General features: G+C 44.7%; 6 protein-coding genes across 21 annotated transcripts; 4 read left to right on the forward strand and 2 right to left on the reverse strand.

Moving 5' to 3' along the window:
* The first annotated feature begins 23,790 nt into the window (after nt 1–23,790).
* Nucleotides 23,791–40,158, forward strand: DNAJB1 (DnaJ heat shock protein family (Hsp40) member B1). The gene is made up of 4 exons (XM_088480434.1): nt 23,791–23,901; nt 31,823–32,082; nt 37,046–37,617; nt 38,652–40,158. The coding sequence occupies exons 2-4, from the start codon at nt 31,872–31,874 to the stop codon at nt 38,880–38,882; spliced, it is 1,014 nt and encodes a 337-aa protein (XP_088336560.1). The 5' UTR covers nt 23,791–23,901; nt 31,823–31,871; the 3' UTR covers nt 38,883–40,158.
* A 34,304-nt stretch (nt 40,159–74,462) lies between these two features.
* On the forward strand, nt 74,463–83,616 carry GIPC1 (GIPC PDZ domain containing family member 1). The gene is made up of 7 exons (XM_088480435.1): nt 74,463–74,624; nt 76,046–76,383; nt 78,355–78,540; nt 78,842–79,022; nt 80,971–81,086; nt 81,436–81,517; nt 82,494–83,616. The coding sequence occupies exons 2-7, from the start codon at nt 76,099–76,101 to the stop codon at nt 82,643–82,645; spliced, it is 1,002 nt and encodes a 333-aa protein (XP_088336561.1). The 5' UTR covers nt 74,463–74,624; nt 76,046–76,098; the 3' UTR covers nt 82,646–83,616.
* A 5,860-nt stretch (nt 83,617–89,476) lies between these two features.
* On the forward strand, nt 89,477–107,410 carry PTGER1 (prostaglandin E receptor 1). Its single transcript, XM_088480436.1, has 2 exons — nt 89,477–90,286; nt 106,272–107,410. The coding sequence occupies exons 1-2, from the start codon at nt 89,477–89,479 to the stop codon at nt 106,515–106,517; spliced, it is 1,056 nt and encodes a 351-aa protein (XP_088336562.1). The 3' UTR covers nt 106,518–107,410.
* Nucleotides 107,411–128,456: 21,046 nt separating this feature from the next.
* Nucleotides 128,457–235,220, reverse strand: LOC148515086 (serine/threonine-protein kinase N1-like). 12 transcript variants are annotated; one of them, XM_088480307.1, is made up of 25 exons: nt 234,160–234,230; nt 229,787–229,951; nt 228,616–228,697; nt 223,661–223,875; nt 184,216–184,621; nt 182,536–182,675; nt 176,824–176,935; nt 176,430–176,575; nt 175,273–175,477; nt 172,655–172,837; nt 170,224–170,333; nt 168,436–168,579; nt 166,845–166,920; nt 165,292–165,406; nt 165,084–165,138; nt 154,486–154,541; nt 149,523–149,598; nt 147,993–148,084; nt 147,712–147,888; nt 147,530–147,592; nt 138,735–138,811; nt 136,488–136,630; nt 130,712–130,819; nt 129,788–129,868; nt 128,457–128,994 (listed from the first exon to the last, which is right to left on the reverse strand). In XM_088480307.1, the coding sequence occupies exons 5-25, from the start codon at nt 184,538–184,540 to the stop codon at nt 128,791–128,793; spliced, it is 2,688 nt and encodes an 895-aa protein (XP_088336433.1). In that variant the 5' UTR covers nt 184,541–184,621; nt 223,661–223,875; nt 228,616–228,697; nt 229,787–229,951; nt 234,160–234,230; the 3' UTR covers nt 128,457–128,790. The 12 variants fall into 12 exon arrangements, with proteins under 12 accessions (XP_088336433.1, XP_088336429.1, XP_088336430.1 ...); XM_088480303.1 differs by lacking the exon at nt 223,661–223,875; XM_088480304.1 differs by lacking the exons at nt 223,661–223,875; nt 234,160–234,230 and adding an exon at nt 233,504–233,585.
* Nucleotides 234,548–243,710, forward strand: LOC148515087 (ATP-dependent RNA helicase DDX39A). 5 transcript variants are annotated; one of them, XM_088480317.1, is made up of 10 exons: nt 234,548–234,728; nt 238,140–238,352; nt 238,506–238,726; nt 238,860–239,043; nt 239,926–240,044; nt 240,134–240,265; nt 240,348–240,457; nt 241,749–241,893; nt 242,027–242,174; nt 243,504–243,710. In XM_088480317.1, the coding sequence occupies exons 2-10, from the start codon at nt 238,145–238,147 to the stop codon at nt 243,518–243,520; spliced, it is 1,284 nt and encodes a 427-aa protein (XP_088336443.1). In that variant the 5' UTR covers nt 234,548–234,728; nt 238,140–238,144; the 3' UTR covers nt 243,521–243,710. The 5 variants fall into 5 exon arrangements, with proteins under 5 accessions (XP_088336443.1, XP_088336444.1, XP_088336442.1 ...); XM_088480318.1 differs by lacking the exon at nt 234,548–234,728 and adding an exon at nt 234,824–234,844; XM_088480316.1 differs by lacking the exon at nt 234,548–234,728 and adding an exon at nt 234,905–234,925.
* LOC148515088 (adhesion G protein-coupled receptor E5-like) lies at nt 243,352–460,241 on the reverse strand. The gene is made up of 19 exons (XM_088480313.1): nt 459,788–460,241; nt 408,040–408,063; nt 319,731–319,784; nt 318,144–318,266; nt 311,386–311,544; nt 304,241–304,363; nt 296,913–296,959; nt 292,363–292,440; nt 290,580–290,745; nt 286,499–286,591; nt 281,817–282,001; nt 259,592–259,756; nt 259,306–259,497; nt 257,276–257,493; nt 256,405–256,471; nt 255,938–256,029; nt 253,467–253,635; nt 245,458–245,550; nt 243,352–243,963 (listed from the first exon to the last, which is right to left on the reverse strand). Exons 1-19 carry the CDS (start codon nt 459,837–459,839, stop codon nt 243,931–243,933), a joined length of 2,133 nt encoding a protein of 710 aa, XP_088336439.1. The 5' UTR covers nt 459,840–460,241; the 3' UTR covers nt 243,352–243,930.
* Nucleotides 460,242–576,716: the final 116,475 nt, after the last annotated feature.

The following is a 576,716-nucleotide window of genomic DNA, read 5'->3' on the forward strand; positions in this document are numbered from 1 at the left end:
TACCTCGTTGTTACCCTTTAGATCTTCCTGTGGACTTATAATCAAATGAGGTTGTCTACCGAACAATATTTCAAATGGGGACATATTCAGAGGAGGTCTAGGAGTGGTCCTTATGCTATGTAGGACCAAAGGTAACGCTTCTGGCCATCCTAGTCCAGTCTCAGTCATGATTTTACTTAGCTTATTTTTAATAGTCCCGTTCATCCTCTCTACCTTTGCACTGGCTTGCGGTCGGTAGGGGGTGTGAAGTCGGCTATTAATACCCATCAGCTTACACATATTTTGAAAAACATCACCTGTGAAATGGGTACCCCTATCACTCTCGATGATTTTAGGGATACCGTACCTGCATACAAATTCCTGAACTATTTTCTTGGCAGTAAACGTAGCAGTATTAGTGGCCGCTGGGTAGGCCTCAACCCAGTTAGAAAATACGTCTGTGCACACTAATACATACTTAAGGTTCCTGCAGGGTGGTAATTGGATGAAATCAATTTGTATCACCTGGAAAGGTCCATCAGTCAGTGGAATGTGGGACGGTTCGGGATCGCTTTCCCTATGTTCTTTCTCAAGCAGGTCAGACAGGACATTGCTATCTTCTCTGCTTGTGAAGAAAAACCTGGTGTGCACCAGTATGCCCTCACCAACTTGCACATACCCTGTTTACCCAGATGAGTCAGACCGTGTGCTGCCTCAGCCAGGCTGGGGTAATATGCCTTGGGGGCTACTGGCTTACCATGTCCATCCCTCCAGAGCCCAGAGGACTCTTGCCCACATCCCTTGGACTTCCAAATGGATTTTTCCTGAATTGAACACAAATTTTGCATCTCAATTAATTTCAGCATATCAATAGTTTGAAATGACATAATTGTTTCAGTTGGCGGAAACATTTTTAACCCTGCTGCCCATTTTGCAGCTTCATCAGCTCTGTTGTTGCCCAGTGACACCGGGTCATTCTCACATGTGTGGGCTTTGCATTTAATTACTGCCACTGCCTTGGGCAGTTGGATTGCTTCTAAAAGATGTTTTATGTGTCGGGAATGTGCAACTGGTGTGCCTGCTGCTGTCATAAAATTTCTCAGATGCCATCGAGCCCCAAAATCATGCACCACACCGAACGCGTACCTCGAGTCAGTGTAAATGTTAGCAGATTTGCCTGCTGCCAGTTCACATGCTCTAGTCAGTGCTACTAACTCTGCCACCTGGGCTGAGTGAGGAGGACTGAGAGGTTTAGCTTCTATGATGTCTGTGTCATTTACAAAAGCATAACCTGTACATAATTCACCTGTGTCTGTTTGTCTATGACAACTCCCATCCGTATAAAAAGTTACATCCACATTCTCTAAAGGTGTGTCATGTATGTCAGGTCTAGCAGTAAAGGTCTGATTCAGATATGTCATACAATCGTGCATATCATTATGTCTGCCGAACTCACCTCCCACCAGCAACTCCTCTCCTTCCACCCTTTGTACATCATGTTGTACATATGGTAGGTATGTTGCTGGATTCAGCGTACTGCAACGTTTAACAGTAATATTTGCAGGAGCGATTAGAGCTAGTTCCCATTTGGTGAACCTAGCCAAGTAGACGTGTCTGGTTTGAGCTGAATTCAACAGAGCAGATACAGCATGGGGAGTGTAGACAATCATATCATGGCCCAATACTACATCCTCACTTTTACTCACCATTAGAGCGGTAGCTGCTACACTTCTCAAACAGGTGGTGAGTGATCTTGCTACCGTGTCCAATTGGGCACTGTAGTATGCTACGGGCCTACTGACATCACCATGTTTTTGTGTAAGGACACCTGCAGCACAACCATCGGCTTCCGTACAATACAAATCAAAAGGTTTTTCATAATCAGGTATTCCCAATGCAGGAGCTCTTGTCAGACTATCCTTAAGATTAAGGAAAGCCTGCTCTGATTCCTCTGTGTGTATGACATGATCGGGCTTTGAGGAAGAGACTAATTCCTGTAAAGGTAAGGCCAAAATAGAAAAACCTGGTATCCACATTCTACAGTATCCACACATTCCCAAGAAGGTACGAATTTGCTGTTGATTCTGCGGCAGTGTCATGTTTTGTATGGCCTGGATTCTATCTGTTGTAAGGTGTCATAACCCCTGGGTTAGGCAGTGTCCCAAATATATTACTCTGCATTGGCATGGCTGTAGTTTGTCCTTAGCCACCTTGTGTCCTGTTTGTGAGAGATTAAGTAACAAAAGTTTAGTATCATTCAAACATGACATAAACGAGTCAGAACATAGCAATAAATCGTCCACATATTGAATTAGAACAGATCAATTGGCAGGTTGAAAAGATTGTAAACAGTCGTGCAATGCCTGGGAGAAGATACTGGGGCTGTCTATGAAACCTTGGGGTAATCGTGTCCATGTGTATTGTAAACCTCTGTATGTAAAGGCGAATAGATACTGACAGTCAGGATGGAGAGGCACAGAGAAGAAAGCTGAACAGAGGTCAATGACAGTGAAATGGGTTGCATTTGGTGGGATTTGCATCAAAATGACAGCTGGATTCGGCACTACGGGGAATTGGCTCTCTACTACCTTATTAACACCTCTAAGGTCTTGTACCAGCCTATAACCCCTCCCACCACTCTTCTTCACTGGAAAGATGGGACTGTTGGCTACACTAGCTGTACGAACTAAAATTCCCTGTTGCAATAATCGCTCAATTATTGGAAAAACCCCTACTCCTTTTACTGTACAGTTTCTACTTAAGTGTCCTGTTTGTTTACAGTTAAAACAGGTTCGTGTTCCGGGTGAAGACATGTGGTGTTGTGAGGTTTGCGCAGAGGGTAAAGGTGGTGGATATTGGTAAGGATAGGGAGGGTAAGGGTATTGTGGGGGATAAGAAGTTGGTGGATAGCCTGGGACCTGTGGTTGCATCGGGTTAGTGGGATAGAGTTGTGTTTGTTGTTGAGTGGGGTTAGTGAGAGCACATACTTGTTCAGACGTGAGTGTGTGTGCAAGTGCAAGTGTGTCTGTTGGCTGTGATGTTACCGTCATTCCCTCCAGAGCTTGTATACTGACAGCCATTAGTTTTTCGCTCTGGGCTTCTCTCTTTTTGGAGAAGTTTTTATCATGTTCAGTGGCGGTTTCTATGAGGGTATCTATTGTGAGTCCCCGTCAGCCAGGCTGTGAGGTCTGAACCCGAGTTTTTAAACTCTTACAGACCGTCCACAAGTACTGTGACTATCATCCCCCGGTGGTGAGTGCTATCTTTAATATCCTCTATCCCAGTGTACTGGGTGATAGCCTGCAGAGCCCGATCGCAATAATCTTCTGCAGTCTCACTCTATTTCTGCTTAATGGTGAAAATTTTGTTCCAGTTAACTACTACTGTAAAATATATACCCAAATGAGTTACACTGCGGGAAATGTTACCTTGGTTTACTTGGTCTGTTAAGGGAACGTCACCATCCAATACACAATCCGTGATAAATTTTGTCACGTCGGTATTGCGTGGCAGACAGGCCCTTAACACCACACGCCAATCTTTATTAGTGGGCTCATGTGAACTACCCAAATTTCTCAAAAATCTTTGACATTTGGCTAATTCCTTTTTCGGATCGGGGAAATCATTTATGATGGAATTTAGTTCTGCTCTTGTCCAAGGACAATGCATTACTACTTCCCTCGTGGGCACTATACCGTTCGTGTCTGCATTTCCATTTGGAACAGTTATTTACCGAATGGGATGCAGACCGGCAACGTTGCTACCTCTGACCTGGTTACCTGGCTGGGGGTTTAATCTGCTGCTGCTACATATGGTATGAACAACTTCCTCTACAGGTGCAGAGGGCATTAACACTTCCATTGCTGTTACCGATGGAGATGGCGGCACCACTCATGATTGTGGTGATGCAGCATCTATCATCTGCACAGCATGGGAAATGGCAGACATTACAATAGGCTCATCATCCGCATCATGAACATTTTCTTTATAGTTGCTTAAGAGAGGGTACAAGTGCTTGTTACATTTTTATGGGTATTTTTGGTAACTGTACTTGCACCTCCATCCACATAAGGTGGGGGAGGTGAGAGTGAACTGCTGGCAATACTCTCCATGATGCTACCTTGCCGCACGTGCGCGCCATTTTGCGGCTCGCCCGTATTGCAATTCAGCGTCGCGGATGTATTTTCTGGCAATGTGCTCACGACGCTAGTTTGCGTCGTTTGCACATTTTTAAGCCACGCATCCCCTTCATGGTGCCACAGTTTTAAACATTCAAAATATTTAACCTTTTTCTCTTGGGAGCACATCAAACTGATGTGATCCCGGACATTGTCTAACACATTTTTATCAAAACTACCAATTCTGGAAAACGGTCTAACACTCTTCCTCGTCATATTAAACCATAAATCACAATACCTTATTGCATAAGTACTGTACTTGGTATGCATGATACGACGGGCCGATCCGATCGGCGCCTCCATTAGCAGCACATCATTGCCTAGCATCTCTACTGTTTGCGTGGCTCCCATTCTGAGACAACTCCTACGCTTTTCAATAAAGATTTAAACCGGTGAAAGACAATCAAGACACTTTCACTTACCTGTGGATGATTTAAGTCGGCGGCGCCCACACACCTGGATAAGGTTTAGTAAGGCAACTTCCACACCTGGATAAGATTTGAAAAAGGCAACTTCCACACCCGGATAAGATTTAATAAGGCAACTTCCACACCTATGAGAGTTTATATGTCGGCTACTCTCACACACCTCTCTACAACAAAGACAACATGTACACCTGCTACTGTGTATAGAACGGTAAAGCTGCTTACTGAGCAGCTAGACTAACCCTTGCACCTAGCCCTTAAGGATCATACGATACCCTTAACTTTGTTCAACAAATATTCACTGTTACACACTTTTTTCCTGCGCAGAAAAATACACGTTAACCCAGATATTGGTAATAGAAAAAAATGTAAACCTCAATGGCTTTGTTCAAACATGAGGCAGCACAACCGGAAGTACGTATACGCTATTGTGCGACCAGTTGCATACACAATAATGCGACAACCACACAACCGTAGATTGGCTTTTTAACTGCGTACGCAAAAGTGCGTCTTTGCTATGCACAAACCTGCGACTTAGCCGCGTACTCAGTACTGCGACACCCCTTTAAACGTAAGGTTCTACCAAAAGAGGAAAACAAACTTTTTCCTCTCTTGTCCCTGGATTCTAGTCAGCTTCCTTGATTCACACGGAGATGGATAGCGATCTTTCAGCACAAAGCGGTTGCAGGCAAACCCTGCATGTGGCCACTCCACCCTTTGCTGAAATATCGATAGACGTATGTACCGTGTGAGCAGGTAAGTGACTTCACTACGAGCCCCCAACTAACGATACTGGATCAGAACCTCTATATACCCCTGCCTGTACCTTCTAAAACCCTTCCTATAAACCTCTAAGGATGACGCTAATTTGCGTACGCAGTCATACCATAAATAAAGACAGATGTGGAATCTGTGGTTCCAAAGCACAAGTGTTATTCAGGTAAAAGTTCAGACAGTTACACGCAATTGATCAAGACACAATTTAGGCGCAAAAGGAAAATTATACAGACCCAAGTACAGTATACATACACAGGCGCTTCCGGACCCGGAGATAGGCATCAGCAAGAGACCCCTAGTCATACAGCGTTCAGCACAAAGACTGAGAACCAGCGTTCATGCACACATATTTATACCCCCCCCAGAATAAACAGGACAATAGGGAAGTTTGTTGCTGGTGTCATTGGTTCCCAGGGGAGAAGCATCTGTTACAGCACAGGCTAGTTCAAATAGACTCTCCCTGCCTCTAACAGCTGGGGATCTTCCTCTTCACGCCCCCTGCAAAATCCTAACAGTTGTTCCTAAAATATACATTTTGTTGCTTGTAGACTCTGCGATCCATAACTCGAGAATGCATGATGCGATCTCCCCACCGATAACACTGGAATACTGTAAAAAGAGTATGCATCAGTACAACTCCAAACACGACTTGTTTAGCATGTATAATACCTTAGTTATCAAATATCTTTATTTCTCAGCATTTAAACTAACTGAACCAACTTAAATCATACACTTTGAAGCGTATTGAACCTTATGTGTGAATATGTAATGTGTGGGTATTCAGGGTTTGATATAAGGTCGCTAGTTAACTTGGGGCAGATGCGTGCGCATAAAGCTAATAAAACAGCGTTTTCATACAAAGTCCTATGCATTTGCTAATATGCAACTAGTTAACAGCGCAATTGTGTGTATTAATGTGTGTATGAGAAATGGTGAAAGATGCAAATGCATGGTGCTATTAGTATTATCGCCACATATACTAAAATGTGAGTTTATCTAAAATGGCGCTTAGGCGGCTATTCACAAAATGGCGTCTTGCGATCTCATTTTCAGGATGGCGTCTTGCGGCCATTCGCAAGATGGCGTCACCGCGATTCAATTTTAAACTGAACTTGTCTCGGCCAAATATTCAACTTCGACACTACCAACCAGTCCCCCTTATGTCTCCAATTACCATCCCCCCTTCTATTTCTGCCAGCTAGCCCCCTTTATGTCACTGCCAACCAGCCCACCTTCTGTCTCTGCCAGCCAGCCACCCTTCTGTCTCTGCCAGCCAGCCCCCTCCTGTCTTTGCCAGCCAGCCCCCTTTCTGTATCCGCCAGACATCCCCCTTTCTGCCTCTGCCAGCCAGCCCCCTGTCTCTGCCAGCCAGCCCCCTTCTGTTTCTGCCAGGCAGCCACCCTTCTGCCAGCCAGCCCCCTGTCTCTGCCAGCCAGGCCCCTGTCTTTGCCAGTCAGCCCCCTCCTGTCTCTGCCCGCCGGCCCCCACATGGCACTTACCTTTTTTCTAAGTTCAGACTAACAGGCTGCAGCTCTTCTGCCTTGCAGCTTCATGATGTCACGGTAGTGGATGTCATGCATGCACTGGTCGGCAAAGAAAAAAAAACTTTATTTCACAGTCGCAGGCCATGGCAGTATTAGCGGGCCCCCGTTACTGCACTGCACAAGGGGTTGGGAGTAGCTAGCGAGCGGGTGCGGGCGAGCAGTAGGAGTGGATGGGTCAAACCCTGTGACGGTAACTGTTGCATGGTGGGTGGTAGGAACAGCCAGTGGGCCCCTCCCCCCTCTCTCTAACTGTCTGGGCCCAGGTCCCCCCTAATGGCGGCCCTGAATACAGCCACATGTCAATAGTGATTAAATTATTTGTGATAATGGTAGGCAGGACAGGATTGGCCATCTGGCACTTCTGGCATTTGCCAAAAGGGCCGATGGTCTCTGGGCCGGTTTGCGAAGTGCAGAAATACCCAACTGGCCGGAAGAGAGAGGGCGTTCCGCAAGGCATGCCCCCTTAAAAAAAACACACCTCCTTCACAATTGCGCATGCACAGGGCGGACTGCCAGGGCTGCTGTACAGCCCCAGTCCGTTCCTGCAATGGCGGATTTAGACTCTTCTTTTAGGAGGGGTGGTTTACCGTTTTACACCGACTCCTCCCCTTTCCAGTCCCAACTCCTCCCCTTTCCAGTCCCGACTCTTCCCCTTACAATTAATACCTTGCCAGCCAATAATGTGAGCTGCAAGGAGGAGAGATCGACCTGTGACTCTATGAGTTTCTGCACTCAGCATATGCACACACAGATAGCCACATATATACATACAGCCACATATGCACACACACACACACACAGATAGCCACATATATACACACAGCCACATATGCACACAGATAACCACATATATACACACAGCCACATATGCACACAGCCACATATATACACATAGCCACATATGCACACACAGATAGCCACATATATACACACAGCCACATATGCACACAGATAACCACATATATACACAGAGCCACATGTGCACACAGATAACCACATATATACACACAGCCACATATGCACACACAGCCACATATGCACACAGCCACAAATATACACACAACCACATATATACACACAGCCACATATGCACACAGATAACCACATATATGCACACAGCCAAATATGCACACAGATAACCACATATATACACACAGCCATATGTGCACACACAGATAGCCACAAATATACATACAGCCACATATGCACACACACAGATAGCCACATATATATACACAGCCACATATGCACACACAGATAGCCACATATATACACACAACCACATATGCACACATACAGATAGCCACATATATATATTGTGATAGGATCACTGGTAAAGTGGTCTGTGACAGGGACATTTATCCCAGATTCCTGTCTTATGTGTTTTAAATCCCCAGGAGAAAGTCTGCAGTGTAGCAGGCTTGAGTCTCGGCTTTTTGAAAAGCCGGTTTGGGACCTGGGGGTTGTGGGTGAGAGGAGAGGGAGGGCTCCACCCACGGCCACTCCAGGTTTTGGTTCTCACAGCCTGGTAACAGGCTTGTTAGGCTTCCCACCTCAGAGTGGCCAATATAAGCCTGGTGTGTTTAGGGCTGAGTGTCTCACCTGGGAGAGCAGGCAGGGAGTTTGCTCAGAGACACTTGAAAATCTATTTGTAAGTGCTGTGCTGTGCCTTTGTTGCTGGCGAGGGCATTTGGCCCTGCCAGGTCCTTGTAGTGAGGGAAGTCACTTGTGAAGTTAGTGCCCCGACAGGGCTAGGATTTATGTTTTGTTTCTTTATGTATTCCTGACATTGTACAATAAAGACTGGCGCCGAGCAGCTTGTACTCGAATCCAGTCTTTCGTACTGTTTCCCAGCTGCTGTGTGTGTGTAAGGAAGGAGTCCTCTACCCAGGAGAGGGACCCCCTAACCTGACTGTGTCACAATATGGTGGAGAATGCGGGCAACCACACACACTGAAGTTGCAGCGAGAGGAAAACTTTCCGTTTAAAAATTAAAGGGACAGACACCCAATTTGTGAGTGTGGAAGTAACACGGTGTCCTTGGAGTCCCATAGAGGAGGTGTCAGCCAATGCTCAGAGAGGCAAGGTTCAGCTTTCAACCTACACCCCAGGACAAAATGGAGGACATTATTAAGGCCTTGCTCCAAGCTACAGCAGCTCAGGAGGAGACAAACAAACTTCAGCAGGAATCTACCAGAGCTCAGCAGGAATCTACCAGAGCTCAGCAGGAATCCACCAGGGTGCAACTGTTGGCCTTGGAGACAGCCCAGAGGCAACAACAGGTCGCCATCGAGGAAACCTGCCAGGCCATAAAAGAGGTGGTACAGCACCTGGTCGCCCGGCCCAGAGATGTTAATACTGGTCCTCCCACCACCACTCACTCCGTACGAGCCAGTCACTTCCTCCAAAAGATGACTTCAGGCGATGATGTGGAGGCCTATCTCGCCGCATTTGAAAGAATGGCCGAAAGGGAGAGTTGGCCCAAGGAGCAGTGGGCAAGTCTGGTGGCACCTTTATTGTCTGGGGAGCCACAAAAAGCATATTTCGACTTATGCCTGGCTGATGCCAAGGACTATAAAAAGCTAAAACAGGAGATCCTAACTCGCTTGGGAGTCACCACCTTTGTTCGTGCCCAACGGGTCCACCGCTGGGAGTTCCATATGGACAAGCCTCCACGTTCACAGATGCATGACCTCGTCCATCTGTCCTCAAAATGGCTACAGCCCGAGACGCTGACGGGACCACAGATCGTGGAAAGGGTCGTGATGGACCGGTACCTGCGATCATTACCTGTGACTCTGCGCAAGTGGGTGAGCCATGCAGACCCTAAGTCCGCGGACCAGTTGGTCGAGCTGGTGGAGAGGTACGTGGCGGCTGAGGAGCTGATGAGTATGCCCCAACGAGCCCCGATGGCGCACCGGCGAACTCCCACAGACACTGGTAAGACTGTTCCAGGGGAGAAGGGTGCTGGGCGGTAGGATGTACCTAAGACTGAGGGTGTAGAACCTGGAGACAGGCCTGCCAGGTTCTTGCCCCGTAAACGACTAGACATTAATATGATTCAGTGTTTCCGGTGTGGTGACTTCGGCCATATTTCCGCTAATTGTTCACTTACAACTGAACCTATGCAATGTGATACTGCTCATGTCTACCGCAGGGCGTCTTTCTTTGCACAGACAGCCTGTACGGCTGACCGGCAGGCTGAGATGATAAGCACATGTGTGTACTCACTGTAGATGGCAACCGAGTAGAGGCACTGTTAGACTCTGGTAGCTTGGTGACACTTATGAAAGCTGAGCTGGTGAACCCCTTGAGGCATAAGGGGAAAACTGTTGGTGTGACCTGCATACATGGGGATACTCGATATTATGTTACTGCCGAGGTGAACATCGAGACACCTTGTGGTTCGGCTATAGTTTCCTTGTTTTCGGTGCATGGTCTGATGTGCGATGCCATATTGGGGAGAGACTTTGCTCACTTCTGGAAGTTGTGGGAAAGCCGTTTTGTTCCAGAAGTGAACAACCCCAGTCCATTTGAGAAGGTTGTCGATGTAGTGGAGGAGGGAGTTTCTTCTGAGTCAGAGTTATTCCCTTTTTCTACTATAGTTGGCGAACTAGAGAATGCGGAGCGTGACGGTGGCCCGCCAACTGATGTGCCTCCCATTGTGGTGGGAAGTGTTGTTGGGCCAGTTGATCGTCTGCCTATTATAGAGGTGCCGATAGTGAGAGAGCACCTGGAACAGGCTCAACAGGCACAGCAGAGGGTATACAACCGCAATGCTCGGTTACGCAGCTTTTCTCCTGGGGACAGAGTGTTAGTGTTGGTTCCCACTGTGGAAAATAAACTTTTGGCTAAATGGCAAGGGCCCTTTGAAATCTTAGAAAGAGTGGGACAGGTCAATTACAAAGTTTAAAGCCGGGGAAAAGAAAGCCGGAACAGATATACCATATAAATCTGTTAAAGCCCTGGAAAGATAGAATGGTACTGACGGCCGTCCGAGCCCCTTCAGTAAGTCCAGGGCCCTTAGTTCCCGAAGTGACAGTGGCAAAATCCCTGTCGGCAATTCAACAACGAGAGGTCAAGGAGTTTCTGATCAGAAATAGGGTGCTGTTCTCTGACATACCTGGGAAAACCTCGGTCATTAAACATGACATAATCACTGACCCAGGGGTTAAAGTTAATCTAAAACTCTATAGGTTACCAGAAGCACAAAGAGAATCGGTCTCGAAAGAAATTAAAAATATGCTACAGTTAGGGGTTATTGAAGAATCACATAGTGAATGGTCAAGTCCCATTGGGTTGATTCCAAAGCCCGACGGGAGTGTGCGTTTCTGCAATGACTTCCAAAAGTTGAACAGTGTTTCAAAATTCGATGCCTACCCGATGCCACAGTGGAGAAGGAGGCGTTGGCCATAAAGTGGGCGTTAGAGGCTCTCAGGTACTACTTGGTTGGAAGAAAGTTCAAATTGATCACTGACCATGCCCCTTTGAAGTGGATGTCCGAAAATAAGGACAGTAATGCGAGAATTACGAGATGGTTCTTGGCATTACAAACTTTAAAATTTTCAGTGGAACACAGGCCAGGGGGCCTGTTGTCTAAAGCAGACGCATTGTCACGCGTTCATTGTTTGGGGGCTTCAGTTGTTCCGCCCCATAGGTCGAAACAAAGGGGGGGGATATGTGATAGGATCACTGGTAAAGTGGTCTGTGACAGGGACATTTATCCCAGATTCCTGTCTTATGTGTTTTAAATCCCCAGGAGAAGTCTGCAGTGTAGCAGGCTTGAGTCTCGGCTTTTTGAAAAGCCGGTTTGGGACCTGGGGGTTGTGGGTGAGAGGAGAGGGAGGGCTCCACCCACGGCCACTCCAGGTTTTGGTTCTCACAGCCTGGTAACAGGCTTGTTAGGGTTCCCACCTGAGAGTGGCCAATATAAGCCTGGTGTGTTTAGGGCTGAGTGTCTCACCTGGGAGAGCAGGCAGGGAGTTTGCTCAGAGACACTTGAAAATCTATTTGTAAGTACTGTGCTGTGCCTTTGTTGCTGGCGAGGGCATTAGGCCCTGCCAGGTCCTTGTAGTGAGGGAAGTCACTTGTGAAGTTAGTGCCCCGACAGGGCTAGGATTTATGTTTTGTTTCTTTATGTATTCCTGACATTGTACAATAAAGACTGGCGCCGACCAGCTTGTCCTCGAATCCAGTCTGGCGGACTGTTTTCCAGCTGCTGTGTGCGTGTAAAGAAGGAGTCCTCTACCCAGGAGAGGGACCCGCTAACCTGACTGTGTCACAATATACACACAACAACATATGCACACACACACAGATAGGCAGATATGCACATACACACACAGATAGCCACATATATACACACAACCACATAAGCACACACACACAGATAGCCACATATGCACATACACACACAGATAGCCTCTGTTACTATTAGAATGAACCTCTATACACACCTTCCTATACCTTCTAATGTCCTGCCTACACCTTCTAAGGATGACGCTAATTTGCATACGCAGTCACACCATAAATAAAGACTTAGACGTGGAATCTGTGGTTCCAAAGCACAAGTGATATTCAGGTAAAAGTTCAGACAGTTACACGCAATTGATCAAGACACAATTTAAGTGCAAAAGTAAATTATACAGACCCCAAGTACAGTATACATACGCGTGCGCTCTGGGACCAGATACCAGCATCAAGATTGAGACCTCCGCCGACAGCATAAACAGGAACACTGCAGACTCGCATCTTGTTTTAGAGCACTCACATATATACCCGTACTGGGATAAGCAATACAATAGAATACGTTGGCAGGTTCTCATTGGTTCCTCTTCTTGCTTCTTCCGTTATGGTACAATTCATAGGTCAGTGCAAAGACACAACCCAGCCTCCAACAACCTGATTGTGTCCACTTTCCCGCTGCATAATAAATCTAGTCTAAACTATGGCATACAACATTTCAAGAAGTTATTCTCTCTAACATTCATATTTCATAGCCGCATGTTCTGATCTTCTCACCGATGCCACCGGAACGCTGTTGAAACAGAGTAGATCAGTACGGCAACAAACACGGTCCAATTGTCATTTACTAAGCCATAGTTACAGAAAACATTAATTTCTTTATATGCTAGCATTGCGACTAAACCAAGTAATAATTATCCTTTTTGCGTTATGGGACCATTGCTTTTAAATGTATGTATGCGGGGAGAAACAGCACTGAATTGCGTTGTGCGTCTGAGGGTCGGTGTGGCACTCAGTGAGCAGCACTAAGCTGGAAGGGCATCTATGTGTGTGTGTGGCCATGCCAGTATGATTTTGGGAAGGATCACTAAAAAGCTGACTGTGTTCTGTTTAACATTGTGTGTACGAGTTGCTGGGAATTTTGCTACTTTTCAAATATAAGTCTGTGTGTGATATTATACACGTAAGTCCATGCATGATGGGCCACATGCACACCCATACATATATATATATATATATATATATATATATATATATAGTTCCACAAAACCGGCACTCAATTCCTTACAGATACAGCTGGCCTTGGTGCCATCCCTCCCGGGTGGTGTCACAAGTTCACAACACGGTAGTACGGGAAGGTATCGTGGGCGGCACTCAAAGGACTTAAATATGTAAGTAGTAAAAGAGGAGACACTACTCCATGCGTGGCTTTTAACGTTTCAGTTGCTTTATCAACTTTCGTCAGAATCAACAGGGTATACAAAAAACGCTTACCTTTATAGTGAACAACCCATCACCAAATGCCATTGACTGCTCTCCTCCCGGGTCCGGGCACAGCGTGATGACGTCACCCGCCGGCGACGCGCGCTCCCTGGCGCCTCTCACTCCCGGGAGGTTACCTAGCAACCAATAAATACAAACACCCATTACGTGAGCGATTGAACAAGGTCAGGTAGGGAAAGTAACAATGTAACACGGATGAAGAAGCATGAAAGCACTGATAGAAACTACTTTAAAAACACACCTCATACCTTCATGTATATGATGTGGTGGCCACGCAAACCATTCTGACTATATATTGTATATGGATCCCATAACATCATATGGATCACGCAAGATAGCGACATAAACATTGCTAAATTGGCCAATATTTATACACAATAATAAAGATATCATACATAAGAGGTAGAGAGATATACATGATCTATATAAAGCAATTTAAATTAAGTTGTTCATTAAGACCATGAGGAGATATAGTATTCAGGCGGTAGATCCACCTAGCTTCCAATTTTAAAAGTAATTTATCTCTATCGCCCCCTCTTGCTTGTTTAGGGGCTTGATCGATTATTTTATATCTTAATGTAGCTAAACTGTGATTAAACTGTTTAAAGTGTCGTGCAACAGGTTGATCCTGGTCACGACCATCCAAAGCCAAACGTATGGAAGATCTGTGTAAGGCCATACGTTCCCGAAACTGACGGCTAGTCTTACCTATGTAAAAGAGCCCACAGGGGCATCTAATATAATAGACTACATAAGTGCTAAGGCATGTTAAAATTTGTTTAATGGCAATACGCTTGCCTGTGTGTGGGTGTGCAAAAGTGTTACCACTTTCTAGGTATCCACAGGTTGTACATCCTGTGCACCGATAACACCCAGGTTTGCGTGATAGAAAATTTTCAACTTTTTCAGCCTTAAAGCTCGTTATATCATTATGCACTAGATAATCTTTTACATTTTTGTTACGTGAGTAACTCGATAACAATTTGTGATCCCTGAACATCTTCAAGTCAGGGTCAGACGTGACTATTGGCCACAGTTCCTTGGCTTTGCTATTGATGACCTTACTCTGTTTGTTAAACGTTGAACAAACGGTATTTGTTTGTCCATTTTCTTTGTAGATTTAGATATCAAGGTCTCACTGCGTGGTATTTTCAATACTTTATTCTTAGCTGTTATAAGGTCTGTGTACTTGTATCCCCTTGCTTGAAAGTGATCAATCATGATATCAATTTCTTTTGTTGTCTCCTCCAAATTGACAGAAATCCTATGAATTCGTAAAAATTGGGAATAGGAAAGTCCATGTATCGTTCCTGGTGGATGTTGACTAGAGGAATGCAGGATGGTGTTCCTATCCGTTGGCTTTTTGAACAAGCTGGTCCTTATTGTATTACCATCAAGTTTCACGAGTACATCTAAATAATTGACGCTACTGTCACTTATGTTGGCTGTAAATTTTATAGTGTCGTTTAACGTGTTAACATGTGAAACCATGTTCTGTAATTGTATCTTGTTTCCACTCCAAATCAGGAACACGTCGTCTATGTACCGTGTGTAATACATGATTCTGGAAGCGATAGAGGAGTCTGAAAAAAATAAATCTTTTTCCACTTCGAACATGTACGAGTTCGCGAAGAATGGTGCTACGCATGAGCCCATAGCACATCCTTGAACCTGTATAAACCATTTCCCATCAAACAGGAAATAGTTTCTTGTTAGCGTTAAATTTAGTAGATTTAGAAAAAACGACAATTCTGGACCCTCATATTTCTTGCTCGATAGAAGCAACCTTTGGGCTGCCTGTAAACCTCCTTTGTGAGGGATATTCGTATAGAGGCTCACAATGTCTAGTGTGCATAAAATGCAACCTTCTGGCAATGGTGGTAAGCGCTGTAAATTGCAGATAAAGGTGGTGGTGTCCTTTAAATATGTTCTTTGGGTCTGGACAACTGGCTGAAAGAAATAATCCAGATACTGGGCTACTTTGTAATAAATCGAGTTACGTGCTGAGACGATGGGACAAAAAAAACAAAGGGAAAGAAGACAACTTAGTCTTTAATCTATCTTCAAGAGCACTTACAACAACAGAACTGCGGCTACTTAATAAAGGGTTGTCCTTCATACCATCCTGCAAAAGAGACGAGTTTCAATGGAAACTGGACATATTTGGCTTAAACAGAAAATTACGTTTAAAGGAGTTTTTTTACAATCAAAATAAACAAGGGAGTGCTGACATGAGAAAAAAGTTACCTATAGCACCTACCTCTTCATTTCACCCTATCAGCAATAATGCATCTATAAAATGCTTCTCCAGGATGCTGGAATCTTCAGTGTCGGAACAATTCCAGTGTCATAGTACTTTTTCCAACATGACCAAACAGGAGTGGCATGCCTTGAAGGATCTGGGTAATGACACAAATATTGTGATCCGCCCCGCCGATAAGGGGGGCGGCATTGTAATTCAGGATCTGAGCCAAAACAAGGCAGAAATATATCGTCAATTGAATGATGAGAAGGTGTATAGACGGCTGGAATCAGATCCTACCTGGCAGTTCAACAAAGAGTTAGAAAATATTCTAAAACAAGCCGAGGAAGATAAGATTATCTCCAATTATGAATATCGAGCTTTACTCCAGGAGCATCCAACTGCACCGATTATGTACACACTCCCTAAAATTCACAAACATCCGACACAGCCTCCAGGTCGTCCCATCGTCTCAGCACGTAACTCGATTTATTACAAAGTAGCCCAGTATCTGGATTATTTCTTTCAGCCAGTTATCCAGACCCAAAGAACATATTTAAAGGACACCACCACCTTTATCTGCAATTTACAGCGCTTACCACCGTTGCCAGAAGGTTGCATTTTCTGCACACTAGACATTGTGAGCCTCTATACAAATATCCCTCACAAAGGAGGTTTACAGGCAGCCCAAAGGTTGCTTCTATCGAGCAAGAAATATGAGGGTCCAGAATTGTCGTTTTTTCTAAATCTACTAAATTTAACGCTAACAAGAAACTATTTCCTGTTTGATGGGAAATGGTTTATACAGGTTCAAGGATGTGCTATGGGCTCATGCGTAGCACCATCCTTCGCGAACTCGTACATGTTCGAAGTGGAAAAAGATATATTTTTTTCAGACTCCTCTATCGCTTCCAGAATCATGTATTATACACGGTACATAGACGACGTGTTCCTGATTTGGAGTGGAACCAAGATACAATTACAGAACATGGTTTCACATGTTAACACGTTAAACAACACTATAAAATTTACCGCCAACATAAGTGACAGTAGCGTCAATTATTTAGATGTACTCGTGAAACTTGATGGTAATACAATAAGGACCAGCTTGTTCAAAAAGCCAACGGATAGGAACACCATCCTGCATTCCTCTAGTCAACATCCACCAGGAACGATACATGGACTTCCCTATTCCCAATTTTTACGAATTCATAGGATTTCTGTCAATTTGGAGGAGACAACAAAAGAAATTGATATCATGATTGATCACTTTCAAGCAAGGGGATACAAGTACACAGACCTTATAACAGCTAAGAATAAAGTATTGAAAATAGCACGCAGTGAGACCTTGATATCTAAATCTACAAAGAAAATGGACAAACAAATACCGTTTGTTCAACGTTTTAACAAACAGAGTAAGGTCATCAATAGCTAAGCCAAGGAACTGTGGCCAATAGTCACGTCTGACCCTGACTTGAAGATGTTCAGGGATCACAAATTGTTATCGAGTTACTCACGTAACAAAAATTGAAAAGATTATCTAGTACATAATGATATAACGAGCTTTAAGGCTGAAAAAGTTGAAAATTTTCTATCACGCAAACCTGGGTGTTATCGGTGCACAGGATGTACAACCTGTGGATACCTAGAAAGTGGTAACACTTTTGCACACCCACACACGGGCAAGCGTATTGCCATTAAACAAATTTTAACATGCCTTAGCACTTATGTAGTCTATTATATTAGATGCCCCTGTGGGCTCTTTTACATAGGTAAGACTAGCCGTCAGTTTCGGGAACGTATGGCCTTACACAGATCTTCCATACGTTTGGCTTTGGATGGTCGTGACCAGGATCAACCTGTTGCACGACACTTTAAACAGTTTAATCACAGTTTAGCTACATTAAGATATAAAATAATCGATCAAGCCCCTAAACAAGCAAGAGGGGGCGATAGAGATAAATTACTTTTAAAAATGGAAGCTAGGTGGATCTACCGCCTGAATACTATATCTCCTCATGGTCTTAATGAACAACTTAATTTAAATTGCTTTATATAGATCATGTATATCTCTCTACCTCTTATGTATGATATCTTTATTATTGTGTATAAATATTGGCCAATTTAGCAATGTTTATATTGCTATCTTGCGTGATCCTTATGATGTTATGGGATCCATATACAATATATAGTCAGAATGGTTTGCGTGGCCACCACATCATATACATGAAGGTACGAGGTGTGTTTTTAAAGTAGTTTCTATCAGTGCTTTCATGCTTCTTCATCCGTGTTACATTGTTACTTTCCCTACCTGACCTTGTTCAATCGCTCACGTAATGGGTGTTTGTATTTATTGGTTGCTAGGTAACCTCCCGGGAGTGAGAGGCGCCAGGGAGCGTGCGTCGCCGGCGGGTGACGTCATCACGCTGCGCCCGGACCCGGGAGGAGAGCAGTCAACGGCATTTGGTGATGGGTTGTTCACTATAAAGGTAAGCGTTTTTTGTATACCCTGTTGATTCTGACGAAAGTTGATAAAGCAACTGAAACGTTAAAAGCCACGCATGGAGTAGTGTCTCCTCTTTTACTACTTACATATTGAAGTCCTTTGAGTGCCACCCACGATACCTTCCTATATATATATATATATATATATATATATATATATATATATATACACATAAGAACACATGTATTTTTCTGATGTTTTTAAACTGCAATTGCAAAATGTGTTTATACAGTGAATTTAGTTCTCATACAGGGTGGAGGCTCCCAGCATTGCAGTCGGAGCCCCACTCTTAATTCTGCTTGTTTTGGTTGTGGGGATGGACTCAATTGTGTAGCTCCATAGCTAGGCTACATTACAATTGCCACAGCTCATATATTCTTATGTAAAAATGCTCATAGCACCACGGTATATTGTGTCGTGTTATGGTATAGGGAATTTCTCCAGGATGGGCTTTGTATAGGATTCCAAATGCTAATAAGTTAGTGTTTGTGTTAAACACTGTCTGCCTGTGTTTGAGGAAGGCTGACTATGTACCTTTTTTTCAAAACAGTGTTGTGAGATTTTATTTCTAAGATGGAGTCTTGTCGCCCTTTACAAGATAGCATTGTGCAGATTCCAATTGCAAACAGATTCTGTCTTCACCAATTATCCGGTTTCGACACCACATATATACACACAGCCACATATATACACACAACAACATATGCACACAAACACAAAGACAGCCAAATATATACACACAACCACATATGCACACACACAGCCACATATATACACACAGCCACATATGCACACACACACAGATAGCCACATATATGCACACAGCCACATATGCAGACACAGCCACATATATTTACACACACTTAAATATATGCACACAGATAGCCACATATATACACACAACAACATATGTACACACACACAGATAGCCACATATGCACATACACACACAGATTGCCACATATATACACACAACCACATATGCACACACACACAGATAGCCACATACACACACACACACACACACACAGATAGCCACATATATACACACAGCCACATATAATGCACACATACAGATAGCCACATATATACACACAGCCACATATGCACACACACACAGATAGCCACATATATACACACAGCCACATATGCACACACAGCCACATATATTTACACACACTGAAATATTAGGAACTTATATGCTCTCCTGTAATGTACTTTACTGGTTGTGGATAGATCAGGCTTGCCTACCCTCCCGATTTGGCCGGGAGCCTCCCGAATATCGGGTGCCGCTCCCGGCCCCCCGGAAAGGCAGGCAAGCCTCCCGGCTGCCGCAATGCCCCCCCTCCCCCGACTACCTAGTAGAAACCTCCGCAGCGGGGAGCCCGATGACGCGATTTGCGGTGAATCGCGTCATCGTGGTTCTGCCCCCTGCTTCACAATGCCTTTATTTTCGGCATTGTGAGGAGGGGACGGGGCCATGATGATGCAATTGCTCGGCTCCGCCCCTGGCCCGACCTTCAACACAGACCCATTGCCCGGCCACGCCCCCCACTGTTTGCAGGCATTCAGTTCCCTCCCGGAAGGAGGGAGCTGAATGTCGGTAAGTATGGGATAGCTCCCCTTCTGTAGATGTACCCACTTCCACAGCCTGCACTCTGCCTGTCTCCACCCCAACACTCTCCCCCATCAGTACCCTCTTCCAGTCTCACCAGTTGCACCCCACAGCTCCTGGACCTTGCCTACAGTATAGCAGGAAGGTTGATTCGGCATGCGGGACTTGGGAGCTGGGCATGCTGCCATGGTACTTCTTCCTTATGAGGGCTGCTCCGCAGGAAAATGGCCACAGCTCTTCATCATTTGCACATGATTAAGCCAGGGGACACCTGCTACTACTCTCTCGCCCTCTAGTGTCTGGCCCTGGATCTCCACCCCTTGATGCCTGCAGCAGCGTGACATGGCCGGCTGCTTGATGCTAGGGAGCGCTGTTCTACAGCAGCAGGGTCTGTGCTGCTCTGTCTGCTAGGGGGGGCGATCGCCTCAATCGCCCAAACTTACCCCCCCCCCCCGGATCCGCCAGTGCCTCCCTGACTGCAGGAGATACATTAAAAGGGATTCTTTAGCTGCTGAGGAAGAACCAAGCACATCAATTGATGAGGAAAGTGACATAGAAGTGGCAACTTGTAGGGCTGAATCAGCTTTGAAGTCATTAAATGAAAGTTTAAGCAATGTGGGAGCATCACCTATCAAGAGGAAAAGCACTGAGTCTTAGGGGCATATTCAATTAGACACGAAATGTTGGAAAGGTTTCGCCTGCCGTACTTTTCGCAGACTTTGTGTGTTTTGGAGGCAAAAAATTTTCATGCGCGGCCCTACTTTTCGCCCTGTTCAATTCCAAAGGATGTGAAAACAGGACCCGGTGAAACGCAAACAGGCGAAAAGTGCTCTCAGATTTGGGCAAATCAGCCTGACACCCCAAAAGATGCATTAACATTGGGGATCATTGTAGATGCCCCTGAGTAGCCCTACTGAAGCAATTTGAGGTACATAAATACTCTGAATAGCTGCTAATTTGCGTATTTGCACAAGTGGTGAAGAATAGCATTAAGCATTTTTTTTGGGAGAAAATAACTAGTCCCAGCTAGTTCCTAGTGAAGCGGGCAGGATGGGAGATTTAATAGGGAATTTGCGGGTCCTCGAGGAGGGACCGGGGTTAAACTGCGCAATATATTCGTCATTTAGCCCCACCCCTCCTCGTGTGTCCGCGAATTGCGGACTTTTCCTGGAAAGGGCGGGGCCTAATCGCATCATCAGTCCAGCCCCGCCCCCCAAACCGGCCTCCTGCAGCAGCTCTTGGAGCTGCTCCCGGATTTGATGTTTAGAAGGTCGGTTAGTATGGCCCGTCCCATGTTTTTTAGATTAGCCCGCGGCTTGCCAGACACCCGGCAGCGGTGGCCATCGAATGGTGCAAACCATCAATGGATCTCCATACATTGGTACCATCTATTGTGACCATCGATGGACACTTACCGGTGGCCATCTCTAGAACACAGGCCCTGATTCAGAGCCAGTCGCTCTGACAGAGAGCTCACTCTGAATCAGGGCCGGTCTTTTTTTTTTTTTTTAGAACGGCCTCCTGGCCGCTCGCATAGCTGTGGGTAACCACCCACAGCTATAGCGAGCTGCCAGGAAGATGGTCGCGATGGTCAAGACCATCGCGACCATCGGGCTTGCGACGAGACCCTTGTGGTAGGGTCTCGTTGCCGCAAGCCCCAGAGAGCTTTCGGCTCAAACAGAGCCGAAAGCTCTCCCACTGACATCACTTGTGATGTCAGTGGGGCCGCCCACAGACGGTAGGCGTTCTCATGGGAATGCCTCCGTCTGGGCAGCCACCCCCCCACTGCACCCACCAAAAGGGGCGTGCTGTCACTCAACATCGACAGCACGCCCCCTTTGGTGCGAGACCCGGAGCGACGGCTTGCCTGTCGCTATCCGGGTCTCGCGCATGCGCATGATGGAGCCGGCTGATGGAGCCGTGCTCCATCGTGCGCATGCGCTCTGGGCCACCATCGACCCGGTTGCGAGCGCTCAGCGCTTGCGACCAGGTCTGAATCAGGCCCACAGAGAGAGACACTACAAGACAAGTCTGAACTTGCCAGTTGCATTTGGTTAGTGCAAGAAGTGTTCAACTGCCGTACTTAATATTTTTTTTATTCCTGTTCCCAAAGGCTTCCCAAAATGAAATTTATACCAAAGAGAGATTATATTTAAGTGTATAACATACTCGATGTACAAAAAAATTTACATACACTTTTTCATGTGACCTTGAAATGTAAAAGTCAATATTTAAATATAAAACTACTTTTTATGAAAACTATGGTCCCTTAGCTTCAAAACAAGAACAACATGAAAGTTCTGCCATAATTAGAAGCAAAGTTGACTTTGCAAGCATAAATGTTACATTTTTTGTCATGTTTGCAACCCTGTTGCATGAACACTGAGGGCTAAAATGTTACATATGAAGGTTACTGTATACCGTCTATCATCCTACCAATTTTCATGAAAATCTGGACGGCAGGGTTGAAAAGTTACTTTTTTTGTGACGATTTGGCATGGAATGACCCCGATGGCCTCCAGGCCTGTTTCAGAGATGTACATTCATTCGAGAATGAATGCACATCTACGATGTTATGGGGTCTGCGTCTGCGCAGGACCCCTTCTGCGTATGTCCAGAACTGGTCCTGTAATGTAGCTCGCAGACCTCCCAAGCTGCAGCATGATTGACATCCTGCGGTGTTTGGGGGGCTGACTGGGGACATGCCTGGTCACCGTCCGGGAAACGGAAGCGTGTTGCCTCCATTTTCCGATAAGCACTAGGCCAGGATCTACATCGGCGGCCGCAGATTTCTGGTCTCTTGCGTAACTAGGAACCGGCCAGGTCGCGTTCCGTTGGTCGAAGTGCTGGGATCGCAAATACAGCAAGGAGGTGTCTGATACCTTCTTCTACATTTGCATCTGAGATGGACAGATTTGCACAGTTGTTTATGTGCGGTTGTGTAAATCTGTCCATCCCTGAATCAGACCATCCATCCTAAAACCTGAATAAATGCTGCTGTACCACAGAGCTCTACAGGGGGGGTTTAACCAGCAGAAAATAGTTTAAGGCCAAGAAAATCTGATTTGTCCAGTGTTCATTTAACATATTGCGATTACATAACATGCTGCAATTTTTTAAATGGTTAACACTGGGGGAAAAAAACTATTTGGCTGCTTGATACCTAGCACATGATGAAACAGATAATGTGAGCAGTGTATAATATACTGAGAATTCTGAAACTGTACTGCAATTGGCAAAAAGAAGTTGTATTTGTTTACTTTACTATCCCTGAAAGGCGAAAGCTGTTATCTTAGAGTGAATGCCTTGGATGTGACATGATGTGACTGGGGTGTGATTGAAAAAAATGCTCTCAGTAGTGTGACTTGCTTTTACCCTCCCCACCATGGTTTTCTTAGTTCAAGGTGCTTTTATATATATTAGTAAACAGCACATTAGTGTTCCCACAGAATCACTGAAATGTATTTGCCTTTAACATGTTTATCATGGGCTCTTTGCCCTCATGCAAAATGGTGGCTAGGCGTACATGGCACATCTGGTCATAGATACGTCTCTACTCTGTTTTCGGATTGGTCGAAGCACTAGCTAACAGCACCCGTCATCCAACCAGCTGGCGACGGTGGAGCACTCTGCCGAAGGGCACAGCGATTGGTTAGAGACTACAGAGCAGTGATTGGTTGTGTTTTTCTAACAACTTAGTCTTATAACTGTGATTGGGCAACATCTGCATTCCGGGGGCCGTGATTGGTCCGGAGAAGGGGGCAGTTCACGAAGTTTCTGGAGCGCGGAAGAAAGATCTGGAAGGTTCTGGAGGTGGAGCTGCGTCTGTACAAGAGGCAGGCTGTCACTGAATTGGAGCAGAGTAGTCCTTACGAGCGGTGCTCACAGGTATGTACCTATAGCTATTTAATGTGCTGGTCGGGGGACACGTCAGATCACGTTGTGTGGTCAGGTGCTGTATAGGGACGGTGCGGGTGTTCTCATGGTTACTGTATATGGGAACGGGGCACTGCTCTGTATGCTTGCTGGGTGATTAGAGGGATACGGTTAGCTGTTCTGTAAATAGGGTTATTGTATTAGCGAAGTTACTGTATAATTAGGGGAGATGTACTAGGTCTAAATGCTGTCAGATGTTGCTGTGTAAGTGGGCACGCTGTCAAATGTTGTTGTATTAGGGGGCACAGTGTATGAGGGGGCACACTGTCAGATGTTGCTGTATTAGGGGGGGTATGCTGTCAGATGTTGTTGTATTAGGGGGCATGCTGTCAGGTGTTGCCGAATAAGGGGGCACGCTGTCAGATGTTGCTGTATTAGGGGGGTACGCTGTCAGATGTTGTTGTATTAGGGGGCACAGTGTATGAGGGGACACGCTGTCAGATGCTGCCGAGTAAGGAGGCACGTTTGCAAATGTTGCTGTAAAGAGGGCACGCTGTCAGATTAAGGTATAAAGGTCCTGCTGTCAGATATTACTGTTTAAAGGGCCAAAAGTTTACATAAAGTGGGGACACTGTCCAATATTTTTTTATAAGGTGCCACAAAGTTTCCGCAGCTCTGTACAAACAATATACATAGTTGCATTGTAACTTGATACGTATAAATACAAAATAGCGTTCCCGCTAGGCTGTTTTAGCAGGGCACTGTGCCCTGCCCTCCTTCTGGAGGGCAAAAAAGCGCCCTGCCCTCACCGCACAGCGCCCTGCTAAGACAGCCTGCGGGTGCCTTCTTCACCAGCGGGTCGCAGTGACCCGCGGGTGGGGAAATGTGCGGTGTCCCGGTCACCGCCGGTGAATAGATGCTGGGCGCATGCGCCCGGCATCTATTCTACCTGTCAGCAGCGCTTAGGGGCTGCCCGGCGTGTCCGTAAGTGCCGGGCAAGCCCCCAAGAGTGACGAAAAGGGGACTCATCTTATAGACATGCCCCCTCTTTTTGGGTGCGCGCTAGCTCCGGCGCCCTGCCTGCCGCCGGAGCTAGAGTGAACACTACAAAACAGTGTACACGGGCATCAGTCCGGCCCACCGATTATTAGTGGATATGAACGATAAATGCACTGGGCGGAATTCAATTCAGCGCAATGCTGAATAGCCCCGGGAGGGAGCTCCCAGAGCTATTCAATTCAGCACACTGTTAAGTCAGAAAAGGCAGGTTGTGTGTTTAGTTGCGAGAACCGTCATTCTCCGACTAAAGTGCCAGCCGCGAGACTGTTAGAGCAACGCTAAGCTGTAGAATAGCCGCGCGCCAGCACTTTTGTCGGATTTTTCCTCTCATCCCCAGGGGGGTGTGCGATAAGAAATCCATTAGCCAGACCAACGGTGAATAGCCTAGGGAGCTCCCTCCCGGGGCTATTCATGAACTCTTTGAATTGAATTCCCCCCCTATAGTGACCGGCCACGACTAATCGGCGATGATAGGATGGTCAGGTATGAAATTTCTTCCAACATGCCCAGCTGGTCTGATCATTTTTCATCCGCATCTGGCAGTGTATGCACTGCTGCGGCTGATCGCTTGACATTTCCTTTGTTCCTTCACAGGGGAGGAACGGGGAAATGTCTCCTCCCCAGGGGAGGAAAGTAGATATTGGGCTCGATTCTATATAATGCAAATTGAATAGCACCGGGAGGGAGCTCCCAGAGCTGTTCAATTCAGCGCGCTGTTTTGACATAGAATGTCAGTTCTCGCGCCTTAAACATGGTGTTTAGTCGCGAGAATCGGCATTCTCCGACTAAACTGTCCGGCGTGATGCTATTTCCGCGACGCTAAGGGCAGAAAACTCCATTGCATCTGGAGTTTTGTCGGATTTCTGTAGGCACCCAGGAGGGATGCGAGAAGAAATCCTTAGCAGTGCGCTGAATTGAATAGCTTCGGGAGCTCCCTCCCAGCGCTATTCAATTCGCGTTGAATTGAATTGAGCCCATTGTGGCCATATACACTGAAATAACTCTGTCTGGCAGACCTTTTATCTGACAGTGTATGCCCAACATTAGGAACAACACACAACAATAAATCCACATACCTTGAAGGATGAGGACAAAGGGTGAGTGTAGGGTAACTGACTGTAACTTGTACAGCTAGAGACTGCAAGTTGTAGAGAGTACAAGACAGTTCAGCAGTCTCTGAGCCAGTACCCAACATAACGATGAGCAAACAATATAAAGGGTCAATTCAATTAGGAGCGAGTTTGTTTAATAAAACTTGTGTGAATGTGCGCACCCGAGAAATGCGAGATTCAATTAGAAAAAACAATTCACTATATTCGTGGCCAGGGTGTGTGACTTTCCTACAAAATGCAAACTGGGAGGAGAGCAGTGGGGAAATCAACTGGGCCCCCAAATAAGTGGCACCTGTGATATCTGGACCATATAGACAGCTGTTAGTGGCCATAAGGAAAGTACTTGAGTTTTTAAAATAGTGTCATATGGCTGATTTTTGTTCTTTTTGTTAATGGTTAAAAAAAAGATAACAAGCAAGTGTTTTTCATCAAAGTCTAAAAAAAATGTCTGTATAGTAATATTTCAGTTTTTTCATATAAAGCTGTAATAAACACTTTTTTTTAGTTGTCATCTGCAAGTTTAAAAACTCCTCTGCCATCATTTACACCACCACGTACCTGTCCCCCATCATTTACACCTCCACGTACTAGTGTTCACTCTAGGTCCGGCAGCAGGCAGGGTGCCGGACCTAAAGCAAGGTCACTTCTGTGAGCGCCAAAGGCGTGAGCGTGCCCGGGGCATGGCCAATGAAAGGGGGTGTCTGATGCGTCCCCTATTTGGCACTCTTGGGGGTGTGCCCGGCACTTACGGACACGCCGTGCAGCCCCCAAGCGCCGTGATCACTGTGAATGGATGCCGGACGCATGCGGTGACCGCTGCTCTGCCGTTTTCCCCACCCGCGGGACACTGCGGGTGGAGGACAGAACCCGCAGGCTGTTTCAGCCGAGCGCCGTGCTGGAGGGCAGGGTGCATTCTGCCTTCAGAGATAGGGCAGGACACGGCGCGCCGCTGAAACAACCTAGTGGGAACGCTACATACCTGCACAAACAAACGTGAATTTTATCTGAAAATCAATGCGATTTGGGAATTGAATTGGAAATGTAATGTCTCGCAAGACCAAACTCGCACCTAAGTGAATTAATCCCTAAAGGTGCATACACACACACACCGATTGTTTGAACGATTATCGATAACAATATCGTTCAATCGTTGAAAAAATCGTTCACTTACTGACTTAAAATGATGAACGATTATCGCTCATGCGCGTTCACGTTTGTAGTTCAGTCAGACTGACCAACTCAACGATTTTCAGTAAGGGAATATGCAAAAATAATTTGTAGTTCAAATGAATCTTTAATTACATTTAGTAAATGAACGATTTTATTTTCGTAAATTTTTTCCCTTGAAAAAAAAATGAACGAAAATCGTTTACTAAAATCGTTCATCTACTAAATCGTTTGTGTGTGTGTGTAGCTTAAGAGTTGTTAAAGGAGACTTGGAGACAAAAGCCAAGAAGTTCTGGTGACTTGGATGGTGTTAAGGGGAGCACAAGAAAAGACGGCCTTTCCATACTAACTAATAGGTTAGGGTGTTGTATAATGTAGGACAACATTGTATATTAATGTATAAGTGAGCACACTCATATATTATTGTATAGGGAGTCAGTATGTAATGCCGGCGGCTGAATAGCTGCCGGATGAAATACAGACGGCTGGTAAGTACCCTAACCCTCCCCTGTCCCTACCCTAACCCTCCCTTAGTGGTGCCTAAATCTAATCTCCTCCGATGATGCCTAACCCTCCTGGGTGTCTAGCTCGAACCTCTCCCTAGTGGTGCCTAACCCTAAGCTCCCCCCAGGGGCTCCTAAAGCACCCCCCCCCCCCCCCTTCCTTCCGCGGCTACAGTCTAACACACCCGGATTACCTTTGTTTGGTATGCTGGCCGTCGGGATTTCGTTGTGAAGCTAATGATAGGCATCAGGATTTCGACGCCTATATTTAATCCCATGTCGGGCATTCAGTGTCAAGATTTCGGCGGCCGACAGTGTCCTGACTACATCCCTTGTATACCGGGGACTGTATAATGGAGGACACACTGTCAAATATTATGGTCTAGCTGGGTAGGGCTGGGGCTGTATGAAGGTGGTTACACAGTCAGATATTACTGTATTTTAGGGCTGTATAAAGCAGGACCCACTGTATGATATTACTGCTTTATTGTACTGAAGCGGGATCACATGTTGTTGTGCGAGGAGTGGGGCACAGAGAAGTTCTTTATAGAGAATGATTGCTTGGATGGTGAATAAGTGCTTTTACTGTTGGCAAATTGTGAAATAAAAACGGGTTACAAGTAAGTGCACACTGACAGATCTCTGTACAATGAGGGTGATCTGTCTGTACTGATTAAAAGCTGTATACAGAACAGTAATATACATTGGTTTATTGCATGTATTAGGACACTTTATGGGGATTTATTTATAAGGCGGTAGTTCACGTTACAAAAAACTGATATTGGTCATGGATAGAATATATATATATATATATATATATATATATATATATATATATTCTCAAAGCTCTGGAGCAACATACCATCATTGCCTTGGGGTGAGCTTTGACGTGAGCTATTTAATATAGGACTATCCATATGCTATCCGGATAATTTGCTTTATTAACTGACTTTTATATATTTACTGCAATTCATTTTTACCATCAACCATATACGGATCCATTTAATATTTTGGTCTATCCCAACCAGGCCCTCTCTTTGGAGCTTTACATCTTGCCAGCTATTTGGGAGTAGATATTTAAACACATTTTTTCTTTATTGATATTTTTGTATCAATGTTTACAGCTATATGATACATGAGTTGCTACAATATATCAATTGGCAACACACATACCCTGGTGCAGAGTGTTTATATATTAATTTTAGAAATTTTTATATGTTGATATTATTATTTTCATTGATATCCAGTACTGTATTAATTACATTTATAATAAACGTTTTATGCAGTTTCATATATATCATGGTTTATATGTGATACTAGCGCCATCCCACCTTCTTCCATTTCCAGCTATGTCATTGTCTAGATTGTACACAATATTCCTAGCTGTTTACCTTTTGCATTTGGTTTTGTTTGCTTATCCACCCAGGCATCCTATCTCTTAACTGTGCCCAGCTTGCATAGTGCATACGTGTTTCAACTGTCTATCATATAGATGCGTGTGCAGAAATGGAAACCTTACTGCAGCACCACAACATTCTTACTTTTATTAGCTACAGGACCAGTGTAATGGATCTCAATCAGCTGACACAGGAATGGTATGGGCAGGAGATACATTTATTTCTTCTCCCATGTGGGCTGCAGTGGGTAATATGTTTTGATGGTGGGAGAATGTCCTTAATGTTCCTACAGTGCCTTGCAAAGGTATTCACCGCCCCTTTGTATTTTTCATGTTTTGTTGCCTCACAACCTGGAATTAAAATGGATTGTGTGAAGGTGTGCATCATTTCATTCACAGAACATGCCTACAACTGTGAAGTTGTGGTTTTTTTTATATTGTGAATCAAACAACATTTAGGTCAACATAACAGAAAACTTCAGCGTGCATAACTATTCACCCCCCTAAAGTCAGTACTTTGTCGAGCCACCTTTTGCAGCAATTACAGCTGCGAGTCGCTTTGGATAAGTCTCTATGAGCTTGCCACATCTTGCCCCTGGGATTTTTGCCCATTTCTCAAGGCAAAACTGCTCCAGCTCCTTCATGTTGGATGGTTTCCACTTGTGAACAGCAATCTTCAAGTCTGACCACAGATTCTCAATTGGATTGAGATCTGGGCTTTGACTAGGCCATTCCAACACATTTAAATGTTTCCCCTTAAATCACTGGAGTGTTGCTTTAGCAGTATGCTTCTGGTCATTGTCCTGCTGGAAGGTGAACCTCCGTCCCAGTCTCAAATCATAGGCAGACTGAAACAGGTTTTGCTCAAGAATATCCCTGTATTTAGACCATCCATCTTTCCCTCAACTCGAATCAGTTTCCCAGTCTCTGCTGCTGAAAAACATCCCCACAGCATGATGCTGCCACCACCATGTTTCACTGTGGGGACAGTGTTCTTGGGGTGATGGGATGTGTTGGGTTTGCGCCAGACATAGCGTTTTCCTTGGTGGCCGAAAAGTTAAATTTTAGTCTCATCTGACCAAAGCACCTTCCTCCATACATTTGGGGAGTCGCCCACATGCCTTTTGGCAAACTCAAATAGTGTCTTCTTCTTTTTATAACTAAGTAATGGCTTTTGTCTGGCCACTCTTCCATAAAGCCCAGCACTATGGAGTGTACGGCTTATTGTGGTCACATGCACAGATACATCAGTCTCTGCTGTGGAACTCTGCAGCTCCTCCAGGGTTACCTTTTGGTCTCTGCGCTGCCTCTCTGATTAATGCCCTCCTTGCCCGGTCTGTGAGTTTTGGTGGGCGGCCCTCTCTTGGCAGGTTTGTTGTGGTACCATGCTCTTTCCATTTGATGATGATGGATTTGATGGTGCTCCGGGGGATCATCAAAGATTTGGATATTTTTTTTATAACCCAACCCAGAATTGTACTTCTGAACAACTTTGTCCATGACTTGTTTGGAGAGATCCTTGGTCTTCATGGTGTGATGTCTCTTGCTTAGTGGTGTTGCAGCCTCTGGCGCCTTTCAGAAAAGTTGTGTTTATACCAACAGATCATGTGACACTTAGATTTCACACAGGTGGACTTCATTTCACTAATTATGTGACTTCTGAAGGTAATTGGTTGCACCAGAACTTTTGAGGAGCTTAATAGCAAAGGGGGTGATTACATATGCACATGCCAATTTACAGAATTTTATTTATAAAGATTCTTTTTTTATATAGAATTTTCTCATTTCACTTCACCAAAATAGACTATTTTGTGCAGATCCATCACATAAAATTCATATAAAAAAAAAAAATACAGGTTGTAATGTAACAAAAAAAATAAAAAGCCAAGGGGGGTGAATACTTTAGCAAGGCACTGTATATGTGGTATGGGGCAAAATTTAATTTATATCCTTGTAAGTTGATTAAAGCCGGGTCTGACATATCTCCTACATCGCTCAGTGTGTACGCATGTTTGTGTGCTCCCGCTGTTGCCAGGTTTGATATGCTGCACATCAAACCTAGCTATATTGCTAGCGGCCAGTGCATTGTTAATGAGTGACTTAACGGTGATCGTTGTGTCGTTCATTAAAGTCGTCCAGTGTGGACGCAAAATCACTTGACGGGCATTCGTTCCAATGTCAGAACGAATGCCGTCGCTCCAGTGAAAGCCCGTCTAGCTTTAGACCTAGGGGTATATTTACTAAAGTGTGGGCTTTTAGTAGTGGAGATGTTGCCCATAGCAACCAATCTGATTCTACTTAACATTTATCTAGCACCTTTATAGAAGATCATAGCTAGAATCTGATTGGTTGCTATGGGCAAAATCTCCACTTCTTCTAAAAACCGCACTTTAGTAAATATACCCCCAAGAGCTTATATTTCCCACATTGGAAAGTGTCTCTATTGTCCAATACACACGCATGTACTAGCAGCCGTAACTGGAGACTTGCAATAGGCAAATTCTCTTATCCACTACCTGTGTTATAAGCTTTGTTCATATTATGACTCATGTAGAATAGGTCCTTTGTGTCAAGTATGCGCTGTTTACTTTACGAGCTGGACGCTTCTCTTTAGCTGTACTGAAACTCTTAATGTAATTAATTACTCTCTGTAAACTTCTGTAGTTTATTAATACATAAATTCTATACTCCCACAGTTGTCGGTGTGCATTGATACACCACTGACCATAAACCACAGCCAGAAGCATGGGCAAGGATTACTACAAGATTCTTGGATTGGCACGGGGGACCTCTGAGGAGGACATTAAGAAGGCATACAGAAAACAGGCCCTAAAATACCATCCTGATAAAAACAAGGACCCTGGAGCTGAAGAGCGTTTCAAAGAGATTGCTGAGGCCTATGACGTGCTGAGCGACCCTAAAAAGAAGGAGATATTCGACAAGTATGGGGAGGAAGGTATGTGTGTGTTTTTGATTACTTTGATTGTACCTAGATAGGATGAGACACCAGCATGAAACAAGTGTGTCTACTAGATATGAGAATGTTGAAACTGGCATTTTTAAGACTATTAGGGGAATTCAATTAGGTGAGTTTGCAAAAGGCAAAAAACCTGCACACCCTTTGCCTTATAATTTGCACACTTCGCCTTCATGCGTGCACCCGGGATATGCACAATTCAATTAGAAATGCAAATTTGCACTACTCGCATTGAGCATGTAGAACAGGGAAAATAACATGGAAAAGTGGGGAGAACATCCTGGATCCCAAAAAAGTGAAAACTTTGTTAGCAGAATCATGTAGAAGACTGTTAGTGGCCATAAGGAAAGTACTGTATGCTTTTAAAAGGTGTCGGATGGCTGATTTGTGCAATGTTTTTAAAAAGTAAAAGATGTAGAATTTCATTTAATTACAAAAGGAATAAAAAGGAAAATGCAAAAAAGTAGAAAATAAATAGTTAAAATATTTAATTTCATTAATTTTGGGGTGCATTATTTAGCTAAGAGCTTATTTTGGGGTAAAATGACATGTAATTATTGGCCCAATTAAGCTAATTGAAAAATTCCAAATGCCTAATTAATCTTTTTTTGGGGGTGTCCGAGGGTTCTGAAGCAAGTCCCAACATTTTTACCATTTTAAAATACAGATTTTCCCAACTTTTTCACCTGCTCAGGGGGGTACAAACAAAAACAGGCAAATTTACTCTGAAAAAGAAATGCGAGTTTAGAATTGAATTGCAAATGTAATTCGCAATGCAAATTTGCAGTGATTTCACCTTGCGGGACCAAACTCGCGCCTAATCGAATTCCCCCTATATGTAAGATCAGACTTTGGGGTATACAGTAAGTAATTATGTCAACTGCTGTAAAGCAGAAGTTTTGATGATCACGGCTGTAGCTTTAAAGCTGAAATAATTTTAAAAGGAAATATCATGCTGGTTTTGCATCTTTTGAAGGTGCCCATCTACATGAAACCGATTGCACAATTACGACATCGTCGGGTTGTCCAGCATGTTTGCCCGATGATAGATGTCTTTACGACCAGCGGGAGCGCACATAGCTGGTCGTTTTAGACATTTGCAAAACTATTTATTAACAATATCTTTTAATCGCTCAATTTAATCGTCTAGTGGATAGGTACCTTAAGTTATTGCTGCTTTAAATCTACAGCTGAGAAGGCCAAACTCTAAACCTATTACATATACCCCTATAGCTGTACCATTGGAGTTGGGGTACTGCACTACACATGGAATCCTTTGTTCAGGTTAGGCGTGCACATGTTGGAGTAGTTGGCCAAGATTCTGGGCTGGACTAGAGACTTTCATGTTATTGATCAAATGTAATAATTTTACCACTTAAGAACATCAGGATAACCAAATTTAGGTTTGTGTGTTGTGTTGTTGTGACGAATAGGACGCGGCTACTTAAGTATTAACTTTAGGGTTTAGTGGACCTTTAATGTACAATTTAGGGTCTCTAAAAAGAAGCTAAATGTAATACTTCTGTAAAAGGGAGACTCAAATATCAAGTAAATCTACAGGAAACCTGAATATCTGAATACGTACTTTCTTACTGGGTATTAATATATGGAATTACAGCAAACTGAATATAATCTGATCACTTCTTTAGTTCGACTGTCACATACATGTTTGCAGCACGAGTCTAACACTCTCACATACCACACTATGGAATATCTATGGTGCTTCCACTACACCAGTGTAGACATGTTTTTCTTGGATATGGTGTGAAGTGATGAATAATGTATGAGCATTTCAACTTGGACTATAAAACTGCAATTAGAGATTCAGTTTTATATGACATAGATTCTAGGTCACCAGCAGGAGTGAGGCAAGTAATAGTGAGAGGGACCTTTTATAACCTTTTGAGACTAGGTTGTACTTACCATATTCCATCCAAAACGTAAGTTTTGGGTTAAATTAAATTATCTTATTAATGAGAGTATGGTAACTGATTCTAGAGATCGGTGAAAGGAGACCTGCTTGCTAAATGTGTGTGTAGGAAGCTCAGTCTACAGGCCTTAACCTGTCTTAAGCTTTCGGTATTCCTGCAGATCTGGGCATGTCTGATATGCTGTCTTTCTGCACCCGCCCTGCCATTTTGATTCTTTGACTTTATTACATGTGTGGTATGGTTTTTATTAAAAAAAAAAATTTTTTTTCAATTTGATTTTTGTATAAACATGAATATATACAGCGGGTAAAATAAGTATTGAACACATCAACATTTTTCTCATTAAATATATTTTTAATGGGGCTATTGTAATTAAATTTAAACCAAATGTTAGCAACAATCCATGCAGTCCACACATGCAAAGAAATCGAACCATAGATGTCCATAAATAAAGTTATGTGAAATGACACAGGGAAAAAGTTTTGAACACATGAAGAAAGGTAGGTGCAAAAAAGCATGGAAAGCCAAGACACCAGCTGAAATCTTATCAGTAATTAGAAAGCAATCCTGCCCCTTGTCAGTGCAAATTAATATAAGATGGTTCAGTCCCAACTGATGGCCTATAAAAAGGTGTCTCATTGCCAAGGTGTCGCACAAGAAACATCTCATGATGGGTAAAAGCAAAGAGCTCTCTCAAGACCTTCGCAACTGATGGCATTGGTTAAAGAAGGATTTTTAAACGTCTGAATGTTCCAGTGAGCACCGTTGGGGCCATAATCCGGAAGTGGAAAGAACATTTCACCATAAACCGGCCACGACCAGGTGTTCCTCACAAGATCTCTGACAGAGGAGTGAAAAGAATTATCAGAACAGTTGTCCAAGAGCCAAGGACCACTTGTGGAGAGCTTCTGAAAGACCTGGAATTCAAAGGTACAATTGTTTCAACGAAAACAATAAGTAATGCACTCAACTACCATGGTCTGTATGCACGCTCACCATGCAAGACTCCATTGCTGAAGAAAAAGCATGTTGAAGCTCGTTTAAAGTTTGTTGCACAACATTTGGACAAGCCTGTGAAATACTGGGATAATATAGTCTGGTCAGATGAAACCAAAATTGAACTCTTTGGATGCCATAACATACACCAATTCAGTGCGATGATGAATAGCCACGGGAGGGAGCTCCCGCAGCTATTCAATACACCGTACTGTTTGGGTGGGCAAAGGATTTCTTCTCGCCCCCCCCCCCCCCCCCCCCCCCCCTGGGGATGTGAGGAGAAATCTGACAAGAGTGCCGGGCATGCAGCTTTTTTACTGATTAGCGCTGTGCTAACAGGCGCGTGCCAGGCACTTTAGTCAGAGAATGCCGGTTCTTGCGCCTTAACACCCTTGTTAAGTAGTGAGAACCGGCATTCTCCGACATAACGGCGCACTGAATTGAATAGCTCCGGGAGCTTCCTCCCGGTGCTATTCAATTTGCGCTGAATTGAATTCGCCCCCATGTTTGGAGGAGAAATGGCACTGCACATCACCCCAAAAACACTATACCAACAGTGAAGTTTGGAGATGGGAACATCATGGTGTGGGGCTGTTTTTCAGCATACGGTACTGGCATACTTCATTTGATTGAAGGAAGGATGAATGGAAAAATATACCGAGTCATTCTTGATAAAAAAATCTGCTACCATCTACCAGGATGCTGAAGATGAAATGAGGGTGGACATTTCAGCAAGACAATGATCCCAAACACACAGCCAAGAATGCTCTCAATTGGTTTCAGAGAAAGCGAAAATAAAGCTGCTAGAATGGCCCAGCCAATCACCTGACTTGTATACAATTGAAAATCTACGGAAAGAACTAAAGATCAGAGTTCATAGAAGAGACCCATGGAACCTTCAAGATTTGAAGACGGTGTGGAAAAATGGGCCAAAATCACACCTGAGCAATGCATGCAACTAGTTTCTCCATACAGCTGTCATTACCAGCAAAGGCTTTTGTATGAAGTATTAAATACATTTCAGTAAATGTGTTCAATACTTTTTCCCTGTCATTTCACATTAGTACACATAACTTAATTTATGGACATCTATGGTTTGATTTCTTTGCATGTGTGTAGTGTTCCCTCTAGCTCCGGCGGGAGGCAGGGCGCGCGACCGAGAAGGGGGCGTGGTCATCGGAAAAGGGGGCGTGTCTATAAGACGCGTCCCCTTTTTGTAACTCTTGGGGGCGTGCCCGGCACTTAAGGACACGCCGGGCAGCCCCCAAGCCCTGCAGACAGGGAGAATAGATGCCGGGCGCATGCGCCCGGCGTCTATTCTCCGGCGGTGACCAGGTCACCGCATGTTTCTCCACCCGCGGGACACTGCGTCCCGAGGGTGAGAACGGCTCCCGCAGGCTGTGAGGGCAGGGTGCTTTTTGCCCTCCAAAAGGAGGGCAGGGCGCCGCGCCCCGCTAAAACAGCCTAGCGGGAACGCTATGTGTGGCTTGCATGGGTTGTTGCTGACATTTGGTTTACATTCCATTACAATAGCCCCATTACAAATATATTTACTGAGAAAAATGTTGATGTGTTCTATACATATTTTACCGTGTGTCTGTGTGCGCGCACACACACTCCTTTTTGGGATTATTAATAACAGTGGAGAGAATGTGTTGTCACACATGGCACAACTTGGCTTTTATTATTTTTACATCAGACTTGTAAAAAGTTGTGAGATAAGTGGCTACAAAATAAACATTGGCAGCATGCATGTGTCTGACCTCCTATGTATGGTCTTATGCTGTGACATTACATACAGGTGTGGTATCAGCATTTGTTCACATGGGTGCCTGATATTTTAGGACCTTTGAGCACATGTATGCCAAGTCTAGGTTTAGTCCTCTGAGCTCCCAACCTAAATACACGACTAGGTGTCTCTTCTTTCCTGTAGTGTAAAATCAAAGCTCATTCCTTAAGATGTCTGCAGTTTCATATTCATTTTTATTCATTTTTCTTTCCTATGTTATTAACAGGTCTAAAGGGAACACCAGGTGGTGGAGGATGTGGTGGCACCAATGGACCTTCTTACAGTTACACTTTCCACGGAGATCCTCATGCCATGTTTGCAGAGTTCTTTGGGGGTCGCAACCCTTTTGACAACTTTTTTGGACGTAATGAAGAGGATATGGACACAGATGATCCTTTTTCAGGGTTTGGTATGGGTGGCTTTGGACATTTAGGTGGCTTCCCCAGGTCTGCACCCGGTCGACGTGAAGCAATGACTAAGAAACAAGACCCTCCAGTGATCAGGGAGCTTCCAGTCTCTCTTGAAGAGATTTTTACTGGCTGCACTAAGAAGATGAAAATCTCACACAAACGTCTGGGCCCAGATGGAAGGAATGTTCATACGGAGGACAAGATCCTGACCATTCAGGTGAAAAAAGGATGGAAGGAAGGCACAAAGATCACCTTCCCCAAGGAAGGTGATGAGACTCCAACCAACATCCCCGCAAACATTGTGTTTGTGCTGAAAGACAAACCCCATTCAGTGTTCAAGAGAGATTCCTCTAATTTGGTGTACACAGCTAAGATCAGCCTACGAGAGGTGAGCATGCACAATGTTTGTCTGCAGCAGGCGGGCACGTGCAATGAGAATCCCAGGTGCTTGGTAGCCAATGCATGTACCTTTATTATGCCGCAGGTGACTACATTGTGAGTGGCATTTCTAGTGATGTCATTGGTTACACTTCTTCCCTGGCTCCCAAACTACTGCTGGCTTCTAGATTTGACTGACACCTGAATTTGACATTATTTATGGCATTTTGCTTATCTTTGTCGTAGGGATGTGCAGGCTCGGATAGCTTCGAATTTTCCTACCAAGTTCGGATTTTTCCCGCCAAAAATTGGGTCTCAGAAAGAGGCAAAACGTCATCTTTCATGAACAAAAGTCCATGGAAGATGATGTTTGCCCATGAAAGATGACGTTTTGCCTCCTTCCGAGACCTGATTTTTGGCGGGAAAAATCTGAACTTGGCGGGAAAATGCGAAACTATCCGAGCCTGCACATCCCTACTTTGTAGTATTCTGCGTAATATCACTCTTAAATGACCACTGAAGCTAAAATATGAGCTGACTTGTATAAAAAGGCTAAATAATAGTTTACACATGTACAAATGTCAGCTGCTGGTCTGTGCTAAAGATGTGTTTAGGAGGAAGTTATGTTTCCTATGCACAGCAGTCTTCCTGCATACACTGCAGCTGTCCCTCTCCTCAAACAGAAAATATCTGCTATTCATTTAGTAGTAATGGTAATCAACTTAAGCTCAAGACATGACGTTTTCAGTCACTTCTGTATTTTTGATTAAGACGGACTTTTATTAATTTTAGGTTGATTTATTGGTCATTTTCCACATCTAGGGGCATATTCTACAATTAAGCAGGAGTATCCTATGCTCTCTGTACGGGATTGCAGAACACTTGTGGTGCACTATAAATAAAATGTAGTAATCTTATGAAAACTGATTTTGATATTCAAAAGCAAAGTACTCACTTTGGTGTTTTATGCACAGTGTTGGCTTCAGTCATGTAGTAGTGTTGAGGTATTTCATATCTGACCACATCTGTTACTACTTTTATCAGGCTCTCTGCGGCTGCTCCATCAACATCCCCACCTTGGACGGGCGCACCATCCAGCAGGTCATCAAGGACGTAATCAACCCAGGGACCAAGCGCAGAATCAGTGGAGAAGGACTACCGTTACCCAAGTCACCTGACCAGCGGGGGGATCTAATAGTGGAGTTTGACATACGTTTTCCTGAACGCCTCTCTGCTTCTTCTCGGGAAACACTAGGAAGGGTCCTGCCTGCGTAGTGAGCAGTGACCCCAGAGATAACATAGACCAAAGCGGTATTGAAGGGTCCATTTAAAGCTCCTTCAGTACAAAAGAAACTGGAAAAGGGTGGTGATGATTTTTAGAGCACATGATTAGCTACAGTTCTTATATTTGTTAATCCGCTGTCTTATAAAAAGGAGTGATGCACAGACAATTTCTAGCTTAGAGATCCCCAAAGCCTACACTCTGGAACATCCATGGGGATCTGTATTTCATACATAATATGCTTGTGTTGCTTTTGCAATTGAAAAAAGCAACAACAACAAAAAATCTTTGCAAATGGCAGTTTATATCCCGGGAGAGTAATGCACCTATGACCAGACTGGGCCTTCACGGTTCAGAAGGGGTTTTTGTTTTTTGTTTTTTCCCAACCATTCCTATTGTAACAATATTTGGTAACACTACATTGAATGTATAGTTCACTGCAGCTTTGCTTAAGTCATTTCAGTCCGTACAGAGATAAATCTGAGCCTTTTGTCACATCTTATAAATGCTTTGCCATGTGTCTTAAAAGGGACATTGTTGATACAAGACTCTGCGCTATCTCTACCAAATTCATATTCTACTAAGATCCAGAATTCTCATCTCACTTTCAGCCACTGTTTATTCGTTTACTCTGTTTAACTGGAGTGCTTGTTATGTTACATATATGTTGCAAAGCTTATTATAAGCTAATTTTAAATTGGGGCATGCTTATAAATGTATGCATTGTTTTTGTTTATTGGGTCCCCTCCCTCCCACAAATTTCTCTTTCAATAACAGTTGCAATTAGTGATTTAGCCAGTAGCTGGCGCTATGGAGTCCAGTTTTGCCTCCACTATGAAAGCGTATCACCTTTGTGTCATTCTAGTGTGGGTGGGACTTCCTTTCTGTGGAAGTGAGGAAATAACTTGCGCATTCCAGTGTCCCCTATATAAATACATTTGTATTTGTTGTGTAAATATTATATATAACTTTATTTTAATCACTTTGTTCTGTGTTAAAGTTTCACGCTGTAAATAAGTGATTTGCAGACTAATGGGAGCTGTGTGCTAGGAATGGGCTGGTGAATGTCATGTATGGAGTTTGTATGCAGGAATTTATCTTGTCATGTTTGTATCTGAGAATGAGACTTCCTAGTGCTGCTTATGGGGCCAGATGCTCTGTGGGCTTTGTGATGAGCCACATGTCTCCATAGAGTTGTTGGTCCACAAGTAATCATCTCAAAGAGAAGGAGGAATGTCTCCTCAACACTCAATAAAATATTTTCAATAATGTCGTGGTTTTTTGTTTTTGTTTGTTTTTTTCCTTTTACAGTTTTATTACATTGTTAAGGCTCAAACCTAGGGATAGATTTTCTAAAGTTCTTGAAAATTAAAAGTGGAAGTGTTGCCCATAGCAACCAATCAGATTGCAGCTATTATATCTCTATTACATTCATTAGAATATGATTTTTTGTTATGGACAAAACCACTCTACTTGTCTGTTCTAGAAGCTTTAGAGATTCCACCACCTAGAATAGTCTTTACATCCTGGCGGTCATGGCTATCTCCACCCACATAGAAAGGATTTCAATAAATTGAAGTAGGAGTCTCAAAATTAGACATCAAAGACTGTATAATGTCCATCCCCGTTGTAGCCCTAAAGGTGCGTACACATGGTAAGATATCTATGAACGATAACGTTCAACGATAAATCTTCGTATCGTTCATTTTTATGCTGTGAACGACCAACGATGCGCGTTCCTGCATTAACGATAGCTATGGTCGTCTGTACATGCAGGCCAACTTCGTCACGATTTATATGTTCAGAGATGTGGCAGGATGACTTCACTGAAAGATAGCTAGCATAGATATCTGTCAGTGTGTGCACCTAATATCGTTTGTCCTGCACTACAGAAAAGTTCAAGGGAAATCGTTGGTTGTGCAGATCGTACTGTGTGTACCAAGTTTTAACACACAAATACTGTATCTGGTGCTTTCTCTTCACTCTGCCAAAAATTGCGGAAAATAACTTCTGTCCACACCCCAGCGGAGAACTTAGATATCATGATATACTGAATAATACAAGGTTGAAGAGTCCCTACTTGTCACTTTTGATATCGGACCTTCCCTTTTATGGCCTTGCTGCACTGTGTTCTCCTGGTATTTCTCCTACCTGTATAAACACTCATGTAACTCTATTTCTAGCGCACATTACGAACCAACTGCTTTTTTCCCCTCTTCTTTATACCTCTTCTGTATGGAAAATAATATGACCTACTCCATGCAGATGACCCATATCTACCTCTTCTTCCATGACCTCTCTCTCTTTTCATCCTATAATCTCTGTCATATACACTTGCATGCCACAAGACTTCCATTGCCATTGCCAGATTCCCTCACCTCCCCACCTGAAGGCTCCATCATCATTGACAACACTTTGCTTGGTGTCCTCGACTTTGCTCTCCATTTCAACCCACAAATCTAACCTCTAGCACTGTCATATTGTCTCATTCTTCAAAACATGGCTAGAATATATCCATTTCTAACTGCGGATATAGCTGAAACCCTTATTCAATCTATTTATAACCTGACTTGACTGCTGTAATCTCATCCTCTTATGTGCTTTACCTTGCGCCTTTTCTATTGTATCTCTGCAGCAAGGCCATGGTGAAACTGATCTTGCTCTCTCAGCACTTCACATCCCCTGTTTACTCTGCAAAACCTTTCACTGGCTCTTAAATCCCACCTCTTCACCACAGCTTCTGACACCTCTAGCTAATCCTACTCTGTCTAGGTCCTATTAGCTGTTGTTGCCTTCTCCACTCCAAGTCCCACTAGCTACTATTATCTTCTGACTTCTCTCCATCTGGAGAGTAAGCTCTAAAGGCCAGGGCCCTCCTTACTCTCTTTCACATCTCGAAGGCCCTCCCTACTCTCTGTCTCATCTGTACCTTCACTGTCAACTTTTTGTGGACTTTCTTTTCTGTTATGTATAATTTGTTATACTGACTGCCCAGCACTGCAGAGGTTGGAGAATTAAAAAGGTTGATGATCAGTGGATTCCACAGTATGTGCAACAGTACAAGACAGGAATCCTCTCCTGCTTGGGTGGGCTCACTGTTACTGTTTTTGTTTATTTTGTTTTAAGAGCAAGGACATCCACACTCCATTCCTGTGACCTTCCCATTCATAAGTATTCTATTGGTGTGATTAACTCTAGAAACCTAACCATGGATCTGATGCACCCGGTCATTTCTAAAGGTGCATACACACGTAACGAATTTTTGAACGATTTGTCGTTATCGTTCAATCATTTAAAAAATCGTTCAGTTTCTGAGTTATAACGATGAATGATCGTTCAAGCGCGCTCCAGTTTGTAGTTATCGTTCATCGTCCATTTCAGACTGTCCAACATAACGATTTTCATTAAGGGAAAGAACATTTTTCGTTCATCATTGTAAAAACTCGTTCATTACACTTCAAAAATCATTCACTTTTTCAAGGGTAAATCTGACAGAAAATCGTTGGTTACAAAATCGATACATGTGTATGCACCTTAACTTTCCAAATAAGAACACTCAAGTGGCAACTTTACGTTCAGTTAAGATGTTGATTCAGGACGTTCTGGAAAAATGCATCAGCATCATACTGTAGGTCTACAAAAACCTAACGGGTGCCTACCCTACCCCCCTGTGCCTAACTTGTCACAAGCCAATGTGCATGGAACATCAGGCAATGATTTGTTCTGATTGTATTTGAATTAAAAAAAAATCTTTATTGTGCAGACATATAGTAGCTATGTGTTGCACCATTGTTCAATAAATGTTATTTTTCTGGATACAACAGATTTTTCATCTTGAGGGTATCACAGACCCAGGTAAGCTGTTGAAAAAAATAAATAAATAAAAAAAAAAAAAGGTTTTCATAAGGTTAGCTTTCTATGGTTAAAGCTTGCCTGAACACAGTAACCAGGAGAGAGTTTTGCTCGACTGTTACAGCCACTGAAGCATCTGCCAAATATGGTGACGTACTAACCATGTGCAGTAATCTATAGAAGCCATCAGACACTTGCATTCATTGTCTAACTTCCACTTCAAAGCTGATTGGTGCAAACAGCCAATGTGTTTGTGAAATAATTTCGTTCAGAGGGTATTTCTAGGTAATACAGAGTGTTCGGAAAGACCCTCCGCAGTGACTGTGTGTTAAGTGAGTGGCGGACCAAAACTCAAATAGGGAAGTCGCACCAACTGCCAGTGAGTCCTGGCTGGTGATGTTTGGGGTGGCAGTTAGTGTGGCTCCCCTATTTAAATTTTGGACTGCGTGGCAGCCCCACCTCTAGAGCAGCCAATGTCTGTCACAGTCACTGCGGAGGGACTTTCCAAACTCACTGTGTGAAAATGTGGCTTTTTAGGACAGTGGCCCTGATTCAGAGCCGGACGCTCTGACTGAGCGCTCGCTCTGAATCAGGGCCGTCCCTTCTCCTTTTTGGAGCGGCCCCCCACAGCTATAGAGAGCGGCCATGATGATGGTCGCGATGGTCAAGACCATCGCGACCATCGGGCTTGCGACGAGACCCTGCGGTAGGGTCTCGCTGCAGCAAGCCCAGGAGTGCTTTTGGCGCTATCAGAGCCAAAAGCACTCCCACTGACATCACTAGTGATGTCAGTGGGGCCGGCCCCAGACGGAAGGCGTTCCCTTGGGAACGCCTCCGTCTGGGCAGGCACGCCCACCAAAGGGGGCGTGCTGTCAATCACCATCGACAGCACGCCCCCTCTGGTGCGAGACCCATAACGACGGCTTGGCCGTCGTTATTCGGGTCTCGTGCGTGCGCACGATGGAGCCATCTCCGTCGTGCGCATGTGCAGTTGGGCACCAGTGAGTCCTGGCTGTGCGATGTTTGGCAGCGTTTGGGGTGGCAGTTAGTGTGGCTCCCCTATTTAAATTTTGGACTGCGTGGCAGCCCCACCTCTAGAGCAGCCAATGTCTGTCACACAGTCACTGCGGAGGGACTTTCCAAACTCACTGTGTGAAAATGTGGCTTCTTAGGACAGTGGCCCTGATTCAGAGGCGGACGCTCTGAATCAGGGCCGTCCCTTCTCCTTTTTGGAGTGGCCACCCACAGCTATAGCGAGCGGCCATGCCATGATGATGGTCAAGACCATCGCGACCATCAGGCTTGCGACGAGACCCTGCGGTAGGGTCTTGCTGCCGCAAGCCCAGGAGTGCTTTTGGCTGTATCAGCCAAAAGCACTCCCACTGACATCACTAGTGATGTCATTGGGGCCGGCCCCAGTCTGGGCAGGCACGGCCACCAAAGGGTCTGAATCAGGCCCAGTGTTCCATTCAAGTCCATCGATCTTAAAATAGCAATACCAGATAATTATTCTATTTTATTTATATATATATATATATATATATATAGGAGTAGGTGCGGCACTCAAGGCATGTATAGACATAAACTCCCAACTGTCAACGTTTCAGTTTTTATAAACTGTCATCAGGATACAGACAATATACATATAACATACCTTATACATCTCACCACAAGTGACCCAACCTCCGGAGTTCGGGACTGCCCTCCTGGCCGCCGGACACAACGTCATCACTCTATTTGCGTGCCTCCGTCTCTCCCATCACCATAGAAACGTGTAAACCGCAAACGCTGTAAAAAAGAGCATTACAGTGTCTCAGCATCAAAGTTATTATGCACATAATATTATAAAAAATAAACAATTTAGAAACTGTTTAAAAATTAGAGCATTACATCACATCCCCCATAATATAGTTTACATATTATCATGATATATTCAGGTATTAGAATTGTCAAAATGAACTAATGACACCTCATATTCATATACCAGATGCTGTTAAAGAAACTTAAAGAAATACCATACTAGATGTTGTTAAGAAAAAGCACCATAGTAACTCAACCTCAACAATATATTGCACATAATGACTGAGAGAAAATAAAATATTTAGACGATGTTTAAAGATTAGGACACAACGTCTCCTCATCCTTAATGTTCAAATTATCATAAAGCAATCATTGAGATTTGTCAAAATATGGAATCTCCCATTCATGTAAAGCATGAAAATGAGCTAGTTTCATTTAACCGTTTGGGGTATAAAGTATTGAGGTGTGTTATCCTGTTGCTACCCCTCATTAGCGGAGAGATATGGTCTATCATTCTGTAATGATTACTGGACACAGGATAACTCCGTTCCGCAAAATGTCGCGCTACAGGTTGTTCACTTGTACCTGTATTAAGTGCATTGCGGATTGCTGACCTATGAGCGGCCATCCGCTCCTTAAATTTTCTTTCCGTCTTGCCAATATAGCTCCAACCACAAGGACAAATAATCTGGTAAATCACATAACTTGAATTGCAAGTTAGCAGATGTTTAATATAAATTGTTTTACCACTTTGGGATGGAGAAAGAGTTACCTGTAATTAAATATTGGCAGGTCACGCATGAACATTTAATACAGCCTACCTATTTAGGGAACATACTAGTGCCTTTACTAGATTGGTTAAATTTTGATAAATCCGTTTTAACCAAGTGATCTCTCAGATTGCGTCCCCGCTTGTAACATGGCATTAATTGGTTATCAGATAAATGTAGACTAGAGTCTGATTCCACAATAGGCCAATATTGTTTAGTTATTCGGTTAATTACAGGGTAAGTAATATTGTATTTGCTAACCCAAGGGAACTTGGACTTAGCTGTATACTTATGAACACTCTTCTTAGTAAAAATAAAAATGATACTATCAAGTGTCAAAACTTTCATTTTGGTTTCCTCCAATAACTTACGGGAATAACCCCTGCAAAGAAAACTATTAATTAAGTCACCAATTTGTAATATAGCCATATTTCTATCACTATTGATTCGTAACACCATAATCATCTGTGAATAAGGGAGGCCTCGGATGAGGCATCTTGGGTGACAACTTTGTGCTTGCAATAATAAGTTCCTGTCTGTAGGTTTTGAAAAGAGGGTGGTAATAATCTTATCTGAAATTTTTATTTTTACATCCAGGAAATTCATTTCTGTGTTATGTAAATTATAAGTACATTTAATTGGAACATCGGTACTCTTATGAGCTTCATTTCACATAATTGTTTTTCCAGATGATCAACAAATCATCGATGAATCTTAAATAAAGAAAATACCAGAATCGATCAAGGGGTTATCAAAAAATAAAGCTTATTCTACCGCGAACATAACAATATTGGCATACGCTAGGGCCGTGCTTGAGCCCATAGCGCAGCCTTTAATCTGCATATAATGACATTTATCATAGATAAAAAAAATATTTGGTCAAGATGAATTCAAAAAGTCTCATAATTGTGTCCATAAAACTTGTAGAAAATTATGTTTTCTCCCTAAGAAATTTTCCAACACATTGCATGCCAAAGTCATGTGGGATAGAAGTATAAAGGTTGACCATGTCAACACTCGCCAACCAACAATTGTCCGACATATGTAATTTAATTTGTTAAGTAGTGTACATCTCACCACAAGTGACCCAACCTCTGGAGCTCGGGTCTGCCCTCCCGGCCACCGGCCAGTGTTGATGACATCACGCTATTTGCGTGCCACTGTCACACCCATCTCCCGGAGGTTGGGTCACTTGTGGTGAGATGTATATAAGGTATGTCATATGTATATATATATATCCTGATGACAGTTTCTAAAAACTGAAACATTGACACGGAGCCTGGACGTGGAGTTTTTGTCTATAACATGCCTTGCGTGCCGCACCTTCTACTTTCTATACCTACTCATTTGTGAGGGCACTGGCAGAAGTTGATCACGTGGTAATTGTGAGTGCCAAACCATAAAATCTGTGTATATATATATATATATATATATATATATACTAGTTGAAGCACCCGGCGTAGCCCGGGTTTAAATCTTCAAGTTATTTAACTTTTATTATGTGATGTAGTCTCAATCCATCCAGTGGAAGGCCCAGAACAGACTCCCTGGGTCAAAGTTCTGTCTGGCACACTCTGCCGCAAGGTCTGACCGGGTCCCTAACCACTCTATTAGGTATCACAGACAAATTGCCACCCCTCTGTGCAGTTTTCATCCAAATCCATCCAGTGGAAGGCGCAGAACAGGCTCCCTGGGTCAAAGTTCTGCCCAGCATACACCAACAGGAGGTCCGACCGGGACCTCAACCCTCTAGTATGTCTTCTGGAATCCACTGTTACCACTCTGTGAAGGTTTCATCCAAATGCATCCAGTGGAAGGATCAGAACAGGCTCCCAGGTTCAAAGTTCTGCCCAGCATACACCAACGGTAGGTTCGACAGGGACCCTAACCCCTCTAAAACCTGGCCAAGATCCAACTGAACCACCTCGCGTTGGTTTCATCCCAATCGGTGCAGGGGTGTCAGAATGCATAACCGGAAAGAAAGAAAGACAGACAGACCAATTAATTTTATAAATAAGATTTGTAGCTATGTTATCTAATAGTTTACTCTTTTATACTAAACCATGTAAGATTTGGCAGCCTTATCTTGAAAGCTGTGGAGGAAATTCGCCAACAATCAAACTTCATATATATATATATATATATATATATATATATATATATTCCATAGACAAAAAACTTTACGGTTTCACATGTCCCATTAAGGCTTCTATAGATATGATCTGAAATTTCACAAAACCTACTGAATTTGTGCCACCTAAACAAAAAAAAAAGCAATGAAATTACTATCATTAAGGCTGATGCCTTAATGGACGTGTTCCTTGCGCAATACAGATATGGTATGCCATCAAACCCTGTGGTTAACTGCAGATTCAGTACTCTCACAGTGTGAGATTGCTGTTACTCACAAAATGGTGGAGCTGCTAATTCACAGCATTGTGTGCTCATTGGAATACACACATGCAGTCTATGCAACTAAGGCCTGAGCAGTTATGTGGCACACATCCCACTAAGTGCCCACAATCTTCCCATTCGTGCACCACAACAATCCCACTGGGCTCCAACATCCTTCTCCGTACATTAATTTTATTCAGAATACACATTCAGTTCCCTAATTGCTAAAACTATCATACTCTGTCTATGCATGTACACTACCTGTGCCTCCATGTTGCTATAATTTCCCCAATTCCTACAGCTGTGTGGTCTCCTAACTGCTAGTTCTTCATTCCCTCATCTGCACCAATCAGTCTTTCCCCATCTGCGCTGCCCTGTCTTACTGTATTTGTGCCACTTTGTTTCCTTCCATCTGCACCACCACCTTCCCCCTAGTCACACCACTTTGTCTTCCCCTCATCTGTGCCACTCTTTATTCCTGTATCTGCACCACTCTGCCCCCCCCCCCCCCCAACCGTGGGAATCTGTCTTCCCACCTATCTGCACCAATCTGTCTTCCCCAATCTCTGGTGATGTGTGTTCTACCATTGTGCTACTCTGTATTCCCTCATCCGTACCAATCTGTTTTTACCCATCTGAGCTGCTTTGTCTTCCCGCATCTGTGCCACTCTGTACCCCCATCCACGTCGCTGTGCTTTCCCAAACCGTGCCACTCTTGGGCCTGATTCAGACCCGGTCGCAAGTGCTGAGCGCTCGCACCCGGGTCGATGGTGGCCCACAGCGCATGCGCACGACGGAGCCGGCTCCGTCATGCGCATGCGCAAGACCCTGCTAGCGACAGGCAATCCGTCACTCCGGGTCTCGCACCAAAGGGGGCGAGCTGTCAATGTTGCCAATGCTTCTTAATCTTCACCCCCTCTCCACGCCTTTATGTCCACATCCACACCGGTATGTCTCTTACCCCATCCACTCCACTCTTATTTCATCTGTGCAGCTATAGCTTCTGCTCAGATCTCAGTTGCCTAGACTGCATGTGTGTATTCCAATGAGCACACAATTCTGTGAATTAGCAGCTCCACCATTTTGTGAGTAACAGCAATCTCACTCTGTGAGAGTTCTGAATCTGCAGTTAACCACAGGGTTCGTTTTCATACCACATCTGTATTGTGCAAGGTACATGTCCATTAACGCGTCAGCCTTAATGATCGTAATTTCATTGCTTTTTTTAGTTTGAGTGGCACAAATTCAGTAGATTTTGTGAAATTTCAGATCATGTCTATAGAAGCCTTAATGGAACAAAACCATAAGGTTTTTGTCTATGGAATTTCATTGCTTTTTTTATAATTTATTAACGTTCAGAGTTTTGACGAGCAAACCGGGCCACCTGCAGGGCAGAAGGACAACAAATACTGTAGGTACACTAAAACGGAGGTGTTTTAAGGGTGCAGAGGGAGAGACACTTGCGGGGGCAGGCTGCAGGTGTGTGGGGCAGTGGCAGCAACAGGAACGTGCACAGAAGCATCAGCGGGTGACAGAGGGCCTCACTGGTGCTGGGCATGCACCTGAGAAAATCAAAGCAATAAGACACAGATGTATGGACGTATCAGTGAGATCTATCCATGCATTATTTAAAAAAAATGAATGTGTAATATCCCCCCAAAAATGATGTGCTCCCACAGCACAACCAGCATCGGGCTTTGGAGCCCCAGTGCTGTTTGTGCTAAACATGGGACAAATGACATAGGGGTTCCCTGTATAAAGTACAACCAGCACCAGGCTAATCAGAGCCAGTCCTGGTTACCAAAATACAGGGGACAAATAACATAGGTGTCCCCTTGAAAAAAAAGAAGTTTTCCCATAAAGAAATCCTGAGAGGGGGCATGGTCTTTAAGGGGCTACACATAGCTGGCGTTAGCTGCGGCCGGGACTTGGGGGCGTTAGCGGCGGCAGTGGTGCAGGCTGCAGGACCCAGGGAAGGTAGCAGCAGACAGATGCAGGCTCGGATCTGGAAGATCCATAATACCTGCATCTGTGTATAAATAAACAAACACAGAAGCAGAGACAGGATCAGTGAGACCCTTCTGTGCTTCTGTGTTTAAAATAAACCCATGTAAATAAAAATTAGCATGGCCCCGCCCCCCAGTGGACAACCAGCACCGGGCTTTGGAGACCCAGTACTGGTTGTGCTAAATACAGAGGACAAATAACGTAGGGGTCCCCTGTATTAAGCACAACCAGCACCAGGCTTTTCAGAACCAGTCCTGGTTGCTAAAATACGGGGGATAGATGACGTAAGGGTCCCCTGTATTCAGCGCACCCAGCACTGGGTTCTGAGCCGGTCCTGGTTCTGGAAATACAGAGGAAAAATGCGTAGGGTCCCCCTGTATTTACCAGAACCAGCACCGGACCCTCTCTAGTACGGGGGTGATGTCACAGCCAGGGGAGCCCTATTACCGGGCCTGCCTGCCGAAGCATCACCCCTGTTTGCTAGTCAGCCCAGGCCAGGGATCCTTGGGGACCCCCCCAACAAAGCGATACCCCTCTCCAGGGCACCCCAGGCTAATAGCCCGGGGCTATCCCTAGCAACCATGGGCGGTGGGTGCCGGGTTGATTGTGTAGTGTGGTGCATGTGAAAATATAAATATTGTCTTTTGCAATAGTACTAGAGGTCCCAGCAGGCATCCCCGCACACTGTGATTCTACAAGTACCAGAAGGCAGGGCATTAAGGGCCCACTGGTATCTATAGTACCCCTGCAAAAGAAATATTAAAATAAAACAAAGAGACAGTTAGTTTTAATATTTTATTTTTCCAGCACCTTCACCTGGGGGGCGAAAGCCTTTAAGCTCTTTTACATAGCTGCCGCATCCCCCAGGACTTCCATGGCATCTTCACCTGGAGGACGGCGGCCTTTAAGCTCTTTTCCCTGGCTGCCGCCAATCCAGGGCTTCTGCGGCGTCTTCCTGCTTCAGCTGGTCTTCTCTCCAGCTACTCGGCCGACGGACTGACTGGACGGCGCCTTGCGCTGGCTTTATATAAGCCAGTCGAGGGGGCGGAGCGATGACGTCGCAAGCCGTGATTGGCTCGTGGCGGCCGTCTTTAAATTTCAAAAATGGCGCTGAGGCGCCATTTTTGAAAAGGGCACGCTTGGCTCTCACCATTGAAGTCAATGGTGAGAACCGCTCATTGGCTGAGAGGTGGAAGTCTTGCCTCTCTCAGAAAAATGAGCGCTCCGCACCTGGATTTCTGTACTGAAATCCTGCGGCGGAGTGGTCATTCGGGTAGTAATGTCCTTAGAGGACACTACTAATGTTCGTGGTTCGTGTAATTGCATTTTTTTTTTGTCAAGACCCTGGATTGCCTACTTTTGAACGAAGACAACAGATCCACGCACAGGAGGAGGTGAGTATGGAATTTTTATTACAGGTACTCCATTGGATAATCTACTGGAGAAGAGGATAGATTGGCTACAGGGATACATAGGTGAGTATGTGAGATAGTGTGTGCATGTATGTTTTAATAAAATGTAACTTTTCTACGGTGTGTGTGTTGTGTGGTGTTTAATATTGCTTTTGCTGTGGAACTACAGGTACCAGCAGGCCCGTAATGCCCCGCATGCTGATACTTGTGGTTCTCCAAGTACCAGCATGCGGAGGAGGCTTGCTGGAAACTGTAGTACCACAGCAAAAAACAATATTTTAACATTACTTGCACCACACTTTACACAATCAACCCGGCACCCACCGTCCAGGGGTGCTGGGGATAGCCCCAGGCTATCAGCTTGGGCCTGGGGTGCCCTAGAAAGAGGGACCCTTTTATTGGGGGGGGTCTTCAGCTCCCCAGGGATCCCTGGCCTGGGCTGACTAGCAGTCAGGGGTGATGCTTCGGCTGGGGGGCCCGGCGAAAGGGCTACCCTGGCTGTGGCATCACCCCTCCGCTAGAAAGGGTCCGGTACTGGTTCTGATAAATACTGGGGGACCTTACGCATTTTTGTCCCCTGTATTTCCAGAACCAGGACCAGCTCAGAGCCCAGTGCTGGTTGCGCTTAATACGGAGGAACCCCTACGTCATTTGTCCCCGTATTTTGACAACCAAGATTGGTTTTGAAAAGCCTGGTGCTGGTTGTGCTTCATATGAGGGACCCCTATGTCATTTGTCCCCTGTATTTAGCACAAACAGTACTGGGGCTCCAAAGCCCAGAGCCGGTTGGTTTTTGAGGGGCGGGGCCATGTAATTTTTTTTTTTTTTTTTTTTACACAGGTTTTATTTTTAAACACAGAAGCACAGACGGGTCTCACTGATCCCGTCGTCCTTCTGTGTGTTTGTATTTAATCGCAGATGCAGGTATCATGGATCTTCCAGATCCGAGCCTGTATCTGTGTGCTGCTTCCTTCCCCGGGTCCTAACGCCTGCACCACCGCCTCCGCTAATGCCCACTACCATCCCGGGTCCTGGCAGGAGCTAGCGCCCGCTACCCACCCCTCCCCCAGGTCCCAGCCGCAGCAAACTCCGGCTTCCTTCCCCCCAGTCCCGGCCCCCGTTATCGCCGCAGAGTTCAACCATCCTGGTGCACCCAAGTGAAGCCACAGTGAGTACACCTGTTGAAGGCTCCTACTGAGGCTGCGCAAGGAATTTAAACTTCCTATCTCTATAATGGCGGATTTGTGTGGTTATAGTTTTCAATTACCTAAACCCTAAAAAGGCCCTATTCTGGAACAATAGCTACCTTATAAAACAAGCCACAAGTCTACATTTGCCCCCTACCCTGAGTTATGCCTTCTCAAAATTCACCCACAGAGACCAGCAGAAAAGTGGTCCTAACTGAGAGTGTCAGAAAAAACTGATAGTTGGAACTGTAGATTACTTCCAAATCTTAATTTTTTATGTTTTTGCCATGAAATTTGACATGCAGCTCCAAGCGACAGTTCTACCCGCCCATGCCAAATTTCAGCCCGGTACTTTCTATAGCTTTTGAGGGGTAGCCCCTTAAACACCCTGGCCCCCCCTTCGGAATTCTCTATGGAGATTTCTGTTTTTTCAGTTCAGCCTTAATATAAGGGCACAACTGTGCCCTTATAATATATATATATATATATATATATATATATATATATCTATCTATATATATATATATATATATATATATATATATAGCCATGGCCAAAATTTTTGAGAATGACACAAGTATTGATTTTTCACAATGTTTGTGGCTTCAGTGTTTTAGATCTTTTTGTCAGATGTTACTCTGGTAGACTGAAATAAAATTACAAGCATTTCATAAGTGTCAAATGCTTTTATTTACAATTATATTATGTTTATGCAAAGAGTTAATATTTGCAATGTTGACCCTTCTTTTTCAAGACCTCTGCAATTTGCCCTGGCATGCTGTCATTCAACTTCTGGGCCACATACTGACCGATGGCCGCCCATTCTTGCCTAATTAATGCTTGGAGTTTGTCAGAATTTGTCAGTTTTTGTTTGTCCACCCGCCTCTTGGGGATTGACCACAAGTTCTCAATAGGATTAAGGTCTGGGGAGTTTCCTGGCCATGGACTCAAAATTTTGATGTTTTGTTCCCCGAGCCACTTGGTTATCACTTTTGCCTTATTGCAAGGTGCTCCATCATGCTGGAAAAGGCATTGTTTGTCACCAAACTGTTCTTGGATGGTTGGGAAAAGTTGTTCTTGGAGGATGTTTTGGTACCATTCTTTATTCATGTCTGTGTTCTTAGGCAAAATTATGAGTAACCCACTCCCTGGACTGAAAAGCAACCCCACACATGAATGGTCTCTGGATGCTTTACTTACAGTGGTACCCTACTCATCAAATCAAATCCTCTTCTAGTTCTTTTCTTGAAAAGTCAGGCAACAGAATAAAATATAACGCGTTTCGACGTACACAGTACTTGAGAAAAACTGTATGACGAAACGCGTTGGTGTGGTGAGATAGGACTATATCCAGTACTGTATGGTTCATTGCAATACCTAGTAGTTCAAATACCTGGGCTTTTTTGTTTCCTCCACTTAGAATTTTTTTTATTGGACTGTGTTTTATTATGTTGCCAAGTACGGATGTGTCTTATACTTATATTGGTTTTTAGATTTTGATTATTAAAATTGTTTTATATTTTAAAGTCTTTAAATGTTCCTTTTTACCCATATCTGGAGTGAAAAGTATCTCTAGGGGTACACATCACAAGGAATACAAAGAAACTGTGATATGTATGAAAAAGCTTCACTTTATGTAAGCATAAATGTAAGCATTGTATTATTACTGCACAAGTGTTGTCTACGGGATCCAGAGGCTAATGTGGACCATATTTAAAAGAACCCTTTATACGTTTTCTACCTTCCTTGTATATGTAAGCACTCATGTCTTGCTTATATCTCACCTCATACATAACAGAGTGATCCGTCTTAATTAGAAGAAGCACCTATCATTTAGTGGTGTTGTGTTCTCCCTGGATTTTGCCGATTTGTTTAATCCCAGTGGCGATTCCCTTTTTTTGGTTTCTTTCTTCCCCTTGTATGATTCACATGGAGAGATACTATAAGAAAAACTGAACTGACTTTTCAAGAAAAAAACTAGAAGAGGATTTGTCTGCATGTACTGTATATGGTATTATTACATTTTATTGTTTGATCCTCTATGGTACATTATAATATTCCTAACAAGAGTGCAGATATTATATTGTATGTTATATAGAGGAATGATAGTGGAACATTCCATTACCGAAGTTGTGCGGATATTCAACGTTCCTTGGTGTCATGTGTGTACCAGGAATACCTCATTGAAGGCATTACCACTCACAGGGGACAGCGCAGTGGCCAACCACTTGTGCTTAATAACAAAATAAAAAAATAGGGGAAAAGGGAAGGGGAAAATCAGTTGCGCTGACGACCAAGCAGCTGGTTCAATGGAGTGGTCAACTCCCAACAAGAGCTTAGAACAAAAAAAAGGGTGTGAACCACGCTAGATATATCTAATAAATTTGCTGATATATATGAATGAAAAGCACAATTGATATCTTAATAAGATCAATAAAAAATAAAAAGTAAAGACAGTAAATTGTAATAATAATCTATCAAACACAAGCAATGAATATTATATATGGCTTGATCAATATAAACAATGTATTTTATTCCTTAAAATATAAAAAGTACATTTACTAATGTGCACAAAGAAGCTAAACATATATAATATGTAAATATACACAAATAAAAAATAAAAATTAAAAAGAGATCCTGAAATCAAGAGTCTCTAGGTATAAATAACCAATTCAGTCCACAGGATGATAATTATATAGAAAATCTCTTTGAAAGAGCAATAGTCTCAATCCAAATGGTAGTGCCAATTAGGTGCCAACAATCACTGGCCTATGGGTGTCTCCGGAATAATGTCCAACTAATATGTTAATTACCAGACTCGATAGAAGCGTCCACAGCCCGGGATAAGTGTAGAGTTCCTGCACTGGCATGCTGACGATCTAAATGGAGGCTGGAGAGTGAAGAAGATGATGCCGGTCCGGAAAACAATCCAAAGGTCCCAAGTGATGTATGCAAAAAGACAGGGAGCTAAACGCGTTTCGCTGTGGTAGGACCCACAGCTTCCTTAGGTGTGCCTAACCCTAACTTCCCCCCAAGTGCCTAACCCTAATCCCCCCTCTAAGTGCCTAACCCTAACCACCCCCTTTCCCGCTGCCTAAACCTAAGTCCCCCGGGGGGGTGCCTAACCCTAAGTCCCCCCCGGGGGTGCCTAACCCTATCCCTCCCTCCTCCTAGCCTAACCCTAACCCTCCCAGGGGGGTGCCTAACCCTAAGTTCCCCCCAGGAGCCCAAAACCTAACCATCCCCCCCGCGGCTGTCCGCTCGCGGCGCCCGGCATCACTACGATCGGGATGCCGGGCGCCGGTCTCCCGGCGTCGGGGAAATGCGGGCGTCTACATCTAGATGCCCGGCATCTCACCCTTGCCGGGATATGACAGTCGGGAAGCCGGCTGCCGGTATTTAGGCAGTCGGCTTCCCGATTGCATACCGTGAAATCTGCTGGGCAGTTTACAGCCTGTCCTGGTTCTAGAAGGCAGATTGTTCTGCTCCATATTTGTTCCAGAGGTTTTATACTTGCTACCTGTTTCTAAGGCGATCCACTACTTACACCCGTTCTGATTCAGTTCAGGCAACCAGCTCCAGAGTTGAGTCCTCCAAATTTGCTCCAGAGAGGGTTCCATCAGATTTGTTTCAGTGAGGACATTCTAGTCCATTCACTGCCTCTAGTCTTAAATTTCCAATTGATATATTTTGTCCTGTGAGTACATACTTTGCAATATGTCCTAAGGGTCCAATAATTATTATATATTCCAGTCATAGCCTCTAGTGCTGAGGCTCCTGTTTTTGTGTCTTTTTCTGAGGTTCCAGTTTGTACTGGAGCTTCAGTCCTGAAGCTCCAGTAATTGCCTCCACTTCCAGCCTTTGCTTATATTTCAGAGTTCCTAGTCCGTCCCTCCATTACTTGAGTTCCTGGTGCTATCTCTGGTCCCAGATGTTGCCTCCTGCTTTAAAGATCAAGTAATTGCCTCCTGGTCCTATGGTCTAGTCATTGCCTTTTACCCAAGGTCACAGAAGTGACTGCCCAGCCTGACGCCCTGGAGAAGATCGCCCTTGCCTTTGAGCATGAGAATAAACCCTCTGTCCTTGAACTTGGGCATGAAGTTAAACCAGCTGCCCTGGCCCTGAGAAAAATGTATTGTCTCCAAGCTTGACTACCCATTGCTGACCTGCCACCAATGGGCCCAGTCGCTGACTGATCCCTGGTAGTTCTGAATATGACAGCTCTGCCTAAATTCTCCATGGTGACTGTTCAACGTGAACTCTCCAAAACAACAGCCTTGTCTGAGGTTCCTGAAAATATTGCCCACTCTAAGGTCTCCAAAAATTCAGATTTGGGAATTTAAATCTTCGGAGTACTCAGCAGTGCTGGTATCTCAGTGACCTCAGATTATGGAGACTGGCTGCCAGTTCACTTTGAGACTACTGTATTTCATGCACAATTTCGCCAATAAACTGACTATTACTGTGCAGAACCAGCATTTTTTTAGCACTTCAGCTCATATGATAAGCTGTATATTTATTTATTTATTTATTTACCAGCTATACTATATAGCGCACACATATACCGCAGCGCGTCACAGAGAATATTTGACCATTTACATCACTCCCTGCCCCAGTGGAGCTTAATCTCTATATTCCCTACCACATGCTCACCCATACACACTAGTGTTAATTTTTGTTGAGCCAATTAACCTACCTGTGAGGCAGTAATGTGAGTGCCGTCTGTGGTTTGACTTTTACAGGGAAAGTTCCAGCATGGGCATGCCCCCTCATAGAAGCCAAAGGCCCACACATACCTTAGTCACTGGTTTCCTAGTTCAAACCTCCAACTTACCATTTTGTAAACAACCAGCATGTTTTGTCCATTTCAATGGTGACTTCCACAAATGAAACCCAATCCTCACCCATCATTTTCTTCAGAGCCATGGCATTTTGTCCTGAAGAGCTTGCTCCACTGGTCTTCTGTAATCTGCCTATACAGGGTAGGTCCTGTCATGCTTCAGGCAAACACCAAGGGCCTGATTCAGAGCCGCTCGCCAGATGTGATCGCTCGCATCCAGCGTATGCAAATTCGCCAAAGTGACGCCATGGCAGGCGCTCGCTCCGAAAGGCATTAGCACGCCCACTTTGGCTGTGCGAGCGATCGCTCTGTGTATGCAGACACCCATTAGCATATGTTGAGACGCCCACTAGCACACGTCATCTCCAGGAAGTTTTAAAACATTGGTACATCGAGGACCATCGGAAGCTAACACAGAGCTTTTCGTTGCCTTACCCTACCGCAAGCACTGCGAGGACTTCAGTGTAAAAAAACAGGCATGTAACATGCACTATGATGCTTCCTGTTAACTATGCATGCCTTTAAAATGGCGTTGAAACACTCAGACACGCCTGCGTTCGCACCTCCACTCCCCCGTTATTAGTGTCCTGCCCCTGTTACCACCCACAAACGGCCTCTCCTGTCACTCATTTCACTGGGCTGTATTTGCTGGGCTAGTGAGCGGTTTGCGATCGTACAGAGTAGTTCACGCACGCGCAAAACAGCATGCGCATGCGCGTTCGCATACCATCGGGCCGCTTGCGAGCGCACAGCGCTTGCGAGCGACTCTGACTCAGGTCCCAAGTGTAGAAAGAAACCCTCTAGGAGGAGGAGATCACTCTTGCCTCCTGTAGTGTGATCAACAGATTTCTTTGTACTGTTCTTTTTCCTACTACAGGTGCTGTTCTGGTAATGTTATTACAGCAAGGGAATGGTTAATCTCTCTCCTCAGCCAGTGATTACCTGCACCATTATTCTCCTGTTATACTGCTGACTCTACCAATAACCCTGCTCAAGCAGAATGTAAGTTAGTATTGCAGATATATTGTGTGTGTTTTCACCAGGGTTGCCAAAATTCTGGTTGCCCCTTCTGTGAGGAAGCAGCCAGATCAGCATTGCAGAGGTGTGTGGCCGCATAGTTTTGTGGGGGACGTGGCCACGTGATCGTGTCACTTTGGCCCCGCCCCTGCTACACAATGGCGAGATTACCGGAATTGTGAAGCAGGGGGCGGGGTCAAAATGACGAGATTCAGCTGGAATCGCGTCAACAACCTCCCCCGCTGCGGGGGTTTCTCTTAAAACCGCAGGAGGGTCCGGAGGGGTAAGGCTTGCCTGCCTTTCCGGGGGGCAGGGAGTGGCACCCAAATTTCAGGAGGCTCCCAGCCAATCGGGAGGGTAGGCAAGTATGGTTTTCACCCTGCACATGCTCTGGATATGTGTTTATTCTAGGGGTATGCACCGGCACTTTTCGTGTTTTGTGTTTTGGTTTTGGATCTGGATTGGTTTTGCCAAAACCACCCTTCCGTGTTTTGGGTTCTGGGTTTTGTGTTTTGGATCTGTATTTTTTTTTTAAAAAAAGCATAAAAACAGCTAAAATCACAGAATTTGTGGGTTTTTCTGCTCCTATGCTATTATTAACCTCAATAACCTTAATTTCCACTCATTTTCAGTCTATTCTGAACACCTCACACCTCACAATAGTGTTTTTATATCCAAAAGGTTGCACCGAGGTAGCTGGATGACTATGCAGAGAAGATACGAGTGGGCGGCACAAACACGTGGTCCATCTAGGAGTGACACTGCAGTAGCAGACAGGATGGCAGTTTGAAAAACTAGGCCCCAAACAGTACATAATTCAAAGAAAAAAAAGAGGTGCAAGATGGAATTGTCCTTGGGCCCTCCCACCCACCCTTATGTTGTATAAACAGGACATGCACACTTTAACAAACCAACATTTCAGCGCCAGGGTCTGCCACACGACTGTGGCTGAAATGATTGGTTCGTTTGGGCCCCCACAAAACAAGCTGGCAATTAATCTGTCCCTGCACAAACTGGCTCTACGGAGGCAAGATGTCGTCCTCATCCACCGATTCCTCACCCTCTTCAGTGTTGTGTACATCCTCATCCTCACAGAGTATTAATTCGTCCCCGCTGGAATCCACAACCACAGGTCCCTCTTTCGGAGTACACACTGGAGGGGGGGCAACTCAGGTAAAATAGAGCCAGTTTGTACAGGGACCTCCAAATTGCTTCTTTTCCTGCCAGTACAGGTACGGACTGTCTGACATGCCTACTTGGATGCTGTCACCGATGTAATCCTTTAACAGACAGACGCACGCTTGTCGCTGCTGCTTTAAGGATGCAGGTGCGGCTACAGCCCACACATTTCACAAAGACAGGAAAAAAAAGAAGAATTTTTTTATTGTTTGTGGAGCGCACTTTGAGGGTTACACCACCCTTTAACAGACAGACGCACGCTTGTCGCTGCTGCTTTGAGGATGCAAGTGCGGCTACAGCCCACACAATTCACAAAGACAGAAAAAATGTTTTTTTTTTAATTGTTTGTGGAGCGCACTTTGAGGGTTACACCACCCTTTAACAGACAGACGCATGCTTGTCGCTGCTGCTTTAAGGATGCAGGTGCGGCTACAGCCCACACATTTCACAAAGACAGAAAAAAAAAGAAGAATATTTTTATTGTTTGTGGAGCACACTTTGAGGGTGTCACCACCCTTTAACAGACAGACGCACGCTTGTCGCTGCTGCTTTGAGGATGCAGGTGGAATCTAGACGGGACTTGGAACCGGGGACACACTACCTCCATCAATTGTCTAAATCCCACTGCACTAATGGCGGATACCGGACGCACGTCTAACACCAACATAGCAGTCAAGGCCTCAGTTATACGTTTTGCTTCAGGATGACTGCTGTCGTACTTCATCCTCATCGCTAGGGACTGTTGGAGGGTCAATTGTTTAGTAAAAGTAGTGGTGTTCCTACTTCCTCTCTGGGATGATGAACAACTCCCAGCAGCAGCAACAGCACTAGGAGGAAGTGGTTCTTGATCTTTCCCTATTTTATTTTTATCGGAGAAAGTTTGGTCCTCCATTTATGTTATATTGATATATATACGTGCGGCTAAGGTGCACACAAACACAGAAAATATTTTTTTATTTTTGCTGGAGAGTAGTGCACTTTGTGGGTTACACCACCCTTTAAGAAATGAGCCAGCCGGCTCTTTACTTATGGGACACAGGCGCACGCTTGGCGCTGCTCCTTTGTTGATGCACGTGCAGCCACAGTGCACACAATTCACAAACACAGAAAATATTTTTTTATTTGGTTTGGAGTGTACTTTGGGGGTTACAGCACCCTTTAACGGTCAAGCCAGCCGGCCCTTTACTTATGACACAGGCGCACGCTTGGCACTACTTTGTTGATGCACGTGCGGCTACTGCGCACACAATTCACAATCACAGAAAATATTTTTTTTATTTGGTTTGGAGTGTACTTTGGGGGTTACAGCACCCTTTAACGGTCAAGCCAGCCGGCCCTTTACTTATGACACAGGCGCACGCTTGGCACTACTTTGTTGATGCACGTGCGGCTACTGCGCACACAATTCACAAACACAGAAAATATTTTTTTATTTGGTTTGGAGTGTACTTTGGGGGTTACAGCACCCTTTAACGGTCAAGCCAGCCGGCCCTTTACTTATGACACAGGCGCACGCTTGGCACTACTTTGTTGATGCACGTGCGGCTACTGCGCACACAATTCACAAACACAGAAAATATTTTTTTATTTGGTTTGGAGTGTACTTTGGGGGTTACAGCACCCTTTAACGGTCAAGCCAGCCGGCCCTTTACTTATGACACAGGCGCACGCTTGGCACTACTTTGTTGATGCACGTGCGGCTACTGCGCACACAATTCACAAACACAGAAAAAATATTTTTTTTTTAGCACTTGGGGGGAGCACCCCTGATGGACAGAGCACCCCCTGGACAACACTACAGCACCCCTTTAGGACTGGGACACTGCACAGGACTTTGGAGTGGACACAGCCCCTATGGACAACTGACTGCACAACACAGTCCAGCCAGCCCCTATGGACTTTGAAGTAGTGGACACAGCCCCTATTGACAACAGCAGCACAGCACAACACAGCCAGCCCCTATGGACTTTGAAGTAGTGGACACAGCCTCTATGGACAACAGCAGCACAGCGCAGCACAGCACAGCACAACACTACTCTGCACTACACTACTCTGCCCAGCCAGCCCTAACTCCCACCCTCCCTCTTCACTGTCCACAGCCGAGTGAGAAAATGGCGCCGACGCGGGTACCTTATATAGGATCCAAAACCCGCGAGACCCGGAAGGCGGGATGATGACGTTTTGCCTCGATTTCAGATCCGAGTCAGGCGGGAAAAGTCGAGCCTGACTCGGATCGGCCTCGGATCGGGGGGGTTCGGATTTCAGAAATCCGAACCCGCTCACCCCTAGTTTATTCAAGTATGCTCCAGAAATTTACACTATGGGGATTCGGACATAAGGTTGACAAATAAAAATGTTGACATTCACAAATGTTGACATGGTTAAAATATTGACATGTTCATAATGTCGACATTTAACATGTCGACACCTGAATGTTGACAGCACATTTTTGGATTATGTTTAGGGTTAGTCTAAAAAATGCAAATGTTAAATGTTAACACTATAAATATGTAAAAATGTTAACCATGTCAACATATTGCTTTTGGTCCTAATGTCCATGTCGACATTCACTACCTGTCAAAATGTTTTTGTTGACATTCTGAATGTCAGCATTTCATATCACACCTGCACTGTGCATGCTCCAGAAATTCATATGCAATTCAGTTGCATCTCCAATTAAGAGGGGCACCTGGATGGTAATGGGGTGATCATACTACATAAGTGACATTCAGTGAGGTTGTGGCGACGGAATTGTACTATGCAGGGATGTGCATACGCGTAATTGCATTTTTTCACACACAGACTCCACCAGAGATAGCACTAATGATGACTGGTGTAATGACTAAGCATACAGACGTAGCATTACTGTGTAGAACTCAGCATAGTAGTGTATATATCCATTTACTGTTTTGTTTGTTTTTAAATCTTTCTTCGCATGAGAGGAAATGGAGGGAAGATATAGGCTAGCAGGAACATCCATGGGATTGTCCATGTAGTCTAGGGACTCAGGGCCCTATTCAGTAAGGATCGCTATTGCGTTCGCAGCTACAAATTCGCACAGGAATGCAGCTGCGAAAATATGCCTATGCTTGCAAAAGCACCGCCGACATAAAGACGCCCACTGCTGCTTTCTCACATGCATCCACTGTGGCTCTTCTGTGTAAACATCGGTACCATTAACGCACATTGGCCAGTCACGCATTTTTACACCAGGTCTGACCAGCCGCAGATAATGCAAGTCTCTGCGCACGCCGTGGGCTCTAAAGCTGCGTATGGAATCACAGTGGCTAATTTATGCACGCCCAAGCGACTGCGTTCTATTCCTACCACTCCCCCATTATAATCCCTAAACAGCCTGTCACTTACTCTGGGGTGGATTCCTCTACGTACATAATCGCTGTACGATCACAGTGCATGCGCAGTGCGGCATATACGCATGGTCAATGGCTAACAATCGCTCGATCTGCGTACATAGTTGCATTTGTGAACGCTGCTAAATCAGGCCCTCAGTCTGTCCCTAGAACTTTGTGCATGGTTTGTTGCCATCATGTCTACTTGAGGAAGCCCAAATCTTTTTAGCAGTGGCTGGAAGACTTCATAAAGCCACCCAGATTTCCCACTTCACCCGGGAAGTAGGCACAAACGTCCAGTGGGGCATGAGATACTTCACTAGGAAAAGGGCAGGAATGTGGGAGAAATGCCTGCTGTACCGGGGGTGTGGGGGGTTACCTGAAAAATCGTGAGCCTCCCGTGACTTCCGGGAGAGTAGGCATGTATGTCTTACATATAATGCCATCATATGTAGGACAACGCTATCCTATTAATCTGCATAGGTTGCTAACAAATTAACAAAAGTACTACATTTGCATTACTGCCTCACAGCACTGAGGTTGTGGGTTCAATTCCCACTATGGCCCTATCTGTGTGTTTTTTGTATATTCTCCCGATGCTTGTCTGGGTTTCCTCCGGTGCTCAAGTTTCCTCCCACACTCCAAAAATATACTGGTAGGTTATTGGCTTCCAACAAGCGTGTGTGCATGTACATGTGGTAGGGAAAATAGATTGTAAGCTCCTCTGTGGCAGGGACTGATGTGAATGGCCAAATATTCTCTGTAAAGCGCTGAGAAATATGTGTGCGCTATATAAATAACTGGTAATAAATAAATACATATAAATGTTCAATATTATACAGGTAGTACTAAAGTTCTATAGGAACAAAATATATCTAATCTATAGGGCTTTATGTACGTGGTAGCAGTGACTATATAGGAACACTAATATTAGTCATATTAACAACAATGTTATAAATTATATCATAGGTGTGCAACATGGATTATATCAAGTATTATACTACATCATATACTGTATGTGTGTACAGTACATGTGAAAAAGGTTGTGACATATCCAAATTCATTTGGTCATATAGTAACACATAGGTTTCCCATATTAATGTAAAACTCCAACTGTTCAATACTAGGGATCATAAATTTAAACTTGTGTATTTATTTGATTGAATAAACAGTCTCTTAAGGTATTAATTCCAACATAAGTGTGCATATACTTGAATGAGGAAGCCTTTATGCACTAACCATCATCAGTAAATATAATTGACGCCCTGATGATACATAGTGCCCTGGTAGGAAATATATATAAAAAGAACCCATGTGCCTGTGCACTGCACTGCCAGACAGTATGGCAAATGGAACACACAAAAGTAGACCATATTCTGTGCTAAAGCATAAGAAAATAACAAACACTATTGCATACAAACAGAATATTGAGACTAGGGGGTTTATTTGCGAAGTATTGGGTTGTAAAACCCTACATTTCTGTTTGTGTTTATGCCTGATATTTAAAAAGGCAGGGCTTTTACTAGCAATACAAACAGAAGTGTCGGGTTTTACAACCCAACACTTTATAAATAAACCCCTAGATCCCTGTGTAGAGACAAGGAAAATACCAGGTATACAATTAGAGGAACAGGTCATATAAAGGAAAGAATGCTCAGATACTATCCAATATAAGGGCAGGCGACTAGCAAAGGTTAAGATGGGCAACAAACAAGAGTCGTCAAAATGAGTAGGGTCAAACAATGTATAGACTTAAATGGATATAGAGGGCAATACCTAATTGAATTAATGCTAAAAGGCAATGGACTGGATTTACTAAATGGCGGTTTTTGCAAGCCGCCAATTCACAGTGGGTTTGACCCTGAAATTTAAAATGACAATAATATTACATGCATCTGTGGCCACCCAGAAATTTTCTTCACTTGCTACAGTCTGACAGTGCTCCATTTATTTCACTGCTCTGTACAGATTAAGCTGGTCATTTTTATCTTTTTATCTCTGACTGGTCTGAAGCCGGCAGATGAAGTGAAACTGGGACTGAGGTGAGTACTCACGGCTGTAGGGGGGCAGGTTGGTGGGCCCCTACAAGCTTCGGGCCCTTGGGCGACTGCCCAACAAGCCCTGTGGAAGAGATGGCCCTGGGTACACACCTATCCCGACGATTGTATAGATGTATGTAGCGTTAGACAATAAACGACTTAAAACACCCCTGCATCGAACTGATCGGAAGGTCGCATCTTATGCATACATGCCTACTCTCGAGATTTGGCCAGGAGCCTCCTGAAAATCATGTGCCGCTCCCGGCCCCCCGGAAAAGTAGGCAAGCCTCCCGGCCCCTCCAGTTTTCCAGCAGCAGGGGGGGGGCTGATGACATGATCCGCTGAATCCCGCCATCATGACCCCGCCCCCTGCTACACAATGCCGGAAATCTTGGCACTGTGTAGCGGGACGAGGCCAAAAATGTAGTTATTGCTCCCAAGCCCCGCCCCTAAATGTCATGAAATGTGCCCGGCCGTGCCCACTTTGCCGGCAGCGCCCCCCCCCCCCCCCTCTGCTAAGCCGACCTGGCTTCTCCCTCCCGGAGGGGGCAGCCAGGATGTCAGCAAGTATGATCTTATGTGCAGTTTAAGATTTTAGATGCCCAATATCCCGATCCCATAGAGGAACATGGACACTGAGCCATTTCTAGCTCAGTGTGTATGGGAGTCAGACTGATCGGATAAACGCTCCAGGGAGCGTTTAATCCAATCACCCGAGTGATCAGCATAGTGTGTACTCATCTTAAGAAGCATGTAATAAAATCACTGAGTAATCTCATTTCCTTCATTAATGTATATATTTGTATGTGTGTTATCCTGACCAGGTGACGTATCGAGATCCTGTGACGCTACACCAGGATGTAGTTTTAACAATATTGAATACTACACAATTCCGATGATGGCTAAACAGTGAGTGAGATCAGCTATATGTAACATTTTATGAAATAAGACTTTAATAATGACGTCATAATCATACCATTGTTTAGTTTATAATTGCAATGTGATGTATTTTACATTTACATGTTATGGAGTCTATAATATGGGTGTGTTTGAATGATGTTGCTTGCATAACTTGTTTGATTAAGTGTTTGATACAAGACATTTGGGTATATATTCTGGAAATCAGGGGAGGGAGGCCACATCCTTGATGAAGTCTTCAGTGGCCTACCTATAGTGGTTGTATGCGGTTGTGAACCTTGGATCTTTGGGCCCGATTCATAATCCAGGTTGATTATGTAAAATGTGGTGCAATTAAAATATTAAAATATTGTCTTTTGCTGTGGAACTACAGTTCTCAGCAAGCCTCCCCGCATGCTGGTACTTGGAGAACCACACCAGCATGCGGGGCATTACGGGCCCACTGGTACCTGTAGTTCCACAGCAAAAGCAATATTATAAAACCACAGAACACACACACCGTAGAAAGTAACATTTTAATCAAACATACATGCACACACACATGTACACACACATGTATATACACATTTACACATACTCACCTATGTATCGCTGTAGCCCATCGGTCCTCTTCTCCAGTAGATTATCCAATGGTGTACCTGTAATAAAAAAATCCATACTCACCTTACCTCCTATGCATGGATCAGGTCCTCTTCGTTCCAAAGTAGGCAATCCAGGGTCTTGGCAAAAAAAAACCTAAATACGCGGACCAGCGAACTTTAGTACTGTTCTCTAAGAACAGTACTACCCGAATGACAGCTCTGCCACGGGATTTCAGTACAGAAATCCCGGTGCGGAGCGCTCATTGGCTGAGAGAGGTGAGCCTTCCGTCTCTCAGCCAATAAGAGGTTCTCACCATTGACTTCAATGGTGAGAACTGCGAGTGCCCATTTAATCCAAAGATGGCCAATCACGGCTTGCGACGTCATCGTCTCGGCTGGTTTATATAAGCCAGTGCGAGGAGACGGCCAGGGAAGTCTGATGCTGCAGCTGGGGGGCCCGGTGAAAGGGCACACCTGGTTGTGGCATCAGTCCCCCCCTAGAAAGGGTCCAGAGCTGGTTTTAAATATAAAGGGAACCTTACACAAATTGTTTCTCCCTATATTTAAAACCAGGTCTGGCCCTATTGCCTGGTGCTAGTTCTTAAATTACTGTGGAACCCTACACTTTTTGTTCCCTGTAATTTTAAGAACCAGGATCGCTGGCAAGTCCAGGGCTGGTTAGTCTTTTGGGGGGGCCCTATGTAATTTTTTTTTTAAACTTTTAACTCATTTTTTCACAGCCTAGAACACAAGTAGCTTACACATATCTCACTGATATGTGCAGGCTGCTCGCTCGGGAGAGTTTTGCAGAGAGAAGACACTACAATTTCGGGTGAGTAATCTCCTGCAAAACCTGCTACTCGGATGAGAAATGTCGTTCTGCTTCACCATCGGCCATCTCACTCTCAGCTAAACTCACTTCTTGGTAAATTTAGGAGTCTCAGGAGCCTCGAATCACCCGAGTTTCAGCATAGCTAATCAAGTTGAAAAAAAAGCAAACTCTCCCAGACTCGATTCTTAGGAAATTTACCCCTTAAAGTTAACATTATATTCATATAACATTTATGTTAAAATAAGCCACCTACCTTAGCACTGTGAGATGTTATATCAGCAGACGCAGATAATAACTGACTGTTCAATACCAAGCAATAACATTTATACTAGAACAAAATGACATCACAAAGGCTCTATTTGATGTAATCAGTCACATGATCAGTTGGGCGCCTGCTGTATTTCACTACTCAGTGTAAGGATTCCATTTACTTTCTAAGCAATATCAGAAACTAGTTACAGCACACAATTTTAGGGTGTAGTAAAATTAATATTAAGGTAACTGAACTAACTTATAATATTAAAGACTAACCTTTTATTTGTATAGAAATATTATACAATTATATTTGACATAATAAGATTGACAAATAAAAGCAGTCATTTACAATTGTATTTGAAACTTAGAAATAAATATAACAATGATACCAGTTTTATAGACGATGGTACCTCCTCACCTCAGTGCATATACTGAGCTGCTTGCTATTCATTGAACAGAGTATCCCCATATGTACAAACTGAGTCTCCCAATATATGCAATCTGAGTATCCCCATGTGTACAATCTAATTATCCCCATATGTACAATCTGAGTATCCCCTTATGTACAATCTGAATATCCCCTTATGTACAATCTGAGTCTCCCCATATATGCAATCTGAGTATCCCCATATGCACAATCTGTGTATACCCATATATAGAATCTGAGTATATCCATACTGTATGTACAATATGAGTATACCCGTATGTACAATCTGAGTATACCCGTATGTACAATCTGAATATTCCCATATCTACAATCTGAGTATAACCATATGTTTAATCTGAGTATACCCATAAATGAAATTTGAGTATATCCATATGTACAATCTGAGTATCCCCATATGTACAATCTGAGTATAACCATATGTACAATCTGAGTATAACCATATGTACAATCTGAGTATCCCCATATGTACAATCTGAGTATAACCATATGTACAATCTGAGTATAACCATATGTACAATCTGAGTATAACCATATGTACAATCTGAGTATCCCCATATATACAATCTGAGTATCCCCATATGTACAATCTGAGTATACTCATATGTACAATCTGAGTATCCCCATATATGCAGTTTGAGTATACCAATATGTACAATCTGAGAATACCCATATATGCAATCTGAGTATACCCATATATGCAATCTGAGTATACCAATATGTACAATCTGAGTATACCTGTATATACAATCTGAGTATACCCATATATACAATCTGAGTATACCCATATATGCAATCTGAGTATCCCCACGTGTACAATCTGAGTATACCCATATATGCAATCTGAGTATACCCATACATAGAATATGAGTATACCCATATGTACAAACTGAGTATACCTATATGTACAATCTGAGTATACCCATATATACAATCTGAGTATACCCATCCTGTATATACAATCTGGGCATACCCATTTATACAAGCCCATTCATGTTTTATTCAACACTTTTATTTATTCTCTTTTCCCCATTGTTAATAATGTAATAACACTTGTGAGAAATATGATTCTATTATATTTTATAATTGTCTCAATCTTCATCATTTCATATTAATTACATTCTATATACTATATATTTTTCTAATTAGTAATATTATATAATCACTGCTTTTCTTTTTAACTTTACTAGTTCAAACCTTGTTCTTATATATAATATATATATATATATATATATATATATATGTATATATATAACATTTTCCACTTACCCTTCTTTGCTACAACAGTACAAGCTCATTGCTACCCTTGGATGTATAATATTCTGTATCAACTTCAATACATACATCTATTATTATTGTACGTACTTCTTAATTTTACATTTATACACAAATTTTGCAATTATGGCCCTGATTCAGAGCCGGACGCTCTGACCAGAGCGCTCGCTCTGAATCAGGGCCCACCTCCATTAAAATGGAGCGTCCTCCTGGACGCTCGTATAGCTGTGGGTCACCACCCACAGCATATACGAGCGTCCAACAAGATGGTCGCGATGGTCTTGACCATCGCGACCTTCGGACTTGTGAGTGAAACCCTGTGGTCGGGTTTCTCAACCGCAAGCCCTGGAGTGATTTTGGCTCTATCAGAGCCAAAATCACTCCCACTGACATCACTAGTGATGTCAGTGGGGCCGGCTTCAGACGGTAGGCGTTCCCATAGGAACGCCTCCGTCTGGCAGTCACGCCCCCGGCACGCCCACCAAAGGGGGCGTACTGTCAGTCACCATCGACAGCACGCCCCCTTTGGTGAGACACTCCGAGCGAAGGAAAGTCCTTCGCTCGCCGGGTCTCGCGCATGCGCACGACGGAGCTCCCTCCGTCGTGCGCATGCGCAGTGGGGAACATCGACCCACTTGCGAGCGTACTGCCGCTCGCGAGTGGGTCTGAATGACCCCCTATGTGTGTTTCTAAACTGGAAACAAACCATCATATATACATCTCTGATCTCATCTCCCTTCACGCTCCTCTCCGCCCTCTTCGCTCAACTAATGCACGCCGCCTTTCATGCCAGCTGATTACTTCCTCCCACTCCCGCCTCCAAGATTTTGCCCGCACTGCTCCCCACCTCTGGAACTCTCTCCCACTCCGCATCAGACTCTCCACCTGTTTGCAATCCTTCAAACGGGCTCTCAAGACCCACTACTTCATCAAAGCCTTCCAGCTATCATTCTAACTCCTTGCTACATGCTCATTCGTCCCCATCTACCCCATCTGTGTCAACCCAGTTTGTCTTCCCCCACCTTTTTAGAATGTAAGCTCTCACGAGCAGGGCCATCTACCCTCTTGTGCTTCTCCTTACTATAGTGTCATTTACTTCTTACTCACCACTAGGGCACCTAACACTTGGTTGCTTATGCTCTGTTGCTTATCTGGGTGATATGGTCACTAATGTAGCAATATATATTATCCATGTCCTGTATTGTATTGTTCTGTAAGTCACTTGTATACAATTTGTTTTTGTACTTTGTAAGGCGCTGCGGAACACTTGTGGCGCCATATAAATAAATGCTAATAATAATAATAATAATACATAATACATGCTCAAAATATTATCATCTACCAGAATAGCAAGCAAATAGGCCTTAAGGCACACATCCACTAGACGATTAAATTGAGCGATTGGACAATAACGATATTGTTATCGTTCGATAATCGTTTGAAAATCGTTGGTAGTTTAGACATCTATCATCGTACAAATATGTTGTACAACCTGACGATATCGTCAGGTTCAACATGTTTGTAGATGACTGATGTGGCTTCACTGAACGGCTGCTCATTCAGTGAAGGCACATCACAGACAGACAAACGACTGCACGATTACAATGTCATAATCGTGCAGTCTTTTGCCTGTGGTCTAGTGGATGTGTGCTTTAAGCCTTCAATTGGGCAACTAGAGCGTCTTGAAGGTTGGGAACTGAAGATCGAATAAAAAACTGTGGCCTAGATTTACAAAGCAGGGGATTCTTTCTCTGAAGGTTTGATCTGGAAATTTAAAGCGACAATAATATTAAGTGCAAAGTATAGCGAGTTTTGCTGTTAATATAATTGCTGCTTACATGTACAAGTTAATCCCTCCAAAAAGTGGCGGCTTGCAAAAACCGCCACTTTGTAAATCTAGCCCTGTGTCTGGAGGCACGAAGAAAGATAGACTAAGGCGTAGAAGTGACAGCAAGGATGGATTTTGTATGAAAGTGGGGTGACATTGAAGTATTGACATTGACCGCTGCCATTCCAGCAGTGATGGGAGAGGTGCCTTGCTAAAACTAGATGGAGTCCAAAGCACATACCCAAGGTTTGGCTATAAGAAGACCAGTATTTTATTGTGTTCCCTGTATGTTATACACTACTTGGCCAAAAGTATGACCATAAAGGGCCAAATTCAATGAATCTCAAATTGCGGATTAGCAACATTGCAGTACCTGAGGCCAGGGCAGGCGCAATGCAGCCCACAGCTTGCTTTCTAAAGGGTTTTACAACTGCATTCACTGTGCTGCTGTTCCTGTGACAGGCAGGCTGTTGCAGCTAGTACAGCACTATCATGGGCCAGGGCAAAACTAAGGGTTGGAGAAGGAGTAGCTTGTTCATTCCTCTCCAATACGGCAGCACTGGTCAGCATCTGGACAGCGGGCAGGGAGTCCCCAGCGCCCACTGATGACGTCCCCGGCTCTACTCTGCTGACTGCAGCTCCTCCTCATGGCCGTGGCTCCTATAGGGTTGCATGCGCTGCTCAGAGACAAATTTAAAAGGACAGGTGTGCCCAATAGTGATGTCACTATGGGTGGCAAATCTGAACTGTCACTATATAAGAGGTCTGGACACTTCTCCTTTGCCAGAGTATAGACTCCCAACCATACTCCAGTGTTCTACTGATCCCTACTGCTCGTTCCTGTCCTTGGCTTGTTGTGACCTGATGCCGTCTTCTCCCTAGTACTGCGCTTGATTTCCGGCATTGACCTTGGCTATTCTCCATGACCTGTCTACGTTTGATCCCTGGAACCTTCTTGTCTGTTTGGTTCTGCCTTCATTGTACTCCACTCCTATTCAGAGTTCACCAACACCTGTATTAGGACACCAAGTCTGAGGGCCGTAACCTGTGTGTCGGACGCAGCTAAGTCATACTTGCCGACTATCTGGCTGCCCCTTTCCCGGAGGAAGCAGCCAGATCGACATGACTGGGGAGGGATGTGTCAGCACACAGGGGCGGAGACGGCCAGATGACAAGTTTTTGTGAGCGGGGTGGAGCTACACGATCGCATAATTTTGGCCCCGCTCCACTACACACTGCCAATATTACAGGCATTGTGAAGCAGGGGGCGGGGCCAAAATGACGCGATGCTGCGTGAATCGCGTCACCGCCCCCCGCTGCGGGACTTTTACATGTAATTGCGGGGGGAATAGGAGGGGTCGGCAGCAGCTGGGAGGCTTGCCTGCCTTCCCGGGAGGTCGGGAGCGGCACCCGATTTTCGGGAGGCTCCCGACCAATGGGAGGGTAGGCAAGTATGAGCTAAGTCCAAACTTCCTTGCGGGGGTCCCTGGTGCATACCACCGGCACGTTAGACTCCGCGACTCAGTACTGGGTCTTCCCAAACCCAACATACAGGCTAGCATCCACTATCCATCCATGAGTTGTGACAATCTGTCAGATTGCCATAACTCTACATGTACTGTATTTCCATGGCTCCAGTGTCCAATGCTTTACACCACACTACAGCTGATGTATGACATTGCGTATGATGATCTGTTCTTGTGTGTGATTGCTCGGCAATGGAAACCGAATCCATGTGTGTGCTTGTGTGGCTACTGTTTCGCGGCTGAGCTGTTGTTGGTTCTAGTCCATTCCACTTCACAGTAACAGCACTTACAGTTGACTGTGGTAGCACTAGCAGGGCACAAATGTTACTGACTTGTTCATAATTCTATTACAGTGCCACACGGAACAGTCACTGAGCTCTTCAGTATCAGCCACTGTAAGACTAATGAGTGACTATGGAGATTGCATGTCTCTATGCTTGATTGTACGCACCTGTTAGCAATGGGTTTAGCTTAAATGGACAAATATACTAATTAGATGAGGTGTTCACATACATTTAGCCATGGAGTGTATAATGTCTATTAGCGCATTGAGCTACCTGATAGCACAAGGGAAACACATACATAAATGGATGGAAAATACTGAAGGAATCCAGAATGATAAAGCAATATATGTAGATTTCAGAGGTGAAGCACAAAACATTTAAGTCTTTTGGCAGTGGAAAAACAATTAACATAGGTGACTGCCATTATCTGACCACTAACATACACATTCATATTCGTATAATCAAAGGCAAGTGGTGTGTGTAGCATGGTCATTTAAACAGTGACAGGTATGTAATTGTAACAGACGTTACAGGAATAAGACTGCTTTTTTTTTTCTTTATTGAAGCCCATGCTCCAGTCATTCAGTACAGTGAAAAAAATGTGCCAAAAAGGGAATATTCTGGACCCCCATTTATCAGGGCTAGGAGGGTTCCCTTGGCATCTAAAGCACCAGAGCCAATACGCCTCTTAGAGGTCAAGGGTCTTCTCTCTCTACAAGGCTCAGAGTTGCCCATTTGTCCCCAAGGTTGACCAAAGCTAACCCTGGGGAACATTCTTCAGTTCTCTTGCCATAAGGAGAGAGCCTCCAACAGCTGACAAGCTTCAAACCAAAAAAACATAAAAAATAAAAATTCACACAATAAACATAAAAATGTGAATAGGTGAGGTGTAGTGCCAAACAATGTGCAGCAAATAAATAGTGTCATTAAGGCTCCAGCCTTTCAGCTGAGAACAGAGAAATGAAGCTTGCGCTGGCCAGGAGGCTAGGGCAAAGAAAAAAATAGTGCTGTCTGAAAAAGAAGTGCCTTATGCAAAGTGCCATACTGTTCAAAGGTGAAGGCCATCACTGCTGCATTTTCAGGCCCCTCTAGCATAGGCAGCACCAGGGCTTCAGGCAGCCGGCCTCTTGTCCAGAGGACCATGTGAAGGATCATTGACTAGTGGGGCATCTTTAAGTCCCATAGAGTAAATTGGCATCTATAGCCAAAAGGACACATACAAATGCCCAGTTATACATTTTTCTGTACTTTGCCAGAAGCAAAAACAGCATATAATTAGCAGTACAACCGCCTGACACTATATACTCAATGGTCTTACTACTCGTGTGTGAGATGAGGATATTTTTTTTATTGCTATTAATTTTTACACATTGTTTTGCGATGCAATGCCCAACTATTCATTCAGAAAGTGCTTCCAAACTCTTACAAGAGCAAAGGTAAATTTATTTGTTCCTGAATACATCAGCCACACCACCTGACTTCCTTACTCATCCCAACATTTCAAATTAGTAACACTGACTACACAACAATGATGACACTTTTTAGATGGAGCCTTTTATACTGACGACCTTTTCTGTAATGGCGACAAAGGCTTCGGCTCTATCTGTTTCCTGTAGTCACCATGGTAACACGTAAACTATCGTTCTCTGTCGCATACTTTTCTAGACAAGCTTTATTGACAGTCTTCTGACCACAGAACACGCCCTTCTGGGAAAGAAGAAGCCACGCCCTACATTCATCCAGCCAGTGGCTCTGATTGGTTGACCACTAACACAGCTTCCTTTGCAGCAACGCCCCAGCTGGCTAGTGTTAGGAATCTTGGGATAGCCACCGAAACCGGAAGCGGCCTCGGGAAGCCACTGTCTGATGGGTGGATGACAGTCTATCAGTGATAGAGGCGGAAGCGCAGAATACTCACCGGTGTTATATATCGCAGACACGACAGTCAGTATAAAATCCGCATTTTTAATACTCTTCTATAGTGCACTAATATTCTTATATAGAACACGTACACATAAATATATGCACTAATATTGTTCAATCATATTATATTACATACTAACGATATGCACTCTTATATGATATCCTGTACATCATATAATATGTAAACTATGTATAACCTGCTATACAATCTTATACATAACTAATATAATAAGAATGTTGTGTCTGTTTGTTCCAAGTTTGCACACAGACTACTGATCCGATTTTTACGAAAGCAATCAGTCATCACTAAATGTGGTCGTTTTCATGCCAACGTTTCAAATGTTTATTTACAGTTTTCATCTGGGACCTGACGAAAAATGTAAATAAACATTTGAAATGTTGGCATGAAAAAGACCACATTTGGTGATGATTGATTGCAAAACCCGAGGAGTGCCGCCCGCCTATATTTGTCAGAATGTGGCGGCACTCTGGATAACTTGGTAATAAGGAGACTGGAGCCCAAAGTAAGTAATCCATGATTACTAACTGTGGGCTCCAGTCTCCTTATTACCAGGTCGTCCAGGGTGCCGCCGCATTGTTTGATATGTATTGTCTCAACTCCTCCCGAGTGGGTAACAAGGAGGGCACTAGGATGGCATTGTAGTCTATCAGCAAAGGAGTGCTGGCATTGGGAGAAATATATACAGGTTGGGTCTCCCATATCCAAAACGCTTGGGACCAGGGGTATTTTGGATAATGGAATATTCCGTAGTTTGGAATATTTGCATATCATAATGAAATATCTTGGGAATAGGACGCAAATATACACACAGAATGCATTTATGTTATATATACACCTTATACACACAGCCTGCAAGTAATTTTATACAATATTTTCAAAAATTTTGTGGCTCAAACAAAGTTTGTGTACATGCATAAAATTCAGTTATGTTTCATATACACCTTATACGCACAGCCTGAAGGTAATTTTATACAATCTTCTTAATAATTTGTGCCTTAGACAAAGTTTGTGTACATTGAACCATCAAAAATCTAAAGTTTCATTATCTCAGTCATGCCAAAAAAATTCAGTATTTTGGAATATTCCGTATTTCGGAATATTTGGATATGGGAGACTCAACCTGTATACATTATTTATTTTTGTCCTCAACTACATAGAACTGTCTCATGTTTGGTGTATATACAACCTGCTCGCCATTAAATATTACCTGCTGACAGGATTTGGGTGTGTGCTGGTGACAAGTACTTGGGCCACGCCATAAATAGAACTGTAATGAAGAGAACTGACACGAAGTCAGCAGGGTAAAAGTTTGAACATTTGTCATTATTAGTGCTGGATGTAGAAAAACACACACAAATGCTTTAATTAATGTGTTGTATTGTGCTGTGTATTACTGATGCCCATCATTGTCTTCCCACAGTTTCTTATTCAGGTTTGTGTGCGCCTCACACAGCGGTATATAGAGGAGCCCCAATGCCGCTGGGTCTTGGACGTAGAAAGAAGGCTTCTCCTCTAATGGAGGAAGATGATGTGGGGGAGCGCAGTGCTTTAGGGATATCCCAGGCTGGCAATATGTCTGGTGGGTCTCTTCCAACACAAACACCGGGTCTTCCACCCCCTGCTCCTGCCCTGCGACCCCGTCTAGTTTTCCATGCTCAACTTGCACACGGGAGTCCAACAGGGAGAATTGAGGGTTTCAGCAACGTAAAGGAGTTGTATGCAAAGATAGCAGAGGCGTTCAATATACCTGCCGGGGAGGTAGGTACTCTGTGCTAAGCTTAATATAGATTCATCATGAAGTCTATTTCATAATTATTATTCTTTATTAATGGCACCACAAAGAGTCAGCAGCACCTTACAACGTAAATAAACAGGATCACTATAAATACAAAATAAGTGACTTACAGTTAAAAACATTGCAGGACAATATTTCTAAAGTCCCTGTTTTTTCTTATTCAACTATGTATGTTTTAACTGTTAACCTTAAGGCTGCCATGTTAATGTCATACTCAAAAATGATTTCTCCTGATTAGCGAAAACTTTTCTGCATATTTGTCCCTTTTAACGTTTTTTAAAATGTGTTGTCCTATTTTGACTCTTCCCAATAATGTAAAAGGCCCTCCGTTCAAGTGAGTACTTACCTGAACCTGACTACTGGCTTGTGTTGGATGACTTAGGGCCTGATTCAGAGTTGGGAATAGAGAGAGATATCTCTCACAACTGATCATCTTGGTGAAACCATGGTGCACTGCAAGTGGGGCAGATTTAAAATGTGCAGAGAGATTTAGATTTGGGAGGGAGGTGTACAAACTGACATCTAAAGTGCAGTGTAATAATAAAGCTGTGCAGTATTTGTGGGCTACATACAAAAGCAGCCAGTATTTACCCTACATGCAAAAAAATTTATTTATTTACACCCCTTTCATTGCAACAAGGTTTGCCCAGGTACACAGTTAAGTGCTATCTCTCTCTCTATTCCCAACTCTGAATGAGGGCCTTAGGGCCTGATTCAGACCCGTTCGCAAGTGGGTCGATGGTGGCCCAGTGCGCACGCGCGAGCGCAAAAAGCACTCGCTCTGGCGCTCGCATCCAAAAGGGGCAGCTGTTGATGTTGATTGACAGCTGCCCCGTTTGGAAGCCGGGGAAGGGGGGTGGCTGAGCAAACGGAGGCGTTCCTGCAGGAACTCCTCAGTTTGTGGGCGGCCCTACTGACATCACTAGTGATGTCAGTAGGTGGACTTCCTGCTCTAATAGTGCAGGAAGTCCACTGGGGCTTGCGGAAACGAGATCCTACCGCAAGGGTCTCGTCGCAAGCCCGATGATCGCGATGGTCTTGACCATCGCGACCATCATCGTGGCCGTTCGCATAAGCTGTGGGTGGTAACCCACCGCTATGCGAGCGGCCAAGAGAGCGCAAAAAAACAACAACACACGCCCTGATTCAGAGCGAGTGCTCGCTTTTTGCGATCGTCTCTGAATAAGGCCCTTAGGGGGTCATTCAGACCCACTCGCGAGCGGCAGTACGCTCGCAAATAGGTCGATGTTCCCCACTGCGCATGCGCACGACGGAGGGAGCTCCGTCGTGCGCATGCGCGAGACCCGGGGAGCGACGGGCTTCCCATCGCTCCGGGTCTCGCACCAAAGGGGGCGTGCTGTCGATGTTGATTGACAGCACGCCCCCTTTGGGGGGCGTGCCTGCCAGACGGAGGCGTTCCCATGGGAACGCCTACCGTCTGAAGCCGGCCCCACTGACATCACTAGTGATGTCAGTGGGAGTGATTTTGGCTCTGATAGAGCCAAGATCACTCCAGGGCTTGTGGCAGGGAGACCCTACCGCAGGGTCTCCGTCGCAAGTCCGATGGTCGCGATGGTCAAGACCATCGCGACCATCTTTTTGGCCGCTCGCATATGCTGTGGGTGGTCACCCACAGCTATGCGAGCGGCCAGGAGGCCGCTCCATTTTCATGGAGGAGGGCCCTGATTCAGAGCGAGCGCTCTGGTCAGAGCGTCCGGCTCTGAATCAGGCCTTAGTCCATCCATATCTCTCTAATAGAGCTCAGATGGAGAGATGTGAATGGCAAGGTGTGGTGTGATTCCAATTCCCGCGTTCAGTTGGCAGGTTTCCTTGGGTGGGAAAGAGAATACGGCTCACTTCTGTCATCTTAAGTGGCACTAGGTCCATTACCAATTCCAGTATGTAACTCACTATTATTGTTCTCTAACTTTTAGGTGATGTTTTGCACCCTGAACACTCACCGGCTGGACATGGACAAGCTCCTGGGTGGTCAGATAGGCCTGGAGGACTTCATCTTTGCTCATGTGCGTGGTCAAAAGAAGGAACTTGAGGTCTATAAATCTGAGGACTCTCTAGGCCTAACCATCACTGACAATGGTGCTGGTTACGCCTTTATTAAGGTACTTTCAATATTACATGGTATGTAACATGCAATTAACCTGCAAGTCCAAATCCTTCTAAGCCACAGGTTCTCAAACTCTGTCCTCAGGACCCCATACAGTGCATGTTTTCCAGGTCTCCTCACAGAATCACAAGTGACATAATTAGCTCCACCTGTGGATCTTTTAAAATGTGTCAGTAAATAATGAACAGACCTGTGCACCTGCTGGGTGACATAGAAATTGGGTACTGTGCGGGGTCTTGAGGACCGAGTTTGAGAACCGCTGTTCTAAGCAGTAACTTTTTCCTGTTCATTTTCAGCGCATTAAAGAGGGCAGCATTATACATCGCATGCAGCTCATTAGTGTCGGGGACGTGATCGAATCCATCAATGGGAAGAATCTGGTGGGCAGTCGTCACTTTGAGGTCGCCCGGACTCTGAAGGAACTGCCTCGAGGAAGAACATTCACGCTTAAACTGTGCGAACCCAGAAAGGCATTTGGTAAATTGGCAATAACTGCTTGTAACTCTGCTGCACTGTATTTTTCCCAATTTAAGCCCTCTTGGTATCTATATAATAGCATAACGGTCGCTAAGTCACAGGGGTGGCCGATGCCAATTCCCTAGAAACTAGTGACAATACAAATTCATGAGTCTATCTGATCTGTGTCTGACGTCTCAGTGATATTACCCGGAGAATTGTTAGGCTGCATCGTCATGGATATTGTTTTAGTTCACAGAATAGCTGCCTGCTGTGGGATAGGCATAGACTGTACAAAATGTATCAGTGTTTTGTGGAATAATGGTCTTGTTATTTATTTAAAAAATCAGACGGTAGTGCACACTTTGCACTTACTACCTTATATCTCTGGCTATAAGATGTATAAAAACCCCAGAGTTGTCTGTAGCATTTCAAATAATTGTTGTAGCTTGTGAGGGTACAGAGTATATGCCCAGCAATTACTGTGATCTAACTGATCAGCCAGTAAGCAGCCTTATGTGCACGCTAAGGGATCCACCCAATAACACTGGGTTTGGAATCACTAAGGCAATCGGAGAAGATTCCAACAAGGACTTTATTGCACAAAATAGATACACTGTAGGATAAACATACTACAACCGAACAGCTGCCATAACCACACAAGGAGCCTTCTATACAACCTTGTCATGCTGAGCTACATTGGCCAAGTCCTGCTCACTGAGCCCCACTGTTGACTTCTATACCAATGAGGTAGGGACTGAATCTGATATCCTTCTGGTTTTGGCTGGTACACAAAGTAACATATTCCAGGTAGACTTGAAATGGCACAGTCCTAGACCAGCACAACAGTATCCATGACTTGTCATCAATACTGTCTCAAAGTAGAGCAACTTCACAGACCACTGCTGGTCAGTTGGCTGTATATGCCGTCTAGTGTCAGTAGCTATTTTAGCGGTGATGTAGGGGAATATAGTGATGACCAAAGAACCCACTTGGCAACATTTAATAACAAGTAACCATAAGGTTTAAACACATATTACAGGTTTAGTCTCCAATATCCAAAATGCTTGGGACCAAGGGTATTTTGGATAACGGAATATTCCGTATTTTGGAATATTTGCATATCATAATGAGATCTTGGGAATGGGACACAAATATACACAGAATGCATTTGTGTTATATACACCTTATACACACAGTCTGCAGGTCATTTTATACAATATTTTAAATAATTTTGTGGCTCAAATAAAGTTTGTGTACAGAAATTAAATTCACTTATGTTTCATATACACCTTATACACAGAGCCTGAAGGTAATTTTATACAATATTTATAATAATTTGTGCCTTAGACAAAGTTTGTGTACATTGAACCATCAAAAATCAAAGGTTTCATCTCAGTCAAGCCAAAAAAATTCCGTATTTCGGAATATTTGGATATGGAAGACTCAACCTGTACACACATATAGTTTATACAGTTACATAGCAGCTAATTGGGAATGATGCCACGCAGGATTAGCCATTCTTTTCATCACACCTGCACCCTGCTCTCAGCACATGTCCGTTCTGTAAAACAATTGGCAGCTGTCTGTCAAGATCTTATAATAATTGAGAATTGGCAAATGTGTCTGGAATCAGCTGAATATGCTATAGTACATATTACAGCGTGGATTTGGAAGCCTGTTGCTGCTGCCATTACTATATCTGGGATTACCTGGTTTGGGGATCATTGTGATAGTTTCCCCACGATCTCCTCTCCTCCAGCAGCCAGGAAGTGAGCGTGGTGTCGCTCAGTGCAGTAACTGGCGTAACACAGTAGCCAGTGTGACATGATAATACAGCAATAAGCCTGAGTGTAAGGTACAGAGATATGGCTGTGTTTGCTGAAGGAGTGTCAGTCATTAGAGCGTAATATAAGTATCTCCAGGTCTCAGGCAGCACACTGACTCTGTAGATCTCTTTCCTCCGTAGATATGATTGGCCAGCGTTCCAGCTCATCCACTAATAGTTCTGGGATATCATCGGGAAGGGGGACGTTACGTCTGAGAGCTAAAGGGTCACCAACTGTGGAGGAGTTGGTGAGAGAGGTGGGTATAGTGTAAAGACATGCTTGTGTGAGATGTTTATATAATGAAGGGAGGGTTAGGGTGCAGTCATATGTACAGAAACATTTATGGGGAAACTATTTTTTTGGAAGGGTAGATGTTATGTGTATGTAGTGATGGGCAGGGGTGTAAAGTGACCATTTTGGAGGGATAGGTGTAATGCGTGGGGAAGGGGGGGTACAGAAACGCATTTGACCGGGCACTGTTGTATATGTTCTTAGGGGGAGGGCTGTTATATTCACTTTGGTGAAGGGAGAGGTGTATGGAAATATTTTGGGCATGTCACCGGATGTTTGTGAGTTCCTTTCCTCCTCCTCCTCCTCTTATACAGGTATCTGTAATTGAAGAGAGAGCCGTACAGAAAGTGGACGATCTCTTGGAGAGTTATATGGGGATCAGAGACAGTGAGCTGGGTGAGTGTATTACCTCTGTTCACAAACTGGACTGAGATGTTTCTATAATAATAATAATCATATATATATAGCAGTTTTCGTCCTGTCAAACTGAATTGTTACAGTTCAGGGACCTGTAGCTGTGACACAGCAGCATTGGAGGAAATGGCCCTTACATGCAGGGCTTGGAGTCTCCAGGAGTTAAGGGTCCCGGTGCATAGTGCCTGTCAAGCCCTAATGTATTTGAACAAATATTGCTGATTTTTGTCATGCAGTGATGTATTGAAGATGCAGCATTATAATGGGTGCTTCTTATCTTCCAGTACCTGCCTAATTTTATGCCTGATCTCCTCCTGCCACAATCTTAGACTCTGTATCCTCATCACTGTCTTATTCCACATCATGTCTAATTGTGTACTCAGAAAGTGGCTGCATGAACCACATAAGCATATGAAGAGCGGTGTACACCACAGAAGTTGCACATGCCAACTTGGTAGTATTATTTCACACTACTCTCTTCTGGGGATCCCGACCGTGGAGATTCCGACACTCAGAGTGCCGACACCGGGAAATCCCGACACCTGTCAGAATCCCGGTGCTGGCATCTCGAAGATGTCATAGGGTTAGGCACCTGGGAGGGAGGGTCAGGGGTGGGGGGAGGGTTAGGATACCGACCGACAGGTGTCTGTATCCTAAGCCTGTCGGAATTCTAACCGCTGGGATCCAGAGCGCCAGCATCCATTACCCAACCCCTCTTCCGGCCCTTCATCTGTGACTGGGAGAATACTGTTACAAGGTGCATCACAGCACAATGAGAAATTGTTTCAGCAGCAGGGGGCACCAGCCACCTCCATTATGATCTGTAGGCACTTTTATTATGCTAATTAGGTTGTTTTATTCAACAAATTGTATTTTTCCCCCGTCATGGATGAATGACAGAAACAATCCGTGCCAGTGATTCTGCCTTTATGTGATCAGTCTCTACTCTTCCCCACAGCTGGAACCATGGTGGAGCTAGGCATGGATAAACAGAACCCTGATGACTTCTCCCAGGCCTTGGACCGCTCGCTAGGTGACTTCGCTTTCCCAGATGAGTTTGTTTTTGACGTCTGGGGGGCGATAGGTGATGCCAAAGCTGGACGTTACTGAACTACTTAACTACTGCACTCCCAACCCCCCAAAGGGGATAAATCTGCTGCTGCCCGATACACACCTCCATTATCCAATACCAGGAGATACTTCTGCAACAACACTGGAGAGAGCTGATTTTATAAGGGCTAAACCACTGAAAATGTCTATATGGAGATTGCTGTCCATGATCCGGCCCTCGTGAGATCACCTGTTGCACAATTCTGCTATTCAAACAGCAAACAAAACTGTTCCTTACACTTGTGAAGTTTGGTCAGTTATATTCTTGTTCATTAACCTCTGCAATGGCTGCCTGGAGGAAGGCGGAGAAATTTGGCACAGCCTTTTCCCTTAGGTGGCTTTAAATGCCCATGATGATTTATAGCAGGGCTGGTATTTAATTAAGGCCTATGCTAAACCACTCCAATGCCACTTAGGGCTCTGCTGTAGATTGAAGATGGTTTATAATAAGGACAATGCTATTTAATGCAAACAACTGCACAGTACAACGTCTAGTAACCACTACATTCCATGGAATCTCCTGTGGTTGGATGAATGGATACCAAGTGTGGACTAGAGTTCTAGAACAAGTTTCATGGATTCAGAGATTATCTAGTGAAATGGGATTAAACTAAGATTATGGGATAGTGGGAATCCTCTAAAAGAGGTAATCTCATGGGGTTCCTGTAAATTCTTAGGCTCATTAAAAAAATGTATAGGATAATATAAGCAGATGAATAGTCCTCTTATTGGAGGACACTTTTCTAAGTCTAACTGCTAAAAAAAATTGTGTTACACACCCTCTGTTTACTGAGTAACTGGTCATTAGCACCACTCCGTGTTGGAGTATGGTGTTGCAATAATGGTTACAATTGAGAGAGCGTTCGTTGACCTAGTTAATTTTGTGTTAACCCTGATCTATGATTTTCTGTGTATCCTGTTATGACTGTAAGTGGGAAAATGAGTTTATTAAAAGATTTTATACACAAGAATGTTACAGTTTCACCTGTGGATAAATCAGAAAGAGTAAATGAGCCAAGCACGTGCCCTTCTGTGCCAGTATAACATCTCTCTGCTTCTGTGTAGACCATCTACAGTGCACTCTTTTTCAGAGTGGTGAGAGTACCCCTGTGCTCAGTCTGATCTCCTCTGTCCTTGAAGTTGATGGCTTTGACACCTCCGCACTCTCTTCTTACTGTGGGCTCCTTTTCTTCAGTAACAGAAGCGAGTTTGAGATTCTACATATGTGATATCTGGTGAAGCTTACTGCAAAATAAATGCCTTCTCCGGTGTTCCCCTGGTCACCCACCCCACTCTCCCCCTACTTGTCTTCATTCTATATGTAGATGCTGATCCCTCATTCCTTTCATAATGTACACCTGCTAGTGCATAGGACCTATATAATTCTCACTTTACAGGGGTGCCTGCTCTCTGATTAGCTTACACTCTTGTCTCTTCTGTGTGTATGGGATGTATATATGTAGCTACAGAATAATGTATAGTATGGTTTATGTTTAATTGATTTATTACATTATAGAATAATGAACTCACATTTCCAAGGTTCCCTTTAACCAACTACATTGCCAGCGCCTACTTTGGCTTGATGCTTACAGCAGGGTAGTTTGGTAACTGTAATAGTCAGTCTGACCCTGAATAGCACATTTGTACATACGCTCAGTGTCCTCTTTATTAGGTACACCTATCTAGTACTGGGTAGCACCCACCTTTACCCCATGAACAGCCTGCATTATTTGTGGCATGGGTACAACAATGTACTTTCCTGTAATGGTGACAGGACAGCCGCACACAGTCGTTGCAGATTGCTAGCTGTGAATCCTCTTCTGCCACATCCCAAAGGTGCTCAATTAGATTGTGGTCTGGTGACTGTGGAGGTTTTTGGAGTAAACTAAATGCATTGTCTTGTTTATGGAACCAGCTTGAGATGGAGCGTGCTTTGTCACGTGGGGCGTTATCCAGCGGGAAGTAGCTATTAGAAGATGGATAGACTGTAGCCATAATAGGAGTAACATGGGCAGCAACAATAGTAAGCTGTGGCATTTACACAGTGCTCATTTGGTATTAAGGAGCCTAATATGTGCCAAAAACAGTCCATGCACCATTACACCACCAGCAGCCTATATCATTGATACAAGACAGCATGGGTCCATGGATTCATGTTTATGCCAAATTTTGACCCTACCATCTGCATTTTGCAGGAGAAATTGAGATACCAGACCGGGTGATTTTCCAATATTCAAATGTGCAGTGTTGTTTTGAGCCTGTGCCCACTGTAGCCTCAGTTGTCAGTCACTTAGGTCCCATTACTTCCCCCACTGTGCTGTTTGGTCAGAACAATAACTGAACCTGTTGACCATGTCTGCATGCTTTATGTATGAAGTTGCCAAATAATTGGCTGATTAGATATTGGCATTAATGAGCAGGTGTACAGATGTGCCATATGAAGTGACCACTGAATATACGTTCCACACTCTAGGGCCCATTCAGCATTGGATGCAATTACACTCGCACTGCGTGCAGGGTACAGAAAGCGGACTCTCATTTGAATACTGAGTTGTACATCTCTATGTGACCCCTCCTGTCCATCCTCAAATAGCCATCGTCATTATCAGGGCACACTTACAGCAGCCCTATACCTGGTAATGCAGGAGATCCATCTGAAATCAATCTCTGCATAGTCCGCAGTTGCAGCGACATGCCATGACAAGACTAAGCCTATGTGCGAGCGCTCAGTTATGCCCATCCAGCTGCAAGTAGAGTTGTGACTGCAATTCTCACGAGTCTGAGGTGCCCATAGATGGCTCTATGCTCGGCTACGGAACTTGCACAGCACTAAAAAATCGCGAGATCCGTCCTCTGAACAAACTTGTGTAGCTCTGATTTGAGCTAAAACACCATTCACAGCATACAGTACACACCTGAACATTCAGCAATCATCCCTGCTAATAGGAATCCAAATCTTGTCCAGCACCCAGGAGTAATGGACCTGTATAGTACCTCTAACACTTTCTCTTGTGGTTTGTGTCTACTCTTCAATGGCAGCCAGTTCTTTCTTCTGGGTATAGGATGAGCAATCATCCCCCACCCTGTAGGTATAGGGAGCTGATTGTCTCTATATCTAACTGTGCTCAGATTTGTCATCCTCATCATTAATTCATGTCCCTTAGGATCCATTTGTAAACAATAATCAGTGCTGAGCTATTAACACCCGTCATTACAGGAAGCCGCTGAGTCTGTGATGCAATATGGGGCATATAATGCTTAGCGATGTGATCTGACTGCATATATGGGATATGTATAGGACAGTTGTAAAACATGTTATGGTAGAAAGTGACAACCCAGGATTGATGTGGCCTTATGCATGAATCTGTCGTGTATTCTGGCTTTTGTCTGCATGTTTCCCTATGTACTGTATGTGTTGTGTTCAGTGACGTGTTAGATTCCCACACACCCATCAGCTGCCTCTGTGAGAAGCTTAGCAGTTCCCTAAACACTGAGAAGCCCTTAAATCCTCAGAGACCCGCAGAATGCTGCTCCATTAACCCTTCCCCTGCCAGTGACCTGCGTAGAGTCTGTCCTATATCAGCCTTTTGGGAAGAAGACAAGACTGTAAAAGACTCTGGTCACCGCGTGTGTCATTGACATGCTGCTCCCCTCAGACACACAGCACGTCATGACGAGAGAGGCCTTGAATCATCAAAGGCTGTTGCTGTAACTCCTCATACACCCAGCGGCCTCTGCGATGTACCACATCTATCACTGAGATCTGCCATTGTGCGACTCTGCAGTCTGCTCTGTACCACATCTCTCTTATTTAATGCATGTAATAACCGCATTAATAACTTTATTTCTAGTCCTTTAGTGTACTGTTCTACTTGTTAACAAGTGATGCCTGCCATACTATTTTACTTTATATCTTTTATACTGCAGGGTCTGGGTCTTGTTATTTAACCTAAACAAGTGCATAGTGCTATAGAGCAGTATATCTGTAAAGCTGATTTTTATTATTTCTGTTAATTAAGTATTAATTGCACTAACACCCATACTCCTGTTATTTACGCTAACGTATGCTGACCCTTCCCCAATAGACCCCTATCTCTGCTTTCTGCTATTCCTGTGATACATCTTTAACACTACACTCTGCTAATCCTGTGATATATCTCTAGCATATAGTTACCCATCCCCAAAATAGGCACTCTGCTATTCCTGTAATATACATCTAACACTACACTGTTCCTCTGATTTATTTGTATCACAAAACTGTCCCTGTGATATATTGCTATCATATATTTACCCATCTTCAATAATAAGCCTCTAATACTGCACCCTATAAGAGGCATCAAAGCTCCTCTTTCTGCCATCCGGCCACCACCTGCTGTTGTATCTGCTGTACATAGGACAGAGCTTACACACACCATTGTCACTGCTGTCTTGGTTTGGGGAGTGCCGTAAAGAATTAAGTTTTCCAGGGTCCCGGATTTGGGGAATCTCCAGGGACTCAACGCCTTATTAGGAGCGCCACCCTCTCAGTCTGCCTGAGAGGTGGGGGCTATATTTGATGTCACACAAAAGGCCAGAAGTCATGGTAAACAGGAGTATCTGCCGGGGAGGAAACAGAAACGCAGGAACCAGCCAGATAGCGAGAGAGATTAGAGAAATGAAGACGGCAGATGGGAACATAGATATAGATGAAATGATTTAGCTACGAGTAATACAGTACAGTAAGTGTGGTTCTGACAGATTGCAGATGTTTCTATACTCGGTGATCACAGAAATACAACTGCACACACCAGTGAAGGTGACAAGAGTACAGAAGATTGCTCAAAGGTTAGAAGTTAGACTAGAACAGATGTAGGGGCAAGTGCATGGTAACAGGCTGTCAGTCGTGGTGATGGCAGAGGGTTGTAGAACAGGTGTACGGATATGGTCACTGTATTTTGCCACTAGAAGTGATGGTCACAGTAATTAAGAAGGGGATGGAGTTAACACTTAGGGGGAGATGTACTAAGCCTTGGTGAGAGAGATAACGAACCAACCAATCAGCTCCTAACTGTCACTACAGACTGGGGTCTATTTACTAAGCCTTGAATGAAGAGAAAGTGAGCGAATATAAAGTACCAGCCAATCAGCTTCCAACTGCCACGTCACAGGCTGTGTTTGAAAAATTACTGGAGCTGATTGCTGGGACTTTATCTCCGTCCACTTTACCTCCAGACAAGGCTTAGTAAATAGACCTCTGTGTTTGAAAAATGAGAGCTAGGAGCTGATTGGTTGGTACTTTATCTCTGCACTTTAGATATCTCCAAAGCTTAGTATATCTACCCCTTGTGTTATATCTTGCAATAGTCACAGTAAAAGACAAATACTAACCTATGTGTCTACCTCCACTATCAAGGCACCTGTGTATTACATCTTTCTTACCCTGCTGTCCCTAGCTGTGTACTTAGGGCCTCATTCAGACCTGCTCGCAAGCAGGTCGATGGTGGGGCACTGCGCACGCGTGGCGTGCGCGAGCCCCGGAGCGAGTGAGAAATTCACTCGCTACAAACAGGGCGGGTGTCGATGTTGATCGACAGCTCGCCCCGTTTTGTAGGTGGGGAGGGGGGGTGGCTGGTCAAACAGAAGCGTTCCTGAAGGAACGCCTGCCGTTTGTGGGCGGCCCTACTGACATCACTCGTGATGTCAGTAATGAGCTTCCTGCTCTATTAGAGCCGGAAGCTCATTGGGGCTTGCGGTAGACGAGACCCTACCACAAGGGTCTCGTCACAAGCCTGATGGTCGCAATAATTGCGACCATCACCTGGCCGCTCGCAAAAGCTGTGGGTGGTCACCCACAGCTTAGCGAGCTGCCAGGAGGCCCGGTAAAATAAAAAAGCGGCCGTCCTGATTCAGAGCGAGCGCTCGCTTTTTGCGAGCACCTCTGAATCAGGCCCTTAGTGTCATCTCTGTGTCCTTTTCTCTAATTTCTGCCCTTCATCGACATTATCATTATAATTTTTTTTTTTTTTTTGCTCTGTCTTCCTCTGTACATATGTCTCATCCACTTCTCTCAATTCTAATCGTTATCCTTCTCCTGGCTATCTCTCCCCATTCTCTCATTACTGGTCCTTTTGGGAGGAGTGGGAGGCACCATCCAGGGGAGGATGAGAGACGCACAAGAGAACAGTGCGAGTGAGACAGAGACATGCAGAGGACAGGCTGAGCTGCCAGATATTAGGAGCAGGAGAAACAGCAAGTTCATGAAAGAAGAAAAGTAGGAGACGGAGACACTAACCAGGGAGGGACGGGAATCACAACTGAAGCTGTGGAGGACGCTGCATGATATTCTTGTTATCAAACAGAGTGAAGTTATATAATCAGACATCATGGACTGTGGATAAATCAGAGACACACCCCAGGATTGCTACACAAGGGAGAGCAAGACGTACCCTCAGGAGACACCGGGCTCCTGCGTAGAGGTGAGTATCTCTCTAAAACATGATTTCTAAAGATACAAGTGCTTGGGTTGGAATTAGTGGTGTAGTTGTGTGTGTGACTGAGGGTAGTACCTGCGTGTGGGTAATGTTTAGTATAATGTATATGCAAAGGGTGGGATTTGAATATCAATCACAAAAAAATTAAACTATTTTCTCTTTGTTTTTCTCATCTCTTTTCTATTATACCCATGTTACCAAACCTGTCTTCTCTCTTCTACTGTTTGTCTTCACTCCTCTCATTTCTTCTCTCTCAAAATTATTGTCACTTCTGTCATCTCTCTCTGCCAGAGTGAACAGCGATATTTCTATTTCTTCACTCTTCCTAACCCCCACGTAAAAACTAAACTGTTATCCTCCAATGTCCCCACCACTGCACCCCAACTCCTCTGTTTACTCAATGTTCTCCCCCTTGCCTTCAACATCTCCCTTCTACTCCACTCCATCTTCATCTCTTTCCCCATCATCAACCCCACTTCTTCCATCCCTCTCCATGGCTATTGGGGCATTATCAAATGCTCTAGGCCTCTGGATCCTGGCTCGAGCTTACTCCCACTCCCGCCGCCTCCGACGTTCCAGAGCACAGTTTCTCCTCCTGGCTTCAGGGCTCCTTTTGACTGATTTGGCTGGACATCTCATAACCGGATCCTTTGTCCTGTGGCTCTATTCATATGGAAGGTTGCCAATGGCTGGATGCCAATTCCTTGGGGGATGCATGGTATTTTTTGGCCTATCCCCACTCCTACTTGGCCTTCTAATGGCATGTGAACGTTGCCTTGGTCTTACAAAACCACTCTGGCATTCAGCTGTAGTCACACAAACCCGGGCTCGGATTAGCCTAGCTTTGGCATGGGCTGTAGCGCTTCTGGTATCCACGCTGCCATTTCTTGGGTATGGAACATATGGACTGCAACCTTCAGGAACCTGGTGTTTTCTACTAGAGCCCCCTGGATTTTGCTTACTGTTCTCTGGTTTGGGTCTGGGATCACTGGTGACGGCCTTGGTGTGTAATGTGGTTGTTGGAAGCACTTTGCTTAAAGCTCGTCTCCTACGACCCTCAGGAGGGGACCGCAGAAGGCGTCATCGTGGTACCCGTTCCCATGACTTGGAAATGATGGTCCAGCTGTTGGCAATTACACTTGTCTCATGTGTATGCTGGAGCCCACTGCTGGTGAGGACTTTTATTTTACTTTTTCACTCTTTCTCTTTCCAGATATACAGATTCTTTTTTGTAACATTTTGGACAGTGTATGTCTATATATTTTAGAATAATCATAAATAGGTAGTGCCTGTATCTTGGTTTTGTAAAGGCCCACAAGGTGAATTAATATAACTGGTTCACACAAAAGTAAATGGGTATTAAGTTTTATGTGACTCAATTCGATGAACAAGGAATGATGTGGGATCAGTATAGTAGCAGAAATGACTATATAATCAGACCCAAATCAAACAAACTTCACTAACATGGCTTACTTTTAGGACGCAAAAAAGTAATTGCCTGGACACACTGTGATAATATAATGAGTAATATATAAATACGTAGGTGCTGCACAAAGAAATACACAGAGAAATTCATACTGCTGTGATACACAGTAATATCCAGAGAGACATTATTAGGACAGCACACAAAATAATATCCAGAGACAGGTATTTTTGTAACACACAGACAGGTGGCTATTGCTGCAATACAAAGAGTAATATGCAGATAGACTAGACAGGTACTGCTGCAATTCACAGAGGGTCTGAGTCAGAGGTGGACGGAATGGAAGAGCCACACTAGAGGATGTGCAATTCCGCCCATCTCAGGGGCAAATGGAGAAGGAGGTGTCTGACACCTTCTTGCTGAACTTGCGTGATCCCAGCGCTGTCACTGAGGTCACAGCCTGGGGTCACCAACACCATCTGACCATCGGTCGCAATTATTATCCCAGGGTCCAGGTTGCGGTAGCTGAAGCTTTCAGCAGCCTGACCGGGTCCTGGCACCTTGCGAGGCCAGGAAGTTTTGCATGGTCAGGATGTCAATCAGGCAGAGGCTTGGGGGAACTCCGTGAGGAATCGCAGGACCCGTCCTACACATGTACAGAGCAAATGTTGTGCACGCGCAGAGTAGGAAACATTGGAGATGTGCACTATCAATCGGGATAGCGTACATCTCTGAATCAGGCAAGGAGACAGTCATTGTTGCAATACACATACTGCTGCAATTTACATAGTAATACACAGTAGAGCAGGGATACTAGACAAAGCTGCAATACATAGAGTAACACCCAGATATACAGGCATTGCTGTAATTCACTGAATAATATACAGATAAATGGGTATTGCTGCAATATATAGAGTAATACACAGACTAATGCAAAGATAGACATTGTTGCTACACACTGTCAATCAGGATATTACAGTATATGAAGCTAAATTAATGGAACAATGTTATATCTAAAGGTGCCTACACACTGTCAATCAAGATATTACAGTATATGGAGCCTACATATTCTGTAATATCCTAAATGACAGGCATTACTAATCTACACAGAGTAACTACCCCTAACTCTAATACCCTAGCACTAATACCCAAACAACCTTAACCCCTTACTCTAACAAACCCTAACCCTAATTTCAACCCCTACCTCTAATACCCTAACAACCTACCTTAACCCCTGACCCTAACCAAACAACTAACCCATCCCTAACCCTAATAAGCTAACCCTAAGTGAGCAGATTAGATGGGTCAAATGGTTTTTATCTGCCATCAAATTCTTTTTCCTTGTTAATACACAAACTCCCAATTTCCGTATGGTTCATCTGATGTACTGTAGATCATAAAGAGAGTGTAGTAAATAAATAACCCCTTCTGTGTTACACATTATACTGCCCGTTACTTAAAAAGAGACGAGCACTACTACGTAATACATAGAGAAATGTGTTGGAGAGTATATATCTATACTCATAGACATATATCAGTATATTATAAAGGTCCATACTTCTAATTCTGTTGGGCCCTGGTATGAAAAGAGGCTTAGTTATGGTATGTTAGTGTTGCCACTCAATGATAAGTGTGTGGCCATGTCTCTTTGGCACACCCAAGCCCCCAGGCAGACCCATTCTCCTTACCTAGCACCACTGTTTTGGAGTTTATATCACACATTACATAACTATAGAAATCCGAGATGCAAAAGGTCAATTAATATAAAGATCTATTATTTGATTTTGGCTAGAAATAGTAGACAAAAGTAGCATATTGTGTAGTTAAATTGCATAAATGTAATTATTTAATGCAATATGTAGTACTAAAAACAACTTGCATCAAGTTGCACTCTATTAAATTGTATTACAAGTATATTATAATAAGAACAAATTCATAAACATAAAACTTATCCTACAATGATAGAAACAGACTGGAAGTCTGAGGTCTATAAGGGGATTAAAAAATTCCTCTGTAAACAGAAGCCTGTTGGCTAAATGAATGGAACAATGTTATATCTAATCTAACGCATTTTGTACAAGTTCCTGAGCGGTTTATTAGTTTGGGTGTCCATAAGTCTTCTTTCTATTTGGGAAAAGTAACAGGGGTGTTAGATGTTTATGTATAATTGCTGTATAGCTGTCTAACTTTTATCCAATATTCTTATCAAGCACACTCTATTCTGCTTATGAACTTTTTAATAGAGATGGGCGTTATGGTGTTGGCTCGGATCTTCCTGCCAAGTTCACATCTCGGCACAGACGTCCACGAAAGATGATTTGTCCTTGAAATGTAATGATTCGCCTCATTCTGAGATCCGAACTGGGCGGGAAGATCCGAGCCAAAAGCGAAACGCTCATCTCTACTTTTTAAACATAAAATAAACATATTTCCTTTGTTAATTATTTTTAGAACAATAAGATGTGTATCTGATAACTCCACTTGGCTTCCTCTTTAGAAATGTTTATCCTCCTCTCCCGCAGCTTATAACTTATTTAATCCCTACAAATAAACAGATGGATCCTGATTTATGTTTCAAACAAAAATGGTTGGAGATGCTGTGGGTTGTAATACCAAATTGTATGTTTCTTATGTGTTCGGGACCCAAGCTCTCATTTTCTATATGGTACACCTAACATATTGTAGATTATAAAGACACTGTTATAAATAAATTGCCGTCTATGTTACATGTTATACTGTCCATGTGAGATAACACATGTAAAATAATATTTTTTGTCTTTAATCAGGACCCATTTCCTGTATTAAGGGGGCTCTGGTATATATAATGTTACATAGAGCGTGCAGCAGCAGACTGTCCGCGGGACATCTGCACTGCCACTCCGTCACCCCTCTGGTGCCGCAACGCCAGTACAGATCTGGGGATCTCGGCGGGTATCCCGGGGTCAATGCTAGCCAAGGTCCTGTTGGAGAACCCAGACTGTAGCCGGACTCTAAGAGGACAGGTAAGGCGGGTCGCCGCTCGCGGTGGCCTGTGCGGGCAGTTATACCTCCAGTCTCAGGGGAAAGACCAGAGGTGCTCAGTGTGGATGCAGGTTCTAGCCACCGTGCTCCACTGGACCACCAGGGACAATTGGTGCGGAAACCAGCGTCCTGGGGTTTAATTAATGAGCCAGGGGAGACAGCTTCCCTGTTAATGCGACTCCTCCCCTGAGCTCAGGGCGCCTTTCCTCTGAGGTCTGGCTTCTCTGAGCTGTTCTCCTTCTCAGCCACACACCCTCTGAGGTCTCCGGCGGCCAGGTGTAGTCGGGGTGTTTCCTATAACTCATATCTATAGAGCTTAATATTTGTGAGGTTGGTCACATACAGTTATACCATGCACTGTGCCATATCCGGCTGTGTGCTCCTGCAGCTTGCCCAAGCATCAGACAGGCCCCTATGTTGCTTTTCTACATGTATCCTATATACCTAGCGGTTGCTTTATACCCAGTGCCATATTGTGAGTTACATTGCCCTACAGATATGTCTGGCAGAGGCAAGGATAATGAACAGACTTCTGCACTAATTCTGCTATCATGCAGATTATGTGCCACAGGTTTTGATGAGGAGGATTTGGTACAGTATGGGTTGTGTTAGGTGTTTTAATCCGCCAGGTACATCTATCCCCCCAGCACCAGTACAGGAACCCCTTGGTTCCGGCTGTTTTTCCCCCTATGGGGTTACCACAGCACACTGTTATTCCCTCAAAGGGATTACTACAACTGATACCAACTATGCAAACTCCTCCTGTGTCTCCACCACGGGTGGACGTTTTCTCTACCTCTGTACAGAGCCTTGCGGCTTCTTCTACAGCCATTCAGACCATACTGCAGGGTGAGAAAACTCTGAAACCTGCTAAACGTACGGTTTTGTCATCACTGTCCACATTGCTTTCTGAGTCTGAACTGTCATCTGATGATGGAGAGGTTGCTGATGCCTAACCCCGACTTCCCTCGGGAGGAGGTGGAGACCCGGTCTAAAATTAATATTCCTGCCTTAGTGCGAGCTGCCAGATCCGTCTTAGTCATAGAAGATGATGAGCCAGCCCCTAAATCCAAGCACCCTCTGTTTAAATGACAGAAAGTGGGCTTCAACAGAATTTCCTCTGTCAGATCAACTAGTTGAACACATGGCTGCAGCCTGGCAACCGCCTGGTAAGAGGTTCCAACCTCAAAAGCATTTGGCCTCATGTTACCCATTTCCTGATGCTCACTGTAAAAAAGTGGATTCCCATGTTACACGGTTAATCAAAAGTGCTACGTTACCTATGCCTTCCATTTCTTCCTTAAAGGACCCTACAGATAGGAAGGTGGAGACGTGCCTGAAATCTATATACTCTTTCAGGAGCTGTTGTCTGCCCATCCATGGCTATTTCATGGGTACCTAAGGCTATAGAAAGCTGGGCTGATGCACTGAAAGACTCTTTCCCTTCGGAGACTCCTGGGGATCAGGTGTCATTGGTTGGTCACATTCGAGATGTGGCTGCATATATTGGAGAAGCTACATTGGATACCAGTCTCCTAACCTCCAGAGTCTCTGCTGCGGCAGTGTCCGCTCGACGTTCCCTATGGTTGCGCTCTTGGAGGGCGAATACTGATTCTAAAAAGGGCCTGGAAGGCTTACCTTTCGATGGGGAGATCTTGTTTGGCCCGGATCTGGACAAGATTGTTGACACATTGGAAAAATCAAAGTTGGCATTTCTGCCTTCAGCATCTGTTTCCCTTAAACAGAGAACCTCTTCCTTTAGGTCTTTTTGTCCACAGGGAAAACCCAAATCCTTTCCTAGAGAGTCGGCTGCCAAGAAGGCCGCCAAACCCAGAAAACAGGCCTGGAGCACAAGACAACCTGTTTCTAAACCAGAGGATAGACCCTCAGCATGATGGGACGGCATCTCTCTGGGGGATCCCAGAGTGGGAGGCCGACTTCTTCAAATCGCCCAGCGTTGGTGTCAAACCACCACGGATGCTTGGGTAAGAAAAGTGGTCTCTCCTCACCAGTTTTTCTGCACAGGCCCGTTTTCAGACAAGAGCAAGGCTTTACAGAGCCAGAAAGCCAATACAGTCCTTGCTGCAAGCGGGGGCAATTGTTCCAGTCCCACTATCCCAGCGAGGGACTGGTTATTATTCTACTCTCTATCTGGTGCAGAAGCCGAATGGGTCTCATCGGCCTATCCTCAACCTCAAATCCCTCAACAAGTTCCTCAGGGTGCCCAGGTTCAGGATGGAAACCCTATGCTCCATTATACTGGCTATATAATCTGGGGATTTTATGGTATCACTGGATATTCAGGATGCATACCTACATTTCCCTATAACGCCCAGCATTATCTCCGGTTTTCTATACTACAGCAACACTTCTCTTTCCGGGGCGCTACCCTTTGGCCTGTCCACAGCTTCAAGGGTGTTTACCAAAATTATGGTGGCAAACCTGCGGAATCAGGGGATCCGGCTACTACCATACCTGGACAATCTCCTCCTGTTGGCAAGTTTTACAGACAATTGCCTTTCTACAAGCGCACGGGTGGTTAATCAATTGGAAAAAGTCCCCCCTGAATCCCTCGCAGAGGATGATTCATCTGGGGGCCCTACTGGATTCTCAACAGCAGAGAATTTTTCTGACTTCAGACAAGATCTCCACATTACAACTACGAGCACGCAGATGCCTCCACAGTCGCCGGGTGTCAATACACTCGGCGATGGAGGTTCTGGGATCCATGGTGTCCACCTTCGACATGGCAGAATATGCTTAATTTCATTCCAGGCCTCTGCAGGGGCTGATTCTCTCCAGATGGAACGGATTGCCTCAGACAACCGTGCTCTCTCCAGAGGTGCATCTGTCTCTGTCTTGGTGGCCACTGAAATTTCATCTAACCAAGGGTCGCCCCTTTTGGATCCCGGACTGGGTACTCCTAACAACGGATGCCAGTCTCCGGGGCTGGGGCACAGTGACTGATCCGCACTCTTCCTTTGGGCGCCAGAGTCTACCTGTGGAGCCTATGGACCCGGAAAAAGAAAATGAGAGTTATGGTAAGAACTTACCTTTTGTTAACTCTCTCTTTCTTTGAAGTCCATATGGCTTCATTTGGGCTTTCTTGCTGGTCACTGGTTTCCTGTCTCCTTCTCTGTGAGAGTGCGATTCTTGAGTGTACCAGTCTTCCTTCTCTCTTATCCTCCTCCAGCCTTTGGCTTATTACCAACTGAGGTGCCTCTGGCTCGAGGGCGGGGTATAGGGAGAGTGGACCAGTGCATCCTGGGAGCTGAAAGCTTTTAACTGCATGGTGCCCGGAATCAGTTTCATCACCTACACCCCAAGGCCACCCTGTGGACCCTATGGACTTCGAAGAAAGAGAGTTAACAATGGTAAGTTCTTACCGTAACTCTCATTTTTTAATACTTTTTTACTCTCCTCCAAGAATGTTACGCAACCATTTTGTATGGTGGTTTGGTTGCTATCTGCAGGGCTTCTGTCATTCGTAATTCTAATCTTTAGATCCAAGAATATTGTTATTTCAATGATAGTTTCTAAGTAAATTCAGTTTTTAGTCTTTTTGTGTTTATGTACAGTGCATCCGGAAAGTATTCACAACGCTTCACTTTTTCCACATTTTATGTTGCAGCCTTATTCCAAAATGGAATAAATGAATTTTTGTCCTCAAAATTCTACACACAATGCCCCATAATGACCACGTGTAAAAGTTTTTTTGAGATTTTTTGCAAATTTAATGAAAAAAAACAAAACACTAAGCAATCACATGTACATAAGTGTTCACGGCCTTTGCCATGAAGCTCAGGTGCATCCTGTTTCCACTGATCATCCTTGAGATGTTCCTACAGCTTAATTGGAGTCCACTTGTGGTAAATTCAGTTGATTGGACATGATTTTGAAAGGCATACACCTGTCTATATAAGGTCCCACACTGGACAGTGCATTTCAGAGCACAAACCAACCATGAAGTTCAAGGAATTGGCTGTAGACCTCCGAGACAGGATTGTCTCGAGGCACAAATCTGGGAAAGGGTACAGAAAAATATCTGCTGCTTTTGTGGTCCCAATGAGCACAGTGGCCTTCATCATCCGTAAATGGAAGAAGTTCGGAACCACCAGGACTCTTCCTAGAGTTGGCCGGCCGTCTAAAGTGAGCGATCATGGGAGAAGGGCCCTAGTCAGGGAGGTGACCAAGAACCCGCTGGTCACTCTGTCAGAGCTACAGCATTCCTCTGTGGAGAGAGAACCTTCCAGAAGGACAACCATCTCTGCAGCAATCCACCAATCAGGCCTGTATGGTAGAGCGGCCTGACGGAAGCCACTCCTTAGTAAAAAGCACATGGCAGCCCGCCTGGAGTTTGCCAAAATGCACCTGAAGTACTCTTAGACCATGAGAGACAAAGATTGAACTATTTGTCGTGAATGCCAGGCATTATGTTTGGAGGAAACCAGGCACTGCTCATCACCAGGCCAATGCCATCCCTACAGTGAAGCATATTGGTGGCAGCATCATGCTGTGGGGATGTTTATCAGTGGCAGGAACTGGGAGACTAGTCAGGATAGAGGGAAAGATGAATGCAGCAATGTACAGAGACATCCTGGATGAAAACCTACTCCAGAGCGCTCTTGATCTCAGACTGGGGTGACTGTTCATCTTTCAGCAGGACAATGACCCTAAGCACACAGCCAAGATATCAAAGGAGTGGCTTCAGGACAACTCTGTGAATGTCCTTGAGTAGCCCAGCCAGAGCCCAGACTTGAATCCAATTGAACATCTCTGGAGAGATCTGAAAATGACTGTGCACCGACGCTTCCCATCACTTGAGACGCTTGAGAGGTGCTGCAAAGAGGAATGGGCGAAACTACCCAAAGATAGGTGTACCAAGCTTGTGGCATCATATTCAAAAATACTTGAGGCTGTAGTTGCTGCCAAAGGTGCATCAACAAAGTATTGAGCAAAGGTTGTGAATATTTATGTACATGTGATTTCTTAGTTGTTTCGCAAAAAAACTTTTACACGTTGTCATTATGGGGTATTGTGTGTAGAATTTTGAGGACACAAATTAATTTATTTCATTTTGAAATAAAGCTGTAACATAACAAAATGTGGAAAAAGTGAAGCGTTGTGAATACTTTCCGGATGCACTGTAATTTTAGAATTCAACTGAGTGTGTTTGGGTCTTTGTCCAAATAATAAGGTTATCATCAATGTATCTTTGATACACAATGAGATCTTTTTAATAAGGTCTGTTGAACCAAATAGCCTCATCTTCCAGTTTGAACATTGAAATCAAAATGGCGTCCAAATTGTGACCCCTGTAGCTATAATTTATGACTGGCTGCAGAAGTCTCGTTTGTACTAGGAGTAGTAATAATAATAATTAATATTATCATTATTATTATTGTCACAATGAAAAAATATATACTTTACAGGGGCCTATTTCCATCAATGATAGTACCCCTAATGTTACATGCAGTTAATAAGGGAATTTTGTGATCACAATTAAACAACAAAAGTACTAACTAAAGCATAGAGGAATAGTGACAGAATTGATAAATAAATAAATAAAAAAAACCTTTACGTTCCTACAAAAATGCGGATGCATCTCCTAAACAAAGCGGGGAAGTTCTTTTCATCTCACAATTCAGCTATTCATCTGAAATGCTTAAAATAATCCTCTGAATAGATTGGCAGGGGCAGGTTCTGCAGAAAGTTCACATTAAAATATATTTATTTAAAATATTTTTCCAGACTGCTGCAGTATTATATATACCAGAGCACCCACCCAATATTAACAATGAGTATTTAGTTTTATACATTACAAGGCAGAAAGTGGGATCTCATTAAAGCCAAAAAGCACAGGTTTTGTCATACTGCGACAATTACAAGTTGTTTCAGTGCAGTTTAACATAAAGAATAAACAAAACATGTAACATAAATGTTTATTAAAACACACCCCTTCTCGCCTACAATATATCAACAAAGCTATAAAGAAATTTAAGGGCAGATATAGTCAGCAGCGAGCTTCTCTTGGAACTCTGGTACTAGTATAACGTGGGATATACTAGTGCCTCCTGTTCCTTTAATGCTTCCAATAAATTGACATAGTAGATCTGTCTAACTCTATGGGAGTCAGATTGGGCGATCTCATAGTTTACCCTCCTGATTACTTCAAATGGCACCTGCCACTTTGCTAGTAACCTGCTTCCCTGGGTAAGCAATAACAAAAGGACTCTATCCCATGGTGCAAAACCTTTAGTTAAGATATTGCGATTATAAAGATGTTTTTGGGTCTCCCTGGCGTTTCTCAAATTTTTCCGGGCATTCCATGCGGTTACGCATCTAGACAACTTATTGAATGAGGCTCTACCGGATGTTCTTCCCACGCTTCTCGAAAAAGGTTGAGAACACCTCGTGGCTTCCTCCCATAAAGATGCTCAAAGAGGGCAAAGCCGGTAGAAGTCTGGGGTACCTCCCTGACTACAAATTACACATAGGGAAGAAGCTTTTTTCTGTCTCAATAAACAAAACGGGTCGATGGTCGGGCAGTGCGCACGCGAGCCCCAGAGTGAGTGAGAACTTCACTCGCTGGGTGCTCGCAGCAAAACGTGGCGGCTGTCGATGTTGATAGACAGCTTGCCCTGTTTTGTAGGCGGGCTGGGGGGGTAGCTGCACAAACAGAGGCGTTCCCGAAGGAACGCCTGCCGTTTGTGGCCAGCCCTACTGACATCATGTGTGATGTCAGTAGTGAACTTCCTGCTGTATTAGAGCAGAAAGTTCACTGGGACTTGCAGTGGAGGAGGCCCTACCACAAGGGTCTTGTCGCAAGCCCGATGGTCGCGATAATCGCGACCATCGCCTGGCCACACCCACAGCTATGGAAGCGGCCTGGAGGTGGATTTTTTTTTTTTTTTTTTTAATCCGCCCTGATTCAGAGCGAGCGCTCGCAAATAGCGAGCGCATCTGAATCAGGACCATATTTTGGAGGTTTTCTCTCTGATTAGCAAAGCAACCTTAGTGTTAGGGACACAACAAATGCGGACTAGTTTGTGGAGCAACAACCATTACGGAGCAACCAAGTCTCTTTGTATCAGGGAAGTAGCAGAGACAGAGTCCACCAAGCCCTCAACCAGTCTGTTTCCCACCTGTACGCATACCTGTATCCAGGGTGGGATAGTGCAGACATCCACAGTCATAAAGACGCTGGAAAAGGGACAGTCCATTCGCAGACATCCAATCTTGATGCCCAGCACGGCCACATGATGAACTCGCCTTCAGTGGAGGTGGCGGGGAACTAACCAACTCAGGACCTTTGATTTCTGGAAAGTTGCGGGCATCACCTTCCCTGTAGAGTGACTTCTGGGGCAAAAAAACTCCCGGTGCATAGGGAAGGGACATCTTCTGATGAGGGAACTCGCACCTCACTAAATCCAGGCCTGGTGACAACTATGCGGAGGCGACTTGCTGCGAAGACAGACAGGGAGACTCCAGCCTGGTTAAGCAGCCTGACAGTGGACTCTAAATTCTTTGCTCAATGGACTGGACCTATACCTATCATTAAATATTGGCAGGAAGAAGCCCAGTAAACTGTACCAAAGTGGTGACCAACTCTACCCAACTGGACAGAGGTATGTTAGTCCGGTCATCAGGATCGATGGGTATAACCCTGAACCCAAGCTGGTAAGCTTCCGGATAGAGGGCAAAGCGGTTTGTGATGGCAGCCATCACTCGGTCATAAACCATGGATAGGTTGACACATGTAGCTTGGGCAGTGGGGCAATCTGTATAGCCCAGGAATCTTTGGACCAGGTTAGGTAGCACCCTTTTGAGAGGTGGAGAGGAAGGCCTCAATATCATTGGAAGCCTGCATTTTAGGTAGTATTGGATTCACTGCCTGCTGCTGTTTAAAGAAATCCAAAAACTGTTGCATCACAGCCTCCATGGTAGTTTATTTAAGATCCTTGGAACAGGGCCCACACTATCCCATTGGAGACTGAAGTGCTTCAAAACGAACAAACTTTTATTCCAGCCAAAAGGCACAGCCAGCTTCTTACCGACCACAACTTAGCAACCCAGCTTTACATCAAACAGCAATCACAGGACACAGGAGTATAGCAATGGGCAGCACTATACAGTACACAGAGGGCTGCCAAAAGTCCATACCCTCCTACCTCTCACACTGACTGACTCACGCAAACAGGTTTATGTACCCTAATTCCTCTTAATTTAGGAAAGGCTGTGATTCTTTCCTGACCCACAATCACCGCTTGTGGGAGATTTACACCCCCCCCCCCAATAGAACATCCTTGCATTATGATAGCAGCCTCCTTATAGCCAACCTGGGGTATCTGCTTTGCACTTTATCCTCTGTAGTGAGGTTCTTCCGTCTTTGCTGCTGGCATGGCAGCATTTCCGCTTCACTGTTACTCCACTTTTAGGAGCAGATTTGTTGTGTTTCCAGGATCAGTCTTTCCCAGCACTTTTACATATGTATTTGTTAGTATAACCTGTAGACACAATTTAAGCAATTACATTGTATGTGATATTAACATACAATTAATCACACAGCCCCCCACCCCTCTAAAGGTGCCCATCCACTAGATGATTAAGTTGAGCGATTGAACGATAACGATCGTTCGAAAATCGCTTGCAAAAATGTCTAAAATGACCAGTGATGCGCGTGCCCGCTAGTCGCTTAGCCATCTATCATCGTGCAACCATGCTGGACAATCTGACGATAACGTCAGGTTGAGCATGTTTGCAGATGATTGATGAGCCTGCACTGAATGACTGTTCGTTCAGTGCAGGCTCATCACAGACTGACAAACGACTACACGATTACAATGTCGTAATCGTGCAGTCGTTTTCATGAGTACAGAACTCAAGTATGGGCAGAATTAGTACCTCAGGGCCTGATTCAGACCCGCTCGCGAGCGCTGAAAGTAACTTTGGGCCTGATTCACTACTGTACGCACCTGCGATTACGCACGCAAACGGCCGGTTGTTGCGTACTGTATATGCATCGCAGTGCGTGAACTAGCCATTGCGATCAGGACTGCGATCACAGTGACTACGCAGATCCATCGCAGAGTGATTGACAGGAAGTGCCGTTTGTGAGTGATGACGGGGGGTGGTCGGGCGAACGCAGGCGTGCCAGTGCTTTTGAACGCCGTTGCAGGGGCATGCATAAATTATCCACTGTGATGCCTTAGACAGCCTGAGGCCTGATAGCGTGCGTGGAAGTTAGCAATTTCTGAGTAAGGTCAGGGCTTGTGCAAGTGTGATGCTGCGATGGTACTCGATTGTTCCGATGGTTTCCCAGTCTTGCTAACATTACAGATGTGTGGTAAGTAAAGTCGGCATTCCTTATGTTATGCTGCGAGGGAATGGCGATCGCAATGGATTAGCATACTATTGCAGTTGACCTGCATGCATTATCGCTATTGCATTCGCAGTTGCGTTCCGTAGTGACTCAGGCCCTTGTTTGTGAAGTTTTTAACAAGAACCATTCTTACAATTTTGTTTTTAATATTTATTTTGTTTCATTCAGTTGCCCTGACTCCACCTTCATTCTTCTGTTCTGTTTTTACTCATTCTCTGTCCTCAACCTTTATGTTTATTGTACAAATCTCTTCATCCTAATATGCCTGTTCTGTGTTTTCTCATTCTTGTTAGCTCACATAGACACCAAGGCTAAAAAAGAAAACCATAAATTTTGTAATTTATTCTAATAGTGACAGGATTTAGTTATTAAAAAAACTATTTCAAAAAGTATAATGTTTTATCCACGCTTATGTCTTGTCCTAAAGCAAGAGTGCTAACTGAGCCCACCAACCGCCATTAGCCCCCTCCAGACTCACCTGCAACACAATTTGTACAATTTGGCTCACAGACTGGGACAACGCTCTTAGGAAATTGCTGTCTATTGCCCCTTTTGGGTAGAGTTCTTTAGTAAGCTCTTTGTGTGGCTGTTGTTTCTTGTATTATCCTTAACTAATGTGTGCTACCTTACAAGATAAAGCAGGAGATCTATCAAGCCTTAGAGAGAGATACAGTTGAGAAGTTTCCCATAGCAACCAATAAGCTTCTGTCATTTTAGAGGTTGTGCTAGATAAATGATCGATAGAAGCTGATTGCTTACTATGGGCAATGTCGCCATTTTATCTCTCTCAAAGGTTTGATACAATTCCCCTAAAGTATACCTACATTTGTCCAGTTATTTGCTTAAATGTTTCCAAATCTATTAGAGGTACCGTGTAACCTCAGCCTCCAGGTAAGACTGCCTTCTGGCTCACAAGCTAGCACAGTGGGCAAAAGAGATACACATAAGTCGATATCCTCACAGTACTGTTCCTACCTCAACATTAGCTGTGTAACATATAAGAAAGGTTTTGTATAGGAACTGTGCTTAACCAATTAGTAGATATTTAAATCATGCCATACACAGACAATTGAAATCACAATTGACATAATTTATTAAGATATACACATATAATGTTGCATGGGTCCCAGCAAAAATAAATTAAAAAATAATACACAATTAAAAGACAGTAAATATTTTGCAATGACTGCAATAATAAAATGTAGCCTTTAAATATCCAATTCTCTGCAAAGAAACACTGCTGTTATTCCAACTTGTAATAATATAACAGTCTGCTGATGAATTGTAGCAATGTCCAGATTATAAATATGTAAAGATACAGTTTCTCACCCTGATGTGTGCACACTAATTCCGCTGTAATCCTTTAGTAGTAGCCTATTGAGGATGGGACATATAGACAGGGCAGCTTATCTGGATGGTAGTGTCCGATCAGGGTCACTGGACCCTCTGCTTCCAACAGCAGCCCCCGCGCTCATGCTGTGTCCACACAGCGAGACTGACGTCTCTGCCGTAAGTGAGGCTGCGGGTGCAGGGGAGGAAGCTGGGCAGCCTATAGCTGGTCACTCTGAAGATTCCGGCAATGTCCAATATGAGTCCTCAGACCATCGGCTATCTGCCGCGGTAACCTCGCTCACGCTGTGTCCATACAGCAAGGCCGGCGTCTATGAAGGAAAATTGTGCAGTTGAAGCTATACCAGGGGAGATAAGAGGCTGTAGCCACAGTCACCCAATTGAAGTGGCTGTGGTAGCTGGTTTACAGCGGTGTTTGCAGATGGTACCTGGATCCCTGCTGTTTGAAACAGTGGCAGGTTCTCCTCCCTAATGCATTTCTTCACCCTTAGGTAATTTCATCAAACTGCTATGTTATAATTGGTGAGTAGGGATCTCTTACTTCCTTTTCTGTTTCCTAATGTCTAGACCTGTTTTGTGAATTATGCTGTTTGTAGAGCTCTCCAGAATGTGCTGCAATTATATATATATATATATATATATATATATATAAAATGTACAAGTGGCCCGGCACTCTGCTGACCCAAATATGGGTACATATATCTTGCTCCAGGTGCCCTCTGAAGGTGGAGATCACTCCCCTCTATACAAACGGGGCAGGAAAGTCAGCAGCACTCAGGAGACTTCTTATGAAAAAAAGGTGTCTTTATTTCGACGTTTCGGGGCAACGTGACCCCCGTCTTCAGGAACACACACAATGATAATACACTACAACTCACTGCGACCGGAAGTGAGTGGTCTGAGGCCGGCTGAGGGCAGGGGGAGTCACCTGCGTTCATCACTTAAGGTATTTAAGCTTATGGTTGTAGTGTATTATCATTGTGTGTGTTCCTGAAGACGGGGTCACGTTGCCCCGAAACGTCGAAATAAAGACACCTTTTTTTCATTCATAAGAAGTCTCCTGAGTGCAGCTGACTTTCCTGCCACATATATATATATATATATATATATATATATACACCCACAGGGCTATTTTTCTAGAAAAACAGGTTTAGGAACTGTTCGCTCCGAGCAATGTTCGCACAACTGCGCATGCGTATGGGTTGTAATACGCATGCGCGAACCAGTCATTGTGGTCGGAAATTGTGTGAATGCCTGCTAATTTGAGTGACAGAATGAGTCGTTTGTGGGTGGTAACAGGGGAAGGTGCTTGAAAACGGGGAGTGGATATCCGAACGCAGGCGTGCCAAACGGTCAAAACGAGCGTTTTAAGGGTGTGCATAATTAACAAAGCAGCGTCATCGACCATGTCACTTGGTTGTCTTTTAGCCTGAACTGCTCGCATGATAGCAGTAGGAAAATCCTACCACAAGCACTGCGAGCAGTTCATACACCTTTCGATGTACTCGATTAATCTAATAAATAGCGGAGATGACGTTGGATGCGAGCGGCCAGGGGGTGTTTTTTAAAAAATAGCAAGCGCATGTTTCGTTCGCTCGTTCAGACATAGAGGCGTCAACAGACCGCAAAGAGCGAGCTCTCTATTTAAATATCCGGACCCTTTTTCTGAACGAGCGAGCGCAAAGAGCGTCCGGCTCTGAATCAGGCCCTGTGGGTGGAGCTATAGTAATTTTACATATATATTATATAAATATATTATATATATATACACCTATATAGTATATAGAACAGAAGGCACTCAAAAGGGACTTATGAAATAAAAATTTTGGCCCAGGACATTACGTCATGGTTAATGAGAAGCTCAGGAGTTCTTGCTTGTTCCTGCTAAAAAATAGCACCGTGTATGTATATTTATTTATATATGTAAAAAATAATAATATATATGTAATGTCACTCTTATATTTTCACTCTTATACATAGGTTTCTGTGGTGATGTTACAGGCTGGCACGCCTCTCCCTCGTCCTAATTGGCTACTCTTCACGGTGCGCTTAGCTTCATGTAACCAGATCCTGGATCCGTGGGTGTACATATTGCTACGTCGTGCCATTCTCCGCCGCCTCTGCAGTATCTTTGTGAGAGTGGCACGTGTGCGAGGAGGGAAACCAATCCGTTGGGACCCTGGGGATTTTCAGAGTTCTGATCGCAGTGTAATCAGCCACCTATAGTCTCTGAATGTGAAATTAGTGTACAGGGGCAACATGGAAACTCTGCTGAGAGAACAACCTCTTACCCTATGTATAGAACATACAGACATGCAAAGAACCCTTCTTGGAGAGACAGACAACTTGTCATTTGCTCTTTGGGTCTTGCCTCAACACAGAAGACAAAATGATGCTGTTGTAGCATAAGTAGTGAGCCTTTGTAGACGTGAGGGGATCCCATTTGTGGTTACACACACAGATGCTGGCAGATAACAGCTCTGCACAATGTCTTTGCACAATTGGTGTCATGGTTGATGGGACCCCAGAGATTTGTACAACAGAAAAATCACAGAGACTGTGTAACCTCACAAAATGCTTTATACCTGTATAAGAGAGTAATAAAATAGTCTAATTTCACTTGTGTTATAGTGAGTCTTAGGTCTTTTGTGTAATGTGAGCAGATGAATTATATTGTTGGTTAAGAGCGATGACCTTGACTTGAGGCATCAGGTGCTGACTGACTGGGATTGGTAGTGGGCAGTGCCATCTGTGAGGTCATGCCTCCTTCCCCAGATCTGCTCAGGATTTGCACATCAGATCAGTGGCAACAGGAGGAAAAGATTCATAAAAACCCATTGTAAGGAGAGGCTGGTACCATGTGGACGGCTGTGAGCACAGGATCCTAGAAGAAAAGCAGAGGCAGCAATACAACAAAAGAGATTGCAGTGGCAGAAGAGACCTACATCAAAGACAGCACATTTGAGGAGGCTGTACAAAGTTATTGGACATCAATCATCATGGGGGTTAAACATGCACTGGAACGCCATCATTTGTTTAACAAAATATAGCTATACATTGTATCATGTTTCCTTTATTAATATGCACTATTTAGCACTGCCATATCACAGGGCTGATACTGAAGTCATTGTATTAAAGGTGCGCTTTTAGAAATGTTAGATTCCATACTGAATTTCTTTTAATATTATACGTGGGTTTTTATTATGTGTGTGCATGTGATGGAGTGGGGTTGGTGTAATGGGAGGGAGTGGGTTGGTGTAATGGGAGAGAGTGGGATTGGTGTAATGGCAGAGAGTGGGGTTGGTGTGATGGGAGGGAGTGGGGTTGGTGTAATGGGAGTGAGTGGGGTTGGTATAATGGGAGTGAGTGGGGTTGGTGTGATGGGAGAGAGTAGGATTGGTGTGATGGGAGAGAGTGGGATTGGTGTGATGGGAGGGAGTGGGGTTGGTGTAATGGGAGTGAGTGGGGTTGGTGTAATGGGAGGGAGTAGGATTGGTGTAATGGGAGGGAGTGGGTTGGTGTGATGGGAGGGAGTGGGGTTGGTGTAATGGGAGGGAGTGGGGTTGGTGTAATGGGAGGGAGTGGGGTTGGTGTGATGGGAGAGAGTGGGATTGGTGTGATGGGAGAGAGTGGGATTGGTGTGATGGGAGGGAGTGGGATTGGTGTGATGGGAGGGAGTGGGTTGGTGTAATGGGAGGGAGTGGGTTGGTGTAATGGGAGGGAGAGGGGTTGGTGTAATTGGAGGGAGAGGGGTTGGTGTAATGGGAGGGAGAGGGGTTGGTGTAATGGGAGAGAGTGGGTTGGTGTAATGGGAGGGAGTGGGTTGGTGTAATGGGAGGGAGTGGGTTGGTGTAATGGGAGGGAGTGGGGTTGGTGTGATGGGAGAGAGTGGGATTGGTGTGATGGGAGGGAGTGGGATTGGTGTAATGGGAGAGAGTGGGATTGGTGTGATGGGAGAGAGTGGGATTGGTGTGATGGGAGGGAGTGGGGTTGGTGTGATGGGAGGGAGTGGGGTTGGTGTGATGGGAGGGAGTGGGGTGGTGTGATGGGAGAGAGTGGGAATTGTGTGATGGGAGTGAGTGGGGTTGGTGTAATGGGCAGGTACAACTACTGGTGGGTATTTAAAGTTCAAAATGTGAAACAATGTTTAGAAATGGCCTTTATTTGCCTTGCTGCTGTGAACACATACTCTAGAGAACCCATACTGTATCTCTCATTTCCTTTTCAACTCAATGGCAGCCATAGTGTATGGGTTACCAATTTACTCAGCTGAGTAGAGACAGGAAAACAACCCACCCATCAGGAAAGTGTATAGTGGGACTTTGGTGTCCTTATCCTATCTCTCAGTTGAATGAGGTGAGCGTGTGTAGCGTTAGTGTAGTGTTTGTTATTGTTCAAGCTAAATTACATACCTGTTGCTGGCAAGTGTGGATGGTCCCTGTGCTGCACCTAAGGGAGTGCTAGCAGGGACAGAGGTGGTTCCCTGGGACACTGGATGCTACTTTCAAGCACCAAATGTCTGGAGATTCCTCTTCTGTGTTAATGTGCCAGAAGATCCCTGGCATCTACTGTATATGACATCACAGCAATGTTCAGCACAGACTTAAACTGGCAAAGATGCTGCAATTTCAAGGAGAATTTGTACACCGTGGTGCCTAAGCCCACCCACAAAACACCAAAGGGCATCCTTACTAGGTACACCCCTTCTTAGGCGTGCTTTCTTGGAAATATTTAGATTTTAGTTAGTTGATAAGCCTTTCATTCTCAGTACTCTTTCTGAGCCTGCTGACAGGAAAAAAACAGCAAAACTCAGCATCATGTTTGTAGAGTGTGTGACAAATATTAAGCTGTTTATTATGACTTTTAGGTGTTGGATTGTATCTATCAAAACAAAGAAAGCTCTCTCAGGCTCCTGATCAAATATAAGAGTTAAATTCCTGGCTGGTGATGTCAGTGCAGGATGTTTGATATTTTTGTGGATTTATATAGTAGATACAGTGACAGAAGAGACCGAGATGATATATAACTGTGGTCAGATATTTAAGTGTGGACCTAGATAATGCACTGCCTAGCGCCTCTGTTGCCAGCAGGTCCCTGGGTTCTCCTATTGAGCTAGATTGGTCATCTAGCAATGAGTCAGGAGAGATTGGGGAAGAGCCAAGGTCGTTTAATCCCGTGTTGTTAATGTGCTATTTAAACATATTAACAAAACAGTGAAGATAAATTATACCAGGGCTCCAACTTCTTGCCAAGATTTTCTCTTTGTGAATCATCAAAGAAAAGGCAGAGTGCTTATTGTACGCCAGATTACTAAAAATTGCATTAATAAACAATTGGTTCAGATGGACAGACATCAGTTATAGCTTAAACTCACACACTTGAATGACCTGGCGATCTTGTGACTGTCCGATAATATGTAATGATATATCGTGTCTGTGTAGAGACTGCATGATCCACCGTACGATGATACACTACAGAATTAATGTTACCGCACTGCATCTTACGTCGCATCTTAGGCAGAAGCGACCACACAATTTATGAAAGGATGATTTGAGGGTGCAGACTATAAAATGGTCATTGCGATCCATCACGTATTGTCATATTTGGCAATATATTGTATGGTGTGTACCCAGATTTTGGAGAATTAACCATATATATATATATATATATATATATATATATATATATATAAGAGATGTGTGCATACAGTATCTCTGTGTTGTGGTTTTGGTTCTAAACAATTGATGTGTTTTGGTAAAACCACCCTCAAGTGTTTTGGTTAGGTCTTGGTTTGGTTTTTGAAAATTTACAAAAACAGCTAAAATCATGTAACTTAGACCTATTTTTGTTACTATTGTATTATTAACATCAATAACATTAATTTCCAGTAATTTCTAGTCAATTGTGACCTCTTCACAGCACCTGAAATCATGAGGGAGGAACTTAAACACCATCCAAAACACGCAAGATCTGTTTTTTACAGTAGATCTGAGTTGTGGACTTGGAGAGAAGACCTGAGTTCAAGTGTGTTTTCAGCAATATCAATCATCTTTAATATGTTACCCTTTTAGAATACAGAAGCTTATGCACATATCAACCATAATATTTAAACCACCTGCCTAATATTGTGTAGGTCCCCCTCATGCCTCCAAAACAGCTGACTTGTCAAGGCATGGACTCCACAAGATCAATGAAGGTGCCCTGTGGTGTCTGGCACTAAGACGTTAGCAGCAGATTCTTTAAGTCTTGTAAGTTGCGAGGTGGGGTCTTCATAGCTCGGACTTGTTTTTCAGACCAGGCCACCATCTTCCATTGCTATTGTAGGCATGCATGGGCACTCTGACCGGTCCGCGGCTCCACAGCCCCATACGCAGGAAACTGTGATACACTATGTTTTGACGCCTTTCTATCATAGCTAGCGTTAACTTTTTCAGCATCAATGATCCTTGGGCGCCCTTGACCCTGTTGCCAGTTCACTGGTTGTCCTCTATTGGACCACTTTTGGTAGGTACTAACCACTGCATATCGGGAACACCCCACAAGACACACCGTTTTGGAGATTGCCAGTCGTCTAGCCATCACAATTTGTCACTTGTCACAGTCACTCAGATCCTTACACTTGCCCAATTGTCCTGCTTCCACCACATCAACATCAAGAACTGAATGTTCACCTGTTGCCTAATATATCCCAATATTGTCAGGAGGCAATGAAAGGAGATAATCAATGTTATTCACTTCACCTGTCAGTGGTTTTACTGTTATGGCTGATGGGTGTAATTGGTGTGCAGTGCCTAAAATTGTAGCAGGTAGAGTCTGTCTATATACAAGGTCTACGATTCCACTGAAATATCCTATGGATAGTAAAATGGACAGCTGTTTTAAAGAAACTCAATGTATCTACGGGAACAGTACTTATGTCTCGTGTGGTTATGGCTTCAGTCCCCAGGGCACTTAAGCCGCCCATACACAGTGCGATTTGCACCTTGCGATGCGACAAGGTATCCGACGGCTGACATATCAGGCGGTAGGTACACACACAGCGAATGGGTGGCTGACTGCCCAATATGCCGGCACCCCCCTCCCCCACCCGCATAGCGCTGCATGGGATTGTACATCGCACCCTCAGATCAAATGAACCTGCAGTAAGATCTAGAGGTGCGATGTACGACCCCACGGGTGAGCGCACTGGCCGATATCATGCCCATACACGGTAAGATATAGCAAAATCGTACCAATCCATCAGATCGGCTGCTATATTGCACCGCGTATGGGCACCTTTAGAATAGTGACAGACACCCTGTATAAAGATATGCAAGCACTGAATTTATGTATATTAAGGGGATACATTTACATTGCCATCATCTCCTCATCCAGAAGTAAGGCTCTAGCAGTAATCGCCATCTGGAACCTTGTTGTTGCCCCTATGGGTGACAGATACAGTTAAAGAATAATTTAACCAAACTTCCATTAATTGGTGATTTCCTGATGATCCAGAAGGTCAGTGGAGGCAAATCCGATCGTTGCCACAGAATAGGAGTATTATGAGTTATTGTTTATCTGCCTTTCGCCAGTACTTCAGAAAAGCTCAAGCTATAGGCCAGGATAGCAATATATTTTGCATTTCAGTGATACAACATCAATGCAAAAATAAGAAGAAACTATTAACCAAAAATAATATTGGATAATAATATTTGGGGCTGGATTCAATTAGCCCCATTAACTGAATGGGTGCTAATTGATCGCCAGCCCGTATTCAATCAGCCCCACTTATCGGGGATTTCTTTTCAGGTCTCATGAGACTGAAAAGAAATCCCCGTTAACTGTGCAGTTGTTGGGTGGGGAGGGGGAAGGATAAATGCAAGTTAACACACAGGTCTCTGAACTTATCACGGATCCTGTGCATTGATGCCCAATAACCCATGGATATCTCCCTGCAGACTTCCAGAGCCGGCCAGGTTTGCGGATTCCGCCCTGTGAGGTGGCACCATTTGAACAGCCCTCAAGCTGGCCCTGATATCAGTTACTGCATATTAGGTAACTTCATCATTGCTGCAGAACATCTAATTTTGAACTATTTTCACAGACCTAGTTCTTATTAGCTTTGTAGTATTGCTTGTTTGTTTGTGTTAGGAAATTTATTGCTAGCCATATTAGTGGGAGGGTATTGGGGGTTGATTGGAATCAATGCATACACATGGCAGCAATCACTATTTAAGTTTTATTGCTAGGCTGCAGGCCCTTGGGCTGTCTAGGGCATAATTATTATAAGTGCATCATTTTAAAAATGCACTTCACATTTCTTACCAAATTTGGCATTATACCGGCATTAAACTGAAGTTAAACAGAAGGCGATCACTGTAACTTCAAACCATTCTAAAACAAGAACATAATGACAAAGTACAATCAAGAAATGTAAGTTCACAATATCTACACTACAAGCAACTGCTGTCTGCATAACCTGAACATTCATCACTCTTAGAAATAATGTCTTTCTACCATTTTTCTTTTCCTAGCCTGTCATCTAATTCATTTACTTTAACATTCCATTTCTTCCCCATTAAATCTCCTCTTTTCCTCTGCTCAATAATAAAGTTTGTTAATTGTGTAGGCACGTTTTCCTCCACTATACTTTTACTTGCTGCTCTGCAAATCTCCTATACTTTCTCTAACATTCATACTTTATTCCTACATCTAGTTTTCCTCCCCCTATTCAACTCATCCACACCATTATCATGTGTACTTTCCCCTCCGCTCAGTGTCTACCTAATCTTCTGCTCTGCCCCTTTTTCCACCTATATCATTTCTCCCTTGTCTCCTCCACCTCCTCCTTCCTTTATCTCTCCTCCTCTGTCTGCCTTCCTCCCTATCCTCTCCCATTACTCCACTGTCATTCTCTTCTACCCCTCCTATGTCCTACTACCCCACTGGTAATCCCTCCTCCAAACTTCTCCATGTCACCCCACCCCACCCCCATCATATTAAACTTCCTCCCTGCCAACATCCTACAGGTTCCCTTCCCAGCACTGGTCCCCGCACAATCTCTCCACTACATTCATCTCGGTCACCCAAATTAAACTCACCTTCTCGTTACAGCAACCCTGATAATCTAATTTATATCTCTCCCACAAACACTGTCCCTCTATCCTATGCCCTATGGAATGCCAGATCAGTATGTAATAAACTCGTTCCCACCCATGACCTTTTCATCTAAAAAAAACTTGCATCTCCTAGCCATTACTGAAACCTGGAGTTCATTCCAAATTCATCCACAACTTTGCTTCCTGGCTCCCTCACTTTCTCTCCTCTGACCTTCCCTCTATTATCCTAGGTGACTTCAATATCCCTATTGATATCCCCACAGAAGCCTCTGCCTCAAACTCCTTACCCTCACGTCTTTGTTTGTCTCTCCCAATGGACATCCTCACCCTCCCGTGTGAGTGGGACCTGGTCTTCACTCACCGTTGTGATATTTCTGATTAGTCCCAATTCCCCATTCCCCTCTCTGACCATCACCTTCTCTCTTTTAACCTATCCCTCTCTCCTTCCCTTCCTCTACCTCCTAAGGCCACCATCACTAACCATAACATTGAGGCTATTGACACTATTTCTTTCTCTTCCCAGCTTGACTCACTTCTCTCCCCTATCCTGTCTCTCTCCTGCCCTGAACAAGCCATTTCCCTATACAATACCTCTCTTACTTCTGCTCTGGACTCTGTTGCTCCGGCAATCACTATCCACTCTCGCAGATTCACAACTCAACCCTGGCATTCCAAATGCACCAGATACCTGCAAAAGTGTTCACGAACTGCCGGACAGTAGAGAAGATCACGCTATAAGGCAGATTTTCTCCATTTCAAATTTATGCTCTCATCCTACAGTGATGACGTTTCCCTGTCTAACCAGTCATATTTCAAAAACCTAATCTCCTCTTAGTCCTCAAATCCCTAGCATCTCTTCACCACCTTCAACTCCCTCCTCCGCCCACCACCTCCTCGCCTCCCCTCCTCGCTCTCTGCCCTTGACTTTGCTACCTATTTTACATCTAAAATTGGCTCCATACATCAGGACATCATATCCCACCAGTCCCCCTGCTATCCACCTCCTCCTTTCCTGAATCACCCTTCCCCATCCATTTTACTGACTAACATTCTTCTCCCTTGTATCTGGAGAGGAAGTCATGTCCCTCATCCGGTCCTCCCCCCCTTCGACCCTATCCCTTCATGTCTCCTCCGCTACCTCTCTCCATCTGCCTGCTCCCATCTTGCCCACATCCTTAATTCTCCCTATCATCAGGCACTGTCTGCATTCAAACATGTCCTTGTCGCCCCCATTCTTAAAAAAAAACCTACCCTTGATCCTAAAACTTTCTCCAACTACCGTCCCATCTCTCTCCTCCCTTTTGCCTCCAAGCTCCTTGAGCATGTTATTTACAACCGCCCTACCACCTTTCTTTCCTCCCACTCCGTCCTTGACCCTTTTCAGTCTGCCTTCTGTTCTCGCCACTCCACTGATACTGTCCTCACAAAAGTCAGCAATGATCTCCTTGCTGTTAAATCCAAGGGCCACTACTCTCTACTCATTCTCCTTGACATCTCTGCTGCTTTTGACACTGTGGACCACCCTCTCCTTCTGCAAATCCTTCACTCATGGTCTATGTGACACTGCCCTCTCCTGGCTATCCTCCTACCTCTCTGACAGATCCTTCTCTGTTTCCTCTATCCACAGCCTCTTACAGTACGTGTTCCCCAAGGTTCTGTTCTTGGATCTCTCCTTGAACTCATCAGCTCTTTTGACCTCCAATATCATCAATATCATCTCTATGCTGATGATACTCAGATCTACCTTTTCTCCCCTGACCTCTCCCCCTCTCTACTCACTCGTATCTCCAACTGCCTCTCTGCCATCTCTTCCTGGATGTCCCAGCGATTTCTTAAACTTAATATGTCTAAGAGTTGATCTTTTTCCCACCCCCAACAACCACACTTCCCACCATTTCTTTATCAATTGATGGCACAACTATCTCCTCTAGCCCTAAAGTGCACTGTCTGGACTCCTCCCTCTCCTTCAAACCACATATCCAGAATCTCCTGCAGTCCTGTCGTTTTCATCAATTTCCAAGATTAGACCCTTTCTCACCCAGGATGCCACTAAAACCCTCATATACTCATTGGTCATCTCCAGATTGGAGTACTGTAACCTCCTCCTATCTGGCTTCCCCAAGTCCCTTCTCTCCCCTCTCCAGTCTGCTGCTTGGCTCATCTTCTCAAAACGGTCTGCATCTGCCTCTCCTCTCCTCTCCTACAAGCTCTCCACTGGCTCCCCTTCCCTTTCAGAATCCAATTTAAGGTTCTCACACTCACTTACAAAGACCTCACCCAGTCCTCTCCCATTTAAATCTCAGATCTCATCTCCCTTCACTCTCCTGTCTGCCCTCTTTGTTCAACAAATTCACGCCACCTCTCATGCCAATTGATTACTTCCTCCCACTCCCGCCTCCAAGATTTTACCAGCACTGCTCCCCACCTTTGGAACTTTCTCCCACTTCCCATCAGACTCTCTACCTCTCTACAATCCTTCAAAGGGGCTCTCAAGACCCACTATTTAATCAAAGCCTTCAAGCTCTCATCTTAACTTGCTGCTACATACTCCTTTCTCCCTGCCTACCCCATCTGTGTCACAACTGTTTGTCTGTCCCTCCCCTTTAGAATGTAAGCTGTTATGAGCAGGGCCCTCTACCCTCTTGTGCTTCTCCTTACTCTACTTTCATATACTGGCATGCATGCGAAGTGTGGCTGGATGCATCGCATTGCAAATTGCCCATGATCTAGCAACTTTAGTTACACCCCCTCAGTCGTAAGTGTAGATCCAAATTCATATGGCTCTACACCAAGTGCACTTGGTGCCAGAGCATGCAGGCCCATAACAGGCTTCACAGTGCCCTGCGCGCTACCTCCCCTGAGCACATGCCATCATAAAGTTGCACTCCCGGGGGTCAGTTGGTGGGTAGCGCCATGACTGGAGCAGCGTATCACTGGCCGGAGCAACCTCAGGAAGCTCTGATCAGCTGTACAGGCTCCAGGGTGCATTCCAGAGCTTCTGAAGGACATGTCTGCAGTACCAATACTGGCTGCAGGGGCTACAAAAATGTCGCCCACAGTGATTTCCTCCATGTGTAACTGCACCGGTCGCACAGCCTTCCCTATGGCCCTGAGAACATGTGAAGTGCAAAATAGAGCTGTGCCAACTCAGTATCAGGCCCCATGTTGTCTTCTTACACAAATCTGAAAAATAGTGACATTCTGACACCCAGCACTAAAGGGTTTAAAACCCTGGAATGATGTGATTACAAATTACACTTCCTATGAGTAGGAAGTGTTTGAGATCCAAAACAATGGCTTGGCTAATTTCATCAATAGAGATTTGTCTCCTTGTGAGCAAACCATTGTGTGACCCTGATACCTTCTGACAGCATGGAGCCGATGCTGGCAGGGGGTGAGAAACAGATTTAGGCAGCACCTGACCTCAAATCCAGCTCTGAGCTTCCATTTAGGAAACCAGAAAAAAAGTGCCACATTGGAGGAAGGATTCCGGAGACTATGCAAGAGGTGTGTCTGGAATCTGGGGGGAGACTGGGTGCTCATAAGCAGACTGTCAAGATTGGGAAGGGGTCATAACTTCTGCTGGACTAACTGAAGAATCGGAGTGCTATGGGGGGGACTATGAGATTTGCCAAAACCTCTTTCTCCATCTTCATTTTCAGGTCTTGTCAATCTGCGTATCCTCTGTGAGGAGACAGTGAAGCAGGACCAATGCTTTGCTTGCAATGTCAAGAGAGACGCCTAGAACATATACCCCAGTACTGGCTCCAGAGAGACCAGTATAGTAATATAAATTACTTATGCCTATTGCTCTGTAGCATTTTCTGTAGTATGACAATGTTAAATATTGCTTAAAGTAATATATCACTGTTGGTGCTTTTTATCTAATAAACTTAAGTTTATGTTTACACATATATTTGCCTGGGTGCAGTGCTTAAAGTAGTCCTAGCAAAGTGGTGGAACTCACCGCTCCTCCTTGGTATAATGTCAATAATGGGGTCAGTCAAAAGGGGCGTGGTCTCAAAAGAAGGGGGCGTGGTCACATAATAGTATTCCCGGAACACATTACACCACACGGTAGCACATTCTTGATTCACATTATACCACATAGTAGTGTCTCTTATTCATGTATGACACACAGCAGTGCCCCTTTTACACAATGCCCATATTTGTGCCCCTAATACGCAATGCCCACAATAGTGCCCCTTATACAATGCCCACAGTAGTAATGCCCCTTATACAATGCCCACAGCAGTAGTGCCCCTTATATATAATGCCCTCAGTAGTGGTGCCCAGTATGCAGTGCCCCCAGTAGTGGTAGTGCCCCTTATGCAAAGCCCACAGTAGTGGTAGTACCCCTTATACAGTGCCCTCAGTAGTGGTGTCCCTTATGCAGTGTCCCTAGTAGTGGTAGTGCCCCTTATGCAGTGTCCACAGTAGTAGTGCCCCTTATGCAGAGCCCACAGTAATGGTAGTGCCCCTTATGCAGTGCCTTCATTAGTGGTGCCCCTTATGCAGAGCCCACAGTAATGGTAGTGCCCCTTATGCAGTGCCCTCAGTAGTGGTGCCCCTTATGCAGAGCCCACAGTAATGGTAGTGCCCCTTATGCAGTGCCCCCAGTAGCGGTAGTGCCCTTTATGCAGTGCCCACAGTAGTGGTTCCCCTTATGCACAGCTCACAGTAATAGTAGTGCCCCTTATGCAGTGCCCCCAGTAGTGGTAGTGCCCCTTATGCAGTGCCCACAGTAATGGTGCACCTTGTGCAGAGCCCACAGTAATAGTAGTGCCCCTTATGCAGTGCCCCCAGTAATGGTAGTGCCCCATATGCAGAGCTCCCCTTATGCAGTGTCCCCAGGATTGGTGCTCCTTATGTAGTTACCCCGATGCAATGCCCCCATTAGTAATCCCCCTGTAATAGTGCCCCCAACTGTAATGCCCCCAGCAGTAGTGCCCCCTGAGTAATGTCCCCAATAGTAATGTCCACAGTAGTTGTGCCCCCTGAGTAATGCCCCCACTAGTTGCGACCCCCTGAGTAATGCCCACACTAGTTGTGCCCCCTGAGTAATGTCACCAGTAGTAGTGCCCCCCTGAGTAATGCTCACAATAGTTGTGCCCCTTGAGTAATGCCCCCAATAGTAGTGCCCCCTGATTACTGCCCCCAGTAGTAGTGCCCCGTATAGTAATGTCCCCTATTGTGAAGCCGTTTACACAAAAAAAAATACTTACCTTAAGCCCCGATCCCGCATCTGCTGCCGTCTGTTCCCTCTGGTCCACCTGGCTGCTCCTCAGTCTGAACTATGGGAGAGACGTCATGACGCCTCTCCCATAGTGCCTGCTCACAGCGGTACCCGGAAGCCGGAGCTCATGAGTAAGCTCCAGCCTCCGGCTGCCGCGGTGGGGAGGGAACTGGGAACTCGCTGGTAACAAAATCTCAGCGGGCGTCCGCCAAAGGAGCCTCCCTGCAGCACCGGGCCAAGGTGGGTCAGAGGAAGCGGAACTGGTTCTGTCTCCAAATAGAAGTGACAGAACGCAGTTCCGCCACATTCCAGCCCACTTTAACCCCTGCCTGGGTGTAATGCTGGGTACACACTGACATATATTGGCCAATCAATTGATCTGCCAATATATCTGCTGCCCGTCGTCCAGTGTGTAACCGTGATATGTCGGTGAACGTCGTTGTTCACCGACATATCGCATTGGCTGTGCTGCACAGCCGACGGACAGATATGTCTGCAGACATATCTGTCCATCGGCAAGTGTGTACGGGCAGTCTACACACAGAGCAGCAGCCGCGGGGAGAGGGGCGGGACATGCCCCCGACACGCCCTCTGGCCGCCGGGACCCACAGTCAGATGCAGATGATGGCCGTTCAGTGCGTATGAATGACCATCATCTACAGATATATCTGAATATTGTGTACCCATCTTTAGACCTGAACCAGAACAGGAACAGAGTAATGGTGCATACACACAGTCAGACTTGGTAGATCAATGATGAACGATTTGAAAGATTTTACCAATGATCTCATGAAGGATGAACGATTTCTGACCGTATTTAAATGAATGAAATCATCCCAATCTGACTGCAAACATAGTCGATTTCAGATATTGTTATCTGACATGCGGGCACGCGCATCGTTCATCGATGCATGTCATAACGTGCAACCCCCCTTTACCCTCTAAAGGGACACCAGGTTACTAACTCCTATGTAATCTTTTTTTCCCACCCTTAAACTCTTGTTAAGTGGTGTACCTCCTATTACTATTAATTCAGTGCCTCCACCCAAATATTGGTAGTAGACCGGGCCTACTTGGGAAAAACCAAATGAGAATAAACTCACGCTTAAACTATATCACTGCATGCTTATAATTTTAAGATCACAACTGACACTCGCAAATAATAACATCTCGTATAGACATTATGTAATCACATAACCGAATTACAATATGAGTGGTAAAATGTAACTGAACAGAGTAACACTCAATCCAATGTATATAAATTAATAACTTAGATGTATATAGTGGTAATACAAGTTATATTTTACTGTAACACCTGTGGTCATAAAGTACTGTAGTTGATACATTGCAAGTCCTCAACTTGTTTAATACGGGGTAAGTACTTTACACCACTGTCAGTTTGTAGTCCCTTTGACACTAGTCGATAATATGCTGTTCCTAACTTTTAGCAAATAAAAGTTCTGTTGTCGGAATATTCTTTGACGGTAACTTTTCCTTTATGCTGCTGTCTATATCCACTGGAGGATAAATAAAGTTGATACATATTTTGCAAATGTTTGTAAGAGAATAGCATTTAGTTATAATCCACCTCCTGAGTTTTGAAATACTTCCTGAGTTGGTAGTTAGCCTCATACCGTACCTTCAAAAAAAAATATAAAAAAATTATATATATTATATATATACACACACACACAGTCAGGTGCATAAATATTGGGACAGTGACAGAATTTTCATATTTTGGCCTCTATTCACCACCACAATGGCTTTGAAATGAAATAAACAAGATGTGCTTTAACTTCAGACTTTCAGATTTAATTTGAGGGTAATTACATCCAAATCAGGTGAACGGTGTAGGAATTACAACGGTTTCCATATGTGCCTCCCACTTTTTAAGGGGCCAAAAGTAATGGGACTATCAACTCAAAAGCTATTTCATGGACAGGTGTGGGCTATTCCCTCGTTATTTCATTATCAATTAAGCAGGTAAAAGGTCTGGAGTTGATTCTAGGTGTGACATTTGCATTTGGAATCAGTAGTTGTCGACTCTCTGTGCCCAGGAGCCTATCTACCACTCAGCTGCCACCTGGGACACAGGGGGGTGAGCACTCAGTCCTCTGTCTGCTGGCAGCTCCTCCTATCTCTCTCTGTCCCTGCCCCTCTTTTCCTGACAGGAACCCAACCACTCCCAGCCATATCACTCCGCCCTTCTTCTAGTGTGTGTGTATCCCATGCAATGAGACGCATCCCCACCAAAGAAAGAAGTACCATATAAACTTACATGTAAACACATGAAATAGATATACTGTACCTGTACACATAAATTATAGAAGGGCAATGCACATGAATACAATAAATACATCTATATACATATACTTACCTCACAAATTGTACATTTATAAATATTACAATCATTTATGAGTACAGTACCTATTTTAACTCTTAACCAGGTCAGAGCGACCGGCTCTGAATCAGGGCCTCTGTACCTAGACAAACCATGTTGCAATGCAAGGGGTGCAAATATATAAAAATTTTTGCATGTAGGGCAAATACTGTCTGCTTCTGCCTGTAGACCCCAAATGCTGGACAGCCCATGCCTCTCAACATGACCCTCTCCAGGAGGGACACAATGCTCTGGTCCTGGACTCCCCTGGTAATGTATGATTGGTGGAGGTTCCAGAGGTGGGGCTGCAGCACAGTCCAAAATTCAGATAGGGGAGTCACACCAACTGCCAGTGAGTCCCAGGCAGTGATGTTTATCAGTGTGTGAAATGTCAGTTGGTGTAACTCCCCTATTTGGTTTTTGAACTGAGCTGCAGCCCCACCTCTTACCAGGGAAGTCCAGGACCAGAGCATTGTGTCCCTCCTGGAGAGGGTCATGTTGGGAGGTTTGGACAGCCTTATTTTTACACTACAATTTAGATTTCAGTTAGGACACACCCCTCCCAAATCTACATTTCTCTGCACACATTACATCTGCCCCAGCTGCAGTGCTCCATGGTTACTTGTTCTATCTTACTCTATTCCCAACTCTAATCAGGCCCTATGTTCCCACATCACAGTAGTGAGGGTGGGTGATAAACTGATGATCGTGAGGTACTGTAAGTACATTTAGGACAGCATAAATAACCTGTAGCTTCCCAGCATCATGACACTGGCATAAAGTTTAGGAGGTTGGGTAGTAACAAGGTTCAGAAACCAAGATAAAAAAATACAGTACAGACCTGGATTGAAGCATCGGTGAACATACACATGACAAGAAGGAATCCCCCAGAGGGAATCTGCCATACCGAGACAAATAGGAAACAATACATTATGTTATTCTTTCTTTTTAGATATTGAAATGTTTTATACTAGCTGGGATACCCAGCATTGCCCGGGTTGATGACTGGACCCTGAAGTACACCTGCAGTCTTTATTTGTTTACCTTGTCCCCACCTATAACCTCATCCATTGATCCTGAAAAGGACCTCACTGTTTGCTAACATGCTTGCAAACAGTGGCGTAACTACCGTGGGTGCAAGGGGTGCAACTGTTATGGTGCCCGAGCCACCTCTGTGGCCCGTCACTCCCCCTGCACCCAGTCACGCACACAAAATAGGCCTGTCCAGAAAGGGCCGCAGAAGGGGTCTGGTTCTCAGCAGTGTTGATTTGATGCCGGCCCGCCAGCTGATTACAAGAGAGGCAGCGCCGCCAGCTGTGAGGCATTCAGAGCTTGCAGTCCGGTAGTCAATCATCATTGGTGACTCCTGATTGGCTGCCGGTCCACGAGCTCCGATTGGCTTGTGACCAGTGCCAGATTCAAATTGCACCAGTGCTGTCTGTCCATGTCTACCGCTGCCTGCCGGTGCACCAGTTGTAATTAGCAGGCGGCCCGGCCTCAAATCCACACCTGCTGGTGGCACACAGGGGGAGGTGAGAGGCTGCTGGAGGGACACAGGGAGGCGAGTTGCTGGGGGAGCATAATGTGTCAGGGGCATTATTGTGTATCATAATGAGTAAGGGGCACTACTATTGTGTGGAATAATGTGTTATATGGGACACTACTGCTATGTGGCATAATCTGTAAATGGCATTACTATGTGGTATAATGTGTAAGGGGCATTACTGTGTGGCATAATGTATAAGGGGCACTACTATTGTGTGGAATAATGTGTATAAGGGGTACTACTGTGTGGCATAACATGAATGAGCTCTGGGCCTGATTCATTACGGCTCACAATTCTGCTTATATGCATGCACCACAGATGCTAATAGCAGCGGTGCTATTTAAATGTTTGCATGCACATTGCGAACGCAGCCTAACATAAGGATGCCCACTTCCCCTTACTCACATCCATATACTAGGGTAACATAGTGAAACAATCGGTAACATTGATTAAAATTCGACCCATAAGCACACTTGCACAAGCCCTGACCTTACTCAGAAATTGCTAACATCCACGCACACTATCAGTGCTATTGCTGCTTATGGCCATGCAGTGGTTAATTTATGCACACCACTGCAAAGGCGTTGCAACGCACTGGCACGCCTGCGTTCGCCCTCCCCCCCCACAAACGGCACTTCTTGTCAATCACTCTGGGGGGCAGAATTTAAAAATCATGCTATGAGGTCCACAAAGTTTTAGTTACAACCTTACAGGCAAACACAGAGAGCTGACTAATATATATGGTAAATAGAAGAAACAGCAAAGGGTATCCCCCAGCACACTGAATGATATCAGCAATAAGATGTGAAAAACTACATGGTGGTAGATAATTCAGAGATCTCCGTTGCATATGTTAGCAAAAATATGGCTAAGCCTCCAGGCCATGTCACGGCTTGAAATGGATGTCTTAGAATAATGGGGTAGATGTACTGTATGAAGCAGTGAAAAGAGTGGAGAAGTGTGCCAGTGGAGAAGTTACCCATGGCAACCAATCAGCTTCTACAGTACCTATCATTTAACAGAATGTACTTGATAAATGCAACATCAAAAGCGAATTGGTTGCCATGGGCAACTTCTCCACTGGTCCATTTTTCCACTCTTTTCACTGATTCTACCCCAAAGAGAGTAATGGAAGAATAGAATGGTTATTGGCATTGCAAAATGTTCATTTTTCAGTGGAACACAGGCCAGGAAGCTAACTGGCCAAAGCAGATGCTTTGTCCTGTGTCTTTAGGGTAGGGATGGTCATTGGTGGGGTGTCCACCAGTGATAACCAAGAGAAAAAAAAATTGGCTTCCAGTTATACATTCAGGACAGATAACCATTGGTTCTCTGTCATCGATGGCAAAACTAGTTAACTTCGGCCAGCGACCATTGATGTTTGGCCATCCCTACTTTAGGGGCTGCAGGTGTTCCGCCTCAAAGGTCATAACAAGAGGAGGGAGATGTAACAAAAGCACTAGGGATGTTGTTGATGGGAGGAATCTATGTCCCAGGTTCCTCACTTCTGTGTGGTAATTATCTAGGTAACAAACGGCCTTATTTGCCAACTGTGACAGGCTGATAAAATGTGTGTCTGTTTCACTGGGCAGTCTCTGACTACCTGGGGAACAGGCTGACAGACCTGTAGAGACACTGCTATGGCTTTATGTAAGTGCTGCTTTGTGTGAGTTTGACATTAGGTCCTCCCACCCATAGAGATGAGAGATCTCTGTTTATCTAGAGCCGTACAGTATAGGATTCATTTTTATGAGTTTGTTTATTTTGCTACACAAATAAAACTAGCTCCGGTTATTTGTACCAAGGCCCTGAACTGGTGTGATAGCGATTGGCTGCTGCATGCAGAGTGCGGCCATTAACCCCAGGAAACAGCACTCCTTAACCTGATCTTGTGACTAAATATATATATATATATATATATATACACATATATACACACACACACACACACACATTAGGGGTGAGCGGGTTCGGATTTCTGAAATCCGAACCCACCCGAGCCCCCCTGATCCGAGACCGATCCGAGTCAGGCTCGACTTTTCCCGCCTGACTCAGATCTGAAATCGAGGCAAAACGTCATCATCCCGCCTTCCGGGTCTCGCGGGTTTTAGATCCTACATAAGGTACCCGCGTCGACGCCATTTTCTCACTCGGCTGTGGACAGTGAAGAGGGAGGGTGGGAGTTAGGGCTGGCTGGGCTGTGTAGTGTTGTAGTGTAGTGCTGTGCTGCTGTTGTCCATAGGGGCTGTGTCCACTACTTCAAAGTCCATAGGGGCTGGCTGGACTGTGTTGTGCAGTCAGTTGTCCATAGAGGCTGTGTCCACTCCAAAGTCCTGTGCAGTGTTCCAGTCCTAAAGGGGTGCTGTAGTGTTGTCCAGGGGGTGCTCTGTCCGTCAGGGGTGCTCCCCCCAAGTGCTAAAAAAAAATAATATTTTTTCTGTGTTTGTGAATTGTGTGCACTGTGGCTGCACGTGAATCAACAAAGTAGTGCCAAGCGTGCGCCTGTGTCCCATAAGTAAAAGGCCGGCTGGCTTGTCCGTTAAAGGGTGCTGTAACCCCCAAAGGGCACTCCAAACAAAATAAAAAAATATTTTCTGTGTTTGTGAATTGTGTGCGCAGTAGCCGCACGTGCATCAACAAAGGAGCAGCGCCAAGCGTGCGCCTGTGTCCCATAAGTAAAGAGCCGGCTGGCTCATTTCTTAAAGGGTTGTTGTAACCCACAAAGTGCACTACTCTCCAGCAAAAATAAAAAAATATTTTCTGTGTTTGTGTGCGCCTTAGCCGCACGTATATATCAATATAACATAAACGGAGGACCAAACTTTCTCCGACAAAAATAAAATAGGGAAAGATCAAGAACCACTTCCTCCTAGTGCTGTTGCTGCTGCTGGGAGTTGTTCATCATCCCAGAGAGGAAGTAGGAACACCACTACTTTTACTAAACAATTGACCCTCCAACAGTCCTTAGCGAGGAGGATGAAGTACGACAGCAGTCATCCTGAAGCAAAACGTATAACTGAGGCCTTGACTGCTATGTTGGTGTTAGACGTGCGTCCGGTATCCGCCATTAGTGCAGTGGGATTTAGACAATTGATGGAGGTAGTGTGTCCCCGGTTCCAAATCCCATCTAGATTCCACCTGCATCCTCAAAGCAGCAGCGACAAGCGTGCGTCTGTCTGTTAAAGGGTGGTGTAACCCTCAAAGTGCTCCAAAAAATAAAAAACTATTTTTGTTTATGTGTTGGTGCACGTGCGGCTACATCGCACACAAGTCACAAACACAGTAGCAGCGCCAAGCGTGCGCCTGTGTCATAAGTCAAGGGCCGGTTTGGACATCTGGTCCGGATTGAAGGACATGCCAACAATTTCTGACAAGTCTACTGTCACTGCATATGATACTGTCCTCAAAGCAGCAGCGACAAGCGTGCGTCTGTCTGTTAAAGGGTGGTATAACCCTCAAAGTGCGCTCCACAAACAATAAAAAAAATTCTTTTTTTTTCTGTCTTTGTGAAATGTGTGGGCTGTAGCCGCACCTGCATCCTTAAAGCAGCAGCGACAAGCGTGCGTCTGTCTGTTAAAGGATTACATCGGTGACAGCATCCAAGTAGGCAAGTCAGACAATCCGTACATGTACTGGCAGGAAAAAGAGGCAATTTGGAGGCCCCTGTACAAACCGGCTCTATTTTACCTGAGTTGCCCACCCTCCAGTGTGCACTCCGAAAGAGTGTTTAGTGCAGCCGGGAACCTTGTCAGCAAAAGGCGTAGGAGGTTGCTTCCACAAAATGTGGAGAAGATGATGTTCATAAAAATGAATTATCAACTTTTCCAGGGAGACCAGCCTCCAGAACGTACAGAGGGACCTGTGGTGGTGGATTCCAGCGGGGACGAATTAATACTCTGTGAGGATGAGGATGTACACAACACTGAAGAGGGTGAGGAATCAGTGAATGAGGAGGATGAGGACGACATCTTGCCTCCGTAGAGCCAGTTTGTGCAGGGCCAGATTAATTGCCAGCTTGTTTTGTGGGGGCCCAAACGAACCAATCATTTCAGCCACAGGTGTGTGGCAGACCCTGGCGCTGAAATGATTGGTTTGTTAAAGTGTGCATGTCCTGTTTATATAACATAAGGGTGGGTGGGAGGGCCCAAGGACAATTCCATCTTGCACCTCTTTTTTTTCTTTGCATTATGTACTGTTTGGGGCCTAGTTTTTCAAACTGCCATCCTGTCTGCCACTGCAGTGTCACGCCTAGATGGGCCACGTGTTTGTGCCGCCCACTCGTGTCGCTTAGCATAGTCATCCATCTACCTCGGTGCAACCTTTTGGAAATAAAAACACTATTGTGAGGTGTTCAGAATAAACTGGAAATGAGTGGAAATTAAGATTTTTGAGGTTAATAATAGCATAGGAGCAGAAAAATCAACACATTCTGTGATTTTAGCTGTTTTTATGCTTTTTAAAAAAAAATACAGATCCAAAACACAAAACCCAGAACCCAAAACACGGAAGGGTGGTTTTGGCAAAACCAATCCAGATCCAAAACACGAAGAAAGATCCAGATTCAAAACACGAAAAGTGGCCGGTGCACACCCCTAATATACATACATACATACACAGTATGAAAAGCATGTGAGTGCCGAGTTTGTATGATATTTTTTATGTAGATGGTGTGGACACATACCAAGGGCACCCCAGATGGTCGAGTGCCGTGGATTGAGCCTGTCGTTTATTTAAATTTTGTGGTCACACTTGCTAGGGCACCCTGTTTTTCAAATGTAAGACAAACTTTTTTTCTTTTTCCAGGCGCTCATTAACTGATAGCCCTGGGTGCGGTCCTGTCTCTTTAAGGCAGGACCCAGTTTCATGTTTAAAATATATGCAAGCTTGAGGCCAAGATGGCAGATCAAGTTCATTTGTCTAAGAATCAGTGTAGGGACTGGCTAGATGGGAATGACCGTGAAGCGGTGGCCAGCTTAACAAATTATTGCAATATTTTGGAACCAACATTCCCTATGTTCAAAGGAGTTGCAGTTTGAAAAGCATGTGAGTGCCGAGTTTGTATGATAATATATATATATATATATATATATATATATATATATAATCTAGAGATCTATTGTTTTGTTCTTGCCAGGGGTGTATTTATAATGGGTGCACCCATACTTTTTAATACTTACCGCTCGTAAGTCCCACGAAGTAGAGCTACACAAAGCGCCTGGAAAATGCCCGCTATGGCCATCTCCCTGGTGTTTTGCACATGCGCAGTAGACACTGGGCACAGACTAGTGCCTGGAGTCTACTGCTGCTGTCAGTTCGCGGACGGCAGCCGGGGAGAGAGGAGGGGGCCCCAGACGGGGAAAGCACACGGGCCCCCTCCTCTCTCATGCTATTTTTGCTTCTGTACTTTGTAAGGCGCTGCGGACTCCTGGTGGCACCAAATAAGTAAGGATAATTACAGGGTACTACAGTTGTACTGGCCTTTATTTTAACTCCTTACATGTCCATCAATAATTTTAGACCCAATTATCCACAGATTCAATCATACTGATCTCTTATATAAAAAAGAACCTGTGATTATCATTGGATTTGGTGTAATTGTACAGCGGGTTACTCTTAAGTGGTTACACCTTCCTTTACAGATTTGTAAGGGTAGTCATCAGAGGATGTACCTTCTCTTCCTCTGACTGCTTCATTTGGGTGGAGTCTATCACATCACATGACTCCACTACTTATGAGATCTGCAAAACAAGAGTTCCAGTGGTAAAGCGAGACTTCCATTTCCATAGCAACCACATCAATAGCCAATCAATTATCTAAAAATCCCATATTGTGAGATGTTTAGGCACTGCACACCTTGAGAGAAGCAGGTTAGAGCAAAACAAATAAACAAATTCAAACTGTATAGTAGTATCATCTCAAGGTTTATTAGGTTCCTCCTAACTTTATAACCCAAAGAGCCAGGGCTCCTCTTTGTAAGGGTTATAAACCCTCTACTATCCAGGATTTCTTTAGATCTAGAGAACACCCCACAGTTGAATCACACCAACCTTTTCCATCCAACCTTGATAAAAAGTGATCATCACATTAATAAAGATCTTTATTTACAATAAGTGCCTGAGGTAGAGACAGAAAGAGTATCTCAAGATGTAAGAGGAAAAGTAGATATCTTTTTAAAAATGAAAATGTGATGAAAGATGAAATAATTGAAGAGAATCTCCTCCAGCGGATGGCATAGTTATTCAAACCCCTTCCCGCACATAGTCAAAGCCCTGAAATAAGCTCTGTTCTGGGGGGTTTAAAGTTCGGGGTTCCCGGGGAGGTGTCAGCTCTGGTCCTTCAGATGTGAATTCAGGGTCAAAGTTACTGATATCATGTGGTCCTTTTAATGATGGGGTAAAGGGAGGCGGAAGGGTGCGGGCGAGGAGGGCTTTGAAATCGAAGTCCTGGAATAGAAAAAAAAAGATGATCAGACACCACGATCTATAGTAACTGTGACTGGCTTCTCCAATGTACCCAAATTATTTACTGCCAGATAGGACATATGCTTGTAAGATTTACCAGTGTTGGATGAATTTATTGAGTTAAATAGAGATATAAACACACAGTGATCAGTCATCTGCTTTATATAACTGTAATTTACTGGCTTTAACTTTCTAGCTACTTTCTGTGTTTTTCAGCCATGCCTTTACATTGTGAGGCATGTTTACATCGGTAATATGTGTTTGGAAAGTTTATGACTTGTAGAAAGATAAAGATATTTAAATAGCAGCTTGTAAGCCAGAGGTAGGCAACCAGCTGCCGTGAAACTACAAATCCCAGCATGCCCTTCCACTGTTGTGCAGTTAAGGCATGCTAAAATGGTGTTAGGGCATGCTGGGATGTGTAGTTCCACAGGTTGCCTACCCCTGCTGTAAGCAATAACATATCATTGTTCGTAACAAGGCTCACACACTGCCTACTCACTATTGCTACTGTTGTACATTTCCACAAATCATTGTGCAGAATACTAGAAGCTCGCTATTTGGCTGTTGTGTAGCTACAAGTCCCAGCATGCTCTGTCAATCTTTGATTGTAGGCCAAAACTGCATACCGGTATTTATAGATCCAAAACAGCTAGAGCGCATCTGGTTTCCAGAGCACTGTATACATTTAGTTTCTGAGGATCTTATCTTAAACACATTTAATGTATCTTTTTGTCACACCATTTATATATGCAGCATATGAACAGACCCCTACCTTAAAGAACGGCTGTTTCTTGACATCCTCAGCGTCTCGCTCACCTGATCCCAGGCGTCTCTCTGGGTTCCTGCGCAGAAGCTGTGGACATAGAGATGGAGAGCACAGGAGCAATGATTTGTCAGGAGTATTGTCCAGTCTAATCTATGATAAAGATCAGTGACTGATCTGAGGTGACGGTAACTGACAGTAGATTACTCTGGGGGAGTGACAGATCAGCCTGGTCACTCCTGGCACATCTAACATGGGCATATTGGTCCCAGCAGTATGTGTCACACTAATAAACAAGCTGCCATTGTCCTGGCTTGTGTACATACTTATAACATTTGTAACTACGCTTTAGATACCAGAAGGACTGCTGACAGGTAAAGGGGAGCGTTAACTTTTGGAAAACCTTCATAATGTCTGATTAATTAAAAGAGGGACAACAGACTGCAATATATTTGCTACTTGGCTGTATTGGTAGAACTGTTGAATAATGGATAACCCTTTAATTACATTTAAAAAAGTAAAATTTATTTTTCCAAGTAACATTTCTCATCCTGTAGAAACACCCAGGCCCACCCCAATTCACTGTGATGCTGCTGCTGGTCTTTCTGTCATGCAAACAGCTAGGAGCAGCGTGCATGTAACCTGTCTGCATTGAAAGGCTGTTCATGTAGCTGATTGGACAACATACAGCAGCTGCCCAATCAGCTTTCATGGACATCCTTACAACAGAGGCCACTAACTTTCTAACTGACCCTTTAAGGAGCATCAGGTGCAGCGTGCTGGCGGGGAATCCTCCGAATCACTGATTTTCAAATGCCAACTCATGTACAGACAAGGCTGTTATTCCCTAAACCAGAATCTGTATGGATGATACTTTCCGTGCCAATGTCAGTTCATACTCTAATTCTAGACTGGAAGAGTTAATGCTCTCACCCTTCTCATGACTGCGATGGCTTCTGCAGAGAGGAATCTTGGGTATCGGACTTCATCATTAACAATACTGTCAAACACCTCCTCCTCTTCATCTCCTGGGAATGGAGACTGAGACACAGGGGGAGACAGTTAATAATGACAGGAAGGGAAATGCAGAACACAGACATATGGTGGCAGATGTAAGACGTCAGGTCATGTGGGCTGCCCAGCTTCTGTAGAGCAGCTCCGTGCTGCCTGTCTGTGGTATGAGAATACTGCTCTTGTTTCCTCTAACATTCGCTGCTGCATTATGCTTATTCCAACAGTTTTAAAGATCTTCTACTATCTTAGACTTCGCTGTTACTTCTGGAAGCTTGTTGCTTCAAGCATCTACTAAATGTTACAGGTCTTAAGTAGAGTTGGACACAATTTACGCCAAAATAAAGGCATAGATTGTACCTGTTACAATGGGAAAGCTGTGGAATATGCAGAGCTGCCGGCATTGTAAGATGCCAGGAACTGTGTTTACTATGTAAAATGGGTAATTTCTGTAAGAGAATATAGAATAATAGCATAAGACACACTTTAAGCATATCAAACGCATTTCCCTTGGTCTGACCTCAGGCTGAGCAAACTTTATACTATCTAAATATTACTGATCGGTGTCTCCCAGCTCATTCCCTGCCATGGCTCAGTAAGGAGGAAGTCGTGTGTCATCTAACCCATGGATTTCACACATGAACCGAAAAAGACGCACCGGCACCCTGGGATTTAGGTGGGAAATAAACTGATGAATGAGGGTTGTGTTTTTATTTCAAATAAATGTCATTTAAATTCAGAGAGTCTGGATTTTTTTTGTTTGTATCTTATATGTATTTATTATTACAAAATGGTTTATAACCTGCTAGCGCGTATTAATAAAGGAATAATACTTTATTAATGAGACATTCCAGTGGACATATAGGGCCTGATTCAGTAAGGATTGCTAATGTAACTGCGTACGCAGATCGAGCAATTGATAGCCATTGCGCATGCACACAAGCCGCACTGCGACTACGGACGGACAGAGGAAGTCATCGCAGAGAGTCACAGGCTGTGAGCATTTGGGGATGGTGACGGGGGGAGTGGTCTGTTGCATGGGCGTGCATAAATTAGCCGCTGCGATTGTATACGCAGCCTGTGTATTGCGTGCAACGAGACTTGCCATTCCTGCGGCAGGTCAGACCTGCTGTAAATGTGCGTGACTGGCCGATGTGCCTCAATAGTACCGATGTTTGTGCAGGTAAGTGACGTCATAGCCATGTGAGAAGGCAGCAAGGGGTGTCTTTATGCCGGAATTCGCATATTTTCGCTGCTGCGTTCCGTTTGAAATCGCATTAGCGATCCTTACTGAATCAGGCACATAGTGTGCAGTATATTTTTAATCACATTTCCTAACTTTTTCACATGTTTCTCTATCTCCTTGTTTTATTTTGCAGGTTTTAATATATGGTCCTACATTGGAAATATAGGTTATATTTAATGTATGTTTCATTTGACCATACTTTCTTTCTCCTTATTGCGATGTACATTATTTATCCGTGGTGGCACGTGGGGTCTGTTATTTAAATATACTAATGATAATGAGTAATATCTTGTGTGACTGATAAACTTAATTTCTCATGCTGGTATCAGTAGAGCTACATGGAAAAATGTTACTTTCACTAAACACATTAATGCACACTCACGGCTATAGGGGCCACATTTGTTCATGCTAGGGAATACAGCCTAGAGCTGGCCTAGCTGGTTGGCACTTCGGCCTGAGGACCCTGTGCTGGAAGTTCCCACAAGATCTGGCTGGAATAACTTAGTGCTGGTATTGGCATTTTGGGTAGGCCTCATGCTTTTTGATCCATTTAATTTTTATTTAAAAGTATTTATTTTTTCAGCCCATTTAAGTTCCAGCTGGTGATTATCAGCACAAATTTCGAACCGGAGGGAAGCAGCCACAAAACATGCGCCTTTATAAGAGGTATATCTGCGCCTCCTTCCACCCCATAAGGTTTGCTCAGGCTACACTAGCACGCTTTTACTCTACTTCATTCCGCATGGCTAAGCGTAGTGAGACAAGTCTAAAGCTGGGTACACACCTGAATGATGGTGTGACCTAGCGACACAACGATGTATCCCATCACCATACAGACTGCATATTCTGCTGTACAACATTACAATATATATAGTTACATGTCCAACGTAACTATACCGCATCTTCCTATCTGATGTGCAGCACATCCAATGGGAAGTGCACCCCAGCAAGTGTCCCAAGGCACCCCAGGGTACCACGGCGCACAGTTTGGGAACCACTGCACTATACGATGTTTGTTCCAATCCGTCTTGGACGATAAATCGCATAGTGTGTACCCAGCTTAAGTCTGCACACAGATTTAGGAGCAGGGCTGCCAACAGATGGACTGAGCTTTAGGTCTACAGAGTTGCCACACCCTGATCAGAAAAAGGGGATAGTCTGGAGAAGCTGCACAAAACAGCAAAGAAGAGGGGGACGTGTTTACACCTCAGTGGCAGGCCAGGCCCCAAGACAGGCTAAACTTCAATTCATAGAATACAGAAAGAACTCTTGCCTCTACAGACCCCACCTTATAGCATAAAGAAAGCACTTGTACATCTCCAAGTACAACCATCACCTCATAGGATACAGAAAGCACACTTACTATATCTCTCCAACCATCACCTCATAGGATACAGGAAGCACACTTACTATATCTCTCCAACCAGCACCTCATAGGATACAGGAGGCACAATTACTATATCTCTCCAACCATCTCCTCACAGGATACAGGAAGCACACTTACTATATCTCTCTAACCATCACCTCATAGGATACAGGAAGCACACTTACTATATCTCTCCAACCATCACCTCATAGGATACAGAAAGCACACTTACTATATCTCTCCAACCAGCACCTCATAGGATACAGAAAGCACACTTACTATATCTCTCCAACCATCACCTCATAGGATACAGAAAGCACACTTACTATATCTCTCCAACCATCACATCATAGGATACAGGAAGCACACTTACTATATCTCTCCAACCATCACCTCAGAGGATACAGGAAGCACACTTACTATATCTCTCCAACCAGCACCTCATAGGATACAGGAAGCACACTTACTGTAACTCTCCAACCAGCACCTCATAGGATACAGAAAGCACACTTACTATATCTCTCCAACCATCACCTCATAGGATACAGGAAGCACACTTACTATATCTCTCCAACCATCTCCTCATAGGATACAGGAAGCACACTTACTATATCTCTCCAACCATCTCCTCATAGGATACAGGAAGCACACTTACTATATCTCTCCAACCATCTCCTCACAGGATACAGAAAATACACTTACTGTATCTCTCCAACTATCACCTCATAGGATACAGAAAACACACTGTATCTCTCCAACCATCACATCATAGGATACAGGAAGCACACTTACTATATCTCTCCAACCATCTCCTCATAGGATACAGGAAGCACACTTACTATATCTCTCCAACCATCTCCTCACAGGATACAGAAAATACACTTACTATATCTCTCCAACCAGCACCTCATAGGATACAGGAAGCACACTTACTATATCTCTCCAACCAGCACCTCATAGGATACAGGAAGCACAATTACTATATCTCTCCAACCATCTCCTCACAGGATACAGGAAGCACACTTACTATATCTCTCCAACCATCACCTCCTAGGATACAGAAAGCACACTTACTGTAACTCTCCAACCAGCACCTCATAGGATACAGAAAGCACACTTACTATATCTCTCCAACCATCTCCTCATAGGATACAGGAAGCACACTTACTATATCTCTCCAACCATCACCTCATAGGATACAGAAAGCACACTTACTATATCTCTCCAACCATCACATCATAGGATACAGGAAGCACACTTACTATATCTCTCCAACCATCACCTCATAGGATACAGGAAGCACACTTACTATATCTCTCCAACCAGCACCTCATAGGATACAGGAAGCACACTTACTATATCTCTCCAACCATCTCCTCATAGGATACAGGAGGCACACTTACTATATCTCTCCAACCATCTCCTCATAGGATACAGGAAGCACACTTACTATATCTCTCCAACCATCACCTCCTAGGATACAGAAAGCACACTTACTATATCTCTCCAACCAGCACCCCATAGGATACAGAAAGCACACTTACTATATCTCTCCAACCATCACCTCATAGGATACAGGAAGCACACTTACTATATCTCTCCAACCATCACCTCATAGGATACAGGAAGCACACTTACTATATCTCTCCAACCATCTCCTCACAGGATACAGAAAATACACTTACTGTATCTCTCCAACTATCACCTCATAGGATACAGAAAACACACTGTATCTCTCCAACCATCACATCATAGGATACAGGAAGCACACTTACTATATCTCTCCAACCATCACCTCATAGGATACAGGAAGCACACTTACTAGATCTCTCCAACCAGCACCTCATAGGATACAGAAAGCACACTTACTATATCTCTCCAACCATCACCTCATAGGATACAGGAAGCACACTTACTATATCTCTCCAACCATCTCCTCATAGGATACAGGAAGCACACTTACTATATCTCTCCAACCATCACCTCCTAGGATACAGAAAGCACACTTACTATATCTCTCCAATCAGCACCTCATAGGATACAGAAAGCACACTTACTATATCTCTCCAACCATCACCTCATAGGATACAGGAAGCACACTTACTATATCTCTCCAACCATCTCCTCATAGGATACAGGAAGCACACTTACTATATCTCTCCAACCATCTCCTCACAGGATACAGAAAATACACTTACTGTATCTCTCCAACTATCACCTCATAGGATACAGAAAGCACACTTACTATATCTCTCCAACCAGCACCTCATAGGATACAGGAAGCACACTTACTATATCTCTCCAACCATCACATCATACTCTCCAACCATCACATCATGGGATACAGGAAGCACACTTACTATATCTCTCCAACCATCACCTCATAGGATACATAAAGCACACTTACCATATCTCTCCAACCATCACCTCATAGAATACATAAAGCACACTTACCATATCTCTCCAACCATCACCTCATAGAATACATAAAGCACACTTAAGTTGGCTACACACCTGACAGATATATCTGCAGATGATGGTTGTTCATAAAACAACCATCATCTGTAATTTGGACGTGGGGTCCCGCTGCAGTTAGGTCCCCAGGGCCTCTGCAGCAAGTGGACAGATATATCTGCCATCGGCTGTGCAGGAGAGCCAACGCGATATGTCTGTGAGCGATGTTGTCCACAGACATATCGCTGGTACACACTGGCCGACGGGCACCCCGATATATTGGCCAATCAATTGATTGGCCAATATATCTGCCAGTGTGTACCCAGCGTTCCAGTTTCTCTCCAACCATCACCACATAGGATATACGGAAAGCACTCTTACCTCTCCAACCATAACCACATACAATACAGAAAGCACTCTTACCTCTCCAACCATCACGCAAACAATACAGAAAGCACTCTTACCTTGCCAACAATCCCTTCATACAATAAAGAAAGCACTCTTACCCCTCCATGTATCCCCTTATACAATACAGAAAGCACTCTTACCTCTCCATGTATCCCCTTATACAATACAGAAAGCACTCTTACCTCTCCAACCATCCCTTCAAACAATACATAAAGCAGTCTTACCTCTCCAACCATCATCTCATAAATCAGGACACCAAAGCCCCACCAATCCACTGCACGAGTATAGGAGGCATCTGTAAGAACTTCAGGAGCCAGAAATTCTGGGGTCCCACAGAATGTGGATGTACGATCAGATGGTCCCATACCTAATATAAAGGAGGAACATGAGTGAGTTAAATAGAAATAGCAATTATATTACATTCTAATGATACTTAATAACTACTGGCTGAATTATGATTTGTGGAGGACACCAAAACACTTAGATATAGATTATAGATTGCTCTGCACAGGCTCAGAAAGTGAAAGCACAATTGCCAGACCTACATACATCTGCCACTTACTCCCACCAGTGCCTCGGCCCCTTACTCCCACCAGTGCCTCGGCCCCTTACTCCCACCTGTGCCTCGGCCCCTTACTCCCACCAGTGTCTCGGCCCCTTATTCCCACCTCTGCCTCGGCCCCTTACTCCCACCTGTGTATTTGCCACTTACTCCCACCTGTGCCTGTAGAGCTGGGACGGGGAGGGAAGGGGCGCTGTAACGTAAGCGGAGTACAGTAAATGTATGTTTATGTAAATGTAGCTCATGCAGGCCTGCAGACTCACATCTGTTAGGAGGCATAGAATTTGAACCTTCTATAGCGCATGAGCAAATACACACTGATATCATAACGGAGGCGCAGATGCTGACACTGCAGATGCGAGCACACCATGAGATGTGTACAATTTGGCATATGGGAAAAATAATGTTAATTATCTGTATTGTTTTAGAGGAATTTACATCCATTTTGCCACCAACTCTAGAGTCTGGCACTAAATCAATTCAACATTATCCAATAAACCCTTCAGCGGTAAAAAGAACTACTGTATTTCTTATGACAGATGATCACTGCACAATAAATATCCATCAACTTAATTCTTCTCCGCACAGATAGCAAGAGCCTCATGTCAGATGAGTGATGCTGAATAGAGCTATTTCCTGACAGGAAAACCAGGCGTTCAGTGGGAGAACCTGTTTGGTGACTACACAAACTACATGTGTGCTTAGGGCCTGATTCAGCAAGGAACGCAGTTGCTAATACACATGCAACCGGGCGATATTTTTCGTTCTGCGCCGTTTCAGGGGCGTGCATAAACAGCCACTGCGATGGCCTACGCGGTCCGAGGTCTCATAGCGTGAGTGGAAGTTAGCAGTTTCTGAGTAAGGTCAGAGCTTGTGCAAGTGTGTGTGATGCTGCGATGGTACTCGATGTTACCGATGGTTTTACAGTCTTGCTAAACAGTATGGATGTGTTCTAAGTAAAGTGGGCGTCCCTGTGTAGTCTGCAATGGGATAGCGATCGCAATGGATTATCATACTATCGCAGTTGAAGTGTGTGCATAATCGCAATTGCATATGCAGCTGCGATTCATAGTGAATCAGGCCCTTAGTTTCCCACCAAAGTGCAGGTTTATGGTTGCAGCAAACGAAACTTGCGTGAGCCCCATGCTAGGTGCAGAAAGTCCATCAGAGTATTCCCTCCAATGTGAGCGATTATGGTCTGAGTTCGCAAACACTTCTGCAACACACCGCGTCACTCCCATAGCACGCTCTTAAGACGACGTATCTCCATGCATCCGATTAGCCACCTCCCAGTCACCGCCCAATACAGTTTTGAGACACTTTGGATACCGCGCATCTCAATCACAGCTGCGCCTCTGTGTGTACACTCCATGGGACGGAAGCACTGGGTGACTCTTTAGCGACTTAGACACATGCACAGATGAAAAACACTGACCATTAGCGCGAATGTCGGCATTGTGTGTGACTCCGCTGGATTAAGGTTTGTGCGGGCCACAGGGCAATTAACAATAATATTGTGAAAATGATATACCAGAGATGTTATTATCAAGTATAAAGTGTAAATACTTCCAGCACCACAAATGTGTTGAATGCACTGTAGTGCCCTAGTACAAATTGTGCCACAAGGAAACCCCTGTTCACATTATTCCACAGTGCCCCCCATAATGATGATGCCGCTCTGTGGTTAATCCAGCACTGTCTAGATATATAAAGATGGTCATCGGTGATTAACATTAGCATGAAACCATGAACAGTGAACCATTGATCGCTTGCAACTATCAATGTCCATCTGGGGGGGGGGGCACGGAAGATTAATCAGGTTTGGAAGCAAGAGTCATTTACGACCAAATCTACGTCAGTTCCGATGTATGTAAATAAGAATAAGTATTGAGATACATTGTGCACATACCTTCTTTACACAATCCATAATCCGCCAACTTCACATATCCTTCTGAGTCCAGCAACAGGTTGTCAAGTTTTAAATCTCTGCAGTGGATCAAACATCAGATTAACCTGCAGCATGTAACAACCTCTAATAATACCATCATCACTTCACTGCGGACACTTTCAAAAGTAAAAGATGGGTAAGCACTTTGGTTGGCAGGCCATCATGGTGGTAACCAGGGCCTGCCACATATTAAATGCCTCTGTCTGGTGCTAGGTATTTGTGTAGGGTGCATATCCTGCAGCCACTCAGAGAAACAGAAGTGCTGGCTTTATCCCAGCTCCTATGACTCCTGCCTCTGATGGTCCTCAGCAGGGCCCCAATCTGATGCACTATGGGAGGCACAGAGTAGTGACAAGAGAGGGAACAGATGTGTCATCAGGTCGCCTCAGACTATAGGCATGTGGGGGGGGAAGTTATACAGGCTGGTCTGGGCAGCTCAGGAAAGAGTTAATGAGGATCACAGAAAAAGAGATGTCAGGAGTAGGACTGATATGTGATCAGCGCCCATCAGAGTATCACACAGATCAGTAACAGGTGAGTGTGGGATTAGCATAATTGGTGGGAAGTTAATGATGACAATGAAGAAGAAAGACATGATAATGGGATTGTTTATGTGTCTGAGGGGCTCACTGAGGGGCGGAGTACTTTTGATGAGACTAAACAAGGTTACGGTTAAGGGGTTAATTAAATATGAATGGAATTCATTATGTTAATATCAATTAATGATGGAGCTGAGGTACTATAGGTAATTATTATGGGGTTAGTCGTAATGGAGGAGGGATAATGAGGAGGGGTAATACTGGTGAGAGGCATGTGGGAGTTACTAAATATAAGAGGGATAATTTTATAATGTTGGGGGATATGGATGATGGGGAGGCTATTGTGATAAGGCGGAGAGACTTAATGATTTTGAGGCTGCTAGTGACTGAGGATGAGGGGATGATTAATGGGGGGGGTTTAGGCAGGTATCCACTAAACGATTCGCTCCATGAGCGATATCGCTTAGTGTGTCCCCGGCAGTGGTGTGCTCAATGTCGATACGATATCGTTCAGTGCCGGCACCCTCAATCATCCCCGACTATATCGTGAGGTTGGACAGCAGGTTCGGGCCATGGGCGCCGTTGTAAACAACAAGAGGGAGCAAGCATCGCTGGTCGTTGACGGCATATCCACTGGACGATATTGCGGACGGTGAACGATAACTATATTGTTATCATTCAAAACTTCGAATATATCGTCTAGTGGATACGCGGCATACGTTATGAGGGATTGCTGGTTACATATGATGCCTGATGAAAATAGGGTGACCGTGAGGAAACTGCTGTCTTCAAAGGGTGACAGTTTCCTCACTGTCACCCTTTGAAGAGCGAGTTAGAGATGTTAAAGAATGGGAATGGAACAGGGGGACAAAAAGGGTGCGGGAAGAAATATAAAGAGGATTCAGGAGGGGTATGACATGGGTGAAAGGATCAATGTAGTGGTCTACAATACACACTCATAAGTCCCCTCCTACTACACGCATGCTAGACATGTGCTGTACAGAGTGAGCCTCATGCAGCACACAAGCAGACCACAAGGAAAGACCTTAACAGTTCAATAACATTGAAAAGAGCCAAGTTAAGGTGATAATTCATAGGATGACATTCAGCTGCAGGATCAACTACATTCATTTTGGCTAACCACCTCCTTTACCTAGTTGGAACCCCAGGGGAAACAGCAGTATGATTAATATATATAACTTATAAAAAACAACAACAACAACATGATTTTATACATTATCTCACATGTACACACTATCACTACTCATCCAAAATATACACTGTCACTAATTACTGTATTATGTCACATGTACACACTATCACTACTCATCCAAAATATACACTGTCACTAATTACTGTATTATGTCACATGTACACACTATCACTACTCATCCAAAATATACACACTGTCACTAATTACTGTATTATGTCACATGTACACACTATCACTACTCATCCAAAATATACACACTGTCACTAATTACTGTATTATGTCACATGTACACACTATCACTACTCATCCAAAATATACACACTGTCACTAATTACTGTATTATGTCACATGTACACACTATCACTACTCATCCAAAATATACACACTGTCACTAATTACTGTATTATGTCACATGTACACACTATCACTACTCATCCAAAATATACACACTGTCACTAATTACTGTATTATGTCACATGTACACACTATCACTACTCATCAACTCACATTATACACACTGTCACTGCTGATCATCTCACATGTACACACTGTCACTACTCATCATCTCACACAGGGCCGGATTAAGGGGGGGAGACAGGGGCGGTCGTCCCTGGGCCCCCACACACGGAGGGGCCCCCACTAGCAGCGGTGCGCTGTCTGCACCTGCCGCTAGTGTCCCCGTCGCTAGTGTAGTGTAGACCACAGGGAGCGCGGCCACACTACACAGTGACAAACACACAGCTGCCAGTGGTAGCTGTGTGTTTGTTATAACAGTCGATGAGAGTCAGATAGACTCTCATTGGCTGCTGCACAACGGAGGGAGCCGGCTGGAGCTCACTCATGAGCTCCGCCTTCCGGCTCCCCCAGCAGCGTGTGATGGGAGAGACGTTATGACGCTGACGTCTCTCCCATAGTGAAGGAGAAGAACCGGGACCCGGTGCTGACTGCGGCGGTCACATCAGGAGTGGGGATTCAGGTAAGTTGTGATTTTTTTTTTCTGTGTGTAAGGGGCACTGCATAGGGGGGGAGGGGCACTGCATAGGGGGGCCCGTTACAGGGGGCACTGCATAGAGGGGGGGCCGCTACAGAGGGCACTGCATAGGGGGGCCCGCTTCATGGGGGCACTGAGGGAGGGCTACTAGGGTTAGTGCATAGGGGGACTACTACTGGGGGTACTATATAAGGGGCACTGCATAGGGGGGTACCACTACTGGGTCTGGGGGCACTATATAAGGGCTAGGGGACTGTATAGGGGGACCACTACTGGGGGTATTATATAAGGGGCACTGCATAGGGGAAACCACTACTGGTTCTGGGGCACTATATAAAGACCACTACTGGGGGCATTACATAAGGGGCACTGCATAGGGGGACCACTACTGGGGGCATTATATAAGGGGCACTGCATAGGGGAAACCACTACTGGTTCTGGGGCACTATATAAAGACCACTACTGGGGGCATTATATAAGGGGCACTGCATAGGGGGACCACTACTGGGGGCACTGCATAAGGGGCATTACTACAGGTGGCACTGCATAGGGGAGCCAACTACAGTGGGCACTGCATATGGGAGACCATTACCAGGGGCACTGCATAAAGGGCACTGCTACTGGGGACATTGCATAAGGGGCACTACTACAGTGGGCATTACTACTGAGGTGAATAAAAAGTTAAAATAAATGTTCCTAGGGTGATGAGAAACTATGGTATATAGGGGCCCCTACAAGTTTGTTGCCCAGGGGCCCCCACAGACCTTAATCCGGCCCTGATCTCACATGTACTCACTGTCACTACTCCTCATCTCACATGTACACACTATCACTGCTCATCATCTCATATGTACACACTATCACTACTCATCATCTCACGTGTACACACTATCACTACTCATCATATCATATGTACACTATATCACTGCTCATCATATCATATGTACACACTAGCACTACTCATCATCTCAAATGTACTCACTGTCACTCATCATCTCATATGTACACACTATCACTGCTCATCATCTCACGTGTACACACTATCACTACTCATCATATCATATGTACACACTATCACTGCTCATCATCTCATATGTACACACTAGCACTACTCATCTCATATGTACACACTAGCACTACTCATCATCTCATATGTACACACTATCACTACTCATCATATCATATGTACACACTATCACTGCTCATCATCTCATATGTACACACTATCACTACTCATCATATCATATGTACACACTATCACTGCTCATCATCTCATATGTACACACTAGCACTATTCATCTCATATGTACAAACTATCACTCATCATCTCATATGTACACACTATCACTACTCATCATCTCATATGTACTCACTGTCACTCATCATCTCATATGTACACACTATCACTACTCATCATATCATATGTACACACTATCACTGCTCATCATCTCATATGTACACACTAGCACTACTCATCTCATATGTACACACTAGCACTACTCATCATCTCATATGTACACACTATCACTACTCATCATATCATATGTACACACTATCACTGCTCATCATCTCATATGTACACACTATCACTACTCATCATATCATATGTACACACTATCACTGCTCATCATCTCATATGTACACACTAGCACTACTCATCATCTCATATGTACACACTATCACTACTCATCATATCATATGTACACACTATCACTGCTCATCATCTCATATGTACACACTAGCACTATTCATCTCATATGTACAAACTATCACTCATCATCTCATATGTACACACTATCACTACTCATCATCTCATATGTACACACTATCATTGCTCATCATCTCATATGTACACACTATCACTGCTCATCATCTCACGTGTACACACTATCACTACTCATCATATCATATGTACACTATATCACTGCTCATCATATCATATGTACACACTAGCACTACTCATCATCTCATATGTACTCACTATCACTGCTCATCATCTCATATGTACTCACTGTCACTCATCATCTCATATGTACACACTATCACTGCTCATCATCTCACGTGTACACACTAGCACTACTCATCTCATATGTACACACTAGCACTACTCATCTCATATGTACACACTAGCACTACTCATCTCATATGTACACACTAGCACTACTCATCTCATATGTACAAACTATCACTCATCATCTCATATGTACACACTATCACTACTCATCATCTCATATGTACACACTATCATTGCTCATCATCTCATATGTACACACTATCACTGCTCATCATCTCACGTGTACACACTATCACTACTCATCATCTCATATGTACACACTATCACTACTCATCATCTCATATGTACACACTATCACTACTCATCATCTCATATGTACACACTATCACTACTCATCATCTCATATGTACACACTATCACTACTCATCATATCATATGTACACACTATCACTGCTCATCATCTCATATGTACACACTAGCACTATTCATCTCATATGTACAAACTATCACTCATCATCTCATATGAGATGATGAGTAGTGATAGTGTGTACATATGAGATGATGAGTGATAGTTTGTACATATGAGATGAATAGTGCTAGTGTGTACATATGAGATGATGAGCAGTGATAGTGTGTACATATGATATGATGAGTAGTGATAGTGTGTACATATGAGATGATGAGTAGTGATAGTGTGTACATATGAGATGATGAGTAGTGATAGTGTGTACACGTGAGATGATGAGCAGTGATAGTGTGTACATATGAGATGATGAGCAATGATAGTGTGTACATATGAGATGATGAGTAGTGATAGTGTGTACATATGAGATGATGAGTGATAGTTTGTACATATGAGATGAGTAGTGATAGTGTGTACATATGAGATGATGAGCAGTGACAGTGAGTACATATGAGATGATGAGTAGTGATAGTTTGTACATATGAGATGAATAGTGACAGTGTGTACATATGAGATGAGCAGTGATAGTGTGTACATATGAGATGATGAGCAATGATAGTGTGTACATATGAGATGATGAGTAGTGATAGTGTGTACATATGAGATGATGAGTAGTGATAGTGTGTACATATGAGATGATGAGCAGTGCTAGTGTGTACATATGAGATGAGCAGTGATAGTGTGTACATATGAGATGAGTAGTGCTAGTGTGTACATATGAGATGATGAGCAATGATAGTGTGTACATATGAGATGATGAGTGATAGTTTGTACATATGAGATGAATAGTGCTAGTGTGTACATATGAGATGATGAGCAGTGCTAGTGTGTACATATGAGATGATGAGTAGTGATAGTGTGTACATATGAGATGATGAGTAGTGATAGTGTGTACATATGATATGATGAGTAGTGATAGTGTGTACACGTGAGATGATGAGCAGTGATAGTGTGTACATATGAGATGATGAGTAGTGATAGTGTGTACATATGTACACACTATCACTGCTCATCATCTCACGTGTACACACTATCACTACTCATCATATCATATGTACACTATATCACTGCTCATCATATCATATGTACACACTAGCACTACTCATCATCTCATATGTACTCACTATCACTGCTCATCATCTCATATGTACTCACTGTCACTCATCATCTCATATGTACACACTATCACTGCTCATCATCTCACGTGTACACACTATCACTACTCATCATATCATATGTACACACTATCACTACTCATCATCTCATATGTACACACTATCACTACTCATCATCTCATATGTACACACTAGCACTGCTCATCTCATATGTACACACTGTCACTATTCATCTCATATGTACAAACTATCACTACTCATCATCTCATATGTACACACTATCACTGCTCATCATCTCATATGTACACACTATCACTGCTCATCATCTCATATGTACACACTATCACTGCTCATCATCTCATATGTACACACTAGCACTATTCATCTCATATGTACACACTGTCACTATTCATCTCATATGTACAAACTATCACTACTCATCATCTCATATGTACTCACTGTCACTGCTCATCTCATATGTACTCACTGTCACTGCTCATCTCATATGTACACAATATCACTATTCATCTCATATGTACAAACTATCACTCATCATCTCATATGTACACACTGTCACTATTCATCTCATATGTACAAACTATCACTACTCATCATCTCATATGTACTCACTGTCACTGCTCATCATCTCATATGTACACACTATCACTGCTCATCATCTCATATGTACACACTAGCACTGCTCATCATCTCATATGTACACACTAGCACTATTCATCTCATATGTACAAACTATCACTCATCATCTCATATGTACACACTATCATTGCTCATCATCTCATATGTACACACTATCACTGCTCATCTCATATGTACACACTATCACTACTCATCATCTCATATGTACACACTATCACTGCTCATCATCTCATATGTACACACTAGCACTACTCATCTCATATGTACTCACTGTCACTGCTCATCTCATATGTACTCACTGTCACTGCTCATCTCATATGTACTCACTGTCACTGCTCATCTCATATGTACACACTATCACTGCTCATCATCTCATATGTACACACTATCACTGCTCATCATCTCATATGTACACACTATCACTGCTCATCATCTCATATGTACACACTAGCACTATTCATCTCATATGTACAAACTATCACTCATCATCTCATATGTACACACTATCATTGCTCATCATCTCATATGTACACACTATCACTGCTCATCTCATATGTACACACTATCACTACTCATCATCTCATATGTACTCACTGTCACTGCTCATCATCTCATATGTACACACTATCACTACTCATCATATCATATGTACACACTAGCACTATTCATCTCATATGTACAAACTATCACTCATCATCTCATATGTACACACTATCACTACTCATCTCATATGTACACACTATCACTACTCATCATCTCATATGTACTCACTGTCACTGCTCATCATCTCATATGTACACACTATCACTACTCATCATATCATATGTACACACTAGCACTATTCATCTCATATGTACAAACTATCACTCATCATCTCATATGTACACACTATCACTGCTCATCTCATATGTACACACTAGCACTACTCATCATCTCATATGTACACACTATCACTGCTCATCATCTCATATGTACACACTATCACTACTCATCATATCATATGTACACACTAGCACTATTCATCTCATATGTACAAACTATCACTCATCATCTCATATGTACACACTATCATTGCTCATCATCTCATATGTACACACTATCACTGCTCATCTCATATGTACACACTGTCACTATTCATCTCATATGTACAAACTATCACTGCTCATCATCTCATATGTACACACTGTCACTGCTCATCTCATATGTACTCACTGTCACTGCTCATCTCATATGTACACACTATCACTGCTCATCATCTCATATGTACACACTAGCACTGCTCATCATCTCATATGTACACACTAGCACTGCTCATCATCTCATATGTACACACTATCACTGCTTATCATCTCATATGTACACACTAGCACTATTCATCTCATATGTACAAACTATCACTACTCATCATCTCATATGTACTCACTGTCACTGCTCATCATCTCATATGTACACACTATCACTGCTCATCATCTCACGTGTACACACTAGCACTACTCATCTCATATGTACTCACTGTCACTGCTCATCATCTCATATGTACACACTAGCACTACTCATCATCTCATATGTACACACTAGCACTACTCATCTCATATGTACACACTAGCACTACTCATCTCATATGTACACACTAGCACTACTCATCATCTCATATGTACACACTAGCACTACTCATCTCATATGTACACACTAGCACTACTCATCATCTCATATGTACAAACTAGCACTACTCATCTCATATGTACACACTGTCACTAGTCTCACCTGTACACAATGTCCTTGCTGTGCAGGAACTGAAGCCCCAGTAGAACGCAGGCAGCATAGAACCTGAGGTGTGGAATATCACACAGAAGACTTTGTTACAACATACCCTATAATTCAATACAGTATCAAAGTCAACACTGTACTGTACATACAACAGACATCAGGTAGAGGCACAGACTCACATTGCCCGTGCCTGGCTGAACACCTCTGTGTGTATGTGAGTCATTAGGTCTCCACCGGCCATGTAGTCCATGACAAAGCAGACATGCTCTGGAGTCTGGAAGCAGCCAAGCAGGCTGAGGAGGAACGGATGGGAGGCTCCACTCACTGCCACGAACACCCGCTTTTCACACATGAGACTGCAGGAAAACGGGTACAAAGACCGTCAGGAACCAAAGATCTTCTCAGGCAAAACTGGGATAAATAATGACAATAAGAAAAGAGGCTCGGTGCACACACTGACCTTTCCACCTCGTCCCTGGCAATGATATCCCCTTTCTTTAAGGCTTTGATAGCAAAATATTCTCCGGTCTGTTTGTACTCGGATAGAAGGACCTAAGCAAAAGACAGACCAATACTGTAGGTGAGAAAGAGCCTGAGACAGTGATGGAACTAGAGATACTAGTGGGCTGAGTAAGACACAGACAAACAGGACTGGATGGTTAAATCCAGAGAACAGCAGCATGTCCTATAAGGCTGTCCACAATGCATTTGGGACAGGACACCAGGATCACAAAAGATTCAATTGGCCGTCGTCTTTCAGCAGAAAGTGATTACAGCCAATTGGCTGCATTTTAAGGAATTTCCACTCAAATTCAAACTATAAATCATATTGATTAATCATAGAAAGATCTATCCAGGAAATTGGAGAAGTGTCTGATAAAATCAGATGGTGTGTGCATCTATGGTGTACCTGTTTGGGAAACTGTACCTGATACAAAGTAAATGTCTGACTATATCATTTATATGGCATTTATTTGTATTATGTACATATAGAGGGAGATGTATCAAACCTTCAAGAGAGATAAAGTGGAGAAGTTTTCCATAGTAACCAATCAGCCGTTTTATACAATGTGCTAGATAAATGATCGTTAGAAGCTGATTGGTTGCTATGGGAAACTTCTCCTCTTTATCTTTCTCGAAGGTTTGATACATCTCCCCACAAATCTGAAACCTTATCCTTGCTGATCATCAGTACAACAGACTTTAGGTACTTCTACTCAATACACATGTCTTGATGAAGATAAATAAGTTATGCATGAATTCAATTATACCATTAAAATAGCAACTGTTAACGAGTCGGCGCCAAGAACCGCTCACTCTGTTGTGAGTTTACGTTGGAGAGCCTGACACAACAGAGGGGCCTGATGCTGAGATGGACGCAATGCTGATGTTTTCACAAATGGGCGATGTTTTTTCTACTGCGCATGTGTCACAGTTGCACTGCATATATGTGCCGCGATGGTCTAGCGACGGTGGTCACAGAGAGCATTTATGTGATTAACAGTCAGGGATCGTTCGTGGGTAGTAACTGGGGGGTGGCGACTAAAACGCAGGCGTGTCACAATTGTTTTGGGGGTGTGTCACAGCCTGTGTCTGCGATTCTGTACGCTGTTAAGGCACCGGCGTCTTAGTTCTGTCGTCCATTCTGCGTGTTCATAGGGTTATTCAGAAGTCAGGTGTGCTTCCGATGGTTGCATCCTTATATGCAAGCAACGGATCTGCGATGCAGCCAGTGGGAGTCACCATACAAATGCGACATTGGCACATATGCGCGCAGTCGCTGGGTCCAGGATTTCAGCTGCAACGACATTTGCGTCCATTCCTGAATTAGGCCCAGAGTCCCATGTTTGCTGACCTCAAGATGTCACACCTGTAGATCTTTCCTGTTTGTACTTCTTCTCTTTGTATCTAATATACTTTGTTAGGGTGTTTCTCCCAAGTTACTGGTGCTTCCAGGGTTATCCCTCTCAGCTGGATCTAAGTCACTCACCTTTCCAAAGTGCCCCCTGCCCAGCACGGCCAGTAGTCTGAAATCTTCTAGAGACAGATGAGAGACATTGTGCACTCTGTAAAACAGTCCCAGGAGAAGTGTTATATATGTGTCTTTATATACTAAGGTGTTTATGTATCAAGCAGTAAACATTGTGTGTAGAAGTGGACCAGTGGAGAAGTTGCCCATAGCAACCAATCAGCTCCTTCCTATTATTTTAGACAATACTTGATAAATGCTACTTCAAAGATGATTGGTTGCTATACGCTACTTGTCCACTGGTTCCCTTCTCCGCGTTTTTCACTGCTTGTGACACAAACATCCAGCAAATTGACTCACATGTAGTGAATAAGGGGAGACATACAGAGGAGGTGGTGGACTGTATCTCAACATGGTTCATTTTTGCTGGGCTCAAAATTACACAATAAAACAGACAGACAATTAAGTAACAAGAAGGTTTTATAATAAATAGCAATGAATACAGTTTATATAAAGCACAGCTAATAAATATAATAATAGTTGTTAAAAAGGCTTCAATGTTTTACCTCAACTAAAACATTTTTCTACAGTAATACAAAATAGTAATATTATAAATAAATTAGTAAAGGAACGTTACTAGATGGAATTGTTTTGGCAGGGAAATGGTGAAACCTGTCAGTGCGGTATTAGAGGTTGAAAGTACCTTTGCATATGTTTGTGTAAAGTGATATAAATTGTTTTGAATGTGGCTAATAAAGATTTATTGGATATTACTGTTACCAGGGAAATGTATATCTACTGTATGATTTACTCTGTGTAAGTGGTGACTGGAAGGACCCAGGTGACATCTCTGAGACGTCTGCTGCCGAAGCAAATGTGATTGGTGGGACCCCTGAGGGGACTCCTCCATCAGACTGCTCGGCACCACTTCCATCAGCGCCTATCACTAACTACAGTAGTATCAATGATGTGTGCAGACTATATATATGGAGAAAACATCAGAGACATCAAACGGTTCCACTTAAATATCTTGGCTGGGTTATCCATCACATTTTACAGTTATAATGTCCAAGAATGTTACTGTATTTAATCTTCAACCCCTGCTCGTCTGGGATGTCCTCAGTTTTGAGGGATTTAACAACATGAAAACATCAGAAAGTTAAGTGTACTGAACTTGTGGAAGGCAGTAATGTAGCATATAGCAGCCTATGTAATGTTTCATAGCTTTAGGCAAACTATCCCCATTCCCAGCTAGCGGCTCAAGTCAGGACCTCATAGGCAGTAGTATATAATACAATTTTAGTAGAGTAGTGGCCACAACATACAGTATAAGGGCCAAGATGAATCCTCTGAGCATGCCCAGTTGCAGTAGCTTTCCCTACAAAGTCTGCTGGGGTGTGGCTCTAAAAGCTCAATTAGTGCACCAGACCAAAGAAACCAGAGATCAGCTGCCAGTAATAAAAGACAGGTGTCTTACCATGAGGTGGGAGAACATGTATTAGACAGCTCAGTTGAGTTTCCTAGTGGTTTTAATAGGCAAGTTATTTTTTTTAGACTCCCCCCTACAGCCTATACTATGGACAGTCTATAGTGTTCATTATTAATAGGAGACCAATGTGTACATATATGTACAAGGCCTGTGCTAACTTCTGCCCCCAGACTTGCCCTAATGCTCTGCCGAGCAGAGGACTTGGATTTTGCAATGGTGTCAACATCCAACCTAATGTCACATCTAATGGCTCACTATAATTGCTGGCTTTGTATAGCATATGTCTGATGTATTACATACAGTACACTGCAATTTTCTAAGGCACACTATAACTTGTAGGGAGCATATAGATAAAAAGGATTTCTCAGAATACATAAGGTAGTTCGACTGTCATTTCGACACTGCCTATGTCTGAGCCCAATTGTCGGCACTGCTGACAATGGTATCATGTTAATTGAAGCATTTTAACGGTGTTGCTATACCAACTTTAAACATGCTTATAAAAGTAGTTCTACAAGCGGCACCGTGAAAATACTTTAAGTAGCATTTTAAAATGGTCTGCATGCTGGTGCTGGCAATGGGACTGTGACTTCTGCAGTGTCAACATAATGATGATGATATCCCCACTGCATACCGATATCTCCAACCCAGCAGATTGTGCTGTAGCTTACACACATTTGGATTCCGTATAAAATGCTTTTATAGCGAATACTTAGTGGAGGCAGGAGTGGCATAACGACGGCAGGGCAAGCGGGGTGTGTGCCTTGGGTGCCATGACAGGCCCAGTATGGGGGGCTCTGCTGGGCAGGGCAATGTAAATGTACAGTGTTGAGATGTGCTCCACTGTAGCAGTTAGCAATGGGATCAAGTGTGTGTTCCCAGCGCCGGAAGTCCTGCAGCCTAGCGAGATGTCCCAACGGGACACATCAGTGGCCGGCGCTAGGGAAGTGTGTCTGTTTCAAGTTCCGGTCAAGAATTAGCAGGTGACATTTGGCGCCGGCTGCGAGATTGTTGCAGCTCGCGGACCAGCGGCCAATGAAGAGCGGCAACTGCTCATGGATCAGCAGCCAATAGAAAGTGGCCGCGGCGGGCCAATCGCAGCTTGCCACGTCACATGAGATGCCACTGAGCGGAAGAGCGTGTTTGGTGATGGTCCGTGGAGGAAGACATCACATGAACAGCTCCAGCGGCTGCGGAAGAGGCCAGAAGATGCCAGGCTCAAGAGAAAGAGCTCTGGGGGCCGCGATCAAGTAAGAAGATCGGCGGCACCGGCTGGAGGCGGAGAAGAAGAGGCAGCGCCACTAACCAGGACGAGCAAACAGCAAAAGACTGTGGCTGGGGACCTGGAAGTGCTGCAGTGCTGGGAAAGGAAATTAGCTAACGAAGGTCCCCACTGCAGCCTCTTGCACCAGACAGCTGGGTCCTTTATGATGCTTTCCCATCAGTAACCCTCCCTAGACCACCAGGTTGTTAGGCACGTGGGGGTAATCCGATAGGCGGGCATTAGGCCCGTGCTCTTGTAAGTGATCCTGGACAATAGGCCCAGATCACATAAATTGGGGGGGGGGGGGTCATTTTCAATTTGTCCTGAGTGCCATAAACCCCTAGTTATGCCCATGAGAGGCAGCTATTTTGTCAGCTTAACCAATACATCAGTATTGTTACAAAGACTTTTGACATTAATTGCAGAAATAAATTTAATTTAAGAGGGCAAAAATATTATGGGCCTGAGGAGGATGCAGCATCGAGGTCGAACACAAACGGACAATGTATTAGGTCTGTGCATGCGCCTCAATTGTCTGCGCACAGGATGGACGCATGGTGTAAGAATTGTAGTGGGCCAGTGGCGTCACAAGGAGGGTGCGAGCCGCACCCGGGTGTCACCTGCCGAGGGCTGACTCCAAAGTGCAGACTCCCCCTCAGTGACAGGACTGTAGAATTACGTGCAGCACTCGACTCCTGTCACAGTAAGGGAGCCGGCACTAGTTCCCGTGAGCAGCCCGCACCTGCGGGACCCCCGGACTCCCCATGCCCCCCTTGTCACGAGGCCATGCCTATTTCCTGGGGAGCGCGGCAATCCCGCGCACACTGCTAAGCTGCCCGTACCGGGTGCTTCAAAAGGTAGTGACCTCACTGTAGTGGGCATTCCTGGGAGATAACAGGGGGTGAGGAAGGGGGGGATGCTGCTTTGCGGTTGGAAATGAAGGGACTATGGCAGATATCAGAGATATCTGCTGCTATCCCTCCTTAAATCCCAGGGAACCATAATATTTGCGGTAGCCTCCGAAAACGGGCGTCTTCATGGGATATCCCGGAAATGTTATTTCATAAATATGCCCAGGGGATTACTATTTGTCATATGCATTTACCACTCAGCAGAACTAAAGACGCGTTTGCGGCAAAAGATGCAGCTACAGTATGTCTGTGTGTACTTCTGAGTCGGGCTCAATCTGCTCTTAAAACAAACTATTTTTATGTTATACAAAATGGCTTCCTCCACTAAAACATATTTATCACTGTGCTAATTAAGAATGTAACTGCGCTTTTATGGTGTCACACACCTTCATTTGTAAAACTGCTATTATGGGAATCTGCATGGATATACCGACCATAGTGGTGGCCTCTGCACAGACGGAGAACAGGTGAGGGACACGGATGAGCTTAGATTTGCACTCGCAAAGAGGAACAATACTTTATTTTCCCAAAAATATGATTTATTCCTAAATGAGTCTTCCTGTTTATAGTCAATGGTTAGGAGAGGGACACAAAACACTGAAAACTACAACAGGGGCAACAGGATTGTGCCACTCAAATGCCACATCACTTGTATGACTGCATAGCATATCTATAATATACTGTACATCAGGGGCGTATTAAGAGAGGAGAGGGTCCGTGTTCACTCCCCGTCCGGGGCCCCCCCTCTCTCTCCGGCGGCCGCCACGCATTGACAGCCTCAGCAGACTCCGGGCACTAGATTGTACCCGGAGTCTACTGCACATGCGCAGGTCACCGGGAAAATGGCATGGCAGCTATTTTCCCGGCAATTTCCCTACTGCGCTTGCGTAGAATGCTGGAAAAATCGCTCTTTGTGTAGCGCCTCTCCAGCCGACTTGGGACTTCTGAGCGGTAAGTATTAAAAAGTATGGGTGCTGGGAATGAGGTGTGGGCCCCCCGTGTACGCCCATTATAGATACGCCCCTGCTGTGCATACAATTATGGCATTAATGAAAATTGCCTACACAAGACCTGATTTTTGCAGTACACAGGGTGCACACAGCACAATACTGTGGTTAATAACCAGCACACCTTGATGGTGGCCTATTTGGTTTATCGGTACTCGTCTATTCTGCATTCTCAGGAGACACCAAATGGACAGTGCAAAATGTGTGAAAAGCGCAGGATAGGAGCAGAGTTCCATTGTTGGTATTGGTTGGGTTTTCCATGAGAAGAGGCACAGTATAGAAAACACCAATGTTGCTATTTATTTATACCAACCTTCTCTGACTGTCCTTTCTTGCAGCTGGAGTTTGCTTTATCACTGGGTGATCCACCTGTGAATCAGATATCATTAGTGCAGTGCCTTACATACGGTACCTCGTTTTATAGAATGATCTAAGGACGATTGGAACATTGAAGCCAAATCAGGACATACTATCCCCCGCCCCAATCCACCCAGTACTACACACTTTTTGTCAAAAATCTGCCCCTTTTGTGTTTTGCAAATTGGGCCGGTCTAATGAAAATCAGGACAACTATGAGGTATGCAATGTACAGTGTAAAAAATGTGGATCTGCCCACTGAGCTATTCACTGATCACCAAACACAGCACTGCTGGTATTAACACCAGTGTGCTCGGACAGACACTGTTTATGCTGCCACTTGTAGTTCTACGAGCGCAAGCATAAAGAAAGATGCTGCAATGTCTGTTTCTAAGTTCAACCAACCTTATATCAAAACGAGTAAATAGACCCAGCAATTACGATGGCAATAAAAATACCTGGCATATAGCTAATCCAAGCTGGCAGACAACATGAGTATCCATGCAACACAAAATCAAAAGCCTTTTCCCGGACCAGAAGAGGAAGGAGGTTCAAATAAGATAAATGGTGATCAACAGCCTGTCTGCCAGCAGCTGAATGTCTTACGATTTCTACAATGACTGATTCATAGCTGCCCAGAACTGCCAGTCATTAATGGCGGTTTTACTATTGGTGGCTGATAATGTACCACCAGCTACACAGATTTTATATTACTACTTTATGTATCAGCTCCCACATTTCTTAGTCTGTAAACTCATCTGGGCAGTACCACCATTACCCTGGGATCAGTAGTGCCACATTTTAATATACTATATTTAACAATTTTTCATTATAACCCCAATACTCATCACCAAGGATGTTGGGCAAACCCCAGTGCTATAAGCATATGTGCTGTGGGATAAACTGTTTAGTAGGACCAGCCAAGCCTGCCATAGCCTAGTGCTGCCAGTGACGAAACGATGCAAGCATTAGCGGTTTTTGTTCCAATAGTATTATTAACCTCAATAACATTAATCGCTAGTCATTTTTGACCAGCTCACAGTATTGTTCACCAATATTGGCCAAAGGCTGGCTGGCTAAACTGAGCAACAGAGCAGCGGCACAGACACATGGCAGTTTAAAACAATATAGCACATCTATGAAACATTGAGACACGGGAGTGTCAGACAGAATGGCAGTTTAATATACTGTACCACCCCATAACTTAAGTAAACCAAATCTAGTTTGTACAGTATAAGGGGCTCTAAATTGTATTTTTTTCCTCCTAGAAATAAAAAAGACCGTGTGAAATGCTAATATGTACATTCTCATTAAAATAAGAGAAACTGAAGCAGGATACATTGTTATGTCATGTACCATTTGAGCTGACAACTTGCTGGCAAGGAGCTTTTTGCAACTCTTAAGATCTGTGTCAGTTGGAATGAAAGACATTACGTACGACTTAACCTAGGATCAAGCATGGTTGCCAAATTGTAGTGATCCAATTGCAAGATCTTGACAACCCTGTGGTACTGGCAAAGTGAATAAAGAACTTACTCTACAAGTCACGCATACTTATCGGAATCACTTAGCTTCAGCTCCTCCTTCAGTTTCTCTAGCTGCTTTTCCAGTAGTTTTATTAAGGGAATCCCTTGACTCATGCTAACAGTGTCTGAACTCACTTTATTAGTCACTATTTCAAATGGTTTCAGCAGTTTGCAAAAAGAAAAGTATTCTCCAGTGTGCTGGAATTGGGTACATTCCACTTCCTCTCCATATGTCATGGCTTGTTGTGTAAGTTTGAATGGCTTGCTGTTGTTCTCCCATTCACTTGTAGCATATAAAGTGTGGAATTACACCTGGCCACTACTTCTTGCTTCAGTTGGTGGCATGGAAAATTTAAGTGTTCTAGCAGCTGCTTTAATCTTCAATGTGGGTGCTGAATGCCAAATATGTCCAGAAATTTGGGCCACAGACAGCATCTCCTGCTCTCCCCTGTCATTTTTTAAACAATTCTGAACAACCAAGTTTATTGTGTGGGTAAAACATGGGACATGTTCAAATTCACCCAGCTGTAATGCTATCACAATGTTACTTGCGTTATTGGAATGACAAATCCTGAAGAGAGTCCTAGATGGGTAAGCCATTTTGCTACTGTATGACATCCCTGAGTTTTTCTAATATGGTATGCCTCTTAGAGAAGTTGTATATAGAGAGTAGCCTACATGTCAATGAGGTGGCGATGTGTGTTAGATACTGCTGATGCTGAAAGCGATACACCCACCCACTGGGCTGTCACAGTCACTTAATCTTTAGTTTGACCAGAACCGCTTGTCTACATATCTGTGGTTAAGTGGATAGTGGGTACAATGGCATTTTCTAGTCCAAGGACAATTTTTTTTTAACGTCCCAACACAGGCAAGGAAATGCTGTTCTGGTAAAATGGAATCCAGATGGATGTAGGGACACAGGACCTAAATTAATGGTCTAAAACCACATGCATTGATGGTGGATATTGGACGCAGATCTAATCCTAGCATAGCCATCATGGCTTCAGTGATCCACTATGCAACTGGACGGCAGCTTTCATACTTGCAAAGGACTGCTTCACAGTCTATTGTAGTTGGAAACTACTCTTCTTGGTCCCCTTCTGGGATGGAGGTTCAATCCCAGCAGCACTAGTAGCCCTAGCATGCAAGGATTCTTCTGGGGAATCCTGGATAGTGGAGGAGTCAGCTTTCGCAAATTGGCTGCAGGAGGAATAACCAATCATATTAATGAGATTGATGATTAAGGTGTTGGCAATGGAGATTGCAAGTGCTGGGATATATCCATGCTGCTGGCAGCAGAGGGTGAACTGCTTGTTATAATTTTTTTACAGGATTTTTGAGATTTTCCCAAATAATTTGCAGAAACTCACTGCAAATGACCTAAGAGGGAAGAGGTTCCTGGATGGTTAACTTACATACTTCTCCTTACTTTAGTTTCACAAACAGGACAGATGGCTTGACAAATTTCAGGATTTGGGTAAAAATGATTCCACACGAAAGAGGTGGCTTTTTTGGTCTTGCCCGTGAAAGGGATAAGCCATTGTCATTGTCAAGAACTGCTGCCATTGGTGGCTGATTTACTTTTACACAAACACATTCTCATAATCAACATTCTCATTAGTGTCAGATGTACAAATAACCCCCTCATCCTGTTGCACTTCCACATTAGCATCTTTAATTTCTAAGTCAACATCTTTCCTTTACTGCTGCTCATTCCCACATTTGCAGAGTATGTGGAAATGGTGGAAGGACGCCTTAGTTTTGTTTTGTTGAACTGATTTACTTGTTTCAAATCTCGAACATGTAGACTTTAAGGCCCGTATTCAATTTGAAGCGGCGTTTTCGCCTCTGCCGGCGAAATCCCGTTTTCGTCTACATCGCCAGTTTGGAGGCAAAAATTTTCGTGCGCGTGCCCGCTATATCCCCGTATTCAATTTGAAAGTAGGCAAAATCGGGAACCGGCGAAACTGGGATCGGTGAAAAAAAAAAACGGGAATTTTTGGGAAATAATTGTAGGACCCTCCTAAAGATGTCCAGACCAGGGGGATCACTATGGGTACCCCCGTTTTTGCCTGCAAAAGAAAGTCAAGTTTTTAAATAGCCGCGGCATGTGTTTTTTTTCCTGACATTGAAGAAGTGATGCAGAAGAGCACTTAGCTTCTTTTTTTTTTTTTTTTTAAAGTGGTCCCATCAAATTTGGGGTACATGAAAATGGGTGCTAGCATATTTTTAAGTCCCTAAATGCATATTTTTTTAAATTCTGCAAAAATGCACCTGCCGCCACTATTTGAAACCCCGACTTCCTTCAGGAGATAAAAATGAGGGTACCCATAGTGATCACCTATGTCTACAGATCTTTAGGGGGGGGTCCCTGTATTATTTCCCAAAAATTCCAGTTGTGTTTAACCTGTAAAAAAACGGGTTGAAAGTTAAAAAAAAAACAAAAAACATAGGGTCCCCCCCCCCCCCCCCAAAAGCCAAACCAGCCCCAGGCTTGCCAGCCAGTCCTGGTTTCTAAGAATACGGGGAACAAAATGTGTAGGGTTCACCCATATTTTAGCAACCAACACCAGGCTGCAGGGACCAGTCCTGGTTTTAAATATAGGGGGAAAAAAAGACGTGGGGATCCCCCTATATTTAAGACCAGCACCAGACCCAACCAACTGGGGTGTAATGCCACAGCCCGGAGACCCAATCACCGGGGCTCCAGGTCCAAAGCATTAGCACACCAAGTCGGACAGTGCAAGCCGGTGATCTCGGGGGAGTCGGGGACCCCCCAAAGAAGGCCCCCCCCCCTCCCGAGCATCACAGACTTACGCTAAAGCACGGGACTCTTCCCCATACCCCTGGAGCGGTGAGTATGGGGGTAATGGGGGGGCCAAATAATGTAAAACTATTGTATTTTACAGTGGAACTACAAGTGCCAGCATGCCTGCCATTTTGCACTTGCGGAACAACAAGTGCCAGCAGACATGCAGCACCTGTAACTTCACTGTAAAATAAATAGTTAAATAAAGACAAAACACACACACCGTGATTAGCATAACTTTATTACACACACCTACCCATTCACACATAGTTACCTATACCAGATGTTTCTGTCCCCTTGTCCAGTAGAATATCCTTAATGACTGGCACTGCAAACAAAAAAAAAAAAACATACTCACCTATATCCTGGCACTGGTCTCCGCAGTAATCCATGAACTTGGCAAAACAAAAAAACGAGTTCACGATCCACATACCCAGGATCTGTTGCCACACATACAGATCCCTCCCGAACGCCAGCTGATGGGACTGCACAGAGCTTGCACCTCCCATCAGCCAATCAGTGGCTGCGCTGACTTTAGAGCGGCCGCTGATTGGCTCCGACTACTGACAGTTCCCACCTGACAGCTCCCACTTGGGAACTGTCAGTAGCTGTAGCCAATCAGCGGCCGCTCTAAAGTCAGCGTGGCCGCTGATTGACTGACGGGACGTGCAAGCCCCATTCAGTCCAGTCAGCTGGCATTCGGGAGGGATCTGTATGTGTGGCAACACACATACAGATCCTGGGTACGTGGTTGCTAAAGTGAGTTGATAAAATCGTGAAAAACCCACCTGCAGCAAGCAGCTGCAATGAAAAAAACACCTGGGGCATACTTGGTGACCCCCCTAGAGTCAAGTTCGCTAGTTTTTAACTTTGAATTTGGGAGCAAATAAAAAAAAGGGACAAAGTGATTTTTTGGGGTGTCCTTAAGTTTTTTTTTTTTTTTTTTTAACACAGATTACCTGTGGGGGACTGTCTGAAGGCTGCACTGGGGTTCCCGCAACCCTAAACCCCAATTCTGCACTTTTTTCCGCCTGCTATTCATAGGCCTAGACGGAAAGTCTTCCAATTTGAATACGGGGTAAAAGCCAAACAGGCGAAAATGACGTCATCGGCGAAAAGTTGTCGCCGAAAACAGGCGAAAACTGACTTTTCCGCCTCAAATTGAATACGGCCCTAAGTGAGAAGGTGTTGCATGTGAGGTTACAGAAAATGCCTGATTAAGTTTGGTCCGGCTTCCGCAAAAGGCATTCTAGTGCATGAAACATCAGTAGCAGGACTACAACTCACAAAGGAAAGCCATGGCCTGAGCCTTTCCTATCCACTGCGTGTGGTGTATGGAAAGCTGGGAATTTTACATTTTTCTGCAGTAAATTTTCCCTTTATTTTTAGAGGTGATGTTTTCTTTATCATTGTGAAATATTGTTTAGATTTCAGGTGCCCTTTCTTAAACATTATTTCCCCTGGACCACCTTTAGTAAATTTTGAACTACTATCATGATTGCTGTTCGACTGATCCATAGCCACAGCGCTTCTAGTATAAGGGTTGTACCCTAATGATATCAAAATTTAAAATGTGTGTTAAAAAATATTACAACAGTGCCAGAATACACAACACAGTACCTCACAGGGCTCCTAGTAATCGTGGCACCCTAATGACATTATATTTTTTAAATACACGTTTAATCATAATATTTTTTTTTATTTTTTTTTAACAGCGCATGACCACACAACACAGTGCCTCAAAGTGCCCCTAGTAATCGTGGCACCCTAATGACATTTTATTTTTTAACACACAAGTTTTATTTTCATTTTTTATTACAGTATCTGAAAACACAACACACTCCCTCACAGCACTCCTATGCTGTTCACAGTGCCACAGTCATAACAGTGTTTGGGTTTTTTTTTTAGATGACAACTAGGCCCCTTTACATTAAATACAGTTCTCCTGTCCTAATGGTGTTTTTTTTTTTTTTTTAAATGACAAAGTGCCCCTGTAGACTTTAACACAATTATCCAGTCGGCTCCAGTCCTAATGGCATATTTTAGTGCCTCACAGGGCTGCAACCCACAGTTACTCGGCACATGCAGTGCCCCTTTAAAACAGTGCTCCTAATCGTTTTTGTTTTTTTCATGACAAAGTGGGGTCTTTAGGGTTTTTTAAACAAAGCTCTAGTCCACTTCTCCTATTGGGGTTTTTTAGTGTCTCACAGTGGTGCAGCCTAGTCCCATACCCTCTTCCTCTGGTCTCCTGTGTGAAAATGGCGCCGGATCACAAGATAGGGACTTTAATATGCAATCCAAAACATGCAAGTTTTAACGCCAGGAAGATGACGTTTTGCCTCGCTTTGGAATCCCAACATGGTGGGAAGACCCAAGCTCTGACTCGGTTCAACGGTACCTCTAAGTCTGGGTGTGTTCGGTTTCCACGGAAATATAACTGCACATCTCTACTTTTAACAGAGTGGAAGCAGTTTCTACTTACAAAAGTTCACTGATAATGATTTGCTCACCCTTCCCATCCCTCATGTCTCCCTTCCAAATGTATGCAACAGTCTCAAATTTTATTCCATTGTTTCAAGCTGCAAAATACTGTAAACTGTTTAAAGTCTGAGGCACTTCCGTTGCACATCTCTGAATCTGATAAGCGTCTTTTATTGCACAATAACAATTTTAACTGGAAGATAAAAAAATTTAAATACTTAGGTATTTATCTTACCACTTCTTACTCTTCTTTATGCAAAATAAATTTTCCCATTCTCACTTCTGAATTTCACAAGGATCTGCATTCATGGGGACAGTACCACTATCTCTTGGTTTGGTGGTATTTAAGCTGTAAACATGAATATTTTGCTCTTGTCTTCTATATATATTTCAGACTATCCCTGTCCTGGTTTCCCGTAGTGTTTTATGACAACTGAAACAATCTATTAACAAATTCATTTGAGCTGATATGTCTCCTCGGTATAAATTTTACACACTATCTCCCCGGATAGTTGGCGAGGTTTCTGGACCTGGTGGCTGGACCAGGTGACCTGGTTTCTTCAAATTGAAGTGGATATCACTGGTGTATTTTCACTAGCCTCTAATTTTAACTTCCTCCTCCAGTGCTAGCGTTCAATGACCCGATTATTGCTTTCTCTAGAACTACATGCTTGTATTATGTTAGTAAATACAATCTGACCCATGCACCTCTGTCTGAGATCACCCTGATTTCCTACCGGGTTCTCTCCCCATTTGTACCCACTCTTGGAGGAAATTTTCTGGAGGCCAGAGATTTGTCTGTTAGTTCCTTCCTAGATGGGAAGCAGTGGAGATCTATGGACTCCCTTTCATAGAAATATGGTCTGCCCAGAGCTAATTTCTTTGTATATTACAATTATGTTCCGTTATTATTAAAAAACACCTGGGGAATACTTGGGGACCCCCTGGAGTCTATTTTGCTACTTTTTAACTTTGTCCCCCAACATTGTTTTTTTTTTTCACCCTCAAAACTAAAGTACTTTTTTGGGGTGTTCTAAAGTGATTTTTTTTAATTTTTTTGACGCAGTTTACCTTTGGGGGACTGTACCAAGGGTGCTGGGGGGTTTCCTGAAGTGTGCACCCCAAAACTGCAACTCTGCACCTTTTTCCGACCCCAAATCATATTCCAATGTATTGACTTTCCGCCTAGGCGAAAAGTCTTTGGAATTGAATACGGGGATACGTTTTCGCCTGGCGAAATGACATCATGGGCAAAATGTTTTCACCGAAAACGGCTTATCGCGGCCAATTGAATACGGCCCTATGCTTATTTCACATATTCTTAATGCTGCAAAATCCTCCATAGCAAAATTCTGGAAGAGCCCTACCCCACCTGCCCTCCAGCTTGTCAAGAACATCATTTAGTTTATTGCCTCCATGGAGACAAGTACTTCTCTTCTTCAGGGTATGGTAAATAAATATAACTCTGGTGTAAATATGCCTGTTATCTATTTATCTATTAATAATTCACGTTTGCCCACTGGTTCCTTCTTTGGCCCTGATCTCCCCCTGACTGGCGCCCTGTTCTCTCCCTACAACCCCCCCCCCCCCCCCCCCGCCATCTCTTTCATTCCTTCCTCATTACTCCTACATTTTACCTTTCAATACTTTCTTTAAAATGACACGCTGTTGATGTATTGTCTTTCTTTGTGTTCTTTATATTTGCTACTGTGTTGATGTTATTCTGAAGAACATTTATGTTCTGTTTGTACTGTTTTCAAAATAAAATGTTAATGTTAAAAAACAAAAAAAGAAATGAGCAGAGGTATTGGTGGAGGGGTGAGAGCAGACATACACACCACATGGTAATGATTAATCTCATTATAACAAGTGCACACCCCAGGTCCGCCTATCTATGGCTAGCTCAGAGAGGGCATAAATGGAGGTATGAATAAAATTGGACTGCTCTTTCCTCCGTACTTGCCTTAATACACAGGCCTTTATGTGTGTTCCTATAATCCCCATTATACTGTACAGATGGTTAATGCTTGTTTGTACTGCTGGCAACATTGAAGCCGATGTATTGTGAACACTTGTCAGTTAGTGTGTGTACAGATCTATTTGTTTGCTTTAAAACCTATTTACCTGGCTTTGAGAACGTACATTGAACAACATATAGTAAACCCCCTATGTACAATCCCTTATAGCAGCGTTTTTCAACCACTGTGCAGTGTCAAGTGTGCTGTGGTGGTCAGCTCAGGGCACTTATACTGTAGCGTGTTTTATTCCTGAGAAGGCCAATGTAGTGTGTTTTATTCCTGAGAAGGCCAATGTAGTGTGTTTTATTCCTGAGAAGGCCAATGTAGTGTGTTTTATTCCTGTGGAGGCCAATGTAGTGTGTTTTATTCCTGAAAAGGCCAATGTAGTGTGTTTTAGTCCTGTGGAGGCCAATGTAGTGTGTTTTATTCCTGTGGAGGCCATTATGTGTGTATATTTTTCTGTGGGAGCCAATGTTTTCATTGGCCTCGCACACCGCATAGCCGGATAGTGTGCCATGGCAATTTTAAAATCTTGTGTAGTGTGCCTCGAGTTGAAAAGGTTGAAAATCACTGCCTTATAGTAATAAAGGACCCTGTTTCAAGGCTGCTATCTGATGAAGGGATGACCTCACAATGATTATAACTTCATAAAATATCAAGCTCCCGGGTCAGACACACACCTGGCTCAGACCACGTTGCAGTTATCACTGAGCATGCCTTTGCTGAATGTGTGACAAGACTCGTCCAATCAGAGGCCAGAGCCAGCCTTTAGAATTGTGGTTCAGAGGTGAGCAATTCTAGGCTCACTATGTCACTAGCTCCGCCCCCTAGACTCTGGGTTATATCACCTGGCAAAAGCGAAGCAGAGTAAGTCTGGCGTTGAAGAGAAGATAGATGCAATCTGGTCTAAGCACCAAAGCTGCAACAGTGAAATTCTGTTATACGTGGGAAATATTTAAATGAGCTACAAAGAATAGAGAGAGGGCCAATCTGGACACATTCCCTGTTTTGCAGAGTGGCAGAGGGCATTTACCTAATACACTGTCATTGTAATGCTAGCTCTGAGATGAGATCATCCGCTGTTACCAGCGAGTTACCACAACTAAAGCAAAACACATAACAATATTCAGGAATATTACAATCGTAAAAGCAGCCAAGGGGACCTGTTACTTTTTAAGTTCATAATAGCTAAATACGGGCGTCAGGCACTCAGGCAGGAGGAAACGTACAATGCAATTCTTACTGATTAACAGCACAGACCAGATAAGATGTCACTGGCAGAAGCCCGTAGAACAGAGGCAGCGGATGAGGAGATAGTGACAGAAATCAGGGCAGGAGACAGGACACAGAAGCCAGGACACAGGATTAGCCAGCTGCAGAGTAATGCAGACAGGAGCACTGGAACTGGCTTCAAGTTCAGGCCTCTATTTACTGTTATTGCCACAATTTACTTCAAATATAATCACCAGAGGAGCTGAATGAAGTTTCATTTTAATGAATATGGACTTTTTTTTTCTAACTTTGCACCAAGTAAGTGTAGCAATCTATAACATGGGTGTGCAATTGTGTCCTTGCACTTTGCTCCGTGAATCTGTGTGCTGTCCGAAATAAAGGTACAAAAGTGGAAATCAAGTTCTGCTAAATTGCGCTGTGCCATCCAGTTGTAAATAAGCCCCACCACATTTTCTGTACAATGAAATAACCTCACAGTTCTCACCTCATCTTTAATTTCCGGACTTGGTTCCAGTGTCAGGGAATCCAGGTGCAGTTCTCTAATGACCAATTAAAATAGAGAGTGAGCAGAACATTGGAGAATGGAAGCATATACATATACTGTGTATTATACTAGAAATAGAGCTATACAGAGACAGCTTGATAGGAAATAGAAGAGGCAGCAGGTTCTATAGAAACGTCACATGACTCACGCTCCACGTTCTGTGGGACTGTATGCTCCAGAACTGGCAGGGATCGCTCTACGGACAATGCGAAGCCACGTTAAGGGATCAATGTTCATCTGTCGGGCACGGAGAAAGCCTTTGCCTGTGTACGAATGTTGACATAATGTAATTAGGGATGTGCAGGCTCGGATAGGTTCGAGTTTGCACGTTGAGTTCGGATTTTTCCCTCCAAAAAAACGGAACTCAGAAAGAGGCTAAACGTCATCTTACATGGACGAACATCATCATTCCTGGACAAAAGTCCAGGAATGATGATGTTCGTCCATGTAAGATGACGTTTAGCCTCTTTCTGAGTTCCGTTTTTTTGGAGGGAAAAATCCGAACTCAACGTGCAAACTCGAACCTATCCGAGCCTGCACATCCCTAAATGTAATATATCACACTGTATAATAAAAGATGCAAAATGTACATTTAAACAATACTCACATTCATAATAACAAACTAAGAACTATCAGTAAAATGTAATATTTAATTAATACAAAACTGAACCAGGTGTCTATAAACTTGGCTAACTGGGACAAATTAAATGCATCAGCACATGCATAAAAGTGGGTCATTCCATGTTAAGTGGACCAGGGGTCCCCACCCAACCATCTGTCAGACTAACTTTGAGGACCATAGTTTTGCTACTATTGCATATTGTGAATTACAATTTTTCCAAAGCAGGTGGTGGAGATCTTCAAAATTGGATCACATGACATGGAATGACCCAAGTGTTAAAAGTGCAACATATTGTAACTTGTGATCATCAACATTTAAAGGGTACCATCAACACCCATTGTTATTGACTTGTCTGGATCTGTGCAACCATGGGGACCTCTGCTGGTGAGCTTCTGTAACCTTTTATACTGATGGAATTACTAGAAATGACATATTGCTAATTCAGTTAGGTGCCTGCTCTGTGGTACAAATATGGTTTTTTAAAGAAAGGAGAAGTTATTTTAACAAATTGGCCAGTCCCGGGCGTTTAACATCCATGTCCCGGATTGTGGGTAGTTCCTGGTCCTTCGGCACTCGCATGTGCAGAGAGAAAACACCTGCATGGACTTTGGATACATGCTCCTTCACCTATAAATGGGGAACTGACTTGGCACTAAAGGCCTGATTCAGACCCGTTCGCAAGCGGCCGCTCGCATGCGGCCGGTTATGCATTTGCGCATGCATCACAGTGCGCGAACTAGTTTGAGCGATCGGGTAGTGCTCGCTCGCCCAGCAAAGACAGCCCAGTGGAATGAGTGACAGGAGAGGCCGTTTGTGGGTGGTAACAGTGGTAAGGCAGTAGTAACGGGGGAGTGGAGTTGCGAACGCAGGCGTGTGAGTGTTTCAATGCCGTTTCAGAGGCGTGCATAATTAACAAGCAGCGTCATAGTACACATCACCTGGTTGATTTTTACACAGAACTGCTCGCAGTGCTTGCGGTAGGGTACAGTCAACCACAAGCACTGCGGTCTGATCTGATGGTTCCCGATGTACCGATGGTTGTATACATACTGGTAAATAAATTGACTAAATAGGCATACCTTGTTCTTTGGAAAAAATCTTCTTCTGTCGGCGCAGTTTGGAAAATCTCTCAATCACTGGGTTATAAAATGCGACCTGAAATACAGCACAAACATACATACTGTAAATTATACATACAATAGGTTCACAGATTTTTCAAGGCATACCATCATTGAACAAATGTAATATAAAGGACACTAAACTGTTCACAATGTCAGAAAGAAAGGTCAACTCTATGGGGGTAATTCACCAGAAGCGCATATTACCGATAAATACGATAGCCAATCATTGCTCATTTTCCTGCGCACCTCTGTAGTGTGCGAGGAAAAATTAGCGCAGATAACGCTAATGGTCATACAACCACTACAGCTGCGCTCCACGCACAATGCAGAGAAATGAACTGCTATAAAAATATGTATGAACTTCAAAGCACCGTCAGGGTCATATATGAAGTGCAAATATGCAGACTCCAGTGACCTGACCACAGGAAAGCACCTGAAATGGAAAAAACTGTTGCAGAACAACTTATTTATATGAGCATGGAGAGGGGCATGTACTGAGTTTTGTGTGGCCATTAAAAAATGACTTTTTCTTACACATCCTCAGGGAATGTGGTGATCGGCCATTACTTTGCATCCTGCAGGTACAAGTTATACAGAACAGAACATTTATAGTCATAAAAATGGCAGGGTAAAAAACATCATTACAAAGAAGGAATGTGACACATAGAATACACACAGTCTAGGTGTTCCATCACTCTTATCAAATCAGTCTAAGGGTCTCATTTATCAACAAGTAATATTTATGTTATCACTTGTAACTAATCTTAAATGGTGCTCCAACCAATCAGCTCCTAACTGTCATTTTTCAAACACATGACAGTTAGGAGCTGATTGGTTGGAGCTCATTTAAGATTAGTTACGAGTGATCACAAGATTATCACTCATTGATAAATGAGGCCCTAAGGCTCCAATGAGAAGTATACAAGTAGAAGGAAGGTAGGTTATCAAGAGAGTGGTAGGTTTTACTTTTTCTGCCATACAAAAGTACAGCATAAAAAGGTAGTTTGGGAGTTCTCACTTGTCTAAGCATTTGTGGGATACATTTACATGACTAGATGCTCTTCCTATGGTGACAACTGGACTTTAGTGCTCTTTTATGTGGTATCTGACCAGCTGGTTGTGCTTAGTCGATGTACCAGATATATCCAACTGTGGTGTATAGATACACTGTGGTTCAGCACAGCCTTATCTACCCATTCCTCTCACTCTTTATATTCACATGGGTAATGCTTCTTATGCTGTGAGTTGGTTTATTAGGCTGCATTTAGCACTAATCTATCAGTGTTTATCTGAGCAGGCCCTCGCACTGGAGCCTCAGACACTTGAGGGTGAAGGGGTATATTATGTATGTAGCCATGTGAGAAAATAAATAACCTTAGTGTCTGACGTCCTTTAAATGTAGGATGAAAATGGCTGCTCTCAGTCAGTTCACGGTTGCTACAAAAACGACATTAGAAATGCTGCGCTATTGTTGTGCAAAGAATTATGTTCATTCTACTATTTGACCTATACTAAACAAAATCCAGAATGTACCCTATAATGTCTGTACCTCACACAGAAGGTTTCCCTGCGGTTCCAGTTCCAGGTACGTTTCATTCCTCTGGTCATCTAGAAATTCTTCTAACTTTACATACTTGATGGCACAAAGAGAGCGGAAATCTCTTCTGTACACAGAGACTTGTAGCTCCCGCGCCTGTATATAGAGAACACACAGTTACTATACATAAACAATCTACACATTCATACAGGACATCGCCCTGACTACTAGCGCTTCATGCTCCGCACTTATACCAGGTTACACCTACGCCTCACTATGGAGTCTCATTCATCCCTGGGGTTATGTGCTATTCTATGGGACGTCCTATTATAGCTCTAATCACAATATAGCAGGATGCCCATCAATGCTGAAACCGAAGATGCTTTACCCATAACACTTACAGACAAAATCCAGAGATGTTCCAAGTGCCCTGTGGTGCTGCTGTGGATAACAGATAAAATGGAAGTGTGGCTGGCCGCTAATATTAATAGAAAGTATTTCCAGGGGTGGCGAGATTGGGGAAAATTAAATTAGAGAATGCTAAATAGTATCTTCTGTGATGAAAACCTCCTCTCTTTTCTTTTAATTGATCCAACTATTGACCTGATTCAGCACGGATCGCAATTGCGATCACAGCTACGTAATCGCACGCAATGAAGCTGCAAAAAAAAACTAATGTCTGCCACCACTCAGCCAGCATAGAGACGCCCACTGTTGCCTTCTCACATCCGTTAATACCTCGCAGTGCTGCATATACATCGGCAATATTGAAGCACAATTACAGCAGGTCTGATCTGTCTCAGAAATTGCAAGGCTCGTCGCAAGCAGTGAGTACACAAGCTTCGTAGGAAATCGCAGTGACTAATTTATTCACGCCCATGCAATGGCGTTAAAGCAGACAGGCATGCCTATGTTTCTTCAACCACTCCCCCATCACCACCCCCAAATGACCACGACCCGTCACTCACTCTGCAATGGATTCCCGTCTGTGTTCGCTGCACATGCGCAGTGTGGTTCACACGCATGCGCAATACGCAACAATCGGCCAATCTGCATACGCAGTTGCAATTGCGATCCGTGCTGAATCAAGCCCTGTGTATGATTCCAGCTACTTCTCTATTACCTCTTGCTCTCCTTACCCTCAACCTCTCTGTCTTCCTGCTCCTGTCTCATCTTCTCTATCTCTATGACTAGTCTCATCATTCCCCTCTAACTCTCTCACTCGTCTCATCTCCACTAGCTTTCTCTTCTGCTCAATCTCCTCTATCTAACTATACTGTCTCATCTTCTCTATCTAACCATACTGTCTCATCTTCTCTAACTATCCCATCTCATCTTCTCTAACTATCCGGTCTCATCTTCTCTAACTATCCGGTCTCATCTTCTCTAACTATCCGGTCTCATCTTCTCTAACTATCCGGTCTCATCTTCTCTAACTATGCGGTCTCATCTTCTCTAACTATGCGGTCTCATCTTCTCTAACTATGCGGTCTCATCTTCTCTAACTATCCGGTCTCATCTTCTCTAACTATCCGGTCTCATCTTCTCTAACTATCCGGTCTCATCTTCTCTAACTATCCGGTCTCATCTTCTCTAACTATCCGGTCTCATCTTCTCTAACTATCCCGTCTCATCTTCTCTAACTATCCCATCTCATCTCTTCTACATCTCCAACTAATTTCCGCAATATATTTCTATTGAGTGTGATCTCCTCCCTCTAACACATGTCCATCATCATTTCAATCTTTTCTCCGTGTTCTTCCTCATCTACCGTTATTGTTATATCTTTGTGTTTCTCACCCTTTCCAGTTGTAGCTTGAAAACCTGATCCCACGTGTCTCGTCCTTCAGTCTTCCAAGAAGTCTGTGCGGCCACAACGTTATCCAGCCGCAGGACTACACTGATCTCACCTGAGAACACAAAGAATTGAGGACAGGCTAGACTGAATTTGTTTGGTTTACATACACATCTACTTCATTACATGAAATGTATGTATCTGCAACATAACCTGTATGTAGAAGACTTTGCAGATTATGGGCCTGATGTAGAGATGCATGCAAGCTGGCCACACCACCATACAAGAGAACCATCTTAAATCAGACGGATCTCTGCATGCACTTTAACTCCTAATAATCCACAATTGCGCTTCCATTCTTATGACGCCCACTTGTAATTCTTATTCTATGTGCGAATTCCCAAGTTGCCACCCAGTTACACCAGTTCAGCCACCAGTTCAGCCACCAGTAGAGATACATACTACTCTAGACCGCATGTAGTTGCTCACAGTTGTGTATACCCGGGTCCGGCGCGTGCAAAATCACAAAATCATTTGCATGCAAATCTGAATCAGGCCCTGTGTGTTCAGATGGTCACATATAATATAATATCAGCTTAATAGAGCTCAATACCACCACCATTACAAGCGTGATATTCAACATTTATACTGGTCTGTGCATTTGGTCATCTTGAACTCTGCCACCTGATTTAAAGGACCCAGGAGCAACAAACAGAGCAGGATGTGCAACTTATTAAGGTACCATGCAGCCTAGGTATTTTCATGGCTGCTTAAACATATAGGGCCAAAAGTAATAAGGTGAGAGTTTAGAAAATGTGAGAGTTTAGCAGCTTTTGAAGATAAAACTTGACCAATGGGAGTTTACTGCTAAACTCTCACCCTATTACATTTGGCCCACAGTGTCTGATGGTGAGGTCATACAGATGTTCCACTTCAACCGTAACAGCTCAATGCATCTGTTAAGAGTCACCTCGACCCAGACACTGCACGGTTATGCGCAGTATCTGGGCGGCACAAACTGCTGGCTTTTTTTTTTTCTTTTAAATTGGCCACTTTCAAATCAGTCACTGGTAGAGACCTTGGTATCTCTCAGCCCCCCTTCTCATGATAGCGGACGCTGGTTCTAGCAGCACTCACGCCTCTGAGCAACACCTGTATCTGCTTCCCTAGCCAGGAGTCACAGAGGCATGAAGTCAGGGCTGCACCACCTTTGGCACTGAAATGGGCTACGAGGGTAATGTAGATTACACACAGGAATAAATAAAAGTGCTGAAGTTGGAGATCACTATTGGAGCAGAAACACCTTGCATGTGCATGCTGCGGTCATAGCGGTAAGTACATCCACTGAGCAGCGCTGTGTCACGTGACCACCACTACATATGTGCCGGGCCAAGGAGTGTGTCATTCAGCCGGAGGACATTATGGTGACTGCACATCCACTATAGTTGTGCCCGGGAACAGACTATTTAATGTTACTGACTGCAATTATTATTGGGAATGATTAGCTCCTCTTATTTACTGTGAGAGGCATCTCATACAAAATAACTTACAATTAAAATTTTTTCAGAATTTATTACAGCTACAACTTATGTTATTCTAATATCACTGTGTGTCAGCAGCAGAGGTGTTTTATACACAATACAGTTATATTATATTCCTGAACTTTACATGTATTTGTATGATGACCATGTGTATTTGATTAGTGTGGTTATTATTAGGGATGTGCAGGCTCGGATAGGTTCGAGTTTGCACGCAGAGTTCGGATTTTTCCCTCCAAAAAAACGGAACTCTTAAAGAGGCTAAACGTCATCATGCATGGACAAACATCATCATTCCTGGACTTTTGTCCAGGAATGATGATGTTTGTCCATGCAAGATGACGTTTAGCCTCTTTAAGAGTTCCGTTTTTTTGGAGGGAGAAATCCGAACTCGGCGTGCAAACTCGAACCTATCCGAGCCTGTACATCCCTAGTTATTATGTGTATATTGACTTTCATTCTACACTATTAAATAGGTGTTTATTTTTTATATAGCGTGTCCTGATATCATTATTGTATCTGCCATATCAAATGTGGTGTTTTGATATTTTAAAAGTGCCGTTCCTTATCAGGTGCTACTTTGCTATTTGTTGTATCCTTTTGGATTTTAGTGCAGTGGTCCTAGATTGGTACATTACTTTTTGTGTTATTAATTGCCTAATAGATCGCACCTTTAGAATTGTCACACATACATACATATCTTTTTATGTTCACTAGTGTCTGGAATTCTTTTCATGGTTTTTTTTAAAGGCAAACCCAACCTGGCCCTATATACGGACTGGAGTTTTTATTTCATACGAATGTTGTCTTTATATACATAATTTATACATACAGTATGTTTTATCTACAGTACAAGTTTATACGGCATGTAGTGCTCCATGTATAAACTGATATTTACTTGACAGTTCTTCACTGCGATTCAGACTGGATGTGCGTGAATACATGCTCCGTGCGCTGCGCACGATCAAGTTCTTCCCTTCCAAAGTGTTGTTTCCCGGTAACCTGGCAGGTGAGGTCCGTGTACGCCCAGGGACAGTATCTAACAAATCCGTGCAGCCCAAAAGCCGAACCTGTAACACACCTGTAAGAACCATTTACATATTTTATTCATTTAATCTGCTATTCTAGACCCACAGTAATTCACAATAGCAGAAAATAATAGTCAAGGCCTTAAGTAAATAAAGTACAGTATATATAAAATATATATTAACAAAAATCTTGTCCCTACAATACTGCAATGACAGCATTTTAAAAGGGAACACAAGCAGCAATTTTTGACAGGGTGCCCGGAAGAATTGTCTCCAGGCGCTGCCCCGTACAAACCCTGTCACACCCCCAGCAGCCCCCTGTCATCCCGTATCTGGCGCTTAAAGGTGAAATCCAGCAGGAGGTAGTGACACAGTTGCAGTGATAATTTACCACTGTGGGAGGTACTCAGAATGTCCGTTAGTATGGATAGATGGAGGAGAAAGACTCAGCGTGAAGCCACATATGCGCAGAAGCTGCAGGTTGCGCCTTTGGCAAGCTGCTTCGGGTCCTAGTAAACTCCGGCTATGGGAAGTATTGGTGTCAGCGCACAGCGAGCCTTCAGTCTGAATGTGGCTGTCTTCGGCACCCTCCTGACAGCTGACACCCAAAGGCCAATGCTTCCATTGCCTCTGGGAATTATGCCACTGAACACAGGCAAGGGAAATATTACTCAGAACACATGGGCCTCAGGGCTTTCTAGATAAGGGTTTTTCTGTGATGTGAAGCACCGTCTTTCTCCATTCCGCCTCTAGCATTCCAGTCCTCATTTAATTGTGTAGCTACGATACTCAGAGTGACTGAGGAACATCTTGATGATAATGGGTCATAATCAGTGGCGGATCTTACCTAGGGGCTGTGAGGCTGCAGCCCCCCCAGTAAAATCCTCCACTGTTCAGTGACTGGAGGTGGCTTCCTATTGGAAGCGCCACCTGCCAGTCACGCTGAAGACAGGCAGCCAGGGGGAGGTGTCTGCTCCCCCCTGAGACTGCCAGTCCGGGCTGCCATAAGCAGAGAGTGGAAGCCGCTGCTCTGCCTTTCGGGCAGCTCTACAGGACTTCTCGGGGCTGCAAACAATGCAGCCCCGAGAAGCTGGTATTAGGCGTGCACAAGCACGGCGCCACCACCGCTCATGCGCAAGTCCCGACGCCTGCAAGATTCATTGAGCAGGCACCAGGACCCAGGCCAGCAGCAGCCCCCTCAGGTAAGACGGCAGGAGCCGCTGCTGATCATAATGCAGAGTTTGTACTAGATTGGGCATAATTTCCATCCACAAAAGCCTCACGTACAAGCACAAGTAGGTGTGCCCAAATGCTGAGGGATACGCATACATGCATTTCGGCGCCAGTTGCATATGTGTCCGGCTAATTATTATTATTTATTATCCCTTATTTATATGGCACTACAAGGGGTCCACAGTGTCTTACAAAGTACAGAAACAGAAACAGTATGACCAAAACATAAAAGCCTTATAGTACAATACATTGCAGAAACTGTAAGGTTTATACATTGCTGCATCACAATACATGCAGTATAATACACAAATAAGCAGCACTGGCTGAGCCCAGAGGTGTGGTGCTGCTATCGGCAGTAGGAAGGAGATGATGGTATAAGTGAGGGAAGGAAAAGCACATGAGGGAAGAGGGCCCTGCTCGTGAGATCTTACATATCTAAAGATATTGTATGAGATCATAAATATAGCAGGTCTATGTCACATAAACATGTTTTTTCATTTCCTTGCAATATACTAGTTTGCTAATTGGCATCAATAAAACGTAAGAAAAAAAGCAGAAAAAAAATCTGTATGTAAAAAAAAAAAAAAAAAGACACAAATTTGCTAAAATACACACAGAGGCATGATATAAGCCCGAGCAGCATGAAAGCATGGTCTGTGTGGGCTCACAATTGCTAGAAACATGAAATGACTGTACATGGCCTACACTAGAGCAGCCCATTCTTCGCTCCCTCGCCCCGTCTCTCTGCATGCAGGCAGCATAAGCACCAGAATCACACAACTCTACATAGGCGTATATATGTGCGTCTGCGCAGAGCAACTTTACACCAGATAAGCTAATGCTAATATGGATAAACCAGTGCGGTACGCACTCTGGATATGCCCCTATGACTCTGTGTTTCACATTCTATTCCAGAGGTTCCCAAACTCTGCCATTACAGTCCAGGTTTTCAGGATATCCAGGTTTTAAAGATGTCACTTGTGCTCATGCATGGATATCCTTAATAATAATGAACTGTAATGGCAGATTTTGGGCACCTCCGCTCTATTCATTTGTACCTTGTTAACAAGTTCTCCTCACAGTGACTTCAAATCTTCCACACAATCTGGTTTGCTGCTAATAGATCTCGTATATGTACAGTGACTATAAAGAACTGTGTGTGGAGTATTTTCTTACATTGGTAGGACTTAATTACCCTACACAGACTATGCACATGAAACATTCACCATACATGTGTGGTCACGCTCCAAATTACCTGTGAGGGGGGCGGATTTGGTGAGAGTGCTGCACGGAGAGGCAAATGAGGGAGCACTGAGTCGTGTTGGAGAGACACACATAGCCATCTCCTCTCGCAAGAGACATCTTTTAGGGTGGTCATGAGGTAAGTCCTCAAGACACCTCTGAAGAGATAGCGTCAGCAGATCCAGCCTCTGGCGAGACTCTATAAGGCGAGCCTGCACCTGGACAATGACAGCAGAAAGTAGATTTAGTTATTTTGAAAGCTGCAGAGACAGAGCAGGTGAAGTCAGACACACTTGGAAACATAAAGAATAATGGGATCAGTGAGCAATATGTATGTGCATATGATTTTTGAACTTACAAATTATCTGATGTATCCTTCTAAAGATCAGGGAGATGGCATAAGTCATACCCTGAAGGGGTCCATGTAGCCTGTATACCAGTGATGTACGATGAGGTAAATGGCTGGGGAGACATTGGCTAGTATCAGAGCCAGATTTACAAATAATATATGAACCCGAGGGCTCATGTTGGCATTATATAAAGATGCAGCAGTATATAGTGCTGGAATTGTGGTAGACAGGGGAGGCAGTGCCTCACCTCCCATACACTTTACTTTTTACCATACACTTTTGACTATAAAAATTATTAGAACAATACAAAGAAGATATTTATAATATTTTCTTTAAAATTTTTCTTATAATTTTTAGTCAAAACTCTGGAGTATACCCAAGTATGACAGGAAAGGCTCTGCCTCACCTGACCGCACATCACTGCTGTATACTAACCATTGCTGCGGACACTGGCAGGAGCGATGAGGGTGATACTACAGAGGATGGAGACCTCTTGAGAACATCACATGACAAAGTATGATTGGGACTTATGTAAAAACAGCTGCAAGTCCTCACATGATCAGCTACGTATGTTCAGTAAAGCTCATCCATGTGGTTTTGGGCCTGCAGGGAGCGGTCAGAGGCATGTTACATCATAGCACTGACGGGTGAAGCACAGCATTCATCACAGCAGAAGGCACATGACTAGGAGAACCACATGATATGTTTAACTGGGCTAACAGCAATAAAGTTGATGGTTCTGGACTAAAGGGAAGCTACTTATGTGGTAAACCATATTATTGTTCACATAGATCATTGGAATAAAGACCATTATACGCACCTCGTTTACAGCACTCTTGTCCTGTGCCTTAACACCACCCAGCATTCTCAGGGCATTCTCTGCTCCCTCAGCCACTGCCCGCTCCACCCGGTAGTGGTGCCTCAGCTCCTCGATGTGGAGCTCAGTGTGAGATAACTCTGACATGCCTGGGGGACATGGGTGACCATATGAAGAGGTCAACATGTCTTTTAACATCCATTCATCTGCACAGTACAACTTGTATAGTCTTCTACATTAGATGAAATTCTCATATCCTAAGCTGGGTGCACATTAGCCCGTTGGCGGCTTGGTTGTCCGTCGCATCGTTGGGTAAACACATTGTTAAGTCTGTACCCAGCTCTAAAGTTTCATAGCCCACACTGTATCACCCCCCTCATTCATCACATGACCTTACCTGCCCCTGCTCCAGTCTCCTGGGCAGCTCTGCGGATCTGTGTGCGCAGAATGTGGATTTGTGTGTCGCTATCAGATAACATCTGTTGAGCGGCTGAGAGCAGCTTCTTATCCTGAAAGACAGTGTAATTGCTTAAACAAAGATCTAAAATGAAATACACCAAAATGTATATAATGTTATATGCACACTTTAAATACATTTTCACTTCTTGTAATATCTGTTATGTAACCAAAGGACTGATTCAGAGATGGACACAAATGCCGTACGCAGCGGACTTGCAAGAATATGCTAATGACTTAGCTGATGTATTGTGCACCGAGATGCCCATCTCCGGCGTCTGACATCCGTCGCGTTGAATCTAGACTGTCTCAAACAGCGCGGCTCTCCTAAGACGCCAGGACCTCTGCAGCTGTCAACAAATCCGCAGAGACTCACTAAGGCAAGCCCAGAAAACGTCCCAAACATGCCTACGTGTTTCTCACCAACCGCCGTTACCTCCTGCCCTCAAAATGCTGACTACATGTTACTCACTTTGCGAAGAAATCCTCTCTGCAACCGCCATCTTGAATACATCCATGGCTTTGATGCAAGTGCAGTGGCAAAAAAAAAAAAATCACTCCACTGCGTCTAACAGGGACATTGCGTCCATCTCTGCATCAGGCCCTAGGTCTGCCAAAAATGTTCCTTTGGCAAAGGTAATGCATAAGAGAACCTAAAGTTACATTTTTGTGCGGTCTCTTAGGTAACAGAAATTCTCTGTGCAGTTTAGAAAAGTCAAGTACAGATACATGACACCACTATTACCATCTCAGACGTCATTACGTACTACTCCATAATCACTATTTGTGAAGAAAATAACCAATTGCTCTTTAGATTTCAACAGAGCAGAGCAGCAGTGAACAGTCTGATAAAAATTTAGGGGACTGTACACCTCATAGCGGATGTACACCTCAATACAATCCCCACTATTTAAGGAATTGCAAGGGCACACCTAACTTTACAGGGCAGAGTATGGACTTTAGGGCCAAAACGGTGGGAGTGCCAAGGTTTACACCATGCAATAGAAGCCATTGGTTGGACTGTGGATGTTGCCTGCTAAGTGTGGATCACCTGCAGTGCTGAAACAAATAATGTCTAACAATACATATTTAAGTAAATGGGTAAGCGGGGTGGAGAGGGGGCACATACAGTGGCATTCTCTGCCATTACAGGAAGGTGAGCAAGGCTTTTCTCCCATTATAAGGTCTTCAATTCTATGCCACCTCTGAGTTTCTGGACATCTGGCCTTGTTACTGTATTTATTATAAGACACAATTTAGAATTCCCATTCTGCGGGAAAGCACTAGGTGCTCTTTGGCCTTCCTTCCATCACGATTCCGGTGAACAGTCCTGATTTCATAACTCCCAGCTTTAGGAATTGGTACATGGTATCATGGCCAAGACATTACTGGTGCATTACAACGTGATAGTGGGTCTGAGAGCTTAGAGTCTAAAGAGGAATACTTCATAACACCCTGCAAACTGGGACGGCCCGTACTGTACATTCTAACCCGCAGGAAGTTGAGAGGTATGTCCACTGTGATCTGGTACTGTGCAGCTATTGTTGTCCCTAGGCAAGAAATAGGGAGGAGGGCGCATATTTCTGCATGCCTTATTAAGCCAGGGAAAATGTATTACAGCAACATACTGACTAAACAAAATTCAAATTATAACAGAAGCTCACCAGGCTTCAGTGTGACATGTTATAGGGGGAGATGTATCAAGCCTTGGAGAGATAAAGTACCAACCAATCAGCTCCTGTAACATAGCAGTGAGGAGCTGATTGGTTGGTACTTTATCCTTCTCCAAGGCTTGATAATTCTCCCTCTTTGTGTTACAGTACACCAAGGTATAGTCTTGAGCTAGTTACTGATTTTATAGCGGTACCATTTGGCAATGGCATAACTGCCAGTAGCAGAGGAAACATTTGTCTCCATATTCTAGGTGTTATGCGGGTGCCAGGTGGGGCACAGAGACGTAGGGACAGAAGCTCAGGTGCAAAAACTTGGGTTCTGAAGTTTGACCCTCACGCTGCAGTTCCATAGGCTGCACAGATTGCTTGCCTGTGCATCCCTGACCCTTCTGCAATTCCTGACTACCTGCAACAGTGCTGCCAGTAAGAGAAAGTGGGTGAGGTGAGACGTGCTAGGAGATAGGGAAGGGGTGGGATAGGAGAACTTCTGGACTCCACCATTGGCTCACACTAGTTGGGAGAGAGCCCACGCAGGACTTTTATAAATGAAAAACATTTTTTAATGACTTTAATGAACTACGTTTGAGTGGGGTGCCACCTTTATCAGAAGCCCCATCTTTAATCAGTGTAATACTTCCTGTATGGAATGCACCCAGGCGGGTAGACTGATTGTCAGTGCACTGTAACTATATCTATCTTTGTGATGCGACTCTCGTGATTTGCTCTAAGAGGGCAGAGAGGGAAGTGCTTCAAAGACAGCGAGACAGTTACAATTGTGCAACGGATATTTCATGTTATGGACAGGTCGGTATGTAGTTGTAAATGAGGGTCTAAGAAGTTATGCTGCAATCTTTGTTTTTGTATCCTCAGTAACCCTGAAACGGAAAATGACTTTCTTGCAATCTGTATGAAACTAATGATGATTTCTTATTATTCCAACCAATTGCTTCTTTATCATATTTATGTCGTTTTGGATTTCATAACTTTATTATCCCCGGAGTTAGAAGAAAATGCCACAGCTTCCTCCATTTCTGTATTTCTGCAATGTCCTTTCCTTCCCCTGCCCCCTAGTGATGTCTATAATACACTATATCATGACTTTCTCTACCCAACCACATGTCATGTTAGATAATTCTCTTCTTGTTTATTTAACTTATATATACATGTTTCAGAATACAGGGGTGTGATGAATATAAGGAACAGAGACTATATTATACCCATGTCGCCATGATAACTGTCAACCGAACATACCAGACCCATTATATCCCAGGCACCTAGCATCCCAAGCATGTACCCACGAGTACTTTTAGTCCTACGTTTCCCAAGTATCCCCATTTGCAACAGAAGGTGGGCAAGAAGGTACTTTCAATAAAGTGTGAGCTTGTCCTGGACACCGTCTCATAAGTAGCATGACTAGAGGCTCCCTGAGACATATGCTAAATCTAAATATTTCATTGTAACACTGGAAAGGATTTCTGATCACTGTCAGTTATTTGTAATGTAAATGACCTCTCTGCTTTATATATATTCCCCAATGCATAGGTCCAGGCAGCTTCCAGTAAATCAAGGCTGGGAACTCATAAATTACCCAAGAGGTTAAACTGAGGAAGGTAATTCAGCCTTCCCTAGTTAGAGAGGTTGACAGAGTACTGCTCAATGAGTGTGCTTGTGTTGGAGGGTGCTTTTGGAGACGTGCAGAAGCCCTCTGGGGTTACTGCTCTAGTGAGCTCATACAGCCTTTTCAGAATCAAGGAACCTTTGGGACGCACAAGAGTTATCCACCCAAAGAAATTTGCACCGCCCAAAGAAGAGTGACATCTGGGTGGGACTGCAGCCACAGAAGGCAGCAGGACAGGAATCTATCCTACAGTATTAGACCAAGTGCCTCCATAATGCCTGGTTACTAGGAAAATCTTCTCTGGTTGTTGATTGTATACCCCTCTGTGTGTGTCACCATTGGAATTATCATTGTAATATTGTAGTATTTAATGTTATAGTTTAACAAAATAGTTATTAAGTTATAATTTGTCTCTCTGGCTAGGTGTGTTGGTACTCGTAGTAAAGGTCTCTCTAGGGTACTGCTGGTATGTCTGAGGGTGCACAGCAGCAGTCTGACGGTACAGTTACAGCTCCTGGCCTAGGACACATATGGTGCGCACAGCCTCTACTCCTGGTATCTTTGCTACATTTATTATACATTCTCTGCAACATTTCCTTTTTCCTGCTAAAATACCAATTGGTAGAGCCTCATCAGTGCACTATTTCCTTCATAAGAAAGAGGGGACATCCTTGACTGTCTTGATTACAGGTACCAATATTGTATAGTTGAATGTTTTTATTACATTCATGGAAATATCCCATTGACTTTGCCTGCAATGTGTAAAACACGTTCCCTTTAATGTATATGTATATAGCCTGAATTCTGCTGCCTACATGTAAATAGGGGTTAAAAGGCTCTGTGGCTCCCGGTAACTCAGAAACACCCCGATACATGTACTTTCTCCACCGTTTTAGGCTATGTAAATGTATTTATTAAGTTATTTATATAGTGCACACATATTCTGCAGAGCTTTACAGTCATTGTTCTAGTGGAGCTTACAATCTATGAGCCGTATTCAATTTGAGCCAAGCCGCGACGCGAAAACGGGACCCGGTGAAACTTAAACAGGCGGAAAGTACTGTCAGATTTGGGGAAATCAGCATGACACCCCCCAAAAGATGCTCTGACATGGGGGTTCCCTATTGTACCCCCCGATTTGGCTTGCTGGAGGTATTTGGCGTTTTTAAACTGGCTCAATAGCTGCTAAATAGCGTTTTTTGTATAAGTGGTGAAGAATAGTATTCAGGAGTATTTTTTCCAGAAAATAACTTATCCCAGCAAATTTGGGGTACTTGAAAATGGGGATCAGCATATTTAAAAGTTGCTAAAGTGAAGTTGGAAAAATCGTGAAAAATCCACCTGCCGCAAACACCTGCAATCAAAAAAACACCTGGGGCATACTAGGAGACCCCCCAGAGTCAAGTTCGTTAGTTTCTAACTTTGTACCCCAACTTTTCTTTTGCCCCCTTTTTAAAGTAATTTTTTGGGGAGTCCTTAAGTGCTTTTTTTTTTTTTTTGATAGTTTACCTTTGGGGGACTGTCCGAAGGCTGCAGGAGGGTTGCCGCAACGTTGCACCCTAAAACCCCAATTCTGCACTTTTTTCCGCCTGCTATTCATTGACTATACATTGCATTGACTGTCCGCCTAGGCGGAAAGTCTTTCAAATTGAATACGGGGTAAAAGCAAAACAGGCGAAAATGACGTCATCGGCGAAAAAGTATTGCGGATCTGGACTTTTCACCTCAAATTGAATACGGGCCTATGTTCCCTACTACATGCACACATTATTCCAGCTATTTTACCCCGCAAAATGAACTCTTTGTTTCATATCCTGTGGGTGCAGTACGAGGTTCAGTAAGGAACAATAGGGGAAATGTCATGTCGCTATAACTCTTCCTGCTTCGTCTCTTTACCGAGGCAAAGCAGGAAGCACTAGCGTTGCGGCATGGCTGTGGTAATAGGGCAACGACAGCTGCAGCTGTCAATATCGATAGCTGCAGCTGTCGGAACAGTCAGTGGTACTGATCGTACATACATAGCTAAGCACACATCTGCGCTGCTATCTAGTAGATCGCAGCACCGATAATGACAGGGCGCTGATACCACACCTCCTCCATATCGGCGGTTCATACATCTACCCCATTATCCCACATATACACTGCTGCCAGACAGAAAGCTGATGTTTAAATAATTTCCACTGTTGACCACCATTTTTGTACTGTAGCTTTGTAAATGACCTTTTAAGTCTTCTCTCCTGTATCACATTATCTGTTACTGTTCACTCCACAAGCACTTTCTTTGGGGAGTTGTGGTTTTGTTCTCATCTGTAAAACAGCCTTTGCAGCGTTATCAGAGAACTCCACATGAATTGTGTCTCACCTTAACTGACCCGTTACTGTACATCTGAATCATATTTTCAGCTCCCTGTCTCACTCTCATCTCAATGTCCAACTGGCGCTCTAATTTAGAGATACGAGAGTGCTGGGCTTGGCAGAGGACACTTGACGAGACAGTGCTACCTGGAAGAAATGAGAGGTACATACAATTATTATCACTAGCTAGAACATAGAAATATATATCATACATCTTAAGGGGATGCAGTCATTAGGCCGAACATAACAAAATCCACATTCATAATGTCAACACCACAATGTCGACAGTTTTGTTGGCATTGTTAAACATTATCACCATGTCGACATCTGTAATTTCGAGATGTGAAATGCCGACATTGACAAAATATTTATATCAGGGTTAGGCTGGGGGATGGGAGGGTAAGAGTTAAGCCGCACATCCACTAGGCGACTAGGGAACGACAGTACAATTACAACATCGCAATCATACCGTCGTTACCCATCCCCTGTAGTACCTATACTGAACGATTAGTCATTCAGTGTAGGCACCTCCCTCATCCCCGAACATGGCCAATCTGTCGTTATCGGCAGATTGACCGTCATGTTCGGGCGATAATTGATCGGAAACGACCAGCGGGAGCGCGCATTGATGGTCGTTTCCGACATTATAGTGCACGATAAATGAGCGATTGCACGATTACGATGTCGGAATCGTGTAATCGCTCATTAATATCTGCTAGTGGATGTGCGCCTTTAGACACTAGTGTGAGGTTAGAGTTAGGATATAGGGGGAGGTCAGGGTTAGGCACTAGGGCAAGAGAGGGCGATAAGCGCACTCCCCCACCCAACTGCTGTAGGCCTACAGCATGCCTGCCACAGTTTTACTATCAGGGCATGCTAAAACTGTATTAGGGCCTATTGAGATATTTAGATCAACAGAATACTGGAGGGCATCTTATTGTCCACCCCTGCACTATGGGGGGTCAGGGATAGGCACTAAGGGGAGGTTAGGGTTAGGCTATGGGGGGGGGGGATTTTAGGATAAACAATAGGGGGAGGTTAGGGTTAAGCTACGGGGGGAGATTACTGTTAGGAACTAGAGGCAGGGTTAGGTACTAGAGGGAAGATTAGGTTAGTCTGTGGTACGGGAGGGTTAGACAAAAGGGGGAGTTTAGGGTTATGCACTAGGGGAAAGTTAGGGTTAAGCACTGGGGGGGAGGTTAGGGTAAAGCTACGGGGGGTGGGGAGTGATTAGGGTTAGGCACTAGAGGCAGGATTAGGTGCCAGAGGGAAGGTTAGGGCTAGTCTTTGGGACGGGAAGGTTAGGGCTAGTCTTTGGGACGGGAAGGTTAGGGTTAGGCATTAGGGGGAGGTTAAGCATGTTGACATGATGCATGTCAACATTAGGGATGTCGACATATTATACCACACCTCAGGTTGGTGGGAGCAGGTAAGTCACCGCTGGGTCACCAGAGACGATATGTGAACATTCCATCAGTGTCTACATGATGAATTACACCATGCTGCATGTCCACATTGTGAATGTTGATATATTATACCACACTCATCTCATGATGTCCACACAGGATGTGGTTGGGATTGACAGGGTAAAACTTTGAACCAATAATACCAAGAGGTAGAAACCAAGGAACCCAGGAACTAGGTATATCATACCCACATATTCCCCAGCTCTGAGGAATTATATTACCTGGGTTGAGAACCAGAGAGTTCGGAGAAGCATCAAGTTCTTCCAGCTCTTGTCTCAAGTTATCTAGTCTTCTCTCACATGTTCTTAGCATGGTTTCCACATGTCCCAGGTTCTTTCTCTCCGTGGTAGCTCTGCGCAGTCTCTCTGCTCCATCCTTAATCTTCAGCTCCCTGCAGATATCCCTGCGCAGGCGCTCTCTCTCCTCCTCCAGCCCCTGGTGTTCTACTCTGTCACCATCCACCCCTGGCAGGTCACCCCCATCTGAAATACGCAGCTCTTCATTCTGATCCCCAACACTGGTTCTTCCTTCTCTCACCGCCTGCATCTCTCCTCCGCCCAATGGTACATTTGTCTCCCTGCTGGCCCCCTCCTCTCCCTTCTCACTGCAGGGAGCATAGACAGTAACCTGGGGAGAAGACGTACACTGGTGAGTGGGTATAGAAGTTGCAGAAATAACATTATTATGCAGCATAATGAGAAACTTATGTGATGAGTTTCTACACAAAGATGCAAAATGTTAAAGATTAATAAGTAAAAAAATATATAGTTTTGGTTTTTTAGTTGAATTATTGTTTTGTTATTACGTAATTTGTTTCTGCTGCAGTCATAATCTCTGGAAGTGTAGCTGCCATGCTCCGGGCTGCCACAACCCGTGGTGCTTATTAGGCCTCTATGGAGGTGTTATGCCATGCTTCACGGTGACGCAATACAATGGACGCTTGTATATCTGTGTGCGACTGAGTCTCTGAATCTGTATACGAAGTGCTACTATGTAGCGGCCGCAGCTTTTTTCATACCAAGTTCCATTGTGGTTCATTTAAAGATTAAGGTGCACCCAAATATACAAGTGTTGCATATCAAATTAATCTGCGCAGTCTGCTTGTGCGTCACTTTCAGCAAAAAAAAGATGCCAAAAAGTCACCCAATGCTAGCAGAGTCTCACAGGACCTGGCGGCTCACTCACGCCAGGCAAGTTGCGCTGCGTGGCGTATTGAGGCTAGGGGGTATAATGTGCGTGAAGATGTTGCCCATAAGCAACCAATCAGATTCTAGCTATTATCTTCTAGAAGGCGATAGTTAAATGTTAAGTAGAAGCTGATTGGTTGCTATAGGCAACATCTCCACTTCTAAAAACTCTCACTTTAGTAAATATACCCCTAGATGTATGAGGACACATCTGTATGAGAAATCAGGACAAAGTAATCCATGCACCAATCCCCCCAAACCCTGCTCTAATTCATCCAAGCCCTGGCCTGCAGAGCTGGATTATCCACAGTGCAGTAATTGGGTGGCTTTTCTTGCCAAAAATACATCTTAGTCGTTTATTGGCTTAGAGAGACGGGGGCTGACCTCTCAGCCAATGAACACTCAGACACGGCACTACAAAGGGTAATGCCGCGTCTGAGCCATTAATTTGGGAGATAACATCCTTGAAGGATGTTACCTAGTTTGTGGGTTGGATTTTTTCATTTTACCAAGACAGGGACAAGAGGACCAGTCCAGGTAATGTATGTATGTATGTACGTACGTACGGTGTGTGTATTGTGTTCATTTAACCCTTTCTTTACAGGTGAACTATAGGTACCAGCGAGCCCTTAATGCCCCGCATGCTGGTACTTGTGGTTCTCCAAGTACCAGCATGCAGGGGGAGGGTTGCTGGGACCTGCAGCTCTATTCGGAAAGAATGTTTTCACTTCTTTTTTTACACTACACTTATACACTATCAACCCACCACCCACGGCCCCAGGGAGTGCCGGGGATAGACCCGGGCTATTAATGCTAGGGTTACCTGGAGGGGGGGGGGACCCCTTTATTGGGCGGGTACCCAGCTCCCCAGGGATCCCCAGCCTGGAGTGACTAGCACTCAGGGTTGGGTACGCGGTGAAGGGGCTCCCCAGACTGTGGCATCAGCCCCCTGCTAGAAAAAGTCTGGTGCTGGAAAATACAGGGTTGACCCAACGCATTTTTTCCCCCTGTATTTCCAGAACCAGGACCGGATCAGAGCCAAGTTTTGGCTGCACAGAATATGTGGGACCCCTACGTAGCTTGTCCCCAGTATTTTGGCAACAAGGGCTGGTTCTGACTAGCCCGGTGCCAGTTGTGCTTACATACGGAGGACCCCTACATTGTTTGTCCTCCGTATGTTGCACAACCAGCACTGGGTCACTAAAAGCACGGGGCCAGTTGCTCTTTGGGGGGCGGGGGGGGGGGCAGTTTTCTTCCACAAATGCAGGGATGGTTCTCACTGAACCATCCCTGCATCTGTGTTTATTTTATTAAAGACAGATGCATGCATCACGGATCTCCCTCAACCGTGTGTGTATGTCTTTTTTTTTTAACAAATGATGCCACTCGGATGATCGGACGCACGATGCATTGGGGCAAATGATCGCATGTGAGATTGTATGAACATCTGCACCAAATCGTGCGGACAGGACTGCCAGGGAGTTCAAGGGAAATAGTAAGATGAATCTTATCTTATGCTGGCACTAGGGGGAGGTTTTGGCACTAGGGGGAGGGGAGGTTAGGGTTAGGCTATATATAGGAGAAGAGGGTTAGGCATTAGGGTGAGAGTTGTGCAAAATTACAGTGCTGCAATGGTTAATGCAGAAACTGTAGTGCTGCTTCCTTAAAAAAAAAAAAAAAAAAAAGAAGAGTAGCAATGGAGGTCCTGGCATCACTGTCACAGAGCTCATCCAGTCGGGGAGGAGAGGGTGCTCTCCAGCATTTCTTTCTGTTTCTGTTCGTCATGTCTCCAGCAACATGATAGGTGGAGGAGAGGTAACAGATCTTTTGGAGATAACTGAAAGCATATTAGGACCTGTGGTGACATCTAATGGGCATATAAGGGGCATGTGGCAGGGAGGACTGAGCATCTTATGGACAATAAGGGGAATAAGGAGGAAATCGTATGGTCAATTAAGGGACATCTGATGGGCATATAAGAGTCATATGGTGGTTGATAACGTGGCAAAAGTTTGGCATGTGGTGGTCTGATAGCATGTGGAGATGTGTGGTGGAATGTAAGAATTAAGTAGGGAGGTCTGAAGGGCCTGTAGGAATACCCGAGGAGCATGCAGGGGTGGGGTTGATGGCATGTGGGGTGGTTGGACGATTCATAGCGCATGGATAGATGTGAGGCGCCTGTGGCCATTTACCATTTTTTTATCCCCAGTTCAATAGTCCTGCAGGACATGTCCATTCATACAGAGACATAATCTCAAGGGACTTTTTAGTATCCCCCACTCATATATACAATTCTTGTATGCATTGTGTATTAATAAGATTTTTATTTCCATGTTCTATAATCAATGCTTCCATTTTTTTCAATAAATTTATAAACTAACTATTATGTACAGTATTGTATTACACATACTCAAAGTATCCTTGCGCTGTTCCTTTATTAGTACATGTATTCATCCCTGAAGCTGCCTCCTTCCTCAGTAAACTGGGTTGTCCAGGAGTTTGATGCCGAAATTGAACTTTTCTAGTGGTCTCCATAGACCGCGGGTGCACGCTCTTAGCACCTGCATTTACTCTTTTTCTGCACGGTACTACCTCTTATTATGTTTAACATTAGGGTGTGCAATCCAAGGCCACCTCTCAGTCACCGTAGACCCCCAAGAACATTTTTAGAGTCATTAGCTGTGCTCCACTGGACACCCAGTAATAAACAATGAAACCATTGTAACTGAAAATATAAAAGTAGAAACAGCCCAGGGAATACCGTTAACTTTCATATTGTCATATAAACAGATGTAGCCAAAGGAAATTCTTGTATATTTTACAATGAATCTGTCCTGTAATCAAGCATCCACATAACAGGGATGACCTATTGTACAAGGGGTGTGTCCACATTTACTACTCCACCATCCCCAACAGTACTGCAGTAACTTCCCACTTCCTGCTCTTTTGTTCAGACTTCTATTTGTGCCTAATCAGTGTGGCTAATTCCTGCTCAGCCTGAAGCCCCCACTTACACTGCACACCACACTCACAACACACACTACAACCTGCACTGTAACATGAGAACATCCAGGAAAGTGTGTGCGCGTGTGTATATAACATTAAATATAACTTCACTATTATACATTTGCATTTTTTAATTTGTATTTGTTATACTTGATAAGCTATGGTTTCCTGATTTCATTACTTGAAAATATTTCCAGATATCCAATGGATGATTTTAATTTGATGTCTCAAGAATTATTGTGGTTCAGATAAGCACATTAATTATTATTTTAAGTACAGGGCCACCCATATTATCACATATTTCATTTGGTTCATATTGGTGTTCATATTGGTGTTTTCTGGAATATTATATATTAATTACACTCAAAATAACTCTACTGTATAATAAGGCTCTGCCACTAAATCCTGAAAACCTGGCAATTTCGGTTCCTATATATTCAGTATATGATGTATGTATGTATATGATGTATGTATGGTCATTTATCCTACTACAAGAATCCTACATCACTTGATGCATTAATACTGGCAAATCACATATTAGTCTATTATTATTACTAGTGCAGTGTATAACTACATATTTTGGGACACACATGACCATCAGAAATGCTTATAAAAACAATTGTATTATACAAAGTAGGGATAATACACCACCTAAACACAGGATATAATCATGACACTGCATACAGACATAGGTCCATATAGGAAATACATATAGGTAATAGGGTAGTGGGTTTTTGCAAGTGTGCTGAGATTTCAGTGGCCAAGATTTAAAGCTGCAATTTTCACTATTGCAAAAAAAATCTGATTTTGCCTTAATACACATTGCTGCTTTACCTATTACATTTGGCCCAAAGGGAGCTACAGCTACACATTGACATGGCAACTGGACATGATCAAAAAACAACATGATCTGAGCATTGGACACAATCTTAATACAATACAAAGAAAATTATTCCTACACAACATGGGTAGGAATAATGTTTTCGCCGGTGGCTGGTAGTGCCAGGAGCCCAAAGGAGCAATTCAACTGTTGCTAGCATTTCTTCTCCCCCCATCCTGAGAAGGCGAACAGAAATGTGCGATAAATCCTGGTTTGGGGCACACAAACGCCCATTAATTACTGCAAGGTACAAAACAATTGAATCGCCCCCATGACCTTTGAAGCCTTGGGATTTTGCTTCTATGAGGGAACACACCGAGGGAGGTATAGCTGTGATACTTCGTAGCCACGGAATACCCTGAGGTGTTTAACACAGTAGGCATAAATGCTTAAGGTACAGCTGAGTACACAATGCGTGGGCTTTGGGTAGCATGCCAAAAAGTACATGGAAGCGCTGGCACTGTTTGTACAGCGCGTAGTGCGCAATATGGTACACGGATGTGTTGCCACTGTTTGTACAGCACACCGCGTGCAACAAGATACACGGAAGTGTTGGCACGGATTGAACAGCACGTAGCGGGCAGTAAGGTATATGGAGGTGTTGGCACTGTTTGGACAGCACATATCGTGTAACGAGATACCCATATATGCTAGCACTATGGGTACAGAGCGTAGCGTGCAATCAGAGGCACGGATGTGATGGCACTTTGGGAACTGCGCATAGCATGCAATGAGATACACAGAGTATATTGCAATAACCCTGGAGCTCAAAACAGACATCAAGTATAAACACACACACACACTGACAGGAGATAAATGCAAACAGGTAGAACTGGCGCAACCAAATACCCTGGCATGAAGTCTAAGGCCCCCACCAGACTTCACCAGGAATCCCTGCAAGAGGATATGACCTTACTCAGTGAGGGCCCAGGTCGCGGTCCAGTGTAGTTGGTATCCACTGTGAAAGCAACAGAGTACTTAGCTGATATGAGGACACCGCCTGGAAACACCACAGATCAAAATGCAGGTATGGATGTGCTGCTGTTAAGAAACCGAATACCGGAGTTTAAAAAACACTGGAAGCAAACTATACTGGAGAGTATATTTCTGGAGCGGAAGCACTTATGTAGCACACAATTGATACTCATGCACTGGAGGAATGCACTGAGCGGGTTCTTATAGCGGCTGGCTGATTCCCCGCTTGAGTAATCAGTGCTGGAGGTTAGCGGTAACATCTAAGAAAGGTGGTATGTCATCTCTAGCCTAAGGCTGAGCCCAGCTGGGTTCTGTTAATGATCCTAATTGGAAAGGCCAGCAATCAGTGGCCTGCTGAGTGTTGGAGGCAGGCCATTGGTGTCCATGACTGCTGGTACTGATATGGACTGACAACTACTGTAGATTTCAATATACTACAAATCTACAAACAATTATTAAACAGTATATGTACATAGGACTCTACATCTATTCAACATGACCTGACTACTGGACTTGAGCAGTGGCAGCTGCAGCGGAATCGGTATGAATTACACAAGTCTGGCGGTTCAAAACCCAACAGCGTCTGGCCGACGTGGCTGAATATCCCGATCGTCTTAAAGGTAAGTATTAACTAACCTCCCCCCCCTAACCCTCCTTTAGGGTGCCTAACCCTAACCTTGCTCTCATTGCCTAACCCTAATCCCCCCTCTAAGTGCCTAAACCTAACCCCCCCCTTCCCCGCTGCCTAAACCCAAGTCCCCCGAGGGGGTGCCTAGCCCTAAGTCGCCCCCGGGGGTGCCTAACCCTAACCCTCCCTTCCCCTAGTCTAACCTTAAAATCCCAGAGGGGTGCCTAGCCCTAAGTCCCCACCGGGAGCCCTAAACCTAACCCTCCCCCCCTGCGCGGCTGTCCGCATCGGCGCCCGGCATCCCTTCGAACGGGATGCCGGGCGCCAGTCTCACTGCGTCTGTAAAATGACAGGCGTCATTTTGGGATAAAGCAGTAGGGAAGCCGGCCGTCGGGATTACGTCCGTTGGCTTCCTGACTGCATACCCTCCAGAGGTAGAGCTGAAGCACAGTCCAAAATTCAAATAGCAGAGCTACACCAACTGCTCCTGCAAACATCACTGGCTGGGACTCACTGGCAGTTGGTGTAATTCCCCTATTTGAATTTTGGACAGTGCTGCAGCCCCACCCCAGGACTTGAGCATACTGTATCACATTCTATTTCACTGTATTTAGACATATAATACTACACCCATCCAATATAACCACCGAGCACTACCATAATAAATGTTCTATTATTACACTGTAAAGAAATAGCGAACAACACACCTCCTAACATGACTATGCTAATAATATGATTCTATTAACTCTATTCAGGCCTTAAACACTTCAACTACTCAGCATGCCCACTGGATATAATCATAATACAATTCTATTATAATTTACAGTATACAGATATGGAGCACTAAGCTACCCAACATGACAACTGAATACCACTAAATATTATTATGATGATGATGATGATTATTATCTTCTTTTATTATTATGGCACCACATAGAGGGGCGTATTCATCATCACTTAATTTTAACAAGAGGGTGAAAATTAACATTTAAGCTGCATACACACACACAACGATTTAGTAAATGAACGATTTTAGAAAATTGTTTACTAAAATCGTTCAAAAAAGAGCAGTTTTCCGGAAGTGATACTTTTGCTAGGGAGGCATGATGAATACCTCCAAAACGTCTTTTAAACCCGCAGCAAGTTTAAAACATAATTATCACCTGTGATAATTATATAATGATGAATAGGCCCCCAGAGTCTGCAGCACTGTACTGGGAATATACTGTACATGACAGAGGCAGATGTATCAAGAAGTGAAAAGAGTGGAGAAATGAAAGTGGAAAAGTTGCCCATAGCAACCAAACAGCTTTGAGGAAGGAAGCGTTGATAAAGTACAGTCTATAAAATGATAGGTAGAAGCTGATTGGTTGGCGGTTGCTATGGGCAATTTCTCCACTTGTCCATTTATCCACTCTCTTCACTGCTTGATATATTTGCCCTGTAACTTATCATACAGTAAGCAAACTAAGGGCTGATTCTGAGTTGGGAGAGGACTAAAGTTGGGTACACACGGGGCCTGATTCAGACCCGGACGCTATTTGCGGCCGCTCGCTCTCAAAAAGGGGCCGGATATTTAAACTGAGCGCTCACTCTTTGCGGTGTGAGGACGCCTCTATGTCTGTGCGAGCGTCCGCTAAATGCGCTCGCTATTTTTTCAAGACACCCCTTTGCCGTTCGCAAATCACGTTATCTCCTGTTTTTATTAGATTAATCAGGAACATCGAACGGCATCTGAACTGCTCGCAGTGCTTGAGGTAGGAATTACTTCCCGTAATCACTGCGAGCAGTTCAGGCTAAAAGACAACCAAGTGACGTGATCGATGACGCTCCTTTGCTAATTATGCACTCCCATTAAACGCCCTTTTGACCGTTGGGCACGCCTGCGTTCGCACAACCACTCCCCCGTTTTCAAACACCTTCCCCCGTTACCACCCACAAACGGCACATTCTGTCACTCAAAATAGCAGCCCCTGTGTTTTACGAGCGCACGATTGCCGACCGCAATGATTGGTTTGCACACGCGCATTGCGAACCATATGCATGCGCAGTTGTGCAACCATCGCTCAGAGCGAGCGTGCGTACACTTACGAGCGGGTCTGAATCAGGCCCACGGTATGATCTGCACAACCAACGATATTGCTAAACAATTTCCCTTGAACTTTTCTGTAGTGCAGGACAAGCGATATTGGGTGTACACACTGATGGATATATTTCAGTGAAGTCATCCTGCCACATCTCTGAACATGCAAATCGAGATGAAATCGTCCAAGTTGGCCTGCATGTATGGACGACCATAGATATCGTTATCGTACATGCGGGAACGCGCATCGTTGGTCGTTCACAGCATAAAAATTAATGATATGAACGATTTATCGTTGAACGATATCGTTCATAGATATTGTACCGTGTGTACGCACCATAACTTTGCACCTGGACATACCATGTTGCACTGCAAGGAGAGCACATTTATTTGTTTTATGCAGGGTAAATACGGTATGCAATCGGGAAGCTGACTGCCTAAATACCGGCAGCCGGCTTCCCGACTGTCATATCCCGGCAAGGGTGAAATGCCGGGCGTCTAGATGCAGACGCCCGGCATTTCCCCGACGCCGGGAGACCGGCGCCCGGCATCCTGACAGCCGCAGGGTTAGGTTTAGGGCTCCCGGGGGTGACTTAGGGTTAGGCACCCCCCCGGGAGGGTTAGGCTAAGGGGAGGGATCGTTAGGGATAGGCACCCCCCCTGGGGGACTTAGGTTTAGGCAGCGGGGAAGGGGGTGGTTAGGGTTAGGCACTTGGGTGGGAGGTTAGGGTTAGGCACCCATAAGGAGGGTTAGGGGGGTTAGGTTGGACAATACTTACCTATCCACGATCGGGATTTCCAGCGCTGTTGGGCTTCCGCTGCCAGGATCTCTGCTCATGTTGGGCTGCCATGCGGCCGGTGGTATTTCATACCAATTCCGTAAATACTGGTTGCTGTGTAATGTAGCCCACAAAATTCTGGACAGCTGACATTTAGTTTTGAGCTAGGACACGCAAATCTAAATCTCTGCACATTTTACCATCTGCCCCACCTGTGGCGTAGCATGGTTTTACCAAGATGTACAGTTACTTGTGCTTTTTTGCTTTGCTCCCAACTCAATATCAGCTCCTAAACCTAAACTGATAGAAATTGGCATGGGTAGTGTTAGGAGTCCACATGAGGAAGGAAGTACCTGCCAGTAAGAGCTCACATACTGAGAGAAGGGGAGAACAGTTTGAGGATGAACTGGGAAGAAAAGCAGGTCACAGTAGGAGAGGAAAGGGAGATTTGGGTGGAGGGATGTAGGCTTTAATAAAAGGGTGTGTTTTGAATGTATGTTTGATGCTGGCAAGACTGACATAAAGTCTGACTTAGCGAAGATGTGCGTTCAAGATGGGGGGAGAGGAGTTGGAGAAATCTTGGAAGCGTGTGTACTACAATTACACTGCACTCTATGCAGCCAAAGAAATCTGCACTTACTCAACACAACCTGACTATCAGGCATGCTTATAAAACAATCCTGATACAGTCTATATAGAGATAGAACACCAAACTTACCTTGCAGATCTTTATTTTTGATCATAATGCAAGTCTACTATTTAGCAACCAATATCATGCCTCTGCACTATCGAGACATACAGATGTGTCCACATACATCGCGCCTCCATGCGCTACAGGTCGTGTGAATGTGAATGCAACTGTAAGGAAAATATTCCGTTACAGTGTCAGCGTCTGTGACACCCGAACGTAGCATTTAGCATACAGATACACCCGCAGTTGCAGAATATAGGCATGCCGCATATCATTTTAATCAGCAGAAGCTACTTGTGTGTCCTATTCGCATCACCGTGCGAATAAGACACCATTGGAAGGTAAAACGTCACACAAAAAGATGCTCAGCGCTACAGAGTCAGCATGGCATGGCGCGACTAGTAGGGCTCATTAACGCGCAAGGCAGTAAGATGTATGAGGACACATCTGTACAACATTACACCTCCTGATATGTTCACTGGACATGGCATTTATACAATTCTAAATACACATAGACTACACCTATCCAACAATACTTGACCACTGAAAAAGCTGTTAATACAAATATACAGATCTATAAAATTCTACACATACATACTGTAGTATACTGCCCCTACCCAGCATTGAATAACCACTGGAAATGTTACAATATATAGGTATAGGACATTAGAACGCAAATCATCAACGTCACTGGACATTGTAAGAATCCCTTTGGATTACCAGCCTTAACTTTAGAGTTCATACATTTGTAATATATACAGTAAATTGCTGCTACATGCTCCTTCCTCCCTGTCTACCCTATGAGCTATTTCACACATGCCGGTTTTGACCGGGCGGCAAAAAGCCGCTAGGTATTTAACCGGCTGTGAAATATAGTACTGCAGGGACAGGCTCCTTTCACACGGCACGGTCGCCGTGATATAGCTGGAAAAAACTACTATGCAGGACGGTGCCGTGCCGTGGCCGTGCCGTCCCTGCACGCCAGTAGTGTGAAGGAAACAAAGGCCCTCATTCAGAGCCGTTCGCTATTTGCGTTCGTTCAAAAACAAGGGGTGGCTATGCAAATGATCCGTTCGCACATTGCAGTCTGTGCCCACCTCTAAGTCTGAACGAGCGAGCAAAACATACGCTCTTTTATTTCTGAAAAACGCCCCCTGGCTGCTCGCACCATACGTCATGTCCGCTATTTATTAGATTAATCGAGTACATCGAACAGGATATGAACTGCTCGCTATTCTTGTGGTTGCCTTTTTCAACCGCTATTTTGCGAGCAGTTCTGAGTTTAAAAAAAACAAATGACGTGGTCATTGACGCTGCTATATTAATTATGCACACCCATAAAACGCCCGTTTTGACCTTTAAGCACGCCTGCGATCGGATCTCCACTCCCCGTTTTCAAGCACCTTCCCCTGTTATCACCCACATACGCCTCATTCTGTCACTCAAAATAGCAGGCACTCGCTATATTGCGTACAAATGATTTTCGGCCGCACTGACTGGTTCGCGCATGCGTACTAAAAACCGTACGCATGCGCAGATGTGCGAACATCGCTCGGAACGAGCGTACTGCCGATAGCGAGTGCCTCTGAATGAGGGCCAATGTTTCCTTTCACACACACTGGCCTCTGCCGGCCGGGCTTGTGCTGCAGCTGCTGCTGTGTATGCCCAATAGGGGAAAATAAAAACCTCACATAAAAAGCGGCTCAAAGCCGCTGCTTATGAAAGGCACGGAGTGCCAGAAAAAAGCCGTCTGGCTACCGGACGGTTTTTGCCTGATCGGCTGAAACCAGCACGTGTGAAATAGCTCTATCTGTGTCTCAACAGTTTGTCTGCCTCTCCCCTTTAGAATGTAAGCTCTTACGAGCAGGGCCCTCTACCTTCTTGTGCTTCTCTTTACTTTACATTCATCTACTCCGTGTTCCCCTCTAGGGCACCTAACACTTGGTGGTTTATGCTTGGTTTGCTTATGTGGGTGTTATGGTGGCTAATGTAGCAATGTATATTATCCATGTCCTTGTCCTGCATTGTACTGTAAAGGGGGGTATCCACTAGACGATTAAGTTGAACGATTACGATAAAATCATTCGATAATCGTTTGAAAATTTGGTCTTTTAGACATCTATCATCGTGCAAATAGGCTGGTCAACCTGACAATATCGTCAGGTTCAGCATGTTTGCAGATGATTGATTGTGCCTGCACTGAACAACATATCGTTCAGTGTGGGCACCCTGCGGTGTAGTGAGCGACTGAACGATAACGATATCGTTACGTCTTTTCACTGTCGGGTAGTGGATACCCACCTTAAGTCACTGGCCACTTATTTATTTATGTACTTTATGAGGCGCTGCGGAATACTTGTGGCGCAATATAAACGATAATAATATATAGAAACAAAATGGTAGTGTGTAGCGGAGTTCTCGTATTTAAACAAAAGGGTAGTTGCTAATTATACTAGCGCCACTTGAATCATGGAATCTATTCACAGTTATTTCAGGTCATCTTCAGTATAGCAGTTTGGCTTATTGATCACTCTTCAGTACAGCCAAGATTCAACCCTATACCTCCCCTCTCCATCCTCTGCACTGCACAGAATGTTTCTTTTTCTTACACCCATCCTTACTGTATATCCGCCCACCTTTCATTCTAGTGAGTGTTGTGTAAGGTCCCCACTCAAGTGGTGCAGGTATAATTACCAAGTGTCAAAACAAGTGAAAATGTCAAGAGCAAAACATTAAAATATGACATTTCTCCTGAAATTATAAGTTTTTGCCAACTGTGGGGGAAATTCAATTAGTTCCATTCCGTTAATTTTTCAGGTGTGAAAAAGGGTGGTAGCCTCGGCCCGAGGCTATTCATTAGAGCCCCTTTTCACCTGAGACTTTTTTTTTTTTAACATCCATTAAATTAACTTGTTTACACATGTTAACGGGCATTAATGTTAGGAGCCGCGGTGGCCAGCGCAGCGTTTCACTACCTCAGGTCCTGCATGTTGCTAAGAGGTCTGAACGCCAGTGTCAATCGCAGCTTTGAATGCTGGTCCCGGTCATTGCTAGGAGGCAGGGCCGGATTAAGGCTTGTGGGGGCCCAGGGGCAACTAAGTTGTGGGGGCCCCATCCATAAAATTGCCTTACGCAGCAACTACTATTCCCCTTAAGCCCGGGTACACACTAGATGATATGATATCCGATCGAGCGTGTACCCGCTATGTCGCTGACATCAGCGACATCGCAGGTCCGACGGGTAAGATTGTCAGCGGGGCCATGCTGCCGAATGCAGCATGGCCCCTGCTGTCGTGCCTTTGCTCCAGGCATCAACAAGTGTTTACACACTTGCCAATGCCGGGACCCGCCGCACGAGACATCGTGCTGGGTACACATTCTTTAGTGTGTACCCAACCTTACCTTCTCTGGACTCTCTACCAACTGGCAAAGTCGCAGCATATTACATCATGCGACACTGCTGGGAACAGACTCCTGGCATCATAGCGGACATGACCTAATATACTGCCAGGGGAAAATGCAGGATTTTGAGTGGGGGGGGACACATATCTAGAGAACTATATATATATATATATATATATATACACATACAGTGTATATGCCTATATATCACTAGAGAATATTATATATATATATATATATATATATATAAATATATATATATAAATTTACAAGAGACTGGAACTCCACAATACCGTAGGATATCTTGCCTTGTTGCCTTCCCAAGGGGATACCCCAAACAATATATCAGCAAATGGGCGGCACTCATAGAACTTGAGGAATATCAGGAGAAGTACTTGACCTTTAAGTAATTTATTGCCAACGTTTGGAGAATGAAACGTTGGCATTAAATGACTTAAAGGTCAAGTACTTCTCCTGATATTTCTCAAGTCTTATGAGTGCCGCCCACTTGCTGATAGAGATATATATATATATATCTCTAATACCTTGAGCGAATTGTCTACAACCTCCTTGCCACCCTTCTTTCCTCCCACTCCCTCCTTGACCCTTTTCAGTCTCGCTTCCGTTCTCTCCACTCCACTGAATCTGCCCTCACAAAAGTCAGCAATGACCTCCTTGCTGCCAAATCTAAGAGCCACTACTCTCTGCTCAGTCTCCTTGACCTCTCTGCTGCCTTTGACAGTGGACCACCCTCTCCTGCTGCAAATCCTTCACTCCCTAGGTCTATGTGACACTGCCCTCTCCTGGCTTTCCTCCTACCTCTCTGACCGTTCCTTCTCGGTTTCCTCTCATGACTCCTCTTCCCCACCACAGCCTCTTACAGTAGGTGTTCCCCAAGGTTCTGTTCTTGGACCTCTACTATTCTCCCTCTATACGTCTATCTAGGTAAACTCATCAGCTCTTTTGACCTCCATTATCATTTCTATGCTGATGATACTCAGATCTACCTTTCCTCCCCCTCTCTCCTCACTAGTATCTCCAACTGTCTCTCTGCTCTCTCTTCCTGGATTTCCCAGTGATCAGCAATTTCTTTAATCTTAATATGTCTAAGACTGAGCTGATCATTTTCCCACCCTCCAACATAACCTCACTCCCCACTATTTCTTTAACAATTGATGGCACATCTGCTCTAGCCCCAAAGTGCGCTGTCTTGGAGTTATCCTGGACTCCTCCCTCTCCCTCAAACTACATATCCAGAGCCTCTCACAGTCCTGTAGTTTCCATCTCAAAAATATTAGACCCTTTCTCACCAAGGATGCTACTAAAACCCTCATACACTTACTGGTCATCTCCAGATTTGACTACAGTAACCTCCTCCTATCTGGGTTCCCCAACTCCCATCTCTCTCCTCTCCAGTCTGTCTTCAATGCTGCTGCTCAACTCATCTTCCTCTCCAAACGCTCTACATCTGCCTCCCTTCTCCTACAAGCCCTCCACTGGCTCCCCTTCCCTTTTAGAACCCAATTCAAGGTTCTCACACTCACTTACAAAGCCCTCACCCAATCTTCTCCCATTTACATCACTGATTTCATCTCCCTTCACTCTCCTGTCTGCCCTTTTCGCTCAACAAATGCATGCCGCCTCTCATGCCAACTGATTACTTCCTCCCACTCCCGCCTCCAAGATTTTGCCTGTGCTGCTCCTGACCTTTGGAACGCTCTTCCTCTCTCCATCAGTCTCTCCACCTCTTTAAAATCCTTCAAACGGGCTCTCAAGACCCACTACTTCATCAAAGCCTTCCAGCTCCCATTCTAACTTGCTGCAACATGCTCCTACCTCCGTTTACCCCATCTGTGTCACACCTGTTTGCCCCTCCCCTTTAGAATGTAAGCTCTTACGAGCAGGGCCCTCTCCCCTCTTGTGCTTCTCCTTACTTTACTTTCATTTACTTCTTACCCCCCACCAGGGCACCTAACACTTGGTTGCTTACGCTCTTGTTGCATATCTAGGTGTTATGATCACTAATGTAGACATGTATATTATCCATGTCCTTGTCCTATATTGTTTTGTACTGGTTGTCGCTTGTCAAATTATTTGTTTATGTACTTTGTAAGGCGCTGCGTAACACTTGTGGCGCCATATAAAGGATAATGATGATAATAATAACACAGTATAAACAGAGAGGGGGGGTAGAGGGGGGAAGGGACAGGGAGGGAAAGCGGGGGAAGGGAGAGAGACAGAGAGGGAGGGGGAAGAGAGGGGGCAGGGAATAGAGAGAGGGATGGAGGAGAGAGACAGAGGGAGTAAGGGGAGGGAGAGAGGGAGGAAAGGACAGGGGGGAGAGAGACGGGCGGGAGACAGAGGAAGAGAGAGGGAGGAGGGTACTGGGGGGAGAGCGAGAGAAGGCGAAGGAGAGAAGGAAGGAGGGGGAGATAAGGGAAAGAGAGCGTGCATACATACCTGTTGCAGCTGCAGGAGCTATCAGCTTTCTGATGGGATGGTCACTTCACGGCATTAGGCCCCGCCCCCTACACATGCAAATCACAAAGTTATGTCAACAAGGGGGAGGGGCTTCTATAGGCAGCCACTAGCGGTCCATCAGTCAGTGCCCCTGAGAGTGTGCCGTGTGCCAGCCAGGGTGAATCGTCAGCTTCTGGTCAATATCTGCGGCAGTGTGGGGGCCTCCAAGGTCTGCTCCTCCTATAATCCAGCCCTGCTAGGACGCAGTGTATGCGATCAGAGGCTGAGATACTCATTAGTTGCTCTCCTATGTGCAGCATCACACCAGTAACTTATTTCACTTTTAGGGGATTGGTTCTAATTGATGTTTGGCCCGTATTCAATTTGAGGAGAAAAGTCCAGACTTTTCGCCTGCTGGACTCTTCGCCTCCTTCGCCTGTTTTCCAGGCGGAAATGTATCACGCGCGTGCCTGCTATTCCCCGTTTTCAATTCCAAAGTAGGCGAAATCGGGAACAGGCTAAACTTTGATCGGCGAGAAAATACGGGAAATAATTGTAGGACCCCCCCTAAAGATATCCAGACCTGGGGGATCACTATGGGTACCCCCGTTTTTGCCTGCAAAAGAAAGTCAGGTTTTTAAATAGCCGCGGCAGGTGTTTTTTTCCCGACTTTGAAGAAGTGATGCAGAAGAGCACTTAGCTTTTTTTTTTTCGTTTTTAAAAGTGGTCCCATCAAATTTGGGGTACCTGAAAATGGGTACTAGCATATTTTTAAGTCCCTAAAGGTCATTTTTTAAATTCTGCAAAAAAGCACCTGCCGCTAATAGCCTATTCTATTTCGCTATTTTTAAACACTGTTCCCCTATTTTTTTTTATTTTTTTTTGCTCACCAAATTTTTTAAATAATTTTTTTGGGGTGTCCTGTTTTTCAATTTTTTTGCACATTTCGTTTTAAGGGGCCATTCCCAAGGGTGCAGGCAATTTTTTTTTAAGCCTGCACCCCTAGACCCCAATTCTGCACTTTATTTCACCTGCTAAAGGCAAGTGAAAAATGATCCCCGTTTTTTTAAATTTACTTTTTGCACCATCTACGAAAAAAACGGGAATTTTCGGGAAATGTGCCAGGGACCCCCCTAAAGATGTCCAGACATGGGGGATCACTATGGGTACCCCCATTTTTGCCTGCTGAAGGAAGACGGAGTTTGTAATAACCGCGGCAGGTGCATATTTGTGGCAATGAAGAAGTGGTGAAGAATAGCACATAGGAATATTTATTTTCCCCCCCCAAAAAATCTATCAAATTTGGGGTACACGAAAATATGTACGGAATATGTGCGCGCTATATAAATAACTGGTAATAAATAATAATAAAATAAATAAATCATAACATTTAACAATAGGATCCGTGATAAATTCACTGACCTACTGTATGCATTAACAGAGTCTCTTCACCTGTTAACAGACAATTTATTGGGGGAATTCTTTTCAGCCTTCAGGGGTAATCTTATAGCCCCGGGGGAGCTCTTAAAACCCACAACTTCATTAAAGCCTTCCAGCTGTCATCCTAACTTGCTGCTACACCTTCCTTCCTCCCCGCCTAGCCCATCTGTGTCACTCCTGTTTGTCTGCCCCTCCCTTTTAGAATGTAAGCTCTTTCGAGCAGGGCCCTCTACCCTCTTGTGCTTCTCCCTACTGTATTTTCATTTATCTCTTACTCCCCACTAGGGCAACTAACACTTGGCTGCTCATGTGGGTAGGTCGCTAATATAGCAATGTTTATTATCCTTGTACGTGTATCGAATTGTATTGTATTGTAAGTCACTGGTTACTGCTGCGGAACACTTGTGACGCCATATAAATAAATGATAATAATAATAATAATAATAATAATAATAATAATAATAAATTAGCCTGCGGTAAATAACCGCGGCTAACTGATTTCCTCCCTAAGTTAAAAGCAGCATTCCCACCTCTTTGTCATTTTCACTAACCAGAGGACTCTTCCATTTCAGTTATTGATCACCCAAAAATCTTGGCAACTTACTACTTTATGTGACCAGAAAATGAGGATTGTGACCAGAGGGACCATTGAGAAGCAGCAATCTCCATTATTATAGCAGCTTCACCCAGGCCTCTAGGTCTTAAGCTGGTGCTGTGAGACGGACGATAGCAGCATGTAACATCTCCCAGGACAACAGGTAAGCTCCGTACACATGGAGCGACTTAACGATCAGACAACAATCAGATGATCCTTGTCCAATCGTCCTGCATGTGCTGGATTGAACAGCAACCCCCCAACTTGATAGCGGGTCCCTATAGTAAACAGGCTAACAAGATCGATATTGACCATGTTGGCCTGCATGCACGGGTGATGGTCGATATCTATATCGACCATTTGTGCCCGCGCATCGTTTGGACGTTTGAGGGGGCCAGAAACAGGATATGAACGATAACGATATCGTTCCTATCGTCCTGTTTAATCGTACCGTGTGTACGCAGCATAAGAGGTATTATGGTTATGTTGTTTTTTTACTTCCAAAGAGACTGTGCTAATTAGTTTGATATGCTACTTTCCTTAAAAAAAAAAAAAAAAAAGACGCCTGATGCTAGCAGAGTCGCATGGGACCGGGAGGCTCACCCACACTAGACATATCGCACTGCATGGCGTTTGAGGCTAGGTGAGCAATGACACATCTGTATTCACTAGAGTGGTGCCAGATCTAAGGTTTTGCAAGTGTGCAGTATTTTTGCACAGCCGTCATTACTGTGCTGTACATAACATAGCACTGTCAACTGCACGAAATGCGCACAAATATTTTCATAAAAGTAGCATAATATTAGGGAGAAAGTAGCCCCTTTCACATCGCAAAAATAACCCCGGGATATTATCAGGTCGACCCGAGTCAAGGTGCAGTGTGAATGCACCACCAAAAAAATTCCTGGGTCGAGCGACCTGGCATTATCAACCTGCAATAGAGCATGGTTGAACACGGGAACAAGCCGGTTTGAAGTGCAGTGTGAACGGGTCCTACCCGATTATCCAACCAGGGACTCAGCAAACACCACTGATTGGATGTTCCTGGGTCTCACTTGATGATGTCAGCAGCCAGACACACAGGCAGCACTCTGCAGACAACAGCAGAGACAGCATTCCGGCAGTCTGAAAGGGGTTAATACTACTACTGTCATTACAGTGATGGCTATTTGGAGTGATGAAGAAGTGAACTGTACACTATGCTGCCAGAAGCTGTGTCATGTTCTCACTGGCTGAATCAAATAGCAGTAAAGCACAAACACTCCTGAACTCAGGGCTACACAGTGGTACTCCATCAGCCATGATTCCTGCAATGCTGTGAGCAGTCCCCACCCCTCCCTTTTGTTCATTTTTTGTGATTTTATCTTTGTGAGCCTGAAAAAGTAAAATTTAATTTTATCCATAGGGTTTTACAGGGCTAACCGGAGTTCAGTGTGAACGGGGCCAACCCAAGAATAACCCAGGTCAAAGGTGCATTGTGAAAGGGGTCTGACCCGGGTCGCAGCTAGGTTGAACCAGTGTTCCAAGTCCTGGGTCAGTGTGTCTGTCGGTTTGTCCTTTAGACACGACCAGAGTTTTGGACCTAGCTCCACCAAAAATCGTTTTTGCCTAGTTTTGAATTCATCCAAAAAAAAAATAAAGAGGTAAAAAAAAAAAAAAAAAACAGAGAGCCCATTTAGGTTATGCCACACAGTAGTACCTCTTATACACATTATGCCACGCAGTAATGCCCCTTACACTACACAGTAATGCCCTTTACACATTACTCCCTTTACAGATTATGCCATAGTCATAATGCCCCATATAACACATTATTCCATACAATAGTGGTGCCCCTTGCACATTATGGGCTGTATTCAGAGGCGGCCGTACGGTCTACGACCGCCTCGATGTTTGTCTAGTGCGCATGCGCACGAGGGAGCCGGCTCCCTCGTGCGCATGCGTGAGACCCGCTACGACCGACAGCGATGGTCGTAGCGGGTCTCTCTCCAAAGGGGGCAAGCTGTCGATGTTGATTGACAGCTCGCCCCGTTTGGAAGGCGGGCCGGGGGGTGGCAGCCCAAACGGAGGCATTCCCATGGGAACGCCTACCGTTTGGGGGAGGCCCCACTGACATCACTAGTTATGTCAGTGGAGAGCTTCCGGCTCTGACAGAGCCAGAAGCTCTCCGGGGTTTACGACAAGTGAGACCCTACCCGAGCGGTCGTTAGAGCTGTGGGTGTCAACCCACAGCCTAACGACCGCAACAGAGACGGGCGGTCAGGATGCAAGTGGCCGCCCAGTTCCTGAGCGCCGCTTGCATCCTCCGACCGCCTCTGAATGAGGCCCTATGTCCCCCCTCCAAGCAACTCAATTCCCCGTGTCCCTCCAGCAGCCTCTCGCTTCCCGTGTGCCAGCAGGTGTGGATTTGGGGTCGGACCACCAGCTAAATACAGCTGGTGCACCGGCAGGCAGAAATGGACAGACAGTGCCGGCACAATTTGAATCTGGCGCCGGCTGTGAGCCAATTGGAGCTCGCAAACCGGCAGCCAATCAGGAGCCGCCACTGCTGATTGGCTGCCAGTTTGCAAGCTGATTGCTTCGCAACCCGCCACTGTCTCTCCATGACTGCCTGCCACCGCGCCAGCTGTAATCAGTTGGCAGGCTGGCACCAAATCAATATCGCTGACACCAGGACCCTCTTCAATGGCCGTGACTGGGTGCAGGGGAAGCGGTGGACTACAAAGGCAGCTCGGGTACCATAGCAGCCGCATACCTTGCACCCACGGTAGTTATGCCACGGTTTGCAGGCATGTTAGCAAACAGTGGGGTCCTTTTCAGGATCATTGAAATGGGGTTATAGGCGAAGACAATGTAAACACATAAAAGCTGCATATGTACTTCAGGGTCCAGTCTTCAACCTGGGCAGCGCTGGGTATCCCAGCTAGTTTCATATAAATGAATAAGCATGTTTTTGGTTTTTTTTAACATGTGGGGCGGGTCGTGACAATACCCATCCCTGAGACCTATTATGAGACATAATATAAACATATAATGATATAACATATTTACCTACCCCTCTCCACCCTAACAACAGGGAGATAGTCCCAATACATATTATGATGGAAAAGAGGATAGGAGGAGGGGAAAGGGATTATTGTAGTCAAACAGTAAACCACTTATTGTAAACAAAACAATACACAGAAGTTGTAAATAAACAACAGACCTTTACACCAGTAAGTTCTTATGAAACGACATAACATGAAACGACTGCAAAAGAAATCCAAATCTGTATCTATGAAAGAAAAGAGTTCTGACGTTGGGAAAAAAGAAAAATGGAAGGGATTTCAGAAAAGGCAGCAAAAATCGGCTTCATCCCACTCGAGACCACTCCGATTGGATAGGGAGAGCTTGTGAAGGTGTAGGGATCGAGACCGGAATCTCCCATTCTGCTAGTAATTTAACGCCAGCTTCCGGGGAAGAGATTACAAATGTCGAGCCTTCTTTTCGTACTAGGAGCTTCACCGGGAACCCCCATCTATACTGGATGTCGTTATCCCGAAGCGCCTTCGTAAGAGGTTGGAATGTCCTCCGTGTATTTATAGTATGAATCGAGAAATCAGGAAACAACTGTAGGTTATTAAGGACTTCCACATCTGTCGAATCACGTGCCGCCCTGAGTATCTCTTCTTTGATGTGAAAGAAGTGAAGTCGCAGGAGAACGTCTCTGGGAGAACCTGCTGGAGCTGAGCGGGGCTTAGGTAGGCGATGAATGCGGTCGATCAATAAGTCCCGAACTTCTACAGATGGCAATAGCTTCTGAAAGATATTTAAAGCAAAGGACTGGAGTTCTGAATTTGATACCGATTCCGGGACGCCTCTAATTTTAACGTTGTTCCTCCGGGATCTATCTTCTAAATCTGCCAGTTTGTTTTTGACCGCCGTCAACTCCGTAAGGACCGAATTGTGAGAGGTTAGAAGGTCATTATGCGAGGAGACTAGTTCTTGCATCTTAGTCTCCAAGTTATTCGTGCGGTCTCCAATACCTGTCACTTCAGTAGTGAGTTGCTTAATAGACACTTGAAAGTCAGAGGTAAGGTCCGTGCGGAATGCCTGAAGCATTTGGTGAAGAGTGCGGACAGTAAGCGGAGCATCAGCAGAAATATCAAGGTTGACGTCAGGGACAGGAGAAGGAACAGCCTTAGTTGTCAGCGGAGATTTCCCAGTAGAGGAAGAATCGGTGGTTCTCTGTGCTACAAATTTAATAGGAGGCGCGAGAGTAGACAACTTGCCTCTTTTGTTGGGCATACTGGCGTCTTCGTATAGCAAATATGAGAAGATAGATGGTTACTGTTACTAACAGTGTAGTATTAGGTAAATATGGGCTGTGGAGGTCTCATAGGGATGAGAAAGTAAATCACTGAAAAAACATGACAGCAATGTATGCTATTATCCTGGTATGAGGAAGATATAATATGAGATATGGTAAGAACTTACCCTTGTTATCTCTATTTCTACGAAGTCCATAGGGTTCCACAGGATACCTTGGGGTATAGGTGTGACGTCAGTCGCAGGGCACCAAAGAGTTAAGCTTTCAGCCTCCCAGGATGCACTAGGTCCCCCTCCTATACCCCGCCCCCAGGCCAAGGCACCTCAGTTAGTTACCAAGCCATAGGCCGGAGGAGGAGAAGGAAGAGAGAGAACAAAGATCTGGACACATACAAGAATCACATTCTCACCAGAGGGAGACGGAAAACCGGTGACCAGAGCAAAGCCCATCTGCAGCACAGGTGCGACAGGGCGGGAGTCCTGTGGAACCCTATGGACTTCGTAGAAATAGAGATAACAAGGGTAAGTTCTTACCATATCTCATATTTTCTACTTCAGGGTCCATAGGGTATCCACAGGATACCTTGGGGATGTCCCAAAGCAGTATCCTTTAAGGGTGGGGACGCTCCTGTGCAGAAAGGAGAATCCGCCGCCCGAAGGAAGCATCCTGAGAGGCGAAGGTGTCAAACCTGTAATACCTCACGAAGGTATGGACAGAAGACCACGTAGCAGCCTTGCAGATCTGAACTGCCGAGGCACCACGTCAAGCTGCCCACGAAGGACCCACAGACCTAGTGGAATGAGCCTTCAGAGAAGGAGGGACCGGTAGGCCTTCATGAAGATAAGCTTCAGAAATAGCCATACGGATCCAGGCTGCCAAAGTTTGCTTTGAAGCAGGCCAACCCTTTTTACAGAAGCCATAGAGGACAACAAAGCGTCCGACTTCCTAAACAAAGAAGTGCGGTCCACATAAGTCCTTAAGGCCCGCACAACATCCAAAGAGGCCTCACCCACGGAAAGACCCGGTGAGTTAAAGGCCGGAACAACTATTTCCTCGTTAACCTGAAACTGGGAAACAACTTTGGGGCGAAACTCGGGCCGAGTGCGGAGCACTGCCCTGTTCCCATGAAAAAAACCAAGAAAGGGGGTCTACAAGAAAGAGCCCCTAACTCAGAAACACGTCTGGCTGAAGCAACGGCCAGAAGGAAAACAGTCTTAGCTGTTAGCCATTTAATATCCACTGAGCCCAGTGGTTCAAACGGCGGTCCTTGGAGAGTCCTCAGGACCACAGCCAAATCCCAAGGCGCCACAGGTGGAACAAAGGGCGGCTGAATACGGAGAACACCTTGCATAAAGGTGCGCACATCCGGGATTGTAGCAATCCTACGGTGAAACCAGACAGATAGGGCCGAAACCTGTACCTTCAAAGAAGCAAGGCGAAGCCCATGATCTAGTCCCGCTTGCAGGAAGGCGAGAATCCGAGACAGACGAAACTCCCGCGGTGCATAACCTCTCGGTCGACACCACTGGAAGAACGTATGCCACACGCGATGGTATATCCTCGCGGAAGACGGTTTCCGAGCTCGTAACATGGTACACAGCATAGAGCTGGCAAACCCCCAGGACCTCAGCATGGCCGTCTCAACAGCCACGCCGCCAAAGACAGCCGAGTCAGGTCCGGGTGAAGACAAGGACCCTGAGACAGAAGGTCCGGTCGTAGCGGCAACCGCAGAGGACTGTCCACGGACAGACCCTGAAGGTCTGAGAACCAGTGCCGTCTGGGCCACGCGGGAGCTATCAACAGGAGCGTCCCTCCTTCCTGTTTGAATTTCCGGATTACCCGTGGAAGAAGGGAGACCGGAGGGAACAGGTATGCGAACCTGAACGTCCACCGGACGGACAGAGCATCCACCAGAGACGCCCCTTCGTCTCTTGTGCGAGACCCGTACACCGGCAACTTGTTGTTGTGCCGGGACGCCATGAGGTCGATTTCTGGAAGACCCCACCTGTCCACCAGTAGTTGAAAAACGTCCGGGTGCAGGGACCATTCCCCTGGATGAACGTCCTGGCGACTTAGAAAGTCCGCCTCCCAATTTAGCACTCCCGGGATGAAGACCGCTGATATGGCCGGAAGATTGCGCTCCGCCCAAACCAGGATCCGAGAGACCTCTACGAGAGCCGCCCGACTGCGAGTTCCTCCTTGCCTGTTTATGTAGGCCACGGTGGTAGCATTGTCCGACTGGACCTGCACCGGGTGACCCTGGAGAAACCGCTGTGCCTGCAGGAGAGCATTGAAGACCGCACGGAGTTCCAAGATATTTATTGGAAGCTCCGCTTCTGTCGGTGTCCACCTGCCCTGGAACAAGTGTGGACCCGAAACTGCTCCCCAGCCTCGAAGACTGGCATCCGTTGTCAACAGGACCCAATTTGGAACCCAAAACGGACGTCCCTTGTTGAGGTGGGTCATCTTTAACCACCACGCAAGGGACAGGCGAACCTCCGGGGTGAGCACAATCGTCTGGAACTTCAGAGACTGAGGCAGCCCGTTCCACTTGGACAGGATCAGGTGCTGCAGAGGTCTAGAGTGAAACTGGGCGTATTCCACCATGTCGAACACCGACACCATGGAGCCCAGTAACCTCATCGCCGAGTGTAAGGACACCCGGCGGCTGTGCAGACAACTGCGCACCCTTGACTGTAAAGCAGAGATCTTGTCCTCCGTCACGAAGATCCTTTGCTGTCCCGAGTCCAATAAGGCTCCAAGATGCAGAATCCTCCGAGACGGGATTAGAGTGGACTTCTGCCAGTTAATTAGCCAGCCGTGCCGTTGCAGCAGTGCAATGGTCAGGTCCAAGTGGTGTAACAGGAGCTCTGGAGATCCTGCCACCAATAACAGGTCGTCCAAGTACGGCAACATGCGGACTCCTTGCAGCCGCAGAGAAGCCGCCATGACCGCCATAGCGTCCTGTATGTCCAATGACACCATGTAGTCCCCAGGTTCCAGCGCCAGAATGATGGACCGTAGGGTCTCCATCCGAAACTTCGGGACCCGCAAAGACTTGTTGAGTGCTTTGAGGTTGAGAATCGGACGATATGACCCATTGGGTTTCTGTACCAAAAATAGATTTGAATAGAAACCCTGGCCCCTCTGGGAGAATGGAACAGGCACTATAACTCCAGCCTGGAGCATAGTGTGCAATACCTTCCGCAGCTCCGTAGCCTTGTTCCGGTCTGATGGTAGACCCGTGGTGAAGAATCGAGCCGGGGGTCTGTGCCGGAAGGAGAGGGCGTACCCGTGAGAGACCACCTCCAGAACCCAAGTGTCTGTCGTAGTGAACGACCAACACCGGGAGAACTGCAGCAGGCGGCCTCCCACCCTGGGATCCCCCAAGGGGAGACCCGGACCGTCAGGCCGCAGGCTTGTCATCTAGCTTGGGGGCCGGACGTCTGGTACTCCATGCCTGTTTCCGGGGCTTGCCCGATTTCTTAGGGCCAGCCTGTCGAGGAAACGACTGTGGTTTGGGCCTGCCCTGGGCCCTAGATGACCGAAAGGACGATGGTCCAGAACCAGAAGGAGCAGCGGCCGACGGGAGACAAGCAGATTTGGCTGCCGCCAGCGTGGCCACAATCTTATCCAGATCCGGACCGAAGAGAACTTCTCCGGTAAACGGCAACGCTTCCAGACCTTTCTTGGATCTGCGTCCGCCTTCCAGGATCGCAGCCACAAGGTGCGACGAGCAGCTACCGCTGCTGAAGAAATTCTAGACACCAGAGTACTAATGTCTAGAGCCGCCTCGTTGATGTAGGTGGCCGAATCACGGAGATTGCCAATCAACTCCGCTTGTTCGGCCGGACAGTCGGATTCAAAAGAAGCCTCTAATGAATCCGCCCAGCGCTCCATCGCTCTGGCAACCCAGCAAATGGCCATAGCCGGCCGTGCTGCCCCCCCTGCAAGGGAATAAGCGGACTTCAGGCAGATTTCTACCTTGCGGTCCGTAGCATCCTTAAGGGAGGACATGGATGGCATCGGCAATGTGGCACTACGGACAAGACGGGTCACGTGAGAATCCACCTGTGGAGGGGATTCACACTTAGCAAAATAATTATCCGCGAACGGATAAGCCACCGCCAGGCGTCTCTGCGGCTGGTATCTTTTGCCAGGTTGTTTCCACGCCTCCTCTAAATGGTCCACCAACTGACCCGAAAGAGGAAAGACTGTGGCATCGCCCTTCACATCTTTGAAAAAGGCATACTTAGATTTAGCCGCTGGGGGAACTTCGTCCTCAATCACCAAGGCTGTGCGGACCGCCCGAATAAGTCCAGGAATATATACTTTGGACTTAGCATCAGCGTCCTTAGTATGGAAAGGTTCCTGATCGTAAGGATCCAGAATCTCCCCATCATCAGACGTCCCTTCGTCATCCTCATAAGGAGCGGACAGAGACGCCACCGGCCTTTTATGAGGCCGCATCACAGACTCCCCTTGCAATACATCCGACAAGTGCTGTAAAGAACTCGTCAGGGAGTTAACCCACGCTGGCTCCTGAGAACCCGGGAGCGGGGAAATAGGGAGACTGTGGGGTACCACCAATTGTCGTGGGAACCCCTGCATGGGTGACGACACCACAGACTGCTGGGACAAACCCATCGGAGTAAACGCGGGCTGCGGAGCTAACTGGCCCACTAAAGCTGTTAACGCCTGAGCGAAACAAGCCCAGGGCGGCTCCTGTACCGGTGCTGTAACCGTAATAGGCCGCGCCATGGACAACACTGCCGGCAAAGGCCCTCCGCGCTACCCTCCCCCTCCGCTAACGGTACTTTGCACGTGGTACACTGTAGCCGGAGGGGAAAATCACTTTCAGACATGATGGCACCACGTATGTGACCTCTCTCACCAATTAAGTATTAAATAGGCGAGAGACCACCCTGCAGCACCGCACCGCAAGGGCTTTAGCAGAAAAACAGGGACAGTAATAAAGCTGACAGTTTAGAGAAGAAAAGTTACAGGCAGCGCTAGCACAGTCACATACAATGCAGAGAAATAACAATTCCTGCACTAACAGCGCTGATCACTCAACTACACAGACACAGGGCCTGGTAGGACACAGCGCTGCATACACAGACCTGACCACAGCGGAGGAGAGGTATGCGGGGGGACCCAGACCACGATGCTTCCTTCCAGACTTCCAGCAGCGTTCACCATGCGTTGCAGAGAAGATGGCCGCCGAGGAGCAGAGAGAAGCTGGCCTGGGGGAGGAGCGCTGCCACAGGACCAGTCAGCACAGTGCAGAGAGGGCTGTGTGCAGCGGGGGAGGCGCCGGCTGTGAGACAGGGAAGGCGCGCTCCCCTGGCATGCATTTAACCCCTGGGACGCCGCAGCGCTACCGCTCTGCTGCGGTCCGCTGTCCCAGGGGGTAGTGGAAGCGCAGGTTGGTCACCTGGCTCCACGCTGCAGCCAGTCCCCAGGGAGCCCCCTGCCTGGGGACTTAGGACCATGTGATCAGCGGGGACCCACCGCGGGACCCCGCTGCTTACCTCTGTCCCCCTTGAATCCGGCCATGGTCCGGAACATCTGGGGTCACCGCTAGCTGTGACCCCAGATGCCCACCAGCATCCCCGGATCAGTACCGGCGTTCTGGTACCGGCGGGGTGTAGGGAAGACAGCATGGACGTCAGGACTGACTGTCCATGCTGTTCATCCAGATGTGCAGCCACAGCTGCATGAAGAATAAGCTTCAGGGGCTCTTCTAGCCCCCACTCCAACAGGTGCACCCGACTCCGGCCGGGCACCAAACTAAACTGAGGTGCCTTGGCCTGGGGGCGGGGTATAGGAGGGGGACCTAGTGCATCCTGGGAGGCTGAAAGCTTAACTCTTTGGTGCCCTGCGACTGACGTCACACCTATACCCCAAGGTATCCTGTGGATACCCTATGGACCCTGAAGTAGAAAGAGGAATGCAATGTTCATCCAATAGGGGGATTGTAGTATTGGAATGGATAGGGCATACAGAAAGTTGATAAGTGCAGAACCAGCAAGAAGCAAGTATGTTATGGGCATGTAGCCCTGATCCAAAATGGCGCCCTCGGCCTCCTCAGAGGCGTCTAATGGAGTCTGGTTATCAGCAGCCCTGGGAGAGGAGAGAACCGGCACAGCTGAGGAAAGCAAGGGCCAGGGGACGCACTCACCGCGACCAGGAGCGCCGGGCAGCGCCCGTTACAGCAGCGCCACGCGGGACCCCGCCGGAGCTCCAGGCAACGATCCGCGGCACCCGGATGGTAAGTAGATCCACTCAGAGGAATAAGGTCGGCCGGCGGGGGACAGCTGCTAGTAGAAGGCGACCCGGCATCCACGGCAGCCGCAGGGCAGCTCCGTGTGGAGTTTCGTCAAGCCGCGCGGCACTCCACGATCCGCCGCGGGCAGATGACCCAAAATTTAGGCCGCGGCTTCTGGCGCGAGAAGGCCTCTGGTCTCCCGCCTCCGCACCAACGATTCCGGGAAGGCTAATTTCACTTCCCCTGCACCTAGCTCCACCACAGCCAGTATGTGGGGGAAAAAAAAAAGTCCCTTTATATGCTGAGGAAGGGGTTTACAGGCTTCCTCGGACGGAGCTCCCGTACAGTGCTGCCACTCAGGTCTGCAGTCAGGCCACACCCCCCATGAATAAGCATGTTTTGAGAGAACTCGCATATTACGAACAGCCTATAACATGGCCACCACTGTATTCAATACTATGGTGCCAGACAGAGAGATCTTTTGCAAGATTTTAGCAAAGATTAGTATGTACACATCTGTATGGGCAAAAATACACTTTTTGTGTGTGCTTTTTTTTTTTTAAGATGTAACTTGTACTTGCCAACTCTCCCTGAATGTCAGGGAGACTCCCTGAAATAGTAGCAATCTCCCCAACTCCCTGAAGAGTCTAGCAACCTCCCAGATTGCACCTTACCCTCATTATGAAGCTGATATATGGGGATAATTAGCATCATTTCCCTGCATTGGTTATAAGGCCCAATAATCGCTATGGCTACATGTATTTTCTGAAAAGTAGAAGTGTATTTTCATCAATACTTAGACATTACTAACTGCTTTGGGGCTCACTTGGATTTAAATCAAGTTTATGACACGCCTCTCAGATGTAGCAGTACACGTCCACTTTACCGCCACGCTCATAGGTGCTGCTCCCTGAAATGCATTTTCAAAAGTAGACAAGTATGGTGCAACTAAAGGGGCCTATCCATTAGCAGATGTTTTTCTGAACGATGAAAGACAAAAGATATCTATTGAAAATTCTGGTGGCTGTGCAGAAAGATATCGGTCATGTACATGACAGATTTTTGCAAAAGACGAACGATATTGCATGACATCATTCAGGGAGTGGATTTTTTTTCTCTCCAGTGCTTTGTAGCTGCTGTTTATATGCGGTAAACGACGAACGATATTAACTACCAGATATTTCTAATATCTGGCAGCGATATGCGATAATTGACCAAAATGTTGGAGAGACGTAAGATAAAATTTATCGTCCGCAGGAGTGCGCATCTGTCATCGTTCAGGGCCTATCCATTAGCAGATAAATTGAACGACTGAACGATATATCGTTCAGTCATTCAATTTATCTGCTAATGGATAGGCCCCTTTACACCCAATAATGATCATCATCAAGGATTTGTGTCCTTTTATTAATATCAGTGATTTGTACTACACCACTACACCGTGACATCTAATATATGTAATGTGTTATGTGCAAAAAATCGTTTACACAGCTTAGGGATACGAGGGAGCCTGGAGAATCCTGAATAAGAGACAAGTACATACTGCAAGGCATGATCATTTGATATATGGTTGGTACATGTGGGTAAATAAGACTGCAGCCTAGAGGGAGAGGGAATAACCAAAATAACTCCTGAGGGAATACGCAAATAACAAATTATTCCCAACACGGTCTAAAACCCTAATAAGTGGCAAATCCCGTACCAACTCTGGAAACTACTGCTGTCCGAAAAAAGCCTTGCTTTGGACATTACAAAGTGATATTGCTTATTTTCATTTTCATTGTTTTAAGTCTATATACTATTTTACCATTCAATTGCTATTTTTAATATTATGATACTGTGAAGTTTTTAGAGTATGCTATTTTTATCTTCTCATACTGATTATTTGCACTATTAACATGTTAGCAGAACTTTACTCCAGGACCAACCCGCGTATATATTTATGATTTGTTCATTTTAAAAATAGTAGTCATAGGCATTAGCTATCGTGGGTGCTACGGGGCCCGAGCCGTCCTCCCAGGGTACGCCACTCACCCTGCACCCTATCATGCTGCACCATGCCTGGCATGCTGGGAGTGAGTGACAACAACGGGCTGCGCCGGGCACTCCCCACCTCACAGCGCCAGATGGTCCACACTGGACACACTCCCTCATCCCAGTGTAACAGAGACGGACCACGATGGGACGAGAGGAGTCCATGCGCCCTGACTGCAGCAGCTACACAGTGGAATACCTCTGATAAGCTGCTGCCCACCCACAGGAGAGGTGAGCGCTCAGCACCTGCATTAAGTTGTGACAGTCTGCAGCGGTGCAGACAGCAGAAGGTGAGCCCGGCTGGGAGCTATGCCCACTATAGCACATGTAGGCAGAGGCTAGGCAACGCAGGCGCACGCTTAAGGCCATACTTACCTACTCGCCCCGATTGTCAGGGAGACTCCCTAAAATAGCAGCAATCTCCCTGTCTCCCTGAAGAGTCTAGTAATCTCCCTCATTGCTCCTTACCCCAATTATGAAGCTGTTTTATATATAAAATATAGAGATATATACATTCAATTGAGATCATTAGTATAATTCCCTGCATTGGTTATAAGGCACAATGGTGCAGATGTATGAAGCTCTGGAAAGTGATAACCGTCCAGCCACTCAGCTCCCTACTGTCATGTTAAAGGCTGTGTTTGAAAAATGTCAGTTGGGAGCTGATTGGTTGGTCGTTTATCACTCTCCACTTTATCACTTCACAGACCTTCATACATCTGCCCCAATGATCCCTATGGCTACAGGTATTTTCAGTATCAGTAAGATCTATTTGTTGATGAAAAAATACTAACTGCTTTGGGGCTCATTTACATGTGGCTTTAAGTCAATCTTATAACACGCCTCTCACATGTAGCAGGACACGCCCACTTTACCACCGCGCTCATAGGTGCTGCTTTCACAATCTCACTGAAAGGCTTTTTCAAAAGCAGGCAAGCATGCTTAAGGCCCAGCGGGTCCCAGGGGGCCCGGCCTCGGCCGCTGTCAGGGATGTACAATGGAGCAGGGCAGAGGGCATATTGCTTGCTGCCAGGCTCCAGCAGGCTGCCAATGCATGTTGATTGGAAAGCTGCCACCGGGAGTCTGCACCAGCGCACCACTCTGTTTAGTGTCTCCTCTACTCTCCCGCACATAGAGTGGGAGAGAGGAGCCGAGAACACAGGAAGAAGACAGTGAGGTGCGCGCTGCTGAACAAAAGGTGAATTGCCTGCCAGTGCTGCCTTTACTATCTGGAGCAATAGAGCTCACCAACATCCACCTTCACAATCAGTTGTAGGGGGAGGGGAGGTGAGGTGCGCCTGTCAGTGCCATTACTATATGGAGCAATAGAGCTCACCAACATCCACCTTCACAATCAGTTGTAGGGGGAGGGGAGGTGAGGTGCGCCTGCCAGTGCCATTACTGTTTGAAGCAATAGAGCTCAGACACCACCATCCACCAGTCAGTGGAGAAGCTGGTGAGGGGAGGTAGGGGGGAGAATGCGTCTTGGATCCTGATTTTTAGTTGTTTTGCGGTAATAATAAATTTCATATATCTTCATGAAATCCACCATTCTAAAACTCCCCTTCATAAGGGGTGAGCAGAAAGGTTTTTCTCTTTTTACCATGGTTAGTATTTTCTATGGTAAAATTATTTTCACAAATGTGAGGTGAATGCTGTCAATATCTCTGCACATGGGACTGGGGGTGCTTTGAATACCGGCGCCAGAATCCTGATACCCGTCAGAATCCCAGCGCCGGCATCCCGAAGGTAAGTAGGGGGAGGATTAGGGGTTAGGGTTGGGCACTAGGGGAAGAATGAGGGTTAGGTTTAGGGTGCATGGAGGGGGATGGTTAGGGTACCTACTGATAGGTGTCGGTATAATAACCCTGTTGGGATGCTGGCGTCGGGATTTTGACTGCTGCGACCCCAAGCACCAGCATCCCGTACCCAAAGCACGTGAGGCCAGCGGCTGGAGACGCATCTTATACAGACAAAGTAATTTTAGTGTTCTTTGCTGTGGTGACCTCATTGCTTAATCCTATTATTTACAGCCTAAGAAATGAAAGCATTACAGTAGCAATGCAAAGCACAACCAAAAAATTGCTGTATGATTATTTAATGATCAAGAAAATATAAAGTCACATTTTTATTTAAAGAACCTGCATGTTTGAGGAAGGGGGCCCCAAAATTGGTGACTTGCTTAAGGCCCCATGAGGTCTAAATTCGCCTCTGGTTGCAGGGCAACTAAACCACCCACTAGTGGGAAGGGGCTACACAAGATACCACAGACAATTGGCAATGTAAGGACAACTGGCATGAATACCTACCAGGTACCAGCAAGCCTCCTGTGAAACATGACAGTGCTAGCATCATATTTGAGGGTGCCTTTCATTTGCATGGACTGCCAATCTTGTCCAGATTAATTCATTTTACAGACAAATCCTGAACAAAAACTCACAACCCTCTGCCAAAAGCTAAGACACTAGAGGAAGTTTGTGTTTCAACAGAACAATGATCAGAGCTCACTGCAAGAGCCACACTGGAGTGGAGAAAACGCATGTGCTCGAGTAACAGAGTCAGAGCCAGACCTTGATTATATCAAAATCCATTGGCAAGACCTCAGCCTTGCTCTACAGTGCTACTCAGCAAGTAACGTGGCCCAGCTACAGCAGTTTTGCATAAAGAAAAAGACATATATTGCTTAATCTCGGTGTTCACATTTACTAGTGACTTCAAACAAAAAGAAGCCTGGCTATAACAGCTGTCAGAGGTGGTTCTACTAATTCCTGACCTAGGGAGAGGAATGTGCCACTTAGATATAAAGGTAAAATATATACTCCAAAAATAAATGATTAAGATTTTTAAAGGATGAAAATGGTATTATATAATTTACACAATAGGGATATACACATGTTATGATATGCACACAGCAAGCTAAGAACACGTGCTAATAGCATGTATGGAGACATACCATCTCACTATGTACATGATTATACAGAGTCACAGCAATACAGACATATACTACAGATGCATATAGTCTATCATCTTCTGACTTTCGCAATGTCTGAGTTCCTAAAACTTAGCCTAGTGTTGCATTATTAACCCGTCCTCTGGTGTAGGGTAATGCCTCTCTGTCCATGTCTTATAGATTGTCACTTTTTACCCCTTTCCTGCTCCTGCCTGCAGATCATTGCTCCAAAATCTGCCCCTTGTGGTGCATTGCAACAGTCTAATAAACGTAATCTAAGCATATACAGAGAATCTCACAATGAACCAATAGGCCACACACCTCCATGGTGCCACTTTGTTATCTCTTGGTCGGCCTGCAGGGGCTGTTCCCTCCATACTACCACCGGTCTAGTTTTGGCTGTAGAGATCATAGGAGGCGCTATACAGAGGAAGTCCTAATGCACAAATACCCAGCAGAACAGTAGCACATACATGACACGTATGCTGTAATATAAGCACGAGCTGATCCACATCTTCCATAAGGATATAACAAACTTTAAACAGTGATCCCACAAAAAAAGTTACTGATGTAGATAATGCCTCATTATTTCTAACACGTTAAATGCAAAACCATGTGAGCCTGCTCACTAATGTAGTCAGGCATCTGAGACATATTTCATAAAGTAGTATACAATAATAACAAAAGAATACAATAAAATACAACAGTAACAAGATCAATATGTGACTATAGATGGTAACCGCGCAATTAGACACTCAACGAAACAAGTACAAAATTAAATCCTACAATATTAATACAGGAAAAAGTGAAGTGAAGCCAGCAGCACACAGACATCTGTACCTCTGTATCCTGCTCCTCAGCTGGGGTATGTGGCATTCTGTGACACACAATAAGTGACACTCGCTCTCAGGGTGTCACAGTGTCACCACTGCTGCCCTTTAGCCACACACAGGATGACATGATGTGTCACACAGAGTGACGGTCCCTCCCTGCATTTCCTGTGTTCATTGCTGCAGAACTAGATGTGAGCATGTAACTGTACATCAGCCATCAATGTGTTTTCAAGTCACAGATCTAGAAACTACTGGGACTTATTTAAAGTTGAATGAATCTGGAAACCGAACATACATAAAAAAAAGATGAAAATAAAAAGATGTACTTATGTCTGTAAATTTTGTTTGAAGCACCATAAGATATATCCAACTTAAAAACAAGCATTTGCGCAAGAGATATACTTACGAGGCACCATCACAAAGAGATGGTGTAGAGATGGGGATTGACAGTGTTAGTAAATGCTTAAGTTGCATCAGGGACGTGCAGTCAGGGTAGGCAGAGCCTCCTCTGTCATACTGCTTTGATTTTGTATAAAAATGAAAAGAATAACATATAACGTATAAACATCTTCTTTGTTTATTGTAATCATTTTTATAGTTACCACTCACCAGCTTTCTGTAGCTCCCTGGGACTGCAGGGAGATGAGAGATGAGGCAGCAACAGCTCAGCCTCGTTTCTGGATAGACAGACACTGCTTGCAGAGCTGAAGGCGGGGCCATACCAAGGGCAGTAACCTGGACAGAATGAGAGCTAATAGAGGCATGCCTCTGAGTATTGGGGGGCGTGCCTTGAGCATTGATAGACACCTTGGATGTGTCATGTGACCAGGAAGTGCACTGCAGTGTTTAGAGATCAGAGCTCAGTCAGCAGCAGCAAGAGAAGACACAGTGATGCAGGTAGGAGAATCAATGGACACTGAAGCTTGGTGTAGTGAGCAGAGAGTTACAGTGAGTAGGGAGTGAGACAGGATCCCAGCACTCAGACCCATCTCCATGTGTGCCTCCACAGCCATTGACCTTATCACACGTCACTGAGTTGCATTACCATATTTGTACACAATATAATGATGTAATGAAGTGTCATGTACACGAGAGCCTATTCATTTGACAGTTATTAAAAATGTGAAGGCCATAACTTGATATAATATAGCTACAAAGCAAGTATTTAAGTACTGTAAGCTGGAGGTGTCAAGCCGCCAATCAGAAGTGACTAGCTGGTGTACTGTAGCTGATATTCATCATCATCCTCCTACTCCTCACATACTGCTACACCAACCCACCAGTACCTGCAAGAGATTTCCATCCTAACAGATGTATCTGCGAATTAATCAATGTCTAATTATGTTGAAATGACATGGGCACGTTATTACTGTACTCATCCTACCTCCCCCTGTACATCTCTGCAGGTATAAGCAGATGAAAGACAATAGACAAAAATCTTCATGTGGATGTACACAGTATGGTAAATAGATTACACAAACAAAAAATACCCAGGCACACTCTGTTTATTGGGCCTGATTCAGCAAGGAATGAAACTCCTCATACGCACACAATCGGCCCAATTGTTGCGTACTGTGCATGCATCGTAGTGTGTGTGCGAACCGGCCACGGCAATTGCAGTGGTTACACAGACCCATCGCAGAGTGATTGACAGGAAGTGCCATTTGTGGGCGGTGACCAGGGGGGGGGGGGGGGAACGCAGGTGTGCCGGTGCGTTTGAACGCCGTTGCATGGGCGTGCATACATTATCCACTGCGATGCCGTACGCAGCCTGATAGCGTGCGCTGAAGTTAGAAATTTCTGAGTAAAGTCAGAGCTTGTGCAAGTGAGCGTGAGTACTCAATTGTACCAATGTCTTTGTAGTCTTGCTAAACATTAGAGATGTGTAAATTAAAGTGGGCATCCTTATGTAGTGCTGGGGGCGGCATTGTGATCGCAATGAATTAGCATACTATAGCAGTTGAACTGTGAGCGTAATTGCTATTGCATTTGCAATCCGTAACGAATAAGGCCCATTGTGCACTGGCACATCGGCGGAGAGTACATATAGGGTCAACCAGTAAGCCTCTCCCACCATGCAGTGCTGCTCAGCATACCTTCATTATTATTTTTTAAATGGAAACGTCTGCGTAGCATGTAAGGGACACGTTGTTCATTGCGTTATAGCATGCATTCATTCCGTGTGCCACAGTTGTGCTGAAGAGGGTGTGGGGGTTTCATTTGTACTGGGACCCAACATTTCTGATGACAGACCTGGGTCTGAGTGGCATGTTGGGGGTAACAGTGAGGGGAGTACATGAGGGCTCTGTGAGCTTGTGGGGGTATCCGGTCGACAGTAAAAAGTTTTGACAATCAGAAGGTTGACACATTCTGAATGCCAGACCTTTTGAATGTGTTAACCATTTAAACATGTCGTCCTAAATACATGTCTACATATTGGTGGTTAAAATAATGACAATTTTCACCTTCTGACTGTCAAAATTCAGAACCTGTCGACCTTCTGAATGTTGAGCTTTTTACTGTCGACCAGTCATACCACACCCATTGTGGCAGTCTAAGAGCATGTAAGGAATTTTATGGCAGGTGGGAGGTCTGAATGGCATTGAGGGATGTCTCAGTGGCATGTGGGGTAAGTGGGGAGTACATGTAGGATCTTAGGGCATGTGGAGGCAATTTATGGGAATTGGGAGTTTCCGAGTGGCAGGTGTGGGCTTTTTGGCATTAGGTCATTTTGAAGATTGGAAGGCTGCACGTGAAACCCCAAGAAGTGTACCAGGTTGCCCGTCATTGTTCTGAATGAGGGCCTGAAGATCATTCAAGAACCACAAATATATAAAACTGCATGTCTTTTATTCTGATGACCACCCAGTTTTACATGGAAATACATGGCTCTGTGGGCCAAGATGGTGGAGGAGAAAAAGTAGTCACTGTTCGGTGGAAGGAATTGGGCAAATCAAGGGTGCTCTTGCTACAGCAAGTGCAGATTAGGTCACACGTGCTCTAATTTTTGTAGTGAGGTGGCAGGGGTGCATTTGCATGGTTGTTCTCTTTTGTTATAGGGCAGACAAGCTTTTTCTTCCTGAAAAAGTCATTGAAATTTGTGCCACCTCTGAGGTCCAGTAGCTACAGTATAAACACATGTGAGCGCTTGGTTTAATCACAAAAAAATACACTTGTGAATGTGTATGCAAATTCTATTGGCCTTTCTTGCATATTTTGTATGCATTTCCATACTATGCACATACACCTAAAATTAATGCTCATATGTCAAAATGTAGACTTTGCATATCGTTGACCCATATCCCATTAAGACTGGAGAGGCTAAACAGGTCTGAGAATGAAAGGGTGAATTATGCGGTGGTGGGCTCCTGCAGCCAAAATGGGAGAGAAGAGGGGGTGGAGCTACTGCAGTCCTAAGACTTGAGGGGAGATGTATCAAACCTTCAAGAGAGATTAAGGGGGGATTTCAATTAACCCCGTTAATTTAATGGGTGGTGTAAAAAAGGGTGATAGCCTCTGGCTTTAATGTCTGGGGCTATTCAATTAGAGCCCCTTTTTCTTGCACGTTAAATTACCCTGGTAACGGCCGTTAACACACAGAATTCTGGAAAAATTCCCGGGGACCTATGTGTTAACAGTCACGGCACCAGTTAACAGGCTATTTATCTGGGGATGTCTTTTTTGGGTCTAATCAGAACCAAAATAAAATTCCTGCTAAATACAGCCTGCAGCCTGCCTTTGGGGCTAATTGAATAGTCCTGGGGGATCAATTAGCCCACAGTAAATGTAAATGACCGTGTGACTCAGTATCGCAGAGCATGTTTTCGGATGTCTTTTTCCCTTCAAATTCGTCTTATTCTCGATGCAAACAGGACGCACAAGCCTATATTCGGTGTGCAACTGTAGGTGTATCTGCATGTGAAATGCTACGTTACAGTGTCAGCGGCTGTGACACCCGCAAGTAGGCAAGATGTATTTAGACACATATGTATGAAGGAAACACCAAAATAGATATCAGTCAGTACAATTGTGCAACAGTTGTCTCTATAATTGCCAGACATCAGAGAGACTATACGCAGAAAAAAAAATTCATCAAAGTACTACATTAGCGATGTAAATGAAGTCTCAATAATGCATTCAGGGCCTGATTCAGAGGTGCGTGCAATTCTAATGCAATGCTGGTGTTCATGTAGTTGAGCAATTATTTGCAATAGCGCATGTGAAAAGTCCTGAAAACCACTACGCCGAATGCGTGAGACAAAGTGAATGCGTAAAGATGCTGTAGAGTTCGGGACAGACGGTATCAGAAATGGGGAGGAACAGTGACGGGCGTGTTATAGGAGTGTCACGGGTATGTCGGTGACAGCGACTGCGTTCTCAGACGTACAGCCGCAGTCACAGAGGCCATGCTCAGACAGAGAAACTGCACCTGCCATAGGGCTGGTGTAAATGTTGATGGTGTGCCGATGGCGCCGTGTCCCTGATCACCAACAGTGTTACAGCGTCTAGAGATGCTGAAAGTGGGCGTCTCAGTGCTTGATCATTCAGACGCAGGCTACTGCACCAGGGGAAGGGCTGCAACTAGTATTTGCATATTATCGCAGTCACAACTCCGGCAACAGACGCAAGAGCCGACACAGCAGCGTTCACCTCTGAACCAGGCCCACTGAGTACATATATTTGGACATGACATTTGAAGGTGTATAGCAAATGTAATGTAAACAGTGATAAGGGTGTATATGACTGACCTGCTTCTGCTACTACACCGTGTGCTAGGCAGTGAACAGTGTGGTGAGAGAGCAGGACAGCCAATCAGCAGTGACCGGTGTGGTGAGAGAGCAGGACAGCCAATCAGCAGTGACCGGTGTGGTGAGAGAGCAGGACAGCCAATCAGCAGTGACCGGTGTGGTGAGAGAGCAGGACAGCCAATCAGCAGTGACCAGTGTGGTGAGAGAGCAGGACAGCCAATCAGCAGTGACCAGTGTGGTGAGAGAGCTGGACAGCCAATCCTGATGTAAGGAAAATAAGGGTCACTGTTGCCTACCGTCAGGCTGCTAGCGTGGAGGGTGCTCCTGGTATTACAAATCATTGCAGGGTATCCTCAGACAATCACACTGATAACAGTGTGAGGAAAGAGTGATACCTGTCTAGTGTGGAGTGAGTGCTTCAGGGTTCCATCCGTGCACTGAATGAGACAATGTGATCACCACTGACGTGCTGTCCTTCCTCTTCATAAACTCTATGGGTACCCCAATGCGCCCAGCTCACAGCAGTTTTTTGGCGGGACTTCTTAATGAATACATCAGCTCCAAGCAAACCCACATGGTGCCTTTTCAGATCAGGGCAAACTGTAAATATCTACATAATACATAAGTACATAGATTTAGGTAAGAGGTAATGTCAAACAGGTTTAACTCTTTACTAGGTCATTACCCAGCTCCCACGACAAGCAACATTATTCTTGTTGCTCCTGAAGGGCTAACTGCATATTGATCCCTCCAGCTGAAAGTAGATAATATATTAGCATGGTGTCTATACTAAATGAAGCCACAGACATCTATTCGCATTTCGTGACACCTCTATGTGAACTACAGAAAAGAATCTTGCCATAGATATGGAAGCGTTTGTATTCCATTATATTTTATACTGAAAAAGTGACTTTGTTAAGATAATATTCTCTCTTAGCATTTGTTACTAAAACTGTCACGTCACATCTCTAACTATTGTGAGGTGTAAGTACCACATCACAGAACAAGTCTGAAACATATCAAAGATTCAGAACTAATTAACAAGGGAGCCGCTGCAAACTTTAGTCAAATGTGAGAACGTAAATAATTACTGAGCTGTGCCATAGAAACCAAGGACTGAGATTATGGTTATCGAGTGACCATGCAGTGGAGATCTTCTAAACTATATCACTAATTTTACACAGAATGGACATAAGCAAACTTAACATGGTGATAAATGTGATGTACTTTTCTATTTTTTATTCTATTTGGTCCTGTCAGTATAAAAGAATCTACTTATGAGTAGGGGTGTGCACCGGCCACGTTTTGTGTTTTGGTTTTGGATCTGGATCTTTCTTCGTGTTTTGGATCTGGATTGGTTTTGCCAAAACCACCCTTCCTGGTTTTGTGTTTTGGATCTGTATTTTTTTTTAAAAAAAAGAATAAAAACAGCTAAAATCACAGAATGTGTTGGTTTTTTGCTCCTATGCTATTATTAACCTCAATAACCTTAATTTCCACTCATTTCCAGTCTATTCTGAACACCTTACAATAGTGTTTTTATGTCCAAAAGGCTATGCTAAGCGACACGAGTGGGCGGCACAAACACGTGGCCCATCTAGGAGTGGCACTGCAGTGGCAGACAGGATGGCAATTTGAAAAACTAGGCCACAAACAGTACATAATGCAAAGAAAAAAAAAAAGAGGTGCAAGATGGAATTGTCCTTGGGCCCTCCCACCCACCCTTATGTTGTATAAACAGGACATGCACACTTTAACGAACCAATCACTTCAGCGCCAGGGCTGAAATGATTGGTTCGTTTGGGCCCCCACAAAACAAGCTGGCAATTAATCTGTCCCTGCACAAACTGGCTCTACGGAGGCAAGATGTCGTCCTCATCCTCCTCCTCATCCACCGATTCCTCACCCTCTTCAGTGTTGTGTACATCCTCATCCTCACAGAGTATTAACTCGTCCCCGCTGGAATCCACCACCACAGGTCCCTCTGTACGTTCTGGAGGCTGGTCTCCCTGGAAGAGTTGGTAATTCATTTTTATGAACATCATCTTCTTCACATTTTGTGGAAACAACCTCCTACGCCTTTCGCTGACAAGGTTCCGGGCTGCACTACACACTCTTTCGGAAGTACACACTGGAGGGGGGGGCAACTCAGGTAAAATAGAGCCAGTTTGTACAGGGGCCTCCAAATTGCCTCTTTTTCCTGCCAGTACAGGTACGGACTGTCTGACATGCCTACTTGGATGCTGTCACCGATGTAATCCTCCACTATTCTGTCAATTGCCAGCTTAACTCGTTTGATTTTTTTAGCGGGAGGAGGGCTTCCATCGTCATGTGAAGCTGAACCACTAGTCATGAACATAGGGAAAGACCTTAGCCGTTCCTTGCCACTCCGTGTCATAAATGGCATATTGGCAAGTTTACGTTTCTCTTCAGATGATTTAAATGTTTTTTTTAAGGTCATTTTCCTGAACTTTGTCATTTGGGATTGTATGTGCCCTCTACTATGACATTGGGCATCGGCCTTGGCAGACGACGTTGATGGCATGTTATCGTCTATGTCATGACTAGTGGCAGCAGCTTCAGCACTAGGAGGAAGTGGTTCTTGATCTTTCCCTATTTTATTTTTATCGAAGAAAGTCCTCCATTTATGTTATATTGATTTGATATTAACGTGTGGCTAAGACGCACACAAACACAGAAAATATTTTTTTATTTTTGCTGGAGACTAGTGCACTTTGTGGGTTACACCACCGTTTATGAAATGAGCCAGCCGTCCCTTTACTTATGACACAGGCGCACGCTTGGCGCTGCTCCTTTGTTGATGCACGTGCAGCCACAGTGTACACAATTCACAAACACAGAAAATATTTTTTTATTTTGTTTGGAGTGCACCTTGAGGGTTACAGCACCCTTTAACGGTCAAGCCAGCCGGCCCTTTACGTATGACACAGGCGCACGCTTGGCACTACTTTGTTGATGCACGTGCGGCTACTGTACACACAATTCACAAACACAGAAAAAATATTATTTTTTTTGCACTTGGGGGGGAGCACCCCTGATGGACAGAGCACCCCCTGGACAACACTACAGCACCCCTTTAGGACTGGGACACTGCACAGGACTTTGGAGTGGACACAGCCCCTATGGACAACTGACTGCACAACACAGTCTAGCCAGCCCCTATGGACTTTGGAGGAGTGGACACAGCCCCTATGGACAACAGCAGCACAGCACAACACAACACTACACTACACTACACAGCCCAGCCAGCCCTAACTCCCCACCCTTCCTATTCACTGTCCACAGCAGAGTGAGAAAATGGCGCCGACGTGGGTACCTTATATAGGATCCAAAACCCGCGAGTCCCGGAAGGCGGGATGATGACGTTTTGCCTCGATTTCAGATCCAAGTCAGGCGGGAAAAGTCGAGCCTGACTCAGATCGGCCTCGGATCGGGAGGGCTCGGATTTCAGAAATCCGAACCCGCTCACCCCTACTTATGAGTGGTATAAACTACTAACTGGAATAATAACTGTCTGTGAATTGGTGACTATGCTGTTCCTAATTAGTGCACTTGAAATAAGAACTTTAAAATAAGTGAACATGTGGTTATATGTGGAACCAACTCCCTATGTTACAGATCTGTGAGCAATTCGTTTTAGCAGTCCTCAGGTTATGCCATGGTTTTATTGTACTATCTAATATAAGCATTTTTTATATGAATATCAGTCTTTAATGTGTGTTTGTACAAAACTTTATATTGCTAGTAATTTTTAAGATTTTTATAATGCAATCTGAGCCACTTGTCACTGTTTTGCTTTGTGATGTGGTGTTCATTTAATGTGTTTGATGGAAAGTAGCTTTAGACGCTGCTGGAAACATCTGCTATACATCTGTCTGCATTCTAGGTGCTCTTTTCTCCAGTTATACAGACAGAATTGCTATTTAGCTCCCAACTCTTTGTGGTAAATTTACACAAAATTGTAGGGCTGAAATACGTTTGCTACAGCTTTTAAAGAGATGCATCTTGAGATCATACCAGCCTACACTGCCGGGAGACTTCCGAAAGTCAGGTGACACTCCTGAACACCCAAAAAAGTGAGCAAGTCTCCCAGCTGGCCGCCTACAACCCCCCCCCCCCCCTTCACAGCACGGAGGTCGATGACGTGAGTTACGCTGAATCGCATAATTGTGGCTCCGCCCCCTTATTTCCCAACCTGGTAACTTAGGGAGCTTGAGAGAGGCCTCCAATGCACAGGGGGTACCAAACTTTTTTTTTAACTAGATTACATTTGCCCCTTCTTTCTCTAAAGAAGGGAAGGAGTTCAACTAAAAAATGTAAGCAATTTAAAAAATAAAATAAAGCATTATTAGGTTAATAAAGAAGGATTCATTCGCTCGTTACCTAGACACACACTGCCCAGGAGTGTCCGAAAGATGCCAGTGCTTTCAGCGTGGGACCATTTAACTTTAGGACATAACGGAGGCACCAGCGTGGGTGCTAGACACTATAACTGGGGGCTGCACATTGGTGATTTCCCTGTTAATGTGAATCAGCCCTGCCTAGCTTGCAATGAGAATAAAAATGTCTGCCCATTTTCAAAATACATTTATTTTATGTTAAAGTTAAACCTAGACTGGTATTGAGTTCCTCCTCTGACTAACACCAGGGAGCCAATTAAACTATTTTTACCAGCAGCTAGTCTCGCTATTGCTGTGGGATCAGCTCCCTTAGGATATAATGGAAATAATTATCTGGCTGCCTCTGCATTGCAGATCAGAGACTGTAAGAGAGGGTTGCACAGTGGGTATAAAATGAGCGAGTCAGATTGCCGGTAGAGGTGACACAATTCGCTTAAACAAAACCCACACTGGTCCCTACTCATTATGCCATTGTGGAGGCTGGCTTTATATTGGTTAGGACTCTAGCAAATATGAGGGGGCAGTGAGCAGTATATTGAACACACTTCTATTTGGGTAATGACCAGCATCACAACACCCACTGAACAATGGCACAAGGAGGAATTCTGGCATTCAATAATGCATTTTGTAGCTCATGAGTTGTCTCTGCTTATCCAGCATCCAGAGGGTACGAGGAAGCCTTCTGCTTCATGGACACAGGACAGTTAGTGTCCCAATCTACAAAGTGTCCAAATAAACAAGGCAACAGATCGATGCACAGCTGCAGCCTGGACATGTGCTCTACACATTTTAATGTTTTATCCTTGGGAAAGAAAGACAACTGTGAAAGCAGAATAGAATAAAGCTAAAAATGATGGATAAATGACCAACATCACCCCGCAGCAGAAAACACAAGATAAATATAGTATGACAAAGGTCCAGTACGTCACCTCTTATGTGTCCTGACATTGGAAAAATAAAGGCAGTCTAGACGGGTTGCACTATTCTTCTTCAAAGCAACAGCTGCTACATCTGTCACAGAAGAGATAGATAGTTGCAGTTTTTCCTTTATATTATCTAAACAAATAATGTCAGCTAATGACATAAACAGTGCAGTTACATGACTGTAAATATAAGTCACACAGGAAATAATATGTACAAAAGTATGTTTATACACTGCAGAGATAAAATACAACACATCTTAAGCAAGCTGTAAATAATCCTGGCAGAGTTATAAATTATAACAGAAAATAAAATAAAAAGGGAATGTAAAAAGTCACATATTGTTGCTGTATGTGTCTATACATTAGCCCCATAGAGTGTGGATGGAATCAGTATGAATTATCGCTGGCCTCGTTTAGGGGTGCCTAACCCTAACCCCCCCCCCCCCAAGTGCCTAACCCTAACCCCCCTCTAAGTGCCTAACTCTAACCTCCCCCCCCCCCCCGAGGGTGCCTAACCCAAACCCCCCCTTCCCCTGGCCTAACCTAACCCTAAGTCCCCGCGGAAGCCCCTAACCTAACCCTCCCACCCCGCGGCTGTCCGCACCCGGCTTACCATCGATCAGTAAGCCGGCTGTCGGGCTTCGGGCGTAGGTCTTATGACAGGTGTCGGGATTTCGACGCCTGTCATTAGTATCTTGCCGGGATTAGACAAACGGGAAGCTGGCAGTCGGGATTTTGTCCGTCGGCTTCCCAACTGTTTCCCAGTGTGGATACCCTATCCCAGTCTCCACACACTAAATATGCAGCTCACAAGTCGGGAAGGGGTGAAAATCATATTTATCTAAATAAATGTATACCTAATGTACCATACAAGGATTCCTAGGGCCATACAGGACACTTCAGCACCCTGAGCTTACCCCAGCCACCACATTCCTTCCCCCTTTCCATGTAATGTCACATGCGCTATAAGTAGAAAGAGGAAAGGAGGTACCTGGGCACCATTAGAGGCACTCCAGGTAGTCAGGCACATATCCAGACACCACACAATCTGGGCGGCAGCAACGGTCTCACCACCCTTGATACGGCCATGACGAATCCCTCCAATCACAACATTTGAAATCTGCCCATGCTTGAGTTTCCATATTATATACATGCTTATTATAAAAGGATTACTTACATATTCAAGGGTGGAGAACGGCATCACTGAGCCAAAGCCCAGATTTTGTTATTGATGACCCTCAGAAGAGCAGAGAAAACTTCAACCGGCACTGTTGAGCTCCCCTCACCTTCGCACAACTATAGAAGTCGCATCCTCTATTAGTTCCTCCACTACCCAAATTACCTGCATGCAAGTAAATTATATAACCCATTTTTGAACTTTAACAGCACAGCTGCCAAATGTCATTAAATGTACTGGTTATCATACTCTCAATACAGCTTATAAATCCCTTTCTAACCCGCTAATCCTCACTTCAAGATGCTGTTATTTTGTCACTTTTGATGAAATGATGTTCTAAAATACCAATGTGTCAGTAAAAGTTATGTCTTTTAGTAAACTGTTTTAGAAAATGGACAGTGAAATATATATATATAAATAAATATATATAATAAAATTCAGTAGCACCCACAGGACTGAGTGCCACAGATTTTTTTCCTGCATGTACCTAACCTGGTCTGGAGGCACCTAGGCAAGATGGACGTTTAACATAACCCAGTGCCGGCTTACTCTGGATGTATAATTATATATATATATATATATATAAAAAATCCTTTATTTGTTAGGGCCCACAGTGCCTTAGAACGTACATAAACAGGAAAACTATAGACACAAACAATAAACATGACTTACAGCACAAAACATTGCAGAACATGGATTTGCTGCACCAACACTCATAATACCCACATCAGCTGTGGGACGGACAGGCCCAAAGGTTTGGTACTGTAGATGGCAGTGAGGAAATAATGGCATAAGTGAGGGAAGGGGGGGCTGCTTTTTATTTTTTTACAGAAGTTTGCAAACCTTCATACTCTGTCAAAAAATCCAATTAATTCTAGCCAGACTCTTTATTACTTGCTGTTCTAGGTAGCAGAAACCTATGGGAAAAAGAGACATCCTACAGTAACATGGAAACTAGGCTCTGGGGAAACACCCATAGACCATGTTTACTATAATTATAAACACTGTTGTCTCCTGCATGAATATGTAAAGAAGGTCAACACCCTATAGTATTTTTTAACTGTGAAATTCAACTGAAAGGACAGAACCACCTGTAGTGTTCATATATAATAAACAATAAGGTGTTGACTAATATAGAATAGAAATAAGGCCCCTCTAACACACTTCTGTTCCACCAATAAATTGGCTATGGCCTCTGCCTTACCAGAGATCAAATGCCCCCAGGAGGTATCACACCAATCCGTTCAGCTTGTGAAGTTACAAATGTAGTCGTAGGTTAATAAAAGCAATAAGTGAATGCTGGAAAATGGCTACTAATTTTAATTAAAAAAAAAACAAACAAGCATTGGAACTGATGACCTGAGTAGGATGCAAAATGGGCGTATGACACACCTGACAAAAAATTAATGCAAAGTAGAAGCATTTTCACCCATACTGTATTCCAAGTTATACTGCGCTTGAGGTGTTTTCCAGTCTGCAACTGCTGCATATGTGCCCCCTGTACAGCAACATGTCAATATGTCCTAGTTGAGATGATATTTTAAACCACTTCCCAAACGCATTGGCTCTTTGGCATCATTTAAACTTTTAAAACCCCTCGAACACAGAAAAAAGACACATTTTGTGTCCGTAACTCCCCTCCATAAACTAAATTGCAAAAACATTCTCACAGACCATATTGTTGTGTACCTGGGAGATGAGGAAGCACCGGTGTCAGAGGGGCATCTCAAGTAGCCAGTTACAAACGATGCACTAGATTAAGATATAATCATCATCTGGTATTTGCACCTAACCCTGCAAATGATTAATCTTTTCTGGACGTATTTCTGTATTTTTACGGGACTGCGTGCGTTCACAAATGTGTAAATATGCCCCTACTGTACTTAGCCTTCGTCAGAACATCCTTGCTGTGTGCACATACAATCGCAAGATGATGGTGACAGGCAGAAGCGGAAGTTAGAAACCTACATGGGTGCATATGCATTCACACACTGGCCCTGATTCAGAGCCGGACGCTAGCTCTGAATCAGGGCGGCATTTTTTTTCCAGAGCCGGCCTCCTGGCCGCTCTCTAAGCTGTGGGAACGCCTCCGTTTGGCCAGCCACCCCCCCCCGCCCGCCTCCAAAGCGGGGCGAGCTGTCAATCAAAATCGACAGCCACCCCGTTTTGGTGCGAGACCCGTAGCGACGGAGCGCACACCGCTTGCGAGCAGGTCTGAATCAGGCCCACTCTTCAGAGAATGATACAACTTACACCCTGCCAACTGGAGTAGTACTCACTCTGCATGAGCCCCAATGTATTTAAGGAGCCTGTAGTTCAAATTAAGACAAATATACTGGCTTACATACATTTTAAAGAAAACACAGTAGAAGGAAAGTGGTGTAGTGAAAGTAAATCTAATATGGCAGAAATGTTATATATAAAATTGGTTGATCTGTTTGTCTGTCCGGTTATGCACTCGGACACTCCTCAACCCAACGCGAGGTGGTCCAGTCGGATCCTGGCCAGGTTTTAGGCGTTTAGGATCCTGGTTGGGCCACCCGTTGGTGTACGCTGGGCAGAACTTTGACGTGGGGAGCCTGTTCTGGGCCTTCCACAGGATGGATATTGAAGAAAACTTCAGAGGGCTGGCAATTGGTCAGGGATGCCTAAGTTAATAAATTGAAGATTTAAACTTGGGCAACTAGTAGTACATAAATATGTTCTTTGTAAAGAAAAATTTATATATGTGTAAGGAGCATCCACTTTTAATATGCAGATGAGGGTCCATTAAAATGCATTTGTTCTCCTATTAGCATAGTAATAAAGAAGCCCAATTAGGATCCTATGCAGCAATGTCATATAGTTATTTTTCGATTTATCAGATTATCATACATCATGTCCGCTATGACATTTATTTATCAACTTTTATATATATTTCCCATAACTTTGCTATAGTAATGCCAGAGGTTGTGCTTAGTAATTGTCATGTTGCTCCTTCAAGCACTACAACTCCCAATATGTCCTATTTACTAAATATCACAATAGTGTAGATTTCCATTTATGTTTCTACAAGTAATGGGGGGTATCCACTTAGCGATTTAAACAAGCGATTGCACGATAACGATGTCGTTATCGTGCAATCGCTTGCTAATCGCGCAAGCATCGTGCATGTTTTGGACAGAAGCGACCTGCGATGCGCGTGCCAGCGGGTCGCTTCCGACATCGCCCGTACATGCAGGTCAACCTGACGATCTCGTCAGGTTCTGCATGTGCCGGGACTGAACGAGTGAACGTTCAGTCTAGGCACATCACTAGCTATACAAACGAGAGCACGATTGCAATGTCGCAATCGTGCTCTCGGTTGTATATCACTAAGTGGATACCCCCCATAAGTCCTAGAGCCTAGATAATAAGATTAGAAGATAAGAATAGCATCTAACATGCTGAAAAATTGTGACTTTTCCAGGGACAAAACTTTAAAATCCTGGGGCTATAATGGAAAGTGGGGAGATATTATTGTTTATTTATATAGTACCACCATTTTATGTAGTGCTCTACAGAGAAAATATATCATCCACATCGCTCCCTACCCCATTGGAGCGAACAACCTAAATTCCTTAACAGTAGTGTATAGATTCCCTTTAATATATGTACCTGGAAATGACGTGGAGTGAGGGCGGAAGTGCGGTTGCATGCCTATAAAGGCCACCAAAAGAAGTAAACATGTTCGCTCACCACAGGTTTATATTCCCCTACAGTAACTGCAGACCCTCCAACATGACCCCTTCCACCAGGTACAAAATGCTCTGCTTCTGTATTTCTCTTAATTGATGATTGCAGCCACCTGCGGTGAAACACCTATTAACTAGCTCAACACAGGTGGCTGCAATCATTAATTGGGTGGGAAGTCTAGGAGCAGAGCATTTTGTACTGGGTGGAAGGGGTCATGTTGGAGGGTAGGTAACTGATGGCGTCAGGGTACATCTACGGAAGGGGATCTATCCGCTACCATTCCCTAACACATACAAATGTTAATTTTGTCACTAAAAATTACCCAACCAGTATTATTATTATCATTTATATATTTGGCGCCACAAGTGTGCCGCAGCGCCTTACAAAGTACATAAACAAATAAGTTGACCAGTGACTTACAGTACACTACAGGACAGGGATAATATACATTGCTACATTAGCGACCATAACACCCAGGTAATCAACAGAGCAAAGCAACCAAGTGTTAGGTGCCCTAGTGGGGAGTAGTAAGAAGTAGATGAAAGTAGAGAAGGAGAAGCACAAGAGGGTAGAGGGCCCTGCTCGCAAGAGCATAAATTCTATAGTATGTTTTTGAGCGTTCGCGGGAACCCACACATGCAGGGGGAGAACATACAAACCCCCCACACAGACCCACAAACACGTGGGTGGAAATTGAACTCATGACCTCAGTGCGGTGAAGCTGATGTTTTCGCGAAATGGGTCTTAAGAATAAAAAGCCTATAATACCCACCAACAAAATGGAGGAAGCGCCCACTCAATTACGAAGCTCCTATTGGATCGCACAAATCACGAGACCGGATGATGTCTCCGCCAACATGGCCGTTAGGAGACATCATAATAGATAAATGTATTGGCTGACCTGTAAGCAGCAGATGCTGTATGGACTTTTGTATTATTACAGGAACTGGTAAGGCTGTTACTATAGAGACTGTAGTCTCGCCCCGTGTGTTGACGAATGAGGTGCAGAGTTGGCAGTAACAAAGGCCGCCGTCTCCCAGGGGCCTGGCGCCCGCCACGCCCCTTTGGTTGTACCGTAAATGTTACGTCATACGGTGCCGGGCCGTCGCACAGACGCAGCCTATCAGTACGAGTGGGCGTGGCGTATCACAGTCCTGTCTGGGTAATCTAGGCCGAGTAATTCGGAGAGCCCCAGCACACGTGGAGGTGTAACCGCAGGAAAGAGACGGTAAGCGGGGACAGGGGGGGTGTGGCCGGCACCGCGCGAGCCTGGCTGGGCCTCAGAGTCCGGAGCCGGCAGAGGGGGGGAGGGGGGGGGGGGGGGGAGTTATATAGGAGTTACGGGTGAGAGGCGCAGTGGGAAGATCTGGGTGGGAGATGGCGGCGTGTAGACGCTGTGTGCGGGCATGAGGGGCACGGAGACCGGTGCTTACTATGTGTATATATAGTACCTGAAGGGAGGAATCAGAGGGCGGGTATACAGGCTGTGGGATATGGTTGCCGGGTCCTTGTTGATGTTGTACGTACCCGGCCATTCATGCTGTGTATGGGGCCTATGCTCCCTGAATAATGGAGGCGCGGGTGTATGTCCGTACAGTATAACAGGAGGGCTGGGGGGAGTCTGCCATTGTCCCGGGGACAGCGGCCTGTCTGGTGGAGCTTATGTGTGTTACTGGGGGGGAAGCTGGAGTAAATTACCTTGTGCTGATTGGCTGTGTCCTTATCCCCCACACACACGCAGGCATGTTCCAGACCCTTCAACGTGACCCCTTCCATCAGGTACACAATACTCTGCTCCTGGGCTTCCTTCTTAATTTATGATTGCAGCCACCTGTGTTGAACTACGACACAGGCGACTGCAGTCATAATTGAAGAGGGAAGTTCAGGAGCAGAGTATTGTGTACCTGATGGGAGGGTCATGTTGGAGGGTCTGTTCCCCTCCATGCACATACACAGGCATGTTTCCCATACGTACACAGGTATGTCCCCTATAATCTTGTCTGTCTGTGTTATGAGGAAGTTACTGTATCTTCTGCTGTATTTCTGGCTCTCCAGGAAGAAACACAATACTTGAATTAGACAAAGTACGTTTCTAATATTACTCTATTTGTTTCAGACTCAGGGAGGTATTAACTATGAGTGTGTGGGATTGAGCAGATTGACAGTGGCTTTAACTATAGCTCTACATTTAGTTTCACCTATTTGTGACTAGCCCAGTGGTTTCCAAATTTTTTTGAATTACAGCGCCCTAGAGTATCAGCATTGTTTTCACGGTACCCCTGAGCCAAAAATTGGATATTGAGAAACTCAGAAAAATATTTAGTAAAGTTAAGTAAACTGTGGTTACCTGTCATCCTTATGTTCAGTAATATGGTGGTGGACAGGTTTGTACTTCTGTTTGTCCACATATTTACATTACATTGACCGTAAAGAATTTGATTTGGTGCTGGACCACCAACCTGAGGCACCCCTGCAAGTGTCCACCCCAGGGTGCCACAGTACACAGTTTGGGAGCCACTGGACTAGCCTCTGAATCCATATATGTTAACAATCTTCTATGTCATTTAGGCGTATGTATATTTTGGATGTTACATGCCTGTTTTGTTGCCAGTAATCTGATACTGGGCGGAATTCAATTGTTTTCGCGGCCCGCATCTCCCGTCTAAAGTGACAGGAGTTCACGGGCCGCTATGCAATTGTTCTAGTTTTGCGTGCTGGGCGCGATCGCGAAAAGTGATGTTTGGGTGCCCAAACAGGTCACTTTTTCGCACATTTCAGCTCTCATCCCCCTGGGGCTGTGAGCTGAAATGTAGCACTGTCAGCTGATCGTGCCCGACAGGAGCAAGAATTGAATAGCTCCGTCGAGCGCGATGGGGGCAGGAATCAATTGAATTCCGCCCACTATGTTCAAATTGTGATTGCAGCCTGGCTGAACTGTCATGGGGCAATTGTAACATAACTCCTGTATCTATAAAACGTAGCATTTTTTTAGTGCAAGAGTATAATTCCGAGGTAGAAAAACAACGTAGAGTTCAGTATTTCTTTTCAGAGATGGGGAAAATGTTTCTTTCCTTTGACATGATTGGAAAGGTCTCCCATGCATGAGGACAGTAGCTGTTGTGACTACCTGGATTCTGTGACTTGTAATGAATGCCCTGATGTACTGTAGTTGTGTATGGGAATACCCTGACCATGCTCATTAAACATTTCTTAGATGTTTAGAGGAACATTCAGATTATAGTTTTTTTTGGCTTCATGATGAATTCACGTTAAAGTTGTACCTTATCCGTTTTTGATTAAGCCCATAAGTTATTTGTTATACATCTGTGTCTTCGCACATCTTTGCTGCAGTCACAACAAATAGCCCCCTAGGTGCGCCAGGTCCCATGAGACTGCAGGCACTGGGCGTCTTTTTCGCATCTTGTTTTGCTGAACATGCATCTAAGTCTCACTGTGATGCAACTAGGATGCACAAGACTGTGCTGATTAATTTGATGTGACTTGTATATCTGCATAATAATTCAGAGACTCAGTCAAACACAAAGTGCTACGATGCAGCGGTCGCAGCCTTTTTTCCCCACTCCAAGTTCAATTTACGGACTCGGATGTACACAGATCACACGTCAATGTAATTAGCACAGTCTCCTGGTGCATCCTAGTAGCATCGCATTGTGAATTAAGGTGTCCATAGATCTGCGATAGATTGTCGCTATGTAGCAATGCGATCGGAAATGCCAATCTGCCAGGTGAAAATGCCGACCGCCCGCCATCGATGCTCAGCGATCTGTCACAGGATCGCTGAAATTTTACATGTTAAATGTCCCCGATTTGACGATCACGATCATTTTATGATCGCGATCGTCATATCGGGAAAATCCAAAATGTTGGACTTCTGCGATGTCGTGTTGCAGGATCGCAGCAATTCGTCGCTAATGTATGGGGCCCTTTAGATGCATTTTCAGCAAAAAAAGATGTCTGCCGCTAGCAGATTAGCCCGGGACCAAGCGGATCACTCATGCCAGTGATGTCACTCTGCGCGGCTTATTGAGGATAGATGTAAGATACATTTGTACATGTCCTATTAGTTGTTTAATGATATCTTTGTTCTCAGGGCCTGATTCAGAGTTGTATGCTAATGCCGCTTCTGCTGCATCAGTGTATGCAGTGTATGTGTGAAAGTATGCAAATATCGCAGACACCACTGTATTTATGAGACGCCCACCTGTGGCTTTGCAAGTCTAAGCATCGCAGATCCTTCTTTTATCGGTCGTCTGAGTAGCCACATGGTCGCGCAGAATGACCGCGTGTACTGAGACACCGCAGACAATTTTTCTTGTGTACGGGGTGGCAGACACATTATGACACGACACGCCTGCATTCTATGCCATCACTCCCTGTTACCATCCACAAACGCTCCCTAACTCATTCACACTGCAAGTTTAAAGTTGCTGTGAGCGACTACGGTAATGTAGCCTGACACATGCACAGGTTACCTTTTTATAGCTCAACTGTGCAAACATCAGCATATCTCTGAATCAGACCTTCACTGTGCTTATTGATCCTCCACATTACTATTGCAATGTGGTATCAATTCAACATTATAAGGAATGAACATAACAAATTGTCCTTTTCCATTTAGATATCATGACAGAACAGGATGTGGAAAACGAGTTGTTGGACTATGAGGAGGATGATGAGCCCCAAGCAGCAACTGAGACCCCGGCACCAGCTGGCAGAAAGGAAGTTAAAGGATCCTACGTTTCTATACACAGCTCTGGTTTTAGGGACTTTTTATTAAAGCCTGAATTACTCCGAGCGATTGTAGACTGCGGCTTTGAACATCCCTCTGAAGGTCAGTGGTTTACCTAGTCTTTCCCCAGTATCATTGCTAAATATCCTGCTTAACCACTCAGAACTTGTCTGATGTCACCCCATACTCTTATATATTCTTATTTGTTTATGACGAGACTTCCTTTTGTTGACCACTCTTCACTTTTTATTTCAGTTCAACATGAATGTATTCCTCAGGCCATCCTGGGCATGGACATCTTGTGTCAGGCCAAATCGGGTATGGGGAAGACTGCGGTCTTTGTCCTGGCCACTCTTCAGCAGATTGAGGCAGTAGAGGGACAAGTATCTGTTCTCGTTATGTGCCACACTCGTGAGCTGGCTTTCCAGATCAGCAAGGAGTATGAAAGATTCTCAAAGTACATGCCAACAGTCAAGGTAAGAGCTGGACTTCATTGCTGAAAACAAAGCACACACACTTTTACATTTCTTAATTCGCTTTTTATATTCAGTTATAACGTGAGATTTTTTTTTTTTCTTCTCTTATCTGTCCTATCTTCTCACATCACAGGTTGCTGTTTTCTTTGGTGGTCTCTCTATTAAGAAGGATGAAGATACGATACACAAAAGTTGTCCTCATATTGTGGTGGGAACTCCAGGCCGTACCTTGGCACTTGTTAGACAAAAGACACTAAGTTTGAAAAATGTTAAACACTTTGTCCTGGATGAGTGTGACAAGATGCTGGAGCAACTAGGTAAGGACTTGAAAACCATGGTGAAGTTGTTGGGTTCAGTAGATGTACTGAGGGCCTCATTTATCAACGAGTGATATTCTTGTTATCACTTGTTACTGATCTTAAACTAGGTATACAGAGCGATGTGTACCCAGCCACTGCGTTTGTCCCGACAGGCCGACATATCTGATCCTGAGTACGCATCAGAACAAGGTTAATGAACGACTGAACAATCCCTTGTTACGTCCATCTTTAGCTGCAGTGTGGTCGCATGCGATATGCAGCACGGCCGACCGGACAATGGTGCATGTGGCCGGGTTAGCGCGCGTATTGCCAGTACACACTGAGCGATGCAGCCGATATGTTCTGATTCGGCTGTAAACGACATATTGTGCCGACATCGTCTCGGTGTGTACCAGCTGTAAATGGTGCTCCAACCAGTCTGCTCCTAACTGTCATTTATCAAACACATGACATGAGTTACAATTAGTAACAAGAATATCACTTGGCGATAAATGAGGCCCTGAGGGCCAAACCGAATACTAATTAGACTATGTGCACATTCTGCAGTGTACACACCAATGTGATTGCCCCACCTCACACTTCCGTACGCGAGAGTAGCTAGCCTCATCGCTATCATCGGCACTTTTACCTACTGCATGCTGGGTACAGGAGAGCCGTCTGAATTTGGCATCCACCCAGAAACGCCTATTTAGCAGCCACAGTTGGACTGTTTAAAGAGGGAACTAGTTTGAATCCTACATACGGTCACAAAGATGTCTATCCAGCCTGTAACGCCTACGCAATATGTGAAAAATCACATGCGGCCATGTTCGTTGTAAGACTCAAAATAAGGTGTTAGAATTGGAGCTTTTGGTTTGTAATGTTTGTTTCTCCCCATAGATATGCGCAGAGACGTGCAGGAGATATTTCGCCTCACCCCTCACGAGAAGCAGTGTATGATGTTCAGTGCCACTCTCAGCAAGGAAATTCGGCCTGTCTGCAGGAAATTCATGCAGGATGTAAGTTCTCAAAGCTCTTTAGCCTGTGGATGTGGCAGAGCTCTATTGTTCTTGTACAGTTATAACTGGCAATGGTTTTGTTTCCTCAGCCTATGGAGGTGTTTGTGGATGACGAAACAAAGTTGACGCTTCACGGCTTGCAGCAATACTATGTCAAGTTGAAAGACAGCGAGAAGAACCGCAAGCTGTTTGACCTGTTAGATGTGCTGGAGTTCAACCAGGTTAGTTTAAAGTTCTGCTGACGTCGTCATGATGTATGTACTCCAGTGCTCTGCAAATCGTAACTGCAACCTTCTCATTCAGGTGGTGATCTTTGTAAAGTCTGTGCAGAGGTGTGTGGCACTGGCCCAGCTTTTAGTGGAACAGAACTTCCCAGCTATCGCTATCCATAGGGGCATGCAACAAGAGGAGAGGTGAGGTGTTTGCTTATGTGTGTGTAGAGGGGCATGCATCATTATGGGTAAAATAATTTGACCTTAGTTTGACTATACCGATTTAAACATTGCAGGTCATGTAGTGTTGGACATCCTGCATTTACCCATTATATACACAGTACAGGAAGTGCATGTCAATACACCTTATGTGCTATGATATCTCATTTATTTCACGCACACATCTCTTAGGAGTCTTGGATGGCGTGGCTATGGGTGGTGGCCTAGGCTGGTATTGGCACCATGGATGTATTATTACTGTTTAGAGCACCACAGATTTTAAAGGTACCAGCGTATCCGTATTGCCTTTAACTGTGTTAGGGCAAGTTTCAGTTTGTTCCATCATGCATTACATCCAGGGCAAGCTGGGGGCCTATAGTGCACCATGGATAAATAATTTTTAAAAGTTAAAAAACTTAATTCACCAGTTTACTGCTTCTAATTACTGTGGCCCAGGGGCCTCCTCCTTATTTCAATAAGAAATCATCATGAAACCATAAATTTCTCCTTCCGGATCCCCGGCTAAAATTAGAATCCAGCAGCTTCTCCCTTTTATTGATACAGAACATGTGGAATCCCCACTGCAGTACATTGAAGTGATACGCTTAAAGCCTATCTTGTGCTATTAGTGTTAATGAAGAGAAAAAAAAAACACATCTACCCATTCAGTCAGACATAAGACTTTCCTCTAGTCTCCAATCCTGCAAGTGTTCCCTGAAAACTCACCTCTTCAAGCAAGCTTATCAGATTCCAGAACCTCCCACATAACCTTCATAGCTTCCATATCTAATTACATCCCCTTTCACAGTCCACATACAACCTCACACATCGTCTTTCTCTCACATCCTCCTGACATTTGGTCGACATTCCTGTGTGACTGGATCATGCAGCCAACCAAGAAACTCTGCATTCTGGCTGGACCACAATGCAATATATAGCACCTATCCTTGTGTATCAATGCCTATTTCCCTATAGATTGTAAGCTTGTGAGCAGGGCCTTCCTTCCTACCTATATATCTGTCTGTTATTACCCAGTTTTGTTCTATTAATGTTTACAATTGTAAAGTGTAACAGAATATGCTGCGCTATATAAGAAACTGTTAATAATAATAATAATAATAAGATAGCTGCAGCTTTGCATTTTATATAAATAGCATATTTTTATGGAAATGTACTATTTTTCCTTTTTGGTCATAAATTGAGCCACAGCTCTGTGATCCCCAATCTATCATTATTTTTTGTGTAAGAGTTCTCACTGTTCTTTGTTTTGCAGGCTGTCCCGATACCAGCAGTTCAAAGATTTCCAGAGGAGGATTCTGGTGGCCACAAATCTGTTTGGACGTGGTATGGATATTGAAAGGGTTAATATCGTCTTCAACTATGACATGCCTGAGGACTCCGATACCTACTTACATAGGGTAAGGTCCCTAAATCGAGTTGGAATAATATCAGGAAGCCTGATACGGTCTACAATACGTTCTAGCTTGTGGTCTGGCTCATTTCACACAAAGTTCTATGTAAGTGATAGGCCTTTTATGTCTTTCTGGTTAGGTGGCTCGTGCGGGCCGATTTGGCACAAAGGGTCTGGCTGTGACGTTTGTATCTGATGAAGAAGATGCCAAAATCCTAAATGATGTCCAAGACCGATTTGAAGTGAATGTGGGCGAGCTGCCTGATGAGATAGATATATCCACCTACAGTGAGTATCTAATCATTACTGTCACCCCTAACCCTGTGCCTGTGTGTCCATTTTAACCTTGATTTCTTTGAAGTGTAACTATTTGTTTAATACACATTCAGCAGTTAAGTGCAAGCTTTGGTCTTGTTGGCAATTTCAGTCAGAGGCTGCGAGTTACAATGGTCATTGTGCAGAGTAAAATATCCTTACCCTAGTCACAGCTATATCGTTACTATCTTCAGTTTCATCAAGCTCGCTGGCCGGTTACCGTTTAAACATATGTGAATGCGATTACTGTTCTATGTATATTGTACTTTAGCTCTATTGAGCCTTTCATTACCCTAGGGGGCAAATACAATTAGCTGTGAGGTTCTGTTGGCACCGTGCATGCTAATGATCTTGACCCATAGAGGTGAGGAGGAAGAACTAAACAAGATTTTCCTACTGTAATAACCCTTTATGTGCACTGAAGAACCTTGTGCTTATGTGAATCTGCCCCTGTGTATTAGTACAGGGTAGATTATTAACGTTAGTTATCTTGCTTCAACCTTGCCCTTATGTAGGCTTTTTTGTTTTTGTTTTTTTTATACATTTCATCTCTCCTTTGGCATAGCCAACATGTAAGAAGGACATGCCTGACTGCACACAATAGAAGCAGACCATATATGGGGTGTGAATTAATACTTACCATTAGGAACAAGTGATATTGATTCCTAGTGGATTGAGTCTATATTTGGATATTTCCTTGTTGACAGGGTATCAAGTTTCCCGACACAGGGGGTATATATTTACTAAAGTGTGTCTTAGAAGTGGCGATGTTGCCCATAGCAATAAACATTTATCTAGTACCTCCTAGAAGAGGCCTGGCCAACCTGTGGCTCTCCAGCTGTTATGAAACTACAAGTCCCAGCATGCCTTGCCAGAGTTTTAGCATTTCTAATAGCAAAACTGTGGCAAGGCATGCTGGGCTTGTAGTTTCACAACAGCTGGAGAACCACAGGTTGACTAGGCCTGTCCTAGAAGATAATAGCTATAATTTGGTTGTTATGGGTAACATCTCCACTTCTAAAAACCTGCACTTTAGTAAATATACCCCCTCCCCCTTGATGTTCCTTGTTACTCATGTTCACTTAATAGAACAGGTTTTTGTATAGTCAAGTTGGGTTCACAGCAAAATAATCTGTAGAAAAGTGCACATATCTATTTTATTAGCGTGGTATACAAATTGTGCATTTGCTTTATATATAAACTTGTACCTTGTGCATAAGCGCTTCATGTATTGGAATATATTTACATATAGAACAGTGAAATAACTTTTTTTTTTTTTTTTTTTACCCCTCTTTTCCACAGTTGAACAGAGCCGATAACACACCGTCCTCTGCTGTCTGCTTCCAAGCCAATGTTTGGGACCTCTATGCTCCTCGTCTGGCCACAACCCCAGCATGGGGGGAAATCATGATGTGTGTTGATTTTACAATATCCAGGGATTTTTTTTATTAATGACTTTGGTTTTTGTGTAAAGATGGAAAAGGAATTAAAACTTTTTTTATGGTTTAAGTTGTGTGTTGCTGCAATTTTTTCCAAATGTGAGAACACCAGTAAATGTAAATTGGAGATCCGTCTGTCACTAGGGATACTTGTGTTATAGGCTGACTGGCGAAGCAGAGGAGCTTAGTTTCTGAAGCCTGGGTTGAGGCCAGTAGGGAAATGCAGTGCAACAATTGTCAGCTTGGTAACTTCAGTCCACATTCAGGCTTGTATCTAGTTGTCAAGTACATCATAAGCCAGACTCTTTGCTTGTTGTCTTGCTCTGTGAGAAGATCACATGAGAATTTATTTGACTTGTATGTTCAGGAATACATATTAGAATTATTCTACACAATGGTAGCAACATGAGTTGGGGTTCCTGTAGTGCTTCCCTGGCTGAAGCAATTTAACCCTTTTAAGTAGGAGCCCCCCCCCCTGCACCTATATTGAAGTGCCCGTTCATGGGCTCTTCCTCTTTGCAGGGTTGGGTGCTGTCATCTACGTTGGACAAGAATTGCAGCTAAACTTCTCTACCATTGGCAGCGTCGACAAACTTGTCATTTACCTATTCCAACTGACATGGATAGCAAAGGTTCACACTCACATTTGCCAATATCCACTTATTTTCCGAATGTATTGTATATTACTAATCATGCCAATGCAATTGGAAACCTCAATTTACAGAACTCTCATTAAACTACTTAAGTTGCTAAGAGTCCCTGTCGCATGTATGTGTATATTATGAAACTGATGCACAAAGGTGCAGTTACCAACAGGATCTAGGGGTCTATTTACTAAGCAGTGTTAGGAGACAGAGTGATAAGGTGCCAGCCAATCATCTCCCAACTGCCATCTCACAGGCTGTTTGAATAATGACAGTTGGGAGCTGATTGGCACCTTATCATTGTCTCCTAACACTGCTTAATAAATAGACCCCCTAGTCATATAGGGATCTATGTACTAAGCCATGGAGAGAGATAAAGTAGCAACCAATCAGCTCCTAACTGTCACTTTACAGACTGTTTGAAAAATGAGTTAGGAGCTGATTGGTTGGTGCTTTATCTCCACCTACTTTATCCATCTCCAAAGCTTAGTACATAGACCCCTTAGTATCTTGTAATAGTTTGTAAAATAAAGTATGGGTAAAAGTGTCAAACTACTAGAAGATACTAAGGGGTCTATGTACTAAGCTTTGGAGATGGATAAAGTAGGTGGAGATAAAGCACCAACCAATCAGCTCCTGTCATTTTTTTTCAAACACTGCCTGTAAAATGACAGTTAGGAGCTGATTGGTTGGTACTAGATCTCCATCATTTGATGGATCTCCCCCTTCGATAAAGCTTCCCCCAAGAATAGCTTCTGCAGCATGTATATAGAAGCTGACACACTTACCCATACTTTATTTTACACTTTCTATGATAAAGCTACCCCCAATAATGGCTTCTGCAGCATGTACAAAGGGGGAGATCTATCAAATGATGGAGAGAGATCTAGTACCAACCAATCAGCTCCTAACTGTCATTTTACAGGCAGTGTTGAAAAAAATGACAGCTGATTGCTTTTTTTTCTTTTTTTTTTAATCCCCCTCCAAGGTTTGATCCCTTCTCCCCCTTGGTAAGAAGTCAATGAGATTAGAGACGTCTTCCTTACAGATGAAATTGCGCTATAGACTAATGTAAATGTTTATTTGCAGTCGATACAATGAGACCTAATCACATGTATTATTTAGATAGATTTACTAGTCGAATGGGGAACAACCTAGAAGTTCTGTCCTTACCTTGCTTTGTGTGTTTGTGTTGCTGAATTCGGAATATACTGGAGGCTTGAGATGAGTGACTGCACAGAGCCAACGCATATAGTCTGCCCGAACCTGTGGGAGAGACCATTTTAAAAATCTGTAGTTTAATTGAATTTTGTTAAATCTGTCTCTAAATCAGGGCTTGGCAAATCCCGGGGGCCAGGTCGCCATGGCTACCAAATTTTGCAGGGAGGGAGGTTTTACATATAAGTTTGTTACGCAGGGCGCCACCTAGAGGAGGCCACCCTGACCCGGCCAGTGACATGTAAAGCGGCCTCTGGGCAGACTGTTACTGTGACACAGCTGCCTGCACAGTCGCGCCGCAGCGCTCAGGAGGGCACCCGCCAACTTTGCTGCTAGAGCTGTCCCCGCTGACAGTACTCTACTGCCGCTATTGGAGCTAGCAGGTAAATATGAGCAGGGGAGGTGGGTACTGTTTGCCCGGACTTGCTGGAGGGGCCCGGACCCGGCACAGCCCCCACTCCCTCATAACTCACTGCAGCCCAGCACATGCTGTTGTGTGCCGAGCTGCAGTGGGAGACTGCACTCGGCTGCTGCTTATGTCTCCTATGCCTGTGCGGGGGGGGCGATCACTGATCGCGCCCCCCCCCCCCCCCCCCCCTCCCATGGAATGCCACGGAGTTGAGGGTCACACATTTTTTTTTAAGCCTAAGGGTATTCAAAGGGTTGGAGAGATCCACCGACCTTAACCGGGGTGTGGATCATTAGGTCTACATTGTCTAGATAGACAGATTCTGAAGGTCCACACTATAGGTCGACTGGTGACAAGGTCGACTGGTATGAAGGTCGACACTCGTATAGTCAAATGGTCGACAGGTTTTTAAAAAAAAAAAAATTTAGGGTTAGGCACTTTGACGGGTTGACTAGTAACAAGGTCGACACTCATATAGTCAAATGGTCGACACTTTTTTTTGTCAGGGTTAGGCACTTACCCCGACAGCTAGGCACCAGGAGGGAGGGTTAGGGTAAAGATTAGGGCTAAAAAAAACAAACCATGTGTCGACCATAGTGTGTTGACCTAATGACCATGTCGACCTTGTTACCTGTCGACCTTCAGACTATGGTGACCTTCATACCTGTCGCCCTACTGCCTGTGTCGTCCTTTAGTGTGTTGACTTTCTGACCCTGTCGACCTTTAGTTGACCTTTAGTGTGTCGACCTTCAGTCCCTGTCTATTGCCTATCTTCCATTGTCTACCCAAATATTGTCTATCTAGACAATGTAGACCTAATCACCGGATACCCCTTAACCATCGTGCTGTTGAACTAACATGGGCCTGAAAAAATGCCAAATCATGTACATATATAATTCTATATAGAGAGCTAGTTTGTGCAAATGTAATTGGTTTACCAATGGACTTATCCTACAAATGACCAACATTTTGAACCCCCACCACATACCACTGGGTGAAGGCATCACCTTCCACTCCATTTTGAAAATCAGGATTGTAATAATGGTAAAAATTGAGATATGAGGGTTCATAATAAGCCTTTTACATAGGATTAACCATCATTTTTGAGTTGACATAAGTACAGGGTTATTAGTAGTTGCCATATCCAATTCCACATCGTATTGATGTAGGTAAACAATAAGATGACTTACGGACACTGGAACCATATAAATGAATAACACTGGTTAACAACAATTTTGTCCCAAGAATCAGTTTGGCTTGTACTAAGTATACTTTATATGCTGAATCCAAATAAACAATTAGATTTTACCTATGAGGCTTAAGCTGGGTACTCACTGACAGATACAGTACATCTGGAAAGTATTCACAGCGCTTCACTTTTTCCACAGTTTGTTATGTTACAGCCCTATTCCAAAATGGAATAAATTTTTGTTCTCAAAATTCTACACACAATACCCCATAATGACAACGAGTAAAGATTTTTTTTGATAATTTAATAAAAACTACTAATTAGTCACAGCCTTTGCTCAATACTATGTTGATGCACCTTTGGCAGCAATTACAGCCTCAAGTCTTTTTGAATATGATGCCACAAGCTTGGCACACCTGTCTTTGGGCAGTTTCGCCCATTCCTCTTTGCAGCACCTCTCACGCTCCATCAGGTTGGATAGGAAGCGTCGGTGCACAGCCATTTTCAGATCTCTCCAGAGATGTTCAATCAGATTCAAGTCTGGGCCACTCAAGGACATTCACAGAGTTGTCCTGAAGCCACTCCTTTGATATCTTGGCTGTGTGCTTAGGGTCGTTGTCCTGCTGATAGATGAACCGTCACCCCAGTCTGAGGTCAAGAGCGCTCTGGAGCAGGTTTTCATCCAGGATGTCTGTGTACATTGCTGCATTCATCTTTCCCTCTATCCTGACTAGTCTCCCAATTCCTGCCGCTGAAAATGTTATGTGCTTTTTTTTTTTTTTTTTTTTTTATTACTAAGGAGTGGCTTCTGTCTGGCCACTCTACCGTACAGGCCTGATTGGTGGATTGCTGCAGAGATGGCTGTCCTTCTGAAGGTTCTCACAGGAATGCTGTACAGAGTGACCATCAGGTTTTTGGTCACCTCCCTGACTAGGGTCCTTCTCCCCCGATCACTCAGTTTAGACGGCCGGCCAACTCTAGGAAGAGTCCTGGTGGTTCTGAACTTCTTCCATTTTTGGATGATGGAAGCCACTGTGCTCATTGGGACCTTCAAAGCAGCAGATATTTTTCTGTACCCTTCACCAGATTTGTGCCTCGGGACAATCCTGTCTCGGAGGTCTACAGACAATTCCTTGGACTTCAAGCTTGGTTTGTGCTCTGACATGCACTGTCAAGTGTGGGACCTTATATAGACAGGTGTATGCCTTTCAAAATCATGTCCAATCAACTGAATTTACCACAGGTAGACTCCAATTAATGCTGGGCATACACAGCCAGATAAAATGTCTGTCAGACCGACAGACATTTTATCTGGCCGGCTGCCAGCCGCAGATGTCGCCGGCATACACTGTGAGAGAAATCTCACAGTGTATAGCCCGACATCCGCGCTCCGCCCCCGGGGGAGGAGACATTTCCCTGTTCCTTCCGTAGGAAGGAACACAGGAAATGTCTGTCTGTCTGCCGCGCTGGGCATACACTGCCCGATGCGGCCGACAGTTACCGGGTAAATATCGCATCGGACGGGCATGCTGGACAATCCTGCATGCCCGACCGAGCAATATTTAACCCTCGGTCGCCCGCACACACACTACAATTACCTGGGCGATCCGCTGATATCAGGCGGATCGCCCCGATAATTGTAGCGTGTATGGCCAGCTTTAGGAACATCTCAGGGATGATCAGTGGAAACAGGATGCACCTGAGCTCAATTTTGAGCTTCATACCAAAGGCTGTAAATACTTGTGATTTCTTAGTTTGTTTTTTTTTAATTAAATTTGCAAAAATCTCTAAAAGACTTTTTACACATTGTCATTATGGGGTATCGTGTGTAGAATTTTGAGGACAAAAATTTATTTATTTCAATTTGGAATGAGGCTGTAACATAACAAAATGTGGAAAAAGTGAAGCGCTGTGAATACTTTCCGGATGCACTGTATATTGGCCGATCAATCCAATATATCTATCTGATGCCTGGCAGCCAGTGTGTACCAGCGATATGTCTGTGAACGACGTAGTTCAGACACATCATGTCGACTGTGCTGCACAGCTGATAGCAGATATATCTGTTAATGGGCAGTGTATACAGGCGCGCTGCCGACCGCCTGTACAGCTGTGGCGGGTGGGACACGCCCACGGCCAGCGGTACCCGCAGCCGGATCAATCGATCTGCAGATATATCTCTGCAGTGTGTACTCAGGCCCTGACTTAGAGCCGGACGCTCTGACAGAGCGCTCACTCTGAATCAGGGCCGTCCTTCATTTTTAGAGCGGCCTCAGCGGCCCACAGCTATAGCGAGCGGCCAGGAAGATGGTAGCGATGGTCTTGTCATCAGGCTTGCAACGAGACCCTTGTGGTAGGGTCTTGTTGCCGCAAGCCCTGGAGTGCTTTCGGCTCTATCAGAGCCGAAGGCACTCCCACTGACATCACTTGTGATGTCAGTGGGGCCGGCCCCAGATGGTAGGCGTTCCCTCGGTCTGGGCAGGCACGCCCACCAAAGGGGGCGTGCTGTCACTCAACATCGACAACACGCCCCCTTTGGTGCGAGACCCGGAGCGGCGGTTTGCCCGTCGCTATCCGGGTCTCGCGCATGCGCACGACGGAGCCGCCTCCGTCGTGCGCATGTGCACTGGGCCAACATCGACCCGCTTGCGAGCGGGTCTGAATTAAGCCCATACATTTTAGTTTTCTGTAGTGCCATGTCTAATGTCCTAGTTTAGAATAATTGTGGGATAGGTAATAGCAGAATATCTATAAAGGTTATTGCACTTTTTTTTTTTTTAGGGTTTCAGCTGGGTTACACCAAGCACTGTAGTTTTTTATGGATGTGAGACCGTAGGGACAAGCAAAGTACTATATTCACAACGACTGGCTCAACCCTACCTCACTTGTTCCAGGCAAGAACAGTTCACTTGCTGACCCTGATAAAAGTGCACCCTCCTCCCTTGCACATCAAGCTTGGACTCAGAGGCGTAACTAGAACTCTGTGGGCCCCATAGCAAAATTTCTTATGGGCCACCCCAAGTCAGGTACCCACCACAGTGGTAATACCTAGTGCCGCACTAGAGGCGAGTTTACAGTTGACTATAATTTTTATGCAATGTACAAACCTTCTACTGCACAAAACCTATTAATGGAATCAATGTCGCTGGTATGCCTGTACACTGTGTGCTGCTTTACATATGGTAACAGCTATTACCGCTGCTGACCGCGGGCTTGGACACCATCATCTGCAGTGAAGACTCATTTCTTGCTGCAGATGGTAGTGTCCCGGCCCAGGGGCAGCAGCGGTAATAGCCGAGTGTTGTGGGGAGCAGTTTCCGGACCCAGCCACGTCCACCCTGACTCAATAAAGGACTAATGTGGCTGCGGCCTGCAGGTCAGCGGCGGTAATAGCCGGAGGGCCGGGGCCCAGGTGGTGTGGGGAGAGCGGTTGCCGTGTTCTTACCTGCCTACGCGCACCGTCTCCTCTCCTTCCTGGACCGTCACTCGCGAGATGATGTCATTGTCATTATCTCGCGAGTCTTCTAGCTGGCGGCTGCATACGGCTCACCTCTCACTGCTGGACTCCTTCTCCTGGCCGGGCCCGCCTCCACTCCAGTGCGGTATAAACCTCCAGTGGCTGCCGCATAACTACAGTGGGTACAGGGGGCCCACACCAGATTAAATAAACTTTAAATTAAAAAAAATAAGATTGCTTGCACTCGAGGCCCCCGCAGGCCGCGGGCCCCATAACAACTGCACCCCCTGCACCCTTTGTAGTTACGCCAATGCTTGGACTTATAAAAAAAAAATGTCAAAAAGATGGATAAAATGCAAACTGGATTCACATACAGATGTGTCCTCTTGCATCTTGGCTGCGTATGCGGCAAATCGCGCCACGCATGTGACCGTGAGCGCATACACGAACTGCGTTCACACCTACAAGTCCATAGGATTGCATGGTGCATTAGTGTAGCATATTCTGTTGCCGGTAATCACATGGCGCGATGCATGCGCATGTTTGGAGCAAGATCGGCAAGGATGTAGACACATCTGTACTTGAGAAAGTGGGGTGCAGTATATTATGAAAGGAATCATTTCTTGAACTTGCATCCGGGGGTTTATCAAGCGTCTTGTCAAACCTGGTGCTTCTGATTGTGTATGTGTGATATTTAAAAGGGCAATGCTTTTTACTAGCAAGACTCTAAATGCATTTCTCCTTTAAGAAATGGGCAAAAACACAATCAGAAGTGCAGAGTTCCTTTTTTTCTAAAAACATGCGGTGAGTGATAAGTATGGTGGTCATTATTTCATTATTTCTAACATGGAAAAGTGTTAGACGGTCGAGTGGAAATTGGCTGACTGCTGCTGCTGATCTCTTTAGAGACATTCCTGCGGAACAGTACTACAGAAAATTAAACTGTAATGCTGGGTACACACTAGATGATCTGTCCACATCGGCCAGTGTGTACTGGCTATGTGCTGATGATGCACGCTCCCGTCAGCGGCATCATCACTATCGTCAGTGGGGGCCAAGCTGCCGAATGCAGCATGGCCGTCGCACCTGGCATCGGCAAGTGTCTATGCCAGGATCCCCGCCGGGTCCCGTCGCTTGCGAGATCGTGCTGGGTACACGTCGTTAAGTGTGTACCCAGCATAAGTTTGTCTTTTGATCAGATGTTAAGTATTTTTTTTAAATAAATTGCATATCACTCAAAAACCTTAGATGAATTGAACAAACATAATTGAATTCAGCACAAAAAAGTACTATAGGAATCAGGTTTTTTTTTTTTTTAATCCGTGGGACACAAAATATATATATTTTTTCTTGACTCCAGTGTACTCAATTTGATATTGTGCATCTGTCTATCGTAGTATAAACATACACACAAAGATCCGTAGCAGTTTAAAATTACGAAAGTGATTTACTGTATTGTGGCATCTTGTATCAAAGATTTGAATTTCTACTTGAGAACGTCTAATAAGTGATAGGCAATGAAGTAGGTGTGCTTGAACAGATAACGCGCTGTGATTATGTCTGTAACTCACACCCTACAATGAAGACAATTATATTATGAGTCATAACATATGTAACAAAGAAATCCCTCTAGTAGGGCATATACAGAATCCATATAATTTGAAAAGTGGTTAAATAATGAAAAAATTTAATTGATTTTGTTCTAGTTATGTAGCTGTGTTGACCATTTGTCAATAGATACATGACTATTACCAGAGATGATTGTTTAACCCCGTTGCTGAGATAGATGAGTGGGGTTTATATTCCAGGTATACATTAAGACGAGCCCCACTTTTACTCTGTAGTGTGGAGCAAAAAACCCCCCCACAAAACTATCCTACCTGCCCCCAGAAGGGGCAGGTAGGTCGGTCCTAAAGACTGATGGGGACCCCCAATCATGTTTGTTTGCTTTTAATTCTCTTTCTTGAAATTTGAATAAAAAAAAAATGTGGACGTGTTAGAATAAGTAAAAAGATGAATTGCATTTTCTAAAAATACAAAGACTTCTGAAAAAGAAAAACAAGGTATAACTTGTGCTGATACTGCATAAAAAAAATCACTGATTGAAATGTGATAAGCACAAATGTTAAAAAATTACCACAACACAAAGGTGAGAAGCCCCTCAGCAAGGCAGGGGTCAGGGTAATAAGGAGGACGATGTGGCCGGTGCTGTTGCTCAGATCGAAATGCCCTGGGGGTGGCACCCGCTGAGATGCATGGCACTCTAGTGATTCACTTTCCTCATTCTCCCCCCTCAGGAATACCCACCTCCCGTTTTTCCGCACTGTGTGTAGAAGTTGAGAGATGTCATTATGATGTGACAATTCGATTTTACATTTCCCCGATGGGGGTGCCGCCGGGCTGCCTATTCAGCAGTGATCGGCTGCATGGCAGACACTGGGGGACGATTCAAGGATGCAGAGGGGCCAGGAAGTCCCTCTGAGATTGGAAGCTGCTGGAAGAGTATGTGCCAGCAACCAACCAGTGGGCATTTGTGACTGGTGGTCAGGGAAAGCCCAGCCTGGCATTGTCACATATGTTGCGACCACATCAGGCAGGTGGTTATAAGTCAGATGCAGGTGGGATTGTGGACAGATGTCACAGATTTCAGCATATCGGGCATACACTATAGAAAGATATTGGTGGGATAAGCTTCCACATGCAGACACATGGATAATCAATACAATAAGCCCGACCTTAGTCAAACAAACTAGAAAAATACTATGTTGAGAAGATGGAGAATGATTGAAAGTATATAACTACCATTAATACAGTCTGAAAACGTATTTTCTATATTTCATTTTCAGAGGGATTTGTTTAACCTCCATCTACTCTGCTCAGGCCATACCCCCACCCTATATCCTTCTCACCTTCTTGTGCATCAGACAGTGCAGCATGAAGATCTGTACTCCTTGGAGTGTGTTCAAGATGGTAAATAGGTAGGCGAAAACCAGGGTGGAAGGTTTGAACATGAAGAATCCAAATGCCCAGCAACACCCTAGGATACATAGCTGGGCCACAGAGGTCACCGTGAGGGTTCTAAAATAGTATTATAAATAATAAGAATAAAACAGCAGTTAAGAACCACGCCACATATATATCAACTGATAATTAACGCAGCTAGACAACAGGTTTGTATATAATAACCATGAATAATGCCAACAGCAACAAGATGGCTCACGACCCCCTGGAGAGCACACACGTGCGATACAGTGGAGAGAGCCTGATACTCCAAGTGTGCCAGGTACAGTGTCTTCTCTGCTGAAACCTGTCATGCCCCTGTGTTTCCTAATACAGTAATTAATAGAACAATTAGAATAAAGTGAATGGAAATGTTATACAGGGAGAGGATATTATTGTAAAAGCCGTATCTGTAATTTTACATGTTTATACTTGGAATATTTGTAGCTCAAGTTTTGTATGCGTGCAACTTCAGCAACAAAGACACCCATCATTGTTGGGCTTATTTAATGCCCTTACTATCAATACATTTCCACAAGCAGTTCTGTGTAGAATATGTGGTAATATGCCCTAGAACCCTGCTGCATGGCTCCTGTACATTGTCACCACTTAGTGAGGACTGTTTCATTCATTCTTTACACGGCATAACCACAGTCTTACCTATATTGCTATAACAGCTGCACCAATTCAATTCTGCCAATCAGCTATGGACTTTTAGGTGCCTGAGGTTATCAATGGAAGTTATATATATATATATATATATATATATATATATATATATATATATATATATATATTCCCTTATTGTTCTGCTTTGGATAGTCCATCCAGGATATTGAGTTCTAAAGGGATTTGCTAACTCTGTCCAATATATAAGACTTATCTGTCTGTGGATAATGGACTTTTACCAAAAGGTTTTGTATTTTAATGATGCAGGGACCCATACACTTATGTATTTTATATTTATAGATAGATAGTTTTCAATTGCAATAAATATATTAAATATTTTTATATTCTACACTGATGTTGCACATGGATTATTAACTTTTATAATTCACATGTTTTGTTGTGTTCATTGAAATATATCAGCCTAGAACAGGTTACAAAGCCATTTCTAAAGGTGGCTACACACTAGACGATGTGCAAACGATGCGATGTCGTGAACGATTTCCCTTGATCTCTTCCCGGCAGCTCCCCGGCACTCCAGGACACGATATGGAGCAAAAACAGAAAATGTATCGTGCACGATCTAACAATTAGCGATTGTGCGCAATATATGGGCTGTGACACAGATACATGCACGGATAACTGAGATCCGTGCAAGCAGCTGTGTAAACAAAAAAAATGAATAAAAGGGGCTTTTCAGAGCCAGTCCTGGTTGTGAAAATACAGGAGACAAAAGACGTAGGTGTCCCCTGTATTTAGCACAGCCAGCACCAGGCTTTTCAGAGCCAGTCCTGGTTGTGAAAATATAGGGGACCAAAGATGTAGGGGTCCCCTGTATTTAGCACAACTAACACTGGGCTCAGCTGAACCGGTCCTTGTTTTGGAAATACGGGACAACAAGAATAGGAGCCCTCTGTATTTTCCAGAACCAGCACTGAGCTCTTTTTAGCGGGGGTGTAATGCCACAGCCAGGGGAACCCTCTCACCGTATCCCCCAGCCAAAACATTACCCCTGACCGCTAGTCAGACCAGACCGGGGATCCCTGGAGAGGTGGGGACCCCCAATAAAGCATCCCCCTCTCCAGGGCACCCCAGGCCTAGGGTGATAGCCTGGGGCTATCCCCGGCACCCCTGGGCGGTGGATGCCAGGTTGATAGGGTAAAAACCCTATCTGTGGGCCTGACTCAGAGATGCACAAACATGATGGTAGGTTAAAGTGGTGGCTGATTACATTATTGGTGGCACTATAGAAATAAACAACATTTAAAAAAATAAATAATAATACTGAGTTTCTCAGACCAGCAACAAACCTGAGCTGCGAATCTAATATTTTCACTCAAAAAATAAATTAAGTGAAGATGATACCAACTAACGTGGACAAGAATGGGAAGGGAGTGAGATTACAGTCACTGGGGTCAATCCAGTTAGGTGCGACTTGCGAGTTTGTAGGGGGGGGGATAGCAAATCGGCAGCCAGAGGCCATTTGAGAGAAGTGCATGAAAAAGTGGGGTGACCTTCCTGGACCCCCAAAAACTTACAATTTTGTTACATAATCATACAGAAGGCTGTTAGTGTTTTTTTTTTTTAATGGTGTTAAATGGCTGATTTGTGCATTTTTTTAAAAAAAGTTAAATTTATAAAAAGCAATTAATTTCCGTTCACTTACATACAAAAAAAAGAAAAGTAAGAAAAAATGATGACTGTGCACTTTTACCTGATCCTCTTCAACTTCCCTTGCTCTGGGTTGATTGATGTCATTTTCTCAGCCAGTTTCCACACGGTGAGTACGAAAATTCCACAGGTTACCTGAGCAGGACAGACATATTACAACAGTGGCCTCCAGATGGCGACATAGAGCTAAAGCTAACTAACTAGTACAGTGACTTCTGCTCCCAGAGATAAAACAGCCAGTGCCGTAATTATACACATTAGTGCTCACTTAATAAAATTGTTTAAGTAGGCCACAAGTGATGTGTCAGCCACAGATATAAACTATAAACTAGACGTCTTAAAGGTGATCTCTAGTTGCCATGGGTTACACAAGCTATTTGCACCATTTCAATAATAATAATAATTGTTATTATTTTGCACAAAGGTTATTTTATTCACCTTTGTGTTATTAGCGGTCTCCTGCACTACTATGTCCGCAGATTTACATTAGTGAGTGTGCCTCACACTTACCAGAATAATGACAAATACAGGTCCCATGAAGCTCCAGATAAAGCCATTTTCAAGTGACAACCAGCAGCTATGACACAAAGCAGAGAGAGAGAATTAGAAGCTTAGTCTATCCCCCACTTCCCTTCCCAAACCCTGCCTGCCTTACTGGAAAAGCCCAATCCTCTAGATTGCACAATATTATGGTAGGGTCCTCAGTATTTATTTAATATATATATATTACTAATAAAATGTTTCATTTAGAACTGTATATTTTCCCCTACACTATACTTTGTATTCTAGATTAATAAAACCCTTCAACTGCCCATCCACTAGGCGATTAAACCTAGCGATGGAGCGATAACGACCGTCGTTATCGCTCCATCGCTTGGTAATCACCCGCAAGTTGGGCAGTAAAAGGTTAAAAACGACCAGCGACGTGCGCGCCCGCTGGTCATTTTTAACATCAATCATCGCCCGAACATGACGGTCAACCTGACTACCGCCGTGTTCGGGGATGATTGATCTGCACACACTGAACGTCTGAACGTCCAGTGTATGCAGGTCATCCCGCGGGAGACGACGGCGTCGTAATTGTGCCGTCGTCTCCCGCATCGCCTAGTGGATGGGCAGCTTTAATCTGTGGATACAAGATCTGCAAAGTATGATGACATCATTAAGTTATGACATTGGTGTGACCATGGACTTGTCATTGTGATTATAGGAAACAAGATACTTCAGTGGTTCTGTTGGTTCTTTGAATGTGAATACATCCGGTTTGTTGTCAGCAAGATATTGCCTGTTATATATGCAATATCATGCCTTTTCCCCCAATTTATTATATATTTATACTGCAAAATTTACCAAGCTAGCCGTTGTTACAACAAACACTCACTGTTTATCGGTTCCATATCCCTGGTGGTTCACGGCAGCACTTATTATGATGATCACTACTGGCACACCATACCCCACTGCTAGGAGATATCTTGTTTTCAGTTGGGTATTGAATACTGTAACTAGCATTAAGTAAAGCTCCAGTCCTTCCAGAGCCATCCAGCAGAAGGCAGCCAAGTAGCAGAAATGCAAGAGCCCTGCGACTATTCCACAGAGAACCTGCGATACAAACACACAACTGTTCTAACACAATCTTCAAAACATTTTACTAAGTGACATAAACAAACAAGAATATAAATAGGAATACTGGATATCAGATATAGGGGGCTTATGTAATAGTTTGTGAGATGCAGACATGGGCGCGATGACGACGCGTCTGCCTGTATTTTTAAAGCGACAATCATTTAAACACCAAAACCAAACACATGATGTCTTACATAACCTGAGACGTAACACAAGAGGGGTTGGGTACAGGATGCCGACAGACAGAATACCTACAGCGGCATCCCGACAGTCAAAATTCAGATTCATTTTAATAAGTATTTTAATCCTTACTCTAACCCTAGTCCACCCCTCCCACAGCCTAACCCTAACCCACCCCTCACATAGATTAACCCTAACTGTCCCGTCCCACAGCCTAACCCTACCCTCCCACAGTCAAACCCTGCCCCCAGTGCCTAAACCCAATACTTACTGTAGGGATCTGGATTGTGACCATGGAGATGCCGCTGTCGGGATTGTGACTCAGATGTACAGTAGTCCATTATGATAATGAAAAGCAAACAAGATTTTGTCATTCAACGCTGGTTTCGCCCAGGGCCACAACAAAAATCTTGGGTCCGCCACCACCACCACCCTCGATCCCCGCGCCCACATATCCCTCCCCAGCTAGTGCTAATACCTGATGCTGTCTCGGGGTTGTGGAGAGTGTCTGCAGTCCCAGTCAGTGGTGCTGATGCTTGCTGCCTGTACTTGCAGGCCATGCCGCAAGCTTGCAGCTGCTTTTGTCTCCTCCTGGTCCTCCTAGGTGGCAGCGGCAGAAGGTGCAAAAGTGCCTGCCTTCGGCGCAACGTCACGTGTAATGAGGACAACACAGCATCATTCATTACTATAGTGCATGTGCAGCACCAGGTAACATGTCCTTGGAGGGGAGGGGGGGAATAGGGGGTAACTAAGGGGGTTATCCTGATGTTGATTGTTTATTGTTGCCTAGTTGTGCCGGCCAGTACTTCATATTTATGTGGTTGGCACCGCAGCCTCTAAGGATTTTGTTTTGTTCTGAATTTCGGGGCCCAGGACAGGTGTACCCTTGTAACTTCCTGTTGCCAGCCCTGGTTTCACCCACCGATGGTCATCTCGAACAGCAGGCCATTCAGGAGTGGGACTGTGTGGGTTATGTCAATATCTGTAGGTAAGCTCCGTGTCACAATGCCAGGGCGAACCAAAAACAACACAGGGCTCTGTGCCATGGATGGCAGATAACTTTTGGAACTCCGCCATAGATGGTAAATCCATCTGCAGTTAACCATCAATGGTTGATGGCCATCCCTAACTAGGACTGCCAGAATGGACTGCAATAACGGAGGGACATTCCCATTGGAAGCTACTCCCTTGCTTTCACGGCAGCCATTCCCGGCCTCTAGAGGCTTCAGATGATGTAATTCCTACAAGCCAGCTGACTTACATGTGCACAATTTCAGAACCGCCTGGCAGAAAAGACAGGAGGCATGGCTGGAAATGTCCCCCCAAAATTAGGGCGGTTGGGAGGTTCTCAATACGTTGTTGCTAAATTGTTTGCATTTAGTTTTTCTGTTGCCTTATAAAAAACAATTCTGACTATACGTAAGATAATAGCACAAAGGCAGTGGACTTGCATGTGAATCAGATACAGATATATGCGTTGATGAACCAGTTAATTCAATACATTATTATATTGTTTCGCAAAATTTCCCATCAGTATACTCTAGAACAATAATACAATTTTCCAACACAGTATTGATAAAAAGGTTACACAAATGTAGCATAGCTTACCTTATTTTGAACTGCGGTGATGCCTAGCAGAAAGATACAATTGCCAAAAAAGAGGCTGATACACAGGTGCATGTGGATTGTGTTACGTGTACCATGGAGAGACCGACAAAAGCAAAAAGTGATGATGGACAGCGCAAGACATAAAATTGACAAGGAGAGCCCAATCTTTGTGATGAGAGTCAGCGGCCAACTCTGGGAGAGGAAGAGAGGATACACGGTTGATTGAATAATAATGAAAATTGGAAGATTAAAAAATTTGATGGTTGTTAAAATACAAGCTAATCACCTCAAAGTCATACAGAGCCATTAAGACGGCAAAACTGGTTAAGTGAGTGCAGTTGCAGAGGACTCCATTTTCATCAGCTTGCAGCTTTGTACAGCCCTCAGAGCTCCAGGCGGACTCATGTACTGACCAGAAGACACACTGCATCCTGCTGAAATTCTCCTTCATCTACAAGGAACACAATATTAGTGAGGATTGTAGAGAATCATGCAAATCTTTAGTTTCATAATAAGTCATTTTGTAGCCTATATGTTGTAATCCTTTCTTTATGTACTTTTATGAAGTTCTCATTGTGTTGGCCCACCTCACCCTAAGGGCTCTATTTATTAACATTATTTTTACTAAAATAAAGTGAAAAAGGGTGTTTTCACACCCTTTTCACATTATTTTAGTTTCACCTGTAGTTATTACAGGGCAATTGGAGTAGAATTAGTAAAATTCTACTCCAACCCCTAGTATCACTTATTTTTAGTAAAGCAGATCGCATTTCCCATAATTGTAATGGGAAATGTGATCCGACCAGAGTTACTAAAAATAAATTGTAAAAAAATGTCGGGAAAAGCCCTGTGATAATAACGCCACCTGGAGGTGGCGTTATCCAGGGTCTCCCCCGGTTACCGGGCTCCCACTCTGCTCTAACGGGGAGAGCAGAGGCGGGGGCCGGTACCAATAATCAGCTGTGTGGTCTAAACAGACTGCAAGCTGATTACTGTAAAAAAAAAAAAAAAAAAAAATGGAAACATTTTTTATTTACTTACCTGACTCCAGGGCAGTGGCGGGCTGGGCCGGGGGGCAGGGTGCCATGTGCCCCCCGGGCCGCAGCGTCATGCGGGCCGGTGCAGTCTGTGTCACTGTGACACAGACTGCACCGCGTGTGTAGCACTGACCGGACGGAGTCCGGTTAGCGCTACACAGCACAAACACACAGCCGCTCAGCGGCTGCCGCTGCTCCCACTGCGGGAGCCATCTTCCGGCTCCCGCAGTGGGTAATGGGAGAGACGTCGTCATGACGACGTCTCTCCCACAATGCAAAGCGGCCAGAGGTAAGTATTTTTTTTTATTAAGTCTCTCTCTACTATGGGGGCACTACCAAGAGGGGGGATTACTATGGGGGCACTACCAAGGGGGGGGATTACTATGGGGGCACTACCAAGGGGGGGATTACTATGGGGGCACTACCAAGGGGGGAGTTACTATGGGGGCACTACCAAGGGGGGGGGATTACTATGGGGGCACTACCAAGGGGGGGATTACTATGGGGGCACTACCAAGGGGGGGATTACTATGGGGGCACTACCAGGGGGGGATTTCTATGGTGGCACTACCAGGGGGGATTACTACTGGGGGCACTACCAGGGTGGGATTACTACTGGGGACACTACCAGGGGGGTGGATTACTATGGGGGCACTACAAGGGGTGGACTACTACTACTGGGGGCACTACAAGGGGGGGACTACTACTACTGGGGGAACTACAAGGGGGGACTACTACTACTACTGGGGGCACTACAAGGGGAGGGGACTACTACTAGGGGCACTGCATAGGGGGGCGGGGACTACTACTAGGGGCACTACATAGGGGGAGGGGACTACCACTGGGGGCACTGCGAGGGACCACTGCTGGGGGCTCTATATAAAGGGCAATACTGGGGGTACTGCATAGGGGGGAGACTACACCTGGGGCCACTATTTAAGGGACATTGCATAAGGGTTACCACTATTGGGGGCACTGCATGGGGGGGTGGACTGCTACTGGGGGCACTGCATAGGGGGTACCACTATTGGGGGCACTATATAAGGGGCCTACTACTGGGGGCACAAGGGGCACTGAACAGGGGGGACCACTACTGGGGGCACAAGGGGCACTGCATAGGGGGGGATCACTACTGGGGGCACTACTGGAGGCCTGCATAAGGGTGTTATCTCCTGTGGCACACGGGGGCACTGCATATGGGCACTACGACAGGGGGCTGCCCCTAATCTTTATTTTTACCTTACATTAATCCCATATGGACCCGCCTCCTCCCTGAAACACTTGAGGGGGGGCGGCGCCGTAGCACGCACGTTCTTCGGGCACCGTAGCTACACGCTACTCCTCTGCCAGGGCCGCCTGCATGCATTTGCCCCCCACGCTAAAAGTTGCCAGCCAGCCCCTGCTCCAGGGACCAGTGATCGGGCCTCCGGTGATGGCTCCTCTCCGGTCAGCTGGTCTCCCACAATGCACTGCTGCCCGGTCATCAGGTGATCGGGTCCCAGTGCAGTATGGGAGATCACCTGATTGGGAAGCCCGGAGAAGATCACCGGAGGCCAGGAGGATGCAGGTAAGTGTAATAAAGGGAGAGGGGGTCCGCAATCGCGGGGGGCAGGGCTTAGCGTCGGTGGGGGGTAGCAGCGACGGTGGGTCGGCGCATGCGCGGGCTCCTAGTCGCGGGACTTTTTCCGAAAATACCGAGACTAGAGTGCGGATGGGATTAGCAGGGACAGAGCTTTATCGCAAGCTCTGTCCCTGCAAGGGATTTATAGTAAATCCCTGTGATATTGCCTGAATTCGCAATGCGAATTCACTCGGTAATATCACACTACAATCCGCATTCAATATGCGGATTGTAGTAAATAGAGCCCTAAGACTCTATGGTCTTGCCAATGTTAACATTTCTTCCGTAGGGGTTTGACAAGAGCTGCAAGTTAACCACAAAATATTTTTACATTTTTAAGATCCAGTCCCCGCCGCCTCAAAACAGCAGAGATTGGTAGCAGGCGTGAGTGCAGAGGCGATGAATGTCAGCCACACGTGAATGGTGGATGGCCTAAATCTGAAAGAATTCAGGCTCCACCAATCACAGCAGATAAGTTTGAAAATGGCGCTGCAAGTAGGCCAATCACTTCCTGCTGTGTCACAAATCCAAAATGGCCACGGAAAGCCAAACGTGGCTAGCCACGTCATTGCCCCACCCCCTAGCGCTAGCCAGCATGCGGTATCAGGAGGCAAGAGGAGTAGGTTAAGGGTTAGGATTAGAATACTCACCAAAATCCGCTGGAATTTTGACCATTGGGATTCCACTGTTGGTATTGTGACCGACAAGATAGTCACCACTGGGATATTGTACCCAACCCCTATATAGAATTGCGTTGATGCTGGTTAAGCGGACAATAAGTCTGGGTCACAGAGGGCATTAGGCCTTGCATAGGTAAGTCCTCGTTATTAGGTAGTTAAATCTACCTAATCTCCCACAGTCTGCCCCCATTAAAGGTAGGCTGTTGGTAAGTTTAAGTGTTTAATGGCAGGTACCAAGGTTAGGACTATCCATCAAGGGGACAAGAGTACATCCGGTGAGCATATTCTGTGTTTTGTGTGCTGTGCCCACGTACTTTCCTTTGGGTTTGGCACTGAGGTGTAACCAGTCTAAGTTCAAAAGTGACAATCTCTGAGCCCATCCCTATGTGTGGTGCATCCTCCTTTCTTAACAGGGTCCAAGAGTGCGTTTCCGACCATGTCCTACCTGGGTATCAGGATGGTTGACCATCGACGGGCTAAAGGTGGTAGAGAGTGGTGTGAGGTAAGTGCCAAACCCAGTCACCCCTCCATGTGTGTTCCTCAAAAGCTGCCAGGAGGTGTCACAGTTGGTGCTAGTGAGTTACCTGTATCAGGTGATGAACTGGAATCACTGGAGGCCGGCTGGACTGGAACCATGGTTAACAAGAATAGTTCTTTTATTATAAGAAGTGGGTAGCAGTGAGAACTGCCTTTGGGGATGAGTGACTGGAACTGGAAACTGGAGACGTTGGAATGAGACCAGAAGGAGCTTGGAGGGACCGGACTGGGACCGGCAGGTAGGCTGACTGAGCTGGTCGGGGTACCAGTAGATGAGCTTGCAGATGGATGGTAGCACGGAAGCTACTTGGTGCAGCTAAAGAGCCGTGAGGTGAGTGGACTTGGAGGAACCGGACTGGGACCGGCAGGAAGGCTGACTGAGCTGGTCGGGTTACTAGTAGATGGGCTTGCAGACGGATGGTAGCGTGGAAGCTACTTGTTGTGGCTTGGGAAGCCGTGGGTAGACGGTAGCTGGGTGGCTACGTGGAGCAGCTGGATAGCCGTGGGTAGACGCTGGTATCTGGGTGGCTCAGTGGAGTGGCCGGTTAGCCGTGGGTAGATGCTGGTAGCTGGGTGGCTACGTGGAGCGGCTGGATAGCCGTGGGTAGACGCTGGTAGCTGGGTGGCTTCGTGGATCAGCTGGATAGCCGTGGGTAGACGCTGGTAGCTGGGTGGCTACGTGGAGCGGCTGGAAAGCTGTGGGTAGACGCCGGTAGCTGGGTAGCTACGTGGAGTGGCTGGATAGCCGTGGGTAGACGTTGGTAGCTGGGTGGCTACGTGGAGCGGCTGGATAGCCGTGGGTAGACGCTGGTAGCTGGGTAGCTACGTGGAGCGGCTGGATAGCCATGGGTAGACGCTGGTAGCGTAGAAGCTACTTGGTGCGGCCTGGGAGCCGTAGGTGAGAGATGGTAGCGTGGAAGCTACTTGGTGCGGCCTGGGAGCCGTGGGTGAGAGATGGTAGTGTGGAAGCTACTTGGTGCGGCCTGGGAGCCGTGTGGAGAAGCGGTTAGCGTGGAAGCTACTTGGAGCGGCCTGGGAGCCGTAGGTGAGAGGCTGGTAGCGTGGATAGCTCAACGCAGCAGGCTTACGGATAGCACTGGTCTAGGAACCAGCAGGAGCCTGGGACATACTGGCACACAGAGGTACAGCTATAGCACAAGCAGTACACCACGGAATGTAACAAGATGTTCAAGCACTGAGTGCTATTAGAGGAGGATCTATATACCTAGAGTCTGGCAGCGATTGGTGGATACAGACAGGTGGTCTGGCAGTGGCATTCAGAGTGGAGCAAGGCACAGCATGCAGAGGGAGTATTCATCTCTGCAGCCCTTGAGAATCAGGACCACACCTGTGATTCCAATTAAGACTAGCAATGCTCACAGACAGAGCAGGGTCCAGGTGTTCAATCAGTGTGGGGAGGTGAGAGCTCTGCACACACAGAGATGTAACAGCCAGCATGATTCAGCCAGAGCAGATGTCCCAGGAGAATTACAAACACAGGTCCATGGAGCAGCTGGCAGAGGTAAGTCACAAAAGGTAAAAACTATCCAGGATTGTGACAGGAGGAGTCCGACACTAACAGGCACTACTGCATATGTGCGATGTCTCCACCAGGGTCGTTTCTAGAGAGGAGGGGGCCCGTAAGCAGTCTCCGTCATGGGCCCTCTCCTCTCCGTCCGGCGGCCGGCAGCGCACTGAGCGGTGCGCGGCCAGCACCGCACTAATAAGCTCTGGGCACTAGAGTGTGCCCAGAGTCTATAGTGCATGCATAGGTCACCGGGAAAATGGCCATGGCGGCCATTTTCCCTGTACTGCATATACGCAAATGATGGGCAAATGGCCGCGGTGGCCATTTTCCAGCTGTTTATTACAGCGCACACATGCGCCGTCATGGGGCTCCGGAGAGGTAAGTATAATATGGGTGCAGGGTGTGTGGTGTGGGCTCCCCCTGGACCCAGGGGCCCGTGTGTCCCGCACACTCTGCACCCATTATAAATACGCCCCTGGTCTCCGCACATTTTTAGCCCTCAGCATCCATGAGGACAAGATGGACTTCTGAGGCTCCTACCAGAATACAAGCCAGTACAGCCAGTAACAATATTAATATTATTATCCTTTATTTATGTGGCGACACAAGTGTTCAACAGCGCCTTACAAAGTACATAGACAAATGAGCAAACAAGAAAACAGTGACTTACAGGACAAAACAATGCAGGACAAGGACATGGTTTTTATAAATTGCTGCATTAGGGATGGAAAAGCACATAAGGGTAGAGGGTAGACAGACGGAGTGACACAGATGGGGTAGACAGTAAGGAATGAGCATAGTGCAGCGGGTTAGGATGAGAGCTGGAAGGCTTTGATGAAGTAGTGGGTCTTGAGAGCCTGTTTGTAGAGAGGTGGAGAGTCTGACAGGGAGAGAGTTTCAGAGGTAGGGAGCAGTGCGGGCCAAATCTTAAAGGTGGGAGTGGGAGGATGTAATCAGTTGGCAGGAGAGGTGGCATGCAATTGATGAGCTAAGTGGGAGGGCAAGAGTGTAAAGGAAGATGAGGTATAAGATGTTAATGGGAGAGGAGTGGGTGAGGGCTAAGTGAGTGTAAGAACCTTGACTTCGGTTCTGAAAGAGAAGGGGAGCCAGTTGAGGACTTGTAGGAGAGCGGAAGCAGATGTAGAATGTTTGGAGAGGAAGATGAGCCGAGCAGCAGCATTGAGGACAGAATGGAGTGGAGAAAGGTGGGAGTCAGGGAAGCCAGATAGGAGGAGGTTACAGTAGTCCAATCTGGAGACGACCAGGGAGCGGATGAGTGTCATTGAAGCTTCCAGGGTGAGAAAGAGTCTGATCCTACAAAAATTTTTGAAATGGAAATGGCAGGACTGCAAAAGGTACTGAATGTGTGGTTTGAAGGACAGGGAGGAGTGATGGATAACTCCAAGACAGTGCACTTGGGGGCAAGAAGAGATGGTTGTGCTGTCAATAGATAATGAAATTATGGTAGGTGAGGTTATGCTGGAGGGTAGGTAAAGAGTATCATCAGCATAGATATGATATTGGAGGCCAAAAGAGGATGTATAGAGGGAGAATAGGAGAGGTCTAATAACAGTACCTTGGGGAACACCAACCGTTAGTAGAAGTGGGGGAGAAGAATAGTCATGAGAGTAGACAGAGAAGGAATGGTCAGGAAGATAGGAGGATAGCCAAAAGAGGGCAGTAACTTGTAGACCAAGGTATTAAGGCCCTCATTCAGAGGCGGTCGGAGGATGCAAGCGGTCGCTCAGAAACTGGGCGGTCGCTTGCATCCTGACCGGCCGCCTCTGTTTCGATCATTAGGCTGTGGGTTAACACCCACAGCTCTAACGACCGCTAGGGTGATGGTCGCGATGGTTATTGACCATCACAACCATCGGGGCTTACGACGAGACCCTAGGGTAGGGTCTCACTTGTCGTAAGCCCCGGAGAGCTTCTGGCTCTGTCTGTCAGAGCCAGAAGCTCTCCACTGACATCACTAGTGATGTCAGTGGGGCCTCCCCCAAATGGCAGGCGTTCTCATGGGAACGCCTCCATTTGGGCTGCCACCCCCCCCGGCCCGCCTTCCAAACGGGGCGAGCTGTCAATCAACATCGACAGCTCGCCCAATTGGAAAGAGACCCACTACGACCGGCGCTGTCGGTCGTAGCGGGTCTCACGCATGCGCACGAAGGAGCCGGCTCCCTCGTGCGCATGCGCACTAGACAAACATCGAGGCGGCCGTGCGGTCATAGACCGTACGGCCGCCTCTGAATAAAGCCCTAAATGCTTTGTAGGAAGAGAGAGTGGTCCACAGTATCAAAAGCAGCAGAGATGTTGTGGAGAATGAACACAGAGTACTGGTCCTTGGATTTGGCAGCAAAGAGATTGTTGCTGACTTTTGTGAAGGCAGTTTTAGTGGAGTGGAAAGAACGGAAGCCAGACTGAAATGGATCAATGAGGGATTGGGAGGAAAGAAAGGCAGTAAGGCTGGTATAGACAGAAGGGGGACTGGCTGGCAGAGAGAGACGGGGGATGGCTGACAGAAACAGAAGGGGAGATGGCAGGCAAATCATGCGAATCAGCACTAGTATGTGGTTCCTGCTCTCCTCTCAACTGATCGTTCTCAATATCAACAAACACGACTGAAGTGGGGTACAGCACATGAAGTTTTGCCTCGTTTTGAGACCCGAGTCACGAGGGAAAACCCGAGCCGAGCTCGGTTCACGTCTCGGATCTGGAAGTTCGGGTTTTCTTGCAGTATCAGACCCTCTCATCCCTAGTTTTAAAGCAGCAATTAGATTAAAGGTAGCACAACATTGACATTATTGTATTCTGGGGGAGATGTAAGAAGACGTGGTAAGTGTCAAATGCGCTATAATCAGCACTATTTGACACTTACATCAATCTTTCTCTATGGTATCTGCAAATATCTAATGATTAGAGATGTGCGCCGACCCCCGTGTTTTGGATTTGTGGGCCTGATTCAGACCCGCTCGCGATCGCTGAGCGCTCGCAAGCGGGTTGATGGTGCCCAAGTGCGCATGCGCACGACGGAGGCGGCTCCGTCGTGCGCATGGGCGAGACCCGAATAACGACGGCCAAGCCGTCGTTAAGGGTCTCGCACCAAAGGGGGCGTGCTGTCGATGTTGATTGACAGCACGTCCTCTTTGGTGGGCGTGCCGGGGACGTGGCTGCCCAGACGAAGGCGTTCCCATGGGAACGCCTACCGTCTGGGCCCCACTGACATCACTAGTGATGTCAGTGGGAGTGCTTTTGGCTCTGATAGAGACAAAAGAACTCCTGGGCATGCGGCAGCGAGACCCTACCGCAGGGTCTCGTCGCAAGCCCGATGGTCGCGATGGTCTTGACCATCACGACCATCATTTTGGCCGCTCGCTATAGCTGTGGGTGGTCACCCACAGCTATGCGAGCGGCCAGGAGGCCGCTCCAAAAAGGAGCAGGGACGGCCCTGATTCAGAGCGAGCGCTCTGTCAGAGCGTCCGGCTCTGAATCAGGGCCTGTATCTCCTTTGTGTTTTGGATCTGGATTTGGTTTTTGGCAAAACCGCCCTTGCGTGTTTTGGTTTTGGATCTGTATTTTTTTCTCAAAAATTATAAAAACAGCTGAAATCACAGAATTTGGGCATGTTTTTGTTCCTACAGCATTATTAACCTTAATAACATTTCCAGTCAGTTTTGACCACCTCACAGCTCACAATATTGGTTTCATCCATTGTACTTCTTGACGCCCTTGACTTGTTGCTGGCCATTTATAGCTTAAGGGCCTGATTCAGAGCCGCTCGCTAGCGGCAGTACGCTCGTTCCGAGCGATGTTCGCACATCTGCGCATGCGTACGGTTTTTAGTACGCATGCGCGAACCAGTCAGTGCGGACGAAAATCATTTGTACACTATATAGCGAGTGCCTGCTATTTTGAGTGACAGAATGAGGCGTATGTGGGTGGTAACAGGGGAAGGTGCTTGAAAACGGGGAGTGGAGATCCGAACGCAGGCGTGCTTAAAGGTCAAAACGGGCGTTTTAAGGGAGTGCATAATTAATACAGCAGCGTCATTGACCACGTCACTTGGTTTTTTTAAACTCAGAACTACTCGCAAAATAGCGGTTAAAAAAACCAACCACAAGAATAGCGAGCAGTTCATACGCTGTACGATGTACTCGATTAATCTAATAAATAGCGGACATGACGTATGGTGCGAGCGGCCAGGGGGCGTTTTTATCAAATAAACGAGCGTATGTTTTGCACGCTCGTTCAGACTTAGAGGTGGGAACAGACTGCAATTTGCGAACGGATCATTTGAATAGCCACCCCTTGTTTTTGAACGAACGACCGCAAATAGCGAACGGCTCTGAATCAGGCCCTAATTTACTTGTTATGCTATATGTTCTTGATGCTTGTATGTGTTGGCTACTTAAGGGCCTAATGACATAATAAATGTGTTAATACTTGTTACAATATCACACTATATTGTGCCTTCTGTTTCTTTCCACATGTATGAAACTTCATTGAAATATGCTCTGCAAGAGAAGTAATTATGTTTTCTTTCTAATTGATATGGTTTAGCACTACCTGGTGGTCAAACATATATTTTTTATTTGTTACACTTTTATCAGGGGCTTAAGGTATCCATGTGCTTCTACCAAGGGCTGCTTCACCGGTTGCGCTAGGGGGTAGTATTGTTCAACTGTACACATTCATTTCATGCAGTTTAAGCCAAAAGGTTGCACCGAGCTAGCTGGATGACTTAAGGTGCCCATACGTGGTATGGTTTTTTGCACATGTGCACGATTTCGATCGATCATAACGATCAATCGCGCACATCGTGTGTTGTTTATGTACGTTCACAATGCCGATGCGCGTCCCCGCCGTCGTAGAGCTGGATCGTAGATCTTACGGCAAAACCGTAAGATTGCGGTCTATCATGTACAATGTGATACATATGCATATGGGGATCGCATGATCGTAACGATCAATCGTACACCACTTTGACCACATCGTATATAGAAGTTCAAGGGAAGAATTTCAAGGGCAATCATACAACACATCTTAACAACAGAAAATTGCACTGTGTATGGCCGGCCTAAGCTAAGCGACAGCAGTGGGCGTCACAAACATGTGGCAGTTCAGCTGCCAACATGGCACATCTAGGAAACAGAGTGGCACTGCAGTGGCTTACAGTATGGCAGTTTAATAAACTATACGACCCCATAGAAAGAAACCAAGAATGTGGGCATGGAAAGGAAGGATTGATTAGTTTGTACATTTATTGAATTTTTTTGATTCTGATGAAGATTTTTGAGGGAGCATCAATGTAGGATGAAGTTTTTCAGTTCCTGAAAGACATCTTTGATCTGCAGAATGTTTGCTATTTGAGCGTGGAGAGTTTGTCAAAAGATATTATGCAGTGTCTGCTCTCCGGCTGAACTACAACTCCCAGCATCTGTGCTGTTTGCCGGGCCTGCTGGAAGTTGTTTGTCAACAACGGGTGGCGTGCCTCAGCGTGCTTTACACATGTTATGTACCATGTAAATATGTATGTATGTGACCAATGGGCATGATTCAGCATGGATCGCCAGTCTTAAATCGCACGCACTCGCTTGCTGCAAAAATATGCAAATGAATGCGAACGTGGTGAAATCGCAGCACTATACCAAGACGCCCATTAGCTCATAAAGCCGCCCACTTCCCTTTACATACATCCGCAAGTCAGCAAAAACAACAAGTCAGCGGTAACATCGAGAAACATCGGACCCATACGCACAGTTGTGGTTGAGCATGACATGCCTCACAACCTGCAAAGCTTCCTGATGCCATGTAGTGCTCTGGCTGCGTATGCCATCACTGGGGCTTAATTATGCATGCCCATGTAACGGCGTTCAAACGCACAGGCACACCGGTGTTCCTTCAACCACCCCCCCCCTTGCCACCCCCAAACGGTGATTCCTGTCATTCATTTCTGTGGGCCGCTGCGTGTCCTCTGAGGTCGCATACCCAATCGCAGCGGCCAGCTTGTGCACCTGCACTGCGCTGCATACGCAGAACGCAAACATCGACCGGTTGCGTGCATCCGCAGCCTTTGCTATCCAACCTGAATCAAGCCCAATATACACAACTCATTTTTGTATTAAAAGTATTTGCACTTTATTGCACACATCCTGGCAGGAAGATGCTCTGTGCTGCTGCTCATATTTCTGGTCTCTCACATGACACCCACCATCTACATTATCCAGTTATTCCGCTTAGAGTCACCTACATACAAAGGAGGCAGGCGATTACTGAGCTGAACCGTTATTTATAACAGCCTATTAATTCACCATGGTCCTGGGGCAACCAGTTGGGGTTGGGGGGGAGGACCAATTAAAAAAACTGGGTATATTTAAAAATCTACCATGTTCTGCCCACCAGATCAACTTGGTGGGTCAGAATTAAAAAAAAAATGAAAGGGGCATGCAGGAGATGCTGTCTGTGGCCATAACAATTTCTGGACATTTTTGGGATTCATCAACGCATGAAGAAGATTTCAGCAGTGCAACTTCTAACATGGCACATCTAGGAAACCACAGTGGCACTGCAGTGGCATACAGAATGGCAGTTTAATAAACTACAAAAATGTTTGTCATCTATGCAAAAAGACAGTCAGCAATGCTCCAAACAGCGCATAATGCAAAGAAAAGAGGTGCAAGATGGAATTTTCTCCCACCCACCCTTATGTTGTATATATTAAGCAAAACATGCACAGTTTAACAAACCAATCACTTCAGCGTCGGGGACTGCCACTTGTGGCTGAAATGATTGGTTAGTTTGGGCCCCCACAAAACAAGCTACCAATGGGCATCAGACTGTCACATTTGAGCTAAGGAGATTCCCTGCCCAGGGATTGGATGTCAGGGTCCCAAGTTGGGAAAGGAATTGGAGACGGGGGGCTTGAATTGTATGCCTTCCTCATCCACAAGTACCAGTTGTGGGCGAGATCTGACCAAAGGTGCAGAGTCAAGCCTACTGGGAGATGTTCACCAGTGACCCCTCCAATTGGGATTTGAATTTAAGCTGCACCCAGTAAGTAGGTTGAGGCCCTTTGGTCAGTTATCTGGTACAAGCGGGAAACGGAAGAACATAATCGCAGGAAAAGCACAGGAGAATGACACTTATGAGATGGTACTTGGATGATGTACTAAGGGCCTGATTCAGCAATGAACGCAAAGGAGAGAACGCACGCACTTGGTCGATGTTTGTGATCTGCGCATGCACGAACAAGCCAGTGCGATCGGGTTATAGTATGTAGACTACACGCAGTGTGCACGCAGACCCTATTGATTGACAGGAGGTGCCGTTTGCGGGTGGTGACGGAGGATGGTCAGGGGAACGCAGGCGTTATAACGCTGTTATAGGGGTGTGCATAATTAAGGCAGTGCGGTGGCAGCCATACCATAAGCTGTACACAGGAAGTGGACAAAATCCTGCGGCAGGTCAGGTCAACCACTATTGTGCGTATGAGACCGATGGTTCTCGATGTAACCGATGTTCACTCTATCTTGCGTACTGATCAGACTGTGAGTAAAAGGAGATGGGCGGCTTTATATTGGGCTGGGTGTCTTCATTTTGTGCTGCAGTCTCCGTGCGTATGCATTGATTAGCATATTCTTGCAGCGGACGGGTGCGTGCATCTGCTAGCGTGCATCTGCTAGCGTGCGTTCCTTGCTGAATCAGGCCCTAAGTACGCACACTGTGGATCCAGACCCAGAACTGCACAGGAGAAATGGCACTTAGGAGATGGTATGCAGATGCCGTACTAAGGGCCTGATTCAGACCCGCTCGCAAGCGCTATGCGCTCGCAAGCGGGTTGATGGCCGGGCAGTGCGCACTTGCTCTGGGGTTCGCAACAAAATGGGATGGCTATAGATGTTGATCGACAGCTCGCCCCGTTATGTAGGCGGGGAGGGGGGTGGCTGGCCAAATGCCTGCCGCTTGAGGGCGGCCCTACTGACAACACTCGTGATGTCAGTAGTTGAGCTTCCTGCTCTATTAGAGCAGGAAGCTCACTGGGGCTTGTGGGAACGGGACCCTACCACAAGGGTCTCGTTGCAAGCCTGATGGTCGCGATGCACATGGCCACTCGCAAAAGCTGTGGGTGGTCACCCACAGCTTAGCGAGCGGCCAGGAGGCCGGCTCCAAAAAAGAAAAGCACCCTGATTCAGAGCGAGCGCTCTGAAAGAGCGTCCAGCTCTGAATCAGGGCCTAAGTACACATTAGGAGGATATCACTAGATGAACGGAGCTAGGAACCTGGAATGCTGCAACAGCAAGTATCACTGGAAGTAACAACGTTGTACAGACAACTTCCTGAGCACGGCTAAATACCCTAAGGTAGCGGCCCATTGGAGGACAGTGTCTGCTGACAGCAACCAATGCTACCATTGAGTAAAGGGCTAATCAGGTGATGTAGACTGTCATGGCTGCATCCATGACGGTAACCGCGGAAACCAAATCACGGCGCAGCACATGGATGTCCTAGCAGACCCCAGGAATAATACTCAGAGCATCACCCTGCCCCGCACCTGGTGTCTGACCGCTCAAGAAGTCAGGGTAAGCCGACACTGAGGTGAGTAACGGCCGATTCTAGACGCAACCTGACACGGACATTACTGGCAATGATCTCTACGTACACAAACTGGCTCTACATAGGCAAGATGTCATCGCCATCATCATCCAATTCCTCACCTCATCAATATGTACATCATCTTCTTCACACAATATTAATTAATCTCCGCTGGAATCCACCATTACAGGTGTCTCTGTATTTTTTTTTACGTAATTGCCGGTAAAGGTCTTTCTCATGGAATTTGTAATTAATTTTGATACACAGCATCTTGGGGAAATAACCTCCTAAGCTGATCGCTGACAAGGTTCCCGGCTGTGCTGAAAACTCTTTCAGTACACACTGAAGATTGGGCAACTTAGGTAAAGTAAATACAGTTTGTGTAAAGGCCTCCAAATTACCTTTGTATCCTGCTAGTAGAGACGGACTGTCTGACATGATTATTTTATTGATAGCACCCAAATAGTCATCAACTATTCTTTGACTGGTGACCATATAAGATGGAGTCATGGTAGAGGTGTCACTATTTATAAGCAATTCTTTTAGACCCGACCAGATGTCAAAAGTTTGTGTTGACTCATCTGCATCACCACCAGTGGGTCTCTTAGTAAAATTGAGTTTTTTCCTGGCGGCCATAGTTGCCGGAGACACTGAAGTAGGAGACATCGCCGTGTCACGTGCCGCTTGAGCTGACAATTTGCTCACCAACAGCTCTTTGCATTACTTTAGATTTGTGTCTGTTGGAAAGAAAGCCACAAAGTACAACTTAAACCTAGGATCAAGTACGGTCGCCAAAATATACTGATCCAATTTCAAGATATTGACGACCCTTGGATCCTGGTGAAGTGAATAAAGGACTTGATCTACAAGTCCAACATAGTTAGCGGAATCACTCCATTTCAGCTCCTCCTTCAGTTTCTCGAGCTGCTTTTCCAAAAGTCTAATTAGGGAAATTACCTGACTCAAGCTGGTAGTGTCTAAACTCACTTCAAAGGTGACAACTTCAGAGGGTTTGAACACCTTGCACAACACAGAAAGTATTCTTCACTCCGCTTGAGTAAGGTAAATTCCTCCTCCTCTCTCTATGTCATAGGTCGTTGTGTAGCCTTAGATGCCTTTTGCTGTTCCTCCATCCGCTGATGCATATAATGGGTGGAATTCTACATTGTTACTACCTCTTGCTTCAGCTGGTGGAAGGGCAAATTCAATTGTTCTTGCAGGTGCTGCAATCTTCTACATGCACTTGCTGAATGGCGAAAATGCCCTGACAGTTTCTGAGCCAAAGAGAGCATCTCCTTCACACCCCTGGCATATTTTTTTTTAATTTTGCACCACCAAGTTGATTGTGTGAGCAAAACATGGGACGTGTCACACGCAGCTGTAATGCTCTCACAATATTGGTGGCATTGTCCGAAATCACAAATCCCGAGGAGAGTCCAAGTGGGGTAAGCCATTTTGCAATGATTTTCCAGAGTTTTTCTAAATGGTTGTCAGTGGTATGCCTCTTAGTGAAACCGATGATACACAGAGTAGAATGTCTCTGAATGAGCTGGCGTTTGTTAGATGCTGCTGCTGTTGGTGCTGCTGAAGGCAGTACATGCACCCATGTAATCTTTAGTTTGCCCTGTTCCGCTTGTCCACATATCTATGGTTAAGTGGACAGTGGGGTACATCATCATTTTGGAGGACAATAAATAAGTTTTTTTTTAATGTCCCTGTACAAGCTGGGAATTGCTTTTCTAGTGAAGTGGAATCTAGATGGGATTTGGTAGCGGGGACACAGGACCTCAATTAACTGTCTAAAATCCACTGCATTAATGGCAAATACTGGATGCAGATCTAATACCAGCATAACTGTTATGGCATCAGTGATCCGCTGTGCAACTGGGTGGCTGTTATAATACTTGTTCCCCCATGCAAAGACCTTATCAACAGTAAGATTGTTTTTCAAAACTAATACTAGTAGTCTTCTTGGTCCCCTTCTGGGATGAAGATCCACTCCCAGCAGCAGCAGGCATAGTGCTCAAGGATCCTTCTGAGGAATCCTAGATAGGGGAGGAGTCACTTAGCCTTATTCTGGATGCATGACTACCTCCGATCATTAGTGAAGATATTGATGATAAAGGTGTTGGCAGTGGAGATTGCAGGTGCTGGGATGTAGCTGAAGGAAGAGAGCTAATTAATGCTGGACTGTTTGCTGTTATTTTTTTTGGCACCAGTTTCTGATTTTCCCAAAAACTTTCCATGAACTCGCTGCAAATGATGTAACAGGTAGGAGGTTCTTAGATGGTTAAGGTCCCTACTCACTATGGCTTTACAAACGCTACCGATGGCTAGACAAGTGTTATCAGGATTTGGGTAAAAATAATTCCACACATAAGAGGTGGATTTTTTTGGTCTTATGCCCAGGTATGACAATGGCCTTCTTCTTATCACGGGCAAGAACTGCTTCCACTGGTGCATGACTTGCACAAACAACATCCTCATTAGCGCTGGTGTAAGCTACACAAATACCTCCCTCATCTTCTTGCACTTCCACGGTAGCATCCTCAATTTCTATGTCAGCATGTTGACTTGTGCTGCCTATCCACACATTTGCAGAGGGTACAGAAATGGTGGAAGGCAGCTTCTCTATGGGTACAGTATCAGAAAGGTCAGGCTCACACATATCACTAATGGACTCTCCTCAGGGATTTGTGACATTTCGGAACACACAGGGCCTGATTCAGACCCGCTCGCGAGTGCAGAGTGCTTGCAAGCAGGTCGATGGTCCCCCACTGCGCATGCGCATGCCAGAGCCGGCTCCGGCATGCGCGAGACCCGGCCAGTGATGGGAGCTTCATTGCTACAGGTCTCGCACCAAAGTAGGGCAGCTGTTGATTGTGATTAACAGCTTGCCCCGTTTTGGAGGTGGGCAGGGGGGGTGGCTGGGCAAACGGACGTTTGTGGGCGGCCCTACTGACATCACTTGTGATGTCAGTAGGTGGACTTCCTGCTCTATTAGAGCAGGAAGTCCAATGGGGCTTGCGGCCGCGATACCCTACCACAAGGGTCTCGTCATAAGCCCGATGGTCGCAATGGTCTTGACCATCGCGACCATCACCTGGCCGCTCGCATAAGCTGTGGGTGGTCACCCACAGCTATGAAAGCGGCCAGGAGGCCATCTTTAAAAAAAAAAAGGGACGCCCTGATTCAGAGCGAGCGCTCTCAAAGAGCGTCCGGGCTCTGAATCAGGCCCACAGTTTGTTCTACTGCCTTAGTGGTTTTCATTTTTTTTACACCTCCTCTAGACTCTGCGTCTAAAGAGTTTACATCATCATGATAGGCAGAAGATGCCTCACTGATAGTTGCAGAACCACCAATCATAAATAAAGGTCAAGGCCTGAGCCCTTTCTTGCCACTTTGTGTGGTGAATGGCATGGTGACAATTTTATGTTTTTCTGCACCAAACTCCCTTTATTACAGGTTTATTTTTCCTTTACCGCTGTATATTGTTTTTTGGATTTTAGATGCCATGACTTAAACCCTCTATGTCCTTGGTCATTGGCTTTAGTAGATGATATTGAAGGACTAGTATCGACTTGACTGGTGGCAGCAGCAGCTGCAGCACCAGTATGTGGTTCCTGCTCTTCTCTGAAATGATTATCCATATTGACGAACACAAAGAAGTAGTACAAACATTAGAACAATATATCTTTTTTAATACTTTATTTGCAGGTATTACAGGACTTGTATGTATGCGAACAACAATGCAGTGGGGTACAGCACACACAACAATTTGTACAAAAACTTTTTTAAACATTATTTCAAACTGTGTTCACAAATGATGCTGCAGAGTCATACCTCTTATATGAACACAGAGCCTGATTCAGAGATGGATGCTAATGCGATCGTAACTGCGTTTCCGTACGCAACGCAGTTGCAAAAATATGCTAATGTTAGCAATGATCACCCGAACATAAAGATGGCCACTACTGCCTTCTCACATGCGTGCGACTACGAATACATACGTAAACATCGAAGTTCATCGGCGCCCATTTTACCCTTGTGGCAGGTCTGCACTACCACTGGACAGGGAGCTCTTCTGCCACGCAGAGCTGTGTATGCAATTGTAGTGTCTAATTTATGCACGCCCATGTAACAGCATTCAAACAGCTAGGCACGCCTGCGTTTCTCTAACCACCCCCTGTCCATACCCCCAAATGGTCACTTCCTGTCAATCAATCAGCAATGGGACTCATGGCAAATAATCGCTTGATCTCAGTGCGATTTGCAGTTGCATTCATCTCTGAATCTGGCCCACAATGGGGTACGGCCAGAGTATTGTGTTATGGATACACACTAAGGGTACGGCCTGTGGCATCACAGTACTTGTGTTATGGATACACACAGGGCAGTTTCTAGGGTCTGAGGCTCCCAGTGCGGGCAGTCAAAATGCGCCCCCTCCCCCCTCGAAGCAGTAATATTGTGGAGTGGGCGTGACGTCATCATGAGGGGGTGTGGTATCACAGTAAGGGAGCGTGATCTAGAAAGACCACAGAATGTCAGCCACTGTGACTACTAAGTACAGGGGTGTCTAACCTGTCAGAGGCAAAGCGCTGAAAAATATATGTAGCTAAACAAAAGACACGCGCTCAAAAAATGGGGTGTGGCCTAGCTGTCACAAGCCCACGCCGCATTTCTGTGTGCATGCCTTTGGTGTGACATTTGCAGAAGTATGACCTTGCACACCCGGTTTTAGTCGCGTTGGGAGCGAGCCCAGCACATTGAAAATACAAGCCAGATCCACATAAAATACACTGCAACAAACCACTTCCACATAAATTATATTGGAAAAGCCAGAGGCACATAAACTACGTTTTAAAACCACATCCACCTCAAATACATTATTAAATCCAGAACCACATAAAACACATTGAAAAAACATGATTCACATAATACACACTTCATTCCAGCCCCCTCCCTTGCCATTCCATCCCGACAGGTCTTAGGCTTCCCCCCCACTGGCTCTCAGGCAAAAGTGCCCATTATGCAGTGCCCCCTGTAGTTGTCCTCATATGCAGTGTCCCGTGTATTTATGCCCCTTAAGCAGTGCCCACAGTGGTAGTGTAACTTATGCAGAGCCCCCTGTAGTCATGTCCCCTGTAGTCATGCCCCCATCAGTAATGCCCCCAATAGTAATGGTCCCTGTTGTAGTGCCCCAGTAGTAGTGTCCCCAGTTGTATTGCCCCCAATAGTAATGCCCCATGTAGTAGTGTACCCTGTATAAATTCCCCAGTATTAATGCCCATGTATTAGTGCCCCCAATAGTAATGCTCCCTTTGTAGTAGTGCCCCAAGTAGTAAAGCCCCAAGTAGTAGTGCCCCCAGTAGAAGTGCCCCTGGCCCCTGAGTAATGCACCCAGTTGTGGTGCTTCCTAAGCAATGACCCCAGTAGAAGTGCCCCCCTTGTAATGTCCCCAGTAGTAGTGCCTGGGTGCCCCCAGTGGTAGTGTCTCCCCCCAAGTATTGTCCAGGCTGCCTGCACAAAAAAAAAAAAAAAAAAAAACAGTACTACTTACCTTCAGACCCGCTCCGGCGTCCGCTCTGCTCGGCTGCTCCTCTGCACTATGGGAAAGACGTCATGACGTCCTCCCATAGTGCACATTGGGGGAGCCGGAGCCTCCGTCTCCGTCTGCTCTGCACTGCCGGGCGCCCGCTGGTAACTGAATCTCAGCGGGCTCCCGGCAATTAACAGGCTGTATCTGCAGCAGGGGTAGGAGGCGGCGCGCCCCGTGGATACACACTGGGGTACAGCACAAAAGAAAAATTAACTTTTTTTAAAAAAAACTTTATCTTTTTTACACTGGCAGATGGACACCGGACAGGTGCATCATCAGCACTGGAGCGGATGGACACTGGCAGGTGAATCGTCAGCACTGGAGCAATGGACACCGGACAGGTACATCTGCAACACTGGAGTGGATGGACACTGGACAGGTGAGTCGAATCGACAGCACTGAAGCTGATGGACAATGAACAGGTGCGTCGGCAGCACTGGAGCAGATGGACACTGGACAGGTGAGTTGGAGGCACTGGAGCAAATGGACACCGGACGGGTGAGTCGGCAGCACTGGTGCGGATGGATGCCGGACACTTGTGTCAGCAGCACTCAAATGGATGAACATCAGACAGGTGAGTCTGCAGCCTGGAGTGGATGGATGCCGGACAGGTGTGTTAGCAGCACATGTGCGTTGACAGCACTGTAACGGATGGACACTGGACAGGTGCTTCGACAGCACTGAAGGAGATGGACACTGGACAGGTGTGTCGGCAGAACTGGAGTGGATGGACACCGTACAGGTGAGTTGGCAGCACTGGAATGGATAGACACTGGATAGGTGAGTCGGCAGCACTGGAGCTGATGGACCATGGACAGGTGCGTCAGCAGAACTCGAGCAGAATGTACACCGGACAGGCGAGTCGGCATGCACTGGAGAGGATGGACATCGGACAGGTGAGTCGGCAGCACTGGTGCGATGGATGCCAGACAGGTGTGTCGGCCATACTGGAGTGGATGGACACTGGACAGGTGAATCGTCAGCACTGGAGCAATGGACACCGGACAGGTACATCTGCAACACTGGAGTAGATGGACACTGGACAGGTGAGTCGAATCGACAGCACTGAAGCTGATGGACAATGAACAGGTGCGTCGGCAGCACTGGAGCAGATGGACACTGGACAGGTGAGTTGGAGGCACTGGAGCAAATGGACACCGGACGGGTGAGTCGGCAGCACTGGCGCGGATGGATGCCAGACACATGTGTCAGCAGCACTGGAATGGATGAACATCAGACATGTGAGTCTGCAGCCTGGAGTGGATGGATGCCGGACAGGTGTGTTAGCAGCACATGTGCGTTGACAGCACTGTAACGGATGGACACTGGACAGGTGCTTCGACAGCACTGAAGGAGATGGACCATGGACAGGTGTGTCAGCAGAACTCGAGCAGAATGTACACCGGACAGGCGAGTCGGCATGCACTGGAGAGGATGGACATCGGACAGGTGAGTCGGCAGCAATGGTGCGGATGGATGCCAGACAGGTGTGTCGGCAGAACTGGAGTGGATGGACACCGTACAGGTGAGTTGGCAGCACTGGAATGGATAGACACTGGACAGGTGAGTCGGCAGCACTGGAGCTGATGGACCATGGACAGGTGCGTCAGCAGAACTCGAGCAGAATGTACACCGGACAGGCGAGTCGGCATGCACTGGAGCGGATGGACATCGGACAGGTGAGTCGGCAGCACTGGTGCGATGGATGCCAGACAGGTGTGTCAGCAGCACTGGAACGGATGGACACTGGACAGGTGTGTCGGCCATACTGGAGTGGATGGACACCGTACAGGTGAGTTGGCAGCACTGGAGCGGTTAGACACCGGACAGGTGAGTCGGCAGCACTGGAGCTGATGGACAATGGACAGGTGCGTCGGCAGAACTCGAGCAGAAAGTACACCGGACAGGCGAGTCGGCATGCATTGGAATGGATGGCCAACAGACAGGTGCGTCGGCAGCACTGAAGGCGATGGAAACTGGACAGGTGCGTTGGCAGCACTTGAGCAGATGGACACCAGAAAAGTGAGTTGGCAGCACTGGAGCAGATGAACATCGGGCAGGTGTGTCGGCAGCACCGGAGTGGATGTACAGCATAGCACTGAGCACAGGCGCAGCCACTGGAGTGTATGAACGGAACACAGCACAGCAGCACAGGAGCAGCCACTGGATTGGATGGACACTTGTAGCAACACAGCTGAGCAACGTGGAGCCGAGGACACACGACACTAGCAATAACAACACAGTCAGCCGGCCGAGGTGAGTGCACAGCAGAATGGACTGTAGTCAACAACTGAACTGAAAAATCGCGAGAATCCGACGCCAGCTGACGACATTTTGCCTCGATGTGGAGCCCGAAATTGGCGGGGAGATACGAGCGGCGGGTCAGGATCCCCTTGGATACGGTAAGTTCAGGTGGACTCATCTCTACTAATGATTTTGCCGTCGCCATACTATTGTGTGATGACAGAAAACCATTCAGATGTTACAAAAAAAATATAAGTGCACTTTTGTGGCTTATTGTTTTTTCACATATTGGCAGGATTTAGTTGCTGGTATGTGTGCTAACCGGTGCCGGCTTCTGTGGGGCTCTGGCTTACGCACAATATTTGAGAGATCTCGCGCATGCGCAGTGGCGTGGCAAGGAGGTAAAACACAGTGCATCAACATTAGGCTGCTACGCTGCGGGACTTTCAGGAATCGCCGGAGGGAGTAGTTTTCTCTCCCCCACTTTGGCAATGAAGCAGAAAGAGCTATAGCAGCACGATAAATGCAGCTATAGAAATTTGCCTGGTAGTTTTTAGTATTGTTAGTAATAGTTGCCTAAATCCTATAATCTCATATTGTTTATGATGAAGTGTATTGGTGCAGTAATATGCCTTCATTAGATTAGTTTAATAGCACAAATGTGAATTCTTACCTGCTTAGTGTAATTCAGATGCAGCAAGATTGGATGAGCAGTAGTAGTATTGATTCCAAGGAAGGCAGAGACCACAGGGGAGACAAGTTGAAATTTCTGAGTCTTTGAATAATTCCCCAAAAGTTTAGCCCCTTCCAGAAGGTGAGAGATATTACTGTACTCCACACATCCCACCAATGTAGCAACTACCGGAGAGAATGTAGATGGAAGGGACATAAATAAAACAGTTTACATTTTCAGAATTGATAATTCTATCACACTACAAGGCTGTCAACACGAGATGAATAACGTGGAGATTAGTCTAATAGCATAAAGAATACACAGTCAATTTCATACTTTCCTACTCCTCTTGAATGTTCGGGAGACTCCTGAATTTGGAGAGAGCTGTCCCAGACACCTGGGACGGGAGAGCAGACCAGCCTTTAATACGTTGCTCACTCCCCCAGTAAAATGGGAGGTTTGGCCACTTGATGAATTTTACTGTGAATCTCATCATCAGGATCCCTGCACTACACTGCCCAATGCCACAAGTTCGGAATTTGGTTGTGGTGGCAAAATTCTCTGTGCCACACAACCCACACCTTCACGTCCAAGTAGATATATATTATGCAAATATTGCACTGAAAGCAGCTTTGTACTGTAGGGCTTTTTGGCTAAATTCAGTTGTAATAAAGTAGGCAGTAAGATCGCTTACTCATTTTTGGTGGTCATCTTTCTGATGAACTTAAGCAACCTTTTTCAGGTGAGACTCCGAGGTGTATATTTACGAAGGATTTCCTGGCAGGTTTGAGATAAAAATAGAATGTAGCGCTAACTATAAGTGCAAAACACGCCAGGCTTTGAATTCGATATTAGTGCTGCTTTAATTTTTGAGGTAAAACCCGTTGAGAAGCGAGTTTGACCTCATCTGTCCCAACTGTCAGTTTCCCATTGTTCTGGAACCCTAAAGCAGGTTGTTCAAAATAGAATGCAGCCATTGAACAATCAGAGACCGCCACAAAGTAAATTATGGGACTCCGCCTGTTGAACCACAAACTTATTTGAAAAAAAAAAGTCTCAGAGTCTGATTCATTAAGGAACGCTATTGCTAAAGCGTACGCTGTTGGCCAATTGTTGCGTACTGCGCATGCATCGCAGTACACGTGTGTGAAAGCGTCACTGCGATCGCACTGCGATCACGGAGACCACGCAGAGTGATTGACAGGCAGTGAGCGTTTGGGGGTGGTGATGGGGGGGGTGGTTGGAGAAACGCAGGCGTGCCTGACCGTTTGACCGCCGTTGCATGGGCGTGCATAAATTAGCCATAGCGATTGCATGCGCAGCTTGAGTACTCACTGAATGCATCGAGGATAGCAATTTCTAAGTAAGGTCAGGGCTGCTGTAATTCTGCATGAGGGGCCGATGGTGCTCAATGTTACTGATGTTTATGGAGGTAAGGTATTACGGATGTGAGATAGTGGTAGCATACCTCCCAACAGTCCCTTTTTAGAGGCACTGTCCCGCTGTCCCACCCATCCCATAGACACAGTGCCGGCTCTGTTAGAGGCTGGGGGCCCGTCCAGCAGCTCCCAGAGCGCTGGGTAAGCCCCCAGCATGACAAAAACTGGGGCGTGGCTCGCGTGTGTGGCATTTACCTTGAGGCCACACCACTTGTTGATAGGCCTACGGCGCAAGCAAATGTCTCTCCGGAGGTATGTGGTAGTGGGAGGCAGTGGGCGTCTCTATGCTGGCAGTGTGACGGCATTGCGATAACAATCATTACCATATTTTTGCAGCAGACTTGCGTGCGATTACGGAGCTGCGATCACAATAGCGATCCTTAGTGAATCAGGCCCTCAGTGTATAAACGTGAATTGAGTCAATATTTAATTCCATATTTACCGCTCTAGATGGGAATGGGTAGGAGTGAACCAAAACTACACACTCACTCTCTTTAGTAAGTTAAACACCTTTAAGCATGTATCAGATAGTACTTTTTCTTAGCTATACTCCTACAAATCATTATCTTTTTTTTTTTTAATATTGTGCTATAACGCAACCAAATATGGTTGCCAGAGCTTTCAGCATGTAGGAGGTGGGGAGGGGAGTAATGAAGGGGAAGTGTCACAGTAGAAACAGATCTCATGTGGGTTTTCCAAAGCCTCCCTGCTCACTACTATGAACCAGGTGATTGTGGTTGCCATAGTAGTCACATAACACTAGAAAATTTTAAGAATTATCAATAATTTATATGAATCTAAAAAAAAAAAAAAAAAAAAGCAGGATGCCGGACATATTGAAGATAAAGGAATGCCAGCCTGGCAGCCCCTCTCAATATACTATTTGTTGTCAATTTTGACTTACACTGGTGTATTCTGACGTGTGGTGTTTGAAATGTTGCCAGGTGGGGTCCAGAGGTACTGCAACTTGCCCAACATGTTCCCTAAGATATCTATTTTCTGGCCTTGTAGTGGTAACAGGGCCATCTCTTCCATTGGGCTTGTTGGGCAGTTGCCCAAGGGCCCGAAGCTTGTAGGAGCCTGCCAACATGCCCCCCTGCAGCTGCGCCCCCCCCCCCCTGTGATGAGTACTCACCTCAGTCCCAGTTTCACTTCATCCACCAGCTTCGCACCAGTCAGACCGAGTCTCCCTGCATGTGTGGGAGGTCTGATGGTCATGTAGGAGGGTTTAATTTTATTGACCATTTACATTTTTTCCCGTGAATGGGTGGGTAGGGGCCCCAGTGCATTGCTTTGCCCAGGGCACACACTGCTGTTAAGACAACCCTGAGTGGTAACTAACCTCCCAGAAGCACCAGGGAAAGTTGTGCCAGCTACAAGCAAAAGACTTTGTGGAGCTTCCTTCTATAGATTTGGTTGTTTTGTGCTGACTATGCGGGCTGCTGGAGCACCTCTTTTGCCCGAAGAGACAATGCATAGGTCAATTCTGGGACGTTAATTGGGCTTAAGTAGATTACCTTATTTCAGTGGGACAAATGTTTGTCCTTTATTTTCTGTTAATGTTCGCTGGTTCTAAGTCAGATGCAGCTGGCATTGTGGATGGAGTTTGCGTATTTCAGCCTACTGCGAATGTGCCATAGAAAGATATTGGAGACTGCGCCAAATCAGGCATACGCACACGGAGAGAGATTGCAAGTGAAGAGGTAGCAATCCGTCCATGGACGGGTCACTCTTCGTAAAATGGGCAGTGTCTGTTTGGCGACCATGTGGATGCGCGGAAATGATCCATCTTCTGAGTGTCATGAGCGTGTAAACAGGCTTCAGTATGTTATTGTGGCTCAGAGGGATTTTTTGCACCCAGCATGGGGTTAGTGCAAGAGTATTATTATTATTATTATTATTATTATTATCCTTTATTTATATTGCACCACAAGTGTTCTGCAGCACCTTACATAGAACATAGAACTAATAAGTGGACAAGAAACAAGTAACTTACAGTATAATACAGTGCAGGACAAGGACACGATTTATATACATTGCTGCAATAGCGACTAAAGCACTCACACTAAGCAGCCGGTAGTTGGCAGTCACGTGTTAGGTGCCCTTATGGGGAGTAAGGAGTAGAAGAAAATGTAAAGAGAAGCACATGAGGAAGAGGTCCCTGCTCATGAGAGCTTACATTCTAATGATAATGGCTGCGGCAGCGGACATAAAAGAAACCCCAGCAGGATAGGCTTCCACATGCAGCACACGGATCTTCTACATACATGTGCCCCAAAGAAAGACGCATTTTGATAACCATGAAGAGCTGTCTGTATACACATGATACGCCCAGTTCGGCAAGGAAAGCAGATGGAAAAAGCGATAGTAAATGTTCCTGGATTAGCCGGCAGGTGTGGAGTCACCATGATAGCAATAAATGCTACAAATACAGAAAACAATTAAAACACAACATACTGTATGTCTCGACAGTGTTATTCATAAATGATAAATTAGATGCAAATAAAAAATGAAAGTTTTCATTAAGTTCAAATCAACACATAGCTACTGCCTTCCCCTTTAAAAGATCAAATTGAAATATGCTTTTAGCTGGGGAATGATAGCTAATCTGTAATAATGTAATAGATTGCAGCACCACTTATCGTATTAGCATAAGTGGGAGGGAATCAAATGCATTCAGCCAATCAGATCACATTTTGCATCAGGGTTTGAGCACCATAAGTTATCCATCTCCACATTTGCTTCTTTCTTGTGGTCGGCATTGGACAGATGTTGCAGTAACACAGCTTAAATGTACTTACACGCCCTGTCCAGCCCTCACCCCAGCGACTTTAGTGCAAAATGAGAGATATAGATGTTCAAGAAGCTTTGGTTCCTTTGTGAAGTGGATAAAATCTCAAATGGCAGAAAAAGAAAAGTGCCAATATTGTATTTGCGTCCGTATCTACAGGAGCGCCTTATAAAGGTTAGAGTGTGTACTGGCCATATATGTAATGGACACAATGCATACATGATGGTGGATAGAGATATAATTTTTTGGTTGTGTTATTTTTATTTTACTCCTCTATCTGGTCTAGTTACAGTGGTTGTGTGTTTTGTAGAAATGCTGCTCATTACACTAATATCACACTGAACACTATTTTCATCAGTGCCCTCTAGTGAAACTGTCCCTGAAGATGATGGGCAGCGAGCAGTACATAATGTTACTTACTAAAATAACAGAGTAATAGCTACAGTATTTACCTGCATTCTCAGAGGACGTCACGGTTATTTTGCTCTTGGTTCCCTGCAGTAAGAGATTCTCGTTCTTTGAAATGCTCCTCAATTTTGTGATATCTGCAAGGACGGGGGTTGCCAGATTAACCACTTAAAACAGTACATACACAATACACACAACAAATTACTAACACAGGGTGTGTTATGTGCCAACAGTAAGATGGAATTAGGTTCCTTCTACTCTCTCTCACTCGGTGTTGTTCAGGGGTAGGTGAAACATTTTCTGTAATGGCTGGACATGGGGGTGGGACATCCAGGTGATAATTAGACACAGAGGGAAAGCAGGGTCTCTATCCACATGCACCACAGTAGGGCCATGATAACAGGCAGGAAAATACAGGGACATGATCACTGGGGTTTCCTTCATAGGAGAACAGAGCCATAACTAGTGGTGTGTGTGCGGTGCCAACGGGCTCTGGGGATGGCACGATCACTGCCTTGTGGCAGTGCGGACGTTCCGCGCATGCACCCTGCAACTGCCCAGAGCGTCCTAAATAGCGTCCTACTTCTTAGTGCCGACGACACAGGTTCATGATGTCAGTGGTTGGTGGCCCACACAGGGTGGCATAGAGCCCTGCTCTGTCCCTGTAGAAGAGATTATCTGGATTTAATGACATCCAGATAAATTCTGACACAACATCCTCTAATGCAGGGGTTCCCAACCACGGTCCTCAAGGCACACTAACAGTCCAGGTTTTAGGGAATGCCATACTTGAGCACAAGTGACTTAATTAGTACCACAGTTATATTGGTTTAACCTTCTGTGCACAATCATGGATATCACTAAAACCAGGACTGTTAGTGTGCCTTGAGGACCGAGGTTGGGAATCACTGCTCTAATGTCAGAACTTGTGGCTGACATCAGCCTATGATATTGCATATTAATATGTTGTATTAGCTTCTAGTTACTTAAAAATAATAAAGGTGTAAAAAAATGTCATTAGTAAGTAACCCCTTCACTGCTGAGTATGATTGGGTTTGTCCTTTAAATATACAGGAAGAATGCGGAAGGCAAGCTCCACTCATCTTCCACCGCGAGGGGCAATAAAAATAGACTAATTTACTTACCTGTCTCCCACCAGTCCTAAAGACCGGTGAGGACCCCCTGCAGATACTGGGGGTCTCATTCAGACCCGCTCGCAAGCACCTATGCGCTCGTTCAGACCCGCTCGCAAGCCCCGGAGCGAGAGGGAAATTCTCTCACTCTGGGGCTCGCTACAAAAGGGGCGGCTGTCGATGTTGATCGACAGCTCGTCTCGTTTTGTAGGCGTGGTGGGGGGTGGCCACACAAACGGAGGCGTTCCTGAAGGAACGCCTGCCATTTGTAGGCGGCCCTACTGACATCACCAGTGATGTCAGTAGGGAGCTTCCTGCTCTGTTAGAGTAGGAAGCTGCCTGGGGCTTGCGGGAGACGAGACCCTACCACAAGGGTCTCCTCGCAAGCCCCGATGGTCGCGATGGTCTTGACCATCGCGACCATCACCTAGTCACTCACTAAAGCTGTGGTTGGTAACCCACAGCTTAGCGAGCGGCCAGGAGGCGGCCTTTCAAAAGAAAAGCGGCCGCCCTCATCCAGAGCGAGCGCTCGCATTTTGCGAGCGGCTCTGAATGAGGTCCTGGGTCCCATGGGAAGTGATGTTGGTGTATTGATATTGAAGTTGGACTGTGACGAGTGAAAATGTCACAAAATAACCTCAGCAAGGATGAGAAACAACCTCGGCAGCGAAGGGATCACAGTTAAAAAATGTAAAAGTCTATTTTTGTATCCCTGTAATCCAGTGTCGGAACTGGGCTCTGTGCCACCCTGTGCCAGGTCCCACCCCCAAACATGTGACATCATGGTGCCACGTTGAGGTGGTGGAGCTGCCGGCACCTGGACTGGAATAGCACCTTGCTACAGGCTTCAGGATGTGTGCCTGGATCGTCCGAAGGGTGCTCCGAGTAGCTCTACAGCAGTGCTACTAGCACCGAGGTGCTGTTCCACGCACCCTGCAATCCAAAATGCAGCTGCCATGGGGAAACATTAGTGCGACCCCTAGGGCCCTATGTCCTGGGCAACAGCACTGCTCACACACCCCTAGTTACGGTCCTGCTGTAATCGTTAAAACATAACATAGCTTTAAAAAAAATGTGAACTGTAATTTGATTGCCAATTTAAATTTCGTGTTAAATTGTAATATGTAATATTTGTGTGTGTGTGTGTAAAAATTATTCTATTCTTGTATATTTTTTAAAAATCTTGTTTATAGCACATTTATTGCTTTTCTAATAGCAAGTATCTTCATTACAAATGTTAGGGGCACAAATAACACAAATGGGTTGCCAGGAGGTACCCAGGTGGAAAATGATTGAGAACCACTGTTCTAAGGGGTAGTGGGTTAAAGTTTATTTTTCAGGGGTCTCTCAAGTGAATATCACTTTCACGGTGACCATATATATACAATATACACGAGCACCCTTGGGGGGTTACCTGTGTGGTCCATAAACACCCCCTCCCCCTGAAAATGAATGGATACTTTCTCAGCCATAAAGAAGCTGCAGGCTCTGTACTGGACTGTGGGCAGAAGTGCTGAAAGTATCCCCTCTGTCTTCAGTAAGCACCCAGGACACAACTCAGGGAGGGTTAAATCGATAGACTGCTGATCCACAGGAGAATGTGAGTACTGTCAGTGTGTCTGTCTGTCTCCCAGTACTGTCTGGGTGTCTGTCTGACCTGTGAGTCTGTCTCCCAGTACTGTCAGTGTGCTTGTCTCAAAGTCCTACTGTATGTCTCCCAACTAACCATCCTGATTCTGGCTGCACAGGCCTGATTTGCAGGGACCATACTGTGGCCCCACGATTGGCACTTTCACCCCACTTAATGAGAGATTGGGAGGTATTTATCCTGAGGCTCAGAATGGAGTCAGATTCCTCTAATGCTCGCAACTAAAAATGGTGTACCTAGGCTAAATATTCCAATCAGGGGAGTGACAAAGTGTAAAGATGACATGGCCACACCCACTGTCCTGCATCCACACCCCCATCCCAAATATTTATCTGCAAACATTGGATATAATTAGTGACTTGTGTTTCATCAGTGCTGTCAGTGAGTCTGTGTGCCAGTCCTATCTTGTCCGCCAGTCCTGTCAGTAGTCCCCGCACAAGCTAGGTTTCTTTTCTGATGCAGATGGCAGCCCACCATAAAGAAATGGTCGGTGTAAAATTGACTGTGATTGTAAATTTGCACGTTTACACTATTTTTTCTATATGCACAAGCATATCTCCCAACCATCACAATATGGAAGAACTGTCACGCTGTGCCACAATCTAAAATAAAAATCCACATCAGTGTATAATCACGCCTGCACAGGGTGTGACCATACCACCAGTGTGCCATTCCCACACCTCCAGTGTGCCGCGGCTATGAACTGCGCACTAGGTAACCATGAAACTGTAAAACAATAGCATTTTACCTGCAGTCCAGGGAGCAGCATCAACCACATGGTGGAGGCAGCAAAATCTCCCATCTCTATAGTAAATATATCCAACTACATACTTAATGCAGTACCTATCGTACATGACACACACACTGTGTAACAGATGCAGATAACTTTATTGCAGGTCAAATATTAATTTATAGTTTGAGAAAGCAATTTTATCCTTAAAATATACTATTAATGTCAATCTTATTAGATAAGACTGTGTGAATTAGCAACAATTTGGGACCCACCCATAAGTGTTATTTAATATGTAAAACAATTTAACAGCAAAAAAGGCTTATTGTGGCAGATTCTACTTGCTTCATTCCTAAATCAAGCATCTGGGACGCCCCAAAACCCCATCAGCCCCCCTCCCCTATATGGAAATGTATAATATTCACATGGGATCAGAGCGCCGGCATAGCGTAGAAGAGTTCACACAATAAACAGTCTATAGCAGCTTAGTCAACAAAACTGTTTTTTTATATTTCCCTATATATAAATGAACACAGCACATAATATTATATTATAATAGCTTTCCGTAGATATACAGTCCTATGACTCTGCAGACAAACACACAGCACACTCACGGATATCTCCCTTCTTGTTGGACTGTGGCTTGTTATTCTGTAGCAGGGAAGCCAAGTTCTGTACAGTGTCCTCCACATGCTGCAGCAGGAGCCCGACGTTCTGTAACCTTTCCTCAGTGGTGGTGTAGCTGAAGCTAGAGATCAGATCATCCAAGCTGTCCAAGAGCTTCCAGGAGAAAAGTGGATAACACAATGTGGAGTAAGTTATTCACATACTGTATATAAGTAGAAACGTTTGGAAATGTATTCTTTGCAACCTCTAGATAACAAACAGTTCTCTTTAGGACCTGGACACAAGCGCATTATGGGGCAGATGTATGAAGCTCTGGGAAGTGATAAAGTGGAGAATGATAAATGACCAACCAATCAGCTCCCAACTGTCATTTTTCAAACACAGGGGCCTCTTCATGATGTTAATTATCGGGGTCTGAACCCCGATAATTAACATTCTGACTCGCCGCGGTGACAGTTGATGTGATATCAGCTGCCCCCGCGAGCCAGTGAATCTTTTCACTGCACCTGTCGGAGCAGTGATGGGACTGCGCATGCGTGACCTACACAAGCGCCCCGACGTCTGGTGGAAGGAGCCGGACAGGGGTGGAGGGATCTGAAAGGATCTCTCATTACATCCCGGTCCTCCTTTCCATAAGGAAAGAGTGGGTTGCGATGCCGGAGCAGGAGCATTCGCCATCTGAAGATGGCGAATGCTCCCGCTGTCAAGCTCCGAAAATATTATATTATATTTTCGGACCTTGATGAATGCTTTCCCCATACTAGTGTATGGGGACAGCGGGCCATTCCGCAAAAGGAAGGTAAGTAGGAGATAACTGTGATATCTCCTGCTTTCCCTTCGTGATGAATGGCCCGATAACTTAATTTTTACAATTGCAGGTGAAAATGTGCATTATGTGATGATGAATAGGCCCCACAGCCTGTAACATGACAGTTAGGAGCTGATTGGTTGGTCGTTTATCCTTCTCCACTTTCCAGAGCTTCATACATCTGCCTTGTATTAACTGTTTAAGCACAAAAACAAGAAAAAAAAAAAAACCTTGTGTGTCTAGTCCCCTGGGTTTTGTCATAAGAGTTTTTTGCACCCGCATATATAGTGTTGGGGCATTAGTGGAATATGAACATGTGCCTACAATCCCAGAGTGGCCGGGACCTTCTTTAAATTTGGGGAGTAGACAACTCCTAAACTATACTGGTAGGTTAATTGGCTCCAAACAAAAATGAACCCTAGTGTGTATGTGTGTGAGCATGTGGTAGGGAATATAGAGTGTAAGCTCCACTGGGGCAGGGACTGATGTGAATGGCCAGATATTCTCTGTAAAGCACTGTAGAATATGTGTGCGCTATATAAGTAACTGGTAATAAATAAATAATCCTCCCGCATACCATCCACCATTTTATGGTGATGTGGTCGGGGCTGTGATGATGCGATTCGCTTTGAATCGCATTGTCGTAGCCATGCTCCCCTCAGTTGTCCCTGGGACCTCCCCTGGGATCTCCCGGAGGGAAGCCCACAAAAGCCAGTAAGTAAGAATATACAGTAGCATTTTCTGGAATAGGGACATAATAGATGTTTTTGATATTGTTGTTTCAATAATAGAGATATTATTGAGATGATAATGAGCTATGTTAACCAGTTTTTGAAATATGCTGTCACCACACCACAAGCACTATAATACCACATACATTATTCCAAGTAGTTATTATGCACATAATGGATTCAACCTTATGTTACTCCTGTAATAATCACTTACTATGGGCAATATCTTACCTCAGACATTGAGGGGCTCTGCTGTTCGCCACACTGTGGAGTAAAGTCATCTTTAAACTTTGCCATGGCGCACATAAACTGGAAAGAGAGGAAACAAGAATTTTCTATTTGATGCTATAAATCCCTGGAAGTATTAGTGACAGGTTTAACTAAAACATTTTATTGATTAAAAAAAGTCTCTGGCAGAAGCAATTTTTCCATGGCTTATATATGTAATAACAGCACATTTGTGGAGAAGTAACTAATGTTTTAACTTCAAAAACAACAAATAATTAAAGCTGTGATTTTTTAGGCAGAACCAGATTGGTATCCCAAAATCTCTGAAAAATCAGCATTTCTGAAAACTCAAAGACAATTATATTTTGCTCAATGTATAAATAAAAAAGAAATGACATTCTCCACACGGCAGGGGAGAGGTTGGGGGCTGGCCCTAGCAGCTGCCGGAGCGCTGGGTAAGGCAAGCCCACTGTGTGCCGAGAACGAGGGGTGTGATATGTGGTCACTCCCCCAAGACTAGCACACATAGGAGAGTGCCAGGGAATTCCTTTCAGCCGCACCGGGTGTCACCAAGGTAAGTGACGCCGCTGTCTAGGGCAACAATCTCTCTACCAATAAAACACGGCAACAGTCTCTACCAATAAAATTGCCAAAATGATATGCTGGTGATGTTATTAATAAATATAATGTGTAAGTACTCCCAGCACCGCATATATGTTGAACACGCTGTAAGGTCCCCAGTTCACATTATGCCACACAATACCCCCAGTTCACACTATGACACAGTGTCTTCCCTCACACTGGTAATATAGCTAGGTGTGGGACTCTGCATTTGTGAGTACCACTGGGTGACTGCCAAGGCTGCCCTGATGTATATCCAGCACTATGAGCATTGCTGCCTTATAGTGTTAAGGTTCAATTTCCAACCTCGGCCCTGCCCACATGCAGCAGGCATGCTCTCTCTGTGCCTGCAAGGGTCCCCATAGGCACCGCAACATCCCCCCACACCCCAAAACCACACCAGTAGATTAGTTGGCTGTAGAACAAAAAATGTACCCTAGTGTATCTATCTGTGTGCTAGGGAATACAGGGGTCTATTTACTTGGATGGAGATAAAGCAGACGGAGATAAAGTACCAACCAACCAGCTGCTAACTGTCATTTACACAGCCTGTAACATGGCAGTTAGGAGCTGGTTGGCTGGTACTTTATATCCGTTCATTTTATCTCCATCCAAGGGCGGTATTCAATTAGTTTTGTGTCCGCGGAAAAGTTTTGCCTGCCCGACTTTTCACCGACATAGCGTGTTTTGGACGCGGAAACTTATCGTGCGCCTCCCCGCTATTCGCTGTATTCAATTACAAACCAGGCGAAAACGCCAAGCGGCGAATTCAGGACAGGCGAAAAAGTGCTGTCAGAATTGGGGAAATCAGCCTGAACCCTCCAAAAAGATGCACTAACATTGGGGATGAATGTAGATGTGTCCGAATAGCCCTAATAAAACTATTTGGGGTACTGAAGTTGTTTCAAAAGCTTCTTATTAGCGTCTTTGCACAAGTAATGAAGAATGGCATTAAGCAGTATTTTGGGTGAAAATAAGTAGTCCTGTAAAATTTGGGGTACTTGAAAATGGGTGCTAGCATATTTTTATGTCTCTAAAGTGAAGTTTTAAAAAACGTGAGAAACGCACCTGTTGCATGCACCTGTAATCCTAAAAACACCTGACCCATCCTTGCAGACCCCTAAGAAGGCTATTTTGCTAGTTTCTATACTTGTCCCCCAACTTTGTGCTTTTTCGCCCCCAAAATGAAAGTACTTTTTTGGGGTGTTCTTAAGTTTTTCCCCTGAGATTTTTTTAAACAGTTATCCTTTGGGTGGCTGTACCAAGGGTTCTGAGTGTTATCCCCACCTTTGCACCCCAAAATAAAAATGTAGCACTTCTTTTCTCCTGCTATTCAGAGGCAAATCTTTTTCGCCTATTACATTGTATTGACTTTCCGTGTAGGCAAAAACCGTCTGGAATTGAATATGGCGATAAGTTCCGACCATCAGCAAAACTTTTTTGCGGAAAACGGTTTTTCGCATCTAATTGAATACGGCCCCAAGTCTTAGTAAATAGACGCCTTACATTGTAAGCCCCAATGGGGCAAGGTTGTTAAATATTCTCTGGTGGTGCTATATTAATAAGGGATAATAATAATAATAGTAATAATAATAATGTATGTCTATAAAATGCAAATGTTTATAAAGCCATCCAAATGTATGGAGCACTGTAAACTAAACAACAATTACAAATAAATAAAAAGAACTCTGCTGGACATCACAGACCCTTGCCCCATGGAGTAGCTACAGGAGTAACCAATAATGATTTGATTTATCATAATTTATTACACTAAGGACCGAATTCAATTAGTTTTGCCTCGGCAAAAAAGTTCCACCTACTCGAATTTTCGCCGCCTTCGCCTGTTTTGGAGGCGAAAACTTTTAGTGCGTGCTCCTGATTTACACCGTATTCAATTACCAAACAGGCGTAAACGGGACCCGGGAATGTGAACCAGACGAAAAGTGCAGGATGAATTGGGAGAATCACTCTGTACCCCAGAAAAAGATGGTCTGACTTCGGAAATCATTATGGTAGTTTAGTATTAGCCCTAATTGAACTGCTTACAGTAGGGTACTTAAGTGGTGGTAATTGCTTGCTATTGGCATCTAGGTAAAAGTGTGGAAGAATGGCATTGTGCAGTGGTTTTTGGAGCAAATAAGTAGTTCCATCAAATTTGGGGTGCTTGAAAATGGGTACTAGCATATTTTTTATGTCTCTAAAGTGAAGTTTTAGAAAAGTTAAATCCATCATACAAGCACCTGTAATCCCCAAAACACTTGGCCCCTTCTTAGAGCACCCCCAGAAGCTTATTTCGCTAGTTTTTGTAGTTGTCCCCCCACTTTTATCATTTTCGCCCCACATTTTTAAGGCGTTTTTCGGGGTGTTCCGGGAATCTTTTTCTATTTGGGGTGAATTGTCCTTTGGGGGGATGTACCAAGGCTTCTGGGTGGTTTCCCAACATCGGCACCCCAAAATATAGATTTTGTACCTTTTTTCTCCTGCTATTCTGTGTAGGAAAAATTTCGCCTATTTCAGTGCATTGACTTTTCGCTTAGGTGAAAACGGACTGGAATTGAATACGAAGATTCATTTTAGGCTAAATTTTCTCCAAAAAACGGGCGAAAACAGCTTTTTGCGGTTAATTAAATACGGCCCTATGTAGTTATTTGCCCATAGATGTCTTTTTAATCCGCCTCTCCTTAATTTTACTGGAAGATGGAAGCTTATAGCGGTCACTCATCATGTTCTATTTTCACCATCACTGTCCATTGATGTTTTTCTAATATTGTTTTTTCTTGCTTATAATTAAGCAGTACTCACACAACCAGCGATACAAAGAAGAGAAAGGAGAATTCATTTTGGAGCCCAGAAAGACTGAGTAATAAATATAGTCTTCCAGTATACTAGACATGATCAGACTAGTTTATTGAGTTAATGTTAGCCCATGAAAACAATCCCTTACATTGGAGATAATGTGGACCATCTGCTCATTATGAAAATAAACGTATTATTACCTTTGATCCTCGAAAAGTAGAGGAACCTTTTTCTTTAACACTTAGCAGCTACTGTAGGTGTAACCCAGCAGCCATACATATAAATAATCCTGAAGATATCTGTTCACTCAGAAACATGTGATGAGCAAACTTGACAAAAAGGATTCTAGTACATTGGGGAATTCAATTAGTTGCAATAATTTATCGCGTCTAATTGATCCCCAGGGAGACATTCAATTAGCCCCGAACAAGCAGTTACCAGGGATGTTTTATCACCTGCCTGATAAGCAGCCCCGTTGCACGATCACGTCCGCAAAGACACATAGGTCAGTGACCTTATCACGGATCCTATGTGTATTCGCCCGAAAATTGATAATTTTTCGGACGAATACAATGGGATCTAATTGAATTGCACAAAGGCAAAACAATGCAGTGTTTTATTTTCCCAAAAATTTATCAAGGCTAATTGAATTCCCCTTATGTCTTTGATAAACCAAATGTGGATAAAAAAGCCACAAATGTGCCATTTATGGGGGGAGGCTTTCAATCATGAAGGGAATTGAATTAAAGGTTAATCTGAATTTACGGCAGCGGGATTTCGCACAAAAGTGTTCGCTACCTCATACGGTAGTGATCCAGCTGGTTGAAGGGTGCAAGATGGGCTGCCGTTGCTGGCTTTTAAACGCCGTGGTAACGGCAATTCGCACCCTTTGCCGACAACTGAATTCAGCCCAATTGTCCTTGTCTGATCTACTTAAAATTTAGTAAACTAGAGCACTTATTATTTGAGGCGGAATCTTTCACAACGCAGGAGTTAAACAGTAATAAATTAAAGCTACTTAAGGCAACCAAACTGGAGGAATTCTCTTGGTCTCCAACTACCTAGTAGAGAAGCATCACATAGAGATTATTGCTTTTGAAGGCAGAGGTTCACAGACAGAGAATTGTGCGTCTTACCGGTTTGGCGTCACATGGTCTGTTTATTGTTGGGTCTTTGCACTTCACTGGAAAGAGATAAAATCAAAAGTTATCTACAGATCAGAAACGTGGGGACAATTAGTCTATATGCTTTCATAAGCAATCTAAAAAGCAAAGATACATGTATTAGTATATGCAAAACTGTTATAGAATAGGGCTGCTATAAACTGTTATAGTTCCACATTTAGTTAAGCCAAACAGTGCCGCTTCCCAATCAGGGCCGGATTAAGGTTTGTGGGGGCCCCAGGGCAACTAATTTGTGGGGGGCCCTACCAATAAAATAGTATTATGCCACACTTTGTCCCATTATGAACATTATGCAGCACTGCCCCCAGTATAAAGATTATGCCACACAGTGCACCCAGTATGTCACACAGCACCCTCAGCATACCCCACAGTGCCCACATTATGCAACACAATGTCCCCAGTATTAATATTATGCCACACAATGCCTCCAGTATTAATGTTATGCCCCACAGTGCCCCCAACGATGCCACACAATAGTTCCAGTATTAATGTTATGCCCCACAGTGCCCCCCATGATGCCACACAATGCTCCAGTATTAATGTTATGCTCACAGTGGGCGGGATGCATCAATTAGAAAAATGCGGTCAAATTCCGAAAATGCGGGTTGGATTGCATTTCTCATATGCACAAATTGGATCCCTCCCAGCTCCTCCCGCGGCGTGCGCGTCCTTCTGCACATGCATCGTTCACAGACATATCGCTCTGCAGATAGATTTTTCAGGTGTGTACCCACCATTAATAAGATGTACTTGTTGATGAAAACACACTGATACTTTTCAGGGCTTGCTCATGTATTGTGTTTTACAAGTGATTCCATATAAGTGTCCACGAAAAACCTTATATGAAAATGTATATAGCCATAGGGATCATTGTGCCTTATAACCAATGACGATGATTTATCTGCTTCATTTATGTGGATGTGCTTAAATGTTTTTTATAGATATTTTATGTATATTGTTCAAATAATCTTATACAATTAAAGGCATTATTCCTTTTTAATATAATTGAAGCTGTCCGGACTGATATAACTTCTGCCCTCTCACAATCTTTTTGGTTAAGCAATTAGCACAGAAACTAATTTTTCTTTTTTTTAGAGGAGGAAGGGGATCAGAATGTGCGGTGTGGAGGGAAAAGGGTAGCACAATGTGCACAGTGGAGGGGTGCACAGTGTAGGGCGTGGAGGGGAAGAGAGAGCACAAAGAGGGGTATGGATGGGGAAGGGAGGCACAGTGTGAGATGTGAATGGGGAGCACAATGTGAGATGTGGAGGGGGAAGGGGAGAACAATTTGGGATGTGGAGGGTGATGGGAAGCACAATGTGTAGTGGAAGAGGAGCTGACTGTTGGATGTAGAGGGAGAAGGGGAGAAAAATGTGGGACGTGGAGGAGAAAAGGGTTCACAGTGTGAGATGTGGAAGGGGAGCACAATGTGAGGTGTGGAGGGGGTAGGGGAGCACAATGTGGGATATGGAGGGGGAAGGGCAGCACAATGTGGAATGTGGATGGGGAACGGGAGCACTATGTGGGATGTGGAGGGGGAAGGGGAGCACAATGTGGAATGTGGAGGGAGAAGGGGAGCACAATGTGGGATGTGGAGGGGGAAGGGGAGCACAATGTGGGATGTGGAGGGGGAAGGGGAGCACAATGTGGGATGTGGAGGGAGAAGGGAAGCACAATGTGGAATGTGGAGGGAGAAGGGAAGCACAATGTGGAATGTGGAGGGAGAAGGGAAGCACAATGTGGGATATGGAGGGAGAAGGGAAGCACAATGTGGAATGTGGAGGGAGAAGGGGAGCACAATGTGGAATGTGGAGGGGGAAGGGGAAGCGGAGCACTATGTGGGATATGGAGGGGGAAGGGGAGAACAGTGTGGGATATGGAGGGGGAAGGGGAGCACAATGTGGAGGTGGAAGGGAAGCACAATGTGGAATGTGGAAGGGAAGGGGAGCACAATGTGGAGGGGGAAGGGGAAGGGGAAGGGGAGCACAACATGGAATGTGGAGGGGGAAGGGGAAGGAGAGCATAATGTGGAGGGGGAAGGGGAAGCAGAGCACAATGTGGAATGTGGAAGGGGAAGGGGAGCACAATGTGGGATATGGAGGGGGAAGGGGAGCACAATGTGGAATGTGGAGGGAGAAGGGGAGCACAATGTGGAGGTGGAATGGGAGCACAATGTGGAATGTGGAGGGGAAGAGGAGCACAATGTGGAATGTGGAGAGGGAAGGGGAAGTGGAGCACGATGTGGGATGTGTAGGGGGAAGGGAAGCATAATGTAGGATGTAGAGGGGGAAGGGGAACACTATGTGGGATGTGGAGGGGGAAGGGAAGCATAATGTAGGATGTAGAGGGAGAAGGGGAGCACAATGTGGGATGTGGAGGGGAAGGGAAGCACAATGTGTAGTGGAAGGGAAGCTGAATGTTGGATGTAGAGGGAGAAGGGGAGAAAAATGTGGGACGTGGAGGGGAAAGGGGAAGCGGAGCACAATGTGGGATATGGAGGGGGAAGGGGAGCACAATGTGGGATATGGAGGGGGAAGGGGAGCACAATGTGGAATGTGGAGGGAGAAGGGGAGCACAATGTGGAATGTGGAGGTGGAAGGGGAGCACAATGTGGGATATGGAGGGGGAAGGGGAGCACAATGTGGAATGTGGAGGGAGAAGGGGAGCACGATGTGGAATGTGGAGGTGGAAGGGAAGCACAATGTGGAATGTGGACAGGAAGGGGAGCACAATGTGGAATGTGGAGGGGGAAGGGGAAGGGGAGCACGATGTGGGATGTGGAGGGGGAAGGGAAGCATAATGTAGGATGTTGAGGGGGAAGGGGAGCACTATGTGGGATGTGGAGGTGGAAGGGAAGCATCATGTAGGATGTAGAGGGAGAAGGGGAGCACTATGTGGGATGTGGAAGAGGAAGGGAAGCATAATGTGGAGGGGGAAGGGGAGTACTATGTTGGATGTGGAGGGGGAAGGGGAGCATTATGTGGAATGTGGAGGTGGAAGGGGAGCACAATGTGGAATGTGGAGGTGGAAGGGGAGCACAATGTGGAATATGGAGGGGGAAGGGAAGCATAATGTGGAATGTCGAGGGGGAAGGGGAGCACTATGTCGGATGTGGAAGGGGAGCACAATGTGGAATGTGGAGGGGGAAGGGGAGCACAATGTGGAATGTGGAGGGGGAAGGGGAGCACAATGTGGAGGGGGAAGGAGAAGCGGAGCACAATGTGGGATATGGAGGGGGAAGGGGAGCACAATGTGGGATATGGAGGGGAAAGGGGAGCACAATGTGGAATGTAGAGGTGGAAGGGAAGCACAATGTGGAATGTGGAGGGGAGCACAATGTGGAGGGAGAAGGACAGCACAATGTGGAATGTGGAGGGGGAAGGGGAGCATAATGTGGAGGGGGAAGGGGAAGCGGAGCACAATGTGGAATGTGGAGGGGGAAGGGGAGCACAATGTGGGATATGGAGGGTGAAGGGGAGCACAATGTGGAATGTGGAGGGAGAAGGGGAGCACAGTGTGGAATGTGGAGGGAGAAGGGGAGCACAATGTGGAATGTGGAGGTGGAAGGGAAGCACAATGTGGAATGTGGAGGGGAGCACAATGTGGAGGGGGAAGGGGAGCACAATGTGGAATGTGGAGGGGGAAGGGGAAGGGGAGCATAATGTGGAGGGGGAAGGGGAAGCGGAGCACAATGTGGAATGTGGAGGGGGAAGGGGAGCACAATGTGGGATGTGGAGGGGGAAGGGGAGCACAATGTGGAATGTGGAGGGGAAGGGGAGCACAATATGGAATGTGGAGGGAGAAGGGGAGCACTATGTGGGATGTGGAGGTGGAAGGGAAGCATCATGTAGGATGTAGAGGGAGAAGGAGGGCACAAAGTGGGATGTGGAGGGGGAAATGGAGCACAATGCGAGATTTGGAGTAGAAAGAGGAGCACAATTTGGGATGTGGAGGGGGAAGGGAAGCACAATGTGTAGTGGAAGGGAAGCTGAATGCTGGATGTAGAGGGAGAATGGGAGAAAAATGTGGGACGTGGAGGGGAAAGGGTTCACAGTGTGAGATGTGGAAGGGGAGCACTATGTGGGATGTGGAGGGGGAAGGGAAACACAATGTGTCAGGTTGCGGCCTAGGATCGGCTGTTGCTCACCTCTGCGCCGGCTTTCCCTGATCTCCCATGTGGTCAGACATCAGGTGCGGCAGAGAGTAACGCACTGAGTATTCTGCTTAGTGCCATGTGTACTGCCTTGGTTTGCTCCATGCCTGGTTTCTGTGGTCGCCGGCATGGATGCAGCTATGACAGTTTGCATCACCTGACGACGCCATACCCAATGGTAGCATGCTGCTGGTCAGTTGACGCTGTACACCAATGATCTGCTACTGCTGGGGATAAGGTCAGATTCCGGATCACAGGAAGTGATTGCTACGTGTGCTTCTTTGCTGCTGCCTCATTCCAGGTTCTCCCAAGTCTTTTGTGGATTTTGCTGTCATCCTTGAGCAACAGTGCGTTTGTCATCTTACCTGTGTGCCGGACGATTACCATCTCTCTCCGCAACAGTGTGTTTGTCATCTAGCCAGTGTGCAAGTTACCAGCTCCCTCAGCAACAGGGTACTGACCATCTTACCTGTGTGCCGGATGATTCCCATATCCCTCCGCAACATTGCGATTGTCACCTAGCCTGTGTGCTAGTTTATCAGTTCTCTCCGCAACAGTGTACTCACCATCTTACCTGTGTGCCGGACGATTACCATCTCTCACCGCAGCAGTGCGATTGTCATCTAGCCTGTGTGCAAATTTACTTACTCTCTCTGCAGTAGTGTACGGAACATCTTACCTGCATGCAAGGTTTTTTCCTCCTCGATGCATATTAGCGTCCAAGTCCGAGTATTCACCTAGTGTCTCCTTGACACAAGGTTGCGTCCAAGAACCCTCCGGATAGCTATTCGGATCTGTCTCCTTCACTGGCCTCAAAGGGTTCACCCCTTTCTCCTAGACGACACTTCTATTTAGAAGTGTGTTCTCTCGGGCCATCATATAATCCGACTCCATTCCCACGGAGTCAGACACCAGTGCAAAGGACCGTGACCTGCCATCTGGGTGCAGCTAAACCCATATCCCGATTGGTGGGGTCACTGGTGAACACCTCCCGGCTGGTTAGAATCCGCACCTTTGTACTGGTCTCGTCAACGTTTGACGTCCATGGATGAGGAAGTCTTATATACAGGCCCCACACCTACGATTCCTCCCGCAACCCGGGACTCCCGCTTTCACCCCCACTACAGGGGAATCCCGCACCGAGAACGTGACACAATGTAGGATGTAGAGGGAGAAGGGAAGCACAATGTAGGATGTAGAGGGGGAATGGAAGCACAATGTAGAATGTAGAGGGGGAAGGGAAGCACAATGTAGGATGTAGAGGGGGAAGGGAAGCACAATGTAGGATGTAGAGGGGGAAGGGAAGCACTATATGGGATGTGGAGGGGGCAGGGAAGCACAATGTAGTATGTAGAGGGGGAAGGGAAGCACAATGTAGGATGTAGAGGGGGTAGGGAAGCACAATGTAGGATGTAGAGGGGGCAGGGAAGCACAATGTAGGATGTAGAGGTGGAAGGGAAGCACAATGTAGGATGTAGATGGTAAAGGGGAGCACTAAGTGGGATGTGGAGGTGGAAGGGAAGCACAATGTAGGATGTAGAGGGGGAAGGGGAGCACAATGTAGGATGTAGAGGGGGAAGGGAAGCACAATGTAGGATGTAGAGGGGGAAGGGAAGCACAATGTAGGATGTAGAGGGGGAAGGGAAGCACAATGTGGAATGAGGAGGGGGAAGGGGAGCACAATGTGGAGGGGGAAAAGGATACAATATGGGATGTGGAGGGGAAGGAGAGCACAGTGTGGAAGTATTTTTAATTAACTTGGTTATTTTTATATCAATTTCTCTCTGAAGCAAGAGACACACATACTTTCTGTGCTCATTTTATCCCTACTGGTAACAACTGAGAGTCATACTTGGCTACTCTCCCGAAATGGTCAATAGCCTCCCGAAAATCGGGTGTTGCTCCCGGCCCCCTGGAAGAGTGGGCAAGTCTCCCGGCTGGTGCCACCCACGCGCACCCCCTGCCGACATAGGTGGTCAGTCCGGGGGGAACTGATGACGCGATTTGTGCTGAATCGTGTCATCGTGACGTGATTTCGCGGCCACCCACAAAACTGCGTCATGCCTCCCTTGCTGTGCCGAGCTGGCTGCCTTTCCCGGGAGAGGCAGCCAGATTGTCGGCAAACATGCTCAGAGTATGACGGTTAATAAATGTTTATTACTGTAAGCACAATGTGAGATATGGAGAGGGTATGTGGAGTGGGAGGCGAAGCACAATTTAGAGGTGGAAGGGGATCAGAATGTGGGATGTGGAGGGAGAAGGAGGGCACAAGTGGGATGTGGAGAGGGAAATGGAGCACAATGTGAGATTTGGAGTGGAAAGGGGAGCACAGTATGGGATGTGGAGGGGGAAGGGAAGCACAATGTTAGATGTGCAGCGGGAAGAAGGACCTCAATAACACATTAAGGCCAGAATGAGAATTTATATAAGTTTCTAATATGTAAGCTGCATGGGCATGGCCATAATGGAGAGCAGACTTCATTTACTATACTGTAGGCCTAATTTACTATGACATTAGAGGGCCTGATTTTGAGGTGGACGCAGACTCTTCTGTTATCAATCACCTGTCTGCGACTTTAAGCAAATGCAGCTACATAGTCCTTCCCTGGTGTACATCCGTACGTATGAATGTGAAAGGACTAAGGGACCTATTTTCAGCATCTGTAGACACTGTTATACCGCCTGGTGCATCTTTAGATGCCAACATCAGTTACACCAACAAAACTTTCACCCGCCCTATGGTAGGTGCAGATTATTATTAGTATTGTTATTATTATTATTCCATCAATATAAGTGTTTTATTGTGATGTGTGTCATGTACTGCACAAATCTTATAGGCTAACGTTGAAGAATGATGACATATGTAAGGGTATAAACACTCATGCATGACAACATCAGTGTAGAGCTATCTGGAATGCATGGGGTCACTGTGTTTATCATTGCTCTGTGATGAATTAATCTGTGCCTTGTTTTTAATGGTAAAATCTCTGATCATTCCACATTTAAAATGTTCTCACATTTCATTGACAATGACTCATTATCTTTAACTGGTATGAGTGGCCACTATTCCAGATACACACAGTAGTAAAGACAAATAGGTAAATAAAAAATATAATATGATTCTCACCTTCACATGTATTGGAGATGTTTCTGTATCCACTGTGGCAGATACACTTATAGGAACGAAATGTGTTTGTACAGTTACTGTTAGGACCACAGATACCCGGGGATTCTGTGCATTCATCTATATCTGTGATAGAAGATGATAAAGTTACTAACAAACTAACAAAAAGACAAAGGTGCAGTTTGCCAATCAGTTAATTTATGTACACAAGTATAATAAACCAACACATAATGGGTTGTTGTATTCTGCAATAATTCTCTCTGTATTACATATTTATTGTGTAATGCTGGGTACACACAATGCAACATATCATTTGTACAGCAGACGACCGATATATCGTTAAGTGATTTAGCTCGTTCTTACACAATATATCTGTGAACGATGTTGTCCACAGTTATATTGTGTCTGCAGTGCTGCAAGGCAGATACGATATATACCTTGCAGATATATCATGTGCATCTGCCGGTGTGTACTGGCTGCAGGAACCATCGGTACTGACATCACAACTGGGTAGGCAAATTAAATTGCCCGCCCAGTTGAGTGTCTGGCCAGGCATATTGAGCGGCTGATTGGGAAGTGTCTATAGCTTACTATATTGTCGGTCACTTAGTCTGCAGGGATGGTCAGACGTCAACTGGGTCGCTTAAGTGTATACTCTACATAACACAAACATTTCTCCAGAGGTGCAAAATCAAGCTTTTAGCTATAAAAATATAGGTTTTTTTTTTATTCTTAGTTAAATATCCATTTAAGCACAGAGGGCCTGATTCAGCATTGCTTGTAAATTATATATTCACCTGTACTCAGTGTAGCTCATATCTCTGCAGCCGCAGTACACCCCTATACATCCGCTTTAGCGGTCATCGCTATCAGTATGTACTCAGGGCCATGGGGACAGACACGGGGTATTGTAGGGTGTGTGGTAAAATCCAGGAGGCTTGGCTACACCCCCTCTGGGAAAAAACACTGCAAATTACTACGCGCAGTGCTGGTAAGCAGTGCGACATTTGTGCCCCCAAGTAGCTGGCCCAGTCCCTTCCAAAAGGCCTGGGTAATTAGTAACAGCTCCCACCCCTCTCGGGGCCCCTGTGCGTACTTACACCAGTCCTATCCTTGCTGCTAGAGATCCATCTGAAATCAGCTTATCTCTGTGTACGCACCCTATTAAATAGCCCGTAATTCGGTCTACACGGCCATGACGTACTCTCAGAACACATATGCTATGTGTGAACGTCCCACTGCCGCCCAGTCACACCCACTCAGGAGAAGATGTGTAGGACTTTAAATTGCCCGTAGTTGCCCAAAGTTACATGTGCAGGCTCTGATGCATGAGCAGTTGCTGAAAATCGGGAGGTCCATCCGCTGAGTGGACTTACGTGTAACTGTGAATTAGGCTCAAAGACTAAGGTCACAGATTGGGACATTTGTGAAGAGTTTGTGAATTACAAATTAGATTTGTGTTGCCTTACAGTTAATATTTTTTAATTTAAATCTCCTTTGTAGCACAAAAGCCATGTTGTGTGTTCCGAAATTGTTTAATGTCATAAAATCAAATGATTAGAAAATATATATTGTGTTACTTACTGGATACATTTATATAATGAAAAAAAAAATGCTTTAAATAGTATCCAATAGATTTGTTTTAGAAAATACCAATCTGACGTACTAATTATGCTGAAGGTTTTCTGTATAGTGAAATGTGCACAAGAAAATCAGAACAATTAATACATTTTGTGTCTTTTTTATTTTTTTACAAAGTCAATTAGCTGTCGTTACAATTTCTTCTAGTTCACACGTGATATAAACAATAAATGCAGATGGGAGTTATTATGTTATTGATGCCATTTATCACAAATAGGAGGAGTTATTGGGAGGATTGTAATAGGGTGTGAATTTACTAGAGATGTGCGGTTTGGTTTTACTGAAAACCAAAGACACCCAAACTTTGGGGTTCAGAGTCGAACTCGGATCACTTTGGTGTTTCCAAGTAGAACCGAGTCTAGACTTGGGTCTTCTAGCTAAGCTCAGAACTCAGGGCCTGATTCAGAGCCGGACGCTATTTGCGGACGCTCGTTCAGAAAAATGGGGCCGGCTATTTAAATTGAGCGCTCGCTCTTTGCGGTCTGTTGACGCCTCTATGTCTGAGCGAGCGAACGAAACATGCGCTTGCTATTTTGAAAAAACGCCCCCTGGCCGTTCGCATCATACGTCATCTCCGCTATTTATTAGATTAATCGAGTACATCGAAAGGCGTATGAACTGCTCGCTATTCTTGTGGTAGCATTTTCCTACCGCAATCATGCGAGCAGTTCAGGCTAAAAGACAACCAAGTGACGTGGTCAATGACGCTGCTTTGTTAATTATGCACACCCTTAAAACGCCCGTTTTGACCGTTTGGCACGCCTGCGTTCGGATCTCCACTCCCCGTTTTCAAGCACCTTCCCCTGTTACCACCCACAAACGCCTCATCCTGTCACTCAAATTAGCAGGCATTCGCTATTTTGCGAGCACACGATTTCCGACCGCAATGACTGGTTGGCGCATGCGCATTACGACCCGTACGCATGCGCAGCTGTGCGAACATCGTTCGGAGCGAACAAGCGGCCGCTTACGAGCGGCTCTGAATCAGGCCCTCAGATCTAAAAACTAGATCCCGTGTGTTTTGGATGGCAAAAACACCCTCCCACCCTCCCTCGAGATTTCAGGTGATATGAGGTGGTTAACATTAAATGGAAATGACTGGAAATGAATGTTGTTGATATTAGTAATACTATAGGAACAAAAACAGGTCCACGTGATTTTAGCTGTTTTTATCAATTTTTTAAAGAAATACAAAACTGAACTCAAACCAAAACACTTGAGGGTGGTTTTGCCAAAACTCGAACATATTGATGATTTAGAACCAAAACCAAACCACGGGTGTCTGTACACATCTCTAGAATTTACTAAAGTTGTATGTAATTGAATGTGAGTACAAGCAAACTGTCAGATGTTTCTAATGCGAAACATGCAATTCACTAGATTTAATAGTCTGCAAGTTCTAAACTCGCCAGAATCGCACCAGCATAACTTGCAGAATAATAGATGGGCCTCCATCTGTTTATATATTAGTAATAAATATTAATAATAAACAATAATAAACAAAAATAATGTAGGGTCCCCCCTAAACATAACGCACTGACACGCCTGCGTTTCGCCGACCACCCCCCTGTCACCACCCCCAAATGGTACTTCCTGTCTATCACTCTGCGATGGGTCTGCATAGTCACTGTGATCACATTCCTGATCGCAGCGGCTGGTTCACACACGGCGATGCATACGCATGCACCGAACGCAACAATCGGACGATTGCGTGCGTAATCACAGTTGTGATCTTTGCTGAATTAGACCACATGTGTGTTCAAATGTGAAATATTTTAGGGTACCAAGGGAGATTAAAAAACAAACCATAGTACATAACCCTCATGAGCCAAACGACAATGGTTGCACATAAGGTGAATGAGGAGAGGGAGCCTAACTAGTGACCCTAAATAGTTAAAGAAAGAAAGTTTGCTGTATCTGTGCTTGGGTGCTGTGCTGTATATGGTATATCTATATCAATGTCATCCACAATCTTAGTTTGTTGGGGTCAATGGTTTCAGTGATGACCAACATCAGTCCCCCTGGCATGTTGGTGATTTTTGCAGAGTTTGGCTTTAAACCTGTGCTTATTCTCCATGGAATGGTTGTTTGATGTGACTGCAGTGACTTATGCTGTGATTTCTTGCCAGATAGCCAGCTTGCCCAGCTTTATTGCTAATATTTATTATTAACAATGAGCTCTACTTTAGCAAAGGTTGTTGTTTTTTGGCTGCTGCCTGGTTGGTCCTAGCTGATTCTCTGCCCGGCCTTGGTAGCTCATCTGCTACAGTAAGTCTTAATATTTCCTGAATAATCTGGAATGGATTTCCTGAACACAAATGGGTGAACGAAGCACTTACATGGGATCACTTCTCAAAAATGCAATGTGAGGGATCACTTTGATATGTGGGAGCTAGTCAGATATTTGCAATTCTGTACTGCACTTCCTCTTATTTGCACTTTCACAGATATTCTTTCAGTTTCCAAATTGTGTTTCATGTGGAATGTGCTGCATTATATGGGGCTGATGCAGAGTTGGGAGCACAGCATTATTAACATGTAAAGAGAAATTTAGATTTTCGTGTCCAAGCTCAAAACTAAATTTCAGCGTAAAACTAAAACTGGTCAGCATTTGTAGACTGCATGCGAAATCAGACAGTGTTTACCCTGCATGCAAAAATAATAAATGTACATGCACTTCTATTTTCATTCGCCAGGTACCTACAGTAGCTCTGTCTCATCCCCCTTCCCCTCCCACCTGTATCCATCTAATCCCTGCCCCCTCTCCCCTCATCTCTCTCATTTCTGCCCCCTCCCATCTGTATCTATCTAATCCCTGCTCCCCTCTCCCCTCATCTCTCTCATTTCTGCCTCCTCCCATCTGTATCTATCTAGTCCCTATCCCCTTCATCTCTCTCATCTCTGCCCCCCTCCTATCTGTATCTATCTAATCCCTGCCCCCTCTCCTCTCATCTCTCATCTATGCCCCCCTCCTGTCTCTCTAGACTCTCCTGTCCTCTCTCTCTCATCTCTGTCCCCCTTTTCTATCTCTCATCGCTGTATCTCTCTCACCTCTACCTCTACCCCCTTCTACCCTCCTCCCTCTCTCACCTCTGCCAACTCCTCATCTGTGTCTTTCTCACCTCTATTCCTCTCATGTCCCTAGCAGCAGCCACTAAGAGCTTCTACTCTGCTCTAGTGCGGGTCAGAAATTACCCTGGCCCACCTTCCACTCAGCCCGGTCCCCTCTCCACACTCTGTCCCCACTTAATACTTACCCCATTTCCACCACCCGGTGTGTGATCTTCCTCCATCCTCTAAGGTCTGTCTCGTTGCTGCAGTGGGAGTGGTTGGCTCCTAATGTGCTTTATGTGGCTCCTACTGCGCACATATATAAGGAATGTCATTCTTATATCAGTATTTTTTTTTCAAAAATGCTGGTTTTGTGTGTTACTCTGTTTAGGTGTCATTAAAGTACGCCGAAGTGTTGACCAAGCAGAGAAAACACAGTTTTTCCGTCTTTTCTTATATAATAAGCCTCTGTTTGCATGTTTGAGCCTGTCTGTAGGGGAATATTCTAGGATTATAGTGGCTATTTTGTTGGTCCATAATGTTGCTCCCTCAGATTGGGGCACAGTGTTTGTACAGAGGCACTTCTAGTCACAGATTGGGGCACATTGTTTGTACAGAGACACTTCTAGTCACAGATTGGGGCACATTGTTTGTACAGAGGCACTTCTAGTCACAGATTGGGGCACAGCATTTGTACAGAGGCACTTCTAGTCACAGATTGGGGCACAGCATTTGTACAGAGGCACTTCTAGTCACAGATTGGGGCACAGTGTTTGTACAGAGACACTTCTAGTCACAGATTGGGGCACAGCATTTGTACAGAGGCTCTTCTAGTCACAGATTGGGGCACAGTGTTTGTACAGAGGCACTTCTAGTCACAGATTAGGGCACATTGTTTGTACAGAGGCATTTCTAGTCACAGATTGGAGCACATTGTTTGTACAGAGGCACTTCTAGTCACAGATTGGGGCACATTGTACAGAGGCACTTCTAGTCACAGATTGGGGTGAGGTGTTTGTACAGACACATTTCTAATCATAGATTGGGGTACAGCATTTGTACAGAGGCACTTCTAGTCACAGATTGGGGCAAAGTGTTTGTACAGAGGCACTTCTCATCACAGATTGGGGCACAGTGTTTGTACAGAGGCACTTCTAGTCACAGATTGGGGCACATTGTTTGTACAGAGGCACTTCTAGTCACAGATTGGGGCACAGTGTTTGTACAGAGGCACTTCTAGTCACAGATTGGAGCACATTGTTTGTACAGAGGTACTTCTAGTCACAGATTGTGGCACATTGTACAGAGGCACTTCTAGTCACAGATTGGGGTGGGGTGTTTGTACAGTGGCACTTCTAGTCACAGATTGGGGTGGGGTGTTTGTACAGTGGCACTTCTAGTCACAGATTGGGGTGGGGTGTTTGTACAGAGGCATTTCTAGTCACAGATTGGGGCACAGTGTTTGTACAGAGGCACTTCTAGTCACAGATTGGGGCACATTGTTTGTACAGAGGCACTTCTAGTCACAGATTGGGGCACACTGTTTGTACAGAGGCACTTCTAGTCACAGATTTCGGCACAGTGTTTGTACAGAGGCACTCCTAGTCACAGATTGGCACACAGCATTTGTACAGAGGCACTCCTAGTCACAGATTGGGGCACAGCATTTGTACAGAGGCACTTCTAGTCACAGATTGGGGCGCAGTGTTTGTACAGAGGCACTTCTAGTCACAGATTGGGGCATAGTGTTTGTACAGAGGCACTTCTAGTCACAGATTGGGGCACGATGTACTTATAGGTGCAAAATATGTGCTGTGCCTCCACTTTTTTTTCTCAATTATAAATGACACCATTCTGCTGCATAGACTAAAGCTGACCACACATCTAAAGATTCTGTCCAACCAGCCAACTAGTTGATTGGTTGGAATGAAAATCTGGTAACGTATGGGATTAAATGCTGATCAGCAATTTGCTCCTAAATGCCAGAAAACAGATGAAAATGATCATTCAGACAAGTTTGTTAAATGTTTGATCTAAACAATTTGTTCTAACATCAGTTTTTGTCCATTTTCCAGCGTTTGGGAGCAAATTGCTGATTGTCATTTGCTTTCATACCTTACCAGATTTTAATTCCAACCAATCAACTAGTTGGCTGGTTGGACAGATAATCTTTAGATGTGTGGCCAGCTTAACAAAGAAATTTCTTCTTCTTTCATCAGTTCATCTGTTCATGTTCACTGATTTCATTGCACATACACAGTGCTAAATTAAATAATATAATATCATGTAAGGTGTAATATATATATATACAGTATATATACATATATATATATATATATATATATATATACACACACACACACATACAGTATATATATATATATATATATAAATTTGCAACATACAATGTAATTGGATTTGTGTCAGACAACTGGGTCTTCTCTTTGCTCACTCACCTGTGCAGGAATTCTCAGTTTTATTATTAGTAGGACAGAATTGTGTCTCATTTCCTCTGCGGGTACCATTCTCACACTCGCACAAATAGCCGCCTTTCAAGTTTGTACATCCTGTACTAGTGCCACAGTTGTTAGGACCATCACGACACTCCTGTATGTCTGGAAAAGCAAAGAAGGGAAACATAACACATCTGAGTGTGAACAGTGTGACATAGCGATGCATACTGTAGGGTTTAGATAAAAAATAGTAATTTACAATTATATAATTAGAGTTATTAAAGTTGGAAAAAGACAAAGATCCATTAAGTTCAACCTTTCAATAGTTCTATACATGTTCATCCACAGGAGGATAAAACCACCTGGGACATTCAGCAATTGTGTCTCACAGGGGAAGGAATCCTCCCAACCACATTGAATTACTACAACTAATGCTGGGTACACACCTAAAGATTTTCTGTCCAACCATCCAACTAGTTGATTGGTTGGAATGAAAATCTGGCAACATATGGGAGTAACTGATGATCAGCAATTTGCTCCTAAATGCCAGAAAACAGATGAAAATGGTCGGTCAGACAAGTTTGTTAAATGTTTGATCTAAACAACTTGTTCAAACAACAGTTTTTGTCCATTTTCTGGCGTTTGGGAGCAAATTGCTGACTGTCATTTGCTTTCATACTTTACCAGATTTTCATTACAACCAATCAACTAGTTGGATGGTTGGACAGAAAATCTTTACTTGTATACACAGCTTAAATGTGCAGCTTCTTTTTAGAAAGGTATTAAATTAGTTTTTAATTCATGTTAGTAAATTTACCATAGCAACCTTATAGGTTGTAGATGCGCCCAAGTTCATTGTGGCTGATCGCGCCACAAACGTGCGCATGCATCGCAAATGCGCGTCTCTGGTTGCGGGAGTCCATCTCACGCCACGCATAGCGCAAGATGCTGAGCTACGGACAAGGATGTAGCTCGGCATTTCTGTATGTAACAGCCTGCAAGATGCAGGCACAAGCGCATTTCTGGCCAGTAGGTCCGAATTTTTAAGAGGATAACAAATCACAGAAAATATACCATAAATAAATGCAGCAATGAGTAGGATTGAATGCTTGCCGTAGAACGAAGGGGAAGCCATCCATCTGCCTGATTCACAGCCGCACGCATCCACATGATTTTCCACTAATGTGCGTATATGTGAAAATCCCTAAAAACTCCAATGGCACAGTGATGTGCGGTGAAATCAATGCCTGGGGAGGCACACATGGAGATGGGTTTGAGTGCTGGGAGCCTGTCTCACCCCCTACTCACTGTAACTCTCCCCTCACTACACTAAGCTTCTGTGTCCATTGATTCTTATACCTGCATCAGTGTCTTCTCTTGCTGCTGCTGACTGAGCTCCGATCTCTAAACTCTGCAGTGCACTTCCTGGTCACATGACACATCCTAGGTGTCCATCAGTGCTCAAGGCACGCCCCTATACTCAGAGGCATGCCTCTATTAGCTCTCCTTCTGTGCAGCTCTGCAAGCAGTGTCTGACTAAACAGAAGTGAGGTTGAGCTGTTGATGCCTCATATCTCCTCTCCCTGCAGTCCCAGGGAGCTCCACAAAGCTGATGAGTGTTAACTACAAAAATGATTGCAATAAACAAAGAAGATGTTTATCAGTTATAAATATCTTCTTTGTATTATTCTAATAATTTTTATATAAAATCTCAGGAGTTTGATAGGGAAGGCCTCACCTGCCTACCCTGACTGCACGTCCCTGCTACAGCGCATGCGTTTACACAGTGTGTGTGCTCAAAGGCGCTGTAAAGAATGAGAGGCACAGTATCAGAAATGTCTTTGAAAGGTGCTGGGTGTTCTCGGTCAGTGACTGGAAGGTGGCTAAACTTATGCACAGAGATGGTCCGTTTTATGGGAGTGTTATGGGGGTGTTGCGGATGTATCAATCTTTCACTTCAGATGCCACACTCTAATCTTCATCTGCCATAGGGCAGGTGGAAGTTTCAAAGCACCAGGATGTATAAGAGCATCTACAGATGCTGACTGTGGGCGTCTCAGTCCTTGCACCATCATACACAGGGATGTACACCAGGGAAGGACTTAGTAGTGGCATCTGCAGTCGGGCGACCGCCAAAAGATGCAGACTCGCCTTGAGTCTACCTCTGAATCAGGCCCTGAGAGAGATGCACGGCAGTCAAGCAGTGAGTTACACCTAAGGAGCAAAGCTGTGAATAACCCATGTTGCAAGTGTACGGGCATAATGCATACTGTACCTTTCAGTGTGTATTTAGGGAAAGTATAATATGCATGTAATTGGCCGATTCTTGTGTATTGGGTATGCATCACAGTGTGCGTGCGCAAACCGGCCACTATGATCGGGACTGCGATCGTAGTGACTACGCAGACCCATCGCAAAGTGATTTACAGGAAGAACCATTTGGGGGTGATGACGGGAAGGTGGTTGGCGAAAGTAAGACGTGCCAGTGCGTTTGAACGCCGTTCCGGGGGTGTGCATAAATTATCCACTGTGATGCCTTACCCAGCTTGAGAATTCATAGCGTGCACTGAAGTTAGCAATTCCTGAGTAAGGTCTGACCATGTGCAAGTGTACGTGAGGCTGTGATGGTACTCGATTGTACCGATGGTTTTGCTGTCTTGCTAAACATTATGGATGTGTGTAAGGTAAAGTGGGCATCCTTGTGTAGTGCTGCGGTGGCATAGTGATCGCAGGATTAGCATACTATCGCTGTTGAACTGCGTGCGTAATCGCTTTTGCATTCGCAGTTGCGATCGGTAGTGAATCAGGCCCTTTGTATAGATGCGCTCATGCTGTATTGTATTCAATAATATGTAACATTCAGTAGCGCATGCAGCGGGGGTTTCTGAGTACTCAGCAATCCCCCCTGACAGCCTGGAGTGCAGGCACCGTGTTCTTAAGCCCCACCCCCTCGCAGCAAATTGCCGTGATTCGCGGGCCAATACGGAGTTCCCGGAGCCAATATGACACAATTTAACTAGAATCGAGTCATCTGGCCCCGCCCCTCCTGATTGACCCATGAATCGCGTCAATTTTCCACAAGGTGCAGGGCTTAAGAACACGGTGCCAGCCTGCTAGATCCTGTCCCTATCAGATCTGCTGCAAGGTAAGTTTTTCGTAATATATGTGACATATGTGTGTGTGTGTAAGGTATGTGTGACATATGTATTTGTATGTATATATGTGTGTTTATATCTATATGGGTGTGTGTGTATGTATGTATGTGTATACACATATACATATATATACATATATATATAGTGGCACAGTCGGGATAGGGGTCCCTCTCCTGGGGTAGATATACTCCCTCTCTACACACACAGCAGCCGGAGAAACAGGACTCAAGTTTGGGGTTCTCGTACAAACTGCTTGGCGCCAGTCTTTATTGTACCAAACGTATAAACAAAATAAAACATAAGCAAAATCCTAGCCCGTCTGGGCTCTAACTGGACAGTAGGTTCCCTCACTACCAGAACACTAAAAGTAAGTTCACATCCACAGTACTTACAGGTCTGTCATACAGTGTCTCTGGACATGCTAGCCTGCATGCCCACTTCCCCAGGTGTGAGACACTCAGCCACAACTACTTCTAGCTTAAATCAGCCACGCCCAGGTGCAAGCCGTAATGAGCCTACTACCAGGCTGAAAAGGCCCAACACCTGGAGTGGCCTGTGGATGGAGCCCTCCCTCTCCTCACATCCACACCCCCAGGACCCATTCCGGCTTGTCTCCAAAGCTGACATGTCTAGTCTGTTTTCACAAACAGACTTCTCCTGGGGGTCTTAAAACACATAGGACAGGAATATGGGACACACATAGAAGCCACTCACCACTTCTCCACTGCTTCTAACACAATATATATATATATATATATATATATATATTACTGTATATATATATTGTATATATATATATATATATATATATATATATAAACACTGTATATACACAGTAAATATGGAAACCCCCCCATAAAAATCCTGCGTTTGTCCCTGACATTTATTATGTTGATTTAATAGGTGGGAAATATAAAATGAAATGGTGATGACTACAATACTACATGAGCTCCTCTTTACAGAATACTTTTACTTTTTATTTCTCTAAACATGTATCTTCTATTCTTGTAGCAATACCAACAGTAATACTACATGACTACGTCTTGAATTTTATCATTTAGCCATTATCTAATGTAAACATATTTCTCTCTTATTTAGATTATTTATCTTTTACATGTCAATATGCAAACTGCAGTTTATACAGAGACAGTCAGATCCTAGGGGGCTGCGGCGTACAGATCTCTGCGTATGGAGACAAATGGAGACATAGGGCCTAATTCAGAGATGGACGCTAATGCAAAATTCTCACAGATTGAGTGATTGTTTGCCATTGCGCATGCGAGGGTGTTGCGATTGCATTGCAATCAGGCATGCATACAGGAAGCCATCGCCAAGTGAGTGACAGACTGCCAGCATTTGGGGGTGGTAACTGGGAGTGGCCACAAAAATGCAGGAGTGCCTGTCCATTTAAACGCCGTTACATGGGCGTGAATATATTAGCCACTGCAATTGCCTATGTTTCTCTGCGTGTCAGAAAAGCACCCAAGGCTGTGGCGGGTCAGACCTGCCGAAAAGGTAAGATGGCCGCCGATGTACTTCGATGTTACCAATGTTTACGTAGGTATGCGTCGTCGCACGCAGGTGAGAAGGTAGCAGTGGGCGTCCTAATGCTCAGGTGATCTTTGCTGACATTTGCATATTTTCACAACTGCGTATCGTACGAATACGCAGGTGTGATCGCATTAGCGCCCGACTCTCAATCAGGCCCATTGTGCACACAGCTGGATGCACACATATGAATTTATCGTCCTATTCTGAGTTTGACACAATTTGGTTGGGTTTGTCTTTCCATGAAACAGGGCATTTCAGGGAAGTGCGATGCTATCACATGCAACCACTGAGCTGTGCGAAGCGAGCGCCGGAGTTATAGACTCTGGGCACTAGAGTGTGCCCAAAGTTTGCAGCGAATGCGCAGATCAATGGGAAAATGGCCACGGGTGGCCATTTTCCCTGTACTGTGCAAGTGCAAACGACGGGTAAATGGCTGCCGCGGCCATTTTCCAGACGTTTTTACAGCGCCGGACCCCCATGCCGACGTGGGACTCCGGAGAGGTAAGTACATTATGAGTGGAGGGTTTGCGGTGCACCCATTATAGATATGCCCCTGCCCATACAGAAACCCCTGCATTAGTTGATTGGACACTGGAATCAGTATGAGGTAGTGACAGACCACCGCAGCTGCCGGCAGCTACAGCCCCTCTGCGTCCCAGTCTGCATCAGCCCCTCAATGAGGACTGTAAAGTTGAATCTGTTTGTTCCACATGGCAAACAAGCTAGAAGTTACCCAGCTATCGTGAGCGGATCTAATGGATTTCAACATACTGCACATGAGTCATAGAAAGATCACTGACTGCACATGTGTTGGGCCATATATACACACAGGGACAGAGATTGTGGATGTATTGACCAGTATGTAGATGGAGAACGCTTTCCTTGAAATGGGCGATACTGGGAGGCAACTATGCGGACACATGGAACAGCTTTGCCTAGTGGGATCGCAATGGGAGCATCTGTGGCGTGTAAGCTGACTTCCGTGTTCAATCGTAGCGTGTGGACAGAGATGGGACTACTGTATCTGTCCAGTCGTTTGCAGCCAGCATGGGTGGATGTAAGTCCATGTACTAATGATGACTACTGCGGATGGAAAAACAGTGGGCAGGATTACCTTCCACGCTCAGTCGCACGGATCTTCGGATACATTGGTGGACTCTCACATTAGCATAAGGTAGTAAGTAGGCTGCCACGGCCATACGGAAACACAGCCGCAAGTGTGGCCGACTCAGAATAAGGCCATTATTACGCAGAAAGGTACTGGCCAATATTAATTGCAGAGACCAGAAAGCAGGAAGAGGGGCAATCTGTGTTACAGGCAAATTCATGGATGGTTTGTGTGGAGAAAATGGAGACTGCACACTGCCCCATGGCTGATCTATTCCACCATCCAGGCAGACTCCATACCCTGGTAATACTAACGCATGCATCTTTAGGGATGGAAGTACATTGGCACCAGCAGGCTGTGTAATTATATTATGTTATTTTAGGTCATTGATCCTGTAATATATGTTCTTCATAAGCGCAACAGAATATGCTGTGCTATATAAGAAACTGTTATCAATAATAGTAATAATAATAATAATAATAATATTTTTGATTGAACAACCTGTAAGTAGATATAATTTTGTTTTGTTCATTCTGTATGTGTAGAAGATTCCCTGGCAAGTATGATTCAGTTAGATGCAGAAAATATTCTTGCGTCTGTCCTACTGTACCTAAATGGATGGGTGACTTTTGCCTCTATGTGGTGGTGGCTTCCTACAGCTGCCCACATCCCAGCATCCAGACAGAGACAGACTATAGGTCACAATACCAAGGTCTGCAAGTTATTGCTGCCTATGATCATCCCACCTGTCCCCTTTGTATTCCCAAACACTTCACATTGTTACTATTCAAGTCCTTTTAGTTTTAATAATGTACAGGATTTTTTGTTGCCATACAATAAGTACTTAGAACTGTATTTGATTAAAATCTAAAAAAAAATCATTCATGAAACTGAAGTGTAAACATAACCATATGGCCACTGTGCCTGTAACTATGCACTTTACTCACCATCACAGGTGAATGTATTTCCAAAGGTCACTTTATAGAATCCATCCATACAGACACAGAGTGATGTATTAAAACAGTCATGTGACGGCGGGCACAGCACATCCCCATCACACAGTGTTCCATCTGTAGGATGATAGAGTAATACATCAGGGCACAGAATAACATCATTCTTGTGTTTATATCCATGTGCAAAAATCATTATTTAACAATTAAAACATAGTAAATCACAACACCTATTATTTCCCCTAATGGCTTCATTCAGACCAAGATTTCCATTTTTGTCCCCAGTCCTCTTACTCTGTGCTTCTGCCCCTAGAGCTCTCCATAATCCCCAACAATATGGCATCCCATCTGATAATTAGGTACATAGGCCCTGATTCAGAGCCGGACGCTCTGACAGAGCGCTCGCTCTGAATCAGGGCCGTCCCTCCTTCATTTTGGAGTGGCCTCCTGGCCGCTCGCATAGCTGTGGGTGACCACCCACAGCTATAGCGAGCGGCCAAAATGATGGTCACGATGGTCAAGACCATCGCGACCATCGGGCTTGCGACGAGACCCTGCGGTAGGGTCTCGCTGCCGCAAGCCCGGGAGTGCTTTTGGCTCTATCAGAGCCGAGAGCACTCCCACTGACATCACTAGTGATGTCAGTGGGGCCGGACCCAGACAGTAGGCGTTCCCATGGGAACGCCTCCATCTGGGCAGCCACGCCCCTGGCACGCCCACCAAAGGGGGAGTGCTGTCAATCACCATCGACAGCACGCCCCCTTTGGTGCGAGACCTTAACGACAGCTTGGCCGTCGTTATTCGGGTCTCGCGCATGCGCACGATGGAGCCGCCTCCGTCGTGCGCATTCGCACTTGGGCACCATCGACCCGCTTGCGAGCGCTCATCGCTCGCGAGCGGCTCTGAATCAGGCCCATAGAGCCTTATGTAATAGCCTGGGAGAAGGTGCATGATTCTAGCTAGTTTACCCGTATTATTAAAGTAGCAATCATTTAAAATATAAAACCAACCTGATTTATAGTGCAAACTAACAGCTGCCTTAACTCCCATTGAAATCCAATTTAATGCAGATTTCTAATTGAATGGCAAAACATCGCAGTTGCGTCTTTTACCTGTGGTAAACAGTTGTGCAACCTAATTTTCTGGCTAATTGAAATGTTAATCATTTATTATTTCCATGTTATAAATATTAAATGCTTGTATAAATTAGGTCTTATCATACAGTACATGTGGAATAGAAAAATAGTTGGGCACAAGAGTGCTGCCAGGGTGGTTGCAGGGCACCACATAGACTGGGTGCTAGATGGGAACAGCACATGTGACACCAACCTTAAAACTTATAAAACATATTAGTAAAATATAAAATTACACATAAAATGTCAGAATAACCACATTCATTTCTAGTGTTTACTTATTCCAGGCCCTGATTCACTGGAAAATGATTGTCCTCCCTCCTTAAATACCATATAAATAAAATTACATACACTGTCTGCTCATTAGCGCCATCAATCTATTACTTCCTTAGGACAAAGTTATCACATAGAAATTATCCGTCCATCCTCATTGGGAGACAGTGATACGTACTTGTGGGTTTTTGAGAACATGGATTTCCCAAACTTGTCGTGCTCATGACATATCCTGTAATGAAAACAAAAAGTTATATTAATCCATATAATATAACATTGAAGACTACGGGGCTGATGTATCAAAAAATGCGAAAAGATCCTGTTTCTTTTTGCCAGACATCATGTATTTATCGCCATCTTTTCGCTTTTTTTATTGTCATATGTATCATGTATTTTCGCCAAAAATGGAAATGTGATAAACCCCCTGAAATTGTGATAATTTTTGCATGTGACGAGCGGAATTCTAGTGGTTCATCAAAATAAAGGAATCTCTTGATACTAGATTTCCCCTCCCCTTTAGTTTCTCCTGATTTTCCCTACAAAAACTTCTAAATTTCTTCTATGGGTCATTATATATATATATATATATATATATATATATATATATATATATATACACACAGTCAGGTGCAATATTTGGACATTGACAGAATTTTCATATTTTGGCCTCTATTCACCACCACAATGGCTTTGTAATGAAACAAACAAGATGTGCTTTAACTGCAGACTTTCAGATTTACAACGGTTTCTATATGTGCCTCCCACTTTTTAAGGGGCCAAAAGTAATGGGACAAACTAAACAATCCTAAATCTAACTTTCACTTTTTAATACTTTGTTGCAAATCCTTTGCAGGCAATTACAGCCTGAAGTCTGGAACGCATAGACATCTCCAGACGCTGGGTTTCATCCCTGGTGATGCTCTGCCAGGCCTCTACTGCAAATGTATTCAGTTCCTGCTTGTTCTTGGGGCATTTTCCCTTCAGTTTTGTCTTCATCAAGTGAAATGCATTCGGATTCAGGTCAGTGGATTGACTTGGCCATTGCATAACATTCCACTTTTTAGCCTTAAAAAACTCTTTGGTTGCTTTTGCAGTATGCTTCGGGTCATTGTCCATCTGCACTGTGAAGCGCCGTCCAATGAGTTCTGAAGCATTTGACTGAATATAAGCATATAATATTGCCCGAAACACTTCAGAATTCATTCCGCTGCTTTTGTCAGCAGTCACATCATCAATAAATACAAGGGAAAAAGTTCCATTGGCAGCCATACATGCCCACGCCATGACATTACCACCACCATGCTTCACTGATGAGGTGGTATGTTTTGGATCATGAGCAGTTCCTTTCCTTCTCCATACTCTTCTCTTCCCATCACTCTGGTACAAGTTCATCTTTGTCTCATCTGTCTATAGGATGTTGTTCCAGAACTGTAATGGCTTTTTTAGATGTTGTTTGGCAAACTCTAATCTGGTCTTCCTGTTTTTGAGGCTCACCAATGGTTTACATCTTGTGGTGAACCCTCTATATTCACTCTTGTGAAGTCTTCTCTTGATTGTTGACTTTGACACTTATACACCTACCTCATGGAGAGTGTTCTTGATTTGGCCAACTGTTGTGAAGGGGTTTTTCTTCACCAGGGAAATAATTCTTCTGTCATTCACCACAGTTGTTTTCCGTGGTCTTCCGGGTCTTTTGGTGTTGCTGAGCTCTCCGGTGCATTCTTTCTTTTTAAGAATGTTCCAAACAGTTGATTTGGCCACACTTAATGGTTTTGCTATCACTCTGATGGGTTTGTTTTGATTTTTCAGCCTAATGATGGCTTGCTTCACTGATAGTGACAGCTCTTTGGATCTCATATTGAGAGTCGACAGCAACTGATTCCAAATGCAAATGTCACACCTAGAATCAACTCCAGACCTTTTACCTGCTTAATTGATAATGAAATAACGAGGGAATAGCCCACACCTGTCCATGAAATAGCTTTTGAGTTGATAGTCCCATTACTTTTGGCCCCTTAAAAAGTGGGAGGCACATATAGAAACCGTTGTAATTCCTACACCGTTCACCTGATTTGGATGTAATTACCCTCAAATTAAATCTGAAAGTCTGCAGTTAAAGCATATCTTGTTTGTTTCATTTCAAAGCCATTGTGGTGGTGAATAGAGGCCAAAATATGAAAATTCTGTCAATGTCCCAATATTTATGCACCTGACTGTATGTGTATGTATATATATATATATATATATATATATATATACATATATATATATATACACACACACTCATATATACATACGAACAGAAAGTAACAGAAAATAATAAACAACCTAGCCCCTGTTTAGGGCATCTAACTCACTTCTTGAGCCCTCTCTAATGTGGTGCAGCTAGTCTGCCAACAAAGTCCCTGCCTGCTTCTTGCAGGTCTATCGCCGGCTCCAGCCTGGCTTGGCTTGGCTGCCACAGCTACACAAACACAGTCCTGGTGGCCTTCCCTGTATATGTATGTAGATATAGGCCCTGGCTTCCTTTCACTGCTCCAATGTCACACAGTCCGAGAGTTTGTGGTCCACTATTGCCTCCTGCAAGGTCCAGACACAGGCCTCCTGGCCCCCAATGGCTCGCTTAGCTTCACTGGGCTCTCTGGCTGCCACAATCCCACATAGATTGTTTCCCACAGCAGCCTGACTGGTCTGCCTTCTCATCAGCCAACACCTGAGATCTATCCACAAGGCAGCTATTAGTTATCTTCGCACAATGCCTTTCTAGTCTGTGTGGGCGGATCTCCCCTGCCCCACACAGAATCTGCTGCTCACCAGTGCCACCTCTGTAGATACTGTCACAATATATATACACAAAAAGATTACAAGTAATACTGATTATTTAAATTTCATTATTTTCATCTAAATAGCAATAACTAACATAGCTTATTTCAACATCAGTGCTGCTGGAATATAATTAACGCCAGCCAAAGTATGTCGAAAAAAAACACGATAATTTTTGTTTCAAAAAAACGATAAAATTATGATACATAAGGCTCTCATTGATTTCAATTACAACAAAAAAAACGATATAATAAAAAAAACGAAAACCATACTTTGGCCCTCATTCAGAGCCGTACGCAAACAGCAGTACGCTCGTTGCGTTCCGATGTTGACTAACCGCGCCTGCGTCGGTGTAACACTGCGCATGTGCGTACGGCAGATTGCGAGGTTTTTTGGTCTCGTTCGTCAAATAGCGTACAGGAAGTGACATGTCAAATGTGATTGACAGAACAGGGCGTTTTTGGGTGTTGACTGGGGTGGAGATGGAAAAACGCAGGCGTGGCGAGGCGTTTTTGGGGCGTACATACATTAGCAGATACGAGCGTAAAATGTGTACAGACCGACTCATACGTCACTGGATGATCCTCTTTCCCTTCAAAATGCTCGCACAGCTTAGGGTCTGGATTACTCGACCACATTGGCGATGGCCTTCTCCTCCATCCCGGCACTCCACGATGTTGCTGCGATTAATCGCGGGTGGTCAGAACAGCAATTAGTGTTGGATTGAAAACCGGCTTGGTATGTGTTTTGAAAGCAGTTTTTTGTGTTAGCACAAAAGCGTACGCAGGTGGAAATCATAGCTGCTAATGTGATGATTACACAATCAATTTACGTACATTTGTGGTTGTTTCTTTTGGGCTCAATTTGTTGGTTAGGGCCTATTGTAACAATAATGTCATCATGTTTTTTTGGTTTTTACCTTTTTCTTTTGGCCTGTTGAATTTGCATAGTTATGTTAAATTTGAAACGTTCCTTAAAGAGCCCTTTTTTTGGGGGGCATGTAAAATGTGGTTTTTGCCAGTTTGTGCCTTTTGGCCCAGGATTAAATGTAATCCATTTTGACAATAATGTGAGAATACAATGTCAGTTTTTTACTTTTTTTTTATTGCTCAAACAAAAAAAAAAAAAAAAAACCAATTTGTGGAAAAGTTTTTTAGCAGGGTTCATTCCCAAAGTTACAATAATTGGGCCAACATAAAAGATTTATGAAATGTAGAACACAAAATTAAAAACAATTCACAAGAAAGGAGAGGGAAGTTTTGACCAGAAAGGAATATGAGCTAAGCACAGAAGGAGTGTGGGAAAAGTCGCCATTGCTGTCACCGTTTTTTCACCCGTTTGGCTGGGGGAGGGAGGGCGCCAGACCGGGTCCGGGATGTCATCGGGCTTGACTGTCCAGAAGCAGATGTTGTGGCCTCTGGACTAGGCACAGGGCTAGGCACATTTGGAGGATTGGCTGATCTTGTGCCAGAGGTGGAGGATCCTGATGTTCCGGCAGGAAGGGAGGTCGGCTCCACCATGTGCTGGCGAACGAGCTGCTCCAGGGCATTGGCGATGCGGATGTTGGCCCTGGTATTTTCCGCCAGGGCCTGACCAATGGTCACGTTGGCCGCAGCATTTTGTTCCAGGGCCTCAGCCACCCGTAGCAGACTGGCGTCCATCCTCTGCAGAATCTCCGTATGGAAATCCGATTTGAAATTGAGTTCTGTGAGGAGGGCCACTGCCTGCGAGGGGGATTGCCCTGGACTGGCTTCTGCAGGGTCCTCAGCCGGATGTACTGGTTCCTCCCCTGCAGAGCCAGCAGAAATTCTGCGTCCAAGGCTCCCCTCTGGAGCAGACTCATCCGCCTGTGTCTCTGTTAGGAAAAATGAGAAAAGACTCACATTAGAATCTACATATTGGCCCAATAACATTTCAGAGTTGGTGACATCACAAGATTTACCTGGGACAACATGAGGAGCCGCAAAGTCTGGCATGTCCGTATCCATGTTGGACACGCCAAACACCTCCACAGGCTGCACACACCCCTGTGCCAGCTCTTCTAAATCCGTCAACTCCAATGACACAGGGGTGGGACCCCCACCTGTCCCCCTTGCATGCCTAGCCCTGTCCGCGAGTTTTTGCTTTAGGCGATATTTGAAGTCGCCCCATCTGTGGGATAAAATGGGAACCATTATCCTTTTGTTTAAAATGGGGTTTGTTTATAGGGGGGGCAAGTGTTTACTTACCGCCGTTTGACATCCCGGGCTAGACGGACATAATCACCCACCCTATTGACAGCAACGGCTACCTCTTCCCACATTCTCCACTTCTGGCTTGTACTCATATTCCTGTCTGCCTGTGGCAGGATGTCCACACACTTCTGAATCAAAACCTCCATCTCCTTTCTTGTGAAATGTGGCTGCCTTTTCTTTTTGGCAGCTTTGGCCGGAATACTGGGCCCAGCACCCTCTTCCATGTCATCCACCTCACCTATTTGTGTAAATATGCAGATTTCCCAAATTCACAACTTGCCCAATCTTATGTTTCAAATTAATCATTGAGACAAAATGCATGAAAGACTTACTGCCTGACTCTTGTCCATTGTTTCCCTGGTCTGTCGCCATGTCTGAGGTCCAAACAAGAAATACACCAGAATTTAAATGTTGTTTCGTGACGTATTTATACATGCGTCCTTATTTTGCGGCCGCATCATTGATTGTGCGTTCCTCTGATCCTTCCTTAATTTGTGCGGGAAACTAAACACTATTTATGGCTTGGTGTGTCTCGAGTCGAGGTGGCGTTTTTGGATTGTTGGAGGTTACCTTGGTTGGAGTTTCTTGTTTGCGGATTAAGGAGTTGGCGTTTGGAGTTTATTTTGTTTGCTAGATTTGCGTTTTTATTTTCCGTTCGGTTTTTTTGGGGATTTTTTTTTGGCCTCGTTTCTTGATTTGGTAAGTTTTGTGAAGTCTAACTTTGGTTCAATTGGTGTCTCCTTTTGTTTGTTATTGTTCGTATTTTTTTGATCCATAATTTCATCTCTTTTAGGTTTTTTTTTATTTCGGACCCAAAGACCTTTTGATTGGGAATCTTATATATTTGCTCTTGGTAAGTCCATTTTTTAACTTGTATTTGCGAACTAATTAGCGCATTTTTCTCTGTTTGTTTATTAACTTGTATTTGCGAACTAATTAGCGCATTTTTCTCTGTTTGTTTATTAACTTGTATTTGCGAACTAATTAGCGCATTTTTCTCTGTTTGTATAGTGACTTGTATTGGCGAACTAATTAGCGCATTTTTCTCTGTTTGTTTATTAACTTGTATTTGCGAACTAATTAGCGCATTTTTCTCTGTTTGTTTATTAACTTGTATTTGCAAACTAATTAGCGCATTTTTAAATGCTTATTCATCCTGTAAAATTGTTTGTGGTTGCCCTTTAGCATTTTTGGCTTACATTTGACCCCATTTTGATGTACTGTGTGCAATGTCGTTTTGCTCTTTGCCCAAATGTGTGTTTCGCCTATTTTATGTTTTGTCTAGCACCAAATTTAGAAACATAAATGCACAGACTAAACTTTTACAAATTAATATTGGGATTATTTTCAGTTTTGACATATCATGACAATACCCCGGCATGTAAGCAGCAATGGATGGTATCATCAATCTAAGTTGTTTTAATTTTCTTTTGGGGTGGGTCCAAAGCCTTACATTCAAATCTTGCCATTTCAGGTTGATCTTGGGCGCATTGTTCTGGCCATGCTCCCGGAAGCCGACCAACCTCAATCTCGTCCCAGGCGTAGGCATCGTAGGCGTGCAAGGCCCCAGATATTTCGAACACGTGTCACCCTTTTTGTAATGCCCGATGATGAGGTTTTAAGACGCTACCGTCTTCCTCCCAAAATCATCATAGACACTCTCTCATTAATAGAAAGTGATCTTGAGCGGCAAATTGACAGTCCAACAGCAATACCACCACTTACGCAATTTATGGCGGTGTTACATTTCTGTGCCTCAGGATCGTTTCAAACAACGGTGGGAATAGTGGCGGGCATCTCCCAATCCTCCTTTTCCAGGATCCTGAGGGCAGTGATGGAGGCACTTTTCAAGCACCTCCATCATTTTATTAAAATGCCTTTGGATATGGGTGCCCTTAGTGTGGCCAAGGCCAATTTTTACCAAATAGCTGGCTTCCCACACATCATAGGGGTTGTGGATGGTACTCACATACCACTTCAGCCTCCAGCACGGCTGGAGGCAATATTTCGCAACCGGAAACACTATCACTCCCTGAATGTAATGGTGGTATGTGATGCCTCCCTCCAGATCCTGTCCCTGAATGCAAAATTACCAGGAAGTGCACATGACTCCTTCGTCATCCGGCAATCAGGGATATGGCACAAATTAAACAACCTACAAGCTGGTGATGCGTGGCTTCTGGGTAAGTGGAGACCTTTAGTACATAACAATGTTAAGCTTGATACACAGTGATCCTGATGTTGTCGATTCTTTTTCACAGGAGACAGTGGATACCCTTGCATGCCCTGGTTGCTCACTCCTTATTTGGCTCCCACACCAGGCCCACAAAGTGAGTTTAATACCGCACTTACAGCCACCAGGCAAGTGGTGGAGCGCTGTATCGACCTTTTAAAAGGCCGATTCAGATGCCTCCACCACTCTGGTGGCGAGCTCATGTATTTGCCGGATATGGTTTTGAAAATTGTGGTCCTGTGTGGGATATTTCACAACATCGCCATAAGGAGTGGTGTGCCAATGCAGCCAGAGGATGCCTTACCTGAGGATGGCCCCCCCGAGGTTGGTCGGAGGTCAGTATGTGGGGGGGCCATACACGATGATGTGGTGGCCCGATATTTTAGGTAATTATTGACCAAACAACAGTGTGTATACCTAATTTGTTAAGGTTTTTTGGCGTTCATCTTTTTTGATATTAATTCTTGCACCATCTTCTGTTTGTTTGCATAATCTTTGCCACTCCCACGATGACTACTTCCTGATACCCTTCAAAAACCTTTATGTGGAAACTTCTGGAATATATTATGACACCCATATTGCAACGCCATATTTTTGAAATCATGTGGGCATGGACCTTCGTCAACCAGTTCTTGATTTGTTGTGTGTTTGTTTCCTGTTTTTGGTATGTGGTGTATTTCTGATTATCACTGTGTGTTTTGTTTGTGAGTGACCACTTTGTTTTTTGATTTCTGTTGTGAATAAATATTTGGAGAGTGTAATTTGTTTCCTTTTTGGGCACGTTAGAAGCAAGTGTAAACAAACTCCCAAACGTTAATTTTACCTAAGGGGTAACCCAGTAATGAAGCAAGTGGAGCTAAAATGTAATATGTTTTCAGGGTACTAACCAACACACCAAGGAATCCTGTACAATCAGTTGCCTTCGTAAGATTGGCCTAAGCAGATTGGCCACCAAATAGGAACCTGTAAAATGTTGTAAACTATCATGTTGTCCACCCCAAAAAAGGAAAATGACATTGGTACTGGGAGGTGTTTCTTGTGCCTGTTTGCCTTCAAAATACATCACACAATCTGTAGTGAGATTCTTTGGCAATCCTTGCTTGAAGAGTCTACTTATGTCAGTGTAAAGAATCTTGGATTTACTAAAAACGCATGAGACAGAGCGTGAATTAAAACTGATTTATTTGTAAACAATTTGAAAAAAAAAAAAAAAAAAACTAATTCCTAAGGAGGACCGGCAGATGGTCAAGGCCCTGCAGAAGCCCGGTGACTTGCTCCCGCATACGTGCCACACACTGACAGATTTCTGCCCGACGCCTCTGTTCCTCTGTGGGTGAGAAAAGTTTGGGGATTAATACATCAATAATGAAGCAACATTCAAAAAAAACACAAAACAAGCAAACCAAAACTTAAAAGCTTGTGGCAAAAAAAAACATTACACGGATAAAACCCAGCACCCCAAAATGTCCTAGCCCAAAAATACAAGGGCCCTAAAAAAATGCACACAGGTGTGATATGTGTATGGTGAAATCAGCAGGAACAGGTAAAGACAACCCCCAAAAATACCCTAAGGCGACAGAAAGCCAACAAAAATGGGGACAACACATGATTACATACAAACAGTTTGTGGTGCCCAAAACAAAAAAAATAAACATACCGTTCGTCAAAACGCCAGAGCGAGAAGCCACTCCCTTGACCACCTCGGAGGTGGCTACATTCCCCAAACCTAGGGGCAGGGTGTTGGAAGAATCCTGGGAGGGGGTATTTGGAGGAGGGGCGGATGGAGGAGAGGGGGAATTGGGCTGGAGGGGAAGTAGACCAGAAATCTCGGCCACAGGGTCTGGGGAGGAGGGGGTAATTGAGGAATTGGGGGTTGGAGAGAGGGGCCGGGACCGGCGTCTTGTCTGCCGATGACGCCGTAGTCTTTGCTGTGCCCCTAAAAGATGTAAAAAATATTGTGGTTAGTTTCAACATGAATCCAAATTAAAAAAAAAAATATATATATAAGTACAATGACTAAATAGGACAGACATGAAAACATGCACATGCAGATATGACTACAATGACTAAATAGGACAGACATGAAAACATGCACATGCAGATATGACTACAATGACTAAATAGGACGGACATGAAAACATGCACATGCAGATATGACTACAATGACTAAATAGGACAGACATGAAAACATGCACACGCAGTTAGGGCCCACAAGATAAACTTGAAAACCACAGTCCATAAAACTTACTTTCCTCGATCTGCATGCGAAAGCATGCCAGCAAGCGGGGCGTACGCCGGTGCAGGTCCGACCACCTGCGCTCCAGCTGGCCAATATGTCGGCGTGAGCCGAAGGAGCGCAGGCGGCGACGTACCTCCGCATATGCGGAACGCTTTCTGCTATTTGAGATGGGTGGAGGCTGACTGGTGATCCGCCTGTCCATCACCTCCGTGAGCACCAGCAGTTCGCGCCTGGTGAATGCGGCGGATCTCATGATGGCAATGGTGTATTTTTAGAAAATTATTTTTAATAAAGCACCAAAAAAAAATTTGATTGGCTAATGTATTTGGGAAATTAACAGGACAAATTCTATTGGTTAGTGTATGAGTCATGTGTTTGACAGGGCCACAAATCTCTTGAGAGTTATGATAGGCTTGATGCAGTGACATGCGTAAGCAAATTTAAATAAAGAAATGAACCACAGAAAATTTGTGTGGATGCAAACAAATAGAACAATTGTTTAATTGTGGCTAACATGTCTTTTGAACAATAAAAGCGAAGGTTTCAGCCGTACGTATTCTGCGAGTAAACACAAACACGGACAAGATTAAAGTTTATTGCATTGTGTTGAAAAAAAAAAACCAATTAAGCAAATTGATACATTGATTGGCATGATACGATTGAGGGAGGTAGGCAGAAAAAACGAGCAGGTAATCGGAATCTGACAGGCCCACTTCCGGTTTGTACTTGTGCATGCGTTCCCTTCAAGCCATTTCGGGGATGTACGCTCGCTATTTGGCACGCTCGTTAGTTAGAGGAGGGGTCGCCTGAGTTTGGGGCGGATTTTTAGCTGCGTACAAAAATAAGAGCGAGTGCTTGAATTTAAATATTTTTTTACGTACGCCGAACGTACGTACGCCCACTTGCGAGTGGGTCTGAATCAGGGCCTTTGTCGTGAAAAAAATAAATAAAAAATATGCGAAAAACATTGATACATTTCCTCGAAACTTGTCTCTAGTGAAAAATACTCGAAAACCATTTTTATCACTTTTTTTAACACAAAAAACTGTTGATACATGTCCCCCTACACATGATATGAGCATATTCTAAAAGTCTAAAGGCAAGCTAGAAAAACAGTATCATACAGAACTTACATTGCATTGCTCACAGCCCATGATCTCACCTCCTACTTCCACAGCAAAATCAATACCATGAAATAAGATATTTCCTCAGGTCAAATCCTGCAGACCCCACCCACCTTCTGCTACAGTCCCCAGACCACCCTCAGTACATTCTCTCCCATAACTAAAGACAAAGGGGTAAATGTAATAGCCTGTGTGATGCAGGAATCGCCCAGCGAGTCTGCCCAATGTTTTAAACAATCAATCGTTTAAAAGGCAAATTTGTTTTTGCCTTTTAAATAATTGTCCCTTTAAAACATCTGTCAGACTCGCCGGGAACTCGCTAATGCCTGCATCACCCAGTCTATTACATTTCCCCCAAAGTTTCTGCACGCATCTCATCATCTCACCCAACAATCTGCCTACTTGCCTGTACGGGATGTACTTATGAGACCTGCGGCCGCATGGCCGCCCGTCTAAATCTTGACACTACAATCCCGGCAGGGGATTTAACATAGGAGTCAAAATACGACACCTATGTTAATCCCGATGCCGGGACCCCGACAGGACGCCGGACCGATCGTCCAGTACCGGAGGTAAGTAGCGATGTAGCCGGGGATGGGGGGGTTAGGTTTAGCGACCCCCGGGGAGACTTAGGTTTAGGCACCCCATGGGGAGGGTTAGGCTAGGGAAAGGGGGGCTTAGGTTTAGGCACTATGGGGGGAGTTTAGGGTCAGGGACCCCCAGGAGGGTTAAGTTTAGGGAGGGGGGGATAGGTTTAGGCACTGGGGGGGGAGGTTAAGGTTAGGCACCCCTAAAGGAAGGTTAGGGTTAGGTGGGGGAGGAGAGGGGAGGGTTAGATTACTTATCTCCGGTATTGGGATTTCCTCCGCGTCGGGCTAGCGCTGTCGGGATTTGAACCGGCGGCTACACAGCCTTTGCCATTTCAATCCCATACCGCCTGTACTGTATACCCTTCAAATTTCTCAACTCCCTCACTACAGGACCATCTCTAGCTAAAATTCAGCCTGTCTCTCTCCACCGGCACATTTCCATCCCCTTTTAAATACGGCTACCCCTGTGTATAAAGTGCCTTGATTTCTGAAAGTTTTATCCAACTCTACCTATAAAACTCCTGTCCCCTAAGAACACAATTTGCATGCCACTTGCACAAGAGCACCCTATGCAGAGCAGCAGTGGACAGAACATACCTTCCAAGCCAATCATGAAATAGCCCCCAAATCGGGACTGTACTGCCTAAAGAGGGAACGCTTTGAGGCATTATTTTGTCATTTCAGATTTTAGGAGAGATCATGTCATTTAATATATATTTTCCATCATTTCCACAAGTATATTATGAGTGTAATATAATAGCTTCTGATTTTGAAAAACTGCCACTATTCTGGAGAATAGTCACCAGTCACCAGAAAACCGCCTCAGGGAATTTCTCCATGATGTAAGTTGCCATCCTGAATTTTGTAATGTATCAGACAGATGTTGCCAACTGTATAGTAATTGGCCGCGAGTTGAAAACTTGTTGAAAATGCACCAGAATAACTTGCAAAACAATAGAGGGGGTTAAGGGCAGCAAGATAACTGCTTGGGCAGATATGTCACCATGGAAAATTTGGAGGGACAAAGAGCATGGGGTCCCCCTGAAATTTTAATTACCAGCATGCAGTTTGGGATCCTTCAGCCATAGTGCCAGCCAGCCCTAGGCCAGTCAGCACAGAGATAGAATCCCTAACAACATCCAGCCCTGTGCTGATAGCAATAGCCCCTTGGTTGTACAAAAAAATTATATTCTTCTTTACTGGCACACTACAAATCTCAGCTAGCCATTCACAATTTTAAGGGCATTCAAGGCATGCTGACACTTGAAGAACCACAAGTGCCAGCATTCCCTGGAAGATAGGGTCCACTGACTCCTGTATAGAAAATATTACAATAAACACTTTACACAGATACCAAAAGAAAAGTTACTGAGATCTATTCGCATTATTACAATGATATTTGCAATTGAAGCAAATAATTAGATTCCCATTTGAGCGTTAAAGAGGAAGGCAACAGATGCAGTGGTGTAACAAAGGGGGGTCGAGCAGGGCGTGTGCCCTGGGCGCCATAGGACCGGCGGTGCAGGGGCGCCGCCAGCCACGGTCCAGCCCGTCGTAGTTAGGCAGTGTAGTGCTGACCGCAGTGTGTGCGGTCAGCGCTACACATTTACACAGGACCGGCGCTAGGCTTCCCTGCACCCAGCGCCGGTCCTGTGCTGCACAGCCGAGCCCCTTCCCTCCTCCTGAGCGCTTACCCAATAGCACCAGGAGGAGGGTGGGAGGCGGGCTCAGGCTGTGCAGTTTAACACACACACATCGCCGCCAGCGTGGCAGCGATGTGTGTGTTAACCAGCAGCCAATGAGAGTCAGACTCATTGGCTGCTCATTGGCTACTGCTGCCGGTGATGTGTTTGCAGCAGCAGCAGCCAATGAGAGTCAGACAGACACTCATTGACTGCTGCAGAGCCCACTGCAAGAGCCGGGCTGGAGCTCACTCATGAGCTCCGCCTTCCGGCTCCTGCAGTGGGTAATGGGAGAGACGTCATGATGTCTCTCCCATAATGCAGAGCACGCCAGCCCGGGAGGACTGACGTGCGGCAGCGGTGGCAGCAGGAGAGTGGCTGGAGCCGGAGCGTGGATTCAGGTAAGTGTATTTTTTTTTTTTTATCTTGTGTGTCTGCACTACCGGGGGGGCTACTACTGGGGCACCATTACTGGGGGGGGACCTTTACTGGGGGTGGGGCACTACTGGGGACTACAACTGGGGGGGCTACTACTGGGGGCACTGCATCGGGAGGGGGAACCTCTACTGGGGACTACTACTGGGGGCACTATATAAAGGGCACTGCATAAGGGGGACCACTACTGGGGGCATTACATACTGGGGGTACTGTATAAGGGGAACTAATGGGGGGCTGCATAAGGGGGAACACTACTGGGGGTACTGTATAAGGGGCACTACTATGGGCCTGCATAAGAAGGAACACAACTGGGGACATTGCATACTGGGGGTACTATATAAGGGGCACTAATGGGGTTATGGTGCACTACTGGGGTTAAGGTGCACATGGAAAGGAATGTTCAGAGTGATGATAAAGGGGTGTGTATCATGTTGACATGCCCCATTTTTAAGTGACCACGCCCATTTTTTGCTGGGGAGGCTCCATTTTTAAATTTGCCTTGGGCTCCAAATATCCTAGTTACGACACTGGACAGATGTATGTGTGTCAGGATGTAGTTATTATCCCGGCTGCTGCGATGCCGGCACTCAGAATGCCAGCACCAGAATACCGACACAAATCAGCATCCCAGCGCCGTCATCCAGACCACCCGGTATCCCGACAGTAAGTACAGGGTTAGGGGGAGCTTTAGGATTTAGGCACTAGGGGGAGGTGGATTAGGCTTTGGGGGTAGAGTTTGATTTAGGCTATGGCGGGGGAGGGTTATGTTTAGGCTGCCGGAAGGGAGGGTTAGGGTAATATACTTACCTCCATCTGTCGGGATTGTGACCCAGTCAGGATTCTGACCTCCGGGATCCCAAGCGCCGGCATCCTGTACCCAACCTGTGTGTGTCAATTTACTTTCAGTTTGTGTTTGCAGGCTTGTTCTAATTTCCATGGTAAATGTGATTTTAGTAGCTATACAGTGTCAGGACATGTAATATATTCTGTTAGACGACTTTTGGAACCTTCCTTCTGGGAGATTCTGGAGGGGAGGTATAAGTGCAAGGGGTGAGGGTGATGTGATATGTATAATCATGGCCCCACACCCATTACCATAAGAAGGCGAAACATGGCATCATGCAATGGGTAGGGCCAGATCAACAATGGGACTTAACAAAGGGGCAGATGGGACTACAGCTCCGGCCTCCACAGAGTCCCATCATCATTTCAGCATGATGACCTACAGTCCAGCAGGCCACAAGGCCGGGCAAAAATCATAAGTATTAAAAAATTTATTCTATTTACCCAGAAAAATTACACAATTTATCTACATTTACGTATTTAGGGAGACTTTGAGGCTAACAATGTAGGGGTATACGCGTCCACATGGCATTGGCCATACCAACCTAGCACTAGTCCCAGATCCTCTGCTATTCAGCCACAGGCTCATGTGATCCTTAACCACTTACCTAGTGTTGTTGCATAAGATGCAACCACGCCAAGCTGGGATTTCCCTGACATGGTCACAGTGTTAGAGGAGCCTGCCAGCAGTTGCTGTAAACTAATGTTCCAGTTCCAGCAGCTGCCAAGTTCAGCCCAACTGGCTGCCACAGAAAACTTCCCCCAGCCTCCTCCTACCGGCCATGCTGTGTATAGAATGCTACCCACAGCTGCAGGAAGACAGTCTACCTTCAGCCCGGCTCAGTGGGATCAGGGAAGCTATAGCTTCTCTTCTCTCTCCCAGTTACAGACGCTGCCGAGGAAGGGGGTCCCTTCCCTGTCCTCTCCCTGTCTCAGCCAGCGGCTCAATGCTCTCTCTCTCTCTCTCTGGAACACCAGTTCTTCACCTTCCATCTCCCTGGGCTCCGTCTTCTTTTCCCACAGTGCGCCCTCCAAAGAGCCAATTATGAGATGCCCGGCCTAATGCATTGTCTACAGCAAATGTGTTTCTCCAGATCCCAGATTGGAGCTGATAGAGGAGATCCACCGCCTCAACCTGAATAATGGCAACAGCATCATGGTTCTCTGCTGGGACAGCTGCAGCCCCGACTGCCCTGACCTTCTATACTGTGACCTGATCCCCTTATACTGCACCCTGACCCCCAATATTACACCATAAGCCCAGAAGCCAGGAACGTTCCTTAGGATTGCCTGTTGACACTGGTTGCTCGTTTTGCAAGACTGTGAAGTCCTGCAAGAAGTGGAAGTATGATTATTATATATAAAGTTTTTTTTTAACTGTATAAAACTATTTATTAAAAAAATGTCCACAAAATTGTTAATTTTTTTAATGCAATATATGTTTATTGGTGGCTAGTACATAATACTAATATAAAGATGTCCCACATAGAATACCATCCAATAAAGTGACGCAACATTATAATGGAGAAAATACAAAATAGGTCAAATTTTATAAAAAGTCAAAATATAACATTGGAAAAATTAACATAAGTAGCAAATGAAGTCCAGTAGGTAGAGGGAAGAAGAGAAGGAACAAGAAAAAGAGAGAAAAAAAGAAAAAAGAGAAGGAAAAAGGAAAAGGGTAGCCTCACTACCAGAGAACAGAGCTACACACCAGACCAATCGGCTGGCGTTAACAGCGGGGTATCCACCAAGTTCTGCCATTTCTATCCCTAACCACAACAAAGCGCCTTATAATGGTCTGATTCTTTGTAGAGTAACCATGGGTACCAAACCACTGTGAAATTCTGGCAATTATCTGAATGAGGTAATATTAAATCATCCATAGACATATAATGATTAAGACATGTACACCATTCAGTCATGGAGGGGGCAGAGGTAGATCTCCAGTGAACAGGGATGACTGCCTTGGAGGCGCTAAGTATATGTCGAAATAGAGTCTCTTTAAAATGAGGTTTCCGTACGAGATTAAATAGCCAGAAACTAGGGCATGAAGGCAAGTCTTCCTGAAGGATGAGACTAGCCGTCTCAATTACCTTATCCCAAAATAGTCGGAGAAAAGAGCACTCCCACCAAATATGCAGTGGGGTACCCACCGCAGCCCCACATCCCCAGCAAGTATTAGAGAATCCTGGGTATATTTTAGCTAACAAACTGGGACAGCGATACCACCGAGAAAGTACTTTATTGTGTGTTTCCTTTACTAATATGCTCGATGAGATACAGAAAGTATTTTTGAAAATTTGTGGCCAGTCATCTTCCACTACCAGCCCCTGTAAATCAGCTTCCCAATAACATGAATAATGGGCCTAACAGAAAAGAGGTGATCAATTAACATTGTATAAATAGAGGACAAAGGGTGAGATGTGGACTCTTGGGATATACCCATGTTCTCAAACGGAGTAGTCCCACAACTACAGCATATACTTTAATTGGGCCTAAGCTCTAGAGGAAGTGCTTTATTTGTGGGTATTTCCATATCTCACAATTAGGCAGATCGCACTTGGCTTGAGTAGAGGAACAACTCGTAACCCCAGACTCATCAAGCAATTGCCTGTGAATGCCACAATTGAAATGAGTTATTTGGGATCCCTAGGGCAAATGCCGGATTACCAAATAGCGGGGTTAAAGGAGAGGGGATGGGGGAAAGGAGTCGTTGAGTGGTACGAAGACATCGCCAACAGTAGACAGTAGGACCCAGCAAAGGATAGGAAACATGAGGGAGAACTGATAGGCAAAGAAGTCCTGGATTAATTGAAGGGAGAGACACTTCGACGTCAACCCATTGCTTCCTATCAGGTAGTTTGCCCCATTCCATGACCCTCGTGAGTAAGAGTGCATGGTAATAAGAGAGGAAATGTGCACTGTGGGCCTGATTCAGACCCGGTCGCTAGCGCTGAGCACTCGCAACCGGGTCGATGGTGGCCCAGAGCGCATGTGCACTACGGAGCCAGCTCTGTCGTGTGCATGTGCGAGACCCAGATAGCGACCGGCAATCCGTTGGTCCGGGTCTCGTACCAAAGGGGGCGTGCTGTTGATGTTGAGTGACAGCACGCCCCCTTTGTGGCGGGCCGGGGGGGTGGCTGCCCAGATGGAAGCGTTCCGATGAGAACGCCTACTGTCTGGGGGCGGCCCCACTGACATCACAAGTGATGTCAGTGGGAGAGCTTTCGGCTCTGTTTGAGCCGAAAGCTCTCTGGGGCTTGCGGCAACGAGACCCTACCACAAGGGTCTCGTCGCAAGCCCGATGGTCGCGACCATCTTCCTGGCCGCTCGGTATAGCTGTGGGTGGTCACCCACAGCTATACGAGCGGCCAGGAGGCCGCTCTAAAATTCAGAGCGAGTGCTCTGTCCGAGCGTCCGGCTCTGAATCAGGGTCTAAGTGTCTTACTACAGATCTGGTGGGGAGTTCGCATGACAAGGTATGGAAACATACAATTTTATCATGGAGCAGAGACCTGGCTACTGTCACTTCCATGGACTGCTTGTTGCATACTTATAATGCTACTCTTACATTTTTGCGCTGTTCCTGGCTACAAGAGGTTCACAATAAAACTATTAATAGAGCATATATCTTGCAGGCTCGCTGGAGCTTTATGGTGCAAGGGGACATGGGTGATTGCTTAAAATGTAGGCGCCCGAATGCTACGTTTTTTCATAATTTCTGGACATGCCCTAAGATCGCAAAGTTCTTGGGTAAGGTAACGATCTTTATTAACTTTATTTTTCACCTAAAACTTTATAGTGATCCGCTGGCCTTATTATGTGCTAATTTCACAAACTGGGATTTGGGCCCTGATAAATCTCGCATAGTCCCATTACTGACTGTCATTGTCACCGTAGCTAAAAAAGTAATTTTATGTGCTTGGACCTCCCCTTCCCCTCCCTTTTTGGGAACAGTTAAGTCTATTATGCTCCAGACCCTGTATTATGATAGACCAGCAGTTTTCCCTGCGCTGGAAGCAGGGGTTACATCCTTTTATAAAAAATGGGGCACATATATTGAATCACTCGACTCCCCTACACAAGCTCAGATTTTGTGTTTGAGACTACCTCATCGTATTTACACAGTTATCTTGATACGGAAATTCTTATGTATAGTATTTCCTTTTGACCAATTGTAACCCTGGATGTTCCTATATATAGTATGTATGCTCAGGGGACATGCTCTGTACATCACCCTGATATTGACCACATATTCTCTCTTCATTGATTCTACTGCAACGCTGCCTTTCTTTCTTTCTTTCTTTCTTTCTTTCTTTCTTTCTTTCTTTCTTTCTTTCTTTCTTTCTTTCTTTCTTTCTTTCCCTCCCCTCCTTTTTTCTAATATTTGTATTTTTTGCTGTTATCTTTGTGTTTTGATCCAGATATCCATATGTATTGTTTTACTTTTCTTTGGATATTATAATATTGTTCATGGGCTATTTTTGCAGTGTTATACAATTGTTATTCGAACTGGGACTACATTTCTACTTCCCTAATGTATGTTTAGTGGCTGAATCTATACACCAGTTTGCTTTTTCCATGTTACCTTTATATAACTATTGCACATTGTGATTTACTGTTATTGATATCTACCTGTAACATTTTCTATTTTTTCTATCACTTGATTTTTGAAAATCCAAAATAAACAAATCTTTTAAAAAAAAAAAAGAGAGAGGAAATGTGGCAGTTGTAGGTCCCCCCGATGCTTTCTCCTATAAAGTACCTCATGCTTAAAACGAGGTCTACGGCCAGCCCAAACAAAGTCTTTAACGATACGATGCATCTCAGTATACCAGGAACGAGGTATCGCTATGGGGAGAGTTTGCAGAAGATAAAGGACCCTAGGCAGCACATTTATTTTAACAACTCCTATCCTCTCTGTCCACGAGATCTTCTTAGAGCGCCATGTAAGGAGGTCTGCTCTAAACTTAGCAAGCAGAGGGAGGAAATTAGAGAATACTTGAGAGAGATCCCTGTGTAATACTACTCCAAGATATCTAATCTGCGTATGGTGCCAGGAAAAGTGGGAGATAAATTGTATGCCACTCAGGTCTGTCTGATCTACTGTAAGGTTAAGCGCCAATGATTTGGACAAGTTGTACTGCATCAGGTTTAAATAGCTATTAATGTCATATTCTGATAAAACAAAAATCAACATTTTGTAGAAAATATATAAACCAGTTAAGTGGTTAATCCAGCCCTGGCCATGGGAGTGGGGCTATGATGCAGTGACGTGGGTGGGATCTATTCTTGCAGACATCACTGGAGATAGGCACGTATAACTATATTATGTGTGAATTGTGTAATGTAATATTAGCTTTTACTACTATCACTGTAAAGTCATTATCACAGGTGTATATACTGTTGTTCACTCCTGCAGTAAAACATACGCTGAATGCATGTTGCTCCTGCGATTTAGGTGCAAATATCGTTCAGCTGAGAATGAGCCCCTTGTTATAGATTAAAGCTATTAATAAAAAGAAAATCTGCCCTGTCATTTAATTTAGAACGTAGATTAATTTAGCAGCCCAGGAGAGTATGTGGCCCCTTCCCCAGGTTGTAAAGGGGTTTTTCCTGTTATATCTCCTCATACTCTGCGGGGAAGCACCATGCAGTATGTGCACATTACAGGACTGAGCAAAACAGGAAAGCTGCAAATCCATTCCATCCTATTTTAACATCCGTCTGCAGCACAATAAAGGTGACTTATAGGTTTCACTTAAAGGACTTGTAAACTCTGCTTTTGAAAAATACAAATTATACAAAAACACAATATACAGCTGATGTACATTGTGTATATATTTATTATTTTCATTATTAGTTGATAAACCCTTATTTGGAGATTGTCAGTGCAATGTGATAATAAAACAAGCCATGAGCTATGACATTTTGTTTTATTTTTTAATTTTATACCCATATTTACAGGTTCCAGGTGCAGTATTAAAACAAACATCCGAGAGCCGCCCCCAGGGAATGGGCATGATATACCGCCGGCCGCACGGCCGGCGGTTCGATTCCCGTCAGCGGCAGCCCGACAGGAGCAGAGTGCGATGCAGCGGAAGCCCGACAGCGCTGGAAATTCAGATCGTGGATAGGTAAGTATCCACTAACCTAACCCAACCCTAACCCTCCTTAGGGGTGCTTAACCCTAACTTCCCCCCCAAGTGCCTAACCCTAATCCCCCCTCTAAGTGCCTAACCCTAACCACCCCCTTCCCCGCTGCCTAAACCTAAGTCCCCCGGGGGGGTGCCTAACCCTCCCTCCCCCTAGCCTAACCCTAACCCTCCCGGGGGGGTGCCTATCCCTAAGTCCCCCCCGGGAGCCATAAACCTAACCCTCCCCCCCCGCGGCTGTCCGCTCGCGGCGCCCGGCATCACTACGATCGTGATGCCGGGCGCCGGTCTTCCGGCATTTCACCCTTGCCGGGATAAGACAGTCGGGAAGCCGGTTGCCGGTATATAGGCAGTCGGCTTCCCGATTGCTTCCCGCCCCCAGCAACCCATTGGCATGCCGCATGTGCCTCTTGTGCTTAATGGGAAATTAACCACTGATTATACCACTGCTTGCAGGGGATGTGAGTCAGCGACGATGCTGCCCCCAGTGCCCCCTGCCCTGTGTGATGGCAACACTTCCATACACTAGTTATGGCACTGTTTAGCTAGCTACACCACAATTTATACCACTGCTTGTACCTCTCTCTATATCACCATTATACATGGCATGCAAATGTGACTATAAGTCCCATTACCAGGACAACATACAGCATTTCACATCTGTATAAAGAGCACTGTATTTTGGTTTTGGAAAACTGCCAGGTATGTGGAGGTGTAAATAATGTGGGACAGGTAAAATGAGGTATAAGTGATGTGGGACAGATATGTGGAAATGATATGGGACAGGTATGTGGAGGTGTAAATGATAGAAGACAGGTACGTGGAGGTGTAAATGATGTGGGATAGGTATGTGGAGGTGTAAATGATGTGGGACAGGTATGTGGAGGTGTAAATGATGCGGGACAGGTACGTGGAGGTGTAAATTTTGGGGGACAAGTACGTGGAGGTGTAAATGATGGGGGACAGATACGTGGAGGTGTAAGTGATGTGGGACAGGTATGTGGAGGTGTAAATGATGTGAGACAGGTTTGTAGAGGTGTAAATGATGTGAGACAGGTATGTGGAGGTGTAAATGATATGGGATAGGTATGTGGAGGTGTAAATTATGTCGGACAGGTATGTGGAGGTGTAAATGATGTTGGAAAGGTACGTGGAAGTGTAAATGATGTGGGGCCGGTACGTGGAGGTGGAAATGTGGGACAGTTATGTGGAGGTGTAATGATGTGGGACAGATATGTGGAGATGGAAATGATGTGGGACAAATACAGTAAGTGGAGGTATAAGTGATGTGGGACAGGTATGTGGAGCCGTAAATTATGTGATACAGGTTTGTGGAGGTGTAAATTATGTGGGACAGGTATGTGGAGATGTAAATTATGTGAGACAGGTACGTGGAAGTGTAAATGATGTAGGACTGATACATGGAGGTGTAATGATGTGGGACAGGTATGTGGAGGTGTAATGATGTGGGACAGGTATGTGGAGGTGTAAATGATGTAGGACAGGTACATGGTGGTGTAATGATGTGGGACAGGTACATGGTGGTGTAATGATGTGGGACAGGTACATGGAGGTGTAATGATGTGGCACAGGTACGAGGAGGTGTAAATGATGTGGGACAGGTATGTGGAGGCATAAATTATGTGATACAGGTTTGTGGAGGTGTAAATTATGTGGGACAGTTATGTGGAAGTGTAAATTACATGGGACAGGTATGTGGAGGTGTAAATGATGTGGCACAGGTACATGGAGGTGTAAATGATGTGGGACAAATACAGTATGTGGAGGTGTAAATGATGTGGGACAGGTATGTGGAGGTGTAAATGATGTGATACAGGTTTGTGGAGGTGTAAATGATGTAGGACAGGTACATGGAGGTATAATGTTGTGGGACAGGTATGTGGAGGTGTAAATGATGTGAGAAAGGTACGTGGAGGTGTAAATGATGTGGAAGAGGTACGTGGAAGTGTAAATTATGTGGGACAGGTATGTGGAGGTGTAAATGATGTGGCACAGGTACGTGGAAGTGTAAATGATGTGGGACAGGTATGTGGAAGTGTAAATGACATGGGACAGGTATGTGGAGGTGTAAATGATATGAGACAGGTATATGGAGGTGTAATGATGTGGGGCAGGTACGTGGAGGTGTAAATGATGTGGTAAAGGTACGTGGAGGTGTAAATGATGTGGAGGTGTAAATGATGTGGCACAGGTACGTGGAGGTGTAAGTGATGTGGGACAGGTATGTGGAGGTGTAATTGATGTGGTACAGGTACGTGGAAGTGTAAATGACATGGGGCAGGTACATGGAGGTGTAATGATGTGCGACAGGTATGTGGAGGTGCAAATTATGTTGGACAGGTACATGGAAGTGTAAATGATGTAGGACAGATACATGGAGGTGTAATGATGCGGGACAGGTACATGGGGGTGTAATGATGTGGGACAGGTATGTGGAGGTGTAAATGATGTAGGACAGGTACATGATGGTGTAATGATGTTGGACAGGTATGTGGAGGTGTATGTGATGTGAGACAGTTATGTGGAGGTGTAAATGATGTGGGACAGGTTTGTGGGAGCGTAAATGACTTGGGACAGGTACATGGAGGTGTAATGATGTGGGGCAGGTATGTGGAGGTACAAATGATGTGGGACAGGTATGTGGAAGTGTAAATGATGTGGCACAGGTACGTGGACTTGTAAATGATGTGGGACAAATACAGTATGTGGAGGTGTAAATGATGTGGGGCAGGTACGTGGAGGTGGAAATGTGGGACAGATATGTGGAGGTGGAAATTATGTGGGACAAATACAGCAAGTGGAGGTATAAGTGATGTGGGACAGGTATGTGTAGGTGTAAATGATGTGATATAGGTTTGTGGAGGTGTAATGATGTGGGACAGGTATGTGGAAGTGTCAGTGATGTAGGATAGGTACATGGAGGTGTAATGATGTGGGACAGGTATGTGGAGGTGTAATGATGTGGGACAGGTATGTGGAGGTGTAATGATGTGGGACAGGTATGTGGAGGTGTAATGATGTGGGCTAGGTATGTGGAGGTGTAAATGATGTGGTACAGGTACATGGAGGTGTAATGATGTAGGACAGGTATGTGGAGGTGTAAATGATGTGGTACAGGTTCGTGGAGGTGCAAATGATGTAGGACAGGTACATGGAGGTGTAATGATGTGGGACAGGTATGTGGAGGTGTAAATGGTGTGGTACACGTCCGTGGAGGTGTAAATGATGAGGGACAGGTTTGTGGAAGTGTAAATGACATGGGACAGGTACATGGAGGTGTAAATGATGTGTCACAGGTACGTGGAAGTGTAAATGATGTGGGACAGGTATGTGGAGGTGCAAATGATGTAGGACAGGTACATGGAGGTGTCATAATGTGGGGCAGATATATGGAGCTGTAATTATGTGGGACAGGTACGTGGAGGTGTAAATGATGTGGGACAGGTACGTGGAGGTGTAAGCGATGTGGGACAGGTATGTGGAGGTGTAAGCGATGTGGGACAGGTATGTGGAGGTGTAAATGATGTAGGACAGGTATGTGGAGGTTTATTGAAGGGAGAGGGGTTTTTAATCTTGCAGCTGACAGGTAAAAGTATTTATTCCAATTTTTACAAACTTGTATGAAAACACTGGAAAAACACATTTTCTGTAACCCAAAATGCTAAAAAGACATTCATTTGACTAAAAGCACTTACTTGCTGTTACTTTCCACTCAGTAATAAAAAGGGCAGAAATCTGCCATTTGATACCATTTAAGAACCTCCAGTATTTTTTATGGCCACTAACAGCCGTCTATATGGTCCTGCTATCTCAGTTGTCACTTTTAGGGGATCCAGGATGGTTTCCCAAATTTTTTAATGCATTTCTCCAGTCATATTTTGTAGAAAAATTGTGCACCCTTGCCGCAGCTACAGTAAATTGGCATTTGTAATATAATTTTGCATGTGAATGTGCACTGATTACCCTAGGTGTCGGGTGTTCTTAATAGGTCCACCTGGGTTTTATGTCTAGTCCTATCATCATTAGAGGAGCTGCATTGTTGGAAAACTTGTTTATAAAATTAACCCTAACCTAGCTGGTGTCTCATGGTGATGTCATCCGTAATAGTGACTGAGATCAGTAAATTAAGTAGTAACTGTAACAAAGACAAATATTGTGCAGTTACTTTGACTTTAATACATATACAGATGTCCATTTTATATAGATCACTTAACATTTGAACAATATTTTCAGATATCTTAAATTGGTGTATATGGTACTTTTCCACTGTATATTAAAAAAAATACATGGTTAAACTCAAAGTTAAATAAATGGTATCTAAGACGTGGAACTGCTTTCTTTTACAGTTCGAGATGTATAGCTAGGGCTTCTATTCTCGTATTAGGTTGCTCAATCAGTGGCATTCCTATTTTTAATTGTGGAAATGATCTAGCTTATGCTGCTGCCTAGTTGTTAATGATCAGCTAACAGCAGGGAGATTTCACAGAAAAATCCAACTAGTGTTGACGCGTTTCGCTATGTTAGCATATTTTTGGTAACAGACACTCCATAGAGGTTTCTATATAATTTATAGGGGATACCAACCAATAATATGGCTCAAATCTAACTATCATTTTTCATAGCTCACCAGAATTTAAACATAGAGCTGTTACTTTCTTATTTAAATACACTTATTTTTATTTACTGATAACATTAGTTTCTGGTTCTAATCCCCACTCTCTTAACAACTTAATTTAATTATTCTCTATATACAGTAGCTTGAATACTCACGATTAAATGGACACTGACAGGCTCTGGTAAGTAGATCCCTCCTCCTCTCTAGCTCGATCTTCCCAGTGATATGCGGAAAGGTGGTGCATGCATACAAGAGAGCAAAGCTCTGACACAGTGTCATAGTCTTTGCCTTCACTGCACAGCACCATCTTCCTGAATATGTCACTGGGAAAGAGTGACCCTTTGACGGAGCAGGGTATGTATACTTTGGGGGCAGGGTGTTCTGTGCAGGGACCCCCTAGACCCAGGGGCGCTGAGAGCCATGCAGGGGTGTGGTCTAATCTCAGGAGGCATGGCCGTGTCCCCTTAGGATAAAATAATGACAAAACTTATTTTTGCAGCACCGTGTAGCGGTGGTTCATGCTGGGGACAGGGGTGCTTTGACCCCCTTAGTTTGAGGCAAAGCCAGGGGAGGGAGTGATCAGTGTGATTGCTCCCCCCCCCCATAGGCATAAGAGACTGCTGCAGCTGCTGCCCCACAGCACCATTTTCCCAGCAATTTCTGTTGTTACGCAATGCCAGCCGGTGCAGGACTCCGGATAAGTGAGTAAGTAAACCTGCACCCATTATAGACATGCCAATGCCTCTATGGCAGAGTTGCAAGAAATAAGCCACTTTATAAAATAATGTCACATACCTCTCAACATGACCCTCTCCAGGAGGGACACGATGCTCTGGTCCTGGACTTCCCTGGTAATTTATGATTGGTGGCAGCCTCAGAGGTGGGGCTGCAGCACAGCTCAAAATTAAAATAGGGGAGTCACACCAACTGACATTTCACACGCTGCCAAACATCACTGTCTGGGACTCACTGGCAGTTGGTGTGTCTCCCCTATTTGAATTTTGGACTGTGCTGCAGCCCCACCTCTGGAGCCTCCACCAATCATAAATTACCAGGGAAGTCCAGGACCAGAGCATTGTGTTCCTCTGGAGAGGGTCATGTTGGGAGGTATGGTGTCACACCATGTGGCAAAAGGTTGTATGATAATATGAGACCAAGGGCCTCATTTATTAACAAGTATTATCACCAAAACGAGTGATAAATGTCACTGAGTATGATAAATGGTGCTCCAGCCAATCAGCTCCCAACTGTCATTTTTCTAACAGTTGACAGTTGTGAGCTGATTGGCTGGAGCAACATTTGTCATACAAAGTGACATTTATCACTCGTTTTGGTGATAATACTTGTTAATAAATGGGGGCCAAAGTTAGAAGTTTTTGAACTGAACTCCAAGCGCTATGATTGGTGAAAACCAAACACAGCTGACCACCCAAAACACACTGTACCCACAGTACTGTGAAGCATGGTGGGTGGCAGCAATATGCTGTGGGGGTGTTTCTCCTAAATAGGTAAATGGGTAATAGGACAGGATTGAAGGAATATGGATGCTGCCAAGTACACCCACATTCTTGGCTTTGTGTACCGTGGTGCACGCGGTGGCAACTAATTGCATGGCGCGATGCGTGCGCACATTTGCAGTGCAATCGGCAAAGATGTCACATATGTACTGGACACATCTGTACTGATGGCTGTAATTGCAGCAAAAGGCGGCTTTACTAAGTATTCACTCAGGGGACTGATCACTTTTCCAGCCCTGTTATTCTAGTTTTTTCATTTTTTATTAATTTCAGAGCTATTGCTTTTTTCATTAGTTGAATAATGTAAGACGAAATGTGTAACTTAAGCTGGAAAAAGTTTGATTTCATTTATTTTATTTTCCAGTGTACAATGCAACAAAAGGTAAGGGCTTTGAAAATGTATAATGTTTTTTTATAGGCACTGTATGGATCTACGGAAGAGATTTATCAAGTCTTGAAGAGATATAAAGTTGTGAAGTTGCTCATAGTAACCAATCAGCTTCAGTTCTTTTTCAAGCACAGCCTATAAATTACAGGAGCTGATTAGTTGGTACTTTTTCTCTCTTCACTTTATCTCTCTCCAAGATATGATAAATTTCCCCTTATGTTTTTATTTTGACAGTCTATAAAAGATGGCAGACAGAATTGATCTTTCTTATTGGTTAACGTCCCCTAAAAATGATGTCAGACTCCCAATGGAGGATTAATGCATATAAATAAAATAAGCCAGGACATCATGATCCACATGTAGTTGTCAGTCTTAGCAGCACTATTTCGATGTTTTTGTGAAATCCCTTGCCATTGAAAGACCATTAATGACTAACGGCCTGGGGCCTGATTCAGACCCGCTAAGTAGTGGGCGCATGCTATGGGCGATGGTCACCCATCTGCGCATGCGTATAAGTCGCAGTGCATGTGCGCAAGCCATTCATTGCGATCGGGAATCGTGCACTCGCTGTACACAGACTCCTTGATTCAGCAGAGGACGCACCAGCTATCGCAGCTGCTAACATGGTAGCAGCTGCGATAGCTGTAATATGGTAATGCAGCAGGGGGCGTCATGCAACACTGATCCGATTTGCATTCTAGAATGCAACATCAGATCATCGGCGTGTCCATTGGCCGGTTAAATGACCCATGGTGTCACGTAAGCTGGCCACCGCAGATGCTAAGAAGAGGTCAGGAAATCTCTGTCAGCTGATGGAGATCCTGGCCTTGTCACTCCCCTACAACAGCGGCAACACACCTCTGTTTTAGGAAACGGAGGCCATCACCGCCCCTTCCCCGCCCAAAACGGCAGCAGACTGTCTATCACTTCCAGTCTGCTGCCGAACTGCGAGCGATATAGCAGACCTATACTGCACATGCGCAGTACGGGTCCGGTGCATGATCAGATTCCCAGCATGCACGACTCAGTATCTCATGGCGCTTTTGATAGGCGGCCATAGCGCTCCTACAAGTCTGGGCGATTGCATTGTCACTGCCCAGTTCTTGTCCCGAAATCCGAGATCTGGTCAAGATGTGTGTAAACTCGTATCTGTACATCTGCGCTGTAGGCAAAACCTTGATTCGCTAGACAGAGATCAGTGTGACTTACCCCACAGTCTCTTAGAGGGCAACACAACCTTGAGACACCAGGTAGGTTGGGGTTAATTCTATACAACAAATTGGCTGAAATGCAGCACTTCTAATGGTGACATACATCACAGGTTTAATAACCTACATCCGCCACCAAGGGTAATCGGCGCATATAACGCTGCCATCTATGCATGAATGTAGTTATAGCAACAAGGTCACTGTTCAGTTGGTAAATTTATGTTCTAATCTACATCTAACCACACACTATCATGGACACCATTGCATTAATACTTTTGGGGAAATGTAACATCCTGCATCAGAGGATTTCTAGTGATTTAATGGCGTGTTACAAACTGACAGATGTAATAAAGGCAACATTTTCGTAATATTGCGACAAAATCATATTTTTAAAACATGAGTCATTTCCTCAACTCTTTCAATGTTATGAATACAAGTTGGATGTAATAGACATCAAGTTAAAAAATTTTCACCAAACACAAAAATAAAAAATGAGCCGAAAATTAAAGGTTGTCCAACGGGCGGAAACTGCAATCGTAACTGTTTGCCTGACATACTGGAAATAACCTATAGGGTCTCCCTGTTATTACGTCACCAGCCAAGCATGTTCTTGGTTCTAAATCTTGCTGTGGAACCTACATTGCTGTAAGTTTTTTTTTATGTAGTGGGACCACACAGTTTTATGTAGTGAGGCCACACAGTTTTATGTAGGGAGGCAACACAGTTTTATGTAAGGGGACCACACAGTTTTATGTAGGGAGGCCACACAGTTTTATGTAGGGAGGCCACACAGTTTTATGTAGGGAGGCAACACAGTTTTATGTAGGGGGACCACACAGTTTTATGTAGGGGGACCACACAGTTTTATGTAGGGAGGCCACACAGTTTTATGTAGGGAGACCACACAGTTTTATGTAGGGGGACCACACAGTTTTATGTAGGGGGACCACACAGTTTTATGTAGGGGGACCACACAGTTTTATGTAGGGAGACCACACAGTTTTATGTAGGGAGACCACACAGTTTTATGTAGGGAGACCACACAGTTTTATGTAAGGGGACCACACAGTTTTATGTAGGGGGACCACACAGTTTTATGTAGGGGGACCACACAGTTTTACCAGGTGACACGATGCACCATTAAGGTCACTGAATGTGCATACCCCCCAGCCACATCTTTAGTCACACAGTGTCGCAAGAGCAAGTTACTTTATACTCGGCAAATGGCATGTTTAAATGCTGCAACTGGATTTATGTCCAATTGTTGTCGAACCCTTAATCAATAAAACATTTAGCACATCATTAGACACTATGGGCTTGATTCACTACCGTTCGCAACTGTTACAGGGGTATGAATAAATTATCCACTGCGATGGCCTCATCGAGGTCTCATAGCGTGCGTGGAAGTTAGCAATTTCTGAGTAAGGTCAGAGCTTGTGCAAGTGTGCCTGAGGCTGCGATGGTACTCGATTGTACCGATGTGTGTAAGGTAAAGTGGGCGTCCTTAGGTAGTGCGGCGGCATAGCAATCTGTGTGTGTAATCGCTATTGCATTTGCAGTTGCGTTCCTTAGTGAATCAGGCCCTATACCTGTATATACTATATCAAAGAGAAACATCCCCTCTATCATTGAAATTTGTATGAAGATACATTTAGTAACTGAGGAGTACATCTGGCTACTGGCCCAGGTTGTAAACGGCTTTTTCCTGTTACATCTCTTCATTCTCTGTGGGGAAGCATCATGCAGTATGTGGACAGTATGGGCTTAAGCAAAACAGGAAAGGCAGAAATGCCATTGCATCCTATGTTAATATATGTGTTCAAGATTGTTGTTGCAATAAATAATTTGGTCATCATTCTAACATATGGCTGAGTATATAGGGCCTGATTCACAGTTGCATGTAACAGACGGATCAAGCGGTTCTTTTTGCATAGTGTGCATGCAGTGTGTACACCCACCTGTGTGTATGCCTGGATGCGCTGCACAGGAACTGGGCATTTCTGGGTGGCAACTGAACATACACATGGAAGAGAATCGTCCCACGGGTGTATTGGGGGGTTGTTGCCAGACTTATTCACTATTCTTCGTCGTGCGTATGCTGTGTCACCTGCACTCAGCATAGCCAAACGCAGGGGTTTCCAGTTACCCAGAAACTCATAACCACAATAGCTATATTGTGTAATATGATATCACTAGAGCTGCAACTAGTACATGCAGTATAAAGAACTGCATGCTAAGTGCTCACTATGCCCCCTCCATGGGTTGGCCACACTATAAAACTATAAAATGAAGCATATGGAAACCCCCCTCTACAAATCCTGCATTAGCCCCTGCTCAGCATAGGGTAGGGGGAAATACAGATGATGGTGATGACTGCTGTGAATGCAGATGGAGCTGCGTACGGCTCGGAACACTAGCCTAGAATCACATTTACATACTGTACACCAGGGGTCAGGGAACTTTTTTACCTTTTACCCCAAAATATATTTAGATACGCCGACGTTACCCCCTTGATTTGAAAGGAAGGAAATCATATAGTAGTGCCCCCATATAATGCCCCTGTAGTAGTGCTCCATATAATGCCCCTGTAGTAGTGCCCCATATAATGCCCCTGAAGTTCACATGGAGAGAGCGGGAAGCTGGAGTTCAGAAGAGAACTCCATCCTCCGGCTAACGCAGCACTGCAGGGAAGGAGCCGGTGCCCGCTGGTAATAACATCTCAGTGGGCGTCTGGCTTAGAGCCTCCCTGCGGCACAGCCGGGTATGCATACGCATCATTCTATATTATAGAATGATTCATATGCATGCCCGGCTGTCCGTCCATTACCCCCAGGAATTTCATTTTTACCCCATGTGGGGTAATTTACCCCTGTTCCCTGACCACTGCTGTACACAATGGATATGCAGATGTGTATGCATTACATGCGACTCAAAATCAGCTCCATAGTCAGTGCCAGTACAGTAAAGTACAAGAAGCTAATGGCTTAAACCAGTATAAGAGCTTATGCAGAGACCCCTATTACTGTGCTTAATGCATACTGTTAAGAGAGAAAATCACCAAGTATACTGAGAATAAAGGATAAGCCATCTGGCATCGCTTCTCACACAGTAATGTCATATTTACGTTGTATTGTTTCAATTCTTTATCTTGATATGTGGTATATCACATGCTCTTATATGTGGCTAGGTACGTAATGTAGGGATTATTAGTGTCTACAACAATTCTCCGAAATAGCCTTTTAGAGTAGTCCAGCCATGCATTGAATCCCCACCTGCAATTTATTTCTATCCATTGCCTGTGTGATGTTTGTACATATATTCTATTCTGTTTTTTATAAAATAAAGTTGTGTTTGCATTCAACCAGTTGTCTTTGCTTAAGTAATTCCAAACCCATGGAGGTACCGGGTACCATCAGGGTACAGAATACCATAAAATATCACACTTACATTTTGTAAATCGAGGCACGAACAGGTCTTCCCTGGAAAAGAGGCTTGGCCCCATCACATCATGGGTCTGATACAGAGGTGGACGCACTGCCGATGTCAGAGCAATTTTTTTTGCTACTGCGTATGTGTCCCAGTTGTGTCCGTGCAGAGTCGCAGTTGTAATTTCAGGCGCATGCGATGAGAAGTGTATTGAAGTTGTAGTGGGCATTCCTGGGCGGTGACAGGGAGGTATCTTAGCGCAAACACAGAGATTGTCCATCTAATGGGCGTGTTATGGAAGTGTCATGGGCATGTTAAAGAAAGTGGTTACGTACAGAGGGCCTGATTCACTACCGTACGCAACTGGGTATGCAATAACGATTACGCACGCAGTTCATTGCTATAGTATGGTAATCCATTGCTAATACATTGCGATGCCCTCGCAGCACTACACAAGGATGCCCACTTTGCTGAGCACACAGCCGTAACGTTAGCAAGACTGCAAAACCATCCATCGCAGCATCACGCACACTTGCACATGCCATGACCTTACTCAGAAATTACTAACAACCACGCACGCTATGAGACCTCACACTGGGTACGGCATCACAGTGTGAGGTCCATGCAGGCACAATTTGCCTGTAGATCAGGATAAAGACATAAAGATTCTTTTCACTTACCTAATGTCCAATTAAAATTATTTACAATCAACACCTGCATGTATATGTGACATCTTGACCCTGAGTTTCACCCATATAACGACTCAGGAATAATAATACAGTCACACAGCAAGGGATTTATTTAATTTTTATTTTTCACGTATTTCAGTTATCTTCACATTCTTTATATTATTATTTTTTCTACTTTTAACCTCTATTTCGCTGGCTATGTCCCATGTTGGGGCATTTTAATGTATATCCAATAAAGATTGATTTTTATTTTCTATATACATCTCTGTGCGCCATACTGTAGACAACTTTTTCTTTCCCCCTTCTTGGGGTTTTTTGAATATAGGCCACTACCTCACAAGTGACAAAACCTGATGTCCATTGGATTTTATTATATTTACAGTTATTTATATAGTGCACACATTGGACCTCATTCAGAGCCGGACGCTATTTGCGCTCGCTCGTTCAGAAAAAAGGGGTGGCTATTCAAATGAACCGTTCGCTCTTTGCGGTCTGTTCACGCCTCTAGGTCTGAACGAGCGAACCAAACATGCGGTCGTTTTTTTGAAAACTAAGCCCCCTGGCCGCTCGCATCCTACGTCATGTCCGCTATTTATTAGATTAATCGAGTACATCGACCAGCATATGAACTGCTCGCTATTCTTGTGGTTGGTTTTTCCTACCGCAATCTTGCGAGCAGTTCTGACTATAAAATAACCCAGTGACGTGGTCAATGACGCTGCTGTATTAATTATGCACACCCATAAAACGCCCGTTTTGACCTTTAAGCACGCCTGCGTTCGGATCTCCACTCCCCGTTTTCAAGCACCTTCCCCTGTTACCACCCACATACGCCTCCTCCTGTCACTCAAAATAGCAGGCATTCGCTATTTAGCGAACAAACGAATTTCGGCCGCACTGACTGGTTCGCGCATGCGTATTACGATCAGTACGCATGCGCAGTTGTGCAAACATCGCTCAGAAAGAAAGAGCGGCCGCTTACGAGTGGCTCTGAATCAGGCCCATATTCCACAGCGCTTTACAGGGAATATTTCAATCATACACATCAGTCCCTGTCCCAGTGGAACTTATATAATATATAACAATATATATTCCCTACCACATGCACACTAACATACATAGTAGGACTATTTCTTTGGAGTGTGGGAGGAAACCAGAGTACCCAATGGAAATCCATTACCCAATGGAAACCCATGCAAACATGGGTAGAACATACAAACTCTGCACAGATGGGTCATGACTGGGATTTTAACTCAGAATATGCTGAGGTGGGTAAGAGAGCGCTTCAGGCAGAGGTACACAATATATTGGGTCGGGAGCAGCTTCATGTGTGAGGTCACCTTCCTCACAGTAAGAGATTAGCTATACAGGGGGATGCACTCAGCACTCACCTTTATGTACTGGATGTACAAATGTTATAAAAGGATGTGTCTCAAAAGGAAAAACAATGTAGCAAAGATGTATAATAAAATGTTTTACTTAACCACTTAACTGTAGCGATCATATGTGCGGCAGCCAGTAGTGCTTAGGCTGACGTGGTTAACACACATCACCGCGCCGCCCCGCTCATTGCCCGGGCTGTAAAAGAGGTGACCGCCGACATCATTGGCAGAATGGATCACAGTGCAACATAGTTCCCCTCCAAGCACTTTAGGCTGATCTCTGCGTATTCAGAGATCAGCGGCAGAAGTGGGGACTAAGGCAGCAGGGGGGACTAATGATCAGCCCCCCCTGCACAACACTCCACTTCGCTCTGCATGTGGGGAAGGGGGTGTGTGATAGGTTGCAAATGGGGGTAACCCCCTGGGGGGGACAGTGGCATAAGTGGGGGTGGAGAAGGGATAAATATTTATGTATTGCCAGTTATTTATATAGCGCACACATATTCTGCAGTGCTTTACAGAGAATATTTGGCCATTCACATCTGTCCCTGCTCCAGTGGAGCTTACACTCTATATTCCCAACCACATGCTCACACACATACATACACACAAGGGTTCATTTTGCTGGGAGCCAATTAGCCTACCAGTATATTTTTGGAGTGTGGGAGGAAACCGGAGTACCCGGAGGAAACCCAGGCAAGCACAGGGAGAACATGCAAACTCCACACAGTTAGGGCCGTGGTGGGAATCAAAACCATGACCTCAGTGTTGTGAGGCAGTAACGCTAGCCATTACACCGTCATAAAAGCTTACGATGCTGAGGGGGGATAAAATAATAATGTTTTATAAAACAGGTTTTTTTTTACTATTTAGGGGGTGTGGGGGGATAATATTAATAGGATGTATGACCGCCAGGGGTCTAGTGCCAATGAGGCGTGGAAAGTTATTCTATAATTGGACCTATGGACATGGGGGGATGGCGGGGGAAACACCCCATAGATATATTTTTTTAAATAAAATATTGTACCTTATTCTTAAAAATACTCTAAAGCTTTAATAAGTAAAAGAAACAACAATTTCCTTTTTTTTTTTAAATCATTGATTAAGTGGTTAAAGAATTGATGTCGGTTAACGCAAGATATCATCGCAAATGTATTTATTTTTTGCCCAGCCGCGGGTTGTATTTATTTGAGCTTGTGGTTCTTTTGTGTTGCGCATAGTGCAAGCAGCTGCCACTTGCCGGGCAGATGGAATGGAGTTGCATAGTCACTGACGTCATCACACAGGTATGCAGAAACTGTGCCCCTGGAAGGAGTGAATGTGTGTGTGTGCAGGGACGGCACTAAGCTTCTCTGCATCCAGCGCAGCTCTGTGCTGCACTGTCACATTCCTTCCCTCCCCCTCTCCCACCCTCTGAGCGTATACCCGGTAACGCCAGCGGGACGGAGGGGGGCTGCAGCTTCCAGCATCAGTTGATAGTGACAAAGTTCAGGCAGGGCTACGCCCTTTAGGCTATGGCGCTCCAGGCAGGGGTGTTTATAGAGAGGAGGGGGCCCGTGTGCAGTCTCCGACACGGGCCCCTTCCTCTCCGCTCGGCGACCGGCAGCGCACTGAGCTGTGCCCGGCCAGCGCCGGAGTTATAGACTCTAGAGTGTGCCCAGAGTCTATAGTGTATGCATAGGTCACCGGGAAAATGGCCGCGGCGGCCATTTTCCCTGTACTGCTCATGCGCAAATGACAGAAAAATGGCCGCCATGGCCATATTCCCGTCGTTTTACAGCGCCGTACGCCAGTGCCGATGTGGGACTCCGGAGAGGTAAGTATATTATGGGTGCAGGGTGTGCGGTGTGGGGCCCCACTGGATCCAGGGGCCCGTGTTCCCCGCACATCCTGCACCCATTATAGATACGCCCCTGGCTCCAGGTGACAGCCCTGCTAGCCTGTGCCTAGAGCCGCCACTATGTGTGTGTGTTACACTGGCAGTGACTGAGAGATGGATGAAGGCTGTGTCTAGGGTATAGAGGGCAGTAGGCAGAGAACAGGGTAAAATTGGAGCAAGAGAAGTAAATTGATGAAGGAAATGTGGCAGGTACCGGGTGAGTTAAAACTACTGAGGCTGTGTAATGACACAGGGTATATTTAGCTAAGGTAGTGTCAGTGGTGCAGTGTTAGGTGCTGTAATGAGGGTTCACACGCAGCTTTCAGGTTCAATTAACAAGAGGAGATTTACTGGCATCATAAATTCAAGGGAAAATAACAAACAACCTAGCCCAGACTCAGGACAACTATCTCGCTTCTTGATCCCTCACTAAAAAAGGGCAGCTAGTCTGCAAATATAACACAAAAGTCTGAGGCCTGAATTCTGAGCCTGGTCTGGCTTGTCCTCTGGCTTAGCTGCCACAGTTGTACATAAATACAGTATTATTATCTTTGCAAATGAGAATGCCAGCTTTCTAGCCTCTACTGTCCTCTGGGCTCACTAGCCTTCAGGCAAACTGGAATCCTGAATGCAATAGTCCCACCTGGACTCTATACACTTGGCAACACTTCTTTTGACTGCCCAGTCCTCTTACCTCAAACGTACAGTAGATACCGACATATAAACCAAAGACGGGAGATGCGCACATCAACCCCATATTATATTGACTGCATAGGTTACATATTGGTTTTTGTATTTCAGCCCAGTCTCTGATGTTGTCACTGGTTTGTGACCCTTCATATGATCTGTACATTGGGCGTATCTATGGAACTTGAATTGGAATTGCATTATGCTGTTTTATACAGCATATAGGTATATTCATTTTGTTTTATATTTCTTGGTTGTTTGGATTAATGAGGCCAGATAGACATTGCCTTCTTTATCCTTATTTTTTCTTTGCTCTTTTTGTGTTCAGATGCCCTTTTTATGTCATTTTGTAATTTTTGATATTTTAGACACCAGTCTTGAGAATGCTCCATTTATGGACCGAAACGTCGACTAAAGTGTGTGTCATTCAAAGTTGCTATCTTCATTAAATAAATAACGTTATTATATCGTGATGGTGAGTGCCTTCATCCGGAAATGAAAGGATACTACTGTTTCTATGGGATTTTAATTGATCTTTAAGAGCACCCCAAAAAATGTCTATTATTGAGCTGTATATATATATATATATATATATATATATATATATATATATGTATTTTTTTTTTAAACACAAACCATTAATATTGATTTTTAAAATATCGACTGTCAATATATCGCAATGGAGATAATAGGAACATTACCACATTGAGGCTTTACTTTTCTCTAGTGGCTGTGCCTCTCTGCAGCTGCTGGACTGCCCGATCAGCAGTGATCATCTCCGCGGCATACACTTGTACAAAGATGCAGAAGGGCCCCGGAGATCCCTCTGAGATTGGGGGCTGCTGAAAGATTATCTTCCAGCAGTTGCCTATTGGGCCTTTCTGACTGTCGCATTGTTTGCAATGATGTCAGGGAACACACAACCTGACGTGGTTGCAAACAATGTGACCATGCCAGGCAAGTGGCTAAATGCAGGCTGAGGTCCCATAATTAATTACACCTGTACATTTGTGTATAGACGACTGCGCAGACATCTTTTTCCCTTTTATCTATATTATTGAGGGTTACTGGCAGAATACTCTCTGGCGTCAGCAGCAACTGTCTATACTTAACAGTAGTTGAGCGGATTTAGCGCACCCACTTTTTCTTTTTTGTCCATCATGATGCTGATGCTTGGTATTAGTGGAAGGGATTGGTTTATGGTGGTGTGTGAGAAACATTTAGGGAGAGACATGGGAAAGGAACACGAGTGGATGGGGATTTGTGTCAGGGTTCAACATGTACTAGTATAAGTTACCTAAGCTGTATATTGTGATGGCACTGATCTGATAGCACTGATATGCAACAAATCTGATGCTTTACACATTAGGATAGTCTAATTAATGCATACAAAAACATTATGCTTATTTGTGGTCTGGTACAATACTCTAATATTGTTCTTATAGTTTGTGTGGGGATATACTACAGCCTAGTGCATGCATTATAAATTATTAATAGTGTTGGTGAGTACAGGTGTACGTAGTGCCCATTATATATTCATATATTGGTGGTGTTGGTAACCCTAATTGTGAATGTATAAATACAGTGGGCGTTTGTCACACAATTTGACAATTTTACGTGTTGCTCAGCATTGCCTATAAAGGAGTATTGTCAGGATTTCTATGTTCATGTTGAGGCCCTTGGGATGTAGAGCTTTAATGGTGAGGAGCCACTTTATTTCTTTTTTACTCAGTACTTTATCATAATTTCCCCCTCTCCAGTTCTGTTTCTGTTCTGAATCATCTAGTTGACTTGCATCTTTAAAATGTTTAGGGATGCTGTGTTCTTCAGTTCCTTTAATGATATTCATACAGTGTTCGTTAATTCTTTGTTTCATGTCTTGTTGTCTTCCCTATATATTGTTTGCCACAAGGGCATTCCAGGAAGTAGATTAGTCCTTTCGTATCAAATGTGATCATGTCACATCCTCCCCTGTGAAAGTGCCTGAAAAGTGAGGTCTGGGTTTTGTGATGTTATTCACATGTTATGCAGTTGAGGAATTTTCCACAATGGAACAAAAGGTTGACTTTGCTCATTGAAAGCGAAGCTTGGGTGAGTTTGCACAGTAGTAGACGGTTTTTGACCAGTTTCTTTTTTAATCCAGTGCTTTCTTGAATACCACCGTTGGTAAAAGTTTTGGTAAGGTCTCATCTCTGGTTAATATGCACCAATGTTTCTTAAGTATTATTTTGATATGTACATCTGGGAAATTATAATATGTGATTAAGCATATACTGTTTTTAAACTTTGACATGACCGTCTTGTTAGAACACAATCTTTTTCTTTCTCCAGAATTTCTTGATACAGTTTGTGTGTTTCACTAAACTTTAGTTATACTTTTTTTGCATCAATTAATTCTTTAGATCTTAACTTTGTGAAATTAAGTATTTTGTGTTTGTACAATTGCTGCAGATTCTGGTGAACTTTCCTTTGGGGATGTGCTCCAAACATTTTGGGTAGTGACCGCTGGATGCCAATATAAAACTATTCACGTCCACTTTTTTCCTGTAAGTTTTTTTTTTGTTCTTCAATGAAGATTACAGTGTCAAGGAAGTGAACTTCCTTTTTACTATATTCTGATGTAAATTACAATTTTTTTTATTGGATAATAAAAAAACTTCCACATGAATTAGGCAGTCCTTGAGTGATTCCTCTGTTCCTTCCCATATATTGTCAATAACTCTTTCCCATAGGACCAAGTTCGCACCGAATCTGCTGTTGTTCCAAATCTCCTCCCCTTCCCACATCCTCATGAACAGATTTGCATAACTTGGTGCAAACTTGGTTCCCATGGCTGTCGCCTGTAGCTGAAGGTAGAAATTGGCTTGAAACTACAGGTAATTGTGATTGAGTATATATTTGATGCCATTCAGAATGAAATTATTTATTATTATTTATTATTTATTAACAGTTTCTTATATAGCGCAGCATTTTCCGCTGCGCTTTACAATTGTAAACATTAATAGAACAAAACTGGGTAATAACAGACAGATATATAGGTAGGAAGGCCCTGCTCGCAAGCTTACAATCTATAGGGAAATAGGCATTGATACACAAGGATAGGTGCTATATATTGCATTTGGTCCAGCCAGAATGCACAGTTTCATGGTTGGCTGCATGATCCAGTCACACAGGAATGTTGACCAAATGTCATGAGGATGTGAGAGGAAGTTGATGTGTGAGATTGTGTGTGACTGTAAAAAGGGGATGTAATTAGATATGGAAGCTATGAAGGTTATGTGGGAGGTTCTGGAATTTGATAAGCTTGCCTGAAGAGGTGAGTTTTCAGGGATCGCTTGAAGGATTGGAGACTAGATGAAAGTCTTATTGTGCGAGGTAGTTCATTGCATAGAGTGGGTGCAGCGTGAAGAAAGTCCTGTAACCGTGAATGGGAGCAAGTAGTGCATGGGGATGAGAGACGCAGATCTTGTGCTGAGCGGAGAGGTCGGGTTGGGAGATATTTTGAGATGAGTGAAGAGATGTATGTTGGTGTGGTTTGGTTAATAGCCTTATGTGTAATTGAAAGTATTTTGTATTGAATACGGTAGAAAACCGGCAACCAATGGAGGGACTGACAGAGCGGGGCAGCAGAAGAAGAACGTTTTGCAAGGAAGATAAGCCTTGCAGCTGCATTCATAATGGATTGTAATGGTGATAGCCTGTTTTTGGGAAGACCAGTAAGGAGGCTATTGCAATAGTCAATGCGGGAAATAAATAATAAGTGCATGGATTAGAGTTTTTGCAGTGTCTTATGTGAGATATGGTCGAATTTTTAATATGTTTTTTAAGTGTATGTAACATGATTTTGAGACAGATTGAATGTGGGGAACAAAGGACAGTTCAGAGTCAAGGATGACACCAAGGCAGCGAGCTTGTGGGGCGGGGTGGATGGTCAAGGTATCAACAGTGATAGAGAGATCAGGTTGGTAACGGTTATTGGCCCGGTAGAAATATAATTAATTCTGTTTTAGAAATATTAAGTTTCAGGTGGCGAGATGACATCCAAGATGAAATGGCAGAAAGACATTCAGTGACACGGACCAATACAGATGGAGATAAATCTGGAGAGGATAGGTAGATTTAAGTATCATCCGCATACAGATGGTACTGAAATCCAAAAGAGCTGATTAGTTTGCCAAGAGAGGTTGTATATATTGAGAATAGCAGAGGACCTAAGACAGAGCCTTGTGGTACTCCAACTGATAGAGGTAGCGAAGAGGAGGCAGAATCAGAAAAATGAACAGTAAAAGAGCGATCAGATAGGTAGGAAGAAAACCAAGAAAGAGCTGTGCCCTTAAGACCTATGGATTGTAGTGTTTGTATGAGAAGAGAGTGGTCAACAGTGTCAAAAGCAGCAGAGAGATCTAGAAGAATTAGGAGTGAGTAATGGCCTTTAGCCTTGGCAGTGACAAGATCATTTACTACCTTAGTCAGTGCTGTCTCTGTGGAGTGTTGGGAACGAAAGCCGGATTGAAGTGGGTCCAATAAGTTGTGTGAGTTAAGAAAGTGTATATGAAATTGGCTTGTACTACATCAAGTGTTTTATCTTGGTTTAGAATCTGTTGGATGCTTTTTAGGCCTTATTTATGATTGACTGACATGTACAGGGATGTCACAGCGCTCATGTCTAGTCATTTGTTTGTGTTCCATTTAGTGTCCTTCAGTTCTTTTAATATGTGTGTGTGTGGTGTCCTTGAGGTGTGACTTTTGTTGTGGTACATATTGTTTTATAAATGGTCAAGGTACCGCATCAAGTTGGAATTTATGGAGTTATTCCCTGAGACAATGGGAATCTTGGGTAAGAAGTAAAATGCCAGAATTGTGGGATGTGGGTTGTAAATTAACGCTCTCTCTTTTGTTGTTTATGCCATTGTTTAGCCATTCCAAGAGTATATTACTCAACTAATTTTTGTAATTTTTTGTTGGGTCCATATTTAGTTTTTTGTAAGTTGTCTTGTCTTGTAGGATCCTACGAGTCTCCATTAAATAGGCAGCTTTGTCCATGGTCACTATGCCTCCACTCTTATCAGCTCTTTTATCACAATTTCTTCGTCCTTAAGCTCTTTAAGGACTGTACTTTCTCATTTGGTTATATAAGTTTGGGTTTTGCTCTGCTTTTGGTGGAATAGTCAGTCCATATCATCTGTTACCTTCCTTTCAAATGTATTAATAAATCTCCCTTTATATAACTAGGGTAGAAGGTGGATGTGGGATGGAATGATGTATGTTTATATTCCTCCTTGCTTCTTTGTATTGTTGTTCTTTGTATTGTTCTTTCTACAATGTTGCGAGCAAAGTATTTTTTAAGTGCTAGTTTCAAGGTGAATCTGTGAATATTCAAATATGTCTCAAACTTGTTAGGTGGTATTGTTGGAGCAAATTTCAGTACTTTGCCCAATACTTCTATGTGGTCTTGGGTGGGTGTGAACTGGCTTATAATGAATACTTCTACTTCTCTGGGTTCTGTGTTGAAAGGTCCTGAAGTTTGCTTTTCTTTATGCTTGTTATCTCCACCTCTACATCCTCTTCTTGTGCATTTAGTTTTCGTTTCTGTGCCTTCATGGTCTGTGTTCTCAGTGGGGTTTGGCAGGCTGGGAGACCTGCCTCTACAGTAGTTCTAAAAAATTGTCTACCCATGATTCTTGTTATTGAGTGTGAGGAGATCTCACTGTCATGTTGTCATTGTGGTTTCTGATGCAGGATATCAATAATTTTTATTTTCCTTGTTAGTCCTTAATCTTCTGTCCTGAGTTTTGTTTGGGAAGCGAGATTGCGCCCAACTATCCTTGTCTAAATGATGATCTCATTGTCTATTCATATTCTGGTTCTTCAATTTTGTGTAAAGAAAGATATTTTTGCATCTGAATCAGAAACTTCCTATTTTTCTGACACTATACTGAGTACTGGTGAAACTAAATGCTTTTTGATAGGACTATTCTTTGTGTTTACTAAGGTCATATATTGTTGGTATGTCAACTTTAATTTCTTGTAGATGGGTGTTCCACATACTATTTTTGCTGTGTACCTTTATGTTGGTGGTGTTTGTTGTGCATCAGTCGAGTGTTACTTGGAATGTTCTTGCTTTTGCTTGAGTTTGTTTTACAATACATACATTTTGGTGGTGTGAGTATTTTTCTTTCTATCTTCAATTTATGTCTTTGCATTTTGTTTCTCTCCAGTTCTAAATTTGATTTTCATTCTTCTAAAGTCTTTTCCTGGCAATGTCTATCAATTATCTCTTTGCATTTTGTTTCTCTCCAGTTCTAAATTTGATTTTCATTCTTCTAAAGTCTTTTCCTGGCAATGTCTATCAATGTTGCGAAACCATGTTCTTTTTATGTTTCTCCAGAATCTTGTCGGCTTCCTGGATGCCTTCTGCCAGCTCTTCAATTTATTTTTATGTGTCTCAATTACGAGAGACATCAACTGTTTGGAGCATTCTTTAAGTGTATGTTCCCAAGTTTTCATAACATTGGTGTTGTCTAGGTTGTGTAATGTTGTTTTGTGTATGTTAAACCTCTCCGTATGGCCTTTATACCATCCTAGGGCCTGATCCATTAGCAATCGCAACTACGATTATGCACGCAAATGGCTGATTGTTTTGATCTGCTGATGCGTATGCATCTCAGTGCGTGCGCGCAAACACCCCACTGTGATTGGGATTGTGACACAGTGACTACGCAGACCTATGCCAGCGTGATTGACAGGAAGTACCGTTTGGGGGTGGTGACGGTGGGGTGGTCGGCGAAACACAGGCGTGCCAGTGCATTTGAACGCCATTGCAGGGGCATGCATAAATTAGCCACTGCAATGCCATACACAGCTTGGGCTTTCACTGCCTGCAATTAGGTTAGCAATTCCTGAGTAAGGTCAGACCTTGTGCAAGTGTGCGTGAGGCTCCGATGGTACTCGATGTTACCGATTGTTTTGCACACTTGCTAGGTATTACGGATGTAAGGTAAAGTTGGCGTCCTTATGTTAGGATGCGACGGCATTGCGATTGCAATCATTAGCATATCTTCACAGTGAGATTGTGGCCCTGATTCAGAGCCGGACGTTCTGACAGAGTGCTCGCTCTGAATCAGGGCCGTCCCTGCTCCTTTTTGGAGCGGCCTCCCGGCCGCTCGCATAGCTGTGGGTAGCCACCCACAGCTATAGCGAGCGGCCAAAATGATGGTCGCGATGCGTCGTGCGCATGCGCACTTGGGCACCATCGACCCGCTTGCGAGCGCTCAGCGTTCGCGAGCAGGTCAGAATCAGGCCCTGTGTGCATAATCGCTATTGCGATCGAAATAGTGATCCTTACTGAATCCAGTCCTTTGTGTGCAGCGGTCCCACCAGATTCTGTACTCCTGGCTTACCAGTTTTTCTATATCTGGCAGCCTGAATGTTCTGTGTCTAACTTGGGGGTGCTGTAATATAGCATCAAGAATCGTGCCGCTTTTGTTCTTCCTTCTTCGCCTCTTTACCACAGCGAAGCAGGTAGCACTACCAATGAGATGTATAAACATCTCATTTGCCAGAGTGGGGGAGTGAAAACTTCCCCTTCTGGTGATCCCCACCAGAGCACACAGCACATCAGCCTAGTGCCCTCTACCCTTCCCTCTACTGGGTATGCGCGAGATCTCAAGTGCGACCCCGAGCTGCCGCAGCAGGGACAATGCTTTCCTTGCTATGGTGATAGGACAACAACAGCAGCAGTTATCGATATCAATAGTTGCAGCTGTCGGACAGTGCCACTGACGTTCATACATTGCCCAGAACATCAGTGCACTATCTTGTAGATAGCAGCACCGATAATGACAATGGCGTATAGCGCCCCTGTAATTTAACACCAAACCCCGCAATAATACATAGGGGAGAAGCGGTATCAGCACAAATAACGTGGGCTTCGGTCGGTATCAGTGCATATAACGTGGGCTGATACCACTTCTTCCCTATAACGCCCCTTCATACATCTCCCTCTAGGTATTCTGTTGTTCCAAGGTTGCAAATATATTCTTGGTCCTGACTTCTCTCTCTGTCCATAAGTTGGAAATTTCTACGAATGAATGTTAATCGTGGTTTTTCACTGAAATGACTCTATGGTCGGTGAGATAGTTTTCAATATAGAAGGTGGGTAAGAGTGCACTTCAGGCAGAGGTACATTAATTAACAAAATTGGATCGGAAGCAGCTTCATGTGTGAGATCACCTTCCTCACAGTAAGAGATTAGGTATACAGGGGGATGCACACAGCACTCATCTCTATGTACTGGATGTACAAACGTTGAGAAAAGATGTGTCTCAAAAGGAAAAACAATGTAGCAAAGATGTATCACAAAATGTTTTATTAGTTGTTATACAGGTTTATCCTCACAAATGCAATTTGGACCTGTTGTTATATAAGTACAAATTGATTGGATACTAATCGCAGGTAAAATAACTAAAACATAATGTTCTAAAGGAGATAAGTTACAGGCTGGTGTAAATGTATACATATAAAAACACAATAACTAAACAAGACTAATAACAGAAAAAAATAATTATACAGATTCAGGGGGGTAAGGAAGCGGGTGAGGAAGAAAGGGGGTTAAGCTGAAATATAGCAGGTAAGTCTGAATTGGTGAGAGCCCAGGGGGCACATTGCCTGTTAACTTTGGGTACATCCTCCATTTGTTGGTAAGGGTAGTTGGCACATACTTGTCCATGGCACATAGCTTATACTAGCTTGAGCTTTAATTGATAATTGATAGTGAAAGTAATAAATTAAATGGGCAATTCCTCTGATTGATACTTTCGTGCACTGGAAGGAAAGTTTTCTGACAACCGTCATAATGGGTTTCTTTGTTTTGCTTATTATAGACCTGAATAATAACCATTTGTGCATAAAAAATAAAAATAAATCAGATATAGATTACACTGTTACAATGGAGAATAACAGACCAATTGCTCTCACCAGTTACAGCACAGCCATTGTTTTATTCAACAGGAAAAGTCAAAGTTTCAATTTCCTGCAATTATTACTGAGTGTTTTTATCCCCTAGTAGCCATATAATTACATAGCACAGACATTGAGGAATAATAGCAGAGGAAATGGATGAGCCATCAAACCATAAAGAACATTTTTCCCTTATTCTTATTAGAGAGGTTTTGAAAAAATGAAAGATGTGTTTATAGGATCCGTTATAACATCTCATCCCAATAATGTACTTACCTGGGAATAGCATTCACTGGGATTGTTATGTCCCCTGCAATCTTACATGTGGCCAGGGAGGCTCTCCTACAGCAGTTGCTGTAAGCAGAATGGGCCTGATTCAGAGATGGCTTATAATGCAGCCGATCTCTCAATAACAGTTGCGGGAACATGCAAATGCTAATCTCAGCCTTCCCTTTGTGCTCCACCGTGCGATGGAGCGTGTGAGCAGTGAGACGCCCACTTTCAGGCTACATGGTCTGTGCAATTGAGATGATGGTTGTAAACACTGCAACATCGAAGCATCATCGGTCATACCATCGACATTTGTGGTAGTTTAGGGTCTACTCTAGCTACACTCCTCAAATCTAACTAAACATGGCACCCAAAGCTGTTGATTTGTGAATGGGAGCACAGCAGCATTCTTGGACAAGCCCGTGACACTCCCAGAACACGCCCATGAAATGGCCACTCCTTCTTTCTTTATAGGTCCTGCCCAATCTCCACCCTGATAATATGCATAGGGATCACAAACCCCTTTAGTGACCGCCATCTGGCACTTGGATTCGTGTGTGAACAGTAAGGGCTTCCAGGACATGCGCAATAGCAAAAACATTGCTCAACTGCGGGAACATTGAAACTGCATCCATCACTGTACATGTGTGCCACCCTCTCATGGGGTAAGCAACACTAACACCCACCTGATCTTGGGAACACAGGGCCTGATTCAGAGTTATGCCGTTGTTTTCGCTAATGGAGCAATTTTGTTGCCACTGGGCATGCATCTGATTCGCACTGCGCATATGTCGAAATACATTACCGTAATCGCACGCCGCAAGTGTTTATTCGCAGTGTGATTGACAGCCAGGGAGCGTTTGGGTGAGGCGACGGGGAGTGTCGGCTAAACATAGCTCTACCAAACCTACATATGTGTCCGGTCAGGTATTTGTCAGGAGCAAAACTTGTAGCATAGAGAAAGCGTAGAAATGTGATTTGACAGTATAGGTAGCAAAAGAGCAAGTTACATTACTTATTAGTACACAATATAATAATAGAATTAATGGGCCTATTTATTGAAACTTTTAAGCCCTATCTCCGACAATAATAACTGTTTTAGACAGAGATAGTTATTTTCCTATTTATTAAAGGCTACTCCTGTTTTTGGTTATCGCCAAGTATCACTGGCAGTAGCCATCACCTGTGTCTTCCATATCAGATGCTTTGCATGTGAAATCTTACTTAAGGTCAGAGGCTGTACAAATACTGCGACTGGGCATCATTCAGCTAGTATCGCAAGTCTGCATATGCACGCACCCGGTCGATGTTTGCTTTCTGTGCATGTCTATGCACCACCGTGCGCTAGCGCGAACCGGCCACTGCGATTGCAAATGCGGATACGCAGAGCCACAGAGAAATGATTGACAGGAAGTTCTGTTTAAGGGTGGAAAGAAAGGAGGGGTGGTCGAAGGAACACAGGCATGCCTGTGCATTTGAACGCTGTTACAGGGGCGTGCATAATGAAGTTCCTACGACAGCATACGCAGCCAGAGGTCTAGATGGCGACTGGAAGTTTCACAGTTTGTGAGTCAGGTCAAGCTCAACCACAACTGTGCGTATGGGTCCGATGTTACTTGATGGTACCGGTGTTTTCGCTGACTTGCTGATGTATGTAATGGGAAGTAGGCGGCTTTATAAGCTGATGGGCATCTTGGTATAGTGCTGCGATCACATTCATTCAATAATTCAGCAGTGACCGGCTGTGCGCGTCCACAGACTTGCGCTCCAAGCTGTATCAGGCCCACTGTCCATTGATCACTATTGCCATCCCACGGTGATGCTAGTCAGGAGACTTGTAGTAAAGTAAAACATTTTTTGCCACTGTTAAATACATGTTTTTTTGTTTGTTTCTAATCACATTTTTAACTACTTAATGAATTTCTATGTTTTTTTATTTGTTTTTTTTAATTGCACCTTCCACTGCAAGTCCAAGTGTGGGCTTCAGTGGTGAGTGATAAGAGCACTGCTGCCGGCCAGTGATATCATTCGTGGAACGTTGTCCAGCTGCTCCGGCATTTTTTGATAAATAATTTGGCTTTAAAAAAAAAAAAAAAATCTCTTTTTCAGGTCATAATAAGAAATTGACCCCTACAGTATATATTTTTCAGGTCATAATAAGAAATTGACCCCTACAGTATATATGCACTACAGACTAGGGTTTATAGAAGTGGAGATGTTGCCCATAACAACCAATCAGATTCTATTTGTCATTTATCTAGCACTTTCTAGAGCAGTGATTCCCAACCTCGGTCCTCAAGGCACGCTAACAGTCCTGGTTTTAGTGATATCCATGCTAAAGCACAGATGGTTAAATCACAATAACTGAGGTACTAATTAAGTCACCTGTGATCAATTATGGCTAACCTTAAAAACTGGACTGTTAGTGTGCCTTGAAGATTGTGGTTTGGAATCCCTGTTCTAGAAGACAATAGCTTGAACCTGATTGGTTGCTATGGGCAACATCTCCACTTCTATAAACCCGCACTTTAGTAAATATACCCCAAGGAGAGATTTCCCAGCCAGTAAATAATACAGCTGCTACTGTATGTGATACAGAATTTTAAGCATATATCTCCGACAATGTATTTGGGACTTATACTGTACAGGAAATCACTATTTCCGATAACTGAGCTACAGTACATGTTAAAACTTGTGGATAGAACCCTGCAGTAAAGTCTTTTGCCATCGGGATCAGCAGCAAAAGAGTAATTTTTCCTGTTTTCCAGGGCAGCGACTTACTGGAGCATCTTCCCCAGCTGGTGTTAAATGATAAATTACCTAAATACTATATCTCATCATTGCAAATAACAGAGATAAGAGATGTTATCCAAACATTCTTGAGTAGACCCCAAAGACACATACAGACACAACAAATGTCAGTTATAAAACTACTCTGTCATGGCAGTATATGCATTGGTCTAGGTGATAGGACGGGCACTTCATTATTAATTCTATCATTACCAACCAGAAGACTTCTAAGTCAAACGTTACTACTAAAGCTCTTTCATGTCTACTAAAGAAAGTACTTAGAATAAAGATTAGGCTTTTGGTCCATCTAGGGTTTTGGAGTGACAACGAAGGAAGCCTATCCTGGCCAATGAAGAGAGAATTTTCCAGAGCTAAAGTGCAGGTTTCCCTCAACAGCCAACCAGTGCAATCAGCTGATGTGACATCACAGGGCTTTTTTCAACCAACAGGATACTGACGATATCTATCAGTCACCAACAGGAAGCCAAAGATATCTATCAGTCAGTGTTTCGTTAACAGCTAAACCAAAGACAGCTGTGCTGGAATAAATAGAATTCTCTGAAATCCAGTCTCCATTACATGTATTCTTGCTCTTGGTTCAACAACAAAGCATCACAATATCCTTGAAGTTTTTATATTATAAATATTATAAATTGCTACTCACTTTGATTACACTGGAAAGCGAAGAGGGTCTAATGATCTGTGCTGCTTGTGAACGCTTTGTGCTCTATGATAATCCCATTATTGTTTTCCATTTATACTATATATTCTAATGGCATCAAAAGAGATAACTTTGCTTCTACATACTGCCCTTAACTATCTTCCTCAGGCATTTGCCAGCCGTGCAGAATGTTGGACATTGCAGAGCTATGGAGGATATGCTAAAATCACCAATACTGACCAGAACATAGTGATTATACCGAACCACTTGCCTGGCGTGATCACATCTGATGCGACCAGACAGAAATGCCCATTGGATGGCAGCTGGAAAATAATCATCCAGCAGCCGCCAATTTCAGAGGGGCCGCCCGGCAACTCAACAGCTTTGGATCCGCCCTCTGTGTTTATTTGACCCCGGAGCAGCTGCCGGGGACATAAACACAGCAGAGCCCCGGCTCGCCTAACTTGTACGGATTATAGAAGAACATTACTTTGCTGATATATTGGTGAAAATCTATTTGGCGAAAAAAATTGTAAACATATTTTACTATTTTATTTGATTTGTTAATATCTGTGCTATTGTAAAAGTTAATTTCATGGATAATTTTGATTACAGCGATCCAAAATCGACTATTGTCGCGGGGCTTCTGTATAAGATTGGAATACTATATACTATACACAGTATACCAGGCATGTTCATCGATTATCAATGGTTTACAAACATTGATGGTCTATGACAGATGGTAAGCGGTTTTGCCATCTCTGGCTGCACCATCGATGGCAGCTCCTAATATTAAATGAATATCAACGGTTGCAGTCTGCTCAGAACTCAACCATTAATAGCTAAACCATCAATTGTTTTCTAACGATGGTTTAAAATCATTGACCATTGGTACAGCCATCGAGGGCCATCAATATACCATTAAAATTGCTATTTTACATATATATATATATATATATATATATATATATATTATAAACTGACATATATACTAAACTGACATAACATCTCCAACACTGTACTGACATATTATCCCCAATACTGTACTGACATAACATCCCCAATACTGTAATGACATAAAATCCCCAATACTATACTGACATAATATCCCAAATACTGTACTGACATAACATTCCAAATACTGTACTGACATAACATCTCCAAATACTGTATGGACATAACATCCCCAATACTGTACGGACATAACATCCACAATACTGTACTGATATAAAATCCACAATACAGTACTGACATAGCATCTCCATTACTGTGCTGACATAGCATTCTCAATACTTTACTGACATAGCATCCCCAATACTGTACTGACATAGCATTCTCAATACCGTACTGACATAACATCTCCAATACCGTACTGAGAAAACATCACCAATACTGTACAGAGAAAACATCTCCAATACTGTACAGAGAAAACATCTCCAATACTGTACTGACATAACATCCCCAATACTGTACTGACATAACATCCCCAATACTGTACTGGCATAACACCCCCAATACTGTACTGACATAACATCCCCAATACTGTACTGGCATAACATCCCCAATACTGTACTGACATAACACCCCCAATACTGTGCTAGCATAACACCCCCAATACTGTATTGGCATAACATCCCCAATACTGTATTGGCATAACATCCCCAATACTGTACTGGCATAACATCCCCAATACTGTACTGACATTGCATCCCCAATACTGTACTGACATTGCATCCCCAATACTGTACTGACATTGCATCCCCAATACTGTACTGATATAGCATCTCCAATACTGTACTGACATAACATCACCAATACTGTACTGACATAATATCCCCAATACTGTACTGACATAGCATCCCCAATACTGTACTGACATAACATCCCCAATACTGTACTGATATAACATCCCCAATACTGTACTGATATAAAATCCACAATACTGTACTGACATAGCATCTCCAATACTGTGCTGACATAGCATTCTCAATACTGTACTGATATAGCATCCCCAATACTGTACTGACATAGCAATCTCAATACTGTACTGACATAGCATCCCCAATACTGTACTGACATAGCATCCCCAATACTGTACTGACATAGCATCCCCAATACTGTACTGACATAAAATCCCCAATACTGTACTGACATAGCATCCCCAATACTGTACTGACATAAAATCCCCAATACTGTACTGGCATAGCATCCATAATACTATACTGACATAAAATCCCCAATACTGTACTGACATAACATCCCCAATACTGTGCTGACATAGCATCCCCAATACTGTGCTGACATAGGATCCCCAATACTGTACTGACATAGCATCCACAATACTGTACTGACATAGCATCCACAATACTGCGCTGACATAGCATCCACAATACTGCGCTGACATGGCATTCTCAATACTGTACTGACATAGCATCCCCAATGCTGTACTGACATAGCATTCTCAATACTGTACAGACATAACATCCCCAATACTGTACTGACATAACATTCTCAATACTGTACTGACATAACATCCCCAATACTGTACTGACATAACATCCCCAATACTGTACTGACATAACATCCCCAATACTGTACTGACATAGCATCCCCAATACTGTACTGACATAAAATCCACAATACTGTACTGACATAGCATCCCCAATACTGTACTGACATAAAATCCCCAATACTGTACTGGCATAGCATCCATAATACTGTACTGACATAAAATCCCCAATACTGTACTGACATAACATCCCACAATATTGTAATGACATAACATCTCCAATATTTTACTGACATAACATCTCCAATACTGTACTGACAAAACATCTCCAATACTGTACTGACATAGCATTCCCAAAACTATACTGACATAACATCCCCAATACTGACAAAACATCCCCAAAACTGGACTGACATAACATCCCCAATACTGACAAAACATCCCCAATACTGTACTGACATAACATCCCCAATACTGACAAAACATCTCCAATACTGTACTGACATAGCATCCCCAAAACTGTATTGACATAGCATCCCCAATACTATACTGACAAGGAATCCCCAATACTGTACTGATATAAAATCCCCAATACTGTACTGAGAAAACATCCCCAATACTGTACTGACATAACATCCCACAATATTGTAATGACATAACATCCCCAATACTGTGATGACATAGCATCTCCAATACTGTACTGACATAGCATCCCGAATACTGTACTGACATAGTATCCCGAATACTGTACTGACAAAAATCCCCAAAACTGTACTGACAAAACATCCCCAATACTGTACTGACATAACATGCCCAATACTGTACTCAGATAACATCCCCAATACTGTACTCACATAACATCCCCAATACTGTGCTGACATAGGATCCCCAATACTGTACTGACATAGCATCCACAATACTGTACTGACATAGCATCTCCAATACTGTACTGATATAAAATCCCCAATACTGTACTGATATAACATCCCCAATACTGTACTGACATAACATCCCCAATACTGTACTGACAAAGAATCCCCAATACTGTACTAATATAAAATCCCCAATACTGTACTGACATAACATCCCCAATACTGTACTGACATAGCATTCCCAATACTGTACTGACATAGCATCCCCAACACTGTACTGACATAGCATCCCCAACACTGTACTGACATAGCATTCCCAATACTGTACTGACATAGCATCCCCAATACTGTACTGACATAACATCCCCAATACATTACTGACAAAGAATCCCCAATACTGTACTGACAAAGAATCCTCAGTTCTGTACTGAAATAACATCCCCAATACTGTACTGACAAAACATCCCCAATACTGTACTGACAAAACATCTCCAATACAGTACTGACATAACATCCCCAATACAGTACTGACATAACATCCCCAATACTGTACTGAAATAGCATCCCCAATACTGTACTGACATAACATCTCGAATACTGTACTGACATAACATCCCCAATACTGTACTGACAAAGAATCCCCAATCCTGTACTGATATAACATCCCAATACTGTACTGACATAGCATCCCCAATACTGTACTGACATAAGATCCCCAATTCTCTACTGACATAACATCTCCAATACTGTACTGAGAAAACATCTCCAATACTGTACTGACATAACATCACCAATACTGTACTGAGAAAACATCTCCAATACTGTACTGACATAACATCCCCAATACTGTACTGACATAGCATCCCCAATACTGTACTGTCATAACATCACCAATACTGACAAAACATCCCCAATACTGTACTGACATAGCATCCCCAATACTGTACTGAGATAATATCCCCAATACTGTACTGAGATAATATCCCCAATACTGTACTGACATAACATCCCCAATACTATACTGACATAAGATCCCCAATACTGTACTGACATAGCATCCCCAATACTGTACTGACATAATATCCCCAATACTGTGCTGACATAACATCTCCAATACTGTACTAAGAAAACATCTCCAATACTGTACTGACATAACATCCCCAACACTGTACTGACATAAGATCCCCAATACTGACAAAACATCCCCTATACTGTACTGACATAGAATCCCCAATACTGTACTGACATAAGATCCCCAATTCTCTACTGACATAACATCTCCAATACTGTACTGAGAAAACATCTCCAATACTGTACTGACATAACATCACCAATACTGTACTGAGAAGAGAAACCGAAAGATTGCATAAGAAAAGAGGTGTTTTAAACCTCTAGGATGGGGGCAGGCATGTATGCAAATTACTTGTGGGAGTTAGCCTATGGCAAGCAGGGGCGGGTTTGTAACAGGAACATTATATAGTGGGATAAAAGTGTGGGCCAAAGCCTCTTTGTTCCAGATTCCTCCAGGACAGGGAAGTGCATTTTGTCAGTTGTCATTTTCCTTAATAAAACTCTCTTAGTGCTTCTCCTTCTTCTCTTCTTCTCTCCTCCTTTTCCTTATTGTATTTAGTCATTCTTTTCATTTACTTCATATCATTGCTTTTACTTTTCCTTTCTGTCCTCAATCACTGTCTTTTCTGATTTCTTGTTTTGCTGGGGGTGGGTGTAGCTATGTCCTGCCTAGTAATGAGCCTCCCCAGACCCTGGTCCCTGGCTCCACAGTGTCCCCATGTTATTAGGAGCTGCAGGTGTGGTTCCCCTATTGATAGTTCTATCCCCCCTCAGGCTGCAGCAGCTTTGTGGAAGGTGTGCCAGTGCGGGGGAGGGGTGCTTCCCTTTAGTCCTTAATGCCCCTGGTCAATATTATCTTTGTGGCTGCAATGGCCAGCACCATAGGCAAATGCAGGAGGGGTTTATGAGTGCCTTACCTGAACCCCCCCCTCAGCCCACACCATGATGACTACAATAGAAATAGCATATAATACTAAAGTTGCATGTTTTTTAGGATCCCCTCAGTGTCACAAATGAAATAACTAGCACTACAGTCCCTGTTGATCTTTTAAATGTGTCAGCCAGTAGAAAAAGTTAAAAAGCCAGTAATGAATATTGTTGTGCACCAACTAGATCTGGAAAACATGCACTGTACGGGGTGCACTGATATGGATCACCTATTGGATCAATTATTAATACTGGATAATACACCATCCAGTACATAGGGGGACCAATCTGTGCATCTGTGTCCAGGACAGTGCATGGTTTCTTTTTCTGCCCTCTCCCAGATTCCCCAACTTGCTCATATGATCTGTAAAGGAGCCGGCACATGAAATAAAAAGATTCAGCTCAGACAGGATGGCCCTACTTCTACATATAATTACTTACTGTGTTTGCTGGTCCTGTATATGCCAGAATTATATCATTCAGTACATTCGTATGATGTATTTTATAGATGGTCTAAGTGCTGATTATGCCCTCTTAATGGTAGAAAACAGTTGCAGCAAACAGTGTCAGTATTATGCTGGGCATTGAGGTATCATTGGGGGAATAGAATGCTTTAGTGATGCGTTATATGACAGTAAGGGGTAATGGCTTTGACTCTGCTTTATTTATCTATAGCACCTAAGATCTAGCTTTTATCTCCTTTGAATCATTATTATCAGCCAATAGAGGAGATTGTATTATATACTGTATTCTGAGCATTTAACTTACAAAATAGACAGAATACATGTGCTACAGTGAATTTCTACAGGGTGCACAGCTTATTATTGCAATCACTGCCCCAAGCAGCTATCACCGGGAAGCTCCATTCTCAGCTATGCTCCTACTTCGACAAATATACATTGCTGGAGGTCACGCAGCCTTCGCGTCCTGCCTATGAGGGGTACAACGCGTGCAAAGCAGCTAGTTCAGTTCGTCAGGGCTAACAGCAGGCGTTTGGCCAAAATGCTTCGCCTTTAATAATTCCACATTAAAATGTCGTTTTCGTCACCTCTGCTTGCGATGTGGTGGCAATCACCCAGTTGCCAAGTGTTTCAAGGGGGGTGCCCAGCAGCAGCCTGCACAGCCAGCAAAAGGCACAAGTGCTAAGTAAAGTTCCATCCCCTGTCCGTGTCACAGCGATAGCAAAATGGTTGAGTTGGTACCCGGTTCTGCAGGACGCAGAATTTTCGTTAAAAGGCTTCAGTTTTGGTTTTCGTTTACCTATTTGCAGGGATGTCGACACATATCCGCCTAGAAATTTGAAGTCTGCCTTTGAATTGCCTCACATTCTTAGGGAAAAAGTGGCTGGCGAGGTTAGCGCAGGCGCATTGCTGGGCCTTTTGCAGAACCCCCATTAGGGATCTTGTGAATTCCCCGGTGGGAGTGGTTCCCAAGAAAATTCCAGGAAAATAAGGGCTCATGCAACATCTGTCTTATCCGCCAGGCTCGTCAGTAAATTATGCCATACCAGTTGAGGTTTCCTCGGTGGTGTACCAGTCTTTTGACGATGCTTTGGACGTCATTAGGTGTTATGGTCCGGGCGCACTGATGGCTAAGATAGATGTTGAGTCAGCTTTTCGTCTACTTCCTTTGCACCCAGAGTCATTCCAGTTTATGGGTTTTTAGCTTGGACAACGGATATTGCATAGACAAATGCTTGCCTATGGGGTGTTCTGTGTCCTGTGCGTTTTTCGAGCATTTTAGCACCTTCCTACACTGGTGCGCGGAATTTATTTATTTAATTTTTGCGGTAGTCATGGAATAGCCCACTATCTCGATGACTTTCTGTGTGTCGGCCCTTCCGGTTCAGGCAGATGCAGTTATCTTTTGTTTTCTTTACGAGCGCTGTTTTTTCATTTGGAGTTCCCGTTGCTGTGGACAAAACGGAGGGCCCTTCCCCTTGTCATTCCTGGGTATCGAGATCTGTACCTCGGTGGGTTCTTGTCGCATTCCTCTCGATAAGCCTGTCAAGTAATGCCATAGCGGAATGCACGGCTTCCAGTAGAATTACCCTGCGGCAGGCGCAATCCCTCCTGGGCCTGTAAAGTAATTCCAATGGGCAGAGCTTTTTCACGTAAATTGGAAAGGGCCACGGCTGGTGTCACTAACCGAGACATTTGCTACGTTTATCCTCAGAGATTAAGCAGGACCTCTCTGTCTGGGTCTCGTTTCTTCGGGATTTTAATGGCGTTCGGTTGTGGATGTCTCCAGCCGCTGACAATTTGCAGCTGCAGCTGTTCACCGACGCAGCAGGCGCCACGGGGTTCGGATGTTACCTTGATGGCTCCTGGTGCGTTGGCCGTTGGCTGGAAGAATGGGTGGGAAAGGGTTTGACTAAGGACTTACTCCTTCTCAAACTCTTTCCCATAATGGTTTCCTTGGAAATCTGGGGGGAATGGTTACGCAATCGCAGCATCATTATCAGGTGTGACAACCTGGGCATGGTCCATGCGATACAATCAGCAACATGCGGCTTCCCTGCTGGTTTTGCGCTTGCTAGCGCAGCTGTGCTCACATGTTTGCGCTGTAACATCATGTTTAAGGCAAGACACATTCCTGGGGTGGAGAATGAGATAGACGATGCGTTATCACGTTTCCAGTGGGCTAGGTCCCGATCTGTGGCCCCTGGTGCTGACGTTGTGCTTTGCCCCTCTTATGTTTGGCAGGTGATCGAGCCGGCATGGAGGGCTAAGCAGAACAGTCTTTAGCCCCCTCCACGTTGCGAGCATATCGGCAGGCATGGAATGAATGGGAAGATTATTCCCGTAGCAGCAAACAGGCAGGTAAGAGTCAGCATCGTTCGATGCTTTCTTTTATTTGGAGTCTCCGTTTGGCTGGCAGATCCAGGGCTTCTGTTGCGCGCTCTTTGGGGGGCATTGCATTTTATTGTAAATTGAAGGGCCAACCTGACTTTACTAAAAGTTTTCTGATAGTGAAGGCTTTAAAGGGTTTGGCACGGGTCTCCCGGCCAGTAGCTGACCGTAGGAGACCTGTGGACGCTCATCTGCTTCCGGCAGTATTAGGGGCGGTTCTCGGAGTGGCTCTTACTGCGTATGAGGCGGTCCTGATTCAAGTGGTGTTTTCGGAGGCTTTTCACGGCACCTTGAGGGTATCGGAGCTGGTGGCATCATCCAAATGGGTTGATGCCGCCATGCTCCTCTCGGATATCCTGGTCAGTGAGAGGTCTGTTCTCTGTAGGATTCGGCAGTCGAAGACCGACCAGACTGGTAGGGGTAGGTGGATCTCGTTGGGTCCATCTAGGGACGAACAGATCTGCCCCGTGGCACTAGCTATGCGGTATGAGTTATTGCGGCCGGATGTTCCTGGTTCATGACTCATGCATATGGACAGGACTCCGCTTACCAAATACCAGTTTGGTTGGTTTTTGAAGAGGTGTGTATCAGTTTTAGGCCTCCCGCCTCAAGATTTTGGTACACACTCGTTTCTGATCGGAGCCGCAACTTCGGCGGCAGCTGCGGGTTTCTCGGCATCAGAAATTAAGGCCCTAGAACATTGGAAATCGGATAGTTATAAAGGTTACATTCGACCTAGGCATGAAGGCCCTTTGTTTAAAGTCATTTCACAGTCTGTTCCGGTTACGTTTATATTTTATGCTTGCCTGGTTTTTGTCTTGTCTCATGTACTGTCCTGTCTTGTCTGTTACCCCTGTCCGTCCTACTCGGGATTAGCTACTCGCCATTGCTGGCAATGGGAGTCTTGAGGGATTTTACAATTTTTACCTGAACTGACGGATTCAATTCGGCTATTCTCAATCATTTAATTAGGCCATAGTCCATCCCTCAGCAGGTTTTTATTTTACCTCTTGCCGAGTTCACCTGTTTTTTCCCAATTCCCCCCCACCCATTCTTCCCCTTTGTGTCTTCTGTTTGTCTCAGCCACTTCAAATAGTAAAGTCGGCGACCAATAGAAAATTTTTCTTTTTGGCAGATACTCACTTATGTTCTATCAGATCCCACTAATACACCATAAAATTTTATTGTTTTATGACAATTACTAATTTTTTATTTACTGCTTTCCTCCACCTTTAGGATTGCTCTTTGACACGCAGGACATTTGGGTTATAGGCCACTCATATATTTTCTGGGCTGCTAGGTTTGAGTTCAGATCAAGCTCCAATTTTTGAATATTCAGCTAGGGTCCGTTGGATAGGTTCCAGAGGTATGAGATGGCATTCCTTTTGTCCTAAACTGTTAGAGTATGCAAGGCTTTTTGGTAGGCCACGTATTTTGGTGGCTTATTTAGGAGGCAACGACTTAGGGCAGAGGTCCACTGTAGAATTACGAGTTGATATTGTCAACGATTTGGCGAGGGTGCTATCGGCCTGGCCCTTGTGTAAATTAATTTGGTCTTGCATTGTACCTCGACAGGTCTGGCGTGGGGTTAGGAGTTTTCCTGCTAATGACGAAGCTAGGAAGAAACTTAATTTCGCAGTTGCCAAATTTGTGATGGCCAATTATGGCCGTTTCATTTACCATAATAACATTGAATTTCGATTTAGTTATATGTATAGACCTGATGGAGTTCATTTAACAGAGGAGGGTGTGTCATTGTTTATTGGGGATTTTTTTGAGGAGTTGGCGTTATTGGGGTAGTACTTGGTATGGTGGCGGTGCGGCGGTTCTATAAGCTGAACCTTGCTGTGGCGGGAAAGAACGGCAGGTCGCCAGTCCGGGTGCAATTATGATTTAAGGGCGCTCCCTTCGTTGACTGGTAGTTGGCTGTACCAACCTAACGGGGGGCAGTATCACCACCTAAACGGGTGGGAAGTCAAGATGGGGGTGAGCGTTACCTTTTGTTGATGATATGAGTTACATGGTTATGTGTATGCACTCTGGGCGATCTACGCCTGCTATGCCTTTTGTTGTTTGTGTGTGGGCATAGCAGATCTGGCTGATTTCTGGCCGTCCTTTCTTTGCCACCATACATCCTTAAATAAATAATAATTATTATTGCTCCAATAAATCGCCATCAAGTTATCTGCCAAATCCACGTCTCAGTGTCTTTATTTTATGTTAGTATGATAAGTGGTTTGCACACATGACAACACCTCATCCGATAGAAGGTTTAAACATCTCCAATACTGTACTGACATAACATCCCCAATACTGTACTGTCATAACATCACCAATACTGACAAAACATCCCCAATACTGTACTGACATAGCATCCCCAATACTGTACAGAGATAACATCCCCAATACTGTACTGACATAACATCCCCAATACTATACTGACATAAGATCCCCAATACTGTACTGACATAGCATCCCCAATACTGTACTGACATAATATCCCCAATACTGTGCTGACATAGCATCCCCAAAACTGACAAAACATCCCCAATACTGTACTGACATAACATCTCCAATACTGTACTGAAAAAACATCCCCAATACAGTACTGACATAACATCCCACAATATTGTAATGACATAACATCCCCAATACTGTGCTGACATAGCATCCCCAATACTGTGCTGACATAGCATCCCCAATACTGTGCTGACATAGCATCCCCAATACTGTGCTGACATAGCATCCCGAATACTGTACTGACAAAAATCCCCAATACTGTACTGACATAACATGCCCAATATTGTACTCACATAACATCCCGAATAATGTACTGACATAACATCCCCAATACTGTACTGACATAAGATCCCCAATTCTGTACTGACAAAAGATCCCCAATTCTCCACTGACATAACATCTCCAATACTGTACTGAGAAAACATCTCCAATACTGTACTGACATAACATCCCCAATACTGTACTGACATAGCATCCCCAATACTGTACTGTCATAACATCACCAATACTGACAAAACATCCCCAATACTGTACTGACATAGCATCCCCAATACTGTACTGAGATAATATCCCCAATACTGTACTGACATAACATCCCCAATACTATACTGACATAAGATCCCCAATACTGTACTGACATAGTATCCCCAATACTGTACTGACATAATATCCCCAATACTGTACTGACATAGCATCCCCAAAACTGACAAAACATCCCCAATTCTGTACTGACATAACATCTCCAATACTGTACTGAGAAAACATCTCCAATACTGTACTGACATAAGATCCCCAATACTGTACTGACATAACATCCAAAACACTGTACTGACATAAGATCCCCAATACTGACAAAACATCCCCTATACTGTACTGACATAGAATCCCCAATACTGTACTGATATAATATCCCCAATACTGTACTGACATAACATCTCCAATACTGTACTGAGAAAACATCCCCAATACAGTACTGACATAACATCCCACAATATTGAAATGACATAACATCCCCAATACTGTGCTGACATAGCATCCCCAATACTGTACTGACATAGTATCCCGAATACTGTACTGACAAAAATCCCCAATACTGTACTGACATAACATGCCCAATACTGTACTCACATAACATCCCGAATACTGTACTGACATAACATCCCCAATACTGTACTGACATTGCATCCCCAATACTGTACTGATATAGCATCTCCAATACTGTACTGACATAACATCACCAATACTGTACTGACATAATATCCCCAATACTGTACTGATATAACATCCCCAATACTGTACTGACATAACATCCCCAATACTATACTGACAAAGAATCACCAATACTGTACTAATATAACATCCCCAATACTGTACTGACATAGCATTCCCAATACTGTACTGACATAGCATCCCCAACACTGTACTGACATAGCATCCCCAACACTGTACTGACATAACATCTCCAATACTGTACTGACATAGCATCCCCAATACTAACAAAACATCTTCAATAGTGTACTGACAAAGAATCCCCAATACTGTACTGACAAAGAATCCCCAAAACTGTACTGACATAACATCCCCAATACTGTACTGACATAACATCCCCAATACTGTACTCACATAACATCCCCAATACTGTACTCACATAACATCCCCAATACTGTACTCACATAACATCCCCAATATTGTACTCACATAACATCCCCAATACTGTACTCACATAACATCCCCCATACTCTACTGACATAGCATCCCCAATACTGTACTGACATAACATCCCCAATACTGTACTGACATAACATCCCCAATACTGTACTGATATAAAATCCACAATACTGTACTGACATAGCATCTCCAATACTGTGCTGACATAGCATTCTCAATACTGTACTGATATAGCATCCCCAATACTGTACTGACATAGCATTCTCAATACTGTACTGACATAGCATCCCCAATGCTAGGTACTGACATAAAATCCCCAATACTGTACTGACATAAAATCCCCAATACTGTACTGGCATAGCATCCATAATACTGTACTGACATAAAATCCCCAATACTGTACTGACATAATCCACAATATTGTAATGACATAACATCCCCAATACTGTGCTGACATAGCATCCCCAATACTGTGCTGACATAGGATCCCCAATACTGTACTGACATAGCATCCACAATACTGTACTGACATAGCATCCACAATACTGTACTGATATAGCATCCCCAATACTGTACTGACATAGCATTCTCAATACTGTACTGACATAGCATCCCCAATGCTGTACTGACATAGCATTCTCAATACTGTACTGACATAACATCCCCAATACTGTACTGACATAACATCCTCAATACTGTACTGACACAGCATCCCCAATACTGTACTGACACAGCATCCCCAATACTGTACTGACATAAAATCCCCAATACTGTACTGACATAAAATCCCCAATACTGTACTGACATAAAATCCCCAATACTGTACTGGCATAGCATCCATAATACTGTACTGACATAAAATCCCCAATACTGTACTGACATAACAATCCACAATATTGTAATGACATAACATCCCCAATACTGTGCTGACATAGCATCCCCAATACTGTGCTGACATAGGATCCCCAATACTGTACTGACATAGCATCCACAATACTGTACTGACATAGCATCTCCAATACTGTGCTGACATAGCATTCTCAATACTGTACTGATATAGCATCCCCAATACTGTACTGACATAGCATTCTCAATACTGTACTGACATAGCATCCCCAATGCTGTACTGACATAGCATTCTCAATACTGTACTGACATAAAATCCCCAATACTGTACTGGCATAGCATCCATAATACTGTACTGACATAAAATCCCCAATACTGTACTGACATAACATCCCACAATATTGTAATGACATAACATCCCCAATACTGTGCTGACATAGCATCCACAATACTGTACTGACAAAAAATCCCCAATACTGTACTGACAAAGAATCCCCAATACTGTACTGACATAAAATCCCCAATACTGTACTGACATAACATCCCCAATACTGTACTGACATAACATCCCCAATACTGTACTGACATAGAATTCCCAATACTGTACTGACATAGCATCCCCAACACTGTACTGACATAACATCCCCAATACTGTACTGACATAACATCCCCCATACTGTACTGACATAACATCTCCAATATTTTACTGACATAACATCTCCAATACTGTACTGACATAGCATTCCCAAAACTATACTGACATAACATCCCCAATACTGACAAAACATCCCCAAAACTGGACTGACATAACATCCCCAATACTGTACTGACATAACATCTCCAATACTGTACTGACATAGCATTCTCAATACTGTACTGACATAGCATCCCCAATGCTGTACTGACATAGCATTCTCAATACTGTACTGGCATAACATCCCCAATACTGTACTGACATAACATCCTCAATACTGTACTGACATAAAATCCCCAATACTGTACTGACATAACATCCCCAATACTGTACTGACATAGCATCCCCAATACTGTACTGACATAAAATCCCCAATACTGTACTGACATAAAATCCCCAATACTGTCCTGGCATAGCATCCATAATACTGTACTGACATAAAATCCCCAATACTGTACTGACATAACATCCCACAATATTGTAATGACATAACATCCCCAATACTGTACTGACATAAAATCCACAATACTGTACTGACATAGCATCCCCAATACTGTACTGACATAGCATCCCCAATACTGTACTGACATAGCATCCACAATACTGTACTGACATAGCATCTCCAATACTGTGCTGACATAGCATCTCCAATACTGTGCTGACATAGCATTCTCAATACTGTACTGATATAGCATCCCCAATACTGTGCTGACATAACATTCTCAATACTGTACTGATATAGCATCCCCAATACTGTACTGACATAGCATTCTCAATACTGTACTGACAAAACATACCCAATACTGACAAAACATCTCCAATACTGTACTGACATAGCATTCCCAAAACTATACTGACATAACATCCCCAATACTGACATAACATCCCCAATACTGTACTGACATAGCATTCCCAATACTGTACTGACATAGCATCCCCAAAACTGTACTGACATAACATCCCCAATACTGTACTGACAAAACGTCTCCAATACTGTACTGACATAGCATCCCCAAAACTGTACTGAAATAACATCCCCAATACTGTACTGACAAAACGTCTCCAATACTGTACTGACATAACATCCCCAATACTGTACTGATATAACATCCCAATACTGTACTGAAATAGCATCCCCAATACTGTACTGACATAACATCTCGAATACTGTACTGACATAAAATCCCCAATACTGTGCTGACATGGCATCTCCAATACTGTACTGACATAGCATCCCGAATACTGTACTGACATAGTATCCCGAATACTGTACTGACAAAACATCCCCAATACTGTACTGACATAACATGCCCAATACTGTACTCACATAACATCCCCAATACTGTACTCACATAACATCCCCAATACAGTACTGACATAACATCCCGAATACTGTACTGACAAAACATCCCCAATACAGTACTGACATAACATCCCCAATACTGTACTGATATAAAATCCCCAATACTGTACTGACATAACATCCCCAAAACTGTACTGACAAAGCATCCCCAATACTGTACTGACATAGCATCCCCAACACTGTACTGACATAACATCCCCAATACTGTACTGACATAGCATTCCCAATACTGTACTGACATAGCATCCCCAAAACTGTACTGACATAACATCCCCAATACTGTACTGACAAAGAATCCTCAGTTCTGTACTGACATAACATCCCCAATACTGTACTGACAAAGAATCCCCAATACTGTACTGACAAAGAATCCTCAGTTCTGTACTGAAATAACATCCCCAATACTGTACTGACAAAACGTCTCCAATACTGTACTGACATAACATCCCCAATACTGTACTGATATAACATCCCAATACTGTACTGAAATAGCATCCCCAATACTGTACTGACATAACATCTCGAATACTGTACTGACATAAAATCCCCAATACTGTACTGACAAAGAATCCCCAATCCTGTACTGATATAACATCCCAATACTGTACTGACATAGCATCCCCAATACTGTACTGACATAAGATCCCCAATTCTCTACTGACATAACATCTCCAATACTGTACTGAGAAAACATCTCCAATACTGTACTGACATAACATCACCAATACTGTACTGAGAAAACATCTCCAATACTGTACTGACATAACATCCCCAATACTGTACTGACATAGCATCCCCAATACTGTACTGTCATAACATCACCAATACTGACAAAACATCCCCAATACTGTACTGACATAGCATCCCCAATACTGTACTGAGATAATATCCCCAATACTGTACTGACATAACATCCCCAATACTATACTGACATAAGATCCCCAATACTGTACTGACATAGCATCCCCAATACTGTACTGACATAATATCCCCAATACTGTGCTGACATAGCATCCCCAAAACTGACAAAACATCCCCTATACTGTACTGACATAGAATCCCCAATACTGTACTGACATAGCATCCCCAATACTGTACTGACATAACATCCCCAACACTGTACTGACATAAGATCCCCAATACTGACAAAACATCCCCTATACTGTACTGACATAGAATCCCCAATACTGTTCTGATATAATATCCCCAATACTGTACTGACATAGCATTCCCAATACTGTACTGACATAGCATCCCCAACACTGTACTGACATAGCATCCCCAACACTGTACTGACATAACATCTTCAATAGTGTACTGACATAGCATCCCCAAAACTGTAAAGACATAACATCCCCAATACTGTACTGACAAAGAATCCCCAATACAGTACTGACAAAGAATCCTCAATTCTGTACTGATATAACATCCCCAATACTGTACTGACAAAACATCTCCAATACTGTACTGACATAACATCCCCAATACTGTACTGATATAACATCCCAATACTGTACTGACATAGCATCCCCAATACTGTACTGACATAACATCCCCAATACTGTACTGACATAACATCCCCAATACTGTACTTATATAACATCCCAAAACTGTACTGACATAACATCTCCAATACAGTACTGAGAAAACATCTCAAATACTGTACTGACATAACATGCCCAATACTGTACTGACATAACATCCCAATACTGTACTGACATAACATCCCAATACTGTACTGACATAGCTTCCCCAATACTGTACGGACATAAAATCACCAATACTGTACTGACATAGGATCCCCAATACTGTACTGACATAACATCCCCAATACTGTACTGATATAACATCCCCAATACTGTACTGACATAATATCCCCAATACTGTACTGACATAACACCCCCAATACTATACTGACATAAGATCCCCAATACTGTATAGACATAGCATCCCCAATACTGTACTGACATAATATCCCCAATACTGTGCTGACATAGCAGCCCCAATTCTGTACTGACATAACATCTCCAATACTGTACTGAGAAAACATCCCCAATATTGTACTGACATAAGATCCCCAATACTGACAAAACATCCCCTATACTGTACTGACATAGTATCCCCAATACTGTACTGAGAAAACATCTCCAATACTGTACTGACATAACATCCCCAATACTGTACTGATATAACATCCCAATACTGTACTGACATAGCATCCCCAATACTGTACTGACATAACATCCCCAATACTGTACTGACAAAGAATCCCCAATACTGTACTTATATAACATCCCAAAACTGTACTGACATAACATCTCCAATACTGTACTGACATAACATCCCCAATACTGTACTGACATAAGATCCCCAATACTGACAAAACATCCCCTATACTGTACTGACATAGCATCCCCAATACTGTACTGAGAAAACATCTCCAATACTGTACTGAGAAAACATCTCAAATACTGTACTGATATAACATCCCCAATACTGTACTGACATAAGATCCCCAATACTGACAAAACATCCCCTATACTGTACTGACATAGCATCCCCAATACTGTACTGAGAAAACATCTCCAATACTGTACTGAGAAAACATCTCAAATACTGTACTGACAAAACATCCCCAATACTGTACTGATATAACATCCCCAATACTGTGCTGGCATAACATCCCCAATACTATGCTGACATAACATTACCAATACTGTACTGACATAACATCCCCAATACTGTACAGACATAACATCACCAATACTGTACTGACATAACATCCCCAATACTGTACTGACATAACATCACCAATACTGTGCTGGCATAACATCACCAATACTGTGCTGGCATAACATCCCCAACACTGTGCTGACATAACATCCCCAACACTGTGCTGACATAACATCCCCAACACTGTGCTGGCATAACATTCCGAATACTGTACTGACATAACATCCCAAATACTGTACTGACAAAACATCCCCAATACTGTACTGACAAAACATCCCCAATACTGTGCTGACAAAGCATCCCCAATACTGTACCATACCTGCCTACCCTCCCGGTTTTCGCGGGAGGCTCCCGATTTTTCGGGTAACCTCCCGCACCCCCGGAAGGGTAGGCACTTCTCCCACATTCTGCCCACTTCCTAATGAAGTGGGCAGAATGGGGAGAACTTCCGCGGCGATCGCGGGTCCCTGTGTAGAGGGCAGGGCTTAAAGACACAAATCTTCATGAATCGGGTCAAATAGCCCCGCCCCTTATTTAAATATGCGCCAATTGCGGAAATTTGCTGTGGAGGGGGCGGGGCTTAATGCTGTGAATTGTTTGGCCCCGCCCCCGTCGGGACCCAGCTGCATCTCCTCCCCGGGTTCTCCCGGGGAGGAGATTTAAAAGGTAGGCAAGTATGTACTGTACTGGCATAACATCCCCAATACTGTGCTGACATAACATCACCCATACTGTACTGACATAACACCCCCAACACTGTGCTGACATAACATCACCAATACTGTGCTGACATAACATCACCCATACTGTACTGACATAACACCCCCAACACTGTGCTGACATAACATCCCCAACTCTGTGCTGACATAACATCACCAATACTGTGCTGACATAACATTCCCAATACTGTGCTGACATAACATTCCCAATACTGTACTGGCATAACATTCCCAACACTGTACTGACATAACACCCCCAACACTGTGCTGACATAACACCCCCAACACTGTGCTGACATAACATCCCCAACACTGTGCTGACATAACATCCCCAATACTGTGCTGACATAGCATCCCTAATACTGTGCTGACATAATATCACCAATACTGTACTGGCATAACATTCCCAGTACTGTACTGGAATAACATCCCCAATACTGTACTGGCATAACATCCCCAATACTGTACTGGCATAACATCCCCAATACTGTGCTGGCATAACATCCCCAATACTGTGCTGGCATAACATCCCCAATACTGTGCTGACATAACATCCCCAATACTGTGCTGGCATAACATCCCCAATACTGTACTGGCATAACATCCCCAATACTGTACTGGCATAGCATCCCCAATACTGTACTGACATAACATCCCCAATACTGTACTGACATAATATCCCCAATACTGTACTGATATAGCATCCCCAATACTGTACTGACATAACATCCCCAATACTGTACTGATATAATATCCCCAATACTGTATTGACATAACATCCCCTAACTGTACTGATATAGCATCCCCAATACTGTACTGGCATAACATCCCCAATACTGTACTGACAAAGCATCCCCAATACTGTACTGACATAACATCCCCAATATTGTACTGACAAAACATGTACATAACATCCCCAATACTGTACTGGCATAGCATCCCCAATACTGTACTGGACATAACATCCCCAATACTGTACTGATATAGCATCCCCAATACTGTACTGACATAACATCCCCAATACTGTACTGACATAACATCCCCAATACTGTACTGGCATAACATCCCCAATACTGTACTGGCATAACATCCCCAATACTGTACTGGCATAACATCCCCAATACTGTACTGACATAATATCCCCTATACTGTACTGATATAGCATCCCCAATACTGTACTGACATAACATCACCAATACTGTACTGACATAATATCCCCAATACTGTACTGACATAACATCCCCTAACTGTACTGATCTAGCATCACCAATACTGTACCTGCATAACATCCCCAATACTGTACTGGCATAACATCCCCAATACTGTGATGACATAACATCCCCAATACTGTGCTGACATAACATCCCCAATACTGTGCTGACATAACATCTCCAATACTGTACTGAGAAAACATCTCAAATACTGTACTGACATAACATCCCCAATACTGTACTGATATAACATCCCAATACTGTACTGACATAGCATCCCCAATACTGTACTGACATAACATCCCTAATACTGTACAGACATAACATCACCAATACTGACAAAACATTCCCAATATTGTACTGACATAGGATCCCCAATACTGTGATGACATAACATCACCAATACTGTGCTGACATAACATCCCCAATACTGTACTGACATAATATCCCCAATACTGTACTGACATAACATCCCCAATACTGTACTGACATAACATCCCCAATACTGTACTGACATAGCATCCCCAATACTGTACTGACATAATATCCCCAATACTGTACTGAGAAAACATCTCCAATACTGTACTGAGAAAACATCTCCAATACTGTACTGAGAAAACATCACCAACACTGTACTGACATAACATCACCAACACTGTACTGACATAACATCACCAATACTGACAAAACATCCCCTATACTGTACTGACATAGCATCCCCAATACTGTACTGAGAAAATATCTCCAATACTGTACTGAGAAAACATCTCAAATACTGTACTGACATAACATCCCCCATACTGTAATGACATAACATCCCCCATACTGTAATGACATAACATCCCCAATACTGTGCTGGCATAACATCCCCAATACTGTGCTGGCATAACATCCCCAATACTGTACTGACATAACATCCCCAATACTGTACTGATATAGCATCCCCAATACTGTACTGACATAACATCACCAATACTGTACTGACATAATATCCCCAATACTGTACTGACATAACATCCCCTAACTGTACTGATATAGCATCCCCAATACTGTACTGGCATAACATCCCCAATACTGTACTGGCATAACATCCCCAATACTGTACTGACAACGCATCCCCAATACTGTACTGACATAACATCCCCAATAGTGTACTTACAAAACATCCCTAATACTGTACTGACATAACATCCCCAATACTGTACTGACATAACATCCCCAATACTGTACGGACATAGTATCACCAATACTGTACGGATATAGCATCCCCAATACTGTACTGACATAACATCCCCAATACTGTACTGACATAATATCCCCAAAACTGTACTGATATAGCATCCCCAAAACTGTGCTGACATAACATCACCAATACTGTGCTGACATAACATCCCCAATACTGTACTGACATAACATTTCCAATACTGTACTGAGAAAACATCTCAAATACTGTACTGACATAACATCCCCAGTACTGTACTGATATAATATCCCAATACTGTACTGACATAGCATCCCCAATACTGTACTGACATAACATCCCTAATACTGTACAGACATAACATCACCAATACTGACAAAACATCCCCAATACTGTACTGACATAGGATCCCCAATACTGTACTGACATAACATCCCTAATACTGTACTGACATAGCATCCCCAATACTGTACTGACAAAGCATCCCCAACACAGTACTGACATAACATCCCCAATACTGTACTGACATAATATCCCCAATACTGTACTGACATAACATCCCCAATACTATACTGACATAAGATCCCCAATACTGTACTGACATAACATCACCAACACTGTACTGAGAAAATATCTCAAATACTGTACTGACATAACATCCCCAACACTGTACAGACAAAACATCCCCAATACTGTGCTGGCATAACGTCCCCAATACTGTGCTGGCATAACATCCCCAATACTATGCTGACATAACATTACCAATACTGTACTGACATAACATCCCCAATACTATACTGACATAACATCTCCAATACTGTACTGACACAACATCCCCAACACTGTACAGACAAAACATCCCCAATACTGTGCTGGCATAACATCCCCAATACTGTGCTGGCATAACATCCCCAATACTGTACTGACAAAACATCCACAACACTGTACTGATATAACATCCCCAATACTGTGCTGGCATAACATCCCCAAAACTGTGCTGGCATAACATCCCCAATACTGTGCTGGCATAACATCCCCAATACTGTGCTGGCATAACATCCCCAATACTATGCTGACATAACATCACCAATACTGTACTGATATAACATCCCCAATACTGTACTGACATAACATCACCAATACTGTACTGACATAACATCCCCAATACTATACTGACATAACATCACCAATACTGTGCTGACATAACATCCCCAACACTGTGCTGACATAACATCCCCAACACTGTGCTGACATAACATCCCAAACACTGTGCTGGCATAACATTCCCAATACTGTACTGACATAACATCCCAAATACTGTACTGACAAAACATCCCCAATACTGTGCTGACAAAGCATCCCCAATACTGTACCATACCTGCCTACCCTCCCGGTTTTCGCGGGAGGCTCCCGATTTTTCGGGTAACCTCCCGCACCCCCGGAAGGGTAGGCACTTCTCCCACATTCTGCCCACTTCCTAATGAAGTGGGCAGAATGGGGAGAACTTCCGCGGCGATCGCGGGTCCCTGTGTAGAGGGCAGGGCTTAAAGACACGAATCTTCATGAATCGGGTCAAATAGCCCCGCCCCTTATTTAAATATGCGCCAATTGCGGAAATTTGCTGTGGAGGGGGCGGGGCTTAATGCTGTGAATTGTTTGGCCCCGCCCCCGTCGGGACCCAGCTGCATCTCCTCCCCGGGTTCTCCCGGGGAGGAGATTTAAAAGGTAGGCAAGTATGTACTGTACTGGCATAACATCCCCAATACTGTGCTGACATAACATCACCCATACTGTACTGACATAACATTCCTCATACTGTACTGACATAACACCCCCAACACTGTGCTGACATAACATCCCCAACTCTGTGCTGACATAACATCACCAATACTGTGCTGACATAACATCCCCAATACTGTACTGGCATAACATTCCCAACACTGTACTGACATAACACCCCCAACACTGTGCTGACATAACATCCCCAACACTGTGCTGACATAACATCCCCAATACTGTGCTGACATAGCATCCCCAATACTGTGCTGACATAATATCACCAATACTGTACTGGCATAACATTCCCAGTACTGTACTGTCATAACATCCCCCATACTGTACTGGCATAACATCCCCCATACTGTACTGACATAACATCCCCAATACTGTGCTGGCATAACATCCCCAATACTGTGCTGGCATAACATCCCCAATACTGTGCTGACATAACATCCCCAATACTGTGCTGGCATAACATCCCCAATACTGTACTGGCATAACATCCCCAATACTGTACTGGCATAGCATCCCCAATACTGTACTGACATAACATCCCCAATACTGTACTGACATAATATCCCCAATACTGTACTGATATAGCATCCCCAATACTGTACTGACATAACATCACCAATACTGTACTGATATAATATCCCCAATACTGTATTGACATAACATCCCCTAACTGTACTGATATAGCATCCCCAATACTGTACTGGCATAACATCCCCAATACTGTACTGACAAAGCATCCCCAATACTGTACTGACATAACATCCCCAATATTGTACTGACAAAACATGTACATAACATCCCCAATACTGTACTGGCATAGCATCCCCAATACTGTACTGACATAACATCCCCAATACTGTACTGGCATAATATCCCCAATACTGTACTGATATAGCATCCCCAATACTGTACTGACATAACATCCCCAATACTGTACTGACATAACATCCCCAATACTGTACTGGCATAACATCCCCAATACTGTACTGACATAACATCACCAATACTGTACTGACATAATATCCCCAATACTGTACTGACATAACATCCCCTAACTGTACTGATCTAGCATCCCCAATACTGTACCTGCATAACATCCCCAATACTTTACTGACATAACATCCCCAATACTGTGATGACATAACATCACCAATATTGTGCTGACATAACATCCCCAATACTGTGCTGACATAACATCTCCAATACTGTACTGAGAAAACATCTCAAATACTGTACTGACATAACATCCCCAATACTGTACTGATATAACATCCCAATACTGTACTGACATAGCATCCCCAATACTGTACTGACATAACATCCCTAATACTGTACAGACATAACATCACCAATACTGACAAAACATTCCCAATATTGTACTGACATAGGATCCCCAATACTGTACTGACATAACATCCCCAATACTGTACTGACAAAGAATCCCCAATACTGTACTGACAAAGAATCCCCAACACACTACTGACATAACATCCCCAATACTGTACTGACATAACATCCCCAATACTGTACTGACATAACATCCCCAATACTGTACTGACATAGCATCCCCAATACTGTACTGACATAGCATCCCCAATACTGTACTGACATAGCATCCCCAATACTGTACTGACATAGCATCCCCAATTCTGTACTGACATAACATCCCCAATACTGTACTGAGAAAACATCTCCAATACTGTACTGAGAAAACATCTCCAATACTGTACTGACATAACATCCCCTATACTGTACTGACATAGCATCCCCAATACTGTACTGAGAAAATATCTCCAATACTGTACTGAGAAAACATCTCAAATACTGTACTGACATAACATCCCCCATACTGTAATGACATAACATCCCCCATACTGTACTGACATAACATCCCCAATACTGTGCTGACATAACATCCCCAATACTGTGCTGGCATAACATCCCCAATACTGTGCTGGCATAACATCCCCAATACTGTACTGATATAGCATCCCCAATACTGTACTGACATAACATCACCAATACTGTACTGACATAATATCCCCAATACTGTACTGACATAACATCCCCTAACTGTACTGATATAGCATCCCCAATACTGTACTGGCATAACATCCCCAATACTGTACTGGCATAACATCCCCAATACTGTACTGACAACGCATCCCCAATACTGTACTGACATAACATCCCCAATAGTGTACTGACAAAACATCCCTAATACTGTACTGACATAACATCCCCAATAGTGTACTGACAAAACATCCCCAATACTGTACTGACATAACATCCCCAATACTGTACGGACATAGTATCACCAATACTGTACGGATATAGCATCCCCAATACTGTACTGACATAACATCCCCAATACTGTACTGACATAATATCCCCAATACTGTACTGATATAGCATCCCCAATACTGTGCTGACATAACATCACCAATACTGTGCTGACATAACATCCCCAATACTGTATTGACATAACATCTCCAATACTGTACTGAGAAAACATCTCAAATACTGTACTGACATAACATCCCCAGTACTGTACTGATATAATATCCCAATACTGTACTGACATAGCATCCCCAATACTGTACTGACATAACATCCCTAATACTGTACAGACATAACATCACCAATACTGACAAAACATCCCCAATACTGTACTGACATAGGATCCCCAATACTGTACTGACATAACATCCCTAATACTGTACTGACATAGCATCCCCAATACTGTACTGACAAAGCATCCCCAACACAGTACTGACATAACATCCCCAATACTATACTGACATAATATCCCCAATACTGTACTGACATAACATCCCCAATACTATACTGACATAAGATCCCCAATACTGTACTGACATAACATCACCAACACTGTACTGACATAAGATCCCCAATACTGACAAAACATCCCCTATACTGTACTGACATAGCATCCCGAATACTGTACTGAGAAAATATCTCAAATACTGTACTGACATAACATCTCCAATACTGTACTGACATAACATCCCCAACACTGGACAGACAAAACATCCCCAATACTGTGCTGGCATAACGTCCCCAATACTGTGCTGGCATAACATCCCCAATACTATGCTGACATAACATTACCAATACTGTACTGACATAACATCCCCAATACTATACTGACATAACATCTCCAATACTGTACTGACACAACATCCCCAACACTGTACAGACAAAACATCCCCAATACTGTGCTGGCATAACATCCCCAATACTGTGCTGGCATAACATCCCCAATACTGTGCTGGCATAACATCCCCAATACTGTACTGACAAAACATCCACAACACTGTACTGATATAACATCCCCAATACTGTGCTGGCATAACATCCCCAAAACTGTGCTGGCATAACATCCCCAATACTGTGCTGGCATAACATCCCCAATACTATACTGACATAACATCACCAATACTGTACTGATATAACATCCCCAATACTGTACTGACATAACATTACCAATACTGTACTGACATAACATCCCCAATACTATACTGACATAACATCACCAATACTGTGCTGACATAACATCCCCAACACTGTGCTGACATAACATCCCCAACACTGTGCTGACATAGCATCCCCAATACTGTACTGGCATAACATCCCCAATACTGTACTGGCATAACATTCCCAATACTGTACTGACATAACATCCCCAATACTGTATTGACATAACATCCCCAATACTGTACTGACAAAACATCCCCAATACTGTGCTGACAAAGCATCCCCAATACTGTACCATACCTGCCTACCCTCCCGGTTTTCGCGGGAGGCTCCCGATTTTTCGGGTAACCTCCCGCACCCCCGGAAGGGTAGGCACTTCTCCCGCATTCTGCCCACTTCCTAATGAAGTGGGCAGAATGGGGAGAACTTCCGTGGCGATTGCGGGTCCCTGTGTAGAGGGCAGGGCTTAAAGACACGATTCTTCATGAATCGGGTCAAATAGCCCCGCCCGTTATTTAAATATGCGCCAATCGCGGCAATTTGCTGTTGAGGGGGCGGGGCTTAATGCTGTGAATTGTTTGGCCCCGCCCCCGTCGGGACCCAGCTGCTTCTCCTCCCCGGATTCTCCTGGGGAGGAGATTTAGAAGGTAGTCAAGTATGTACTGTGCTGGCATAACATCCCCAATACTGTGCTGACATAACATCACCAATACTGTACTGACATAACATTCCCAACACTGTACTGACATAACACCCCCAACACTGTACTGACATAACACCCCCAACACTGTGCTGACATAACATCCCCAATACTGTGCTGACATAACATCCCCAATACTGTACTGGCATAACACTCCCAACACTGTACTGACATAACACCCCCAACACTGTACTGACATAACACCCCCAACACTGTGCTGACATAACATCCCCAATACTGTGCTGACATAGCATCCCCAATACTGTGCTGACATAACATCCCCAATACTGTACTGGCATAACATCCCCCATACTGTACTGACATAACATCCCCAATGCTGTGCTGGCATAACATCCCCAATGCTGTGCTGACATAACACCCCTAATACTGTACTGACATATCCCCAATACTGTACTGGCATAACATCCCCAATACTGTACTGGCATAACATCCCCAATACTGTACTGGCATAACATCCCCAATACTGTACTGACAAAGCATCCCCAATACTGTACTGGCATAACATCCCCCATACTGTACTGACATAACATCCCCAATGCTGTGCTGGCATAACATCCCCAATACTGTACTGACATAGTATCCCCAATACTGTACTGATATAGCATCCCCAATACTGTACTGACATAACATCCCCAATACTGTACTGACATAATATCCCCAATACTGTACTGATATAGCATCCCCAATACTGTGCTGACATAACATCACCAATACTGTGCTGACATAATATCCCCAATCTGTACTGACATAACATCCCCAATACTGTACTGACATAACATCCCCAATACTGTACTGACATAACATCCCCAATACTGTGCTGACATAGCATCCCCAATACTGTACGGACATAACATCCCCAATACTGTACTGGCATAACATTCCCAGAGACATTTTCCCAGAGCCTCCAGTAATGCCCTTTATGCAGAGCTCACAGTAATGCCCCTTATGCAGAGCCCCCAGTAATGCCCTTAGTAGTGCCCCCAATAATGTCCCTTTATGCAGAGCCCCCAGTAATACCCCTTATGTTGTGCCCCCAGTAATGCCCTTTATGCTGTGCCCTCTCCCAGTATAGAACACGCCCCACTGACCTGTATGTGCAGTACTTACCTTTCTTCATGACGGCTGCTGGGCATCGCTCCAGTCCACACCGTCCCGCGTAGACGCTGCCGCTGACTGGATATAATTAGATGTAGAGCGGCAGGCGCAGGCTCCACTCGTCGCGGGCGACGTGGGTGAAGTCATGACGTCACCAACACGCTGCACCACTGGGAATGCTGTCCTCTGAAGCGATCTGAGGTTTCTGATCGCTTCAGAGACCACTGTTGCCAGCCTGTACTGCCCGATCGGAGCTGTGCTCCGATCATGGCATGGATGTGGGCCACATGCGGCCCGCGGGCCGGCTATAGCTGCCCGATCGGAGCTCAGCTCTGCTCGCGGCAGCGGGCCAACGTAGGGACCGGCCCAGCCACTGGTCCCAATTGCTTATGCAGTTGGGGAGGTACTGTAAGTCCCACACATTTGCTTCTCTGCCTTCATCCGAAGGGCTGGCCACATCCTCATGATGTCTGCCCAACCCCCTATCATGGACACGGACTAGCCCTGATTTGTCAAAGGCAACGCCTCAAGGGATTACACCGATAAAGCTGAGAGCACAAAATGTTAACATTTCATAAAATTACAAACAGCATCATGCACAATCCAGCAGACATCAAACAGAAAGATACATCTAACATATCAACCACTCTATATCCTGCATCAAAATGTGCACAACACAATGAAGATGCTGAGTCTGCTACTTCAAATGCCACCTACAGCTAAAGGATCGGCACAAGTCCTCACTCTTTCACTGGATGAAAAATCCTGAGCTCTAAAAGACGCTATAGAAACAGCTACTGTGCAAAATACTGTTCAAGATTATAAATAACTGAAGTGAATCAAGGAACATGTACACTGGAGGATGATAAGCCCATAGCACAAGGCAACATAAAAACAGCAAGAACAAGCAGTCCAAACACCTATTGTCGAGGCTGAAGACAATGTAGCAATGTCATGCAATAGGTCCCGCTAGTTGAGCGATTATTGTTAAACTGCCCGTGTGTCTAAGTCGCACCGCGCATGCATCAAGGTACATTCCTGTAGTCTCTTACAGCCACTTTTTATTTTCAGTATGATTGACAGCAAGAGAGCAAGTAACAGGCAGTGGTGGCAAAAAACGTAGGCGCATCACAACCGTTTTTGGGGCGTCACAGCTTGTGTCTGCGATCCCGCTCCTGCACCTCAGTTTCCGCAGCCAATCTGTATCCATAGGGTTACTCAGAACTGTGATAATCGAAAGATCTGCGACCGATGCTGTGTCTCTGTACATAGATGCTTCGATTTGCAAAGCCGCAGGTGGGTATCTTAATACAAGAGATATGCGCGAACCCCCCATGTTTTGGTTTTGACAAAACCACCCTCAAATGTTATGGTTTTGGTTTATGGCAAATCCACCCTCAACTGTTTTTTATTTTGGATTTCTTTAAAATTTATAAAAACAGCTAAAATAATGTAATTTGGACCTGCTTACATGCAATCTAAAACACGAGATCCATTTTTTTGCATCCAAATTCCGGACTTACGGGGAGATCCGAACAGGGACTCAGGTCCGGACTTATGGGGAGACCCAAACAGGGACTCAGGTCCGGACTTACGGGGAGACCCGAACAGGGACTCAGGTGCGGACTTACGGGGAGACCCGAACAGGGACTCGGGGAGATTTAATAAACATACTGTAATTATAATTATCTAATTTTTCCAGCATAATATCTGGAAAATGTGATTTTTATGTTTTCTCCATATTTAAGTGCAGTGAAAAGTACAGTGAAATCTCTGATGCCACAGACTTTTCCGTGTTTCCTAAACATACTCCTTCCCCCATATAATCTAATGGGGGTATTCTCCTGGAGATATTTATATGAACTGGAGAAGGGCTATTTATCTCTTTTTTTTTTAAACATACAGTGCTTACCATAGGAATGTATGTCAACATACACACATAATGGGCCTGGTACAAAGGTGGATGCAGTGACAATGTTTATATTATAATAATAATAAAAAAAAAAATATATATATATATTTATATTTACATAGAGTTGACTCTATGTAATTCTGTTTATTCCTACGGAGGGCACCCAACGTATTGGAGTGAGGCTGAGTGCCAAGCCTATGCTATAAAAACACATTTATATATAAAAGGGCACAGTATATATATGATAAACGAAAGGACTGTATAGGACTGGAGTGGGTTAAACCTCATAGGCTGGGGTGGACTTGTGTGGGGAATCATGTGATTAAGAATAGAGATAGGTAAGTGCGCTCTAGTCCACAGTACTAATGGTTTGAATGGGAGAAGCTTGCTGACAAGGTCACCACTTAACCTTTAAGATAAACAGAACAAGGAACAAACATATGAAAGTGTTTGTGCAGTGAACGCTCAATCATGTAAAATAAAATGTTCTGTCTTTGTGTCTATAAATGAAAATTGACAGTTTAGCCTCAGTAATGTTTGAAAAAATAAATTTGTTATCAGGAACCAATGTGAAATGAATGTCACAATATGAATCTAAAATACGCAGAATATAATCAAAAAGTATTATAAATGAATTATAATTTTAATCTCACATGTAGATAATGGCTATGTACAGATCAATTAATTGCACACTACATATGTTGACACAATATTGACACACTGGGGAAGGAGGGGGTGCACAGGTGAAAGTAAATAGCGGAGTAAATACAAATTGGTAAAAAGGAGGGGAGTGAGGATAAAAAATATATAAAATGACAATTAAAAATAAAAATAAAATTGAGCAGTAAATAAATGATGCAAATGTCTAAAATCCAATAATGATGTTGGAGCAATCGGATTCTGCTTAAAATCGATTGCTCCATGTTCTTAATGTGCAGGAAAAAAACAGCGCAATGTCTGTGTACACTTGATTGAATTAGTAATGGGTTCAATATAAGAATCCGGTCTGTTGAGTCCATATAATGTGGTAATCCCAGCATAAACCACGGCTCTGCAATAGCCGTGGCCCGCACACAGCCCGCTTCACTGCTGGCAGACAATGTATGGGGTGCCATTGGGCACAGCAGAGAATGCCTCACCAGACCGGAGCATATACCCAGGTGCTGGCAGTCCAATCAGGCATGGCAGCCGGGATGTGAACCCACTGCCTGTGCTGTGGCTGACAGTAAACTCTGGTCCCCTGTGCTGACGTGATCCTGCTGGCCGCGGTCACCACCTCGGAGCCGGAGCTGAGGATACCCTCCGCGGCGGCAGACCGGGTGGATCGGCCGCGAGTCAGATGAGTGTGCAGAGGGGGTAGCTTACCGGTAGGTGCAGCTGCTCCGATTGCTGCAAGCTAGGGTCCCTCCAGGTATTGTCCAGAAGCTGGTGGCGGCAAAAGTGTGGCATGATGTTCGAGTCCTCTTCTGGGTCCCACGCGGTCTGGAGCAACAGTGTGTCAGGTATTTCCAACCTGATGTCACCAACGCGTTTCGGCCGGCATTGGCGGCCTTTTTCAAGGATGATTGAGATGGTTACATAGTGTCTGTATTTGAGGAGGTTTGGGACACTCCTCCAGTCTCTAATTGGAGCAAACGTCACTGGCCGCACATCTCAATATAAATCAGTTGAGATGCATGGGAGATTGACAAGGATCAGGAATAGTGTATGGTGGAATGAAGTGAGCGGGAAATACAGCAGGAAAAGGAAAAATAAGAGCAAGTGCAAGGGGGAAAAAAAGGTACTAGGAGTATTCTGAATGTTCAGAATACAAAATCTCAGATATATAATAGAAATATACACATAACTTAAATAAATAATAGTAGATCCATATGGATAAAGAATAATGAATGGAATACATTAATAATACTGGTAGGACCTATAATAAATAAATACTGTATATGTATAGGTATTAAATGGTATATATTGCAATTCAATTGGAATCAGATTTGAAACTAAAAAAAAAAAAGAAGTGTGGATGAAGAGCAAATAAATAGTGTAATGAATGACTTCAAGATCCCAATCGGACATATGTCCTAAATAAATCTAAACTTATTAAATTGTTGAGCTAATAAGGGTAATAAATGTGCTATAGAACTATGAAGTGTAAATTGATTAATGAAATTGGTACTATAGCCTAAATTGGACTGTATCACTTATAGGATGGTTTGGATTTCTAAATCCACATTAAGTCCTGTAGGCACTAAGGTTTTAAGGTCCATGATCCACCTGATCTCCTCTCTGCTCAATTTCTTATTATAATCTCCTCCTCTTCAATTAGGTTTGACTAATTTTATGTAATAACAAAAAAGAAAAAAGGATATCAGTTGGCGCTTATCAAAAAGCAGCTGGTTCAGATGGAGGTGTCAGCTCCTGATAATGTAATATAGGAAAAAGATGGGAATGAACAGCGCTAGAAAATCTATCAGTATATGCAGATGAAAACCAACATGGCATAGATCATAAATCAATATATATTATCATAAACTACTACATGACTCTATACGGCTTGATTGAAAAAAATATAATTTAATATGATGTCCACAATCTGGACAGAGAAATAGCAATAAAACTGATACAATTATTATTTGTTATTTTTTATTTACACTGTTTATTATTTATTTATTTTATTTTTTACTATTATTATTTTTTTGATTATTGTCATTGTATCAGTTTTATTGCTATTTCTCTGTCCAGATTGTGGACATCATATTAAATTATATTTTTTTCAATCAAGCCGTATAGAGTCATGTAGTAGTTTATGATAATATATATTGATTTATGATCTATGCCATGTTGATTTTCATCTGCATATACTGATAGATTTTCTAGCGCTGTTCATACCCATCTTTTTGACTAATTTTATGCCCACAAACCTTAATTTGGAGGCGTCCTTGTTTTTGAAGTGCAGTGACACACTATGATCTTCAAACCCTTTATGGATATTTCTTCTATGCTCTCCTATTCTTTGTTTTAAGCATCTGGTAGTCTTCCCAATGTACTGCTTGCTACATGGGCAAGTGAGGAGGTAAAGTACACCTCTGGTATCACAGGTTATCATGTCCTGGATTTTGTACGTGTTTCCCGTACTGCTTGATTTAAAAGTCAAGGTTGGTAACGTGGTCCGATGATTGGATATTCTGCAGTTCAGGCATCTGCCACAATGAAAAAAGCCTTTATTTTTCCCCATTGAAAGTGAGGCCTGAACAGAATTCGCAGGTAGTTGATGATTGTGGACAAGTTTTTGTTTGTTTTTGTCTCCGTGTCTTTATTTCAAATGAGCATGGTTTATTGTCGCTGACTCACACATGGGTCAATCCTCAGACGATAAGAGGTTTAATATATAGATAGATAGACAGATAGATAGATAGATAGATAGATAGATAGATAGATAGATAGATAGGAAGAGGGAACAGTATATGTGTGTGTGTGTGTGTGTGTGTGTGTGTGTGTGTGTGTGTGTGTGTGTGTGTGTGTGTGTGTGTGTGTGTGTGTGTGTATGTATATGTATGTACTATGTATACAGTATAGTGTTTTGCCTCTTCATTACATATGCCAGGAGTGCCGCCCTATCTATCTATCTATCTATCTATCTATCTATCTATCTATCTATCTATCTATCTATCTATTCACTACCTGATCATAAGGAGGTCATCACGTAAATGTGTTTACCAAAATTTGTTCGCACTCTGCATCACCTGGCAAACCTAACGTTCACGGTGAGCTCTGGCTATCACTGTGCACACCGTGCACACGCGCCATAGCCTTAGCTATGGGAAGGAGTGTCTTACGAGAGGAGGGGGTCCGTGTGCATTCCCCATCCAGGGTCCCATCCTCTCTCCCCGGTGGCGTCCACCGCAGCATCAGTAGACTCTGGGCACTAGAGTGCCCAGAGTCTACTGCGCATGCGCAGATCGCCGGGGAAATGGCGCAGCCACCATATTCCCAGCGATTTCCTCACTGCGCATGTGCAAAACACCAGAAATACTGCCGTGATGCCCATTTTCCGGCATTTTGAGCAGCACTGAGACACCCGATGCGGGACCTTGGAGAGGTAAGTTTTACATAATATGGATGCAGGACCCGGGGGCCCGTGTGCACCACACACCCTGCACCCATTATAGATACGTCCCTGGCTATGGGACTAAAGAGGACTGGGGATGGGGACAGGTAAGTATAATGGGTAGGGTTGGGACTTTAATGGGTGGAGCGAGCAGCTGACTTTACCCAGGTGCATTATTTACAATATATTTTATATATATATATATATATATACATATATATACATACACGCACACATATGTATATATTATATATATACATATAAATACATCTAAAATATAAAACTTATACTATATATAGACAAATACATATACATATACAGTATATATATATATATATATATATATATATATATTGTATGCAATGTATAAACACAAATATATAAAGCGCACACACAATGGGCACTGTACAGTTCCCCCGGGACACAGTGCCCCTCTAGCAGCAGCAGAGAGAACACAGCGTTCCCCTCCTCTGCTCCTCCCAGCACACAGTAACGGGCCCCCCAGCAGCAGCAGAGAACACAGCGTCCCTCCATCTCTCCCTCCCGGCATACAGCAGTGGACACCCACCCCCGCCCGCAGCAGAGCACACAGCCCCTACCACCTCTCGGCACACAGCAGAGGGCCACCCCCCGCAAGATGTATTCCCCCTCTATGCCCACTTGGATGGTAGGGAATGACGCTGGACACTGGCTGATGATGTCAGGGTCCTCTCCGTGAAGGAGATTTAGACATTATCGTGGCTGTGGTAGGTAATAGCAGGAATCAATGTGCCTGCCGCTGCGCTGCTATAACTAAGCAGCAAAAAGATAGATACTTTCTTAGAAGATAATAAACAAAATTAGGACGTACTTGTTCAATCAGTAAATGAGTGAAAATAATAATATTGTCATAAAGGTACCAAATACAATTACAACAAAATTAAACATTATATTATATTTAAACTGTGTCTAAGACATTAATGACTTGTCATATAGGTACAGGATACAAGAAAAAAAAAAGCATTAAACATTAAATTACAACTAAACTGGCTAAAACATGAATTACTTCCTTTGAATTTATGTCTTAGCCACAGTTTGATTGTCATTTAATGTTTAAAATGTGTTGTTATTGTAATTGACACCTTTGCGGCACGTCATTAATGCCTTAGCCACAGTTTAACTGAAAGTTAATGTTAAATGTTTAACATTTTAAATATATTTTTTTATTAAGTTGATATAAATATTATTATCTAGCAACCCTGACACCCTCATCCCCATCACTCCCTCCCTTTCTCCTGGGCCCTTTGGAATGAAAGATTGGTAACACTGACCTTGATTTGTGACTACTATGGCCCTGAATAAGAATCACATACAACTCTGCTGAAATTTGTACGCTGGCCAAGATTGGAAGTTTAGTGCTATTATGCGTCGGTGCACGGATCTCTGCCACTGCACAGCCCACTAACGCAGCCATCATTACTGGTATCAGCACTGACACCTGCCCTATACTATATAAGAGATATGACAAATATTGGCGTCTATTAAACTCAACTGAGAATAGGACGGAACTCTAGCTACAGGGCACAACACTTCCATGACATGATTTTCTTCCCAGTTGTACACAACTTTCCCTGGGAGAACCTCTCCCTGGGAGAACCTCTCCCTGGGAGAACCTCTCCCACACTTCTCATCCTGTGATCAACCAGATGGCAGCACATGAGTCCTTGCTTTCTCCTGCTGCACAAAGCGCGCTCATATGTCTCTCTATATCTGTCAACTCCTGCAGATCTGTATTTGTCCACATTTACATTATTACACTCATACAGAAGACAGCGTTACCTATCGGCCCAAGCTTAAAAAAGCTAAGCTTTTAGGAGCTTGATAAATTGACCTAGACCACAATCTAGTTGATCATTTTGGAGACTGCCATCTTCAGTGTAGTTTGCGAAACACAGGAGAAAGCTCTACTGCATTAAGCCTTTGTTAAATATGCATTTTTTGCATGATCTATAGATGCGATATGCTATAGAACCTATATAAGACCCAGGAATTTCTGCTTATTTACACTACACTGAATCAATTCAATACACACAGCTTTTAGGAAAAATTCCTTACTTCAGCAGCATACTCAATTGCAACTATTGCGCATGCGTACGTACCGCACTGTGAGTGCGCTGCAATCGCACTGCGATTACGCACGCAGATAGGAATCCATTGCATACGCAGTTTGAGTGCTCACTACGTGCGACGAGACATGCAGTTTCTGCGACGGGTCAGACCTGCTGTAATTGTGCGTAACAGGCCAATATGCTTCGATGTTACCGATTACAGATGTGAGAAAGCAGAAAAAGAGAAATAATGTAAGTGCACTCTCTAACCATGCTAAACCTAATAATAATACTGCTATATTGCATCAAAGAGGTTCTTAGCATAATAATGGCCATAATTATGGGCCTGTCCACCGCATCCAGGTGACCTCTATCAAGCAGGTCCCTAACACTCAATGGGTTTAGCATGGTTAGAGTGTACCCTTGCATTTTTTCTCTTTTTCTGCTTGTAGCACTACTAGTTTCAGCAGGTAGCACTTCACATTGTGCTTAGTGTGTGCAATCTAGGGCCCCTCCCCCTATGCAGGCTGTGATAAAGCAGCAGTGGGCGTCTCTATGCTGGCTGAGCGGTGGCAGGTATTAGCATATTTTCGCAGCTTCATTACGTGCGATTATGCAGCTGCGATCACAATCGCGATCCTTACTGAATCAGGCCCATAGTACATTATTTAGCAATGTTCAGTGCAGCTCAATGAACTTATCTCTGGTTCCAACTAAATGTAACATCTAATCAAGTGCAGTGGGCCTGAGTTGTACGCTATGTCGATGTTTTCACATTTGAGCGATTATCGTCCGTCTGCGCATGCGTCTGAGTCGCAATGCGTATGCGTCAAGATACATTCCTGATGCCATTCTGCGCGACCATAGAGTTACTCAGGACTGCTAACATCAAATGATCTGTGACCAATGCTTGCCCTTCTGCTCAACAGGAGGATTCTGTCCTCCATGAGCTCGCCTTAGGACACCTGCGGTATGCAAATGCCGCAATTTGCAAAGCCGCAGGGGGACGTCTCACTACATAGTCCAGCAGCTGCGACATTTGCATATATTTGCACATCAGTGGGGTACGGGATCGCAGCTGCAGAGGCAATTTGCGTACAACTCTGGCCCAATATCTTATACATGATTCCATTCACATTTCCACGATCAGATGTGATACTCTTTACCATGACTAAGTATTAGCCAAAAAACAAGGTTTATCACTACTAACATGTACAAAATATAGGTGAGAATGACTATATCTACTTATGTTTACAATCTTGGATTCGATTCCCACAACAGCCCTGTCTGACTGTAAGCTCCACTGGGGCAGGGACTGAGATGAATGGCCAAATATTCTCTGTAAAGCGCTGCGGAATATTTGTGCATTATATACAACTGTTAATTAATAAATAAGAGTATTAATTAAATTACAAATTCAAATGGGTGTATATATGCCATCCATATATATATTCTCCAAGCTGCCTCTCTCTGTACCTTTATTTCTCTGTCTTATGCTTTTGTTGCAATTATTGTTTTATTGGCAACTCTTATAATTCTTCTGTAATAGTGTGCTACACCTGAAATTACTATGATTACTGCCAGGGCCGGACTGCCTATCTGGCAGTCCTGGCAAATGCCAGAAGGGCGAGTTGGCAGATGGGCTGGTCCGGCTAGTGCAGTGCCACCACGGCCAGTGAGCCCGTCCAACCCCCACCCCCACTATCAGTAACTTGGTCCTTCCCATCCCAGAATACAGGGCACAATGTCAATAAACCGCGTGACGCCATCGTACCCGCCGTGTGCCGTGCGGTATTATGGGAGGAGCGCTGCTGATATGGAGAGCATGCAGCGAAGCGGGAGCCGCGCACCAGCCTGCACCTTGGGTTGATATGGTGAGGAATCTGGGCTCTGTAGTGCTCTCTCAGGTAAGGTGCTGTGTATATTTGTATATCATCACTGTATACTATGTGAGTGTATCGTAAGGGACATTATTATTGTTATTATTATCAGACAGGCTGCTGTGTGACTTGTGGTGCTGCTACATGAGGGTATACTGTACCTTGTAGCATAACATGGGCCACGTATGAGTAAACACATAATATCACTATAATGGAAGGGGAATTATTATTATCAGACAGGCTGCTGTGTGACTTGTAGTACTACATGAGGGTATAACTTGGTTACAATGCCGACACAAGGAGCTAAGTGTACTACCCTTCCCCTACCCCTAATCCTCCTCACAGTCTAACCCCAAACCTCATCCCAGCAGCCTATCCCTCCCGACAGCCTAACCCTAACCCTCCACCTAGTGCTTAACCCTAATGATAACCCTCCCCTTAACCCCAATACATACAGTCGGCATGCTGGCTTTAAATGCCAGGGCCTATTTTTAGTCCCACTCCAGCCCTGATTACTACCCATACGTGCTTACTCTCCTGGGTAGTCCAGGGGGGAGACTCTCCAAAAAGTCTGGAAGTATAATCAAGTCCCACTGAGGCAGCCCACGACCACCCGGTGCCAACCACTTCCAGAGTGAAGTGTGCGGCACCGGGCAGCTTGCTAACATGATTTCCACTGAATCACGTAATTGTGGGCCCACTTTACAATTCAGGTAATTGCGGCAATGTATAGCAGGGGGCGGGGCCAAATTTAAGTGATTATGCAGTCACGCCCCCTGTACCACCCACTTGGCCACGCCTCGCCCCCGCATCGCCAACATGACCGCCCCACCCTGAGGAGGGAGCCCAGAAGTCGGCAAGTTTGGTATTACCTATATGTTTCTTTTCCATCAGATTCAGGGTATGAATAAATTTCATTTTAAATAGCAACATACAAACATTTCATGCAGCTGGCATCTAAACAATGAAAGTGCGACCTCTCTGTGCTGGGTTTATGACAGGACTATTGACATTTGCATCATGCTATTAAGCAGCCACTTTGCATCCACACAGTACTCCCTTTGCTCTTGCTCTAACAAAAGAGGCTATGAGTGGATGAACGTTATTTACCTTTGCTGTGTCAAACACAAGAGCTTTTCCTTATTATACAGTCACAGCAGCCTGGGTTTAGGAATAGGAGAACCGGAGCCAGCAGGCACAAGCCCCTCAGCTGAATTAAAATAGTAGGAGTTCTTTTATAGTAGCTAGCCTCCATCTTGTCAGAGAGGTGAACAGTGGTGGCAGAGATAGGCATGATAGCAAATTCTATTTACAGGTTCTTAATTACTTGACTAAATGACATAAGCGGTAAACTCACCAGTCTGACAGGTTCCATACTCAGCTGAAAAAAAAAGAAAAAGAAAAATTTTATTTGAATGGAAAACATCAACTATTTCATTACTTTCTGTATATTATTTTACTTATAATAGCAGAACTTTAGAAATCAAAGTAGTAAGTTCTCATATTGTAACCTAAAAGCAAGGTACCAAATAGCCAATAGCGGCTCTTCTGTCTGCTGGTTCTGCTGTCTGTGTAAGGTAAGTGGTAGAGGAATGTGGGACAATGAAAAACAGGGATGTTTGGTGATGAAGAAGTGCTATTAATTGCTAAGTGATGTGTTTAGCAGTGGCGTAACTAGGGTATTGGGAGCCCAGGGCAAGATGAAAAATGGAGCTCCCCCACCTATGTGTGCATGCCGACAAAGTGGGTGTGGCCACATGGGGCGTGGCCACTGAAAAATGGGGTGTGTCAACATGACACACCACCGTTACTCGTCACTCTGGGCGCATTCCTTTCCATTCCATATGCACCTTAATGCCCCCAGTAGTAGTACCCCTCATACAGTGCCCATTATGCAGTGCTCCTGGTAGTAGTGACCTCATGCAATGCCCACTGTAGTAGTGCCCCTTATGCAGTGCCAGAGGCAGAACTATGGGAGACAATGGAGGCGCCTGCCGCTGGGCTCCAGCTCTGAAGGGGTCACCTCCTCCATTGTCCACAACATATTCACCCCACTTAGGGCTGTAACTATGTACCCGGAGTGTACCTTCGTGGCCCTTCCCGGCACCTGAGAAGCCACCATACACTAGTGGAGAGCTCCATGTCACACCATCAGCTGCTGCCTTCGTCTGTCTATAGCCCGTCTGCACGCAAATTGCTACATTACAGTGTCAGCGGCTGTGATGGGGGGAGGCACCAAATTATAACTTGCCTCCGGGCGTCTGGGATGAATTTACACCACTGTGCAGTGCCCCGTTGTACTGCACATTATGCAGTGCCCCCAGTATTGCCCCTTATGCAGTGCCCCAGTAGTGCCAAATATACAGTTCCCCTTATACAGTGTCCCACTAGTGCCCCTTATATAGTGCCCCCAGTAGTGCCCAATATATAGTGCGCCCAGTAGTTCCCCTTATGTAGTCCCCTCTATGCAGTGCTCAATATACAGTTCCCTACTACAGGGGACACTGCATAACTGGCACTGTATAAGGGGCACTGCAACAGGAGGCATTGCATAAGGGGCACTACTACTGGGGACATTGCATAAGGGGCACTACTACAGAGGGCATTGCATGAGGGGCACTACTACTAGAGGCATTGCATAATGGGCACTGTATGAAGGGTACTACTACTGGGGGCATTAAGGTGCATATGGAATGGAAAGGAATGCTCCCAGAGTGACGAGAAATGGTGGTGTGTCATGTTGACACGCGCCCATTTTCAGTGGCCATGCCCCTTTGTGGCATGTGGACACACCCACTTTTTCAGCGCGCATGCCTTCGCCGTGCGCACATAGGGGGGGCTCCCTTTTTCATCTTGCTCTCTGCTTCAAATACCCTAGTTACGTCACTAATACGTGGCCTCTCCATCTAAAACATCCCCAAAGAAATACAATTGTATGCTTGCTGGACTAGTAGGTTTGGTAATTTTATCTGATTTATCTAATATCATAATAATGGAAGGGAAACAGGGGAGATCCTGAGTACTGGTAAGGAAAAAAGGAAATCACAATATGGTATTACATATGAGTTGTTTACTAGCCACTATTCCTAAAGGATAAAATGGTATCCATAGGAGTCATATGTGAACAGCACACTGAAGAAGCAAACAGCGAAACGGCCGTCTGTAAGACAGGGACCTGCAGTACACGTGCAGGCTACCCTGTGAGAATGGTAACACAGCACATATAGCTGAGAACACCAGTATACTAAGACTGCATCCAGGCACTTGCGATCTGCAGTAATCCCTATATGGCAGTAGGTACACTCCCTTTCTCTTTCTCAGTGGACTCAGGCCCTGATTCAGAGCCGGACGCTCTGACAGAGCGCTCGCTCTGAATCAGGGCCGGTCTTTTTTTTTTTAGAACGGCCTCCTGGCCGCTTGCATAGCTGTGGGTGACCACCCACAGCTATAGCAAGCGGCCAGGAAGATGGTAGCGATGGTCAAGACCATCGCGACCATCGGGCTTGCGACGAGACCCTTGTGGTAGGGTCTCATTGCCGCAAGCCCCAGAGAGATTTCGGCTCTAACATATCCAAAATCTCTCCCACTGACATCACTCGTCTGCAATGTCTGTAGATATCAGAGTCCCCCCACAACCTTGGGTACACACACTCCACGTTACTGGACCACATTCTCCTGTCACCACTAGTTCTGCACCGCTCACTCCCCACCAAGGCTTAATAGCATATGGAGAAGCAGCAGCTTGCATTACTGTGAAAAGGTGCACAGACATTTTGCTCATTTTGGGCTCTATATACTACAATCCGCATATTGAATGCAGATTGTAGTGTGATATTAACGACTGACTTTGCATTGCGAATTCAGGCAATATCACAGGGATTTACTAAAAATCCCTTGCAGGGACAGAGCTTGCGATAAAGCTCTGTCCCTGAGAAACCCATCCGCACACTAGTCACGGTATTTTCACAAAAGTATAAAAATACCGTGACAAAGTGCCCGCGCATGCGCCGACCGGCCGCCACTGCTACCCACCTGGCACTAAGCCCCACCCCCACGATCGCGGACCCCCCGTGACCCCCCCTCTCCCTTAATTACACTTACCTGCATGATCCGGGCCTCCGTTGATGTCTTCTATGCCACCCATCAGGTGACCCGATCACCTGATGACCAGGCCGCAGTGCACTATGGGAGATCAGCTGACCGGAGGGGAGACATCACTGGAGGCCCGATCACCGGTCCCTGGAGTCAGATAAGTAAAAAAAAAAATTTGACAATTTTTTTTTCTTTTTTTTTTTACAGTAATCAGCTTGCGGCCTGTTTAGACCACACAACTGATTACTGGGACCGACTCCCGCCTCTGCTCTGCCCGCTAGAGCATGGCAGGAGGCCGGTAACCGGGAGGGACCCTGGATAGCGCCACCTCCAGGTGGCGTTATTATCACAGGGCTTTTCCCGGTATTTTTTTACAATTTATTTTTAGTAACTTTGGTCGGATCACATTTCCCATTAGAATTATGGGAAATGCGATCTGATTACTAAAAATAAGTGATACTTAGGGGTTGGAGTACAATTTTACGAATATTACTCCAATTGCCCTGTAATAACTATAGATGATACTAAAATAATGTGAAAAGGGTGTAAAAAACCCTTTTTCACTTTATTTTAGTAAAAATAATGTTAATAAATAGAGCCCTTAGTTTTTTTTTATCTCTGACCACTATCTTATACTCTCTCTTACTTAAATATCGGGTACTCTCATTGCACTACTCGAATTGGAGGTCCTTGCACTGATATAACAAGGTCCCCTAAAGCGGTGAGTCCAAAAGATGCTCTTACACTTATTCACGTCCCAGAGCAGACTATGAGGCACGCTCACTCCCTGTATTAATGTTTGCACACAGGGAGCAGCAGCTGCACCAAAGTACGCCAGAGAGGGATCTGTTCTGTATCTATCTATCCCCCCTACTCTTGTCCATATATGCTGAACATTTATTATTTTATCACTGTAACACCTGTGGTGGGTGCAAATCTATATGCTAATAGGAGATAAATTCTCATGTGCATCAGTTACCAGATAGAGGAGCTCATTCAGACCCGCTCGCAAGTTGTGGTCGCTCGCTGGCAAAAAGGGGCCGGTTATTTAAATGAAGTGCTCGCACTGCTTCGCATAAGGACGCCCACTATGTTTTAGCGAGCTACGGCACACTGCGCTCGCAAGTGTATAAAGACGCCCCCTTGCCATTCGCAACACGTCATCTCTGGGAAATGTAGGATAAATCGGGACCATCGTGAGCCATCGGAGCTGCTCGCAGCCCTTGGTGTTGCCTTAACCCGCCACAAGCGCAGCGATCAGTGCTGGCTGAAATACATGCAGGTGACGCGTACAATGGTGCTACTTTGCTAATTATGCACGCCCGTTAAACACCATTTTGGAGGCCTGACATGCCTGCGTTCGCTCATCCACTCCCCCGATTACAAGCACCTTCCCCTGTTACCTACCACAAACGGCGCTATCTGTCACTCAAAGCAGCGACCTGATAGTGGCTTACGAGCAACCAAAATCAGAACGCAAAGACTGGCTTGCGCATGCGCACTGCGAATTGTACGCATGCGCAGATGGGCGAAAATCGCTCAGAGCAAGTGATCGCGCCTTAGCAAGCGGGTCTGAATCAGGTCCTGAGTGTGATACCTGCACATATACTCTATGTCAAAGATAAAGAAATCTACATATATTATATGCTGCTGATGGAATATATATCTTAATTTCCTTACAACAGAGGTTATAGTTACTCAAGATCATATCCAATAAGATTCTACGTATTGTATACCATTACATGATTAAAAATATTTTCTGTGACGGTCTGAACAACTATTTACTGCTATATAAATTGAAATCTTTTGAACCTCTGTAATGGTATTACATGTTTTACTCCATTTTTGTTGTTCAATGCATTTCCCTGTTTAAACCTTGTGCAGAGGGAACAGCAGCTATATCAGCACATAATATACAGTGGTGGGCAAAATTGAGGACACTTTTTGAAATTTGATTGTTTTTCAACTTCGAATGCTTATAAAAACTGTTACACTTCACACAGTGCAATGATTCATATATCAAATGAAAGGAAATGTAATTCCACAATAAACAGAGGTCAAATATTTGCATTACAAGGGAAGTTATGTACCATATGTAAAGGTGAAATAAGTAGGGGTAGGGACGTTAACCACCTAGGAGCATCCTCCCTTATATGGCACCTGCAGCGCGTTCATAAAAAGTTACTGTCAAGTTCAGAAACTTTGGCTAAGACCGTAATCAGTCCAGGGACACCTAAATCCCGTTGTCCTGTTGTATCCAAGCGCCTGCAAACCACACCGTCAACTCCCTCCTCGTCAATTTCCTCCTTAGTCAGGATCGGAAGTAGTCCTGCAGGCCATGTCACTGGCATGACTGACTCTCCTATCCGGGATTCCTCCGGAGGATCCTGCATTGCTACGCCTCCTGCTGCCGCTGCTGCTGTTGCTGCTGCTGGGAGTCGTTCATCATCCCAGAAAGGAAGTAGGAACACCACTACTTTTACTAAACAATTGACCCTCCAACAGTCCTTAGCGAGGAGGATGAAGTACGACAGCAGTCATCCTGAAGCAAAACGTATAACTGAGGCCTTGACTGCTATGTTGGTGTTAGACTTGCGTCCGGTATCCGCCATTAGTGCAGTGGGATTTAGAAAATTGATGGAGGTAGTGTGTCCCCGGTTCAAAATCCCGTCTAGATTCCACTTCACTAGGCAGGCGATACCGAGACTGTACAGAAACGTCAGAAAAAGTGTCCTCAGTGTCCTGAAAAATGCCGTTGTACCCAATGTCCACTTAACCACGGACATGTGGACAAGTGGAACATGGCAGACTAAGGACTATATGACTGTGACAGCCCACTGGGTAGATGTATCACCTTACGCAGCAACAGCAGCAGCGTCACCAGTAGCAGCATCTCAGAAACGCCAGCTCGTTCCAAGACAGGCTACACTGTGTATCACCGGTTTCAGTAAGAGGCACACCGCTGACAACCTCTTAGAGAAACTGAGGGAAATCATCACCCAGTGGCTTACCCCACTTAGACTCTCCTGGGGCTTTGTGATATCTGACGCCACCAATATTGTGCAGGCATTACATCTGGGCAAATTCCAGCACGTCCCATGTTTTGCTCACACAATAAACTTGGTGGTGCAGAATTTTCTGAAAAGCGACAGGGGCGTGCAGGAGACGCCTTGTGTGGCCCGAAAAATTTCGGGCCGCTTTCGCCATTCAGCGACTGTGTGCCGAAGACTGGAGCGCCAGCAAACACTCTTGAACCTGCCCCGCCATCACCTGAAGCAAGAGGTTGTGACGCGGTGGAACTCAACCCTCTATATGCTTCAGAGGATGGAGGAGCAGCAAAAGGCCATACAAGCCTATACATCCACCTATGACATAGGCAAAGGAGGGGGTATGCACCTGACTCAAGCGCAGTGGAGAATGATTTCCATGTTGTGCAAGGTTCTCCAGCCCTTCGAACTTGCCACACGTGAAGTCAGTTCAGACACTGCCAGCTTGAGTCAGGTCATTCCCCTCATCAGGCTTTTGCAGAAGCAGCTGGAGAAAGTGAAGGAGGAGCTAAGACGGAGCGATTCCGCTCGGCATGTGGGACTTGCCAGGATTCCAGGGTGGTCAATCTGTTGAAATCAGACCACTAAATTTTGGCCACCGTGCTCGATCCTAGGTTTAAAGCCTATGTGGTGTCTCTCTTTCCGGCCGACACAAGCCTGCAGAGGTGCAAAGACCTGCTGGTGAACACACTGTCAGCTGAAGCGGAACGTGACACGTCAACAGCTCCTTCTTCATTTTCTCCCGCAACTGGGGCTGCCAGGAAAAAACTTAGCTATCCTAAGCAACCCGCTGGCAGTGATGCAAGGCAGGCAGGACCAAGTTTGGATATCTGGTCCGGACTGAAGGACCTGGCAACAATTTCTGACATGTCTACTGTCACTACATATGATACTGTCACCATTGACAGAATGGTGGAGGATTACATCGGTGACAGCATCCGAGTAGGCATGTCAGACAGTCCATACCTGTACTGGCAGGAAAAAGAGGCAATTTGGAGGCCCCTGTACAAACTGGCTCTATTTTACCTGAGTTGCCCCCCCTCCAGTGTGTACTCTGAAAGAGTGTTTAGTGCAGCCGGGAACCTTGTCAGGTAAAGGCGTAGGAGGTTGCTTCCACAAAATGTGGAGAAGATGATGTTCATCAAAATGAATTATCAACTCTTCCAGGGAGACCAGCCTCCAGAACGTACAGAGGGACCTGTGGTGGTGGATTCCAGTGGGGACGAGTTAATACTCTGTGAGGATGAGGATGTACACAACACTGAAGAGGGTGAGGAATCGGTGGATGAGGAGGATGAGGACGACATCTTGCCTTCGTAGAGCCAGTTTGTGCAGGGACAGATTAATTGCCAGCTTGTTTTGTGGGGGCCCAAACGAACCAATCATTTCAGCCACAGTCGTGTGGCAGACCCTGGCGCTGAAATGATTGCTTTGTTAAAGTGTGCATGTTCTGTTTATACAACATAAGGGTGGGTGGGAGGGCCCAAGGACAATTCCATCTTGCACCTCTTTTTTTTCTTTGCATTATGTACAGTTTGGGGCCTAGTTTTTCAAACTGCCATCCTGTCTGCCACTGCAGTGTCACTCCTAGATGGGTCACGTGTTTGTGCCCCCCACTCGTGTCGCTTAGCATAGTCATCCAGCTACCTCGGTGCAACCTTTTGGACATAAAAACACTATTGTGAGGTGTGAGGTGTTCAGAATAGACTGGAAATTAGTGAAAATTAAGGTTATTGAGGTTAATAATAGCATAGGAGCAGAAAAACCAACACATTCTGTGATTTTAGCTGTTTTTATGCTTTTTTAAAGAAAAATACAGATCCAAAACACAAAACCCAGAACCCAAAACACGGAAGGATGGTTTTGGCAAAACCAATCCAGATCCAAAACACGAAGAAAGATCCAGATCCAAAACACAAAACACGAAAAGGGGCCGGTGCACACCCCTAATATATACTATATATATATACTGTATGTAGAAAGTAAATACGGACCGGCACTCCTCTAGCCTGAATAAATCTGCCCAGGTGCCTTCTGAAAAGGTTATTTGGACGGTCTGGAAGAAACAGCGGCACTCAAGGTCTTGTCAGGAACCATACTATGATTTATTGTTGAATACACTTCGTTGAGTTTCTGACAAGACCCTGAGTGCCGCTGTTTCTTCCAGACCGTCTATATATATATATACCACAAAAAATCCCAGACTGCGCTGATCAATTCACATACAGCAGCACCCTTCAGTAAGTCCCCTGTTAGAAGGACTAATTCAAAGATATACAAATGGATTACTGATGGGGCGCTAAATCGCAACACAATTTATTTAAGAATTTGTAAAATACAATGCAATCTCTCCGAAGGCTTATACGTCTTCTTTTTCTTTTGAAGAGACAACTTCACCGTTATTCCTACTCGTTCTCAATTTTGTTCAATTAGTCCAAACTATGAGTTCGCATTAAGTCCTCCTCGAGGTTCTAAAAAAGATACCCTCGTACCAAGACACCCAAACACAAGCCCAAGGCCAACATTAATAAAAATTAGAAAAATAGAAAGTAAAATAATTCTTTATTAAAATTTAACAGTATGCTAGATGTACAATCTTACACAATTTGGTAATGCACAGCCTTCCAATCTTAGGAAAGGGATATCTTACACCTTTCGATCAGCAGATGTTTAAATGTAGTGTCCACCTTTCATTAAAACCCTACGCGTTTCGTCTCTTTATGAGACTTCTTCAGGGGTAGATCTCAATATTGATGGATACACATGTACTTAATGTATACCCAAAATTAGGCAATTATTTGGATCAGAAACTGTGAGACCTAGTACTTGATGTCTAAAAAACGGTACCAGTAATTTATGTCAGACCATCTGGTGGTCAATTTATTGAACCAATACCGTGCAACTGAATAGATGCTTATGCTTCTATTCAGTAGTGCTTCTATTCAGTTTATGCTTCTAGTAGTGTAGCAGTTGGACTCAGAAGCATAAGCATCTATTCAGTTGCACGGTATTGGTTCCAAGTCTGGGAACCACTGAGCTAAAGGGCCGGATTCAATAAGCCACTGTTAAATTACCGCAGGCTAATTCATCTGCCAGGGCTATTCAATTATAGCCTACGGCAGTCCGCGATCTGCAGTTAACACGGATTTCAGTTCGAGCCTGAGGAGGCTTGAACAGAAATTTGCGTTAAATTCCCTGATCGCAATGAGGTGTCTATTGTTTTTCATGAGGGCCCTCATACATGTTCATTTGTCTTTCTCCCTGATGAAGTGCCAGCTCACCTTCCATATTAAGGAAGTGGTATAGATGTAATTTGGATGCTAGTGAATGGAAAACTTTCACTCACAAGATGGAAAAAAACACTATTTACAAGTACTACAACACACACTTGTCTAGAAGTTTTAAATGGAATCATATATATTATATATATATATATATATACACATATATATATACATAGCAGCAGCTGCAAGAACAGTTCATTTTGCCATGCCACCAACTGAAGCATAAGGGAGTGACCAGGTGGAATTCCACCCTTTATCTGCTTTAGCAAATGGAGTAACAGTACCAAGCCATCCAAACCTACACAAGCCATGAAATAGGGAGAAGAGGGGGTATGGACCCAGGGCCAGATTAAGGCTTGTGGGGGCCCCAGGGCAACTAAGTTGTGGGGGCACCCTTCCAGCCACATGGAGCCTCCCCCCCAAGCCATCTAGAGCCCCCCCAAGCCATACAGAGCCCCCCCAAGCCACACAGAGCCTACCCATCCTTCTCCCAAGCCACATGGAGCCTACATATTTACCTCACCTCCCGATTCCAGGAGAGGTGCTCCCGAGTTCCCTCATCAGCGTCACATGACTGACTGCTGCATACAGTAAAACACAGAGCCGCACCAACTGAGCTGAGCCCTCAGCGAGAACAGGTGCCACTGGACACCTGTTCTTGGCAGGGTCACATGAACCCTGTGTGTGGGCCCCTCTGTGTGTGGGGGACTCGGGGCAACTACCCTTATAGCCCCCCCCTTAATCCAACCCTGTATGTACCTTATTCCAGCACACTGGAGAATACTCTCTGTTTTATGCAAACTACTGAAACCATTTGAAGTAGTAACTAATGAAGTGAGTACAGACACTGCCAGCTTGAGTCAGGTGATTCACTCAATAAAGCTAGTGGAAAAGCTGCTTGAGAAACTGAAGGAGGAGATGAAACAAAGTGATTCCGCTAAGTATGTTGAACTTGTACATCAATTTCTATATTTGCTTCGCCAGGACCAAGAACTTGCAATTGGATTTCTAAATTTTGGCAACCATGCTTGATCCCAGGTTTAAGTCGTATTTAATGTCTTTATTTCTTTCCAACTGACACTGGAGGCAATTCAATTCAATGCGAATTAAATAGCACCCGGGAGCAAGCTCCCAGAGCTATTCAATTCAGTGCGCTGTGTGGTCGGAGAATGCTGGTTATCGCGGTTATCGCGCCTTAACAAGGGTGTTAAGTCGCGGTAACCGGCATTCTCTGACCAAAGTGACGGGTGCACGGCTGTTAGCGCCATACTATGCAGAAAACAGCTGTGCACCTGGCACTTTGGTCGGATTTCTCTTCACATCTTCAGGGGGGTACGAGAAGAAATTCTTAGCGTTCCCAAACAGCGCGTTGAATTGAATAACTGCGGGAGCTCCCTCCCGCAGCTATTCAACATTGCATTGAATTGAATTCCCCCACAGATCTTAAAAGATATTAAGAGCTTCTTGCCAGCAAGTTATCAGCTCAAATGATACATGACGTCTCCTGCTTCAGCTTCTCCTGTAAATGCTGCTGCCATTCACTCCTTTTACAAGAGAGGAGTGAATGATGGTAAACTCAGCATACTAAATTGAAATACCATTTTAACATCTGGTCAGGCTTAAAAGAATTGCCCACAATTATTGACACCTCTACCGTGATTCAATCTGATACACTAAGCATCAAGAGGATGGTGGAGGATTATTTTAATGACAATGTACAGATTAGCATGTCACACCGTCCTTTTGATTACTGGAAGGAAAAAAAAAGGAAATTTGGAGCCACTTGTGCTTAGAAAAAGTGTTCAGCAGCGGCGGCTCCTACCCTCTTACATGAGGGGGACTGCAGCAGCTGAAAACAAGAGTGTGCAGTCACTCACCCACTCCTCCTGGCCCGGTCCCGATGCCTGCGCAATCAACCTGTTAGGCATCGGGACTGGCGCATGTGCACTAGCTGCGGGGAGCCGTGCATATGCATGTCACCAGTTTCCAAGGGGCTGTACCGTCTGCAGCCCCTAGGAGCCAGTTAGGGCTGGCAGAAAGGCAGAGTAGCGTCTTCCTACTGGAAGCCGCTCCCTGCTAATAGCAGCCTGGACTGGCAGTCCCAGGGGGAGGAGACACCTCCCCCTGAGACTGCCTTTTGTATATGTGACTGGCAAGTAGCGCTTCCAATAGGAAACCACTGCAAGTCACAGTGTAGCCAGTGCAGTCATAAACTGCACTGACTACACTGAGGTGGTGGATTTTACTGGGGGGACTGCAGCCCCTAGGCAAAATCTGTCACTGGAACCGGGAACCTTGGGAGCGATTGGCATAGGAAGCCTGAAAATGTAAAAAAACTCACATTTATAAAAATTAACTACAAATTCTATGGTGAAGACCGCCAATTGCAATAAAGTACAGGCACTTCTGTAATGGTGGATGCCAGTGGGGATGAGCTAATATTTAGTGATGGTAATGCTAACACTAATAAGAGTGAGGAGGATAAGGGTGATAATGACATCTTACCAGTGTACAGATGATTAACAATGCTGTGAGCTGCTATAGGCCCATTGTTAGCTTGTTTTGTGGGGGCAAAAGTGCTTGGTTTGTTAAACTGTGCATGTCCTTTCTATTACACAATATAGGTGTGTATCTGAGGGCCCAAGGACAATTCCATTGTGGACTGCTTTTCTTTTTATTATGGACTATTTGGGAGCACATGTGACAGTCTTTTTTGCATAGACAAACATTTTTATTGGTTATTGCTCTAACACATCTCATATGCAACACATTTTTTGACCAGAAATAACAGAATTATGAAGCATATTTATTGTTATTTGGTAATATGAACAAGAAGGCCACGTCTCAATTTTTTTTTTTTTTTAACTAATTGATCACTCTTTTTACCTGCCTTCCACTACATACTCCACCTCCATTTTCAAAGTACTGCCTCGGGACTCTAAGCTAGCTCCCCTCAAACTCAGACTCTGGTGCACCTCATAAATGTACTACAGGGGTGTGTTAACCAATTAGGAAGGAGGGAGAATGGTGGGGTACTATGACCAGCCTCTCTTGCAACAGTTGTCAGGAATCCTTGGCTAATAACACTGTATTTTTTCATGGCCTTTTTGCTTCTTAGTTGTTGCAAAACAGCTCTCACAAGGTCATGTCTCAAATTTAATTTTCTTAATTAATCAATCAATCAATTAATGCTTTACTTGCCTTCCACAAAATACTCTACCTCCATTTTCCTATACTGCCCTCTGGTCTCTGTCTGATCTAGTTCTGATTAATGAAATCATTCTTCCTATGGGATCATATAGTTTATTAAATGCCATATTTTCTGCCACTGCTGTGCCACAATGTTTCATAGCTGTGATATATAATTTTAAACTGCTATGTGTTTGTGCTGCTGCTCTGTTGCTTAGTTTAGCCAAACAGCCTTTGGCCAATATTGTTGAACAATATTGTGAGCTGTAAGGTGGTCAAAATTGACTGGAAATAACTGGAAAACAATGTTAGTGAGATTAATAATACTGTAGGGACAAAAATAGGCCCAAATTACATGATTTTAGCTATTTTTATAACATTTAAAAAAAATCCAGGTCCAAAACCAAAACACGTGAGGGTGATCTTTGCAAAACAAAAACACGACAAATTAATTAAAACCAAAACCAAACCACGGGGATTCGCACACATCTAATATAATATAAAAATCACTTAACGCTGCAATTTAGCAATAATTTATCTAAAATACTTCCCAAATGAAACTGGTCTGGCGGTAAGGCTTAAGTTACAACTTTGCCGAGCCAGTCTCAGGGGTTGTGTACATACAGTATATAGCTGGGTAGCCGGTATACGCAAGCGCAGTGGTACTGAAAGCCCAAGCTTGAGCTTTCAGTTTCAATAAACAATGAAAACACATTTCAATGTGAAAAAAATATTATGATAGCAAAGCAGTTATTTCAGTGGATTTCTTCTCTAATTGCCATCCTGAGATAACAGAACTGTATGGCATGTAGAGATGTGCAGATTGGTTTTCCTGAAATAAAAAAACACACCCGAACTTAGGGGTTCAGAGTCAAATTGAGTCACAGCTCGGATTACTTTTGGGGTTCCGTGTAGAACAGAGACCTGGTTCGGGTCTGCTGTAAGTTCAGAAATTGGATTTAAAAACCGAATCTTGGTTTTGGATTGCATGTATACAGGTGATTATTGACATGATTTTAGCTTTTTTTTTTTTACTCTTAAAGCAATCCAAACCCGAATCTGGACCAAAACACTTGACAGTGGTTTTGCCAAATCCATAACATTTGAGGGTGGCTTTGACAAAACCAAAACACAGGTGTCCTCGCACATCTCTAATGACATGGTACATCTACTGCTTCAATACAGACAGGGAGTATAGGACAGAGCAGGAGTTGTCTCATACATGCCCATAGCATACCTGGTACATTGTAATTACACAACTTTTTCTATCGTTCCTAGACATAACAATAGGACTGATGCTGTCAATAAAAACATGATATGGCTCCGTCGTGTGCATGCGCTCTGGGCCACCATCGACCCGGTTGCGATCGCTCAGCGCTTGCAACTGGGTCTGAATCAGGCCCATAGTCCGCTGTCCCTCCTTGCAGTTTATAACCCCCTTAATAGCATACACTGACCCCATCATAGCTCACTTACCCCTCATAGCTTGCAGTCCCCGTCACAGCTTATAGCCCCCTAATAGCACACATTGATCTTTCACAGCTTACCCTCATAGCTCACTAATCCCCCCTTGCAGCACTCATTGTTCTCTCACAGTACTCACAGGCACCTCCCCCCAGGCAGTGCCAGCACACTCACCTGCTTCCCTGGACTGCAGGGTGGGAAGGTGATCACTGCAGCAACACCAGTAGTTCCATCTTTGGGAAGGGAGATGCTGTCCTCCTTCGGCCAGACCGCCCACTACCCTCCTCTCTCCTCTGGCTGGACCGCAGCGGTGTCCTCCTTCTTTGTTAGGGCCCCCAGCCGGCCGCGAGTCCTGCAACGTGCTGTAATGTGTCAGTATGACTCATCACAGTACGTACTGCTGATAACGCTGCCAGCTGCGGATGGCAGGCCCCTTCACTGCCATGGGCCCCGGTGCCAGCTGCGGATGGCAGGCCCCTCCACTGCCGTGGGCCCCGATGCGCTGCACCGGCTGCACCACCAGTAGTTCCGCCCCTGTCTTCACTCCTCTATTGGTACTCCTATGCATGTGTGGTAAAATGACCACACATGTGCGGTGGCCATTGCCTCTCCCTGTAGATTTTGAGAAGTGGAGCTATTAGGCTAAAGCGAATAACGCCATCTTCAGATCATGTTAGCTGCGGGGTCCAAACTCGGGTATACAGCTTGGCAAATCTGACAGCTTCACAACCCCCATAGAAACCTGCAGCTGCGGCTGCTGTCGGAAATGGAGAGACCGGAACAGATATCGGAGATATCTGCTGCGATCCCTCCATAGTACATCTGGGCAGGAGCGCCTAGAGAGGGGGGAGCGGGTACTGTTTACCCGGGCCTCGGGCTTCCTTCTCTCTCCCACACAGCAGCTCAGCACTGCAGTGGGAGACTGCTCGTGGCTGTTGAGCAGCAGCCACAGCAGTCTCCTATGCCTGTGGGGGGGAGCGATCACACTGAACGCGCCCCCCCTGGCTTTCCGCCAGGCTGAGGGGCTCACAGTGCCCCCCTCCCCGGCGCGCGGCACTGGAAAAGTGTTTTTTTTTTTTTTCTACGAGGCGTGGCCACACCTCCCTCGATTAGGCCACGCCCCCTCTGTACCTGGGTCCGGCAGAGCTCTCTACAGCCCGGCATCTGGGAGATACTTAAAATACTTAATATTTGTGGATATCCACCGAAAACTTAATTTTTGGGGGGAATATGCCGCAAATATGTAATGATAAATAGGTCCCTATGTAATGGGGCTGTAAATGTTATGTGGGAGCTGTTGGGGCTTACTGATGCAGTGTGGGAATGTTAATGTAACATTCAAACAAACACAGTTTGAATGATTTAAATGTGGAGCAAGTGTACTGAATAATTTGGACAAAGTCCTGGGACAGATATTTACAACCTCCGTAACCCAAACACAAAGCAGCGCACTTATGGAGAAAGCAGGGCGGGTCAAACCTAGGGTCATATGGCTGGCATGCAGGGCCAGATTAACAATGGGGCGGATGGAGCCACAGCTCCAGGCCTCCACATAAGAATAAGCATAAAATATGTCCATCATCAGCATGATGATTACCAGCTACCTAGCTGGTCACACAGTCAGCCATAAATCATAAGTATTAACATAGTTTTTCTAGTTTTCTCACAATTATATATTTTTTTCTATTTTTATGTAGGAAGACAGTGAGGCTGATAGTGTACATCCCATACACTATCACGTGGCTCTGGTCACACCCACACAGTACTGCTTACAGCTAGGCCCTTGAGCATTTTCAGCGGCAGGCGCATTTGTCCGTTAATCCGGCCCTGAAAATTACACGCGCATGCAAGGGGGGTTTCTGAGTACTCAGAAACCCCCCCCCGATGGACCAAATTTTTTTTTTACAGACGGAGACAGCACTGTCTCCGTCTCTGCACTGATTGCGGCCTTGACGGAGCTGCCGCGGATCTACAGACAGAGAGCTCTGGTTGGCAGAGCTCTCTCCCAAGTATACAGCTGCAGCGGGCGCCGGGCAGGTAGTGTGTCTCTGTCAGTCCCTGCTGTGCTGTGACTGACTGGCTGTGAGTAGGCGTGTTGGTGCAACGGCAGTAGGAGGTGGGGCAGCCGCTTGTCTCCCGGTGTATACCGTCATGCTGTGTGGGTGGTCAGGTTCTGTGAAGGCCGTTCTGGGCCTAGCTCAAGTCCTATGTCTTCACGAGGAGATCGCCAGGAAGGAGCTGCTACGCATGCAGAGCAGCAGCAACTCCGCTCACATAGGCTCCGGCGGTGACCCACCTCTCTCCTCAGCCCTCGGTAACTATACTGATGTTTACGTGTGTGTGTATGTGTATGTATGCTATGCATAAGTATGCGTGTGTGTGTATATATTAGGGATGAGCAGGTTCGGATTTCTGAAATCCGAACCCCCCGGAGCCCGCCTGATCCGATTCGTATCCGAGTCAGGCTCGACTTTTCCCGCCTGACTCGGATCTGAAATCGAGGCAAAACGTCATCATCCCGCCTTCCGGATCTCGCGGGTTTTGGATTCTATAACAGGTCCCCGCGTCTGCGCCATTTCTCACTCCAGCTGTGGACAGTGAAAAGGGAGGGTGGGAGCTAGGGCTGGCTGGGCTGTGTTGTGCTGCTGTCGTCCATAGGGGCTGGCTGGGCTGTGTTGTGCTGCTGTCATAGGGGTTGGCTGGGCTGTGTTGTGCAGTCAGTTGTCCATAGGAGCTGTGTCCTTTCCAAAGTCTAAGGGGCTGGCTGGACTGTGTTGTGCAGTGTCTCATAAAGGCTGTAGTCCTAGAGGGGTGCTGTAGTGTTGTCCAGGGGGTGATCTGTGCATCAGGTGTGCTCCCCCAAAGTGCACTCCAAAAAAAAATATTTTTTTTCCTGCGTGCGCCTGTGTCCCATAAGTAAAAGGCCGGCTGGCTTGTCCGTTAAAGGGTGCTGTAACCCACAAAGGGCACTCCAAACAAAATAAAAAAATATATTTTTTTGTGTTTGTGAATTGTGTGCGCAGTAGCCGCACGTGCATCAACAAAGTAGCGCTAAGCGTGCGCCTGTGTCATAAATCAAGGGCCAGCTGGCTTGTCCGTTAAAGGGTGCTGTAACCCCCAAAGTGCACTCCAAACAAAAATAAAAAATTATTTTCTGTGTTTGTGAATTGTGTGCGCAGTAGCCGCACGTGCATCAACAAAGGAGTAGCGCCAAGCGTGCGCCTGTGTCATAAGTAAAGGGCCGGCTGGCTTGTCCATTAAAGGGTGCTGTAACCCCCAAAGTGCACTTCAAAAAAAAATATATATTTTTTTGTGTTGGTGAATTGTGTGCGCAGTAGCCGCACATGCATCAACAAAGTAGCGCCAAGTGTGCACCTGTGTCATAAGTAAAGGGCCAGCCGGCTCGTCTGTTAAAAGGTGGTGTAACCCCCAAAGTGCACTCCAAACAAAATAAAAAATTATTTTCAGTGTTTGTGAAATGTATGCGCAGTAGCCGCACCTGCATCCTCAAAGCAGCAGCACCAAGCGTGCGTCTGTCTGTTAAAGTGTGGTGTAACCCCCAAAGTGCGCTCCACAAAAAATAGAAAATTCTTCTTTTCTTTCTATCTTTGTGAATTGTGTGGGCTGTAGCCGCACCTGCATCTTCAAAGCAGCAGCGCCAAGCGTGCGTCTGTCTGTTAAAGGGTGGTGTAACCCCCAAAGTGAGCTCCAACAAAATAAAATTATCTTTTTTTCTGTGTCTGTGTGTGAAATGCATTCGCAGTAGCCGCACCTGTATCCTCAAAGCAGCAGCGCCAAGCGTGCGTCTGTCTGTTAAAGGGTGGTGTAACCCCCAAAGTGTGCTCCAACAAAAATAAAATATTTTCTTCTGTGTTTGTGAATTGTGTGCACTGTACGTGCATCAACAAAGGAGCAGCGCCAAGCGTGCGCCTGTGTCCCATAAGTCTGTTAAAGGGTGGTGTAACCGCCAAAGTGCGCTCCACAAAAAATAAACAATTCTTTTTTTTCTGTGTTTGTGTGCGAAATGTATGCGCAGTAGCCGCACGTGCATCAACACAGCAGCAGCCCCAAGCGTGCGCTGTGTCATAAGTCAAGGGCCGGTTTGCACATCTGGTCCGGACTGAAGGACGTGCCAACAATTTCTGACAAGTCTACTGTCACTGCATATGATACTGTCACCATTGACAGAATGGTGGAGGATTACATCGGTGACAGCATCCAAGTAGGCATGTCAGACAGTCCGTACCTGTACTGGCAGGAAAAGGAGGCAATTTGGAGGCCCCTGTACAAACTGGCTCTATTTTACCTGAGTTGCCCCCCTTCCAGTGTGTACTCCGAAAGAGTGTTTAGTGCAGCCGGGAACCTTGTCAGCGAAAGGCGTAGGAGGTTGCTTCAACAAAATGTGGAGAAGATGATGTTCATAAAAATGAATTATCAACTCTTCCAGGGAGACCAGCCTCCAGAACGTACAGAGGGACCTGTGGTGGTGGATTCCAGCGGGGACGAATTAATACTCTGTGAGGATGAGGATGTACACAACACTGAAGAGGGTGAGGAATCGGTGGATGAGGAGGATGAGGACGACTTGTTGCCTCCGTAGAGCCAGTTTGTGCAGGGACAGATTAATTGCCAGCTTGTTTTGTGGGGGCACAAACGAACCAATCATTTCAGCCACAGTTGTGTGGCAGACCCTGGCGCTGAAATTATTGGTTTGTTAAAGTGTGCATGTCCTGTTTACACAACATAAGGGTGGGTGGGAGGGCACAAGAACAATTCCATCTTGCACCTCTTTTTTTTCTTTGCATTATGTACTGTTTGGGGCCTAGTTTTTCAAACTGCCATCCTATCTGCCACTGCAGTGTCACTCCTAGATGGGCTACGGGTTTGTGCCGCCCACTCGTGTCGCTTAGCATAGTCATCCAGCTACCTCGGTGCAACCTTTTGGATATAAAAACACTATTGTGAGGTGTGAGGTGTTCAGAATAGACTGGAAATTAGTGGAAATTAAGGTTATTGAGGTTAATAATAGCATAGGAGCAGAAAACCCCACAAATTCTGTGATTTTAGCTGTTTTTATGCTTTTTTTCAAAAAAATACAGATCCAAAACACAAAACCGAGAACCCAAAACACGGAAGGGTGGTTTTGGCAAAACCAATCCAGATCCAAAACACGTAGAAAGATCCAGATCCAAAACACGAAAAGTGGCGGTTGCACACCCCTAGTATATATGCTGTGTGTATGCATGAATGTATGCTGTGTGTAAGTATGTATATATGTAGGTATCTTGTGTGTAAGTATACTTGTGTGTGTATGTATGCATGTATGCTGTGTGTAAGTATACTTGTGTGTGTATGTATGCATGTATGCTGTGTGTAAGTATGCTTATGTGTGCGTGTCTGTGCGTACGCTGTGCATGAGTATGCTAAGTTGCATGTGTATGAATGATGTGTATATATACACCCCCCTTAAAAATCCTGCGTTTGCCACTGAAAATGGTGACATTTCAACCAAGTTTAACTGACATCACAAAGACTGTCTATTTAAAAACAATATCTATCTATCTATCTATCTATCTATCTATCTATCTATCTATCTATCTATCTATCTATCTATCTGTCTGTCTGTCTGTCTGTCTCTCTCATATATGTTAAAATAATCTTACATTACAAGGTCAGTAGACATATTAACAGATACAGGCCCTCATTCAGAGCCGTTCGCTATTTGCGGTCGTTCGTTTAAAAACAAGGGGTGGCTATTCAAATGATCCGTACGCACATTGCAGTCTGTTCACACCTCTAAGTCTGAACGAACGAGCAAAACATACGCTCGTTTATTTGTTAAAAACGCCCCCTGGCCGCTCGCACCATACGTCATGTCCGCTATTTATTAGATTAATCGAGTACATCGACCAGCGTATGAACTGCTCGCTATTCTTGTGGTTGGTGTTTGCTACCAGAAATTTGCGAGCAGTTCTGGCTCTAAAATAACCCAGTGACGTGGTCATTGACGCTGCTGTTTTAAATATACACACCCATAAAACGCCCGTTTTGACCTTTAAGCACGCCTGCGTTCGGATCTCCACTCCCCATTTTCAAGCACCTTCCCCTGTTACCACCCACATACGCCTCATTCTGTCACTCAAAATAGCAGGCACTCGCTATATAGCGTACAAACGATTTTCGGCCGCACTGACTGGTTCGCGCATGCGTACTAAAAAGCGTACGCATGCGCAGATGTGCAAACATCGCTCGGAACGAGCGTACTGCCGCTAACGAGCGGCTCTGAATGAGGGCCACAGTTAGTAACTTACAGTTCTATAGTAAGTTACATGATCAGCCTAATAAATCACATCCACCGTTGCTATCTATCTATCTATCTATCTATCTATCTATCTATCTATCTATCTATCATTTACGTTAAAATAGGCTTACACTACACAGTCAATAGGGATATTAACAGTTACAGTTGATAACTACAGATGTGTCCACATACATCTATCCTCCGTGCGCTACAAGTCGTGCTACACATAACGCGTGAGCTCCATGTGAATCAGTAGCGCTGAGCGTCTTTTTTACCATCAAATGCGTCTTATTCGCACAGCAAATAGGTAACACAAGCAGCTTCTGCTGATTACAATGATATGCAGCATGCCTGTGTTCTGTATGCGCCTGCAGGTGTATCTGTATGCAAAACGCTACGTTACAGTGTTTACAGCTGCTGACACTGTAACGTAGCATTTCGTATGCAGATACACTCTCAGTCGCACAAAGAACATATAATTTTAATCAGCAGAAGCTGCTTGTGTTACCTATTCGCATTGCTATGCGAATAAGATGCATATGAAGGTAAAAACAAAAAGTCACACTAAAAGATGCTCGGCACTATCAAGTCACACCACGGCATGGCGCGACAAGATGGGCTGTTTAACGTGCAAGAAAGCTAGATGTATGACGACACATCTGTATCAGCCCTATAGCAAGTCACAAGATGCCTGTTGATGTTAAAATCACAACCTACTGTACTGTACCTGCATTTCGCCAATGCTGAAATGTCCTATCAGCAGATACAGTTGATAACTGACAGTTCTCTACAAAATGGTGACATCACAAAGGCTGTTTATGATGTAAGCAAGTCACATGGTCAGGATACTGAGGTGAGAAATCTATTTATAATATCATTTTATGTTAAAATAATCTTACAGTACAAGGTCAGTAGGAATATAAACAGATACAGTTAATAACAGTTTTATAGCAACTCACATGATTAGCCTATTGAGGTTATACATCACATCCTCCTTGCATTCACCAATGCTATCTATCTATCTATCTATCTATCTATCTATCTATCTATCTATCTATCTATCTAAATTACATTATTTTTATATATAACATCTAGGTTAAAATTAGTATACCATACATTTTGAGATGTCATATCAGCAGATACAGTTGATAACTGACTGTTTCCACAAAATGGTGACCTTGCTACCAAAGCTGAGTGACATCACAAAGGCTGTTTATGATGTAAGCAAGTCATATGGTCAGTATACTGAGGTAAAAAAATTACCTCCTGCATGTATTTTGCCATTGCTATCTATTTAAAATGTATTCATGATCAATGGCAATTCTGAAGCGTGGGTGCAGGGAAGCCCAAAACTAAAAGAGGCAGAGGCACACAAACTGCACCCAAAAACACTGCCTGGCCACCCTAACACCACCGACCAGGAGTCAGTGGGAAGCCATCGGGGTCTAGCTGGGTACTGCACACACAGGACAGCAGAGCAGCAATGGATCACTTGCCCCTCAGACTCCGTTGCTATCTGGCTTCCATTGGCTAGCTAACTATCTGCCCCCCCAAGTGTCACTGGGGAGAGTCAGATAGTTAGTTAGCCAATAGTCAGCAAGTTACTATCTATCTATCTATCTATCTATCTATCTATCTATCTATCTATCTATCTATCTATCTATCTATCTATCTATCTATCTATCTATCGAACGGCTCCATTTACTAATGAACGAAAATACCAGTGACAATTTTCATTTAGTATCACTGTGATACAAACTAAAATGCCACTAGTATTTATGAATACTTACCCCTCCGGCGAGGTCCCGCGAAGTCCAGCGAAGTCCTCGTCATCGGCGAAGTCCTCCGCTGGCCTGCTTGCAGGATAACGCTGCCAGCAACGGGGCTCCAGTGTTATGCGCATGTGCGATGGTCTTTCTGCGCATGTGCATGACACGGGGACCCGGCAGTGTCTGGAAGGCTTCGCTGAAGTCGGAAAGGCAGAGGGGTCTACATTGCCGGCAATGGGACTGCATTGCTCTCGCCATCTAAAAGATGGTGAGAGTGATGCTGTGAAAACAGCGGTAATCTTAGATTACCGCTGTTTATTAAATGCAGAAAGGTGGCATAACCCCTATAGCGAGTGCTAAAGGTTTTATGTTTCGTTAGTAAATGGAGCCCTATCTATCCATCTCTATCTATCTATCTATCTATCTATCTATCTATCTATCTATCTATCTATCTATCTATCTATCTATCTATCTATCTTATCATTTAGGTTAAAATAAGCTTACACTGCACAGTCAGTAGGCATATTAACAGTTACAGTTGTTATCTATCTATCTTTTCAAAAATAACATTTAGGTTAAAGTATCCATACATTACATTGTGAGATGTCATATCAGCAGATACAGTTGATAACTGACAGTTCTCTACAAAATGGTAACCTTTCTACCAAAGCTGAGTGACATCACAAAGGTTGTTTATGATGCAAGCAAGTCACATGATCAGTATACTGAGGTAAAAATAGCTATGAGTGTTATATAAGCATACTATATGGAGGAGACCCACATAGGGAACTATAGGGGGGCTGCAATGAGAGACATTGAGGAGGGGGCTTGCAAAGGGAGAAAGTGAGACATGCAGGGGCTGCATAGGGAAACATGGAGGGGGCTTGCAAAGGGAGACACATGGAGAGGGCTGCAAAGGAGACACATGGAGAGGGGCAATGGGAGAGAGACAGAGGGAGCAATATGAGAGAGACAGAGGTGACACTACAAACAAACAAGTTAATAAGAATTTTTGTCCTTACCTAAATACTAATTACGTAATTTTGACCCAACTACTAGGGTCAAAAAGGGACTGCTCGATAATTAATTTGGCTTAGGGGTGCCTTGAAAAAATCATGGAGACCCTAAGGGTGCCTTGAAACTGAAAAAGTTTGGGAACCACTGACCTAAAGGTGCATACACACAGTCAGATGTGTCAGATGAACGATTGAACGATTTGAATGATTTTTATAATGATTTGAACGATTGAACGATTTTTGACTGCATTAAAATGACTGAAATCGACCAAATCTGACTGCAAACACATCAGATGTCAGATATCATTGTCTGACAAACGGGAACGCGCATCGTTCATCGTTCATCTGACAAACATGTCAGATATATAGGAAAGGTTCCTGGCCTTCACACCCTGAATATATAAAATATTATTATTATTATTATTATCGTTTATTTATATGGCGCCACAAATGTTCCGCAGCGCCTTACAAGGTACATAACCAAAAAGTGACTTACAGCAAAATACAATACAATGAAGGACAAGGACATGGATAATATACATTGATACATAGGTGGCCATAACACCCAATTAAGCAACAAAGCATAGGCACCAAGTGTTAGGTGTCCTAGTGGTGAGTAAGAAGTAGATGAACATAGAGTGAGGAGAAGCACAAGAGGGTAGAGGGCCCTGCTCGCAAGAGCTTACATTCTCAAGGGGAGGGGCAGACAGACGGGCATGATACAGAAGGGGAAGACACGGAGGAGGGAGCATGTAGTAGCAAGTTAGGATGAGAGCTGGAAAGCATTGATGAAGTAGTGGGTCAGCATAGAACAGTATGAAGCAGGACTGTATGAGAAATCAGTACTTGACTATAAGGGATCGCAATTAGCTATCCATATTGACTTACATTGTGTTCTCATGACAGCGTTGTTTCTGTGTGTGAGATAAACGATCTGACATGAGGGAAACTAATAGAGTAATCCCCGTTCAATTAACTCCGTATCTCAAAGAACAGTGAGAAGCGGGACTTTGTAAGAGACTAGCAGCTCACCAGGAGGGATTGTAATCAATTATCCCCATTTAATCAACACTGTGTCCTTATGACAGTGATATATAGCCAGCCTTAAGTGGCGCTTTTACTGCTCTGGGTTTTCACAGATGAACAGGCTTCTGATACAATCTCTCTGACACGCGTTATGTGCGCGTTATGTGCAGAGAGAGCGGGATATCTATCGTCTGCCAGTTACCTACTATATAACCCTCTAAACCTAATAAATGTTATTCTAGAGTCACTATATATATATATTAGAGAAGTTACCAATGTACAATTTATTTAATTACCAGTACAATAGATAAATGTATAGTAACTCAGGGAAATATAAAGCAGGCTTATGGAAAAATCACACTACATTTGACACTAAACACTACTATGGTCCTGTGTTAGAAAATCAATTGATGTATGGTTTGATACTACTGTGTATTGTTGTTACAAATCTGATACTAGGAGCACTAACAGGGGTATTCAATATGGGTGCGATAACATCGTTTTTGCGTTAATATCGGAGGTATGACGTCATTATCGCAGGTTTTAGTTTTACACCGTATTCAATTTCAAAGACTTATCGCAGTTTTGAAAAGTCTTTGATAAAACACGGGGATAAGTTTTCACCATTGAATAGGTGTCGAAAAAAAGTGCAGAATTGGGGTTTAGGGGTGCAGGTTTAAAAAAATAGCCTGCACCCCTGGGACTGACATTTAAAAAAGAACTGTGTCAAAAAAAGTTTTAAAAAAAAATAGAGACACCCCAAAAAATTAATTTAAAAAATGGGGTGAAAAAAAAAATGGGAAAAAATTGTTTAACAATAGGGAAATAGGTTCAGGGCTATTCTGCAAGTATGCGGCAGATGTTTTCTAGAATAGAATTATAGCGGCAGGTGCACAAATGCAGAATTTTTAAAAACTTACTTTAGGGACATAAAAATATGCTAGTACCCATTTTCATGTACCCCAAATTTGATGGGACCACTTAAAAAAACAAAAAAAATAACCTAAGTGCTCTTCTGCATCACTTCTTCAATGTCGGAAAAAAAACACCTGCTGCGGCTATTTAAATCCCCAAGTTTCAATTAAAGGCTAAAACGGGGGTACCCATAGTGATCGCCCATGTTTTTACTACTTTAGGGGGGTCTTACAATTTTTTTAAGGAAAAATTCGTAACTTTACGCAAATCCAACTTCGGAGTTTCCCGTTTTCGTTAATTGTATATTGAATACGGGGATAAGCGGGAGCGCGCACCATACTTTAACGCAGGAAAAATCTCCGATATGAAACGTTAACTTCGACAGTGAAGTTAAGGTTTCATATTGAGTACCCCTCTATGTATCCATTTGTTAATACATTTGATACCTTGTTCTCCCTTCATAAGACAGTTATAAAAAGTACAATTATAGAGCAACAGTAATAAATATAAAATTATTTTATTTGAATAAAACATCTATACAGGACTATTCAGATTAATATACATATTAATTCACCAGTGTAAAAATACGTTAATTAAGAGCAATATAGGTTGGAAAGTGAGGATCCAAACGGCCGATAGTTATATGTAATTTACTTACACTATTTTTCCTACTTAACACAATTCTATCCTTTTATATTTTCACTGTTTTAATAAATACTGTTATTTCTACTATATAAATAATAAAGGTTATGTTTTAAATTAAGAACACCGAACAACAACAATTCTTTTCCTTTTATCTTTGATATAATTACTATGGCGATGCCCTGGGGCGGCTTAGCTGGGCTAGTTTTGGGGATGTCCTCCACTCCGGATTTGAACCCTAGTATGTTAGGGACCTACCCGAAAGAGGTTACCTGGATATGGTGGGTAGGCCCATAACCTTGGCCATGATTTTGCTAAAAAACTCTATTGATTGCAAAATTTTACTGCATTTATATATATTATTAATATTTTGGAGTTGTGCACCTGAGATTTGTCTGTTTCTGTGCTTGCAATTAGTCTCATCAGGTAGCACCTCCCATTATATATATTCAGGGTGTGCAGTCCAGGAACCTTTCCTATATACTCCATTTAATATGCTTTATTGCACACCTGATGGAAAGGAGACACCCTCAGTCTGGACTAGCACCCCTTCCTTATTAGTTTAAAAGCATGGAGTCTGTTAATGTATATGCACTCTAGTATTAGGCACAATTCTAGGTAAGTCCTACAAGTTATATACTGTAGTGCAACTTTGGTTCATTTTTGGGGCGTGGGTCCCCCTGGATTGCTTTGGTTGATCTGTTTCAGGACACCGCATATAACACATTTTTCTTTTATAACACATTTAAACCCTTCACTTTTGTTTATTATACATGTTCTTCACTTTTTTATTCCATTCTTTATATGCAGCTGTGGCTGCTCTTAACTATCTCTTTTACACTGCACTTTTCTTACTATGGCGGTGCCCTGGGGCGGCTTGGCTGGGCTAGTTTTAGGGATGTCCTGCGCTCTGAATTTGAACCCTGGTATGTTAGGGACCTACCCTAAAGAGGTTACCTGGATATGGTGGGTAGGCCCATAACCTTGGCCATGATTATGCTAAAAACCTCTATTGATTGCAAAATGTTATTGCATTTATATAGTATCAGTAACTTGGAGTTGTGCACCTGAGATTTGTCTGTTTCTAAACATGTCAGATATGTCAGATTTTCCTTCAGATATGAATGATTGAACGAGTTTTAAAATTGTTATTGTACAGATCTGAAGGAAAATCTGACCTTGTGTATGCACCATAACAGTTTTATAGCAAGTCACATGATTAGCCTATTGAGGTTATAAATCACATCCTTCATTTCACCAATGCTTATCTATCAGTCTACCTGTCTGTCTGTCTGTCTGTCTGTCTGTCTGTCTGTCTGTCTGTCTGTCTATCTATCTATCTATCTATCTATCTATCTATCTATCTATCTATCATTATTTTCACATAGAAGAATCTGGTGGCACTCTCGTTATTGAACAATAATACACGGGTCTCACACCCTGAGTTTCAGAAACGAAAGTTTGATAATATAAACCGAAACGTTGAAGCTCAGTTTCATCTATGTGTATGTTATCCATGTGGAGTGCACCCGGGAAGTTGTGATCTTTTATGCTGTGGAGTGCCGAGGATTGCAATATGAATATCATTATTTTCATAAAAATTTAGGTTAAAGTAAGCATACAGTACCTTACATTGGGAGAGATGTACTAAGAAGCTGATTCAGACCCGCTCGCTAAGATGCGATCGCTCGTAGTTGGTCGATTTTTGCAATCTGCGCATACGTATGCATCGCAATGTGCGTGCGCGAACTACTGCGAAACATCAGGAAGCGCTTGCTCGCTCAGCATACACAGCCCAGTTGAATGAGTGACAGGAGAGGCCGTTTGTGAGTGGTAACAGGGGCATGCCACTAGAAATGGGGGAGTGAAGGTACAAACGCAGGCGTGCCTGAGTGTTTCAACGCCGTTTCAGAGGTGTGCATAATTAACAGGCAGCGTCATTGTACACGTCACCTGGTTGTAATTCACACTGAGGTGATCGCAGTGCTTGCGGCAGAGTATAATCAACCTCAAGCGCTGCGATCGCATCCGATGGTGTTCGATGTACCAATGTTTTCATGCACTTCCAGGAGATGACGTGCGCAAGTGGGCGTCTTAAGAATGGCTGGTGGGCATCTGCATACACAAAGTGATCACACGCCAAGACATAGTGGGCGTGCTTATGCCATGCCGTCCGATCACCTGCTTTGCTGGGTGTGCGCTGGATTTGCACACGCTGGGAGCGAGCGAATGCATGTAACGAGCAGGTCTGAATCAGCTCCTAAGCCCCTACTTGCCTACTCTCTGCCGGGAGCCTCCCGAAAATCGTGTGCCACTCCCAGCCATCCATAAGAGTAGGCAAGTCCCCCGAAATGGATGCCAGCCCCCCGTGCCCCTCCACTTAGGTGGGCGGTTCGGGAATGCGATTACATCTTATCCCCGCCCCCTGCTTTATAATGCTGGTAATATTGGCTTTATAAAGCAGAAGACGTGGCTGCAATCATGCCCCTGCACACTTCAGCCGCCCCACAACTCGACCTGGCAGCCCCCTCCCGTATTCACCTTTTTTTTGTCAAAAATCAGCCGATTTCACAGTTTCTTTGGTGAAAATCAGCCGATTTCGCAAATGGTGAAGAAAACGTCCGTTTTTGCCTCTAATTGAGATAAAGTACCAGCCAATCAGCTCCTAAATGTCATTTTTCAAACACAGCCTATATAGTGACAGTTAATGACGGATTGGTCGCTACTTTTTTATCTTTATCCAGTTTATCTATCTCTCCAAGGCTTAGTACATTTCCTCCTATATAGTGAGATGTCATATCAGTTCTCTACAACGCTCCAGCTCCAGGCCTCCACATAAAAAAGGCCCCTTATCAGTATGTTTATGCCCAGCTACCTACCTGGTCACAGTCAATCATTAAGTATTCAAATAGTTTTTCTAGTTTTCTCACAAAATTATTATTTTTGTCTATTTTTATGTATTTAGGGAGACAGTATGGCTGATAGTGTATACATGCACTTGGCTCTGGCCACACTCACAAAGCACTGGTTATAGCTCCTTCCCTTTCAGTCCCTGGCCCATGTGTCCCCTAATCCGGCCCGACATTGCACCGAGTCATATAAGCTAGCTGCGTACACAGCTTGCTGACACTGGGTCTGATTCAGAGATGGAAGCAAATGCAAAAAATATGCTAATGACTCACTCGCTGTCCAGTGCTTAGAGACGCCCACTGACAACATCTCACATCTGCAGCTCACGCACAAAACCCGAAACATCGGAAAAATCAAACGCAGATCAGATCACTCTAAGCTGTTGCAGACATAGTGGGTCTCCAGATACGTAGAGGGCTCTCCTGCTGTGAGTAAGGACGCAGTGGCTAATTTATGCAAGCCCGAAAAACAGTGTTTAAATGCTCCGACACGCCTGCTCTTTTTAACCATCCTCCGTTACCTCCCCCAAACGCTGACTACCTGTCACTCACTTTGCGAGTAATTCCTTTGTGTGAGCGTATTCACAATTAAATTGCTGCACCAGTGCAGTGCGGCTTACACACATGCGCAATGGCAAATAATCACTCAGTCTGTGTAAATATTGGCATTGCATCCATCTCAGAATGTGCATGCTCCCGTTCCCTCCCGCTCCACAGTGTCTGTGCTATGGGGCTGAAAGTGGCAGCTGGAAAAGCTCTCCTGGTCAGACCATATTTTCCCCTTATAGAAGGAGCTGAGCAGTGGTGAGTAACTGGCTATAGCCAAGTATATGGGGAGAGGGCATACTTGCCTACTTTTGAAAATTATTTTCAGGGAGATTTTAGTCGGTTGTAGTGTGTGCGGCACACTGTTGAGGGGTGTGCCATGCTCCACTCAAAGAAGTGTCTAGCTTCATTAGGGTGTGCCCTGCTGGAGGGGCATGTCTAGCACTGCCTATAGGGGGTCTAATAACACCCATTGGGCATGTCTAGCACTATTTTGTCTTTAATCCTCCTTCTCATAATATTCCACCCAATAAATTAAATGTCCCTCATTATTTTACCCAATAATATCACCCATCACACGTTTTCCCCAGCCAGACTGTTTAATGTTAATGGAGCTCGTGGCAGAGCCTCTCCCACCCGACTCAAGACAAGGAGCCCTGCCTGGCCGTTAGTGTGGCCAGACCATTAGAGGGACAGTGACATGTGGGTCCGGAAGGAACACAGGCGGCACGCGCTGGGGGCGCAGTGGACCATGGGGAGCCCTGGATTGAGAGACTGACCGTGGCTGCGCTGCCGTCATTGCTGTGTTTTCGGAGGCAGCAGCGCCGCAGCTGAGCAGTGTGAGGGACCTCCGGTGTTTTAGTGCAAGGTTTTGGATCTGGATTTGGTTTTGCAAACCACCCTCAAGTGTTTTGGTTTTGGATCTGGATTTTTTAAATAAAAAATAGATATAAAATTTTAAAAACAGGTAAAATCAGGTTATTTATGCAATCCAAAACCCGAAATTCGGATTTAAAATCCGAATTCCAAACCGCAAAAAGATCAGAACCGTGACCCGGATTTACCTGGATCTCCTCAGGAGATCAGGACAGCGACTCGGATTTATCCAGGTTCAATTCAGGTGAATTCGGGTTTCTGGAGAACCGAACTGCACATTTCTAATCAGAACCACACTTCTGCACACGTGATCTGATTCGTACATGTAAAAAAGAACAGGCAGCAAGGGGCCGGACATTTCTGTCAGCCCTCTTCGTTCACTTAATACACGCCGCCTTTCATGCCAATTGATTACTTCCTCCCACTCCCGCCTCCAAGATTTTGTCCGTGCTGCTCCCCACCTTTGGAACTCCCTCCCTCGCCCCTTCAGACTCTGCACCTCTCTACAATCATTCAAACAAGCTCTTAAGACCCACTACTTCATTAAAGCCTTCCAGCTCCCATCCTAACTTGCTGTTACATCTTCCTTCCTCCCCTCCTAGCCCATCTGTGTCACTCCTGTTCGTCTGACCCTCCCTTAAAGAATGTAAGCTCTTTTGAGCAGGGCCCTCTACCCTCTTGTGCTTCTCCCTACTGTAATTGAATTTATCTCTTACTCCCCACTACGGCAACCAACACTCGGTTGCTTACGTGGGCGTAAAGCATACTTGCCAACTCTCCCTCATTGTCAGGGAGACTCCCTGAAATAGCAGCAATCTCCCTGACTCCCTGAAGAGTCCAGCAATCTCCCTCATTTCACCTTACCCCCATTATGATACTGTTATATAAAAGAAAAAACAGATATATACATTCAACTGGGATAATTAGTATAATTTTCCTGCATTGGTTATAAGGCACAATTATCCCTATGGTTGCATTCATTTTTCTGAGAAGTATCAGTGTGTTTTCATCAACAAGTAGATCTTACCAACTGATTTGGGGCTCATTTACATGTGGATGTAAGTCACTTTTATGACACGCCTCTCAGATGGAGCAGTACACGCCCACTTTACTGCCGCGCTCATAGGTGTTGCTTTCACAATCTCCCTGAAATGCTTTTTCAAAAGTAGGCAAATATGGCGTAAAGGTCGCTAATATAGCAATGTTTATTATCCATGTCCGTGTCCTGCTTTGTATTGTAAGTCACTGGTTACTTATTTGTGCATGTACATTGTAAGGCGCTGCGGAACACTTGTGGCGCCATATAAATAAATGATAATAATAATAATAATAATAATAATAATAATAATAATAAAAGGGGGGGTAATGAGTTTAAAAAGACTGAACCTTTCTCAAAAGCAAGCAAACTGTAAGATTAGATCTAGATGAGAAGTGTCAACAAACATAAACAGTCCTTAGTGATCATTTCTACAAACTGAATCGGAAGTGCAAATTAACAATGTAAAACAAACCTCATTATTGTGAAGAGCTCAACCAATGTCCTGGAAACCACTCAAACAGCCAAATAGTAGAAATTTAGCACCTTAGTGAAACATCAGGGTAAGGAAGTGGTCAAATAACATGGTTGAGAGTTACAACAAGATTTAGTAACTGCTAATAGTGCATTCAAACAATATAAAATAAAGGCAAAAAAATATATTGATACTGCAATACTCTTAAATATACAGGACAACGTAAAACACAGTGAAATACAGTAAAGTTCGCATAACCGACTACAGGTATTGTATATTTTATATATTACGGGCCTGCTTCAGAGATATACACTAACCCGATGGCTAGCGCACTTCTCCGATGTTTTGGAGTCTGTGCATGTGCAGAACGGGTCCTGTAATCTTGCACACAGTTCCCCCAAGGCTCTGCCTGATTGACAGGCAGAAGTGTTTTGGAGGCGGGGACAACCTGTGTTCACGAAAATGGGGGCGTGTTGCCCCATTTTCTGGGAGTGCTGAGGCCAGGGTCTGCGCCCATGGACGCTGACTTCCTGGCCTCACAAGCTGCCAGTACCGGTCAGGCTGTGGTAAGCTTCAGCTACCGCAGCCTGGCCATTGGGATGATGATCCCAGGCTGCAACCTCGTCACAGTGCTGGGATGGCAGATGCAGCAAGGAAGTGTCTGTTTCCTACATACACCTCCTGCTGCATTTGCATTGGATGGAATGGCACAGCTGCTTGTGTGCCGCTCTGCAATTCCACCCATCTCTGAATCAGGCCTTGAATGTTGTTAATAATGGAGCCTACAGTATATGAAGAAAACGTAGCTAAAGGTGCATACACACACAACGATTTCATGAACGATTATCGTTAACGATATCGTTTATCATTCAATCGTTGTAAAAATTGTTCACTTTCTGAGTTAAAACGATGAACGATTATCGTTCATGCACGTTCACGTTTGTAGTTCAGTCAGACTGACCAACTCAATGATTTTCATTAAGGGAATATGCAAAAATCATTTGTAGTTCAAAAAAATTGTTCATTACACTTTAAAAAATCTGACAGATAATCGTTCAGAAATTCATTGGTAACTAAATCGTTGTGTGTGTATGCAGCTTTAGAAATAAGCAATCTAAATGACACCACATGAAAACTCACTAATAATAGAATGTTTGGTTAATAATCAATAATCCCTCATTAAAGCTATCTGGATACGCACTATGGGCTCTATTTATTAACACTATTTTTACTAAAATAAAGTGAAAAAGGGTGTTTTCACACCCTTTTCACATTATTTTAGTTTCACCTGTAGTTATTACAGGGCAATTGGAGTAGAATTAGTAAAATTCTACTCCAACCCCTAGTATCACTAATTTTTAGTAAAGCAGATCGCATTTCCCATAATTGTAATGGGAAATGTGATCCGACCATAGTTACTAAAAATAAATTGTAAAAAAATACCGGGGGAAGCCCTGTGATAATAACGCCACCTGGAGGTGGCGTTATCCAGGGTCTCCCCCGGTTACCGGGCTCCCACTCTGCTCTAACGGTGAGAGCAGAGGCGGGAGCCGGTACCAGTAATCAGCTATGTGGTCTAAACAGACCGCAAGCTGATTACTGTAAAAAAAAGAAAAAAAAAATAGTAAAAAAAAAATTCACTTACCTGACTCCAGGGACCGGTGATCGGGCCTCCGATGATGGCTCCTCTCCGGTCAGCTGGTCTCCCACAGTGCACTGCCGCCCGGTCATCAGGTGATTGGGTCCCAGTGCAGTATGGGAGATCACCTGACCGGGAAGCCCGGAGAAGATCACCGGAGGCCAGGAGGATGCAGGTAAGTGTAATGAAGGGAGGGGGGGGGTCCGCGATCGCGGGGGGTGGGGCTTAGCGTCGGTGGGGGGTAGCAGCGAAGGTGGGTTAGCGCATGCGCGGGCTCTTATTCGCTGTATTTTTTCCGAAAATACCGCAACTAGAGTGCGGATGGGATCCGCAGGGACAGAGCTTTATCGCAAGCTCTGTCCCTGCAAGGGATTTATAGTAAATCCCTGTGATATTGCCTGAATTCGCAATGCGAATTCACTCGGTAATATCACACTACAATCCGCATTCAATATGCGGATTGTAGTAAATAGAGCCCTATGTAATTCCCAAATGAAGCAGAGATTAAATGCATGTTCCTTTAGGTCCACTAGTAATGTCCTGCTTCTGCCAAAATAATGAGCTACTGATGCTGCTGACAATATCTAAAATCAAATTATATAGATAAACTGCACCACTCTGCAAATGCCTGCATTGTCTCCCCTTATACTGTACTCCAGAATACAATTCATGACCCATCCTCTCCTACAAATCTCTCAACAACACCGTCCTTTCATATGCCTCATGTAGAAATACCGTTAGACCTCAGGGCCTGATTCAGACCCGCTCGCGAGCGCTGAGTGCTCGCAAGCAGGTCGATTGTGGCCCAGTGCGCATGCGCACGATGGAGGTGGCTCCATCGCGCGCATGCGCGAGACCCGGATAGCGACGGGCAAGCCGTCGCTCCGGGTCTCATACCAAAGGGGGCGTGCTGTCGATGTTGAGTGACAGCACGCCCCCTTTGGTGGGCAGGCCCATGGGAACGCCTACCGTCTGGGGCCGGCCCCACTGACATCACAAGTGATGTCAGTGGGAGTGCTTTCGGCTCTGGTAGAGCCGAAAACACTCTAGGGCTTGCGGCAACGAGACCCTACCACAAGGGTCTCGTCGCAAGCCCGATGGTCGCGCTAATCTTGACCATCTTCCTGGCTGCTCGCTATAGCTGTGGGTGGTCACCCACAGCTATGCGAGCGGCCAGGAGGCCGCTCTAAAAAAACAGAAGGCCGGCCCTGATTCAGGCCCTCTGCTCTGTGTCTTACCCCCTCTGTGATAACCATAACTTACTCCCACTACCCAAGTATCTGCCATGCCACTGCCCACCTATGAGACTCCTTACAATGCCTCCACCCTGAAAACACCTTTTTAATTTGACTTTTCCCTACTCCCACCTATACTACAAATACTGGTACACCCTCATAGGATAACCCCATCTCCCTATAGTAGCCTATGGACTACTATTTTGTAAATTCTTCTGGAGGGGTGCTGGATCCCTCTCTGTAGGCCCCCGGTGACATATGCTCCGGCCAACGGGCGCATATGAGCAGTGTACGCCGAGGACTTGAACCAGAAAGCAGTATGATAGTATTACAGTATTACACTGCTTCTAGCTCTTCACCAGAACAGTCTCTTATCGGCACCCAAGAGGATTTTAGTTAATTTGCAAGAAAATATTAATTTACACATTGCGAATTTGGGCAAAAAATATTTATCACATCTGCATTAAAAATGCGGATTGGGATAAATATGCCCCTTAGTAACAGAAAATTGTGCTTACCTGCCATCCTTAAGCTGGGTACACACGCAGGGCCGGCGTTACCATTAGGCAGTATTAGGCATCTGCCTGGGGCGCCAGCCACTAGAGGACGCTGCTGAATCAGACTACCATATAAACATGAAGGGTGTCTCTGATCGAGGCATCCATCATCTACAATCATCATGCTGCCGGAAAATGCAGGTGCAGTCACTGCTGTCATCTGCTCCCTGTCTCAGTCCAGCTAGTCACATAGGGGGCGATTCAATTCAACGCGAATTGAATAGCGAGCTCCCGGAGCTATTCAATTCAGTGCACTGTGTGGTCGGAGAATTGCCGGTTATCGCGCCTTAACAAGGGTGTTAAGGCGCGGTAACCGGCATTCTAAGACCAAAGTGCCGGGCGCGCGGCTGTAAGCGCATCGCTAAGCAGAAAAACTGCTGCACACCCAGCACTTTGCTCGGATTTCTCCTCGCATCCCAAGGGGGGTGCAAGAAGAAATCTTTAGCGCGCCCAAACAGTGCGGTATATTGAATAGCTGCGGGAGCTCCTTCAAGCGGCTATTCAACATCGCATTGAATTGAATTCCCCCCCATAGACTGAGACTGTAAGCCTGTGCTATGACTATAAACACAGACTGCGCTCCTGTCCCCTGCTGATTCCTCCCCTCCAATTCCTGTTCCCTCTCTCAGCCAGGCACAGAGTAGCTCCGCCCCCTAGAAACGACAGAGAATGAGATGAGGAGCTGGTCTGTGCTGGGAGGAGAGCTGCAGTGCAGATTCATACTGGACAGTGACACACTGGTGGTAAGTGCAAAGTGCCTGTGTCAGGAATGTAACTGACACCTGTAATTTACTTTTATTTGATATGTTTTGCAAACACATCTGTGCCACTTCCTCCCTGCTGCTGCTGGAGTCTCTCTCTCTCTCTCTCTCTCTCTCTCTCTCTCATATCTATCTATCTATCTATCTATCTATCTATCTATCTATCTATCTATCTATCTATCTATCTATCTGTCTGTCTGTCTGTCTGTCTGTCTGTCTGTCTGTCTGTCTGTCTGTCTGTCTGTCTGTCTCTCTAATATCTCTCTCTTTCTCTCTCATATCTATCTATCTATTTATCTTTGCATCGACTTTGCAATTTGGCTGTAATTTTTCACAGATGATAAACGAAATGACTGTATAGGAGTGGAGAGGGTTAACTTCCTAGGCTGGGGGCGGACCGGAGTGGGGAATCATGTGTCATGTAGGGCCAATGGGTTTTTAGGGTTGTAGTTTCTAGCAGGGATATCAGAGTTTGTTGGAGGCGGAGTCAGCCTCTTTTGTTCCTGTCTTGGAGTGGGTAAGTGCTCTTACCTGAACTCTGTTATAGTTTCTTCATAGCTATCCTTCTCTGTTTTTCTTTCCTCTTATTTTTATTCTTCACCTTCTTCTGCATCTATCTCTCCCCCCCCACCTTTGCGCTGTGCGCTCTCTAGCCCGGCCGCCCCGCAATGTCATGGGCGGCCGGGCGCGGCCGCGCTTACCCGCGGCCATCAAGCAGGTAGGGACAGGGCGGCTGGACACAGCCACCGGCGGGGGGAAGGCGCGGCTGCTCAGAGCAGCCGCGAGCTGCAGGTAGTGAGCCCGCGGGAGGGCAGAGCTGCCGCGATTAGGGCGGTGAACGCTCGCCCCCGCGGGTTCAAAGGTCACAGGCCCCCACGCGCACCGCGAGGAGGGCTGCTAATAGCCCTGTTAGTGCCCGGAGGGGCAGGGGAGACTTCCCCACAGTTAATGAAGTGGGGAATGTGGAGGTAGGGGAGATGGACAGCCCTGGCAGCACATTAGGGGCTTTGTCAGTCAGGGAGGCAGGCAGCCATTTTAGGACAGGGAGAGCTGATGAAAGGGGGGCGGGGCTTGCACTTAATATGGAGGATGATTGGCAGGCTAGTCAGCAATCAGCAGACAGGGCCATGTCTGGGGCAGCAGTTTCTGGCTATGTGGATACTCAGGTCCCTAGTGGGGGTGCAAGGCAGTCCTTTGACCCTGCAGCTTTTGCGGCCATGATGTCGTCACTGACATCTGCTTTTGCTCCCATGGTTGCGGCATTGGCTCCTAGCCAAGCAGATAGTGAAAGGGTGGATCAGAGGCAGCGTTCTATTTCTGATACTCTGGGGCCAGTGGTAGATCAGTTCATGCAGGGCTATGGGCTCCTCTGTGGCTCAGTTGGCAAGACCAGAGGCGTCCGGGGCTAGTGCGGCTGTGTCTTCTCCTGCTGTGTCGACCGTGCCCAGGGTTTCGGCCCAGGGGGCGGCTTCATCGTCTGTTTCAGATACTGCTGAGGGCGAGGCTATGGAACAGGATTTCAGCGTCGAGGAGGCTTCATCATCGGTCGTGTCCGGGAGGAAGCAGTCCGGATCATCAGGTGAGATCTCAGAAGATGATGATGTTGCTGACTCTGCCTCCTCTTCTTCCTCTGTCTCTGACTTGTCGTCGACCTCTTCTTCTCTGGCTTCTTCTGTCAGCAGCGTGATAAAGGCGCGGAAGAGGGCTGCTAAATATGCGCGCAAGGAGGCGGATAGGCGGGATAAGCGGGCTAAGCGGCAGCGTCAGAGTAGTAGCGCGCGGAAGTCCAAGAAGCGTCAGCATCAACCAGGGGTGGTGCATTGCGACAATACAGCAGTATTGCGGGGTCTGCGCGATTGTTGCAAGAAAAAAATCAGGAAGGGCGATTATGTGGACATGTTCATTTTAACTGAGCAAGCCAAAAGGCGGGGTGGGGTTGGAAGCTTTTCGTTCCTATGATAACTGGCTTGCTGGGTTTTGCGTATTCGCAGCATGCTACTTGAAAGATCGCCCAGGGGAGCACCTGAACATAATAAGGTATATCCACCTGATTCATGGGATGCAGCGTAAATCCAGGGGCAGCGCCTGGAGAACCTATGATGAGGAATTTAGGCGCAAGCAGGACGGATCCAAACGCTTAGATTTTGGGTGCAAGGACGTGGAAGTGTGGCTTGACGTCACGCAACCACCAAAAGGTGGAGCGGAGGATTCTCGGGTAGGCGGGGATACCCCTAAGGGGGAACCTGGGGCGTGGCGCCCAAGTTCTGATCCCTCCCCGGGGCGTCGACAGACGGGCCCCGGTCGGCTTTCTGCGCAGACGCCTTTTAAAGGTAAATGTTTTGCCTTTAATAATGCCTCCTGTTCCCAGGGCCAACGGTGTCGTTTTCGACACCTTTGCTTGCGTTGCAACGGATCGCACCCCGCCTCTAATTGTTTCAGGTTGTCAGCCCAACAGGGATCCAAGTCGGGAGGAGGAGCTATTCCCAAAGCGGGAGGTAGCACAGGCACTAAATAGGGCACCAACCCCTATCCGTTTGGATGCTATGTCCAGGTGGCTAGGGTGGTACCCTAATAGGCATGACGCTAAGTTTTTGTTTTTCGGGTTCAAGTTGGGTTTTCGTTTACCAGTTATAGGGGAAGTTCGAGTCGGTTCCCCGAGAAATTTACAATCAGCTCGACTTTTTCCTGACGTTCTTCAGTTAAAAGTCGAGAAAGAGGTTCAATTAGGATGTATGATGGGTCCCTTTGCACATCCTCCCATGGGGAATCTGATTCTTTCCCCAGTGGGGGTGGTGCCTAAGAAAACTCCAGGAAAATTTCGGCTGATCCAGCATCTGTCTTATCCATTGGGGTCCTCGGTTAATGACGCTATACCTCCTGAATTCTGTTCAGTGAGGTATCAGTCTTTTGATGATGCTCTCAGTATCGTTAGGGCATATGGATGCAGGGCCCTCATGGCTAAGATGGATGTGGAGTCAGCTTTTCGTTTGCTTCATTTGCACCCCGAATCGTTTAGGTTCATGGGTTTTCGCATTGGGGGGGAATACTTCATAGACAAGTGCTTGCCTATGGGGTGTTCGATTTCCTGCGCATACTTTGAAAAATTTAGCACTTTCCTTCATTGGTGCGTAGAGTTTTCTTGTGGGATAGCGCACTATCTCGATGACTTCCTCTGCGTGGGGCCCGCTGGGTCAGAGTGTTGTAACGAGTTACTTGGTTCCATGAGAGCGCTGTTTTTTCATTTTGGAGTACCAGTGGCAGACGAAAAGACAGATGGACCCCTCTCGTGTCTGTCATTTTTAGGTATCGAGATTGATACCTTGGCTGGATCCTGTCGTCTGCCGCGCGATAAAATTGACAAATTGCGAGATTCCATTTCAGAGTGTTTGGTTGCGCGCGAAATTTCGCTCAGGCAGGCCCAATCACTGTTGGGTTGTATGAACTTTGCCTGTAGAGTTATACCGATGGGGAGGGTATTTTGCAGAAAGCTAGAGAGGGCCACAGCGGGGGTTTCCAAACCTCACCATTTGATCCGTTTATCGTCAGAAATAAGGAGAGACCTGGAAGTTTGGGTTTCCTTTTTGGCGGATTTTAATGGGATCAGGATATGGTTATCCCCTCTGGTGGACAATGTGGATTTGCAGCTTTCACCGACGCAGCAGGATCTTCGGGGTTCGGTTGCTACCTGAGGGGATCCTGGTGCGTCGCAACTTGGCCGGAGGAGTGGATTCGTGCAGGTTTGACAAGAGATATGCTGCTCTTAGAACTGTTCCCAATAATGGTGGCCTTGGAGGTCTGGGGCGTGCGCATCTGCAATTGCAGCATTTTGTTCAGATGTGACAATCTGGGCATGGTGCATGCAATAAACGGGCAGCGAGCAAAGTCGTTGCTGGTTTTGCGTGTGCTAGCGCAGCTGGTGCTTGCCTGTTTGCATCATAATGTGCTGTTTCGAGCTCAACACGTACCCGGAGTTGACAACGGGATTGCCGATGCGCTGTCCAGATGTCAATGGGGTCGGTTCCGTACATTGGCTCCTGATGCAGAGACTGATGGTGTGCTGTGCCCCTCTTATGTTTGGCAGGTTATCAAGCCGGACTGGAGGGGTTAGCGGAGCTGTCCATTGCACCAAGTACCCTCAAGGCTTACCGTCGGTCTTGGGAAGAATGGGAAGTTTTTTCCCGTAGCCAAGGCCTTGGAGGTAAGGGTCAGCATCAATTGATGCTTGCTTTTATTTGGCGGCTGTATGTATCTGGCAAATCGAGACCGGTAGTTTCACGATACCTGGCAGGTATTTCGTTTTTCTCCAAATTGAAGGGAATCCCTGACCTTACAAGGAGTTTTGTCATCACAAAGGCCTTGAAAGGTTGGGCGCGCGCTGAGCCGGTTAACCCCGATAAAAGACGGCCTATAGACATTTATCTGTTACCGTCCATTCTAGGAGCGGTTGCGGACGTGGCGGCCTCCGGTTTCGAAACGCTTTTGTTTAAGTTAGCTTTTTCCATGGCTTTTCATGGTGCTTTCCGGGTGTCGGAATTGGTTGCTCCCTCCAAGTGGAGGAATTCAACTATGCTGCGTTCGGATGTGAAGGTGGGTGAGAGGTCCTTGCTGTGCAGATTGCGTCGTTCTAAGACCGATCAGTTAGGCAGGGGTCGCTGGATAACATTGGTCCCCTCGGCGGATTGTCGAATTTGTCCGGTCGGCTTGGCCACTCGTTATGCATCTGTTAGACCCTCAGCGGAGGGCTCATGGCTGATGCATGGCGATGGGCTTCCGCTGACAAAATTTCAATTTAGCTGGATGCTGCAGCGATGTCTTTGCAGCGTGGGGCTCTCACCAGGTGAGTTCGGCACGCATTCGTTTCGAATTGTTGCTGCCACTTCCGCCGCCGCTGCAGGATTTCCAGAGTCACAGATTCAGGCTCTGGGCCGAAGGAAATCAGCCAGCTATAAGCGTTACATTCGGCCGAATCATTGAGGTTAATGTTGTGCATGCACGTTACATATGGTTTGTTATGTTTTACGAAGTGTCATTAGTCCTGGTCTTGTTTGTTTTCCCCTGTCTTTCCTACTCGGGGACTAGCTACTCGCCATTGATTTCAGTGGGAGTCTGGAGAGTTTTGACGATTTTTTTTTACCTGATCTGACGGATTTAATTCAGCTATTTGGTTTATAATTACAATTATATGTCCCTCAGCAGGTTTTACGTTTTCTCTCTGGTCGAGTTCATTTGTGTTATCAAATATCTCCCCCCCTTCTTTTTTATTTTAACTTATCCTCTTGTGTCTTCATGTTGCTTCAAATTGGCACAGAAGCTTGTTGATCTTTAAAGATTCAAATCAAAAATGTTTCTTTTTGGCAGATCCTCACTAATATGTTCCCCGTTAGATATACATTATTTAAATATGCTAAAATTTTACAATAACTTTAATGTTTTCTTTGTTTTTCCCTCATTATAGGAATGGCTTTTGATGATTGTACTGTATGGATAATTGGCCATTCATTTGTTTTTTGGGCGGCTAGGTTCATGCAGGCGCAGGAGGTGCCGTTGTTTCCGGAGGCTAGTGGAGTTAGATGGATAGGGGTCAGAGGTATGTTGTGCGAGAGCCTTAAGCCTAAACTCTTGCAGCAGGTTCAGCGGTATGGCTTACCGAGAGTCGTGGTGATACATCTAGGCGGGAATGATTTGGGCAAGAGGACATCTCTGGATTTAAGGCATGCGGTGGTGGAGGATTTGGGTCAGATTATGATGGCATGGCCAGCTTGCAGAATAGTCTGGTCTTTCATGGTCCCTAGATTGTGTTGGCGTGGTGTGGTTGACGGCAGAGCCATTGATGAAGCCCGGAAGAAAGTGAACTTTACGGTTTCTAAATTTGTGTTGAAAAATGGTGGGGCAGTGGTCAGACATCCTAGGATAAAATTTCGGTATACTTACCTTTTTCGGTCTGACGGGGTTCATTTAGCGGAGGAAGGTATGGTTATTTTTCTTGAGGATCTGTTTGAGGTTGTGGTTTCTGTGCGTTAGTTCTATGGTGGCGGTGCTAGGTTCCTTTGGCAGAACCTTGCTTTTGGCGGGAAAGAACGGCAGGTTACCTATTAGTACTGTGAATATTTGTTTACTCATTGTTTTGCTCACCTTCGTTGACTCATAAAGTCTGCTGGACCACCCTGCCGGGGGCAGCATCATCACCTTACCGGGTGGGTAGTCAAGATAGAAGGCTTGAGCGTATTGTGTTGTGGTTGGAGTGTTTATAGTGTTAGGCTTGGGCTGTTGTTGTTAGCCGTTCTTTCTTTGCCACCATATTTAAATTAATTTAATTAATATAGTAACTAATTCATTATATGTTTTTTAAATAAATAGCTAACAAATGCTGCCAAATACAAGTCTCCGTGTCTTTATTTCAATTGAGTATGTTATTGTCACTGATTCACACTCAGGTCAATCCTCAGACGATGGGAAGTTTAGATAAACAAAATGACTGTATAGGAGTGGAGAGGGTTAAACTTCCTAGGCTGGGGGCGGACCGGAGTGGGGAATCATGTGTCATGTAGGGCCAATGGGTTTTTAGGGTTGTAGTTTCTAGCAGGGATATCAGAGTTTGTTGGAGGCAGAGTCAGCCTCTTTTGTTCCTGTCTTCCCACCCTCCCTCCCTAAAGTTTATTTTTATGGGCTCTTTTTGATTTGAGTTTGGCGATTGTTTCGTTGGCTATTTTAGGCGGGAAAGAACGGCAGGTTACCTATTAGCACTGTGAATATTTGTTTACTCATTGTTTTGCTCACCTTCGTTGACTCATAAAGTCTGCTGGACCACCCTGCCGGGGGCAGCATCATCACCTTACCGGGTGGGTAGTCAAGATAGAAGGCTTGAGCATATTGTGTTGTGGTTGGAGTGTTTATAGAGTTAGGCTTGGGCTGTTGTTGTTAGCCGTTCTTTCTTTGCCACCATATTTAAATTAATTTAATTAATATAGTAACTAATTCATTATATGTTTTTTAAATAAATAGCTAACAAATTCTGCCAAATACAAGTCTCCGTGTCTTTATTTCAATTGAGTATGTTATTGTCACTGATTCACACTCAGGTCAATCCTCAGACGATGGGAAGTTTAGTAGTCTGCACTATTAGGGAGCTGGAGTAGATATGTATCTGAGGGGCTGGGCAGAGGGTTTGGGGATAGCAGGGGGGGGCATAGTGAACCTTTGCCTAGGGGGCCTTAAAACCTTGCACCGGCCCTGTACACACGGGACGGTCTCCCTTGAAATTCCTGGTGTGCTAGATAAATGATATTGTTCATCCACATGACAAAAAGAGAGCTGGGGGCAGGACTAGTGGGAAGTAAAGCTGATTTGGTTTGGGGGGCCTGAGGGGGGAACCTGTCTGTGATAGGGGTTTCCCAGAGCATCATAATTTGGCCCTGCAGCAGACACCAATGATCCCAGCCACTGCTTCACAGAAGCAGTTTATAGTCAGGAATATTAGAGTCACCATTCCCCTCCATCTTCCCGGGGCCTCATACAGGTGTACTGTACCTCATGTACCCCCGGATAGCCCTGTCTGTATGTGTCGGGTCTGAGTAAAGGAGGGGGCGTGGCAACGTCCCCTTGAAAAAAAAAGGAAAAAATATCACTTTTGCAGCACTGCTTGCCGGGGAGGGGGGGCGCTGTAAGCCCCCCAGCCTACCTGGCCTCATCTCCCTGCCCCCCACCTACCTGGCCGCTGCAGCCATGGACCCCGACCTCCCGTCTGAAGAGGAGAAAACAGTAAAGTTTTAAACTTTACCGTGTCCTGACTGGAGAACACAGTCAGAGCAGCAGCCGAAGCCGGAGGAGGGAGCCGGAGGAGTAACTGTCCAGCTGACAGCAGGTAAGTGTAACCCGCTATAAGCCACCTGAGAGTGGTGTATAGTAACACCATCAAATTCCGAAAATACATAATTTTCAGAATTTGATGAATAGCCTAATATCTACATCCCCATACTAATGTACTAATGTATGGGGAGTGTAGAAATTAACGCTGGTGGACTTAACCGGGAGATATCAATGAATACTAAAAAAAACGATAATTAAGGAAAGTGTCCTCAAAACCGTTATTTTGGTGTTGATGGATAGGCCCCTTAGGCACTACGTTCCTTAAATACACATTTGGTTTTGCCTCCATAGATTTTTTTCAGTCAATATATAATAAAATCAAATCTGAATGTGTAAACCAGAGCAACTATGGAATCGGTATGATTTACCGCCGGACCCATGCCCGGCGGTTGGAATCCCGACAGCGGCATCCCGGCAGAGGAGGAAATCCCGATCGTCAAAGGTAAGTATATACTAACCTATTTCTACCCCCTAACCCTCCTTTAGGGGTGCCTAACCCTAACCTTCCTCCCCAGTGCCTAAACCTCTCCCCCAGGGTGGTGCCTAACCCTAAGTCCTCCCCGGGGGTGCCTAACGCTAACCCCCCCCTTCCCCTAGCCTAAACCTAACCCCCGGAGGTGCCTAACACTAACCCCCCCTTCCCCTAGCCTAAACCTAACCTCCAGGGGGGGTGCCTAACCCTAAGTCCCCCCCGGGAACCCTAATCCTAACCCCCCCCCCCCGCGCGGCTATCCGCGCTTGGGGCCCGGCATCCCTTCGATCGGGATGCCAGGCGTTGGGCTCCCGGTGTATGTCTGATGACAGGCGCCTGGCTTTAGACCCTTGCCGGGATATGACAATCGGGAAGCTGGCTGTCGGGATTAGGCCCGCCGGCTATCCGACTGCATACCGCAATTATATGCGTCAATCTTTCCAATAATAATAAAGGGCTTGAGAGGTGCTGCAAAGAGGAATGGATGAAACTGCCCCAAGATAGGTGTGCCAAGCTTGTGGTATCATATTCAAAAAGACCTGAGGCTGTAATTGCTGCCAAAGGTGCATCAACAAAGTATTGAGCAAAGGCTGTGAATACTTATGTACATGTGATTTCTTAGTTTTTTTTTTTTTATAAAATTTGCGAAAATCTCAAAAAAACTTTTTACACGTTGTCATAATGGAGTATTGTGTGAAGAATTTTGAGAAAAAAAAATAATTTATTCCATTTTGGAGTAAGGCTGTAACATAACAAAATGTCAAAAAAGTGAAGCGCTGTGAATACTTTCCGGATGCACTGTAGGCAGGGGCGTTTCTAGAGAGGAGGGGGCCCATGTGCAATCTCCAACACGGGCCCCCTCCTCTCCGCCTGGCGGCCGGCAGCTCACTGAGCTGTCCGCGGCCAGCACCGGAGTTATAGACTCTGGGCACTAGAGTGTGCCCAGAGTCTGTAGTGTATGCACATGTAACAGGGAAAATGGCCGTGGCGGCCATTTTCCCTGTACTGTTCATGCGCAAACGACAGGAAAATGCTGCAGCCATTTTCCAGACGCTTTACAGCGCCGGACGCCAGCGCCGTCGTGGGACTCCGGAGAGGTAAGTACTATTAGGGGTGCAGGGTGTGTGGTGCGGGGCCCCCCTGCACCCAGGGGCCCGTGTTCCCCGCACACCCTTCACACATTATAGATACGCCCCTGACTGTATGTGTTAAGTTCACTTTGCTGTACTGCACATACACACCAATAAATATGTATACATAAGTCCACGTGCAGATTTGGTCACATCACACACTGGCAACACCTTAAGACTGAGGAGGGAGAAGGGTAAGTGTAGACTTAGGGCCTGATTCAGCATGGATCGCTATTGTGATAGCATATGCAGACGGCCGATTGTTGCATACTGCGCATGTGTATGTACGGCAATACACGAGCGCGAGTTAGCATTGCGATGGCACTGTGATCACTGGCGCAGATACAAAGCCATCGCAGAGGGAGCGACAGGTCGTCAGTGTTTGGGGGTGGTGACGGGGGAGTGGTCGGAGAAACACAGGCGTGCCTCTCTGTTTGAACACCGATGCATGGGCATGCATTAATAGTCACTGTGACGGCATACGCAGCTTGTGTACTCACTACATGCGGAGCTCAGACCTGTTGTAATTGTGCGTGAGGGGTCGATGTTACTCAATGTTTCCAATGTATATGCAGGATTGCAAAGTATTACAGATGTGCAAAAGCAGTAGTGGGCGTCTCTATGCTGGCTTTGGGCTTCTCTGTACTGGCTTTGCGTATGCAGTCATTAGCATATCATCGCAGCAGACCTGTGTGCGTAATCGCAGCTGCAATCGCAATAGTGATCCATAATGAATCAGGCCCTTAGAAAGTGAGAGCATATTCACATACTGTAATCATACCTAAAGTTTCTCTGGAGGTAATTAGGTTTAGAACTCGCATGGAGTTCTACCTAATTACAGGAGGAATTCATCATTCCTCCTCCCTATAACTATCTATTTTGAAAAGCTGTCATTTTTGCGATGATAGCTTTTCAGGAAATAGATAGTTATCCCTGTCTACACTAACTTACCACAGCTGTAATCAGTGATGTGCATGTGCTGTTACATTCATAAAGCGCATGCGCAGCACTGCCTACAGCGGTGGTAATTTGTGTGTGTGTCCCCTGCCCCCCCCTCCGCTCACCTCCCCCCCGCCCCCGACTTACCTGCCCGCGCAGCAGCCTCTGGCTCCGTCTGCTATGCTGTCATGTGGTCTCCCAGCAAAACACAGTACTGTTTAGAAAAAAAAAATTGGTTTTTTTTCTAAACTTTATTGTGCTCTGCTGGGGAGAACACATGACAGCATAGCAGACGGAGCCAGAGGAGAGTCCAGAGCGATGGAGGAAGATGCCGGGGGACCTGCCCAGCTGAAAACAGGTAAGTGTTACCTACTATATGCCACCTCACAGTGGCGTATGGTACCACAATCAAATTCCGAAAATACATAATTTTCGGAATTTGATGAATACCATAATTTCCATATCCCCATACTAATGTACTAATGTATGGGGAGTGTGGAAATTAACGCAGGGGAACTTAGAACAGGAGATATCAGTGATATCTTGCTAAGTGTGTTCATGAATACTAAGATAACATTAATTAAGGAAAATGTCCTTAAAAACGTTATTTTAGTGTTGATGAATAGGCCCCTGAGACAGACCTCTTTGCAGACACATATACACCTACCAAGACGTGCAATTTAATATGTTTTCTTTGGGGCCGGTACAGTGAGATGCAATAATGGTGAAGATAATCGGCAGCACTCATGGTGCATACACACGGTCAGATCTGTCACGGTTTGAACGATTTTACCAACGATTTGAACGATTAAACGATTTCAGACAGTATTAAAATTAATGAAATTGTCAAAATCTGACTGCAAATACAGTCAATGTCAGATATCGTTATCAGACAAGTGGGAACGCGCATCGTTCATCGTTGCAGGCCTACATGTCAGATTTTCTTTCAGATATGTACGATTGAACGATTTTTAAAATCGTTATCGTTCATATCTGACAACAAATCTGACCATATGTATGCACCATAACATAACTAGCAGCTTTTGATTGTATATTTAGTTTTTATTTACCGTCTGACCTCTCCAATTGCTAGTATTGAATTGATTTGTGTGGCTGCTATGTTAGTGTATGAAGTTGTGGCTGTCTGTTCACATTAGGTAACTCATTTTTCCATTTGGGCGGGAAAAGATATATATTTTTTTCCAAACAAGTTTTCTATGAGTAAAGCACCACAAAACAGTTATTGGTGACATACAATCCACTAGTCATACATATCCATGACAGTAGGGAGTCATCTGAGTAACTTCTTACATCATAAGATAAAGGTAACAGTAAGTAAGGATAGACAATCAAACTGATTGATCAATCTCGCATACAGTACATTGATATATAAATTAAAAAAAAGGTTGGAGGGACGGCCGTGCAGCATACCAGGCCACAGACCCAGGGGTCTCCTCAGGAACGAAAAATATTGGAATCACAAATGTTTATTAAATATTAATGGGAGGATCTCCCGAGGCTCTCCTCTGTTCCTACCACTTATTTTTCGGGGAATCTTCAATACTTGCTGGAAATCCCCAGGGAGAATGGAAACAGCTTTCCCATGTATCAAAGAATCATCGTGGGGTTAAGTGCTCCTTATCTACAGAAGTTTATATCCAGTCTATGTTAAAAACATGGAATAGATTGTTGTGAAAGATCTGTAGGGAGGGTGGAGAAACTGAAATCGAGTTTTGCAAAATTACTTTTTGTGCTGCTGCGCTAATGGTAAGAAGCCATTTTCTGCATCCCTGAGAAGTCCTCAGCATAGTCGGCATCATCTAAATTGTAGCCAATTCTGCTGCGAATGGAATATCATTTACTAAATGATCCAAAGAGAATTTCCTGAGAGCCAAAACTGACCCAACACATGGGCAGGACCAGAAACAATGAAGCGAATCTGCTTGTGGAGTGCGACAACATCAAGAGTAAAGGGGGGTATCCACTAGGCGATTTTAGCAAGCGATTGCACGATAACGACATCGTTATCGTGCAATCGCTTGCAAATTGTGCATTAATCGGGCAAATTTTGGTTGGAAGCAACCAGCGATGCGCGTGCACGCTGGTCGCTTCCGACATCTATCATCGCCCGTACATGCTGGTCAACCTGACGATCCCGCCAGGTTCAGCATGTGCGGGGATGAGGGATGTGCCTGGACTGAACGAATGAACGTTCAGTCTAGGCACATCACTAGATATACAAACGAGAGCACGATTGCAATGTCGTAATCGTGCTCTCGTTTGTATATCTAGTAGTGGATACCCGCCTTTATGCGAAGAATGTCATCCCCGCTAAATGTTGCCTATGAGGTGTAAAGTAGAACCTATGAAAAATGTTTAAAAACATTTCTTGGTATGGCGCTGCAGGTAATGATCTACATGAACTAAGTACATTTTTAAGCAAAAGCTCACAGGTTAGAGAAGGAAAGGAGGATAACCACTGACCACCCTGATGTAACCTGCGCATAATCTGTTTTCCCAAGATAGTATAATGTATCACTGGCCTTTCTAGCAGTAGGAGATCTGAGCATCACATCAAAAAGATTTTTAAAAGGAAAAAGGCAGGTGGTCACATTTCATTGAACTGAATTTGTATTTTCTGTTTGTATTCAATTACATTTTCCATGATATATTCGTCTTTCACACTTGTGCATAACACTGTCCGCACACTATTCTCTCTGTACATATGAACCTTCAGATCAACACACATCTCCGATTGTTAGTGGTATGCGCCTCTGCAGGACCCGTTCTGCGCACGTGCAGAATGGGTCTTGTGATCTCGCTCGCAGTCCCCCCAAGCCGCAGCATGATTGACATGCTGCAGCATTTGGGGGCGGAGCAGGGCCATGCCTGGTCACCGTTTCCAGAAACTGGGGGCTTGTCGCCCCCAGTTTTCCAGGAGGGATGAGGCCAGGGTCTGCGTCAGCGGACGCAGATTCCTGGCCTCTTACATGACCAGCACCAGGTCAGGCTGGGAAGCAGTCGGGAAGCCGACGGACGGAATCCCGACTATTGGCTTCCCGACTGTCTAATCCCGGCAAGGGGTTAAATGACAGGCATCGAAATCCTGTTGTCTGTCGTTTTGGGGGAGGTTAGGGATAGGCACCCCCCCTGGGGGACTTACGTTTAGGCGGCGGGGAAGGGGGCTTAGGTTTAGGCACTTAGAGGGGGGATTAGGGTTAGGCACTTGGGGGGGAGGTTAAGGTTAGGCACCCCTAAAGGAGGGTTAGGGTTATGGGGTAGAATAGGGTAAGAAATACCTTGGGACGATCAGGATTTTCACTGCTGCCGGGATGGCGCTGTCGGGATTTGAACCGCCGGCCGCATCATACTGAATCCGTCAGGCTGTGGGAAGCTTCAGTTCCCGCAACCTGACCAAAGGAGAAACCATTGGTCGCAATGGTTGTGATGGTGATCCCAGCTGATAGGTCAGCAACTATGATTTACATGAGTCCATATTTTCCTATCTCAGTGACCACTAGAGCAATGTAAAAGTCATGTAAAATAAGCTGCTAAGTAAAGAACTACATAAATATAATATACAAGGACTGAAGTAAAAAAATGTGATGAAACATAACAGAAACTTAAGCTATAGCAAATAAACAACATTAAACAATGCACAAGTAGCAGAAGTATTAGTGGTGAAATATCAGAAAGCTCAGTTGGTTGAGGTGAGTGTGGGTTACTCGCCTACTCTCCCGTCAGCTGCAGGGGGCTTAGAATTTTTCAGGCAACCCCCCGCACACCTGGGAGAGCATCCAGCCCACTTCCTAATGAAGCGGGCAGAATGGGGAGAATTTTCCCGGTGATCGGCGGTCTGCTCGAAGGGGCGGAACTTAATGATGCAATTATATAAGAATTGTGTAATTTGGCCCGGCCCCCTATTTAAATATGGGGTATTTGCTGCAATTAACTGCGAAGGGGCAGGGCTTAATGATGCAAAAAGCCGGGCCCCACCCCTCATCACCGCCCAATTGCTTCTCCTCCCCGGGCTTCTCCTGGGGAGGAAAAACAAAAAGTAGGTAAGTATGAGGGACTGCTAAAGGAGGGAGGTGAAGTAACACCAGTACTATCGGTATAGTTATGCACTGTTTCATCCATGTCTGTGCTGTTGTTTGTTTATGGCTCTTACAAGGCCTCATGATTAATTTTTACTCTGTGTCTCTTCTAAGCTAACATCAATTCTTCCAGAACCTACCAGAATATATTGCGTGTTAGACACAAGGCACAGAGGGGCTGCTGCAGAATGAGATGTATACAGTTTGCGTAGTGTACCTAGTGTGATTTTGCATAGCACCAAAACAGAAGAATGCGCCCCAGTAGTTTTCTGATTCTAGCACATACGCCTGCCGGGATGCCGACGGCCTAAATACCGGCGCTGGAACACCGGCCGCCGGCATCCAGAAGGTAAGTATCGGGGGTTAGGGGAGAGTTAGGTTTAGGGTTGGGGTTAGGCACTAGGGGAAGGGTTAGGTTTAACGTGCAGGGAGGGGGAGGTTAGGTTTGGGCACTAGGGGGGGGGGTTTAGGTTCAGGCACCGGGGAGGGACGGTTAGGGGTAAGGGTTAGTGTTAGAGAACTTACCTTTTACTGTCGGGATTGTGACTGTCGGGATGCCTCTGTCAGTATTTTGACAGCTGGCATCCTGACAGCCAGGATCCCGTACCCAACCCACGCCTGCCAACGGCTGGATGGGTAATACAGGAGGGCTGCAAGTGTTATAACATTGGCCAAGTATAATAAAGGGCGTGTTGCATAATAAGGTAACACATGTACTGTAGATCTAGATAAAGACGCATATCGGCCTGGTAAAGCCATATTATTTGCTGGTGTTGGTCAGAGGCAGGTGATGCAGAATGATGATGAGATGACAGTCGCCCGCACTAGCACACCTCTTGTGATTGGAGGTTTGTGAACTCTTTGCCGACACTGATTGGTGCTCGATTATTACACTTTCTTCCTTGCTTGGGCATAGAATATGCTTTTGTGAGTTTGTTCATTTTTGTGTGTGCGTATATGTGAGGTAGGGTGTTGTTTCCACTGTATTACAGAGATTTTTGTAGTTTTAATGTCAAATAGTGAATATGTTTGCTGCACATAAAATAAATGTTCTATAACTGTCTCTGGTGTGTTCCTAGTGTGAACCAGACACGTATGCTACTGTGGCTGCCCAGAATGCATCTCTGCATAAAGGCACAAAGTCGCTATATTTTACAGAATTCTTAATGTGCCAGGAAATGTAACCAACTCTGGATCAGCCTCCTAGTCCTAATACAGCATTAGCCCACCACTTCTAGTGACCCCCTGAGTGCCCTGGGGGTCTATTTACTAAGCCTTGGATGGAGATAAAGTGGAAGGATATAAAGTACCAGCCAATTAGCTCCTAACTGTCATGTCACAGGCTGTGTTTGAAACATGGCAGTTAGGAGCTGGTTGGTGCTTTGTCTACAATTACTTTATATCTATCCCAGAATTAGTAACTAGACCCCTTAATCTCCGTTCACTTTATCTCCATTCAAGGCTTAGTAAATAGACCTCCAGGTCCGTTTATCCCAGCGTCCGTCAAAGCATTATTTATTTGTTTATTATTAGTTACATATTACGCAGCGCATTATAGATAACAATTCAGTCATTCACATCGGTCCCTACCCGAGTGGAGCTTACAACAGAGTACCCACGCAAGCACAGGGAGAACATACACACTCCACACAGATGGGCAATTTGTGGGAATTGTACTCATGACCTCAATGCTGTGAGGCAGTAATGCTAACCACTACGCCGTCTGTGTAGTGATAGAGGGCATCAATCACAATCATCATTACACTGCTCTATTGTCAGCGACCCCTATCATTATTATAGACAGACAAACATAGAGTATTACCAGACATCCAAAGTATCAGCAGGGAAATCCTGATATTCCAGCAGCGTCGCATATTTCTTCTATGCTATATGCTCCAGCGTATCCAGGGGATTTGGTATCGGTGGTTTCCTGACCTATATGTTACTTAAATGACTGTTGTTCCCCTTTGTAGTCTTCTCAGCCCCTCTGCCTCTATACTATGTACTACTCCACTCTTTCCTCACTCTAGAAATTATGATTTACCTGTTTCCTATATGCTTCTTCCTTATCTGCCCTTCCTGTCTGTAGTAAGTCACTTAGCTGCCCTGTAATACTCTATCACCAGAGCTTTTGGGTAACCTGTAGGATCAGGAAACACTGAATCTCTGTGTACCTTGGGTCTATACTCCCTGCAGTCTGTAATAATTCTCTGCACTGCCTGTATGGCGTATACTGTAGTACTGTCTGTACCGCTGACTGAAGCACTCTCCCTGCACGATGCTCTGTCTCTAATTCAGTGGAAGAGGAAGTGAGTGAGCCTATGGGGGAGTAAGTGTGAGGTCACTCTAGCATTAGAAACAGTGCTGTGAGATGAGGGGAGGAGGAGAGTGTAAGAGACAGCAACAAAAGAGAACAAAATATGAAAAGGAAAAACTTAGTACTGAGCAGTTCCCCCATTTGCTTCTCTGTATGGTAAATATGCAGAAGATCAGTCCTATAGAACAACTGTTGTAGTGAAGATATTGCAGTGAAAATAGATTAATAAGCAGAAGTACTGTAGAGGGTGCTCTGGCCAGGGCCGTAGCTAGGGTGGTGCGACCTTCACCACAGGGCAGGGGGCGCTGTTTGGGCCTGACAATTTTCCATGTTAATTATCATTCTCACTTGTAGCTTCTTCTTCTTTTATCCCCAACAGGGCCGGATTAAAGGGGGGGCGACAGGAGCGATCGTCCCTGGGCCCCCACACCTGAAGGGGCCCCACACCAACCATCGGGGTTAAAGCATACTTGCCGACAATCAGCTCCAGCCTTCCGGGAGGGAGCTGATTGTCGGCTAATAGCAGGGGGCGGGGCCGGCCATTGGGGGGCGGAGCCGGGGGCGGCCATTTGGTGGCACACTGGGGGCGGGGACGCATGATCGCGTCATCATGACTCCGCCCTCTCTTCACAATGCTGTTATTATCAGCATTGTGAAGCAGGGGGTGGGGCCACGATGACTCGATTCTGCGCGAATCGTGTCACCGGGCCCCCCGCTGCGGGGGTTTCCGTTTTTTTCAGGGGGGAGGTTGGGAGGGTCGCAAGCTTCCGGGAGGCTTGCCTGCCTTTCCGGGAGGCCGGGAGCGGCACCCAAAAATCGGGAGGCTCCTGGCCAAATCGGGAGGGTAGGCAAGCCTGGGTTAAAGTGAACCGGAGGAGACGGAACCAGTTCCGCACGGAGACACCAGGCGCTAAGATTGTTCTCAATGTTCTCTCTGGCACAGGGCACCAAAAAGTCTAGTTACAGCTCTGGCAACTAAAGCGAGATAAGCAGCATGCACGGCTTGCTCTGTATCCATGGACCCAATTCAACAAGAGGAGATTTAAAAAAGAATAATTAAGATATAACAAAGAAAGAAATGAGAAAATAAAGGACAAAAAGGATAGAAAAAATTAGATATAAAAAGACAATGGGGCCTATTCATCATTACTAAAACCTCGATGGAGGTAATTAGGTTTCGAATTTTTGCGATGACAGCTTTTCGGGAAATAGACACTTTTCCTGCCTGCTCCAACTTACCGCTCATCTCCCTGTCCCCCTCTTACCTGGCCGCTGCAGCTACCTCCGGCTGCGCTGACAATGTGTTCTGACGGCAGAAAACAGTAGAGTTTAGAATAAAAACAAAACTTTACTGTGTTCTGCTGGGAGAACACATTGTCAGCACAGCAGACGGAGCCTGAGAAGCGACCAGAGTGACGGAGGGAGCCGGCAGAGGACCTGCCCAGCTGACACAGGTAAGTCTCACCTGTTATTCGCCATCTCAAAGTGGTATAGTAACACCATCAAATTCCGAAAATACGTAATTTTCGGAATTTGATGAATAGCATAATTTCCATATCCACTAATGTACTAATGTATGGGGAGTGTGGAAATTAACGCAGGCGGACTTAACCTGGAGATATCAGTGATATCTCCTGTGTTAAGTGTGTTCATGAATACTTAAATAACGGTAATTAAGGAAAATGTCCTTAAAAATTTTATTTTAGTGTTGATGAATAGGCCCCAATGAAAGATAGAATAAAAAAGTGAAAGAATAAGTAAAACTCTGCGGCTGCTACTTTTCTATGCTAATGCGAGATTCAGCCCGTACTGTATGTGCAGAAGATCCGTGTGCCTGCATATGGAAGCCTATGCCGCCGACTGTACTTACATCTGCAGCAGCACCCGCCATCACTAGTACCTGGACTTTCACCCACCCCATGCAGGGTACAAAAGATCTATCTGAAACAAGCATCCAATTCCGTTTGCACATTGTGATTGAGCACGGAAGCTGGCATTCATGCTCACCACACTCCCATGACACTCCCACGAGATGGTATATATCCGTGTGATTGATTGGTCTCTGCCCAGTTACCACCCAGAAATGCCCATTACACAGTGTGGTCCATCATCAGATTGATCTATCTTGGCGTCCTACCAATCGGCATCTGTGTGCCTATGCCTGATCTGGCGCATGTGCAGTTGCCAATTTATTACTTTGGCACGTGCCCAGTATGCTGAAATCCGCACGATCCATCCAGTTTTCACTTGTGTCCAATTCAGAATCAGGACAACTATGTTTAGTGTCTCGGCATTTAGAACATGCATAATGCATACTTGCCTACTTTTGAAAAAGCATTTCAGGGAGATTGTAAAAGCAGCACCTAGAAGCGTTGTGGTAAAGTGGGCGTGTCCTGCTACATCTGAGAGGCGTGTCATATAACTGACTTACATCCACATGTAAATGAGCCCCAAAGCAGTTACTAAGATCTACTGGGTGATGAAAACACACTGATACTTTTCCGAAAATGCATGTAGCCATAGGGATCATTGTGCCATATAACCAATACAGGGAAATGATAATAATGATCCCATTTGAACGTATATATATTTGTTTTTTCTGTATATAACAGCTTCATAATGGGGGTAAGGTGCAATCAGGGAGATTGGTAGACTCCTCAGGGAGTCGTGGAGATTGCTACTATTTCAGGGAGTCTCCCTGACAATCAGGGAGAGTTGGCAAGTATGGCATAATGTATAGTGGGAAATCATTTATCCACGTGGGAATCCTTGCTTATATAATAGCCTAGCAGTGAGACAGCGGCATTAGTGTCCCCCAGGGTACGAAGTCCCAGAACTATTTCTATTCTTTTTAGTACTTTAGGGTCTTAGATCTTATGCAGAGTTGAATGTATACCTGTTTGCAGAGCGTATTGTGCATGTTATTGCAGTGTGCATGCTCTGGAAACATACATACAGGCAATGCAGCATTGTACACATTCAATCTCATCTCCACCTGCAACTGAAGAGCCATAATTGGACTGCTATGGTTTGCACTCACTGAAAGCAGGATGACACCTAAGCTTAATTGCTGCCACACCCACACTTAGGCATGACTAAGGACTCTATTAATGTACATTACAAAATGCCCACCAGAAAATATCACTATGAATCACATCATATCAATGAAATATACAGTAATGTTATGTAGCCATTCAGTAATATCTGTCCGGCGACCTCCTTCGATTAACTAATCCTCCTCGATCCAGACAAGCACTGTAAAGACTGACATATGGGGAGTCAGATAAGTTGTCTTCACACTGCCTTGTGCTCCAGCATCCACTCCCGTCACAGGGCGGATGCTGGACACATTGGGGCAGAGCGACGGAGAAGGAGCAGGAACAGTGAACTTCACTGCTCCTCACTACCGAGTTGAGCTTCAGATCATTCCGCCATCTCGAGATGGCGAAATGAAATGAAGAAGTGATACGGAAACACGTTTTTGTTCTCTCAATCGCTAATAGAGCAGGAAGTTCACTACTGACATCACATTTGATGTCAGTAGGGGCCGCCCACAAACGGCAGGCGTTCCTTCGGGAACGCCTCCGTTTGTGCAGCCACCCCCCCGACCCGCCTACAAAATGGGGCGAGCTATCGATCAACATCTACAGCCGCCCCATTTTGCGGCGAGCCCCGAGCAAGTGAAGTTCTCACTCGCTCCGGGGCTCGCGCACGTGTGTACTGCGTGACCATCGACTCACTTGCGACGTCTATGCGCTCGCGAGCGGGTCTGAATCAGCCCCTAGTCCCGACTTGGATCACTTTGGGGATTCCGAGTAGAACAGAGTCATGACTAGGGTCTTCCCGCCAAGTTTGGAACTCAGAACTAAAAATTAGAAATGAGCGGGCTCGGATCTCTGAGATCCGAGCCCACCTGAACTTACTCGATCCAAGGGACCCGCTGCTCGGATCTTCCCGCCAATTTCGAGGCACAATGTCATCAGCTGTCGTCAGATTCTTACTGGTTTTGGATTCCGTTACATGTCCCCACGGCTGTGAATCCGGCGCCAAAAGTCAGATATCACATATTTTTTATTGCATTTAAGTCCCTTCCTTTGTGATTTCAGGTGCTGTGAGGTGGTCAAAATTGACTGGAAATGACAAGAAATTAATGTTATTGATGTAAATAATACTATCGGAACAAAAAATGGTCCAAGTTACATGATTTTAGTTGTTTTAAATTGAAAATGAGCCAAAACACTTTGGTTGTTTTGCCAAAAGCAAAACATGGCAATGATTTTGAACAAAAACCAAAACACAGGGGTCTGCACACGTCTCTACCATGCATAGACTTCTAAGATGGATAATCACAGATCATTATTACTTCAAGGTCTAAGGGGTGTCTTTCTTTCATGGTTTGTGTTTCCTATGTTTTGAACTGGGCATAGCAGGGTCACAAGCTATAGACAATAAAGGCTACACCCGCTTGGAATACGCTTTTGCCAATATATAATAAAACAATATAGACTATTTTGCGCAAAAACAGAGAACAGCAGCAGTCCTGATAGTATCATCAATACTACACAAAAATCTGTGACCAGTTCCTCACTACTGACCACCAACCAACCAGAGGAGAGCTATGTAGGGGGACCCGTACTCCGCACTGCCTGTGGAGATCAGCGACACACAGCCAGGAGAATGACCATCAAAGAACTCATGGGGAGGCGGGCTGCAGTTACAGTTAGCAGAATCCATACCAAATTTAATAGAGATTCCAAGTTGTCAAGATGAAGCCAAGAAACTGGTCCAGGGCCACGATGCCATTCTCTACAAGCTCAAGGTTCTTTACTGACAGAGTATAACAAGGAGACGTGGATGATTTATACGACATTTCAGAAATACGAGTCAAAGCTATTTGGAACTTTTGGGGGATATTCTCTACCACTGGATGGTATCTGAACAATAACTGTTGATCCTTTCCTAGAAGGAGCCCATATTCCTATTTGTGTATTTTAGATTCTTGCCAATATATGTTATATGGCTCATATATATTTAATGTTTCACTATGCATGGTTCTTAAATGTCAGCAGTTTGGTTCTTTAGGTGCTGATGTAATGTGTACCAAGCCCCCTACTTGAGTTCAATGGGAACTTGTGGTTCTTCCTTGCTTGCAGTAAGCCACACATGACTGGCAGGAACTGGAATGGCAAAAATGGGGTGCAGCCCCCCGGCCCCCCGGAAAGGCAGGCAAGCCTCCCGGCAGCCACCGATCCCCCCCGACCACACCGCCGATTAATAGTTAAACCCCCACAGCGGAGTGGGCCAGTGACGCGATTCACACTGAATCGTGTCATTTTGGCCCCACCCCCTGCTCCACAATGCCTGTATTATCAGCATTGTGTAGCGGGGGCAGGACCAAAATTATGCAATTGCGTGACCCCGCCTCCGCCATGCCCACAAATGCTCGTCATCCACCTGGCCACCCATGTCCTAGCCACGCCCCCCCGTCCTGCCGACCTGGCTGCTCCCTCCCAGAAGGAGCAGCCAGAAAGTTGGAAAGTATGAGCAAGACTGCAAAACCATCGGTAACATCGAGTACAATCGCAGCCTCGTGCACACTTGCACAAGCTCTGATCTTACTCAGGAATTGCTAATATCGTCGCACGCAATGAGTACACAAACTGCATATGTACGCCCATGCAACTGCGTTCAAATGCACTGGCATGCCTGCTTTTCATCGACCGCCCCCGTTGGGGGCCCCCAAATGGTACTTCCTGTCAATTTCTCTGCGATCGGTCTGTGTAGTCACTGCAAATACAGTCCCGATCGCAGTAATGTGTTCGCGTACCGGCACTGGGATGCATGTGCAGAATGCAACAATCGGCCGATTGCGTGCGTAATCGCAGTTGCGTTTCTTGCTGAATCAGGCCCTATGAGCGATGCATTCCAGAGCTTGGCCCTGCTAGTTAACACTATATGGAAATTGCATTAGCCAGAGTAGCCTATAGACTACAGTCTACAAAAAATACCAAGAGAGAGATCCATCTCATGCATGTGCTAATTCCATTACATTCCTTTTTCACATTGCAGGGCCCGACTTCTATCGGAGCCCCCCTCCCTGCATATGTGACATGTTAAATGGCGGTGGCAGATAATTTCTTTTTTGCCACGAATAGCGGCGATAAGAAATTATAATTATCAGGTAAAAACACCACAATAATTAGTATATGGTCCCTTAATGAGACTAAAGGCAAGTATCCACTAGACGATATTCTCCATGAGCGATATTCTCTTGTGTTTGCCCTGCAAAGTGAATTTGCCGGGCAAATTGCAAAGTGAATCCCACTGAAAGAATAGGAACAAGGCCCAGCCCTCACCAATTCTGAGATGGTGGGAAAATGAATATATTACTTTTATTACCATTCACTCTACTCTCACATAATATTACTTATGACCGTTCAGTCTGCCAAGTTTGAATGGTCTTAAATAATCTCGATTCTGCAGGGACATAGACTTGATTTTTCTACCATCTCAGAGGCGATGGGGATTGGACGTTATCCCTAGTCTTCAGAGATATTTGTAAGATCTTATCCCATATGATCACATTGGGCTCTATTTATTAACATTATTTTTACTAAAATAAAGTGAAAAAGGGTGTTTTCACACCCTTTTCACATTATTTTAGTTTCACCTGTAGTTATTACAGGGCAATTGGAGTAGAATTAGTAAAATTCTACTCCAACCCCTAGTATCACTTATTTTTAGTAAAGCAGATCGCATTTCCCATAATTGTAATGAGAAATGTGATCCGACCAGAGTTACTAAAAATGAATTGTAAAAAAATACAGAGGTAAGCCCTGTGATAATAACGCCACCTGGAGGTGGCGTTATCCAGGGTCTCCCCCGGTTACCGGGCTCCCACTCTGCCAGTGGCGTAACTACTGCCCCCGCAGCCCCCGCGGTGGCTTGGAGGCGCTGGATAGCTTGGGGGCGATGGGGGCAGTAGTTACGCCACTCAGTGGAGGAACTCCCGTGACTCCCTCCATCTGCTGGGCGCCCGCTGAGTGTTACCAGCGGGCGCCCGGCTCCTATTGAAACCCCCGGTGGCAGCCGGAGGACGGAGCTCCCTCCGACTTCCGGGTCCCGCAGGGCACTATGGGAGTGACGTCATGACGTCACTCCCATAGTGCCGAGGAGCGGACGCTGGGGACGGAGCTCAGGAGTGAGCTCCGTCTTCCGGGTCCCGCAGAGCACTGTGGGAGTGATGTCATGATGTCACTCCCATAGTGCCGAGGAACGGACGCCGGGGTATGGGCGGCAGCAGCACTGGAGCGGGTATAAAGGTAAGTGTTTTTTTTTTTTTGTTTTGTTTTTTTGTGTGTTTGTGTGCACGCGGGGGGGAGAGCAACTACAGAGGACTAACTACTGGGGGCAACTACAGGGGGCTCACTACTGGGGGCAACTACAGGGGGCTCACTGCTGGGGGCAACTACAGGGGGCTCACTAGGGGCAACTACAGGGGGCTCACTATTGGGATCAACTAGGTGCAACTACAGTGGGCTGACTACTGGTTGCAACTACAGGGGGCTCACTACAGGGGGCAACTACTGGGCACAACTACAGGGGGCACTACTAAAATGGGCACAACTACAGGGGGCACTACTAGAAGGGGCACAACTACAGGGGGCACTACTTGAAGGGGCACAACTACAAGGGGCACTGCATATGGGCACAATTACAGGGGGCCGTACATAATGGGCACTACTACAGGGGGCATTGCATAAGGGGCACTATTACAGGGTGGCATGTGTAAGGGGCATTGCTGTGTGGCATAATGTGTTGTAAGGGGCATTTCGGTGTGGCACACTGTGTTGTAAGTGGCATTACTTAGTGTGTCATAATGTGTAAGGCACGTTGCTGTATCATGTAACCACACACCTTAAACGTCGTCTTTGGGTGTGTTTGATCTTTGGGTGGGGGGGAGTTGGGCGGGAGGGGGGCGTCTGAAACTTTTTTGGCATGGGGGAGCAAAATTTATAGTTACGCCACTGCACTCTGCTCTAACGGGGAGAGCAGAGGCAGGAGCCGGTACCAGTAATCAGCTATGTGGTCTACACAGACAGCAAGCTGATTGCTGTAAAAAAACATTTTTTTTTAACTTACCTGGGACCGGTGATCGGGCCTCCGGTGATGGCTCCTCTCAGCTGGTCTCCCATAGTGCACTGCGGTCCGGTCATCAGGTGATTGGGTCCCAGTGCAGTATGGGAGATCACCTGATCGGGAAGCCCGGAGAAGATCACCGGAGGCCAGGAGGATGCAGGTAAGTGTAATGAAGGGAGGGGGAGGTTGTGGGGGGGAGGGGGGGTCTGCGATCGTGGAGGGCGGGGCTTAGCATCGGTGGGGGGTAGCAGCGACGGTGGGTCGGCGCATGCGCGGGCTCTTAGTCGCGGTATTTTTTCCGAAAATACCGCGACTAGAGTGCGGATGGGATCCGCAGGGACAGAGCTTTATCACAAGCTCTGTCCCTGCAAGGGATTTATAGTAAATCCCTGTGATATTGCCTGAATTCGCAATGCGAATTCACTCGGTAATATCACACTACAATCCGCATTCAATATGCGGATTGTAGTAAATAGAGCCCATTGAGAGGGCACAGTGTTGGTGTGTGTGGGAATCTTTCTCATCACATCGCATAATTTGTAACTGCCATGGCTGAAAGAATAGTAACAAGGCCTGACCCCCACCACCTCTTAGATGGAGAAAAAATCAAGTATATTTATCAGGAGACTAGAGATTACTTAATCTTGGCAGACTGAACAGTCATACAGTATGTCATTTTTCATTATTGGTAATATTATGAGCTGACAGATTGAACGGTAATAAGGAATGTTTTATCTCGATGCAAATAGACATCATTTTCCCACCATCTCAGCGGTGATAGGTATCGGAACATGTCCTAATTATTTCAGTCAGGTACATTTAGAGAAAATTGCAAGATGTTATCCAATATGATCGCATCGTGAGAACACACAGATGTGTGTATGGGTACCTGACAACCCTCAGAGCATGCTATTGCTAATTTAACTGACATGACTTATTTTTTATTTTTGCACGTGTGGTGTAAAAATATCCACTAGTGCATTGCTGAGGTGATGATGCAAAGACAGTGGGAAATACAGACAAGGTTCAGCAGGTCAGCAGAGAAGTCATTACAGAGCAAAGAGGAAGCAACTGTAATGAAGTAATACAAGAGATGGAGACATCAAGAGGCAGACAGAGCCGTAACTTTTTGGTGCCCTGTGCCAGAGACAGCAATAACGCCCCCCCCCCCCCATTTTGAAATAGGGACATGAGAGCGTGCACCGGTAAAATGGCCATGGTCTCACAGGGAAGAGATAGGGGAGGCCAGGAGATGCTGGGGATAAAAGAAGAGGAAGCTACAAGTGAGAATGATAATAAACAGGAAAATTGACAGTCCCAAACAGTGCCCCCTGCCCTGCAGTGCCCTGTGCCATGGCACAGGTCGCATTACCTTAGTTACGGCCCTGGAGGCAGAAACAGGGCCATTAACAATAGGACAGCTGGGATGAGAGCTGCAAGCCTCCACATAAATATATGCACATCATCATGGCAGCATGAGTATCACCAGCTGCCCACTACTTTTACTAATTTAAGGAGGCATTGGAGCTAATAGTGTAGGTGGTGTATTTGCACATGGCACTGGCCACACCCACATAGCACTGGCCACACCCTCATATCACTGGCCACACCCACCGAGCACCGGCCTAATCTCAACTGTTTCTCACAATAGGCCCTTTATCATTTTCAGATCCAGGCCTATGATGCCCTAACAGTGTTAGTAGTATAGGTAATAGGAAAGGATGAGACGCAATAACACAAGAGTATATATAAGTAGAACAATGCTTAAATACTCACAAGTATACAGTAAATCAATGAATAGATGACTCTATTTCTATTAAAATGTTAGCTTTGCAAATCCACTACATTATCTATGAAGAAAGCCAATGCATACTTGGCAGTTTGAAAACAATTTGCATGGATTATTTGCTGCTGCACAGAAATGCCAGATCTCTTTTAGTGGCCTATCATTGGTAGCACACAGGGGTGGATCTAGACTGTTGTATTAGGGGGGGCGAATTAATGATTAATTCCGCCCCTGCGACCCTGCCTTGCGGCAAGCCCCCCTCTCCCCCGCGGCCCCCCACTCGCGGCAACTCCCCCTTCCCCGCACGACCCCCCCCTCGCGGCAACCCCCCCTTTATTTTCACATACCTCCGCTGCTCTGGTGATGTTCTCCCTCCGGGCTTCGGTCAGCTGGTCTCCCATCCTGCACTGTGACCTGGTCAGCTGTTTAATGCAGTAGCTGACTAGGGTCACAGTGCAGGAGCCAGGAGACCAGCTGACTGGAGGGAGGACATCACCGGAGGGTAACAGCTAGATCTCCTTCCGTAGATTGACGGTCCCTGTACAGAGGTAAGTTGTTTTTTTTTTCAGCAGTGATCAGCGTGTGGTCTATTTAGACCACACAGCTGATCACAGGGTGTGAGGAGCTGGCAGTGATCTCTTCCTCCCCGGCTCCTGGGTGACTGACTGTCACTGACACATCCCCCTGACTGGGAGACGGGAGCTCCGATCACAGCATGAATGATGCAGAGGAGGAGAGAGATGATAAAGGTCAGACAAACTGTGCTAGGGGGGGCGATCCGCCACTGTTAGCACATAGCTTACGCCATCTGAAGATGGCGTAAGCTATCAGGTGGTCATGCTATTGGAGTCTAATACTGTATGTTGGTGAAGACCACAGTCTCAGAACGGGTACTGCAGTAAACTATATTACTTAACCAAGCGCAGAACCTATCTCACATCTCCTGTATTCAGCATTTGGTAAATTATAAATTACAGCCGAGATACTTAATTCATGTAGAAACTGTTGTTTCTAGATGATTTAAGGGGCTGATAACTTTAAATAGGCTTCTTGATTATTGATGAAACAAAACTCCTCACGGGCCAAATGTAATATGGTGAGAGTTTAGAAAATGTGAGAGTTTAGCAGTAACCTCTCACATTGGTGGAGTTTTATCTTCAATATGGGAAAACATCTGAATGAGAGCTTAAATCTTGACAATTTTTTCTAAAAACATGCGAGTTTCATGTTCTCGGACTCTATTCCATTGGCCGACTTTAATAAGTGTGATAGATTACTGCTAAGCTCTCACATTTTCTAATCTCTCACCCTATTACATTTGGCCCCATGTCTTGGTTAGGGTTTTGGTGTTGATTTTGGCAATTTTAACACATCAAAATTTTGAGCAATCTTGTTCAATGGTTGCAGGAAGCGGCCTATCTGAAATTTTTTTCTAAATCCATTAATTTGTTCTTGGGCCCATCAGATCTTAGGTTGTAGATTAGACAGGTTATGCATAGTATAAAAAGCCAGGTACTTCAGCCACAGTAAATTCACTGAAATATATTTGTGAGTGTCTTTAAAGATTAGCCAGGCTTTGTATGATGACTCATCATTATTGTGAATCTCATTATAATTTTTTTTTTTTCAGGCAGAAGTAGCTGAACGACAGGGGCGTTCTACCCCTTACAGACTCTGGGCCTGATTCAGACCCGCTTGCGAGCGCTGAGTGCTCGCAAGCGGGTCGATGTTGCCCAAGTGACGGAGGCGGCTCCGTCATACGCATGCGCGAGACACGAATAACGACGGCCAAGCCGTCGTTATGGGTCTCGCACCAAAGGGGGCGTGCTGTAAATGGTGATTGACAGCACACCCCCTTTGATGGGCGTGTCGGGGGCGTGGCTGCCCAGACTGAGGCGTTCCCATGGGAACGCCTACCGTTTGGGACCGGCCCCACTGACATCACTAGTGATGTCAGTGGGAGTGCTTTTGGCTCTGAGCCAAAAGCACTCCAAGGCTTGCGGCAGCGAGACCCTACCGCAAGGGTCTCGTCGCAAGCCCAATGGTCTTGGCCATCGTGGTCACCCACAGCTATGCGAGCGGCCAGGAGGCCGCTCCAAAAAGTAGGAGGGACGGCCCTGATTCAGAGCGAGCGCTCTGTCAGAGCATCCGGCTCTGAATCAGGGCCTCAGTCACATACTGATATACAAGTGTCGTATAGCAAATTAATCAGTGCATTCTCCTGGTGCGTCCTAGTTCCATAGCGTTGCAGCAAAGATGCATTTATGGCAAAAAAAAGATGCCCGGTGCTAGCTGAGTTGCGATCTGGCGGCTCACTCGCTCCAGGCATCTTGCACTGTGTGGCGTATATTAGTTTAGCTTACAAATCAATCAATAACAATCCTCTCCATTTACTTTAATGCATTTTGTCATTGTTATCTTACAATTTTATTTATGTATAATCAATGGTTTTCTTTCTTAGTTTGCACTCTTCTTCCTATTTTCTAACATGTTGATCTCCCATTAACAGAGTGTTATATAAACAGGCACAAGTCCAAAGAGGATATTCTGTAGATTACTTGTTGACAATCAAAATGTCAATAAGCATTATGGGGACGCTGGAAGGCAGGCGCCAGTATGTTGGCAAGTGTGAAAGGCTATTTACAGTATTTTACACCCGCTGGCAGTGCAACTGTCAACATGATAAATTACCATCATGGTTACTGTTGTACTGCCGGCGCACCTAAAATGTCGTAAGTAGCCTTTCGGCGTCCACATAATGCTCTTTGACCTTCTGATTGTCAACAAGCCGTATGTATCCCATCTAAAGCTCACTTTATGACCAACTTCATTTGCAAATGATGTGTTGTCTAGCCTTCAGATATAAGGATTAGTCTGAGTCTCAACTCATGGGTAGATTTATCATTTGTTGGTTTATCAAAGCCCCCAGTAATTGGTGGCTTTGACCAATGGATTTCAAACAGCAGTAGTGATTAAGCCTGATTTAGCATGAATTACTGTCTGATTTAGCATGAATTACTGTTGCCGTATGAAATCCGTTGGTTAAAGCCTTGAAAAGCCAAAGTTTAGTAAATCTACGCATAAGAATTATAAAATTCACAAGTGTTGGATTTACCAGTATCCCTACTGCTCATCTCTACTCTTAATATGTAAACCACAGAGATATGGCCAAAAACAACAGAGAAACTATTCCAAACTTGCAGCCAACTCCAGAGCTCCTTTATGACGGAAAGTCCAGTGTATGAGGCTGCCTCTCACTCTAACAAAGTTTATATTGTGTATATTTGTCTCTGTTCCTTTTATAGGCTCTTGAAATAAATCAACTACTCAATTTTCTAAACTAACTTTAGTTCCTCAATTAAGACCTGTGGGTCAGGGAAAGTGCAGAGTATCATGTAAGATTTCCACTATGTTATCAGCTTTACAGTAACTGGGAAGTTGGTTGTTGAATTGTGCTTCTTGTTAGACTTCTATTCTTAAAGTAAATTCTGCCCTATATGAGTAGATTTAATAACGCATATACCTCAACATCCCCAACAAACTGATGCTCTTCGTTGCAGAATAATTAGAATAACAAGTGAACAGGTAAGCACAGCCATATTTAGGGCACAGCCAGGCTATTTACATAAACCAACTGACAGAGAGTGTACCCGGAGTAAGCCAATGGGGGAGATGTATCAAATCTTGGAAAGAGATAAAGCACCAACCAATCAGCTTCTAACTTTCATTTTACAGGCTGTTTGAAAAATGATAGAGGTTGATTGTGGCATCGCTATCGACATCGACGGGGGATGTCACTAATGATGCCACGCTGCAGAATGTAGCATGACACGTCCTTCCCCCTGTCTGACTCGGTGTCACAGCGCAGCCGAACACGGGTGTCTCTTACCGGGTCCGGCGACGCTGGGGTCCAGGCAGGTGAAGGACAGTGGGCTGGTTATCCCCGGCACCTGCTGTCAGCGGTTGTCTCTCCGGCGGCCCTGTGTGCAGATGGACGCGGCTCCCATAGGGACGCGCGTGCCGCTCTGTTCTGGATTTAAAGCGACAGGTGCAGGAAGTATGTGGTGCTGATTGGGGCTGCTTGAACTCTGACCTATATAAGGAAGTTCCTGAGAGTACTCCAGTGCCAGAGTATAGGCTCCATTATCATACTCCAGCTATCCTGTGCATATCCTGATTATTGGTTCTGACCTTGGCTTGTTTGTGACTCCGATTCCGTCTGACCCCTGGCACTGTGTTTGATATCTGGTTCTAACCTCGGCTACTCCCAGTGATTATAACCTCGGCTACTCCCTTATGTCTGCTCCCTGGTACCGTGTCGTCTGTTTGGTTTTGACCCGGCCTGTCAACAACGACCATATAGATGGAGTCGACCGTATAGATGACACTAGGTCAATGTAGACATAAAATTAAATTTATTCATGAACACAGGGTGGTGAATGAAACAGTAATGCATACAATTGTGCACAAACAGATATGGGCATTTACTGTTTGTCCAAAAGGGGATTTGGAAGGTTTCAAATACTGGATGGTGCAAAATTTATTTTTTACCATGGATATTCAAACTTTGCCAGAAATTGGTGTATTGGACATATACAGAGCACAGACAATTGGTATAATGACATACACTTATTAGGAAAATAATCCGATAAAACAAAAGGTCATAGACAAATAGAGACATGAACTGTTAATCAAATGTCAGGTCTGGTAGGTTTTGGATGTAGCAGAAAATAATATCTGCTGTGGATATATTAAGCATATGCAGTGCATAGATGAATGGTATATAATTATCCACTTTTTGAGCAAAAAGTACAGGATATCATACCTGGTGGGTGATGGGGAGTCAGCGGGTGTTAGATTGCAGGGTGCCCGGGTTGCCCTGCAAGGCACTTTACCCATACAGGAATCAAGTCCTCTAGAAAAAGGTCCAGAGTCTATGGAAGTTATTACAGGTGTAGCTAGCCAACGCGTTTTGAGACACTGGTTCTCTTCTTAAAGGCTGTAGCTTACCTGTATTGCTGAGGGTCTTTTACAGGCAGTCTCTGGGTTTGAGATGCGCTTGCTAGAAGTTTCTCCTCACCCCACTTCCAGTTTACGGACAGTGGGCGGAAGTGACGTGATCGGTTCTTCAGATTTTGGTTACCTTATGAATAGAATGTTATGTTTGCAGCAACATAACGTTCTATTCATAAGGTAACCACTACCCACAGCTTTCAATAAAGACATCCACATTGGTAACCAATGCATCGCCACCACTGGCTACACAGAGAGACGCCAGAATCCTGCAAAAAGAAGATCTGAAGAACTGACGATGTCACAATCCAAACCTTGGTTTTCACTATGGAATACCCATTACCATTTACGGCCTGCTCACCCTCAACAGGAGCGCCCGATTTCACCAACACACTACACCTCTCATGCTCCTACACTAAACTGGAATGAGCCCCAAATTTTGTCATGGGGATCCCAGTGTTGTCAGATATGTTTACCCTCAATCCGACCGCCACATCGAGTCATCCAGAGTACAAACATCATACCAGCAGATTCTCCACCCACACTATACCAGTCCTTTAGGGACGTATTCAGTAAAAATGCTGCTGAAACACTTCCTGCCCATCGGGAGTGGGACTGTGCCATAGAGTTATTGCCAGGGAAGATGCCTCCCCATGGAAGAGTGTTTCCCCTGTCACTTCCGGAGATCCAAGCAGTAACTTATTATGTCAAGGAGAATCTGAAAGCGGGTTTATCCAAGAATCCAAGTCCCCAGCAGGTGCCGGTCTTTTCTTTGTCAAGAAGAAAGATGGAGGTTTAAGAGGATGCATTGACTACCGGGGGTTGTACGCCATTACTATCAAAGATCGGTATCCTTTACCACTAATATCTGTACTCTTTTATCGAATAAATGGTGCAAAGATCTTTACCAAACTAGATCTTCGTGAGGCATAAAATTTTGATTAGATTCCAAGCAGGAGATGAGTGGAAAACTGCCTTTAACACTCAATATGGGCACTACGAGTATTTGGTAATGCCTTTTGGATTAAGTAATGCACCAGCGGTTTTCCAGAAATTCATGAACCACATCTTTCGAGATATATTGTACCAATATACAGTTACGATGATATCTTGATATTCTCCAAAGATTTGGCAAGTCATCGCAAGCCTGTCTGTGAAGTTTTTTCCTGACTTTGTGCTAATCAGCTCTATTGCAAATTGGAAAAATGCTCCTCTGAAAAAACAGAGTTCAAGTTTTTGGAGTATATAATTTCGGGATCAAGTCTCCAGATGGATCCAGAGAAAATTTCCACCATCGTCAGTTCTCCTCATCCATCAGGACTAAAGGCCATACAACGTTTCCTTGGTTTCTGCAATTAATACCGACAATTTATCAGAAGCTATTCATCTATTGCAGCTCCTATCACTCACTCACCAAGAAAGGCCAGCATACCAGGGTTTGGCCACAGGACGCAGAAGAAGAGTTTGTCAAATTAAAGCAGTGTTTCACTTCGGACCCCCATTCTGAGACAACCCAATTGTGATCAACCATTCTTCCTAGAAATGGACACCTCTACGGTTGGTGTTGGGGCGGTCTTGTCCCAAAAAGATGAAGGTGGTAAATGGTACTCTTGTGTTTTCTTCTCCTGTAAATTCTCAGCACCAGAGAGGAACTATGCAGTTGGAGATAATGAGTTATTAGCCATTAAACTGGCTTTGCAAGAGTGGAGATATCTGCTGGAGCGGGCAAAATTCCCGGTCACAGTTTTCACTGATCACAAAAACTCACTTATCTCAAAACTGCTCATTTCCTCAGTTATCACCAGTCCAGATGGTCACTGTTTTTTGATTGTTTTAATATGATTATCACCTATCGTCCAGGTTGTAAGAACATGAAAGCTGACGCTCTGTCTCAAGCATTTAGTTCTATCGAGGAGACTGCAGTATGGGAGGAGAAGCCAATTCTGAACCCTGCACGTTTTGTTGCAGTTACCAAAATCAAGATTCCTCCAGGGAAGACGTTTATGGCACCTGAACTCTGAACTAAGGGCCTGATTCAGACCCACTCGCGAGCGGCTGTCCGCTCGCAAGTGGGTCGATGTTGTGCACTGCGCAGATGCTCGTTGTGTCTGATCAAAGGGGGCGTGCTGTCGATGTTGATTGACAGCACGCCCCCTTTGGTGGGCGTGCCGGGGGCGTGCCTCCCTGACGGGGGCGTTCCCAAGGGAACGCCTACCGTCAGAAGCCGGCCCACTGACATCACTAGTGATGTCAGTGGGAGTGATTTTGGCTCTGATAGAGCCAAAATCACTCCGGGCCTTGCGGTTGAAAACCTCAACCGCAGGCTCCGGCTCGCAGTGGCGATGGTCAAGACCATCCCGGCCATCAAACTGCACGCTCGTATAGGCTGTGGGTGGTGACCCACAGCTATACGAGCGTCCAGGAGGACGCTCCATAATTATGGAGGGCGGCCCTCATTCAGAGCGTGCGCTCTGCTCAGAGCGTACGGCTCTGAATGAGGGCCTAAGTTACTTTAATGGGCTCATTCTTCACACTTCTCTGGTCATGGAGGAGAGGGAAAAACTTTGGAGTTGATCCCCAGGAAGTACTGGTGGCCGACTGTACGTCACGATGTCAAAGACTTTGTGGCAGCCTGTATCACCTGTGCTTAACACAAGGGGCCAAATGTAATAGGTAGTCAGTTTTAGTAACAGTACAAACTCGCCCTTTTAAAAAGTGCGAGTTTGTACTGAAACTCGCAAATTCAATAGCCTACGAACTTTTCAGCTCGAGGCTACTGCATTTGCGAGTGCAGGTGAGTTTAGGACTATGTAAACTGACACCTTTTAATGCGAGTAGCATTAAAAGGTGCGAGTTTTAGAGAAGCCATCACAGATCAGTGAGATCCGTGATGGCTTCTGTGTGTGTTAAAAAAAAAGCCTGCACCCCCTCCCCAAAAGCATAATCAGCCCCGGGCTTTATAAAGCCTGTTCTGGTTCAAAAAATACATGGGCCAAAATGCGTAGGGGGCCCCTGTATATTAAGAACCAGCACAGGGCTTTGTTGAGCTGGTTCTGGAAAATCAGGGGACAAAACGAGTAGGGGTCCCCTGAAAATTCCAGAACCAGCACCAAACTCTTTCTAGCAGGGGGATAATGCAACAGCCAGGGAAAACCTTTCACCGGTTTCCCCAGCCAAAGCATTATCCCTGACTGCTAGTCAGTCCAGGCCGGGGATCCCTGGGGAGTTGAGGACCCCCCCAATAAAGGGGTCCCCCTCTCCAGGGCACCCAAGGCCTAGACTGATAGCCCGGGGCTATCCCCGGCACCCTAGGGCGGTGGGTGCCGGGTTGATAGTGTAAAGTGTAAAATTAAAGTTTCCATATTGTCTTTGGTTGTAGAACCACAAGTACCAGCAAGCCTCCTCTGCATGCTGGTATTTGGAGAACCACAAATACCAGCATGCGGGGCATTACGGGCCCGCTGGCACTTGTAGTTCCACAACTAAAGAAATACGTAAATAAACAAACATACACCGTAAAAGTATAATTTTAATAAAACATACATGCACACTCACACTCACACATACTCACCTAGTATCCGAAGTAATCCATAGGGGTGTACCTGAAAAAAAAAATTCATACTCATCTCTCCTATGCGTCGATCATGTCTACTGGCAATCCAGGGGTTAAAATAAAAAACGCAAAAAAAACCCGATCCATACGGACTGAGCACATACACATACCTTTGCTCCGCGTAAATGACCGGGGCACACGTGTGCCCCGTCAGTGAAGGGGCCGCCAGCCAATCAGGGAGCATCTCCGTCGGAGCAGCTCCTTGATTAGCTGTATGCGGCCAGCCTGTGTGTCCCATAGACGTCTATGGCGAGAAATCCGCATAGACGTCTATGGTGAGAAATCCCCATAGACGTCTATGGTGAGAACCGCTACTTCGTAGCCGCAAGATTATTTGAGGTTAATCTTGTGGTTACATCAATGATACAATGTCGCGAAATTGTATCATTGATGTAACCACAAGATTAACCTCAATTAATCTTGCGGCTACGATGTAGCGGTTCTCACCATAGACGTCTATGGGGATTTCTCACCATAGACGTCTATGGGACACACAGGCTGGCCGCATTCAGCTAATCAGGGAGCTGCTCCGACGGAGATGCTCCCTGATTGGCTGGCGGCCCCTTCACTGACTGGGCACACGTGTGCCCCGGTCATTTACACGGAGCAAAGGTATGCGTACACACATACCTTTGCTCAGTCCGTATGGATCGGGTTTTTTTGCGTTTTTTTATTTTAACCCCTGGATTGCCAGTGGACATGATCGACGCATAGGAGAGGTGAGTATGAATTTTTTTTTTCATTTACACCCCTATGGATTACTTCGGATACTAGGTGAGTAGGTGTGAGTGTGAGTGTGCATGTATGTTTTATTAAAATTATACTTTCACGGTGTATGTTTGTTTATTTACGTATTTCTTTAGTTGTGGAACTACAAGTGCCAGCGGGCCCGTAATGCCCCGCATGCTAGTATTTGTGGTTCTCCAAATACCAGCATGCAGGGGAGGCTTGCTGGTACTTGTGGTTCTACAACCAAAGATAATATGGAAACTTTAATTTTACACTTTACACTTTACACTATCAACCCGGCACCCACCGCCCTAGGGTGCCGGGGATAGCCCCGGGCTATCAGTCTAGGCCTTGGGTGCCCTGGAGAGGGGGACCCCTTTATTGCGGGGGTCCTCAACTCCCCAGGGATCCCCGGCCTGGACTGACTAGCAGTCAGGGATAATGCTTTGGCTGGGGAAACCGGTGAAAGGTTTTCCCTGGCTGTGGCATTATCCCCCTGCTAGAAAAAGTTTGGTGCTGGTTCTGGAATTTTCAGGGGACCCCTACTCGTTTTGTCCCCTGATTTTCCAGAACCAGGACCAGCTCAACAAAGCCCTGTGCTGTTTCTTAATATACAGGGGTCCCCTACGCATTTTGGCCCCTGTATTTTTAGAACCAGAACAGGCTTTATAAAGCCCGGGGCTGGTTATGCTTTGGGGGAGGGGGTGCACGTAATTTTTTTTTCATTCTAAAACATTTAACATAAGTACACACAGAAACATGTACATATCTCATGGATATGTGCATGTTTCTGTGTTAATCTGACCTGCTCAGGATGTACTCGCTAGCCTGAAGCAGGTCTATTATTTGGGGACTTTTGGTAATCTTTTTTTTGCGAGTCTGAAACAGACACTCTATTACATTGGGCGAGTTGATTGTTTTCAATGTGAAAACATCTGGATGCGAGTTTGAGAATGGAGAGTTTTAGTAACTCTGAAAAGTGCGAGTTTTAATGAACAGACACCCTATTACATTGGAGAGTTGTGAAAAATTGCGAGTTTAGCACCAAACTCGCAATTTACCAAAACAGACTACCAATTACATTTGGCCCAAGGTGTCTCCTCAACTTCCCTTGGGTTCTTTATGTCCACTTTCAGTACCTGATCATCCTTGGTCTCATATTTCCATGGATTTCATAACGGATCTATCTTCCTGTCTTCCTGTCAGGATTTCAGTACAATTTGGGTAGTGGTGGACAGGTTCTCCAAAGTTGCTCACTTTGTCCCATTAAAAGGGTTACCATCAGCTCCAAAATTGGCCAATATATTTATAAAATAAATTTTCAAGCTACATGGATGTCCCAAAGACATTGTCTCAGACCGTGGGGTGCAATTTTCTTTTAGGTTCTGGTGGTCCTTATGCAAGTGCTTTGATATCTACCTGACTTTTTCTTCTGCATATTATCTTCATTGTAATGGTCAAATGGAGCGTGTAAATCAATATTTAGAGAAATTTATTCGGATGTACATCTCAGCCCATCAAGATGATTGGGTTTCTTTGTTACCTTGGGCTGAATTTGCTCTCAATAATCTGTACCATGAGACATTGGGGCACTCTCATTCTTCATTCAGTATGGGTTGCATCCCGTGATACTCGAGTTGCCTGCAGTTTAGTCAGTATCACTTCCAGCTGTTGGTGGCACAAGAGTAGATTCTTCAAGATTTGGAAAGAGGTGAAGAGAAAATTGTGTAAACCTTCTGCCAGGTATAAATGGGTGGTGGACAAGAAGAGAAGGAAGGGTTTAGTAAAGCAGGGTGCGAGTCCGCACTAGTAATGAAATATATATTATTGTTGATTTCTTATATAAAATACATAAATTATCATAACCCAACATAATGGTCTATCCCAGTCGAAAAATCCTGGATGACTCTAGGTTGGTGGTGCGCCCATAGGATTTGTGCTAAACACATTAGAGATACTCTTGCAAAGAGCAAAAGAAAAAGAGACTTTGTTGGGGCATTCTTATACAAAATACATATTGAAATAAAAAATGTTAGTATTGTTGATATTAATAAAACTTAACGTTTAATATAGAACCTTTAAAAGAAATTCTTCCGTAGGGGTAGAGTACAAATTATACAACATATAAATGCATAAAATACAAAATTCGTCCAATCTGGATTAAGTAGTAGTAAGTAATATGCTCCTATTTAAGGTGAGTAAATTGTCACCTCCGTATGTTACTATGAACAAATAATTATAGTTATGATGGCAAGATAATTCGCCTTATTGTTCTAAATTCAGGAGGAAGCACATTGTACTATAACATATAATAAATGAAAAGGAAAACAATTTATCCAATCAGGATCAATGGTGGTAGACAAAGTGCTTATCCTGTCACTGCCATATATTGCTGCCATGGGCGGATTAGGCCACCAGGACCGCGGAAGGTTCCCGCTGGGCCGGTCCCATCCTCCCCCCTGCAGAGCCAGTTCTCAATACTTCCGGACTGGCACACACACTATCACTGCCTGCCGGCCTGGGCTCGCGGCCGTGCTTCTGGAATTTGCGTTCAAGTCTAGAGCACAAACTGGAAGCTGCACCCTTCCTGCCCGCCTCTCAGGACCATTGGCCGGCCAGCGCAGCGACTCCCCTGCACCCGTGGCGGCATCAGCAGAAGCGCCTGGAGCCGGGTGACTCAAAGTCAGAGAGAGAGATGAGGTGGCAGCCATGGTGCAGCAGAAGCAGCTCAGACATCGCTCCCATAAACAGTATTGTGCCCTCATGCTGAACATCACCCTCCCCTCACTGCATATATGCACTGTGTCTCCATGCTGGGGTCTATTGTTAGGGAGAATACATATATATATATTTTGAAGTTCCACTGGACCGGCACTCTGCTGTACATACACCAATGTGCTTCAGTGCCTTCTGCAAAATGGATGTAGACGGATGATATCAGCGGCACTTGGAGACTGTATCAAAGTTATTTAACGTGTACCCAACACATAGCACCAACGTTTCGGGGCAACACGCCCCTTTGTCAAGGTAAGTTTTGTTTTTATATATATATATATATATATATATATATATACAGTCAGGTCCATAAATATTGGGACATTGACAGAATTTTCAGATTTTGGCCTCTATTCACCACCACAATGGTTTTGAAATGAAACAAACAAGATGTGCTTTAACTGCAGACTTTCAGATTTAATTTGAGGGTAATTACATCCAAATCGGGTGAACGGTGTAGGAATTACAACAGTTTCAATATGTGCCTCCCACTTTTTAAGGGGCGAAAAGTAGTGGGACTATCAACTCAAAAGCTATTTCATGGACAGCTGTGGGCTATTTCCTCGTTATTTCATTATCAATTAAGCAGGTAAAAGGTCTGGAGTTGATTCTAGGTGTGACATTTGCATTTGGAATCAGTTGCTGTTGACTCTCAATATGAGATCCAAAGAGCTGTCACTATCAGTGAAGCAAGCCATCATTAGGCTGAAAAATCAAAACAAACCCATCAGAGAGATAGCAAAAACATTAGGAGTGGCCAAATCAACTGTTTGGAACATTCTTAAAAAGAAAGAACGCACCGGAGAGCTCAGCAACACCAAAAGACCTGGAAGACCACGGAAAACAACTGTGGTGGATGACAAAAGAATTATTTCCCTGGTGAAGAAAAACCCCTTCACAACAGTTGGCCAAATCAAGAACACTCTCCAGGAGGTAGATGTATATGTGTCAAAGTCAACAAGCAAGAGAAGACTTCACAAGAGTGAATATAGAGGGTTCACCACAAGATGCAAACCATTGGTGAGCCACAAAAACAGGAAGACCAGATTAGAGTTTGTTAAACAACATCTAAAAAAGCCATTACAGTTCTGGAACAACATCCTATTGACAGATGAGACAAAGATCAACTTGTACCAGAGTGATGGGAAGAGAAGAGAAGGAAACGAACTGCTCATGATCCAAAACATACCACCTCATCAGTGAAGCATGGTGGTGGTAGTGTCATGGCGTGGGCATGTATGGCTGCCAATGGAACTGGTTCCCTTGTATTTATTGATGATGTGACTGCTGACAAAAGCAGCAGAATGAATTCTGAAGTGTTTCGGGCAATATTATATGCTCATATTCAGACAAATGCTACAGAACTCATTGGACGGCGCTTCACAGTGTAGATGGACAATGACCCAAAGCATACTGCAAAAGCAACCAAAGAGTTTTTTAAGACTAAAAAGTGGAATGTTATGCAATGGCCAAGTCAATCCCCTGACCTGAATCCGATTGAGCATGCATTTCACTTGATGAAGACAAAACTGAAGGGAAAATGCCCCAAGAACAAGCAGGAACTGAAGACATTTGCAGTAGAGGCCTGGCAGAGCATCACCAGGGATGAAACCCAGTGTCTGGTGCTGTCTATGCGTTCCAGACTTCAGGCTGTAATTGCCTGCAAAGGATTTGCAACAAAGTATTAAAAAGTGAAAGTTAGATTTAGGATTGTTTAGTTTGTCCCATTACTTTTGGCCACTTAAAAAGTGGGAGGCACATATAGAAACCGTTGTAATTCCTACACCGTTCACCTGATTTGGATGTAATTACCCTCAAATTAAATCTGAAAGTCTGCAGTTAAATCACATCTTGTTTGTTTCATTTCAAAGCCATTGTGGTGGTGAATAGAGGCCAAAATATGAAAATTCTGTCAATGTCCCAATATTTATGCACCCCACTGTCTCACAGCCCTCTTCTCTAGCACTTCAATGACAGCCTTCACTGTCCCAGCTGTGTTGTGTATGGAGAATTGTGTTGCTAATTGTTACTTGGGTTCTGTTTATATTTTGGTCACTGTATTGTAATGTAATGTTCTGTGTACCCTGTACTGTATGTACGGCGCTGTGGGCCTCTTGTGGCGCCCTATAAATAAAATGTAATAATAATAAAATGGTTTTCTCGTGCAATGTTTTACGTCTGGGTTGCACCATGCATGCGGCCTTGTGGTGTTCGTACAGAGCCGCAGCACAGATTCAGACGCAAGCACAAAGAAGTGTATTAGAAATGTGTTGGACATTCCTGGGCAGTTACATGGGGCTGGCTAATCAGACGCAGATATAGCATAGTATGGGTGTGTTATAGTAGTGACACAGATATAGCATAGTATGGGTGTGTTATAGTAGTGACACAGATATAGCATAGTATGGGTGTGTTATAGTAGTGACACAGATATAGCATAGTATGGGTGTGTTATAGTAGTGACACAGATATAGCATAGTATGGGTGTGTTATAGTAGTGACACAGATATAGCATAGTATGGGTGTGTTATAGTAGTGACACAGACGTGTTGCTGAAAGTGGTTGAGTATAGAGACGCTGAATTGCTCACAATGGAGGCCATGCTCAGATCAGATGATCTGCACCTAACATAGGGCTGGTGAATGTTTCAATGGTGCTACTGATGGTAGCGTCTAATGATGCACAAAGCATAATTGCAGTGTCTTTAGACACTGACAATGAGAGTCTCAGTCCTTGCGCATTCAGATGCACGGCTTTACACCAGGGAAGGACATTGTAGTAGTATTAGCATAAAGTCCCTCACACAACTGCAGGGAAGGCCGTTACTGCCTCAGACTCAGAATCAGGCTCTATGAGGATCAATGCCGCCCCTTAACAAACCACACCCCCTCAAAAGACCCCACCTCCATTTGGGCTGCTTTCAGATATTTCCTGGGCTGGTTTTCCATCCCAATCCACCCCTGATTTCTGCCCACCAATAGTTCTATTTTAGACAGCAAGGTGATTCACTACATATGTTTACAGTCTGTAAAGAAGCATAATTAATTACAACATAAGCGGCTGTATAGGGCTTAGATATTAATAAGCTGGATCTCTGTTCCTGATCTGCATGTTTATAAATAACAGTCGATCAAGTAAAGCACACACCTAATAAATAGGAATCTGAAATAGCACTCCTAATGATTAATTTATAGTAGACAATTTCAAGCATAAATTATATTTGCTAATTTTGATAACATGTTGCAACTTTGTGGTCTATGTTCCTATGTCACAAATGTGAATGAAAGTATTTTACACTGATAGATATAATCAGTATCTGTTCACATTTTAATCAGCAGAAGCAATCAATTAAGTAAAGATATATACCCACAACAAAAAGTTATGGATTGTTTAGTAAATTTGTCTGGTACAAGTACTTGATATAAAGATGAACCAGTATCATACCATTTAACAAGATCTTAATAGATACAAGAAGGACACATATTAGTAGAAACCGCTGAAGGAAGTAAGACCTGGGATTATGAAAACGTGGAGTCACTTCTGCTTTCCCCTGTCTAAATCAAACAGGGGATGAGAAAGTGAATGCAGCATTTATCCCAGGGGAAACATCAGGCAGCACTTCTGCTGTCTGAGAATAACACTGAGTCTCTCCCCTGTTACTTGTTAGGCATTGCAGGGGGAGTCTTGGGCTTGGGACTCAGATGAGAGAGTGCATTGGAGCGATAGAAAAGTACCTCACATAGACAGTCCGTGGATCAAAGTTGCCGTGCGGTGTGTCAGAGATAGAAATGCTGTGTGCAATGACAAGGACGCGCGTTTCGCCGGGAAGGCTTGGTCACCTGATCACCGGAGTTCACTCTTGCTTCCTGCTATTTATATGACATCTGCCCAATTGTAGGGCTGTCTATAAGAGTGACTGTAAGGTAGGCCAATGACTGAGGTAAATCAGACAGCCAATCACAATAATGGCTGTTACAGAGGAGTGTTTTCAGGCTAGGTAATTACCATAAGTAAACAAACTGAAATATTTTTGACTCGAGAAATGTGAGACCAATTAAAAGTGACACTATTGATAAGTATATAAACAAATAGGATAAAAGAGAACCTATGTTCACATATTCAACAGGCAATTACAGGTAAGTAAAATATATGTTTATAAAGATAGTAACTTCGGCTAACTAGGTCTAAGGATGGTAAGACATAATATTATCAGATTATATCTATAAAAATAGGATGCCCAAAAACAACACATGGCACCTGGGTAAATATCTAAATAAGAAAGACAATGTGATAAAAACAATGAGGCGAAGGGGGGAAAAAATGGGAGGGGATTTGTAATATAATATAGGGGAATATGATAGGAAATGAAGAAAGATATAATGATATGTCTAAGAGATCATACGATCAGTGAGGAAAATAAATGAAAATAAAAATAAAATTGAATTTATACACACTGGAAAATAAATGTGAATTGAGGTATGAGAATATATATATATATATATATATATATATACACGGTAAGTTGGTGAAGATAGGGAAAAATATAAATAAAATAAGAATAGGGTTAGGAAGAGAGGATGAAAAGAAAAAAGAGCACATAGAGGATTAATATGATGAAGAAAACAAAGCACAAGAATAAGTATTGTATTTTATGGGCTAATTGTTTAAAGGAAGTGGATATAGGAGTGACAGCTATGTGTAAAAAGACCGCCAATCCTGCGACTATCTGTGCTAATAAGTGACATATAATTATGAGTGCCTTGGTGCAATCGGTGTTGCTCTCCATATATTTATATCATGTGAAAGATAATTTAAATGAGTGTTGTGCAAAAATGGAATGTGATACAAGTGATTGTGATGAATGAAAAGAAGAGGCCAGCGACTCGAAGGCGAAATACATATGTGAGTGCGTGGAGCACCTGTGTCTCAGTTCTTAGGATTAGACATGTGCGTAACCAAACTTAAAGCTATGTGTCATACAGGTGATAGTAATGTGTGTGCCACCAAATGTTCTGGATATCTAGAAGAGAAAAATAAAGCAGATATGTTGAAAGTACAGAATGAAAGAGGGAAGAGAACAAAGAAAGGATAAGGAAAATAAGCAGAGACAAGAATAAGTGTAGCAGGGAGATGAGTGTGCCAATGTATGTAAAATATCATGCATACATGGGTCTACAGAAGCCACAAATATAGGGAAAGGGCAAAATGGTGAGACCTAGAATATAATAGTGTGCTAATATAATAATAAATGTAGTTGTCTGTTGCATGAAAAGGAATTATTAAAATGAAATAAAATGTAATATTAAAAAATATACATGAATAGAAATCATGTGTAATTATTCATAAGAAAAGTGTGTATAGATAATGCGTATAGAAAATCAGACTAGGGTTGAAAATGCTGAAGATTGTCGATGACGATTAGGTGGTTAATTTGTCAGAAAAACACTGTAATTAATGTTTTCATTCAAACCTCCAGGTATCGGTGTTCCTAGCCGAAAAAATCCATTCGCTTTCTTTCATCTGGAGGGCTTTGTTCAAATCGCCTCCTCTTAGACCTAGTTTTACTTTTTCTAAACAGAATACCTTAAGATCTTGTAACCGTCCGGAGTGTACGTGATGAAAATGTTTTGCCACTGTTGTAAGCTGTTTCATCTTTCTAATGTCTGTTTCCGCATTCCGTACGTTGCCAAGGTGTTCCAAAATTCTGATCTTCTTCATCCTTGACGTCATACCCACGTTCTTTTCTCACAAGTACATGTGATGCAATAAATGACGTTCGTAGGTGATAATGTCTGGTTATCTACTAAACATTTGCGATTGAAAGTTCCCACCATGAAGTTTGCTCCCAGATTCATTGGTCCTTTTCAGATTGTTCAGGTAATCAATCCAGTGGCTGTTCGTTTAAAACTTCCTGGTACCCTCAAGATTCCCATATCTCTCTTCTCAAACCTCTGGTGCTCAATCGATATTCGAGACATGACAATCCTTCCTCTGCGATTTCAGTAGATCACCAAGAGGAGTATGAAGTTGAACAGATTGTGGACTCCAGAATGTCCCAGGGTTCAGTTCAATTTCTGGCGGATTGTAAGGGATATGGTCCGGAGGAACGTTGTTGGGTCAAGGCTTCAGATATTCATGCACCTCAACTCCTTCGAAAGTTTCGCCAAAAGTTCCCCATTTGTGGGGTGTTCGGTGCCCACCCCTAGAAGGGGGGGATAATGTCATAGTGCAGCCACACCCGAGTGTCTCTTACCGGGTCCGGTGATGCTTGGGGTCCAGGCGGGTGAAGGACAGTGGGCGGGTGATCCCCGGCTCTGTGTGCAGACATACATGGCTCCCATAGGGATGCGTGTGCCGCTCTGTTCTGGATTTAAAGAGACAGGTGCAGAAAGTAGGTGGTGCTGATTGGGGCTGCTTGAACTCTGACCTATATAAGGAAGTTCCTGAGATTACTCCAGTGCCAGAGTATAGGCTCCATTACCATACTCCAGCGTTCCTGTGCACATCCTGATTATTGGTTCTGACCTTGGCTTGCTTGTGACTCCAATTCCGTCTGACCCCTGGCACTGTGTTGTATCTGGTTCTGACCTTGGCTATTCCTTGTGACCCGTTTATGTCTGCTCCCTGGTACCATCTCGTCTGTTTGGTTTTGACCCGGCCTGTCGACTACGCTTAAGTCTTCTGCACTCCAACCAAAGTTCACCTGCATCTGTATAGAGGAACCTAACCTGATGGCTGCGACCTGTGTGTCGGACGCAGCCAAGTCCATACCTTCTTGCGAGGGTCCCTGGTGAATACCGCCGGCACATTAGACTCCGCGTCTCAGGTATAGGTCGAGTTAACTCCCTGAATACGGGTCGCATCCACAATCCATCCGAAATTGTGACACTCAGCATCGGCAAGTGTGTATGCACTCGCCACATGCCGGGTCCTGTTGTCGGCGAGGTTGTGCTAGGTACAAATCTGCTAATGCAGTGGTCTGCAAAGTTAATTGAGGTGTGTGCTACTTTAGAAAAATTAAATCTCCTGAAGAGCTAAAAAAATCTGGCTAATAACTGAACAATTGATGGTAATTCAATGAAAATGTAAAAAAAAAAAATGTTTCATAGAAAACAACAATGCATTTAATTATTACAATGATATTGTTGTTGTTTGTAAATAAAATTTAAGCACAAGCACATTTCACTTTTAATTACCGGCTCCAGGAGGTAAGTGCAGTAGAGGAGCAAAAGATATAGGCAGGGCTGGGTGGGAGTCACTCAATTTACCGTAGTGTAGATGCCGTGGGTGGAACCACGGGGAAGCACGTCAGGTGATTGCTGTTGAGGCTGCAGCAATCACCTGACGTGCTTTCCCTGTGGCTCCACCCATTACGTCGATGGCACAGGGGAGCACACGTCAGAGGTAATTTCCTCCTTGTTGACTCGGCAGTACTGTAGCAAGGTGAGCTACCAAAATTAAGGCCGCGAGCTACCGGTAGCTTGCGAGCTACAGGTTGGAGACCACTGGTCTAATGTGTACCCAGCTTTAGTCTGATACTAGTCTTATAGCCATCCTGGGTATTTGTTTTGAGATTGACCCTCCGTAGTGAGACTCCTTTCCCCTCACTGCCGGCATTGCAGTGGTCCCAATTATTTGTCTCCCTGCTTGTGGAGGACACACAGATCCACGGCAAGACCAGGAGGGTATGAGGATGAAGTTATAAAATTGCCAGTCTTTGTAGTCCTGCAATAAAGCTTGCTCTTTTTGGTAAGTACTGTAGGAGCAATAACCCTTCTCCAGTCCTGACATCTATTTTCACAATTTGTGCTGTAATCACTTGCATCTTTTTCCTGGTCCCCAGGCATGGACTTTTATCCTTGATGTGGTTCCCTCACCTGGGTACTGGGCAGGTCAAAAGAAAACGGGGATGGTCCTGGGTACTAGAGGGGGTGTGGCCAAATCATTAAGGTGTGGCCATGCCTTCTAAAACTATATATATATAAAACCATGCACCGTGCACTGCAAAGTGGGGAACCACGTGCCCCTCAGCCAGGGACAGATACAAGAGCGAGGTGGAGGGGGGAGCTGGTGAACAGTGCTATCGCTCCTTCCCATATATCATGCAGACACAGAGGCTTTACTGGACCCTCTGCAGCCCATTACACAGCAGAATGTGCTGGGCTGGGGGGAGAGGCTGCTGCCGCTAACAGTTGAGAAGTGTTATGTTGAGGGGGGTTTGACCGGACCCATGCCCGGGTATTTAGCAACCGCTTACCCCTCCCCCCTTCAGCGCCCCTGGTACTGGGAGGGAGCTAACTGTACCATACACCTGATTAGCGGCCCGTGTTTCCCATTGCTCGGATCAATGCATTTCCGGGCGGCTGCATGCTTTATCATATTTTTACACAGCAGCTGCGTACTGGATTGAAGCTGCGATTGTAATAATGTCTACATCTCTGAATCAGGCCCAAAGTCTGGAGATAACTGGCACAATGGAAGCATAGTCATTGTTACCTGTGTGTGTATAGTCACATTGGTCTTGTGATCTCAGTAAGCAACCAGACCACATTACCTGCGACTCAAAATCAGACCCAATTTTGCAAATTCATAAGAGATACATTGGTTTATCGCTTCCAACCTTATACAACCTTCTTAACTAAACTTAACTTAATAATAAATAACGACACGGACACAAAGCAGCTTGGCTAAAAAAGGTCACAGCTTTTATTTGATAATTAATTAATTAATTCAATTAACCTAACCGAGGTGGCAAGAGACGCTGCAAGCTCAGTTCTAGATTTTAAATATGAATGACTCGAGGGATGACTAAAATTACCCTCCTATAGACGCACTTACGATGTGGGGGTCTCGCTTCCCTCCTGAGCCAATCCAAACACCTCCGTACAAAAGCGTTCGGGTCTCCTCGTACAGAGAAGGACAAATTCGCCACGCACCTTGAGGTCAAGCGCCCCCACAACGTTCTATTGCGCCACATGAAGCCACTGAGCTGCAGCGAACTCCCGCCAAACCAGGCAACAAAGGAAGACTGGCGCCCGCCACCAAGAAAAACTAATCTAGAAAGGAAAGCAGATCCTTGATGAACAGCCCAAGGCCAAGGGCATTTAAATGCACACCATCCGGGCGAAAATAACGATCCAGGTCGCCATTCATAAAGCTGTGACGCACAATCACACCTCCCAAAGAAAGCACATGCCGATCCACCGCCACATTCACCTTCTTTCTCGTTCTATACACAGCCGAGTAATTCCGAGTGCCCCTCCAAGTTAACCGAGGAACCATTTCTGACCAAACAATCCAAACTCTTGGCCAACGCATTCGCACCTCCTCCAATAAACTATGCAACCGCACAATCAATTCCACACCTTTCAGCTGACCCACATCATTACCACCAACGTGCAACACCAACCACTCCGGCGCTCCCCAATAAGCCACAGATGAGATCAACAATTCAAGAACAGCCTCCACACGCAAACCCCTAACTCCAATCCATCGCATGCTCCATCCACCAAGCAACAAACTAGCACGTTTAGCCAGCCCATGCTTCTCCGCCCAAAAAACATTGGAATGACCCACAAACCAGACCTGTCCATCTTCCCTTGCAGGTGCTGAAAAGGAAAAAGAAGCCTAACCATGAGAAACTGTAGAAAGCCACCACCACGACACAACTTATGAAAGAAAACATAGCAACTAACTAGCAGGGATGCGTAAAAAGGGGAAACAAAGAACCCGAGTGAAGAAGAAAAACTAAAAAACCCGACCCGTGAACCAAAGTGGTCAAATCATGGCTCCCGGGGGGAAAAACAAAAAAAATCCCTTCACACCCCCAATTGTTGAACGCTAGCCGTTCATCAATTGGCGGGTAAACAACGTTTTCAGGTTAGCAAGGAGCGCACTATAATTTATCGCAGCGCACATAAGACTTGTAAGCTGCAGATTTCCATCTACCAACTTGTTGAATAGCTGCAGGCGAAGCCCCTGCTAAAGCTGCACAAGTAGCTGCCCCTATGCGAAAAGAATGAGTCCCAAATGCCAAGACATCTAAGACTAACTCGCCTAAGGCGCGCTTAAAAATAGCAGCAAATTGGAACTTAGTAAGGGAGGTGCCATCAACATGCACCAGCCACTGTGATCCCCCAGATGGGCGCATACCCATGTAGGAGGATGCCAACTTAACGGGGCACACTAAATTGCCGTCCTGACGATGCAGAGTAACCCATCTACCTCTCCCTGTCTGATCTGTCTTGGAGAATCTTAATTTACATAACACAGAATAATCCCTAAAGTCAACATCCGATAACAACAGGCCGGAGGAAGTCGACTTTTTACTAGCCGCCACTAACTCACCAACTCGGAATGCACCGTAAAATGCGACCGCAAAAGCCAAACTGAAAAGCGCCACTTCAAATGCATCCGTAGTTACCTTTTCTAAAACCGACAGCAAAGACTGCAGCAGCTGTTGATCCACCGGCCTGCGTGAGTCGGCGTGAGCGGGGAGCTCCCTGACCCAACCTTTAAGGGCTCTCGTTAACATAAATGATTTAGTGGGGTCGCAATGACCTTTAAGTTTACAAAAGAATGATACCCCCGCGAGCGCCACGACAACGGAAGCCCTGGACCTGCCCGGTTGGTGTTTTAACCAGACAAAAGACAAAATCAAGTCCTGGTCAGACTTACCCTCCATGGCAGGCTGGGCGCAATGAGCCCGCCAATTCTGCCAGGCCGCCGAGTATGTTCTGAGGGTTGACGGGGCAAGTGAATGCCGTGCCAAACCTAAGCCGGCCTGATGATCTGCCATACAAACGAGGGGCAAATTAAACCTTCAGGAGAAGAAAACGGGGCTTCGGAGCGAAAACGCGAAAACTGGAAACGATACAATGCGTCAGCTATCTCATTGGCTGCGCCAGGGACATGGCACGCCGTGAGACTAATATTTGACTCCAGCCAACGCAACAACAAATGATGCAATAGTCGCAATGCAAAAGGGGAAGCCGCTCTCTGGTTGTTGATTGCGTGTACAACACCTAGATTGTCACACCAAAATTTTACGTGCCGGTTGCTCAAACGATTCCGCCAAAGCTCGACAGCGACCACTATTGGAAATAATTCCAAAAGTAATAAGTTGCTGGTAAGGCCCTCGCTGCGCCATTCTAAAGGCCACGGGGCGGCGCACCAGTCCCCATCAAAATAAGCCCCGAAGCCAGATGACCCAGCAGTGTCAGTAAAGAGCTGCAACACCGTGTTGGCCACAGGGGGCGAAGGCCAAATGCGTTCGCCGTTAAACTGAACCAGGAATCTGGCCCAAACCCGGAGATCATCTTTAATCTTGGCTGACAGATGAATGTAGTGATAAGGATGAAGTACCCCCGCCGTGGCCCTTTCAAGTTTCCTGCAAAAAACCCTGCCCATCGGGATCACACGGCAGGCAAAGTTGAAGGAACCTAACAGCGATTGAACCGCGCGCAATTTCACCTTATCAGTGGACAAACAACACGCCACCATATCCAGTAATTTTAACACTTTGTCTTGGGGAAGTCAACAACAACCCTCTAATGTGTCAATCTCAATACCCAAATACGACAAACGAGTACAGGGACCCTCTGTTTTATACAATGCTACTGGAACTCCTAGAGTCCGAAAAAGCGCTTGAGCGGAGAAGAGGAGGTCTGCACAGACGTTGCTCCCTCCTGGACCCATAAAGAGAAAATCGTCCAAATAATGCGCTACCCCATCCCGACCGGTACCGGCCTGGATGCACCAGTGCAAAAAGGAGCTGAAACTCTCAAAATAGGAACAGGAAACCGCACAACCCATGGGCAAACATTTGTCAACAAAATAACCAGTGGGCAGATGAAAGCCCATATAGCGCATAGCTTCTGGATGCAGCGGCAGCAGACGAAAGGCCGACTCAATGTCGAGCTTCTCCATCAACGCTCCCTGACCAAAATGGCGAACGAGGCCTAGAGCCTCGTCAAATGACTGATATACCACTCTGCAGGCTGACGCAGGCATGGTGTCATTGACAGAAGTGCCCGGAGGGTAGGATAAGTGCTGAATTAATCGGAACTTGCCTGGAGCCTTCTTGGGAACTACACCTACCGGGGAAATGCAAAGATTCCGCAAGGGGGGGAACAGGGAAAGGGCCTTCTATCCTCCCCCAACAGAACCTCGGTCTGAACTTTGGCGTGCAAGACATCCGCATGATCTAAGGCTGAATGCAAATTATGCTGAGCGCAAACAAATATTGGATCCATAATGGGCAAACGAAAACCTATTGCAAAACCTTCTAACAAGAAATTAGCCTCCTCGCGCAAGGGGTACCAACCTAACCAACGGGAAAGAGCCTCTAAGCAAATAAGGGATCTGGCCTCAGTTAGCGGCCCTTGCTCCTTCGGGGGGGTAGGATAAGTTGACTCCTGGTGCCCGGCAACAATCTTTGGCCGGGTGATCACCACTGCAGAGTCGGCAGGAGTGACGAAAGCGACACAAGGCGCCTCTGGTGCACCTGGAGTCATTGAATGCAAAACATTTGCCTCTCGCCGAACCCGTTGCACCTGGCTTAAAAGATGACGAGGACTTACAAGGTTGGAACCCCTCAAAAGGGGGGCGACGGTTTTGCGACACCTCCAACCATACCTCAACGTCCTTCACACCAAATGGCAGGACGCGTCTACCTTCGTGCTTCCAGCGAAATTGGACATCATACTCACGCCATGCCACAACCTTGGAACGCACGAACATGTCATGCACCAAAAAAATATATTTCAGAACATTAACGTGCTCGTCCGCCCGTGCGTGGAGGTAGCATGCCGCAAACACCAGCATACCCTTCAACCAGGCATTAAAATTGCAAAAAGCCTCCTCGCCCAATCCCCCAGGTTTCTTTGCTTTCGCTAAACCTTTCTTTTAGGCCCTCATTCAGAGCCGCACGTTAACAACAGTACGCTCGTTGCGTTCCGATGTTGACTAACCGCGCATGCGTCGGTGTTACACTGCGCATGTGCGTACGGCAGATTGCGAGGTTTTTTTCTCTCGTTCCTAAAATAGCGTACAGGAAGTGACATGTCAAATGTGATTGACAGAACAGGGCGTTTTTGGGTGTTGACGGGGGTGGAGATGAAAAAACGCAGGCGTGGCGAGGCGTTTTTGGGGCGTACATACATTAGCAGATGCGAACGTCAAATGTGTTCGGACCGTCTCATACGTCACTGGAACATCCGCTTTCCCTTCAAAATGCTCGCACAGCTTAGGGTCAGGATTACTCGACCACATTGGCGATGGCCTTCTCCTCCGTCCCGGGACTCAACGATGGTGCTGCGATTAATCGCGGCTGGTCAGTAAAGTAATTAGTGTTGGATTGAAAACCGGCTTGGTATGTGTTTGGAAAGCAGTTTATTGGGATAGCACAAAAGCGTACGCAGGTGGAAATCAGAGCTGCTAATGTCATGATTACACAATCAATTAGCGTACATTTTGGGTGTTTTATTTTGGCCACAATTTGTTGGTTATGGCCTATTGTAACAATAATGTCATCATGTTTTAATTAGCTCCCCTTTTTTTTGGTTTACTGTGGAATTTGCATCGCTATGTGATTTTTTAAACGTTCCTTAAAGAGGCCTTTTTTTTTTTTTAAGAGGGTCAGTTTTTGCCTTTAGGGCCAGGATTAAATGTAACCCATTTGTACAATAATGTCACAATACAATGTCAGTTTTTTGTTTTAAATTTATTGTTTAAACACAAACAAATTGGCCTAATATTTTTTGGCCTTTTTTTTGTGGCAAAGATATTTGTTAAAATAAAAAAAAAAGCCATAACTGGTAACATAAACGTAAATACCAAATTTAAAAAAATTTCACAAGAAAGGAGAGGGAAGTTTTGACCAGAAAGGAATATGAGCCAAGCACAGAAGGAGTGTGCGCAAAGTCGCCATTGCTGTCACCGTTTTCTCGCCCGTTTGGCTGGGTGAGGGTGGGCGCCAGACCGGGTCCGGGATGCCATCGGGATGGCCTGTCCAGAGGCAGATGTTGTGGCCTCTGGACTAGGCACAGGGCTAGGCACATTTGGAGGATTGGCTGATGTTGTGCCAGAGGTGGAGGATCCGGATGTTCCGGCAGGAAGGGAGGTCGGCTCCACCATGTGCTGGCGAACGAGCTGCTCCAGGGCATCGGCGATGCGGATGTTGGCCCTGGTATTTTCCGCCAGGGCCTGAGCAATGGTCACGTTGGCCGCAGCATTTTGCTCCAGGGCCTCAGCCACCCGTATCAGACTGGCGTCCATCCTCTGCAGAATCTCTGTATGGAAATCCGATTTAAAATTGAGTTCTGTGAGGAGGCCCACTGCCTGCGAGGGGGCACGCCCTGGACTGGCTTCTGCAGGGTCCTCAGCCGGATGTACTGGTTCCTCCCCTGCAGAGCCAGCAGAAATTCTGCGGCCAAGGCTCCCCTCTGGAGCAGATTCATCCGCCTCTGTCTCTGTTAGGAAAATTGCGAAAAGACTCACATTAGAATCTACATATTGGCACAATAGCATTTCAGAGTTGGTGACATCACAAGACTTACCTTGGCCAACATGAGGAGCCGCAAAGTCTGGCATGTCCGTATCCATGTTGGACACGCCAAACACCTCCACAGCCTGCACACACCCCTGTGCCAGCTCTTCTAAGTCTGTCAACTCCAATGACACAGGGGTGGGACCCCCACCTGTCCCCCTTGCATGCCTAGCCCTGTCGGCAAGTTTTTGCTTGAGACGATATTTGAAGTCTGCCCATCTGTGGAATGAAATTGGAACCATTATCCTTTGTTTTACAATGGGGTTTGTTTATAGGATGGGAAAGTGTTTACTTACCGCCGTTTGACATCCCGGGCTAGACGGACATAATCACCCACCCTATTGACAGCAACGGCGACCTCTTCCCACATTCTCCACTTCTGGCTTTGGCTCATATTCCTGGCTGATTGGGGCAGGATGTCAACGCACTTCTGGATCAAAACCTCCATCTCCTTGCTTGTGAAATGTGGCTGCCTTTTTTTTTTGGCAGCTTTGGCGGGTTGACTGGGGCCAGCAGTCTCTTCCATGTCATCCTCCTCACCTATTTGGGTAAATATGCAGATTTAGCTACTTCACAACTTGCACAATATTATGTTTTAAAAGAATCATTGAGACAAAATGCATGAAGGCCTTACCGCCGGATTTTTGGCCATTGTTTCCCTGGTCTGAAGCCATGTCTCTGCTTCCAGAATGAAATCAACCAGAAATTAAATGTGATTTCGTGACGTATTTATACATGCGTCCTTAGTTTGCGGCCGCATCATTGATTGTGCGTCCCTATGATTCATCCTTTATTTGTGCGGGAAAATAAACACTATTTATGGCTTGGTGTGTGTGGAGTCGAGGTTGCGTTGTTGGATTGTTGGCGGTTAAGTTGGTTGGATTTGGTTGTTTGCGGTTGGAGGATTTGGCGGAGTTTGTTTTTTTTTTGTTTTGCTACAGTTGTTTTGGTTTTCTGTTCGCATTTTTTTGGTTTATTTTTTTCCATCGTTTCCTGATTTGGTAAGTTTTGTGCAGTCTAATTTGTGGCCAATTGGTGTCTACTTCTGGTTTTTGGTTTTATATATTTTTTTTTACACTAATTTCATCTATTTTAGTTTGTTTTGGCTTTCGGACCCAAAGACCTTTTTGTTGGAAATCTTATATATTCGAGTTGGGTAAGTCCATTTTTTTTCTTGCATTTGCGAACTAATTAACGCATTTTTGACTGTTGGTGTAGTGACTTGCATTTGCAAACTAATTAACGCATTTTTCGAGGCTTATTCATCATGTAAACCAGTTTTGCTTTTCCCTTTTCCATTTTTGGGGTCCATTTGACCCCTATTTGACGTACGGTGTGCAATGTCGTTTTCATCGATGGCCAAATGTGTGTTTCGCCTATTTTATGTGTTGGCTTGCACCAATTTGACAAACAAAAAATCACCCTCTAAATTTTTGATGTCTCATTTTTGGCTTTTTTACAGTTTATACGTATCATGACAATACCCCGGCATGTAAGCAGCTATGGATGGTATCATAAAGCTAAGTTGTTTTATGTTACTTTTGGGGTGGCTCAAAAGCCTTACATTGTAAACTTTGAATTTCAGGTAGATCTGGGGCGAATTGTTCTGGCCCTGCTCCCGGAAGACGACCAACCTCAAACTCGTCCCAGGCGTAGGCATCGTAGGCATGCAAGGCCCCAGATATTTCGAACACGTGTCACCCTTTTTGGAATGCCCGATGATGAGGTTTTAAGACGCTACCGTCTACCTCCCAAAATCATCATAGACACTCTCTCATTAATAGAAAGTGATCTTGAGCGGCAAATTGACAGTCCAACAGCAATACCACCACTGACGCAATTTATGGCGGTGTTACATTTCTGTGCCTCAGGATCGTTTCAAACAACGGTGGGAATAGTGGCGGGCATCTCCCAATCCTCCTTTTCCCGGATCCTGAGGGCAGTGATGGAGGCACTTTTCAAGCACCTCCATCATTTTATTAAAATGCCTTTGGATATGGGTGCCCTTAGTGTGGCCAAGGCCAATTTTTACCAAATAGCTGGCTTCCCACACATCATAGGGGTTGTGGATGGTACTCACATACCACTTCAGCCTCCAGCACGGCTGGAGGCAATATTTAGAAACCGTAAACACTATCACTCCCTGAATGTAATGGTGGTATGTGATGCCTCCCTCCAGATCCTGTCCCTGAATGCTAAATTACCAGGAAGTGCTCATGACTCCTTCGTCATCCGGCAATCAGGGATATGGCAGAAATTAACCAACCTACAAGCTGGTGATGCGTGGCTTCTGGGTAAGTGGAGACCTTTAGTACATAACAATGTTAAGCTTGATACACAGTGTTCCTGATGTTGGCTATTTTTTTTCACAGGAGACAGTGGATACCCTTGCATGTCCTGGCTGCTCACTCCTTATTTGGCTCCCACACCAGGGCCACAAAGTGCGTATAATTCCGCACTTACAGCCACCAGGCAAGTGGTGGAGCGCTGTATCGGCCTTTTAAAAGGCCGATTCAGATGCCTCCACCGCTCTGGTGGCGAGCTCATGTATGTGCCGGATATGGTGTCTAAAATTGTGGTCCTGTGTGGGATATTTCACAACATTGCCATAAGGAGTGGTGTCCCAATGCAGCCAGAGGATGCCTTACCTGAGGATGGCCCCCCCGAGGTTGGTCGGAGGTCAGTATGTGGGGGGGCCATACGCGATGATGTGGTGGCCAGATTTTTTAGGTAAGTTGTAACAAAACTACAGTGTTTATACCTAATGTGTTTGTGTTTGTGTGCGAACATCTAATTTTGTGTTTTTTTTCTCACCATCTTCTGTTTGTTCACATAATCTTTGGCACTCCAACGCTCACTACTTCCTGCTACCCTTACCAAACCTGGATCTGGTCCTTTTGGGCATATATTCTGGAACCCATATTGCAACGCCATGTTTGTGGAATCATGTTGGCATGGTCCTTCGTCAACCAGTTCTTGATTTTTTGTTTTTATTTAATTATTTCTTGGTATGTGTTGTATTTGAATTTATCACTGTGTTCTTTTTTTGGGAGTGACCACTTTGTTTTCTCTGTTATGTTGTGAATAAATGTTTGGAGAGTGAAATGGTCTTCCTTTTTTGGGACGTTAACAGCAAGTGTAACCAGGTTAACACAAGTTACATTTGACTAAGGGGTAATCCAGTACTGACGCCAGTTGAGCTAAACTTAAATATGTTTTCAGCTTCCCAACCCACACCAAAAGGAAGCCTGGCCCAACCCTGGGATTTGTAAGATTGGCCTAAGCAGCTTGCGCACCAACTAGGAACCTGTAAAATGTAGAAATATGTAATTGACACTACACCCAAAAAGGGAAATGACATTGTTACTGTTATGTGTTTCTTGTGTCTGTTTGACATACAAAGACAAAACACAATCTAACTTTTAAAAAAGGGAAATCCTTGCAGGAACAGTCTACTTATGTCATGCTAAACTATCTTGGTTTTGGATTTAAAAAATGAGCCAGAACGTATATTTGTCTGAATAAATTTATTTAGAAACGTTAACAAAAATAAAAAAACTACTGGCGAAGGAGGCCAGACAGCCGGTCGAGGGCCACCAGAATGCCGATTACATGTTGCCGCATCTGGCCAACACAATCCGCCACCTCTTGCCGACGCCTCTGTTCCTCTGTGGGTGAGAAAAGTGTGTGGGTTAATACAACAATAGAATGGAATCCACATTAAAAAAAAAAAAAAACAACCAAATCACTCCTAAACCTAAAAAAATAAAATAAAAGGGGGTGCTGCCAAAAATACAAGGCCTATGTACAAATTCCCACAGGTGTGATATGTGTATGTTGAAATCACCAGGAAGAGGTAAAGGCAAACTGCAAAATCACCAAAAGTCAAGCCACAAAAACACGAAGAAAGGCACGACACATGATTACATACAAACAGTTTGTGCTTTAAAAAATAAATAAATAAAAACATACCAGGAGCCAAAACGGGAGCTCCGGAAATGCCTCCATGATCCTCCTCGGAGGATCCGTCATTCCCCAAAGAATGGGGAGGAGTTATGATGGACTCCGGGGAGGGGGTAATTGGAAGAGGGGTGGGTGGAGGAGAGGGGGAAGTGGGACGGAGGGGAAGGAGGCCCGACATTTCCGGGAGAGGGTCTGGGAAGGATGGGGAGGAGTGGGGAATAGGGGAAAGATTTGGGGTGGAGTGTTGGCTGGGGGTTGGGGATAGTGGCCGGGAACGCCGTCTGGACGGACGGTGACGGCGGAGTCTTGGCTGTCCCCCTAAAATATGTCAAAGAAATTGCGGTTAGTTTATGGACAAATCCGGGCACCAAAACTAAAAAAAAAAAAAAAAACCAAAAAATAAGCCAAATAGGAGTAGAATGAATAAATCAGAAATAGAGGGAAAACATGCACACGCAGATATGAGTACAAATAATAAATAGGACAGACAGGAAAACATGCACACGCAGATATGAGTACAAATAATAAATAGGACAGACAGGAAAACATGCACACGCAGATATGAGTACAAATAATAAATAGGACAGACAGGAAAACATGCACACGCAGATATGAGTACAAATAATAAATAGGACAGACAGGAAAACATGCACACGCAGATATGAGTACAAATAATAAATAGGACAGACAGGAAAACATGCACACGCAGATATGAGTACAAATAATAAATAGGACAGACAGGAAAACATGCACACGCAGATATGAGTACAAATAATAAATAGGACAGACAGGAAAACATGCACACGCAGATATGAGTACAAATAATAAATAGGACAGACAGGAAAACATGCACATGCAGATATGAGTACAAATAATAAATAGGACAGACAGGAAAACATGCACACGCAGATATGAGTACAAATAATAAATAGGACAGACAGGAAAACATGCACACGCAGTTTGCCCCACAAACACAAGCATTAAAACCACAATACATAACACTTACTTTCCAGGATCTGCATGCGAAAGCATGCCAGCAAGCGGGGCGTTCGCCGTTGCAGGTCGGACCACCTGCGCTCCAGCTGCCCGATGTTGCGGCGTGAGCCGAAGGACCGCAGGCGGGACCGTGCCTCCGCATACGCGGAGCGCTTCTGCCGGTTGGTCATGGGTTGAGGCTGGCTGGTGATCCGGCGATCCATGACCTCCGTAAACACCAGCAGCTCGCGCCTGGTGAATGCGGAGGCTCTCATGATGGCAATGGTGTTTTTCTTAAAAATCATTTTTGATAAAGTGTGTAAAAATTTTCTGATTGGCTAATGTATTTTGGAAATTAACAGGAGCAATTTTATTGGTTAGTGTATGAGTCATGTGTTCGACAGGGCCAGAAATCTCTGGAGAGTTATGATAGGCTTGATGCAGTGACATGCGTAAGCAAATTTAAATAAAGAAATGAACCCAGGGAAATATGCGGGGATCCACAGCAATAGAACAATTGTTTAATTGTGGTTCACATGTTTTTTGAACAATAAAAGCGAATGTTTCATCCGTACGTATTCTGCGGGTAAACACAAACACGGACAAGAGTAAAGTTTCTTGCATTGTGTTGAAAAAAAACAAACAATTAAGCTAATTGATACATTGATTGGCATGATACGATTGAGGGAGGTAGGCAGAATAAAGGAGCAGGTAATCGACATCTGACAAGGCCACTTCCTGTTTATACTTGTGCGTGCGTTCCTTTCAAGCCATTTCGGGGATGTACGCTCGCTATTTCGTACGCTCGTTAGTTAGAGGAGGGGTCGTCAGAGTTTAGGGAGGAATTTTAGATGCGAACGAAAATACGAGCGAGCCATTGAATTTAAATATTTTTGTACGTACGCCTAACGTACGTGCGCCCGCTTGCGAGTGGGTCTGAATGAGGGCCTTAGTTTCTTCTGTGAGGGAGAAAAAATCCACAAATTTTCCTCTGCGGATTTTTTCCCGAATGCTTTTTCGCAATCCGCGCAGGATTGCTGTGTTCGTACAGTGCACGGCATCCGAGCCTAGTTCAGGCTCCTCGGGCATTGCTGCCACGACTCTCTTGCTTCTATTATCCGTTTTCCTAGCAAGGCGGCGTGCAACCATCCTAGCAATTTTTCGCGGGCGCGCAGGAGAGCCAGAGGAATGAGAAGAGGAACTGGAAAAAGAACACGAGGAATTAGACAAATCACACTCACCATCCTTTGAGGGACCCGGAACCGAGCCATCCACTTCTTCACGAGGAGAAGCCACCGGCCGAACAGCCGGGGTTACTTCGGGACGATCAGCGATAACAGCCGCACTAGCTGAAGAAACTTCTGTTGCAGATCCACCTGCAGCCGCCGTACCTGAAACTACATGAACATGGTGAGTCACAGGTAACGAGATCTCAGGCAGCGGGGCTGGAGGTGTAGGGGGGCGGGGAGAAGGAGGGGGCAAGGGTGGATTTGGTCCTGGTGGGGTGGGAACACGCTGCGCGGTAGAAGGTGCCAAAGTGACTGAAGAAGGTGTAGTGACTGGAGCAGGCTGGGAAAGGTGTGCAGCTGAATAGGAAGAAGTAACCAAAGGGTAAAAGTAAGTTTGTTGGGGAGAGGGCTGCAAAAAGGGGGGGTAAGAGGGGAAGGAAGGGGCAGAGAAATGGGCGTACCCCAAGGTGGGGGGAGCCACAGAAACGGACGGATACACCGGAGGGGCAAAGCCAGAGCTCCATGCAGCTTGATCCCAGGAAGGGCCAGCTATTGAAGAAACTGGGGCCGATGAAAAATAGGGAGGTTGAGTGGTTGCAGTATGCAACCATGAGACTTGAGAAACCCCAGGGGATGGGAAATGGGCAGAGGGACCGGGATTCGGAAATGCACGCCAGGGGGCAGCAGCTGCATAACCAAAACCCGAACCCTGAAGTATCCCAGGGTGTCTGGGAGGTGAGGCCAGCATATTATCTAAAATGGCCACCGCAGGCGAAATGGCCGCCGGGCCCGCCGCACAGGCAAGGGCGCCGGAGCCATCACTGCTCCTGCCGGAGCCTTGAATTACTGGGGACCCCGCCGCTGGAAGCACCGCTGTAATAAGCGGCGCAGCCAAATAAGCAGAGTGACCGGCGGGAGGCGCGCACAGCCGCACACCCGCCGGAGCGGCAGAAGGAGGGAGCGGTGACACGCGACCCGCGGGAGCCGCGTGAGGAGGTTCTCCCGCCGGCGCGGCCAATGCAGTAGGAGCGGCGGGCAGATGAGGTGAGTCACCCACCACAGCCGCCTGCGACGCATCCCCCGTCGGCTCAACGCCGGACGGGGAGGGGACCGGAGCAAGGCTGCCGAGCCCTGCGGAATCCCCACCCTGGGGGGGCGCAGACTGGCGTGCCGAGGTAAGCGCTGGGGTGGTGATGTCCTGCAAAGTAGGGGATGCGCACACCATAGGATGGGGCGGGGGGGTGGCCACCCGACCGCATATCACTGCAGAGCGAAGCGGGCGGGCAAAGTCCACCAGCCGGCAGGGGGGGGGGGGGGAGCAGAACGACATGGACGGGGCATATTGAAATTTGGTACAATATGGGTACTGTTTTCCTGAAAAGATCACAGCAAGAGGCTGACCCAGGCAGAGCCCTGACCTATATAGCCTCAGCTAACCACTCCTACAAAAACCCCTAATAGGCTGAAGACTAACCTCCTGACACACTGACATACTAAGTCACCTGAGCCAACAAGCCTGTCAATCAAAGCCATCAGCAAAAAAACAGTTCCCTTATCTTCGCTCAAACTTAGGCAGTCTTCGCTTGTTATTGTGAAATATATTCCATAGAAATAATGCTGCACATTTATTATAAGACTGTGTAACTTCAGGGCTGGTCCAGAATGCAAAAGAGCCCTGCTACTGCCCTGGCTAAAGGCAGAGCTGGATTAAGTCTTTGGGGGGTTTGGGGTACGTAAGACCGGGGGGGCCTTAAAGATCAACATTTGGGGTACGGGGATAGTCCGTAAACCTTCAACGTGCACATGGGGGTGTGGCCATGTGAATAGGAGGCGTGGCCACATCATGGAGTCATGCTGGCCAATGATCAGAAGCGATGTGGAGAAAGCAGGTAAGCACAATCTTCTGATATAAATAATTGCTTACCTATAACCTGCTGTTGCTGGTGAAAACAATGACAGCAGTAACATTTGCTAGTTTTTTTGCAATGAAGCTTCCCCTAATGAACTGCACAAGCAGGGGCGTTTTAAGAGAGGAGGGGGTCTGTGTGCAGCCTCCATTTGGGCCCCCTACTCTCTGTCAGCACACTGAGCGCTGCAGATTCTGGCTTCATGCGCAGGTGTCTGGGAAAATGGCACCCGCGCCTATTTTCCTGGTGACATTTTGCTGCGCTGGTCCGGCGCTGCGGAGCAGCACATCAAAATCTACAGAGAGGTAAGTATATTATTAACTGTGGGTGCAGGGTGTGCGGAGTGGCCACCACTGGACCCACGGGCCTGTGAGCACCGTACACCTTGCACCCATTATAAAGACGCCTATGTGCACAAGTATTATGGTGGTACTTGTGTCGCTTCCATACCTGTTCTGTTAGCAGATTAAAAATCATTTAAAAATGCATGATTCCTTGAAGAAATAATTTTTAATATATCAAGGTTTTATACTGGTTGTTTCCACTATGGAAATGAAAGCCTAAAGATTGCCTTGGTAAAGTGGTAAATTAACACCTGCCCTCCCCACTAAAAGAGAAGGATCCTCACATGCCCCCCCAGGGGCGTTTCTAGAGAGGAGGGGGCCCGTGTGCAGTCTCCAACACGGGCCCCCTCCTCTCCGCCCGGCAGCGCACTAAGCTGTGCGCGGCCAGCGCCGCAGTTATAGACTCTGGGCGCTAGAGTGTGCCCAGAGCCTATAGTGCATGCACAGGTAACTGGGAAAATGGCCGCGGTGGCCATTTTCCAGTCGTGTTACAGCGACGGATGCCCGCACCGACGTGGGACTCTGGAGAGGTAAGTATTATTATGGGTGCAGGGTGTGCAGTGCGGGGGCCCCTGTGTTCCCTGCACACCTTGCACCCATTATAGATACGCCCCATGCCCCCCTCCCCCCACGTCCCACCATAGGAGAGGGTCCCGAGCCTGAGCATTCCTTCCTGCTGCTCTGTTCTAGGGATTCCGTATCATGTGGTTGAGCACCAGTGGTCAGAGGAGTATGTATTGTTCCCTTATTGGAGAAAACATGCTCCTCTGACCCATTTGCTCTGGGTTACCAGCAGGACTGTACCCATTAATGGCTGCATAAAGGTATATATGTGTATTTGAGAAGGTGAATTTTATTTTTTAAGATTTGCCTGTATTTTCAGTTTATGTAGACAAAGTTTTTTTCTTTTCTTTTTGTAGAGCCCAGTAACTTGCCTAGGAGCTAATGAAGTGTTTATCCAGCTCTGCTGCTGTGCAGGGACAGGCAGTCGATAATCAGCTTTCCCTGTGATCATTACAATATTACTGAAGTAGCAGTGATACCTATCCCTGCCCAGGGTACATGTGTTACCTGAGCTCACGCATGCACATGACAGCAGGGCACGCAGTGAAGAGATGACAGAAGAATCCATTTGGATCCCTCTTCGCTACCCAAAGTTGCTTCCCTGGGTTCTGCAGGCAAACTCGGGAAAATTAAAGTTTTGGAATTTACTAAATATTAGGCGTCTTTAATGCCGGAAACATGTAACGGGCACATTAGTGATTATGAATAGGCTCCCTAATCCAGGGTCTGACTGACATATTTGTGCCTGGTGGGGCAAAGCCCAGAGCAAAGGTCCATAAGCAGCTGCCCATCCTTAAAAGGAAGTTTTCAATAATTAAATCTTTAGCAATAAGAAATGAGGCTCCTTTAGTGCTGCTTAACGTAAACTTGCTTTATTATTTTAAGTGTTACATTTTAAATAAGTAAATTAAATAAAAAAAAAGAAACCAATAATCTCACTTTAAGTTGCTCCTTCACTAACAGTAGATCTTTTCACATAAATAATATACAACATAAATAGAAAGAGATAGTACTGAGTGCACAGATTAGAAAACAGCCTTGTTAAGTCGATGACCACTAAAATTGGTGGAGAAACGCGTAAAATATAACAGTGGTACCAATCGGTTGTTGCTTTGCTCCTAACTCTGAATCAGTATCACCCAGTGATCACCTCATACATATTAGAAAGCAGCTTTGCAAAGTTCTCCTGTCGCAGTAAGTAAAACCGTATGTGTACTCAGCAGAAAGAATGGGGGCATGGTGTGGGAAACGTTCAGAGAGTGAAATAAAAGGGGGAGAGTCCTCAGAATGTGACAAGACAGGAGAACAAGGCTTAGGAAACGGTTAATTTAAAGTGGCAGTCAGGAAGCTGGTAGTCAGTAAGAGGAAGAGCGTTATGACAGAAGTAAATGGAATGGTAGAGAAAACCTTGGAATAAATAAACGTCAGCGGAATGACAACAGAAAGAGGAAGACTGAAAGATGACAAGAACTGACGTATGAATTTCAGCTCATCACAGGGTTAAAACATAAGGAGGCGCGTCATTACGCGTCATTAAACAGTTTACAGCCTCTGAGCTTTAATGGGCCCTTTGGGACCAAGATTCCCACACAGATGTAAACGTATGCTATATGAGGAAGGGATAAGAGGAATGCAGCTGGGAGAAAATGTGAATGATGATCACTGAGAGAGAGGAAGACATATGAGCCTGTCTGAAACTCCCTTGATTTCTACATGTACGTGGAGGTGGTGGAGACGGGACAGCTGCCTTTTTCCAGCTTGCTAAGTGCACACTAGGAAAGAAAACACATATCTTATGTGTACAAAGAGCAATGTAATAAAACATTAAACGATTCAAATGTGACACATGTAATAAATAATACTAAGTAAAATAATGTTTAAAAATAAAGCTGTAGCAGCTAGTAAGTAATGCAGTGTATTTGAACTCAACTTTTTGTCTGCAATATACACTGGTACATAGGGCCTGATTATGGGTAATCTACGCGTGCACAGGACCCATTCTGCACATGTGCAGAACGGGTCCTGTGTGATCGCACACATGCCCCGTATGCCTCTGACGGCCTGTGTTCCCAGCAACGGGGGCATACAGCTCCTGTTTTATAGGAGTGGCAAAGCTAATCACAAAACTAACACTAATCATGCTCACCTCAGGTGTCTCATTGTAGAATGTCTTATAGCTACTCCCACCAGGATGGAGTGGTACTAGTACCCCACCTATTCATTTTAGATGAAGTGTCAGAAAAGAGGAAAACAGAAATGTCAGAAAGGGCCCATACACTGTGTCAGCACAGGTGTCACCCACTTGTAACTGAGAATGCTTATCACTGGGTGGAATGGGAGGTTACCATTGGTACTTTTAGCCTCAGAATGCAGTTTCTCCTATAAATGGAAAACTGTAACCTTGCATGGGAAAGTGCAAGGGCAACTTTGCCCAGAAAGAAAAGGGATTAGAAAGGCACAAAGTGCAACACACAGAGGACCTCATTCAGAGTCGGTCGAGAGCAGCCGCTCGGTCGTACGCCTAACGATCGAGAATCACAAAAAAAAAACAAGCGCACGGCCGGGCTGATTGGTTGGGACCATATCTCCGTTCACTTTATCTCTATCCAAAGCTTAGGTGGAGAGAGATACACCTGAACATTACGGCTAACCCACATTACCCAGCAAAATAAAACATATCTGCTCTGTTTAACATTTTGGAATCCAAAATGTAATATGCAATTACTATAAATACGGGGAACATGGTTTTGGGTCCGGAACTAGATATGATCAAAATTTTTTAAACAGTTCCTTAAAACATTTGCCTGGTTCCTCATTTGTCCACAGTCTTACTTTAACAAAACCCTAACCACACCACATAGATTGGGCTGACCATTAATTCATTCTAAGAAATGCAAATTTACAAACACAATGTTACATTTAGTTCACCAATCACAAATGGCTACCACATTGCAAACACCCAGGCGACAAACCTCCGAGAAAGATAAAATGAAGACGTATCCCACTGTAACCAGTTTCTGTCATTTTATAGACTGGGCAGAAGCTGTTGTGATGCATTTCCCTTAAAGTCTTTGAATACCCTAACAGAGCATCTGTGTCTGCATTATGCAGCTCTGTATCTCCTCTTTCCTGGGTCAGTGATGTAACAGTAGAAATTTTTTTTTCTTTTTTTATTATTTTGACAAGTGCTTTAGTTTTCATTTCTTGTATGTGCATAATGACTTACTGCATACACCATACAGTACCTCCCAACTGTCCCAATTTTAGTGGGACAGTCCCGCTTTTTGTACACTGTCCTGTGGGAGAAAAGGTTAGGACTCGCATAGGTGAAAGTAGACATTTGGTAATGGGTGGTCTCAGGGCTCGATTCAGACCCGCTCGCTATATGCATTTGCACGCAGCCGTCAGCTGCCAAAGTATGCAAATCCTGCGATCGCACGGCAAGGCATTAGCACGCCAACTATGTCTTGGCGTGCGATCACGGTGTGTTTTTAGACGCCCGTCAGCCTGTCTTAAGACGCCCACTTATACACGTCATCTCCAGGAAGTGAATGCAACCATCTGTAACATCGAGTACCATCAGAAGCGTACGCAGTGGTTGACTATACCCTACTGCAAGCACTGCAAGTGCTTCAGTAAGTGTAATTCAACCATGTGACGTGTACTATGACGCTGCATCTTAATTATGCACGCCTCTGAAACGGCATTAAGACTTTCAGACACTCCTGCATTCGCACCACCACACCCTTGTTTCCATCGACCATCCCCTGTCATCACCCATAAACGGCATGTCCTGTCACTCATTCTGGTGAGCTGGCTATGCGCAGCGAGCGAACGCTTCCCGATGGACTAGTTCGTGCACGCACACTGCGATGCATACGCATGTGCAGACTGCAAACCGGCAGGCTGCGTGCAACGCATCCTAGTGAGCGGATCTGAATCGGGCCCTCAGTTCCAACCACTCACCAGAACTTGTCACTTTCAGTGTCGCAAATAGAAAAACATTTGTAGAGGCAGTGTATGCGAGCGTCATAGGCACGCGCCCCAAAAATAGGCGTGGCTGTGTATCACGAGGTGCACAGTCACTTAAAATGGGGGCATGTCATCATGACGCTACACCCACTCCACAATTGTACCCCAAACACACATTATGCCACACAGTAGTACCCTTATTGAACATTATGCCACACAGTAGTCCCCTTATTTACATTATGCCACACAGTAGTTCTCCTTATTCACATTATGCCACACAGAAGTATCCATATTGCACATTATGCCACACAGTAGTACTCTTTATTCACATTGTGGCACATATTAGTTCCCTTTATTCACTTTGTCACACAGTAGTGCCTCATCCACATTATGACACAGTAATGCCCCTTTTTCACATTATGCAAGCCACACTATAGCTTCTTACTCACCTATTCATCTTCTTTCCTTGATAAGCCCCATCCCCTTTGTTTTCTCTCCAGCCCCTTGGTTGCCTGGGAAAAGAAACCCTGGCTCCCCATTGGTCGTCAGCAGCCATCTTTAAGTAGCCTTCTGTGGGGGCAGCCATTTACTGTTAGCCCCTGCTACACAAAAAGATCTCTCCTGGCTAGCAGCCATGAGGTCACAGGAGAGCAGACAAATTGGCGGCAGAGGCTAATGGGTAGTCTGGTACACCCCCTGACCACCCCTTAGTTTTGCCTGTTGTTGGGAGATCTCCCACCTCCTGCTCTGCACATTAGAAGAGTGGTGAATGGATGCTGCACACATGTATGCGGCATCTAAATGCTGCAAAGTTAGGTTGAGCGCAGGCCAGCAGCTTGGAAACTGCTGAGCACGTCCCCAGCATGATGTGCAATGGGGGGTGTAATGCGAGGTCATACCCTTTTTTGTGAACACGCCTTGTTATCCAAGAACATGCACCCTTTTTATGTAATCACCTATGTTGAACGCACAAATTCTCAACTCCCACCATACAAATGTTGGGAGGTATGCTTAATGTCAATCTGCAGCGCTATCCTGAATAAGAGATAGTGTGGCCTATTGATTAAGGCAGAGCTTGAAGTTTTATGTCATAAAAGGACTTCACTTTGGCACCCGGTGCTGGGACTGCCACTGTCCCAGCACCGTTCAACAAGCGGCTGCCTAATTAAATTTGGCCCCGGTCATGAACCATTTATGGCTTACGGGCCGGCAGCCACTCAGCAGCGACTGGCGGTACATTGAATTTGGCGCCAGCTGTGAGCCAATCACAATTCGTGGGCCGGCAGCCAATCAGGAGCAGCCATGCATTCACCCCTAATTGTCTGATGGTCTACAAGTTGTCATTCGCTTGCGGCCTGTGCTAAATGAAAATGCTGAAGTGGGAGTGGGGCTATGGAAATATCAGGGGTGCACAGGATTTGAGCCTGCCAAAGTAAAGCCCCTCTGATTTTTCCATACCTCAGTTCAAATTTACACTTTGACCACTGGACTAAAGGAAAAATATTGTGAAAATGTAAATTAACGCAATTGTTTCGTTTTGCTGCCTTTTGACTTTCAAGCAAATATATATGCAAAAATGTACTCCTGTGTAAAAAATACTTTTGTTCTATAAAATAATTGGTGATCGTAGATTATCTATGTTTGTCATAAAGAAAAACTATAAGTGTCGTAAATCAGTAGCATTAAATTCCACCATCTGTAACGGACATTATGATCTATTTGTAATGAAGAGGAGTAGGGGATTTTTCTAGACACAACCCACACTTGTTGCTGATCCACTTTTTTGTTATATTTGGTGTAGTGAAGGAAATTTCTAGTCAGAGAGATATTTTGGGATTAAGGAAATTTTGTTAGCGGTTGTGCTAGCCAATTCTATAAAGTAAGTACTTATATGTTGTGCATAAATGCCAAAAACATAAATGTAATTATTGGCAGAATAATTTCCCAATTTTCTTTACAACTGCAGAACACAATTGTTTTGTAAACTGAATTTCAGTTATATACATTTGTGAAAATTGTATTTAAGGCTAAGCCCAGTGTTTCATCCACTGTTTCCATTCTAAAATAAATATAAAAACTATGATGATCTGTAGGAAAAAAAAAGCTATAGAAATGTCCAAGAGACGTCTGAATTTGAACGGCTCTCCCATGCCCCTAATAGAATAGGTTATGCTCCTGGGTCCACTCACTTCCAAAGTGCACACCCCCACCGTCCCGCTTTCAATGAAGAAGGTTGGGTGAGCACCCGTCATCACTTTTTAAATGTGCATGGCATTTAAACAGTGTGAGAATGAGCCATGCTCTGGGCATGACCTCAGAGTAATGGGAACGGAGGCATATCATAAGGCCACACCCCCTTGCGATGAGAACACGTACATTTTTCAAGCGCACCCCTTGAGCACACACAGGAAGTCCCTCTTTCCTACTCCTAGATGTTGTGAAGAGTGAAGTGAAGAGGCCGGCTCAGGGACTTGATGGTATAATTTGCTATGAATCATATCCTCATACCCTCCACGTATACTAGTGTGAAAAATTTTGAAGCGCCCCTACCCCTGATCCATCTACAGTATATATCATTAAAACAAATTATTATGCGGAAGAGAAATAAAGGAGTAAAGCCCCCACAGGGTAAAAACAAACACACATTGGCCCCCACAGGAAAAGCAAACAAACACATTGCCCTCCACAGAATTTTTTTTTTTAATGATTACTCCGCAGGAAGAAAACACACACACTGATACATTGCCTCCACACTTGGTCCAACTCCCTTCCCCACCTGTTCTCTCAGTCTTCAGCACCTCATCACTGTCCTCAATCCCTCAACCCTCAGCACCTCATCCCTTTATCACTGTGCTCAGCACCATGTTCAGTCCCTCATCACCATAGACCCACATCACCTCAGCCCCTCACCACTGTGCTCAGCACCGTAGCCTACCTCAGTGTCTGTGACTCACACAGTGTGTGGGGCAGGGACGATGTGCGGCGACGTGACCTATGACATCACACTGCTGTCTGTAGGGTCACACCCCGGCCACGTCTGAGCCACCTGAAGGAGTCCAGCTCTGTCTGGGCCAAGCCCAGGGGTAAAAGTGGGCCAGAACAGGGCGGAACTGCATTCCGTCAGTTCTATTTGGATAAGGAACCAGTTCCACCTCCTCCGGCTCATCTCAGCCCGACGAGGAAGGGAGGATCCATTTATTGTAAGCGGCACTACTACAGGGGGCAAAACTATTGGAGGCATTACTATTGGGGGCACTACTACAGGGGGAATTACTATTGGGGGCACTACTACATGGGGCATTACTATTGTGAGCATTACTATTGGGAGCATTACTATTGGGGGCACTACTACAGGGGACATTACTATTGGGGGCATTACTACAGGGAACATTACTATTGGAGGCACTACTACAGGGGACATTACTATTGGGGGCATTACCACAGGGAACATTACTATTGGAGGCACTACTACAGGGGGCATTACTATTGGGGGCACTACTAAATGGGGCATTACTATTGTGGGCATTACTACAGGGGGCATTACTATTGGGAGCATTACTATTGGGGGCACTACTACAGGGGCATTACTATTGAGTCACTATTACAGGGGACATTATTATTGGGGGCATTTCTACTGGGGGCACTACTACAGGGAGCATTACTACAGGGGACATTACTATTGGGGGCACTACAACTGGGGGCTTTACCACTGGGGCAATACTAAAGGGGCACTACTACTGCAGACACTACTACTGGTGGCATTATGGGGGGCATTACTAATGGGGGCACTGCATAATGGTCACCATTCCTGGGGCACTGCATAAGGGATACACTGTGGGCATTATGTGTATTAGGGGCACTACTACTGTGGGCATTGTGTATAAGGGGCACAAATGTGAGAATTGTGTAAAAGGGCACTGTTGTGTGTCATAACATGAATAAGGGACACCTCTATGTGGTGTAATGTAAATCAGGGTCATTTTTTCGGAGCGCGCTGTGGGCTGTCCCTTTATTGAAAAAGTGCAGAGGGGGGAGGTTAAGGGGTTGCCATCTCTTCTATAGGACCACTTTAAGCACTGGCCAAGCCAAAAGAAAGTGGAGTGGTAGTCACGGGTCCCGCATTGTGCCCATTATGGGGTGGCACCTTTGTGCAGCTGCTTTGCTGTAACAGGCCTTGTGTCAGCCTTGGAGGGGAGCTGCATTGATGCTACCACCTGTCACAGACCCTAAACTTCCAATGTCTATGTCTACTCTCTTGTAGGGGTGTGCACTGGCCACTTTTTGTGTTTTGGTTTTGGATCTGGATCTTTCTTCGTGTTTTGGATCTGGATTGGTTTTGCCAAAACCACCCTTCCATGTTTTGGGTTCTGGGTTTTGTGTTTTTGATCTGTATTTTTATGGAAAAAAGCATAAAAACAGCTAAAAATCACAGAATTTGTGGGTTTTTCTGTTCCTATGCTATTATTAACCTCAATAACATTAATTTCCACTCATTTCCAGTCTATTCTGAATACTTCACACCTCACAAATCACAATATTATTTTTAGGCCAAAAGGTGGCACCGAGGTAGCTGGATAACTAAGCGACACAAGTGGGCGGCACAAACACGTGGCCCATCTAGGAGTGACACTGCAGTGGCAGACAGGATGGCAGTTTGAAAAACTAGGCCCCAAACAGTACATAATGCAAAGAAAAAAAAGAGGTGCAAGATGGAATTGTCCTTGGGCCCACCCACCCTTATGTTGTATAAACAGGACATGCACACTTTAACAAACCAATCAGTTCAGCACCAGGATCTGCCACACGACTGTGGCTGAAATGATTGGTTCGTTTGGGCCCCCACAAAACAAGCTGGCAGTTAATCTGTCCCGGCACAAACTGGCTCTACGGAGGCAAGATGTCATACTCATCCTCCGCATCCACCGATTCCTCACCTTCTTCAGTGTTGTGTACATCCTCATCCTCACAAAGTCCTGCTGGAATCCACCACCACTGGTCCCTCTGTACTTCGTCCCCACTGGAATCCACCACCACAGGTCCCTCTGTACTTTCTGGAGGCTGGTCTCCCTGGAAGAATTGATAATTCATTTTGATGAACATCATCTTCTCCACATTTTGTGGAAGCAACCTCCTACGCCTTTTGCCAACAAGGTTCCCGGCTGCACTAAAAACTTTTGGAGTACACACTGGAGGGGGGGCAACTCAGGTAGTAAAGGTACGAACTGTCTGACATGCCTACTTGGATGCTGTCACCGATGTAATCCTCCACCATTCTGTCAATGGTGACAGTATCATATGCAGTGACAGTAGACATGTCAAAAATTGTTGCCAGGTCCTTCAGTCCAGACCAGATGTCCAAACTTGGTCCTGTCTGCCCTGCATCACCACCAGTTGGTTGCTTAGGATACCCAAGTTGTTTCCTGGCAGCCACAGTTGCAGGAGAAAATGAAGAAGGAGCTATTGATGTGTCACGTTCCGCTTCAGGTTTCACCAGCAGGTCTTTGCACCTCTGTAGGCTTGTGTCGGCTGGAAAGAGAGACACCACATAGGCTTTAAACCTAGGATTGAGCATGGTGCGCAAAATTTAGTGGTCTGATTTCAACAGATTGACCACCCTCGAATCCTGGCAAAGAGAATGAAGAGAATGAAGGGCTTCATCCACAAGTCCCACATACTGAGCGGAATCGCTCCGTCTTAGCTCCTCCTTCACTTTCTCCAGCTGCTTCTGCAAAAACCGGATGAGGGGAATGACCTGACTCAAGCTGGCAGTGTCTGAACTTACTTCACATGTGGCAAGTTCGAAGGGCTGGAGAACCTTGCAAAACACGGAAATCATTCTCCACTGCACTTGAGTCAGGTGCATACCCCATGCTGAGGACACTTTTTCTGACGTCTCTGTACATTCTCAGTATCGCCTGCCTAGTGAAGTGGAATCTAGATGGGATTTGGTAGAGGGGACACACTACCTCCATGAATTGTCTAAATCCCACTGCACTAATGGCGGATACCGGATGCAGTCTAACACCAACATAGCTGTCAAGGCCTCAGTTATCTGCTTTGCTTCAGGATGACTGCTGTTGTACTTTATCCTCCTCGCTAAGGACTGTTGCTTAGTAAAAGAAGTAGTGGTGTTCCTACTTCCTCTCTGGGATGATGAACGACTCCCAGCAGCAGTAGGCGTAGCAATGCAGGATTCTCCCTAGGAATCCTGGATAGGAGAGTCAGTCATGCCAGTGACATGAACCAAATGAGTACGAATATATATATATATATATATATATATACACACACACACACACACACACACATGTGTATATATATATATATATATATATATATATATACACACACATATACACATATATACATATACATACACACATATATACATATACATACACACACACATATACACACACCCAAGGGAGCGCTGCATTAATTGATAATTTAATGCAAATATAACATTACATGTAAATACATCAATAAAATGAAGTTAAAAGATACAGTATAACCACTGATGACTGGCAAATATTAGTCGCTTGAAAAAGGTCATTCAAAGGATCCTGTGGAAATCCACTAGTGGTATAGAAACTTGATTAGCAGAGCCAGTCTGTTAGTATGATTTGTATCCATATAGTCTCACCACTCTTAGGGAAATCCTGAGGAAAGGTAAATTCCCCAGATAGTACAGGTGGTAGGGCAATCTTCTGTGAATTACGTTCCTCGTCTGATAATAAGAATCGCCGCTTTTCAATGTGATGACGTCAGCAGCAGTGGGAGCAACACATCAGTGCCCAGATATGAGAAGAAGTCACGGCTCTTGCATAAAGAACAGAGGTTTTTCATCCGTAACACCACAATGTTTAAATAGATCCACTTGTCAAGCAGCCAGTATTAAGTCCACAAACGTACCATGTTTCTCTGTTATTAGATCATACAACAGTTTCCTCAGAAGATAAAATTGTGGCTCAGTCAGCCCAGATATTTAAACAGTCAGTGTCCAATCACAGTAGACTGTCATTTTGCATAACAATTAATCCCAGGTGATTATAATTGTTCAAATCACCAGCACAGCTAACAATACAATAAATGCATCATAAAGAACATTTATATTCCCATTAAATTTTTAAATAAAATGCAATGGCGTCAGAGAGAATGACATCAGAGAGAGCTCAAGATAAATCCACTTGTTCTAGAGTTAATTAGCAGTAAACATCATACTAGATCAGAACATGTGTACCTGATTATCAATCAGGGAAGGTGTCTAGATAGATGGCATATTTAATACTTACAAAACGAAATAGCTCTGTGGCTCAACAGGCCAGCAGCACAAACCAGTGACCAGACAACCAGTGTTCAAATCCCACAGGAGGTCTGTCAACACTTATGTATAGAAGTTTAGATTTCAAAAATAGTTAGATGTTATTCTCATCTTAATAACAATAACATTATACTAGATGGAGAACTGATATATATCTGAATGTTAATCAGTAAATGTTAGATAGATGGCATATTTAGAATTTGTAGAGCTAATAAGTTCTGTGGCTCAACAGGCTAATAGCATAGCCCAAAGACCAGACAGCCGGTGTTTGAATCCCACCAGAGGTCTGTCTCTTATATTATTTAAAAGTTTATATTTTAATTTTTAAAAATAGATATATGTTATTATCTTCTTAATAACTATAAACATTATACTGGATGGAAAACTAGTATATCCGATTGTTCATCAGTAAATGTTATCCAGCATAAGTAAATAACCCCAGCATATTTACATCTTGCACCGCAGTTAAACTCTGCGGCGCAGCAGACTGATAGCCTATATCTGTAACCAGAAGAATCAGTGCTCGAGTCCTATAAAGGACTACCCAAAGAGTGGATGTTTTATGGAAAATATGGCCTGCAGGACTACTTCCGACCCTGACTAAGGAGGAAATTGATGAGGAGGGAGTTGACAGTGTGTTTTGCAGGCGCTTGGATACAACAGGACAAAGCGATTTAGGTGTCCCTGGACTGCTTACGGTCTTAGCAACAGTTTCTGAACTTGACAGTAACTTTTTATGAACGGGCTGCAGGTGACATATAAGGGAGGATGTTACTAGGTGATTAACGTCCCCACCCCTACTTATTCCACCTTTACATATGGTACATATGGCAAGACAGTTGTCCGGATTTGGATATAAATACTTCCAGACCAAAGAGGTGGAATGTTTGGTCTTCTGCCCAGGCATGACCGTGATGGGTATTTTCATCCCACAGACAACAACTGTCTCCCCCGGTGCCTGATTTAAACAAACCACCTCACCATCAGAATCCTCCTCGTCAACTTCCTCCTCAGTGCCAGTTACACCAGTATCTTCATCTTGTTGTACTTCAACAGCTACATCTTCAGTTTGAATATCAGCAAGTGGACTGTGGGTGCTCCTTCCAGCACTTACAGAGGGCATGCAAATGGTGGAAGGAGCCACCTCTTCCCGTCCAGTGTTGGGAAGGTCATAGGGAAGGACCTTAGCCGTTCCTTGCCACTCCGTGTCGTAAATGGCATATTGGCAAGTTTATGTTTCTCCTCAGATGATTTAAATTTATTTTTTAAGGTAATTTTCCTGAACTTTGCCATTCGGAATATTATATGCCCTCTACTATGACATTGGGCATCGGCCTTGGTAGACAACGTTGATGGCATTTTATCATCATGACTAGTGGCAGCAGCTTCAGCATTAGGAGGAAGTGGTTCTTGACCTTTCTTTATTATATTTTTATCGGACACATTTTTGTCCTTCATTTATGTGATATTGATGCACGTGCGGCTAAGGAGCACACAAACCCAGAAAAAGATTTTTTTTTTCCAGGCACTTTGGGGGTTCCACCACCCTTCAACAGATGAGCCAGCTGGCCCTTTACTTATGACACAGGTGCACGCTTGGCGCTACTTTGTTGATGCACGTGCGGCTACAACGCACACAAGTCAAACACAGAAATATATATATTTTTTTTTTGGAGCGCACTTTGGGAGTTACACCACCCTTCAACAGACTAGCCAGTCAGCCCTTTACTTATGACACAAGTGCATGCTTGGCGCTACTTTGTTGATGCACGTGCTGCTACAGCGCACACAAACAGAAAAATATATATTTTTTGCACTTGGAGGGAGCACCCCTGATGGACAGAGCACCCCCTGGACAACACTACAGCACCCTTTAGGCAGGGCCGAAACTAGGATATCTGTCACCCGGTGCAAGGCAGCAATTTTGGGCCCCCTCCCTTCCTGTACCTGGAGTTTGTCCTTGCTCCTCCATAAAGCAGTGCACTACTCAGACGTCCCTGGTATAGTGACTTACATTATTCCACACACCATAATGCCCATTACACATTATGTCACACACTGTAATGCCTATTACCAAAGTGCCACTTACATATTTGCCCGACACCATTTTATACCCCACAGTAAGGCTTCTAATTACTTTAAAATTACCTGCTCGTTGTCAGGGGTTTTATGCTCGTTACCGTTTCCATGCTCGTTGCCAGGGGTTACATGCTCGTTGCCATGGGGTTTCATGCTCGTTGCCTGGGGGTTTATGCTCATTGCCAGGGGGTTTATGTTCATTGCCATGGGGTTTCATGCTCGTTGCCATGGGGTTTCATGCTCGTTGCCAGGGGGTTTATGCTCATTGACAGGGGTTACATGCTCATTGCCAGGGGTTTCATGCTCGTTGCCTGGGGGTTTATGCTCGTTGCCAGGGGGTTTATGTTCATTGCCATGGGGTTTCATGCTCGTTGCCAAGGGGTTTCATGCTCGTTGCCATGGGGTTTCATGCTCGTTGCCAGGGGGTTTCATGCTCATTGCCAGGGGGTTTCATGCTCATTGCCAGGGGATTTCACAGGAGAAGATGCAGCTTTCAGCATCTTCTCCTGGCAGCGCCAGCGTTCCCGGTGCCGGGAACGCTGTGTGCATTGCGCAGGCCTAACAGACACTAGAGGTCCAGTAGGACCTCTAGCATCTATCTCTTCCTGGGTGGCGGCCATTTTTGGATGGCCGTTTTCAGCAGAGTCCATACGGACGGCTAGTCTGCATGGAATCTGCTGATAATGGCCATCCAAAAATGGCCGCCACCAAGGAGAAGACAGACATTAGAGGGCAAGTAAGGACCTCTAGCATTTGTTTCCTCTTTGGCGGCGGCCATTTTTGGATGGCTGTTTTCTGAATCTGCAGCCCCCAAGCAACCTCGAGTCAGCTTTTTTCACCCCCTGCAATCCGGCACCCGGTGCACGTGCACCTCTAGCCCCCCCTAGTTGCGGCCCTGCTTTAGGACTACAGCCTTTATGGACACTGCACAATACAGCCCAGCCAGCCCCTATGGACTTTGGAGTGGACACAGCCCCTATGGACAACAGACTGCACAAGACAACCTAGCCAGCCCCTATGGACTTTGGAGTGGACACAGCCCCATGGACGACAACAGCAGCACAACTCCCACCCTCCCATTTCACTGTCCACAGCCGGAGTGAAAAATGGCGCTGACACGGGGACCTTTTATTGGATGCAAAACCCGCGAAAATCTGACAGCCGGATGATGACTTTTTGTCTCGATTTCAGATCTGAGTCAGGCGGCAAAACTCGAACCAGACTCAGATCCGGCTCGGTTCGAGGGGGGTTTGGATTTCAGAAATCCAAAGCTGCTCATCCCTACTCTCTGGCATCTCCATAAGGGCATTTTTAAAATATTTCCAACTTTGTGGTAAAGTCGCAGAAAGAACTAGTTTAGGTATTACGTATTTTCTGAAGCAATTATATCCCAATTTTTTACACATTTATCCAAAGTTTTACTGATATTTGCATTTGTATTGATTTCTAAAGGTACCCACACACATTGCGATATTTTACACGATCTGGCCGATTCCAACGCATTGGAACGACAGATCATGTAAAATATGGCCAAATCATGAGAAAATCGTGAGTCCCCACTCACAATTACAATGCGATGCTCGTCCCCGCTGGTCGCATATCGCATCTTCAGATCTGCCGTGCAGTAGGGCAGATCTGACAATCTAGGACATGATACACTGTGAAGGTCTGATGCAGGAGAGATCGTATGAAGATTGGACACCAAATCGTGTGCAGATCGTGTGCTGAGCTGCCGTGGAGAGTTTCCAGGAAAATCGTACACAAATCGTACCAATCGGCTGATCATGTGCAGATCACCATGTCTGTGGGCACCTGAAGAGTGAAATTAAGAATAAAAACACAAAAACATTATAATAAAGAATGCACATTGATTTCCACCTGGATCCACTCTTGCTGCAATAAAATAACAATCTTCTATTTATGCGGGATATAGAATAGTGCACCAATTATATTTATTGTTACACACAGACATGGGGGGGATTTAGTGGTTGTGGCTAGAAATTATAAATATGCAGTTGTATTATCCTTCAGAAATACCATACAAAGGTGCCCAATAATGGCGAAAATATATAAAGTATATTAATAATTCAATTATCTTAAAAAAATCTGATATCATTTGTAGTTTTATAAACTGGGTAGTGGCCATCACAAATAACAAATACCATATACACTATTCCAGCAGGAGGAGGAGATCAACTTCCACTTACCCCACCTGTCCCGGTCATCAGCACTTGCTCGATGGCAGAACAACTGGACTCTGACTGGATTTATGTAATAAGTGGAGGAAGAATATAGGGCCTGATTCAGACCCACTCGCGAGCGGCTGTCCGCTCGCAAGTGGGTCGATGGTGTGCACTGTGCATGCGCACGACGGAGGGAGCTCCGTCGTGCGCATGCGCGAGACGCGACGAGCGAAGGACTTTCCTTTGCTCGTTGTGTCTGATCAAAGGGGGCGTGCTGTCGATGTTGATTGACAGCACGCCCCCTTTGGTGGGCGTGCCGGGGGCGTGCCTGCCAGACGGAGGCATTCCCAAGGGAACGCCTACCGTCAGAAGCCGGCCCCACTGACATCACTAGTGATGTCAGTGGGAGTGATTTTGGCTCTGATAGAGCCAAAATCACTCCTGGCCTTGCGGTTGAGAAACTCAACCGCAGGCTTCTGCTCGCACTGGCGATGGTCGTGATGGTCAAGACCATCGCGACCATCATCCTGCACGCTCGTATAGGCTGTGGGTGGTGACCCACAGCTATACGAGCGTCCAGGAGGACGCTCCATATTTATGGAGGTGGGCCCTGATTCAGAGCGAGCGCTCTGGTCAGAGCGTCCGGCTCTGAATCAGGGCCATAGTGTGAACATCGATTCAGGCTTCAAAAATAAAGGTTTGTGCGCTTGGCATCAGCTATGTTTTATATATTGTATATGTAACATATGTATTCTCTTAATTGTCACCAGGTTGGTTCCTAGGGCACCACTCATTTACCTAACCAATGCATCAAAGGAGCTGCCAACATGTATGATAATTGTGTCACTGAGTCAACTAGCAGCACTGGCTCTGGCTGCTGGCACAGAACTCTGCTGGACTTGCCCAACTAGCGGTTGGGCACAAGGCACCATAACTGACCGTTAATCCCAAAGCCTGACTACCATGTAATGAGTATTATGAGTTACCTGAAGTTATAGAGGTAATCAGAGACTGTAGAGCATTAGACTTATTGCATCTGGAAATCTGTATCACTGTGTTCCCTGTGGTGGTCAGAGTGGACAACAATAGCTACAGTAAGCAGAGGGCGAGTATACTTATGAGACCAAACTTCTGAGTGCTACTGTAACACCCCCTAACACTCGGTACACGTAAGAATGGCGTTTCTAGGGTCTTTCTTATGTACAGAGAGGTAAATGGAACTTACTAATTCACTTACTATTACAATTCACAAGAAGGAAACAACTAATCATATTTTATTATTCAGGAACACAGCTTCCTTGCAATCGATAAGGATTTCTCTCCTCCTGCTGGTTCTAAAAGATTAATGCATGCAATACTTTCCCTGCAACAGATTATCTTAAATTCTATAACCAAACAGTAATAACATTGAATAACAGTCTTTTAATTATTCTACCAGTATGCTAACTATTTTCCTAAGCTTTTCTGACCAGAAAACTAATAGTTCAAGAATTAATATAGTGTTAAGTCCTCGTGAGTGTACACTGCGTTGCCCAAGTCATTAAGTGAATGTTCTGACTTTAGCCTGCTTTTAGCAGAAATAGCTCCACTGCGTGTAGTTGTAAAAGCTGAGTTGATCCTTAAGTTGCCCACACGCATAGCGATATTTTACACGATCTGGCCGATTCTAACACATTGGAACGACAGATCGTGTAAAATATGGCCAAATCGTGAGGAAATCGTGAGTCCCCACTCACGATCACGATGCGATGCGCGTCCCCGCTGGTCACACATCACATCTTCAGATCTGCCGTGCAGTAGGGCAGATCTGACAATCTAGGATGCGATGCACTGTAAAAAAAGTCTGCATGCAGGAGAGATCGTATGAAGATTGGACACCAAATCGTGTGCAGATCGTGTGGAGATCATGTGCTGAGCTGCCGGGGAGAGTTTCAAGGGAAATCGTACACATCGGCTGATCGTGGGCAGATCGGTATGTGTGTGGCCACCTTTAATGCAATTGTCTCTTTCCTTAAGCCTGGCTGACAGACTCTGCAACTATGTTACTATATTCACAGTATAACAGCAATCCAGGGGGTTTTCGTAATGCCAATAATGTTGCAAGTTTGTTGCTATTAAACAAGCAACTGTAACAGTTTATTAGCTGTCTCTGTTTCAACTAATACAAACAGAATTAAGGCGTTTCCCTCGAGACTGACAAGGTGGGCTGCTTTTGTGGGGTTTATTATGCTCAGCTCCTGCAGTTCCTTACAGGGACCACCAGTTTAATGGAACAAGTCTAAGGCTCTGTGGGGCAGTATGTGGTTAGTAGAGTCTCAGGCTGTAGACGCTTAATAATTGCAAATCCCTCCCTGCCAGGGTGATGGAGGAGGTTATTGTTGGACACTGTGCTGAGGGCTACTGCTGCTAACTAGCTGATGACCACTGTTAGTGGATAACTGTGGAGAAGTGTGTACGGCCAAGCCTCTTACCACCTGGATAACCACAACTCCTCTCCTTACTCTCAGTGACCGATACAGCCTCCAGAGGAACCAGGTTAACCTCACCTTCACTCAGCGTCAATCAACAAGCTCCGCCTGAGCTGCATATTCTCCCGACGGGGTTTGCGCTTCCTGCACTGCGCACCCAGATGCCTAGAGACCAAAGGAAGAGTCTCTCCACGATTCTGGTCATCCACCCCACCTTCCATCTCAACAGGTCTCAACAGGTAAGCAGCGCACATTAGTCTCCTTCAGCCACCGTTGCCTGAGGGAACTGCGCACCAGTCTCATGTACGGAGCATTTTTTTATATCTCCGCTCTCTCCCTCGAGGCCATGCCAACACTTCTCCTGTCCTCACATGCTGACTCTTCAACCTATCACCAGGATGAATAACAGGGGTACCTCTCCCCTTTCTCAGACCCCTTCGTATAGTCCTGTACTTGAGCTCCCCCCAATACTGCAGGGCCTTTCTGCATGGGCAGCACCATCATATTCGTTTATAGGAGCAACACAGGCACACATGTATCCATTAACTACTTTAACTGAAAACACTCTCCTTCCCTAAAATACATTTACATATATATATATATAAACTGGAATCACTCATGGCTAATTTATGCACTCATGATAATTTATGCATGCCAATGCAACAACATTCCAACGGACAGTCACGCCTGTGTTTCTCTGACCACTCCCCTGTCACCACCCCCAAACGCTCTCGGCCTGTCACTCACTCTGTGATGGCTTTCTATGTGCGTGTGTGATCGCTGCTGAATCAGGCCCTATATTTTTTATGATGTTCAATTACAAAGAGAAAACACAGTGACATTTTGTGTTCACTTTTATGTATTACACTTTGTGCATTGTAATTTTCAAAGATTTATTATTATTATTTATTAACAGTTTCTTATATAGCGCAGCAACTTCCATTGCGCTTTACAATTTGAATCAACATTAACATTATACTGGGTTGTAAAAGACATACATACATACATACATACATACATACATACATACATAACATACATAAGGGTAAGAGGGCCCTGCTTTCAAGCTTACAATCTATAGGGAAATAGGAGTTGATACACAAGGAGAGGTGCTACATATTGCAAATTGGTCCAGCCCGATTGCAGATAATCTTGGTGGGCTGTATAATCCAATCACACTGGAAAGTTGGCCTAGGGTTAGGAGGATGTTAAATTGAAGAAAGAGAAGATGTAATAGGTGTTTACTATAAGAAGAGAGTTAGATAGGGAGCTATAAAAGGTTAGGTGGGCAGACCTGGAATCCGATAAGCTTGTTTGAAGAGGTGAGTTTTCAGAGAACGCTTGAATGTTTGGAAACTAGTGGAAAGTCTTATTGTGCATGGTAGGGCATTCCACAGGGTGGGTGCAGCCCGAAAAAAGTCCTGTAACCGTGCATGGGAACAAGTAATGTGTGGGGATGAGAGACGCAGATCTTGTACAGAGCGGAGATGTCAGGTTAGAAGATAATTTGAGATAAGTGAAGAGATGTATGTTGGTGTGGATTGGTTAATAGCTTTATGTGTGAGTGTAAGTATCTACTGTATCTTATATATATAACTTACTTAGTCCCTTTGTCTGGAACGCTCTTTGAATTTGAATATCTCAAAGACTAATTAAGATATTAATATGATTCTTTTGCAATGAATTTCAATCAGCAATAAATTACAGAATTTGGAATAAAACTTTATAAAATTTGATGAAAAAAAAAATCAACAAAAACCATAATTATTATTATCCTTTATTTATATGGCCCACAAGTGTTCTGCAGCGCCTTACAGAGTACATAAACTAATAAATGAACAAGAAACGAGTAACTTACAGTACATTACAATGCAGGACAAGGACATGGTTTATTTATATTGCTGCAATAGTGATTAAAACACTCACAATAAGCAGCAGGGAGTTAGCAGTCAAGTGTTAAGAGAATAAGAAGTAGAAGAAAGAGTAAGGAGAAGCACATGAGGGAATAGGTCCCTGCTCGTGAGAGCTTGCATTCTAAAGGGGAGGGCCAGACAGACAGGCGTGACACAGATAGGGAGGAAAGAGCATGAAGTGAGTCTTGAGAGCCCGTTTGAAGATTTGTAGAGAGGTGGAGAGTCGGAGAGGGAGAGAGTTCCAAAGGCAGGGAGCAGCATGGACAAAGTCTTGGAAACGGGAGTGGGAGGAAATAATCAGTTGGCAAGAGAGGTGGCATGCATTTTTTGAGCGAAGTGGACGGGCGGGAGTGTGAACGTAGATGTGGTCAGAGATGTAAGTGGGAGAGGAATGGGTGAGGGCTTTGTAGGCAAATGTAAGAGCCTTGAATTGGCATCTGAAAGGGAAGGGGAGCCAGTGTAGGGCTTGAAGGAGAGGGGAAGCAGATGTAGAACATCTGGAGAGGAAGATGAGCCGAGCAGCAGCATTGAGGGCCGATTGTAGTAAAGAGAGGTGGGAGACTGGGAGGCCAGCTAGGAGAAGGTTACAGTAGTCCAATCTGGAGATGACCAGCAAGTGGATGAGAGTTTTAGTAGCATCAAGAGTGAGGAAGGGTCTAATCTAGAGATGAGCAGGATCAGATTCCAGAGATCTGAACCCATCTGAACTTAGGGGATCCGAGTCAGATCCGAGCCGGCTCGGGTTTTCTCACCTGACTCGGATCTCAAAACGAGGCAAAACGTCATCATCCCGCTAATCGGATTCTTGCGGGTTTTGGATTAGATAAAAGGTCCTGCAATTGCCGCCATTTTTCATTCTGGCTGTGGAGAGTGAAGAAAGAGGGAGCTGTAAATGTGCTGTTGCTGACGCTGTGCATAGGGGCTGGCTACTGTTGTCATTGTCACTCAGGGGGTGACTGCTTATGTCCATAGGGGACGGGGCTGGCTATTCATATATTATATAGGGGCTGGCTGGCTGATGTCCTGTCCATTACATAGGGGCTGGCTGTTGTCCATAGGTGCTGGCTGTTGTCCTGTCCACTCCATAGGGGCTGGCTGTTGTCCATAGGGGCTGGCTGTTGTCCATATAGGGGCTGGCTTGCTGTTGTCCTGTCCATAGGGGCTGGCTGGTTGTGCTGCTGTGTTGTCCAGGGGGTGCTTTGTCTATCAGGGGTGCTCTTCACCCCCAGTGTGAAAAAAATTAAATACATTTCTTTGTGTGTGTGCACGCTAGCCACACTTATCAGCAGTGTAGGTGCACAGTGGTACTGTGCTTCCTGTGTCATTTATCAAGGGGCTGCTGCCTATTTCAGGGGTGCTCTTCACCCCCAGTGTGAAAAATATAAAAACATTTTTTGTGTGTGCATGTTAGCCACACTTATCAGCAATGTAGGTGCGTAGGGGTGCTGTGCTGCCTGTCTCATTTATCAAGGGGCTGCTGCCTCATTCAGGGGAGCTTCCCCCCAGTGTGAATTTTTTTTTTAATTTTTACTGTGTGTGGTTGTGTGCATTAGCTGCAACTTAGTTGCACTATTATTGCTTGGAGACACTGCTGTGATACTCACTGCAGTGAGTATGGGAGGACAGTCACAAGAGAGCAGAATCCACATACCAGTCTTGTAGTTGCCGGCAGCAGTCATGATGATGATTATGCAAGGCCGTCAACGTCATCTATGAAGGCCGATGTACCAAGATTTAAGTCAGGCCATGTAAAAAAATCATCTTTTACCCTGTTAAAGCAAATAAAAATCTAAAGCTAAGTCAGCTTTAGAGAAACAAAAAATTGGCAATATGCCATTCACTACACAAAGTGGCAAGGAAAGGATAAGGCCTTGGCCTTTATTTATGACTGGTGGTTCTATTTGTGATGATTTAAGCCCTTGGTACAAAAAAAATGTAAAATGACCCTCATTCAGAGCCGCTCGTAAGCGGTCGTACGCTCGTAGTCATCCGATGTTGTTAAACCACGCATGCGTCATTGTAACAGTGCGCATGTGCGTACGGCTGATTGCGATCATTCTTTCAGTCGTTCGTGGAATAGCGAACAGGAAGTGACATGTCAAATGTGATTGACAGAACTGTCCATTTTGGGGTGGTGACGGGGGTGGAGATGGGAAAACGCAGGCGTGTCGAGGCGTTTTTTGGGTGTACATAAATTATCTGATGCGAACGGCCAATGTGAACGGAACAAGTGTTACGTCACTGTCTGATCCACTTTCCATTCCAACTGCTCGCTCAGTTTGTGGTCTGGTATTCTCTACCGCAATGACGATGGTCTCTTCGTTCTTCCTGTGGCTCATCGATGGTTTCCCGATTTATCAATTGAGGCCTCAAAAACAATCAGTTTTGAATTGCAAAAATGCTTGTAAGGTGTTTAGCAAATAGCCTTTTTTTAGTAGCAAAAAAACGTATGCAGGTGAACTACTCAGCTGATAATTTCTGGGTTAGACAATCAATTAGCTTACAAATTTATTTTACATTTGCGTGTTTTTGATAAAAAAATTTTTTTTTTTGGGCAACAATATTGTACGCAGGTTTGTTGTTTTTCTTCATTTTTTAGGGGCCAAGAAAACAATCGTCCTTTTGTTTTTTGCTAAGTGTTAATTAAAACTCATAAATTGTTTTTAACCCTTGGTTTATTTTTCCCTAAAAAATGTTTAGATTTCCGGGGTATTGTTTGTAATGTTGTTTGCAGGATTACCTTTTAACCATTTTTTTAATAAATTAACAATAGAATTGTGCAGATTTTCAACAGTATTTTTTATTTTTTTGGGTTTATTTCTCAACCAATTTTGGCGAAATAAAAAAAACTTGATAACGTAAAAACAAATAACAAATGATTTTAAAAACACACAAACAAAATAAGTGGCATTTGAAATCCACAAACAAACACAATTAATAAAAAATTCACAAAAAAGGAGAGGGAGGTTTTGGGCATTATGGAATATGGGGCAAACACTGAGAAGGATTGTGGGAAAATTAGCCAGTGCTGTCATCGCCTTTTGGCCCGTTTGGCCGGGGTAGGGAGGGAACCTGAACGGGTCCGGGATGTCCTTCTGCTGGCCTGGCCAGAGGCAGATGGTGTGGCCTCTGGACTAGGGATAGGGCTAGGCACATTTGGAGGGATGGCTGTTGTTGTGCCAGAGGTGGAGGGTCCTGATGTTCCGGCAGGAAGGGAGGGTGGCTCCAACATGTGCTGGCGAACGAGCTATTCGCACGTTGGCCCCAGTATTTTCTGCCAGGGCCTTAGCAATGGTCACGTTAGCCGCAGCACTTTGCTCCAGGGTGTCCGCCACCCGTAGCAGATTGGCGTCCATCCTCAGCAGAATCTCGGTCTGCTGATCCGTTTTAATAGTGAGATCAGTGAGGAGGCCCACTGCCTGCGAGGGGGAATGCCCTGGACTGTCTGCCACAGGGTCCACAGCCGGATCTACTGCTTCCTCCCCTGCAGAACCAGCAGAAATTCTGCGGCCAAAGCTCCCCTCTGGAGCAGACTCATCCGCCTGTGTCTCTGTGATAAAAAAGAGAAAAGAGTAACATTATAATCTAGATATTGTCCCAAACACATTTCTGAGTAGTTAACATTACAACATTTACCTGGGGCAAATTGAGGAGCCGCAAAGTCTGGCATGTCGGTATCCATGTTCAACACGCCAAACACCTCCTCATCCTGCACACACCCCTGGGCCAGCTCCTCCAAATCTGTGAGCTCCAGTGACACAGGGGTGGGACCCCCACCTGTCCCCCCTGCATGCCTAGCCCTATCAGCCAGTTTTTGCTTAAGCCGATATTTGAAGTCGCTCCATCTGTGGGGTAAAAAGTTGGCATTATTCCTGCCGTATTTGGACCTGTAAACACTTTTTACTAAAATGTAGTTTTTACGTACCGGCGTTTGACCTCCCGGGTTGAACATTCACAATCACCCACCCTATTGACACCACTGGCTATATCATCCCACATTTTCCATTTCTGGCTTGCACCATATTCCTTGGTGCCTGTGGCAGGTTGTCATTGCACATTTGCACCAAAACCTCCATCTCCTTTCTTGTGAATTGTGGCTGCCTTTTTTTTTATTTAGTTGGCCTACTAGGCCCAGCAGCCTCTTCCATGGCATCCTCAACACCTTTTTTTAAAAATGGGATTAAAATTTAAATGTACAATTTGGCCAAAATTATTGTTAAATAGTATCCTTTAGCCCAAAAAAGAGAAATACTTACCTGGCGCCTCTTGGCCAGTGCTTTGCTGCTCTGTAGTCATTTTGGACTTTCAGGTCTCACTACAGCAGACCGATTTGGCTTTTCAGTGACGTTTTTATACATGCGTCAGCATTATTCGTCCGCATCATTGACTGTGCGCTCCTATTGTCCGTCCTTAATTTGAGCGGGAAAATAAAGACTATTTTTGGTTGGTGTGACTGGAGTCGATGTGGCATGTTTGTTGGAGGTTTGGTGTAGGAGTATTTTTGAGGTTTTGCGGTTGACTGAGTAGAAGGAGGAAAATTCTGGTGTTTTTTTTTTGTTTATTTCTAGCTTCTTTATTTTCCATTGCTTATTTTTTTTTTTTGACAATTTTTTTGTGATTTTTTGAGTAAGTATTTTAAAAAACCACCATAAAAAATAATAGTAAATAGTTTACAAATGTTTGTAATATTTTTTTATTTTGCTTTACAGTTATTTTGGCATTGTCCCAGTGAAGTTTTTGAACTTTGGGATATTTTGTCTGTTTTTGTTTTCATGATTTTACAAATTAGATGTGTTGTTCTTGGCATATGTTTCGCAAAGTAATGTTGTTTATTTTCTGGGAACAATCATGTCTTACCACTAAATGTAGCGTACTATTTAGCAAACTAATGTGTCTTGTTTTAACTGTAAAAGTAGCGTACCATTTAGCGCACTAATGTGTCTTGTTTTAACTGTAAAAGTAGCGTACTATTTAGCGCACTAATGTCTCCTTATTTAACTGTAAAAAATGCGTACTATTTAGCGAACTAATGTGTCTTGTTTTAACTGTAAAAGTAGCATACTATTTAGCGCACTAATGTCTCCTTATTTAACTGTTAAAAATGCGTACTATTTAGCACACTGTGTCTTGTTTTAACTGTAAAAGTAGCGTACTATTTAGCGCACTAATGTGTCTTGTTTTAACTGTAAAAGTAGCGTACTATTTAGCGCATTGTCTCCTTATTTAACTGTAAAAAATGCGTACTATTTAGCGCACTGTGTCTTGTTTTCACTGTAAAAGTAGCGTACTATTTAGCGCACTGTGTCTTGTTTTAACTGTAAAAGTAGCGTACTATTTAGCGAACTAATGTGACTTGTTTTAACTGTAAAAGTAGCGTACTATTTAGTGAACTAATGTGTCTTGTTTTAACTGTAAAAGTAGCGTACTATTTAGCGCACTAATGTGTTTTTTTTTTTCAGTGTAAAATCATGTTTTACCACTAAATGTAGCGTGCGATTTTCCGAACTAATGTGTGCTCCCTTCTCTTTTTTTTTACCCTAAAAAATGTGTTTACAATCCAAGTTTACCCAAAAAAAACAAAATATATTTTCTACTTTTGAAATGTAGGTTGTTCTACTCATGACAAGACCTCGGCCTGTAAGCATCTTTGGATTTCTTAGAAAAGATAAGTATATTTTTCTTTACACATTTGTCTAAAACAATAACTACCTGGCTTACCATTTCAGGTTGATGTTGGTCATATTATATTGGCCATGGTTCCAGAACCCGACCAACCTCAACTTCGTCCCAGGCGTAGGCCTCGTAGGCGTGCAAGGCCCCAGATATATAGAACACGTGTCACCCTTTTTGGAATGCCAGATGATGAGGTATTAAGATGATACCGTCTTCCTCCACAAATCATCCTAGACACTCTCTCATTAATAGAGAGTGATCTTGAATGGCAAATTGACAGTCCTACAGCAATACCACCACTTACGCAATTAATGTCAGTGTTACATTTCTGTGCCTCAGGATCATTTCAAACCACTGTGGGAATAGTTGCCGGAATCTCCCAATCCTCCTTTTCAAGGATCCTGAGGGCAGTGATGGAGGCCATTTGTAAACACCTCCATCATTTTATTATAATGCCAGTGGATATGGGTTCCCTTAGTGTGGCGAAGGCCAATTTTTACCAAATAGCTGGCTTCCCACACATCATAGGGGTTGTGGATGGCACTCACATACCACTTCAGCCTCCAGCAAGGCTGGAGGCTATTTTTAGGAACTGCAAACACTTTCATTCACTGAATGTAATGGTGGTATGTGATGCCTCCCTCCAGATCCTGTCCCTGAATGCCAAATTCCCCGGGAGTGCACGATTCCTTTGGCACAAATTAGACAACCTACAAGCTGCTGATGCATGGCTTCTGGGTAAGTTGACACCTTCTGTTGCAACCACTGCAAAGCTTGTTACACAATGGTCCTGATGTTTGTTTTTGTTTTTTCACAGGAGACAGTGGTTACCCTTGCACGCCCTGGCTGCTCACTCCTTATTTGGCTCCCACACCAGGGCCACAAAGTGAGTATAATTCTGCACTTACAGCCACCAGGCAGGTGGTGGAGCGCTGTATCGGCCTTTTAAAAGGCCGATTCAGATGCCTCCACCGCTCTGGTGGCGAGCTCATGTATTTGCCGGATATGGTTTCAAAAATTGTGGTCCTGTGTGGGATATTTCACAACATCGCCATAAGGAGTGGTGTCCCAATGCAGCCAGAGGATGCCTTGCCTGAGGATGGCCCCCCCGAGGTTGGTCGGAGGTCAGTATGTGGGGGGGCCATACGTGATGATGTGTTGGCCAGATATTTTAGGTAATTATTTTCAAAAATTTAGTTAATTGACACAATGTAGACATGCAAGATTTTAATGGCCAATTTTAATTTGTGTTTTTTTTTTGTCTTTTATTCCATAAAATTTCCCGAAAAAACGATGCCTACTACCTGATACAAAAAATTGTCTTCATGTGGCCACATTGGATATAACTTCTGGAACAATTATTTCTTTGCCTCATTTGTGGATTCATGTTGGCCTGCTACTTCTTCAAACAGTTCTTGATTGTTGTTGTTATTTTTTTATTTTTGGTGTTGGTTGTTTTTTGGAGTGTGTTTTCACTGTGTGAATTGATTGTCACAATTCACTTTGTGTTTATTATTTGTGTGGATTAAATTTTTGGTTTACGTTAAAAAGACTTTTCCTTGGTAAATTACAAGCAAGTGTAACCTGGTCCAAAAAAGGCAAACTTTCTTAATGGCTAATCCTGTAATGTGTTAAATTGTAAAGTATTTTACCATGCTTTGTGGCTAAAAACAAACACTAAAGGTATTATGGTGAATCAGTATGTTTTCTAATCTAGGCCTAAGCAGGTTTGATTTAATATTTACATTACCCACCAAAATTAAAAAAAAACAAAAATTGCTGGTAATTCTACAAACCTATTGGTATTGTTAGGTGTTTAATGTACCAGCTTACATACTTACTTGAGCTTTCGACAATCTAAATTACATTACTTAAAAAAACATGCTCCAATAGTCAACTTATGTAAGGTAAAACAATCTAATATTTACAGACAAGGAATGAGACTTTAATAAAACAATTTTTTTTTATTTTTGCAAACATTTTCAGGGTGGCCAAAAAAAAAAAATTAGTGGCGCAGGAGCGCCGACATCTGATCCAGGACCACGAGCCCCTCTGCAAGCCATTTGCAAATTCTTGCATCCGCCTCTGGTCCTCTGTGGGTTAAAAAAATGTGTGGATTACTAAAATGACACCTTAATTTATATGTTACCAAACAACTTAAAAAGCAGAATATACTTTAAAAAAAGAGAAACAAATAAAAAAAAAATAAAAAAAAAAATAGAATGGCAAACGCAAATATTGTCTAAATAAAAATTTACAATATAACACATAAAAATACAACAAAAAAAGGGAGAAGTACGCCCAAAAACTACATTTGTTGGTACCGTAAACAAGAAAGACACAAGTATGAGTGTTTGGACATGTGTGATATGTGTAAGGAGAAAACATCCTAGACATTGTTTGGCAAAGATATATATCCAAAACATTAGAAATACTTAACAAATTGGAAATGCACAGGCAAAAGGATAACATCACCCAAAAACCAAAAAATGCAAAAGCAACCATAGTTTAAAAGGGAAACATACCGGTCAGAATGACGACTGGTCCTGTAGCCCTGACATCGTCCTCCTCTGAGGTGGGCCAGTGCTGGTCTGATGGTGGAGGGGTGATTTGACTTGGTGTGGAGGGGGAGGAAAAGAGAGGGGTGGGTGGAGGGCAGGGTGATGAAAAGAGAGGGGGGGTGGAGGGGAGGGTGAATTTTGAGGGTTGGGAATATTAGGAGAGGGAGGAGCATCACGCTCTGGCCGGTCTGGGGTGAAGGGGGAATTTGGGGAGGTTGGGGAGAGGAGGTTTGGCTGGGAATGGGGGATAGGGGACGAAGCCGACGTCGTTGACGTAGTAGACATCACAGTCTGCGCTCAGCCCCTAAATGATGGATAAAATTTTTTTTTTTTTTTTTTTTAAACCGCTATACAGAAAACATGCACACGCAGGAATGTCCTAAATAAAGAAACAGGCCTATACGGAAAACATGCACACGCAGGTATGTCCTAAATAAAGAAACAGGGCTAGACGGAGAACATGCACACACAGGTATGTCCTAAATAAAGAAACAGGGCTGCTTACATTTAAAATGTAAAAAAAAAATACACTTACTTTCGCTAATTTGCTGACGCAAATTGGCCAAAAGGCGTGGGGACCTGCGGTGGAGATCGGACCAGCGCCTTTCAAGCTGACCGATAATGCGGCGGAAGCCCAAATTACGCAACCGGCGCCGCACCTCCGCATAGGCGAGCCACTTGCGGAGGTTTGTGATGGGGGCCGGATGATCTGTGATTCTCCGGTCCATCACATCTGTGAGGACCAGGAGTTCTCTGCGTGTAAATGCTGCGGCTCTCATGATGGCAATGATTTTTTCAACAAAAAACAGTTTTAATAAAGGTCCCAGAAAAAATTTGATTGGCTAATGTACTTTGAAAAATAACAGAACGCATTGTATTGGTTATTGTATGAGTCATGTGACCTACACCCTCACAAATATAATGTGAATTATGATAGGCTTGATGCAGTGACATGAGTAAGCTAATTTAAATATTATTAATAAAGATGAAAAATCTGCATATAAACTAACGCAAAACAATAGCAGCATTCAAACAAACTTTAAAATTTGAAAAACCATCCCCTTGGTACAAACGTACGTATTCTGCGGAAGGAATGACACACACGAACAATAATAAAGTTTACTGACATTGTAACAAAAAACGGATCGCAAAGATGTGAATACCAATTAAGCTAATGAATATACTGATTGCTATTAATTGATTCAAGTATGTGGGCAGAATGAAATAGCAGGCAATCGAAAACTGACAAGGCCACTTCTGGAATTGACTTGTGCGAGCATTCCCTGCAACCAAAGAGGAGACGGACGGTCGCTATTTCGAACGTTCACTAGCTAGAGGAGGGGTTGGGAGACTATGGGGCGGAAGATTAGCTGCGAATGAAAATACGAGTGAGCTGTTTAATTTACATTTTCCCGCTCGTACGCCGTACGTGCGAACGGCCACTTGCGTCCGGGTCCGAATCAGGCCCAAAGTCCAAGTGTATCCGCGGTTGCCATTTGTAAGCCTGACCTTTCTAATACTGTACTTGAAGAGGATCCTTTTTCCACCATTTGTGTGCCCTCTGCAAATGTGAGTATGAGCAACACAAGTCAACATGTTGATGTAGATATCGAGGATGCTTCTATGGAATTGCACCAGGAGGATGAGGAGGATATTTTGTAGTTGGCGATAACAAGGATGATGATGATGAGGATGTTAATGATGATGAGGATGTTGTTGATGATGAGGATGTTGATGATGATGAGGATGTTTGTGTAAAAACTGTAAATCAGGCAACAGTTGTTGCCCATTAGGGCTGCCATCAGAAATTATGGGGCCCGGGACTACCAAAATAGGCTGCCCCCCCCAACCCCAGACACTTACCTTAGTTACCACACTCTTCTTCTTATTCTGTTCTAGCTGCTCCCCAGTCCTCACATGCTGCTACTCCTCTCTTATCCAGTGATGCGGCATGATGTTATGATGTCTCGTTGCACCGGCTAACACTTTATTGTACAGGACGCGACATAGGTAGGAGGCGGAGCAGGAGGGCAGCCCTGGGTAGCTGGATGAGATGTGACCCACAAGCAAGGGCAGATCAAGAACAAAATGACAGGGGGGGCACCATGGACGAAGGGAAGTGGGTTTTTTTGAGCATGCCCCTGGGAACGTAGGTATGGCCTCACAACAAGTTGCATGGCCTCAAAGGGAATGCTGTATCCACAAGCCACACACTTGTTGAACAGGCAATGTGCAACGCCAGAGAGGGGAAGTGGGTGATGCCAGGGAATGGGTGACAGGGGGAGTCAGAGGGTGACGCCAGGGGGTGGCAGTGGGTATTGTAGAGGATGAGAGGGAGAGGCAGTGGGTGACAGGGAGAAGCAATAAGTGACAGGCAGAGGGTGACGGGAAGCATCAGTGGGTGATAGGGAGAAGCAGAGAGTTGCATGGAGATTGTGATGCCTTGTAGAAAGCAGAAGGTGACGGGAGAGATAGGGTGATGGGGAGATAGTGAAGCAGGGGAGAGACAGAGGGGTGACGAGGAGAGGCAGTGGGTGATGCCAGGGAGAAGATGACAGGGAGAGGCAGTGGGTGATGCCAGGGATAGTGTAACAGGCGGTGGGTAACGGCGAGTAGAGGGAGAAAAGGAGAGGCAGTGGGTGATGCCAGGTAGAGGATAATGGGGAGAGGCAGTGGGTGATGCCAGGTAAATGTTAATGGGGAGAGGCAGTGGGTGATATATAAGGGGGCACTGGGCTGGATGGAAAGAGGGCAGTGAGATGGTAGTGGGGAACACTAGGCTGGAGAAGGGGTACACTGGGCTGAATGATGGAGGGACACTGTGACTGGACTGGCTGGGGTGGGGTTCTTGCTGAGGGGAAGTTAGATGGAAGCAGTGGGCTGGTTGGGGAGGGAAGGGGGTAGACACTGGGATGGAGGAGACAGTAAAATGGTGGGGGACACTGGCCTGGATGGGGGGGGCACTGGACAGGATGAGAAGGGGGATCACTGTGACTGGACTGTTTGCATAGTACCTGTGCCAAATAGAATTGCACATGGTACATGTGCTGGGATTTTGGAGTTGCAGAGAGAGAACAGAGCAATGATCTGCAACACAAAACATGTGTGGAATGCTTTTCCACATCTTTTGTTTTGCAGATCATTGGACTCTCTCTCTCTCTGCAATTCCAAAATCCCAGCATATCATGTATTATGTGCAATTCTAATATATTTGGCACAGGCACAGCATGTGAATATGAAATAAAAATACACCTGATCTTACCTATATGGTGGTTTCTCTGCGATGGGGAACCTCTGAAGAAATTGATCCTCCCTAGGCAGATGGTGCCTTTAGTCGATATTCACTATTCATGTAGGAAATCCCATTGTCCGGAAGATGTCTGTTTGTGTAGGAATATAACGAATGTCATTATCATACAACAAAGGTTCAACCAGACTTGCTACATGTGTCCCCTCCGGCCTCCTGCTCCATGTCCCATCTATGTCTTTCCAGCTACATACCCCATGTCATCTCCAGCCTCCTGCTCCCTGTGTCACCTCCAGATCCCTGCAACATTCCAGCTTTCTGTCCCATCTCCCCTCCAGATCCTTGCGTCATTCCAGCCTCTCTGCCCTGTGTCATCTCCAGATCCCTGTGCTATTCCAGCTTCCTGCCCACTTTCTGCCATGTCTTTCAAGCAACCTGCCCCCTTCTCTTTCCAGCCTACTGTCCCCATCTTTCAAGCCTCCTGCCCCCATCTTTCAAGCCACCTTCCCTTTCCACCCCTTGTCTTTCAAGCCACCTGTCCCCTTGTTTTTCCAGTCTTCTGCCCCTTTGTCTTTCCAGCCTCCTGCCCCCGTCTTTCAAGCCACCTGACTTCATGTCTTTCAAGTCACCTGCCCCCTTTACACCCCCTTGTCTTTCCAGCCTTCTGCTCCCTTTCCACCCCCTTGTCTTTCCAGCATTCTGCCCCCTTTCCACCCCCTTCTCTTTCCAGCCTTCTGTGCCCTTTCCACCACCTTGTCTTTCCAGCCTTCAGCCACCTTTCCACCCCCTTGTCTTTAAAGCCTGTGTCTCCCTCTCTTACCGTTGTATGATCCTCTGTGCTGGTCTGGGTCTCCAGTGTGACCGGTGGCTCCTCTCTTCGGCAGGGAGCGTGACATGACGTCACGAGGTCAGCGTCGTGCTCCCAGCAGTCCTGCAGGTAGGAGGAACTGTGTCACAGCAGGATCTGCCACTGTGCCACCGAGCAAAACCATAGGGCTTGTTGGTGCAGTAGCAGTTCCTGCTGTGACACAGTTAATAAAGGTGACAGACGCGGAGGTACTATGATGTCCGGCCGGTGGCCGCGGCTGTGTTAGCGGGCAGAGCAAGGGGATTTACCTGGGTTTGGGCTGCAGCAGGGGTTAGGAGGAGCAGGGGGTAGGAGCGGACAGGCAGGCCCCTCAAGTGCCCGGGACTCCAGTCCTGGCAGTCCCCCCTGATGGCGGCCCTGTTGCCCATGGTGGGAAAAATCCCATTGTTGCCATGCCTGGGCAAAGGACCAAAAAATCCACTTCTCATGTGTGGAATTACTTCCACCCAAATCCAGACAACCTTTGCCAAGCCAATTGTAACTGTTGCTATGTAGCAGTAAGTAGAGGTAAGGACCTTAACCATCTAGGAACCTCCTCCCTGTTACATCACTTGCAGCACATTCATCAAATTGGGTTGGGAGTTCAAATTCTGAAACTTTGGGGACAAAAAATCCGAACAACAATTAGTCCAGTGTCACCTAGCTGCTCCCTTCTATCTGGATCCAAGTGCCTGCAATCTCCAACAACACATGCATCATCATCATCATCATCCTCATTTGTGATTGGAAGTAGTCCTGCATCCAATTTCATAAGGACTGACTCCTCTCCTATCCGTTGTTCCTCAGAAGGATCCTTGAGTGCTATGCCTGCTGCTGTTGCTGTCAGTGGATCTTCATCCCAGAAGGGGACCAGGAAGAAGATTACTTTTAGTAGTTCAACCAAACAATTAACTGTCAAACAATCCTTTGCATTTGCGAGAAAGTATGACAGGAAACACCCAGTTGCACAGCAGATTACTGATGCCATAACAGCTATGCTGGTATTAGATGTGCGTCCAGTATCTGCCATTAATGCAGTGGGTTGTAGACAGTTAATGGAGGTCCTTTGTTCCTGCTGCCATGTCCCTTCTAGAGTCCACTTCTCTAGAATAGTAATCCCCAATCTGTACAAGGACATTAAAAAAAAACCTTATTAATGTCCTCCGAAATGCCATTGTGCCCACTGTCCACTTAACCACAGATATGTGGACAAGTGGGACAGGGCAAACTAAAGATTACATGACTGACAGCCCACTTGGTAGGTGTATTGCAAACAGTGCAAACAGCAGCAGCATCTAACAAATGCCAGCTCATTCAGAGGCAGGCTACTCTTTGTATCACCTGTTTCACTATGAGGCATACCACTGAGAACCTCTTATGAAAACTCTGGGAAATCATTGCAAAATGGCTTACCCCGCTTTGGCTCTCCTTGGGATTTGTGATTTGTGACAATGCCAGCAATATTGTGCGAGCATTACATGTGGGCAAATTCAAATAAATCCCATGTTTTGCTCAAACAATTAATTTGGTGGTGCAACATTTTTAAAAAATTGCCAGTTTGCAGAACCAGCAAGAACTGTTGAATTTGCCCTGCCATCAGCAGGGGTTAGTAACTAGGTGCAATTCTACCCTCTATATGCTTCAGCGAATAGAGGAGCAGCAAAAGGTCATCCCAAGGCTACATTACGGCCTATGACATAGGGAGAGGAGCAGGAATGCACCTTAGTCAAGCGCAGTGGAGAATAATTTCCATGTTGTGCAATGTTCTTATACCCTTTTAACTTGCCACATATGAAGTTAGTTCAGACAATGCCAGTTTGAGTCAGGTCATTCCCCTAATCAGACTTTTGTAAAAGCAGCTGGAGAAACTGAAGGAGAAGCTGAAATGGAGTGATTCTGCTAGGTATGTTGGACTGGTAGATCAAGCCCTTCACTCGCTTCGCCAGGATCCAAGGGTCATCAATCTCTGTAAATCAGATCACTAATATTTTGGCAACCATACTTGATCCTAAGTTTGTCATAAATCTGAAAAGAGCTGTTGGTGAAAAAATTGTCAGCTCAAGCTGCACGTGACACAGCATCTTCTCCTTCAGTTTCTGCAGCTGCCAGGAAAAAACTACATTTTCCTAAGAGACCCACTGCTGGTGGTGATGCAGATCAGTCAGTAAAATCTAATGACATCTGGTTGGGTCTGAAATAACTGCCTACAATGAGTGACATGTCTACCTTGACTTTGTCTGATACAGTCACCATTCAGAGAATGGCAGATGGCTATTTTAGGGATAGCATCCAAATAGGCATGTCAGACAGTGCATTTCACTACTGGCAGGAAAAAGAGGCAATTTAGAGTCCCTTACACAAACTGGCTTTGCTGTACTTCAGGTGCCCACCCACCTGTGTGTACTATGAAAGAGTTTTCAGCGCAGCCGGGAACCTTGTCAGTGATCGGCTTAGGAGGCTACCTCCCCAAAATAAGGAAAAGCTTATATTCATCAAAATGAATTACAAATTCCATGAGAAAGACCTTTACCAGCAATTAAGTAAAAAAACTACAGAAGCGTCTGTAATGGTTGATTCCAGCGATGACTAATTAATATTGTGAAGAAGAGGATGTACACACTGATGGGGATGACGATGACAACATATAATCTTACCTATGTCGTAAAGCAAGTTAGTGCATGTGATCATTGCCCCCAATGTCCACTTGCGCATTGGCAGCTTGTTTTGTGGGGGTTCCAAACAAGCCAATAATTTCAGCCACAAGTGGCAGTGCCTGTCGCTGAAGTGATCGGTTTGTTAAACTGTGAATGTCCTGTTTCATATGCACAGCATAAGGGTGGGTCCAAGGACAATTCCATATTGCTCCTTTTTTCTTTCCATTATGTGCTGTTTGGGGCATTGCTGCCTGACATTTTTAATGTTATGGTTTATGAATGTCCACAAATTGTAATGGCCACAGACAGCATCTCCTGCATGCCCCTTTCATTTTTTTCAAAGAAAATTCTGAACCAACTGCTGCTTGTGTCAACCAGGCAGCACAAGTCACACAACAGTAACATCTAGCCAAGGGTTCTCAGCCCTCATGGCTGCTACACGGCCCAAACGCTGCATCCTGCTGCATGGCCCAAAGGACACATCCCGCCAAGAGTTCTCAGCCCTCAAGGCTGCTACATGGCCCAAAGGCTGCATCCTGCTTCATGGCCCAAAGGCCACCTGCCGACACTCCTCACCAGCCCTCAAGGCTGTAATGGTCGCAACTTGCCAAGAGTTCCAGCCCTCAAGGTGGTTGCAGGACTGGTTCCTAATAATAGCTCTGTATTCCAGTACTACTCAGGGAGGAGGCTGCATCAACAATTAACTATGAACTATCAATTCTTACTACAGCCAGTGGCTGCACCAATTATCAAGTATCAACTCTTCTTACTTCACCCAGTGGCTGCACCAACTATCAATTCTTCAACCAGTGGCTGCACCAATTCTCAAGAATCAACTCTTCTTACTTCACCCAGTGGCTGCACCAACTATCAATTCTTCAGCCATTGGCTGCACCAATTATCAACTCTTCTTACTTCAGCCAGTGGCTGCATCAACTATCAATTCTTCAGCCAGTAGCTGCACCAATTATCAAGTATCAACTCTTCTTACTTCAGCCAGTGGCTGCACCAATTATAAAGTATCAACTATTCTTACTTCAGCCAGTGGCTGGGCCAACTATCAATTATTACTTCAGCCAGTGGCTGCACCAATTATCAACTATCAACTACTCCTTCAGTCAGTGACTGTAACAATTATAAACTATCAATTCTTCAATCCTCAAGGGGTACCCCAACCATCATCTTTGCACAGTCCTCAGCTCTTTTTATCAATCAGTTTTGAGCCAGCTAGCTGGATACAACCTTTTGGCCCTTAACTAGATGAAAAAAAAAATCAATATTGTATTGAGGTTAATAATACTGTAGGAACAAAAACAGGCCCATTTTATGTGAGAAGAGCTGTTTTTATGATTTTTTAAGAAAAAATCCAGATCCAAACCAAAAAACAAAACACGGACGTGTGGTTTTGGCAAAACCAATCCAGATCCAAAACCAGGGGAGATCCAGATCCAAAACCAAAACACAGGGGTCAGCGCACATCCCTAGTCTAATCCTGGAAATATTTTGAGTTGAAAAATGGCAGGACTGCGAGAAGTGCAGAATGTGTGGTTTAAAGGAGAGGAGGAATCTAGGATAACTCCAAAACAGCACACTTTGGAGCTAGAGGAGATAGTTGTGCCATCTATAGATAATGAAATTGTGGGAAGTGAGGTAATGGAAGAGGGTGGGAAGATGATCAGCTCAGGCTTAGACATGTTATGTTTAAGAAAATGTTGGGAAATCCAGGAAGAGATAGCAGAGAGACAGTTGGAGTTACGGGTGAAGAGAGAGAGGTCAGGGGTGGAAAGGTAGATTTGAGTAACATCAGCATAGAGATGATATTGGAGGTCAAAAGAATTGATCAGTTCACCTAAATAGGGCATATATAGGGAAAATAGGATAAATCCAAGAACAGAACCTTGGGAAACTCCTACTGTTAGTGGTAGTAGGGGGGTCATGAGAGGAGACAGAGAAGGAACAATCATAGAGGAAGGAAGATGGCCAGGAGAGGGCAGTGCCACATAGACCAAGACAGTGAAGGATTTGCAGGAGGAGAGGGTTTTTTACAGTGTCAAATGCAGCAGAGAGGTTAAGGAGAATGAGCAGAGAGTAGTGGCCCTTGAATTTGGCAGCAATGAGGTCATTGCATACTTTCATGAGTGCCGTTTCAGTGGAGTGGAGAGAAGAGAAGCCAGATTTAAATGAGTCAAAGAGGGAGTGGGAGGAAAGAAAGGTGGTAAGGCAGTTGTAAACACTTCGCTCAAGGAGTTTGGAAGCAAAGGGAGGAGAGAGATGGGTCAGTAGTTGGAGAGTATGTGAGGATTAAGGGTAGGTTTTTTTAAGAATGAGGGAGACAAGGGCATGTTTGAATTAGGGATGTGCGCCGTACCATTTTTGCTGTATTTATATTTGATCCCGATTCGTCGTCCAGATTTGGATTTGCCAAACCTGCCGAGAATGGATTTGGATTTTTTCACATAAATTGCCAATATAAGCTAAAATCACATAATTTGGGATTTTTTTTGTTCCTAGAGTATTATTAACCCCAATAACATTAATTTCCAGTCATTTATAGTCAATTGAATAATGGGAAGCTCGAATGAGCCAGGAGTGGCTTAAACCAGAAGGCTGGGGGCTGGCTTGGGTGATGATCACATGCAGTCGGTTACACAGTTTAGGGGTGTGGCTGTTGCAGAGTTTATTTAAGTGTTGGGTTGCTGTCTTTGGGCTCCATTTCTCTTAGGTAGAAACTGGCATTGGCGTGAAAGTATGGCTTATCATCAGCCCGGGTGCAGTTTGTGTATTGGGTGCACTCACCTTCTAGTAATTGTGGAAGAATACAGTACCACCTTTACGGGGGCAGTATGGCCGTCTCCGGATAGGATTGTTGAAGGTTTGTGCTTAGTACCCTAGGGTTTGGTTTTTGCATCCACTGGGCGGACACCGTCTGCAATGCAGTGTTTGGTTGTTTGGTTTGCATTGTTTTGCTGCTCTGTGTAGGGTCCGTCCTTTCTAGCCACCATACAATATTTTAAAATTAAAATTAAATTCTTCAAATAAATAGCTGACCTGTTTTAAATCCATTTGCTGTCTCCGTGTGTTTATTTTAGAAAAGTTTTGGTTATGTATGATGATCACACACCCACAACACACCTCAGCCGTTACTAGGTTTATAGACCAACACACAGCTTACAATATTGTTTTCACCATTATTGGCCAAAGGCTGCAGTGAGCTGGCTGGTTACTAAGTGACAGAGCAGCGGCGCATACACCAGTTTAAAGCACATCTATGAAACATTGCCACACACTGCAACTCACTACTGAGTCACAGTACTTGTGTGTTATTGACACACAGAGGGCTAAGGAGATCACAGCAGGCGTTCGCAAGATAAGAATTATAGGTTTAAATGTGTCTCTGTATGTAGTGTTTTTTATTAGTTCTTCGGAGGGAAACCTACACAAAGAAGCAGTTGGAAAGCTGATCCATACCTCTGATGACACCATATGAACTAACCAATGAACGGAGTGACCTGAAGCAAGAACAAATGAGCATCTGTTATTCTGTACCTTTGTTGTCTCTGAAACCTGTACCGAATATAGGCTTGTGAGCTGGGGCAGTAGTCAGTCGTTTTCTCTATATCCTTGGGTGAAGGTGACCGCAGAATTCAGGATTGAAATACTGCATACTGGGAGAGTGCGCACGTGTATGTATCAGTTTGTACCTTTGTATTAACTTGGGTTAGATCTAAGCGTGTAACTTTCTTTTATTGCAATAAGAACTTTTTGTGCATTGGAACCACAATTACTGTCTGGACAGTGATTATTTCTCTCTAGCAATTTAAGGGTATTCATAGATGGGGACTCGCAGTTGATATCACACCACCATGATTCACACGATAGCGAACGGACCTCAATTCCGCACCAAGGGGTGGAAGGTGCCATAAGCAGGCAAGAACGTACTGTGTTCGAAACCCTGCTACCATTCAGTGGTGTGGAATCCATGTCCTTTATTGTATGATCTTAAGGGGCGCTGATTGGGAACTTGGGGACAGGAGAGAAAGGTTTGTTTCTTTTATTGTCTGTCCGTGTTTTGTGTGTTAGTCGCATTATTGTGTATGCGACTAGGCGCACAATAGCATATACATGTTTCCGGTATTGCTGCCACGTGTTCAAACAAATTGTTTAAGATTGCATTGTTGTATTGATAGCGTGATTACATTGTTTTGAGTCTCTTAAATCATACTTCCATATCTGAGAAAAAGTTAAATTTATTTTCTGTGCAGAAAAGGTGCATGATAGACGTATATTTGTGATGAGAATAGGGGTACTGTGTGTTCTCTATTACTAGAGGTACTGTGTGTTCCCTAGAGCTAGGAGTACTGTATGTTTCCTAGGGTATACATAGAAGGTGTATTGCATAAAGGGGTACTGTGTTATCCCTACTACTAGGGGTACTGTCTGTTCCCTAGAGGTAAAATCGGCTCTCAGTGTGATCGCAAAATCCATTGATCAGTTAGGTTCTTTGGGCATTGCGATTGAACCACACGGTTGGGGCAGACCGTGATTGTGAACTGAGTTGTGGTGGAGGAAATCACTGCTAGCAGTGGAAAGTACTCAAAAAGATAATAGCACAGGCGCACCTCCACTGCCCTACGCGGTGGGAGGTGAAGATACAGCCCATACCAAAAATGATAAAAATGTAACAAGTAACTTGTATCCTCTCCTGAGTAATTAGAAGGAAAATGTTTATGAAGCAGATGATGAACCTGTTGTAATGTCAGCCATTTCTCATGCAGTTCAAATGTTAAATGTTCCTCCACAGCAAGTACAGGAAGTGCCCTCACCAATGGTAGTTGCAGAAGTGCTACCACCCGCAGAAGCCGTAGCAGAAGCTGGTGTAAATACTATTATATATTGCAGTAATAGACTGAACCCCCCAAGTACAAAGGCCAAAGGTAACGATGTGGTAGGCATGCATCCACACCCCCAATTACTCTCCCAACCCGGGACCTCAGCTTCCACCCCCTCAATAGGGGATCTCCCAGAGTTACACTTGACAATTGTTCACCAATATTGGCCAAAGGCTGGATGGCTAAATTAAGCAACAGAGCTGCGGCACAAACACACAGCAGTTTAAAAGAATTTAGCACATGTATAAAACATTGAGACACAGTAGTGGCAGACAGGATGGCAGTTTAATAAACTATACGACCCCATAAAAAGAATGTTTTCATTGATCAAGATCTAGATCATGCAAAAAAAATGGTAGTTGCTCAGATCAGCTTAATTGCATAACACAGGTGCTTGTAAAGGGCGGGATTTACACTGAACACAGAAAAAAAAAGAGATCTGCCCCCCAGCACACTGCAGCAAAAACAATACTTAAATCCTACATGATAGAGATTTAGAGGTATTAGTTACACACATTTGCAAATATATGAATAAGCGCCAGGCCAATCGTCAAGGCTCCTCTATACTGGCATCCCTAACATTAAGGGGCTCACGTTCGAGAAGCAAAGCACCCCACAAAACTTCCAGCCAAGGGCCATCCCCAGGGCATCACACGAAAAAGGGAAAAAGGTGATAGTGAAGTATAAAGAAAAGATGTGTAAAGATAAATCAATAAGTGTTAATGAAATGATAAAGAATTAAAATGACATAAATAATGTACAAACAAATAGAGAAGTGATAAAAGTATTCTATGTGAATTAAGTGGTGATGCCATGAGAAAGGCCCAGTCAGAACCCCCCCAGGGGCCCCACTCCCAAACACTCACCCCAGAATAATTATTGCTACATAATGGTAGCACCCACTCTGGGTCATATAATTACAATTGATGTACTGCATGATAACAGTACATATATAAGCTGAGAGCTAACTTACCTTGGAGGTACCCCAAAAAACCTCCACATGGCACTATAAGCATCAGCACCTCCTCCTAATGCTGACTGCCTTCATGCCTCTCCAAACTTGCAAAAAAAATGGTAGTTGCTCAGATCAGCTTAATTGCATAACACTATCAGTGCTTCTATCTGCTGTGAAACTACGAGTCCCAGCATAAGGTAATCCTATTTGTCCCTACTCCTTTGTCTCACATCCATAGGCGTAAGGTGCAGCCACAGTACCCAGAGCAAGCACTTGTCATTGCACCCCCCACCCAACAAGTGGGTGTCTGGCGCCACCCTGAGGGTGGGTCTAGAAAGTCTTTCTGCTTTTTCCCCAATCCTTGAGCAATTTTTTAAAATAATTTTTCTTATAGAATTCCGTTTAATAATTGACTCCCTGTAATGTTGAAACTGTCAGATATTATCTTCCCACCCCTGTGGCTTATTCCTCTACTCCCCAGTAAAATAACTCCTCCCCTACCCAGTTTACCCCAGTGACCATAGCTCCCTAGGTGACACCACCTCACCTTTATTGATTACAGATCCCCCTATGTGCCCCCCTCCCATCCCATACATACACAGCAGAGTGTGTGACAGGATGCTCAGAGGAGCCCGATCAGTCAGTTCCCGCTGAGCAGGAAGCAGCACTCAAAGGGGCTGATGATCACACATCAGCCCACTCTGAGGGGCCTATTCTTCATCGAAGGCCGTCTGGCCTCCAATGATGAAGTTTAGAACTTGCTGCGAGGGATAATTTAGTTTTCAACTCGCAGAGGGGGAAGCATCACACCAGAGCAATTCATCATTGCTCCGGTAAGGGGACAACTGCTCCGAAAGGCAGTTGTCCCCGTGGAAGGTATCGCAGCTACATTTGTAGCTGTGTTACTTACCTGCTCCCCGTCGTCCCAGCAATGGATGCGTGACCTCGGGTCACGCATGCGTAAAGCCGCAGAGAGGGAGTAAGGAGGCAGCAGAGGGATCCCTCTTCGCATCCCCAGAACTCCTTCCCATTGGAAGATGGCACTAGTTCTCGGCAGCAAACTCCAAAAACTTTCAGAACCCTAATGATGAATGGCCTGGTAACTTGAAAATGCAGAAACTAGTGTTTCCGCATGGTTACCGGGCCATTTATCGGTTGATGAATAGGCCCCTGAGTGTCTTCAACCGGTGATCCAGTGCTTAGAAAAGGGAACTTCTGTACCCCTCCTGTGGCATCACAAGGGGGGGGTGCGGGCTGCACCCGGGTATCACCCGCCGAGGGGGTGACACCAAGGTGCAGACTCCCTCTCAGTAACAGGAGCAAGGTGCTGCACTGTATAAATAAGTGAAGCACTCCGCTCCTGGCATTGTGAGGGAGCCGGCCGGCACTGCACACAGGGCAATCCGCACCTTCGGCAGCCCCCCTACCCGCTCAGTAATAAGCACGGTGACGGGACCATGGAGGTTTGGCAGCAAGGCCATGCCCCTCCCACATGGCCACGCCCCTGTCAGCGAAGCCATGCCTCCTTTTGGCGGCACACGGCTTAGCCCTGTGCACAGCATCCCTCCCCACACTAGTTGACACCGCGGGGAGGGACGCCACTGTTCCCCTCTAAGCACTTTTGCAGTGCTAGAAACTGTGCCTCCAGAATGCCGATTGCAAGACATTCTGGGGCTCAAAGTATATGTGATGTTGGTGGTCACAGACCACTGACATCACAACCCAGCCTCTCACTACACAGTAGAACAGTACAGGTTGGAATCCGTACGGTAGCATTATGCATTAATAGACCGGCCAGCCAGAGGAGCAGAGATGGGATGCGATCTGGTACCTGGAGCATGAGCTCTGCTGGCCCCTGCTCACATCTGCTCCTACAACCCACTGTCCTTTTGTATCCCACTTCCCCCCTCACCTTCTGCTTTTCCACTTTTCATGTCTCTGATTTCTCTTCTTCTTCTCAGAGTGATATACAAAACCAATGTTGGTGCACAACCAGAGGCATAACCATGTCCATTAGAGAGAGGCTGAAGTGGGCAGTGCGGTTGCTTGCCAGCGCGATCACTTCATCGTGGCCCTGCCCCCGCTGTATAATGCAGATATAACCGGCATTATAAAACAGGGAGTGGAGCTACGATGGCGTAACTCAGTGCAAATTGTGTCATCACCCCCTCGGACTGCCCACATTCGTGGGGGGCCGGCGGCCATTCTAGGAGACTTGCCAACTCTTGTGTGGGGCCGGAAGTGGCACCTGATTTTCGGGAGGCTCCTGGGAGTCCCGGGAGAGTAGGCAAGTATACTTTATGTCCCCAAAATTGAGGGGCCTATTTATTATTCATTGGGGGTTTCTATACAATAAGAAAAAACTAGGTAATAATAGACAGACATCGAGGTAAGAATTTTCTGCTGGCAAGCTTACAACAGTGGTGGATCCAGGGGGGGCGATAAGGGCGATCACCCCCCAGTAACATACACAGCCCTAGCCCCGCCCACATAGTGATCCTGCAGGCAGCAGAGGCTGGGGCCAGCTGTGGGCGCCAGCTGGTACTTGGCTGCTCCAGCCACATACAGTTAGGGGTGGGCTGCTGAGATGAGTCAGCTGTCAGCTCAGGGCAGCACCCGGCCGGCCACAGAAGAAAGTGGAGTCAGCATCCACAGAGTGTTTTTTATTTTTCTTAAATTCAAGTAATTATTTTCTATATTTTTCACACTGGTTTTCCAGTGAATTCAACTAATTCTGATTAGAACCTTTTTTTATGCTCCTGCTCAAATAAAGTGATTTTATCTTTTGTATTCTGCAACTCTATCCCAGCCTCTACCACTACTAGGACCATCAAATCAAGGGCACATTTATTTAAGATAGCATCCTATTTCTGCAGATCACTTGAATGTACCGACCAATAGTTGAGATGATTCTAATTCTGAGTCCAAGTGGGATTTTGCATTCCCTATAATGATCTGAAAGAGAAAAGCCATGCAGCAGATGGACAGACCGCTAAGTCAAAGTCCATATTAGAACAAGAGGAGGAAATCAGTTTTGCACAAAATCACAGGGTCGCAGGGGAGACTGAGGTTGCATGAGTTATAACCGTGTCAATAGAAGTTCATCTGTCTTTCTGTGGTTGCATCTGAAACGACTGTCCCACACAAGTGGTTAAAGTTGTGTAACTAATGTAAAATAGCCCTGTAACAAGAAAACACAATGGTGGATGAGTACATGCATACTATTTTTTGTGTGTAAAAACTGAAATCTTCTAACTAGGGTGTAACAGGGCACAAATGCGTCCTGTTCCGACTCCACCCACTGATCATGCAATGTTATGATGTTGTGCAAAAGGGGCAGGGCTGGCAGCAGCGGTAAGTGATATGGCATTGTGAGAATGCCTGGTCGGCTGTACAGACTGTAGTGTGCCCATTGGGAGCGTCCACAGGACGCTCCAGATGGCACTGCATGAACAGTCTTGGCTGAAGGGTGCCGTTCCCGGCACCCTGATAGCCAGAAGCAAGGGCCGTGGGATGGCACAGGTGCCTCCCACAGAGCCCTTGCACACCTCTAGTTACGGCCCTTCTTGTAACACTATCTTAGTGAGTCACTGCGGTGGATTCCAACTTGGCTCTAAAGCTGTACACACTAAATTATGTATCGTACAATATATTTTTCTGATGCAAATCATAACAATATATGGTGCAAATCGTATAGTGTGTATGCCTGATCTGTCGCTCCCAGTCATCATTCTTTGCATTATCCTATCTGCTGTCCTGCATGTCAGATGGGATGGTGCAATGAACACAGTATAATTACATGCAGCATGTAACTATACATCACTTTGTCGTACGTGTACAACTTGCACAATGTATCTTTACGTCGCTTGCTGCATTGCTGAGTCACAACAACATATGGTTTGTACCCAGCTTAAAACTAAAGACCTATAGGTTGTCACAAGAGATGTGGATGATCTTTTTTCAGGGACATGGAACTTCTAAGAGATACTGTAACAATGAGAATCTCAAAAATCTGGAAAAATGGAACAATCACAGAATACGAAATATATCTGAATCCGTCACCCATCAACATCTAGAAACCTGTCTAAAATGCCTTTTTTGACCTAAAGGACCCAAATATTTTCACTATCAATAGGTATAAAAGGAGGAGGGATAGTGCTCCTTGACAAGACGGACTACATCACAGAATCCGCATGCATACTTCAAGGCAAAAACACATACGAAACCCTCAACACAGACCCCATGCAGAATTTCAACCAAACACTCAAATGCATATTACAAAATGGACTGGACAAAGGCATCCTAACCAAACACGAATGCAACTTCATATACAACCACAATCCGATCATACCAGTTTTCTATAATCTACCAAAAATACACAAAAACATCACAAATCCCCCAGGCAGACCGATCATCTCTGGCATCAACTCCATATCAAGCAACCTGTCACAATACATCGACCACTACCTCCAACCATATGTCAAATGTCAACGTTCACATCTCCAAGACACTACACATGTACTCAAAACTCTTAACAACATCACGTGGGGTGATGACCACTGGTTGGTAACTAGTGACGTCACATCACTATACACCATCATCAACCACGAACATGGACTCGCTAGCATTCAAGAACATCTCAATCAAGATAACTCACTAGACCAAGACCAACTATCATTCCTCCTACAAGGCATCGACTACATCCTCACACATAATTACTTCTGGTTCAATGGGGACTTCTTCCTGCAGAGGACTGGCACTGGGGACCAAGTTCGTGCCCAGCTATGCAAACCTGTTCATGAGCAGCTGGGAGGACTCCCACATTTGGACAGGCCATGGCTGGGACACAAACCTGGTCCTCTGGACGAGATATATTGATGACGTCCTCTGCATCTGGAAAGGTCCCCTACACACATTACTTGACTTCATCAAATACATCAACAACAACAGAAATCTCCTTTTCATAACACAATACAGCCAAACCTCAGTTAACTTCCTCGACATGGAAATATTCATTGACAAACAACAGATACATACCAAAACCTACCAGAAACCTGTGGACGTCAATAGCTACATTTTATCCACCAGTGGCCATCATCCCACATGGCTCAACAACATCCCCACAGGACAGTTCAAACAGATCCAACGCAACTGCACGAGACTCACCGACTACAAGGAACAAGCTAACACCCTCAAAAAACAATTCATAGACAAGGCATACAAACCGGACAAGCTTGAACCCTTGCACAGATAGGACAAGAAGACAGACAACCACTCCTAGACTACAGACAATGACCACAAGAAACACATAACATCCCATTCATCACGCAATACAACATCCACGCAAATAGTATCAAACACATCTTCAACAAACACTGGCACCTGCTATTACAAGACGAACAACTGGCTGACATCCTACCAACCAGACCCAAAGTCATCTACAAGAAAGCACACAACAAACTGATACGCAATCACATCCCACCCCCGCAACAAACACAGGGCACTATAGAGAACACTAAACTCACAGCAGGCTTCTTCCACTGCAGAACCTGCACCAACTGCATTTCCCTGAAATATTGCAGCACCACCCCCACCACATCTTTCACCTCATCACAAACAGGAGAGACATACAATTCAAGGAGCACATCACATGCAACACTACCAATGTAATCTACCTCATACAATGCCCCTGCAACAAACAGTACGTATAAAGAACTGTTAGACCACTCAAAACCAGGATCGCGGAACACCTCAGAAACTTCACAAAAAGACAGACAACCACAGCATACACTTCGAAGATCAGCACCAGTGCAACACCCAAGGCATCCATTTCACAGGCATCAAACACATCAAGAAACACTGGAGGGGCGGTGACCACATCAAAATCCTCAACAAAGAGGAACTCCGATGGATCTTCACACTTAAAACACTGACACCCAAAGGACTCAACATCGACAATGAAGTAAAATCAGTCATCACCAAATAAACCAACCAATACAGCCCAGATGCAGACTAACAACTAGTATGTCCACCCCAATACAATGCATACGTTCGCCCCACCACTAGCCCAAAAACACAGCCCAGACGCAGAACCACACTAGTCTCCTCCACCCCATCATCAGGCCTGTCCAACAACAACCCCCACCTCCGTCCCACACCACACCACCTCGTCCTATCTGGTCTGACTCCACATCAGGAACCAGTTACCTTACGGACCCTCCCAATGCACCATCACCACACCACCACCGACAACCACACCAGGCATCACACCTCCTGTTCAAGCCCCCATTCCACCACACCTCCACATCCAGCCCACATGTACATCTTAGATTACACCTTGGTCCCCTGCATTCCCTCTCCCCTGCCCGCCATCCCAACCCCCCATCACCACAGCACATCACCCAGCCGCATCCACCTCAGGCCAAATCCTACAGGTAGGTATCAGACTTCGAGGATCTGACAAATCCGCGGGACGCCGCAAGTGTGCTTACACCCCCACACACCTGCTGCCACCTCCCCCTTTCTCCACCCTCCCACCACCTGAGACTCCACAAGACTGTTGACCAAAGGTCCAGCAGGGGTAACGTGCCAGTCTATTGAACCGCACGGCAAGGAGCCCCCTGAAAGGGTCGACCAGCCTCCCCAGCCTCTCTTCCCCACCCACCACCACACCTTCCTCTGCCTGGGACCACATAGGAGAAGCATTGTGATTACTCCAATAAAGCATTTGGCCTCCACATCTGTGTCTGCCTCTCATTTATTCCACGTCCCACACCCCACCCCCACTCAACCACACTAGCTACTACACAATATGCACTCACAGGGAGAGTGCACTTTCCAACCCCTACCTCTCTATCAGGTATAAAAAACAGCTGTAATGGGAATGTCAACCCCCTAGCTCAGAAAGCTGGACACAATGGAAAAGTAATGGAGGACTTAGAATAACCATAAAAGTAATAAAGATATCTGTAGGTATACAGATCTGTGTAAAAAAAAAGGGCAAATATTTATTATTCAGTAAAAAAAAAAAAAAGCATGGAACTATGGGCCTGATTCAGCATGGATCGGTATTGCGATTGTGTATGCAGACGGCCAATTGCTGTGTACTGCGCATGCATCACAGTGTGCATGCACGAGTTAACATTGCGATCGCTCTGCGTTCACCTACGCAGATTCTAAGCCATCGCAGACAGAGGGATAGGATGTCAGCGTTTGGGGGTGGTGATGTGGAAGTGGTCGGAGAAACGCAGGCGTATCTGTCCGCCACTGCGACGGCATATGCAGCTTTTGTACTCACTGCGTGTGATGAGATTAGCAATTTCTGAGTACGGTCAGACCTGCTGTAATTGTATGTGAGGGGCTGATGTTACTCCATGTTACTGATGTGAACTAAGGAAAACGAGTTATGTGCAAAAGCGGTAGCGGGCGTCTCCATGCTGGCTTTGATCATCTCTATAATAGCTTTGCAATTGCAGTCATTAGCATATTTTCACAGCAGACCTGTGTGCGTAATCGCTGCTGTGATCGCAATAGTGATCCGTAATGAATCAGGCCCTATGTCAATGAACAGATTGCATTAGTATATAGACAATAGCCAAGTGAATAATGCCTGTGAATAGGGGGATTTTAAATGTCATATTCAGACTACATATAATTATATAGAGAGTCATCCATAGATGTTTAGAAATATTTGAGGCATAATAGAATAATAATAGTAAAGCCATTACCATCCAGTTGATAGTACAGTGATATATAGAAATAAGGGAGTTCACCAGAGAGAGCAGGTGTTACGGTTCTCACACAGTTGAGTAAAACTGTAGTACTGCTGACTAGGCAACAAGGCTATACTGAGGAGTGTCAGTCCTTCCACAACTGGAACTAGCCGGAGTGTGGCTGCAGGAGAATGATTCTTTGACAGATGAAAAGACACGATACACTAGCAGTGGCAGATGACTATGGTCACAGGTACATCTCTGGACTAAGGTGCAGCTTGGTAGCCTGACAAGAGTGGCTAGACAATGAATACAGGCTGCAAGGCAGTAGTGACCAAGACTGTGAAACTACAGGGATTTACAGACAAGGACTAGACAGACAAGATATAAACAAGGACTGGACAGACAATGCACAATATTATGGCAGGACCACTTGCTGAAGTGACAGACTAAGTTCAAGGTGCAGCCTTGCGGGCTGAAATGCAACATGAAAAACACGCAGTGGCCTCGAGGGCCAAGGTGCGACAGAAACAACATGGAGCGGCCTTGAGGGCTGAGGTGTGACAGGAACAAGACAGAGCGGCTTTGAGGGCTGAGGTGCGACTGGAACAACACAATGCAGCCTTGAGAGCCAAGGTGTGACAGGAATAGGACGGAGCAGCCTTGAGGGCCGAGGTGTGACAGTAACAAGACGGAGTGACCTTGAGGGCAGAGGAGCGACTGGAACAACACAATGCAGCCTTGAGGGCCGAGGTGCGGCCTTGAGGGCTGAGGTGCAGCAGGAACAAGATGGAGTGGGCTTGAGGGCTGAGGTGCGACTGGAACAACATGATGTGGCCTTGAGGGCCGAGGTGTGACTGGAACAATATGATGCAGCCTTGCGGACCGAGGTGCAGCCTTGAGGGCCGAGGTGCGACAAGAACAAGACGGAGCAGCCTTGAGGGCCGAGGTGTGACAGGAACAAGACGGCAGACAGGTGAACTCAGGCACGACAGGAACGCAGGCTGGAGTCAGCGAGGTTGAGAACACTACAGGCTTGGGTCCTGATTACATATAAAATTTAATTTTTGTTTATCACAGTATATTGACAGTCTGATTAAATGAAATTTCAGGGATTGGATATTAGATAAACGGCTGATATTGTGTGCACTTTATTTCCAATACTACAAAATAAATATACTGTATATACCTCAGTATATATATTGTTAGTGTCTTTTTATCATAGCTTAATGTGGAGACAAAATTACCATTTGATCCTGGATCATTCTGATTACATATCCTTCTAATTCACTATTTGTACACTTACGGTAACAAAATAATCTGTCTCTTACTGGTTCTAAGGCAAGCGATTATTGATTCAATACAGCAATTTGGGGTTAGGTATTTCGTAAATACATATATCCCCTATGTTAGATGTCAATCCGTTCAATATCATGAATGCTGTATGTTACAATTAATTAATTATTGCTTTAAATGCTGTTATTCAACCACAATGATGGAGATTTTATTAAATAGGGACCAGAACATATGGGTACCGATCCTTGGTAATGAGTATCCTAAATAACTGTATCTAATCCAGGTCAGTGTTTGTAGTCGTTGTTTAGTAACGTGATTTATAAACTATACCAAGACTAGCAATATCAAAACATCAAAATTGCAGCATTGGCAGAAAGTGTCTGAATTAAAATGCAGTTGTCAATTAAATAATTTTGTATCTAGAATTTATCATTAGATTACCTCCGCTTTAAATACATAGTCAATCCAAATGGAGCGATTACATTATTAGTTGGTTAGGTGAGTGAAGTGTGTACAGTAGCTGTGCTGATAATATTACAACTGTTAGTCAATCACTGAACAAAACCACTGATTACCTCCTCAAATAATGTTCATTTATCTATACTGTGAGCATATGTTCAGCTCCAAAACGCATATGGTACAGTCACTCTGTAGTTATTTCACAGCCACTGAACATACATTCCGTTTTATTAGGGCATGTGTTTAATGAAGTGGGTAGAGTATGGACACTCCTCATACACAGTGTCACAAACTCTCAGATGGATTATGGATGCGACCCGTATTTAGGGAATTGGCTAGACCTATACCTGAGGCGCAGAGTCTAATGTGCCGGCGGTATTCACCAGGGACCCTCGCAAGAAGGTATGGACTTAGCTGCGTCCGACACAGAGGTCGCGGCCCTCAGGTTAGGTTTCCCTATATAGGTGCTGTTGAACACTGGATGGAGTGCGGAAGAATAAACATAGTCAACAGGCCGGGTCAATACCAACAGGTGAGATGGTACCAGGGAGCAGGCGTAAGCAGGTCAAAGGGAGTAGTTGAAGGTCAGAACCAGATATCAGATGCAGTACCAGGGGGTTAGATGAAACTGGAGTCACAAGGAAGCCAAGGTCAGAATCAGGATAACAGGAAATGCACTGGAACGCTGGAGTATGGTAATGGAGCCTATACTCTGGCACTGGAGTGTTCACAGAGTCTCCCTTATATATGCAGAGCTATCCTAGTCACTTCCTGTGACATCACTAAAGGGGCGTGTATGGCCTTTTAAATCTTTAACAGGTCGGCGCACGCGCCCGTAGGGTGCCACGCCCCCCTGCATCAGTAGGAGAGGAGCGACGGGGACCAGCAGCAAATGCCGGGAACACCCCACCTGCTGTCACCTCACAGACCAGTGCCGCCGGACCCAGTAAGTGTTTGCCGGCATCCGGCGCACTGTGACTTAACCCCCTCCTCTAGGATTGGGCACCGAACACCCCACAAATGGTTTGCCAGGGAACTTCTGATGGAATTTCTGAAGAAGTTGGGGTGCGTGAATATCTGAAGCCTTGATCCAACAGCTTCCGGACCATATCCTTTCCAGTCTGCCAAGAATTGGACTGTACCTCGAGATATTCTAGAATCCCAAATCTGTTTTACCTCATACTACTCCTGAGGATCTACTGGAAAGCTGCAGGAGGATCATCATGCTTTGAATATGGATTCAGAACTAATGGTTTCAAGAGAGCCATGAAAAACATTTGGGTTTATCACTTGCAGAATCTGGAATGGCCCAATAAATCTAGGAGCAAATTTCATTGTAGGCACCTTCAATCGCAAATGTTTGGTTGACAGCCAAACTCTGTCGCCCGCACATAGTAAAGGCATCCTCTTCCTTTTCCTGTCTGTAACCGCCTTGTACCTAGAAGATGCTTGGCACAAGTTCTTTTTTACTTCCTTCAAAATACTGTGGAAATGTCTAATCGTATCATGAATGACTGGAAGTGAAACGGACCCAACGCTGGCAATTCTGGTAACACGGGATGGAATCCATACTGTATAAAAAATGGAGAGTGACACGCTGCCTCATGAAGCAAATCATTATGAGCAAACTCGGCCCATGGTAACAAGGAGACCCAGTCATCCGGATTAGCCGATACATACATTCGAATTAACTTTCCAGATTCACCCGCTCTGTCTGACCACTCTGACAACTCTGAGGACGGTAGGCTGATGGAAAGCTCAAATGGACTCCAAAACATCTGCACAATGCCCTCCAGAATTTAGAAGTAAACTGCACCCCACGGTCTGACACAATGACCCGTATTCAATTTGGTGCGAAAAGCCGGAATCGGTGAAAAAGTTTTGCCGATGATGTCATTTTGCCAGGCGGAAAGTCAATGCAATGTAATAGGCGAAAAAGTTTAGCCTATGAATAGAAGGCGGAAAAAGTGCAGAATTGGGGTTTTGGGGTGCAACGTTGCGGGAACCCCCGTGCAGACTTCAGACAGTCCCCCAAAGGTAAATTACATGAAATTAAAAAAAAAAACACTTAAGAACACCCCAAAAAAAATATGCTGACCCCCATTTTCAAGTACCCCAAATTTGCTGGGATAAGTTATTTTCTGCAAAAAAACCTCCTGAATACTATTCTTCACCACTTGTACAAAAACGCTATTTAGCAGCTATTGAGGCAGTTTAAAAAAAACACCAAATACTCCCATTAAAAGGTGTCAGTTTACATAGTCCTAAACTCGCCTAAACTCGCAAATGCAGTAGCCTCGAGCTGAAAAGTTGACAGGCTATTGAATTTGCGAGTTTCAGTACAAACTCGCACTTTTTAAAAAAGTGCGAGAAAGTGCGAGTTTGTACTGTTACTAAAACAGACACCCTATTACATTTGGCCTATATGTTCTTACAAAAAATAATTAATTTATTGCACAAAGTGACACAGTATTAAAAGGTATGTAAACACATGATACATATTAAAACAATAATAGACCATGAGTATATAATGAATAATGCAGAAAATTACCCAATAAAAATCTATTTGTAATATAAACATAAAAGACAAAAAGAATATGAAAATTTACAAAAAATGGAATGAACATATAAGGATGAATAAAGTTCTTGTTTACAAGAACTTATATCTATGAAAGATGCATTATTAGTTTCCGTTGTGGTATGGATCCTTATGCTTAACTGTGTACAACAAGGTAATTGTAATTACGCATTTGGGCATAAAATGTTCATATTCAACGTGAGCAGAGTCACTGAAAATCTGAGAATCAACTGGATTCTGGCCCAAAGTGTCTGGATGTATAGAAATTTCTTATGCAATTATAGTAGTTTGTTCTGAAGTCAATTAAGGCTTTTATTGTTGTATTTGGCTGATACTGATTTTTGTTATACCGGATTATTATGTATTTTATACATTTCAAAAGGAAGGGAAAAATAGGCTCACCCGTTTGTCGTAGCCGCGCGGCGTCTGAGAGGTATCCTTATGTTTGTAGATAAATTCAGTATGCAGGACTAGGTAAGGTCGGAGCGGTATATTCCGTGTTCCTCTGTTGGTTAGTTTATAATTTGCCAGGTTGCTGCGTCCTAGGTCTGCTAGGACTCTCCGCCACATCCCCGTTCAATGGGGTATATTGACGGGTGGCCGGAGGAGCTTCAGAAGTTTGGAAGCTTTCACCAGCTCTCCTTTAGTCCTGAGGCCAGTTTATATGTGCAGCATATGCGGCAGGGAACTGCTCCGTTCTTATTGCCTGGGCAAGTAAAATTTCATCCCGTAGGTAAAATCAGATGACTCTGTTGAAAAAGTTCTCAACGCGTTTCTGTGTGTATCCACACCTTCGTCAGGAGAATGGTTTTGATGGAGAAATTCGTCCCTTTATGTGGTCAGACCTCATATGCTTAATGGAGGTTGTTTGCAGCTGTGTTGTTGGTTTCAGATTGAAACTGAACATCAGTTAAAAAGATTGTTCGCTGGGTTTAAAACTTTAAATACATAATAAAAGATGTGTATCTTTGTAACATTTGTTATTGTTATATGAAACTTTGTGTCAGCATCCAATTTATTGCTGTGTAGTATTGTAATAATCAATCAGATGGTTAATTGTGGTCAGGGAAAGAACAACTTGCAACAACATTTTATAGAAAATTACTGAATTTTCTCTCTCACTGTTTCACAGACAATTAATTTTGTTTAACCGAGACCTATTATGATGTCACCATATTTTTAGTGGCCCAAACTTAGATATATTCCCCACTTTATATTGTTGTTTATTTTTGAATGCTTGTATATCTTATTTATATTATGAATGAATAATCACCTGGCTGAGATTCCACTAATATCAAGATCAAAGTATGAACAATTCCCGACATATTTTAAACTGAATTAATTCTCGCTTCACAGTGAATATTTTCATGTTACTTTTAACCTTAGTAAATATTAACCATATAATAAAACAACAAACAAAATACACTGTCATGTCCATAAATTGTGCAATATGGATATATATGATCTGAAAAAACATATCATCAGATAAGGAAAGGGATAGATGGTTTATGTCTACACAAAAATAAATATAATAAGAAATAAATGCTCTAAATATAAATATTGTATGAAGTGGAACAATATATAAAATAAGAATAACACATTAATGCTCCTATATCAATGTGTAGTCTGTATTATCCGTTTGTATTATAAAAAATGAATTAGCCTACATTCAGAAGGCCTCAATGAAATAGCAGAGGTGGACTACAACATATAATCCTCACTACACGCCACAGGTCCCTGTGGTCCGGTCCATACTTTCTTTTCTTCTCCTAGGTTAATATATATTTATAAAAAACTGGGTCATTAAACGCAGTCTAGAATGAGTCATTTTAGGTAATTAAATGAAATGTGCTATTAGCTCTTTTTCAGTCATTTTGGATTTTTTCATTTTAGCTAATGAGCGGCTCCTCCTTTGAAGTCCACGTGGGTCTTAAGCCGCCGCTGATTGGCTCGTGGCCCGGTACTAATGACAACTCATTCTCATGAGCTGTCAGAAGCGCGTTGTTACAGTGTGTCCGTGGTCCTTATTGGATTTCTGCTGAGAATATCGTGGGACAAAAGATGAGTATTGGATCTTTTTTTCAGGTATTTCCATAGGAAGCTTTATGTTGAGAAGGGGATGTGAACATCAGGCAGCAGGTGAGTATGTGTGAGTATGTATGTATGTAATAAATATTTATTTTCACGGTGTGTGTGTCTTGTGTTTGTTTACACATTTCTTTACAGGTGAACTACATGTACCAGTGGGCCTTTAATGCCCCGCATACTGGTACTTGTAGTTCTCCAAGTACCAGCATGCTGGGGAAGCTTGCTGGGACCTGTAGTTTCACTGTAAAGACAATGTTAATTCTAATTTTTATACACTACATACACTATCAACCCGCCACCCACCACCCAGGGGTTGCGGGGATAGCCCTGGGCTATCAGCCTAGGCCAGGGGTGCCCTGGGGTGGGGTACCCCTTTATTGGCCTGGGCTGACTAGCGGTCAGGACTGATGCTGCGGCTGGGTGACCCGGTGAAAGGGCTCCCCTGGCTGTGGCATCAGCCCTTTGCCAGAAAGAGTCCGGTGCTGGCTTTAATTTGAGGGGTACCATTATGCAATTTTTTTACCCCTATAATTAAAGCCAGGACTGGCCCTGCAGCCTGGTGCTGTTACCTAATTTACGGTGGAACCCTACTTGTTTTTTTCCCCATAATTTTAGGTACCAGGACAGGTTGGCAAGTCCAGGGCTGGTTAAGCTTTAGGGGGGACCCTATGTCATTTTTTTTTCTATTTTTTAACCCGTTTTTTACAGGTCTTAGCACACAAGCAGCCTTCACTCCCATAGTGCACTGCGGGACCCGGAAGCCGGAGCTCAGGAGTGAGCTCCGTCCTCCGGCTACCACCGGGGGGAGAATAGGAGCTGGGCGCCCGCTGGTAACACACTCAGCGGGCGTCCGGCAAATGGAGGGTGCAGGGAGTGCGACCGCACCCCCTGCACCCTCTGTAGTTACTCCACTGGAGGTGGAGCACCGATCAGCGGCACTCCTTCTCCATGCAGCTCCGGGTCACACTGGAGCCAGGTGCCCCGTGGCAAATGACTCCATTGTCTCCGGGAGTTCCGCCTCTGTGCTTCACCATCGGAAAACTCACTTTCAGCTAAACTCACTTCTTAGTAAATTTGTGAGTTTTAAAAGGAAAAACTCACCCGAGTTTTGGTGAAGCAAAGTGAGTTTAAAAAAAAAAAACTCGACCAAACTCAACTCTTCGTAAATTTGCCCCAATGCCTCTTGGTTGGGGCAACAGATTGCTTTATTACTATTTAGGTAATTGCCCCCCTCGGCTGCTGCTTACTTCCTGACCCTTCAGGCACCTATCTGAAACCTGCAACTCTGTTGATTGGCGTATATGTTCTTGACTTGGACATATGGGTACTAAAATATGACAATATTAAACAATTCATTTTGTGTTCAGCTTACACTGTAAAAAGGGGGAAGTTTCTGAAAGCTATAAATGAACATGGCGACTATACCAGATTAAACTAGTTTTGTGTTTATTGCTATAACCAGATCTAAGTAATTATTGTGAAATTTAAAAAAACTAAGCTCCTGTGTCCGTACTACTTTTATTAGCTGAACTGTTCGAAATGCCATTGTCCTTAAGTGATTTTGCCTTGTATATTTTATCTGCATAGGATATTGGGGGTCTATTTACAAAGCCTTGGATGGAAATAAAGTGGATGGAGATAAAGTGAACGGAGATAAAGTACCAGCCAACCAGCTCCTAACTGTCATTATTCAAACACAGCCTGCAACATGGCAGTCAGGAGCTGATTGGCTGGTACTTTATCTCTGTTCACTTTATCTCCATCCAAGGCTTAGTAAATAGACCCCACAGTAGGCTGAGGCTGCTCCTGGGACAGGCATCTCTATGTGAAACTTTGACTTACAGCTCGGTTCAGGTGGAGTTTGGCTTTCCATACATATAGCCTTTTTTAATCTCTGGCCTGGTCATCAGTAATTGCTAAGTAGAAGGACAAATAGACAGATTTAATAAGGGAGAGCAGAGCAGAGTGCCAGGCTATTGAAGATATAGCTTAAGACTACTTGTGTGACTGTTCTGGGTCGATGTTAGGCTCTTTTTCTGCGCCAACTGGTTGGTTTGCTAGGAGGAAGCCTTATGTACCAGCTTATGTACCAGTTTATGTAGCAGCTCATGTAGCAGATAGACAAGCCTGGTAAATGTGGTTTTATTGTAAGAATACAACACACAGAGGATTATTATTAAAAAACAAAAAACAAAACCAAGTACTAATGGTTCAGGGTGCCATTGGTTAATTGTGGCCTGTATAGCTTTATATATAATAATCTAGTATATAAAAGACTAGTAGTTTCAAACAACAATTGACTGTGAAACAATCCTTCCAAGGAAAGCAAGTATGAAAGCTGCCATCCAGATGCACAGCCCAGTATAAACCTAACTACAGATATGTGGACAAGTGGTACTGGTCAAACAAAAGATTACATGACTGTGACATCCCACTGGGTGGGTGTATCACCTTCAGCAGCAGGAGCAGTGTATCATCTAATACACAATGCCAGCTCATTCAGTGACAAGTTACTCTCTGGCCCTCATTCAGACCCGGACGCAAGTGGCCGTTCGTACGTTCGGCATACGTAAAAAAATATGTAAATTCAAGCACTCGCTCGTATTTTCGAACGCAGACAAACATCCTCCCCAAACTCAACCGACCCCTCCTCTAACTAACGAGCGTGCCAAATAGCGAGCGTACATCCCCGAAATGGCTTGAAGGGAACACACGCACAAGTACAAACCGGAAGTGGGACTGTCAGATTTCGATTAACTGCTCGTTTATTCTGCCTACCTCCCTCAATCGTATCATGCCAATCAATATATCAATTAGCTTAATTGTTTTTTTTTTTAACACAATGCAATAAACTTTAATCTTGTCCATGTTTGAGTTTACCCGCAGAATACGTACGGCTTAAACATTCGCTTTTATTTGTCAAAATACATGTTAGCCCCAATTAAACAATTGTTCTATTTGTTTTTATCCCCGCATATTTCCCGGGGTTCATTTCTTTATTTAAATTTGCTTACGCATGTCACTGCATCAAGCCTATCATAACTCTCAAGAGATTTGTGGCCCTGTCGAACACATGACTCATACACTAACCAATAGAATTGGTCCTGTTAATTACCCAAATACATTAGCCAATCAAAATTATTTTCGGGTCTTTATTAAAAATTATTTTTTACAAATACACCATTGCCATCATGAGAGCCTCGGCATTCACCAGGCACGAGCTGCTGGTGCTAACGGAGGTGATGGATAAGCGGATCACCAGCCAGCCTCCACCCATCACCAATCGCGAAAAGCGTTCCGCATATGCGGAGGTACGGGGCCGCCTGCGCTCCTTCGGCTCACGCCGCCAGATCGGCCAGCTGGAGCGCAGGTGGTCGGACCTGCAACGGCGGACGCCCCGCTTGCTGGCATGCTTTCGCATGCAGATCGCTGAAAGTAAGTTTTAGGGACGTGGTTTTCATGTTTATCTTTGTGGCCCTAACTGCGTGTGCATGTTTTCATGTATGGCCTATTTATTCATTGTACTCATATCTGCATGGACATGTTTTCATGTATGTCCTATTTATTCATTGTACTCATATCTGCATGGCCATGTTTTCATGTATGTCCTATTTAGTCATTGTACTCATATCTGCATGGCCATGTTTTCATGTATGTCCTATTTATTCATTGTACTCATATCTGCATGGCCATGTTTTCATGTATGTCCTATTTATTCATTGTACTCATATCTGCATGGCCATGTTTTCATGTATGTCCTATTTAGTCATTGTACTCATATCTGCATGGCCATGTTTTCATGTATGTCCTATTTATTCATTCTACTCATATCTGCATGGCCATGTTTTCCGATTTTTTTGTCATAAAATAGTGTTTTTTTCGGATTTTGGTTGAAACTAACCACAATTTGTTTCACATCTTTTAGGGGCACAGTGAAGACTACGGCGTCATCGTCATCGAAGATGGCGCTCACGCCCACTCTCCCCAACCCCCAGCCAACCCTCCACAACCCCAAATTCCTGTATTTCCCCCTCCTCCCCAGCCTGCCAAGACCCTGTGGTGGATATTTCGGGGCTCCTTCCCCTCCATCCCAATTCCCCCTCTCCTCCAACCACCCCTCTTCGAACTACCCCCTCCCCGGAATCAGAAATCACCCCGCCAAGATAATTTGGGGAATGGAGGCACCTCCGAGGAGGACGAGGGAGTGCCTTCTGGAGCTGCCGTTTTTTCGAACGGTATGTTTTTGATTTTGGTTTTTTTGCGCCACAAACTGTTTGTATGTAATCATGTGTCGTTCCCTTTTTTTGTGTTTTTTGGTAGACTTTTGGGGAAATTTCGGGTTGCCTTTACCTGTTACTGCTGATTTCACCATACACATATCACACCTGTCGGAATCTGTTTTTTTGGACTTGTATTTTTGGGCTAGACCATTTTGGGGGGCTGGGTTTTAACGGTGTAATTATGCTTTGTTTCCAAATATTTTCATTTTTGGTTTGCTTGTTTTGGCTTGTTTTTTAATGTGGTTTCATTATTGATGTATTAATCCCCACACTTTTCTAACCCACAGAGGAACAGAGGCGTAGGGCTGAATTAGCCGGCTGTGTGGGCCGTATGCGGGAACACATCATCGGTCTGCTGGTGGTCTTTGACCATATGTCGGTCCTCCTTAGGAACTAGTTTTTTGTTTTTTATTTTCAAAATGTAAATATATTAATATTTTCAACTTAACGTTCTGTCTCATTCGTTGTTTCAAAATCAGAGATTGTTTACACTGACATAAGTAGACTCTTCCTGCAAGGATTTGCAATTTTTGTTACTAAGATTGTGTGTTGTATTTTTAAGGAAAACAGGCACAAGAAACACCTAACAGTAACAATCTCATTTCCCTTTTTTGGTGTTGTCAAAATTATATATTACTACATTTTACAGGTTCCTATTTGGGGGGCAAGCTGCTTAGGCCGATATTACGAAGCCAACTGATTGTACAGGATTCCTTTGGGTGTTGGTTTGGACCCAGAAAACATATTACATTTTAGCTCAACTTGCGTCATTACTGGATTACCCCTTAGGCAAATGTAACGTGTGTGAACCTGGTTACACTTGTTTGTAACGTGCAAAAAAAGGAACAAAATTACACTCTCAAGACATTTATTCACAACATAACTCAAAAAACAAAGTGGTCACTCACAAACAAAACACACAGTGATAATCATAAATACAACACATACCAAAAACTATAAAAAAACACACAACAAATCAAGAACTGGTTGACGAAGGACCATGCCAACATGATTCCACAAATATGGCGTTGCAATATGGGTTCCGTAATATATTCCCAAAGTTTCCACATAAAGGTTTTTTAAGGGTAGCAGGAAGTAGTCATCTCGTTGGAGTGCCAAAGATTATGCAAAAAAACAGAAGATGGAGAAAAAAAAAACAATTAATTAGATGTTCTCAAACAAACCGTACCACATTGGGTATAAACACTGTTGTTTGGACAATAATTACCTAAAATATCTGGCCACCACATCATCGCGTATGACCCCCCCACATACTGACCTCCGACCAACCTCGGGGGGGCCATCCTCAGGTAAGGCATCCTCTGGCTGCATTGGGACACCACTCCTTATGGCGATGTTGTGAAATATCCCACACAGGACCACAATTTTCGAAACCATATCCGGCAAATACATGAGCTCGCCACCAGAGCGGTGGAGGCATCTGAATCAGCCTTTTAAAAGGCCGATACAGCACTCCACCACTTGCCTGGTGGCTGTAAGTGCGGCATTAAAATTACTTTGTGGCCCTGGTGTGGGAGCCAAATAAGGAGTGAGCAGCCAGGGCGTGCAAGGGTAGCCACTATCTCCTGTGAAAAAGAATAGACAACATCAGGATCACTGTGTATGAAGCTTAACATTGTTATGTACTAAAGGTCTCCACTTACCCAGAAGCCACGCATCACCAGCTTGTAGGTTGGTTAATTTGTGCCATATCCCTGATTGCCGGATGACGAAGGAGTCATGTGCACTTCCTGGTAATTTTGCATTCAGGGACAGGATCTGGAGGGAGGCATCACATACCACCATTACATTCAGGGAGTGATAGTGTTTCCGGTTGCGAAATATGGCCTCCAGCCATGCTGGAGGCTGAAGTGGTATGTGAGTACCATCCACAACCCCTATGATGTGTGGGAAGCCAGCTATTTGGTAAAAATTGGCCTTGGCCACACTAAGGGCACCCATATCCAAAGGCATTTTAATAAAATGATGGAGGTGCTTGAAAAGTGCCTCCATCACTGCCCTCAGGATCCAGGAAAAGGAGGATTGTGAGATGCCCGCCACTATTCCCACCGTTGTTTGAAACGATCCTGAGGCACAGAAATGTAACACCGCCATAAATTGCGTAAGTGGTGGTATTGCTGTAGGACTGTCAATTTGCCGCTCAAGATCACTCTCTATTAATGAGAGAGTGTCTATGATGATTTTGGGAGGAAGACGGTAGCGTCTTAAAACCTCATCATCGGGCATTCCAAAAAGGGTGACACGTGTTCGAAATATCTGGGGTCTTGCATGCCTACGATGCCTATGCCTGGGACGAGATTGAGGTTGGTCGGCTTCCGGGAGCATGGCCAGAACAATCCGACCCAGATCAACCTGAAATGGCAAGATTTGAATGTAAGGTTTTTTAACCCCCCCCCAAAAAAAAATAACTTAGCTTGATGATACCATCCATTGATGCTTACATGCCGGGGTATTGTCATGATACGTGCAGAAACTGTTAAAAATGCACTAATTAGTTCGCAAATACAAGTCACAATAGAAACTGATAAAAATGCGCTAATTAGTTCGCAAATACAAGTCACAATAGAAACTGATAAAAATGCGCTAATTAGTTCGCAAATACAAGTCACAATAGAAACTGTTAAAAATGCGCTAATTAGTTCGCAAATACAAGTCACAATAGAAACTGATAAAAATGCGCTAATTAGTTCGCAAATACAAGTCACAATAGAAGCTGATAAAAATGCGCTAATTAGTTTGCAAATACAAGTCACAATAGAAACTGTTAAAAATGCGCTAATTAGTTCGCAAATACAAGTCACAATAGAAACTGATAAAAATGCGCTAATTAGTTCGCAAATACAAGTTAAAAAATACGCAGCAAGAAAAAAAACAACTTTTTATAAACATTTCTGACTAAGAAAAACAAAGGTTACAAGTGTAAGGTCACACAAAGTTGCGTAAAGACAAACATGAACATTTACAAAACAATTGAAAAAATGAACTTACCAAGAGATAATATATAAGATTCCGGATCAAAAGGTCTTTGGGGCAGAGCCAAAAAAAAACCTAACAGAGATGAAATAACGCAAAAAAAACGTTAGAAAATTCAGAAAAAGAAGGAGACACAAATTGAACCAAAGTTAGACTGCCAAAAACTTACCAAATCAAGAAACGCCAAAAAGAAACCCAACAGAAAGAATGCGAACGGAAAAACCAAAAGCAAATATAGCAAACAAAAACTACTCCCACCAACGCAAACTCCAAAACCCGCCAACAATCAACTCCGACCAACGTAACCTCCAATAATCCAAAAACGCCACCTCGACTCGAGACGCCCCAAGCCATAAATAGTGTTTAGTTTCCCGCACAAATTAAGGAGGGATAAGAGGAACGCACAATCAATGATGCGGATGAAAAATAAGGACGCATGTATAAATACGTCACGAGCCAAACCAAACATTCTGGTGTATTTCTTGTTTTGAGCTCAGACATGGCTACAGACCAGGGAAACAATGGGCAAAAGTCTGGCGGTAAGTATTTCAGGCATTTGGAAACAATGATTAATTACAAACATAATATAGTGCAAGTTGTGAAGTTTACAATTCTCAACATTTAAACAAATACGTGAGGAGGATGACATGGAAGAGGCTGCTGGGCCCAGTATTCCGGCCAAAGCTGGCAAAAAGAAAAGGCAGCCACAATTCACAAGAAAGGAGATGGAGGTTTTGGTTCAGAAGTGTGTGGACATCCTGCCACAGGCAGATAGGAATATGAGTGCAAGCCAGAAGTGGAGAATGTGGGAGGAGGTAGCCGTTGCTGTCAATAGGGTGGGTGATTATGTCCGTCTAGCCCGGGATGTCAAACGGCGGTAAGTAAACACTTGACCCCCCTTAAAACCAAAAGCCATTTAAAACAAAAGGATAATGGTTCCAATTTCACCCACAGATGGGCCAACTTCAAATATCGCCTGAAGCAAAAACTGGCGGACAGGGCTAGGCATGCAAGGGGGACAGGTGGGGGTCCCACCCCTGTGTCATTGGAGTTGAATGATTTAGAAGAGCTGGCACAGGGGTGTGTGCAGGCTGTGGAGGTGTTTGGCGTGTCCAACATGGATACGGACATGCCAGACTTTGCGGCTCCTCATGTTGTCCAAGGTAAATATTGTGATGTCATCAACTCTGAAATGTTAGTACTGGTGATGACTTGTGTGTGTTTGTGAGTGGTGTTAATTAGAATGTTTCTTCTGGTGGTGGTGATGTTTTGGGAGTGAGGAGGGTGTGATTGGGTATGGAGTGTAGTTTGGAGTAATGTGAAAAGGGGAATGGAATAGGATCAAAATGAGGCCAGCGAGACACAGTAATTTTGGGCAAAATCTTTTATTGAGTAGTCACAATGCTGCTCTGTTAAGATCCCGGGCAGGTGGGTGGGGTTCAGTGATGAGTGGTGATGAGACTGGGGAGGTAGGTGGACCCTTTTAGGGGGCTCCTTCCCGTGCGGTTCAGTGACCTTGCACGTCACCCCTGCTGGACCTATGGTCGACAGTCTAGGAAGTCTCGGGGGGTGGGGGGATTTGCAGAGTGGGTTGGAACACCTGTGCGGCATCCCACGTGTTGGTGTGAGTATTGGCAGTACTTACCTACCGGTAGGTTTTTTGTTGTGGTGATGTAGGTCGACGTTGCGGCCGTTGCAGATTGGTTGGAAGCTGCAGGTTTGTTGGTGAGCTGGATCAGCGTGTTGCTGGTGTGCTGCAAGTGCACGGCTGTTCTGATTGGTCTGCGGAGGTCAGCGACCGTAGTATGCAGCTGAAATTGGCACTTGGTCGTGCCGCTGGTGGTGCGGAGCCAGAGGTGTGGATGGGTGAGTTGCTGGGTTGCAGCGTGTGTGCTGGGACCACCCCTGGGGGGTGGTCTGCCCGGGATACTGATTACAAAAAAGCCAGGGAGGAGGGGGGATGTGGAAAGTGTGACCGGGATGGAGCTGGTCACTGGCGATGTTGGCTGGGCGGACTTGCGGCCGGATGTGCGGGATGCTCTTATCACTGACGGTCTCTCGTGGAAATGGGGATCGACGGTGGAGACACCCCTGGCCAGGAGTGAGTTGCTGAGCACGCCTGGGAGCAGGGGGGGAGAGGGGCTGGTCCGGGGGGTGGAGCCGGTCACTGGAGGTGTGAGCGGTGCGGACCAGCAGGTGGGTGGGCTGAGAGCTTTCTGCACTGGTGGTCCCTGGTGGGGATGGGGATCTTTAGTGGATCACACCTCCTTGAAGAAGGCACCTGTGCCGAAACGCATTGGAGACCCTCACATCAAACCCGACACCGATCCTGGCTGACCTACACTAAAGATCCCCATCCCCACCAGGGACCACCAGTGCAGAAAGCTCTCAGCCCACCCGCCTGCTGGTCCGCACCGCTCACACCTCCAGTGACCGGCTCCACCCCGGACCAGCCCCTCTCCCCCCCTGCTCCCAGGCGTGCTCAGCAACTCACTCCTGGCCAGGGGTGTCTCCACCGTCGATCCCCATTTCCACGAGGGACCGTCAGTGATAAGAGCATCCCGCACATCCGGCCGCAAGTCCGCCCAGCCAACATCGCCAGTGACCAGCTCCATCCCGGTCACACTTTCCACATCCCCCCTCCTCCTTGGCTTTTTTTGAATCAGTATCCCGGGCAGACCACCCCCCAGGGGTGGTCCCAGCACACGCGCTGCAACCCAGCCTCCCAGCAGCTCACTCATCCACACTTCTGGCTCCGCACCACCAGTGGCACGACCAAGAGCCAATTTCAGCTGCATACTACGGTCGCTGACCTCCGCAGACCAATCAGAACAGCCGTGCACTTGCAGCACACCAGCAACACGCTGATCCAGCTCACCAACAAGCCTGCAGCTTCCAACCAATCTGCAACGGCCACAACGTCGACCTACATCACCACAACAAAAAACCTACCGGTAGGTAAGTGCTGCCAAGACTCACACCAACACGCGGGACGCCGCACAGGTGTTCCAACCAACTCTGCAAATCCCTCCACCCCCCGAGACTTCCTAGACTGTCGACCATAGGTCCAGCAGGGGTGACGTGCTAGGTCACTGAACCGCATGGGAAGGAGCCCCCTAAAAGGGTCCACCTACCTCCCCAGTCTCATCACCACTCATCACTGAACCCCACCCACCTGCCCGGGATCTTAACAGAGCAGCATTGTGACTACTCAATAAAAGATTTTGCCCAAAATTACTGTGTCTCGCTGGCCTCATTTTGATCCTATTCCATTCCCCTTTTCACATTACTCCAAACTACACTCCATACCCAATCACACCCTCCTCACTCCCAAAACATCACCACCACCAGAAGAAACATTCTAATTAACACCACTCACAAACACACACAAGTCATCACCAGTACTAGCAGGAAGAGCGCACCTTACCCCCCCTACCCCCATACGTTTTCAGTGCGGGAAAGGTACTCCCACACAAAGGTGCAGCACCCCGAAACCACAACACACCACCCCCCGGTCAACGAGAGCGCAGTTCTACCGCCCATCTTCATAAACTCTGAAATGTTATTGTGCCAATATGTAGATTCTAATGTGAGTCTTTTCTCATTTTTCCAACAGAGACACAGGCGGATGAGTCTGCTCCAGAGGGGAGCCTTGGCTGCAGAATTTCTGCTGGCTCTGCAGGGGAGGAACCAGTCCATCCGGCTGAGGACCCTGCAGAAGCCAGTCCAGGGCAATCCCCTTCGCAGGCAGTGTCCCTCCTCACAGAACTCAATTTTAAATCGGATTTCCATACGGAGATTCTGCAGAGGATGGACGCCAGTCTGGTACGGGTGGCTGAGGTCCTGGAGCAAAATGCTGCGGCCAACGTGACCATTGGTCAGGCCCTGGCGGAAAATACCAGGGCCAACATCCGCATCGCCAATGCCCTGGAGCAGCTCGTTCGCCAGCACATGGTGGAGCCGACCTCCCTTCCTGCCGGAACATCAGGATCCTCCACCTCTGGCACAACATCAGCCAATCCTCCAAATGTGCCTAGCCCTGTGCCTAGTCCAGAGGCCACAACATCTGCCTCTGGACAGGCCAGCCCGATGACATCCCGGACCCGGTCTGGCGCCCTCCCTCCCCCAGCCAAACGGGGGAAAAAACGTTGACAGCATTGGCTACTTTTCCCACACTCCTTCTGTGCTTGTCTCATATTCCTTTCTGGCCAAAACTTCCCTCTCCTTTCTTGTGAATTGTTTTTAATTTTTTGCTTTACGTTTCCCAAAACTTTTCTGTTTGCACAATTATTAAATATTTTGGAATGAACACTGCAAAAAATGTTTGTGTAAAATATGTGCATGAAATTGTTTTTTGATAGCAATAAATTTACCTAAAATGTACGACTTTGTATTCTGACATTATTGTCAAAATGGGTTACATTTAATCCGGGCACACAAGGCAACAACGTTCAACAACAACATTTTACATGGAAAAAAAAAAAGGGCTCTTTAAGGAACGTTTAAAAATTTACATAAGGATGCAAATTCACCTGGCAAAAACAAAATAGCCTAAAAAACACAAACATAATGACTATATTGTTACAATAGTCCAAAAACAAAAAATTGAGGCCAAAATAAACCCCCACAAATGTACGCAAATTGATTGTGTAATCCTGACATTAGCAGCTATGATTTCCACCTGCGTACGGTTTTGTGCTAACCCAAAAAACTGATTTCCAAACACATACCAAGCCGGTTTTCAATCCAACACTAATTGATTTTCTGACAAGCCGTGATTAATCGATGCTACATCGTGGTGTGCCGGGACGGAGGAGAAGGCCATCGCCAATGTGGTCGAGTAATCCAGACCCTAAGCTGTGCGAGCATTTTGAAGGGAAAGAGGATCATCCAGTGACGTATGAGTTGGAACGAACACATTTGACGTTCGCATTTGATAATGTATGTACGCCCCAAAAACGCCTCGCCACGCCTGCGTTTTTCCATCTCCACCCCCGTCAACACCCAAAAACGCCCTGTTCTGTCAATCACATTTGACATGTCACTTCCTGTACGCTATTTGACGAACGAGACAAAAAAAACTTGCAATCTGCCGTACGCACATGCGCAGTGTAACACCGACGCATGCGCGGTTAGTCAACATCGGAACGCAACGAGCGTACTGCTGTTAACGAACGGCTCTGAATCAGGGCCCCTGTTTGAAAAACAAAGGGAAGTGCTGGGTACACACCTGACAGATATATCTGCAGATGATGGTCGTTCATACACACTGAACGGCCATCATCTGTGGGTCCTGGTGACCAAGGTGCGTGTCCCGGTGAGTGGGGGGCATGTCCCGGCCCCCTACTCGCAGCTGCCGCTGTGTGTGTACGGGCAGTCTGCAGAACGCTCATACGCACCTGCCGATGGACAGATATGTCTGCAGACATATCTGTCCATTGGCTGTGCAGCACAGCCAATGCGACATGTCGGTGAAAGCCGACGTTCACCGAAATATTGCGGGTACACACTGCCTGACGGGCAGCAGATACATTGGCCAATCAATTGATCGGCCAATGTATCTATCAGTGTGTACCCAGCTTTACCCTGCTAAGACTCCCCTCAGGGTTTGTCATTTCCGATAACACAAGAAACGTTATACATGCATTAGAACTGGGTGGATTTGAACATGTACCATGTTTTGCACACACAATAAATTTGGTGGTTTCGAATTTTAAAAAAATAACAGATATGTGCAGGAGATGCTGTCTGTGGCCCATACATTGCTGGAAATTTTCAACAGTCAGCAACGGCATGCAAAAGATTGTAGCAGCTGAAAGAACAGTTCAATTTGCCATTCCATCAACTGAAGCAAGAGGTAGTAACCAGGTGAAAATGCTTCAGTGACTGGAGGAACAGCAAAAAGCCATCCAAACCTACACTACAAGCCATGAGAAAGGGAGAGGAGGGGGAATGTACTTTTCTCCAGCGTAGTTGGAAATACTCTGTTTTATTATTTATTTATTTATTAACAGTTTTTTATATAGCGCAGCATATTCTGTTGCACTTTACAATTGGAAACATTAATATAACAAAACTGAGTAATAACAGACAGATATATAGGTAGGAAGGCCCTGCTCGCAAGCTTACAATCTATAGGGAAATAGGCATTGATACACAAGGATAGGTACTATATATTGCAATTTTGGTCCAGCCAGAATGCAGAGTTTCTTGGTGGGCTGCATGATCCAGTCACACAGGAATGTCGGCGATATATCAGGCAGATGTGAAAGAAAGACAATGGGGAAAATTTACTAAGAATCGAGTCTGGGAGAGATTGCTTTTTTTCAACTCGTTTAGCTTCACCTAAACTCAGGTGATTTGAAGCTCCTGAGACTCTCAAGTGAAGGCCCCCATACATCAGAGATTGATTGCAGCAATCGTGCAATTTGCAATCGATTGTGTATAAAAATCTTTCCCTTTTTCAATCAATTGTGGCATCTCTGCAATCTGCAATCGATTGAAAAAGGGAAATATTTTTATACACAATCGATTGCAAATTGCATGATTGCTGCAATCAATCTCTGATGTAAGGGGGCCTTGAGTTTAGCTGAGAGTGAGATGGCTGATGGTGAAGCAGAACGAGATTTCTCTCCAGAGTAGCAGGTTTTGCAGGAGATGACTCAATCGAGATTGCAGTGTCTTCTCTCTGCAAAACTCTCCCTAGCAAGCAGCCTGCACATATCAGTGAGATATGTGTAAGCTGCTTGTGTTGTACCTGTAAAAAATGGGTTAAAAGTGGTTAAAAAAAATTAAATGCTAAATCTTAACCTTGCCAGCTTGTCCTGGTTTCTAAGATTACGGGAAACAAAATGTGTTCCCCCGTAATTTAGAAACCAACACTAGATGTTTCTGTTCCCTTCTCCAGTAGATTCCGTATTGACTGGCCATGCAAAAAAGATTTCATACTCGCCTATATCCAGGCACTGGTCTCCACAGTAATCCATGGCCTTTGTAAAACAAAAAAACAAACTTACCGATCCATGCACCGGATATCAGTATGTGTGTTGCCACGCATACTGACACCTCCCAAATACCAGCTGATGGGACTGCACGGGGTTTGCATGTCCCGCCAGCCAATCAGGGCCGCGCTGACTGTAGAGCGGCCGCTGATTGGCTCTGGCTTCTGACAGTTCCCACATGGGAACTGTCAGTAGCCGGAGCCAATCAGCGGCCGCTTAAATTTCCCCACTTTATTACCCATGTACCCAACGCTCCAGGGCTGTGGGGAAGAGCCTCAGGCTTCAGACCAAGCCTGGGGTTAAGGGTGAGGTGGGACCCCTTTTTTGGGGTGTCCCCACCTCCCCTGAGATTCCTGACTTGGGCTGTTAATGCTTTGGTCCCGGAGCCCCGGTGAAAGGGTCTCCGGGCTGTGGCATTACAGCACGGCTGTTTTGGGTCTGGTGCTGGTTTTAAATATAGGGGGACCTTACGCAATTTTTCCCCCCTATATTTCAAATCAGGACTGTCCCTGCAGCCTTGTGTTGGTTTCTAAATTACGGGGAACCATACACATTTTGTTCCCCGTAATTTTACACATTTCTTTACAAGTGAATTACACATACCAGTGGGCCCTTAATGCCCCACATGCTGGTACTTGTGGTTCTCCAAGTACCAGCATGTGGGGGAGGCTTGCTGGGACCTGTAGTTCCACTGTAAAGAAAATTAGAATTTTCTATTTTTTACACACTACACCTACACTATTAACCCGCCACCCACTGCCCAAGGGTGGCGGGGATAGCTCCTGGCTATCAGCCTAGGCTGGGGGTGCCCTGAAGAGGGGGACCCCTTTATTGGGGGTGTCCCCAACTCCTCAGGGATCCCTGACCTGGGCTGACTAGCGGTCAGGGCTGATGCTGCGGCTGGGGGGCCCTAAGGAAGCTTGATGTATCTCAACCAGCGAAATGCATTGAGCATCATATTATACTTGAAGTCACACTTTCTAACCCCTGTTGACTTTGGAGATTCACCACCATTCCAGAGGAGGTTGCCAGCCCTATTCACTTCTATATAGGACACTGCATATGCCCAGGGACTGTGGCAAAACCCTCATCAATTTCCTGGTAATCCTTTCGCCTAAGCAATATTCTAGTCCTTATTGACCATTTCCACCTATATGACTGTGCATCATTTGGAAGGCAGTTCCTCCAAGGATTTATCAGACATGAATTTTGTGCATTAACATGTGGCTTTTATTCGTTTCATTTTTAAACTATTTTCCATTCTGTGTATATCTATTTAGATGTGCTTTTTAAGGTTATTGTATTAAATTTGTGTTATCCATGACCAATTGTCCATTTGTAATCTTGCTTTAGCTCTGGTTTTTACATTTCTTGTTTTTACCTATTCAAGGGGCTGACACCTCTTTTCCAGCAGCTCTCTGACAGTGCTCAGGTTTTTTGTTGTCATTAGCTGAGGAAGAGCCCACCATTTCATATCGGATCATATCAATCTTGTCATTAAAATAGGAAGCAAGATCATGTGCACAGATAGTAGTAGGTTGGGTTGGGTGAGGGAGGGGTAAGAAGCAGTTTAAATGTATTAAAATGTCGCTTGGGGTTAGAGGCTTGAGCAGAGATAAGAGTTTGGAAATATGTTTGTTTGGTAGCGTCCAGAGCAGTACGATAAGATTTGTAGATAG

The sequence above is a fragment of the Taudactylus pleione genome, unplaced genomic scaffold, assembly GCF_031769625.1.
Source record: "Taudactylus pleione unplaced genomic scaffold, aTauple2 ptg000253l, whole genome shotgun sequence".
NCBI lineage: Eukaryota > Metazoa > Chordata > Amphibia > Anura > Myobatrachidae > Taudactylus > Taudactylus pleione.

Coding starts and splice junctions, on each gene's coding strand:
- DNAJB1 (XM_088480434.1), top strand. CDS start 31,872: ATGGGCAAGGATTACTACAAGATTCTTGGATTGGCACGGGGGACCTCT. Junction 32,083..37,045: donor CGACAAGTATGGGGAGGAAG/GTATGTGTGTGT, acceptor TGTTATTAACAG/GTCTAAAGGGAACACCAGGT. Junction 37,618..38,651: donor CTAAGATCAGCCTACGAGAG/GTGAGCATGCAC, acceptor TACTTTTATCAG/GCTCTCTGCGGCTGCTCCAT.
- GIPC1 (XM_088480435.1), top strand. CDS start 76,099: ATGCCGCTGGGTCTTGGACGTAGAAAGAAGGCTTCTCCTCTAATGGAG. Junction 76,384..78,354: donor TCAATATACCTGCCGGGGAG/GTAGGTACTCTG, acceptor TCTAACTTTTAG/GTGATGTTTTGCACCCTGAA. Junction 79,023..80,970: donor CGAACCCAGAAAGGCATTTG/GTAAATTGGCAA, acceptor TTTCCTCCGTAG/ATATGATTGGCCAGCGTTCC.
- PTGER1 (XM_088480436.1), top strand. CDS start 89,477: ATGTCCCCACCACTGCACCCCAACTCCTCTGTTTACTCAATGTTCTCC. Junction 90,287..106,271: donor TATGCTGGAGCCCACTGCTG/GTGAGGACTTTT, acceptor TCTTATACATAG/GTTTCTGTGGTGATGTTACA.
- LOC148515086 (XM_088480301.1), bottom strand. CDS start 223,606: ATGATTTGTAATACCAGGAGCACCCTCCACGCTAGCAGCCTGACG. Junction 172,838..175,272: donor CAAATCCGCCCCCCTCACAG/GTAATTTGGAGC, acceptor TGGTTCTTACAG/GTGTGTTACAGGTTCGGCTT. Junction 147,593..147,711: donor TTCAGCCAGGCACGGGCAAT/GTGAGTCTGTGC, acceptor TCCACACCTCAG/GTTCTATGCTGCCTGCGTTC.
- LOC148515087 (XM_088480314.1), top strand. CDS start 235,419: ATGTTGGAGGGTCTGTTCCCCTCCATGCACATACACAGGCATGTTTCC. Junction 235,480..238,139: donor TGTTTCCCATACGTACACAG/GTATGTCCCCTA, acceptor TTTTCCATTTAG/ATATCATGACAGAACAGGAT. Junction 240,266..240,347: donor ATGTGCTGGAGTTCAACCAG/GTTAGTTTAAAG, acceptor CTTCTCATTCAG/GTGGTGATCTTTGTAAAGTC.
- LOC148515088 (XM_088480313.1), bottom strand. CDS start 459,839: ATGCGACGCTGCTGGAATATCAGGATTTCCCTGCTGATACTTTGGATG. Junction 259,498..259,591: donor TGGCTCTGTATGACTTTGAG/GTGATTAGCTTG, acceptor TTCCTCTCCCAG/AGTTGGCCGCTGACTCTCAT. Junction 256,472..257,275: donor GGATATGGAACCGATAAACA/GTGAGTGTTTGT, acceptor TTTGTGTCATAG/CTGCTGGTTGTCACTTGAAA.